A 479617-nucleotide genomic window follows, 5' to 3' on the forward strand; every position below is an offset into this window, starting at 1 on the left:
CGGGACAAGCAGATACACCTGTACATTGACCCCTCGGTACAGCCAGTGTCTCTTCGACACAGGCGAGTCGTATTTCTTTTGAGACCCCTGGTGGAAAAGGAACTATGCAAACTCAAAGAAGTGGGGATTATCGAGAAAGTGAATGGCCAGACCCCGTGGGTATCACCAATTGTGGTAGCAAGAAAGCCTAAACAAGCGGGGAAGGTGAGAATCTATGTAGACATGCGAATCCCCAATACGGCAATCAAAAGGGAAAGGCATTTGACCCCGACCATTGATGACCTGATAGGAGAACTAAGTGGAGCCTGCTGGTTCCCAAAACTTGACCTTCAGGCCGGGTATCATCAACTCGTCCTAGACGAACAGTCCCGATACATCACGACATTTTCCACTCATGTCTGATTGAGACGTTACAAGAGGTTAAGTTTTGGCATATCGAGTGCCGTGGCGGTATTTCAAAATACCATCAAAGAACTGCTGGCTGATCTCCCAGGAACATTTCATTTTTCCAATCTTTATTTCGACCATTTGGTCATAAAAGATACACATACATTAAAATCACAAAAATTCTGTCACATTTGATAAAACATCAGTGCGTGATTTAAAAATCCGCTTCAAACATTATTAACAATGTTAAAAATAGAGCAATCTACAGACTACCCAGCATTTTTTAAAAGACGATTACGCGTATGCCATACATTTGTAAAAAATTTGGCAAGCGCAAAAACGATTGGGCCGGAAACATCACATTTTAAAATCCTGTACATAGGTATATATTCCCTGCCACCCAAGTTCTTAATCAGAGGCAGCAGCCAGTACTTTCTGGCTGCCTTATATGCTGGGCAGAAAAAGATCACATGTAAGTCATTTTCCTCTTTGTCAGCGCAAAGGGGGCAGTACTTAGTGGAAGGGACTTGCGACCAGGTGCTAGAAAAGGAGCGCAAAGGCAATGTACCGTATCTCCACTGGAGAAATAACTTTCTAGTGAGTACGGGATATATGGGATCAAAAGCCTTTTCAAGTGCATAGAGATCCTTATTTTGCAGGAATTTAGAGGAAAGGGACCCCTCTGTCTGGGTAGCTAAAGCCCTTACCCTTTTGTGTTCATGATACAGATTCGCCAAAAATCTCTTAGAGATTCTAGGTGCTGTATCTGCTGGTTTAGTCCACAGTTCGGGGAGCCCCAGATCTGTGCAGGTTGACTGGATATTTTGGACCCAGGGGATACTGAGCGCCTTGGGGTGTTTTAATAGTTCGACCAGTTCCGCCCTATAGTCGGCGAGATCGTCGCTGCTCCAAAGCCTGCGCCAGAAGGCAATGGGTCTTAGACTTATCTCGTCGGCGAGAGGCCGTAGCCCTAGATCAAGCCTCAAAGGGAGAAGTGGGGTGCTAGAAGGAAGTGCGGTAATTTGTCTTATGAATCTGTTTTCCGTGGATGACAGATTCCGACATGGGGTATGGCCCCACAGTTCAGCCCCATACAGGATCGCCCCCCTGGCCTGTGCTTTATATATCTGAATTAGGGCCCCCAATGGGCGATAGGTCGAACCGGTCATCATCCGGGAGATACCCCCGGTAATTTGTACTAGTTTAAGGTTAGCCCTGGTTTGATGGGTCCCCCAGGTCATATTTTCGTTGAGTGTCACGCCGAGATATTCAAACGTGGCTACTCTTTCCAGCCGTGCTGCTCCCAGCAGGGGATTCGGGCGCTGTTTGGGGCTTGGATTCAATACCATATATTTGGTTTTTGTGGCATTGATTTCCAGTCCTCTGTCCTGACAGAAGGCCACAAAGGCATCAAGTATCCTTTGGATGCCCATGGGAGTTTTAGATACCAACAGTGTGTCGTCCGCAAACATTATTGCGGGCACACTGTTGCCATCTAGTTTGGGGGCATCTGTGTAGTCGGTGGCGTTCAGATGAGCGACTACCCCGTTGACAAAGAGGCAAAACAGGGTCGGCGCCAGCACACAGCCCTGTCTTACCCCTCTGCCCACGGGGAATCTGTCGGTCAGCTACCCCGACCTCCCACACCTCACCTGGGCATAATTGTTATGGTACAGCCTCTGCAGGGTCAATAAGATGTCTGGTGGTACGCCCATCCCTGCCAGAATGACCCAGAGTTTTCCCCTGGGCACGAGGTCGAAGGCGGCTCGTAGGTCCACGAAAATCGTGTACAAACTGCCACCCTCGAACCTCACTGTCTTCCAGTACACCAGGTTCAATCTAAAGACCTGGTCCACAGTCGATACCCCTTTCCTAAAGCCTGCCTGGTATGGACTGAGGGCGAGTGCCTCCTCGATCCATTCCTGAAGCCTATTCAGGAGAACCCTGCCGAACAACTTCTGCGCTACATCTATCAGGTTGATCGGTCTGTAGTTGGCTGGGAGGAGGGGGGATCCCTTTTTGAAAATTGGGACCACCTCAGCCCCCAGCCAAGTACTAGGGATTTCCATCCCACCGAGGATACCATTAAAAAGAGCAGCGAGGTAGGGCGCCCAGACGGTGGGCTCCTGCTTGTACAGGTCTCCCGGTAGCCCATCCAGCCCAGGGGCCTTCCCCGAAGCCAGGCCTGAAATGGCAGCAGTGACCTCACTCAGTGTTATTTGGTCCACCTGAGAGCCCTGCCTTTCTGGTTCAATTGACACAGGAAGTTCTCCGGACTCAGCACTGTATTAGGACTGGAAGTGGGCCTGCCACACTCCAGGAGCTATGTTAGGCTCCACTGCCGAATGTAAACTCCCTGATCCCCCGAACAGTTAACGTCAGTGACGACATTCTGGTTCATGCCAAGTCTGTACAGGAGCACAACAGTCGGCTGCGACAGGTGCTACAGAGGATACAAGACTCCCGACTCACACTACACAGAGATAATGGCGAGTTCCTTCAATAGAGGCTGCAGTTCTTTGGATACATATTCTTGGCTAAAGAAGTGGTTCCTGACCCCAAAAAAGTAAGAGACATCAAAGAGGCCCCAGCTGCCACCAATGTGACGGAGATGCGCAGCTTCTTGGGAATGGTCAACTACTGTGCTAGATTCATCAAGGACTTATCCTCATTGACCACACCATTGAGAGAGCTGACCAAAACTATAACTCGCGCGACCACCACTCTATCACAAGGATGATGTCATCAGTAATGTCATGAGTGATGCCACTGACCATGTCATGAATGATGTAATATGTGACGTCATGAGCAGTGGATTGCGGGCGCGCGAGTTGTAGTTATCTGAACTAACTATAACAGGGGAATTTCAATGTTTTTTTACGAGTGAAATGTCCAGCTAACTATAACATGTGTGAAACCTATGGTTTTTTCAGTGAATTTGCAAGGTTTTTTAAATGATAATTTCTAACTATAACGTGTGTGAAACCTATGGTTTTTTAAGTGAATATATATATATATATATATATATATATATATATATATATATATATATATATATATAGATATATATATATATATACTTACACATATACATAGGGTGCATAGCTGTGGAGCTTGGAATAGTACATCTATTCTTCCTCCACATGCACTTACCTTTGATATTTTTTTCTGAATATTCTGATACCGTGATATTCCTAGACTCGACATTCTGCAGTGAAATCTGGGGGGCGGACTAACACAGCAAGAAGTGGGAGAGTTACACTCCTCTGGGCGGAGCCAAAGCCCACTAAGTGTATATTTTATAGAATTGATAAGAAATGGTCGACAGACCGTTGCGCGGTCTAGCCAGACCGACAGGTCTATCATGGGTGTTTGTAAACACCATGACGGTGACATTGTTAACAGAATCAGGTGTTATCTTTGGCAGTAATATTATTGGATTCTCCTGTGTTTTGACACGCGTGACAGGTTAAAGGCACACTGTAAATGGTCCCTGGATGCCTTGACCTCCCCATGACCCCCGGGCCCACGCGCAGCCTGTCACCGATGAGCCCCTAGGCTTTTGTCTATCAATATTTTGAAGTCAGAGGAGGTGTTGCAGAGATGCTTTAGAAGCTGTTATATTGCCGTGTGAGTGGTTGGCTCGGTGATGGTTGTGCTGCGTGTGTTTCTCCTTCTGTCCTCTGGGGGCAGTGGTACCGCCTTCTCTTCTCTCTCACTCTCCTCGGGGCCGAGGCCGCCGCTGCTCCTCCGTGCAGTCTCCTCCTCCTCCTCAGCTCGCAGACCTCACTCAGACCCGTAGAGGAGCGGCGGCCGTCCGTGGGAGCTCCGGCCAGCCCCACCCGCCTGCAGGAGACCGAGGGCGACCCGGGAACCTCATCCACCACTGCCCGGGGAGCGGCGGGCGGCTCTGACCTCGCGAATCACCCCGGGCATGTGACGGACGCTGCGGACACTCAGCCATAGGAAGGACGGTGGGTGTCTAACGGTCTGGGAGCGGCTGCGGGGAGCCCATTCATTCTGCAGGCTCGGCGCGCTCCGTGGGGTGGGGGTGCCTCCCGCTGGAGCAGGGTCGGTGCCAGCTGGGTGGGCTCCGTGGGAAAGCGGCTCAGGGGACGCCGCATCTGTTAGGGGGTATCACTGAGGAGGGAAATGCTCGTGAGCGCCCGCTCCCAGCTGCTCGACCCCCCCCTCCGGGCCCGGGGACGGATCTTTTCAAAGGTGAAATGATTCATTTAAAAACGGATTCTCCTTTGGGGGGCAGTTTATCTAGTTTGACATTGAAGGAGGCCCCCCCCCCCCCCCACACACACACACACACACTTTAACATTCTACCTTCTTTGCCCAAAGACATGTCGCCCGTTAAGTTGTCTATTAAAATCAGATTATCGACGTTCGAATCCTGGCTTCCCACTTGTCCAGACTGTTTGATTCTAAGCAAAACCCTCCATCTCTGCTTCTTAGTTTCCATATTTCTATGAACAGGGTATACATTAAAAACGATTCTGTCGCAGTTACAGTCTAGGAAATGTGTCTCAATTAATGTATTTTTGTTCCCGTTTAATATTTCGAGTCTTCGGGTTCTTTGTGCCGTTGTATAGTTTATCCTGCTAGTTGCACCGGTATTGGGGAAAGCCCAGCCCTCGCGGCTTCAGCTGTGTTGATGCCCTTTAACCTGATGCTAGGAACACGCCTCAGTTGCTAGGGGAAGTGATGCTTGGCTTCAGGCTCACGGAGAGCTGCAAACACTGGCCCAGCCGCGCAGGCCCGCTTATGCAGTCTTATGCTTTTTCTCTTCACCTCCTGCCCTTCCTGTCTGTGTAACCACGAACGACTGCGTCATAACTCGAGAGCCCACGCACCAATACAGAGGTTATTGCTGAAATCCAGTGTGCTATATTATAGGATTTCCTGTTTGTGTATTTTCTGTTTCAAAACGCACAACATTTAGTGAAACTCAGGAACATGTTGCCCATTCCCCCTTGTAGTGCGAACGACGGTGCGTGCCTTGAAAAACCTGCAAAACAGAAGTGAAGAGTCGCACCTGTCGTGATTAACTTATAGCGGTCGTTTGAGGTTTAATTTGCAGAGATTGGGCACTTGTAACATTGCCGAAATGATAATTTTGCTTGGTTCCCTCTCAGTTGCCTGTACCAACGTTTCCGCAGGCAGTTCAGCGTTTTTGTGAGCCAGGGGGTTGTTTTTGTGTTTTGTTCAAAATTGAGGCATGTGAAGTCGTGCCAGGAAGCACGTGATTGTTGATGGTCCTTTAAATTATTCCTCGGAACAAAAGGGATTGAGGAACGCATAATTATTGCACTTGGTGTGATGGTTTACTGTCAAACAAGCAACGTCTGTAGCATAATTATTGGATTTACAAAGCACGCAATTTGTTGTAATTTGTAGTAAATTGGCTTAGATTTGCATTGCAGAAATACATATTTAAAATATAAACAAACTGTCAATGGGTGCTTTTATAGGATTCAGCATAAAAGTATAACAATATTTATACATGTCTAATAAAGCTTCCTTGTGGGTTGCCAGGGCATGGAGTCAGTTGCAAATTACTTTAGGAGTGGTGCAGGGCATTTTGGGTGATTAAAAAATAATTGGGCTTCTGAATCATAATGAAAACGTAATCAGTGTAATGCATGTTTCTACATCCTTTGCCATAAAGGTTACTAAGCTTAGGTCATTTTGCAGCGTGCTCGTATTACAATTTGTAAATGTATGCACCAGCGTTCTGTGCAGTGCCCGCATTGTTCAGAACATGTAGCTTCACCTCAGATGTTTGTCTTTAATGCTTGGAAATTCATAAAGGTGCATTTTTGCAAATACCAGTGGATGCAGACATCTTGACGTCATGGGCAGAAGTCTGAGGCCTGGTAGTCCAGGGCTATGAACTCACTTATATTGTCGCCACATACAGAAGGGCTTTTGGCCTTGCCGCAGAAGTAGCAACAATGCCCCCTCAATAGTCATCTACAGCTGTCGGTTAACTTTATCATGTCAGTTGTCTTTTGTAGATGCATTTGAGGTCAGGTGACCATCTTAAGGATTGCACAATGTTGCTGTATTTTTTTTTTCTTCATCCTGCCAGCTAAGATTTGATTCACACACACATGCGCACTGGTCACTTGTGTCCCACTTTCTATGACTTACCGCTGTAATTCAGCGTAGTGCCCTGTGAGCCTTTGCACATGCAAGTTTGCACGTCTGTTTCTGTAACGATTTCCACTTGAGGCACAACCCTATAGTCTTGCTTTAACACGAACACCTTTTCGGGCTTGTCTAGAAGTCCAATTCTAAATATAGTTTTGCAGAGAAGTTTTTAACGTTCCAGTTTTCTTGACATTGTTTTTCTTGAGATGGCGATTTCACGTGGGAGAGTTACTTTTGTTCTGTTACCAGGCATACAAAGCACTTTTATCATCCACGCCTAATGAAGCATTCGCAAACTTTTCATTGTTGTGATTTTTTCGCCTTCCATCTGATTTTATCACAAAAGCTTTTTTTAGTCCTTATTGATGCGTGTTCAAAGATGTGAACGCCAGCTGATCTACACTTCAGAGGGATTCGTCTCATGTTGGAGTCATTCCTTTTATTATAAAACAGAACTGCACGTCATAGCCAGGTGTGTCATAGGGAACATGTTTACAATTTTCTGACTAATTGATGGAGTAGTTGTCTGTTTTGAGAGTATGTTGATGCTGGGGTGAGTGTGTGACCTGAAACAGTTGGAAGACGTGACAAGTTCATCACATGAGCATGTTCTTTAAGGGGCTGTGCCTGCATTTTGAGGGCCCTTCTGTCCCTCTGACCTTTGTTGTCAGCTGTGCCTTTCTCTGGTGCTGGAAATATTCACACCAGGGCAGGACACTCTTGAGAGGACAGCGAGCAGCCTGCAAGCTGCTGGCCAGCTGGTCAGCTCACGCATCCGCCGCGTCGCTTGGTCTTTGAGTGGGCCAGGGACGGTCTGGTCGTCTCCTTGTTGTTGCCCTTTCGGTTAGCAATAGAACTATTTTATGCACATGCTTACCCTTTGTCCATCTGGAAGCGTCACTTTAATCTGTGCAGTTGTACTCTGAGGAAGGACTGGTGCAATAGAAGTTAAAAGCATGAAGAATTTATTTCGACAGTCTGAAAATTAAACTTGATCGTTGATCCATTGAATGCTTTTGAATGGAAGACAGAAAACACCTCTATCCAGAACCATAACCTGCTGAACAGCCCGCTCGGTACCTTGAGACAAAATCAGAAACTTTTTTTTGCTTAGGAAGCCTCTAGAACCCTTGCTTTTCAATCCTACTTCCAGGTTGAGTGTCGGCTGTGTTTTCGATTATTGGTGGCAGTGTGGGGGTGGTTTACCAAAGGCCTTTAACTTGAACATAATTCAGCGCATGGCAGGTTGATGGATGAAAGCTCCTTTTGGGATCCGAGGCTGTAGATGAACAGCAGTATTCCTGTCCAACATGTGATGGGGTCGTGTCGCCCTACCAGCACTTAGGGTCTTTCGTAAATTAGACTGTCCAGCGGTCGAGACAGGCTTTCATGAGTCACAGTATCTTTGTCATTTGTCAGGTGGTAATGGGTGCTCCTACTAGTGAATGAAAATGCATGGGGTGAAATCATGATTTCTAGGGTCTAGATGATGGCTGATTACGTCACACAGGAGACCTATGAGGAGAGTAGCTAATAACTGTGCAAGAACTTGTTTATTCTTTTTGGGAAATGTGCTGTGAATTTAATACCTATTTTTACTGTTGTGTTTTGCAAATAATAAACTCAACTAATGCTAACTAGTTAGCACCTTGAAGCAATGATACCTCATATTCCAGTGACTGCTTCAGCAAAACTCGTCTTATCAATGTCGCACTGATTAAAAGTTGACTTTTGCAACCATTAGGTTTCACTTTGTTGCCAGTAGGTAGATCATTAACCTGTTTACCTAACCCATTGATTGTCGTAGATTTGACTTTGTTGGAAGTTGTAGCCTCTGCCACCTCTCATTTTATGTCTTCTGTGTCCCAGGCATTTGTGCCATGGTTTGGTAACCTTTAGTTACCATTATTTTGAGTTTCTGAGAAGACTTGCGCTGTGTACAGGTAGTTTTCATGTGGTTTTAGAGATATCTGAAATCGTCATCTCAAACCCATTGGTTAATGTAATGCATCTACAACGATCTGAGACCCCTGCAGGCTTCATATGGGAGCGACCATTCGAAGAGTCCTTTTGGGAGTTTTATAACAATCTTATTCTTATTTGGTCCCATTTCTAAGTGTTAACTTAGAAATGCATACATCATGCTCAAACTACTTTTAGTTCCTATTGCAAAAGTACTTCCTAACATGATCTGGTTCACATTCAGCGAGTATTCAGTCTGGATTTTAAATATATTCCTGTGATGTATCAGTTCTAACGTAACTGTCCTAGTTAACATTGTCCCCCTTGTGTGCATCATGATGACCAAATGTATGAAAGTATTCTAATTAAGCCCACAGTATATACCCTGTCCAATATCAAATGCATTCTTGCCATAGTAGTTTAAAACCTTGTAGGCATTCCCAAGACCGCTCCCTTCCATCACACCTCCACATTCAGACACCAGCTGTCGAAGTCTGGCCAGCTCCCATCTCTGTGGCTCTACCAAAGACAAAGCTCGCATTGGGCGTGGTGTTAGTAAGATGGTCAACCTCCAGCCAGAGAGAGGATGAGTGGGTCAGGGATGGGGGTAGAGGGATTGGCATGTAGATGGCCTGGGACCAGCGCCCCATCGAAAATCCACCGTTGGTTGTGACACTTTAGATGCTGACCAAGCTCAGTCTTTCTTCTGAGGTGTTAGGGGAATAAACATTTAAATTCAGTCCTATCATTTAGGAGGTAAAATGATGATGATGAGTCAGACTTTTGAATTTGTAAGTAGTAAGAATTAAATTTAATAAAAGTACTTAACAAGAATAATCAACTCTGAAACAACAATTGGCCTAGTAATAAGGTGGTACAAAAATTAATTCAGAAAACCTGGCACCCATCGTAAGCCAAATTATATATGTCAGAAAATTAAACTTCTATTGGAGATCAAAGTCAAAGTCAAAGTTTGCTTTATTCGGTTAACATTTTAAAACCATCAAAGCACAGAACAGTAGTTCATTGTACAGGTAAATGCAAGTACAATTTTTTTTTTAACACAAACAATAAATACTATACAATTTGGCACTAAGTACAATAAAAGTATGTCTTTCAATTAGTTCAACCATATTACAATCTATAAAATCATTTCTCCTTCAAAATTCCATCTTCAACAGTTTGTTAAGCACAATACTCATAGGAAAATGAGGGGAATTACTAAATGGGCTGAACCCCATTTCTACATCTTATGGCACCTACGATGAAGCTAGCAACCCCAAAACAAATCAAAGGGGACTCCAACATTTGTAGATAGGCCAACGCAGGCCTCACTTGCTCAAATTGACGATTCTTAAAAATCGGAAGAATATATTTTTTACGCTGAGAAGAGTAAAATTTACAAAGAAATAACATGTGCAACGTATTTTGTTCAGAAATGTCACAAGGACAAGGCCCCAAAGTTCCCTCTTTGAAAAAGCCTTTGGGGTAGGCCAAAAGCCAAGGAAGCATACCATGTTTAAACCTTATTAGCAAAAACAGATGGAATGGTTTGTTAATATAGGTTAAGTAAGGCTGGATCTCACCACCTAAACTTAACATGACAAACCTCCTAACTGTCGGCTTCCCCAACTCATCTCCTTCCCTCGACAACATCGCTCTAGTCAAAAATTGGGTCTTAAGGGCCTTGATTTTCTCTTTACTCAGCGCACAAGGACTGTTAAACAATTCAAGACAGCCAAGTGACTTCAGATTGTTTCTAATATAACAAATCCATGGGATAGACATAGCTTCATCTAGGGACAAACAATCTTGAATAATTTGTTGGTTTAGATTTGGTGGCTGCTGCGCCCAAACTCTAAACCAACCTAATAGCGGGGCCACAGATATTTGGTCAGTAAGATATCCCACCCCCAGGTCCTCGTGTATGTTAAAAGTTGGAGCAGAAGGGGGAAGAGACAACACTTTCCGAAAAAAAAAGTATTTTCTACTGTTTGAATGTCAGGTGAGGCCTTATAACCCCAAACCTCACTACCATATAGGGCCATGGGAATACACTTAGCTCTATAAATTTTCATAAGAGCTGGAAGCGGTTTACACCCCAAATGCTTTGCAAAGCCCAACAGCGCTCCTGTTGCTCTAGCAAGGTTATTCTTTTTCTGGGCATGTTGCATGACCCAAGATCTTCTATCATCAAATACAATCCCTAAATATGGGAAGGTCTGCACTTTTGTTAATTTCTGCCCATTACAGAAAAATTTAACCCTTTTCGCCCTCCCCGTACCTATTGACCTGGAATGTGATTTTTTGAAATTTATTAATAAGTCTAAAGAGACCATAATATCATAAAATCCATTTAAAAGAGCTTGTAAACCTCTCGCGGTTCTTGCCAACAAGACAGTGTCATCCGCATATAGTAATGCGGGGATCATTTTTGAGCCGGCTTTGGGAATATCTTTACTAACCGAGGTTAAAACCACGCCCAAATTATTAATGTAAAGCGAGAAAAGTAGGGGGGCAAGAATGCACCCCTGTCTTACCCCGCGCTTTACCTGCCAAGCATCTGTCTGATTCCCATCTTCACTATAGCGGACGACTGCGGTAGTATCCTCGTGGATAACAGCCAAAAAAGAAATCAATACTGGATCAAGCCCCAAAACGGCTAATAAGGCCCATGATTTTTGCCGATTTACAAGATCGAAAGCAGTGGACAAATCCATAAAAGCTAAATGAAGGTCCCCCTGCTTAGCGACCGTGTATTTCCCAATAATGAGATGTAAATTAAGGCATTGACCTACAGTACCCTTTCCTTGTCTAAACCCATATTGTAGGTCAGAGATTATAGATTTCTCCTCCAACCAGACTGTTAAACGGGCAAGGACAACTTTACCCATTACTTTCACGGCAGAATCCAAGAGAGAAATAGGCCGGTAACAAGCCGGATCTTCTCTTGAACCTTTTTAGGTCTCGGCTAGCGAAGGCTGCGCTTGCGCAGTCTCGCTCGCGAGAGATAATGACTTGGGAGAAGAGGGGCTTGAACCGGCCCCTCTTCTGCCCTGTTCTCCATTGGCTGGCCTCGTAAATGCTGGCCAGCCATTGGAGAAGAGGTCCCGTCACTCCAATCATGCCCCGTCCTTTTCGGATCGGGGGGCGTGTTTTTTAAAGAAAGTCTCATTCTCTCCTCCAGCCAATGGCTGGAGGAGAGAAAAGACAAACACGCCCCGAATCCGCCACTGCCTTTCTCCGAGGCATTTCTTCTTGACCTCGGAGAAAGGCAGTGGTGTGCTCGTCCGCTCCCCCTGCGTCCGGCTGCTGCTCTGGTCTCCTCACCTCTCCTCACCCTGTCCTCGGAGCGGCGCTGGTTCTATGGCGCGCTTGGCACGGGCTGCGCCCTTATTTATTGGGGAAAGCAAACCTCGGTGTTTAAAAAGCGTCCGTGTCAATAGCTGCCGGGTCTCGCGAGCACCCTCCGCTCAACAGGCCTCTGTGCAGGGGCATAGAGGCTCGGCTCAACGAGAGCTGCGTGGGTCGACAGACGGCCACAGACCGGAGGAAACTACCAGCCCAGGCCGCCCTGCACGGGGAAAGCAAACCTCGGTGTTTAAAAAGCGTCCGTGTCAATAGCTGCCGGGTCTCGCGAGCACCCTCCGCTCAACAGGCCTCTGTGCAGGGGCATAGAGGCTCGGCTCAACGAGAGCTGCGTGGGTCGACAGACGGCCACAGACCGGAGGAAACTACCAGCCCAGGCCGCCCTGCACGATAGACTTTCTTTTATCTGTTTGAGAAGACACCCTGTGGACAGACACTGTAGTCCGGGAAACCAAAACTGTGAGGCCCAGGCAGGCGCGAAGTTATGATAGGCTGCGTCACGAGGAGCAGAGCCAATGACAGTCGCCATATGCTCCGCCTGCGTGTATTCATTATTTCCACAAACACTACCCCCACAAAAAGTCCCAAGAAGGAAGACGTGTTAGTTAAGCTCGTTTACTTAATTGTTCGCTAACCGACTGTAATTTGAGATAGCTTAAAGAGTTAAAGCACGTGCTGCGGAGACCTTTTGTTTATCCCGTGTCTACACCAGCATCGGTGGTTAATGCACCGACAGGAGAAATGTATGTGACTGAAATCTGTGGTCAAAGATGTGTATTTTATGTAAAGGTAACTCTGGATTGGTGCGTTTGTAGTGATCCGGGTGTAACCTGGCGGTCCCGGTTATATTATTGTAAATTAGTAGCGAGTTCTGCACGCCCTGTAAACAGTGGGATCTAACCTATAGGGCACACAATGTAATCCAAGAACATAATACCTTACTCTGTCGTTATTTAGTCAAAGGTTGATAAAAAGACTCCACTAAGTAATAAACATGTATGAAGCAAGAACAGATCTGGTTGTGTTCCGTCCTATGTAAGGAGTCACTGGTCGTGTAATTCATGCACACATATCTGACATTCCTGTACAGCACATGCAGCCCCACATATGGCACAGCCACAAGGAGCTTATAAATGTCTTTTAGCACCGTACGAAGCGACAGACAAGTTTAACTTCATTCCCCATGGTGTGATTTAGCTGACACGAAGGTGTAAATCGTTTTGGAGCCCATGTGTCACTCGACTGTTGCTCCCAGCGTGGTCACAGCTCGAACAAGTGACGTCTGGTTGTCCCTGGAGGAGCCACGAGTTAGTCATCTTTTACGTCACTGTATTGCGCTAGTGTCTACAGACAGCTATCTCCGCAGCAGGCGCATCGTTCTCGGAGCTGTAGTGAGCCCTGGAAATGAAGACAACAAGCATTTACAATGCAATGGTCTCGGCATTGGTAAAGTTAGAGCTATTGGCATTGCTCATGACATTATTTTTGTTTGTTTTTGTTTTTAAAACATTTAAAGAAACGGCATTGTCATGAGCAATGCCAATAGCTCTAACTTTAACAATGCCGAGACCGTTGCATTGTAAATGCTTGTTTAAATAGAGGGACAATGACAGCTTTGCCCCAAGATTTAGGAGCACCGGCCTCAGATGCAGCATTAAAAACACGAGTTAAAAGTTTTGCCCAAAACCTTGGATCAGCCCTATAAAGGTCCGCGGGAACTCCATCCGGTCCTGGGGCTTTACCTTTTGCCATTGACTCAATGGCCTCCAGGACTTCTTCCTCCTTAAAAAGGATTCTTGAGGCTAATATACTATCCGCATAGTTTACTGGATTAAATTCTTGAATCTCCGAGTAAAGACCACTAAAATGAGCCACCCATCTGTCTGGCGGGATGAGACACTCTTTGTTAGTATTCTCCAGTTCATCAAAGAGAGGACTATTAATCACCTTCCAGAACTGGCTGCTATTTTTCTGGGTACTTGCGTCTGACAAATCCTCCCATGCCTTATTTCTTAACTGAGTTTTCCTGTCCTTTATTGCTTTTTTATAGCATCTTCTTGTCTCTGCTATCTTGCTAGGGTTTTTACCGGATTCTTTCAGTGCCGATAAGAGAGCAGAGTGAGCACTAGAACAAGCATGGTCAAACCAATTTTTAAATTTCTTGGGCCTTGCTCTCCCATGGCTGGTAAGATTCCCCACAACTTGTTTAGTTATTCTATCAAAGGCACCCAGAATAACCCTAGATTGCGCCACTACCGAAAGACACAGACTAAAATCCTCTTTATTACTTTCGTATAAGTTTTCAAGGAAATCGGCCGGGGTAATAACATCCCATCTCAGTCGTCTTCCCTGACTAGTAGTCTCTAAATTTGTGTTGGAGATCAAAGGCAAGGGAACATCTTTCCTCAAGGCCTTAACTTTGATTTCCACAGTAAGAGGATTGTGGTCACTTAAGGTATTTTGCGTAACGCAAAAAGTGCCCAGTACGTTCATCAGAAGGCGAGATACGAAGATATAGTCAATCGTACTACAACGGCCTTGACCCGTAAACGTAGGGACAGGAACCAACAAGTCTTGAACAGGCATGTGTAAATGATAAGCCGATACCATACTCTCTAAATATATCCCACCCTTAGAGTGTTCAAAGTGGATAGCCTCTTGCGGGCAAAAATCGTGATAATTATTTCCAAAACAATTAATATGACATACATGAATATTAAAATCGCCAAAAAGTAAAATCAAATAAGGTTTAACGTGAATTGCATCATACTCGTCCAAAAATGTGAACAGTGCTTTAAGATGCTCTAACTCATCAAGTCTAGTAAATGATTTATAAAAATTAACCACCAATAATGATGGCAAGTTAACACCTTCCATTTTCAACGCTAAAATATGAGAAGAATTGGTCACTAACAGCTCCATGCTATATAATAACTTTAGACTGAATAATAACAAAAGACCCCCTCGTGGTCTCCCCATAACAGAAGGCACAGCGTATTTGATAAAAGACTGATACCCATCCAGGTAGGAAGGATCTGTGGCCTCCCATGTTTCTTGCACAGCAATTATGTGATAAGTGGAAAGAAAAGCCCTCCAGTTTTGATCACCTCTTTTAGAGCGAAGACCAGCAATATTCCATGATAAAGCAGTAATTATATCTATTGCTGGAGTGCCTCCTACACACCCTCGCTCTTGTGTTATACAATCTTCCAAATTAAATGAAAGGGGTAGTGGATCAACTTTTACTCCATAATTAGGCAACTCAACACCCAAATTATCAAAATTAATGATAGGAGCTGTTCCGCTCCCAACTACAGAAACTTCCTCAGGGCACCTCTGCGTGGCTCTTATGTCGTGCTCTGTCTGTAGAGGTAAAGTTTTATCTATTGAAGCACTGAAATTGACAATATTATCCACAGCAGGTATCCTGGGAGATAAAGACCCAAAGGAATTAGAAAAAACTGCACTGGATACATCATTATGGGTATAAACTCTGTCGACCCTAAGTCAGTCATTAACATCTACAGTGCTAAGGACTTCGTATCTATTACTTAATAGCAATGTTTTACTTGTAGGGACGTGCTGAAAGGTATGCTCTCTCGTTCCGGCAGGCCCCAAAAAAAGAGGTGGGTAAAAAAAGCCCAATGGGAGAACATTAACGTAGTCCTGTTGAATTCTAATAGACCCTGCTTGTCTCAAAATGTGGTCTACTATATCGGGGGAACTAAAATTCACAACGACACAATCACCCTTCAGTGTCTTATTGGACTTCCCCACCCAAGGAACCCTTTTCACCATTTTAAAACAATCAAAGAGGTGACTCCCCAAGACTGTCTTACCAGCCAAATAGTGGAGGGCTTTATTTTTTAGGGAGGACCAATGCTCTTCTTTGCCATCACAAATTTTCGGGACATTGGCCAAAATAACCGTATATGGGCAGGCCTCTGGTGGCAAATTTAAAGGGCGATCCTTGCGTGTAAGCTCCCCCCGAGAACTTAGTCTTTCAGTATGACCCCTCGACCCGGGGCTAACAACACCGTTTATTCCACGAGCAGGTGGTAAGGGGTTTATAGGGCCAACAACAGGAGTCGACATAGACTCAACCAGTTCAGACACTCTAGATGTAACTGCACTTAGGGGGTGAAGATCAGATGGGTTAGGCCTTAACACCGGTGCACTCTGACCCGCTATATGACGTTCAATGAGAATAAGTCTATCGTCAATCTTACTAAGTCTATCCATGACTGGCGATATAATCGCTCTCAATCGCTCGTCCATCAGCTTAATCAAATCAACCGATATGTCCCTCATAGTAGCTACATCCCCTTGAGCCATATGCTCAGTAAGCCCATTTTCCTTATCAGGAGTTGCCTCAACCACTAAACTACCTTCCGGTTGAGCCAACCTTTGACCAGGACCTTTGTTCCTAGGTTGTTTAGCTTGTTGGCGGCTTTCTTTGGGGGCATGAGTAGCTTTTCTCTTACCCTTGGGTACTTTAACAGGGGCATCAGAAGGGATCTTTAACTGCCTAGTGCGTAAGGCTGGGGGGGAAAGAGAGGGACTAGAGACGTTCATCGAAAATGGGGCACTGGGAAGACAGGACTCTAAAGCAGGCCCAGAAGAGATAGAATGGGTAGCCTGTGTAGAAACAACTGAGTTAAGCTGGGTAAAAGGCTCTAATGACAACCTTCTTTCCACTATTTCAATTTCTTTTGACACGTCATTTTCAGCTTTTTTTAAATAAGCATCTAGGGTCCCTGACCCCCCCCGCTATAGAGCCCTTGTAGTTTTTCACCATAGCGTATTCTAAAACAGAAACCTCAATACGTTTGTAACAGCTATCAAAACATGAAAGTCCTTAACAGTGCAAACCTCAAGAACTGACCAGGTGTTGGCACGAACAGTCTCAGAAAACGTCTGGTGCCGGTTAGAGGGGTGGCCCAGCCCAGCCTTGTACAGCCCCGGACGGCCACAGATGGCCTGCCCTTTGCCCGGCGCCGCCCGCGACGCGGAGGGAGCCTCCTTCTCTTAAGCGCCTCCGGGCGCGAAGATTCTGAACAGCTGAGGAGCGCTCAGCCCTCTGGGAGCTGTAGTCTCCCCCTGCGATGGCTGCGCAATGTCAAACAGCGGCTGCAGGGGAGACACACAGCGTCAGGGACCCAGGGGCGATATGGTAGGTAGGAATGAGATGCTCGTGAATCCTTCCAGGCAGGGCAGCGTCTGAATTATAACCCGCTCCACCGAGGGAGCCTCCTTCTCTTAACCGCCTCCGGGCGTGAAGATTCTGAACAGCTGAGGAGCGCTCAGCCCTCTGGGAGCTGTAGTCTCCCCCTGCGATGGCTGCGCGATGTCAAACAGCGGCTGCAGGGGAGACACACAGCGTCAGGGACCCAGGGGCGATATGGTAGGTAGGAGTGAGATGCTCGTGAATCCTTCCAGGCAGGGCAGCGTCTGAATTATAACCCCTCTATTGGAGATGATTTTTAAAGAACATACATGTTTGCCCTGTGCCTACTCTTGCATTTGATTCAGCCTGAAAAGCGCCTTTTCCAGCTGATTGTGACTGTTTATCTACTGGAGTGCTTTGGTTGGGACTTTCTTTGTGAGGCTGAACAAGACTTAAAAGCTTCTCTGCAGTTGGAGCCTCCATTTTGTTGAATGAGATACTAAAGGTGGAGACTTTTGGGTGTTGGTGAAATCCTACACACATTCGTTTCCTCATGTTTATCTTCTATGTGTGGAGCTTTGGGCCAAATTGTTTCAGGTTTGGGATTTTGCAGTTTCTCTTCTACAGAGAATTGAGTTAGACAGATGATGAGAGGTGTTTTTTGGTTGTGAGCTTCCTGGATGCTGTTGGCAAACACTCCAATGAAGGATATGGTTTCCCCATAGCAACAGTTTGACATTTTCTGACAATTTTGGACTTGGATTCTTGGGCCAGTCTTGTTATTAGTCATCTGCATTAGGCAAGACATCAGCCCATTGTGTAGAGTTTTAAATATATCCTGGATTCAAGGTAGAGGTTTGCCTGGCCACTTGAAGGTTCAAGGGTTTCTACTGGTGCGTAAGAACCAGCCGCGGCCACTGCAGGTAAGAACAATAGTTCAGTAGTTTGCTTTGTCTCATCGCATAATGGCAAAACCATGTCTTCAAAGATTACTCACGTTGCGCTTGAAAAGAACTTCCAAAACAAGAAGAAATGCAAGAAATAGTCACTCCTTTCTGCAACCGGTCTCTATCTGCCCTGCACTAACCTACATCCTAGCAAGTGAGGCGGGCTCTTCCGAGGATGGTACTTTCACCACTCTATAGGTATCATTGAAGCTGCCATCCTTAAAGCTTCTGGTGTTTCTAGATGCATTGTTCACCTTGGTGTGTAGAAGGCCTTGCTTTGGAAACACTGAAGCAGAGACGTCGCTCGTTTTCTGTAGTATTCCAAAAGTTCGTTCATATGCAGAAGTTAATTTACTGGTGGAAACCTCACTATCATGTTCGTGTGTAAAGCATCTTACAGGAAATGGCACCTGAGGATGGGTGCATCCCTCCATTTTTTTCTTCTCTCTTCTATTAGTTTTTTTTCACATTTTTCTCCCTTGTGCCCAACTTCTCCATATATGTGTTATGAGAATTTGTTGTTTTCGTGTAACGTGTTACCTTAGTTTTTCTGACGTAAATAGCATTTCATATAGTAGAAAAATTACATATTAGTCATTTAAAAGGAAAACAATGAAAAGATGACAAAGGCAGGCTTGGAGCAGACGACATTTTGGATGCAAAGGCTAAATATGTACCTATCATATCCGTTCACCCGGCGGTCAATTATCGAAGTCTGTCACATTACATGAACTCATTTTTACAGTTTTCTTGGGCTGGATTTGACAGCATAAGTTTCTGTGTGTTTAACTCTTGATGTTCTTTTTCGAAAACTTGAATAAAGGCCAATGCATAGTCGGAGCCTTTAGATATGAACGTATCCTAACACTAATTCTTGCTAGTCCCGCCCCTTTCCTTCCAAGTGAGCATTGCAGAAATTGTGCCAACTTAATTAAAAAAATAAAACATTGAAAATCATTTGTGAAAGCCAAGCTTCCTAGTTCTCATGCTCCCTCCAGAGTCAGGGATGGTGTTTGGATACTAAGAGATCTACACGTTCCTTGCAAGCCCTTTATGAACTCTGAACCGAAGGCCTTCAGCTTGTATGGCGGTATCATCTTGGCCTGGAAAGCTAGGTCAGCTGTGCAACCTGGTGCTGGCACTCTTGCCCCTTCAGTGAATTTATCATTCGCTTCTCTTGCAATTCTGCCTGTGAGTGCTGAGACTAGGACACACATGGCTACATTGACCTACGCCTGATGTCGTCTGGCAGCATTGCTTTGCTCAGACATATCGTTCTTTTGCCGCATGGCTACTCTGGAGATTGTAGGAGTGGTCCATGGGTTAGTATCTTGCTATTTGTAGCGCTTTGTGGAAATCGAGAACTCAGATGAGTGTTTGATATAAATGAAGTGTGATGACGTGACTAATGGGGGGCTCCTGGAGACTACACATCAGCGGCTGACTGAGACATGAACTTCCATGTTCTTACAGTGTGGTCCCCCCACCCCCTTTTAGATTTAGACCCCTTTAAGGGTGTACTTCAAAAATTTGAGAGGCATTCCCCAAGTGATGGTGCTGAATGTTGGACTCTCTGCCGTGGACAAGCAAAATATTGAAATTGAAATCAACAATACTTCCTTCTCGCTCATCAGACATGAAATTGAAACTTCCTGTTTTTATTCGCCACTGAATTCGACAATTCCGCATTTATTTTAGTTGTTTATCGTGGGGGTAAAAACAGCTGCTCCAACAGCGTACAGGTTTTCCTGGTGGTTGACATAAGCATTGAAATTACAGACCCTGGTTTACATGCGCTTTTTTTTTATTACTAAAATTTTGCCACCCTACCAACAGATAATCTTGCCTGGTGTACTAAGATTTCAGTGCAGGCTTGACTCTATTTTCATACACAACCGTATTTATGGGGCGTTGTTTCTGCTAAGTCGGTTTTTGTAAACAAAAAAACTGAAAAAAATCAATTGTATTTACTTTCCTTTGAGCATCTAACTGAACCCATTTCCGCCCGTGGACTGCACAGAAACCAGATCCTTCAACATGGCTGCGCCAGCGTCAAGCCCGTTTCTCATCCAAGGGGCTCCCTCTGCACTGAGTGTCCTCGCGCCGCTCCTGAGCCCGGTGTTTATGCATGGGCTTGTGGTGGCCGTCGCCAGCTGCGCCTCCTTAATCCGTGGTTTTAAAGACCTGGGCGGTCTCTTGACCTCGCGAGAGAAGGCCCGCGTCTCTGCACCAGCTGCTCTCGGCGCACGGTTCAGCGAGGAAGCCTCGTCTCCATCTGTGTGCAGCGCGCGGGAACAGATTGCCTTCAGCACGGAGCCGAAAGAAAATGAACTTCAGCGAAGACGATTCCGCCGCCCTGCTCGCTGCAGCTGCATAGTGTACTGCGGAAATGCAGTCTTATGCTCCCCAGGGAATTTGTTTATACAGTCTGGTGGTGTTCCAGAAAATGCCCATCCTCTCCTCAATGCACACATAATTTATTGATAACACTCACTTGATTTATTCTAAAGGTACAGGTTCAAGGATTAGAATTATAGCAATGAATATTTGCTGTGGCAACATCCGTTTTCTTTGAGGCTTGCATAGCTTCCCAGTGGCCACGTTGGCATTTCAATGCATGCATCCCCCGCACACTGGTGATACCACCTTGTAGAATAGATGCCACTTTGGTCTTCCTAGTAAGTTTGCAGTCTTTAGTTTGTTTAGTGTCGAGATTAAGACATCCTTCCTGTCCAATAAGAAACTAAATGAGCTCTCCACCAGTTTATACCAGGGTTCTCCAGTGTTGGGCCTGGAGAGTCGGCTCCATGCCAGATTTAAGATAACTACATTTATCTAAATGTGGATATGCTAAAAATCTGGCATGGATCCGGCCCTCCAGGACCGATATTGGAGAGCCCTGGCTTTAACTATGCCAGTCCCTTCCATGCCAAGGGAATTCTCTCCTGAACTCTTACTAGTTGTATAGTCCGATGAATAGCGCCCCGGAGGAGTTTGTTCGATGGACTGCATTGTATACATCTTTTCAGCCCATCCTATGAGAGGAGAGAGGAGTATGATGGCGTGCGACTCTTCATTTTGGAATCTTGTTTGCCAGATCTGGGGCTCAGTGGACAAATGCATCCTCTGCTGGGACCAGTGTTTGACCCCATGGAAGTTTGTTCCCAGGCGGCCTTTCATGCAAGTTCAATAAAATGCATACAGTTTACAATCGCTTAATAGTTCCAAGAGGCCATTCCAGGAGTAAAGTGCTTTCTGAACCTATACTTGATATGTTCTTAAGGCGCTATACCAAATGCGAAGATCTGGTACTATGAAGATGTGTTCAGTAAGCATTTTCTTGCTCTACTTAGTGTTACACAACTAAAGCGGACTCTGACAAAATAATAGCTTTTTTAAATATTGTTTCAGACCACACCTATGACCATTCTAAACTCTAAAAATAAGAGGTTACTATTACCTAATTTTGTGATACTCAATTTTCTGACCTCAGAAGGAGACAGGGCTGAGGGAGCCTTTACACCATCCAAACTCATGACCTTAAGTTGAGTGTAGATTCCAGAGGAGGGTGTTAACTCACTGAGCCATCTTGTCAGCTATAAAGTGGTTTGGCCGTTGAATGCAATTATTAGTGTGCGCTATATATTCTTCAACAGATGGCGAAACTGTAACATTTTAGATTCACAGATTTTCAATTGTTGCAGACCTCTTTTAGAGAGCTTGCATGTAGCTGACAAGATTACCTTTGTAGTGACAATTCCTTGAATCTTCACGTTATTCTGAACTCTAGCCCGGAGTGGTTAGTATGTTTCTTTTTAACGTTCCATGCAGCTGTTCCTTGCAAAAGTGTTTAAATGCTGCCATTTTCTGCTTCCAATTGTTACCCTGGGTATTTGCTACATATTTCAAATTGTTTTTCTCTGTCCTTCTCTCTAAGTGTTTCCCATACCATGTTTCTTGCTTTTCTTCTGTCTGTTATGTCTATTTTCTTATATAGTTACAGTATGCCACCTCACAGCCACTTAGCTATACAAAGTCAGCCATTTGTTGTACATTGATGGGGAAAGAATTCTCAGGGAGAGTGTGAGATCCCTAATGGACCTTTCGTGATCGAGAGACTTACAGATAATACATCTTTGAAGGCCTACCTGACATGGGCTGTTTTGATTCATCCCGAAGGCAGACACATCAGGTGTGCCCTAAGGTCTCGGCGTACTCAACTCAGTTTGTCGATCAATCTAGATCAGAGTATGGCAGGTGTGGGCTATAATGTTCAGTAAGCTCCCACTGTTAATCCTCACCTGAACACCAGATGGTTTGTTCATAATGCACAGGCTTTTGTATTTTGCATTTTGATCTGTGCTCAGCATGAATCAAATGCATTGATTTTTAGGTGGGAGTTGCATGGTGCGATCTCTTTAGGTTACAACAAATGTTTCAAACCTGACTTTGCATTCTCGGATGGTTCTGGATTTCATATCTAGTGGGTGCTTGCAAACACACTTGTTTCCACAAACCCGTCATGATAGCACTGGAAACCAAGTGACTTTCAGTTTCTCATGAGTCAAACATGGGAAGGCTTTGTAAAATCAACTCTTGAAAGTTCATTTTATTGACAACCGCATGGATAAGGGGTTGAGGGCGGTGAAGGTGAGATCCGAGTCTAATATGAACACCTTTATTCTTTCAGTGAATCAGTCTGGACCAGGGCTAGCACCAGTCCTTGTGCCAATAAAAATGTATTGTATCTCGGTCTCCATTTCTCAGAACAAATATTTCCAATTCAGCTAGTGTCCATCCAGGTGCAGACATCTTTTAGGCATGTTTTCACTTTTCCAGTTAAAGATAGATGTGAGTGCTGTAAGAAAGTGCCCCTTTTTAGGTCTCGCCTGAGCCAGCGCATGCGTTGCACTGGCGAGACATTTAGTGAGTGGGCTTTAAAAAGCCCACCACAGCTTTTTGTGTGACCTAGACCATGCGGCTACGCGCACAGTTATGATCAGAGGCGCCATCTGGCTTTCCTCTCTCGTTTTGGCTCATTAAGTGCATCGCTCGTGGGCACCCTCGCAGCCCGCGATCACTTTCACTTTGGCGGCCGCGTCACTTTCACAGCCGCGCGGCCAATGCTTGTTTATTTATTTAGTGTGATTGTGAAGTTTTGAGCACTTAACACGAGTGCAGCACCCGCTTTCATGTGTTATCATAGTGGCTCTGCACGTTTTATTTATTGGATGTATCTTTTGACTTTCCTCCAGTAGACTGTATGTTTAATTTGGAGACTTTTTTTCATTTTACCGCTGACCACTTGGTTATGAGGTGGAGTTTGCTTTCAGATTGTTTTACTGCATCGATCAGTTTCTCAAGCCAAATCAAAGATGCACTATTGCGGACCCTAGGACCTAATCAGGCAGTTTACTGGATCGTTTCAATGTATTTACTACACTACCTAACAGTCAGGCACAGTGTAGGTGTTCAGTGAGCTCATTCAGTCCTTCATCTATGTCAACCCCTGTAGTAGGGAACCTATCACGCTGCTGGCACGGCACATATATGTTTAGATTTTGGAGCCAGAGCTGTCTTCTGGTTTTATACCAATCTTATGCAGTGGCTTGGTAGCTGTTCAATAACAATAAGTTCTAGAGTTTTGTAAGGGGCCGCCAGCAGTGATCATAAAAAAAGAGCAGCACGTGGACATGGTTTATTAAACACTAGACCCCATGTGACTATTAGATGCATCAGTGGCAGAAGCCTAGAATGGTGTTTAATTTCACCTAATATATCCGTCCCCACGTCACCCTCATCCTAAGAACACATGCAGTATCTTATTTCTAAAATGTTTCCCAAACGCGATCCAAACATTTACATTTATGATAAATGAAGTAATGACAGGAAAATTAGAATACAAATCAACCGCATTTCATGTCTTTAAAACATATGTTTCGAAGGAAAAGTGCCTTTTGTGCAGATTTGACTGTCACTAAATGTCCTCACCTGTACACGTGTGTGTGTATATATTGCATATTATACAATTCTCTGCCCTTTGGACATAACAAATAGGCCAGTATGTGAAACCGTTGTCCCATATAATAACGCTGTCTAGGGTGGGCCTAAAACTAAAGATAGTTATTAGTCCAACAGGAAGCAAGCACCTTCTCCACTGTAAGCACGTGCTGAACGTCTCCAGAGAACCCCAACAAACTGCAATACAACACATTGAAGGGTCTCCATCCATGAACCGATCACTACTAGTCTGATGCTTCGGAGACAGCCTGAACTCACATGTAGCAAGGCTCATGAACGGCTCAAAGATCTGGGCTTTTGTAAATTCAATGCATAGTTTACAGCAAGAGGTGTGTTAAGTATGTCATCTTATTGTTTTAAGCAGAACTTACCCCTGGCACTAATTCTTCAGGCTGTTCAATACTCCAGTGATACTGTTACATATAGAAAGTTAGAATGCTCTTGACTTGCATCGAGGCACTTGTCTTTCTGTCTGTGCATTAAAAAGCCTTGCAATGTGTCCATAAATGTTTCGTGAGGCAAGCATGTATTCCTGACCAGACTGCATGACCCAGTGTCTAATAATTGTATAGCTCTTCAATCCCTGGTGGCACCCCATGTCTCTCAACGAAGCTGTTGTTAAATGCATTGGCTCATAGCTCCCTCTAGTTTTCGTACGTCACATGTCTGACACAGTGCTCCATTCAGCAGTCTACTCCTTCTTGCCCCAAGCTGCTTCCGGATACATGACTCTGCATCGGCACAGCATCACCACAGCACCAACTCAGTAGCACTCAGTACCAACTGACCACCATCGCAGCACCACATCATTACTCAGCGCCACCTAGTATTACTCAGCATCACTTGAGCATCACCTCCACACCAGCACACTACCACCTCAGAACCACTCAGCACCACTTAAGTCTTCCCTCGGAATCTGGCATCCATTGATTCTCCACAAGTGACTGTCCGCTGCTCGTGTTGTACTTCAGCTACTATTTCCCAACCCCCACACTCCAGTTGTTTATGCCCCCCGTAACAAAACAAAAAACTGTAACAAACCAGCAATAGAACAGACAGGAAGAAGTTGCCAGCATTGCAATCGAAAAAACTAGAATTCTTTTTTTAATAGGGTAGTTCAGTTGCACATAATGTCTTCTTGGTTATATATAAAGTGACAGAAATGCTTATAAAACTTTTATTATTATAACTTTTCAACATGCTGCACAGCAAACACACTGTTCTACAACACAGCCTAAAGACAATAGCTCTGGCTAAACACTTATAAGATCCCAAAGGCGAGGCCTATTGGCTATGCCAATGCTTGTTGACATAGTCACCCCTACATTTTGTTCGGTATCTGATGCAATTTTGACAGAAGTGCACTGTTCCTGCTATTCAGGTCCCCAGTGTGAGATTTTTCCCTAACCTGTACAATTGTTCCCCTAATTGGCAATACCTTTAGCACCCCCTGTAAGTCCCTAGTAAGTGGTACCCCTGGTGCTTAAGGCAGGGAGTCTAAAGAGGGTCCCCAGTGGCTGCAGCCATTGCAAGTTGCGTGTCTTGGCACACATCTCCGTGTGCCATGCCTGCAGACTCTGCATTCAGTATTGATCAGCCACCCCCTACAGTAGGCCTTACAGCCCTAAGGCAGCGTGCAACATATTATCTGTGGGCATTTCTGCATGAGCAGATATGCCCCTGTGACGTCTAAGTCAATTCTTAGATATCACAGGTGAGCAGTGAATCCATTTTAAGTACACCTGCTGGACACTGGTAAACACGAGTTTCCCAGCTACATGATGACTTCACTGAAATCTATTGTTCGGTATCAAACACCTTGTATTCTGATTCCAGTGGTGGAATAATGCATGCACTCGAAGGACACCCTAGAGGTGCCCCCTGAAAGCGTACCAGGCTCTAGTGTGCTGGCTGACTAGTGTCGACCAGCCTGCCACCATAAACCGGTTTCTGACCCCCTGTAGTTGAGAGCCCATGCTCTCTGAGGGCAGAAACAATGCCTGCTGTGGCCATAGGTGTTGTCACCTCCTCCAAGCAGGATGGTTAAGTAATCAGCATACCGAGGCAGGAGGATTGAAAGGCCTCTGCTGCCTTTGATATGTGACCATGGCTACCCCCTACAGGGGAAACACTAACCCTCTGCTCTGGATCAATTTGGCACCAGGATATGTGGGAAATTAGATATGCAGGGAGGCGTGTTGCACTACCAGGCCAGTCACACCCCTAAGGTGAGAAGCCTGATGTGCCCCCCCCCCCCCCTTAGGAAAATTCTGCCATCTTGGTGATGGGACAATTAGGTGCTCTGGGACAGGGCTAATCCCATTTCCCTCTGAAAGTGGTCATATAGGGGGTGTAGTGAACCCAAAGGTAAGTAGCACATTGGCTGCCACCCTACACTCCCCTTAACACCCCTACTTCTAGTTTTTTGGGGTGCCCCTGGCACCAGGAAAGCAGATTCTACCAAACTAAGGAGGACACCAAAGAGCTGAGGAGCAGCAACTGACCAGCGCCAACCCTGCCAGCCTGCCTGCTGTCCCCGACAATTGCTCCAAATGACTCGGCCTGCAGCTGTTCTGCATCCAAAAGCCTGGTAGGACTGACAGCACTTCAAGCAAGGAACTAGTGGAGTAGCGGAGATACTACTCTGCAGTCACCCAAGAAGAACCGTGAGGACTCCGGACCGCGTAAACCCGACACCAGAATGCACCACTGCACCCTTCCCCTCCAGCCTGTCGAAGAGGGCCAACAGTGCCAAAAAGGTCCTGAGACCCACCAGAATCGAACCCCATCTTGGGTTTGACCTTGGTGCAGGTCCCCTCAACCGTGAGTATCTCCTGCACCATGGACCCGATGCCTAAAGACACCACTGCACCCAAGCCCTACAGCCCGAGGAGAAGTGGACTGATGTCACTACGTGCCTGAGCATCTCGAGGACTGAGCTCCCCTGTGGGTTCAATGGTACTGGCCCCAGGCCCAGCTTGCAGCTCCTTTTCCCCAGGACCGCCTCCCATTGAAACCAACTGGGCACCCAACGCTGAAAAGCATCTATGCCCTGGAGCCTACTGCGGTGACCTGTTAGTGCTGCCTTTTACCTTTCCCCCTACTTACCTTACTTACAGGAGATTGGTTCTGTAAGTCGCTGCTAAGTACCCGTATGCAGTATGTGTTTTTCCCATAGGATAACGTTATGGCATTAGAGACCATACAAGTATATTTACCTGTTTTCTTCAAAGCTGCTATTTTAAAAAGTGCTTATCCAATAACGAAGTTTTTTGGTGTAAAAAATTATTAAAGATACGAGGTATTTTTCTGTATTGGTGTGGATCTCCTTGTTGAGTGTGTGTGCATCATTGATTGACTGTATGTTTGCAACAAATGTCAACACTCCTCCTTGATCAGCCTAAGCCTGCTCAACCACACTACCACAAAAAGAGCACCTTGGGATTGTTAAAGCAAGCCCCTGTCCATTCATAGGGGATACCTGGACTCTCTACACAATATACCTCTTTTTGGTATATTATATAAAGAGTCCGCTTCCTAAAGTAAATTTGTGTCAAAATATCTCCTTTACTAGGGAGAGTAATGGAACACATTTAACAGCTTGGTGACCACTAGGAGCCCGGGAATGCTCCAATGTATAACTTCATGTGTTGAGGACTTGGAAACGCCCAATGGAAATGTGCATCCTGCGATGGTCAGAGAAACTTTGTTTCTTTATTTTCAAACGGAATAAAGTTTAGAAACATTCAACCGAAATCACTCCTAGTGTGTATTTCGAAAGAGGCTATGACCTAATGTCTCTTGAATGTTGTGCAATAGTTATGTGGCCCAAGCCCCTATCTTTTCCCTCTGTTTTACCACACTTTTGCACACTAGATGTTTCTAGATTCCTATTATAGGACTAAACTTGTTTTATTGTTAATCACAGGATTTTAGACCAGTGACATGACTTCAAGAAAGTGAATACGTATTTCTACTGAATAGTAGATATGTTAATTGGGACGCTTAGAAGAACTGGGACGAGGGCACAAAAAAGTCTACAATTTTGACATTGCAACAATTGTAGTAAATATGATGTATAGTTATCTCAAGTGTATGTAATGTAACTGGTAATGACATGAGGGCCATAATGGTGAATCTCTGTTTCTTTGGGTGTATTCGAAGAAGAATTGTTCACTGACTGCAACATTAGGTGGGCTCTGTGAAAGCCACTCCCGATTATCTTCTTGATTTTGGATTGAAAATAGATGAAGTTATGATGCAGTTGTTATTTTCAAATGGGATTATTTCTATTGATTCGAAAAAAGGAGCACTAAAGAACCACTAGGTGGAAGGACACTGAAGGTGTTTTCATGAAGTGCTAGGGTTGATCAGTCCCATTGTTGCTCTGTCTTTCTACCCTTTATCTCCTACAGTAGATTATCAGATTCCTATATGACCTCTTTAATACCCCCTTTTTTTTTTATATAAGGCAGTGTATGGAACTTGAGGCATGCTGTTTGTGGTGCATTGCAGGTCTTCTGTTGTTGACTAGGATCTTTAAGGTGGTGTTCTGCTCCCACCTGCATTGCAAACTGGAGAACCATCTAGTCCTGGAGATTTCCCATTCCATCATAGTCTTTGCACTAAGGCCATGCATACTGGGGATAGGTGGTGGGGTGGCATGCCTTCTCAGCTTCTCAGCAGTGGTCAGCAAGACCACTGACTCATTGTCAGTGAAATTACTCTCCCACCCTCGCAGCTCCACCATTAAATGAGGCCTCTCCTGAGCCCCTGCACTCCCGTAGTGTTTGGTGTTCGAGGCCCTCCTCCACCCGCAGGTTATACCTGCACCTCATCCCTGGTGGTCCAGTGGACCTCTGACTCCTTTCTCTCGCTCCGCTTTCTGCCCCTTCTGCTCTTCAACCTTTAGCTCTTTTCACCCTTTCACTCTTCTTAGTGCTCGTCTGCTTTCTGCTCCGTATTTCACCCTTTAGCTCTTTTTACCCCTTTCACTCTTCTCAGCACTCTTCTTCTGCTTTCTGCTCCGTTTTTACCCTCTATTCTTCCCACCCTTCTACTCTTCAGATCTTTTTCATTTCTTTTTCACCCTTTCTACTCCTTACTTTCTTCCTCTATTGCTTGCTTTCCCTTGTTTTTTCCCGCTGCTGCTGCCCCGTGGCCCCTCCCCCCAGCGCAACCAGCCAGAGCCAGTTCCCCTCCCTGCTCCCAGCTGCCCAGCCCTCCCTGACCACTACTTAATGGCGGCCGTGCCGCTGGCGCACCCAAGGTAAGCTTGTCTGGGCACAACCGCAACCAGCGCCAGGAACCCTGGACCTCTGCACCGCCAACGCTACAACTCAGCGGCACTCCACGCACTCAACTCAAGCCGCAACTGCAAGCTAGCGTCACCAGCCGACACCCACGGACCCTTCCGCTGTCAGCGCTGCGGGCACACCAGCAGCACCGCCAGGAACATGGACCCAGCACAACCTGCCCGAAGGAACACAACCGAACCGAATACCCTGCATCCTCCTCAACGTCCGATCACTCCACAAACACGCCACCGAAATCTGGGACCTCCTCGACAGCACCACCCCGGACGTAGCATTCTTCACAGAAACCTGGACCAACACCACCTCGGGACCGGACATCGCCATCGCCATCCCCCAAGGATACAAGATCTCCCGGAAGGACCACCCCACCTGCCCGGGAGGAGGAATCGCCATCGTCCACAAATCCACCCTCCGCCTGAGCATACTCCCAGATGAGCCCACACCTACAGCTCAAGATACAGGCCAGCCCTACCAGCACCCTCCAAGGAACTCTCATCTACCGCCCCCCCCCCACCCCCGGACCTTTCACCAACTCCATCACGGACATCATCTCCCCGCAAGCCATCGCATCCACCAACTACACCCTGCAGGGAGACCTCAACTTCCACCTAGACCACCACCTAGACCCCAACACCGCGTCCCTCCTGGACAACCTCCACAACATTGGACTCTGCCAGATCATGACCGAATCCATGCACTCAGCAGGACACACCCTTGACCCCCCCCCCCCTCTTCACATCTGGAAACTCCATCACTTTCAGCCACACCACTGAACTCCCGTGGACAGGACATCGATGCATCCACTTCACCTTCAGAACACCCACATACCCCAGCACCTACTCCCACGAAGAAACTGGACCAAAATCACAGACGACCAGCTCACCTCCTCACTCGGCAACTTGACTCCAACCACCGCTAGAAACGATGACCCCAACACCGTAGCCCGAACCTTGCACAGATGGATCTTCGACAGCACCAACACCATAGCCCCCCTCAAGAAGAAAATACACGCACAGAAAGCCAGATGGTGTACCACCGAACTCAGAGTCCAGACCCAGATGCCGCCTCGAAAAGGCCTGGAGGAACTCCGAATCCGCAGAAGCCCACAACAACTTCAGAACCACCACCAACGCCCACCACTAACTCATCAGAAATACGAGAAAAACAGCGATCGAAGACACAATCTCCGCACACAACAGCAAAGAACTCTTCAGCATCAAGGAGTTCGCCCAACCCACCAACCAGCAATTCTACTGACTTTTTCCCTCACAAGACCTCTGCAGCAAACTCCGCGCTTTTTTCCACCCCACAATCGAACATCTACGTCAACATCGACAAAGACAACCAACACACTGAACACTCACCAGCCACACTGAAACCAACCATTGGCAGCTGGACAGCCCTCCCCACCGAGAACACACTGAAGACGAAGTCACTCCACTTCGGGGCCCCCAAGGACCCCTGTCCCCACCACATCTTCAACAGAGCCGCCGACACCATCCTACCCATGCTTTGTCACACCATCAACTGCTCCCTGGTGACCGCGTCCTTCCCCGACGACTGGAAACACGCCGAGGTCAACCCCCTCCTGAAGAAGCTGTTGGCGGACCCCACCGACCTCAAACACTATAGACCCATCTCCCTGCTCCCGTTCCCAAAGAAAGTCATCGAGAAAGCCATCAACAGACAACTCGCTACCTTAATCGAAGAGTATAACATCCTCGACTCCTCCCAATCCGGCTTCAGAAAAAACCACAGCACAGAAACCGCCCTCCTCGCTGCAACAGACATCCGCTCCCTACTGGAAAAAGGAGAAACATTAGCCCTCATCCTTCTCGACCTGTCAGCAGCCTTCAACACAGTCTCCCACTGCACCCTAACACGCAGACTCCACGACACAGGGATCCGGGACAAGGCCCTCGACTGGCTCCACTGTTTTCTCTCGGGCAGAACGCAGCGGGTCAGACTCCCTCCCGCCCTCTCGGACCCTACACCAACCACCTGCGGAGTACCCCAGGGGTCCTCCCTCAGCCCCACGCTCTTTGTCTACATGGCTCTGCTCGCCCCCATCGTCGGAACCCACGAACTCAACATTGTTTCATACCCACACGACACCCAACTCATCCTCTCCCTATCCAACGAAGTCAAACACAACTTTCATGAATGCATGGAAGCTGTCGCCAAATGGATGAAAAGCAGCTGCCTACAACTCAACACCGACACTGCCACATCTCCCAGCACCTGCGCACACTCCACTGGCTCCCCAGCGAGACTAGAATCACCTTCAAGATCCTCACCCACGCACACAAAGCCCTCCACAATACCGGACCAGCATACCTGAACAGCAGACTCAAATTCCACGCACCCCAAAGGACCCTACGATGAGCCCAGCTCTCCTACGCCGTGGTCCCCGCGCCAGAAAGACCAGATCAGGAGGCTACTCCTTCTCCTTCCTCACAGCCAAAGCCTGGAATGCCCTACCACTCCACCTCAGACAGACAACATCACTCTCCATCCACACTAGAAACCTCAAAACATGGCTCTTCGACAGACCCCTTCCTTGATGTAAAATATAAATTGATACTTGTATAGTGCACTACTCACCCGCAGGGGTCTCAAGGCGCTTGTACGAATACCGCTGTGGAACCCATCCTGGCTTTCCCTGTGAGGTGTCCACTCCTGGGCACCCCCAAGGTGGAGGCCAGGCATCCTTAGCGTTGTGGGGGCCGTTGTGGAGATTAAGCAAACTATTGCCCAGAGTTGCAGAGTGGGACTCCATGATTGGAATAGGCACAGAGGCGAGAATTATCAGGTCCGTGGAATTTTTGAGCCCAAGACCCGCCGAGGTGGGGAATTGAACCCTGGTCCCGGGCCAGACCTCTGCATCGGGGTCTGCTGCTCTAACCATTGAGCCACACTTCACTTGGAACCTGCACCTCCCCTCCTCCCCAGCACCTTGAGACCCTTACGGGTCAGTAGTCACGCTTAACAAACACATGATTGATTGATTATGTCAATTTGGAGCTTTTCAGGCCATTAAACTCGCTGGCCTGCTCCCAAAGGCTGGGTCTTTGGAGTGTTCCTGTAGTTGCTCAGCTCAGCTAGGTCTGGTCAGTAGCAGCTGGATTAGATTAAAGTTTTATTTCTTCCCTGGGTGTTATGAACTATGGTGTGGCCAAGGTTTCCCTTAGTCCCATTTTTTACTATCAGTATGAGACCCGGCTTGAACGATGTCCTAGGCTTGCACTTGCCATTGATATGTGGAAGTGCACTTTTTTCGCCCCTGTGGCCTGGGCAATGGGTCGTCCACTTAAACCATTGGCTAATTTTGCTAGTGATGGCAATCTGCGCTTTCACAAGGAGAATATCCACACGCAAAGTAGTCCCTTTAAAAACCAGGCACTGCTATGTTAATGTATTCTTTTTGAGACCGAATAAAAGGTTTTGCTTTTAGGCATTGTGTGGTTATTTTTTATATTATGGCAATTTTGCCCACAATACATTTGTGCAAAAAACATGACAGAACAAGCATTGACATAGCCAATAGGCTTGCAGACCTATTTTCTGTGCCAGTGCTCGTTTTTCTGTAGATGGGGAGACAGATCCGGAGCTGAACTTGCCCACATTGTAGAGATCCTTTACATATAGCTGCCTAGTATTAATTTGTCTAGTGAGGAGTCCAACACATCCATGGTGGAAGAACTCTTGCAAAGGGGGGGGGGGGGATGGGGGGGGGGCTCCTATCCAGATTCCCTGCACGCCCTGCTTCTTATGAGTAATGGATATGATCTCACCACCTCTCAGATGGAAACTAATGTACCCATCGTGGGGCCTATGCAGAGCCACTCTGTTTCTACTGAGATGCGCTGAGGTCGAGCGTCACCAGACATAGCCTTTCTATCGCTGTTGAGATACGCTGAGATCGCGCACTGCCAGCCCATCCGTTTTCTTTCTCTGTGTCCCTTTTCTCCACCTTTTTTCCACCTCCCTTCCTATTTTTAGAGCCCACCTTCCCTGCTCTCTTGTATCCCATTTTTCATTGTCCTTCTCTTGGATTATTAAATTCTATCAGTGTAAGCCATTAAAATAAAACTGCAACGCTTTTTGATCCATCAATGAATTGGCCTCCTCCCATTGTTCGAATAGGCTTGGATGTTCGGATCCCATTGATTTCAGTAGAAAAAGCGCGCGCAATCTACTTCCATTTTCTTACGTGTTCACATGAATCTAAAACCATTTAATGGCTTTTCAATGGCCTGCACAATCTATAAGGGTACAAAAATGACATTCTCTGTGTGTAAACAGAGGCAGTGTTGATAACGTAGCCACGACCTGTCATGCTGAGGGGTAGTAGGATGAGCAGTCCCATGAGCCAGGCAGACGGGGATGTTCTGTTATTGCGAATAAAGCAAACGGTGTAGACTTCATGTGTTCTTTGTGACAGTGGCTGGTGCAAACAGTAGAATGAATTAATGAATGAATACAAGTTTTATAAAGCGCAAACTTAGCCCAGGGGCATCAAGGCGCTGCGGAACTGGATAGATGAAGGAGATATCAGACGGTGTAAGCGCTAAAAATTCACATTAGACCCAGTAAACGGACAGGTAAAAAGCCAGGTTTTCAAGGACTTCCGGAAAACCAGATGGGACTCTGAGGAGGAAATAGTGGAAGGAAGGGAATCCCACAAATTGGCCCCAATCAGAGAGAAGCCCCCCCCCCCCCAGGCTCTTCTGGCCCTGGGAACAACAACCTGGTTCTTATTTGCAGATCTAAGGCCCCTACCAGGGCAGTATCTTTGGAACATTTTATTGATGTCTTCTGACCCCTTTTTATGTACAGCCTTGTGAACCAGACATAGGGTGTTAAACACAATTCTCATCCTCAAAGGAAGCCAATGCAGGCTCCTAATAGTGGCAGCAACTGAATGGAATTTAGGGAGGTCCATCACCAGTCTGGCGGCGGCATTCTGCACTAGTTGGAGTCGATGCAGGAGTCCTTTATTAATCCCCAAATAAAGGGCATTGCAGTAGTCCAACCTGGACACCACAAGGGCCAGTACTACCTGTTTACGGGCAGGCAGGGGCAATAAACGGAAGATCTTCTTAAGAATCCGTATTACCCCAAAACAGGTGGCAACTGTCCTATTTATTTGAGACCCCAGGGAGAGCGTGTAGTCCATAATAATGCCTAAATTCTTGGCAGTGGCACTGGGTATGGGGCAGGAACCAAGCGAATCATGCCACCAGGCCTCTGAGCAAATATCTGTCTTCCCACCGAAAATAAGGACCTCCGTTTTATCCCCATTGAGTCTCAGATAATTTTCAACCATCCACGCAGCCACCGCTCTCATGCAGTTCTTAAAATTGAGTGCTGAGGCAGAGACACTCTCGGTGATGGAAATCAAAATCTGAGTGTCATCGACATACGAAAGCACTTCCAGGCTGAAAGACCTTACCACAGCAGCGAGTGGAGCTACATAGATATTGAAAAGAGTGGGACTCAATGAGGATCCCTGGGGAACTCCACAAGATAGTTGTTTTGGGGCAGAGAGATATTGGCCCATCTTAACTATTTGCGATCTCGTTTAGAAGAAACGAGGAAAGCAAATTGAATGCAACATCCACTATCCAGATTTCCCGAAGCCTTCCCAGCAATCTGCCAGGAGAGATGATATCAAAGGCTGCTGTCAGATCCAGGAGGATCAGTAGGGTAGAATGGCCAGCATCAACCTCTTGTCGGATGTTATTAAAGACAACGGTTAGGGTAGAAGAGGGACACCTCGCGTTTGTATTATTTCATGCTGGTGGCCTACCCCATGGTCTGCTGCATTTTAGCATTTATTGAGATGCTGTTGCTGCAGTATTCTCATGTTAATCTTGTGTGCGGTGCTACTGGCTCAGCATCTCGTTTTACTGTGGCTAGTGGAGCATTTTCATCTAAGAAGGGTTTTCATAAGGATTAGAGAACTGTTCAGTAGTTTACATATTTGTTTTCTGTTGGCATTTGCTGCAGAATGGCTACAAAATGCAAACTAAAAGGCAATTTCAATTGAAAGGTAGAACTATTCAAAGGGCTTTCAGCTTCCGAAATGGAAAATTGAGAGTGCGCAGCATAAGAAACCAGCACTGGCAAAAGCCATTAAATCACACCTGTTAAACCTGCAGGCTTTAACAATGATATTTGACCAATCTTATAAATGGGAGTCTCTAGTTGGCAAGGGCTTGCACCTTTGTCCAAAAAGGGACCCTTGTTCCTAGAAGGATAAGAGTTACACTCCTAAAATAACCCCTGCTCACCCCCTTGGTAGCTTGGCACGAGCAGTCAGGCATATCTCAGAGGCAGTGTGTAAAGCGTTTGCACATAACCAACATTAATACAGTGTGAGCACTACAAAAGGACACCACACCAGTTTAGAAAAATATCCAATATTTGTATATACTTAAGACAAGACTAAAAACGATAAAAGTCCACAATACAGTACTTTAAAAAAATCTTCAGTTATCAAAATATGCTTGTCAATAGGTCCGTCCGGGGCCATCACAGCGCCGTGAACAAGCAAATACAAACAGTTCTGGCTGACCGTGGCGTCATGGGCCAGCTACAGTGTTGGGAAGGCCCACTAACCAAATGAGGCGGCCTTTTTTTTTCTTTTAATTTACCTGGTAAAATAAAACTATTAAAAAAAATTACAACAGTGCTGCTACATCATTTTGTAAGCATGCATCTACACACATGCACACGCCTAAAAAATAAGGCTGTTTTTTTTCTTTAATCAATCCGAGATGGATTGGTAATTTTAAAAAGAAGCACCATAAAGTGTTTTAGCTGTTCTCCAAAGTGCTTATAAAAAACACAAACAAATGGTAATGTGAGTTAGGGGTCGGGAGCAAACTGAGGACAGAGCGGTGAGAGAGGACCATGTGGAGCACTGAGTGGAGATAGAGAAGGTCACGAGAGAGTAATGTGGAGCTCTTGATGGGGTCAGAGGACAATGTGGAGAGATGGGAGAGAAGCACTGGAGTGATAGAACAACTTGAAGCAATAGGCTTGGGTAGAGAAGCACTCCAGAGAGGCAGCCGGAAAACATGTGCACTCTCATGAGGTACTTTACAAAAAAGAAAATGGGAGTTCCTAAAAAGTGAGCGTTCTATAAAAACTCGAAGGAGCCAGTCCGAGATATGGTAAACGGGGTAATTTCCCAGAACAGACAACTATGTGCTGGACAGGCAAAAACAAAGCCAGCAAGTAGGTGTGACAAAACAAAGACCAAATGGTAAGCAAAGACCGGAATCGGTTTCTAAGTAAGTTTTCAGCATATCCCCAATATGTCTTTGCAATTAGACAGCCTCATTGTCTGTTTGCTTGGCTTCAATCTCCTTTACGCTTTAAGATAAGCAATTTTAGAGAACCATACTAAATTGACTAGGAAAGCATTTTGTTAACGTTCTGAGTAATGCAAGAGGCATTCTTTTATCAGTTTGGTCTCCTTCTCAGATCCTTGGCTACAAAAGGAGCGACTGAGTGAAAGAGGAAGCAGAAACAACTGAATACTATCAGAACTGTACCCTTGCTAGGCTACCCCACCGCCTGCCCTTTCCACCACAGAATGTACCTAAAAATCAGTAGCATTCAAGACCAATACCCTCACCCTGTTCTCTAAAGCAAAGCACACTAGCCAACCTGGCACTACTCCATTGCAGGATAGTCATTACAAAGACTGGCCTAGATTGTCCAGCAAGGCTCTTTCTGAGTCTACCACGAGAAGAGGTACCGCCTCTCATGGTAATCTACTCTCGGATGCACTGAGGCTCCTATTCCTTTCCATTAGGGCTGTCTTTATGCTCATCGTATGGGGAATCGAATCTAGGAAATTCAGCCACCTGTCCTCTCCCCATTCTCCCAGCTTTTTTTCTGTAAGGCAGTACCCAAGTTCTGCTCTCTGAATTCAAGTGATTAAACCACCATTAGAGCGGTGGCCTCGGCTTCAGTCTTTTTCTTAGTAATCCAGAAAGCCTTCGCACCATGTCTGAGGATAAACCCCACTGCACACCTACAAGTCCAGTTAAAAGTGCTGAAAGCCCTTCAGGGAGAGCCATAGCCTTGCCTGGGTTTCCCAAAACTCTGATTTGAGCTCTTGTACAGAAATTGTAAATCATTTCAATGTTGTCAAAGCATCACCAAGGTGTCTGCTACCTTGGTCTCTATCAGCGCCTCTCCTTCCAGCTACTGGTTCATTTCCATAGTGACCCTGCATTTTTGCAGTCCATCTCTGTTCCCACAATTCTGTGAGAAAGATTCTCCGGCATCCTTCCAACTTTAACTGCAGCTTTGATGGTACTGATTGTATTCCTTCCAGTCACTGCTCGAGGCATTGTTTGCAGCAGCATTTTGTCCCCTTGCATAATTGCTGACTCATCTTCCTGAGAACCAGATTGTTCTCCGCTATTCTTAGTAGCTGGGGACCGAAGGTTAAACTCTTTACACTTTTATTTTTTTATTTTTTATTTTATTTTTTTGCCAGTAGTGTTCATGAACTGACAGCTCAGTATTAACAAGGTGTGATATGGCTTCTTAAAGTTGTAGACCTATTGGTGGTCTGCTGGAAGTCCAGTACCTGCATGTGTCCAAAAGGAGCGGTCAACAGAATAGAAGTCTCGCTGATGCAGGTACAGCCCTGCTGTTACCTATGCGAAGAACGAGCACTGCCTGCCAGTTGTTGGGAATGCTATCCCTTCTCCAGATCCTGCTTTCCCCACCCCATCAGCCTTTCTCAGTTCCAGGCTGAGGCCTCTGCAGCTCTGGTTATTGCTGTGGATCTCCTAAAGTCCTTGCACAGCTGGGCTAACTCCCAGCACTTGACTTACACCACTAGACTCCCCCCCCCCCCCCCCCCCCCTCTTCTCACTTGGGGAGCGGCTAACTGGAGATAGTCACAGTCTGGTGAAGCTACCATCAGGCAGACAGCACGAGCACACTTGTGCGTCTCTGAAGTGCAGCACAGGAGCAGACTGTGGGCACTCTTATGGCTCAGCCCAGAGCCAGACCCAGCGTGTGGCACAGAAGGGGTGCTCCTTGGTCTGTACTCTTTCATATGGGGCATGGCAACCTTTTTGAGGCCAGAAAGGACAAGGGCTCAATAGGGACCTCCAAAGAGCGTAGCCGCATTGGGTTGTGCTCACTACTGAAGAGTTTGAGTATTCTAGTGTTGTGCCCAAGTGGTGTTACTGTTTCCAACCTAAAGTTGTTAACTTTAAAAGGATAAGCGGAGCCAACCATGCCCGTGTTCATACTTGTGATTTATAGATCAGAGGGCTTTTAAGTTGCCATGTCTCCTGACCAGAATGGGGCGAGGGGTGATTTCAGGACAGCTGGACTTGTTCCTCTTCTAATGTTACGGGGAAGACCAGTGGGGCAGAAGCCAGGATTTCATTTTGTGCCAGCTATGTTTAGCAGGTAAAGCCATATTATGAACACCATATTTCAGACCCGTTTCCTTGAACAAAAGCAATTTAATCAAGAACCTTAGTATAATTTCTTAAATTGAGGTGAACCACGGCTACATCATAGAAAATCTCACTAGGTTAATTCAATCTTTTGCCCTTCCATGGTCCAGAAAATAAGTAGAGATGTAAATTAGATAACATTAACGGCTTGAATGCCCTACAGTAGATGTACTCTCATGATTACCTGTCTGGTCTTAATTCACACCTGAATTAATGACCACTCTTAACCGCGAAGGTGTGTGCATTCAGTTCTAGCACTGGTGTTGTTGGCTCTTTACTGTTTCTGGACCCTAGGAGTCTAATTATTTCCTTTCCATATGCCAAGCTTTATATACTGCTTCTTCAAAATATCTTGTATCTCCCTCTCCTTTTAGATTTTCATTTTCAGGAAAATTCTGCGGGCATTCCCTCTGGCAGCAATTGGGCTGTCCTCATTGTTTTCCTGTTTCCATCTACCATCTTTCTTTACAAGTGTTGCATTTCCCCCAACTCTACTAACAATGATCTGAGAACAGGGGCTTGATGGTGTCAGCATTCTATGCAGATGTTTCTAAAAAAAAGTTTCTTTAACAGTTTTAACAAACTGGAAGTCCAATCTATTCAGAGTGATGGATTTATGTTGATGTCCCAGACTCATCATGTTTTATGGGTAATTTGGTGGTCCCTTGTTGGTTGGCTGCCTTACACGAACCCTGCCACTGTATTTATTAGGAGTCAAGCCAGAAGTATATTGCTTTCTACAGCTGAAAGACTGGATTCATAAAACCTCCATGCATCTGTAACAGATGCCCAGCATTGGGCAGCATTCATGGCTAATTTTCTGTACGTACATCAGCTAAATGTGCATGACCTGCAGCCAAAGTGAACTCATTTACTTAGCAAGTGGTTTCGTAAGTCTGGCATGCATCTGACCAAACTTGACTTGGGGCCCAAATATGATATCGGGTGGTCGGATCGCTGTCCACTGTTGCGGCAGTCAGGAGACCGCCCGACAAGCAGCCTGCGGTCCGACCGCCCAATTAAGATAGGCCTGCCATGCTGGTGGTTAGAAAAGTGCTCTTTCACATGGCGGCTTGTGCTGAGGCCCAGGAAGTGGGCCGCAGCACAAGCTGCAGAGTAAAAGAGCACTTTCTGCACATCCCTGCACCGTGTGGTGCATGGATGTGCGTGGGGACACTACATGTTCCCCCAGGGCCACTTTGCAGTGTCTCACGAGGTATGGGGGCCGCCCCTGCAATCCCTTTCCGACAGCCTTTTCATGAACATCGTAATCCTGTTTGGCGGTTATGAGCCAGGCACTGCCACCATTCAGGAATTGTGATTCTGACTGCCGCCACGACGGGATCGTAGATCTGTCAGAGGCGGTCCCACCGATATAGTAATGAGGCCCTTCATTACACTGAACACCTCCGCCTAAAAGGATACGCAGTCAAACTTTAGGTAGGATCAGTTTAGGCGGATCTACTTAACTAGCAATTTCCTAAGACGGTCTTGTGTTCGGGATGGGCAGTCACGAGGCGCGTCGGAGGAACAGGAGAGGTAAGAGGTTTTGGGGTGGGGAGGGGGCATTGTATGTTAATTGTTCAGGGGTGGGAGGGGTTCAGGGTAGATTTTAAGGGGTATTGGTGTTAGTTTTAAGGGGGTGGTGGGGGTTTGTTTTATTATTTAGGGGATGTGATTGATTTTAGGGGATGGGAGGGGTTGGTGTTTGTTTTTAGGGGGTGGGAAGGATTCGAGTTAGTTTTAAGGGTGTGGGGGGTTTGTATTAGTTTTTAGGTGAGGGGGTATTCATGATAGTTTTTAGGGGGTGGAAGGTGGGGGTTATGGGGTAGATTTTAGGGAGTGGGGGGGTTGGGAATAGATTTTAGGGGGAGGTTTTTTACCATGAATTCCTTTATCACAAATTTATGGTAAAAATATGTGTGGTTAAAAAAAAAAATGGGTTGAGACGCGGTTGTAGTACAAACCGCGTGGTTTAGGGAGTCGTTGTTGAGGAACTCATTGTTCCAACATACAACTGCATTCTTCATGTTAACTACTGCGGAGTGTCCTGTGACATAAACCGAATCCAGACTTGTTGATATCGAGCACATTCTTCTTAAAAAAAAAAAAAAAAAAAGAACATGTTAGTGTAAGGGACATCCCTATCGAAAATTATGGATTAGAACGGATCTATTTCACTTTTATTAATATACCTTTTCTACGTATATGAGCTTGTTCAACTGCATAGTACTGAGGTGCACCCAACACCACTGGCTGGACAAGAGAGCAGTCTAGCGGATGTGTTGCTCAGTAGATACAGTATACACACACGTCACTGTCTAGGTCTTTATCATCCAGGTGGATTCAGTATCTGAAATAAGAGGCGGGTTTAGTGATACATCACACAGATGCTTGGCTCCATCATTTAAAGGAATGTTCATGCCCTAGAGAACAAGGCCCCTTCACAAAAGTGATGCTTCCATTTGGAGAATGAAACTAAAACACATCCGAGTATAGATTTGTAAGTGCAAAAATAGTTGGAACTACCATGCATTTGCGAAGACCATCCCTGTTGTAGATATTGTTGTATGCCTGATATTTTTCCGTTTTATTTTTTTTGCAGCCTTCTGTAAAGGGTGTTTATACAGGAGGAGGTGATAGTATTTGGAATTAAAAAGGGTAGACTATAGCAGAATAGCATTTACCAAAAGTACATAAAAATCGAAAAGCCATCAGCTTTTGCATAGACCTTTATAAATCAGCTTTGTGTTACGAGTGGTGCCAGATAAATCCTGTCCTCGACCTCAAGACCTTCCTCTATGGCGCTAGGGTGGATCAATGATGGTCAGGATTCCTGATCTTCCTTTCCTGGATAACCAGCCTCATCAGATTTCAGCCTGATAATCGCACGGAAACTGGGCTTTTGAGCTACCAAGATGTAAACCTGAAAAATTATAGATTTTAGCTCAACAGCCTTCCACAGCTAGGATGCCTAATGGGGTAGTATGTTGCTCCATTCTCTTCTTGAAAAATGTTCCAGAAGATTCAGATAAAGTGAACACGCGTCGCTCAGCATTACTTATCTGGGGGGGGGGGGGGGGGGGGGGGGTTTATTGTGGGCTTGTTGCATTTGCTGTACTAAACAGTTTTCTGTTTTGTTCGATGACTCTTGGAGATGGACCACTTTCTCATTCCTTAACTTTTTCTAGCTGTGTTATCTGTAGGCATTAGGACCCTGAGCAGATGGATGTTCCTAACACAGGGAACCACTTAGTTTTTTTAAAAACAGACTTATTGATTTTCATGAAAATATACATTCAAACCTGCCGCCCACTGACTGGGCAACAGCGGAAACCAGGAGGAAATACAACGGACATCACGCCAATCTCAATATAGAGCCACATCCAATGTCCCATAAGGCGTCCGTGATACAGTGCCGTCCGTCTTGCATGGTTGAGACAGTTCAATGGTGTGGAGAAAGAAGACACCCCACACCCTCCCCCCTCTCCTGGTCAAAAACTTCCCCAACAGAGCCCCCCCCCCCCCCAACCACCCTCCCAACATCGGAGGAAGTTGCCTATCATGGTCCCAATGTCCTTTCCCCCCCCCCCCCGCACTGTGCTCTCACTGTCGGGGAAGGGTCTCTTAAGGGCCCCCCTGCCACGCCCCCCTCCTCAAGGGCCTCTCTGTTGTCTACAGTTGGATGCTTGAGCAGCTCCAGGAGTGCCACCCATGCTGGGCCATTTCTTGTGACTTCTCGCTGCCATTATGCCGAGCCAACCGCAGTCTGTAGTTCCCTTCGCTCTCTGCCCATTTCACCATCTCCCTATTCCAGCGCACTAGACTAGGCCCCTGCCTCGCCTTCCAGTGGGAGGTAAGTTCTCGTTTAGCCAAGATCAACCCCAGGTCAATAAACCGTCTGGTGACCTTAGTCTTGGGAGTGTGTGGGAACCAATGCAACAAGCAGAGTCCTAGCGTCCCCGTTAGCTCCCTCTCAGTCACAGTCAGCAGAGCAGTCATCACCACCCGCCAGAAGTCTCCCACCCGCGGGCAGTCCCAGAGCATGTGGAGAAAATTCGCCCCATCCTGGTTACAGCGGGGAGACAAGTGTCCGACCCCCCCAAAATACTCTGCGATTTTACTAGGGGTGAGATTGGCCCTATGGAAGATATAGAATTGGATGAGCTGGTAGCCCGCGTTTCGAGAACATTTCCACGGCCGCTCCATGATCGCCTCCCATGGTTTTTCTGCAATGGGTTCTCCCAGGTCCGCCTCCCACTTGAGTCGCAGCGCCGTCAGAGGTAGGTGCATGTCGCTAGTGATCCGTCGATAAAGGCAGGTCACCGCTTTAAAAGTACCCACCGCCATCACTACATATTGACAAGCGAGAGACGTATCCGGTTCCACCAGTCCCTTTCGCCAGTGCTTCCTTATGGCCGCAGTCAGGGCAGCATGCAAGAGAAAGTCCCCCCGCGGGAGATCATGTCGCTCACTGAGGTCTTGAAAGGGGAGAAGATTACCGCCCTCATAAAGATCACCTATGGCCGTAACTCCCGCCTCCTCCCAGGCCAACAACTGGTTCCAGTCTCCCCCATGAGGCAACACTTCACACATCCGCAGCGGGATCTCAGGAGCATAAGGGGTCCCCACATGCATCCTCCTGGCCAGGCGCACCCAGCATTGTCGAACCGTCCCCAAATCCGGCGGCAGTGAGGCGCCTCTCAGCGGGGCTCGTAGCAGAACACCGGACAGGAGGTGTCAACTCGGATCCGACCCATCCTGGTCCTCCGGACACCACCCACTTCGTAAACCATTGAAGCTGCGCAGCATGGTAATAGGCCTCCAGGTCCGGCAACCCAAGGCCCCCCTCTGACCTGGGCTTCTGCAGGGTGGTTACAGGGAACCACTTAATGTGGTCCGCAGAGGCAGGAGGTGGAAGACGGCAGTGGTCTTCATAGTACAGGTTAGCGTAGGGACAGCATGATGGGAGAGAAGTTACCTCAGAAGTATGAAAACGACTATTACTGTTGGAACTGATGCTGTTGCTTTGATCATGATTTACACTTCTAAAGTGTTGCTCGTTGTGGTTTGGAATTGATCACTTCTAATTGATTTTAACGCTGATCTTGCCACCTAATAGCAATGTAGGCATCTTGCTGCTTCTGTTCTTTCGATCAATGACCCCTTTTCCCAAAGGCTGGAGGATCTACTTTATCTTCAGAAGGCTCAGTTTTACTCTGTTTAAAGTTGATGTAAAACTGTTTTCGCTGCAGCATCCATTAAAATCATTTGCTCCATTGGACAAGAATGTACATTTAAAAAAAAAAAAAAAAAAGGCTGAAAATTTATTTTGGCGCACAAAAATCCATAATGACTCTTCAGTATTGAACCATGGTTTCGGTCATGCCTCTGAATTATTTTTTCTTTTTCTATCTGCTTAACGATGCAAGCTGAAGCGCAAAATTAATGGCTTCCCAACATTCCTTTGTTTATTGTGCATTACCTCAGTGAATACTTGACTGTACCAGAGATTATTTGCATCACCAGAGCGCCTCTTTCTGCTGACTACCTCCGTGTTTAAGGAGCCTCGTTTTTCCAAATCAATGACTTTAACATTCTTCTTCTTTTTGTTTAATTTTGTAAATTGATTCCATCTTTAGGGTAACGACCTCCAAATGCTTTGCTTGTATTCAATTTTGTAAAGTGGCCCACTCTTCTCTTTGAAAGGTGAGCAGGCTTTTCAAAACATTAAACATATGCACATTTTTGTGTCATATCTAGGGCAAGTATTGGTCCCAGCTCTACTGCAGAACAAACGGAGCGGCCATATTTAAAAGGCTTACACTGGCTTCCAGTTAGGCAGAGAGTAAATAGAATGTTATGTGCAAAGGCTAACGGGATGCTTGTGTCAATTTGTGGAACTGAGGAATTGATTAAGAGCCTGTTCCATAAAATACTTTCAGTGAACAAGTGCAACTTACTCTGACTTGGGTGTGACCTACTCCTGAAATTCCGGGAGATTGTCACACTAGCAGAAACGCACTCTTGTGACACTGTGTTCATGTAACCAAATTCACTTGACACGCTGTAGGAATCTGATGTCCATGATCAGCCTACCCATGAAGCAACGACAAGGGTATTGACTTCAAGATTTTACCAAATTCAATGTTTTGTGAAGGAGTATCTTTGTTGCTTTCGTCAGAAGGCAGTTAAAAGCAGTTTTTGCTTTCTTAGCCTTTGGTATCTGTTGTCTCAGAGATGGTTGTAGAAATATCTTTAAAGTGTTTCTTTAGCCATTGGTCTTCTCTTGTCTGTGCTGTGGCCAGTGCCTGAAAGGAGACGTATCTATTCATCCATTTGGGAGCTAAAGAAGCGACTGTGTCCTTTTATTAGAATATTCTGGTTTTTAACTTTGACCAGAATTGTTGTGCTGTAATGCATTTTTCATAGCTGGGCCATGGAGTTCCTTTCTATTTTATTTAACAAGTTTTATATAGCGTAAACAAGATCCTTTCGCGTGACCGAGCGCTTTACAGAAAAAACAAAGGAAAATATGAGACAAACGGAGACAATGTACAAACATGATATAGATCATGAAGAGCAATATTTATATGTGCAAATGGTAAGAAGAGCGATAAGAACAAAGTCCAAACATAAGTCCAGGCCTGAGCATAGACCGATAGGTGACAGAGTAGAGTGTAGATGGCAGAGAGACTCCGGAGAGAGAAGAGAGCTGAATCTCGGGGAAATGGGAGAAGGCGTGACCAGAAGCAATGAACAGACACAGGGAAGAGTTGCTCATGAGGATAGGGAGGTATGTCCTCTGTGTGAGACTAAATTGTTGGGTAGTACACTTTTTACTTATGTCATGAAGATGGATGTGGGTGGATTGCATCTAATCACGGAAGGGAGAGCGTTCCAGATTTTGGTAACAATTCCAGAGAAGAATTGAATGTACGTTTTCTTTTTCTCAAATTTTAGTGGCTTGAGTAGTAAGGCGCTTGTACTTCTTAAAGGTCTGTTTCCAGCAGATAGGGTCAGTTTCTGAGTTGGGTAGGAGGAGGTATTGTGGTGCAGTGCTTTATGGGTCATACATGCAATTTTAAGGTGGATCCTCGCCCCTTAGGGTAACCATTTCAGTGATTGGAGTGAAATGATCACTTTTTTTTATATTTAGTAATGAGCATAGCTGCTGCATTCACTTAGGCTGCAGGGGTGTAAGTGAGATTTTTTGGAGGCCCACAAGGGTAGCACTACTGTAATCTAATTTCGATAACGCGACCTTGAACTGCCGTTTTGAGGTCTGCCAAGGGTAGGAAAGGTTTTAGTTTCCTTTGGATATGCAATTGATGGTTAGCTCCTCTGGTGGCGGCGCTGATGTGTTTTTGCATGGAGAGGGCTTTGTCCAAGGGTATACCTAGGGATTTAGCATAGTCTATGATGTTTGGGGTACAATTCAAAGGCCGAAAGATGTGGGAGCCAGTCTTTGATACTAGGGGCGATGGTGGTTGGTGAGATCAATAGGAATTTTGTTTTGTGGGCGTTCAGTTTGAGGTGGTTACAAGTCAGCCGATGTTGCGTTTTTGTTGCAGTGTTATTGAGGCTATTGATTTCATCAGGAGAGGTGATTTTCATAGAATTGAGTGTCGTCCGCATACATATAGTAGGAGATGTGGGCGAGTTTGAGGATTTCAGATATCTGGCATGCCTTACTATTTTTATAGTTTGTTTACTTGTATTCAGATTTAAAAAACAGAGTACGTCTTTGTAGAGTGTTAAGATACATGGGTCACTAACTCAGAGTTGCATGTTGGTAATAATGATGCTCGTGACTTGTGGTTTTTGGCAAGGTCTCTGCCTATCCAGACGACCTAAGCTCTTAAATTTAGCCTCAGCGGTTATAGGCCAGGTGTGCAGTTTACCTGCCTACTGCAGAACAACCAGTAGATGAAAATGCCAGTTTTGTGTTAGAAGTACTGTTTCTGAGCCACATGAAGAAAATGTGTCTTTTGATCTGTCACTGGGTAGGGTGGCTCTAAGTGGGCCTGCAGATAGACCGCACAGTGCTGTGGTGCCTCCTCCAAGCACAGCAAACTTTATAATGACCGAGTTAAGGTCTAAAAATTGACCCTGTCTGAGATTTGGTTTAAATCTCCATTGTTTTTTAGTTATTTGAACAAAAAGTAACATACTCTGATTGTTTTCAAACCAGAATGGACTTTCCAACGTATAATTCCCCTATAGTTAAATAAAAAAAAAAAAACTTTTCCAAAGTACTTTCTAGGTTTCGCCAGTGCTGTCCTTGACAAATCTATTGTTTTTAATATAAACTTAAAAGGGACTTACAACTCGCCTCCTCTCTTTCCTAACTTCTCATTGGTTCCTGTGCATGCCACTTACCTTTCTCCATTTTTATTGGTTGTAGCATACTTTGCTGCATTTACCAATGCTTGTCCCTCACCTGCTTCCCTTGTCAGTTTCCTGTCGCCGAAAAACTGTTAACACCTGCTTCGGTGAAACTATAGTCCCATAAAGTTTTGCATTTTACTCTTGCGTATTTATACAACCATTTATCACCCGGAGAAATGAAGTGATTTGCAGAAATGAAGTGATTTTCACCGAATCATGGGATGTTGCGCGGCGCCGCCGAAATCGAACTGGGATCCCCAGCTCTCGGGTCAGCATCTCTGCCCGCTGTGCCACATCTTCTTCACTACAGTGTTATCTGCCAGGGAGCTCTTTCCTTCTCCTGGATGATGATTGATGAAAACAGCTCTTTATTCATTACATAGGCGGAACTGATGCATTACCAATGCTTGTTAGATTTGGTGTTAGCCAAGTCCTTTTGATGATACTAAAATTATACGCACAGTATACTCAATTAGAGGGAGTTTCAGCCAGTCCTCTTTGTTCATTGGTTTGTTTTAGTGTCCTTCATTTTCTACATCTCTGTACAGCATACATGATGGGGCTGTGGGTCAGCCGATGGCTAACTTCACTGTGGGGGGGGGGGGGCATTCTGCTCGCACATCTGCACATGCAGTAGTCCCTTTCAATTCCAGGTACTACTGTGGCAATGTGTGTTTTTTCTTACCATAAATAGTTTTGTTTTTAGACTGTTTTTTCCCCCTAATATTCTTGAGGGCCTGCAGCTCCACCGACAATTAAGATTTACTATATTCATGACAAACGAGCATTGGCGGGGCCAATAGGCCACACCTTTTCAAGAACTATTGGCTTTGTCAAGGTGTTTTAGACATATTGTACACCAGCATTGCTGCTGTTCAGCATGGCTAAAAGTTAGTGGCGTAGAGGAGTGTGTTGTGGAGTGATGTGTGGTTGAGAGAAGGGTCGTAGCGTAGAGTGGAGAGTAGTGTTGTAGCGTGTGATTGAGTGGAGTGTGGTAGAGTGGAGGTGTAGAGTGGAGGGGCGTGTAGTAAAGTGGTGGAGAGTAGAGCATGCATGGTGTGGTAGTGCACTGTCATTACAGGCAGCGAATTTTCAATTGAAATGACCATTACATTTGCACAGTCATTAAGTTTTACTGATAAAACTATACAGTGCACAAACAATGTGTGGAAATGGCATCACGTAGTGTATTGATTTATTTTGACCTTATTAAAGTATTTGTTTCCAGCACACTTCAAAATTACAAAATAAATATGCTTTGTGCTTTAACAAATCAGATATATTCTGAAATATTTGTACAGTTCATTTGCAGACATTTAAATTGTGTTTGCTAGAAAAAAGGCCTTTCTCTTCACAGGCCCAGAATATCAGATAGCCTCTCACTTTGAAGTCAGAGAAAGAAAAGTAAACTTTAAGCTCCTGCAAAGACTGAGCCTGACATGTGACCTCTGTCTTTGAATACACTACAAATGTGACCAGATCAGAGCAAAATTTAAAGGGCTGTTTACAAAAAGCGAGCACTTGAGGAAGAATACAGTAAACCGGCTATGCTCCGCGGGGGTGGACAAAGCCGTGATAGACAGACGAAAACAAATAAAACCAGCAAAAAGAAAGCAAGCAAATTTGAGTAACAAAGCAAATGGGAAGCATTGGGCGGAATGCATTCTTAGGTCAGCTTTCAGAATGTCCCCAAGAAGTCTTTAGCAAATCAGACAGCTGCATTGTCTGGTAGGCCTCGCTCAAAAAAAAAGCACTGACAAAGCCAAATGGCTGGCAGACAACCTAAGCCTAATTGTCTTTTCCAGTGCTTGTTTAAAGGTATCTATTTATTTTTGCATTTTTATATAGCGCGGACATTACCCAAAGGGGCCAATGCTCTTTCCAATAGACATAGATTGTTACACAAGGTCCAGAACTAATAAGTAGCAGTTTACAATGAGCATGGATTGTTACATAAGATCTAAATAAAATCATTACAGAAGGAACAGAATTACAATTGTTTGCGACGTAGGTGGTATGCGTTGCAGCAGAAACAAGTGAAGCATAAAAAGTGAAAGTACCTAACGGTTACCCAAGCGGGTGGCAAGAGAGTACTTTGTGTACTGTTTGTTCGTTAGCATTTGCAAGGTGCGCATTTCTTTTGTTACAAGTTTTGCGTCTCTGTGATATTTCTGCAGTTGGGCGGTGCAGCTGTCCAGCCTGCGTGGCTGCAGTGTTAGGAAGCACCGCGTGCCCTGGTAGTTTGCGGGCATAGCGGAGGCCTCCCAGGGGTGCCAGGCGTCCAAATGGGCCACCTTTGAAGTGCCCCAGGTTTAATGGCCCTCCAGTTCTAAGGCCTCTGCACTGTTGCCTCAGTTGTGCAGATCACAGCGTGTGCCCCACTGAAGGGCTGCTGTTGCAGGCGTTGCGCTCTTTATTGTCACCGTGTTTCCAAATGTGTCAGCCGCACCAGGGAACCTCTGGCGTCTGGTAAACCATCTCTGAAAGTACTGCGCAAATGTCAACGTTGTACTAGTCGACCCAAGAGCTCACTCCTGAAACACCATAACAGCCTTCTAAACCAAGGCTCTTTCGGAGCCTGCGGCCCCCGGCTACACTTAATCCGTGACTGAAGCCTCTTCCCAGAATCCTGTGCGGTAGTAACCTTGAAGCCTGACCTAGGCCTCCAGGCAGGGAGTGTTTAGGTACGTCTAGGGTTGTTTGGGCCTGTCGACTCTATTTCTAGACTGCAGCTCTTGGGGAGAGCCCTTGGTAACCAAGGAAACGGGATACACAGCCCAGGTGACGACACGAACTTTACACGCCTGCCTGTTTCATTTGTTCTTCTCTATATGTCATTTAAAAAATGACACTAGTTGCAAATTCATGTGTTTTTATCAACTTATTTCTATCTGTTACATGTTTTTAATTAACCTGGTAGCACGGGATGTGAATGATGCCGAGACGCCTCCATTGACGCACCTCCTCCTCTCTCCGTTGTGAGCTCCACTCCTTAGTTCTGCAGCCGAACCTAGCCGCTAGAGGCGCAACTAGACACATTAAGGGGGGCTACTAACATTTCGGGGGGGCTAATTCTTCCAGGGAAAGTCAGAGTGGAGATGCAGGGGTTCTAAGAAGGGGTGAAAAAAAAACAAAGCCTCATTTCCAAGTATATGGTCTTTTAAAGACCTGTGAAGTACTCGGGTGTGGCTGTGCAAGTGCCCGGGAAGCTGTCTCAGCCCGTCTGCCACACACGAGGGGGGGAGGGGGGCTGAAGCCCTTTCAGTGCATTCGCTATCTACCACGGTAAGATTGCCCAGGGCAAAAAGAGTGCGACCACTCAACCGAAAATGTATGTGTTGTGTAGAGGCCGGCGAGCCAGCAGATTAACAGGCAGAGCCGAGCCAAGGGTCCTACGTGGCACGAAGAGCTGGAACACGAGCCGATCCAACAACTCGGAAATCGTGCAAAAAAACTAATGTTTTTCAAAACTCCAAAAGGTGTATTTATTCAACCAGCAGGAGCATTACGCTTTAGAGAATTGGACCTATCGCTGCATTCAGTGGCCTTTTTTTGAAGTGATGGTGCAGGGAGAGGGCGTGAATATTTTTAAATTCACGTTTAAAACTAACAATGATGCAGTTGGTGAACCAAGAGACAAGTCCGCTGTTGTGTATCCTACAGGGTGACCTGTGTTGGATGAAACCTTATTAAAGTCCATTAAAACTTTTGCAAGAGTGGTTGTTATACAGCTCACCTCATGAATTGATGGCTTTCAAGGCGCTTTCAAAGGTGGTGATAAATGAAAGGGCGGTACTGTGAAATCAGTATTTTGCCTAGAATCGTACAGTTTGGTTAAGGCGGGAAAGCCAGGCTTTCTCCCAGGTTACCTGGTTATGCAACACAACCACACATAGACATTTCTCACGCCCATTTTACATCGGAGGTTAGTGGTTTGCGTTTATTTCTTTGAGGACCTACATCACTGCGCTGCTAAATGCAAGTGGATATACAACATTACAAATCATTTTGAAACAAAAATATTTTCTAGAAAATGGTGACTAAGGTAATCAGAAGGCAGCAGAAACCACACGAAGGCCTGCGTCCTTTTGGCTGGAGGTACCAAGAGGGCCTCAAGCCTTCAGCGGCTCTCCCACCTCTAGTGTTATATGGTAGTTTAAGTTATGTAGCGCTTTATATTGTTGACAAGGCGCTGAAGTGCATTAGCAGTCTACGCCAGAGTGTGCTTGGCTGGAGGGATCTTGAATTGCAGTGTCTTTGTGTTTGAAGTGTTTTGGTGTTGCGCGTAGTGACCAAAGTAATACACTTAACTTGTCTTCTGCAGCATCTTCAGCTTGTAGGGGCGCGTGGGGCGGTGAGAGGTAGCACACCTCGGCTTCATGTGTATTTGAGCCCGGTTAGAAGGCTGAGGCAGTCTCAGGGGGGTGTTTTACTGCCGTGCATGATAGTGCGTTGCTCTTCTCGTGCTGGTGCGACTGATTAGCTGAGTGCATGCAATGAACAAGCGGTATGAACCTCTATTTGCCGCCCAATCCCTCCCACAGTAGCCTATGAATTCTGGACACTTGATATGTTTGCAGCTATCTAGTCCGAGCTGCAATAAAACAATCCATGAGTCCTGTTTGGCTCTACTGCAAACGTTGTTGGTGTTGTGACACCCAGTGAGTGTGTTGAAACTTCCTCCTTTGTGTCCGCGAATGGCACCTTAATCGCCTGTCACTTTCAACTAGTAAAGAAAATCTACTAAAAATGTATGTGCCGTTTATTTTGACTGTTCGTTTTCGGAGATCCTGTGAAATGACTGTTTTTTGTCCTCTCCGTCCTTCCGTAGGTGGCCCTGCTGTGCTATGGGATGGATGAAGCGGAGCAGGACCAGTACGAGGCCCGGCTCAAGGAGCTCTTCGACAGCTTCGACTCCACGGGCACCGGGTCCCTCGGGCAGGAGGAGCTGACGGACCTGTGTCACATGCTGCAGCTGGAGGAGGTGGCGCCCACGCTGCAGCACGCGCTCCTTCAAGACAACCCCCTGGGCAGGGTGAGCGAGGCCGGCAGGCTGCTGTTACTGCGCCAAGGCATGGAGGGGAGGGGCGGCAGCAACTAGTTTGTCCTCAGGGCGCGAAGTGTAACCTTGACTTTAGTCTTTCCTTGTGCACCAAAATATACATGCATCTTACGAAGAGTAACTTATGTTAGGCGTATTTGTAAAGCGTTTTTTCATCTGCAGGGGTTTCCAGGCACTGAGCAAATGTCTGCCTAGCCCTCCCTATGGTAGGCTGGTTAATTGAAAAGCCAGGCCTGCCTCTTCTTTTCGAGTTCAAGAAGAGAGGAGGAGGGTCTGATGCGGAGTGGGAGGTCGTTCCATGCTTTAGGAGTGATGGAGGAGCACGCCCGTCCTCCTGATCTGTGTAGGCATAGGATGTGTGCGAGTCAGAGTTCTGGGGGGCGGAGGTGTCTGCGTGGTTGGTGGAAGGAGATGTGACTCTCAAGGTAGGTTGGAGCCTGAATTATGCAGTGCCTTGAATGTGTGTGTATATGAATTGAGAGCATTTGTGTATTTTCTTTTTAAAGGTTTATACAGCGCAAACTTGACCAGAAGGTATCAGAACCCTTTACACGAGCACCAGTTGCGTTGCATGCGGACACATTCATTTTTGTTCGGCACGGGGAGATTAAGTGGTTTGCCCAGAATCACAGGATGTTGCGCGTCCTTGCTGAGACTCGAACCTGGTTCCCCAGATTTGAGGTCGACTGCCCTAGTCTTTAGGCCGACTCCTCTTCCTATTGGGAGCCAGTGTAGTTCCCTGAGTTGTGGTGTGCTGTGAATTCTGCTTAGGAGGTTGAGGATGAGTCTAGCTGCCGAGATCTGGACGGTTTGTAGTCATCTAGTGAGTTGCTTGGTCATGCCAGCATAAGGGTGTTCCCGTAGCCCAACTTGTGGTGGCTAGGCCGTGAGTGATAGTTTTTTTAGTGTTGTTTGAGATCCATTTGAAGATCTTCCTCAGCATCTGCAGGGTGTGGGCAGGAAGCAGTGATGGTGTTGACTTGTGCATTCATTTCCAGTTTGCTGTGGATTATTTCGAGGTACTTGGAGTGGTTTCTGGGTGCGGGTTCGTGTTCAGCTGGCTAGCAGTTGGAGTCCGATGGTGAGGTGTTGCTGCTGAAGCTCACTACTTCTGTCGTGTCCGTGGTGAACTTGACAGTTGGCATTCATTCAGTTGGTGGGTTAGATGAGGTAGACGGTGAACTTGTTTCTTGTGTTGAAGGCCTTGTCCGAGAGGGAGAGTATGAGCTGCGTGTCGTCTGTGTAGGAGAAGATGTTGATGTCTTGTGCTTGGATGTCGTTGTCAAAAGAGAGCATGTATGGGTTGAAGAGTGTAGGGCAGAGCTATGAACCTTGAGGCACTCCACAGAGGAACTTAAGATGCTAGGCTGTAAGCTTGTTTTCTATCAGTTAAGAAGCAGATCTAGTGGACAGCGGGTCCTTGTATGTCGATCTTGTGTAGGCGCCCGATTAGAGTTGGGTTTGAGACAGTGTCAAATGCTGCAGAGATGTCCAGGAGATTAAGGGCTGCCGTGCTTCCACTGTCAAGCATCATGCAGATGTCCTCTTTAGCGGCAGTGAGTGTGGTTTCTGTGCTGTGGTTGGGTCTGAACCTAGACTACATAGGGTCGAAGAGCTGGTGGTTGCTGAGGTGGTCGGTGAGGCTTTGGCTGATTAGATGGTCTTAGACCATTGCCAGGAATGATAGGAGGATTATGGTCCCGTAGTTTGGAAGAGTGGCTGGGTCACTGGATGGTTTCTTGAGCAGGATCATGAAGGTGGGCTGTTTCCAGGTGCCTGGGAAGATGGCTGAGTCGATAGAGGCATTGAGGATACGTGTTAGTGCTTTGCTGATCGGTAGGAATCCTTTGATGAAAGCGTGGTTGGTGGCAAGGGTCAGAAAGAGTCCCTGAGTGGATGGCCTTCATGGTAGCAGCGATTTAGATTGTAGTGACAGCAGGCCACAATGTCTGGGTTCATTGGGCGTAGAAGGGTCCTAACTCTGCTTATGAAGGCACAAGGAGCATGCAGTTTTCGAATACTATCCCTTTTTAGATGCCCTACCTTTCCTTCACTTAAATGCTTACTTCTATTAATATAATGGGTCTGTTTGGACATTGAGTTTGAGCTGACACCTTTCTTTTACAACATCAGAGTGCCAGAGCGCCTGCCAGGTCCTGGAGGAAGGCTGGAGTTCTCACCGTAACTGCTCTTGAGCAGTAAGTGTACAAGGAGAGTAGGGTGGAGTACAGTAGTACTAGATGTAGTGGGACACCAGTGCAAAATAATAGTACCGACCATGTCCTGCAAATTGCACTGTCTCCACTGATTGCGACAGGACCCAGAGAGAGGCCTTAAGGAGGCACACTCCGATACAACTTCTAATTCACTATAAAGTGGCACGTGGATGTGTTGTTGAAAGCAGTCGCAGGGTGAAGGTCCAGATGAGCAATGCATTTTGGTCCCAATCATTTGCATGGCTTTAGAACTTCTGTTTCGTTTTCACAATTTTTGGGTATATTGTGTTTGTCCCTTCAAGTGTAAATAAATGCGATCAACCCGCTCAAAGCAACAACTTTTTCTTTGGTATAAAGTTTTGGGTAGAGACTCTCGGGCAATCCACAAGCAATCAACAGGGTTGGTGCTTGGCCTTCTGCAGGGTGCAACGCCCATGACCGTGTTTTCTCCCGGAAAATGCAATGAAGGTATAAGAACTGAGAGCATCCTTTGACAACATACATATATAGTTAGCTCTGTAGTGTAAGGAATTGCAACGGGGAAATACTCATCCACTCTTTTAAAACATCCACAACTTTTTCAGTGCCTACTACAAACTAAAAATGCAACTTCTTTTAAGCATGGATTACTTTTCCTTTTGTTACTTGGATCTCGTGACTCGTGCTTTGCCTCACTGTCAGTAAAATCACAGAGATGAGTATTTCATCACACTTTCCTTATAGTGGAGGCCAAATATTAAATGCAAAAGCCTTCTTTCCATCTACAGAGGGCCCATCCATTCTCACAACCACTCGTTAAGCCCAATCCATTCCCCATGCTTCATTGTCTTTAATTGTGGAGCAGCTGAAGACAGCCGTGGCTCCCTGGAGCAGCCACTGCCATTGGTCGTGCCAGCACAGACCACTACACGGCCCTTCCAGTGATGAAGGTCAGAGCTGGTAGAGGAAGGGAAGTGAAAGTAGCCCATGTGTGATGAGCTTCTTGACACAGGCAGCAGCATAGCACATGCAGAGCAGTCTCATGAAGCAGTATCATGGATTGAATGATGGTGTCTAATTGCATGCAAGTTGTTTTTTCTTCGAGCGGATAATTTTGTGACCGCTGTATGGCTTGTGCAGCAATAGTTCATGGTTATTAAAGAGCTTATGTGACCACACCTATGCACCCCAAGTAGGGAAATGTCATTGAACTTATGCAGTCAAATTAATTGGAAATGTTTGGGACGCTCTCGTCAAATTTGTGAAACTATTCTTGTAGGGGCATGCAAGAGCAGTTTGATCTTTTTTTTGTATGCAAGGGAAATGCAATTTTACTGCGGATGAGACACGTTCCTTTTTAGGACGGTGATACAGTTTCACATCAATGTGTAGGGTGCAGTTTCTCGATGGGTGTGTCGGACATCTTTTGAGGAATTTTTTTCATTTGGGCACAGTAGCAGATTTTGTTATGGATGTACGGTCATTTCTTGGGGCATAAAAGACCGGATCGTAGCTATCAAAGTGTAGCAAACTCAGGAATTTGTGGATGTTGGGGGATACCATGCATTGAGAATAGATAGCCTATTACCCTTGCTGGCATTAGTGTCCATGGCACCTTTGCTATGCCACTGGGTATGAAAGCAACTTTATTGATTAAGTAACGGCTCTGTTTTGGCAACTCACCAGGGTCTCTTAAAAGTTAGTGATGGCAATTTTACATACATTAATGCAAGAAAGTTCCTCTATGCGATCAGCTGCATTCCATGACCAGATTCACAGGACGAAAATCCTTTAAAAATGAACTAGTTGTTATTTAAGTCTAAATGAGACTTAATATTCCATTTCCTCCAATTTTGATACTTTTTCTGTTTTGGTACTATGGTCCAAACGTTCTCTAGTAGATCCAAGTATAGACATTTTTTTTATCTACACCTTTTACACGGAGAATTTGCTTCCTGCCCTCATTATTCCCCAATAGTTCCTGAAAAATCTTAATGCTGCGACTTTTAAATTTGTAGTGTCGATTCTGTTAACTTATAAATCAAAATGATTGAGATGCAAAACCATGGCTGTTTGAGTCTCAAAAAGCGGTAGCCTGTGTGCGTGTAAAGAAAACCTCAGTAGAACAAAGGTCCAAGTCAAAATCATGAAGATTTATTCAAATATAACAATTATTACAGGAGGCAAATAGTAGTTAGCCAAATTTAAATCCACACGAATACTGAATCAAAAAATGCAAATGCATGATAAGTAACATGAGGTCTATGCCCAAAGCAAGTAAATGGATAGAACCAAGGTATAGTTCAGCAAGAGAACTAGCATAAAATCTGCTCAAAAGGTTTAAGCATTAAGTCAAAAGACAGACTATCGTAGCGTCTGTACAGTTCAAAAGCAAGAAAAGTCTAAGAATAGACGGACTGGTGTGGAGTCTGCCTTTGAGAAAGTGACAAATTCTCACACATATCCCAAAAAGGGCACATTATACAAGTTTCAGGTAGTGAAAGCCTGACACTCAACACCGTGAGATCTTAGGCTGTCTTAATAAAGTTACATACTCATAATCTCAAAGCTTTTCAAGAAATCGTGATGCATCACATAGGAAGCAATAGGGAACACTTACTTTCATGCATAATTATGATTAAAGCGCACATAGGAAGTTACTTGACATTTGTACAACAAATAAAAGCAATAGACCGTGCAATTGATGAACGGTTCTTGGAGCAGATTCTGGCAGAGACCCTTGAATCTGTTAAAAAAAAATATATATACAGAAATATTCTGTACATGGCTTCCTTCTTGAGGAAAATGAATGTATTACATTTTAGCTCGACAAGTAAACAGTACCATGAAATTAATTCTATTTCACTTCTTTTTCTGAAATTGAAAGACTCTGAAGTGGAACATGCACATAGAAAGCTTGTTCATATAATTATAAAAGCACAATTATTTCCTGAAACTGGGAAATGATTGTCAGTGCAGACTGACTAGGCTGCAGTCCTATTTAACTAAAGTTCTATTATGCTAACCAAACCTATTTAAACTAAGGATTGTTTTGTTTTAATTAAAAACGAGCTCGCAGTTGTCTGTAGAATATACATTTGTAAATCCAGTCCATGGTTTCCCTTATTCTTAATGCCCCTGTCATTATGGTGCATTTCCATTATTATTTCAGTGCACCGCAGAGTGGTAGATGGCTCCAGTCACATTTAGTTTACATTGATCTGTCTTTCTCTCAGTGCACATTCTTGTTGGTGGCTTCAAGACTCTCAGCAGGCAGAGCCACCACTGTGACAATAATATTGCTTTCTTTGTTAACATCAGAATGTAAACACGCCATTACACAGTCAGTTTTTAAAACCGGTTTGGATACTTTTCATGTATTTTAGGGAAATTAATTCTTGCCATTTGAACGGCCCTTTAAAGATCCGTGCCTTCGTCTTATTTGTTAAACTGTACCTGAGCCAACGCCGTGTAGCACGCGTCGGAGAATGTTTCGTTTGTTCTGTTAAATAGGGCGGGCCCTATTTTGAGTCCACTGACAAACCTATCAGTGACCTAAATGTTGGTTCTTCCTTTAGTTCACTGCCGTGAAAGCAGTAATTGCATTACCTTCACCTAGATTAGAACATTGACGATGGACATATTTACCTTGATTCCCAAATATAATTTGTAAAAACTATAGTTGCCAAACCGGGTACAAAGTCTTAACAGTTCAATAACGAGAGACCCTTTGCCATAGGTAGTAAGAGGCGACCTTTCAGGAAGTGATGTCACAGCCTTACCGGAAATGGATACACATCTGTTTTACAACCAATGGTTCATATCGTTGCTGTTTGAAAAAGGGAGGCTTGTGTCGTCATCTTCACAGGAATATGTTATACAGCTCCATCTCGGACACTGTTATGGTTTAAATTCTCGTATTTGTGCGATATCAAAATGCAGCATTGGATATATGCTTTGAAGCTTAGATCTGTGTTTGACCATCCAGCCACAAGCTGAGATCATAGCATGGCTACTTGGCCTTTGATTCCATCCTAAATAAATGCACAGGTTAGAGTGAGCAATGCATTATTAAATGTTCTGTATAATGTGCTTTGCACAGAAGAGCTATATAATTTTTATTTGATTATTGGAAAAAAGTGCGTAGTTTATTATAGTGAAATTTGGATCGTGTATGTTTATATTATTCCTGGCAGCGTTTTAGATCCAATTCAAAGCATAGCAAACCAGCTCCCTCGACCCCTCCACACCCACCCAAAAATGACCACATATGTGTTACGTGTGACTGAGGAGACTCCCCGAGTAGCTAATGCTGTATTGAAGGGGTAGATCATGGGCATCTTCCAATTTAAACTCTAGTGGAGACCAAAAGTGCTCCATCATGTATCCTTCACAAGACCAAAGTGGGCGCAGGCGGCAAAAAGCACCATGTTAAGCCACATTGTTGATATGTCTGAAAGCATATATTGATTAGTGATCCCAAAAGTGAGGGTGCTGGGGTACAAGATCGCCCTGCTTTTCAGCTTTCAGTTTGCAGAGCACATTCCCTCCTGGAAGGGATCATCCAATGAATGCGATCACAGTGCATCTCAAAACCCAAGCAGATCCCATCAGCCAAGTCTCGAATGAATGTCTGCTGGTGATTGCCGGCGATGCAGGGCTGGTTAAAGAGAACCTTATTTTTCTCTACACATGGATGGCCCCTTTAAGGGTAGGTGGACCGTTGTCCACCCGTCCCCTCACAAGAAATAGTATTCAAATTCCTTCCAGCCTGCACTTCACATGTCCCATTTGTGGCACATCGAGCCAGTTTTTGCTTTTTACCAACAGCGTGTTGAATTCTTGATATTGTCGCATTGTGTATGACATCGGTAGCGGGATCTCAAGAATCCCAGCATGCAAAGTGCAGCGGTCCTAGAAGCCAGGCCAGCGTGAAGGTGTCCTACGTCAGTCAGAGGGCCTGGCACATATGAACTCGAGTCCATCCTATCTCCTGCTTTCTTTTTACTTTACAACTTAGTGTTTGACTGTTTTTTAAATACCCAACTATGTGAGCGCCACATGCCATCGCTGTTCCATGCCAGTAAACCTTGTTCACTCATTAAGAAAACCGAAGTGCAGCGAAAACAACAAAGCCTGGTGTCTAGGCAGGTTTCCTTGGAGTCGCTAGTAAACAATGGGTTTCATGTGACTCTCCTACATGTCAGTTGGCACAAAATAGTGATTGTGAGACACCTTCTGCTGGCAGCTATCACAAAAAGCTGGCAGCAGTTGTTTATTTAATAAGCAAGTGTGGGGCTTTAACTTTCATACAGAAAGAAGTATGTTGTGTGGAATGCATGGACCGCTGCCTCTGGAGACTTGTCTCCTAAGGGCTGTGTGTAGGCCATTGTGGCTCATGTTTGAGGACGAAGACATTAACTCTTGGCAGCCAGCACCATGTTTGCTTACTACCTAAGCTTAAGATGTTGACAACCATTACTCTACAGATATTCTTTTCATCCTGCCTGACGTCCTGGTCTTTAATGTTGCTCAATTCCCAAGTTGGTACCTCCTTGTGCTTCGCATTTGTTCGCACAACAATTAAATTGCACAGAAATTGCAGGTTCCAAACTGAGGTCACTTTCTCTGTTTTTTTAATTTTATTTTGTGTTCCTTTTTAGCTTGCCCCACCCCCTAATTTTTCATCATTGCTAACCCTGCTTTCACCCATTGAGACTTGGAAGCCTGGTGGGGTTGTCTCAACTATGTTCTGGCAGGCATTGAATATGGCATCTCTCCTGCCAGTCCCTTGAAACATAATCAAACGTATTATGAGAGTTTCACCAAGAGTCCCCTTTACTCAATCGTGCAAAACCAAGTAAAAGCTCTAGCTGTGTTGTGGGTTGAACGCTAATGTCTGTCGGTGATGGATAGAGTATCCAGTTAGTTTTGTTTTTTTGAAAGTAATTGTAGCAGTTTTGCTTGCTTCCCAGATGTGGAAACCTATAAAGAGTAGGGCATGTCTGCTTCTAGATGCTCCCCTCTAATGTAGGCTGCAATTCTGAATTGGGGCAACGTCTCACAAGAACACCGGCGCAATACACAATAAGTAATTCAATGTGTACAGGATTCTCGTCATTGGTGTGCTGCACTCCTGGGAGGGATTGTGTGGGAAGGGCACATAGAGACTGGTAGCAGTAAACTGTCTCTTTACCTGTCCAGGTCACTAGTGGGACCCTAATGTTGCTTAGGCCCTACAGACTTTTCCCTCATCATTTTTGGTGGAAAACCAATATTAGTATATGTACATGTGCTCAAAAGATATAAACATTTTGGGGCAGGGAGGGGATAATAAGGATGTGGCAACTCTACACTTAAACATTAATTGTGGTGTGAGGACGCTCATGTTAAAATAGTGATTTTACGTGTTCTTTTTGATTGATTCCAGGTTCTACATCTTTCACCACCCCCATAGTGTTTTGGGCAGTTTCATCAGTACCATGTAAAGAGGGCACAATTATGGGGTGTATTCCCAATAAGAGTCTTTATACCCTAGGATGCCTGCCACCACCCTAAGTGGAGGAAGCAACCCTAAAAGGAAAGTGCTTGATCTCTTCTAGTTTGATTGCCTATGCTTCTGCTCTTAAACATTTATCTTGGCTCTGTAATCTCGCATCACTATTCCAAAAGAAAGGACCTACATTTGTTCCCTCTTTCATGATCACCACAGAACAAAGTACCTTTAGAAGAATTGCATAGCCTGTGCTGGGTGCAGGTGGATTGGTTCTGCACTCTGTGCACAGCAACCCTGGAAGATGTGCAAGATGTGCACTGTACAAATCTACATTTGAGCATCTCTGTTTCCGCAATACTTGGAGTGAGAGAGCCAACCATGGCTCTTGAAGGAAGCCATGGGGTGTCCGCACCCATGCAAAGACCTGCAGGCTTTTTCCAGCAGACAGGTGCAGTTAGATTTTGCACAACCAGGTTACACAGCCTGGCCATCATCACCAGTTCGTCCCCAGCGACCAATTAGCTTGGTTTGGGAAACATTCAAAAAGACATTGGGACCGCTTCTCCCCCCTCTTTTTTATCCTAGATGAACTATGTTCTGTGTGCCCCACCCCAATTATATGTATTAATTAGGGGTGTATTTCATTATGGGTTTCCAGGACCTCCCCATTTGTAAGAACGAGTGCTTCACTAGTGCCCTCACATTTAGTATGATAGAAGTGACCGTCTAGTCTCTGATGTCTGCTGCTGCTCTCCCCACTTGCTTCTACACTCCTCACTTGCTTCTACACTCCTCACTTGCTTCCCATGCCTCCACGTCCTGACACGGATCCTCCCCACTCTGTGTATCCTAGCACATAGCAGTAGCTCTGAAGAGTTGGGGTGCCTTGGATCTGATGGGTCTTGTAAGCTTTTCTAGCATACTCATGGGAGCCAAAGGGCTTCTGCTGGTCAAGCGATTTGCCTTCTTTAGTCTACAGGATGCAGGGCCAGCAGCAATGCCTAGCAGGGTCTGGTGGCTCAGTATACTAATGCGTTCATTGCAGGGGCCTGTGTTCGACCTCATGGTCACAGGTTCAAATCCCGGCGGGTCCACTCGGCCTTTCATCCATCTGAGGTCAATAAAATGAGTACCATTGAGTTGGGTAACAAAGAACATCTGTTGTTCAGCGCCAAGAGACCTCTGGGTGAACGTGCGCTTTACAAATGCACGTTATTATAGAAGGCCCTGCTCTTACTTTGTAATTAGGGACCAAACTTGTTCTCCAGATGTGAGTTCACATCCGTGAAAACCACCATTTATAAGTCTAAGCTGCCCTGTGGGTAGAATGACCTAGTCATTGTAAGATTTCATTTGATCCCTGTCCTTACCTCAGTGCTTAATTTGTGCAGGTGGTGGGCATGGTACTCCTATTAGTCTCACCTACAGACCATTAGCTGCCAACCAAAGACCTTTTGTGACCATTATTACTGGCAAAGGGCTTTGAGTTAGCATGTTGTTTACAATTGGTTGGCTTTCTTGTAAATCGCATTTGCTTACTTCCAAGTCTATAACTTCTTCTTCATGCGTCCATTTTGTTCTAACACTGGAGTATAACCTCTTTACCATCCTTCTGATTGGATGATTTGTGTCCTTCCATTGGTTACATTCATGGAACTACTCTTTTTCATTTTATATCCTCATTCCATGGGAGTGCAAGTATTTCTGGCTGTCCCTTGACTGCATCTTTCCCTTCAAACTCCTGCACTTTCCATGTTGCAACCCCTTTTCCCTGACCCATCTTGTCTGTTGCTCACCCCACCCTTTCCAGTCCAGAATCTGTAAACTCTACCGCAAACTCGTTTGTTGCTCCCTCGCCTCCCCTCATACTCTGTGTTTCTAACTCCTGGTGTTGACTTCTTATCATCCGACATTCTCCTTTTCTTGCTGCCCTGGTCCCCACTGATGTGCTCTTATAATAAAATAAGAGGGTCCTGCAGCTCCAATTTGCTGCAAAATGCTCTTTTTTCCTCTAATGCTCTTTCATGCATTTTTATTAAATTTACCTCTCGAAGATTTGTGTCTGCCATCTTAGAATGGTAAATAAAAGTAAAACTAGCAATTGCAATGCAACATGTTTCGCATGTCTTTAGAGTTAAAGCTACTGGAATTGTAATGGAAATGTTTTTTTATGAATGCAACATGGTGGGAAGGCAAAGATCACCTAAGCTGAAAAGGCACCACCATGAGTCAAAAGATTTTGCAACCTCGGAGGGGTGGTGGGGGCGGGCATGCACTGTTGTGGGAGGGGTCCCACCTAAACAAAAGTGCGTGATCCTGGCAAAGTAAGTCATCTCCCTATGCCTCGTTTTTTTTTTTTTTTTACTTTTCAAACTAAGAAAAGCTTAAAAACAGGTTAAATGTTATAAAGTGATAAATAAATAACTGGACGTTAACCTCTCCTGCAGTAGACAAACTGATAATTGAGGGGTGTGACATTTCTAAACGTTTCATTCAAGAACTTGGCAGGAGTTTGCAGCACCCAACCTGTGCCAGTGGATTGCGGGGCACATGGTACTGTGAGGGTCCCCATCATACTTGAAAACAATTACCGCCAAATTCTAACACACGGCACGGTGTGCGCTGTAGCTGCAAACTATCATGGCTGCCCTACCTTAGAGTAGGTAGACTACATGATCCCTGTTAAGATGACCCTAAATTGTTGTTTAATTAGCACTTAAAAAAAAAAAAAAATTTAAGAAAAGAGCGGCATTGCTAAAGAGGATGGGGAGGTGCCCCCTCCCTGCCAGCGCTACTCTAGGTGCAACAGGGGTGTCAGGGAGCAAAGCCCGCTGCCAGGCAGTGCCATTTGCTGCCACAACACATTGTCTCCGGGAAACACACATCTGCCACTGTGAAACAAACATATCTGTGTCCCACACTGTGTCACGTATCAGGAGCAGGTGAGGTAGTCGGCGGGGCGCAGGGCACTGTGGGGGCCAGCGGTCGATGGCATGACGGGAAAGCGGGCAACGTGGCACAATGTCACATCTGCTGGCGTTGTGTGCCGAGAAGCAAATTAAATTACCCTTGTTAGCGACTATATTTTTAATGGCTGTCTGTGCCTAAGTAGGCTGGACACTTGCAGTCTCACCCTCACCTCTGCCATCTGCTCAATCCAGAGCATGGCCTGCTAATAAGCAAGCTACCCGCTGCCATGGCATGACCTGCTAATAAGCAAGCGACCCATGTGATTATCACAAGCTGGTGGTGGTGTAGAAAGCTAGGAGCTATGTGTCTCCCCTCCTCCCCACCCCCGGCAGCCGCAAAAGAATCGTATGCAATAGCCTTGAAGTCCGCAAAATGGCATGGTGAGCAGATCAACTACCTAGGTAATATGTGTCGTGTTGGGAAATTCATATGTTTGGCTAGGACAGCAAATGAGCCCTGAAATTGATAAACTTCAGCTAATAGAACTGAATGGTCTTCACTAATGTCCCAAGAGGCAGTTTAGTTGGCAGCATGCGCTATATAACATAGTTCTAAAGACTGCAAGAGTCGCTTTAAAGGTAAACATGGCACGAAGTATGCGGTGTAGCTCAGGCACGCGTTACGAGCTGCGCGTGAGTTGCATACGCTATACTACAATTATGCGATACATTATTTCACAGGAAACAATTGCCTGCCAATGACTGGAGGGAGGGTGTGCATCTGTGAGCGAGGAAGCGCTTGGCATTAAAAGCTAGACCAGCTAATCTGAGCATAGTAAAGTGGGAACACAGTAACCAACGTAATTAGAGAGAATGGAGTGACGAAAGCATTACAAAGAAAACAAGCATTTGCAATGCAATAGGTCTCGCATTTGCAAAAGTTTGAGCTATTGGCATTATTAATGTCAAACCCTTTATCTGTGTTGGTCTTGAAAACAGATTAATAAATGGCATTGTCATTTACAATGCCAATAGCTTAAACTCTTGCATTGTAAATGTCAATGCCTTTTATTTATGTTTTTAAAAAAAACCTAAATAAAAATGCATTGTCATTTATAATACCAATAGCTCGAACTTGTGTAAATGCGAGACCTATTGCATTGCAAATGCTTTTTTTTTTAACTTTGCTTATGTGATGGCAATAAATACCCAGCACAGTGAAACACGAACTTAAACCCGGGTCCTTCTTCCCAAGACCAGTTCCTGTAGAGTCTCCCAAATAATTACTGGCTCTTATCTACACTGGATATTTTTCGTTCCCTTTACACCCTTTTGTGGGGTACTCTGAGTCAGAGGCCTACTAGAGCCAAATTTCGGGGTGGGAGCTACTAAAAATGACAGGAAGGGGCTAATGCTTCCAGCAATAGGCAGAGCGGCGATGAAGGGTTGAAAAAAACAACAAAGCCTCGTTAACACATAAATGGTCTTTTAAAGCTGAGGCCAGGCACGTCAAGTAAGGAGCAGGGGCATAAAAACGGTCCCAAAGAGGTCATTAGCTTAATTTAAGCAATTACATCTTGGGGTGTAATTTATAAAAAATAAAGGTAAACAGAAGTAGAGACTGCTGCACAACAACAATGTAACATGAGGGTTGCAATTTGCTTAACTTTAGAATGAGGGCCATATTTCCAGAATGGTGGTCAAGAAAGTTGTTATATGCAACTTCCGAACAAAATACATGCCGGCCACGAGTTTAATGCACGGCACAGTCAATCCATTATTTTGCTCTCTGGGACGATACGAGTACGTGGGTACAACTTTGTCAACGCCTGTTATTTACACCGTTCCGTCTGCAGATGAGACATGCACAGCAAGATTCATAGATTCTTAAATTAAACATTGTTCTTACGCCGTTTTGAATTGTACAGAGCATTTTATATCATCTGTAGAAGACTACTCCACGATTCCTAATTTTATTTTCTAATTGTTTTATTTTTCACTAATCAATGTAAAACTTATCAAAATGCACACTTTTTGTTTTATAAATTGATTTAATGTGACGATCTTTATTTCACTTCAGAAAAAGGGAGGTCTTTGACAGCACTGAAGCCGCTACACTCCAAAAACAAGGAATGGAAGGGAGGACAGCAGAGAGGACAAAGAAGGAATGGAGGGGATGATGTAAGGAAGGCAGAGAGAGAAGAGAAAGAAGGAAAGGAGAGGGAGAAGGGAGGACACAATGAAGAGGAGACGGCAGAGAATGGAAATAAGAAAACACTCGAGGAAAAAAAGCTGGAGAATAAAGGAAAGTAGTAGGATACAAGTAATAGAAAGGGGGAGATGATAGAGAAGAGAAAGAAGGAAAGGAGGAACAGAGGCAAGGAACAGAGAGGGAGAGACAGAAGAGAAGGAACAGGGGAATGAGGAAAGGCACATTTGAACAGGAAAGGAGAAGACCGAATGGAGGGATGAGTAAAAACGCAAGGAAGAGACTGAAGAGAAACATGCATCTGCCACTGCTGACACTTGCGTAAAAGCAGGGAAAAGTCCCCAGTGTAAACCATAGCAGAGCAAATAACAAAACAAGCGGTGCATAAACACTAACTTTGTACTTATAGTCCTTGTGTATGAGAAGCAAGGCTGGCAGTAAAAAAGGTGCAGCTACTGCCAGCCTTGCTCCTTGTACACAAGGACTATAAGTACAACGTGCATGTTTACCCACTGCTTGCAGGTATGCAAAACCAGGGCACTGAAGCTGAATTTTAGTGCTTGCATTGGGGTCCAATGCACCCATGCTAAACCACAAGGCAGCAGCAGTAGAAATTCAGGTTTCTCACACACACATAGCAAGTGCAGAACACCAGAAACATGTACACAAAGACACCATGTAATCTAGTGGACACAACATAGGGCAAGCTACTCCCACACAGGGAACAAGTAAAGCATGAACAGCAGAAGTGACGACTTAACTCATACACAGAATAAGTAAAGCATGGGAGGCAGCAGTGCGTACTTTCACCACACACACAATGGGTAGTTTAACAGTGCAGGTTTCTCCAATGTATAGAACAAGTGTAGGATATAGAATAACTTGCTAATTTCTTATATAACGCACTCAAGATGGGTTGTAGAAGGTGCAAAATATCATCAGCCTGGGCAGCAGAACAGAACATTTTCCTCAAAGAAAGGGTAGGTGCAGGCCAAGCATCCGAGGTGCAAGCTCCGAAATTAAAACTAAAAGCCGCCTACCTCATAGTCTTGTCCAACACAAGTCTGAGTGTGACTCCAGCTCACAAGTGGAGAAGAAGCGCCGCTCTGCCAGAGACGGGTGCTCTAGGAAAAATAAAGCTGACGCTCACCTCCTGAATGGCCTTGCAGCCTAGTAGGCCAATCACCCTGCATGCCGTGATCACAAGGAAGGGCGCCTTGATAGAAAACAACAATGACAATGAGCTGCCGAAAATATCTCTGATATGGTGTTGATTATTGATTCGCCAGGATGTGCAGCTCGTACCTGACAAGGTTTGAGATTGCTGTGTGTGACATTTTCATACCTTCAGTGTAGTTATGAGTGACATTTCAAAGACTATGACTAACTTGCGCTAAAAGGGGCGTGCGAACAGTACCAGCGAGCTGCTCTGTTAAACAGTTTGACCCATGCTGAGTGGTGGCCTGAGTAAAAGCAAAAATGAAAACCAAACATAAGCAAACGCTTGACTTAGGACATTTTTAGAGATAAGGTCCAGTGTGGAAACCAGGATATTCACACCAATGTCAGAGGCTTAACCGTCCATTACACCATCCCTAAAACAAAGTTATCCTCCAAGCAAACTGAAGGTCGGCAAACTCGTAAACACAGGTGGAAACAATCCTTTTCAACACGCGACGGAGTTAATCTACAAACATTAGACCATTCATCAATGGGTGGGGAGGTGTGGGGGTTGGGGGGGGGGGGAGGGAGGACAAGTGTGCCCCTCTACGCCAGCATGTGAAGGTCTGAGCAGGTGAATGTTGCAAGTGCTGTGTGAGTGGGCCATGCATGACTTGGAAATTAAAACTAAAGCCCACCTCAAACTCTTCTTGTCCAACACAATTCTGAATGCGACTCTTTCTCCCAAGTGGAGAAATGGCGCCGCAGCTGTACCAGAGACGGGCGCGTTAGGAAACTGGCTCGCTACGAAATACACAGCTGCCGCCCGCCTTCTGAATGGCTCACCTTACAGCCTAGGAAACCAATCACCCTGCATGCCGTGATCACAGGGAAGGGCTCCCTCATAGAAAACGACAATGATGTGGGCACGGTGCTCTGTGAGACGTCGCAAGTATTCTGCCAGCATCGAAAATGAAAGCGCGCGATAGCGGACGATGTATAATTGCGCTTAAAGCGCGGACGAACACAGTAGTTAGGCGCTGCTGTTTCCGGTCTAAACGGAAGTAAGGATCACATCAACAGCCAATTAAAAAACAGCTACCCACAGCAATGGGTTAGTTAAACTAATGGCAAGCAGCAACAGAAATGACAGGCGATAGGCGAAGTTTCACCCCAACATACTGATTACTTGATGTCTCATAGAGGCAGCGCATGCGCTGCCTATTTGAGACCTAAAAAAACCAGAAAGGACGGCAGCAATAACAGGAGGGAGGGGGTTGTCTGCGAGTGAGGAGGCAACAGAAGGCCAGAGATGGCCAACCAAAAGAAACAATCGATATCCCTGTGGGAGGAAACCAAGCGTCCAAGGCAGGATAGAGGGACACTATTAACCAGCCACAGTAAAGGATTTTCCAAAAGGCAGGCCAAACAACCAACCAGAAGCACTGGGTGGAGCTTAAAGCCCATATTATGAATTCAACGTCTTCCAGAGAGCATGTAAGCACTGCCTAGGCGATACCTGAAAAGAAATAAAACGCGTCTGTCATGACACATAAGTGTGCATGCTTGGTAATGCATGCTTTCACATGCCATCATGCAGCGGCTTGTTTTTGTTGATGCCAATGCTGTTCGTCACTCAAGCTTTTCTTCACCATGTTTCGCCAAGCACTGCCGAAAGAAAAAAAGGGCAGATAACACCATTGAAGGCTCAAGACCTATTTGCTTCACCAGTGATTGTTGGAGCCACCAACTCATTTTACATCTTTAGAATTGGACCCAGAGCAAGAGAAAGATCAGAAAAAACACAGAAGGAAGAGAAGGAAAGGAAAGGTGGGAAAACAGTAACTAAGGCATAAAAAGTTGAAAAATAACTGCAAGTTTAAGATAGAAACAGGAATCCTAGGGTGGTGGAAGAAAATAGGCGGTGAAATAAAGACTTTGCAACCCCGGTATTTGACTTAAAAAACCTTTGGCCCCTGCACGCACTTTTCTCAACCTCAACACTGCCCTATTTCCTATCTCTTGGCGATATTGAAAGGCCCTTGCATTGTTGCAGACTTCCAGCTCAATACTGAACCTTCGAGCAGGACAGTGAGTGCAAGGTTCTTCACTCTGGAAGCAGAGCCGATACCTGTGGACTACGTTCTTTGGGGAGGGGCCTTCCAAGAAAGCGGACATCCCCACACCCTTACCACTGTTGTAACATTTCTATGATTGATCTTTTCGACCCATATGTTCCTAGTTCCTTATTGAATTGCAGTTCTATGTACTATATATGTTAGACAGGTGACGCCCTCACAGTTTCTGGGAAGAAAATGTGCAGATTTTAGTGTAATATGATGACCCGTCTCACATTAGATGTTCGCAATTATTCATTGCTTGAAGATGAAAAAATGTATTTATTTAAATTCATCCATTAATATAGAATAGTGTGACTTCCATTACCCTTTTTTCCCCATTTTTCTGAACTCTGAAAACACTAGCAAATCGCACTCATGTCATGTAAGTCTACGGCTCTCTTAAAAATGCCCTTGTCCCCCTCTGAAAGTGAAAAAGATGCTAGCTTTGTGCATTAAATATCTTAAACTGAGTAGATTTTCTTTTTTAGGGCTTACTTTAGTCAACTTTAAAAATTATGTAGTAGTTCTTGGTTGCTTATCAATATCGAAGAAATATACCTAAAAGTTATAAATGTGTGCTTGTTGGGGTGTGTGTGTGTGCGTGTATGTGTGTATGTATATATATATAATATTAGTGTGTGTATATCCGTTAACTCTTTCCACCAAAGCCGCCGCTCCCAGGGCAGCCGCTGCCCCGGCTTGCGAGATCAGACATGCTTGCACAGCCCAATCCTCCACACAGGAACGCCGCTCATAGGCTAGAAATTCGTTAATCCTTTGTTTCATTAAATTATAGCAACAGAGAAACTGACCAACGCATTTCTGCCTCCTAGCCTTTGCTAAACTTGTCCCTGGCTTTTAATTTGAACCTTCAATACAATGTCTATTGCGCTGTCAGCCCACAATCCAGTCTCTTTCTTGATTGGTGTTAGTCTATGGAGACCAGAAAATGTGTGTCCCTTTGTGGCTAGCAGGATTTTAGGGACCACTGATTATCTTGTTCATCCTCGTAGGTATGTCCCTGTGGTTATTGATTTCTCATGGTGGCCGCTAGTAGTCTGGGCAGGGAGATCCAGGGCCTGCTTTGGGTGACCTGAGCTCGGTCTTTGCTGATGGTTTAATTGAAACCCCCTTTATAGGAACTGCAGTCCTCTGCTGCTGCGAACAACTGTCCACAGATAAGTAAGTTGCCTTACTTGGATCAAAGCAAAAGATCATTCACCACAAAGAAACGCAACCGTCACATTCTATTTTTCACATACTTTCTATCTCTCCCTCTCTCCGTACCCCTTACATTTTGCTTGCTAATTTTCTACCCCTGCTCATTCTCTTTGCCTCATCTCTCGTTCTCACTTACTTTCTGGCTGACTTTCTAACTTGTCTCTCTAGCCCCTCCCCACCCTGCCCTTTCTGCAATAACAAATAAGCACCCAGCCCTCCACCGGGATGGTAATGTACTAACCCACCCAAGCATCGCCGTTGGTGGGATCCTTGTAAGCTTCTTGAGGTATGCCCTCTGCCAAGAGGATGGGTTCATCTCCAGGACCAGGGCTTTCTCTGCCAGTAAACACATTTCTGGCCAGGAGAGTTGGTGGGCTAGTAGATGGTGGTCTACCCTTTTTCACTGCCTGGCCGGCCAAGGGGTTATTTTTTGTGATTTTCTTCGTCTGGAGTTCAATGCGGCTTTGGTGGTTCCATGTGTGGACTGAAGCATACAATGCAGGGATCTGTTTTGTCGCATAGACTCTGGTTCGAATCCTGCCAGTGCCCGCTCAGCCATGTGTTCTTCCGCAGGCGATAAAACGAGTAACTGAGTTGAGTAACAAACCCTTGGTATTCAGAGCAAACATGCCCTGAAAGTGAACACGCGCATTACAGATGCACATTTAGTTATATTAGGCCATTTTTCTTACCCACCTAGCCAGGCCAGTGGTCTTATGTAATTATTGCTTTGAATGTTTCCACCAGGGTCGTAGTAGGTTTAATGCTAGAAACGAGCAAAATGTCCCATAACCTTCAGATCCATTGCCGGTTATTGAGAAAGACTCATCAAATAGCGGACCCTGGAAGGATCCTGTACACCTCTATAAACATCATTGGTGCAGTCTCAATGTTATTTGCCGACCTAAGAAGGGGGGGTGTCGGAGTCCTCCCTGTAAAGGCTGTTGTGTGCTGCATTCGGTTTCTGCACAGATCTCTGCAGCAAGCCCTTGATCCACCAAGACATGAGGCTACATTTTCTTTTTCCTGCATATCCTCTTTGGAATGCCTTTCTGAATTCCAAGACTCTGTCCTGGCACTTTTAATCATTCATTTTCATTAATGAAATGCAAAAAATAGCCCTCGGGCCCCAGAATATGCATGTTGGCCTCCCATGGGCCCTTCTTGATCAGGGCTGCTGTCCCCAGATTTGATTTCAGTGCTCGCGCTGCGCGCCCCTGCTATCTGCCGCTGCCACCCGCCTAATCTCTTTTGCATTTCTTTTGAAGCGCTCCTGGTGACATAGATTGACGGTGCAGGGACGTGGGCCAGCTGTCCTTTGCAGCTGCCTGCAAGCGCACATTCGAATTTCTCTCCGTCTCATTCGAGTTTCTGAAATGTCCCTCTGCTCGCTTGAAAGGCTCTTTAATTGATTGTTGTTCCAGTGCAGGTATTAGCAGCTGAAACCATAACCCCGCAGACAATCATCAGCCAGTGGCTGCCACGTGCTGGGTACCAGTCGAGCCTTTACCCCGGCTGCAAACATCCCGTGTGGTCATTAATTCACGTCGCGTCCGCCATGTCCTACCTGAGCAAGGCCAGGAGAGATGCGTTATTTCCTTAGCCAGTCCCTTTGTTAGGATCGGATGTGGAGCCGAGGAGGGAGGGAGCCAGCTGTGCATGTTGTTTAACTGCAAATTATTAGATTTATAATTGCACCGTAATTCTGTTTTTGGCTCGAGCAGTGCCCAGCCTCCCTTACCAAGATGGTTAGTGGAGCTGCCCCTGTACATTGGATGCTGGCATGAAATAGCCCTCCTGTTGGTTTCAAGTGTTCGCCAAATATTGCAGACCCTGTAGGCCTCGCTATGAAAACCACCAATTAGCGCCACGCTTCATCTTGGAAGGTGTGAATGAATGCACGAGCTCGCACAACCCCTGGCCGGGCCCCCATTCATATTCATGCAGGTTTGACAAGGCAAACAATGAGGCGAGCAGTGATTTGCAACCTATGGGGCCCCAGTGTGCTTTCAGCAGCTGCGCTGCCCTCCCAGCAGACACCCTGTGCTGCTGCTGCCCCCTTCCTTTTGTATCATTTGTATCGGCTGGCGCACAAAACTCTCCAGCATCCACCAGCCTTTGCATTGTTACTAAGGCCGGTTCCCGGCATGGCGGGTTTTTGTTTTTGATACAAAATGGCGACCCAATAAGCGAAGATATAGCGAGACCGCAGTCAGGAAGAACTATTGCAGGGCATAGTTAATCCAGGGAGACTCACTGTGCAACTTTACAGTCTAGAGACTAAAATATGATCGTGTTTTTAAAGATTTAGCAAGCTAACTTCAGATTTAGCAAGCTAACTTCAGATTTGCAATGCAGAATTAAAGATTGAGTCCTACGCTCTGTTGAGATTTATACACAATACAGTGTGGTTTTCTACAGAAACATACACACCCTTCCTGGTCTTACTTCTCTCATCCTCGCTCCCTTATTCTTCTCTCCCAGATCCTCTGTTTGACTCTTGTCTCAAGTGCTCTTTGGAGAAGGACAAAGATATTTAAATTGCATGGCGGGATGCCAGCTTTTACTTTCCTGATACTACTGTATGCTTCTTCATCTGCGTCGGCCATTTTACAAATGGAAGGCAAGGAGAGCTTGGACCCTCAGAAGGGTACAAGTCTGAAACTGTAGCTGCAGGCGTCTTGTTGCTTTTGTGCAGAGTCTAGAGTTGTGAGCTTTGAACCTGTGGCTTTTTAGCCACCAGTGTAGTTTTTCCTGTAAATAACGAGGTCTTCACCGTGTAGTACGGAAAAGGAAGTATGTGCCCTAAACTTAGAAATCCTTTTTTTAAAGTTTTATTTGTTTTACTGAATTTCTGACTTTTTTTATGCTGTAGCCTACCAGACATCTGTGCTGTCTGGTTTGCTTAAGCCATCCTGGGGACATTCAGAAAGTTGACCCAGGAATGCATTTCGCCCGTTGCTTACCATTTGCTTTGTGGTTTGGAACTCACATTTTCAGGCCATTTGCTGGCTCTGTGTTTAGGCTGGCCAGCTCGAGTCTGTCCCTCCTGTTTACTGTATTCTTCCAAAAACTTGCTTTCTGTAAGCCATCCTTTAAATAAATATTGTTCTTAGCTTGTCACATTTGCTGTGCATTCAAAGACCTAGCGGTCAAATGTGAGGCTGTCTCTTTCAGGGAGCTTGGTGTTTCTTTTTCTTTTTCTGACTTAAAAGTGAGAGGATTTATATGACATTCATGCTGGCTAGTGGGGGCTGCTTGAGGAAGGCTGTACATATATATTTTTTTCTTAGCACCATTTAAATGTCTGTAAATAAACTGTGCTGATGAACAAATCAATACATTGGGTGATGACATTTCCACACATTATCGTGCGCTGTATACTTTTATCAGTAAAACTCTGTGTGAGTATAAATGTAATGGTCATTTCAACTGAGGATGTGTTGTCTGTAAAGACAGTACGCTACCGTACCATGCTTACTCCATATTACCCCACTTCGCTCGATGCCACTGCGCGTTACTCTGAACCACTCCACACTGCGTCACTGCACTCTTCTCTGCACCACTGCACTCTATGCCACTCTATTCTACACCACTCCGTACCACTCCACGCCAATGCAAAGTACCCCACTTTACTATGTGCCACTGCTCTCTACACCTCTCCACTCTGCCATCCTACTCTGCAACACTGCACTCTATGCCACTGCACTCTACTCCTCTTTACTCCAGGCCAATGCACTCTACGCCAATCTACCCTGCACCAAATCACTCTACGCCACTATACTCTACACCTCTCTATTCTACTCTGCGCCACGCCGCGCCAATGCACTCTACTACAGTGTATACTCTGCAACACTGCTCTCTGCTATGCCACTCTATGCTTCTGAACTCTACACCAGTCTACTCTAAGCCACTCTAATCTACTCTGCACCCCCCCACCCTGCAACACTCTACTCTATACCACTGCACTCTAGGCCACTTCACTTTACTCTGAAACAATGTTCTGTAGTCTGCGCCACTGCACTCTATGGCTCTATACTCTTCTCTATACCACTGCTCTCTATGCCATTCCACTTTACACAATTGCACTCTACGACACTTTACTCTGTACCAATGCACTCTACGCACATGCACTCTACGCACATGCACTCTACGCACATGCACGCTGACACTCTACTTTGCAGCACCGCACTTTGCAGCTTAACTCCCGTTCTACGCCAATGCACTCTACGCCACTCTTCTGCACTCTACGGTACTCTTCTGCTCTCTACCCTAATGCACTCTATGCCACTCTAATCTACTCTGTACCACAGCTCTCTGTGCCAGTGCACTCTACCCCACTCTACTATGCACCACTGCACTCTACACCACTACTCTATACCACTTCACTTTACACCACTCCAGTTTATGCCACTTTATTTCACCCTCCATTACCATTACTTCACATCAACTCCATGCTTCTGCACTTTGCGCGTCTCCACTCCACTCTGGCCACTACGCTCTAAGCCACTGCAATCAACTCTGCACCATTCTACTGGATGCCACTGCACTCTACCCTGCACCACTATACTGTAACCTGCACCACTCCTCTTCACTTTACTCTGACACAATCTATGCTGCACCACTAAACACCACACTACTCTACTCTGTGCCTCTCTACGCAACTGCACTGTGCGCTATGCCACTCTACGCCAGTGCACTGTGCGCTATCCCACTCTACTCTACACCACTGCACTTCGTGCCAATTCACTCTACACTGCTTTACCCAAAACCAATCCACCCTATGCCGCTGTACCCATGCCAACTCCTTTGTACCACTGCAATCAACTCCACTGTACTCAACACATTCTATTCTGGTAAAGGACTATATGTCTCTACATGCTATGTTGCACTACACCATTGTGCTCTACGTCACTTCACTGTATGCCACTCTATTCTGCGCCACTCTATTCTGCGCCACTGTACTCTGTCACTGCTCTCTGCACCTCTGCGCATCCGCACTCTGCCACTTTACTGCTCTTATGCCACTCCGCTCTTATGCCACTCCACCACTTCATCCTACGTCTTGGCTCTACTCTGCAACACTGGTCTCTCCGCCACTGAACTCTATGCCACCCTAATCTGCATCGCTCCATTCTACGCCAGTGTGCTGTACGGCAATCCACTCTAATCTACTCTGCACCACTGCACTCTACGAAACTCTACTCTATACCACTTCACTCTACGCCACTTCACCCTACTCTGAAACAGTCTACTCTGCCACTGCAGTCTGCGCCACTGTATTCCACTCTTTGCCAATCCACTCTACAGCACTCCCCACTACATCCCTCAAATTTATACTGCTGCACTTTATGCCACTGCCTTCTTCACCAATGCTGTCTACACCACTTTACTCAAAATTAATACACTATACCATTTCACTCTGCACCACTGCACTGTACGCCAATATACTCTGTGACACTGCACTCTACGACACTCTAATCTGCAGCACTGCACTCACTGCATGCTCTGCCACTCTACTGTCACTTTCCTGCACTGTACAAAAATGCACTCTACACCACTACTCTACAGCACTCCTGTCTAGATCACTCCACTCTGGAACACTGCACTCTGTGCCACTACTCTGTTCCACTCCACTATACCCTGCAGCGCTCCACTCTATGCCACTTCACTCTACTCTGAAACAGTCTACTCTGCCACTGCAGTGTGCGCCACTGTATTCCACTATTCGCCAATCCACTCTACACCCCTCCTCACTACGTCCCTCAAATTTATACTGCTGCACTTTATGCCACCGCCTTCTCCACCAGTGCACTCTAAACCAATGCTGTCTACACCACTTTACTCAAAACCAATACTCTATACCACACTGCACTCTGCAGCACTGCACTCTGCAGCACTGCACTTTCACTCTCCTGTACTGTACACCAATGCTCTCTAAGCCACTACTCTACACCACTCCTGTCTAGAGCTCTGCAGCTCTGCAGCACTGCACTCTGCAGCACTGCAGCTCTGCAGGACTACACTCTGCAGCCCTGCAGCACTACTCTATTCCACCACACTCTACCCTGCAGCATTCCCCTCTGCACCACTTCACTCTACTCTGCAGCATTCCCCTCTGCACCACTTCACTCTACTCTGCAGCATTCCCCTCTGCACCACTTCACTCTACTCTGAAACAGTCTACTCTAAGCCACCGCACTCTGGCACAAAGTGGTGTAAAATGGCATGCAGTGCAGTGGCACCCTCCACTCTGTCACTAAAATCAATGCTGTGCCACTCTACTCTACACGACTACTCTGCCACTGCACTCTACCCTGCGCCACTATACTCTACCATGCACCACTTCACTCTAAAACAGTCTACTCCATGCCACTGCAGTCTGTCACTGTAGTCTACCCTATGACACTACTCTAAAGTTCAGGCGCATGTTAACCTCTAAACCCAGTTTAAAAATAAATAATTGTGAATATGACAGCATTGTAAGGCTGGTAATTCAGACTTGTATAAGGTGACCTCTGTTTTACGCTCGTTGTGTTTTGTTCTTTGTTTTAAAGGTACACTTTGACCAGTTTAAAGAAGCATTGATACTCATTTTGTCCAACACCCTGTCAAACGACGAGAGCTTCCACGAGCCAGGTAATGTGTGCACTCCTTGCCTTAGCAGCAATGTTGCTGTTTCTCATTGACCAAAATTCACAGAGAAGGAAACGTGTGTTTTTTCTTTGGTGAATGTTCTCAACGCAATTGCATTTTGTTGCTTTATATTTTGCTACAGCGGCCACAATCATACATGAATCCAGGGCGCTGTGGATGTTTTTTTGAAAAGCTTATTTGTTTTAAACACCATTTTATTTGTTTTGCGGGTAAAAACTGCTTATTTAGTGTCTACATGTTCACCTCTAAACCCGGTTAAAAGAAAAGTCATTGTGAATGTGTTAGTATTGTAAGGGTGTCAGTCAGTCAGTCATAACCACTTTAATCGATTTAATTAAAATCATAAAAGTACATCACAATAATTCATACACATAAAAACATTACAAAATACAGTATAAAATAGTTCACATAGGGGTCGACCAAGCCAATAAATGTGCCCCTAACAGTATACAACCTGAGCATCAAGTTTTTTCCTTTTCCTTACCGCAGTTACCAAAAAGTTAGCAATATTAAAAATTATCCATGGGGAGTCAAGTAATTGAAGGTACATCAGTGCTGGTTTTACTTGGTAAAAACCTCTCCCTTGAAACAAAGGTAAAATATACTTTGTTCTAATTACTGTGTAATGGTTACAGAATAGGATAAAGTGCGCAGTGTCTTGAACTGTCGTCGCAATTACACAGAGCGGCATCTTCTGGTTTGCACCAACCTTGAAAGCTACCTAAATTAAAATGTATTAGGTTAAAACTGAATCTTGTCAGCAAGCAGCGGTGAAAATGATTCGAGACTATCTTGAGATAAGGCTCAGTCTGGGGGGAAGTTATTAATAAAAAATGGGCCCTTACAGACACTTTATTAAGTTCCTCCCCCTCCCGCTCTAAAGACCTTAGAATCAAGAATTGGGCTTTACTCTGCTTAACATCCCCCTTAGCAATTGTTTCTGGGTTGTCATAGAGCTCAGGGCGCCCTAAATTGTAAAATGTTTTCTTAATATACAGGAGCCACGAAATATCGAGAGCTCTATCTAGACCCATACAATCTTTTAAAATCAGTCGATTCAGAGAGAATTAAGGGTTCAGCCATATTTTCAACCAGAATAACAGAGGGGCCAGACTAATACGGTCAGAAACATAGTCCATTCCCAATTCCTGATGTATTGAAAAGGTCGGGGAGGACTGGGGGACGGAGAGGATAGAGCAAAAAAATTTATTTTCTATTGTAAGGGTGTCAATTCAGACCGATAGAGCGTGCCCTCTGTTTTATGCACAGGTGTTCCTGTATTCATTTTCACCCTCGTTATATTGTACTTATTATGCACAAAGTATAACCAGCCTCGACAAGGACATACATCTGACTTTAGTTGTACTTGTATATATAAACAAACACACCTGCTGCTTATCACATTAAAGCTCTCCTACTTGCTTTTCCAATGCTGGGGGGAAAGTAGCCAGAAGGATTGCATTCAGCATAGAGTGCAAAAGCTAAAAATTGAATGTGACTAGCAACTTGATGATGTGTACTTTTCAGATGTAAAATAGTCCCTCGTGCATTGTAATTGAAGCACTTCCTGGAAGCTGGAATGATACGCAAACAGTCAACAGGATGAAGTACAGAGGAATGCTCCTGCACGTGGAACCAAAACCCAACTAGGTGTATTTTAAACGAATTGTAACAGGTCAAGCAAGCAGTGATCCTATCAAACCAGACCCAAAAATGACAATGGCACGTTTGACCAGCAGTCCCTACCATAAGCTGGGTCTGAAAAATAAAACCTAAAACAGTGGCTTCGTGATCTTCTTGAAGTCCCCCGAGTATGATCCGATCATTGCTTCAGACACTGTTAAGAATACAGAGAACGATACTGTCTCAAAGTGGAGATGCTCAAAACGTTAAACGGGTACAAAATAGGAAGAAAAAAAACATAGGACTTCAAATTGTTAAAACTGAGTATTCAGTGGGCATGCAGGAGGCGAAACGCAACATATCGAATGCTTTGCAAGAGAAGAACCAAGGAGCCCCGGATGCTGCCACTGTGATTGTATGACAGAGTAGTTAGCATAAGTATATTTTCTGTGTTAAATAATAGTTAATGATGTAGGAAAACCAGGCATGACCTGCATTTCACTCTGTTGTCGCACAGCACAGAGGACATTCATTTTTAAAGATGTTTATGTACTTTGTCACACTTTTCGAAATGACATGTACATTTTGACGTAGATTTTGATTCAGTCTTCGTTTGGTGGGGATGTGTCTCTGCAGATAAAGGCTGCGGCACCGAGTAATAGGTTCATGGATGAAATGAAATTGAAGTGCTCGGTGTATTCTTTTCTCGGATGGTGCATCTCGTAGATCCTCTAGGACACGGCTATCGCCTCAAGCTTTGTTTGCACATTCAAAGTCCTGCCACTCTTTACTTTAGCCTGATGTATTTTGGATCGGGTGATTTATGTTTGCTCACTCTGCTGTCCTGAGGCTTGAGTGCACAGGGGCAGCTTGCTGGCTGCCCGACTGTGCATGCCCCAGGTGAACTGCAGGTTTGATGTAGCCTGGTAGGCGTGCGTTGCTAGGTAATAATAACTTGACTTGTCTGAGCCAAGTGGAAAGGCTATTATGGCTCAGACGTTCTTGTGGACGCCTGTTTAACTTTGTGTTGTTCGCAGCATAATTAGAAAAAAACGCTTTCTTATACGCTTATATTTTTCTTCTGATGCTTCGTGGTCAGTACCCTTAGCCTTGGGGCAATGATGCCATTTGTATCCTTCAGAAGACATCCTAGCTGCTTATACCTTATGTGCCAGGCCCAGGATTTATAAATGGCCCCATAGAATATATCTAAAGACAATTTTTCTCTTCTCTGCCTCGGGGTGGCTTTTTTCAGGCTGTTGCCTGAGATACAGAACAACAAATGTTCAAACTGTTAAAGATTAAAACTTTTTGGGGGGATGATTCGGGTATGAAACCAAACGTGTTTAAATACAGACCCTGGGATCCTAATTTGGGAGTCTGTGGTTTCTGAGGATTGTAAAATGGGATAGCATCCTCTGAAGTATTCACTGTAGGGTGACAAAGTAATCCTATGTGAAATGGTGTATACGCTTAAATACTAAATGGGTTTGCCAGAGAGAAAGTAATGTTGCAGTGGTGTAAATGGCATACATTTGTTAGTCACAGACCCATTAAGATATTTTGCAAGAAATGTATATTTCAGTGAGTTTGTCCTTTGTGTCTTTGGAAAGATGGGTATGATGATCAGTTCGGAAGAGTTACAAGCTTGAAAAAATTACTAGCTTTTTAGGATTCTCTTAAGGTCATTTACTGATTTCCTATGAGCTAGACCAAGCTGACTAACTTATGCATTGTAATGGCCACTCAACATAGTGTTACAGCAAACAAATGATGGACGGAATGCTGACAATGCAAACATTCTCCCCCAGTCAAAAGATCTGAGTTGAATCCATCGTTCTTTTGCACACTACGCCACCCCAGTTTGGACCAGGCCATATGCAAATCAGTCTTGACCCTGTGCCCCATGGGAACAGTCCAGACCGAACTGCCAGGCCAGGTCTTCCCTGGTACGGAAACAAGCATCCTGGGACTGGTTTCAGGGTATGTCATCCTTCAGCCAGACTAGCTTGAATCCAGTAGGCCCAGATCTCTGTACTAGGGTGAATGTATGACATGGTTCTGCATTCTGCAGTCAACTTTTGTTTTTGCATTTGTCACCCGAGTGGGAAGGGTATGCCCAGACGTGGGTCCCGTGCTCTCCATGCCACTGGAATCAAGCTATCCTGGCTGAAGAGGGGTGAAACCCGGAAACCGGTCCTAGGATGCTTGTTTCTGGTCGAGGGAAGACCTGGCTTGGCAGTTTGGGCTGGACTGTTCCCATGAGGCACAGGGTCAAGACTGATTTGCATATGGCTGAGTTCAAACTGGAAAGGCATGGTGAGCAAAAAAACGATGGATTTAGGCCCAGATCTCTGTACTCGGGTGAATGTATGACATTGTTCAGCATTCTGTCCATCAACTGTTGTTTTGCACTCATAATAAAGAACACTTCATTACTTGAAAAAAAGTTTTGTTTGAAAAAAATAAAATAATTGCCAAATCTCAAATTATACATTGAGTCTACCATTACTGGATTAATGTAATGCCGTTAGAAGTAAAATGGGTAGATGTTTCAGCTCATATGAAACCTATATTGACTCTTAATTGAATGTCTTGGACAGGTTTTCTTCTGTTTATTCAGTTTTCTAAAAATCTAAAGCAAGAAATTACTTGACAGCTCAAAGTCACTAGATCTTTTATTTGTTGGACTTATTGAAGAGTATTGTTCAAATGAACGAAAAAATAATCCCCTGTACAAAGACCAAAAAATTCATCTGAAAGGCGTTCTAATAAGATCTATATAGCACACACTTACCTAGAAGTCAGTGTCCCTAGAGCTGAATAGGAAGAGAACCAAAGCAGGCACAGAGAATCATGAGCCCAAGAATAGCCATGCTTTAATGTCTTAATTCAGATGAGTGGTTTGTGAGCACAAAGGTGCTCCAGAAGGCAGTCCCAAGCCTGCATGCAAGAGCAGAAAGGGCCGGCTCGCCGGACCTTGACCAATGGTGGCAAGGGATGTTCAAGAGATGGGTGGAAGAAGGCCTTAATATGTGGGGGGCTGGTAGCGAGAGATCTTTTGTTGAAGATAAATAAGACCTTGATGATGTAAGGCCATGAAGACCAGACAGAGTTTTGACGAAAATCCTTTGTGCGGTAGGCAGAGAATGTAACCACTGAAGTGCCTTGGAGGCAGAGGCACAGATAGGCAAATAAAGTGCAACGCAAGCTTCCGCATTCTATATGTATTGCTGTACCTAAATACAGATATAACATGCATGTTAATATACCACTCCGAGATCGGGAACATCTGACGTATCCTCTTAACATTTGCCCTTTAATTCCTGTCGAAGAAACCCTTACAATATTATGGTATCTCCAGCACCCTCATTTTAGAGAGAAGTAGAATGTGGTGATGCTTGATGAAACTTTGATAATGATTATACTAGAATGTGAGGTTTGGTGAGGCTGGAAAATTTAAAGATCACTGCAGGAGGAGGATGCTGTTGGACGTATGAGGCACATTTGTTCATGAAAGCTTTAAAGGATTTTACTACAACTGTACTCTGTCTCCCTGGTGCTACTGATGGGAGCCCTCAACAAACTACATTTGCCTTGCAATCAGTTGGCACTTTGACAATTTGCATTGGAAGTGATGGTGTGTACTGTCTTCCTGTTGAAGAGGAAATCAGAAGAATGGAGGTCCCTCAATATGGCCAGCCTGTGGTTTAGTAACTGTTTTCAGGATATAACCAAATAGAGTGGGGAGTTTTAAGTAATCACTGTTGTGACCTCCACAATTCACTGGTACTGTAGTGTCCATTAATGGCTGGCATTCTTACAAGGACTTGTACACACAAGACCAAGACCTACGTCTCAACCACAACCAAGAGAGAGGGGATATGTATTGAGTGTACAAGATACTGTCAGAGCAAATATTATTTTATTTGTCAAGATACAGAATGTTAAAGCGCCTCCATTTTATTCCGGTTATATCAGAGGAGCCGATCATTAAAGTGGAGGGAAAATGAAGAAGCTGTTTGGGCATTTTGTTCAGGACCACATTGGGTGCAGAGATCACTTGAGTTACCCTCATGATTGTTTCATGGAGGTACGGCCTACAAGATTCGTATATTTGGGCACGTAGTAGAACCAACAGGGAAGCTTTTCACCACAGACCTCTCTTCCACTAATATTGAACTTGAACAATGAAACCTACATGTAATGAGCACAAAATATGTTCTCATCACATGCAACAATCATGAAGTAATCTCCACTGCATGTGTTCGGATTGCACACACTGTTCCCCTTTTCGTCCCCCCCCCCCCCCCCCCCCCAGTTACCTCTGGGAAGTAAAATCAAACTACCTTTAACCCAGGTTATTGTATATTGTTTTACGAGCTGAAAATGTATTTGGAAATTGAGACTGATAATTGGGACACAGTCCCAGGAACCAGAGCTATACGAGACCTACTTCCATTTAAGAGATTAGTAGAAAATGTAAGTAAACCAGAGGGGGTGGCAAAGCTATTGGACATTACGGTCTGCAATATGGTGGTAGCCAATGCAGCCTCTCAGTAAACCCAATCAAATCTCGAAGACTGCGGTGTTCTGGCGTTCTTCATGTGGCCAGTGGCTGAAGACGCTGTTTCACATGTGGATTGCTAAATCCATGTTAAAGACCCAACAATTTCAGTGCAGTTTGATAAAATCTAGAATTATACAAATACATTGTTACATTAAAACTGTCCAAGCAGGCCTCAATACAAAAAGCTTAATACATCAGAAACTGTTTTTGCATAACAGAATTTTCAAGAATCTGTTATTCTATGATAAATTGAATGTTGCTGCAAATTCTCAGTTTTAATTCACGTTTCCGTTTATAAGTATGCAACAATAGTGCGAACTGCTATTGGTGGACAAACCAGGTATGTATGAAGATCCCCTCTTTTCATGGAGCCAGTGAGAGCTGTGGAAACTCTAGAACAACTGTGACTATGGAATAAGTTACGCAAGCCTCATTTTTACAGGACAGAGCACAAATAGCTGATTACAATGACAAAATGTGAGTCGAATTAGATGTGGGCGGGATCGAACCGATTGTTAAACACTAGCGCACAAACCTTTGAAATCTTGGCATTAAATTGATATACCCACCAGAGTGAATGGAAAAAAAATCACCATTAACTCTTTCTACATGACTGGGAGTGAAGTAATCAAGGGTTGAAGAAATCTGCAAAACTGATGGGGAGGATTTTCTAAAGGTGCATGTGCCGGGCTCAATGTATGAACTCCAAATTTCAGGGCTTTGTTGGCCGGATGGTTGCAAATTGAATTGGAACACATACCGTGAATAAAAGATACAATGGCACAGGACAAGAGCCATGTAAGGCAGTCCTGTCAACCTTGGATACACTTCCACAGTACGAGTCCAGAGTTAAACATAGTTTTAATTCACTCCCTGTGTTCCACTGGGAAAACAGAGGGCATGTGATATCAGCTTAGAGAAGTGCCTGTCAAAGTGCACACACTGCATTCAGTACTTTAAACAAATATAGCAAAACTGAAGGTGTGCATTTAACCAGGGAACATCAATTCTGCATAGTCTACCTTCATCCAGCTTTGGAGTCATGGGTGGAGAGCAATCTGAACTGAAGGATGGCTAGAGAACTAACAAAGTAAGATCTAGTATATATCTGCATTCTCAAGTTTGCCCTTGGGGCATCTTGATGAGTTTTATTTTTATCTTTATCATTGGTGAGAAGAGTTACGTTTCAGTTCTTTTGTCTCAAATTTGTCAGTAATCATAAACCTGTGTGCATTTGATATTTAACAGAACAGAATGAAAACAGACTTCATTTGAGTTCTATAATTTTTGTACTGTCTATCAAACATGACATTTCTTCGGAAACCCAACTCCCAATTGACCTGACTGCCTTTACTCACGGCTGACAGATGCTTGATGTCAGTTTCCTTATGTGACATCACTCCAAAGTAATGATGGTGGATTGAGTGATGTCACATTAGGGAACTTGCAATAATTGGCATTTGCAGAAGAGAAGAGCCAATTGAAGTCCAAGGATAATAGAGGCTTCTATTTTGAAACCGAAAACTGCAAGATAAAGAGTTTCCTCGACTCGAAAGAAAAGGCTGAACGGTATGCTGGGAAGTCGCTGTGCAGTTGCCCCCTTTTAATCCTAACTGAGGTATAAGCTGCTGAGCAAGGGTTGTGACCTGTAGGGCGTTTGAAAAATGAATTGTAATCTATTACATATTTGACCATGAAAAAAGCGAAATTGGTAATATAGTAATATAAGCTTCTTAGAAATCCCATTCACTCATTATTCTTTCATCCCTTTGTTAGGGTCTTTCTGACATTGGTTTATTTCTGTTCCAGCATCCCATTACCCTTAACTTATAGTGAGATCATGATGATCATAAATTGACAACTATAAGGTGAACACAAAATCAATCTAACGTTGAGCATTGTATGCATATTTTTGACTGCAAGGAAATTGGCATTGATAGTGGTGAACTGTGATCTGATCAGGTCTTAGTTTATTTCACAACAGGCTTTCTGCAAACTAACCATAGCAGATTTACTATGACACATTTGTAGGGAATGTGGTGCTCTTTGCTTCTATTTGGGGTTTTAAAATTAACATGAGTTAAAGACAATCTACAGTTGACTTCCTCTGACATCCACTATTCGCCATACATCATGGCCCTATGTGGGCTGGGGTAGGACTCAGAATCCACTCCTTTTTTAGGCTATCAACAGAAGATAAGTTTACATCCAATAATTATAAGTTGCACTTATTTATTCAGTAGCTAACCTGAAAATCTGACATGGATTTGTTTTCCTGCATTTAAATAGGACACTTCTGCCATACATTGTGAAAAAAAGTAATTTCTGTAATAAATGTAATGTCAAATTGGGTAATGCATTTCCAGCATTGTTGAATAGATAAAGTTATATGATAAACTAGAACTACTATCTGGGAATGGTCTTCCCCATCAAAATTGACATTAACGAGACGTCTGTATTATAAACTGGTCCTGACACAGATGAGGTTAGTGCTTTACAGTCTTAATCTTTCTATTGAAATGTCGCTTTCTAACATGTCAGTTAATCAAACATCAAGACAGTGCGCCGTGCACTTGCCATGGCCACTCTCCTCATGGGTGAGCAAGACTAGCAAATGGCAGGTTAAACTGAGACACGTGAGGAACCGCACCTTCCTCAAGGAAGCGAATTCAGAACTAAGGTTACCAGGTAACTGTCGTCAAAGCTGTAGTCCTGTTTTATATTTTTTATATTAACCATAATATTGTGTTAATACAGTTTTATTAGAAAATCCAAGTTTATTAAACTTAAAATTTATATAAATTATTAAAAATACAAAAAAAATACTACAAAAAGATGATTTTATAGCATTGTTAACAGTATGAATGTAACCATTTTTTGGTATAATATGACAAATGCTAATCATTACAAAATTAATAAAAACACCAATAGTGCCAATAAAGTTTTCATGAAACAATAAGTATAATGTGCTTCGAATTTTTCACGTTTTGGACATAAAAGAAAAACATGAGCCAATGTCTTATCTTTCACAACTTTCACAATTCCACAGATATATAAAGCTTGACTTATATTCTGATATTCCAGGTTTTTTCAAGACCATAAAAAAGAAAATCCCTGGCATAGTATTAATAGGAACTGCCTACATTCACGGTGGGAAGAAAGTGTAAATAATTAGCTATGCGCAGTCTACATTTAGTGTTCGCTCATTGGGATAAATAATTTTTTTTCGTGCAGCATTGCTGAAGTCCATCAAGGCTGATTTCAAAAATGCATTCCCCCCCCGCATCCAAGGAAAGTAGAATAGACTTCAAGCTCAACATCATACTTTCAAGCAAATATCCGTAATCAACATATGCTAACCGAAGTAGGTGTGCTACCCCACAATTGACTGAAATAGGTGCCTCTAGCTGACATAATTCCTTTCTCAAGCTCCGAAAGGAAACCAAGGACAGTACCTCAGCAGTAGTAGTTAAAGATTAAGTTAACTTTACTGTATCATGGGGAGTGCTAGCGCTTTCTTTTGCATCTAGTCTCAAAATTTGTGTGGGAGCCAATATAGTTGCCATCAATCTAAGCAAAGTCATAGGAACTACATTTGTCTTATAAATGCATTGTAGCAGCGATATAAATGGCGACCCCCCCCCCCCCCCCCCCCCCAAAGTTTTAACTCTAACTAAATCTCCCTTTAACATCAAACCAAAGCACCCATATGAAAATTCCACGTGAAAAGCTTGGGAACGTCACTTCCAAGAAATCTATAATCCTTAACAACTATTTTTTCATTGCTTAGGAACCAAACCTGCCGTCTCTTCAATTTCCCAAAGAGCATGATTTGCGTGTCCAAACACACCCCTTTATTAATCTAGAGCCAATAGCTATCTGGGATGACAGTGTACTTTGCCCTTCTCATAGGACCTAGACCTGTGTAGAGTTATGTGACTGACTAATCCTATATTATTATTCCTCTGAGCTTTATTTTCTAACACCCTGATTGTATTTGTGTATCATTTTTATCATTTCACATCTCTGCACCTATGAGTACTATGCCGTCTGCACCACTGGAAAATTATATGTGATATAAAACACGTGTTTGGCGAATAAATACACCGACATTGATGATGTCGAAAGAGTTTAATATAGGATAACTTGATGGTTGTATGTGGAAAGTGACCCACGAACCTGTTGTGTTGTTTTTTTGGTATACCCTGGTTCCGTTATTTAGCATAAGGGTTGGATCCTATACATTGTTTTGGATAAAGTACTACATCTGAAGTAGAGGCCGGTGGGGGAATTTCCTCCACCATACTATTGTTATAGAAGAAATTCCACTGGTGAAGTCTCCTCTGGTTAATATGTGTATGGTCAGTTCCTCTCTGGGGTAGTATAGTAAGCAAAAAGCCATTCCACTCACCACCTTTTTAGTCTGGCTTGACCGTGCTTCTGTCTTGATGACCTGTTACAAATGCTTTAAAATGTACAAGAAGTGAGCCTTGACTCTGCTCAGAGAAGTATTTCTCTTGAATCTAATGCACTTGGCTGATTGGTGTATCATTCCACATCCTGAAGAAGGATTGCATTGCAATTTATGAGGGACTATTTTACATCTCAGAAGTATACGGACTGATTTAATTCTTTATTTCATAGATGCACTGTATACAGAAGCAATCTCCATTTTCTTGTGCTTATGTGGTAGACTTTTTTTTTGATCGTTTGAGCGCTTTCATTTTGAGTCCCAACTCAATCTATTGGTTACTCTAATGCTTGTTGTTTCTCTGAGACTAAAAACTTTTAACAAATCTCCCATAGAAGTCGTACAAGTCTGTTAATATAAACGTAGACATAGGTGTAAATTGAGGGCAATCAGAACTGATCGAGCTTTTTAGCCTAATGTTTTTAGGACTAAAACGCAATATTTTATAGAAACTAAAATGGAAGAAATGATAAAGCACATCATTAAAGGATTGTAGTGAAATAACTTGGGCATTAAAAACTAAAAATGTACCTACACATATGTTTTCATAATGGGTACTCTTATAAATTATTTTTACTTTGCAAACTATTGATTTAGTGTATTTGAAATGATCTGAGACCTAGTTGCGTAGCTTTTCAGCTTGTGTAAAATATGAATTTATTTACACTGGTGCATTTTTAGATGATTCTTTTTTAAATGATCCTTGCAGAGACCGATCACACTGGAACAGCCATCAAGGCAGCGAAAGTGAGACCGGGTAAATTCAATTTAAAGATCAAAGGCAGGCCGGTGACTCAGCCAGATGGCAGGCATTTGATTCCTGGAATGAGTTAATGTTCAGCTGGTGCACACAAATGTACATGACACTTAATGAAATCTCCTTACCTGTTGTATACTGCTTCAAAGTCTGCACGTGCGTGTGGCGCATGACGAAAAGTAAAGCACTTTCAGACAAGTCCAGCTTGTGGCAGGATTCAGTTTGGCTTAGGCTTGGATGTGAACATGGCACTGTATTTTTGCTCACTTGAAACTCACCCACACCGTCTTGGTCAGGCTCGTTTGGAAAAGGTGGGAATTCCAATAAAATCTTTTGGAATTGGAGTAATATTGTGTGACAAACTGGTGTTTTTGAAAATATGTAGTTCAGAATTCTGCTTCAAATAACATTTGAGGGCTGAGGTCAAGCATATTTTGGACAATCTTTGCCAGCATACAACATAGTTTTGCACTATATACAATATAGTAATAATGAGGCAAAAGCACTACCTCTTCTGGCCCTATTAGAGTAGAAAATGAGGATCCTGCAGGTGGCGGCCATCTTGTAGAGGTTTGTATAGGACACAAAGCACAGGATTACCATAGCTCTCAGAGGCCTCAAGCTGTGAGCGTTGCTATTGTGTACTCAAAGGAAATCTGCAGGGCTAATATTTCAAGGGCTCGATTCTTTCATTGTGCCCTGGTGTATCTAGTATTTAGCTTTGCAGCATGTCTTTGAAAATGCTTGGTCGTTTAATGAGGCATTCAGCGGCACCTACAGCTTCTATTTTATTTGGATTTTAGCAGGATAGGTTTTAGGGCACATGAGCTTAGGAGCAGCAGATGTACTTTGAGTCCGACATTCCTTATTAATTAGCAGTCCTCCAGTACTTATTGTGGGCTGGATCTGTTAGTCTTGTTCAGCCATAATATATTTTATTTGTATGCCTTTAAGATAATTGACACCATGAGTGTCAATTATACAAGCTGATTTTTGAAGGCGGGAACATTTTCATGATCAAAACTTTTTTCCCCCCACTTCCTTACATACTTATGTATTTAAGATTTCTTCAGACCTTTATCTTCAACCAGTGTCTCCCATATATATTGGAAGTTAATGGTCGCAGTTCAATGTAAGGCTTCATAGAATTTCATTATCTGGAATTACTTTTTTTGAAGTTAGTTCCTTGTATAAGTCTCCTATTTGTGTAAAATGTTTGGGTCTTCAGAGTCCACTTGCCATCTGGAGCTAAATCACAATTTGATGCCACCGTCACTTGTGCCGAAGCATAATTTATGTTTATAGGGGCAACCTGAAAACTCATCAACTTAATTTGCATCTCATCATGCTGTTCTCAGAAGTATACTGGCGGCAGCAGGACACACCTCCATGACTGCAAGTGCATTGCACCATTCTCAGTACCTGTGGCAGAACACAATATCTGTGGTCTGACGCAGACTTCACCCCACTTGTAGTACAAGGTTGTCCTTCTCGGGCTCATATATTTTTACTATTTTTTTTTAATAGAGGTTTAGGCTAGGTCTGGTGGCTTTACTTTATAAAATTACACTTCTCTTCATGATCTGAGTAAATGAGGGGAAGTGAAATGTGAGGTTCCATATCAATCCTGATCAATTAAAAGAAACTATGTAAATAGTGAACGGGTCCTGGCAGCCTACTGCCCACTTCACAGTTGTCCTCATTGCTTAGAAATGACTGTGGCTTTAGCAGATGCTGCAGATACACTCGAAGATGCTATGAACCTGACCAGAGGCGTTGCCGTATGTGGCAGGCCATCTTTCTGCAACCTGGGAAGCAAGAGGTAGGCATCACAGAGCACTGATGGCCCTAATGCTGAACAGTTAAGATGGGGACATCTTGAGGAAATCTAACTTTGTGCTGAGAAGAGGGTTTGAGTAGGATATTTAGTGGGTATCTCCTCATTCATGTGACGTGTTTATCCACACGAGGAGAAGTGACCTTCTCCTGCAGTTTATTTATAGAGCACTTTATTCCAACGCTTTTTGGCTCAAAGTCAAATCCAATTAATTTGCTTTTCAAATGGAATAATTAAATGAATCCACTTTTTTCCAAGTTTTTCCCTGCATGTGAAATTAACAAAGGACTGACTGTATAGTTTTTAAATAATGCATATGTTAGGCAATTGTAAACCAAAGTGGTTCCAAATGGATAATTTAGGACTGTCTTGGCAATCACCGCCTTTACCTCGATTTGTTACAATAACATGAAGCAAAAATTCCTTGAGGTGGGCGGATTAGTCTCATGTCATTATAAGGGTGACTGAGTTTGCTACTCTTGAATTTTTCTTTTAATTTAGAAGAAAATTCCTTCAATAAGGATGTAGAACAGTTCAACCGAAAGTGCCCAAGTGTGTGTGTGAACATGTAATTGCAGCTGTCCATGCTCCCACGGGATGGGGATGTTTCAAGGCATATTCTGGGTCCTAGTCTCCATTTCTCACCCTCTTTGCCTTGAGCTTGGTTGCTTACAGTCACCGGTCATGCACGTCCATGAGAGTCACCGGTCATGCACGTCAGTGGACGGCCATCATCTACAGGTCCCAATGCCGGTCAGCAGAATCTGACACCTGTGAACTAAATTCATGATGAATAATTCTTGCAGTCCCAAAATGCAAAATCCTGCTTGTTCCACTTGTCCTTTGTGCTGCATCATCCACCTCATTGCATGCAAGAAGTGGCCTAGAAAATGCTATTTGAAGAGTAAGCTGTGCGATGTAATTCTTTGACCACAGTTTGATTCCATCTTGAATGTGTTTCCTGCGCAATATCCGTATTGCTGTTCCTTGCTTCTGTGTAGTGCATTTTGATTCTGGCTGTTGTGATTTGATAATTTATTGCCAACCACAACATCAGCCTTCCACTAAATCTAGGGTGACTACATCATCAAAGTAATTTTTAAAGAAATTCGCCACTGTCTCGACTTCGTTACATTGTTCATATAATTATTGATTTATAATTTTTATTTTGTTTATTCTAGCTCTGAACTCCTAACCTTTACACTAAGCATTTATTGTTTTGAAATATGTTTATATTACTACACAGGATCCTAACCTAATATTAGTCCTAACTTCATCTATTCTTTATTTTTTTGTTTTTCAGTCGTAACCTACTCCTAATAACCCTAACAATTGTATATTTTATTTATGGATCAATCATTTATTGAGAAAAGAAAAATAATGTGAAGGAAAGGATATGGCATCATCGTCTACGTTCCCCTTGCCATTATGGAATATAAGGGGTACAATGACTGACTGAGACATTTATAAAGCGCAACTAATGCCGAGGCGTCTTGGTGCTAAGATAAGGTACCTGCGAGCGCGACTAGATCGATTAGCATTGAGAGTAAAGCCAGGTTTTAATTTGCTTCCTAAAAAGTGTTCTGCTTGGTTGAAGTCGGAGTGGTGTCGGAAGTGAGTTCCACAATTTTGCGGCTAAATATGAAAATCGCTTTCCTCCCCACCTCACTCTATTTATCTTAGGACCTAACACCAGTCCCGCATTAAAAGATCTAAGATGGTGCGATGGGTTATAGCGAGGGAACAGAGCTTGTAGATTAGATGCCCTTCCACCGTAAAAGGTTTTGTGGACTATACACAGAGCCTTAAAATCCACCCGTCGTTTGACTGGAAGCCAGTGTAGTTGCTTTACCCCGGAAGATGTGGAATGATGCTTTGGAAGATTGAGTAATACTCTTATGGCTGCATTTTGTAACGATTGGAGTTTGGAAAGCTGGGCTGCCTCTACTCCCAGATATAGAGCATTAGAATAATCCAGCCTTGACAGCACCAAAGCTCCAACCACCGTTTTCCTCAATGAGAAAGGGATGAAGGGTAAGATCTTCCGTAAAACCTTCAAGGTGTAGAAACAGGCTGAGGACACCTGGTTAAACTGTGGGGCAAGAGTAAGGTCTTTGTCTATCAGGACACCCAAATGTCTTGCTTTGGGTGCTGGCACCGGACACGTTCCAGCTTCAGGGGGCCACCATGGTTGACTCCAAACAGATGCTTTTGTGCCAAAATCCACAACTTCGGTTTTACCCACAATTAGCTTTAAAAAGTTGTGGTTCATCCAGATCATCAGGTCTGTGATGCAGTTTCGAAAACGTTCTGCCGTAGCATCTATGCTGTGTGTTACGGACACCACTAACTGCGTAGGACACAAGCGAGAAACCATGATTCTTTATTAAGCTGGCTAAAGGAGTCACATAAATGGTGTCTCTGAAACAAGTATCTTAGAACTACAAGAATAACTATCATTGCCATTCCCATTCTAAACCCATCTGCATGGGATAATCAGAATAAACCAGGTATATGTCATAATTTATCCATATAGTAATTTCATGGAGTGCCATCAAATATAGTTGAGTGAGGAACATTCTTCTCAAGTTAAAGTTGCAAGTTGAGTTAAGATATTTGGGGTAGGATAGTTCTCTGAATTAGTGGTGCAAGTAGTATAAGAAGGTTGTCCTGTTCATATCCTAAGTGTTCAGTCTGCATTCAAGCAAAATACTGAATTTTTCCATTCCCAGAAGCTCCCAGGTATGGTGCAGTCGTCGTTCACATCTGTGGTTCTAGCCTTATGCCTGATTCAAGTGGCAGGCTTTCTAGCTGCATAGATCGCTAGGGAGGGCTGTCGGGGAAACCCAATATGGTATGCCCTGGGAATATAGGAGTAGCAGTGTTGAATATTACATCCGAGTCCAATACTTGCGTCCATTATATGTGGAGTTTGGGTCATTGCCAAAGAAGGTGGACTAATGTTCGTGTCAATTTACACATACATCAACATGTCGGACCAATGTGTGTCCTATTCGTGTAGTTTACCAGGCGTGCAGTGATGTCCTCTCTCTCTCTCATATCTATATTTCATTTAAAACAAATTGAAATGTATCATTGTTAATCTAACGGTTATGTAAACCATGTCCATTAATACGCTTTATATTTTATTTAAAGTAAATAACTCCTCTTATTTAATGTATTTATTTAATTGTAATGCAAATTAAATTTAAATTAGAAAATAAAATGCAATAAGTTGTTTCATTACTGTTTTATATTACAAAATCTGAATAATTTGAGGAACACCTCAAAAACGCCACTTCTATGTATTTTTAATTGGATAACTTATTAGTAATAATAAACACTCAGTTGAAGAATATAATACATATGCTTCTTGCTACCTTCAGTTCCACACCTTACTTTGTTTAAATTAAATAAGAAACCTTTGTTTAAATGGTTTAATTTCCAGTTTTACACAACAACATTGATGCAGCATGTATAGTCACTAGTATGCATTGAATGTGATGTCGGACAGTGTAGCGTTGGCAATGCAATAGTGGGTTTAAAGGCTGTGGCTCCTCCTGGGCTCGTGCTTGGCTGTGTTTGTTTTTGTTTATAAAGCGTTATTACTAAATATTGGTGTCACTGTTAGTTGAGTACTGAAAGTAATGTGTGAGTTTCATTGTCAGAGCAGTAGTTGCAACCCTTGGGCTGCTAAGAGTCGATGCAGGAAGCCATGTTTCCTTGGAGTGGATCCTACGTCTCAAATTTCAGTGTTTGGGAAGTACTGCCTTTGATGCGGATAAGACCTCACAAGTAAAGATTTCCAGTAGTTCTGTTAGCATCTGGTGCTAAACTGCATGACGAGCAGCACATTCCTTTTCTACCACCAAAGCTGTGTAGTTGCCATGGACACAAGAAATCCGATTTTATTTATTCAATTTTTAGAGAGATGGCAACACTATTCCTCGGATGGTGGAACTAGCAGGCTATGCTGGACCTTTTGTCATCTTCAGGCAGGAGCCCTGTTTTTTTTCTGCTTTACCCAGAGGTTTACTATACACCCTCTAGCTGAAAGTATATTATCTAAAATTACTTCCATAGGAAGCCATGGCTAGACCATCTTTTTCCACTAACATACAATTGTCTTGGTATGTGATATTATGCCGTGACCGGCCGTCATCCAAGCACACTACTGCCTATCATGCCTGATGGCTAGGTAGGACGATCAAGGGTCTAAGGAGTTTCCATGAATAAATATGATGTTCCTCAACAGTTCCAGTCTTAAAATGATGCTGCCATGTGGATGGAGAATGTTACATTAATTTTGTGGTTTGAGCAAGGAAAGTTTCACACATATGTAAGTGTAATGTAGAAAACAGAACTTTAAAGCTAGATCAAATGAACAAACATCCAATAATAGAACCTTAGCTCCAGAGAGAATAGGACAAGCAAAGCACTGCAAATAAACTTGAAATAGTAATACAACTGAGTGACAACTGAGCCGCAGTGGTGGTCTTGGAGTACTACAAAGACAAAACCAAAGTATAAAGATAAAGGAAGCTACTACTAGGTATTTGTGATGATCTCTGCAAAAGCTACAAAACAGGTCTTTTAAAGCATGTCTTTGCCAGTCAATGTGTGGGAAAGTATCCAGCACCTAATATGGACAACTCCGTACTTGTGACACTATTCTGTTTATTCACCAAGGTACCCACATAGGCTGCCCAATTATCACTGCTGTTAGTGCATTGATTCAAGCTAAATCTGTGTTCTTAAGATCCATTTTAGAGTCTTTGTTGACGACAGGCAGTTAAGCAAGGACCCAACACACCCTATCAGGTAGATTCAAGAGATTGAAGAGTTAACACTGAACACTCTCCTGGCCACTTGGGTAGCTCATTATATTCCAACATACCACCTTGTGATGGGGCAGCTGCCCTCTGGACATTTCTTCTAAAAGGAATCCGCAGAACTGACATTGCTGTCTAGATAGCGTCATATCTCGTGAAATTAATACATGCACACTTTAGTTTCAATGAAAGACCTTCCTATTACATTACAATAATTGTCATGCTCTATGGACTGATCGAGCAGTGTGATTTCATTTTTTATGGCAGACCCGGAGTAGGAGTTCTTTCAATTAACAGAATTCTGACATCACTAACCTACTTTCTGGATGAAGTGTAGGGGAGATGAAAGTCTCTTGACCAATTTTTCAGCCTACCACTGTTGTCTGAAATTCCCTACGGAATACTCCTAGCAAAGCTTGCATTTCCTAGTCATTTTTATGATTGCGAAAAGGAATGGCTGTTTGGGGATAACTGTATGCAAGACAGGAATAAAACCGCGCAGAGTAAGTTTCAATCGGAGCCACACAAAATAACCTGTAACATCCCGTCTGACTAATGACCACTGCATATGTTCTGATGAGAGGAGGGGGATTTGACCTTGCATTGAGAAAACGAGTGCGAACATGATACAATTCAAAGGGTACAAAACAAATACCTTGGGTAGTTGCTTAGCCTTCAACACTGGCAAAACTGAACCTGATTCTTAGTACTAAGCAGGGATAACTACTAATGTTAATTTTCAGTGGCCCCTACCCATTGCCACCAAGTAATCAACAAGCTACTTAAAAACAATCTGTCAGACTTTCTCACCAAGAACACATTTCTACTGGAACCAAACACATAATAGTAGAAATATACACAGGCAATGTTAGCAGGTGAATACCTAGACAACCTATTGACAATGAGGCCTCCACAACCCCCCAAAAACGGAATGATACATATTCAGAGGTCGTACAACTGCATCTCAAGAATTATTTGTACCTTGCTCAGTGAAAGTGGTGCCCACAGGCTAAATTTACTAGATGCCACAGAAGAGCTGTATCAAACCCAGCTTTTCCGCTACAAAGCACACTATATAAATACCAGGTAAGCAGCACTTCACACTAGAATAGCACACAACCCTGGACATCAGTCATGGTGATGAGGAAGGTGCTTACAAACACAAGAAAGAGACAAACTTGTAAGCTAAAGAATTTGAATGTGCTAAACCTTCTAAACAAAGGCCTCAGTCAAGATCGTATGTACACGTCCCACTTTGCCAAACGTTGAATCGCCTATTTTCATGACAACCTTATCAAGACTTGCCAGGGTGTGAAAGAACATTAACATTGCCCCGCCAAGGGCTGATCTTCTAGGTACAGCTGCTCTAAAGCTGTAGGATGCCACTTCTTACAGCCATTGTGGATGAGGAGGAAAAGACCTCGATCATGCCTTAGTTCACCCAAGACATAAGGGTGGCTGTGAGTGCCATTCATTCATCCGTGGGAAACTACCACTTACCCTCATAAAACCATAGGTACAACACCAATGCATATTGTCAAATCCAGGCCAGTTGTAGGCAGAGAGACCAGGAGTCACTGTGCACTTTGGGTACGTGTTCAGGTAAACATAGCTCATGCCAGAGATGTGTTGGAACAATCCTAGATCATTTACAGTTGGAACCTTTGCTATATGCAGCCTGGACCTTCTTTCCAACAATATGTACATGCTTTGCAGGCACTGGGTAACCTTACTCCTCTAAGAGTTTATGGGGTACTCTCAAAACTTGCAATATAATGGAGCTGGTCCGTTTATTGTACATTGAACAAATAAGTTACGTTTTAATAGTTAGTTCCTCAGAGAGCTCTCCTATTTAGCCGAATATTGCTGCAGACGCTTGGAAACTTCACCTCAAATCGTTGTATTCCACGAGGACATGATAGAGCCCATAGGGGGAATTTTGCCAACTGTTGTGGGGAATCCCCTCGAAGATGATGTAAGGTTTACCCTGACTGAAGTGCTGAGTGCAATTGGGAAGCTTCCACTTGGAAAGGCCCCTGAATTAGATGAGATTCCTGGGGATCTTTTTCGGGATCAGCCCAATATCTGGGGTCCATATCTATGTGTAATATTTTATGCCATATTGAATGGCATGAAAATCCCGGATACCTGGTTAGGGGCAGAAATCTTCCCAGTATACAAGAAGGGCTCTCCCCTCCTGCCCACTAATTACATGCCAATAAGCCTGATCGACCTAACTCAGAAGAAGTTTGCCAGGATTGTCCTGGAACGCCTCCAGTCCTGCGTGAATGAGCGTGAGATTCTGAGTGCGTACCAGGCAGGCTTTCGTAAAAATATTTCTACCATTGACCAAATCTTTAGGCTCCAATTATTATATTGGAAGATGGTGACTATAGCGGGTGGGATCCTCCATTTGATCTTCGTTGATCTTAAATCAGCCTTTGATTTGGTGCCTTGTGACAAACTTTGGGCAGCTCTAGAGCAACTGAGCATTCCGCCCTATTTGCTCTCCTTGATCAAGCGACTGCACACTGGAAATTTTGCCCAGGTGAGATATGGGAAATATGGGGAATTGACCCCACGCTTCCCAGTGAATAGGGGTGTACGGCAGGGGTGCATTTTGGCCCCCAGACTGTTCTGTCTTTTTATTAATGCCCTGGTGGACCATCTAAATGAGGTTGCCAACATTGATGCCCCAAAGCTCGCCTGTGGCAAGGTGCCAGCAATGATGTTTGTGGATGACACCTTGTTACTATCTAAATCGCCCATGGGAATCTAAAGGTCCCTTGACAGCTTCTCTTTATTTTGTAAAAATAGGGGCTTGGAGATTAACACACTAAAAACCAAGTATATGGTATTTAACCCTAGTAAAACATCTCGCCCTAATCCTACCCTAAATGGTATCCAGCTAGAGAGGATAGCTGTCTTCAACTATCTGGGTGTTACGCTGACGGAAACCTTTGGGTGGGGCCCACAGTAAGAAAAGTCCGGCTTAAGGTTAGCACAGATGGCCGGAGGAATAGCAAAATTTTACAGGAACTCAACATCTAGACAGCAGGGTCTGTTGATTGAGATATATAAAGTCCAAATCAGGAGTGCTATAGTGTATGGGGCAGAACTTTGGGGACACCTCTCTGTAGGTGGACTGGCTAAAACCGAGAACAAGTTTATGAGACAGCTCTTGGACCTACTGCAAAGCTCCCCTCTTATCCCCCCTACGTATGGACCTTGGGATTAGACCCATAGATGAGATCGGACTGCGACCCTTGACTTTTTGGCGTAGACTATGGGCGACTCCCGAGCGAATAGCCTACCAGTCAGAACTCAAGGCGATCTTGGGGCTCCCAGCGGCGGGAAAACTATCCTGGTTCGCACACATAAAAGATTTGTGCCTTAGACTAGGCTGGCCGAACCTATGGACCCACCCTTTGGAAGTGTCCCGACAATATTATGGCTCGAACTAGTCAACACTTACAGACCGTTTAGATTGGCTGAAATTCAAGACAGTAAAAAACCAGCCTGTTTAACCTCTGACTTCCTCAATTTTAAAGATCCGTATTTATTTGAGGCCTTTAATATCTTTTTAACTGCTATGAAATGTGTCCAATTTACTGTACATGGTTGTGTTCTGTAATGTTTATTGATGTTTTTATTGCCTAAATTAATTGATGCATGTATTTTATTTTTTGCTTTTATGGTCTACAAAGATCGAAATAAAGCATGGTAATGGTTAAGTTTTAATTGTATTATGCTTTGAATTCAATATTATGATAAATATTTTTATGGAGTGCTTGTTTACCGTAGGCTACCTGGTGATGCAGGTAATGAACATATTTTCCCCTATTCTTTGTTTCTTTATCTTTGGAACAACCAGGGCATCAGCACTTGAGGTGCGGAGAGTTCTCCTTTGGTAGTGCTTAAGCGAACTCAGTGAAAGCTGGAGCTCTTACATTATAAACAACATCCTAAACCAAGCAGAGGGATCCAAAGAAAATCTGCTGTCTGATAGGCAGCCAGTGCATTTGAGAGTGTGGGTGGGGGGTAAAGTGTGAACACCGGGAGGAACCCCTAAGAGTAAGCGTGCTGCTGATTCTGGATGACCGGTAATCTCTGACGGAAATACTGGGGAAGGCCTAGCCATAATGAGTTGGCATAATGTCCGCAGAGCCAATTAGTGCTGAAATGATCAAGCAGTTTTCCTCAAAGAATAGGATTGGCACAATTATTCTTAAGACTCTTAAATAATAAAAGTGGGGTGGGGCTCACCGAAGATACCTTGCTTGCATGAGGGAGTTTGTCATCTATTTTACTTCTAGGCTTTTTACTGATTTAGGTGAGAAAGGCGCTGTGCCCATCTCATAAGCAGTAGGGGGAAATATAATAAATTAAACACTTACCTGCTGCGCTGCCGGCCTCTGTCTTGGATTCTTCTCCTCAGGGTCCCTGCACACTGTGAAGGCTCCTAGACGCCAATCAAGCCTCTCCAGAGAGCAGCGCAGTGATTAGCCTGAGCGGGCTTGTTTATTGCTCGCTCAGGGCCTAGGAGCCTGTGCGTCTGCTCCACCCAGCTGTATAAAGCAGCTCGGGTGGAGAGATCAGAGTGCGCATGACGGTTTGGACGCCATTAAACAGCCAGACATACCCTCATCCGCACTTTACAGTGTGCACTACTACCCCTGAACTCCTCATGGCTCGCCCAGACTTTGCTGCCTGCAGCAGAAAGAAAAATAAAATGGTTTTATTATTTTATTGTTCCCGTTTCTGCCTGCTGCCTGATAGTCAAGACCGGCAGGCAACGCTCCTCTGCCATAACGGCCATAAGGCCAATAGGAATCAAGCCCGCGGTAACTATTACCAGAGGCGCAACTATAGCCACATTTCGGGGGATGCTACTAAAAATGTCAGAGGGGGATGATTCTTCAAGCGATGGTCAGAGTGGCGATTCAGGGGCTCTAAGAAGGGGTGAAAAAAAACAACAAAGCCTGGTTAGCAAGTAAATGGTCTTTTAAAGACCTGTGAAGTACGCGGGTGTGGTTGTGTGCGCGCGCCCAGGAAGCTGTCTCAGCCCGGGCTGCCACACACGATGGGGGGGGGGCTGAAGCCCTTTCAGCCTAATGGGCGTTGCGCGCCGGACTATGACCATTAACCAAAAGTACTTCAATTTTGTTATTGATCAGTTGTTTACTACCCAGCCATTGCCGTATGTATCTCATGACCGACCAGAATTCTTGATGGGTAGCAGATTTGTTGGCTAAGCGCACCAGTAGGTGTGTCATCGGCACACATACACACTTTGGCACCCATTTCCATGAGGGGTGCGCCAAGGTGCTAATGTAGATCTTAAAGTGATGAGGTGAAAGTGCAGAACCCATACTGTGTAGCGAGCTACTTATCTGCTTAAGCCCCTCGACAGAGGTTTGATTTGCTATATAAATGCTACTCTAAAGACATACATGGCCTCTATAAATCCTCCAGACCCTTGCATTGCTGTCACGTGGAGGGGACTGTGTGACGTCTAAAGCTTGTACATTTTGCTACTTTACTTATATAGAGTTTTTCTTTACACGCTATTTTGTGTATCCTACTAAAAGTATCAAAGCCAGGAGTGCTCGGACTACTTGTAGATTTGTTTCTAGCTCTGGCTGAGGGAGGGAGAGACAGAGTGAATGTGCAAGTTCTCCATGCTACATTTTGAGACGACCACAGTTTCTTGTGTGTTCTGGTGGGCAGGTCACATACTGAAACCAGTATGGGCAAAGCGAATAGCTCTAGCTTTGTTGGGGGAGCGGGGGTGTTGGGTAGCAGTTTGGTAATTTTGTGTGTTTGCCACAAACTGGCCAAGAAAATGCCCATAATGAAGCAACATCTTGGGCTACAATAATAAGGAAGCTGAGAGTAGTGCCTCTTTCCTGAGCAGACGTCATTAGCAGAGTTAAGTTGTACCCTCAAAGAAGACCGCTATGAAAAGGAGTCTGAAGCACAAGTTTACATTTTAAATGGCAAACTTACAGTGCAAACAAAGTTCAGCAAAACATTTCATGGTAGATACTTTTGGCGGTTTCTTTGAACCCTTTGAAAGCCTGTGTATGTGTACGTCTTTAACTGTGAATAAATAAAAACTTTGTCTAATAAGATATAATCATGCTAGCAAAGGAAAACAATTTAATACTCAAGGAAGATTAGTCAAAAACACTGTTTTTATGGCAGGGTAAAGCATCCAAACAGCAAACACTTCCGCAACAAAAAATAATATAAAATAGCACTTAAAATGTATTAAAACTTTCAGTTGTGTCCTATTGTGCTCTAACAGAAGTGCAAGTAAATCCCTTCCCTTAAACCTAATAGACAAGTGTGACAAGGTAAACCTCGTAGAAATACCAAGTCTTTATGGACACACACACAACCAATGGCAAAGCAATAATAACACATGACAGCAGTGGCTTAAGGGGGCTCACCCAAAAATCATTCTCTGTCCTTCTAATTATCCTTTTTTGAAGATTTGGTGATATTATTAGATATTTAACCTGTCACTGGTGGCAGACTTCCTAATTTGCATAAAGTGTTGGGAACAATATTTGCAAGAACGTTATTTTGTGGTTCTACAGACTGATTGGCAAATGCATTCTGTCTACAGTTGGGTGTGTCTAACGTTCAATCTATAAAATCGTGTAACAGTCGTCATGGGGCACAGTTGTTGTTGCTGAAAACGTTGACCGTAGGCCACCAAGTCGTCTACCAAGCTAGCTTCCAAACAAGGCACCATATACAGGCGGCAACAAAGGCAGCTGTGGCTCTGTGATTCTGATTGTCGGCAGCCACCCAGACCGCTAGATCTGTGACCCTAAATTCAAAACTGAAATTGTTGTGCACCGTAAATATTATTTTTCCATATATTCACTGAATACCGTTTTAGAGATCCCCTGCTGGCGTTTACTCATTCACATCAAATGAAGAAAATTATATCCCTTCAGAAAACTGTGCGTAGTGTTTTTCACTGCATGGCTTAGGCATGGTTTCCGTTCAATGCAGTCCTCATGCTGCTCAGGTAATGTAGCATTTGTATAATGGATCAGCCTGCAAATGCCTCCTTAAGGAAGTCGCACGGAGTGCGCATCTATGTGCATTTCTGGAAGTGCTGTTGAGGCTGCTGCGCACTGAACCCCAACAAAAGCAATTTAATCGAGAATGTGATGGAAACATCAATCATGGTTTGATCAAAAAAAGGGAGCAGAGAATTCATAAAATAAGCAATCTTGTGCTGCCACTTTAGCTTAACCCTGTCGGGGATGTTCTCCCTTTGCGCTATGGGTCTCCCGTCACCTTGTGTCTCTTGCGAGGGAACAAGATCCATCTGGAAGCCCGGACAACCGGATATGAATTATTGAGCGGACTCTGCTGGCTGTGGGCATTCATGGTTTCAGGTGAGCTTAATGTCTATGCTCATAGAGCATCATTGTCCTGTGGATGACTGCGAGGGGATGTCGGTGTGTGGCTTCACAATACATACTTGTGCTCCTCAAATCATCTGATTCAAGAGAATGTTTACATTCCCTAATTGCTATGGGAGATTGGCATGCGGTACCAGCTAATTTTTACTTCGGCTAAGGGAATTACGTAGCTTTTCTGCAAATTGATTGCTGTATGTGGCATGCAGGCTGAAATATGTGGCATACAGGTTTAACTTGCAAAATAGCATTGCTGCAGACTTCTGTACACGTTGTTAAGAGAAGTGAAGTATCTTTTCTCCACAACCTTGGAAGCTTGGTTTGTGGTTTAAAAGTGAAATTGGCACTCTGCCCTCATAGCAGATCATAGCACCTTCCCCTCTTGGGGCTGAAGATGGGCCAAATGGTGACGTCCTGCACTGACCGATAAGAGGCACATTTGCTTATTTGATTTTTAATTGTGATGTTTTTGCGATGCTTTTCGTCGTCATTGGTATTAACAAAAAATCATCCCAGTGTGAAACCCTGAGCACCCAGTATCGCTCTGCACCACCAAACTGTGCTTAGTTACCTTACATTTTTTTAATGTATTTCATTGAATTAACCTAATCAGAGATATTTCCTTTTATTCTTTTAAGTATATTTTAATTGAAAACATGGGTCGCAATCTTCCATATTCCACAGCTGAATAAATGTTTGTTCTTTTTGTGTAATATTTTCCAGTGATCAGTATTTTGCGTACTTATTAGTGCACTCACCCTTTGTTCTCTGAAACTTATCTGTTAATCCTGGGACAAATGGTGACCTAAAGGGAAAGCCTCATTCCTACCTGTGGTACACTTCTCAATTCATTGCACATGGAATGTAAAGAACGTTTCCTGAGTGAGGCCCTTCCAGCATGAACTGACATCTCCTAGACAACATTAAATAAGAACCTTTTCAAAGAGCCAGGCACGAACACTGCGTCCGGTCACCCCATATTGGTGTGCCTCCCCTTCTGAGGTTTTTGTTAATGCGAAGTTTAGTAACCCAGGTGCGTGCCCGTTTGCTTTTCCTTTGTCTCGCGCATGGCTTTTGTTTCTTTGTAGTCCAAGTCTCTGCTGTGTTGGGTCAATTGGAACTGGCTGATCTTGCTCCAGCAGTGAAATGCTTTGAGTGTCTTATGTTTCTAGTGTGACTCTAGCCAGTGAGCAGCAGGGCTCTCAATGTTGTAGAGGAGAATTGTAGGAATCCAGCTTCTGTTGAAGGAAGGAAGGGATCATTCTCTAGGGGTGTTGACCGTGAACAAGATGCATTTCCAGCTGTATTTCTGAAAAGGAAAAGTGAGGGAGTAAGTGTGATATCTGTGTGATGCAACATGCACTAAGTCAATCCCTCAATACCTGCCTTGAGAAGATCTGGTGTACTTCTACCTCTTCTTGATTTCCAGTCTGGTGATATTAGAATTGTAGGTCCTGCTTATAACTTTCTAGATAACTAGTGAATCGTGTATGTCTAGATTGACCATTAGCATTAACCTTTACTAGTCCCAGTACATAGTGAATGAGTTTCTAATGTCAAAGCTTCTGTTCAGCTCACAATTGTGCATTGTGCCTTCGGTAAATTAAAATGAAAAACAACTTATGGGTCTCCCTGACCGCTTACACATTTTTGATACATCTTGGATCTGCCCGTTTGCGTGCAAACTTGATTCCTGCTTTCCAGTCTACATTTTCCTAGGCACCTCCTGATCGGCTGAGCCGTTCCGACTAATTTTTCCCTTCTGCCCCTTTGACATCTGTGCCAGTACGTTTTTGGATCTTTCCTTCAAAAACCTGTCTAAAACCCGGTTTTAAATTTTCGCCTTTAAGAAAGCCCTCCCACTTGCGCCCGGTGGCTTGGCTTCCTTTTAAAGGCTTGGACCCTGAGATATCCACTACAGCTCAAGCCGATATTATTTTATATATAAGAAATAACACTTTCTATATCCTTGGCAAAAATACTGCAATTCCCTGATTTTGTTTCCTCTGAGATCAAATTGATTCTATAAGCAAGCAAACCAACTTACTGTAACAATCGCGGCCTCTGTGCTGAATCCTTTTTCAAGCCGGATAGTGGAATATAAAAAAATAAAACTTTCTCTCCTCTGGGCATCAGTTGAACAGCAATTCATAAGAATGTCTCAGTGCTTGTCCAGTATCTGTCCACGATTCTTTCACTTAAATTGTGCTAAATTTGCACCAAAAATATGCAATCTGGTAGTATATGTTTAGATGCCACGCTCAACTCATCCTGTGATTCTGGGCAATTCACTTAATCTCCCTGTGCCTAACAAAAAATGAATGTGTGTCCTCATGTAACGTAACTGGTGCTATGTAAAGCGCTCTGATACCTGATTGGATTCGGGTCAAGTTTGCGCTATATAAAAATGCAAAAAAAACATTTCAAATCTCCATTTTGTAGGGAAGGCAGTAGAGAAGAGGTAGTGTGGCTTGTTAACAGTGCCACTTAGACAATTTTATGTTTCCAACATACTCATTTGAAACTTGTTGAAGATCATGCATCTGTAAAATGTGAGGTCATTCCAAAATATTTTTATTGTGCCTTTTGCAAAGCTGTTGTGTATGAAAGCGTTTAAGGCAGGAAAAGAAACACGACTTTTAGTCCTATTTTGCTGTCTGAGTGTTCTGTGGTTCTCATTAAATTAGTTGTTATATTTCTTCCTGCAAAAATATTTTTGCATTGGGAACGGGACAGGATGCTGTCATGCGAGATTGTAGCATTGATGATAGCTGGATCAGAAGCGGTAAAACGGGGTTTTACCTTTCCAGAAAGTAGGGACATTGTATGGAGAAGTAAACAGTGTAGTGATGAATATGAAGCAAAGTGTGTGTCATGCCTTAGCAGCTATTTTTGACTCTGTGCTGGAATAGATCCCTTAGGTAATGTTCTTAATTGGGTTTCTGAAATGTTTAGCATCCGATTTGTTTACATACTGCTAGAGGGAGCCAGACTCATTAAGCAGGGAGGTTTTCACAGCTTTAAAGAGGTTTATTTCCATATACTTGCTCAGAGGCCTCTACTCAGACGCTCTACCGAAATGAAACGGTTGGCAAATGCATTATTAAAATCTGGTATGAGGACCCTCCATCATCCTTTTATGTATTTCTTGGTGGCAATTGCATACTATCACCTAGCTTCATTAAAATAAAAAAAAATTAGGTCACCTCGTTTTCATGAGTTTATTTCAGTATTTTAAGTAAAACAAATTTTTTTTTTTAAACTTGTACCTTTTTTTAATTTGTATCATTTTTATTGTGGAAAAAACATTTTAGATGTGGATCTTTACTTCATTTGTGAATCAGGAACACCGTCTATAGAGTTGTATGGCAAATGATTGGCATCCCAAAGGGTGAACTGTGCACTCTTGTTAGTACCCCGCGATCTCATGAGGACATGTTGTGAACACTAAAACAGGCACAGCACGGAGAAGTGCCTCCATTTTGTAGAATACAATTGGTTTACAGCACATACACTTGACTCAAACTGAGTGTGAGAGCTGCATGTCGGTCACTCGATTAATTCAGCATTTCAAAACAGCCCCTCCGCGTCCCCCCCCATACCTCCCCTCATGGCTTGGCTACCCTTAAAGGGCCAGGACCCAGAGATATTAACTACTAAAGCCGAAATAAGCGAGCATGCACCTTTCAAGTGAAGGTGGAAAGAGAACTGGCATCTCTGAAGTTCAAGCTGATGCATATGTGCACCTTGCACTGCTTACTTGGCTAATTCAAGTGGTGGTCCCTTCCCTGGGTCTTGTGAAGAGTAACCAGCACCTTCTGCATATACTTCCCCCCTCCTTCTCGTTCTCTTTCTGCATTGGCGGCATACTCGGCTGCATCTGAAACTTCATTTTCTTTTGGTCTGAACTAGCATTGCACCATGATTGCTCTGTTTATCTACCCAGGATTTAGAACCGTGGTTCACAAATGCTACAGTGTTGTCCTTTTCAGCGCTGCAATACCCCGCAGATATTGCTTCCCCCTCCCCCCTCTGATTTTCTTTTGGAGCATTGCCTGTATTCATTTGAGGTTTTTTTCCTCACTTCCCCTTTTGCCTCACCCATGGACTGGGAAAGACTATGTCCCTAGTTTCCTCATCCGTAGAAGAATTACCACTCCGAAGACTGAGCATCGCATGAGTAGCAGGTGTTACAGCTTGCACTTTGACTGTCAAGACTAGTCCACTTCAGTCTTGGGCTTAGTCAGGACTGACGGGACTTGTACAGGGGGGGGGAAGGAGGGAGTCGGGGTGACTGTTCTCTTTGACGTGCAGAATCCCCGCCCCTGGTGTATTTGCTCTTTACTGGAGCATGTCTTAATGCTTCCTCTAAAAGCGTGCCTTGACACTTATTGCCAAATCCTATTTTGTGCATATCCTTCGTGGCATATAAGGTGGATTTACATTCCCCTCATTATACTAAGAAATATGCAATCTTTGTACCCTTAGTATTGTTGCATCAACTCTTTAAAATTATTGCGTAGGCAGTTGTGGGCCGTCTGTGCTGGAAATCATGCCAAAATCATTGAGGTCATTAATGGGACTTTATAGGGTTCTCAAAGTCCAAGACTCATGCCATGGAAGTGTGTGATTTGGGGTGGAATGCGAGCACCCGAGAATTCTCATAATGAAGATAGACATTGAATGGGAAGCCGGTTGCTACATTATTGATCACAACTTGATTCAGAAGATATCCTTAACCACAAAAGATTGCTGCTCTTGCAGCTACACCTTGGAGCACGGTGGTGCTTCCACTGACGCCTTCAGTGGTGATGGAGTGAAGGGAATCAAATGGGGATCTTTGTATAAGTTGTGTGTACTGTCTACATGTGTCACTAGTCCTGGGCCTATCAATGATTAGAAGGCCTTTAGACTAGGTGGTCTGGTGATAAAGTTGAATGGTGACTAAAGAGCTCAAAATATAGTGCTAAAATGATGGCGGCATAGCTGTAAGGCACCTTAAAGCATCTTTAGGGTAAGGTATGGGCTCTTATCACAAGGGTCTGAAAGAAAACTGTATAGTGACGTTTTATGCCACAGAGTCCTGTAAATCTGCTGCATGGCACGGGTCCGAGTCACTCGCCCTTAGCTCGTGGAAGACTCTGGCCATATGGAATGTATTTGAACGGTTCTTTCAGTGTCTGCTTGAGGCGTTCGTGTGTTGTCCTTCATAATTAAGGGGTTTGTGCTCACCACACATTTATCGCCAGTTTGAATAGCAAATACCAGTGCTAATCTTCTTGAATGTACCGAGCACGCGCAAACTCCCGGGGTTTTGCTACTATCCTTGGTGATCTTAACCATGCCTACAGCTTCTTTATGAGTACGCTTTGTAACTGTGTTTTGTTGTGAAATGTATCTTTATGCTTCTCTGGAGTGTGGTTGTGTATCCTGTTGCCTCCAGCATTAATGTGTGTTTTCTTCTGCAGACAGCTCTCCCGAAGCCCAACCCAAGTACATCAAAGATGGTAAGCGCTATGGGCGCAGAACTGTCCCCGAGCTGCACGACTCCTTGGAAGACCTGGCTGAAGTGACCGTGCTTGAACAAGAAAACGAAGACCCCCATCCTGAGGACTGTGATGAGGTGAGAGCAATTCTTGTTCTGTTGAACCATAAATCCTGGCTTTTTAATCGATGACGCAGTGGCTGCGCAAGCATTGTCAAAGCCAAAGCACCCTCTGCAAACTCTGACACCTCATGTTTTTTTCTTCAGATATTCCCTATTTTGGGGCAAAATGCTACGTGGCCATCAGTCCTCTTGGCCAGGGCTCCACCCTAAAAAACCTTTAACTCAAACCTTCCTGAACCAAAGTGGGACGTAGCTAAGAGGCGAGCAGCAGGTGCAGTGACACCAGACATCAGGCCCATGAGGGGCACATTGCCCCTCCGTTATGGTTGCCTTTAACGTCCTAATTTGGGAGTGGGAAGTACATTTTCTTGGAATGCATTTGACCCCTGCCACCATTGCAAAACCTTTTAAGTCAAAGAGGTCTATAGATTTTTATTGTTTAAAATACGGCTTCCAGATTTCTAGTCTCAGAAATATTAATTAAAACTGCCGTCCTGTGTTTCCTGTTTGATGTACTTATGCTAGGCTTGTTATTACCACAGAATACTTGTCTTCTCAATTCGGATTTTAGAATCCGACTGTCACATCACCAAAATACCAACTTTCATTATTTTTCTCCCGAGAATTGTTTACTCTCAGAATTTTACCAGTAGAAGCATTTAGAATTCCAAGACAGTGAAACCACTGCAAATAACTTGGCAACCTGCAGCAGCTGAATAACCGTGAGGTGTACTCCACACTGATGCACATATGTCCTGGCCAGCCGGTGCTTTCAAAATTCAGTGGGGCTAGTCACCCACATGTCCTGTGCATCGTACGCAATTAACCCCGCTTCTCTTATTGCGTGCACCAAAATGAACTTTTGTTCGCAAGCAGTTACAATGGGTATAGTACCCTGGCAAAGAGAAAGGAAGTCGGCAGAGGCAATTAAAGGTAGAGTTTCCAATGCTTTAATGAGCTCATTATTTTATAATAAGATCTAATTATGAAGCGCTTGCTATTACATGCAAAACCTTACTCGATTACTTGGTAGTAACACATAATGGTTGCTCAATCTGGCACCTTCGGGTTCTATGCTAATTTTTGTAGAAGGCCCATTAGCCCGCACAGCTGTCTTTATTTCTTCACCATGGGTTAATTGATTACTAGATGAGCCAAAATGGGTGACATGCTATTATATTACGTAACATTCCTTGTTACTGTCGGGTATATATAAACAAATTTGTTAGACTGCTCTAAAATGGACATCTTGAGGACAGCGGCTTACTGACAAAATTAACGATTTGAAATTCTGAAAAGCAAACACGTGAGGGGAGTGGGTGAAAAAGAGCACGGAGCGTGGCCATAGGGAAACAGGCTGAAAACCTGTATAGGAGCTAGCAAAGAAGAGAGGATAGCAAAGTAGAAGGGAACAAGCATGGTAAGAAGCAGGACAAAGCAAGAGAGGGAGTTGAACCAGGAGGAAGACTATCTCAAAACACCTTCGTTCTTAGTGAGCGCTGCAAGTAGAAGGAAAAAAAGTAGCTCATCCCAGAAGCAAGAGCAGTGGAAGGACACTAGCAAAGAAAGAAAGCAGTACTTGGGCCATGCTCCAGGAGAGGGAGAAACACATGACGGAAAAGCCGGCATCTGCTGATCAAACAGGCGCCAGCAATTAAGAGTGATGATGATGTCAACCACTGGCAAGAGTCCCACCCACTGGTACTGGTAAACAATGGGTGGGATCTAAGCACCCTTTAAGTTAACAAAATGTCTTGCAGCAACCGTGCATGCGGTGTCTCAAGCGAGACCTAAAAATTAATATACCCGTGGGTATGAAGGTGCCCTGCAGCATTGATATTTAGCAGTCTCCTTGAGACATCAAACTAGATGTTATGAGGCGCTATGCAAAAAGACAAATGCCATTGAAAACATTTTTATGGTCAGTGAGGGGTTCAGATAACTCTCGAAATTATCCAGTCGGTTTTATTGTTTTCAAGGATGCTTAAGTCACTTGATTCCAACTTAAAATAGCTGAATTTACATCTTTCTCCCTGCTTTCTGTACTCTGATACATTTGTGTACTTTGTTGCGGTCTGTGGCACAGAAGCTCATGCCACTGTAGCCATTTGAAGTAACAAAGTAACCTGCGTCCCTCTTCCACATGAAATGTCGGGGATAGCTAGGAGGGAGAAAGATGGCGACTGCCTATAGCAAATGTCCATTAAATGACCAGATGATTCTAGGATTGTGTACTGTTAGCCACTGAGTGCCCAAAAAGTGTGTTGGGTGTAACTTCCCTTTACGTGCCTGCAGCAGATCATGGGAGTTTCTGGGAAAGCACAGATCTGGATCTGATGGTTCTATCTGAGCACTCAACGGGGCATGCGAGAGTTTTGTTGTGCAAAGGACAAGAGTCCGTGGCAGTGGGGCTCTTTATTCAGCTCTCAGTTTGTTAAAGCTCACTGTTTCTCCCTGACTTCCATGCTGCTTATAGACCATCGCCGATATTTCAGATTTGCATGTCCGCCAGGACCTCTTCGACTGATTTTTTTTTTTTTTTTTTCCCCCCCCCGTAAGTTTAAAAAAACCAGTAGGTAATAGGGATGCGAGACCTGTGCTCATATTTTGTCACTGGTATCAGAGGTAAGAAGCCTTTGTATGACTAGTATTATTTGAGGTGTGAATGGCAGAAGTGCTCCTTTTTCCTGCAGAACTCTTCTGGCATCATATAACATACTTTTTTCTGACTGAGCAGATACCCACTGATCCAGAACAAGAATTGTTTAGTGTCATGTTAATTATATTTAATATAGTGCTCTAGTCACCCGTTGGGCATCTCGGCGCTGTCTACAGTTGCAAGCAAGCATCCCCAAGGACAGGTCACTTTAAAATAAGATGGCTTTCAGCAGTTTCCTAAATTGGCAACAGTTCATGTTGGGACCAATATGTACTGGGAGCTTATTTCAATAAGAAAGGGGCAAGTAGGAAAAGGCCCTCTCCCCGCATCGCAGGGCTTTATCCTTGGATCTTAAGCTTCTGGTGGGTACATACGGTTTGATTTTCTGTTGGAGATAAGTGGGACGTTTCCTACTTAAGGCCTTGTGTGAGACAGCAGATTTAAAAAATGCTCCTTTTTTCTTGCTGTCCGGCAATGCAGAGCCGTTAGCGAAGGGGCCGACGGGGTGCCAGATATAAGATTGAGAACAAGCCTGGTTGCCATATTTTGAGCTACCTGTAGTTTAGCCACAAGCGTCTCGTTCACTGCTGCCTTTTGCTAGCTTTGTGGTCGTTTTTTTAACAGAGGCAACTTTGTCTTTGATGAAATTGTTACTCTCTAGGTGTCACTTCGATTGCAGGGGCGTATTTTTGGACTTGTAGTGTTTCTTAATCCATTTCCTTGTTCTTCAACACTCACTATACTGGGAGCTACTCCCATCCCTTTCTGCGTGGTATCCTGTCCTATACGATGGAGGGCATGCCAAAAGAATTGTTTCTTGTAGCACATTGTTGGATGCTAAAAGGGCCATGTAGCTGTCACCTTTCCTTTGCAACTCTGACTGTCATTAATTGCTGGTGTTGATGTTGAGGTTTTGGAGCAGGTTAACACTTCTTAAAATCTGTGTGTTTTTCCTTAGGCCAGTTTTATTTTCTTGGTTTACTTGATGCACTTTTGTTTGCTGATTGTATGTATTTATGAACATATTTATCTTCTTGTAAAGGTCATGCCAAAAATACATTTCTCATGACGATATTGGTTTTAGATTTACCTTTTTAAATTCAACATTCGGATGAAAACGCTGATAAAGCTTGTGTTTTTTTCTTAACTTCTGAAGCGATTTCTGATATTTATTTCTCCAGTATATTTCCCTTCCTGATTTAGTTGTACACTTCACTTAGTAGTCACCTGTTGCTAAGGGCGATATTGAGGTTTAAGTCGATCAGCTTTCTCGTGATCCCATAATCTCTTTAAGATGTCCTTCCATGGCAGGTCCAATCCTCTGACAATGGCCGTGTGCAGGGAGGACTGTATGACGTCAGGACTGATGCTTTTCATGGAAACGCTAAGACAGTATATCTGTAATTAAAGATATGTGAGCTTCATGGCTTACAGAGAAATTGTAGGTTTTTTCTGCTAGCCTGGTAGCTCTGAACTACTTGAAAAATTTTCATATAGATGCACATATAGGCAACTTTTTAAGATCGTATTGCTTTGCCTAGGTTTTATACGTCGCCTAGGAAAGTGAAACCGCAATATTCCATTAGTAAGCCAATGGAATAATGCCAACTGGATGAGATTAAATTGATTTTTAAAAAAATGAGTTTGCTAGTCTGAACCTAATGCCCCTAATGCAGCTCACTTAAAGCTCTGCATTGTTGTTGTTCCATTTGGTGAACAACAAAATATGATGATACCTGGAACATAGAGTAAGAACAAACAAAAAAAAGCAAGCAGTGATTGATTCCACCATCAACACAGCTTTGGGCCTTCTAAAGACACTCTTGTAAGTACCCTATGCTTTGCTTGATTAGGCCTCAGCATCTCAAAATATGATCAGATTAGACAAGTTCATAAACGCCTATGCCAGCTTGCAGCAAATGAAGAACTGATCAACCTTAATGCATACAAAATAATCAAAATCCTGAACTATTCCAAGAAGGATTTTTTTCTGCTTGCTTCAAATATTTAATCTGCTGCTCTAAATACTAGTGCCAAAAATACCCAGTTTCCTTAACAAACCAAACCTGGAGTAGCTTCACCTTGGTTTATCAGTTTTGGACTTGGATAATATAAGGTTTGATAGCAGATACGACTATTAACAGTGCAGAGAGTGTTCCTAAACTCGTCTCGTATGTTTTTGTTGGTGGTCAATAAAACGACCGAGGATTGAACAGGAACCCAGTCTGTGGAATATGATACACATATATATATTTGTCTATTTTTCCCTGTAACAATACAGTGTGTCACAGTTGAAGTATTTCATTTGCACTCAGTCGTGTTCTTTGAATACAAAGATTAACATCATGCTATTTAGCTTGCATTAGCATGAGCTACTTTTACAAGAGGGAAGAGAAGAATGAAAATTAACGCTCGGGGGAGGAAAAGCTGTATAGGATTTGGGGAAAGGGGCATGGATCTGCGGATAAATATTTCGTTGGGGAGCTCCATAATTTCCATTGATTCTGTAGGTGCTCTTTCCTCTCCTGTGGATTCTTTTTTGTGTTCAGTCTGCTCAATAACAACTCCTTTATCTCTTATATTCTTTCGCATTAGCAGTAGTCTTTCTGCGAGAAATAAGCTGGTCTTATGGTTTTCTATGCTATTTTTTTTATTTGTTCACCAGTCCATGTAATAACACAGTGGTTTCTATTTCTGTTTTACTTGCTATGCATTTTGCCCTCTCGTCTTTTCTTCCTTGTAACAGATTTGTTTTTCTTCTCTGTCTCAAAAAAGTGAGGAGCCAGTTTTGATATAGTCCATTGTTCGACAACAACTAGACCCAGTCACATTAGATTTGTCCTCCGGTGAAAGCGGTTTTTCTCAATAGCCCAGAGTAAAAATAATGGTGTATTTTTACTAATTTTATTTGCATGCATTTTTGTAGCATCACATTTTAGTGAGATAATGTCAAGAAAGATCAGCATATGCAAGAGGTTTGAATTTAAGATGACTTTATTCTTCAGCTGTCTCATTATGGCCACAGTTGACACTCTGTCGACCACCTATTTGGTTTTTGGAGAATTGATGTTTCATAAATATATATTTTTTTCCATGCATAATTGACTTGTGTGATTAAGCCCTCCTTGGTGGTTTAAAGGGTTAAATATCGGAGTTGGCAGAAAATGTATATTTTGAATGATTTAGAAGAAAATTTTGCTTTTACTCTTCTTGACTGCATATACCACCAGCTATGCTTGAAAACACCCATCATTCTCAGACTTCTATTCCGTGGCTCCAGCGGGGTTTCAAAAGGAGGTTGTCAACTGAGTTTGTCCCGATGGTCTGATGACTCCCCAAACCCAAGTAGGGCCTTGAACGCAAACATTGGAATCTTAATAGTCTCATTGTGGTTTCTGGGAGGACCTTACCTTGTTCTCGGTTCTTATATTAGAAACTGTCTTCACAAGATCCTACAAGTGGAAGAGGTTATCAGAAACAAACTAGTAGCAAAACATCCTTGTGGACATAAGCTGGGGCCTGGTTTTAGTTTCTTCTTTTGGAATGTGTAATGGAGTTAAGACTTGGGCCTAAAGACTCTGCATAGGCTGTTTTTGTCTGGTACTATCAGTTGTTGTGGCTTACTGATAAAGATATTAGAACCTGGGTATTTTAGTAGCTTAGAAGGGGCAGGACAATGAGCTACTGAGGTCTGGAAATTAAGCATTCAAAAAGTCATCTTTTGCCCTTTTTCCATCCTGTTGGCACCATTTAACGTAGAGGTTTAGATTTCATGGTGTCAAAACAGCCAAATTGAACTGTTGCCAAACAATTTGGTCTTGCGCAGCGTCAGGGGTGGTTATTCAGTGGCTGCAAGCAATCTAGTTTTTGTTTATTTAGGTGTTTGAAGGTGTCTTCAGAGTGTTGTCCTTTTCGGTGGACCATGATCAGGTGGGGGAACAGCTGTAGGTAGGATACAGGGGTGTTCTACATTCATCCCTTAACAGATGGCCAAGTTAGTTCTAGTCCAACGTGGAGTGGGTAGGCGTTTTATGTTTCCCCACATCTATAAACTTGGAGTGCTTGGAAGGAAGCTAAACTCTGTTTGTTGAGACCTGTAAAAATATGCAGGGCCTTTCCACATGTTCAAAAGTCGGGAATTAGAAGATCACATTTCCTACTGCCAACGCTCTCTAGAAGTAGAAACCCTGGCTCACTTCCTGGGTCCACTAGGACGGCTAAAGAAAAAGTTCTTTGGAAGGATAGATAGAAGACCTAGGATCACTAGTAAATTGGGGAACTTCAAACTGAATGCCCAAACTGACGAGCTAGGATCTAGCTTTTGCCTGGCTTTTTTAGTTTTACTAGAGCATTCATCTATGGCTACAGTGCTGTGCAATTCAGGAAGCCGTGAGCCTGCTCTCTAACTACTAAAGAGCAGTGTGTCATAGACAAGCCCTATGAACATTCTGTTCATTACACTACAGACGCCATCATCATCATCAGAGTAGAGTAGAATGAAACGATGTGCAAGAGGGCTAGTTGACTCAAGTTGGTGGCTGCTCCAACCACAGGAGCTTTGTGTCTTGATTGTGGGGTGCATGCACATGGGAGTGCATTTATGGGAGGAGCATTATGTGGGAGAGAGCACATGCAAAAGTTCAGTGACCCACCATCGTCTCCCTTTTCCTCACTCAGATTTCCTAATCTTGGCATGCTTCTTTGTGGGCTTCAGTACAGGCTCTTTGGAATTCTGCAAGAGTGAAGTGGGAAAGACTGACTCCTACTCAAGCCCTGCTTCCGTTGAGGATTGAAATTATCCAGCTAAATAGCTCATGTTAATGAAATTTATAGAGCGCAACTGCTACCCAAAGGTGTCCTGGTGCTGTGTAAAAGTCCTACTGAAACCTAAAGACAAAGGGTTAGGCCGGAGTTATACAGTGAAAAGCCAAGTTTTCAAGGCCTTTCTGAAGGCAGACTGTTCCATGCCTTGGCCGCACAGTCCACAAAGCCTCTGCCACCCCAAGTGGCTTTTTTAACTGAGGACACCGTCACCAATTTTGCTTCTTTAGAGCGAAGTGATCTTTTTGTTACATACCACTGATATTGCTGTTTTAGGTGGTCGGGACCAGTGCCTTGAAGGGCTTTGTAAACAATGCACAGAGATTTAAACTGTACATGCTTCCTAACAGGTAGCCAGTGAAGCCTTCTGATCTCAGCGGAGACTGAGGCATACTTTGGTATGCCGGTGACCAATCTGGCAGCTGCATTCTGCAGAAGTTGAAGTCTGTATATAAACGTTTCCTGGGTATTAATGTAAAGGCTATTACAGTAATCTAGCCTTGACATGGCTAAAGCAGTAATAACTGTTTGCTGACTGTCTTTTAGCAAGAACGGCATCATTTTCTTGCAAGACCTGAGAATGAATGATGTGGTTGAGGCCACCGCATTCACTTGATCCCTAAAACTGAGTTTATCCAGACTCCCAGATTTTTTTACTTTCCTGATGGGAGTAGGAAGAGGACCCAGCGTATCTGGCCACCAAGCCAGGATCCAGAAGTTGGGATCATTCCCAAACAGCACAACCTCAGTCTTAACCGGAGTTGAGTTTGAGACAATTTTGGGCCATCCAGTTTCCCACCGCTGTCATGCAGTCTCATCCATCCTCAATAGCTCATTCACAGTGCTAACGCCAAGCTGTGAAATAAACATTGAGTATCTAGAATCCAAGTACTCATTGAGCTGTACCAAGCCAGCGTAATCACTGAATATGAAAATTGTCCCTATGAAAATGCATTGTATGCCATTTTGTTGCATGGTTGATTCGTCCTTTGAGAGCCATCGGCAAACACTGAAATGTGATGGCGTGTTGAAGACTGAGTAAGCAATGGAGTGACTAATCTGAAATCAGAGCGGAATTTTAGGAATGACAAAAGTACAGTCCAGCCAAACATCTACAGGTTTGGAGGGCAAATATTGGGCAGGTTCTGGTAAAGGAACTTGGGTCAACCACCCCAAAGACTTGAGCACAATGCAAAGTGCCTTAAATTGAGCGGGTGGCCCTATCTGAAGCCAACAAAAGATATGCAGAGCTTTTTTGTCCTATGCATGGGACACAGCTGGATGGCTCTGACACTCCTGGTCATCTTCGAACAAGATATACGCTATTTATATCTGGAAGAAGTCCTTTTGGGAGCATGTGAAATGAGTGAGTGGTCTGTAGAGTACCTGCTTTATGTGTACCCTCTGTTATCGTTTTGCACTCCTGTGCTCCCTTGTTGGCCTAAGAGCGCTTTATAAAATGGCTGCCCTACACCCGCTAGAGCCTAGATGATGCATCTTGGTAGAGCACTGACGAGTCTTTCTATGCCGCTGCATGCTGTATTCTGTTTAGCAGCTTCGTAAGCACTAAATCTAAACCTATATCAGGACTTTAGCAAGTATTGTGCATTCGAAGTACGATCAGCTCGGTAGACGTTAAGAGCTGGTGCTTTTAAATGAAGGTTTCTACATTTAAAGTGAAAACCTCGTGTAAGATGAATGAATGAATAGTCTTTACATCAGTTCAGTCCCAACGGCCCAGATGTTGCAATGCTGACCGCGTTTTCATAGTACCTCGCAAAAGGTGTTGCGTCCTGTGAATGACTCATTGCGCTTGCTGCGTCACTGTCCCTGGAGTGGGTGACTGACTGTGCTCTCCTGGGCTGTATATAAAGTTTCTCAACTCCCTTGGCCTTTGTGCAGACTTGTAAACAATTATTACTTCGCTTTCTACATGAAGACCTTTATATCAGGTGCTTTTTAAAAAAGAGGAACATACTATAATGTGCATTGAAATGTCTTTAAAAAGGTCCGTTCGTGAGTAGAAAAGTTCGTGAAGGTGACCGAATGGTATGCAATTGAAAATGTAAATCCTCACAGTGGGGGGCCGCAATATGTGCTGCGGGCTTTCTGGCACCTGCCCGTGTGAGCCCACCCTTATGCTTCTTTAGAGTGGCTCATAGACATGGCCTCCCTTTCCACAGTGCACTTAAGAAAATTCAGGCTGGACTTGCATAGAAGTACAGGTTAAGATTTGCAAATAGGCAGAAAGGAATAACTGGGTACTTGGACTTTGCATAGATCATTTTAAGAGATACTAGCCGTCCCATACAGCACTGTAGACTTCACATGTGAAGAAATAAGCAAAATGCCTGTATCGGCCTTACCTACAGACACGGTTATCAGAAGAGCTATTGTGCACAATACCAGTAATTACAGTGAGATTTGGGTGGGTCCATTGCATATCGTTGGTTATCATTCTTGTCAATCTCTGGTGTTTGCGTCTTGTTCAATGGCTTTCCTTGTATTTGATTGAATGGTGTCTCATTCCACTAAACACAGTCAGAGAACTCCTTTTTCTTATGTTTTTAGCACTGCATTTAAGTGCATGTGTTTTTGCGCTCTCCCCTATTTGCTCTCTTCTTGCTGCTGTGCTTCAACAGTGCATTTGAAGTAGTTCCCTGTTACTCGTTGCTGCCTTGCACAGCAGTGCTTGTTTTCACAAGGGTTTTCAAACTACCCTGATTGTTACTAGTGCATTCGTCTGTGCTTCTAACATTCCTTCTACTTTTCAGCCAAGCCTCTGGTTTATTTCATTCTCTCCTTGTAAAAAAACAGTTTGCTGCAAGAGGCAATGTAAATCTGTTCATCGTCCAGGATTTGTCTCAATGTACACTTAAGTGATGACCTCTGGCATCCCTCGTCTTGAGTGGTCCTCCTTTCTTTTAACGCCTATTGGGTTGTGTCAACTCCAGACTATTTTGGGTTTAAGTTTGGTTCTCAGGCCCTTGCAGCATCCCATGGTATTCTGTAGTGGATCGGTTCATGTGTGTGGTTCGTTTTAGTTCAGGCTATGATTACTCTATAAAGCTTTCTGTTCCTACTGACCTGTAAATTAAATTCTGAAGAAGCAGGCATGCCCAATCCTCTAAAACATGCAAGTTTTTGCAATTGTGTGTTAAAGACCAGCTGGCACACCATAGCTCTGCTTTATTTCATTATTCTTAAAGTTACTGCAGAGCATGAGACACTGTGCCGTCATCAGCAAAAAGCATTGAGAACATCAAAAGGTGTGAGACCTATTGGCATTGTCAATGTAAAACGTGTATCTGCAAGACAACCGTCGGCTTCTATCAGATATTGTTTATTTCAGCACTACACAGAACCCCACTGAAAATCTCTAAATATGCACTATGAATGGTCATTTGACCTTACACTTAAGCGTGTGTTTTGGTTCCTTATGGACCTACTTAAACTACTCTGAGTTTTTCTAAGGCCCTAGCTCTATTGCCTTTGCCAGAGCTTTTTTTCAGCTTGTTAAGATGCTTGTCTCTTTTGACTAAACTGGTTTAACTGGTGGTGTTGTGTTCATTCTTTTTCTTCCTTTTGGTCAATATATTTTTATGGTCCTGATTTATGTTCATTTTCAGTGATGTTTCATAAGTCTGGCTCTTCAGTTGGACATCTGGCCTCTGGTTCCCACATGTCCCTCTGAAGGGAACAGTTTAACCCTTCACGGTGACCAAGTAATCCTGATCGATAAATGTGGCATGGGTCAGGCCTGTAGAGAGTAAGGGGTGAAAGCAGAAATCCATGCAGCAGATCAGCGGCATATCTACAAGGACTAGAAAGTCTGTACCGGGGATTGATGGGATATTGTTCGTTCGTTGTTTGGCATGAGCTACCGCCAACCAAAATATAAACAGTGAGCTGAAGAGACGAGCAAGTCCCACGGTACTGGAAGGCCCTCAGGGCAGGTGTGGCTTAATGGATCCCTCCTGGATGACAGAGCAGCACAAGGTGGCATTGCGGTTTTGGGTGCTGCAGAGGGATGTAGGACTTTAATCTCTCCTTGGGCAGCTGGATGAAGAGATTGTAATACTGCAGTCACTCTTCATCCGCCTGCGCGCGTGGTAATCCGCTTTGTGAGCCTTCGAATGGGAGCGCTATTCTCGTCCGGCTCAACCCTAGTGAGCTCACAAACTGAAGGTGCCCATGGAAGATGTCCTAAATGGAACCTGGGTCACGAGCGACAGTGGCCTAAAAGTGTCTTTTAGAAATACACTGTTTTGCTGGATGTATGAATGTTTATATGTCTGTAAAGTTATTTATATAGTGCAAAGGAAGAAAATCTGCCCAGCGTGTTTTACCATCTCAGAAGATATGACCAGGCTTTACCTTCAGCTCTCCTGGTAGCGGTAGAAGGGGAAAATTGACATAGAACCACTTTGAAACTACTCTCCTCAAATAATGTAAAAACCTAATCCTATTTCTGAGGATATATGGGTCAAGGACTCTCAGCCTGCTTAATACCTAGGTATGCAGCTGTTAAATTCGCCCTCCCGTCATTGCTTTATAGCACATAATTAAACTGTTTTCAAGGACAATTGAAACTCCCTTGTAGAAAACTATTTCAATTCTCAGTCGGTTGCTGGTAGATGTATTTATTTTATCATGAATTGTATATTGAGCCCTTTGCTAACTTTTCGTCAGTTATTCTTTGGGTAATGTGTGCACAACTAGAAATTTGAATAAATCTTATAATGATTTAATGAATCCATTTGCATGTGGAACTTTAACTGCCCACTGTCCGTGTTCTCTGAAGAGCCCCATCAGACTTGAGGTTAATTGAACCGTAGGTCATTTTTGGGGTCGAGCCTGAAAGCGCATGTGCTAGCGCATACGTCTCACTTGTGAGACTGTTAACAATAAGAGCTGGAGCCCGCCTCTAGCTTACCATTTGTTGGCTTGTGTGGCACTCTTCTTTTCAGCCTCATAATTCGTCAACGAAGCCCTAACATCCTTGCTTTTCCTCTCTGTGGAGAAGGGCCCAAGCACTTATTGATTCAACTTAATCAGTGCCCGTCCACTGCTCCCGACGTGATTGAGGTACTATTTTTGTTCTTTTTATTAACTTTTAGTGCCCTGCAATCAGAAGGCATGTGACTGGCAAAAAACGTGCCCAGCAGGGCAAACAAAAAAAGTTGACTGTAGAAAATATCTTTGCGATTTTATTTTGCTAATTCTTCTTTCCCTACTTTGCACTCGTGTTTTCGCTCGTAGGCACTGTTCACAAAAGATGAGGATTATTTTATTGCAAAGTGACATTGTTTCTTTCTTATGTATAATTTCTAAAATGATACTTTAACATATCATACAGTACACCCCAATCTAACCCACTCCAATCCACACCAATCTGCCCTACTCAATCCAATCCACCCCACCACACTACAATCCAAACCATTCGCCCCAATCCAATCCATCACACTCCAGTCCTCCCAACCTTCCCCACTCTAATTTGCCCTACCCCATCCAAAAATTTTGCCCCACTCAATCAAAACAATCTGCCCTACTCCAATCCAAAACAATCTGCCCTACTCCAGTCCAAAACAATCTACCCCACTGTAATCCACTCCAATCTTGCCCCACTCCAATCCAAAACAATCTGCCCCACTCCAAAACAATCTGCCCAAAAACTATTTGACCCAATCCACCTCTCCCCAAACCACCCTCTGCATCCCAGTTCACCCTACTCCAATCCAATCTACCACACTCCAATCCTATCCGCCCCTCCCCAATCCAATCCTCCCCAATCCAATCCTCCCCAATCCAATCCACCCCACTCCTTCTCCAATCCCCCCCACTCCTATCAATCCACCACAATCTGCCCCACACCAATAAACCCCATTCCACTCAACTCAACCCATTCAATCCAACCCACTCTACCCCATTCCTATCCACCCCAATCTACCTCAATCCATTGCAACCCACTACTCCAATCCAAACCACTCCAGCTTATTCCAACCCACCCACTCTACTCCACTCTATGCCACTCCACAACACTGTCACTGTACCACCGAGCTTTACTCCCCCCTACTCCACTCTACAACATTCTACTCCATCAAATCCAGTCTGACACTCTACCCCCCCCCCCCCCCACTCTGGGACACTACACCCCCGTACTCCACTCTGGGACACTGCATGCCACAAACTTTTAGCCATGCTGAACAGTAGCCACACTGGTGTAGAAGATGGTAAAAACACATTGCCAGTAGCTCTTGCTTAGGCGCGAGCTACTGGCTTTGCCATTGCTTGTTCGCTCTGTTGTTACATGTTCAAGCGGAGTTAGATTGGTGCTTTGGATGAGATTGGAGGGATGTGATTTGATTAAATCCTGGTAGTAAACTTTGCCTGCATCAAGGGAGATGATGGGTGATTACTGCTAATTCTGGAAGATTTGAGGCCAGAGGAGATCTGCAACTTCCACCATCTGTCTAGGGAAGGAAGCGAGATGTGCCCAGAGTAAAGGTACGAGGGGGAAGGCCTGAATCTAGATCTGAACATTGGGTATCCTTGAGATCCATAGCAGTTGGAGGTATGTACGGTCCGTGTGGACTTGATTAAGGTTGTGAGAGGGCTGCAACATGAAGGGAAAATTGCAAAAATGAATTGGTGGACGTCAGTGTATTAATTTTTGCCAGATCTCCCAAGCATACTTGTGACTCAGTTATTTAATATGAATGAAAATCTTTATTCGGTAAGGAAATTGCATACCATAAAAGCACATACAAATATACATATATAAAATAATTGATCACAATTCCTTACAAATTTTTAAAACATTAAAAATGTAAAAATGTACAGACGGTGCTCGGAAAACAGAACCCCCCTGTTGCAGGTTTAGGGTGCAAGGGGGGCTAATCCCAGTTCATCGTAGGGTATAATTAAGTGACTCGAGGAGCCGTCTGGATGAAATTTCATTTAGAGATTTGCTCTGTGTCGCACGCAAAATTTTAGGAACTTCGCCGTGTTAGTTGCCAACATTTCTGTTTCTAACATTTGAAGAGTCATGAAGGCTGGTCTACATTGGGTTAAGCCCAGGTGCTTCAAAACAGGAATCAGGTATAGCTTTCTTGCCTCGGTATAAAATCTACAAAACATAATTGTGTGCAGGGTCGACTGAACAGAGGAGTCGTCACAAGGGCATAGAGCCAATTGGGCTGACCAATCATTTGTCACAGGGAATGTAATTAAGCGGTGGAATATGTTCAAGCGCAATCTGGTCAATAAGAACTTCTCGTAGTTGGTTAAGACGGAGTTCAGATAAGGCTCTATTTGATCTGTTGTCTGGATGTGAAGAAACGGTTGCACAGTAGTTTTGTTTGATTCAAGTGCCAGACGTAGGTCTGTTAGGTGGGTTGAGCATATGTCACGTATTTTCTTTCTAGAGATTTGTTTAGTATTTAGGGGATTGGTAAAAAAGTGTTCGAGTCCTAAGTCAGTAAGAAAGTTTTTGACATAGGTGAGCCAAGTAATGCGTGATCCGTATTCCAATTTCATACAATCTAAAATAAGTGACTGTGTAAATTTTAGTTCCGGTGTGGACCAGATGCGATGCCATAAGAGAATTGGCTGCATTCGTATTACGTCTGTGATAAATGGGAGGCCCAGTTCACTGTGAATGTTAAAAGTTGAAGTGGATCGCGGGGCTGCAAGCAAAAATTTCAGGAAGGAGTTCTCTGTTTTTTGAATTGAAGAGACTCGTGCGCTGCCCCAAATCCCTGCCCCGTAGATCGCCACACTAAGACATTTTGAGTTGTAAATATCAAGCATTTCTTTGGATGCTCTTTTTCCCAGTCTCCAAGCAAACATTTTCAGTGCCGTTGTTGTTTTTAAGAATTGTAGATTTCTATTCTCTACGGCACTATTCCAGGTGGATTTGTTATCTATTATGACTCCCAGGTAGGGATAGGTAGTAGTGTGTTCAATTTTGGAGTCGTTTGAGTAGATGTTTTTCCTTTTACGCAGTTGTTTACCTGAAGTCATTGTAAAGGTTTTCTTGGCGTTGATGTTTAAACCCAATGAGTGCATAAAATTTGTGTATCTGTCCAAGGTCCTTTGAAGTTCCAGAGGGGTGCGGGCTATTATAACTGCGTCGTCCGCATAAAGAAGGGCGGGGATTGGGCGCAGTTGAATATGTGGGTGGTCCTGGCTACCTTTTAGCAATGCTGCTTCTAAACCATTGGTGTAAATGTTAAAAAGAAAAGGCGCCAGGACACAGCCCTGCCTGACTCCCCGTTCAATGCCGAAAGATGAAGTAAGCTGGCCCCCTGTGCCAATTCTAACTCTAGTTGTGGTATTCGAGTAGATTTCTCTGATGTAATTGACTAGGTTTATATCAGTTCCCAAATTAGTCATTATGGCCCAGAGCTTGTTATGGTCTACGCAGTCGAAGGCTGCTGATAGGTCAACGTATGCCATGTAAAGGCTGCCACCCTTTGCATGGACATACTTCCCTCTCAGGAGAGTGAGGTTAAGAACCTGTTCTGTGGTGCCTTTTCCTGCTCTGAAACCAAACTGGATGTCGGATAAAATATTATTTGTCTCTGCCCAAGTTTGTAGTCGTACTAGAAGAATTCTACCTACTGCTTTACCAAAGGAGTCCAGTAGGGATATAGGTCTGTAGCACGTAGGGCAGTTCCTGTTTCCTTTTTTGAAAATAGGGACTAGAATCGAGTCTGACCAGGATGTTGGCAGTCCTACCTGTCCCAGAGCCACTAGAACGTTTAGTAGCAGGGGGGCCCATAAGTCGATGTTTGATTTGTAGAGGTCCATAGGAACCGAGTCTGGTCCTGGGGCCTTTCCTGATCTACTACCATTCAGTGCTTGCTCTACCTCGGCAAGATTGAAATTCATCGCTACAAGGTTAGTTTTGGCCGGTGGTAAAATTGACGTCTGTGGGGATTGATCTGTTGGGGCTGAAAATATTTTTGAGAAGTGGGTGACCCATTCTTGTTCAGAGATGGTCGACTCAAGCGTTCCACTGCCTTTTGGGCCCGTCAGGAAGGGAGAATTTACAATCTCCCAGAAAGTAACCGAGTCTTTGCTTAGGCAGCTATTATGCAAAGCAGTCCAGTATTCCTCTTTTAATTCCTTTTTTCTGGATGCTATTGTTTTATTGTAAGTTTGCCTGGCCATTTTGACCTCGAGCGTGTTTCTGGGGATTTTTTTTAAAGATCCTTTAAGATGTTTATAAGCTTTGGAACATGCTGGGTTAAACCATCTGAACTTAGGTTTGTCCTTTGTCAGTTTTTGTCCCCTGGGGTGCACTATCAGGGCGTTTCTTACCGCTGAGATTATTTCTTCGTAGTTGGTCACTATCTCAGCGGGAGAAGAAGTTTCTGTTAGGCAGACTTCAAAAGCTTGGCGAGCTGTGGTGATGACAGTTTTCAAAATGTCTGCGGGGTCGATGTTTGACCATTTAAGTGCATAACCGTTTAAACGGGACATGGAAATGAAATCATCATGAAGTATTGTTTGAGCATTTGCTCGCAATGTGGTAATTTGAATGGCAACAGATAGTGGGAAATGGTCACTAAAAACACAATCGTGTGTAGTAACGTCAAGGATCTGCTTTGGGCGAATGTTTCCCACTAAAATGTAGTCAATGCAGGAAGATAGGCCTCTGCCATTGAAAGTTGGAGCAAAGGGAGTTGGAGGTATAGTATGTTCGTTTGCAAAAGCTAATTGCAAAAGAATCATAGTCTCGTTCAGGATTGACCCCTTGTGGGAGTGCACGAAGTGGGGGATATGATTTTGTTGATGGTCCGTGTAGCCACAGTTTCCGTTTAAGGTACTTTTACATTGTGTCAAGTTAAAATCCCCCCCCAGATTATTATAGGGTCATTTCCTTTCCTTTCGGTGAGTTGTTTTTGTAAGAATTCACGAATTTCTTTAATAACCTCCCTAAAGCTAGAGTCAGTGAGGTTATTATAGATGTTAACTATTAAAATTGGTGGCATTCTGTTTATGGTAACTCGTAGGATCTGATACTGTGATTCGTTTTTAAGGGGGTAAGCTTCCAGAGTGGGTGTTAAATTTGAGACGTAGATGGTTAGTCCTCCTTTTGCTCTACCAGATGTTGAGGGGAGTGCTGGACTAAAGAAAGTCTTGAAACCATTTATGTGGATAGGAGTGGTTACCCATGTCTCCTGAAGAGCAATTATTTCGGTTGCTTTCATAAATTTGATCCATTCTTCGTTCTGGATCTTTGAGAGAAGGCCCGAAATGTTCCAAAATGTTATAGTTAATACGGAGCTTTCTCCGTTACTTCTGTTAGGGGTCCTGGATGTAATTTGTTTGCCCACGAGAGTGTACTCTGTGGGAGTGGTGACGTCCACCCTGCAGGATCTAGCTGTTTGGAACGAGATGTTTTCGGGGACACTGGTATGATCGGGGTTTAAAAGGATCCCTAGTTGAACTGTTGGTAGTGGGTAATTAAGGCAAGATGTGATCGAGGTCTTATTTGAGTCAGGATGTAAACTAGGATGCTCGTTTGGTGTGGGGGGGGGGACAAAATGGAAATTAAAGGAGTAGGGATATCCGATGGTATTAGTTGTCATTCCACCTCCTCTAACATGGAGAGTTGTTCGTACCTGTTTTGAGTGAGGATACACCCGTTCCCTCTGGGGGGTTTCGTTTGCTCGATTCGATAGAAAAAATCGAGTGGCACCAGATTAATGTTAGTGGTTTCATGTATTATTCCCCTATTGATCCTAAGAAGGGAGCGAACTAGACCTGGAGACCTGAAATTTATGACTATGCAGTCTCCAGGGTTTTGTTTATTAAGGTCCCCAATCCAGCCCACTCTTCTCACCATCAGGATCTGATTTATGTGCCTGGGGTGGAAATAGGTGTTGTTAGTGAGCCAGTTGGCAACCTTGTTCCTTAGTGAAACCCATGTTTCTTTAGAATCTTTTTGTAGGGGCGGGACGTTTGTTAGGACCAAAACATATGGTCGTGCAGCTGGCGGTAGATGTAAACTTTCTTTGTTTGGGATTGTGGTAGTGGTCAAGTCTGCCCTGCTCTCATGGTTTAAAATTGTGCAAGGTGTCACAGATTGTTCCATTACTGTGTGTGGTGTAGAAACTCCCTGTGTGCTCTGTTTGCTCGGTGGTCTTGCTGTTGGGACAGTGGTGGAAGTCATTGAAGTGGGATTAATTTGGTGTTCTGTTGATAGAGATGGATTTTGTGCTTGCTGGGGATTGGGTTGACTTAATGCTGACGCGGTGTTTGAGAAGTGTGATTGTGTTCTGCCATCGAGTAAAGTTTTTGTAAGTTGGACAAATTTATCCTCAAAAACCGAGGACAGTTATATAATAATGAGAATAAATGTGCTTTCTACTTTGCGTTTGCTAAATTTTTAGTCCTATGCCCTATTCTGTACTTTTTGAACATTCATGCTGGTTTTCCTGTATAGGACACAGTAATAAACCATGATTAATGCATCACGTGACAGCTATGAGTTTAAGTATCACGGTGCTGCAGTGATGCATCTGAGGAGGGTCCAACATCGCTCTTACACCTGCAAACTGTGCTTTGAAAATAGAAATATTACAAGAATCTTTAATTGTTTCCATAGCCTCATCCTAGCATGCCACAAGTCGAGTTTTATGTCGAATCCTGTTTTTGCATGCATGCTATGACTCCCCCAGCTGTGAGGCTTGCACCCAGGAATTCGCTGCTTGCAAACGCCATTTGCAGCACCCGACAGTCTGCCCCCCGAGGTACAGGGCAGCTGTAGTGTCTGATGGCGAACAAAGGGACAAAGCGCATCAGCAACCCAGTGACAGCCCAGGGCAGTGGGTCTGTGCAATCCAATAGATTTCGGAATCCGAGTGCGGCTTCCAGAGCAAGGCGCTGCAGGTGGCAGGCTAGTGGAGGAAGGGGAGGGGCCGAGAAGGGTGCTGTGGGCACGCTTGAGAACATGTCTCCATCCCAACCAAACCTTTGACTTGAGAGTTCCTTGTGCAGATGAATTTGTCAGTAGACTGTCTTGTGTCTACAGTTGCGGTTTTTTATTTTGCTGGAAATGGAGGCTCAAAAATTATCCTATGATTTTACTTTCACTCTGTATTTTTAAAATAGTTTGTGGGATCATTACCAGTTCGTATGATCTATAGCGGTTGCGTTCTGTGTGTCAAAGGAACATTTGAATATTGTGCATGAGACATAAAACGGTAGTTATGCATTTTTATTTTCACAGGTAACCATGTGAGTTCCACCGAGAAGAATACCACCGGGGTGGGGCTGCAAACCTTTAAATTAGCGCAGGGTTCCTTGTGTCTGATAACAAAGGCCGGTACTGCTGAAGCAGATGGTCGGGCGGGAGAGGTTGCTGAATTATTATAGCAAGAGTCTAGTGGAAGGCCGGCAACACAGACTGCAGATGCCTTAGTGACCCAGCTTCACGATAGAAGCCCTACGCCATCTGCTTTTATCAGAGCAAAGCACGTGTCTATCAAAATAATACATTGCTAAAATGGCCGACCCCAGCATTGGAATCGGTAATATATGTGACCCGCATCCAGTTGTAGAACAATAGTATCTCTTGGAACAATACCTGAGCGTGACATTGAGATGCACGCTCCGCAGCACTGACCGGACCCTTTTGTCTGCCTCAAATGCACTGGCTGCCGTCTGTGGACGCCATTTTGGAGCGACTTTAACCTTTTCCCCTTTTGACGACATAAACAATGACACTCTTGTTTCCGACTACTGGCAGTGGCTTACAAGGGTGGTAGCTTAAAGTTGTCTGCTAACTAATGCAGCGGCAGAAAAGCATACCTCAGTGAGATCACGGACGACCCAAGGCAGAGTGCGCCCCCAGCTGACTAAATATATTATTCCACATAAAAATTCACGGCCGTAATGCTCTGGGTTCTTTTTAAATAGGCCACAATCAAAACGTTCCCCCCCCCCCTCCCCTCTCGAATGGCTCTTTTGTAATATTTGCTTTAATATAGGAATGTCTTGGCTGACCTGATTTGGTTAAAATGAAAATTATAGATTACAAAAAAATGTACGAATGGTTTGGTAAAAAAATCTCCCTGAGAGTAGTGTTAGTTTATCCAGGAATAATTTATTTGCACATGTGTACATCAAGAATTTATTTGGGTTACTAAGATCGACATTGTAACATTATACGGTTTTAATCTTTTAAACATTACTTTGCATGAAAAAAACTATTCATTTAAATATGCAGAGATGCGACCAGTGCACTCCCCCACAGCTGTGGGATAAAGGTTGGATGACAGCGACGCGAGTAAAGAAAATACCACTTCAATCTATTGAGGTATAGAAAGAAAGCCATCATTGGAAATGCGGTTGGTCTCACTCTTATCTCTATCTCTCTCTCACACACACACACATCCACCCCTCTCGCCTGGTGCCACTACATCTGCTGAACTAAATTTAACTGCACCAGAACGGCCCTGCACTGGCCTGGGTAGCAGTGGCCAGGCCGTCATCACAAACCTCGGTGCCAGCCATGGAGCCAGTTGCAGAGGGAGCGGCCAGGCTTCAACAGCCTTCTGTATTCATTCTAGCACCAGCCTTACCTCAGCCCTTTGTCCTTTCCTCGCCCCGCCCCCAGCTGAGATTAATGGGCAGAGACCACATATTTTTAATTGGAATACAATAATGGCGGTATTAGACTCCTGCACATGTGGCGTTCGCAGCATGTGGGGGATTTTTTGTTTAGCATCAAAGCGCAAATATTTTCAGGCCTTGGTTTGTCTCTGGGGATGCATCTCATCTAACTAATTCCACCTCTGGCTTCCCCAACCCCCTTTCCCCCCCGAGCCATTAATTTAGCTCTACAGACGCATCAGTGGCAGAGGAGATGCAGGCTGCCTGGCCCCCGTCTAGCCTGCCCAGGTCTGTCTGCGCCAGGCAGTGCAGTCTGTTTTCACCGTCCAGCACTGCGTCTGCTTTCAGGACCCCAGACTAGTTCCTTACGCAGTTCTGCACACCTTCTAGTCAGTGATTAATTGGTTAAAAAAAGTACAGGGGCTCAAACGTTTTCCCCAGGAGGCAGTAACAACCGCTGCAGAATGTCGGGATTTCCAAATATCATCGCTGCCTAGACTTGATTACACCTTCTACTGTGCGATTTTTTTGCCAGGGTGTTTTCCGCATAATTATGAATATTCGCACTTTCCCAATAATCCATCATCTGCAGGGTAAATTACACAAAGTGCCTCTAGCTCATACGGATTGCAAATTACTATGCACTGTCTCACGGGTTGCTGCGACAGAGCATGCGAAAGGTAACCTGGCCATCTTTCGGTTACTGATGTCTCTAGTAAGGTGTTAAACCGATACTAATGAGGAGTGAACGTTCCCAGATAGTGGTAACTTGCAAAAAAGTTCAACATAATGAAGTAATGCTGCCACAAATGATGCCACATACTTCGCCTTTTCTTGCCCCATAATTTAGTCACGCCTGCCACATAACTTGGCCCTCATTGTCACTTAATTCTAGTGGCCCCGCTCATAGTTTTGCTTTCCTCCACCTTAGATTTTTGTCTCTTTATCTCAAGCTATCCTGACTGTCTTTCTGCTTCAGTCCTGGTCGGAGATAAAAAAATAAAAATAAGCAGCAGCCGTCAAAAACACAAGCGGTGGTATCCAGCTGCTCCATCGACTGCAATATCCTGGATACATTGGGCTCTGCTACTAGCTTTGATGACCCAGGTTAGTAAAGTGCCAAGTAATTGTAATGATGGACCTTTCAGAAAGCAAATAAAATGCCCCCTCTGGTCTTTCAGTTGGTTGGTAAGATTGTCATAATTGGGGTCTGTGGACCCTTCACAGACCTTGGCCCTGGCAGCACTGCACCTGCTGTAGTAATGACAGCCACGACCCTGCTTTCTTTTACAGACACCCCTCTTCCAATACCTCGAATTTGTGGTCCCACTGAGCATCCTTGTATGTCTGGCCTTGGCCCAGGTGCTTTTTAGGTCTGGGGCTTGGCGGCACAGCTGGGCATTACCGTATCCCATTAACAGAAAGTGTTAAGAATCGGTACTAAAAGAGGGGCCTTGGCTCCACCGAAACGTTTATTACCTCTATTACAATAGTACTAAAGTTAAAAGTGTATTACATTAACCGTGTATTACAGTTCTTACCTTGAGGGAAAGCTGATGGTCGATACAGCAGGACTGAGTTGGTATCGTGACAAGCCGATGATCAAGAGTGTACGGCTGATATATGTGATAATCCCCGTTAGGCAGTTTTAAGAGGGGTTGTATTTTTTTGCCAACTGTAAATTTGTACACATTTTTAGTTTCATTACTGTATGTATGTTGGTTTCCGGATTATCCGCGATACAGGAGACTGGCGTTGGATATGGCAAAAACCAATGATGAAGCCTTTACGGCTGATTGGTTTATTGTGGAAAGTTATGTCGGATGCCTTGGGTTTGCCTTTTTTCGCTTAAAGTTAAATCAAATGCAGTAGGGCCGACTTATTTATTGTGAAAAGCACAGTGCTTGAAATGGAACAATAGAGGTGCAGGTACTCTGAACCAGAGTACCTGCTTGTTTCTGAGAAGTGCTGGTGCTCTCCAATTAAAAGTATTATTTTTCTCATGAAGTGCCAGAACCCTCCCTCTCAAATAAATAAGTGCCGATACTTCGTACCGGCCCATTTAAGGCACTGGAAAAGCATTTGTTGAAGCAAATAGGACTTTAAAGGTGCATGATTGCACTGTACTGTAGTAGGCAAGATTTGCAGTGTTTGTTTCCTGCTCTAACAAACTCCACACGTTGAAGTGCCAAAGAAGTTCACAGTCTGGTAACTGCATATAAAATAAAGCACACACTTTAAGTGAAAAATAAATGTAAGTTGAACTGATCGATGCGAAATGCGCTTTTTTTTCTTCTTTATTTTTTTTATGTTATGAAACCACAGTTGTTCAATGTGTTCATGGCAGATGACTGGGTAATCACAGATGCACAGATTTGTATCCTGGTTGGCTTAGTGGGGAATAGTGACATGTATATTTATAGTGCTAGGAGGCCCTAACCTGTCAGGGAATACACTGTGAATGCGTAAGTCATTACTTTAAAATTGTGTTGCATACAGTATGAGATAGATTTGTGCAAAAAGATTGAGTTTAAGGTAAAACAAGTGCCTTCAAAATAAATATTTTAGAAATGCGCAATAAGACTGTTTGTAGTGCAAACCTTTTTTATGCGTCCTTTTAAAGGACGCACTCCGGAACTCTGTTGTTAACACCCTAACATTACAGCTCAAAAATAATAAATCTTCTCAGCATAAAGCTTCCAGTGACTCCATCAATTATGTACATGGTATTTCTATAGTGCAAACCTACTCAAAAGGCATAAGAGTGTTGTACATAGTCAAAGATTAGCATACATTCAATGACTAAGAGGCGAGGATGCTGGGCTGTGGATGGCTAATGCATTGTGAACTATTCCTTAGAGATGTAAGTCTTCGACTCGTTCCTGAATTGGAGCAGCGTTGAGGCAGTCCTGATGGATAGGAAGGAGGATGCTGTTCCAATTCCTGGACGCATAGATGGAAAACTACTGCTGTCTTGTTTTTCTTTTTTACACTTCTTTGTCTGCAGTCAGATGGTTTCCCGGCTGTGGGTGTAGAGAGATCCACCAGAGATGGTGAGATTGTCTTCAAGATGAACAAGGGTGCTGGTCGTGATAGCTTTGTACTGAATTCCCCTGGCTTTAAGCATAGCATGGGCCAGCAGGGGAAGCCAATGGAGTTCCACCAGGACTGGCCAGAGATGATCATATTTCTTCAGGTCCTGTATATCATGTGCTGCAGCATGTAGAATGATCCCAAGGGGTGATAGTGTCTGGTGTGGAAGGCCATTGAGTAGGGCATTACCATCATCCAGATGCAAAAGTACATATGCTTGAATAGCAGTTCTCAAGTCACTTTCTGGAAGAAATGGTTTGACTTTCTTTAGAAGAGACCGCTTGCATTTCTTGAGGTTGGTATCCAGGGTGAATCTATGTGAATTGGTTTTCTGTGAAAGTTGGGGTTTGAAGCTGTCAAGCTTCATGTCATTGAGCCTGGTTACTGTCTCTTGTTTATTATTCTTGGCAAATAACTGGAATTCCGTCTTGGTTGGCTTGACATTCAGGTAGATGCTGGACATCCAAGTCTAGGTGGTAAGCAGGCAATGTTTGAGGTGTTGGCTGTCTGAAACAGAAGAGACTTTCAAGTTGAGTTGTGTGTTATTAGCATATTGGTGAACCTTGATACTGATATCTGTGAGTGGAGCACAAAGTGGCTCCATTCATAGGTTGAAGGTACCAGGAGACAGTATGGAGCCCTGTGGGACTCCGCAGGTGATAGGAATCTTTTGTGACTTGGAGGTGCCGATGTGGTCAAAGTGGTGTCTGTTGGAAAGGCAGTAGAAGAACCAATGCAGGACTTTGATGGTGAATCACATTGGTGACTTCCAGGTGCATAAGCGGGTAGGATGCGGAACTATGTTGAGGGCACCTGAGAGGTCCTGCAATATCAGGAGGCGGGGTCTTTATCTGTGGTCAAGAGGGCCTCGTCTATAAGTAAGGATGCGGTCTCCATGCTTCAGCCTGTTTTAAAGCCAAACTGGTGGTCTTCGTGGAGATGTCTCACATTGATGTACTCTTGTAGTTAAATGTAGACTGTTTTTTTTCAGCTATCCTGCCGATGAATGGTAGGCGAGTGGTCATCCAGTTGATGGTAAGGTCATCTAAGTCTATTGTAGGTTTCTTTAGGAGTAAGAGGATCTGGCCGGTCATGAGACATTCTGAGAAGATGCCTTAAGTGAGGGAGGAACTGAGAATGGTATATTGGGTGTAGAAGAGCTTTGATACACAATGGTAAAACCTCCTCTTCATAAGAAGTGGCTTTGAGGGTGTTAAAGTCCATACTGACTCCTAAGCCACTTTTGCATTTGCTGATTAACCCATTGCACACATGTACATTTCTTTCAGGTAGCAGGCACCCTGGCAAGAAGGCTTGTTTCTTATTTAGCTCTGTGCAGGCCCCTTTGCCTCACAGTACATTAGAACCGTGACTTTCCTTTTCAGCGAATGCAACTAAACGTCTACATTAACTTCCATGGATGGGTGTTTTTTAACTAAAAAGTATGGGAACTGTATTTGGAAAATGAAATTGGCATAGGAACGTTGTTCCCCCATTGATCCCGCCCAATTCGATCCTCTGATGGGGCTTGAAGATTTGGGCTGTTAAGATGCCTTGTTGGTCCCTCTTGGAAGGAGGTTTTTTTTTTTTGTCAAATGTGATTCTGTGTCCATGTTCAGTTTTGTAACTGTATGCCTGATGACTGCTTTGTGGGACAGCTTATGTCAAGACAGTAGGCTTGGGTTGGCTATAGTGAAAAGCTAACTGTAAAGGTAATAGGCTTGATTGATCTTTGGAGAAAGTTATGGGGCATGCCAAAGGTTGATCTGTTTGTTATAAACATTAAGACAAAGGCAGTATTCCTGGCTGACTTAATCTTAACAGCCCATGTTAAAGCAAATAGTTTTTAAGGATGTATTGTTGTTACACTATGGTAAAGCATTCAGACTAGTATTTTGTTACAAAGTGATCTCACAGATGACTTTGTTAGACAGTGGTTTTGATGTAGATTACCTGCTTTGACAAACTCTGGGGTTTGAAGCTTTGCACTGTGCTAAACCTTGCTAGAAAGTTGTAGGATGGTGACCTGCGCGTTTACTTGTCTGCTAGACTTTTCCAACCCAGAAAAAATCTAAAATCTATATATTTGTTTATGCACAGAGGGACTGTGGGTCAGACCCTGGTCTGTTTTGAGTGTCATTCAGATTCTACCCATAAAAGAATACAGCTAGTGCGATGGGTGAGCACACTTATGACACCGACTCTGTTGCCCTTTGAGAGATGACATTTCACCTGATCACGTGCACATACTGTGGACTACTTCTTTCATTATCCATTTTCTGCTTTCCTTTCACTGTTGTTTTTTTCACGTATTTTCCTAAACAATGTTACCAGGTTGCTTTCTAGCCATTTCATAAATCTCCAGCGCGCTGTATCCCATGCGGCCACTGCTTCTAAACACAGCAGCCATCTTAGAATAGTATTTTCCATATAATATAATTGATTTGCTGTTGTAATGTGGCTGTGACTTTTAAAGCTTTGTCTGCCATCTTTGATCTATTTAATAATGCTACACTAAATTGTACTATTCCAAGATGGCCACCCAGTGCGCTGTTCACTGAGTGGTCACCTTGTACCGTGCATAGCATATTATTTTTACTTATCTAAGATAGCCAACACTTTGCTTAAAGTGGTGGCCATGTTGAAACTTAAAAAAACTGTACATTATATGTAAAGCCAATGTACGCTGATCTCTGCACTGCTATGTTTAGTTGTGTTTTTTTTATTGCAAGCATATGCCCATTGTGTTTAGGTTGTGGTACGTTTTCCTTTTTCTCCTTTTATTGCTTTAATTTATCTTGCATATGCTTGTTGAATTGGAATATATTTTTTATTATGTATGGGTGAGTGTTTGAATGCAAGAATGAGTCTGGTGCTTGAATTAGTGACAGCGTGCTTGTATGATGAGTTATTGAGTATCTAAACTTACTTTGACTGAAGAAGCGCTTTCAGGTCTTTGCCATCATTGCCAATACTCGTGAACGGTTGCCCTGCTCGCCGTTTTGTGAAAAGGAAACGTGGTGGAGGTTTGTGCCCACCATAGACACCTTTTCATTCACCTTGTATGGCGAGTGATTGATGGCATAGTTGTGTTGTCTCTTGCACGAATGTGCATTTTTGATCGGGTTGGCTGTAGATGGTGCATGCTGGAAGCGGTCTGCGAGGGACGGTCCACTGGCCTTCATGAACAAGTTGGTGAGAAGTGGCCGACTTGTACTTTGCAAAAGTAACCAAAGCTCCTTCTGTGTCTGATTTACATGCCGGAAGGGAGCAGGGTTGTTTCCTTGTTTACTGTTGTAGCTCTTTGGCTGTTCACCAGTGAAGCAATTGTTCAAGGTCCGAACAGGATCTTTTCTGCTGCGAGCCCTCTCTGTGGGTTAGAATTACAACTCTAAACTGCTTTGACCATAAGCAGTGTATTCCTTCCTTTAGAGGGTTTAGACGGGCAGACCTCCGGGCATTAGTTGCAGAGAGGACTTGGATGTACATGATTGTTAATCAGTACATGGTGTTCAGTGTACACTGCTATGCAGCAGTACATGGGTGAATGCACACGATTGTGCAGCAGTACATGCTAGTGAATGGTCAGGTTTGCACACTGGTGGTGAATGTACTGGTCTGCGCCTCGTTTGGTGGTGGTGAAGATATTGGACTGTAAGTTGGCTCTTGGTGGTGAATGTGTTGATCTGTGCATTGAGCTGGGTGAGCCACTGAAGCCTCGAGCCAGAGGACTAGCTGTAGGTCAGCTCGAGGTCGTGTTGAGCCCTCGAGCCCAAAACGAGCCGAGCCCATCATGCGGCTTCTGCTTGCCACCCACGCTTTAGCCTTGTACGCTAGGTGTTAAAGACAAGTCATTGTCTTGCATGCAACTGGGAGCTAAAAAGGATAACAATCTAGAAATGAAATTGCTTAACATGAAAAGAGGAAAACCTGGGATTGATCCTGACTTGCTTGCTTGACCAAATAATGTGATCCTAGACAATTATTTTATTTCTCTGTGCTTCCATTTTCTTAGTTATTGCATAAGAGAACACCTGGAGCGGAGGGGGGCCATGAATGCTCCTGAGTGATTTAAAAACTATCACTTATAATAAATGCCAGCCGATACAGTGATGCAATCCGATGTACTACAGTGAAATGCTTCTGGATTTTAATGAAATACCTAAAAAAAAAAAAATTGAAGAAGCTTTATCATATATTTACACGTTTGTTGCTCGATTTATACGCTAAACATTTTCATGGCTTGGTTGGTGCATGGGCTCTTAAGAGCCAAGAAAGAACATTGGCTCCGTTCGACTCTCCTGTTACTTTGTTCACTCACCCACTTCTCTCTGCGTGTCGGTTATTGGTGGTAAATGTATGGGACTGCACGTCCGTTATTGCTGGTGAATGTACTCGTCTGCGTTTCTTTTCTTAGTGACGAATGCACTACTCAGTGCGTCAGGACATGTGTCCTGGTCGGAGTCATTTCTTGGTGGTGAATGTACTGGTCTCCCTGTTGGTAGATGTTGGCTAATATACTGGTCTGCAAGTCACTTTTTGGTGGTTAATGCACTGGTCTGCACGTTGGAACATGTTGGTGAATGTACTGGTCAGCAAGTCACTTTGTGGTGAGCAGATAGGTTTGCACATGCGTGTATGTTGGTAAAGGTACTTGTCTGCACTTTACTTCTTGGTGGTGAATGCAATAGTCTGTCTCAGTACATGTTGGCAAATGTAATGGTTTGAACGTCCCTTCTGGTGATAAATGTACTGGTTGGTGAATGTATTAATCTGTGTGTCACTTTTTTGTGGCGAGTCTACAGTGCTGCGTGTCTGCACATTTTTCCAAAAATACTGGTCTGCGTCTCAGTACATGCCGATGAATGTTCTGGTCTGTCTCAATACGGTTTGGTGAATGTACTGGCCTATGTCTCAGTATATTTCGCTGAATGGACAGGTCTGCACCTCAGTACATGTTGGGAAATGTTCTGGTTTGTGTGTCCGTAATGGCGGTGAATGTTCTAGTTTGTGTGTCCTTAATGGCGGTGAATGTTCTAGTTTGTGTGTCAGTAATGACGGTGAATATTCTGGTTTGTGTGTCAGTAATGGCGGTGAATGTTCTGGTTTGTGTGTCAGTAATGGCGGTGAATGTTCTGGTTTGTGTGTCAGTAATGGCGGTGAATGTTCTGGTTTGTGTGTCAGTAATGGCGGTGAATGTTCTTTTTTGTGTGTCAGTAATGGCGGTGAATGTTCTGGTTTGTGTGTCAGTAATGGGGGTGAATGTTCTAGTTTGTGTGTCAGTAAAGGCAGTGAATGTTCTGGTTTGTGTGTCAGTAATGGCGGTGAATGTTCTGGTTTGTGTGTCAGTAATGGTGGTGAATGTTCTGGTTTGTGTGTCAGTAATGGCGGTCATTGTTCTGGTTTGTGTGTCAGTAATGGCGGTGAATGTTCTGGTTTGTGTGTCAGTAATGGTGGTGAATGTTCTGGTTTGTGTGTCAGTAATGGTGGTGAATGTTCTGGTTTGTGTGTCAGTAATGGCAGTCATTGTTCTGGTTTGTGTGTCAGTAATGGCGGTGAATGTTCTGGTTTGTGTGTCAGTAATGGCGGTCATTGTTCTGGTTTGTGTGTCAGTAATGGCGGTGAATGTTCTGGTTTGTGTTGTCAGTAATGGCGGTGAATGTTCTGGTTTATGTGTGTAAGTAATGGCGGTGAATGTTCTGGTTTGTGTGCGTCAGTAATGGCGGTGAATGTTCTGGTTTGTGTGCGTCAGTAATGGCGGTGAATGTTCTGGTTTGTGTGTGTCAGTAATGGCGGTGAATGTTCTGGTTTGTGTGTCAGTAATGGCGGTGAATGTTCTGGTTTGTGTATCAGTAATGGCGGTGAATGTTCTGGTTTGTGTATCAGTAATGGCGGTGAATGTTCTGGTTGGTGTCGGTAATGGCGGTGAACGTTCTGGTTGGTGTCGGTAATGGCGGTGAATGTTCTGGTTGGTGTCGGTAATGGCGGTGAATGTTCTGGTTGGTGTCGGTAATGGCAGTGATTGTTCTGGTTTTTGTGCGTCAGTAATGGCGGTGAATGTTCTGGTTTGTGTGCGTCAGTAATGGCGGTGAATGTTCTGGTTTGTGTGTCAGTAATGGCGGTCATTGTTCTGGTTTGTGTGTCAGTAATGGCGGTGAATGTTCTGGTTTGTGTGTGTCAGTAATGGCGGTGAATGTTCTGGTTTGTGTGTAAGTAATGGCGGTGAATGTTCTGGTTTGTGTGCGTCAGTAATGGCGGTGAATTTCTGGTTTGTGTGCGTCAGTAATGGCGGTGAATGTTCTGGTTTGTGTGTCAGTAATGGCGGTGAATGTTCTGGTTTGTGTGTCAGTAATGGCGGTGAATGTTCTGGTTTGTGTATCAGTAATGGCGGTGAATGTTCTGGTTTGTGTATCAGTAATGGCGGTGAATGTTCTGGTTGGTGTCGGTAATGGCGGTGAATGTTCTGGTTGGTGTCGGTAATGGCGGTGAATGTTCTGGTTGGTGTCGGTAATGGCGGTGAATGTTCTGGTTGGTGTCGGTAATGGCAGTGATTGTTCTGGTTTTTGTGCATCAGTATTGGCGGTGAATGTTCTGGTTTGTGTGCGTCAGTAATGGCGGTGAATGTTCTGGTTTGTGTGTCAGTAATGGCGGTGAATGTTCTGGTTTGTGTGTCAGTAATGGCGGTGAATGTTCTGGTTTGTGTGTCAGTAATGGCGGTGAATGCTCTGGTTTGTGTATCAGTAATGGCGGTGAATGTTCTGGTTGGTGTCGGTAATGGCGGTGATTGTTCTGGTTTTTGTGTCAGTAATGGCGGTGATTGTTCTGGTTGGTAACAGTAATAGTGGTGGATGTTCTGGCTTGTGTGTCAGCAGTGGTGGTGAAAGTTCTGGTTTGTCAGCAATGGTACTTCGCCGGATCGTGCAGTGGGCGCAGGTGGGTCTCCCTGTGTCTTTACTATGCAGTTAACGCAGTGTTATTTTGTAGTGTAATAGTGGCTGAAAGTGGACAGATTTCCTAAAAACCGGACTGGCCTAATCTAGTTCCCATGCCAACCCCTGGGATTAATGGCTTTCAGCTGTAATCTGAAAGAGACTCTTACAGCGGTGCATTAAGATTTACATCATCTTTTATTTCCCCAGTGGCCATCCCTCTGAATCCGCTGCGCACATCTGCACAGTGTAATGTGTGACACGCCCGCTGATGTCACCGTTATCAATCCTTTGTCTCTTTAAACTATGCCCTGTGCCTAGACAAAGCCTGATTTGTGGGGGTGAAGGACGAGCCATTTTCAGGAAGCACTCACTGTATGATGTCATTTAGCATTTCTATTCCTTCAGTGTAAGCCTTATCGTCTCCGTATCGGTGGATGCAAAACATTTACTGTTCCTGTTCTTGCTAAGAGCTGCATTACATGGTTATAGTTCGGTGATTACTTTATCTTCCAAACCTGTGTTATGTTATGCGGATTTGTAGAGCGCGCTATCACCCGGGAGGGTGTCCTGCAGCTGAGCAGGCGTGAGCGTAAAGGCAGGTCTTAAGATTCTTGTAGAACTCCGAAAGTGAGGAGGGACTTGTGTAGCGGCAGGGCGTGCCGCACTTTAGGAGCGATGCAGGGGAAGGCTCGACTGCTGGTTCTGGTTTTCTGTGTCATGGGATTTGTGGAAGTCGGAGTCCAGACGAGTGGAGGTGTCGGGAAGGTTTTTAAAAACAGACGTGATTGTTGAGGTGTGCTGGGCCAGTTTTCTGTAGTGCCTTGAATGCCGCTGCCCGCGTCCCAAGCAATGGGACATCAGCAGGGCAGCATTCTAGTGGCCGCCCGTCGGAGCCTTCCCCCCGTGCTGCCTCGCGCGCGAGGCCTACGCCCACTTGAAAAAAAAAAAAAAAAAAAACCCTATCGCGTGGAGCTGGAGGCGGACCGGGGGGCGGGGGGCGCGGCTTACTCGCTACTTAGTGGGCTCTCTCGCCCAGTTCCTCCTCTGTCTCCTGCGCGCCGCACCCAGCCTGGACACGCGTTCTCGTCGATACTCGGATCGGGATATCCCCCCACCGCCTCGCGTCGTCGTGCCTTCCGGGAAGAGCTTTACGCCGGTAAGTCTTGCTAACCTCTCCCACCCCGGCCCTGTCCCTGGGCATGACCAGGTTGACGGGGCCCTGTGGCCCGGGTGCCATGGGTGTGGGGGGCGCAAGCAGTGGCCCGTGTCCCTGCGGGCAGTACGGGGCTGATTTGTGTATTAAGGCGGGATGGCAGAGCGCGGGGGGGAATATTGCGAGTGTCGCGCCAGGATGAACACGGGGCCTGTGTCGTCGCGTCGCCCGGCGATGGTTCGGGTGCCGCCTCTCCCCGCCTCGTCGTACGAGGTAGTTCAACCGGTTACAGTGTGGCATTTCGAATAACAAGGTTGCCGGTTCGATCCCCATGCGGGTCATGTAGTGCCACGAGACTTGTTTTTGCATGCGCGGGATACCTGGGCGGGAAACGCATGATTGGCCCCCTGAGCATTGGGCGCACACAGCGTAGGCGCGTAAAGTTGGGGTTTGTCGGGATTGAGGCCCCCGAGTGCTCCCCCCCGCCGCCCCCCCCCCCCCCCCCCCACCCCCTTCGAATGGGTTGGTTCGCGGTAATATGGACCGCCGTTTAAGGTGGTCGCGCGGCACAAGCGCTGCCCGAACAGACTAACTCACCTTCGGCTGGGGGTTCGCGGGGCGGGGCCGCGCTCTTTCTATGGTCTATGAATAGGGGCCGCTGCGGTGCAGGCAATGTTGGTTACTGGGCGCAGGCGGACGGGGTTTGTTTACGAACACCTGGGGAGAGTAGTTGATCTAACGGCTAGGGCGGTCGCGCAAAACTGGGGGACCGGGTTCGAGCCGCGGCAAGGGCGCTGAACATCCTGTGCTTCTTAGCAAATCACGTAACCTCCCCGTGCCTCACAAAACGGAGGGATGCGCCCTCATTTAGCATTACTGGTGCCCCGTGGTGCCCTGATACCCCACTCCGGGCATGTTCGCGGTACATGAGACCAGACTCCGTAATTCTGCCAAAGTGTAGTCCCTCCCCCCCCACGGGGAAGCATTGCGAGCGGAGTGGATGTGGGGAGCGGGCGGCGCAACGGCGTAGGTGCGGCGGTATTGGGGTCAAGCGTCGCGGTGGGGGTGCAGGATGAGGGCCTTGGGGGCGATGACCAGCTGCGGCCGGCGAGGGTAAGAGGGTTCCTCGTGGGTCACGCGGGCACGGGTCCGATTCGGAAGCCCTCCGGTGCCGCTTTCGCGGCGCGTTTAGCGTATCCTGCCTGCAGCTGCATGCGGCTTCTGGACGGGGGAGGGCAGGGTTCGAGGCGACCCCCGGCGCTGGCTGGGCCCTGTGAGCCGGGTCGATTTCACGCACCCCTGCCCGCGGAAATGCGCGCGCGAGGGCCATAGCCGGAGAGAAGCGCTCGAGTATCCGGGCTCATGCATTGTATTCACTGCTAAACACAAACTCACGTCAATTTTTAAATGACTGATTTTACGCAGTTGCCCAGTCTGCATTTTTTGTTTCCCCGTCTGCGCCGTGAGGTGGGATTTCAAAACTGAAGCGACGGTGCTGCCCGATTTGACTGCTAAATGTGCGCTTTCTGCAATATCTGTCTGTCTTTTAACTCCGTTCAGGGTTGCGTCGTTCCCGTGGCCTTCTTTTTCCTGCTGACTCGAGCATGTTTAATGAAGCCTGAAATATTCACTGAGGCTGAAGTTGTGTTGTCACTTGACGGTCCCGCAAGCCAGAACGGGCCGCCATTTCCGGGGTCCACGCTCTAGTTGTTTTGAATGCTGACGCGACTGCGCAGCACTGCCTAAGACCATTAGCGTCTAAATAACGCGACTAGTGCTGTGCAAAGCGCGCTGCGACATGGCATGGTGCTGGGCCGGGTACCGCGTCCAGCCACTCAGCAGCACTTCCGGGCAGCGGGGCTATTTTCAGAAACAGGGTTGCCCTCGTGTCTCCTGCTTCCGGTAACGCGGCGCACGCGAGGGTTCCAAGGTCAGACACTGTTGTGCCAGAAGCTGTAGCTCTGAGGCAGAGTCAAGTGTCTTTAGTGCGGCAGTCCCCTCCAGTTCAAGGGTTCGAGTCCTCCCGCCAGCCCAAAACTGACAGATTGTGGGGATTGGCTTTTAGCGGGGGGGGCGGGCTAGCAGGGTCACACGCGGTGCAGGCCGGGGAGGCAGGTTGGCTGGCAGAGGTGGCCACAGGGCGGCGGGATGCACATGCAGGGCGGCTCCCGCCAGGGCAAAGCCGGCGCACTGAGTGTATGCGAAAGGGGTTCAGGGTTGATTACTTCTCCGCCTTCCAAGGCTGGTAGCTGCCACGTGCTGTGTTTACGCCTGATGCTTGCCATTGTACTAATCACCGTTCCTTTTCCAATTGCAGGTCGGTGAGGGAACGCCCGCGCGTGTAGGGCTAGGATCGAGGCAAAGGCGCTAAAGGGACGCACGTAGCTGTACTGTCGGAGCATCGCCATGGAGAACATCGGGACACCGGGTCCACTGTTCTCCCAGGACACGTCGGTTGAGGAGACTCAGTCGAGCGCACCTCAGGAAGGGGTCTGGGCGGACTTTATGGCTTTCGCCCGGGAGAAGGGCACGGCGTGGGCCCAAGGTTTTTTGGAGGGTCGCAGGGCGGAGGATTCTGGCGTTGTCGTAACCCCCTCCCCCCCCGAGGGCGCCCCCGGCCTATCCGGGCCTGAGCCCTGGAGGTCCACCCGGGTGCGCAAGCCCACATCAAAAGACATGCCGGAGGCCCAGCCGGCCAGGAAACGGCAGGCAACCGCACCACGCTCCGGCCCCCCGGTGGTCGCACCGACACCACTACACGATTCGGCCACAGGACTAACTGACTTGGCCCAGATGGGTAAAACCATGGACCAGATGCTTGGCCTCATGGCTGTCTTTCAGAGCCGCCTCGACGCGCTGGCCGCACCACCAGCACCGGCCCCCCCACCGGCCCAGGCGCCCGTACTACAAGTTTGGGCTGGCCAGGGCTCAACCACTGAACGAAGCATTGGTGAGCGTGGGGGAGTGTTGGGGTTGTTAACACCAGGGGAGGCCGGCCCTTCCACAAACATGGCTGCAAGCACCCCCCCTGCCGCCGCTGCGGCACCCCCCCCCACCCCCCCGCCCGCACAGGCGGGTACCATACCTTCCACCCCCGCTGCCGCGGAGCCTGCGCCAGTTGCACCTACAGGTGTAGCGGCGTCCGGAGGGGAGGGTGTAACCCAGGTCCCGAAGCCCCTAGTTACACAGGCACCGCTGGCATCAGGCCGCTGCTCCCTGGCGTGGTTGGTGCCGCAGGCCGCAAAAGAAGGGATCTGGAGGAGGGAATATGTAGACATACTGACATTACTTATGCATGGGTCAGCTGGGGCGGACACGAGGAAGATGGGCCGCAAGGAGGAGGAGAGGGTCAGGTACCAGCGGTGGCCGGACAAGACCATCGAAAACTGGACATCTGCATTCAATATATTGGCAGCGGTTATAGTACAGAAATTCCCCGAGCAGAGTGAGGCCCTAATGCAGTACGCCAGCACCATACAAGAGGAGGCGAGGCTCTCGGGGGGGTTAGGGTGGTTCTACTATGACCAAGATTTCAGGAAAAGAATGGCCATATGCCCAGACTTGGGGTGGGATCAAAAAGAAATTCAGCTTTGGGTAGAACACATGTGCCGCCCCACCAGGGAGAAGAAGGACCAGGGATATAAAGGGCAGGGTGAGGCATTTGGCAGGAGGAAGGACCACTCCCCCAAGCGCTCCTGTAGGCAGCCTTTTCGTGGTGGCAGGGGGCGGGGCCAGCGGCAGGGCAGGAGATTCAATCCTGGGACGTGCCGCCTTTACAATGGGGGCAATTGCACCTGGGGCAGGTCATGTAAGTTCACACACAACTGCAGCAAGTGCGGCGCGCAGCACCCCGCTTCTTCCTGCTCCTCCAGCCAGAACGCCCCACAGCCCACAGCAGCACCCAGGAATGACGCCCGTATCTGAGACCACACCCGGACCCACCCCCTCACCGCCAGCACCCCGCCCTCCCACACCAGTCATGCACCCCGCTTTCCAATGCTCACCACAGAGCGCCATGGCCCCTGTCAAAGGTCCTTCACCCATCATCCTGGGACATATCCTTCCACTCATTAGGAGGTATCCATTGCTCAGGGACAGACCGCTCCTGGCGGGGGGGTTCATCGATGGTTTCAGGATTCCCTACAATGGGCCGATGGAGGCCAGGGACGCTAGGAACCTTAAATCAGCTAGGGATCTGCCCGGGGTGGTGGACCAAAAGGTGGGGAAGGAGTTGTCAGCGGGTAGGATAGCGGGTCCTTTCAGCAGCCCGCCCCTGGACAACTTTCTAGTGTCCCCCCTTGGGGTGGTGCCGAAAAAACAACCTGGCGCATACCGTTTGATCCACCACCTGTCCTATCCTGAAGGAAATTCGGTGAACCACTGGCTGGACGAGGGTCTGTGTTCTGTAGTGTACTGTTCCTTGGACATGGCCATTGACATGGTCAGGAGAGTGGGACAGGGGGCGTGGCTGGCGAAGGCGGACATTGAATCCGCGTTCCGCTTGCTGCCGGTTCATCCAGCTAGTCAACATCTGCTAGGCTTCAAGTGGGCAGGGCAGTTCTTTTATGATCGCTGCATGCCAATGGGCTGTGCCGTATCCTGCGCCTACTTCGAAGCCTTCAGCTCGTTCCTGCAGTGGGCCTTGGGGGAACTACACGGGATCACGCAGGTTACCCACTACCTGGATGACTTCCTATTTTTTGGCGCGAGTGGGACGAATGAGTGTGCAGTGGGGCTGAGTCGGTTTGAGGAGCTGGCAGAATTCCTGGGTGTTCCCCTTGCCCCAGGTAAGACCGAGGGCCCTGCGCAGGTACTGACCTTCCTCGGAGTGGAGCTGGACACGGTAAAGGGCGAATCAAGGCTCCCCGCCGAGAAGGTACTGGGCTTGTTACAGGACATCCAGGCGCTGCTGGGCAAGGACAAAGCGACCCTGGGGGCTGTCCAGAGCTTGATTGGCAAGTTGAATTTTGCAGCGAGAGTGATTCCAGCCGGCAGAGTGTTTTCGAAGAGACTGGCAGGGGCCACGGCTAAGGTGACCCGGAAGCATCACTTTGTAAGATTGACCGCAGGTTTGAAGGCTGATCTCGCCATGTGGGCTGAATTTCTGAGGGACTTTAACGGGACGGTGATTTGGAGGGCCCCTTGGATAGCCAGCCAGGAGCTCTGCTTGTTTTCGGATGCGTCTGGCAGGGAAGGTTTTGGTGTGATTCTGGGGGACGAATGGTGCGCAATGCGATGGCCCAATGCTTGGCGTAAGAAGAAGGTGACGCAGAATGTGGCAGTGTTGGAGCTCTTCCCAATTGTGGTAGCACTACACCTCTGGCGGGCGACCCTGAGCAATAGGAAGGTGGTCTTCTGGTCGGACAACATGGCGGTTGTCCACGCCATCAACGGCCTGACTGCCTCGTGCCCGCTGGTCCTTAGCTTACTGAGGGAATTAGTCAGGGAGGGCCTGCGCAGCAATGTCGAGTGTAGGGCACGGCACATCGCGGGGGTGCGGAATGTGGCAGCTGACGCTCTTTCTCGCTTTCAGTGGCTCCGGTTCCGGGAGGCCTGGCCGCGGGCGAGGGCGGAGATGACACCATTCCCGGACCACCTCTGGCGCTTGCTTCAGTGGGAGAAAGACTGAGGAAGATGGGGGAGAGGTCCCTGGCGCCGGCGACACGGCGAAAATACCACTCGCAGCTAGCAACTTTCAGAGCTGTGAGAGAGGCGCTGGGTGCATCCGCATTAGGGGCGGAAGATCAGGTGGAGGCCTTTGTGGTATGGGCCAGGGAGACTGGCAGATCACACTCTTGGGTCAGCGGTCACCTGGCGGCGGTGCGCCACGAAGCTAAGCTGGATGGTTGAGGCGACCCCGCGGGATCATCCAAGATCAGGGCGGCCTTGAAGGGCTGGGCCAGGGAGGAGGTCAGACAACCGGACACTAGGGCACCCATTGAGTACAGAGACCTCCAACTCCTCTTAGATGTTTTGCCCCTGGTAACTTTCTCACCGTTTGAGGCCAGCTTGTTTTCCACAGCTTTCTGCCTGGCATTTTTTGGCGCTTTTAGGATCAGCGAGCTGGTTGCCAAATCTAAGGAAGACCTGTCCAATTGCGCCCTGGGGATTGCGGACGTGTCCCTCGGCACTACTGGAGCTACGTATCCGCAGATCGAAAACAGACCAAATGGGGAAGGGGAAGACAGTGGTGTTACAGACTCTGGGGGATAACAGGTATTGCCCAGTTCACTGGGTCAGGGAATACCTTGCTTTGCGTCCTGAATTCCCTGGTCCCTTTCTGATTCACGCAGACTGGTCCCCCCTCACCAAATTTCAGTTTGAGCGCCTACTGGGAGCTTCACTGGCGAGAGCCGGTCTAGCGGGGAGCGGTCGCAGGTTTTCCTCGCACTCCTTTAGGATTGGTGCTGCTACCACCGCGGCCAAGGCCGGCTTGGGCCCTGAGGGAGTAAAAGGGGTAGGCCGCTGGGTATCGGACTGTTTCAAGAAGTATGTCCGTCCGTAAGGCTGCGGCACAACCCGGAGCGTTGTTCCCGCTCCAAGTTTTTGTTCTGTACATTGTCATGAACGCATCGTTTTGTGTGTGCAATAAAGATAAGCTTACTTAAAGGCCGTTTCATCGCTTTATTGGCAGGTTCCCGGGTATGGTTGGTAGGCCATTCCTACATCTCGAGGATGGAACGCTGGGCAGCCCACAGGAACTGGTCGCAGAACTTTGCCACTACACAGCTTGAGTGGTTGGGTTCCCCGGGCATGAAATGGAGTGAAGCTCGTGGCATGATTGAGCAGCGCCTGGCAGTTGCAGGGGTCCAGCCCAATGTTATCATCTTGCACTTGGGGGGTAATGACTTGGTTGCCAGGGGGAGGAGGTCTCTGCTACTGTCAATGCAATCTGACTTACAGGCCATCAGCCAAACCGTAGGGTCATGCGAGGTTTGGTGGTCTGAAATTGTCCCCCGCAGGGTTTGGAGAGGGGCTAGGTCCACGGCTGCGGTAGAGCGGTCCCGTAGGAGGCTTAATAGGTCCATGCAGAAATTCTTGGAGCGCAGGGGCATGGGTTTCATCAGACATGCTTTGATCCAAGAAAAGGTGGAGGGGTATTATGAGGCTGACGGGGTGCACCTGTCCAGGGTAGGCATGGACATGTTCCTCCTGGACGTACAAGAGGCATTGGCTGGCAAGGGACATCAGTAGCACTGGTTAGGAGAGGGGGGCTCTGGCAGCGACGGTAGCCTCTCCAGAGCTGTGGCGGAGTTACAGGGTGATCTGGATGCAGACTGGTACAGTAAGGGTACCTCTGCGACAGGCGGTACAGTAAGGGTACCCCTGTCCGGCACAGTAAGGGTGCCCGAGCCAAGGTCCAGGAGCCGAAGGGGGTTCTGGGAAGACCGCGACGGCGCCCCGTTAGTCCTTCGGGCGGTTGGGGGGCCTGACCAACCGGGGGTGGCCACAACACGCTCCGCCCCTGTCAGAAGGGGCGGGAGTAGGAGGCAGATCACGTGACCCAGTGGATGATCTGCAAATAGTTATGTGCCACACTGCCAGGGCATCGACCCACCGTGTGTGCTGGCTCACCAGGCGGGCGGGCAGCAAGGGGCTGCCTGCCCTGGATCGCCCGTAAGATAACCCAATTTTATTATCATACTGTGTTGTATGAAATAAACCTGCAGCAGTTCTTCACCCACAAATAAAGTGTCAGTGTAATCTTTGGGTGATGTCTGTGTATGCGTGTTGACTGAAGCGGATGACGGTGTGGTCACTATGCCGCTGCCCGCGTCCCAAGCAATGGGACATCAGCAGGGCAGCATTCTAGTGGCCGCCCGTCGGAGCCTTCCCCCCGTGCTGCCTCGCGCGCGAGGCCTACGCCCACTTGAAAAAAAAAAAAAAAACCCCTATCGCGTGGAGCTGGAGGCGGACCGGGGGGCGCGGCTTACTCGCTACTTAGTGGGCTCTCTCGCCCAGTTCCTCCTCTGTCTCCTGCGCGCCGCACCCAGCCTGGACACGCGTTCTCCCACCCTTTCCTCTTACCCCGCATGTCAGGCTCAGCGCGTTATTGGAATGTTTTAATTTTCTTTTTTGCGTTGCAGGCGGAGTTACAGGGTGATCTGGATGCAGACTGGTACAGTAAGGGTACCTCTGCGACAGGCGGTACAGTAAGGGTACCCCTGTCCGGCACAGTAAGGGTGCCCGAGCCAAGGTCCAGGAGCCGAAGGGGGTTCTGGGAAGACCGCGACGGCGCCCCGTTAGTCCTTCGGGCGGTTGGGGGGCCTGACCAACCGGGGGTGGCCACAACACGCTCCGCCCCTGTCAGAAGGGGCGGGAGTAGGAGGCAGATCACGTGACCCAGTGGATGATCTGCAAATAGTTATGTGCCACACTGCCAGGGCATCGACCCACCGTGTGTGCTGGCTCACCAGGCGGGCGGGCAGCAAGGGGCTGCCTGCCCTGGATCGCCCGTAAGATAACCCAATTTTATTATCATACTGTGTTGTATGAAATAAACCTGCAGCAGTTCTTCACCCACAAATAAAGTGTCAGTGTAATCTTTGGGTGATGTCTGTGTATGCGTGTTGACTGAAGCGGATGACGGTGTGGTCACTAAGGGTAGGGGAGGCGTTTGAATTGTGCCCGGTTGAGAATGGGGAGCCAGTAGGGCTCCATCAGGTGTGGTGTGAGAGCTGCGTGGGCGGTTCAGAGTGATGCTAGTCGCCAAGTTCTGAAGGGTCTCAGCCTTCTGGTGAGTTTTTGGTTGATCCCGGCATGGAGGGTGGTTCCATAGTCCAGTTTGCTCACGTGTTCCATTTTCAGATATCTGTACAGCACAGACCCTTTACAGTAATGCATGTAGGTTTGTTTGACTTGGGAGCGTGGTGAGAGTGGTCACAGAGGGCCACGCTGTAAATACATATAAGGCGTCCACAGCCAGCGCTGTTGGTCGGCGGGGCCCTGTATAGTGAAATCAATACCCCAGACACACCTGTCTGATCTGTAGGTGACAAGTTACCTACCTCCCATGCTCACGTGAGGCCTCGTGCCTGCCGGTTTGTGAATGACTGATTTACCTCTCACACCGTGCCCCCCACTCTCCATTTCCTGGGGTCTCTTAGTCTTAGAGTTCCTCAGCGACTGGAAACATCTATTTGTGTATGAAGGGGGTTCCTGCCCCATTTATAAGATAGTCACTTACTCAGATCACCTCCGGGTCCCGCGAGACCGTCCCTCCATCCAGCGAATGCAAGTCACCATCTGTTGAAAGGTGGCGCAGGAGCACTCTGCCCGGTGTTCATATTCATGTTATTGCAGCCTCCCCAAGCATGAAAATCCAACACATATTCTTACAGGAAGCTGCAGTCCCAGCCGTCCGCCTGTTGAACTGCGTGCGGGCACCTACAGGTGGGAAATAAAAAGGTGCAGGCCTTTTCTTGTCGTTTAGTTTACTTCTGAGTGTTTTGTAGGGCGCAGTGCCTTTTGAAACACCGGCATGCGCCGCTCAAACACACCCGCATCATTGTAGTAGGACTCCCAAAGTCAGCGGTCTTGGTTGCAGCGCGCGCCCCTGGCGGCAGCACTGGCAGAAATAGGCACATGCCCCGAAGCCCGGGGATTGGTTGCAGAGGGTCCCCTGGTAAGCCCACGCCCTTGTTGCACAGTGTGCTTCCTCCCACAGCACATGCATAGCTATGAACGCCCCGCCGTGCAAGAACACTACAGCCACGCGTCACATTGAATACTACTTCCGGTGAGAGTGATGCACAGCAGCGCGGTCAGTAATTTTACCACGCAATCTGGAAGTCAAGACGACGACCTGGGTGGCCCCAGACAGCGAGCTACCACAGCAGGGGGTTGGTGGCTCGTGGAGACAGACAGGTGGTGAAAACCCAGCCTGGAACGGCCCTGCATAACTCAGTTAACAGAGGCACGGGGTCCGTCAAATACAGAGGAGCAGACCTCCCTCGTGCCCCAGGAGACAGGAATGACCGGCGCCCCTCGGTGCCGAGAAATGCGCAGGCCCCAGACTGGCTTCAGAATGCAGGGGTCCCTGGCAGCCTCAGATGTTAGCAGGGCGGTGCAGAACGCACCGCGTGCGATCCTCCCAGTGCAGTGCATGGCTAGAATGTTGTCACCTCGTGCCCCAGGAGACAGGAATGACCGGCGCCCCTCGGTGCCGAGAAATGCGCAGGCCCCAGACTGGCTTCAGAATGCAGGGGTCCCCGTCAGCCTCAGATGCTAGCAGGGCGGTGCAGAACGCACCGCGTGCGATCCTCCCAGTGCAGTGCATGGCTAGAATGTTGTCACATAACCAGCGGACAGGACTGTGATGAATTGTATCATCTTTCGAATACTGGGTGAAACCCTTGCACAGGAAGAAGAGGCGCGCGGCCCCTATCCACGCCCCCTGCGCTCTTCTCCAGCCTCTTTACCAGTAGTGTAGCAAGGGTGCCATGGCCAGGGACAAGCAAGGAAAAATGCCCATTCTACCGCTGTTGGGGTAGTAAAATGTGACATTAGGAGAGTTCAATGGGCTCCGGGGCTGGAGCACCTGCTGCGCCCGTGGTAGCTAGGCCCCTGCTCTTCACCCACTCAAGCCTCGAACCGTACAGATTTTGTAACACGGTGGCATGGCTTTCATCGATCTCCAGTAGGGGGCAGAGGGCCACTCTGACTTTTTCTGTCCCTCTGTGAACATCCTAGCGTTTCGGGGTGCAGAATTAAACCCCCTAACAATAGTTTTGCGACTTGACTCTTCTAGATTCATACTGGGCGTATCCCGCCATCTAGTGGTTGGAGTTGGAAAGTGCTACCCCCCCCCCCCCCCCCCCCCCCCCCCCATCCTTGCAAAGCAACCTCTAACATGCAGGTCACATATTCGTATTTTAGGAAATAGATCAATTACTATTTCTGCTGCAGAGATCGGTATGCTTCCTGCAGCTCACACTGTGCAAGATTGCTTAGTGAGTTATAACCCTGCATCAAAACCCAGTATCCAGGAGCTTCAGGCAAACAAAGGCATACGTGTAGAACCTTCCTTTTCCCCTCCCTCTTTCGTCATTCTTAGGCCGCTGAAAGGGCTCCTTCGGGTAAGTAATCGGGAGGATGAAGTTTAAAGATATTGATGTATGAAGGGGTTAGTGTCACTGCTCCGGCGAACACATACATACTGCGCATGCGTGTGTCCTACATACAGGGTCGGGAAAGCCAGGAACCCGACTCCATATCGTAGCTTATCTCTTAAAACGCGTAACTTGACATGCTGAGTGTATTGGTTTCGTGGCCACGAGGTGTTGGTCTCCACCATCCTCCCAGACCACGAGACTCGAACTAACAGAGTGCGTGTTGGACCCGACTGGGAAAAAAGAGCCTTTCCTGCAGAATGCGTCTCTGAAAGGAAAACGCGCACGTCTCAGGCCCTGCTGAATGTGCCCAGTGCCAGCATATCGCAGCAGGCGCCAGCTGGCTTCAGGGGGTCCAGTCCGCAATCCAGGATGAAGGCCCGGTGAAAACTGGAATAGCTGGAAGTGGGATCCCGCAGGACCCCCTCACTTTCAGCAGTGGCGGCGGCGGCACTCCGATAACCCCACTCGAGTGGCGCAGGGGCGTAGGAGACACTAAAATTCTGGGGGGGACAGGGACAACCTTGTGCACTTTCCAGTGACCCTATACAAACTACCGCCCGTTAAACAAATACAATCGCATACTTTCAAAGTGAAATATTGAGAAAAGCAGGCATGTAGTCACAGTTTGCATGTATGCTTTATTGTTATTTACATTCATATAGTAATGAGACCAAATGTTTGAAAAAACATATATATGAATCTTGCATCTTAATGCACAAAGCAAACAAAGGCCGCTGACTTAGGGTGGGGGCGTCGTGTTTGCAAGTGCATTAGGGTTTGAAAAGTACCTGCTGCTGCATTCCTGGTCTCCAGCAATTTTCAGGCAACAATAAAAATGTGAAGATAACTTTGGTGATTAATGTTCTTTTTTTGAGAGAGATCGAAGGCTTGTCTAGTGGAAGTTTTAATTCAATAGGTCAGTGAGTTACTGCTTTTGTCTGAGATATTCTTTTGATATTTGAAGTTTATAAGTTAAAATCCTAACATTGAACAGTGAGCTATTAACCGTCATCAAAGAGCTGCATAAAAATTTCAATGTATAGATTAGAACGTTATGATTTTTCCCCAGTCTTTCCCTATCCTAATGTTGGAAAATGGGTTCATTAGGATAGAAATCAATTCTGATTATTGATGAGAACTCCCCAACCATGGTGTTATGTTTTACATTCTGAGTTTGTGTTTCTCTAGTGTTGCAAAGCCGCCCTGGGCACTCCCCAACTTTTTGCTGACTGGTACTGGTGGTACCTGACTGACTGACCCTGGCCTCTTCCTAAACAGCCAGTGCTATTCTGAAAGAGGCACTTAAAAATACAGTGAAAACACCTACATACACTAGGGTGCACTATGGGTTAGGGTACCCCTATGATTGGCATGACCTCTCCTATAAGGCCCTAGTACATAATAGGGCAGGGGGATTAGAACTACTTTTAAGTCCCTAGAATATAATAAGGCATGGCAGTTTAGAGGCCAGCAGCCCTTTCTGCGCTTGCATGTGTGCACTGCTGAAGCCTGAGGTCAGTTTAAAAGTAGCCCTGTGTTATAGGGCTGCTTTTAAAATGCAAATTGTGCCCAAACTCGACTTTTGGGTTGGGGAATTTACAAATTGATCAACTACAATGTTGGGGCAAAATTAAGTGGAAAAATGTTTTCCACTTAACTATGGCTGAATCATATTTGCCACATAATACATAATCTGCCGCATAATCTAACGATTTCCTCCAAAACAATTTTGTAGCTCAAACGGATCCCAAATTACTACAAGAAATGTGACTTGTGTTGCTGTGAAGTTTAGGGCCCTTTGCAAAGGTTAGTAAAGAAAACAATTCCTAAGAAAACAATTGGTCCCAGACACTCCTAATGACACTCAAATTAATACCTGTAGGAGAGTGTAGTATGCAATCAATTCATACAACCAAAAATATATAATGTAAAGGCACATTCAACAGGGAAATCTCATAGATAAGAGGCCAACCAAAGTCAATTAAATTGCAAACATCAATTTATTTCCCACTGAATCATATTCATAAAATGCAAACTTAGAGGCTGACTACGATGGCAGGCGGACTTCAGTACCACCGCCATCGAATCGGGGAATGGGGCCGCTGGCCTTCAAGGTGGAGACCCACGATAGGCATTACAATACGACTGCCACTACGGTGTTTGCAGTGCCTATCTTTTACATTGCAGCAGGTGCTGCTGGCTGCATCATCCGCCGCAAAGTAAAAAAAAAAGGAACATGTTAAATATATCGGTGCCTGCCACATGGTGCAGTGATATGTTGTGGGGCATCATAGATGCCCCCCAGGACCCATGTCTGAGGGCCAGGGGTAAAGGGGCCTGCTACGGGCCCCCCAATGTCCCTTTCGCCAGCATTTCCATGGCAGGTGAACCGCCATTGATAAGCTGGCGGGTAAGGGACATCGTAATCCCTGCTGCGGTGCATGGTAGGCACCACCAGCATTGTAGGAACCACGAGCCCCTCCACCACACTGGCGGGCTCAAGAAGCCCGTCGGGTGCGTGGTGGTTGGTCTTTCCGACCGCCAGGTAACCACCCGCCATTGTAATATGGCGGGCTGTGATGCAGTCACCAATGGCGGTGGGGCCGCCACCGACGGGGTGACGTGGCGGTCCCACTGCCATTATAATCACCCCCTAAGTTTGGTGTGCATGCAAATCCTACCTTTCCAACCCCTGGCAAGTTGCACTGCTAGTGCTGGAAAAAGGCCAATGGAGGTACCAATGGGTGAGGTGGACTGGCCTCAAGGGTCTTGTGACCTCAGTGACAGATTCACTGTCGATCTAGGATGTGCTTCTTCATATGACTGCCCGTAAGACTGGAAGTGAACTGCAGTATGGATTGTGATGGACAGGTCCACCTGCGGGTGCTAAGACACCTGGGCTTCTAAGGTCTATCGGGCCTTCTAAGGTGTAGCATCGGAATAAGTTCCGTCAGGAGTGTGGTATGGTGAACTGGTCATGAAGGTCTGAACATGGTTCTCCAGTTCCAAATTCAGCAGCGCTGGCCAGAGTGCCACATTCTCTCCCACACTGAACACCATACTGCCCCACTGAGAGAAACTCGCACTGCCTTCAGCACAACTCAATTGTGCTGCGACTAAATTCAAATTATGCACTAGAGTAGACAACAGTAAAATGCTGCCTGAAAAAAAATGAATAACACCCTGGAAAAAGCAAACACTCATAGGGAATGCAAGAATAAGCAAAGCATGTGAACTGTAATCAGAAAAAAACATGGTTACCTTAACGGTTTTAAACTCATTATTCAGAAATCAGTAAGTGATTTTGCCCGAAAAGTTCAAGACATGGCTACAGGACCAGGAAGGGACCCCTTTCAATGTCCATTGCTTATATCCTTTCAAAATGTATGCAGTTTGGTTTAAAAAAAGACCACATCCCCAAACACAGAGCCGCATTTTATAAGCTAAAATAATTAAAAAGTTGAAAACGATCATATTAAACGTTTCCACTCTACCCATCAACCAGGTATTGCAGTCCCTTTAGGAATGGCGCACTTACCCACCCTGGGAAAATAATGTTGTTCAAAGAAAGAAGATAAAAAGAAAGTAGCGCTTTCACTGGCAAACTCTGTAAAGTGGCGCTAATGTGTGTTGGTGTAAATAACAGTCTGGCCTGTCTGCTGTCCACTCTGTATTGCTGTATTTAACTATTTTTTCTTTCCATTCCGAGGTTTTTCTTTTTAATAGAAAACGGTCAGAAAATTAGGACATTTACAGCCAAAGTGTTCAGCCTTTTTTGGATCAATTTCACAGGGGAACAAATAAAGAAAAGGAGAGGCAAGAGAGAGTACCTTAAGAGCTGCCTCTTGAAATCAGCACGTAAGCAGGAGCGAGACAGAGACAGAAAGAGATGGAGGAATAAAGAGAGGAGGGCAGCCGCCAGAGGCAGATCAGGAGTAGTGGACACGGTCCTTGCCATGAAGGAAAAGAGACAGCGTTTATTTTTTCTCCGTTCTCTGCCCTTCCCAGAACAGCTGAGCCTTCCTGCAGCATAACAAAAGGCAGAGGGCGGGTGGCCTCTGACTCCAGGCAGGTCAAGTGCAGGGCCATTAGGTAGCGCTTTCGCGTGCTAATGGCCCTGTGATAACAGAAGGGAGAGGGGAAATTCCTTTGTCCCCTCGTCCCCCCCACCCTTGTCCCCCGTGTCCCCCCACTCCAAAATCTGGGGGGGATATATCCCCCGCGTCCCCCACACTTCCTACGCCCATGGAGTGGCGTGACGATAGAGAGGGGTGTTATGGGTTTAGATACTGGGTGTGATGCCACCAATTGACATTGTGCCACGCTCGCTGGTTGCACTACCTGAATTCACTCTACAAACTGTAATTTAGCTTAAATGACTAATATCGCCAAAAGAAACCATTTGTACTGAACGTGGTGCGGTCCATTCTTGCCAAATCTATCAGAGTCTCAGTCTTGGGTATAATTAAGATTTTTTTTCTGTTGAGCTACCAAGGCATTGTTTATCTTTCGTTTAAAAGATATAGAAGAAATACTACAAGGAGTGGGTGAATGACACCAATGTCCGAGATGTGCCTCGCGCACTCAGTGTGATTACAGGCTCCTCAACCAGTGCTCAGGTGAACGAGAAGGTAATATTGAAGTGGCCTAGGGCAGGTCTCCGTCCCCTAGACACTACCCTAGGCGATGTGTGTAAATGCGTCATTAGTTGCAGTAGTCCGAACAGCTCTTTTAATTAGATCTATCCGCAGATGGTTTAATTACAATCTGGTATAAATCCATTAGGAGTGACAGTCCTCATGTGTGGCACCTCTGTGCACTGCTTACTGTGCCTTACATGGTAGTATTTGATTTCTGACATATGTGTTCTCTAGAGGAAGAACCGGTTGGGGGGAAAAACATGATTTAGGTGTTCAGCTCAAATAGTAATCACTTCTCTTCGTTTTTTATTTTTTTCAGCACTGGAAGACCCAAGACAGCGAAGAATATGAAGCAGAAGGTAAGAAGTCATTTGTGTTTCTGCCCCACGCCTTACATTTATTACAGTTCACCCTGATGACGTCATACTTTGTGAATACAACTTGTGCCCAGTTAAAACAAGGCAACGGCCTGATCTGTCTCGTCTAGTGGGCTCGATTAAGGGTAGACCTAAGTGAAGCCGGCAGTGTAATGTTAAATTCAGAGAGGCATAGCTAAATTTTTAGGTCTCGCCTGAGCCAGCGCATGCGCTACTCTGGCGAGACATTTAGTGAGTGGGGCTTTACACGCACAGGCAAGAGCAGATGCGCCGTCTGACTTGCCTCTCGCTCTCCCAAGTGCACGCGCCTCGCTCCGCCTCTGTGCATCCCCCTTGAGTGCACTGAACTTAAACCCGCTCGCCCCCGTGCTGCAGAACCAGCCGCTGTCCTGAAGGGCCGACTCTTGCCAACACTGCTGCCCACTCCATAAAGTGACCAGTAACAAATGACTGTGGGCGTCATATTGTTACATGCTCGTGTCTCCTGTGTTCCAACAAGTAAATAAATGTTACCTTCCCGGACTCGTCTTCGTCGGCGGCCACTGATGTCTCCCTTTCGCCCTGCTAGAGTGCTTTCTTAAAAGGAATCAAACAAGTCACATCAGACGGTGCCTCTGGAGCCCACCAGTGCAGACCAAAAGCTATACCTCATGGCGCTATTGCAATTGTAGCAGTATTTTATTGAATCAAAATTAGTCTTATATTTATAGATGCTGGTTTTGTTACTGCAGCGGCTCAGTTCATGAATAGTCAGTTTTTTTAGAACCAAGAACGTTGTTCCAGTATAAGCAGTCTAAACATACATTTGATTTGAAAACATCCCAGGTCTGCGTTTTACAAAATGATTTTATTATTCCCACGAAAGGAGCAGTTGGGTATTTCTAACCTTGTTTCATCAACTCAACAGTGTATTGATTCAATTACATAGCTTGGCCAGCCTGGTCTCTGTAACAAAGCCCTTTTACTGCCAGACCTGATTTCTCGCCAGCCCCCCAATCACAGAAAAGTTAGAATTATTCTGCGGCTCGAATATGCTTCCCAAAAAGGCTTATGTTAAATAAACACCACCACAGTATCACTCAGCACCACCACATCATCACTCAGCACCACCACATCATCACTCAGCACCACCACATCATCACTCAGCACCACCACATCATCACTCAGCACCACCACAGCATCATCACTCAGGGCTCCACAGCATCGCTCGCCTTCACCACAGCAGCATCGCTCGCCTTCACCACAGCAGCATCGCTCGCCTTCACCACAGCAGCATCGCTCGCCTTCACCACAGCAGCATCGCTCGCCTTCACCACAGCAGCATCGCTCGCCTTCACCACAGCAGCATCGCTCGCCTTCACCACAGCAGCATCGCTCGCCTTCACCACAGCAGCATCGCTCGCCTTCACCACAGCAGCATCGCTCGGGGCCAGCACAGCAGCATCGCTCGGGGCCAGCACAGCAGCATCGCTCGGGGCCAGCGCAGCAGCATCCTCCATGCCAGCACATCATCACTCGGTGCTTCTTACACTTTTTAATTACAACTTCTCAGCAAGCCACACTTCTCTACTGCACAGCTTAGAAACATTGGCTAAGTCAATAGCTTTACCTAAACACCTAAAAAGGCCCTCCAATTCATAGCCGATAGGTCTTGCCTTTAGGACATAAGTGTTTAGTTATCCAGCACAATATCCTTGATTAAACAACATCAAGTGTTGCATGCCTAAACACTTATAAGGTCCCAAAAGCGAGACCTATTGGCTATGCCAATGCTTGTTGCATTTTGCCAGGGTTCACTGAGATTTGCGCTTGCTACTGATCTCTGCTATAGTGGACCACAGCTTCACATTTCAGCCGGGCCTACTAAGCCTTTCATCTTTCAGAGTTTGGTAGGTTGTCTATCAATAACTTGTTTTAATATTCACTAACAGCTGTTAATTACCGCATTTAGGCAGGTCAAGAACTGCAGAACCAGGCGCATTATATTTAGGGCTCCAATTTCATGCTGTTAATTCTTTGATCTTTTATGTGTGCATTTATTCTCATGTTTTTCGCCCATATTACAAATATTCATCCATATTTATTTAATGTTTCACAAATAAAAATGGGGTCGTACCTGGTATATTGCCACATTCATTTAACTGATAAATGTGTGCTGGTATTTTGATGCCTGTCCGGTTTTAACACTCTAAGCAGCCAACTATAAAAAAACACATTCTTTTAAAAATGTTAGCTTCATAATACAAACATGTCCACATATAACTTTATTTAAGAACATGCGGTCAGTTTGCACATGTTGGCCTTGAAGTCTTGCAGGTGACTCAAAGAAAAGAGACCTCCTTTTATGAATGTATATATATTATTTTAAAAATAAATAAATGCAGACCGGAAACAACATTGTTTTCTGACTGTTTATCAGCAAAAATCAATCTAGTGGTCCTAATTTTAATAAACAAGTTCATTACCTGTCTCGCATCTCCTTGCTCCACAACAGAACTGTTCACCTGCCACGATGCCTCTTCACCTGCAACCTAGGACCACCCGTCCTCACAGAAACTCACGCCACGCCCACCCCTTTGATCGACTTCACCCCAGAACCACTCAAATGCCTTCTGGTCAATGCCAGATCACTCTTCAAACATGCCACCAAAGTCTGGGACACCATTTTTACTTGGACCACCCCACAGACATGAACCACGCCAATGTCTTGGAATTAATGGACAACATTAGCCACGCCCAGTTGTTTACCGACCCCCACACACAAAGCAGGACACACATTAGACCCTATCTTCGCATCTAGCACAGTGTCAAATACAGCCATACTAAGGAATTTACCTGGACCGACCAATCATCCACTTGACCATCACAGGATCAACCCACACCAACCCCATCCTTCCTAGCACCTCCATCCACAGCTGGAGCAAAGTGACACAGAGTCAATGGATGGACACCCTCAACAACACCCAGCCCGACGCTGCAACCAACCTTAAACAGGCAGGTGAGAACTTCCACACCTGTATCACCAACACCACCGACCAAGTTGCCCCCATCAAACCAGCCAAAACTCACAGATTCACCAAATAAACCAGCTAGAACACACCAGAACTCAGCACAATAAAAAGCGGCTGCAAACAACTGGTGAGAAGATTGCACACCAGCAGAGATGATAAAGACCGTGCTACCTTCGAGTCAGCCCTCAACAAATACCACCAACGACTCCAACACAAAAAAGGACGCCCTTGCAGACTGCATCGAGGCTAGCGTCTCTCACACACAGGAACTCTTCACCATCGCCCGTGTTCTCCTGCCCAACAGCCACAGAGAACACGATCCCTCCCTCACAGGAACTCTGCAATGCTCTAGCAAATCACTTCCACAACAAGATATACCCCATCTAAATGAACTTCAAGCCCCAACTCACCAATCTTCTCAATTCAAACAGAAGTCTCCCCGACCAACTTCTCACCGCATAGATACAACTCACCACACCAGACACCACACCAACATGAACACCATCCACTTAGGAGCACCCGCCGATCCCCTATTCCCACTGCCTCTTCAGTTTAGGAAGCAACAAGATCAGCCATCAAATCACCACCATCCGCAACACATTCATCGCCACAGCCACCCTTCCCGATGAATGGAAACAAGCAAAGGTCAGACCTCTCCTCAAGGAACCATCAGCAGACTCCAGCGATCTCCAGAACTTCCGCCCCATCTCACTGCTCCCGTTCCCTGCCGACCTGGAGAAGGCCATCAACCGTCAGCTCATCGAAACATGGAGAGAAACAACCTGCTAGATGCCTCCCAATTCAGTTTCCAAGCCAACCACAGCACCAAGACCGCCCTGATCATCCCCACGGATGACTTCACACCCTACTGGGCAGAGGAGAATTGGCCTTCCTGATCCTTCTTGAACTCTCCGCAGCCTTCAACAATGTTCCCACCACACACATCAAGAGACTGCATGAGATTGGAATCAAGGAAGACGTATTTAGATGGATTGCATCATTTCTCACGGGACGACACAAAAAATCAGTCTCCCCTTGTCACCGCGGAACCCATGAGCACCATCCGTGGCGTCCCTCAAGGCTCACCCCTCATCCCCAACCTCTTCAAAATCTACATGACTCCTCTAGCCGACATCATCAGAACCCATGATATCAACATCATATCCTACGCTGAGGACACTCAGCCCACCCTCTCACTCCAGCAGACCCCACCACAACCAAGACCAACTGCCACAACAGCATGAATGTCGCAGCCTGGATAATGGGCAACTGTCTGAAGCTCAACATGGACGAGACCGAAGTGCTGATATTTGGCAACCATGCCTCCCTCTGAAATGACACATGGTGGCAGCTGAACTCTGACCCACCCCCGTACCAAAAGACCGCGCCCGCAACCTCTGCATCATCCTGGACAGGAAACTCGCCATGAAATGACAGATCAACACAGTCTCCTCTGCCTGCTTCCACTCTCTCCGGAGAATCTTCAAATGGCGCCCCATAAGCATGAGAAAAACAGTCATGCAAGCCCTAATCCTGAGCTGTCTGGACTACAGCAACGCACTGTATGCTGGAACCACCACCATACTCCAGAAAAGGCTCTAGGCGATACAGAATTCGCGGCCAGATTGATCTTCAACCTGCCCAAACTGACACACATTACCCAGCACCTGAGGAATCACCACTGGCTCCCTGTCCAGAAAAGATGCCAATTCTACTGAGACGTCTACAGAGTCCTCCACGACCAAGGACCAGTATAATTGAACCACTGCCTTATCTTCCACCAACCATCCAGAAACCTTTGCTCTGCTTCCTTCGCCCTTGCACAGACACAGTGCATACGCCATAGCCACAGCAGAAGGCGCTCCTTTTGCCACCTCTCCAACTCCAAACATCATCCTCGCCGTCAGACTTCCAGACGAGACTCCAGACCTGGCTTGTAACTAAGCTGATCAAACCAGCGCCTGGATGCCATCACGGTTGATAAGCCATGCTCTACATGTACTGATTGATTGATTATTACATGCCAGTCGAGCCTTGTGTTTTTCGGCATTGAATCTCGTGACTGGTAGCATATTAACCAAATCACAATATTACATTCAAATGCCTCTGAATTGCTTACAACTCACAATTTTCTACTGTGAAATGAATACAAATGTTGAAAAACAGAGGGAGTGTGAGTTTGAGTGTATTTACTACCTCTGTGGAACCTTGCTGGAAGAAATGCAGTGACAACCATTTGAGCCCGTGGTGTCCCGTGAAATAAACCTCCAACGAATATTGAATATTCTGGTTTATAAAGACCAACCACGTCCAACCTCAAAAAGCAGCACAGACTTTCCCCTACAAACCTGTTGTTGTAAATAGTGATTTAACAACAAAATTAAGGTATATGTATTGAAATTAATTTCTTTTTATACGCTTCAGTTTGCATAAAATAATTGTGTTTCATGATAAAACCTTAGAGCTGTATTAGTCTTGTTTTGTGAGTCTATGGTAGGTTTAGGGAGTACGGTTTTCATGTCAGTCTGCCTTTCTGCAAAAAGTAAGATTGCCAGATATTCCGATGCCAACAAGGATAATTTTTAGTCCTAGGTTTTCATGTAACAACTTGGAGCATTCCTGGGGTTGTAGTCTGCTTTCCTTTCAACTGAACCAATTGTACTAACACTCCTGAAAACATTGATTTGTTAAAAGAAAGCCCAGTGCTGAGACCTGATGTAATTGAAGACCTGGAGTCACCTAGTAACCTAAACCAAGAGAAAAAGAATTGTTTGACATGACCAGTGAGCTGCGTGTAAGAGAACCACAGACCCAGTCTGAAATTACGTCTCATTGAATTAGTCGGTACAGTGAATCTGCCTGATGGAGTATCCCCCCCCCCCCCCCCCCCCAATAGAATGCAATGGACAAATGTTTGTATTTAGATATTGTGCATTAGAAGAAGTAGTAAAATATTGCACATTTTGCCCAGAGATGTTCTGTGCCAAGATCCAATTGATGATTTCACAGATCTGATGGAGCGGTCACTCTAATTTAAATATGTAAGTTGTTAAATTGTAAAAGTAGCGCAATTAGCTTCATATTTGTGTGGGTGGTATACAGAGATTGCGTAAAATTGAGAGTTATGCAGTGTATAAACAAAGGAGGTGGATCGAGTCTGAGGTGTGAAAGTCATGCCTCTGACGGCCCTTTAGCTGGCCTCCAGCCCCAGGCCCTTTGAGTCTGGGGTGGGAGGCGCGAGCTGGAGGGAATATTGGGTGTGCTAGCCAGCACCGTCCATCTTTCCTTGACAGCCACTGATGGGAGGAGCATGTAGGAAAGTGCCAGTTTTTGACAGTCATTCTCACTTTTTTGCCTAGTACATGTGAGTTCGACTGAAATTGCACTGGGTTCCTGCCAACCAGGCCCCCAGTGCCAGAGCTCTTTCCCAATGCTGTACAATTGTTCCCCAATTGGCAAGACCTTTAGCACCCTCTGTGAGTCCCTAGTAAATGGTACCCTGGTGCCTGGGGTATTAGTGTCCCTAAGGTCTGCAGCACGAATTGCGCCACCTTAAGGGACCCCTCACCAAGCACATGCAAGACTGCCATTGCAGGCTGCGTGTTTTGGTGCAGACCAAATTGAAAACGCGATGTCACACATCCCGGGGTGCCATGTCCACCACCACTGCATGTAATATTTGTAAGTCACCCCTACAGCAGGCCTAACGGCTCTAAGGCAGGGAGCTGAATATTAACAGTGAGGGCACACAATGCAGGAACAGATATGCCCCTGCTGCCGACTCGGTAGCTGGGGATCTGGGTTCGCTTCTCCGCGTTTGCTCAACATCCTGTGATTCTGGACAAATCACCTGATCTCCCCCATGCCCATTGACCCCGCCTGGATACCCTCACGGGTGATAAGCAATGCTATATAAATCTTCAAATTAATTACTATCCAGTAAAAAGATTATGTACGTGGAACACATCCATTTATCTGACCATCAGTATGCCCTCATCATACATCACCAACTGTCCAATTTCTAAGCAGCCATAATATTTAATCTTAATTGAGCCAAGTTCGCCATGTCCATACATGGCCTTATACCTGAGCCTCCTTGAGGATTTTAGTGACTCGGTCTGTTTCTCTTCATACACACCCTACTCTTCTTAGCCTCCCTCTCTGTTACTGTCACATCCAGCCCTTGATATGGCCGCATACTTGATCCCTCAAGCCACACAGGGCTGCCTTGTATGTAAATGGAGGAAATCTTGTAGTGACATTGACCTTGAAAGTTGCAGGCTAACAAAACACCGGTACAGCCACCCTAGATGCCCCCTACTTTCCAACTTAATCAAATCACTCCGTCCCAGCAAAAACACCCATCACCAGCCATGCCGTCATTATTTTCCTACCTTAACACCTTGTATTGTGATTTCTTTATTCTGACCTTATTATTATTATTATTAGGGAGTTTTGTAAAGCGCTTGGTTACGTTCAGAAGCGTGTCCCCGCGCTGAAACTGAGAGACTCAGAAGCAGAAGTGAGGAGCAACCCAGATTAATTAGAGAACAGGTGTGTTTTTAGTTTCTTCCGAAAACTTGATTCAGATGGATCCATGCGAAGATTAAGAGGGAGAGCGTTCCAGCTCTTTGCCGCCAAGTAGCGAAAGGATCTTCCTCCCATGCGGGCCCTTCTCACCCTAGGGACCTTTAATAGGCCTCCATGAGAGGAGCGCAAAGCACGTGCCTCGTGATGAGGTTCTGAAGTGGTACAGGCGCCTTCCCAGTGAGGATGCGATAGCAAGTACAGAGGGCTTTGAATTCAACTCTGCTTCTTACTGGCAGCCAATGGAGGGTCTGAAGGGCTGCCTTGGAGGCCGATCTTTTGGGGAATTTTAAGATGAGGCGGGCAGCCGCATTCTGTAACACCTGAAGGCGATTCATTGCCTTACATGTTGCTCCCAAATACAGTAGGTTACCGTAATCTAGGCGCGATGTAACGAGGGCATGCACCAGCGTTCTACGGGCGGACGTAGGGAGGAGAACTAGGACCTTCCGTAGACTTTTTAGGACGCCAAAACAGACACCAGCCAACCGGTCTATCTGGAGTCCAAAAGACAGGTCAGCATCGAGCCAGACTCCAAGGTTTTTGACTTCCTGACGAGGTGTTGGGACCTCACCTAAGCATGGGGGCCACCATGCCGATGACCAAACAGATGGGCTCCTCCCCACCACGAGCACCTCGGTCTTATTGCCATTTAATTTAAGGCAGTTAGTGGACATCCAGGTTGCAAGATCTTGCATGCAAGCCCTGAAACTGTCTATGGCAAGGCCGGGCGCGCGTGAGAGGGAGATAACCAGCTGCGTGTCATCTGCGTAGGACACAATATGCAGCCCATGGCCCGTAGCAATCGGGGCCACTGGGGAAACATAAAGATTAAAAAGGGTGGGGCTCAGGGACGATCCCTGGGGAACGCCCTGGCCCAATCCTATGTCCCTGGAATAGTAGTCACCCTGGCGGACCTGAAAGCTTCTCCCAGTCAGGAACGATTGGATCCATTGAAGTGCAGCTCCAGATATTCCTCCATTGTTACCACACTGTAGCAAGGTGGTATGAGCTACAGTGTCGAATGCTGCACTCAGATCCAATAGGATGAGGGCCATAGTATGACCCTCATCCACCCCCTGACGTAGGGTCTCCACAGCCAACAGAAGCGCTGATTTCGTTGAGTGGCGGGGACGGAAACCAAATTGGGTGTCATGTAGTAAGGCAGCCTTTTCCACGAAATCCATTAATTGTAGATTGACCGTTTTTTCAGCCACTTTGGCCAGGTAGGGTAAGAGGGAAATTGGCCGGAAGTTCTCTAATTTATCGAAACTGATATTAGGTTTCTTCCTAAGGGGTAGAACCACCGCCTTTTTCCAGTCTTTGGGCACGGTCTTTGTGCTGAAGGATATGTCCAGTAGATGTCTGATGTAAGGTTCCAATACCACTAGGCTATCCGCTAGACGTTTCGGTGTGGTGGGGTCCCGCGGAGATCCTGATTTCACAGATCGTCAGATTTTTAAGAGATCCTCTGTAGGAGGGGTGACAAAGTTGGTCAGTCTATGTCTATACCCCCATTCCCTGGGGCTTTCCACAAATTCTGTCCCCTTAATGGGTTGAATCGGAAATGTCAAATAAATTTTAGATATTTTTTCCGCGAAAAACTCTGCAATCCTATCGCAGGATTCAGGCGAGCAATCGTCTGGGGCGGTAGCTGGTTTTCCACTCGAAAGGGTTTTATAGAGCAAAAAAAGCTCCATCGAGTTACCAGCTTCACTAATTCTAGCCGTGTAATATGCAATTTTAGACTTTCTAATTAGCCCATGGTAAAGGCGTCTCTCAATCAAATAGGCCTCTCTAGTTTCTTTGGAAAAAGCTCCACGCCATTGTCTTTCGACTCTCCTCAGTGCGGCTTTCCTGGCTCGTAGCTCATCATTGAACCATGGGGCAGTATTTTGAACCCGGCCACCTGATTTAGCTTTTAAGAGAGGAGCTGTATAATCTAGCGCCTCATTAATGCGCTTACAGAGATTAGTGTTGGCCGTGATCTTTAATCAGTGCCTCACAAAATTTTGGCTGAGAGAAGGTGGCCCATCTCCGCCTAAGATGGTACAATGACATAGGCTGCGGAGATCTTCTTCCCAGAATGCGTATAGAGAAAGGTACTATGTAATGATCCGACCAGGGGATAGGGGTAGGGGTCATGGCTTTTACTTCCCCCCAGTTAACAAATATAGGATCTAGCAGGTGTCCTAGCTGATGAGTAGGGCCATTTACAATTTGATTTAGTTGGAGGGCTCCTAATGCCTGACAAAAATTCTTGCTAACATTGTCTAATGGGTTGTTAATGTGTAAATTAAGATCACCAAGCACCAGAAATTTGTCTTTACATAGTGCAGTCTCCGTAATGCCCTCAACCAGACTCTCCTCCAACCTAGCTATAGGGCCTGGGGGTCTATAGATTAACATGCCCTTCAGCGTGCAGCCGTTATTTACTTTAATAGTGAAGCTCCCAGCCTCGCTGTCCAGGATGGGGCAATAGTCAAGTTGGCATTGTAGACTTTCCTTGGCTACAATTGCAATACCCCCTCCTCTGCCTGTGGGTCTGTCCAATGTGTGTATTGTGTATCCCTCTGGGAGCGCCTCCAGGGCTTCAGGTGTAGAGCCTTCATCTAACCATGTCTCAGTTAGAAACACAAGATCCCACTGTTTCTCAGTGAGTAGATCGTGTAGGTCCAGCTTGTGTATCCGTAGCGAGCGTACATTAAGTAGTCCACAATACATGATGTAGTCCGTAGTGGCCATGTTCCTACCAGGATCATAGGAGAAGTGACGGTATTCGCAGCCTATGTTATCCTCCACTCGCAGATTGTGTTTGCAAGACTCGGCAACCTTGCAGCGGAAAGTTAGTAGTTCTTGCCAGCTCCATCGTATGAGGTCCTCCCCGGGAGCATAGGGCATGGCCCTGGACCGCGTACGATCGCGGACGGGTGCAGACGGGCTTGCCTTAGGCGCGCCCGCTGCGCTCGTCCGCTGCGCTTCCATGTGGAGCACATTTTGTAGAAGGTATTGAGAGGGCGTGGCCTCACGAGTGGGCGTGTCCCAGCGTTCGAGCCGCGAAGGCGGCCGTGGTATCCTTCCCTATAGCAGCTGAAATCTGCTGTAACCGGGTTAAGCTGGCGTTTTTACCAGGAAGAGGTGCACAGGGTAAGTGGACACAAGGGTTAAAAACACAGAATTATGCTACAAATCTAAAAATCACAGGCAATTCCTCCCGGCTTCCGCCTCAGGAGTCAATCAATCAATTACAGGTTTTGGCGCGCTAGCAGGTCGGCGTATATGAAGGAGGTAGAGTGGGCGTGGCCTCACGAGTGGGCGTGTCCCAGCGTTCGAGCCGCGAAGGCGGCCGTGGTATCCTTCCCTATAGCAGCTGAAATCTGCTGTAACCGGGTTAAGCTGGCGTTTTTACCAGGAAGAGGTGCACAGGGTAAGTGGACACAAGGGTTAAAAACACAGAATTATGCTACAAATCTAAAAATCACAGGCAATTCCTCCCGGCTTCCGCCTCAGGAGTCAATCAATCAATTACAGGTTTTGGCGCGCTAGCAGGTCGGTGTATATGAAGGAGGTAGAGTGGGCGTGGCCTCACGAGTGGGCGTGTCCCAGCGTTCGAGCCGCGAAGGCGGCCGTGTTATCCTTCCCTATAGCAGCTGAAATCTGCTGTAACCGGGTTAAGCTGGCGTTTTTACCAGGAAGAGATGCACAGGGTAAGTGGACACAAGGGTTAAAAACACAGAATTATGCTACAAATCTAAAAATCACAGGCAATTCCTCCCGGCTTCCGCCTCAGGAGTCAATCAATCAATTACAGCTAAGGATTTTGCTAATAGCCTTCATTTCACTATTTCAAAGGTAAGAATGTCCCATACTCTCCTCTATGTTCTCTCCTCCATTCTCTCCTCTGAGTGCTCTGTTCCCTCCTCATTCATGTCCTCAAATGAAATACATCTGCCAAATCTACTAATCCCTGCTTTGTTCTCTTACCTGAGTTGTCCTTGAATCATCAGACCCCTGGCTTCTCCTCTGGGATCCTGACCTCTGTCGCATTCAATCTATATTCAGCCATCACCTTGTTTTAGATCCACAGATGTGCTATACCATTACTGGAAAAAAAAGAACATGAGACTGCGACTGGCTCACGATTTCAGACTTAGCACGGATGTTGTAGTTGAAAGATAATCAGTCCCATGTCAACAGCAGTGGAGAAGCTCAGTAGGCATACACTGGATGAAGTCTTTTTTGAAGAATGTGAATTGGTGCTTGCACTGACACTGCTTTGTCGCAATGTTGTGAATGACCCTTGACTCTGCAACGGTTTAGAAGCACTTGCCCACATGTATGCATTTGTGTTTGATCGGTTGATGTGTGGCACAGGAGATCAGATGTGAAACTCTTCCACTGGCATGATGTTTATCGACCCACCATAATCTATGATCAAAGTTATGGGGCAACCGTTTACCTTTTATTGTAATATTGCGGCAATGTCCAAATTAATTCAGTTGTTTTGTGGTTCGCCTTTGTCTTTTGTTCTGACTTGCAAGCATCCAAACCTACATGTGCCTGTCGTTCCTTGGTCCATACCATCATTGCACATACATCTTCACTGGCGCTTAATAATGACGTTGAAGAGCTTGTAGGATGAACTTGACAATCGGCTTTGTCTGGTTTCTACTTGTCGTAACTGATGCTGCTTTTTGGCCATGTGGGCATGGCAAGAATGCTTCCTGAACCTTTTGGCGTCCATTTTGCTGCTCACTGTAATGTATTTGGTTTCTCTTTTGCTTTGCAAACCGTTATGAAGTGGTTTTCTTTCTCGCAACCTTTGCACGTCTGTCCTATGGATGGACATTTGCCTTCATGGGGAAATGAACAACCACATCAGAAACGCAACTTTTTTTTCTTTGGAGACGTTGACTTGCATGCATCTACCTTGTACTTGTGCTGGCTTTTCAGTGCCAACACTGATTAATTTCTTTGCTGTTCCAGTTTCCATATCAGTACCTTGTCGATCTGCTCTTTCACCATCCCTTGCAGCCATTTGTACTTTCTTCAAACAGAACACCTCTCCCAACATGCGTCTTCTGAAAGACCACCATTGAGGCGTATGGCTTCTTCGTCATTAAATTCACTAAATTAGTATTTGATGAGCATATTGTCTTTCAAAAAACTCATCTATCGATTCACCAGCTTACTCTCTCCGTTGAATGAAATTGTAGCTTTCATAGTCAACATTGGCATTGGATTGAACTTGGTACCCAATACTACTTTGATCTGACGGTACAATATTGCCACTATCTGGGAGTTCATCTCCAGCACTACTTTTACTCCATTTCTGGGAAGGTTTATTAATAATAAAATCATTATCTACTTATTCAAGGGCATCTATGAAGTCCTAAACCATTTCGATCCATTCAGTCCACCTGGTGCCAATATTCAGCTTTTTGGCTGTGTCAAATGGCGGTGGTGGTTTCAGAAACACAACTTTGCACTTTTTTTTTTTTTTTTTACTGCAACCATTGAAAAATGTGACTATTCCTTTAGCTTTCGTTGCACTGGATGCCACTTGCCGCTATTCACGCATCAGTTTCCCAACCAAGCCTGGGTCGCCACACTAGATTTGAGGTCGTGTGGCACTTCCCTCGCTCATGCTGGTTAGTACTTTTGTACTTTCGTACCTGGTTATCACTGCCTTTAGCATTGCTTTTCATGGATAATGGCTCTGTGTTATGGCACAACGCAGTACTACTTTCAGCCTTACCAACGCATTCTGGTGGGCTTTTCGAATACGCTCCTCTCCAGGGCCTTCAACTTCTTCGAGGGCTGTACATGGGTTGAATCGGGGCTTTGACTCCACACACACCAACTTCAAACTGCTTCTTATTGATTTGGGCGCACGTGGCACGGGAGCAGTTTGTTGTAGAGTTGCAAACTCTCGGGGAGAGCAGTCTCATTTCTTCAGGGCACTTATCCCCTACTCATCACCAGTTGTAGCATCCTTCCCAGCCCAGGAGCATGCAAATGAATATGCCACACTCTGAGCTCTATAACAGACGTCTTTATTCCAAGGCATACAATTACACACTGCCCTCTAATTAGGTCATAACCGTCAATAACCACACCTTAACACCTCCCAGGAAGTACATAATTCCTCAGAGTCCTTCCAGAACTTCAGGGGTCCTAGGGAAAATAGTCTCAGGAGGCTTCAGATCTGTTAGTCTACCGCCACTGGTTTAAGTGTGCACATTTCAGTGTAACAAAGCGCTTAATTGCAAGTCAAGTAGACGTTCGACGCTTCATTTTCATTGTTGTATTTGCTGTCTTTCTGTGCAACTTGGGCGCCACCCAGTGGTCCTGTGACATACACGTGAACGGGTGCAGCGTCCATCTTTTAATTTGAGGCTGAATTTATAATGACGGTTGTCTTGCTGGTGTGTGCATAGAGCGTCCCCTTTACCGTTTTTCAGACTTTACATAAAATACAACCGGAAAACAAAACAAAAATACAGAAATTGACAGCATGGACAGCAACTCAAAAAAGACCCAGACTTGACCGCCTTACTAATATTTTGAGCGGATTGGAAGTTTACAGACGGTTAAGGTTTTGGAAAGAAGCTTGAAAATGTGCAGGTGCGCGCATGTGCTAGTTTAAGCTTATCTCAAACTAATGTTAAAGGCGTGCGTGTTTTTTAATGTGTGTTTTTTTTTATAATGCTATTTAGAACACTAAAACATCACGTCCAGAAAGTGTAACATTATTGGTTAAATGTGAAAAAGTATTCCTACATTTTTATTTTTACCAACCAAAAATAAAAACTATGGATGACTCCCAATAAGATCGGAATGAAATACATATTAATAAATGCAGATGCTACAGTCAAAAAAATAAAACCCCTAACAACGGCAACCCTTATCTACGTTTCATCTCTTTTTATGTTGCAGGAGTTCACATTCATTAAGAAGCTTCAAACTTGTTGGTTTCCTTATGATCAGATGTTTTTCAAATCCCTGTTGAAGAAGTATTTGCTTCTGACTTTAATTCCTCCTTATGTTTTTTTGCAGGACAGTTACGATTTTGGAACCCAGATGACTTAAACGCTTCTCAGCATGGCTTTTCACCCTCCCAAGATTGGATCGAAGAGAAGCTGCAGCTGGTCTGCGAGGACCTTGGGATCACGCGTGATGGTCACCTGAACCGGAAGAAGCTCTTTTCCATTTGCGAGCAGTATGGATTCCAGAACCTTGACAGAGAGGTACAGGCGCTGGCGAGCTTGCCTTTTATGTTATCTTTACCGCCAAAAACAACAAAGGGATGGAAGGGATGCTTGAATTGGCAATCTCTTGGGCCATATCCTGTACCATTATTTTTCGCCCGCAATGCCATTCTAGAACGAGACCTGCCTTATGAAAAATCCGTCTTAGTCCTATCAGTGGGTACTGTCCAGCCTAAACTGCTAGGACAGCTCCCCACCACTGGCAGCACAAGCAACCCCAAACCGCTTTCGACCTACTTGGGTCTCATCAGTGAGGTATAGCTTCTGCCTGATGACACAGTGAACACAGGACAGTGAGCATGTCTGGGCATACCCATCGCACTTAGGGCGTCCACTGACAAAATAACAGGGTTATGGAAGGAGCTCCGACAATCGCTCAGGGCCACATTCCTGACCATTGTGCGCACTGTGCCAACAGACTCCAGTTATACTTACCCGAGAAGACCTACGTAGATCAAAACCACTTCAGGCTGAAGTACAGGAGAATTCCAGGCAGCACCAAAATATGTCTAAAGCCTTAAAAATATACTCACTTGTGTTTATATCATTGGGGGCAACTCTGGCTGTTAGCATCATGATGCTTTTATGGAATACAGTTCACCTTTTATGTTGTACCCGTGGAAGCTAATGCTGCTATGTATTGCAATCTGCTACCCTATAGAGTCTAGTTTCCACTATATTAAAGAAACCATATATAAAGGAATAACTGACACTTAAGAAAAGCTTATAATGAATGATTTATTTGTGTGATTACTAAAAATCATTACAAAAATGCAACATATGTGAATGGCAGAATAAAAGACAACTTAAAAAAACAAGTATATGTACACAACGTTGTTATAAACTCCTTTGCCGCCTTAAACACAGTGAAAGTGATAACATCTAAAAAATAAAAAAAAACAAGTATATATACACAATGTTGTTAAAATCTCCTTTGCGTTCTTAAATAAGCACAGTACAGGTGATGATCAGTCTTTTAGATTGTCCATCAGTTTTGTACAAGTATAGAGGACAAATTTACCCAAGTTGTCCATATGGTTCACTATGTCCAACGTATAGAGTCGATGGACAGCCTCATTTGCTGTGCAGGTGCCCAGTTGGAGGAGAATGGGCCTGAGGTAGATTCTGTGAGCTAGCCGCAACGCCAGGCAGCAGAGTAAAATGTGGGCCAAGGACTTTTGTTTGTATTTGCAGAGGCGACACTCCATGATGACCGGCCTTAGTTTCCTAATTGGATATAGTTCTTTAAGAGGGAGAGGATGTCGTCTGGCTGCTAGGATCCTGTGTAGGGCTGGTCTCCCCACCGCCTGCGTAAGATGAGGTTTGAGGCTGGGTTGTGTATGGGGGAGTCTTTGGGTCTCGTGGAAACCTCTTGCTACCAAGGATTCAATATCCAAAGTACGAGAGGGTAGGCGTACTTGCTTTGTTATTGTTGTTTTAGTAGTGGCATACTTGATTATGCTGGGATCCCAGTTCTCTGTTGCGAGTTGCAGGAGATCTTTGGCTGAGGCAAGACAGTTGAACTAAGGGTTGCCAGGTTGTTGGAAGATGCTGTTTCAGATGCTTTATTTCGACAATTGTCATAAAAGCACAAAAAAAACATATACAACATACAACCCGAGACAATATAAATAAAACATTTACACTAGACAATATAAAATAGTATTAAATTCCAATAAAGCTCCAAAACAGTGATAAAACCTTAGTAAAAAGTTATAAGACTCGCGTAACAACATAAGTAAAATATCAATGTTTAAATTTGATCAGCAGCAGGGGATTTTAAAGTGCAAGTGCGAATGGCCCATGACCAACCCAAAAACTTAGCGACAGCAATAGCTAAGTTAGGAGCACAGTCGGAACCTAAAATTCTTAAAGCAGACATACAGCTCCGTGTGCCCAAGGAAAAACAAGCTGGTCTCAGCCATTTACGGCGTGGAGCCACATATAGCGGACATACAAAAAATATGTGATGAATAGTTTCGTCCTCAGTCCGACAATGGTGGCACTTACTACTCATAGATAAATCCCATTTGCAGGTGAAGGATTTGGTAGGGAGGGAGCCTATCCTGAATTGGAAATATAATTTCCGATCAAGTGGCTTCTCTATTAGATCCCAAAACAACTCACAAACGGGCCTGGTTTTGAAATCCAAAAACCGGCCTGACATGCTAGTGGCTGTGATCACATTAAATGATGACGAAAATAGCATGTCCCAATATTTTTTCTTTAGTTCCGACTTGGTTGGAAAGGCAGAAGTATCTGGGGAATCCCATAAACACAATAAATCAAGTTTAGTGAGTGTAGTTCTCATCTCTTTAAGCCAACCTATTTTGTGAAAGCGATCCAGAGCAATCACATCTTTTAGGCCCTGAACAAAATGTGAGAGCTCTGGAGTGGACCATAGTCGCCTCCAGTATAACAGTGGACGTAACTTTGCCATATCCTCAATTTTCTTCCTGCCTAGATCTAGACGAAGTGGGGTCATCGGTGTGCTTTGAGGAACCCCGACCAGGCTGCGAAGAAACTTATTTTCTGCCATGGCTAGACGTCTTAAGTCGCTAAATCCCCATAGCTCAGCTCCATATAGAGCTGAGCTCACCACTTTGATGTTATAAATTTCCAGGGCCGGGGTTACAGGTTTAGTAAACGACGTTTTGTGTTTCATCAGCAGGGCACCTGTATGCTGGTGATGTTTTAGAACTGTAAGATTCAGATGACTTTTCCAGCCCATATCTTTTTGGAGGGAGATGCCTAGATACATGAAAACATCCACCTATTCCAGGGGGATATTATTTAATAATATCCTTCCCTTAAAGGACTTATGCTGATTGAAAGAAAGAAACTTGGTTTTTGAGGTATTTATCTCAAGTCCTCGCTGAGTACAGAAATTACCGAATGCGTTCACAGCCTTTTGTAACCTGCTCGGGGTCCTGGAGATGATCAATGTGTCGGCCGCAAACATGAGGACTGGGACATGAGTTCCCGCCAGTGTGGGGGCATCAGATGGCGTTCAGGAGAGGTACTCTACCACTCAGTTGATGTACAGCGAAAACAGGGTGGGGGCCAACACACATCCCTGTCGAACACCACGCTCGACTGGGAAGGTGTCGGTAACCTCACCCTGCATCCCCCGTCTGATCCTGGCAAAATTGTCCTCATGTAAGCGGACGAGTAAGGTTAGCAATTCCTGCTCAATCCCCATGTCCCCTAGCACTCCCCATAATTTCCCACGTGGTACTAAATCAAACGCCGACTTAAGGTCAACGAAGACAGCATATAATGAACCTTCCCCCAAGACCACGGTTTTCCAGTAAATTGTAATAAACCGGAAAACCTGGTCTATGGTGCTAATGCAGGAGCGGAACCCAGCTTGAAATGGGGATAAGATTTTTGCTTGCTCCGCCCACATTTGAACTTTGTTTAGCACCAGACGGCCCACTACCTTCAGTATGGAATCTATGAGGCTAATGGGCCTGTAATTACTTGGGAGAGATTGATCTCCCTTCTTAAATACGGGGATAATCTCCGCTCCCTTCCAAGAAGGTGGCACTGGGGACCCATTAGCCACTGCGTTCACAACCCTCTCCGTGGGTGATATTAAGAAGTCCGAACAGAGAGGGTTGTGATCACTTTCCATGCGCCATACAATCTCCATATCCTCGAGGCTCCGCCAGAGTCTTTCGTCTACCAATAGGTAGTCGATCCGGCTGGAGTTGCGTCCGTTATCAAAGGTATTGGCTCCTGAAGGGTCCGATCTAGTGCGCCCATTAGCAGCTCTAAGACCTATTTCTAGACATAATACCTTTAACTGGATGGCAGCGTCGGTCCATTTTTAACAACTGGGATCTCGAGCTTATGAATGCCCCATATCAAATCCTGTTCCGCTGCTATCTCCTGCTCCTCAACCCCTAATGGTTCGAAGGTGGTGTTAAAATCCCCCCCCCCCCCCCCCACAATTGACGAAATAGAATTAGGGAGGGCATCCAGCTGGGTATCCAGGGCGGCTGCTACCTCTGACCTTGTACCACCCCTACTGCCTCTAGCATAAACATTAAATAGGGCCAATGTTAGCCCATGAGGCCAAACAAGTTTAATAGCTAAAATATCGCTATTCGGGAATAGTATGGGGACAATACCACAGCATAAATTCTGACGAACCCATACCACCAGCCCAACAGCGGGTCGCCCTTGTTTTTTTTTAATGGCGGGGATGTAGAAGTTAAGATACCCCACCCGATGAACTGGGTCCACTGCCCAGGTCTCTTGAAACAGGCATTTATCATATTTGTCTATGAAATGACCCCAATTTTCTGACACAGATTTTTGCCCAATACCTGCAATATTCCAAGATAATAGAGACAGTTTACCTTCTCTGCTAGTGCTAGTGAGTGAAGGATTTGCTTTTACGAGCATGGGGGGACTAGTGATCTCACGACCTGTGCTATGACGTTAGTGAGACTAAGTTCCCTTTATCCAGTAGAAGGGTGGATAATGAACTGCTTCTAGGTGGATTTTTTAATGGGTCCTTAATCAATGGAGTGCTTACAGGGGGGTCCAACACTAAAACCCTGCCAACCTCCCTGTGTCAATCGCACTCCTCCAGATCAGTGAGAGCTGTGAATCTGTTGTCTAGACTAAGTTCGCTCGCATAACCTGGTAATACCCTCCTATGTAGTGGACCATTCCGTAAGTAAGCAAACTTAAAGCTTGCATTTAGTTTTATGGGACTAGATTGAAAGAAACCCATTGTTAGAGGGATTATACCAGGAGCCCTCTTCTGGGGGGGGCAACAAGTTAGCTAGTACATTAGGAAGCACGTTCACATTGGAAAAGTTGACAACAATGCAATCCCCCTTGAACCTCTTCACACCAACGCCCACCCATGGAACATGTCTAGCCATGATGATCTCTTTAGCTAGTTGAAAACCACCCAATTAGTTGATATTCATATTATTGGTTAACCAATGTAGAACTTTATCCATCAGGGTAGTAGATGTCTCTACTTGATCTGGTCTCAAGCGAGGGACATTAGCGAGGACAAGAACCAGGGGCGAGGCTTCCTTTACCAGTGTGAACCTTTTTCCTGAAATTGGTTCACAGCAAATCCCGGTATCAAGTTTTGGAGCAGTGATCGTGTTATCTATATTAAGGGCACAAGCATTTGAAGGGTTAAATTCTCGAACCGGACGATTAGCTTTTAGGACATCACTGGAACAGCCCGCTGTAGGAGGTATCAATGTAGCGTTACTGATAAGAGATGGCTCCGTGGTCAATGTAGGCTCTAACAACCCCGGCTGAACAGAAGCACTAGAAGTAACCAAAGGATCTATAGGGGGTTGGGCAGATGGAAAAATACGGTTAATTTTTTGTTCTAATACAGTAACCGTGTCAGCAATAGAGTCCAATCTACTAATCCATGGGGCCATGATAGTGTCAATTTTCTCTTTGATGCTTGCCCAAAGTTTTTTAGATAAGACCTCGGGGCACGATGATAAAGCCGTCCCAACTTTAGAGGCCTTTCCCAATTGTTGCTTTTTCGTAGTTGGTATCACCCCTCCCCCCCCCCCCCCCCCCCCCCCCTTCTTGTGCGCCTGCCTAAGGTAGGTGCAGTTGGGGAGGGAACGACATTAGACAAATCATCTGGGGGAACTATCAAGGACCTTTGCTCCGTCAGCTCTTCGAAGGGAAGAATGGAGGAAGACACTGCTGCGGACCTATCCACTAGATCTCTAGGTATCCCCGGCGAGAATGAAGGTGATGGTATTTGCACTTGGGCGTCGGGGATCGTACTGGTGTTGTGAATTAAAGCCGTTGTAACATTCGCTACCTCCACAGACAGTCTCCTTTCAGTTCGCTCAATCTCTGCAGTTAACACACTTGCAGCTCGGACTAGATATGAGTCGAGAGTTGCCCCTGTCCCCCCACTATGCTTAGGTACGGCAACTTTCCTTTTCACCATTGTCAACTCCCTGTCCACAACAGCAGAACCTTAACTCACCGTCCATGTCAGAGGGGTGGCCCAGCCTGGCCTCTTCCGACCCCTGACGGCCACAGACGGCCCGCCCTTTGCCCGGGCTTAGCCCGGCGTTGCCCGAGCGCGTCCCGCGAAGCGGGGCTCAATGCTGCTTAAATGCGCCTCCTGGCGCTGGCGCTGCGTAGATGGAGCGCGCCGCCGCTGGGGCTGCCGGGGATCGAAGTCCCGTGGTGGCGGCGACGCTGTTAGTGGCTGCTCGTGACTCCTGGCAGTGGCGGCGCTGCTTACGGCGTTTGAATGACTCCTGGCGGTGGCGGCTTTAGGCAAGGTAAGTTCCCCCCTGCTCCGCCGGCCTCAATGCTGCTTAAATGCACCTCCTGGTGCTGGCGCTGCGTAGATGGAGCGCGCTGGGGCTGCCGGGGATCGAAGTCCCGTGGTGGCGGCGACGCTGTTTGTGGCTGCTGGTGACTCCTGGCAGTGGCGGCGCTGCTTACGGCGTTTAAATGACTCCTGGCAGTGGCGGCGTTAGGCAAAGTGAGGAAGATGCATTTAATAACGGCCTTCATAGAGTTCTCCGGCGCGGCAGTTTGATAAAAGTATTTAGCCAAGATCGCCATCTCTTCCAGTATTTGTTGATTAAGGTTAAATTCCAGACAAATAAAGGTGTTTCTGGTGCAGGCTGGTAAACAAAATAGCTTTTTGTAGGCTGTGCAGTGTATTTTTTCTAGGTTGTGCGCAAATTTCCTTGGAAATGCCTGTTGCGCATAGTTGAGGGAAGGAAGTATTTTCGCCCTCAGTACTCTTTGAATGGCCATTGATGTTGGGCTATCTAGGGTAGCGTGTAATTTGCAGAGGGCATAGGTGACCTTTTTCCCTTTCTGCTGCAGTTTGTGGAGATGGACCCGTGGGGGGGCAGTTTTGCTAAGCCAAGCCCCCAGATAATAATGTTGTACACAGTCCAAGGTCAGCAGACCCAGCCTCCACTTAGCCACTTTTTTTTGGGGGATAGTGTCTAAAGATCACTATTTTCAAATTGGTTGGGTTGGCGACTAGCTTATTTTTAACATTGTAGTCGGTGAGGGCTGGGAGTGCTTTTTGTAGACCGATTTTAGTATGATCCAAAAGAACCAGGTCGTCGGCGTATTGCATCAATTGGATCTTTGCGTACCCAATCCTGGGGGTGGCTAAAGTGGCTCCGTGAAGAGCTTGGCCCATGTCAGCTGTATATAAATTGAAACGCATCGGAGCCAGGACACAGCCCTCCTTTAGCCCCCGGTCTGTGGCGATTTTCTCTGTGGCAAAGTCGCTGGAGAGTTTGACCCTTACCCAGGTTCGTGAGTACAGCGATTTGATAGCTTGTAGTAAAGACGGGCTGATGTTCCAGCGTGCCAGTTTCTGCCTGAGGATGGTTCGGTCTAATCCGTCAAAAGCTGCTGAATAATCAATAAAGCAGGCAAAAAGTGGCAGGGTTTGATGGGCCACCGCTTGTTGAGCTAAGTAGGACAGGGCGATGATATTGTCCATAGTTGAACCCCCTGGTCTGAACTCTGTCTGAATGAAGGGCAGAAGGCCTTCAGTGAAGACCCAGTCTACTAGTTCCGCCAAAAGAGTACTTGCGTAAGCCTTCCCCTCAATATCCAACAGGGCGATTTTGCGGTAATTCCTGGGATCAGTGTTAGGCCCTTTTTAGGTCTCGGGACCATCCAGTCTGCCGAAGGCAGAACCGGAAGTCGAGAGATTTAATGACTTGGAGAAGAGGGGCTTGAACCCGCCCCTCTTCTCCCCTGTTCTCCATTGGCTGGCGTCTTGAATGCTGGCCAGCCATTGGAGAAGAGGTCCCGTCACTCAGATCAGGCCCCGTCCTTTTCGGATCGGGGGGCGTGTTTTTTAAAGAAAGTCTCATTCTCTCCTCCAGCCAATGGCTGGAGGAGAGAAAAGACAAACACGCCCCCGAATCCGAAAATGCCGCTGCCTTTCTCCGAGGCATTTCTTCTTGACCTCGGAGAAAGGCAGTGGTGTGCCTTTTGCTCTGCCTCGTTTCTTTTTCTTCAGACCTGTCTGCACACCCTGCGCTCGCCGAGGACTGCGCCCCCACCCTCCGCACTGATCACCCTTCTCCATCACCCTCCCCCCCGGCACACATCGACTTCCTCCTGTCTGCCACCGGAAAGCTAAGGGTCTGCTCAGCTCCTGTTCGTGGACACCTAGCGCCGTACTCTGCTGCGCCAATGCCGACTCCCGGGAGCAGCCAGGGCGCCCAGGACATGGCTCTGGGAGCCGGGATAACCCCTTGCATGGAACTGGGGGCAGCTGTGTGGTGACAGACAAGCGCACGCCGCCTTTCCACGGTCCACCCCGGGCGACTGGTACCGCCTCATACCCTCGGATATTCGGACCCCGGAGACCCACAACCTGCACCCCGATGGACCAGTGACGGATTGTCCCCTGCTTCGACTCGCCGTGGATTGGGTTTTGATTTGCGCTTTCCTGTGGCTCCGTTTCCAGTCCCTGCATCTCTTCTCCCCTGCCTCCCGGATCTAATCTAGCGGACCATGGAGACCGTATACAAGGAATGTGGGGCCCTGGGGGGTCTCTTTCAGGCCATCATCAACGACATGAAGGTAAGAGCCGAGGGGCTTCGCTCGTGACCTGCAAACCACACTCTATACAGCGTGCACCACGCTCAGAACTGCTTCTTGGCGCTTTAATCCCTCCACCCCCATTTAATCTGCCAGGCGTTATAAAGCCCTCCCGAGCCCTAGTCCCCTTTAATCTGCCAGGACGGGGAGGTGTGAGCTGCTCTGTGGCATTATTCCGCATTGCCTGGTGTGGCACGTTTGCCTGCGAGTGTGTTTGTTTTTGGGAGCACTGCGTCCGTCTGGCGGCCTGTCATGTCCGTGCAGTGTGTGGTAGCAGGGCGCTGCACACAGACGTGGCTTTCGTTGCATCTGCTGCAGACATGCCCCTTCAGCACCCCACTAATCATCCTACATGTTCACTGGAATAGGTTGTTCTCCACGAATGGCAATTCAGGTGCATTTTTGCAGAAATTCTGCCCTGCGAAAGTACAAACATGTGGAAATTACACTAGAAAGACGCGAAACCTCTTAAAGTTTTAGTTTTTTTTAATGTGGCATTATATACAGTATGAGTCACGGCAGCTACAGGACACATGCGAACTACACACTCGAAAGATACGTCTCCCCTTGTCCCAGTAGCGCCTATAAATTGCATATTGGCCATGAAGGGCTTTCCTGGGTGGAATGTATGCTTTCATTAAAGCGCTACAAGCCACAAGCATGCATGGCCTCCTTGAGCCCCCGCGCAGACATAACGAATCCAGGATAACTGTTCTCGACCTGCTCGTCTATGCAGCAACTTCAATCTCATTTTTATATATTTTATTGCAGTTTTATATTAAACGCGCGTTTAATGTCAACCGGTGCCCGAGGGTCGGTTTAGAAGACCGAAGTCCGAGGCTGCGTGGTCCTGAATCTACTGCATGCCTCTTTAATCCGGGGCTACTGCTTTTCTCTAAATTTGCAACCTATTGATAACAAGTGCTACGTGATTGTAAAGCGCAGTTTGACCCATGGTTTAGGTGTAGTTCGCTATAAACACTGAAGACGCGGGAACCGCCGTGCACTGCCCCCCCCCCCCCGAATTAAAATGGTCTCCTTACAAGAGGAGGGGGTCCTTGTCCAACTAAGAGCAAGGCGTGGACCCACCCCAAACTCAAGGGGGTCATCTTGCGCGGCTACACCCAACGTCATCACCCCAAACCACGTTCCTTTTCCCGTGGGATTTCCACAAGATCAATACTCCCCAAAAGTTCATGTCTAGCTCTCCAAGCACGCTGGAAGGGAGGGGAGGGTGTTGTACACCGTCACCTTCTCAACCGGATCTCGGTTTCCCCACTAAGCTGTAATGAGGGGTGGGGCAGGCACCCATGACCAAATGCAGCTCTGCCACTAGAGGCTTATTATTATTATTAAGCATTTATATATTGCGTAGTACCCTTGGACATCCTAACGCTTACGGGTTCCATTGATGGGCCCTGCAGAAGGGGAAACCTGTTTGACAGTATGTTTTGTGTCTGTGTTGGTGAACGGCATATAAAGCATGCATTGACCTTGCCCCGAGAAGTTTGCCGTGAATCGTCTGCCCCTACTCTCGTGCTGTACCACCCCCTCTCCATCTGCCTTTAAGATGGCGTGGCCGGCATCGGAAGCCGTGGCTCTGTGGGCGATGAAGGAGTTGATTTGCCCGCGGCGGGGAGGAGGGCGAGGCGCCTGGAAAATATTAAGAGCAGCAGCGTGTGACCTCCCGTGTGGCTGGTTGCCATGGCCGGCTCATCCCCGGCAGCAGCTCCTACGAGAGTGGAGGAGGCGGGGGCGCCCACCCCCTTTCACCGTACTATGATTAAAGCAGGATGCGCGCGTGTGTGGCATACACAACAACCACTCATTTTAAAAGTCCGATCAGTTTTGAGCATCGGATTTTTTGTCTCGCCCTGCCTTTGTGACTTGTAGACTGAACCTCGGGCAGCGCGGCCAGCGTGCAGCGTGACAACTTGCCAGCAAGACTGGGGCACTTCTGGGTTCACAGGCCAGTGTTGCCTGGTGTAGGCAACAAAGGCACAGACACTGCTGAGTGGGACCCTGACCAGGTTGTTTCAAGGCGGGTCTCACTCTCAATGGGGACGCCATTGCTGTGCCATGTGTTTCTGTCCGTGCTGCTAGGAAAATGTCAGTAGCAGCAGAGTCCAACGTGAGAAAGCAGCCATACACTAACAATGCCACTTCCTGTCCAGCATCGACTTTATTCAGCTCAAAATAGCCACAAAAGCTTACAGGATATATGCAAAAGAACAAGAACGTCAAAATACACAGCCCACCGTAGAAATTACAACACAGGAATAAAATGCATAAAACATTGTTATATCATATCAGATACAACAACAGCGTTCAAAAGTGGGCTAGACCCGCATGCTGCATAGTTGAGCGACCTTAGCGTGATCCATCAATACAATCATTCTACAAGCACGGACCTCCTAGTGAGTTCTGGAGCTTGGAGAAACACAACTACACAGCCACAAGTTTCATCATCTGACAGAAGTTTGTAAAAAAAAAAAAAACGATAGCCCTGCGAACAGGATCGTAACTTTCTAAGTTTCCTAAAAGGCACAAGGAATTGTTTGGTATACAACTTATAATAGCTGCAGAAACGCACAAGAAATTGTTTGGTATACAATTTATTTTAGCTGCAGAAAAAACAAAATGCAACATAATTTCTTTAAAACAGATTACATGGGCATATTATCAAGCTTGTGCTGGTATCCAAGCCAGGAGCATAGGAAATATTTCATTGTGCCAGCCCTAAACGGTAGAAATCGTTCCCAGCTCCTACTTGTGTTCCACAAATTATTTGTGGGGGCCTCCACTGGATTAAGGTACAAATACATGGTAACACTTTGTTTCCCAAAGAGCTGCCTGTCACTCATAGAGACAGTGAGTTGAACAGCTGGCGCAATCAGAACTGTCAGTGTCTCTCACAACAGACTTGTGCACAATGTTTCAGTTGTTTTCGCGTGGCCTTTATTACCTAGGAGGATCAGTAAGTGTATTTTTCTAAAACTGTATACTTATGATTGATGTTTAATGTTCTTCCTAGAGAGAGATCGGAGTTTTGTCTAGTGGAAGTTTTGACTCCTGGAAAGGTAGCACATAGGGTTAATGTGCCTGCAGTAAAGAACATGTACCATGCAGATCACAAAGTGCACATAATGTAAATAGGTCAGTGGGCTACTGCGTGTGTGTGTGTAGGTGGCTCGATTTGTGTGTGGGTTGCTCTTAGTGAGTGGCTCTGTGTGTGTGGGTGGCTCTGTGTGTGTGTGGGTGGCTCTGTGTGTGTGGGTGGCTCTGTGTGTGTGGGTGGCTTTGTGTGTGTGGGTGCAAATGCAATAGGTCTTGCATTTGAGAGAGATTAAGCTATTGACATTGTAAATAACAATGCCGTTTCTTTAAATGTTTTAAAAACAAAAACATAAACAAAAATAATGTCATGAGCAATGCCAATAGCTCTAACTTTAACAATGCCGAGACCGTTGCATTGTAAATGCTTGTTTGTATATTGGTTGCAGCAGTGAGCCCCTCCAGGAATCTGGGACAGCCCCCAAACACCTGCATTCAGCATATAGCTGAGCCAGATTATCCATCCAGAAGTCTGTGTCTTCCCTAAAGAGGGAGCCAGGTAGACCGTTGGGGCCAGGCGCCACATTGTGTCGAATCTTTTTTAGGATTTTCCGAACTACGCCTTTACCTTGAAGGGTCGATTCATCCCAAGGTGCGGTAGGCTCAGCTGTGGTGTTACCTGCTACCTCCCCTGGTATCGAGGGACTCATTGGAGGTGTTGTGTTTGAGTCGATTGTGTATAGGGTTTTCATGTGGGCTACCCAAGTCCTCGCGTCAAGTGGTTTCTCTCTGTTGGTGGCACCGTGAATTAGGTTGTTTAGGTATTGCCAAAATTCACGGGGCCAGTAGCTCAAAGATCTTCAACCATTTTGCCTCCAAGAGTTCACGTTTTGCATTCCAAACTTGTTGAGTGGCTTTTTGCAGCTAATTTAAGTTGCATTTTCGCAGACTCTGACCCTGATTTCTGATGGGCTCTGCGTTTGGCTCTTTCCTTGATTGCTGGGACATGTGCTAGGGTGTGTGAGGAGTTTATGGGAGTTCTGTATGTGGAACTCCCCCGAAGCGATTAAGCTAATTCATAGGTGAACCTTTGGCTGCGCAGACTCCTTGCTTGAGGGGGACCTGGTGTTCAGGGCTAAGGTTAAGAGCCCATGGGATCCAGGACCAGTCTTTACTGATGTTCCCAGTGGTCAAACGGGAGCGGTTACCCCCTTCTGCTCATGTTATTTGGATTGAACTGTCGCCTGTCAGATTTATTTTTGGTCCTCCTTTAGTGCCATGGAGAATGGACCCTGACATTGTTGCAGGGCAAGTTAAATCCTTTTTGATCAACCTTTTCTGCTCTTTCGGTTCTTGTGGTCCTAGCTGTTCCTTAGGGCATTTTTTCTAGGATAGCTGAATATTTTATAACAGACTGGGTCTCGATTTTTATACCCCAGTTTTCCAGTTGCTTGTTATTTCCTCTCCGAACCTCGGCCATAGCCAGGTTGGTGAATATTATCTCTGTTGCCTCGTTTGTCTTGCTTGGTCCGGGGGCGAAGAAAGACACAATCAATATCAGTTGATTTTATCTTTTCTAAGCCTGGGATATTTACGCAAAGCTTCAAGAGATTGCCTCTATTAAGAATGTCCCATTTCCCCTGTGAGGTATATTCAGGATACAACAGTACTTTTAATTTTTCTTGCCATTCGACTGTTCGGAGAGTGACAAAATTTGATAGTCATCTCCTGCACATCGGGGGCCTCAATGGGGTTCCGAGTTGGGTTTGTCCGGGTATCCATGTCTACCCAGGGCAGATTTGAGGTTACTGTCATCCGCTGAGCATTGCTCCTAGGATTTTCGTCGTAGGAGGTGGATGAAAGTAAATCGTTGGTACTTGTTTGGATGGACTTCATCTCCCTATTATTGATAGTTATGGTTATTGGTTGGGGCTTGTGGTCTGTTACTTGCGTTGGCATGCATTTATTTGTATAGCTTGGATTAAATTTTCCTTGGTGGATGCTATTCCTATTTACGTTGCACGCTTTGGTCTCTAGAAACCACTTTGGATTGGGTTCCAGATGTACCTTTTGTTTGTGATTTACTTCAACATGTGACACGTGTGTTATTAAAGTGCCTCCTCGGTTCTAGGTCGGTCGTGTCAAGGTTTTTTGGCAGATGCGCCACCGGATACCCTAATGTGCCTGGGGCGATAATTTCACTGATGGTTGAGCCGTGCGTTTGTATACCTGAAATTTGTTTATTTGAAGTCAATTTTTGAGAAAAGGTGTTGGCCTCAAGATGTTCATTATTCTGATCCTCACTCTCCTTGCTTTCCGGCTGGAGCCAATGCAAGATAGATCCTTCCTTTTGCGTTTTGACTTTTTTTGATTTATTTAACTTTTTTCGTTTTTTCTTATTTTTACTAGATAAAGGTTGACTTTCTGAGGTTGTGTGCTTAAACTTAAGTCGTTTCTGAACATTTATCTAAATAGGAACACATTTTTGTTTCAGGTTCTTCTACACGTACAGTGTTTATTTGGTCTCCCATGGTCCCTATGGTTTCATACAAAGTTTTCTTGTTTATTTGTGAGTCGTTCTTTCTTGTGATCGGCTTTGGGTTTTGTTCAGGCAAAGAGTACAAGGTGTACGGTCGCCTATTGAATTAATTCTTGAGGTCATTACCTAGAGTACTCATCTCTGGCAACTTTTCCAGATTCTGCAATATTGGACTGCATCCACAGTCTTCTTGTTTGACCGTTAAAGCCGTATTTGCCTGAGCTCTGTGGATCAGTGAATTTAAGTGATCCAGTTTTGAGTCTAATCCAGAGATCAGTCCAGCAACTGTTTGCAATATGTTGGAGTATACAACTTGTCTGCGTGCATTATGGCTGCATTTGCCATTGAAATCAAGGCTTCATTGATCAGAGCAAGTTGATTCTCGATGTTATGAGGCTGAAGATCAATTTCCGCTCCAGTTTTAGGAGAGCCAAAGGCCAGAGGCTCATTTGCCTGTAGGAGAAGGCTTGAATTTGAAAAATTAGGGCACCATTTGGGTGAGTTGTTGACTAGTGAACTCAGCAGGCGTAAAGGAAGAGTCAACGGGCTCCGATTGAGACCTTAAAGGAGTTCTATGTGAACCCGTGTTGTTTCTGGATGCCAAAGGAGAGCCTTCACTTGACTCTGGAATTACCATTCCGGGAGATGAAGTAGTCTGATTAAATAATTCTCCGCAGTTTTCTGTGGAGTTGTTACACTGTGGGCTAGTCGAGAACCGGAAGGGTATGTGGGTGGTACAGGAGATGTTCTCAAGATTTGTGGGTGATTTGGGCTATTAAACGCTGGGTTAGTGCCATTAGGATGTGCAGCCGTTAGGGCTGCCATTGATGCTGCTCTTGTTTCATTTATGGCCCTGTTTTTGTTGTTGAAGCATGTTAGTGTAACTATTAGTCCAGGCAGTGAGGCCTTATTTGGGGCTTTTGGGGCTGGCACTGTAGGTTGGCCAATTGGCTGGCTATTTGTTGGTGTTTCCCCTTGAGGTGTCAGAGGAGCCAAGTTTAGGTGTCTGTTGGCAAGGGATGGTACCCATTAGTGGTTCGTTTGTAATAGGAGAGTTGGCTCCCTCATCCACGCGATCCTCTTTTGCGTACCCTAAAGCTCAACATGCAGAGTTGTAAAGGCAGGACGAATTTTTATCTGTTGTTGTTTCTGGGACTCTTTTTTTTTTTTTTTTTTCTCCCTTGACAATGGTTATTTCTGGAGACAATGGAAGGTCTGGTTGAAATCCTAAACTTGGGTCCGTATATTTGTTGGTGTCTGCCGATCTAGCAGTGTTATCAGTGCGGGGCGTATCAGTTGCTTTGCCGGATTCGCAAAACTTATCTTCTAAAGTTTTATGATGGAGGTACGCTCTTATATCCCTGTTGCCATTGTTGGTGGTTGTGCCTCTTTTAATGCTGTTACTGCTACCGGTTACCGTAGTTTTGCTTGTAAATAAGGTATTTTCAGATGGGTTTGTAGACACTCCTGGTTGCTGCCCCTCTGTGGGGAATAGCCCAGATTTAACACACCCTCTGCCTAGGGGGTACAAGATTTTTTACTTTTGCTGCCTTGAAGTTTTGTGTGGACGATGAATGACCTGGTGCTGGGTGGGAGTTTAATTTCTCGTCCGCATGATTATTCTATGATCAAGACACTTGCAGGGAGGAGGCAGAGGGTGGTGATAATGGTGGACTTGTATGTGGGGTGTTGATGCCAACCCCCACTCCCCCGCGGACCTGCTCACCCTCTAGATAGCTGGGCTTTTGAGATTCTTTTAAGTTTCTACTGAGTTAGTGAGCCTGGTTCTGGGCGGGTGAGCTCTCTCAAGGCTCTTCCAAAGCACTCCAGTACAACTGATACCATCGCCCACCTCTAGTCATGCCTCACCTCAACACAACTTTTGGCATCCTGGAGATCTGGAGGCAGGCAGGCGGTCAGGCTGTCCGCTGTCCTGTGATTACAGCACCAGACCCCTGGGAGAGCAGGCAGGGCAGGGCCGCGATGCTCCGTCACGCTGCCATTGCGACTGCAACCGGGGCTGCTTGATGGACCAAGCTGAGCCGCACCGCTGCCCACGCTATGTCGCTTTTATCTAAAAGGTGAGAAATTATGCTCTGAGCTTGCAACCCTCAATGTCATTGGAAGAAGCTAAATGTCCTTGCAGAGATTATAAAGAGTAGAAAGGCTGGTGTTTTTGGAGTCTTGAGTTAGATATTCTCACAGAGATTAAATGCAAAGTTTGGCTGCTGTACAACTTCGGTCCTTACACAGTTTATGAAGGGAAGAAAAGCTATAAAATCACTAGATGGCCCAGTTAATTTAACGGGATCTGAAGGTCATGAGTTTGATACTCTACAAGGCAGGCTCATCCATCCATCAAGAGCTGCCAATTGAGTGTCATTACATTGGATAACAGTAACAACCATTCCAGCGCTTAGATATGGCAGGAGTGCAGTATGAAGTGCTGTATAAGGAAACACATTTTTCATGCTACTGCCACTGGCTGTAACGAGATTTGAAAATGTGCACTCATGGATTCCCTCAGAGCTGCCACTGGTGAATCCATTGAGCTTCATTATTTTATATGTTGAATTGGAATTTTTTTCATGGAAATAATTTTTTGTAATGTTTATTTTTGATCAGTAAGACCTCCGACCCTCTGTCTGGGACTACTCTCTCCCCGCAGCTCTGCTGTGCCGTCTCTTGCCTCCAGACCCAGACCTCCTCCTTGGGAGGTTCGAGGCTGCTGTCCGCTCCTGCGACTGCTGCTCACTCCAACTGGGACTAGACTGTCTGCAACCACCGTGTTAGAACCGGGGTCACCGATTCCGAAACAGTAGCTTGGCGCGAGGCAGGAAGGCACCCGAAGGCAAAGTGTAAAGCATTTGTGCAGCACACACTCACACGGACTCAGTAATGTGCACACAATGAAGAGACACCACACCAGACTGATTTGTAAAACAAGAGCCTTTATCTCATTCAGGTCATGGCAAATAAATTCATTTCAGTAATAGAGCCGATAATCTCAGGGCAACAGGTAAATTCATTGCAGTACAAAACATGTGAAACTTCATTCAAGTGCATCAGGACCTGAAAACTGCAGGCCGGAAAGGGCAGTAGTAATAACCATTTCAAGAACAAGTATCACTGTAGGTAGGGGGTTTGCATGTTGAAACATAGGCTTAAGTTCATTCAGGTACATTCAATCAATTAGGATCTTAATGCAGGTGTACATGTAACATGGCAAACATTGTTTTGACACACATTCCTGAAATGCAACCTTTGGTGTGGAGGTATTCAACATTAGCGACATTTCCGGTGTATGTGAATCATACAGGCAACATTCCTTATACCCTGGTTCAGTAAAGACACCATTTTGGCTGCAATGTAAATATCACTGGGCTAACCCCCCTCATAGGTGACATCAATGCACAGTCTCCAGGCTCTCATTCAAGGGGGACGTGCAGTTCCATTTAGGCCAAGTACGTCATTACCATGGGCCGTGCTCTACTCAGATCAGGGGAAGCGCATCCAACAGTAGGGTGGTTCTGCCCTCAATGTAGACCCCAGGCAGAGAGGCAATGCAGCTTGTGTCTATGGGCGTATGTTCAGGCTCCAGCTTCCCCGCACTCACCGCTCTGTTTTTTAGGTCAGAGAACAACAGCGCCGGTCCCGCAGGATGAAGGCTGCCCCCTCGCCAGTCAGCCCACTTCAACCCTCGGGGCCGGGACTGGTGAAGGCGGCCTCTCTCTCCACTGGCAATCTCTCTGAGGTCTGGGCCGGTCCAGACGCCGCTCTCCACAACTCGGCCCTCGGCGAGGCCCGGCCGGGCTCTGGACTCCTCCAGCGGCTCACGGCGCAGCAGCCAATAGGAGCATGGCGTCCCGGGGGCGCGGCCCATGACTCGGCCGGCGCCCCGGTTGCTATGCAACGTGCGCTCTTCGCACCTTCGGCCTGCGCTACCGCCACTGCAGACCTCCCCAGGCTACGGGTGCCGCAGAGGCGGATCGGACCACCGGATCTTCTTTGGGGGGGCAGCCCCAAGGCCCGCGGCGATGACTTCGGCCACAGCGCTTCTCGGGACAACATGCCTGGCAGTCCCAGCGCCACCCTCAGGTACCCGGGCAGCGGCAGTGATTTTGGGCAGCCCGCGCTCTTTCTCAGCACCGTGAGGGCACAACACGAGCACGCTAGCTCAGCGCTCAACAGGGGGGGGGGGGCAAATTCGGTCAGTCTAGCACGTGGATGGCACAGCGCTCGTGGAAGGGAACTACAGGTGGCGATCAAGCGCTTGGGTGTCACAGCATGCAGGGGCACAGGAGCCATTCATAACAGTCCTGGGCGGCGGCAGTGATCTGGGGGCAGCTAGCGCTTGGCAGCACAGGCAGAATACTTCCCCATAGCGCAGGAGGTGCCGTTCTAGCAATAAAGCGCTAGGTAGGCACAGCGCTTTACCTGTTGATTTCCCCCCGCCCCCCACCCCCCCAGCAGCAGCAGCTCTCAGAGTCCCCAGCGCTGGGAGAGGATGTCAGGTTCCAGGTTCACAGCGCTAGTTGTTAGCAGGACTTAGTTACAGGTTCTTTGAGTGCAGTATCTTGGGGGACAGGTAGGGGTTGAGTTGGCAGGCTTAAGAGGCAGGATGGTTCCCTGCAGCACACTGGAGTTGGTCTCCTGGGTTTCCCCCTCACTGGGCAAGGTCAGAAGGCTGGCAGAGCCCCTCAGCTAACTTGGGTACAGCAGGGCCTAAGCTCAGTCAGTCTCAGTAGTGTAGGTTCCCCCCTAGGCCCAACTGCCTATACTCCGGCAGAGGTTCCCCCAGGTCCGGTGGTGCCCCAACGAACTAGTCAGGTTTCCCTCCTTTCCTCTTATACCCCTAGGTCAGGTGACCCTCCTGAAAGGCGGCAAAGCATAACTCCTCCCTGGATTGGAAGGTTCCAGGAGCTTCTACATGTCTGTCTATGGGACAAAAAGGCGGGACGGCAAAGATACAGTAGCACTATGTCCCAGCCGCTCCTGGCTACTGGTGCGTGTGTGTTCAATGGCCACTCCGCAGTAGCAGGGGCCTGTGGCAGCCATGTTATGAGGAGAGCGCACCTGCACCTCAGCACTGTTTGGCAGTGGTAAGGCGCCCAGAGGCCTAGGTCCAACAAAAAGATGGTGGCAAGAAAAAACGGGGTAGGACCACCCTAGGGCTGACACACCGTAACCTTTCTCAGCCGTTTTTTTTTCTTCATTTTTCCCTGTTGTGCCACTGTTATTGTGCCCTTCTGTGTCTTGCTCTAATTCCACCACGGTTTTTATTTTCTCGTGCCTGCCTGTTATTTTCGCCTTTTGCCGCTGCGGCCCCGAGCCCCCCCCCCACCCCCCCCCGGAATTCTCCGCTCCCGCCTCCTAGCCTCTCCTCCCTCCTATCTCCCCTACTTAATGGCAGCCACTGCACGGTTGCGCCGCTGGCGTGCCGAAGGCAAGCCCGTCCGCGACCTGACCGCGGCCAGCACCAGGAACCCTGGACCTTCCACTACCCATTGCTACAACACCACCACCCTCCCTTCACTCAACCCTGGAAGACTTCGAGAATGCAACCAGGCCTCGCCGAACACGACCCATGGCCAGTTCTCCTGCGTCCACTTCCACCAGACCCTCACCGCCACCCCGGCCTCCAACACTGCCAACGCCAGCACCGGCGACACCCTAAAATGCATCCTCCTCAATGTACGCTCCGTACACAAACACGCCATGGAAATCTGGAACCTACTCTACTCTCTCTCGCCCGACATCGCCTTCTTCACAGAAACCTGGACCAAAGCATCCACCGCCATCCCAGACGGATACAAGATCCAGAGGAAAGACCGCCCAAACCACCCAGGAGGGACCTCACCATCTCCCACAAGAGCACCCTTGCCTCACCACCTCCAGCGAAACCTTCCCCTCTGCCGAACACCTGCACTTCCAGATCCAGACCACCCCCAAAGCCACACTCCGAGGTACCCTCATCTACAGACCCCCCCGCCCCCCCACCGGCTCCCGAACACCCTTCGCCACCACCATCAACGACTTCATTGCACCCCACGCCATTGCCTCAACAAACTACATACTCATTAGAGACCTGAACTTCCACCTCGACAACCCCAGCGACCCAAACTCCGCTATCCTTCGTGACAACCTCGCCAGCATTGTACTTAAGTCATCAACACACCGACCCACAGAGCAGGACACCCTTGACCCCATCTTCGCGGCAGGAAACCGCATCCAATTCAGCCACACAACGCAGCCGACATGGACCGACCACCACTGCGTACACTTCGCCATCAACAAACCCAAGGCACCCAAACCAGCACCATGCCCACCACTAAAGAAATGGTGCAAGGTTACCGACGAGTAACTTAACTCCACCCTCACCCGAGACAACCACACTTGGGCACCCGACGCAAACGACGCAGCCAGAGAACTCCACACCTGGATCTCCGACTGCGCCGACAAGCTCGCCCTGCTACGCAACCCCGACAGACAACGCCCCAGGAAAGCCGCCTGGTTTACCACCGTTCTCCCAGAAACCAGCCGCACCTGTAGACACCTGGAGAAGAACTGGAGAAACACCAAGACAACCGAAAACCTCACCACCTACAAGGACGCCATGACGGACTACCACCACCAGATCAGAGCCACCAATAGTAACTTCATCCACAACAAAATCCTGGCCAACTTCAAGGAACTTTTCAGTGTCATTCAAGAATTTACCAACCCACGCAGTGAAGCCACAGACATCACCCCATCCCAAGACCTCTGTGACAAACTTGGAACCTATTCCCACCTAAAGATCAAAAACCTCCATGACCACTTCATCGACCATCAACCAGGTGCTACAGACGGTCCCTCACACCCCAGAAACACCAGCCAGCCCACCATCTCCAACTGGACACCGATCACGGACGAAGACACTGCCTCGACCATGAAAAGCATCCACTCGGCAGGGGGGGCGCCCCACTGACCCCCCCTGCCCCCCTCACATCTACCACAGAGCAGCGGCTGCCATTGCACCCGAACTACAACGCACCATCAACACCACCTTCAAAATAGGCACCTTCCCAGACGACTGGAAGGGTGCAGAAGTCAGACCTCTGCTCAAGAAGCCCACTGCTGACCCCACCGATCTCAAGAATTATCGGCTCATCTCGCTCCTCCCCTTCGCAGCCAAAGTTGCAGAGAATACAGTCAACAGGAAACTGACACGTTTCATTGAAGAGAATGCCGTCCCAATCCGGATTCTGAAGCAACCACAGCGCAGAGATCGCCCTACTCGGCGCCACAGATTACATCCGCACCCTCCTGGACCAAGGCCACTCCGCAGCCCTCATCCTACTCTACCTATCAGTGGCCTTCGACACAGCACACTAGCTGCAAGACTAAACGACACAGGCATACAAGGAACAGCCCTGGCTTGGATCCGATCATTCCTCACCAGAAGAAGCCAAAGGGTCAGACTCCCACCCTTCTTCTCCGACTCCACAAAAATCACCTGCAGTCCTACAGGGTTCATCCCTGAGCCCCACCCTCTTAAACATCTACATGGCCCCCCTCGCAGCCATGGTCCGACAACACTGCCTCAACATCGTATCCTACACCGACGACACCCAGCTCCTCCTCTCCCTCACCAAAGACCCCTCCACTGCCAAACTCAACTTCCAGAAAGGAATGCAAGACGTTGCAGTCTGGATGACCAACAGCTGTCTGAAGCTCAACGCCGAGAAGATAGAAGTCCTCGTCCTCGGTACCTCCCCTTCTGCATGGGACAGCACCTGGTGGCCGACCGCCCTCTGAAGCCTACCTACCCCCTCAGACCACGCCAAGAACCTCGGCATCGTACTCGACTCATCACTCACCATGAACAGACAGGTCAACCCCGTTACCTCCAGCTGCTTCAACATCCTCCGCACGACCTTCAAGTGAATCCCCCCTGAGTCAAGGAAGGCAGTCACCCACGCACTCATCACCAGCAGACTGGACTATGGAAACGCACTCTACGCCGGCATCAACAAGTCCCTACTCCGCAAACTCCAGACAATACAGAACACCGCCGCCAGACTCGTCCTCGGCATCCCCCGACACGAACACATCAGTCAACACCTACGAAGTCTCCACTGGTTCCCTGTGGAGAAAAGTCACTTTTAAAATCCTCACTCACGCCTACAAATGCCTACACAACAACAGACCCAAATACCTCAAAGACAGAATCAACTTCCACGTACCCAAAAGAAACCTCCGATCTTCCAACCTAGCACTGGCCAAAACCCCGCACATCCACAGAGCCAGAGCAGGAAGATCCTTCTCTCACATTGCAGCCAAGACATGCAAAGAGCTACCGGCAGACATCAGACGCGCCCCCTCCCTGAACACCTTCAGGAAGACCCTCAAGACCTGGTTCTTCGGTTAAACAGATCTGCCCCCCCCTCTCAGTGCCTTGAGACCCTCACGGGTGAGTAGCGCGCTTACAATTCCCTGATTGATTGATTGATTGATCACCATAACATTAATTAAGAAAGTGTGTGTGTGTGTGTGTGTGGACAGTATTTGCTACATCTTTACGGACTTTACAGGATATTAAGCCATAAATAAAGTTTTTTGCTTCATAAGTGTCAATGTTGTGGCACAAATTTGCATTGTTTGCATCATTTTAATCATTGTCTGTTCACTATATTCGTCAGAGTTTTAGGATTCAAACCTTGCTGGGGACCATTGGGAATAGGGACACCCTGTTAGGTGAGGTGTGATTTTTGTTCCTAAGAGCAGATTAAAATGATAGAACAGAAATAAACTAGTAATAGGTTGCGGGTAGCCCCTACACCAAATGGTGTGTTCTACACTGAAGGAGGAAGCCCAGCTGGCAGGCGTGCAGCAGGGCCTGGCAGACTGGAGAAGGTAACAGACTGTTGGAAGTAAACTATGCCATATGCTGGCTCCTAGCACCTCTAACTTCCCCACACCCCTAGGGGTGACAGTTGTGCTTTACAAGTGCTGATTTTTTTAATTGATTCTGCTTCGTACCAGTGCAGCTGAAGAGCTGCACCACATACTGGTCAAGCAGAACCCGCATCCGGCTTCTCCACTATTATGTATGACGGAGCGGTGGTGACAGTGACGGGTAGAGGGCGCGGAGAAGGAAGCTGCTCTTCCAGTCTTGGCAACTCACATGGTGCTGCCTTGTAAAACTAGTTTCTTCAATTGCACAGCGACCCGCTCACATCTCAAAGTGAACTGTAAACCCTTTCACAAAATAGGTCCCCAGCTCTGGAATGCACTGCAGAGCTGTGCTCCTATTAAATTTTCTCACAACATGGGAGGTTTCCTCACTTGATTTTGTTCCTCCTATGGGGAAAGGTAGGTGTGGCTGGGCAGCGCATCGCGTTCAGACACCGACAACTCATAGCCTATCTCCCCCTCTTACGCCATTCCAAGCAGAAGGTGAAAGTTATTATACTGTTCGCAGGTATGCTGATAACCCATGTAAACTCCAAAACACACATGTCCCTGCCATGCTTAATACACCCCTCAGCTGATGGTGTGTTAAGAAAAAAAGAGGCCACGTACAAAGAGCTAAATATTTCAGAGTGAGTTATGGTGTGCACTGTGCGATGGGCACCATAACTGACTATTTTCATGCCTTTTTAGGTCTCGCCTAGGCAGTACGAGCACTATCTCTTCGACATGCTATATCTCCTCCATGGGCTTTCAGCATGCCCATCGCTTGTCATTCGTTGGTTCATGTGACTTTCTAAATTCCTTACTTTTCATTGGTAAATCGTGCCCACTTTTCCCTCCTTTTGGTGAGTCATTCCCTCCCATAGCTACAGCTCAGTGTTGATGGTTTACATTTGAGAACCCATCATTGCTTTGGTGAGAGTATTATGTAATCGTTTTGAGTCAGGTGATGCTTTTTGTAAATCGGGGTCTTAAAGTAAGATTTCAACACTTATCTCAACAATTTTTCTCGCGCTGTTACATGCGCACTCAACCACAAGGTTTTTTTAAGGATGATACCAAGAACTCATGGCAGGGAACCTCATGATTCATAATATGATTCAGAACTACAATAAAAATTATCCGATTTCGTTTGTGTAGAGATACCTTTTCTTAATGTTTTTTAGATAGTTTTGTATAGTCTTGACTCCAGTACAGGATGGTGTTTGACAAAACAAAATATAACTATATAAACACAAAGTTTTAAAAAGTGTGCCAGGTTTCTTATCATTAATTTAGTAGGGTTTGTTGGCATGGAGCAGGTGTAGAGGTAGTATGAAAATAAAGTTTACGTAGAATGCACTTTGCAGGAGTGTGCACTATCTGGTTTATGTGACCAGTGCATCCTGACACATGGACTATAAATATTGCACTGTTTGTATAATATACTTGATGCAACAAGATCCAACACTGCACTTTTAGTATCATATACTTGCACAGCAGTAACACCTTTGTAAATGTTTCCTGAATCACACTGGATGACCCACTGTGTAAGTAATTGTATAGCTCTTCAGCCCTTGGCGGCACAACACCCAGGATAATATGCTGCATAACTAAATACTTATAAGGTCCTAAAGGCGAGATCTGTTGGGTTTGCCAATGCTTGTTTGCTTTTAAGTTCGCTGAACGTTTAGCTGCTTTTTCAGTAAATGTAATGTAATGTATAAAGGAGATACAGACCAAAATGTGATGAACTGTCTGATACAAAGTATTTTGCAAATGTAAATTATTCCCCTTTACATTCCAATAGAAGCACTTTCTGCAATGGGGAATGGTACTCTAAATTACCAATGGCATGAAGTGAGTAACACTCTTCTGGGTGGAGTGAAAGCCCACTCTACTTACATTTTAAAGAATTGGAATTAATACGCTTTGCAGACAGATGCACTGTTGAGCAAGATCATGTCGTTGGGTTGAAGACCGTGTGGCAAAAACAGTTTTCTCATATGTCTACTACAAAACAGATGTAGTGGATGAGTCCGTCATTTAAACTAACATGGTGCAGTTCTGAAGTTACTGTTTAAGAACAGGGTCTGGTTTTAAAGCCGTGTGCTTATCCAAGAGTTTTGCTTGTAGTGTTGTTGCATATCCTCTTGTCAAACCAAGATTCCTCGGTTTGAAAGCCCAGGAACTGGGTTCCTATTATTGGTCTATTTGATAGCCTCTTCAGAGATAGCTGTCATATTATGCCTAGCAATGAAATTCTTCTAAATAGTTATTGTAGTCTAGTTATCTCTGTTCTGATGATTAATAACACCTTTCTTTCCAGGCAATGGAAGACGCGTTCCAAAACCTTTCTCAAGATGACACCATGAGCCTGCAAGACTTTTTCTACGCTGTTTTTAAAAATGGAAGTCCTCCCACGCCTTCTTCATCCACTCCTTACAGACAGCTTAAAAGACACCTCTCCATACAGGTAAGAGGCAGTCTTTCGTAGACCTGGCCTGAATGGCTCCTGCTTTTACAGTAAGCTGAAGATGTGGAGGGTAGCGCTCAACTTTGATGCAGTGTCCTCCAGGTGTTTGGGGTTCCTAAATACTGATATGGTGTATCCGCCTGGTACCCTCACTGGTGATGAGATGCACTGTATAAATCTACAAATTTTAATTGTATTTAATTTGAGAGGACACCCTCTAAACACCTAATTCACAAAGTAGTATCAAATTTGCCACCTCATAAGTGGGTAGAAGTATATGCCAATGACGGACTGAAATGTAATATTCTACAATTAAAATCTGAGCACAGTGGTCCCTCATGGGCATCTGGTAAATACTTTGTAAATGTAGGTGAGTTTCTTGAATCACATAGAATAAGACAATGAATGGGTTATGTCATGTGTGGCCGCACAGCATGTTGTTTTAGCTGCTGGTGCTTTGTAGAAGTTAATTTGTGGAGAGAGGGAGCTGGGAGAGTGCCAGTCCCTCATTTCCTTTAGGGGGCTGGGCATGTAAGAAGGGCACCAGTGTTCCAGACCTCAGCCACCATCAGGTTAATTGGCACTCTTTGAACCCCAAGGCAGCAGAGAATAGGCTGCCAAAGCTCTAATCCAGATTCTAGCATGTGTTTCCCAGCTTCAGTAAGTCACCAGTTGTTTAAGCCTGGCCTAGGCTGTGCATGTAACTAATAAAATATCTCCTTCAGTGTGCCTTCGATTGGCTCTGGCTCCGCATTACTTTGAATACACTTGAATTTCCAGTCCCACCAAAGTGAAGGCTGGCAGAACTGTGACAAACATTCACTGTCTGTCTGACAGGATTACTCCTCATGCACTGTTTAAGCCTCGCTTAAATAAAGGTGCAGTTGTTTTTTGTTGGAGACCTTGTGTTATCGGTACGCTTATCTGCAGGACAAAAAAAAGGGCTTTTGTTCAGCTGGTCCTAAGTTATAGGGTGTTTGCATTTTTTAGAAGTTGCCACTGGCTGGGAGGGCTGCCTTAAAGCCATGGCATTCGTGGGTGATTTTATAGTGCTTTAAGTTTCCCCTTCGTAGCTTCCTCACTGTTCTGCTGTCGCTCGCCAGCATGCTCTTACTTTAGCTTTGCAGCCAGTTATTTTTAAATTGTGTCACAGGAATTGGTAAAGCCAACCCTTCTTAAATGGCAACGTGCGTGCACTTGTAATGGTTTTCAAAAAACATGAAAAACTTAATTACAAGGTATGCATGTACAGCACCAATAATGGATTCCCGAAAAAAACACATGTAATTGTATAATAAAATGGCCAACATGCACGCGCGTGCAGTGTAGCGGTCATCTACTGGATTTTCAGTAAACATAAAATCGATTACAAGATGGCCTGTGTCCTTGTGCATACATGCACGCTGGACCTCTTGTAATGGAGTTTGTTTTTTTAAAACCTCATTACAAACTAGGTGCTGTGAAGGAAGGCGCATCCATGAGAGGCCATATCTGGGGGCAAAATCTATGGGTCTGCATTCTGTAGCGAAGGCGATTACTGTAGTCTTTGATAATGCTTGTTATACAAAAGTGCTTTTCAAATCCTGTCCAAATGTTAGTATTTTTTTTTTAAACAAACCACTAACTAATACACAAGTAAAGGGATGCTGTAGATAATGAATTTCTACGGTCATGTAATGGCTGCGGTACGATGCCCCCCCCCCCCCCCCCCCCCTCTCCCCTCTCAATATGTGACATTCGGGGGGGGGGGGCGCGAGTTGGTTCGTTTTGAAAAAAAATTCTGTTGTGTATATATCCCCGTGAAAGATAGCGACATTTTTATGCCCCAATGGGCAGACCGGTCAGTCTGCGTGAATCACTGCAGTTCATTTGAGTCCGTTGTAATTCGGCTTGAGGCATGTGTTTTAACAAAACGGGGCTGCAACAAAGCGCGGGTGCGACCAGAGATCCTGCACCTTGCTGGCACAGGATAAATACTTCCTGGTTCTGTCAATCCACCGGAGAGTAACCTGCTGCAATTGGACCTTATTTGGCCCGTTCAACAAGGAGCGGTCTGATTGGCCTTGAGGGGAGGGTGCGCGAGGGGGCTTTAGTAACAAGTAAACATCAGGAGGAAAGTCCGCGTGCAAGGAGAGTTAGGGCCGTTCTGTACTGGTTGTGTTCCCTAAACCGTTTTGGGAAAACGAGCTGTCCATTTTTCCTGCAATTGAAACCTGTAGGTCCCTGCAGAGGTCTACAGGCTGACAAACATTTATATATGTGAATGAAGCTTGTTGCTCGTGTGTTGCTGAAGGCCTGTTTCTTTCTGCCCTGCAGTCGTTCGATGAAAGCGGGAGGCGGACCATCACTCCTTCAGCCATGATCAGCATGATCGGCTTCCGGCTCTTCTCCTGTTTGGACGATGGGTCGGGGTACGGCTCGGTGGAGCAGATCCTGGACCTCTGGCACGAGGAAGGCATCGAGAACAGCCAGGCGGTGCTAGAGGTAGGTCTACTGCGCGGCATCGGCCGTCTGGTTACATGCATTCTTGCTGTGTATTGCTCTCTGTATGACAAACCTAGTAAAGCGTTGAAGCAAACTTATAATTTGTGTCGAAGAAATTGTCTTCATGCCGCAGATGTTTTAATGTATGGCAGTTCTTTCTAATAGTTTGTTGGCTGAACAAAAGGGGGAACCTATTTCTTGGGCCGGTGGTGCCCATTCTCCCTAGTTCTACTATCCTTTTGGGGTTATTTTTCTCAAATAGCTTCATCTCAGTCAGACCACTACACCTACATGCACTCCTGCACAGAGATCACACCTGCATGCAACTATAAAGCAATGTCTAGAGACCTACACATACATTCAGAGACCGATACATACACAGATTACCAGACCCATGTGCACCAGTGTACACAGATAAGCCTATTTACACAGCCCCATGGCACAAATCAGCTGACCTAAATGCACATAAATCACCAGATGTGCAGTTGCACATGCAAGTAGATTACCACACATGCAAACAGATACAGTCAAAGACAACACACACACCTAAGCATATACTAACAGAGGGATGGGCAGATACCCATTTATCACCTCCTTTGGAAGAGATCACATTTCAGACGGAGAAAATAGTGAAGTGTAAAAATCCATTCAGTCTTTGACATCAGTTTGGAGAAATAGTTTCTAGTGGGTTTTAAAAGACTTCAGACTCCCATCTCATCCTCATTGAGATGATGATGAGTAAGTAACATCACAATGGATGCCCGTTACTTTGCTGGCCTCTTTTGTATAATTCTACATACCTAGCGTTGAGTCCGTATCTGCATCTCTGACTAGTAGATGTCCCATTAGGGTTACCAGATAGATCCATGCGCACCAAATAAGAAGTATACAATTCTTGACTTTCCTTCATTGTTATCTATGCAAGTTCATCTGGATCAAAAACGAAGACTAGAATTTTTCGGCTTTCGCCATATATTTCTTTTTTTGTTGTTGTTTTTAATAAATGAGAATTAAGACATGACATATAGCGCTTCTGGCGTGATCAGCCAACCCAAACTGTACATAGCAGATTATATGCATTAACCTGTTCCAGTGCTCATTTTCAACACTGATCAATGTTGCCAACTGTAGGAAACTGGATTTTTGTTGCCGTACCCCCCACCCCCCGTTTTTGCCTGATATTTGATGCTAACCAGGTGCCCAGTACCAGTGTTATTTCCATAAAAACTGTACAATTGTTTGCCCAGTTACCAAACTCTTTATCACCCTCTGTAAGTCCCTAGTAAATGGTGCCCTCTGGTATCTAGGCCCGAAGGTACTAAAGAGGGTCCCAAAGGGCATCAACACGAATTGTGCCACCCTAAGTGACCCTTCACAAAGCACATGCAAGGCTGCGTGTCTTGGTGCAGACAAAAGTGAAAACCCCGCATGTCACATATCCCTGTGTGCCATGTCCCCTACCATTACATGCGATATTGCTAACTCACCGGACAGCCCTAAGACAGGGTTCTGAATATTACATGTTAGGGCATGCCTGCATGAGCAGATATGCTCCTGTCAGTCCTATTATTGCCTGTGCAAGTTACCAGAGAAGCCATCTTAAGACTGTTGCGGCACACTGGTGAAAACGACTTCCCCACCTACACGATGGCTAAACTGAAAACAGGGATGTTTAGTATTGAACATCTCATTTTGATAACCCCATACTGATGTCAGTGTTGGAGTTAACAATACGTGCACCCTGATGGCACCATAGAGGTGCCCCATGAAAACCTACCAGCCAGTGGTGTCCTTGCTGACTGATTTCTGCCAGCATGCCACCCTAGACGCTGCTTTGACATCCTAGGGTGAGAGGCTTTTGCTCTCAGGAGACTCGGAACAAAAGCCTGTCTGGAAAGAGGGTGTAACACCACCTTCCACAGGATGACCTTCTGATTAGCATTCCTTGGGTGGCAAACCTCAAAGAGCTAAAAAACGGTGATGGATTAAAACCATGATCTCCTGACTTGGTAAGAGTATTCTGCATCATTCAGAAACTCTGTCCATCACCACCCCCTTTTTCCCAAATCGATTTTATCCACACTCAGTGTGGGAGGGTATGCTCAGACGTGAGTCCCTTGCTCATTGCACCATCAGGATTCAGGCAAGCCGGGCCGACGAAGGCTGTGATGCCAGAAACCGGTCCCCGGAAGCTTGTTTCCTTCCCAGTATAAGAATTGGCTTGGTAGTTTGGTTTGCCCTGTTCCCATCATGCACTGGGACAGATACAGACTAATTTGCATGTAGCCGGGTTCTGAGCTGGGATGGTGCAGTGAGCTAAAAAACGGTGATGGATTAAAACCATGATCTCTTGACTTGGTAAGAGTATTCTGCATCATTCAGAAACTCTGTCCATCACCACCCCCTTTTTCCCAAATAAACCTCAAAGAGCTGCAGCCTTTGAAATGCAAATCTGGATCCCCTTCACAGGAGAGGAAGCAGACCCCCTTGGCACCTGGACAGGTGGGAAATTAGCTAGTCGGATAGGTGCACCACCTCCAGGCTAGTGCCACCCCAAAGATGGGTTACTGTGAGGTGGATGTGATTTTTCAAAAGTAGCCATCTTTGTGATGGCATACTTAGGAATTATGGGACAGGGTTGTGCCCACTTCCCACAGGAAGTGGTCATATAAGGGACGTAGTAACTCCAAGGGCCAGTTGCCCTTTGGTTACTTCCCCACACTCCCATAACGCCCATAAATTCAGTAATTAGGGGAGCCCCTGGCACCAGATCCTGATGACCTACGAAGGAGGACACGAAGAGCTGCAAAAGCAGAAGACCGAAGAGCGCCCCTAACTAAGCCCCAGCCCTGCTGTACTTTCTGCCATTCTGTGTCGAACCTGCACCAAAGGTGACTTGTCCTACAGCTGTGTGCCTCCAAAACCTGGGAGGACTACCTGCCTTCAACAGAGATCAAGACCTCTTGAAGAACAGCAGAACTGTTTCCTGCACCCTTCAGGAACTCCAAAAGCGAAAACTCTGATGTTTCCGGTACCGCCAGAACCTGACACCTGATGTCACCACTGCACCAGTCGCGTCCGGCCTGAGTTGAAGTTGTATTGTGGATAGCTCCATAGAGCTGATGTCAGCCTACACTAAAGTAATATAGGTCACATGGGAGGTTTTTGGGATTTTCTTTGGTTGTTCCCCCTTCTCCCAGACCTGAAAGTAACTCTTGGGGGGTACATTTGGACAATGATAGCACCTAACTAGGCCCCAGCCCTGCTGTTCTTTGTCATTCTCTGTCGAACCTGCGCCAAAGACGACTTGTCCTGCAGCTGTGTGCCTCCAAAACCTGGGAGGACTACCTGCCTTCAACAGAGACCAAGACCTCTTGAACAGCAGAAGTGTTCCCTGCATCATGCAGGAACTCCAAAAGTGAAGACTCTGAGGCCTCCGGAACTGCCAAAATCTGACACCTGAAGTCACCACTGCACCCTTCACTTCCAGCCCGAGTTGAAGTGGGCCACCGGTGTCAACAAGGTCCTCCAGAACTCCCTGATGTTTCCTGTAGCCTCTGCATGCAGGCCCCTTCAACTGCTCCAGGTAAGGAAACTCTACGCCTAAAAGACAGCTCTATATCTGTTGTCTTCGGGCCTTGGAAAAGAGGACCCCAGGTGTCCCGACGTCCCTGAGCATCGCAAGCCTTGAACCCCCCCTCTTGTTGGTTGGCTCAAACTGGCCTTGCAGCCAAAGCCTGCAGCCTCTTTTTACAGTGACCGCTCTCCATATAAACCTGTTAGGCTCCCGATGCTGTTTTGCACCCGGCTGCCCTCATTCCGCCGCTGGTGATGTTCTGTTGGTGCTGCCCACCACTCGCCTTAACTCCTGGAGATTGGTCTTGTAAGTCGCCGTACTATACCGGTTTACAGAACTTGTTCTTCCTTCTATAGGATAACATTGCAGAACTCAAATTGCACTGTGGCCACTTTTTAAAGTGAAAATAATTTATATTTAAACTTACTTACCTGAACAATTTTTCTCAGATGCCTGAACATATAAAAAAAATACTTGCTATTTTTATAAATTGGTATGGATGTCCTTCTTGAGTCGTGTTATTTAGTGATCATTGTGTGAATTTCCAAATGTCTTGCTCTCCTCTGTGTTAAGCCTAATCTTTCTCAGCCACACTACCACCTACTAGAGCACTTTGGGATTGCATATCAAGCCCCTGTCCACACTCATAAGAGAACCCCTGGAGTCCTTACACGGTATGTTAGAATGTTGATATCACATAAAGAGCCAGCTTCCTACACAAACTTAGTTTTTGTCCTTGCAAAATACTTCCTCTAAAATTCTATTAAACTTAAAAAAACCCAAAAAACTAACACTTCATATTTTTTTTTCTCCCGTCTTTCAAATTCTATTACTCTTTTTACATTTCCTTGGGTTCTAGAAATATCCTACCCAATGAATCATTCCATTGGGCTCTAAGAGGTATCTCCCGAGTTACGTTGAAAGACATAAGATATTTCGTAAGCCAGTGAGCTAATACTGCAACCTTGACAGCCTGTTAGGGCTGAATCTTTCAATGGGTTTCTCGCAGGAGAAGTTTCTATCAAATTCTCCCACACGACCTATAATGCTTTCATTTCGGCTAGTACAAGCTCTAGTGGGCTTCCTTTTCTAAACCGATCAAAGCCTGCTACATGATATCATTTAAACATTTTATTCAAAACATATTTTTCTTTTAGTCAAAGTAGTATTTTTACTCCATAGTGCACTTTTTTTGATATGAAACATTTTCGAGCATCATTTTTTTATAAGGTGAAAAACTATTTTTTTATACATGTTATTAAAACATGACTAGAAGCCTTCCCTACTATCACCAAAGCAGCCTTGTTCAGGAAGGAACAATGTTGGGTTTTTAAATTGGGGGACACACACAAGGGGGGTTGAATGATGGCATACTTTGGGCTGAACTGCACCGCTAACTCGCCCTGCCTATACTGTTTCAGTATTATATTGACCTCCACGCTGTTGTGAAATAAATTTCCCACTTAGAGTCCTCCTTCTGCATTTTCAATGCAGACGATGTAGGTAGGTCCCTTACATTATAAGTCCATGCTGACTTACCCCTATACGGATGTCAATTGTTTAGTTTACTAATTTTACATCTTAACGTCCGAAGTCAATAAAGTTTTAATATATCCTGACCCAATATGGCCGCCACATCATCTACTGTGGATATATTGATTGTCATGGAGACTATCCTCAATACCTTGACGTCCTTAGTCATACAAGTTTCAATATATCCCCACCCAAAATGGCCGCCACGTTTTCCCACGTTATTGACATCGCTACTTATAGTGACACACTCTTCTCGGGGCCCAGAGCGAGGGTAGGACGATCGCTAGTTGCCCGCCTACACTTGTGAGTACATTTCCTGTCACTCCTGTCTCCACGGTAAGCCTTTGTTTGTTACCCACTAGAATCTCTTTTGTGTTTATACCGTGGTCATTTTATTTTTGTTTCCTTAGCGATCGGAGCAACTAAAGTGCTCTGGTTCAATCCCCGTCAGCTTGGACTAGGTAACGAGGGGTGAGTCTTTCTGCCTTGTACCTCCTTCTCGTTTTTATCACTTTTGGCATTAGTGTTTTAATCGCGCACTCATGTTCTGCGCCCACCCCCAGTAACACGGGACGGTTTTTCCCGCTACTTTATTGATTCATTTAGGATGCTGGCTGTACACATTGCCGCCGTACGCCTTTGCTTTTTAACCTGACGCACACTAGTTGAAGTATTCCAACTTAGTTACAATCTCGGAACTTTCCGGAGCTACTGCTCGGACGTACCCTTCAGAACTAGTATGTGTACATGGCGGCGCCATTTCTAGAAAAGGTGGTTTCCACAATACAATGATTTTTTCGAATAGATCTGCTTGCTCTCCTTCGTTCAAATCCTACTGGAGTTCACTATGACTTGAGATCTAGCGCAACTACAAACACGTTGTGTATGGGTTGGGTTGTTTGTGCTACACCACACTCAAGGCACCCTCACGTGTATGTAGTCACGACGTACTCGTCTACATTGCAATATGTATTACCATTTTGTTCCGATGATTGTTAAGGCCCCATAATTGAGGGGTAGCTCAGTGAAGGCACTCAACAATACACGTGTGTTCATTGATCTGCACTTAAATAATTTAGTGCATGATTTTTATGTTTTCGTTGGTCTAACCCTTGGTTGTTTGTTTCGTTTTTTATCTCTCCCTTCTCCCACAGGTCTATAGTATACCCCAGTACCAGTTCTTTAGTATACCCCCTACCGTCTCTAGCAAACTTGACTTCATTGTACTAGACGGTAGTGCACTCATTACACAATTATTTCATTGGTCCTGACGAAGTGCCATTGACCCCTTGTGGGGCAGTCTGGGCACAAAACATGTTGACCACTTCCACTACATTAGCCCTTAAGGAACATTACTCCAAAATAAAGGCTGCTACACAGTTTTAAATTAGGGTAGAGCTACCTCAATAATAAACACTTGACTTAAGTAGGATTGCTCTATACCTATTTTACTCACCCTATACTCAGTGCACTACCCAGCCCTCACACCCACACGCACCCTACGGCTTCTTCAAAAGATCCCCGATAAAGAGCCCCGGTTTCGGGAGCCCGTCGGGCATTGCAGCGCCGGCCTGACTAGGGGCAAATGCCCATATGATGAAGCATGACATCCCTTGGGGTGTGTGAGGGCATTTTGAAGAAAGACCTGTCTTTCCCGTTCCCCTCTTCCCCTTCCCCCCTCCCCCACAAGCTAATCAGGAACTGCTCAATTTCTTTACACATTAAAACATGACGGGCACATGAACAGCACATTTCATAATTGCAAATGCAATGCATGTAAATACACTTTCAATAATGTAGAAATTGCTTTTCTTATCCCCATCAAAAGAAAAGAAAATTTGTAGAAGAAAATCAAATCACACCACACACCTCACTCCATTTTATCTTCACCCAAACGATACATACATGCACACATTCAACCTATCTTTCATCACCAAGCTTAAAATAACGTGCTAATACACTGCATGGTTGAGATCCTATTTATCCATCCATGGTGTAGCAGTCAGCCGGGAGTACATCTAGCCCACGTACGTTTCGGTGGGTTCAGTTAATTAATGTCCACCTTCCTCAGGGCCATCCAATTTATATTTTGAATCTCAATAGTAGAGGTGCGATGAGGAAATCCTGTGTGGATAACCAGAAAGTTTTCTTATCCTGCAGTCTACTGTTCACTGGCAAGCCAGGGATGAAATCCTAGTATTGATACTTCTTACAGCACAAGAAGTTAGATTATAAATATGGCGCAGTAATGCTTACATCTCAGTGTTGTGGGGTTCAAGCGCCGAGTTTTAATGTAGAGGTCTCTTGAAATAAAATCTTCAAATGTATTATAGATTAGACCTTTAGAGCAGACTCGTGGTTCAATCAATTAGGCTGTAATTATATTTGTATTAATCGTGAAAGTCCTTCTATGTCGAATCTCTTCGTCCTGCTTATCCAAAGAGGTTGAATGTGTGTATGTATGGTTTGGGTGAAGATAAAATGCAGTGAGGTGTGGTGTGATTTGATTTTCTTCTACAAATTTTCTTTTCTTTTGATGGGGATAAGAAAAGCAATTTCTACATTATTGAAAGTGTATTTACATGCATTGCATTTCCAATTATTAAATGTGCTTTTCATGTGCCTGTCATGTTTTAATAACACATGTATAAAAATATTGTTTTTCACCTTATAAAAAAATGATGCTTGAAAATGTTTCATAAAAAAAAAAGTGGAGTAAAAATACTACTTTGACTAAAAGAAAAATGTTTTGAATAAAATGTATAAATGATATCAGGTAGCAGGTTTTGATCTATTTAGAAAAGGAAGCCCACTAGAGCTTGTACTAGCCGAAATGAAAGCACTATAAGTCGTTTGGGAGAATTTTGTTGTATGTTATTGAAGTTTCTATCAATCACATCCTTTAGTCATGTTAGCACGGTGTAGAAGCTAAACTCCATTCTTAGGTGCATGAGTCTTGTATACCTTTCTTGATCGACATATTGCAAAGCCTGCAATTCTACTTGGTACTCTCTATCCACTTCTTAATGGTATGTTTCAAAAGATTTTGCCATGAGTGTCATTCATAATGTTAAGCCTGAAAGGGACTCATTACTTGTGACCGATATTAATTCATGCAGTCCGCCCAACATTAAAAAAAAAAAAAAATCATTGGTAAAAGGAACTGCAGCAGGAGAATTGTTTTATGAGGTCCGCTAAAGAGAAGTTGCCGTTCCAGTGTTACTGGTCATGGGCTGTAGTAAAAAGAAATGCACCGTTAAGAGGTAAAAGTCAAGAGGCTAGGCAGCTGAGAGGAAGGTGCAGGAAAGATTGGGAGCTTAGCACCCAGGCAGACAGAATGTGCCCTCTAGTCAGAAGCGCCAAGGGGCAATCCTGTTCCTGGCATCCAGTGTGACTTCCCAGGATAAATAGCAAGCATTGTAGTGACTTCTCCCCATTTAATACACCAGGTTTGTGTTGCCTACCTCCATTTATGTAGCCAGTGATGATAGTTCAGATGAAGTGGCTCGTTAAAAAAATGGATGACTACAATGCATTCTATCTGGGTCCTGCAAGTTGACTGTTGGGAATGTTTTCAGTGGTAAAATATATTGGTGCTTGATTTGTTTAAATGTTAGCATTTTAATTCAGGTGTTTAAAGACTGCCTGCATTGATTCACTTTTACCGTAGAAAATTCCATAAACTGACCTAAATCTATATATATTTCTTGGTGGCTTCTGCTTTCTTATGCCACTCACATTCACAAGTGGTGAATTTTTTGGTAAAGTTTGATATTTCACATTCCAGAGATGTAGGTCTTCATTTTTCCTCTGCACGTATCTTCTCCTGTGTTATGAAGAGATTAATTCTAGGATAAAAACAGAAAACATGTTACTCTTACTTACTCTAAGAAGATAAGTCTGCGTTCTGCCCATAATTCCAGTGCGGGGAGGGAGAATCATCAGATGGTACAAGGTTTTCATACCCAAAAAAATAAATCAAGCAAATTAGTCCACACTGCCTGAACTTTCAGAGATGTCTATGAATTGCTTAATGTGCACTATAAAATTACTTCATACCGATGTACACATAGACCATTATATGAAAACAAAACAATCTGATCATAACTTGTATCAAAGGTTATTTATGTATATAAAGCTGTGGTTGCAAATTAACTTTTTTTTTTTTTTTTTTTTTTTAAATTAGGCTTTGGATTTTGGCATGGATGGAAAGATCAACCTGACTGAGCTGACCATGGCCTTGGAGAACGAGCTGCTGATCACCAAAAATGAAATCCATCGGGCTGTGCTCGCCAGTTTCAAATCTGAGATTCGGCATTTAGTGTAAGTACGAGACCTGTGGTTACGTGTTGTTCTGAATGGTTTCTTTCCTGTCTAAGGCTGAGATGGTCCAGGGCTTCCTTTGACAATCATTCACCATTGAAGAAGTGTTTCCCCAATCCCCCATAGACTTACCCTCATTCTATGAATACTGGGGCGGTGGGGGAGGTTATTGCTAATTTCACCGCACCACTTTCATTCCTCCTTAACGTGTTCACACCTCGAAGACAGAATTTGCTGATGTGTTCCGCATCTAGCCGAATCAAATTCCCCATCTTCACTGAGTCTTTTACTGTTGCTTGTATTTGGCTTGATCGAGAAAGCATTGGCATGTTTTCTGCTTAGACATGCGTGTCCTCAAGATTGGCCTTTTATCTTAAACAATGGTTTGATAGAAATTCATATGAGATTTATTAGTAAAGCATTTGTCTCCTCATATTTTGCACTTTTGTAACATTGTAAATCATCTCTTACACAAATACTCAGCTCAATGCATCAGTCTGGGAAGGATGAATGGAAGGGTCTACAGTAGAGGATTGCTCCCTGTGACTTCTGGATACCAGTCTCAACCACTGATGCTTAATGAAGCCAGCTATGCGGCCTGTAGTAAGAACCTAAAGTGTTTTAGTAGTAGGAGTCCAGGATCCTGAAGTACTTGTGCTTCAACATTATGGAATCCTATGGAAGGCAAGCATATCATCTGTCTTAATTGCTGGTACCCCATGTGTGCTTTCTAGTGATGCTGAAGTCATCTTATTTCCTTATGCTGGTTAGTAGATTGATGTGGGAATGTGACCTCGTTGCCTAGTCTGCCCTTCTAATTGCTGTCTGGCAAGGTTGTCCTTAAGACTGAATTCTACCCTCACGTTATTTAGGGGCTGTATGATTTCGCACGGCTCTGTGTGGTGACCCCTTGGAATGTTCTTTACTCAGGTGGCATATTTTGAGGCCTTTGGAGTCAGGCTCTTAGCAGGTTGATATTAACTTATTTTACAGTGTTGTGGATAACATGTAAACATTTTGTCTCTATAATTCAAATTTTATGCAGGCTGTTACAAATTTTGACAAAAAAAGTGTAGCTACCTTGTAGTTAAAATCCCCTTGAGTCAGTTTTGACTTTTTAGCCAAAACAGTCCTGCCTTAAGTTTTAGTTTGGACTCAAATAGCCCTTTACAACGTGCTTTTGACTAAAAACCAGGAACTAGCGGAATGTCATTGGGGACCCTCAGCATCTAAGCACGGAGGGTGAATATTGAATAGAGGTTGGACACAGGTGCATCCTGTGATTACCCAGCATGCGAGTGTGCCGAGTGGCAATTGAGATGACAACCGTGGGTTGGTTTCCACAAGTCGGTCAGAAAGAAGTTTGTCTTTTTGCAGGCAGTTTCACTTACTCTCATTTAATGGAGCCAGTCCCAGAGAATTAAATGGTCTAATGCCAGTGCCACTGAAACAGCTAAGGAGATTAGGGCAATGAAAACCAATATCCAAATGCTGTCAGATGTTGTCCGTGATTGAGGACAGGACAGATTGCCTTTGGCCAGAGAACCAGTTTATTTTCTGTTATTGAACTTCATGTCGTTTTGTAGCTGATTCTTCTTCGAAAGGAAGGGATACTATGCTTGAGACGGGCTTGTAATTGCTGCAGTTGTTAACACCAGTAACCTTTTTTGCAGTAATGGAGGTACTGAGGCAGTTAACATTTTATTGAAACTCCTGCAGGATCAAGAGAAAGATTTGTGAGCAGTTGTTAAATTTGAATAAAGAGCAGAGTGAGGTTATTTGCGGTTTTGTCTTCTCTATATGATGATTGGCTGTATGGGTGTGCCTTAAATATATCTGCCATAGTATGTTTTGTCACTTAACTTTTACATAGATCTGCATGCAACCATGATACTTCTTACGAGGAATTAGTTCATGAATATATGCATTTAACTACCTTCAATCTTCATCCAACTAAAATGGACACAAAAGAGATTCAAGTGTAGAGGTTTATTTTTCCATTTTGAAGAACACCACTAGAGTCTGGGGTTAGAGTATAACACGCAGTTAATTAATGGTGGCTCTCTACAGTGCCTTCCCTGCTCCAAAGCCAATTGTTGAACAAAGACGTAACTTAAATTCATTCAGTGTGTATTTTTCCTTTTCAGAGGACGTGCCGACCAGGGTGCCAGAGAAGTTGAAAAGCTGCGGTCTGACTTAGATAAAAATGAGAAACTGAAATCTCTTTTGGCTTCTGAAGTAGATGACCACCATGCAGCAATAGAACAGCAGCACGAGCACAACCTCAGGTAGCAATGCTGCCTTTTACTCGCTTGCTACTAAAATCCAGGCCTTAGAGAGCTATTGAATGATCAGGTAGAAGGTTTACTTGAATAGGTTTCTGGAACTGCATTGCCATTGTTTCATGCAACCAGTCTTGGGGTGCCCTCTCTAGAAGTATGCATGTAGATACAGAAGATTGTCTTGCTTCTCACTGTTGTCTTTCGAAATAATTGTGCATCCATGTAAGCAAAGATAGAACAAACATTGGAGAGGGATGCGGGTACCAAAGAATGTTGAGAATTTAAATAGAATCAGAACATATGTAGCATGCATCTCCGCTGGTCTAAACAGAACTTGAATACTCTTCGTTTAATTTGTAGGAAACTGGAAGAAGATTACAAGGAACGCACTACCGCTCTAAGAAGCGAACTTGGAAGAGAAAGAGATCAGATTTTACAGCATGCGAACAAGCAGCGGTCGGATCTGGAACAGGATGTCGAGAAGCTGAAGAGGGACGAGAACTTTTCAAGGGATCGACTCACCATCTCATTGAAGGTAGTCCTGTTACTAATATAATTTGCACGGTCGTATGCAAGCAAAGGACAATAAAAACTGCTTGGGAGGCCTGGGCTTCCAGCATGGCCTAAGAGTTTCAAACAGAGGAGCATTACAGGTCTCTTTTCGGCTGATTACTATTACACTGTATCAATTTTGCTATCCTTCATAAGTTTGTTTAAAATTTGTTTTTCACATTACATGCAGTATGTATCCATTCAGGTACTTGCTTTCATCTAGAGCTGGGTGTTAAATCCATACATAACATATATGTATTTTTCCTTTTGTTTTGTAAAGGAGAACAGCCGGCTGGAAAAAGAACTATTGGAGACTGCGAAGAAGCTGGTGGAATCTGAAAACCTCAACAACAAATTACAAAGAAATGTTGAAAACATGTTGAAGGAGAAGGTATGTATTCTCTCCAATTTCAGAATACAAATTTGGTCTCCAATGTCTTCTCTTAATTGCCAGAGATCTGTATGCAACACAGATGTGTTGTCTGACATTCAGCGGATCCGTCACAGTTAGTTATTTCTTTGTAACCAAATATTTGAACAGCTGAGTGAGGTTACATAGCACCATTGGCAAAATGAATTAACATCCTACAGCGTTGAGTATGTGCTTAGCATTCTTTAAACATGTTTGCTCTGGAGATGTCCAACTGAGCAAAACATTTGAGAACAAGCAGTTGATGATATGGAATTGTCATTTACTTATGTTCTTGTGAACATGTATTTAGATGATTGTTGGTCACTGGAGATTCTAGCAATGAAATTCACTTGGGGGTCTTCCAAACTGTTACATAATCCTCAAAAGACATTTAACCTCCTTATTCTTCACATTTTTTTTAAATTTGTTAGCTACCATTATTGTAATCCAGAGGTCATCACCCTTACATGTTGTTCAAATGAGCATTAAGCTACACGTAATTTTCCTACAGTGCCATTCAAAAGTACTAATTAAATGATGCATAAATGCAAATTGCTCCAATGCCATCCACAGATCCCGATAGTTGAATGGCTGCAGATCGTAGCAGTACGAGCTATGTACCTTGATGTGATTGATGACAGTCGGCAGGGTTCTGATCACTTGGTAGGTTACGTCATGGTGAATAGCTTGTCCACTAAGCCTGGGCAAAGCACTACGCTACGCTCGCGTAGTTTGCGAAGTTCGTGCTACTTTGCACTACGCGAACTGCACGTAGCACAGTGCGAACACGCGTAGCGTAGTGTTGCATTGTGCAGCGGTCATTTTTTGCTTGCTCGCGGTCCTCAACGTCAAGTTGGCGACCGCGAGCAAGCAAAATGACATCCCGGCGAGACTTTTTCCTTGTTCGCGATCAGCAACATCAAGTTGGCGATCGCGAGCATGGAAAATAAACCTCCCGGCGAGATTCCCAACGCGAGGAGGTCAGGTTTCTCATTGCGAGTGGTCGCGTATGCTCGCGATGAGAAACTACCAGTTCGCGTTGAGAAAGCTGCTGCTCGAGTAAAAATCTACTCAAGCAGCAGAAAACTACAGCTCGCACTGTGCAAGATGCCATTTTCAATGATTGCACAGTGCCGGTTGCTTGTCCGCACTGTGCAATCATTGAAAACGACATCTGGCACAGTGCGAACAAGGTACTACGCAGTTCGCGAAGTGCTACGCGTAGCTCGCGTAGTGCGAACTGCACTTTGCGTAGCTTCGCGAAGTGCTACTTCGCGAACTACGCCCAGGGTTACTCCACGAGGGCTCAACTGATCAGTCACTTTGGTAATATCAGTCAATGTACTGCTGATATGAGCACAAATATAATTACTGTGTTTGATGATCTGGATTGTCATGTGCTTGTAGTCCTGCCTTTTTAGGTCTCGCCTGACCCAGCGCATGCGCTGGTCTGACGAGACTTATTGAGAGGGCTCCAAAAAGTGCTACCAGGCCAGCCTAGAGCCACCGTGCATGTGCGCGGGCGCGCGCGCCACGTTTTACCGCGATTACTTTCACTATCGGCCGCACGGCCGCTTTGATGTGTGATCGTGATCGCGATCACTTTAAATTTCGCGGCCGCACAGCCGCTTTGCATAGCCACTAGGTCTCGCTTTTGGGACCTTATATGTATTTAGTTATGCAACTGTTGCATGGATAAACACTTATAAGGTCCCAAAGGAGAGACCTATTGGCTATGTCAATGCTTGTTGCAATTTGCCTCCTGGCAACCCAAGGGACCATTGAGTTGAATCCGTCTTTTCCTACAGCGATATCATTAAGATTTGGAATGCCGCCTGTCTTCGCCTTCTTAAGATCAACACTGCAAACTGGGGGATTTCTGCACCCCAAATGGTTCTGTAACTTGCTAGCTTGAGATTTTTTTACCCAGTAACTTCATAAATTGACATCTACTCCAATTCATTATACCCCAAAAATGTGGGATCTTTTGATTGTTTTAAATCCCATAGAAATCTCGAAATATTCAGCTTGGTATTGGTGCAGTTAAGTTTTTAAATGGTGGGACTATCTGTAATTTTGTTGCATAAGTTATTGCAAATATATTCTGCACACTACCTGTCTATGTTGTTGATTTTTCTCAGAAGAAGGTATCTTCATCTCAAGTAAAGACTAAATAAAATATATAAAACCTCTCAGCCTTTTTTTTTCTTTCTTTCTTTTGAAAAAGTTTGGTGATCTTGATCCGGCCAGTGCTGAGTTTTTGCTACAGGAGGAGCGATTGGCAAAAATTAAAAAGGAGTACGAACAACAGTGCAGGGTAAGATTATAACATGACATTTTACATTTTGCAAGGGGCACTACAAAGTAACTTGTGACACAGTATCATTAGACCAGCTGGAGCATACATCGATCTTGAGGACTGACTGCATTATTTGAAGAAGTATTTTAATAAAGTAGGGTTTAAGTTGTAAGTGTGGAATGTTCACATTTTGAAAACATTTTAGGGAAACTATGTTTTTAGTAAAGGTGATAAGTTTGGAAGGAGCCTACAGGAATTTGTGTTTCTTATCTGGGTCCCAGCAGCACACAAGTACCACATGTACAATGTGATGGTAGCCATTTTATTTTATTTGTTAGAGCTTTAGGATTTAAGGTCTCCACTACCTAGGCCCCATTTAGAATTTCACTAAATTATTCTTTTGTTGTTAAATGTGTATTGCGTCTCTTTTTTTAATTCCTGCGCACGCCGCACGTACAAAAAGATATCAGCAGGCGACTGGTTTAAGTAGAAAATGTCTTGGTGAAATATCTTCTATGCAAGCCAGTCTCCCACTTGAATCTCACAATAATTTTGTATGCAAGGTGTACATTTGGATGAAAACAATTATGCATATTCCCCATATCCCACATTTTAAGAAGTGTCATGAATTTCACTTAGCGTAAAAATGTGGGAATTTCGCTAGTGTAGTTAAGTTCGCCCAGGCCTGCTCAACAGTTGATTGACTGCATCTCTATGGAGCACAGAGACATTTAACCTCACAAAAGCAAATATCACCTATTAGGAATAATACTCTGTTCGTCAGCAATAAATAAAAAACGACCCCTTATCTAATTTTTACAATTCGGTAAGATATCAAGAATAAACAGTGTCCCAAAGGAATATTGGTTACTTCATTTATTATCAAAATATATTTATATATATATATATCACAAATGTATATTCAATAAATGTCACTAAACAAGTATGGATGAAGTACATACATTATATAAGAGCCCCAAACATGTAGAAAAAGAACCATACAGTCTGTACATGTCTCCACGAATAACATACAGAAAACAACCATATAATGTGAAAAAAACACAAAACAGTGTCACATTGAACTCCAAAGAAAACATAAATTACACACAATATACATAATACATAAACAACGAAAATGCGCCGCCACGCGAAAATGCACCGTCACGTGTTTCAGGGGTACCATGTACTTTAAACCATCCTTCATCATGGCGCGGAGTCAATATTTTCGTTCAGTGGTAAGGAGCCATCTGTCACCACGAATGTTATAACGAGCTCTACACAATGTAAAACACTATATTTTCCAAGGAGGAGCTATTCTATATAGGTGAGACGAAGTATTCAACAGGGAGTCCTTGACTCGAGCGGGGCTGCCTCATCAAAACTAGGATATTGTCTCGATGGCGTCACATAAAGTGCACTGGATACACCTCGTCCAATGCGTCAAGAAGAGGAGTTAAAAGATGTGGAATAAAATTTGGCAGCAATAGCCTCAGGGCATGTCTCATGAGCTGTCGTATATCGTAAAAAAAGTTCTCAGGTGATCACCCACTTCACAAAGAATAAGATCAACTGGCCAGTCCCAAGTGTGGGGAAATGCAGTACTCTTAAGAGATTTCCTTCTTGGACGCTGCCACCTCAGAGCATCAAATATATACAGCAAATGGAAGGAGATCGAGGGGATTCTGCCAAGCATGAATATAACGCCATCTAGGTCGTATGTCCTCTGAGGATACGTTGCTGTAATACTCTGTTCGTGACATGTGTTGCTGTAGATAAACATCCTGTGCATACTGCTAACATCTAGTGTTTGACTCGAACACGTGCAAATTGTTTTTCCTTCGAAGAAGTGTTTTGAGTCACAAGATATAGTGGCCACACCTATTATTGGTAATGCACATGGGTATTGGCTCCATTGCTAGATTGTTTTATCTCCACTGTCTGGTTCAAATGTTTCCCTTTGAGGTCCGGGTTGAGACTGTGCGGTGTTCTTGCTGAGACCATTCATATCCTTTGTAGGAAGCTGGCTCTTTATGTAGTGGACCAAAAAGAGATACATTGTGTAAAGAGTCCAAGCAAACACCAGAGGAATTGCAGAGCCACAAATGGCACCCCATATGCTCTCTTTTGTGGTAGTGTGAGCGAGCAGTTAGACATATCAGAGGGTACTGCTAAGCATTTATAGCACACATAAAGGCAGTTAGTAAAACCACACTCAATAAAGAAATCCGACACCAGTTTATAAAAATAACAGATACTTTTATGTCTTTAGATGCCAAGCTCTGAATCAGATAAGTGTTTTTACTTTTTGAGTTATGAATTTCTACAGTTTTAAAAAAGGACACTTCGTGCAATTTCTGAAGCGGTAATGTTATCCTATGAAGGAAAGACATACACTTTACACTGCATACAGGTACTTCACAGCGACTTACAGGACCAGTGTCTTGGACTTGGGGTAAGTATGGGGCAAGATCCAAGGCAGCACCAACAGGTAGTCTCAGCCAGCACCGGGCGGCCGGTTGCCGTGGTGCTTTGTAGCGTCGGGTGCCCCATGTTATCCTATGAGGAAAACATGTACTGCATTCGGGCACTTCACAGCAACTTACAGGGCCAATCTCCTGGTCTTTAGGTGAGTATGGGGCAAGGTCCAAGACAACACAGGTCACCTCTAGAGGCTCTGGGGCGTCTGGTTGCAGAGGTGTTAGGCATTGGATGTCCCATTCACTTTAATGGAGAACAGTCCAGTTGCAAAGAGGCTGCAAGCTGGTACTGGGAGACCAGTCAGGCTGAACCAACAAGGGGGCTCAGGTCTCACGATGCTTGTGGACTTGGAGACACCATTGGTCCTCTTCTCCTCAGGCCAGGGCGGCTGGGTGCAGAGGTGTTCTTGCGTGTCAGGTTTTCGTCACCAGACAAACTCGCTGTCTAGTGGGCCTGCACAGTCAGAATGCAGGGGATGTCGGTGAGTCCACTGTGGGCAAAACCCAGGTAGGGTCGGGGGACCACGCTGGAAGCTTGGCCCTTTTCAAATCGAACTAGGGGACACTGGTGCAATGGTGCTTTTCAGTGTCGGGTTTGCGGCTGTCCAGAGTCCGCCTAGTTCTTTTGGAGTGCCTGCAAGATGGGGTTCCTCGGTCTTTGTTGCAGACAGGCAGTCCTCCCAGGCTTTTAGAGCCACCGCAGCTGCAGTATGAGACGACTTTGGCGCAAGTTTGGCTGGAATAGCAGACAGGCTGGCAAGGTTGGTTCGAAGTGAGTTGCTTCCCCACAATCCTTGCTTCTCACAGCTTCTCTGTGTCCTTCTTAGGTCAGCAGAAATCTGATTTCCTGCTGCCTGGGGCTTACCTAGATACTAGATTTAGGGACGTTAGAGAAGTGTAGGGTAGTAGCCAAGGGGCTACTTACTCCTGAGGGTCACTTTGTCCCCTATATGATCACTTCCTGTGGGAAGTGGGCATAACTGTCCCAGAGTTCCTAATTTTGCTACCACCAGGGTGGCAGACTTTTTTAAATGTTTCATCTTCATCATATAACCCATCTTAGGAGTGGGACTAGTATGAGGGTGGATACACCTCTCGGACTACTAATTTTCCCACCTGTCTAAGTGCCAAATGGGCCCTGGTCAGGGCGGTTTGCATCCTATCACCTCTGAGGGAAGCCAGATTTGCATTCCAGAGGTGATTGGCTTTTTGAAGCTCCCTTCCTTCGAATGCTAATTTGTAGATCACCCTGTAGCTGGGGGTGTAAGCACCATCTTCCAGAGCAGACTTTGTTCCTGACCTCCTGAGAGCATAGGCCCTCACCCCTGGGGGTCAGAAGCTAGTCTGTGGCAGCAGGCTGGTCCGAACCAGTCAGCCAGCACACTAGTAGTTGGTAGGTTTTCAGGGGGCACCTCTAAGGTGCTCTGTGGGTGCATGTATTAATAACTCCATCACTTTGAATCATCGTGGGTTTATTAAGTATCTAGTAATAGAATTGGACATCACAGGCGCATATCTGCTCATGCAGATATGTTCTCACGTAAAATATATTCCACCCTGCCCTAGGGCTCAAAGGCCTGCTGTAGGGGTGACTTATATATTTGATGCAGTGACATTGGCATGATTCACAGGAGCGCGCCCTGCAATGTTTTCACTTATGGTTTGCACCATGTCACGCAGCCTGCAATGGCAGTCTGTGTGAAATTTGTGTGTGGGTCCCTTAGGGTGGCATATGATATGCTGCAACCATTTGGAACCCTCTTTAGCACTCATGCCCTATGTACCTTAGGTACCATTTACTGGGGACTTACAGGGGTGCTAAAGTCCTTAGCCAAACGTAGCACAATTAGACAGCACCTTGTTCTGGGGAAGGAGCACTGGCACCGAGGTCTGGTCATCAGGCCTCAGTGCAATGTCAAAATCAGCATCTAGTAGCTAAAAAAGGGAGCAAGAAGGGGGGGGGGCAACTGCAACAGAAGCCCAGTTATCTACAGTTTTGTCTTAAGGAAGGTTTTAGTCCTGTCTAGGTAATAGATAAGCGGTCTTATGACAGCCAACGTATGAAGAGCTCTCTTCTACTGACTCTGGATGGGCGAAGAACACTGGGAGTTCTATAGCTTGATTAAGGTGGGAAATAGAGACCACCTTATGAAGGAATTTTGGATTTGTCCTGTGGATTACCTTATCGTGGTAAACTTGGAAAGAAAGGTTTTTCCACAATAAGAACCTGAAACGTACAAATGTGCCTGAGGGCAGTGAAAGCTACCTTCCAGGAAATTAACAGCAAGGTGCAAGTGTGGATGGCCTTTGTGTCATGCCAAAGCCACTGCATCTAATATGTTAGTCACCCCTACAGCAGGCCTTTGAGCCCTAAGGCTGGGTGCATTATATTTGATGTGAGGACCTATCTGCATATGTCTAGTTCTATTACTAGATATTGCAAGTGAGCAGGAATGCCATCTTGAGGTATGTACTGGGCACTGGTCATAACTAGTTACCCAGCTTCATATTGGCTTAACTGAAACAGATGGTGTTTTGGTATTGAACACTTCGTATTTATAAACACACGCTGATTGCAGTGATGGATTTACTCTCTGCGCCTTTGATATGTGATCCAAAGGCTCCCCAGACAGGGGAGATGCCACCCCCTGCCCTGGGCCATCTGGCACAGGGACAGGCTGCAAAATTAGCTATGCAGGAGGCGTGTTGCACTGCCAGGTTGGAAACACCTCTAGGGTGAACATGCCTGAAGTAAACACTAATTTGGAAATTCCACCATCTTGTCTGTCGTGGAATTAGGAATTCTGGGACAGGTTGATGCCCACTCCCAAAAGGAAGTGGTCATCTAGAGGGGCTTAGTGACCCCAGGGGTAAGTAGACCAGTGGCTACTACCCCTCACTCCACTTAGCACTCCTAAATTGAGTATTTAGGGGACCCACGGATACCAGGACTTCAGATTTCTACAGACACAAAACGAGTGGGAAAAAGTCTGCTGAACCGAGAAGCACGACTGACTTTGCGCCAACCCTGCCGGCCTGTCTGCTGCACCTAACCCTTAAGGAGAACCTGACTCGTCTTGCTGCTGTGCAGACTCCAGAAACCCGGAGGGCTGCCAGTGTTTCACAAATTGCCAAAGAAACTCCCTTGGTATAGAGGAGCTATTCCCTGGCATGCACAAGAGACGTAAAACCCGGGTCACCGAACTGATGCGCACCAGGACTTCGGATGCAGCAGCCGCCTGAGGAGAGGTTGAAGTCTCCTACATGTCAGATTCGTCCTCCTTCCAAGTGTGGGGACGCCAGACCCGACTGGAGCCTCACACCACCAATACCTGGGGAAATGGATCCCTTGCAGCAACCAAGACTTGTGTCCAGACCAGACACCAAGGCAGAGGAGAAGAAATTTGCCGGTCGAGGAACTTCAGGGACAGTAAGACCCACATATGAAGTGGCCCAGCTGTCCTGTTTGCCCCTCTGCAGAACAAACCGAGACAAAGTTTCTGACCACTGCCACCCAACACCTCAAAGTACCTCTGCACCTGCGCCCCACAGCCCAAATCTGAGGGAGGTGATGGTGCCAACTGAGTCCCAAGACCCTCAAAGGCAAAGCACCTAACCGGACGCCCAAAGAAACCACAGCAACCGAGCCCCAAAGCCAGATAGAAAGTGAACCGAAGGTTTCCTTAAGTGCCTTTTGGGTGTCTGCAGGGAAGCAGGTCAACTGCTTCACAGGAGTTCTTGGTTCCTCGGTGAAGAGCTGGCAGGTCTCTCAGGCTTTGGAGACACAGCAGCTTGCAGGACATGTTTATTGGTGCAATTGTCGAAGTCAGCAGGCAGGCCGGCAGGGTTGGTACCAAGTCAGTTGCTGGGTCTTCTGTTCTTGCTCTGCGCGAGCCTTCACATCTGTCTTCTTTTAGGTCGGCAGGATCTGATTTTCTGTTGCCTCCTTATTACAGAATTTAGGGGTTTTAGGGGAGCATAGGGCAGTAGCCAATGGGCGACTGACCCTTGGAATCACTATGCCCCCTATATGACCGCTTCCTGTGGGAAGTGGGCATAACCCTGTCCCAGAGTGCTTTAAGTTTGCCATCACAAAGATATCCAACTCTGAAAAGTCGTGTCCACCTTAGGTTAGGCCACCTTAGAGGTGGTACGAGCCTGGGCCAGACTTGCTAATTTTCCCCCCTGTGCTGGTGCCAAGGGGCTTTAAACAAAGGGGGGTTGGCTTCCTCTCCTGTGAGGGGAGCCAGAATCACATTTCAAAGGATGTGGGTTCTTTTGAAGCTCACCTGCCCTGGAAAGCCAATCAGCACGTCATCCTGTCAGAGGGGTTGCGAACACTCTCTTCCTGAGCAGGCTTTGTATCTGACCTGAGTGCAAAGGGTCTCACCCTTGTGGGTCAGAAACTCATCTCTGGCAGAAGTCAGTCAGTCAACACACCAGTCACTGGCAGGTTTTTCAGGGGGCGCCTCGAAGGTGCCCTTTGGGTGCCTGTATTAATAAATCTAGTGTGGGTTTATTATTTGGAAATGTTTGATAATAAACATCCCTATTTTCAGTGAAGCCATCAGATAACTGGGGAAGTAGTTTTCACCAGTGTCCAGCACATGTTTTAAAATGGCTTCCCTGTTCACTTTACACTGGTGGTAATAGAGCGGACCAGCACTGGTGCAAATCTGCTCATGAAGAAATGTCCTCACATGTAATATAAGGCACCCTGTCTTAGAGCTGCAGGTCTGTTGTAGGGGTGACTTACAAATACTTTATTCAGTGTTAGGAGACCTGAGACACACGGATGTGTCTCATGTAATTGTTTCACTTTGTCTGCACCAAAACATGCAGCCTGCAGTGGCAGTCTTGCATGTGATTGGTGAGGGGTCTCTTAGGGTGGCCCAATTTGTGCTGCAGCCCTTAGGGGACCCTCTTTAGTTCCTCAGGCCCCAGGTACCAGGAGTACCATTTATAGGGACTTACAGAGAGTGCTAAAGGTTTTGCTCTTTGAGGGAACAATAATACAGTTTTGGAAAATACCTCTGGCACTGGGGACCTGGTTAAAAGGAGCCCAATGCTCTTCAGTCAAAGTTGCCTCAAATACCTGGCAAAAACGTGAAGGGACTACTCACTTTTTAGCCCCTATGTTGGTTCCCCTGGACTGTTCCTCTAGTCCCTGCTTGCAGCCTCTTTCTAACCAGACTATTCCCCTTTGAAGTGCAAAGGACACCCAATGCTGATACCTCTGCACCCGGATTACCCAAAGCCTCCCGAGGTGACCTGTTGGTGTGGCCTTGAGCATTGCACCATACTCGCCTTAAGTTCCGGAGAACAGTCCTGTAAGTCGCTGTTAAGTGCCAGAATCCAGTACATGTTTTCCCCTCCCCATAGGGTAACATTACCGCTCCAGAAAGTAGGAACTTTTGAAACCTGTAAAAAAAAATCATCTCCGAGTACTTACCCGATTTCGATGATCTTGGCATCTAAATTCATATAAAAGTAAGTTTTATTTTTATAAATTGGTGTCTGATTTCTTTGAGTGTGTGTTAGTGTGTTAAATAAATGCTTAGCATGGCCCTCTGATATGCCTAACTGCTCAACCACACTCTCACAAAAGAGAGCATTTGGGGTGTCTGTAATTCCTTTGGGATTTGCCTGGACTCTTTGCACACTATACTTCTTTTTGGTCTGCTATTTAAAGAGCCAGCATCCTACAGCAACCGCTTTGTTTGTGGTTTTTCTCCAAACCGCACAAAGGCCATGCTTTCTTGAAGGCATATATAGCATGCTGGCTGGACAAATGCAAACAGACCTTTATTATTCTAAAGCCAAAAGACCTTTGCCTATCCCTCCCAGACTCCACTTAATTAATAAACAAGCATTTGCAATGCAATAGGTCTCGCATTTGTGAAAGTTAGAGCTGTTGGCGTTTAAAATGACAATGTTGTTTATTTTTTTTATTTTTTGTTTGCAGTGGAGTAATTTGCATAGTGGTATTGTCATTGGTAATTTTAACGTCAGCATCTCTACCTTTAACAAATGAGAAAGTGTTATAAGCTGAATACATATTATGAACTAAAACAGCCATACTGATTCAAATGCACAAGTGCAAAGTAATACAGGCATTCCTTACAGAGTACATATTGCAATGTAAATAACAGAGCGGGCTATGGCACGGTTGGTGTTATACGGACTACTGAAACTAGGCAAGCACTATCGGGCAACCAACAGTGGTCTATCACATAGTAAATGCAGGGCACAAATTCCCCAGTTCCCAGGAAAGAGGGAGCACTAAACCGGCAAAATTTAATTTTGCTTGGGGCTTTTAAAAAGGAGGCACCAGGCATGTCTGCATGATCTGGAGAGCCTTAAAGGTACATCTGTGACTATACCTTGGTAGAAAGTAGATTTTGTGACAGGCCCCTCCCCCCCCCCCCCCCCCCATTTCCGTCTTGTACTTCCAGACTGCTCCTTAATGTCTCCATCTATCCCACAGTGCCGTTCCAGAAGGCAGGGAAAGAGAGAAGGGGGTGAGGGGTTGTCAGGGGTACTCACAACAGAAGGGGCACTGGCTGACACACCATGTGTGAGGGGGAGACTGTTGGGCCGTTCTGCGTCCTCCGTCCTCCAGGATAGCTGAGGTGAGAGCACACAGTGCCATGGCTTACAATGGCGGGCAAGTAGTTCGGTTGGCGCCCTGCAGGAAAGGCCTGATCTCACAAGGGAGGTCTGGTGACTGGTCAAAGGGCACAGGAAGGCCTAGTCCACTAACTGAAAGTGCTTTCAAGCACAGCCCATGAAAGAAATCATGAAATGAATATCACAAGGGCTTGTATGGTGTGTCAGAGCAAGGTTAGGGCGGCTCACTAACCGAAGTAGCTCGCAAGTGGCACACGTCTACTAAAAAATCACCAATTAATAAATAATCCAAGTGGGATGGCGACATAGGGCGCATGAAAGGATTAGGAGGCCATCCAAAGTTGGCCGGGGTCAAAGGGCATCGAAAAGACTAGCCCAACATTCAAAGAAAGTGGGGGTCGGTTGGTACAGGAAAGACTAACCACCACCTCAGAGGGAAGAGTGCAGGGGAGGCAGGAAGAACTGGGCACTAGCATGTGGAGGTGGGAGTCAGAGGGTGCAGGACAGACTGGCCACAATCATAAGGGGGCTGAGGCCAGGGTGTGCAGGTAGCATTCAGGACTAGCACTCCAGTACAAGGGGGTGAAATCGGAGTGCATCTCATTAAAATAGTGCTGTGTTCAGATGACTGAGGGGCTGCTGTCATCCATTCCAAGGGGACTGGGACCAGAGGACGCAGGAAGTGCCGGCAACTCATACTAGGGGGCTGAGGTCAGAGAACTCTGGTAAGATGACTCTTACACGGGGGGACAGCCCTTCATTACGGAGATGGCGTAGTCCACGGTCACACACAGTTGGGGTCAGAGGGCACAGTAAGGGTGGTCCGCAGGTATGACGTAAAGGACTAGGACCCTTGTATCGCTCACAGCTAGGCCCAGACAGATACAACAGTCCTTTGGGGGAGGCGTCTGGGTGAAGTGCACCGTAACTGTATGCGACAGAGGTCACAGGCCGGGGGTGGGGGGGGCCTGGTTGTTTCGCCTGCCTCCTTCACGCCCCGCTTCAAGGTCACTGGTGGAAACTTGCGAGCCCAAGATCACACTGATACCGGGGCCGTGGAAAGTTCATGTTCTTCATCACATGTTGTTCAGGAAAGAACCACACCCTCAGGTGCAACACCCCATGGCACCTCTGGATACGGGTTACCCACTACTGCCTGACAGTAGTACATTGTTTGTCATGCAGAAGTTAAAGAAAACAAACAGCACGCTGGACGTTCTAACATATAACAAAACATACTTCTTGTTGTCAAAAAGTTGTATGGGACCATCCGGGGTCGCACCTATGACTTGACACACACACTCGCTCACACACGCTCTGCAGCAGGCGCATTAACCCGAGCGATCACCCCAAAACAAAGCGCAATGGGAGTATTCATGGTCAAGGGGAGTATACTCCTTTGGGAAGGGATACTCTCATCGCGGCAGGGCCTGAGCGGTTTAGGCCTCACTCACCTCTGGGGGTTGCAGTAGCCGGGCTCCATAGCCACGGTCAGGAAGCACGCGTTCTCCGCCGAGACCAAGGGTGCAGAAGCAGACAAACACGTTAAATACGGTGAGCCGCCGTTATCAAAGTGAAAGGGTGCATGGTGTACTGCACATAATAACAAGAAGTGGCTTCCTTTGTTGAAGCAGGTGTCCCGCGAGTGCTGTGTGGGGCAGGATGTAAAATAAGCGAAGGCATTGTCAAAGGGAAAGCTCGCATGGTGCGCTGCAAATTAAAACAAGTGTCCGCTATTGTTGAAGTCTGCTTCTTGCAAGTGCCGTGTGGGGCAGAATGTAATGAGCATAAGGCATTGGCAAAGTGAAAGCGCACATGACACACAGCAAATAAAAAAAAAAAAACAAGAGGCAGCCACCATTGTTGAAGCCGGTGCCCCAATTGCTGTGTGGGGCAGGATGTAGAAGAAAGTGAAAGCGCGCCATGCGCGTGCTGTGCTGAAACACTGTGATCAAAAGAGACGCACGCGAGACTCTGGATGACAGAATACCATACCAAAAACAAAAAGTGGAAGCGCGCCATGCGCGCGCACCGTACGCGTGCACATCTCCTGTCTGGACAGGCACGGCAAACAGGAGACAGGGAGGGAACAAACATGCCTCTCTTCCAATTAAAGTGGTACAAAAGGGGGTGGTGATGGACGGAGCATCAGAACCAATCAAACACTCACACCCAGTCAACAGATCTGGGTTTGATCCATCACCGTTCTTTAGCCCACTCTGCCACCCCAGTTCAGACATGGCCATATGCAAATCAGTCTGACCCTGTGCCTCATGGGAACAGTCCAGCCCGAACTGCCAAGCCTTGCCTTCCCTGGACCGGAGACAAGCTTCCTAGGTCCGGTTTCTGGCATTTCAGCCGTCTTCAGCCAGGCTTGCTTGAATCCAGTGGCAAAGTGAGCAAGGGACTCACGTCTGAGTATACCCTGCCAACTTATGGCGAACAAAGTGGTACAAATTAAAAGCACGCATTTTTGACACGTGCCAATTAGAAGCATGGGTGGAGCTTCCACCCCGCTTCCGAGGGAAAACCGACGACAATAGATCTCGCAAGCGAGCAGCGCATACGCTGCGTCGCTAGACGAGACCTAAAAAAGAGTTTCTGTGGGTTTTCTATAGCTGACATCTGCAAAGCAGCTACTTGGTCTGCTCCCCATGCTTTTACTAAATATTGTGTGGACGTATTAGCTCGCCAACAAGCTATGGTTGGCCAGGCTGTCCGGCACACTCTTTTTCCTTCTTCTGCAACGTCCTCTGGCTAGCCACTGCATTAGGGGAGGTCTGCTGTTCTGACTAGTATTTTAGTGTTTATAAAAAGCTATTTTAGTGTTTATAAAAAGCCTTAAACCCAAAGGTGTCAAAGTGCTAGCACTGGTGAGCAGAATACTACAAAGAAAAGAGACCAGAAATGCTACCATCACGGGAGGGAGAAAAGCCAGGTTTTCATATGCCTGCGAAAGGCTAAATGAAAGGTTTAACTGTCAATGTGTGTGTGGGGGGCAGCGTATTCCACAGTTTAATAGCTGCAACTGAGAAAGATGGACCCGCCCACCTGGCCTTCCGAAATGTAGGTACTATCACCTTTCTAAGAGAAGATGACCCCAGCTGTCTCAGGGATGTACCAGTGAAAAGCAGTTCTCAGGGGGCCTCTGCCTCTGATGGTGGAGAGCCGTATGAACCATTCAAAGGGCTTTAAAGGTCACCTGCTTCCTGACTGTCAGCCAGTGAAGGAAACGCATACCCTCCCTGACGGACATACGTTTGGGTACATCCAAAACCAGTCAAGCTGACACATTCCGAAATGACTTGGAGTCTATTCAGTGCTGACTTGTCTCTGCACAGCATGTATATCTACAGCTACATATGTCATGAAAAGTTACTTAACCTGTAAGCATCTGTACGTGGTGCTGTAGATTCACATGCGCTACCCTCCTCCACGGAAGCCTGTCGATGTTGCATATAATTTCTTTTAATCTTTGATCTCCTTTCACATGGTCATCTTTTCTGTATTTCTATGCTCCATCTACATCCTCCCTGTGAGTGCGGAAAAAGCAATCTAACAATGGAGCCAATGTCCATGCGCATTACCAGTAATAGGTTGAGTCACTATACCTCGTGACTCAAGATTTCGTTGAAGAAAACAACTTGCACACGTCTGAGCCCAACACTAGATGGAAGGAGCATGCACAGCATGTGAATCTACAACACTGCATGCCCTTGGGTATGGAATATTTTCCTTTCTCGCATTTTGTAAATAGCAATCCACACCTAAAAATGTATAAACTGTTATTAAATGCCAGAAATTTGTTTCCTTGAGGAGGTTTGCAATGATAGTTGTACTTCACAAGGCTTGAGTAGTTTTCGAGTCTGAACGTTGAAAATGTTCTATATTGGATGGTATGAACCAAAGATACAATGACATCTTGAAGTTAAATAAGGAGAAATATTTTTGTATTGTGCACATATAGAATCCAATCTCTTAAAATAATCTGTCCTTCCCCAGTCATGGCAGCATGGTTTTAGCTTTTAATCGGTATTCCTTGTTTGGGGGTGCAACTCAGTTTGTCTTGTCTCTGATCACTTTGTCCCTTCCATCAAATAAGTCCTGAAGTACATTGTCACTTGTGCCTTGTTTGTCCAACCTTCCGCATTTTGTATCCATCGCTCAATTAAAGGTGTTTTATTTGTTTTCCCATTCACGGCTGTTGTTCACTGGGTTAAGCATGGGGAAAACTAAGTGCAATTTGAATTATACACATTTTGAGGTGAATGTAGTTCCATCATGTCTGTTGCGGTTCGAATCGTAAGTGGTTTGACTTCTAAACTTACCTTTCCAAGTTTGCATGTTGTAGGAGAGTAGGGTCTGCTATCCTATGGTCACCCCAAATTTTTGCTTTTTGCTTCACTGGTTTTTGACATATTAGGGCTGTGGGCCTGCTAATCAGACCCCCAGCCTGCTGTTCTCTCTACTAAATTTACACTATGCACCCTAGGTGCATAACCAATTGGAAGTGGATCACCCTGTGAGCCCCTGTACCAGTGTACACTAGGTACCCAGGGCATTGGTGTATCTAAGGCCTGCCAGGGGCTGAAGCATGTATTATGCCACCCCAGGCTTGGCCTAACACATTTGACACAACTGGCTGATCACTCAGCTGGGGTAAGTTGGTGTAACCACCTCTTACTTAGGTGTAGTATACCTATACCTAACCTTAAATGGGACCCATGTTAACCTATAAGTCACTCCTATGGCAGGCCTTGACAATCCTGAAGGCAGAGTGCTTGGTTCCATGTGAGATGGTGCTCTGGCATGAGCTGAGCCTGTCTGCAGTGGTCGGAACAACTTCCTTCTACTGTTTCCAGATATCGTCATACCATATACTCTTAAGTGCATTATGAACCTCGCGGTTAAATGCTATCTTTGGTTTGGCTTTATCAAAACATGTCGAGTAAGGTGTCATACGAATAGGAATACTAACCCCTCGCCAATTCTGGCGACGGGGTTAGCATTCCACCCTTCTAGAGGGACACGACATGTACAGTACCTGAAACCCGGGTAAAATCAGACTTAGCCTCAGCTCCACAAAATGGATGCTGCCACCACAGACACAAGTCTGCCCTCCTGCTGCTGGGAGTCCTTCCAGCTTGGGAGACGTGGACAAAGGGTTTCCTGCCAGGGGAGGTGCGAGCACCACCCCAGACAGGATTTTGTGTATTGGTCAGGTAGGGCTTGAAAGAAACCAGACATGCCTGAGGCTCACAAGGAGCCTCGGTGCATATGCCAGTTCAATCCGGTCCTGGGGCACACCAGCCCCGGACCTGGGGCGAGCTGGACAAAGGATTGGGGGTGTAACCACCCCCCTTCCTGGTCCCACCCTTAGGGAGGGACCTAGCAGGTAGTCCGGCCCCTAGAATCCGCTTAAAGGTAGGAGCTGTGTCCTAAGACTTCAGACATCCTGGAATCAACTTACTACAAAGAAAAAGACTGGAACTTCGACGCTCTGCTGCACAGAGGACTGAAGGAAATCTCCCCTATGGTCAGGGAGTGACCATCTTGCTAACGCAAGCACCAACCAGCTATTGAACGTCTGCTTTGCCGCCGCCTCCTGCCGGAGCCCGAGCCCAGAGCCCGACAAGACCTGGACCTCCAGACCTCTCACAGCCCGATCCACAGTCCCTGCAAAGAAGGAACCCGTGGAGGCACCGAGACATGTGGAGCCAGTCATCTTGGAAGACCGACGACAAGCTTCAAGCGCAACAACAGAGGCTCCCTCCAAGTTGTGCTTTGGGTCCTGAGAAGCCCAACCATCGAGCAGCATCTGCACCAAAGGTGAGCCCTCCAACATCTCCACGATCTGCGTGGGGCCCCTCTGCACTTTGCATCTCGACGCGCCTGCCCGGTCCCTGGCCCGTTGGCTAGTGGCCATTTTGGCAACGAAACTTGAAACTAACGACGCTGGTCTGGTTGCTCCAGACTGGCCCTAGCTGCTCTCCAAAAGAGCAGCCCCTCTGACCTTGCTGGTCAAAACAATCAGCTTTCCTCTCTTTCCACGACTCCTGCCTTTGCCAAGGCTTGTTTGCTTCTTTTGAGTCGCCGACAGCGAGAGCCTGCGTGGGACAGCTCGTGAACCGACTCCTGGACGTCGTCGACCTTCAGGGACCACGTGGCTGCGGAGACAAGCTACCCTTCACCTGTTTGCACCCGACATCGCCTGGTACCTACCTGGTGCCACGCCGGCCACTGGCTAGTGACTGTGAACACTGTCCCCTCTGCTTTCAGGTCTTCTACAACTCCGATCCACCCTTGGATCCACCGCATCTCTTCTGGACCGACCGCCTGCAGCATCTTTGTCAACAGGCTCCATTGAATCGATAGAAGAAACCCGACGCACTTCGAGACCTATGCACCCGCTTCCTGTGGGTGAGGTAAAGCTGGCACTCCGGTGCCCAAGTGTAGAGAATCATCTAGTGTCTGTGTTTTGAATCTTAAGATCGTAGTCCATCCAGAAGACCCTTCTAGCAGTAACTTTGTAACTTTTACGCACCCATTGAAAACCTATGGGAGCCCGCGTGTAACTTTCCTCACTGCACACGCGACCCGTGGACCTCCTGGTCACTAACTGAAGTTAGCTCCTTGTAGGCCCAGCGATTCTAGAGGCCCTAGGCCTTTTCACTTTCCTGTTCGTGGTACTTATACCACTATTTTAGTACATGGTTTGAGTGGCCACCAGGGCCCATCCATATAAAGTGCAACTTCTGTATATTATCACATTGTCTTGTTTAACGATTTGTGCTCCTGTGCTCATAAAGAGTCTAGGGGATACTTTGAGAAATAAATACATATATATTTTCAATATATATCTGTGTGGTGTCCTTTCATTGGTATAAAGGGGGGTTGCATTTGGTAAAACAGCCTGCTTAACACGCTCTAACGAGTTTAGCCTCAAAGACTGCTTAGCCTACGCTACCACTAGGGCAGCTAGTCCGAAAAGGTTGACTTACAACCACACCATAAGGGTTGCTTGGCATGGTACAATATGGTCACTTTAACTAGTGAACATCATATACCAGGCCAACTTCTCACACATGTTGTTAGAAAAACAAAACTCTTTTTTTCATAAGTGCTGTTTTGTGAAGGCAGAGTTGGGAGCTGAATTGGCTCAAACAACAACTTTTTTTAAACCAGCAGTCCCTGGGAAGGCAGATGTGTGAGCTGACCAGCTCAAACCCCTCCTCAAACTTGGGAGGGTACTTTATCTAAGAAATTCGTTTGCAGGATCTGACTATTTTGTCATTTTTCATTGAGAGATATTTTAGGTTCAAGGAGCAGATTGAAAAAACGTTTCACCCAAGGGTTATTTGTACAATTGTCAGGAATGAGAAATTGAAGGTCGTCTTTACTCAGGGCAGCATGCCCACTAAGATATACCTTCATGCAATGACTTCCTCGTTTTCCAATCATTTTTCCCAGTAGTTCAGTTATTGGAGCCCAAAATCCATGGGGATAAAGGGATAACGTGTGGCTCTTCAGCGAGGCTACATATAATACTGTTGTGGAATTTTAGCATTAGTTTTATGAAGTGTCTTCGGCATCAAATATGATTGATGCTAAAGCAAATTAAACTGCAATAGCTTGAAGAGAGCAGTGTGTGACATTTTAACACACAAACCACTCCAGCACCTTGAGACGCTTTTGGGTGATTTGCAGCGCTTTATTATTCCTTGATTGATTGACAAACATGCCTGGTTCCATTTGGCATTTGTGAGTTCACTAGATAGTAGTATTCCCTTGGCTCACTCACTCGTAGTTTCACGTCTGGCTGGTCATTCGAGGCTAAAGTACATTAATTTGATCAACTTGCTTTTAAGTTCATTAGAAATAACCGGTCTGTCAGGGACGGATGCCAGAGTCATATGTTTCCTGCGTGTCCTGCTGTTGATAGATAACTGGCCACTTAGCAGGAATCAATCCTCTGTTATACCACAGTGCTCTTTAATTTGTGCAAATATTATGAACCAATCCTCCATCTACTGGTCCTTTGTAGACTTGAATCTCTCTTCTCTCCAGCTAATCATATCTGTAAATTAACCATCTTGTCAGCGATATTATGACAAGAATAAGACGTTTACATTAGAGACCATGTCAAGCTTCATTTTGAGCACATTACTTTCCGTGTGTATGTGTACACGCACATTTATATCATCTTTCCGGGTTGCTTAGGAGACTGCATTGTCACGCTTTTAAAGAAAATTGAGGTAAAGCATTACAACAACCCCTAAAACGTATGCAAATGCAAGTTATTAATACATAACGGAATCTGGTGGCTCATTAGATTAACACATTCCCTCCAGGAATTTGCATTTGACCTTGTGATCACAGGTTTAGTTAGTCTTGGGAGGTCCACTCAACCGGTCACCCTTCCAAGGGTAGTAAAATGAGTACTATTGAGTCAGGTAGCAATAAACATCTGTTATTCAGCGGCAAACTGCCCCAAAGGGTGAACATGTGTTTTATAAACACAAATTTTATGAATGAGTCCAGAGTTACTGTTCCAAAGCAGCTTTTACTACCTCTCCCGACCACCCTCCCTCAGTCCCAAACACTAATCCCTTACTATGCATTTGGATTAGTAAATGTTATACAGGTACCTTGGCTGGCGAATTTCAAATCTTTTAGGGATTTAGTACGTTAATGTCTCAGCACCATTTCATTGTAGGGGATATTGTTATGAACTCTTCTATAGAAATTTCCTCCTGGTCTATTATTAAATCATTGACAAACGTTGTGCTCGGGTTATATTCCAGGAATTGCAGGACCGAATTGATGAACTGCAGTCTGAGCTAGAATATTACCGTGTTCAAGGTGTTCGGGCCTTTCGACCAGGTTTGAAAAGCTCCCTGTCCGAGGAGATCGACAGTAAAACTGGTGGGGTTGAGTCTGACCAAGGTAAGGGAAACCGTCCTTTTGTTTCTTAATCTGCTAATATTCTGGGCATGTACAACATGAATATATAGATTCCAAATTTGCACATTTACCCTCTTGTGCTTGTATATACATTGTATTGGCATTTATATAACGCTTTCCGTACCCCTTGCAAGGTCTGTATCACTTTCTCAATCGTTGAATGAACACCTCACTTCTCCTTATTACATATATTTTATGTAGCACATTATAGCCCTGATGAGATCATGAAGCACACTGATTGTTATCAACATTCTGGGTGCTCTTCTGGTGTGCGATCGGAAGTGTTGGGTATAGGTTTAACAAATGGGGGAAACAATGATGTTGAATGTTCATATTTACAGTGGAGAGTTGTGGGGTATTACAGATGAGTGATAAACAATTATTTGAAACTTCATTCCTTTTAAGCATCCATTTTTGGGATAAAATGATTGCTGATTGGTGCATCATTTGCTGTTGGAAACATGTGGTGTACAATAACTACTAAGTGACTGAGGCATATCTACTGCGAAACATGAAATGCACATTGGCGTCTTGCCCCCCCAGGGCCCCATTTCAGCGCGAGCAACAATGCCTGCCACTTTTTGATGAAGAGTTTTTGTCATAGAAAGTTTTCCTTATATAAAATATACCAAAGGATAAGTGTAGGAGGCTACACTTTGCATTGTGGTTTGATATCTTTTTACTTAAGGTCTTTTATTTTTAGGGCTTGGCTCAGAGGATTGTCATCCACTGAACATGAGCATTGAAGCGGAGTTAGCCATTGAACAAATTAAAGATGAACACCACAAAGAAATGGATCAACTGAAGCTTGAGCTAGAAGACATGGTGAGGATTTGTATTCATTTGGCAAAATACAATTTGGCCTGATGGGTTCCGTGAGCTTTTTGGGGACCACCAAATGTGTTCTAGGAGGTTTTTTGGGGGGCCATTAGTGAGTTATTAATCCTGATTTATGAATCTCGGAACAAATAACCTTGGCGTCCTATTTTTATTAGTTTAACAAAAATATTTCAATATTGTTAGAATTTTTGAGGTTAATTAGGAGGTTTTAAAAAATAGATATTTTTTAATACAGTTACAGGAGAGAACCCATACCTTTACTTTGCCTTTTACCCTGTTTAACCATAACTGTTTGTAATGCCATGTTCCTACTTTTGCTTATTCTTGTTTAACTTTATTTGCAGTTGTGGCATTCATGTCTCCCATTTCTGATTATTTTTTTGTAACCTAATCCCTACATGTAACTAGTTTTACCCTTTCCGATTTTCTTACCCCTATTACTGGACATTCGCCCATCCCGATTTATTTCAGTCTTCCGTTGCGACATATGTTATATGGAAGGAGGAGTCTACTTTTATAGCTGCTTAGAAGGGATTCTTTCTTACTGAAATAGTACAGTGATGAAGCAGTGCACTTGTTTGGGAAGTGAGCTTGAAAGATAAATGTGAAGCCACTTTCTACAGGTTCAAAGGATTTGTTTTTAACATGTGTGCATGCTGTTAATTCCTCATGCAAGCTCTTGGTCTCAGTTGGCAGTCAGTATGTAAGCCTAATTGTCTTCGTTTTCGTCCATCTTCTCATCATATCTGTTCACTATGGTAGTAAAGGGTTATGATAATTGATGCAGAAGCTTCATGAAGCAGGAATTCCAGTCATATCTTTCGACCTTGTGACCGTGGCCACTGTCAAGTGACTTTGGAGTATCTTTGTACAGTAATGTCCTTGTTTCATTAGTATATACTTTTAATATGTGTTTTACATAGTATGGACTGTGCCCTTGAGTGCTTCACAACAGGCAGAAGTAAACATAGAATAGCACAAGCAAAATAAAGGGAAAGCATAACAGATGAAAAATCAAATCTATTTGTTGAATGTGCGGTCTGAACAAATGTTAACATTTTAAACTTTGAAGTGCGCTGCGCTATGTGTGCGATGTTCTTTTCTGCATGAAAAGTAATTGATTATACATTCAATGCACATAAACCCTTTTGGCAATGATGCTTTGTATTTTTATGCCAATGTGTAATTTATCTAAATCTATAGAAACTCCTTGGAGCTTTTGGAATACAAATATCTTTACTCTGAGGCACATTGTACAAGTGTAGTCCATTTAATATAAAACAGAGCACATTTTCACAGCATTTGTGCATATTTGTGTACTTCATTAAACAAATGTAATTTCATGTGTTGTTTTAAGAGTCTTTTGGATGGAATCTGTGATCTCAGCAGAATTATCTTGAAAACATATAGTTTTCCCAGACATTTCAAAAAAAGGGAGTTAATCTCCTTGTGTTTGCTTAATTAATGTCAGTAGACCGAGCCTTCCAGAGTTCCCTATTCATAAACATTTGGAGGAGAAATGTCAGACATTCACTCCTGCAGGATTATTCCTAGAGCATATTTCTGAATTGTAGAAGAATTGCAGGAGTCAAAATCTCAGACTGTTGAAAATTCTGGAACATATAATTATTTCTGCACACATGTAGTGTAAGCCTGAATGCATAAAGTGAACATAAATATGCAGTTGTACATTTTTTTTTCTCCATGGAAAACCGGAATGGGACTAAACTATCGGGATCTATTTTCTTGTTTGGCACATGTTAGCGGAACATTGAGTGTTAAAAGGCACTGTGAGAGACCTTGAGATTATTTATTGACTTAAGAGAAAAATGATGTTTGGGTCATTAAAAATAGAGAAAAGGCTGGTGAGTGAGGTTCCTTAGTGGGAAAGTGTGTGTGTGTGCACGCCTGTCTGTCTGTCCATCCACTGAGTAGATCTTGTTGCTCAAGGATGAACGAAGTTCTAGAAGACTGTTTAGAATATTGAGATACTCTGCAATTGCTGCAGTAAACAGTCTTGATATCCTCCTTACTTTGTTCTTTAATTTTTCTTTTGACGTCACCCTTTCCTTTGTTTAGGTAAACCACTATCAGAAACAACTAGAGGAGACAAAGAGCATCTGTGAAAAAGAGCAAGAAGATGCACGGCAGACGTTCAGAGAGGAGATCTGTAAGATGGAAGAGCAAATAAGTGCCCTTAATGTGCAAATGCAGTACCTCGAAGGCGAGATCATAAGGCTTGGTGAAGAGCAAAGGAGGATGGAAATCAGCTATCATGATGAAAAAAAGGCCTTGCAACTACTGTTTGAAGAAGAGAAGTCCCAGCTACAGGAGCGGCTCAGACATGAACAAGAAGAAGCACTCGCTCTCCAGCGGGAGCATGCCAAAGAACGTTTCAACAAAGAAAGAGAGGACCTGGTTGAGAGTGGTATTCAGATACAGAAAGACTTGCAGGAAAAGATAAACCTGTTGTTGAGAAAGTTTGAAGATGATAGCAAGGACCTGGAGGTTAACTTCCACGAACAGTTAGCCAGTTTGAAAGAGCAGCATGCAGCTGAGAAGAGCGAACTACAGCGGGAGCTCGTGGAGAGGCATCAAACCGAACTTCAAGAGGAAAGGTAAGGATGAGCAGGAACTGCCAATGGGAGTACTGACTTTGCGCCGTCTGCAGAGGTCAAACTGAATGCAAATACATAGTACATTTTTAATCTGTGTTCAGGATCCTTAGATAGTGTGAATATGCCAAAGGTATGCCAGAGCAAGAAACGTTTGTTCACTGTACAAACATTTGTAAATGGAACTGAGCAAGCTCCAATTTGGCCCTAATCAAACCAAATTATGTGGTTATGCATCAGTGCTTTTTGTTGCTCATTTAGGGTGTTACAAAGCAGGACCAATGCTTGGCGCAATATCCACTTAAGGATGATATACATAATACTCAGTTTATAGCAGGAACATGGCTATAGGAACGACTAAATGTAGGGTGGCAGTAATGAAAAATACTTGCATATACTCTTCCTCACCACATTTGTATACACAGTGATTGTTTGCTGGCAGAAAATAACAGTTCCCCCTTAACAACAAAACGTCATCACTTTTTCAAACCCAGAATCCTAAAGTCAGAACACACAATCATGTGTGGGTCTCAATTGGTGCAGTCAGAGCCTAATTTTTGAACTCTTCTTTTTAAAGGTTACCCATTGTTCCATTAATTTTCCTTCCTGGTCTCAAGTATTTGGTGCTCCATGCCTCCTGCTGGGACTGTGTCCACTTCCTCTGGAGTGGTTGTCTTGTTCTTGACATGAATCTTCACTGGCATATGCAGAAAGGTATTTTGAGCCCAAGTGAGAGTGGTTCTACCTTTCATCATAGTGCAGCAGTTGAAGGTTGATCAGTGATCTGGATCACAATTAATTAGCTGTTCTGTTTTGGGGACAGTCATGTCTCAAAGATAGCTATGACTAACCTTCGTCTCCTGGGCCTTTCCCTTTAATGTCCTTTGCCACGTTTGCCGGTGCAGCACCCTTTATATTTTCTTCTAGGGAATGGGTGTTCATGCTTCTGGCCCTTCTCCAGTGCTACACCCCAGGCACAGTTTATGCCACATTGCTTCTCATCGGTCTCCCAGAGGCTGACTTGTGCCACAGCCCACTGTTGCCCACAGGTTCAAACAGGCAGGTCTGGTTTACCAGTCTCCTTGTGGCTACTTCATTACCTAGATTTCACCTTTCTCACAGAAGGGCTCTGTCCTGGCGCGGTAGGCTAAGAAGCAGAGCTGCTGGGGAGAGTGCTGGCCTTAGACCAGAGGTCAAGGTGTACTATTTTATTTCAGTTCTATGAATTGCTTTCAAAGCCTTGAGCATAACATGCTTACTGGTTCTAATGGTTAAAGTATATCTCTCAGTATTTTCCCTATTTGTCATTGAACCTGTTTCCAGACTGTCCACGCTCTTTTTTATTGCCCTCTGTTTTTAAATGTGTATTTTTATTTCCGCCGAATTAGAGGTATTGTTGGTTTGAAGAATATAATGATGACTAACTCTGGGCTCATTGCTGTTCTAAGGGAACAATTGCCATGGAGCTCCCGTCCGCTAAAGTTGGACTGCAGATGGTGAATTGATTGGGTGAAACATTGATGCAAAGGCTTTAGCAGTGATTATGTGCTAGCATTTAGAACATTCAAATTAAAATGAGTGAATTAAAAGGCAGTGGTTAAACATGTAATTTGGAACATGTTCGTTTCGAGACAGACAACTTTCTTTACCCCTATGCAATATTACCATATGTGCAGAAAACTGATCAATGGCTATGAATCCACTAATGTGTGGTGCTAAATTTGGATGTGCCAGTGATAGGCCAATGTTGTTTTCATGTTTATTTTGCCACATTCCTAAGCTAGTGACATTCTGAATTGGCATTTTTGTCTGGCTAAAAGAATAGACTTCATGCTTCAATGAGAACCATAGTAGCAATCTTTTTTTAATCATGCGGTTACCCTGATTTGTAGTCGCCCGGGTAATGGTTACTATTTGAATTATCATTTACCAGTCTGAACAAATGAAGGATGGATGAGTGAATTATCATGTAGCTTCAAAATGAATATCCACTAAGAGCACCTAATGTTCGGAAGATAAGAGAAAAGAAGCACAGGGAGATTAAGCGATTTGTCCTTGATTACATGGATTGGTATAATGGGTATGGGGAAATCAATACCCAAATCTCTTGATTTCCAGGTGTGGTTTCCAGCCAATATATCTCATAAACTCTTCTTGAAAGAATAGAGTAAAATAGATAGAAATGTAATTGTTTTTCATCTGTGTTAATGAAGGGTTTAGTAATGTTGTATGTTGACCACATTTAGGAAAATAATGGAAAATGAGTATAAAAGAAGAACATCTGAAGCCAATGCCCAGTTTGCAGCGGACTGCCAGGCTGCCAGAAGTAAGCACGAAGAAGCAATAAGGGACCTTAAAGTTCGCCATGAAGAAGAGCTGCTAGACCTCCTGGAGCAACACGGTGAAGAGAAATCCCAGTGGGACTTTGAAAAAGATGAACTTATCCAGGAAAGTGTGGATTCCCGAGACAGACTGAGGGAGAAACTTGAAATGGAAAAGGACATTGCCTGTTCTGCGGTCTCACTGGAGAAGGAACTGCTTGCAAAAGAACTCAAGGAACAATTGAGCAAAGTTGTTGCACAAAAGGAGCAGGTGCAAAAAGAGCTGGAGGAGCTGCGGAGTGCCGCTAAAAAAGAAGAAAGTCATTTGTCCGATAAAATACTCCAGTTGCAGAATGATCTCCAAGAAGAGTTGAAGGAAAGAGATGAACTTCTGTTTCAAGCCGAAGAAAATGTTCGAATAGTTAGTCAGCAGTTAGAGCGACTGGGGAAAGCCTATGAGCTTGAGAAACAGGAGCTAAATACCAGACTGCAGGCATCTGAGAGGTTATACAAGGAAACCTGCGAAAGAGCTCAGCAGAAAAAGGAGATGATGAGTCTGGAGATCACAAGGCTGCAGAAAACGATCAGTGAACTGGAGCATGATATGCTTTCCCTGTCAAAGCAGGAAGGCTCCTGCAAGGCTGCATCTAAGGAGAACGTGGAACTGAAGAACACAATTGCCCAGCTTCAGGATAGCAAGCGGCAGCTGGAGCATGACATGGACACCCTCAGACATTTGGAGCAAGTTCACGAGCAGGCTGTGAAGGAAAACGTGACACTATTGGCAGAGAAAGCTAGGCTAGAGCAGCGAATACAGGACTTGGAGCATGAGAGTGCAAGGTTTTCCTGCCTGAGCAGTCCAGTCTCTGAATGGCCACCAAAAGGGTCGCAACACATCAATGCACCTGAGCAGCAAGAGCAGGTGCAACAAATGAGTGACTGTTGCAAAGATCTCACAAACCCCCCAGATGGTCACAAATGCATGGAAGAGTCTGGTTCAGTTGTGAAACTTCAGAATAAAATTAAGGTCCTGGAAGACACAATCAAGGCACACGCAGTGCTTAAAAAGGCATATGAACAAACCAGTGCAGAGAACACTGACCTCAAGGACCAGCTATTGCAGCTTCAGACCAAGCTGAAGGAATTTAAAGACTATGAGAACCTTGTCGAGCAGAAACAGGCTCTTAGCTCGGATATTTCAAGGCTACATCGAACCCTAAATAAACAGGATGAAAGTCTGCAGACTGATCCCATGCTTGAAGTATTATGTGACGATACTAGGAAAGAAAACCAAGTCCTCCAAGAACACCTCAGACTGTTGGAAGCACGACACGCAAAAGCCATAGAAAGCAATGAGCAACTCTATGCAGAAGTGTCATGGCTGCAGGCAGAAATACAAAGTTTTGAGGAAATCACTGGGGCCTCACTTAAGCTGGACAGAATGTATGAAGAGGTCAAGAGAGAGAACACTGACCTGAAGAGCTATGTGCCTTGGCTTCAGGAAAGGATAATGGTGCTGGAAGAGAAATCCTTGCAGCATTCTGTAAGGCTGACTTTCCACAAAGAGGTGCAGACAGAAGGTGGAGAGAGACACTCGGAGATACACAGGTTAGTGGAACGAAATAAATATCTGGAAGAATATGTGCCAAAGTTTGAGAACCTACAGTCACAGTTTGAAGAGAGTAAAAAAGTGAATGTGTCTTGCAGGTTGGACAATTCCCAGCTACTGGTGAAAACTCGTGAACTTGAAGCCAGCTGTGAACGTTTTGCGCTAGAAAAAGCAGAGCTGCAGAATGAGAACATTTCTTTGCAGAAGCAGTTTAAAAAGCTGGAAAGGACTACTGCAGCACTCTTGGATCTTCAGAAGAAGTATGTCCAGGCTGAGGCCAACAAAGAAGATAAAAGAAAGTTTTCGGAACTGAGCAAGAAGTCAGAAGTAACCACAGTGGAGGAGACCCATTCTGACTTTCTCACAAAGGAGCAGAATATGGCAGCACATGACCAAGATAGCATAAGCAGTGAGCTTCAGCAGGAAGTGGAACTGCTAAGGTAACGTACACCTGTAAGCTCCCATGCGTCTGTGTGTGCATTTAAGTCTGTATCTCCTGCATTACTTCCTGCTGCAATCTAGAAATGGTATTCTAGGATATTTTACAAAGCTTCGTAATAGAAACCTGCATCACAATCCTTCAACATTCCTTAACACCTTATGAACCCACGGTATCTGTGACAGCACTGTCTTTTAATTTTACAGCCTGTGAATATCACTTCAATAACAAACTGTGCTAACATGCATGTTTTCCATTTTGTACTCGTACATTCTTTTTTTTCACCAAACCCCATCTATATCTAACAAACATCTCTGGACTGTTGCTTCCCAATGTGAAGTTTTTCATTTGTAACTCTGGTGGAATTGTGAGTGATTGTTGTATAAGTAAGAATATGCAGAGATCTGATTGCATGTTGCTGTGCATTACTCTTCGGATCACTGCATATGTCGCATGAAGCATAAATGTGATGGACACTGGAAAAGATATCTTTCATCAAAAACATCTGGTCGAAACGTCTGGTGATTTGAGCACTTATTTTAATGTTGAATAAATGAGCGAAAGCCTTGTTAGTATTCAGTTTATTAAGTGACGCTTAGTTAGAACATTCGATATAAGCGAGTATGTTAATGCGAATCTGATTGCAAATAGTCATGATTTTGGAGCTGCATGCTATGCTCTAGTCTTCCGTACAGCTGTCTATCTATTAGGAAGTCAAATCCCACCTGTGTGAACATCCCTTTGGTATTGCACTTTGGAACAATGTAAATTTGAGAATAACGTTCAGCAGAACATACCTCTTCCAGTGGAGTCCCAGGTGAAAATGTGTACTATTTAAATTTTTTCAACTTGAGGCTTAAAATACGTTTTTAAGCTTAGCAATTAATCCAGTATGTACATTGCAATGGACCAGCATTAGGATCCCCCACTGCTGGGGCAGCTATGTGCTTTATAAATTTATTTTCGAAGTACTTGACTTATTGGTCTACGATGATATCGGTCACCTGGAAGACGAGCTGGAAGAAGAAAGATGCAGTCAGAGATGCTAGGAAGGAAACACTAGATCGCTTTCATGCACTGCCTCACTGAATCTAAACTAGTCTCAAAACTAGACACTAAAATAGTCCACAAAGCACTAGTCAAAGCAATGAATAATGGCTCTAACTCAGAGACTATGAACACTAATTTACTGGCCAACAAATTATTCACTTGCAGGCAGTTGCAGTTGCTTCTGTACTGCAGTGATTACACAACGGTAGAAAGCAAAGCGGGAGAACCTCCTAGAAACAAAAATAGTTTGTAACCTGGAGAGCAGGAGGTCCTTTGAACATAACATTGCGTTAAAATATAATCTAGAAAGGAAAAAGTGTGTTACTGGAACTAAATCTACCACTCTCAAAAGTAGGCACTAAACAATAGTTTGCGGAGCAAAACAATTGCAAAAACCTGCTGCAGCAACCCAAGGGGTAGGGTTCTACTTTTCAAATTTAACTTTTATCGTTCTGGGCGACTAACAGATCTACATCCAGAATCTCTTTTCCAAGCATTCTTCATACAAATTCGGCTGACTCCTAAGGCGTTGAGAGAGTCTGCTGTTGTGGAAAACTTGCCGGCGAGAATGTCTCATTAATGTAAGGCAACTATTCTCCCTATGAAAGGGTGCCCATTATTGTGGCAAAAATGCAATTAAAAATAAATCTATAATAATGAATGTAGTTGTCTATCTTGACACAGGAATCTGTTTAGCTAATCACTGCCCATTGGAAAGCTTGGAACAGATATAGTGAACAATACTGAATTTGTGGAAAATTGCACAGAAAAAAAATCCTTTTTCCCTTTCTTAATATTTAAGTACCTCGGAATTATGCGGTCTTTAGAATAGACTGATGTACCTGGATCCTGTTTTGGCAATTAATAGCAATAATAATAAATGTTAACAAATCCGGAAGAGAGGACTGTGAAATTCTATTTAGCATAATGAATAAAAATTAGTGTTGAAAGATGAGATAAAACTATAGTGTGAACTGGTAAGATTATCAATGTGCCTATTAAGAGCAATAAAAATTAATGCAAGGAATTTGGAAGAGAGGACTCTGAAATTAAATCTAGCTGTAACTGCTCATGAAAGCTAGAGTCCAGTGTGACTGGGACTCCAATCCTTGCTGATGATTGTATTCCCTCCCTCACTACTAAAATATGTCTAATTACGAGTGGTATTTGCGGCATGTGGGGCAGTATCAGTTTGATTTAGTTTTTTGGTGTCATTGTTTTAGATGTGAAACTGAGGGGCTGAGAGAGGAAAATTCATCTCTGAAAAAGGAAATTTCCAACTTTAAAGAGGAGGCTGATGTCTACAATCAAAGGTTAAAAGAACTATACAGCTCTCAAGAGGAACTGTGGTAAGAATATTCAGAAGTGATGCACGTGACTGCCTACAGAAAGAAAACTGCATGCAGAGTGTTTCATTAACGAAAACTGAGCACCTTTGGTTAAATAATGCAGTTATTTTACGATTTGTGTTGTAGGCAAAATATAGAGACTGTGAAAAAGGAGAAATTAGCAGTGCAGAAAATGGCAGACAATCTGAAGAAGCAGGTACGTTGATTGTGCAGGAGATCTGGGGACTAGGCATAAATAAAACAAGAATTTAATCAAAGCGTACGTCCTTATGCATGTCTCAAAGTAGCAAGCTGATACCCAGTGTAGGTACCACAAAGCTTGGAGGCTGATTTAGAAAAGCTGCGCTTTGCCATAACCGGTGCTTAATCTGAGCTGCTGGTTGCCAATGGGAGGGGGAACCAACACTCATTTTTGGGGACTGGCACTTGTTTTCTTCATCAGACTTTCACGAGACCAGAGAGGGAAAACAAAGTGAAAAGACGGAGGAAGAAAGACCGAAAAACTCTCACCAAGGGAGAACGCAAGGACCGCCAAGAGTGAGATAAAGGGACAGGGAGCGACTGGCAGTGGATTAAAGAGGTCTGAAGTGGATTCAGGAGTATGCAGCCTTGTATGTGGTGCGCAGACACTTTATGGCGCTGGCCTGGCTTTTGAGCAGTGCATTGGGCACTGGCAGTCTTTATTTTACAAATTAAGCACCGGCTGTAACTAGTGTGTTGTGGTATGGCTCCAAGAAGCAGCCATCAACACAGACTGAGTTCTACCCACCATGTCAATTGAGCGTAACCACTGGTTTGCTCTTTAGCACCACTGATCATACCTTTACTGTCCTTATACACATTGCTCCTGTCTGATCCCTGCCCTTCTGCTCACACAGTGCCTTGCCTGTTCTCCAGCACTGTCAACACTCAGTTCACTCTCTGCTAACTGCCCCTTCTTTTTACACACTGCCAGTACCTTCTCTCATTAAACAGTTCTTCTGCGAATACCCCATTAACCAGGATTGGATAGACAAACCCTACCATTGTAGCTGCACTTAATAAATAGTGGCACATTTATCTTCTGGTTTAATGTAACTTGTACCTTTAAAATTCGACTTTTCACGTCCGGTGGTAGGGCACCTAAAAGTGTTTAACAGGCCCTCACATAGCAGTACCACCTCATTCCTTATCACTTCCACATATTCTGTTGTCACGTAAGACGCACTATATGGCTCTCTTCATGAGCCGAGGACTGGATCTTGCCCCTGACTTGTGGCTCTCCACACTTCAACAGGTTCAGGACGATGGCTGTGATTGCATGGTGCACATTCCGCACAGGTTCAAAACTACTTCTAAGACATTGACAGATGTGAATGACTTGAGTATAACACCCCGTAAAGAGGTGGCTAGTGAGCTAACACTCTAGCTCTGTTATGCACACAGGGCAGCAGGACTGGCAGGAGGACTGGCCTCTAAGAGGTAAAGGTCATGAGCGGATGTTTGTGATGTCTGAGGGCCCACCAATGGTTTGTGTAGGTAGTGCTGCTTTTGGGTTTTCCCTTCTCCTTGTCGTTTGGTGCCTAGCCTGAGGCCGTTTTGGCAAACCTGTTACTTTATAACCTCCTGACAGCCCAGCCTTCCAGCATTCCCATGGGGAGTGCCAAGCTGTTTATCCAAAAAGCTACAAGCGCTTTAGCATTGAGAATGTGGGTTGACCAGCAAAAGTAAGGAACACTTTAAAAAATAGAAAAACACAAACTCTAGTGACCTTATGTCATGCATGACTCCTGCTTGCTTTTTAACCAGCAATATTTCATGTTGGGATTTTTCACTCCTACTTACAAAGTTAAAAACACAACTTCCTAATTGCAACTTGCTGGTGCCGACAAAAGCCAGGAATGGTGGAAGGTTTCCCATGTTAAACTGCTTAAACAATTGATGCAAACAATAAGGTGTTATAAAAATAAAACTCCAAATATCCTACTCTACAGATATGCAATGGACTATATTTGCTTGATTAAATCATTCAATATCATTCGTAAGTGACCTACTGAATGCATAGACAACTAGATTTGTAACACTGAAGGTACTTGAGCTTAATCAGTCGTTCTTTAACCAGCACCTTTACTGAAAGGAATTTTTAAAAATGCTATAACGTGGTAACCACTGTTGCACATTATGCTTCACAATTGGTATAATGTTTATCTAAAGGGATTTGTGACAGGTTGCCCTGCAATCTCCATCTGCATAATAGGGAGCTGCAGCTGCCCAAGTTAGAATTCCAGTGATAAAGCGAAAATATTTGCTTGTTATAAAACTTTCTGCCCATGACCATAAGAGAACCTGTGGCCACACAACTAAACTCCAGAGAAAAAGACAAGAACATGTCACTGTTGGCGCCTGTTCCCATGCCCAGCTATGTCATACTTTCAAGCGCTGTATCTGTAGTATTTGGGAGATGTACATGTGCTGCAGGTGTAGCACCGGCTCCAGTGTTGCCCATACAAAGGTGAAGTCCCTTAGCTGCAGTGTTGCTGGGACCTAAGCCCCAGTGTCCAACAGGAGGTGGCACCAATGCACTGAATAAAATTGTGTACTTCATACTCCAGGCAGGCATAATTAAGTGCCATGGGTAGCACCATTCAGAAGATCTTTAAAGGGTAATTCTCATGAGTACACAAACGAGGATGCTTCTACCTCAGCAATTGTAAGGGATCACCTCTTCCTCCAGAACATGCTGATTAGACGACTAGCATGCACAAGACAACTAAATCTCATTCGACCAGCACAAAACGGAATAAAATAAAATACGCCTAAAAGGGGTTCCCCCGCTTAAAGTTTTACACACCTGCTCCCCTCAATCTCTATTGTCATCTGTGAATGTTTGCATAGCCCTCCTCTTATGGGGTGATATCCGTTGTTCAGTGGAGGAGGTAGTCACCAACAGCTGTACATGTATGGAAGAATCCCAGCAAATTAGTTTGGTGACCATATTTATTAGCTACTAAATAATGTTCCTGGAATGCAACGATTGTTGGTCCAAGTATTGGGGGTTGTGTTTTATGTGAAGGGTATTGGTTCCTGATCCACACTACTTTTCTTATTGTATTGTATTCAATGTGCTCTCCTGGGACACTCTTGTATCACTGGTTTCTAGACTATGGCTGTGTCCGGTAAATATAAAATGTTAACATGGAATGTGCGAGGCATGGGGTCAGTCCACAAGCGACACACAATTTATGCTCAATTGAACAGGCGTAAAGTTCACTTAGCTTTTTCTCCAAGAAACGCACTTAACTAACTCTGAACTCACCAAAATGCGGAAAAAATGGAAAGGACACATTTTTTACACAGCTTATTCTGCCTTTGCAAGAGGATCCCTCATCTCGATTAGAGGTGGGATACCCTTTGTGCTGGTGGAACAGCGGATAGACACGGCGGGCCGCTGTGTCATATTGCAGGGTAAACTTGATGGTATCCAGATGGTCCTCGTAGCGTGTATGCTCCAAATTATGAACAAAATGCTTACCTCACTAACCTTAACACGATATTAATGGACTGGGTAATATATCCCTGGGTAATTGGTGGAGATTTTAATTATGTATTGGATGTACACATGGACCGCTCTCACCCCCGGTCCGAGGAGCAGTAACTACCAAAAAGGCAGACTTTTTACATGCCTGTGCTGCGGGCTGAACGGTCCACGATGTGTGGCGTATACAACATCCCGATAGTCGGGAATATTCATTTTATTCCCCCCCACATCAATTGCACACCAGAATAGACAGAATTTTTTGGACAACATCCCTGACACCTCAAATCACTGAAGCTACATATCTCGGGAAAACATTACTCGACCATAATCCGCTTGAGATGCTCTTGCTTGGGGGAGGGTTCCCACCCCTGTCCCGACTTGGCGATTATAGCCACGGACCCTTGAAGACGCAGTGTTTCAGACTGCTTTAGGGACAGCCATTGCTAATTATTTCACCGAAAATACCGCGTATGCATCCTCCTGTTTAGTTGAGTGGGACGCATTTAAATCCGGGATTAGGGGAACGGCTATAGGAGCAATTTTTGGGGCACGACAGGTCACACACAAGAATCTCATTGTGGTAGAAGACTCGTTGAATAAGCTTGAAATTGTGGCCATTGCTGACCCTGTTCAGAAAGCACAGTTACAAGAAGCCAGAATTAAACATGCAGAACTACTTGAACAACTCCGCTTGATTGATTAGAACACAAACGCAGTCATAAGGAGATAGATAGGTCAGGGACCCTTCTAGCTCGTCTCATCCGCGACACGCCCCCGCCTGTTCCGATACTTGAACTATCCCTTTCGGATGGTACCATAGCCTCGACACAGGCAGACATTAACCTGGCATTCTATACATACTACAAAGCACTATACACAGCGCCAGCAGTTCCATCACATGAACATATACCAACCTTCCTAGAAGACCTTCCATTTCCTAAACTGACAACAGACGCCCAATCGGACTTGGAGGGCCCTATCACAAGAAATGAAATCAAGGAAACCATCTAGGATCTTCCCAGGAATAAGACCCCAGGTCTTGATGGCTTACCAGCGGAGTTTTATTTTACTTACGCCGAGACATTAGATTTCCACCTTGATACTATACAAGACGGCAATGGATAAGAGCACTCTGCCTATCACTACTATGCAGGCATTAGTGACTTCCCTGCCCAAGCCTAACCGGGATCCCCGCGACTTGTCAGGTTTTCGTCCCTTATCGCTTTTACCTACTGAGTATAAAATACTTAGCAAAATCTTAGCCAAGCGCCTCCTCCCCTATCTTCCTAAACTTATTCATATCGACCAGTGCGGCTTTGTACCTGGGCGCCGTACGTCACATAATATCAGACGCCTCCATCTCATGGCATTGGCAGCTGACCTCTTTTGCGCTACTGGGTGTATCTCTTTAGACATGCAACAAGCCTTTGATACGCTCGATTGGACCTACATGTCGTCAATGGAAAGATTTGGCATTCCAAGGGGTTACCTGAAATGGGTCGAGTTACTGTACACTTCCCCCACGGCTCGAGCCCGGATTGGCTCTTATATATCTGCTGCTTACTCTATAACCAGGGGTACTCTGCAGGGATGCCCCCTCTCACCATTGCTGTTTGTTTTGGCACTGGAACCCCTACTCCTCAAGCTATGTAAAGAAGCCATAGACTTGGGGATTCCAATTAATACAACACACATAGCGTCAGCGTATGCCAATGATATTATTCTTTATCTAAAAGACCTTACAGTAATTCTGGATCCCATTCTCTCCATATTTCAACAATTTGAACGGATATTGGGCCTGATTATCAATGCAAATAAATCATATGCATTTTATATGCAATATAGAGATGCCCCGGACCCGGTATCTTTCAGTGACTTAACATTAATGGCTGCCCCGGATACTTTCAGGTTTTTGGGTATTCAAATCTACAGAACTCCCCAGGATCTAATAGACTGCAATTTGTCGAAGACAATACGCTCACTCCGAACGCAGGTCTCCTTTTGGACGTCATTGCCATTGTCTGTGATGGGCAGAGTAGCCATTTCTAAAATGGTAATGCTTCCCCGCCTCCTTTATTTTTTCAGTAATATACCAGTTGTTCTCCACCTCACATTTTTCGTACACTTGATACCTTATTGTCGGAACTCATTTGGGGCAAGGGTCACAGGAGAGTGAGCCTGGCCCAACTACTACTACGCCCTGAGGAGGATGGTATTGGTGTACCAGATTTTCGTCCGTATTGCATGACTAGCCAACTACAGTGATTATCCTACTGGCTAGCGGGATGATGCATCCAAGAGATAGGCTACATGCCACGGCTTCTCCATCAGGGCACCCTTCACACTTTACTTTTACCGCATGTTAAGATCCCATCCACGGCTCCCCCCTCGCTCAAGACCGCATTAATGTATTGGAAGAATACTCTTCAATATACAAAAAGAGCCCTCTTTTTCTTGGCTCCCTACAGCACGTGGCTTAGTTTCAACACAAACTGTATCTCTATGGGAACAAGAAGGGGTGTCGGCAATTGGGGCACTGTTCATTGATGGTGCGTTAGCAGACCCTGATAACTTTATCTGGGCTCAAGGGGTCACTCCGACACTGTTTCTCCTTCATGCCACTATCTCTCACTATATCAAGCTCCACTGGTCCCCTACTGGGACTGAACCTCCAAAGCATGAATTGGTTTACGCAACATATCTGATGGGAGAGGGGCGCCGTCTTACTCGATTGCTCTATCTGGGTATTCGAATACACGCAGCAACAGTGTTAACTCCACTCCGAACTCTGTGGTCGCTGGATTTGAGGAGGGAAATAACGGATAAAGAATGGGCCTCCATTTTAGAATTTCCTAAAAAAGTCTCCCGTAATGCTAAATTCAAATACATACTGTACATGATAATACACAGGGCCTATCTCACACCACATCGCCGTAACTGCATTTACCCTAACGCACAGCTTTCCTGTCCTAGATGCCGGGAGGAGGATGCTGACCTATCCACATGTTATGGGATTGTCCTAGACTACAAGTGTACTGGCACACAATCAGTTATACAGTAAAGGAGGTTACGGGTACAGCTGTTTGTTCGGTTGCAGTCAGCTGTCTGCTGGGGCTGCATAAACGCCCCAAACACCAGAAAGTTCAGTATAGATTTGCCGATCTAGCTGTACTCATAGCGAAGCGAGCTATCACAATGAGGTGGAAGTCAGCCTCCCCCATACACCTCTTATTTGGCAAGCAGAAATGATTCGATGGGGCACAGCAGAAAGTGCAATCATTAGGCAAGAAGAATTCCGAGGTCTGCAAAAGACTCCTATTTCTCTGGAATAGGACCATATGCTACAAACATTTAAAGCCCTAGACACACTTACCCCTCCGGTATCCCCGGTTGGGCCTGCGACACCCTCACTTCCCATGCCCCCTACAGTTCACTCGCCTGAATCTGTATAATACCATGTCATTCCATGTCTGTTTTTATTGCCCAGGACTGCATGTATGTATATATAACTGAATACGCTTTAGATCTCTTTGTTGCTTAAAAAGTGCATACAATCTTATGTATGCATAACATTATATATGATGGAACTGAGAACCATGATGAGCGGGGTAACTTCAAAATATCTGAAAGAGACACGTTAGTGATAGATTGCTTACCTTAGAATATCCCCAGGCTTCAGACTGGATCTGGAAAGTTTTCGTCAGCAGTACCCCTGCGCATTGGTAGGTGGCGTCGTACGGCTCCACGTAAGTCGCTGGCATCGTAGCCGCCGAGATAACGTCATCGGAGTTACTTAGAGGCGCGCTAACGTCAGTTCTTTCTTTTTCAGCGCAGATCCGAGAGAGAGCGGTACCCCCTAGTTAAAAGTTTTAACTAGGTTTCTGACAACTTGTTTTGTCGAGTACTTGACTCCTGGTGCAGTAGGGATGCCCGGGTTTAAGTCCTGTAGGGCCTGCAGTCAGAACATGTCGGTAGCGGACCCGCTTGACGTGTCTGTTCTGCTTGGGGCAGTCTCATGACCCAGAGGCATGCCCCGATTGTCGGACTATGGCACCGAAAGCTTTGCGGGAGCGTTCCCGAAAGTTGTTGGAGGTCGGGCAATCGGTTCCGCGCCGATCGAGGTCCCGCTCCCGTGGGAGGTCGAGGGACTGGTCGCGGAGCCATCCGCATCGCTCGCTGGAATCGGGGACAGGTAAGCCTAGGCGCCATAAAAAGTCGAAGAAGCGATGTCGCTCTTCCTCTACCCCTCACCGGTCGCTGGATGCGGTGGAGGGGGTGGGCGGTCACTCCCCAGCGGCTCTGTTGGAGCCTCTGTTGTTGCCTGTGGCCTACCCACCCTTTCCGGGACCGCACGCGACTTCGGACGAGGTGCAGGCCTTCGTGTCAGCCTTGCGCCATTTGTTTGCCCCATCGGGTCCCTCCGGAGCGCCTTCCGGCCCCGCGGACCCGTCGGGTGGGTCTGCCACCGTGCCGCCGCCTTTAGCCTCGGCTACACCAGCCCCATGCCCTGCGGCTCAGGCCTCGCGGCGCCACTGCTGACACCAGACGGTGCCGAACCGGCACTGGTATCTTACCCCCCAATTCCGTTTCTTAGTGGGGAGTTTGTCCCATTTCTCCGCGCACCTCGTCCTTATCGGCCTCCTCAACAACCGGTTGATGATGGAGAGTATTGGAAGAGGACCCTCTTGCAGCTTAGTGTGGGGATGAGCCTGAATGGGAAGGCGACATGGAGTGTCCAGTAGATCTGGATTTCTCTCCACACCCTGGTAAACTGTCCCCTTCTTCCGTGGCTATGGAGGAGGTTGGGACTTTTTCAGTGGTGTTGCGTCGGGCGGCTGAAGCTTTTTACCTCTCGCTCCCTTCTGTACCTCTCAGGACCAATCTCCTGGCTGAGGTGCTGCTGCCACAGTCGTCCTCTGCGGAGCCGTTGCTGCCCTTCAGTAAGGTGCTTACTGATATCCTGTTCAGCACCTGGAACAAACCTAACACAGGGGTTCCTGTAGACAAGGGTGTGGCACGCCGCCATCGCCCGGCGCCGGGCGATCCCAGCTTTCTCACACAACACCCGACGCCTGAGAGTCTGGTTGTCCAGGCTTCTTCCTCACCGAGCGCATTCCCTTCTGCACCTCCGGACAAGGAATCTAGGAAACTGGAGCAGTTTCGGAAAAAGATTTTTCACATCTGCCAGTTCTGGGTTGCGAGTGGTGAATACTGCGTGCCTGTTGGGCCGCTATACCCATTCTGTGTGGGACACCGTGGCACAGGTGCTGCCTCGGTGCCCTGTGGAAGCACAGGCGGTTCTCTCCCAGGCCATTACCGAAGGGAGAGTGTGAGAAAGTGCCATCTTTCTTGCATGGTATGCCCCCACTTTTTGCTAAATTGCTGAATGTACTTTGACTGAGTGTACCCTGGACTCCTGCCAATCAGGTGCCCAGGGCCTATGTTCCTTCCTTAAAACACACAAACTCCAAATTGGCAAACCCTGGCCACATGTCAGCCCCTAGTAAATGGTACCCTAGGTACCCAGGGCCTTGTGGCCATGGAAGGCCTCTAAGGGCTGCAGCACTCATTGTGCCACCCTCAGAGGCCCTGTACCCTTACACACACACTGCCCTTGCAGGCTGAGTGTCTGGGTGCAGGACAAAACAAAGAGTCGACATGGCACACATCACTGTGTACCATGCCCATCACCTACACTGCCAAGGCATATGTCAGCCACCCCTCTAGCTGGGTGCATTACGCCTATGGTGTGGGCACAGGAGCAGGAGCCCTGTGCCCCTACAGTACCCGGGTCCATTCCTGGGCACTGTAAGTGCAGTGCTGTCATTTAAGAGTACATGGTGCTGAGAGCTTGTCAAACACGAGCTCCACAGCACCATATTGGCACCACTGAAGCCTGGGAAGTTTGGTATCAAACTTCTCAGCACATTGAACCCACACTGATGCCAGTGTAGGATTTAATGTACTAAGCACCCCAGAGGGCATCTTAGAGATGCCCCCTTACAGCTAACTTACAATCCACGTCTGCTCTGAGGCTGCCCAGGCTGCCACACAGCAGACACGTTGCTGGACCCCTGGGTGGGAGAGCCCCTGCTCTCCCGGGCCTGCAACAATGCACATCCTGGGTGAGGTGAGAAATCTCCTCCCCCAGGATGAGCAAAGGGAAGCTTCAAAGGCAGGCCGCCATTTGGAGTTTCCCCAGGCCACTGCAACCCCCCACTCTGGCGGGAAGCTTGGCCGGAAACCCCATACAAGGACAGGGGATGTGCCAGCCTGCCCACCCCACCCCTCAGGTGGGGGAGGCGAGGTGAAGCACATCTCCGGGCTCTCGCCATCTTGAAGATGGGAGGCCCTACCCTATCAGGATTAGGCTACTGCCCCCCTCCCACAGGAGAGAGGCAGGATAGGGGGTGTACCCACCCCAGGACAAGGACCCATTGGTCCCTGGCCTTCAGCTACCTGTAACGCCCCTAAATCTAGTATTTAGGGGCACCCTGAACCTTCCTTCGATTCCAGATAGAAAACTACAAGAAGAGCAAGAAGAACAAGGACCTGCCCTGCAGCTGCTAAAAAGAGAAGGAGACACCAACTGCTTTGGCCCCAGCCCTACCGGCCTGTCGACTCTCGAACCTGCACCAGCGCGGCATCTCTCGTGGCCAGCAACCTCACCAACCCCGGAGGACCTGGCTACCTTTTGGCTCTAAGCCCCTGGGTCTCCCATGAGTAGAGGCTCTACTCAAGAAACCTATTTTCAACCCCTGGCAGCAGCCCGGAACCGCGGACCCAACACACTCTGCACCAGCCAAGCCTGGCCAGTGCCGGAGTGGACAAAGACCCTGAGGACGACCCCACGGCGACTGTGACCCCGAGTCCGGCACCCAAGGACCCCCCTCGACATTCCGGAAGAAGCCTGCAGCCTCAGAACCAAGTGCCACCCCAGCCCCGATCGACAAGAGGGTAAGATTTCCGACCTCAAAAGGCACCCCTGCACCCGGCGCCCTACGGCCCCCTGTGCCCAATCCCGGGGTACCCACCTAACCTACAACTACCCAACTTACCTCTCGAAGTGGTGGTGGCGGCACCTGGAGCATCCTCGTCCCCGAGCCTGCAGCCTTTTTCCAAACCGGAATATTCCCATTGATTTCCATTGAGCGCCCGACGGCTCAAAAGCACCCTGCACCCAGCCGCCCGAGTGGCCCTGGCAGTGCACTCTCTACACTAACTTACTTCCCCACTTGCCCTGAGTAAGTGACCAGGAGCCCAGCTCCCACAGCCGCGTGGCTTGCCAGACAGCAGCCACCAACCAAGGCCCCCCTATCCCTCATAGGATAACATTGGGCCTAACTCTCTCTGTACCCGGCCGTCCTGAAACCGCTGAGGGTGAACCAACTGTACCTACCTGACACTGGGGGACCCCTGAGTCTATGCCCGGAATTTCAACTCTGCCAGTCGAGTACTTACCCTTAAACCGCTAACTTCATTTTCCTCATAGGGTAACATTGACTGGCTTTTTCTTCAAATATTTTCTAAGTGCTAACTTTTGAAATAGCTAAATATTATTTAAAAATCATTAGTTATTAAGTCGACTTTCATCACTTGATTCTGAATACTGACCCAAGGCTGGATCTAGGAGCCAGACCTGGAATTCCAAAAGTAATCTGAAAAGTAATTTATTACAAATAACCTGAATTTACCATTGAGCTCAATGCATTGTTATGTTTAGGAAATAGGATTGTTTATTGCAACCAACTGTGACTGTTTATATAAATGTATTGCTTAAGACAAAAGTGTTTATATTCAACCTCTCATTCTGAGAAAGTATATTTTTATCCCCTTTGTGGTTCTAAAAATAAAACAAGCATATATTATATATATATAAACCATTGGCCTAGAGTTCAGTTATTGAGTGTGTGAAACCATTTGCTGACTGAGTGTGTACAATAAATGCTTTACACTGTCCTCTGGTACTGCCTTACTGCTCGACCAAGCTACCACTTTTGAGAGTAAGGTCATACCTTACTTTGACCTCTATCAGCCTCTGGGGGACTGTGGACTCTGTACACCCTCTACCTATTAGGGAACAGTATATACAGAGCCACTTTCTCACAGAGAGATGCTGCTAAATTTACCATCCGTTGTGGGCTTGACACAGCAGATTCCTTAGGCAGGGCACTTTCCACAACGGTGGCGCTCCGCCGTTATGCTTTGCTCAGAACTACTGGCTTCTCCGGGGATGTCCAGAACACTTTGTTGGACATGCCCTTTGATGGCACACGCTTCTTTGGTGACAAGGCGGATAGCACCCTGGAACGCTTTAAGGACTCTCGGGCTACAGCCTAGTCCTTGGGTCTCGCCACCACGCGCACGCCCTCGGGGTCCGCTTTTTGCTCCTTTCGGGGTCAGGGTTGAGACGCCCATGCGCATTCCTCTCAGACCTGCAAGCCTGCGCAGCTGCAGTCTCAACGCACCCGTGGGCCCCACCGTGGTGGGGGGCAGGTCAATCCACCACCGCCCCTGCCGCCGCCTCAAAACCTTCCTAGTCCGGTGTTTCAGGCACCAGACGCCAGTGGGTGGCAGGATTCGCGATCACCTTCCTCACTGGTGCACCATCACCTCGGACAGGTGGGTTCTGCAAATAGTCCAAAGGGGCTACTCCCTCCCCTCCAGCCATGCCACCTCAGTACCACCGCATGTCGGGGTAATCACTTGTCACTTTTCCAGCAGGAAGTTGCGGCACTCTTGGCCAAGAGGGCCATCGAGCGCGTTCCGACGCCAGAAGTAGGTCGTGGTTGTTATTCCCACTACTTCTTGGTTCCAAAGAAAGACGAGGGCCTACGTCCTATCTTAGACCACCGGAACTTCAATCGCTTCCTCCGGAAGGAGAAGTTCAAGATGCTCACGCTTGCTCAGCTCTTGTCTGTCCTAGACCCGCAAGACTGGCTGGTAGTGTTGGACTTGCAGTATGCTTATTTTCATATCCCCATCCTGCCGGCCCACCGTTGTTACCTACGGTTCACGGTAGGCCATGAGCAATTTCAGTTCACTGTGCTCCCTTTTGGCCTTGCCAGCGACCCTTGGGTGTTCACGAAAGTGATGGCGGTGGTCGCAGCTCATCTGCGCAGATCAGGGTTTCAGTCTTACCCTATCTCGACGACTGGCTGTTAAAGGCGGGCTCACCCCAGGCAGTAGTCTCTCCACCTCCAGACTACGGCCGACCTCCTGCATTTGCTGGGGTTTTCCATCAACGTGCCGAAGTCGCACCCGATTCCCTCTCAGAAGCTCCTCTTCATCGGAGTGGTTCTGGATACGGCGCAGTTTTGGGTTTATCCTCTCGAACAGCGAGTCCGGGAAATTCGGGCTATGATTCTGAACTTTCGGCCCTGGTCCTGGGTTTCGGTCAGGAAGACCCTGAGGCTGCTGGGCCTCATGGCCTCCTGCATCCTGCTGATCCATCAATCCAGATGGCATATGTGGGCTCTGCAGTGGGACCTGAAGTTCCAGTGGACGCATAATCGGGGGAACCTGTCGGACTACGTCCAGATCGCGGAGGGCACTGCACAGGACTTGCAGTGGTGGCTCACGGACAAGCATTGGGTCAGCGGCAGATCCCTCTCCCTTCCTCAACCAGAGCACACAGTAGTGACGGGCTCGTCCCTCCTGGGATGGGGCGGCCACATTGGAGAGGCGGAGATCAGAGGCCTCTGGTCTCCAGCGGAGTCCAAGCTCCATATCTACCTGGAGCTCCGGGCGATCCTCCTTGCACTGAAAGCATTCCTTCCCTCTGTCAAGGGGAGAGTAGTGCAGGTGTTCACAGACAACACCACCGCCATTTGGTACTGCAACAAGCAGGGCGGGTGCGGTCGTGGACCCTATGTCAGGAGGCTCTACGTCTCTGGACGTGGCTGGAACGTCAAGGCATTTCCTTGATGGTTCAACACCTGGCAGGTACCCTGAACGCCAAGGCGGACGAACTCAGCCGCAGGTGCATGTTGGATCATTAATGGCGTCTTAGCTCAGAGGTGGCGCAAGGTCTCTTTCAGCAGTGGGGAGAAACTTGGTTGGATCTATTCGCCACCGGAGAGAACGCGCAATGTCAGCAGTTCTTCGTGTTGGAATTTCCAAGGCGGTACTCGCTAGGCGACGCTTTTCGTTGCGATCTATTGTACGCCTATACCACTTCTGCCGAGAGTGCTGAAGATCAGACGCGACCGGGCCCAAGTCGTTTTTGTGGCACCGGACTGGGTTTGAAGAGTTTGGTATCCCGAGCTACTCAGTATGAGCGTGGACCCCCGATCCGACTGCCTCTTCGGGAGGTTCTCCTGTCACAGCAACAGGGGACGGTCCTCCACCCGAACCGGTCCAGCCTCCATCTCCTTGCGTGGAGCTTGAGCGGCGACAGCTGATTCCATTTGACTTGCCTCTTGAAGTCTGTAATGTAATTCTGGCAGCCAGGCGTCCCGCCACTAAAACGGTATACGCCTGTCGGTGGTAAACATTTGGGGCATGGTGCACAGCAAAAGCTGTAGATCCTCTTTCTGCCCCGCTTTCTGAAGTCCTATTGTTCCTTCTCTCCTTTGGCCCAGCAGGACTCTGCTCTGGGCACTATCAAGGACTAGCTTTCTGCTCTTTCAGCCTTTCTTAGGCTGCCTGATCAGCCCTCTTTTCAAGTCCCCAGTTGTCAATAAATTTCTCAAAGGCATTACTCACCTTTTCCCTCCTATTCCTTTTGTGATGCCTCAATGGGACTTGAACCTGGTTTTCAATACTTGTTGTGCGCTCCCTTTGAGCCTCTTCATAACTGTCCTTTGCGGTTATTAACTTTGAAAACTGTCTTCCTGTTGGCCATCACCTCAGCTCGGTGGGTGAGTAAGCTCCAGGCTCTTTCCTGCAAACCTCCTTTCCTGGTGATTCATCTGGACAAGGTTGTGCTTCGACCGCGTCCCTCCTTTCTACCAAAAGTAGTCTCTGCCTTTCATCTCGGGCAAACTGTCACTCTGCCCACTTTCTTTCCGCCTAAGCAACCTTCAAGAGACGAAGAGAGGCTCCACCGTCGAGACCCAAAACGTGCGCTTTCATTCTATCTCAACCGCACACAACACTTCCCGGTGGATGACCAGCTCTTTGTTGGCTACGTGGGCGCCAAGAAAGGCTGGGCTGTGCACAAGCGAACTATCTCCCGATGGGTTGTCTTGTGCATTAAAGCCTGTTACTCTCTGGCTAAAAAGGAACTCCTGGTTGGGCTACACGCCCATTCTACCAGGGCGACAGCAGCTACTACAGCACTGGGACGCGGTGTCCCCCTGCAAGACATCTGTCAGGCGGCCACTTGGGCCTCGTTGCATACTTTCACTAAGCACTATTGCCTTGACAGTCCGGTCCGGAGAGACGGCGTCTTTGGCCGTTCAGTTCTCCGTGACTTTCTGGTGTAATCTCACTTTGCAGACCCACCACCGGGGTTGGTATTGCCTGGGTATGTATTCTAAAGTAAGGAATCTATCACTAACGTGTCTCTTTCAGATGGACAAGTTAGTTACTTGTGTAACGATATATCTGTAAGAGACATTAGTTAGTGATAGATTCCTTACCGCCCGTTCTGCGAACTGTTCTATAGGGTTCAGGTCATCCCTTTCAGGTCCCTAGTTCTATTGCACCAGTAGTCGGTCTCTGGCATGGCTCTGCGCTCCTTGCGCGGAAAAGTTGTGTACAGAACTGACGTCAGTGTGCGTGGGCGTGTCTAAGTAGTTCCGAAGGCGGCTACGACGCCAGCGACGAACGCGGAGCTGTACGACAACGCCTACTGACGCGCAGGGGTACTGCTGACAAAAACCTTCCGGATCCAGTCTGAAGCCTGGGGATATTCTAAGGTAAGCAATCTATCACTAACTAATATCTCTTACAGATATATTGTTACATAAGTAAGTAACTTGTGCTTTTCTTCATTCTTTTTCTTTAATTGTTATAATGTTTAGATGGCTGCATAACCGTGAGTTTTTCCATTATTTTGATACCCGTGTAAACAAACTGATCTGACTCCTTCCTTTTCACTCTACTCCACCTGTGGGATTCTATATTGTTGGACATAAAAATGTATCCATATTTATTTCCTTACCGATGTACTACCAGTCATATTGCAGTACATGTTTGTCATTCTTGGATTATTTATGTCACCCATATTGCATATGTCGGATGTAAATGTACTGATTCTAAAAACTCAATAAAAATATGTGTAAAAAAATAATAATAATGTTCCTGGAATGCACACACACAAAGCAGCGTTAAAGGCGAGAATACAGTTTGCACAAATGCAGATGCACTTGAAATGGGGTGTGCTTGCTTTGTTTGCACATTTAGGTTTGGCATACTATGCAAAATAACTTTGTGGAGTGGTATCTTGATGTGTACAGGCTCAAGCATGCATTATTGTTTACTTGTATATCCTACAAAGAATCTCATGTGAGACTGGCTCATGTGAAGCAGACTGGTGGTGGGCTCTTTCTGTAGATGGGTGTGCTATGCATCTTTCATAATACAGAGGCTCTGTTGCCTATCCTGGTCCCATTCAAAGTAGGTTAAATAAAGGTGGGGGCATGATGGAAGTTTGCTCTTGCTAGCATCTTTTGCTTCTTTTTTGCAATCTTCACATATTCCAGATCTTCACTAACCTCTTGCATCCTCTTGTCTTCTGACTGAGGACATTTCTTTTGAGAGGTTGCCTAGCTCCCTTTTGAACTTTGCTGTTGCGTCAGATCTTTATACGTTTATTTTTGTCCCTATTTTTCCACTTTTTTTTCTTGTGGATGTGTACAATATTTTGGGTAGTAATAATAAGACATTTATAGAGTGCCTGCCTACACCAGCAGGTGTGTCCCCGCGCTAAGAAACAGTTTCAGTAGGAGCAGAGGGGAAAAAAAACCTGACTATATCTGATAGAGCCAGATTTTCAGACCTCTTCAAAAGGTGGATTCCGATTTCTCTGCTCGTAGCAGAGGTGGGAGTGTGTTCCAATTCTTTGCTGCCAGGTAGCCAAATGAGCGTGCTCCCATCCTAGCCCTTATTATCTTCGGTATTTTGAGCAGGTGAGCTCCTGTCGATCTAAGCTGTCGACTAGGATTGTAAGGGGTTATATTTGTCCATAATATCTGTCAGCGGGCCGATATAGAAGTTAGAGGGTGGGGCTCAATATAGAGCCCTGCGGGATCCCTTGGAGGAGTGGCAAGGTTTTGGATCGGTACAGGTGTTGTGCTACCTGGAAACTCCGGTCCTCTAAAAAGGACCGCATCCACTTGAGTGCTACCCCATCCAGTCCGCAGATCTGGAGACGCTGAAGAAGTAGTTTGTGGGAAACCGTATCAAATGCGGCGCTTAGGTCCAGCAGGACCCAAGCCGCCGTCGGACCGGCGTCCACTAGTCTCCGTATAGACTCGGTTTTAAAGAGCAGTGCTGACTCAATTCAGAAAGACGCTCTAAAACCTGATTGTGTAGGATGTAGTAGATTGTGTCTGTCAATATGAGCCACTAATTGCTTATTCTCAACCTTCTCTGTGATTTTGGAGATGTAGGGGAGTAGAGAGATGGGCCGGAGATTGTCCAACAGGTCGGGACTAGCTGAGGGTTTTTACTTTAAAGGTATGACCGTCGCTTGCTTCCATGACCTCTGGACCTCCCCACATTTAAAATATGAATCTGAGTTGTTGCATGTAGGGAAGAATCTGTTCTTTGCCCTCCCTTATTCTGCTAGGTGCAGCAGGATCTGCAGGGGAACCAGACTTAATTTTCAACGCCACTTTCTTGAGCTCTGACATGAGGGTGGGGGGGGGGCGGAGAACGGAATTCCCGCAGGGGAGTGAACCTCAGCTCGATAGGTTCCTTATATTGTCCAGTACAATCATTACACTCTTCCTCAGGGAAGGATGTTGTATATACTAGATATTTTGTGTAGGAAGAAGTCTGCAATCCGCCAGCCCCCTGGCATCAGGCGTAAGCCTAAAATCCCTGTTCATGGTCGGCATCCTTAGATTATTTTTTCCACTGCTGGGTCTGGAAGCTGTGTTGGGAACTTGATGTCAGTGGTTGTCGAGAAAAAAGGTTTGTGGCAGTGTCAAGATTCAGAGTGGAACAATGGACACTAAATATCAGTGACATCAAGAAGATCAGAACTACATTAAAAAAAAAAAATCAGTGAGTTTGACCTCGTGGAGTCAGCGAATGCAAAGCGGAGTGAAGCAGAAAGTGATAGAACATATTCCCTGTTAGTTTTGTCGGATTGCCATCACAGATTGGCACAGAAGGATGCCCGTAAGGTCAGTAACCTGTGTCTACCTAAAGACCAAGTCCAAAGATAGTAACGCTTGCATGGGCTTTTTCCCCGAACCATAAGGCCATAGAAAAACCTCAGCGTACTACACAGTCAAGAAAAGTTCCTGAAAAACATCTGGCTTTCATTTGATGAGGAAATGTTAGAAGAGACCCAGGGAGAGCAAGGCTCAAACATAGAGAATTTAGCCACAGTAGATTTGGATGCAGAGCAGGCACCGGAAAAGGGACCGAACTAACATGTGTAGAGGACACAAAAAGCATACGCTCACAATTACTCATGGTTCTAACATGTCTGAACCAAACGCATTGAAATAGAAGATACCTGAACGGCCTTCAAAAAGGCATTCAGCAGTCAATTTACTAACTAAGAAGTCTCCTGGGTCCGAACCCAAACCTTGCAAACTATCTTTTCTCCAGAAGGGGAGTGGGATTGAAGGAAGTAAAAAGAACAACTAGAGCGAAAGATCATATCGATGCCTGTTAAAAGGAAGAGTGGCTCAGGTATGAGCATCAAATACCAAGTGCTCGGCATTTGGATGAACAAATAGTGGCCACATGCTGAAATAGCAACAATGTGAAAAATTAAAGCTCGACGAGACTCTAAAATTATGCAGAATGCACTCAAAAACAGAATGGAGGCCTAGAGATCATCCACCCATAGAAGCTCCCTCAGCCATACCAGAGCCACAGGGGTTGTGCGAGCCACATTACCTGCCCTTTAGGGTTGGGGGTGGCAGCTCATGAGGAGGAAGCAGGAGGTAGCTGACTCTCAAGAATAACTGTACTCTTAACTCTTGTTACACTCCCCTTCAGACTAATCTCTCATTGTACAATGCAGTGGTCAAAAGAGCAGCAGATACCAATGTGGTGTGCAGCATGAGGAAGAGCAAGTACAGGCTTGATTCCCACTGGATATGCCCCTATCATCTCATAAAAGGAACCAGATATTTCTCCTGCATTAATGATGAGGGCAAAGAAGCCTTTTTAAGAACTGGCTTCTTTGACTGCAGTCATTCCAAGAGTGGAGAAGAAATACAAGTTTTCAGGCCAAGACCCAATATACATAAAAACAGTTCCACCAGTGGGCTCTGTAATTGCGTCCACAGCAATAAATAAGGCTAATGGCCCTGCATCTACAGAACCACCACCTGACTTGGAGAGCAGAAGGCTGGAGGCAGTAGGCAAAAAATGGAGAGGGCATCAGCCACTCAATGGTGTATCTCTAAAAAAAAATTTTTTTAAATAGAGGATCTCGCGCAACATCAGCCAGAACAATTTAAAAAGGGGACTAAAACTGTAATTCAAGAGTGAGTAACAGTCATCGACATATGCATACAGTCCTTCCTACATGCAGGCAACTGTGCACTGGCACCAGACTCAAAAGGCACAGTAGGGTCCGCTTCTCAGGATTCAAACCTGAAAAACAATCCTAAGTTCTTCCCAGTAAAAGGCATGTTGATTACCAATTTTAGATCATCTGTGGACAAATTGTTACAGCAAATTAAGTAGATACCAGTATGCTAAGGCAGTGGTACACTGCAAGATAAGGGTTTCTTTCAGTAGAGGGACACCTACCATGTAACAGTGATGGGGGAGGTCTGGTGTCCAACAACAGCAAGAAAGCCATACTAGTCGGGGGACTGGCACTCGGAGAGCAAGCCCATAGTGGCAACAAGTTATGAATGAGAGATACTTTGAGCCAGTGTAGTAGGCAGGAGCCTGTCCACTAGAGAATCTGGCACTCTAGGTAAACGCCTTTCAATCAATACGTCCCTCAACACTTAACACCAGAAAGGGTCGGCTTAAGAGGATCCTCCAAGAGTGGAATCACCTCCAACCAATGGGTTCCAAAAATTAAGTACAGGTTCGAGGCATGTGGGCTGCTGAATTCATATCTGTGCATAGATCGCCGCCTAGTGTTGTGTCCGGATGTTTGCACGTTGTTGTCCTGGAAGAGTCTTCGAAGTATCCTGGGATAGGTGACTCCTCCCCTGGACTACGGTGCGCATGGGCATCCTCTCCATCCTCAGATTGTTTTTTTCCGCCATTGGGTTCGGATGTGCTTATCTTGACTCAAGTTAGGAAAAACTTTTTACAGGCCAAAAGGCCTTTAGTTCGCGTCGGTACTGTTCCCGATCGGTATCAATAGTTATTTGTTAGTTTACTAACTTCAAGAACAACTTTTTCGCATCATACCCGACCATCGACCCGACATCGACGATGGAATCGAGGACACCATTCAAGCGGTGTCCTGTATGCAATGCGAAATATCCCCATGTCGACGCCCACCCGGTGTGCAACAAATGCCTTTCACCGGATCACGACGAGTCCACATGTATGGCCTGTGCCCGATTCCGATCCAAGAAGACTCTCCGGAATCGACGAGCAGCGAGACTTGAAGCGCAGCAAGCGGCACCGGCCCCGACCAACATCTTCAGCGCCGAGGATGAAGATGTCGAAGACGTGGAGAACCTACCCTCCAGCCCCGCTTCCGAACACGACTCCGGATCGGAAGACATCGAAGAACGACTCTTTCACAGAGACGAAGCCGACATCGAGGTAGGAGACTACGATGAGGCCTTAGGGGCCGAAGAGAGTAGCTCCGGTGACGAGCAAGGCCTACCCGTACCGACTGAGGATATCCCAGTGCGTCAGTCTATGGCTCCGGTCGAGGGATCGCCTTCGGGCCTTACCCAAGACCTATCCCGCAGTTCTTCGGCCCCGCCCTCTGGCCCGGCCTCGGACATTCAGCGGCAGCCATTACTACCCAAAACGGCTGGTTTCCCTTCATCGAAACCGAAAGCCGTATTGGTTCAACAGAAACCGAAACTGAAAGTGACACTGGTCGGATCGAAGCCCACCACACCTTCGACGCCAGCCAAACCCGTCGGCACCGACCGCACCAAACGGGACTTCGGTGCCGAGCTTGCAGCAGCCGACGTCGGCGCCGACACACGGAAAAAGACCATCGGTACCGCAAAACCGCCTCGGCTCCCGGCACCGAAACAATCGGCTCCGACCACAAAGGTCAAAATGGCTGCTGCGTCTCACACCGCTTCGAAAGCAGCACCAAAGGCACAATCATCGACGCCGTCGACAGCTACTACCTCTCCTCGACTCGATGACCCAGTGGCGCCGAAGAAGTCCACGCCCGCCTCTACAGAACCGTCGGCGTTCCAGGTGCGGCAAGTTGCAGCGTCCTTGCAACGCATCAAAGACAAGGCAGCCCTCCAGGACACGTCAGGCTCCGAGCCGAAAAAAGCACAAAAAGCTTCTCCGGCACCGGACAACATCACTTTTTGCCTGCCACCATCCACGGCCCCAAAACTGTTCGAAATCAGAACACGTGTCACCCACACCAGGATCACACCTGCCGAACGCTCTCCTGCGGAGACGTCCCCGTCACACATCATCGATGCCGACACCGGCAGAATGATGCTCCACAAGAGGAAAATAACTTCCGAGCCAGCTTTGGACTCCTACCGGATCCCGCTAAAGAAAAAGCTACCAGTGTATTCGGAACCAGTTCTTTACAAACCTCTCCATACCTCTTACCAAGATCCACAGTCCTTCTCTCCGACACACTCCGAAACCGACGTTTTGGAGGACTACATGGGTGACCACGTCCCCTACCCCGGAGAGATGGACCCTGAAGGCCAACAGGACCCTGACCAGGCTTGGGATGACCCTGTAGACCCGGGTGCACCTATGGATACACAGGACACGCAGCTATATGGAGCAAAAACGTCTCCCACAGAGGACACTGCCGCATTCAACGCCCTCATTGAACGTGCTGCGGCCAATCATGGTGTGCAACTCCACTCTGACACCATCGAGGACGATTTTCTCATGGATACTTTCGCATCCTCGGAAAGGAATATCAAAACTCTACCCATGTTGAAAGGTGTCCTCAAACCAGCAAAGGACATTTTCAAAGAACCCACCAGGGCAAGAGTAATAAACCCCAGGATCGACAAAAAATATAGGTCGGCGCCTGGGGACCCTACCTACATTAGAGGCCAGTTGCCTCTGGATTCCATAGTAGTCGCGAATGCTCGCAAACGGGCGCACTCGCAGACGACAGGGGATGCTCCTCCCCCGGACAAAGAGTCCAAGGTGCTAGAGACCTCCGGCAAACGGGTTGCAGCCCAAGCAGCTAACATATGGCGTATTGCCAATACTCAGGCGCTACTAGCTCGCTACGATCGCGCACATTATGACACATTAGAAACATTACTCCAACATCTCCCTGACCAATACAAAGAAGGAGCAGAGATCCTCATCAGGGAGGGGCAACTCCTCACGAACGCATCCATTAAGTGTGCACTGGATGCCGCAGATACAGCTGCCAGAGCCATAAACACTAGCGTCATGTTACGACGACACGCCTGGTTACGAATCTCCGGATTCAAACCTGAGGTACAAAATAACATCCTCAACCAGCCGGTCAACCCCGACTACTTATTCGGGCCAGAGGTTGACACCACCCTAGAAAAAATAAAAAAGGACACAGACACTGCAAAGTCCATGGGGGCTCTCCAAACGCAGACCTTTCGGAGCGGCTCCTTTCGTCGCCCCGGAAACAGAGGAGCAGGTAGAGGACAGGGGTCACAGCAAACCTACAACAAGGGAAACACACAAAGTTCCTACGATAAAAACACCCGGGGTGGATATCGTGGCTCAAGCACAAAGGGCAGAGGACGCGGATACGGCAACACCAGGTCCTCCCCCAAAAACAAACAGTGACGCCCTCTCCCTTCCTCCCGACCACATAACACCTGTCGGGGGAAGGCTACAAAGGTTCCTGTCCACGTGGAACTCCATCACCACGGACAGGTGGGTCAAAGATATTATCAAACACGGTTACTGCCTAGAATTAACCTCAACTCCACCCACAATACCGCCAAAACACCGTCCTATGTCCTCAGAGCACTTAATGCTATTACAGCAGGAAGTGCTAAGTATGCTGCAAAAAGGCGCAATAGAGGTCGTACCCGTCCACGAGCAAGGTACGGGGGTGTACTCCCTGTACTTTTTAATACCGAAAAAGGACGGGTCACTCAGACCTATACTAGACCTGAGACCCCTCAACCGCTACATTCTCTCGGAGCATTTCCACATGCTCACCCTGCAACAAGTCCTCCCACTGCTCAAACAGGGAGACTTCCTAGCCACGCTAGACCTCAAAGATGCGTATTTCCACATACCCATTCACCCATCACACAGGAAATATCTCAGGTTCACTATTCAAGGGCAGCACTACCAATTCAGGGTTCTTCCCTTCGGCGTGACAACAGCGCCCAGAGTTTTCACAAAGTGCCTGGCTACTGTGGCCGCACATTTACGGAGGCAACACATTCATGTCTACCCCTACCTGGACGACTGGCTTGTTCAGGCAAAGTCAGCCCAGCAATGTGCCAGCCACATGTCCCGCACCATTCACCTTCTTCACAGTCTGGGGTTCTCACTAAATTACCCGAAATCCAATCTCCAACCCGCACACGTACAACAGTACCTAGGTGCGACCATAGACACTCTGGCGGCCACAGCTCAGCCGAATTTAGTGAGAATCAACAGCATGCAAATGCTGATTTCCAAGTTCAAACCCCAACACTCCCTTCCCGCGCGAGTGTTCATGCAGTTGATAGGCATTATGGCCTCCTGCATCTTCATAGTCCCACACGCGAGACTACATATGCGCCCGCTTCAGGAGTGCTTAGCACGTCAATGGAATCAGGCTCAAGGGCAACTAAAAGACCTAGTGTTGGTGAGCGGACGGGCATACAACTCTCTGCATTGGTGGAATCCACAAAACCTTTGCAAGGGCCGACCGTTCCAAGAGCCTGTTCCACAAATAATACTGACGGCGGACGCGTCTCTCCAGGGATGGGGAGCTCATGTACTCAGTTACACAGTGCAGGGACTATGGACAACACAACAAAAGAGGATGCACATCAACCTTCTAGAACTGATGGCAATCTTCCTGGCTATGAAAGCATTCAAAGTACACTTGTGCAACAAGGTCGTGTTGATCCGGACGGACAACATGACCGCCATGTACTACATACAGAAGCAGGGAGGAACACACTCTCCACAGTTGTCTCATCTGGCTCAGAGCATGTGGAAGTGGGCCATTCAGAGGAACATGTTCCTCATGGCAGAACACCTCCCCGGCAAGGACAACCAGATGGCGGATCTGCTCAGCAGACCCAGCCACCAGATGCACGAGTGGGAGTTACACCCATCAGTACTCCAACCGTACTTCCAGCAGTGGGGTCATCCGGAGATAGACCTATTCGCCACAAGCAAAAACGCAAAATGCCAAAGCTTTGCCGCCAGGTTCCCACATCCGCAGTCGCAGGGCAATGCGATATGGATGAACTGGTCCGGCAGATTTGCGTACGCTTTTCCCCCAGCTCCACTGATACCGCTGGTGGCACGCAAACTCAGACAACACTCACTGACACTCGTCCTGGTTGCTCCAACGTGGGCACGCCAGCCGTGGTACACCCCTTTTCTCGAACTTTCCGTGGTGCCGCATCAAAGGCTGAGGATCAAACCCGCGCATTTGACGCAGAACCATGGAGAGATTCAGCACCCAGATCCGCAACAGCTGAACCTGGCAATCTGGCTCCTGAAGTCCTAGAGTTTGGCTACCTAAACCTGCCACCTGACTGTATGGACATCATTAAGGAGGCCAGGAGACCCACTACCAGAGCTTGCTATGCAGCCAAATGGAAACGATTCGTCATTTATTGCAATAATAATGACATTAACCCGCTAGACTCATCCATCCAAAACATAATTTGTTACCTCTTACACCTATACCGATGCAATCTGGCATACACCTCAATACGTGTCCATTTGACCGCAATATCAGCCTATCTCCAGAACAGGCAGCACCTCTCTTTATTCAGAGTGCCGGCCATCAAAGCATTCTTGGAAGGACTCAAACGAGTAATTCCTCCAAGCCACCCACCAGCTCCAATGTGGAACCTCAACTTGGTCCTCATGATGAATACAAGCCCCAGCTAGGCCCGCAAGAGACAAGGGTTCGCTCTTCTGTAACGAAATCTATAAGGAAGTTGGCACGGAAACTGCAAAGTACAAAAACAACGTTTATTAACCCTTAAGGGTGGTCCTACAATCCACACAACACTCTTCAGTATTGCAAGGAGTAGCACACAGAACATTCGTACACAGTCCCCTTTTATACACAACAGAGGGGCTCATGAGTGGGTGGATACCACATAAGTTGAAGAACATTACCATTTAGGGTCATTCTCGATACTGAATCAATACATGGGCGGAGCTAACACACTCCTTGGGCCCGCGAAAACACATGGTCAAGCAAAGCTAATTATAACAGATGTGGTCAAGTCTGGGCATGCGCCAGATAGACAAGGAAGCTATTTATAACTGTTACTAGGCAGATTACAAGAGCAACTAACACAGAGGTCGGACTCTCTTCGTGGCGAACACGTGGCAGCATGTCAATACAAAATGGAGTCCGGACTTCGGCCAACATAATGAGGAAAACACGATAAAAGGGAAGCATTAATGTTTTCAGTAAATGCTTAATCACATTCTGCTTTAATTTACAACAGACGACCCTTTCAGCATTTACTGAAGACATCTGGTTTCCAAGAATAATCATCGTATATGTCAATTATCATCATTCCTTTAACCTCTTTAGCTAGACCCTTCTGGCGGGCAACATCGGCAATAGCTTTCTTATCTGGAATGCAGAATGAAATGCATACGGAACAGCACAATGGTCCACATTGAATACACATACAGAAAAGGAACAGAATTGCTACAATAATACAGAGACCAGTTAGAACCTTCCAACCCCAGGCAGTAACCAACGCCCAAAACCATCCAGAAAAGGACCAAGTGCCGTTTTCTGTGTGGATTTCAGCTGCTATTTTATGCAGTTTGTTAATGGCGCTATAAACAGACGGTGTATGATCAGGGATGAACACACAGCAGCTACTTCCAATAATTTTACAGGCTCCTCCTCGATCAGCTAGCATTACATCCAATACCATACGATTCTGTAATGCAACAATCCTAGTAATTTGTAATTCTTCCGTAAGATTCCCAAGAGCAGCAGCAGTTTGATTAGTCACAGCTTCTACCACTCTCGTTAATCTTCGGATCTTCCTACTATTCAAAGCGGCTCCAACAAAAAAGAACAGTCCTAAGTTAAAATCAATATACTGTTGCAAGCTGGTATCGGTTTGATCCACCTCATCAATTGATAGAGTACGTTTATATCTATTTACAGTCACATTATTCAACAGTTTTAAATCCTTATGATATGACGCGGGTGCTAAGAATACAGGAGGTAATAGGAATGATACATAGCATACCCCAGACCACCCAGCCGGCAAACGGTAATAACCTTTATTTCCACATACAAAGTAGGTATTATGGGATGCTAGGAAGGTACTATTATTTAACCCATCGATGTTTAATACGGTTATGCAATCACTGACACCAACAGGGATAAAACCCACACTCTGGACACACAGGTCCGCTTGGGCTTGTGCTACTTGGATTACGAATTTGTCCTTCCCCACAGTGTCTCTGGTGTTCGTGAAGATATAGGGGATGGATTCATTGTCCGGTCGGTATTCTTCCCATTCCCAAATTGTCCCATTCGCTTGTGGATATCCATTCTTGTCCTGATGGCATTCTTTATTAAGTCTGAAAAGCAATCGTCCCACTGTCGGTTTCCGAGTGGCAAACAACAAAGTGTACCATGCTCTACAAGAGCCATTGTGAGAGAAAGGAAGTGGTATGAATGGCGTACCTCCTTTCTTCTGATGGGCTGGCATCATCCCACATATCCAACAGTTCGTAGCATTTGTAGCAACGTGGGTGTGATGCAGCATCTGAATGAAAGTGTTATTCAAATAGGATTGTCGATGCTTCAACTCTTGATATGGCAATGTATAAAAGTAGTGCTCCGCAGGCACTGGAGTCGTCAACACAAGCGTCTCTCGAGCAGGAGTTGCCTCCTCCACAAACCATGTGGTTATACCAACGATAGCTACTGTTAGCATGAACCCCAACGCACAAAGAATTTTCTTCTTCTCCATGTCAAAGGAAACAATACCCTGATATCTTCCTGAAACTAAAAAGGTCTGTCAGAACTCTTCCCCTTGGGCAGCGGTTGATTTCTTCACCAGCGGGCCAAGACGGGTGTCACTACACTAATGCAGGGCTGATCCCCCCCCCCCCCTTGCCTCATCGGCTCTCCGTTTCACTAACCCAAGGGCCGTTCTGACAGTATGTCCCAGTACTGGAAATCTCACTTCCTTGGTCGCAGATGATATCGCCTTCCTCCAGAAGTCGTGTGGTCCGAAAAGAGCTCCTCAGTGTCGTTTGGCCCCGCAGCACGGCCTGTCTCTGCTGCTAGGATGTCTCGTTGATCGGTCAGCACGGCAGACTCCACCAATCCGGGCGGTACCTTTCGACAGTGCAAGGAATGGATCCAATTCTTCCTGTTCGAGACTCGCACTGCCGTCCTCGTTGCAAGAAGGACTTGCTCAGGTCCTACCCATCTCGGCTCCAAACTGTTCGATCTGTCGAAAACCTTTATCATTACATGATCTCCAGGCCGGAGACCATGTCCTTCGCCAGTAGACCGATCAGGGAGCGCCTCTCGGACCTGTTGATGAATAGAAACCAAGTTATCCGTTAACTGTGCCAGATAATCACTCATCATCACACAAGGTACATCATACACAGCCTTAGGCCTTGGTGGACCCCAAATGTTCATTGGGCGTCCGAATACTATTTCGTATGGCGTAAGGCCGGTTCGAGAGTGTGGCACTGACCTAATTGACAATAACGCCAGTGGCAGGGCGTCTGGCCAAGTCAAAGATGTTGAAGCTTGGATTTTGGCGATCTTAAGCTTCAGCGTACCATTATACTTCTCGACTAGTCCTGCAGATTGGGGGTGGAACACGGCGTGGAACTTCTGGGTGATGCCTAGGCCCTTCAAGACATACTTTATAACATCCGCTACAAAGTGAGGGCCATTATCACTCCACAGAAGTCTACAGACGCCGTATCGGGGGAAAAACTCTTTCAGCAATAGCTTCGCTGTAGTCATTGCAGTATTGTCTTTCGCAGGGTACGCCTCAACCCATTTACTGAAGGCGCAAACCACTACTAGAACATACTTCAAATTGTTACAGCGCTCAAGCTGGATGTAATCCATCTGCAGAACCTCAAAGGGTGCAGTGGGTGTCGCAAATCCTCCTGCTGGAGTTCGAGTGCCTTTCCCTGGGTTATACTTCAGACAGATCATACAGGTCTGCACCACCCTCTTTGCCGTGCTAGCAATCTCTGGATGCTCCCAGACTTGGGTAAGCAATTTCACAATTGCGGAAGCTCCAACATGTGCTAGCCCATGTGCCATCTGGACCATAGGTTGTACAAAAGCCGTGGGTAATTTCCATCTATCCATCTGCTTATTTCTCCAGCAACCCTCGTCATCCAGTTCTCCTTCGCTAGCCCATTGTTCCCGCTCTTTGTCAGAAGCGGTCTTTTGTATTTCTCGCACTTCCTCCTTCGCATCATGCCATCTCTCCACCTGTGACTTCACTACATACATGGCAGTAGTACCGGGCTGCATCGCAGTCTCCCGTGCTACTCGATCCGCTAACGCATTCCCTTCTCCAACCTTATCAACCACTTTCCTATGGGCGCTACACTTAACAATGGCGATTTTCTTTGGGTATGTCAATGCAGTTAAAAGATTGTGGACTAACTCCCCATGCATTATCTGTACCCCATGTGACGTTAGAAACCCTCTCTCCTTCCAGAGTAGGCCGAAATCGTGCGCTACTCCGAAGGCATAGCGGCTGTCTGTGTAAACATTCACACACAATCCTGTACTGAGCTCACACGCTCGTGTTAACGCTATCAGTTCCGCGGCTTGAGCTGATTTCTGTGGTATGCGTGCTGTCTCCACTATCGTCTGTAACGTGGTAATTGCATACGCTGCTGAAGTCGTACCATCTGGTAGCTTCAGGCATGATCCATCCACCCACAACTCTCCATCTACATCTGAAAAGGGCGTATCCTGGAGATCAATACGACCCTTTGTTTGTTCCTCAGTCACAAGAATACAATCATGCGCTTTCTGTGCCTCAGGCTGGGTCTCGGGGTATGGCAACAATGTGGCCGGGTTTAATGTCACGCACCTTTTTAACGTAATATGAGGAGCTAAAAGCGTCAACTCATATCCCGTTAAACGGGCACTGGTCAAATGCTGCGTCTTTGTTTGATTAAGCAGGGCATCAACAGCGTGGGGAACTAACACCAACAGTTTATGGGATAACACAATTCCTTCACTCTGCCGTATTGACACAGCTGTCGCCGCAACCGAGCGAAAACACCCTGGCAATGCTCGGGCGACAGGATCAAGTACAGCCGAAAAGTATGCACAAGGGCGCTGCTTATCGCCGTGCATCTGCACTAAGACTGATAATGCACATCCATCTTTCTCATGCACATACAACGAAAAGGGTTTTGCATAATCAGGGGTCCCTAACACTGGTGCTGAACAAAGGGCCTGTCTCAATTGCTGAAAAGCAGCGTCACACTCATCTGACCAGGGGATCGGGATGGGCGTGTCTTTTGTCAAGAGAGCTAGTAATGGCTTAGCTATGTGTGAAAACCCCAATATCCACTGTCTACAAAAAGAAACAAGACCCAAAAATGCACGCACATCCTTCTGCGTGGATGGCCTCGGTGTGTCCAAAATTACTTGGATACGATCTGGTGTGAGTGCACGCCCCTCCTTAGACAAAAGGTGACCCAAATAAGTCACCTTTGGTCTACAGAATTGCAATTTCTTCCTAGAGACCTTGTGATTGTGGGATGCTAAAAAGGAAAGTAAGGCTATCGTGCTTTTCTCGCACAATTCCAGGGTGTCAGCCGCCAACAGGATGTCATCGACATATTGAATGAGGGCGACCCCCTCGAGTAAAACAAAGGAATCCAACTGTCGCTTCAAAGCCTGACTATAAATACTAGGGCTTTCTGTATAGCCTTGGGGAATTCTACAAAAACGATAAGATCTATTGTTTAATGTGAACCCAAAAAGAAATCGGCTATCAGGGTGAATGGGAATAGAAAAGAAGGCATTTTTCAAATCAATCACCGAGAACATGGTCGCCGTAGGCGGGACCAAGGTAAGCAACGTCGTGATATCGGAAACCACCGGGTACTGAGGTATCACGAGCTTGTTTACCTCCCTCAAATCAATTATGAACCGATAGACCTTTGCATCCGTGTCCTTTTTCAGAATAGGGAGAATCGGACTGTTACAGATATTATAGGGAACTTCTTCCACTACTCCTACTGCGATCAAATCTTGCACAATCTGTATGAGAGCTTCCTCGCCCTCCTGGGAAATACGATACTGTGGGAGGCGCGGTAGTACCGCCCCCTCCTGGACACTAATGTGGACCGGAGGAATCACCATTTGTCCGACATCTGTGTCCGAAGTCGCCCATAAAGCTCGGGGGAGGGTAGCCAACAACGCATCCTCTGAGATCGTACACATCCGCCCAGATCGGGGGTAGTTGTCATTTAAAATCACCCTCACACCCTCAGGGGAACAGCGGATTGTAGCCCTAAAGTACTTTAACATATCAAGGCCCATAATGTTATCCGGTGTATACGGAGCAAGCAGAAACGGACAAGGCGCAGAAAAACAATCAACTTTAAATGCAAGGGGCTGTGAAAGAGGGCTTCGGGAGAGTGTACCGTCAAACCCTACCGATGTAACTATTGAGCCGGATGGGGGAGCCCCCGGAACCAAGTACCTAGACAATGCACTACGTGTCGCTCCTGTATCCACTAGGAACTGATCAGTAGAACCTAAAACCTCAGCCGATACATAAGGACCCGTCTGATCGACCGGCACCTCAACTGATTCGGACCCCCATCCTACGCATTCCTATGCATGCTGAGAATCATGATATCCCGATCGATCGATGTCCGATACATGATACTGGTGCTGGCGATCAAAAACATTTGAGCTATCTCGGTGCTGTCCAGCAGTATCGAAACGGACATTATCGTTGGAATTCCCTCTGAAGTTCGAGAAGCCCCCTCTACCTCTCGGGCCACCCGGAGTGTGCCCCTGACGCGAAGCACGCAACGCTGGGCAATCCCTGGCCCAATGGCCCAACTGCTTGCAATACGCACACTGGTTCCTATTCAAATCAGATCGGCCCGAAGGGGGACCATAAGATCCGCCCCTTCCCCTATTATTATTACCCCGGCGGGGCGGGCCATATACTTGTGCTAACATCACTTTGGTTTTGAGATCTTTCGATTTCTTCTCCTCCTGGCCCTTCGCCTCGTGCTCCTGACGCTCATAATACTGGGCGATGGTCAGAAGGGCCGTTGGTGTCGCGGAGGACCAAGAACTCTCACTCGCTTTTAACCGGGCCGCAACTGCCGGCAGCAGATTAGCCACATATTTGTCCGCGAAAAGGTGGCGGCCCGTGTCGTCAGTAAGCGACTGGCCACTAAAATCATGAAACTTTTCCTCAAAACGCGTAAAGAAGTCCGCGACTGACTCGTCAACTTTCTGTTTACACGCAGCTAACATATTCCAGTCAATCTTTTTAGGGGGGATAATCGTCTTCAACTTAGCCACAATAGCCGCAGGGAGATCTAAAATATTCTGGGGTGGTTTCTGTGCGGGCTTCCGTTCCCTATCCTCATCCTCAAGGTCAGACCACCGGGCCTTGAAGGCAACCGCATCATCTACCTTTCGGACAGAGCGCCACATATCCGGCGGTAGGATAAGGCCAAAGAACAGGTCTATATCCGCTAAGGTCATAATGCAAGAATTCAAGGCCCCCTCGACTTCTTCATAGAAGGCCGCTGGATTCTTGCGGGGGTCAGGCAGCGCATTCTTTAATGCCATAACATCGGCCCTATGCCATGGAGTATAAACCCAATTATACACAAAATATCCCCTAGCATCGACAGAATTAATATCCGAGCTAGTCCCTGCTCCCTTGGGAGGAACATACAAAGGCGCCGCCTCTCGCATTGGTTTAACATGCACTATGTCATCCTTATCTGACTGGGAGGCGGATGGGTGGCCCCCTGCTGCAGACGAATCCGACTGCTTCTCCTCCTCCGTTTGTTGACGTGCTTTCTCTCTAAGGGCCAGCACCTCGTCCCGCAAAGCGAACAGCCGCCGAGCCGCCTCAGAAGCCTTAGGGGGAGAAAAAACACCATTACGTAATGCTCCGGCATCCGAAGACACTTCGTCAGGCTCAAGGACACTAGAATATTTTCGGAAAGCAGCAATTACTTCTTCTGAGAAATGAGACAGAAAATACACCCTCTCTCTATCTTGCCACGACCCCCAAGTATGGAACAACTCATCCTTAGACATCTTGCCCTTAAGTGCACGGAGGGAAAGTTTCCGAAGATCAGCCATATGCTCGGTCGATAACATGGACCGTGTGTCGACCTTACCCGGAGCCGGGCCAGAATCTTGCGGCCGCGGAGCAGATGCGCCAACATAAGGGGGCGGAGAGCGATCTAGTAAATGAAAATCGTCATCAGGATTATTAAGGACAGGATAAAGTGGCTGACGAACAACATATTGACCCGAAACTTGTAGCCTACGCTCTTTCTCTTGTCTGTCCGTTTGCTCTTTTTCCTCCCGACGCTTCGCTTCCTGCGCTCGCATATGATCATTCTTTCGCTGCTCCTTATCAAACAGCGCTTTCTCACGTTTCTCTCGCTCACGCACTTCCTTCACCCATAATCGCACACACTCAAACATATCCTGACGAGCACGTCGCTTACACATACACTGTTCCACATACTCAATCTTACGTATATCAAACGATCCATACAAAGGCCATCGCAACTCAGGATCCTTCCTCGTATATTTCCTCCATAACGTGCTGTACATTATGGAAGAAAGACCATGCTTCACGTACATATCCCTATTAGGAGTCCCCTCTGGGGGAGCTGGAGCAGATTCCTCGAGGTTCAACCGGTTCCCAAAACAGCAGCACCACTTACGAAGTGCGCTAAAAGCAGGCATGCTAGGAATAATGCAAAATATGCAGTATTATCAAGAAAAATGGCACTTAATCGTTGCGCCGTTCAAAGTTTACACAGCTCCGGAGAAATTTCTCCACATTACCTGCCTATATGTGTTGCAACGCATATATTTTCACAAAGACAAATTCAAAATATGACTAGTCACCATCAATCAAACTCAAATAGCCAGACCAGGCTTTAAAACTCGGAGCAAGTACCGTACAACGGTTCTTACCAATCAAGAGTCCAGGTTCCAACTGCCAAGCTCCACAATCGCCCAAACGGCTCTCACGGCAGGACCGACAGAAGAGGTCTCAGTCGATGACCGGCGCCACCCAGACGGTCAGCTCGGAAGGGAAGGAAGAAAAACCTCGGGATGCCAGGGCTAAAACGCCGCTGGCAGTGATCACGTCCCCGGCCAAACTCCTCACCTTCGTCGCGACCAGTCCTTCGAGCATCCGAGTCGCCGATGAGCCCCACGTGACGGGCGCCAATTGATGAATACAAGCCCCAGCTAGGCCCGCAAGAGACAAGGGTTCGCTCTTCTGTAACGAAATCTATAAGGAAGTTGGCACGGAAACTGCAAAGTACAAAAACAACGTTTATTAACCCTTAAGGGTGGTCCTACAATCCACACAACACTCTTCAGTATTGCAAGGAGTAGCACACAGAACATTCGTACACAGTCCCCTTTTATACACAACAGAGGGGCTCATGAGTGGGTGGATACCACATAAGTTGAAGAACATTACCATTTAGGGTCATTCTCGATACTGAATCAATACATGGGCGGAGCTAACACACTCCTTGGGCCCGCGAAAACACATGGTCAAGCAAAGCTAATTATAACAGATGTGGTCAAGTCTGGGCATGCGCCAGATAGACAAGGAAGCTATTTATAACTGTTACTAGGCAGATTACAAGAGCAACTAACACAGAGGTCGGACTCTCTTCGTGGCGAACACGTGGCAGCATGTCAATACAAAATGGAGTCCGGACTTCGGCCAACATAATGAGGAAAACACGATAAAAGGGAAGCATTAATGTTTTCAGTAAATGCTTAATCACATTCTGCTTTAATTTACAACACTCACACGCCTGATGGGTCCACCCTTCGAACCTCTACACTCATGCGAGATTCAATTCCTCACCTGGAAAGTAGCTTTCCTAGTAGCAATCACTTCTTTAAGAAGAGTTAGTGAACTCCAGGCACTAACCGTTCAAGAGCCATTTATACAGGTTCACGCCAACAGGGTCGTACTACGTACCAACCCCAAATTCATGCCCAAGGTGATATCGCAGTTCCACATGAATCAAACTATTGAACTGCCTGTTTTCTTTCAAAACCCACAAACTGTCGCAGAAAGAGCACTCCATACACTAGATGTAAAGAGAGCCCTCATGTACTATATCGACAGGACTAAGGTCTTTAGGAAGACTAAACAACTTTTCGTTGCCTTTGCCCCACACCACAAAGGTAACGCTATTTCCAAAGCAGGTATAGCCAGATGGATCGTTAAATGTATTCAAATTTGCTATCAAAAGGCTAAACGCACATTAACGATTCCCCCACGAGCCCACTCAACACGTAAGTTAGGGGCCTCCATGGCTTTCCTGGGAAACATTCCTTTGCATGATATATGTAGAGCAGCCACCTGGTCCACTACACACACATTTACCAAACACTATTGTGTAGATGTGCAATCAAAACAGCAGGCAGCTGTAGGACAGGCTGTTCTCAAAACTCTTTTTCAGACCGCTGCAGCTGGCACTGGTAGCCGCCGCTAATAGGAGGTACTGCTATGTATTCTATGCACAGATATGAATTCAGCAGCCCACATGCCTCGAACTGAATATGCTACTTACCAGTATGCATCTGTTCTTGGCATGTAGGGCTGCTGACATTCATATCGCCCTCCCTCCTCCCCGGCGCCTGTAGCAGCTGCAGCTCTCAGAATTACTGTAAGCATGGTCATCACTTTCTGTATCTACTCCATCACTGCCACAATGGCGAAAAACAATCTGAGGATGGAGAGGATGCCCATGCGCACTGTAGTCCAGGGGAGGAGTCACCTATCCCAGGATACTTCGAAGACTCTTCCAGGACAACAACGTGCAAACATCCGGACCCAACACTAGGCGGCGATCTATGCACAGATATGAATGTCAGCAGCCCTACATGCCAAGAACGGATGCATACTGGTAAGTAGCATATTCAATATTGTTTTGAAATGGTGAATATCAACCCAGGAAAGAGAGCCTTTGAAATAGACCATCTCAGATTGTTGCAATTATAGGAAGTGCAGGTGCTCCAAAAAAAGGAGCAGTTGTGGAAGTACCAAATGATTAATATAGTTAAGGAGTTTTCTTCATATGCTTCCAAATCCACAAACAAGATCTGAAGTCTTAGGAATCCCGAACGCATTTCTCAAGACACAGACATTCAGAATGATTACACTACAGGAAGTAAACCCACTGTTGCTGAAGGAGGACTACATAGTGAGTATCGATCTAAAAGACGCCGATGAACAATAGCCACAGAAACTATCTAAGATTTGTTATAGTGAACTCTCATGACCAATTTAAAGACTTAACATTTGAAATGAAGTCAGAACCAAGAGTGTTCACAAAATGTCTTACGATGGAGGCTGTGTACTTGCAAAGGCAGGGTATACATGCATGTCCCTGCCAAGATGATTGCCTGGTAAAGGCAAACCTGTTCAACCAATGCCAAAGCAGCATAGCTAGGTAATCAAGATAGTGTACACACTAGGGAGAAAGCCACGTCCCACCCTATGAAGATAAAGATCAGTGGATTCACTAGCAATTGCACTTATTTTGATTTATCATATTTATTCAATTGCCATCATAGTACAACATCAATTGGGTCTTTTGATGGTATTTGTCAGTTTTAAACCCCCAATACATGAGGTAATCCTTAGACCATACTCCACTGGGTTGTTTAGTTATCATCGAAGTATAGTCCTGAGACTGATCTCGCTTATTAAATAACTGAGAGATTGAAACATCGGCGTGTTTCCAATACTTGCCATCTCATAAGCTTTGTCCACAATGGTTTAATCTGTAGATTTAATTACCAATGGATAACTCTCTATGACGAAGTCTGTTTCGGCAACAGTGGACCAGCATTCACCTGACCCTTGGTCAGAGAACTGTTTCTAAAGAACTTGTTTAGAGTCACCTGAGTGATATTTGCTTGAAAATATAACCCTTTCTCCATCTATTGAGTAGAAATAGGTGACAAAGTATAACTTGTGTAATTTCTTTGGAAATAAGTTAACAATTTGATCTCGCATGTATGCCACTGGATATTTCCTTATTTTTTTTTATCCAGTACACAGTTAAAATAAATCTTCATTAAGCTTAGTTATGTATGCCTAATTTTATGTTACAAAACCTTGCTGCCTAAAAAAAAATGAAATGTTAGTTGAAGGATCTTGTTGTATGCATTACTGTTGCTGTAATTCATGGATAGGGCAATGGAGTGAAGGAAGCTTGCATACCCAAATCATAATATTGTCCAACAGTTTATATATCTCATTTTGTAAACTGGTATCTTTGTTCCAACTGCCTCAGGTGAATGAACTGAAAGCCCAAAATCAACAGCTGGAGTCTGAAAATGCTGAGGTTTGTCAAAAGAACTCTAAGAATCTTGCAGACATTCAGGATTTGAATCGACAGCTGAATGCTGGCATCCTCCGGCACAAGGGAAGGAAGGGAGCTGGCAAAGAGATGGCTCGCGAATGGGAGCGCGAGAGATCAAGGCTGAAGGAGGAGGTAGAAAACTACAAATCACGGGTAAGATCAGGTTTTTTTATGAACTTCTCCTGCTGTGGAATAGTTACCTGTGAGGAGTATGGTACCATTTCCCTGGTGTGGATTAACTTCAGAGAAACATCAATTTGGAAAGTTCTCTACGATGTATAAAACATGGGATACAAATTGATATGTTTTCCTCTGTTAATTCCTCACTAATTTTAAACTCGTCAAGCACTGGCTCAAAAACCCAAAAATGCTTTTAAGCTTAAAGTTTTCCCCTTTCTCAGTGTGTCTTTTGCATAAGGTGCAAATTGTACATGCTCGCTCTTGTATATTTCATTATGAGTAGTGTTTGTTTATTAACCAGTGCATCCAGATGTATTAACTATAATCAGCTGCCTTTTAGGATCATATGTGCATGATGTCCCCTTATCTGTGAAGGCTAAGAAACCCTGTTTACCAAAATCGATTTTTATGTTTGCTGTTTTATGACATATCTACATGTAACACAGCTTTTACTATATTTATTTTTTTGAGCAGATCTAAAACTCAAAATAAATGAATATGAACATTTCAAAATTGGAAAATGTAATGATGTTCTACAAAGAAAAATGTCTATCAGTATGTTTGTAACTGGGTTGAAAATGAAATCGGTTCACATGATGAGCAAGTATTCAGAAAGACCTAGTCTTGCTCGTTGTCAGTTGCTGACTGTGTTTTGTCAAGTCGTATTGGTGAGAGAATTGTGCATAATTTATTAAACAAATATGTCTTTCATATGTTGCTTGTGTCCGATGACTTCAACATGCTATTTTATTCTGTTTTGTAGTTCCTGGACTCTTCAAATAGACAATGTGTTGATGGTCTTGTTTTGATCCGTTTAATTCTGAATGCTTGAATTGATATATCACTGCTAATAAGTGATTATGTATAGGCTGCACCTGAATGTGATCCAAACTTTAGATCTAGACATTTCAGAAATTTGTGCTTGAAAATTGTAAGAAGTTTGTTTTGTATTACCCGAGCACTTTCTGCTTTGTGGCACCTTCTTTGGTGACTGGCATCCTGCTTCTTTTGCAGTGGGAGCAAGTAGTCTAGTCTTCAAACCCCTTATGTGAATTCTGGCAGGCTGCTTTGTAGAGAAGGTGGCTCCACTACCCCACCAATTGCACACTGATAGTGTTTCAAAAGCAATTACATTTGCACCGATCTCTCTTCAGTTCCCCACTAAAATGGTGTTAGGAACATAGATACCTGACCTCACCAAAAGTGGTAACGCTGAAAACCTTTTTTTGCTATATGAAACTTCTGTCATTGTTTTCTGCAAATACCAGCTATTCACTGACCAAATGATTGTACTAACACCAGATCCTAATGCAGAAACTTCTTTCTTACCTTTCTGTTGGTCTTAAAGATCTTACTTAGAAAGCAGTGTTATAGAATTGGGTCAGCTGTTTCGAATATCTATTAAATTGTCAAACTAATTGAATAGTAAAAGTTAAATATGGTATGTCTGATAAGTCAGCCAGAAGGTAGAGTCCCATTTTTAATGAGTTACTTCTAGAGTGTTTTCAAATCTTTCATAAAGGTTGTCTTGTGTGAATGGAGTGGGAGGTTGTATTGCTGTCATTGCTTGCCATTTTAAGTAAAAGAGCTATTAAATTCATGTCGGCTGGATCACTCCCATAATCTGTTCATTACACTGTTTCAGTTTATTTAAGATTTGGAAATAAAGTGAGATCCTCCTTCATAAATTGTAGAAATATAAGAAACCTTTTTTTTTTAAACTAAAAGTTTTAAATACTTTTATTTCATTTTCCGGGTATAATCGCAATTGCCGAGCATTTTTCGTCAGAACGCACTACCAGTCTAATAAAAGAGGCATCAGAAAATGACAGTGTATAGTGTACTATAGCGGGCAAACAGAGTATGTGATTGAACTCTTGTGCACCAATACAACATAAATGACATGATTAATCTTTAATATTAATGTTTTGCCAGGCACCTGTTAAAGTCTGTAAAGGTAAAATACTCATATGACATAATAAAAACAAACGACACCCTTCATGATCCAGAATTCTAGGTTAAATGAGGTTGAGTTTTTTTTTTTTTCTTTGCGACAAAGATATACTTTCCTTTTTTAACAACATATGCAATGTCCTGATTCATAGAAATTCTACCAGTGGTTTTAAATGATTTTTCAACTGTGATAACATCATTGCAACCAAATCTTCTTTGTGCTTGAGAGTGCATAAATAAAATTGGAAATCAAAATATCTTTTATTTTTTGCGTAAATATTTCTAAATACAATCTACATAGTAAATTCTCCTTGCCATGAGGTGGGTGATGCCCCAAAGTTTAATTGCCACTAGTCCAAACACATAAGTGATGGACAATCCTAGCTCAAAGCAAACTGTCTGAATAGCGGCTAATTTACAAAATATTTTGCTCTCTGTAATATTCATAAGTGACCAACTGGACGTCAACAGTTTCAATTGCATTTAAAAGACCATTTCTTGCCTGTCTCCCACTATTGCAATTGATTTTTCCTTTACTGTCAGTTTCCACTCATGAAATAAATTGTAATTGTTTTACACATGAAACTCTGGCTGTAGGCTCCTGCAGGTCCAGCTCTTACTTTTAAAGAGGACTTCATTTTAAGAATGCTGAACTCTAAATCCATGGGTAATTCAGCTCATCTTCTTGGCCAGGTGTTTTTCAAGAATGAGTTTATTCTCTACAGGGCTCCCATTCCATACATTGGGACAAAGGATTTAGTGGTCCACTTCCAATTATTAATTCTAGTACACACTGCAAGCCCCAGACCACTGGGTCCACATAAATTAATAGGATGCAACTAAGAATTGATGAACTGAAGATGTGTTTGATGCAGCATCTTCACGTTTTGTACACCCTACTCAAAGGCTGCAACCATCAACTTCATATCATTGTAACCTGGTTCTAACAAAGGTTAAGCGCAATCGTTGGTTCACACCTGAACTGGCCACATAAAATTAGTCATTCCACCTGAGAGAAAACTGGAGAGTTAATTATTCATGTCAGTAAAAGAACATGCTACTCTGTAATCCGCTACAACCTGTATTTAGAGAGAAAGCTTGTCTAGTCTTATCAGCACAACTAATAGTAGACCATAAGAGCACTCTCAGTGAGTCTGTTTTGTCCTCCGATTCTGTCCTCCAGCGACTCGTGTTGCAGAGAGACCTCTGTGGTGCGTTGGGCATCCTCAAGGAGGCAAAGGCTGTTCTGGTTTGATAGATCTTCAGACCCACTTATCTCCTTGCTCGTTGTGGGGGTTATTGGCCTGATTTTCTAATATAGCTCGTTTTCTAGGAGGTGTGCCATGTCATGTCTTCACTTTTCTCTGCACCATGGCATGTAGCCTGCAATGGCAGTTAGCATGTTGGTGCTAAGGGATCCTTTGGGGTGGCACAATACATGCTGCAGCCCTTAGGGACCTTCCTTAGCCTCCTTGCCCTACGTAAGTTGGGTACCATTTACTGGGGACTCACAGGGGGTGCTAAAGGTATTGACAGTTGGGTACAGTTTTAGGGAAAGAGTTCTGGCATTGGCGATCTGGATAGCGGGAACCCAGTGCACTTCTGTCAAATTTGCATCAGATATTAGGCAAAAGTGGTGGTAACAATGTCTAAAGGGGCACTTTACAACATCTCTCTTCTCTGATTAACATTTTTATGTTCCTGGAGGTGCATTTCTTTTCTCCAGTGGACCATAGTCTTGCTGCACCCTTTCCTCTTTTCCCCCTTCTCTCACTTCTCCTTCCACCTGGATGTCAACGGTTTTAAGGATTTCTAGCCCTTTTTTATGCCTTTGTAATTCTACCATGAAGGATCAAATTGTAAATGTGTCTATTAATGTCTGTGCCTCTCTAGATACATCTTTATATTCTCCTGTGTGCTTTGTCAAAGCACAAAAGGCCAGTCTGGTATTCAGAGATTGCAACATGTGCATGGTATGTAATGTCCTTCTCCCCCTCCCTTTATTTCAGCCAAATGATCAAAAACATATATATCTATCTTACTTCTTACTGCACCAGCATATTGTGCTACTTTGTAGTACAGTGCAGCCGACTCTTGTCTGTGCAATCTGAAATCACCTGGCCAGGCACTCTTCACCAACTCTGTCTGTGATAGCTATCACAGTAGTTAAGTCTGGAGTGAGGGGGAGCTTCTTTTTCTGTGGGAGGACTTCCATGCCTCGGTCCAGTGAAAAAACAGCCCCTAGGGCCCTACAGAGGTAATTTCCACCTTCTCCTAACTACTTGTAGCTCCTTGGACACATGGATAACCTGGTGGTGTGTCTGGAATGTCTTCGGGATTTCAGGTTGGCTCTAGTCCCCCAGCATGTCTGATGAGAGCTGCGGTATTCAAAATCAAAGTGGAGGAATCCCTTCTGGCTCCAAGACCCTGAAACTCCTGGACCCACAGTCTGTTACCTCTTGCCACCTCCTGCTGTCCCACTAGTCAGGATCTTCTAGCTGTTTTTGAGCTGTCCAGTGGCAGGCAATCACCCCTTTTGTTTACTAGACTTTCCTGAGGGTGGTCATGTAGCATAATCGTTCAGTATCTGACTACTTGAGTCAGTGTGCCCAAAATCTCATTATGTCGCGATAATGCTGTCTTCACTGGAGTTTATGCAACACATTGCCTCTGCAACAGGCTCCTGTTAGTGCTCTTTTTCTCTCCCACATCCTAGCACCAGCATTCATTGTAATGAAGGTAGAACTGACTGGATGTAAATCTTTTAAATAAAATGGAGATCAATATTCTCGTAAGGAATTTTGATTTGCCAAACATTAAGATTTTGATTTGAATACCAGTTTAATTTATTAATTAACGTGACCCTGCACTCTGTCTTTATCACAAAGGTTTGGCCCAGCACAACATGTTCAGTAGAAAACAATTATCTCCAGTTTTGTAAACGATAAACATATCACTTCCAAGCAATATTCCCTCTAATTTAATTTCTCTGTGTGCAGCAAGAACGCCCTATATGTGCACCCTTCCCCTGGCCTTGTGCAAAACTCCTGAGTAAGCTAACTGTAGGGTTGAAAGCAAGCTAGGAGTGGTCCATTTTTATTCTCCATGCAGAATGGTACCATTATAAGGTACTTTTAGCAAAATGTTTGGCAAAACAGATTTTATTGTACACAAGTAACATGACACATCAATAAAGATGTACACTTCCTGGCAGCTAGTAGCTACAGGCTGTAAGAGTAACATACAATGCTACGCATGGAAACGGGGAGGAATTGAGGGCTGAGCAATTGTTACACACGTTTCTTTCTTCTTTCCTGTTAGTTTATGGAAATCTTGTGTTTGTATCTATTACTGTTGCCTAACTGGCTATGAGTACCGGTACAACCACTTTATCTGTATGTTAGCGCAAGTAAAGGCGTGCAGAGGTAGGCATGTCATACCGTATATACTCCAACGGTCAATCAGAAATGTAAACCAATATGTAATTGACATAACTTCTCTTCCCCCCCCCCCCCCTCTCTTTTCTTCCCTCGCCTACCTATTGGGCACGAATTGAAACTGCATCTAAGTCTTGTTTTAACAGCATTCATACTGCCTTGTGAATGGGATAGGAATATACAAATGTATATGTACCGTACCTCATGTAACAGATGGAATGCCCAGCAATGCCTCTATATATATATATATATATGTACAATGTATGTTATAAAAATATATATTTTTAAATAATAAAATAGATTTGCAACAAAAAAAAAGAAAGATGCACACTTCCTTCCAAATGGCAAACTGTTTTTGAGCTTCCTACCAATAAACATTTATCCACATAGCTGTTACCAAAAAGATCAGTTTCCCAATATGGCTTTCTCCAAGTCACTGAAATACTATCAATGTTGAAAGTAAAAACAAAAAATAGCAAAGCATATTTTATATCTCCCATACAGTGAACTGAATTCTAGGCTATTTTGCTCTGGGGCTCATAATGGTGATGTATTAAAGGGGTTTGAGCATCATTCCCATCATAAAGTGCCTAGAGATTAACTTCGCCAATTAGGTTGTTGTGAACTTAGGCTGACCACTTTACATTAATATTTGATGCAGGAATCTAAGGCCATACGATTGCCAATACAGTTCTAATCATATCTCTTTTACAATACTATGACATAACCGAAGTAAATGGGCGCTTAAATCTCAAGTCCCTCTGACTGACTACAAGTTTCCCTTACTTAAATACCAGAAAAATATAATCCTCATCAGACTGGCAGAAATGGCTATAATTTCTGGGATCCTTAAAACGAATGCTATTCGTACTTAAAATGATTGAAAGTAACAAATACTCTTACTAAACAAATTGTAAAGAATCTCTAAATTCTTATATTTAGGTGTTAACATGCTATTTGGTGGTCTGTAAGTACTAACTCATTACAACACATCAAATGAGCAGGAACATGAGACTTGCTCAATAGTATTATAACCCTTGTGACGGAACGCTGCGCACAGAACCTGGCCTCAAAACACCCCATAAAAATAAATCCTTCGTTTTACGTGGCCGATGCCTCAGTATTTATAATTTTGGGGAATTCATATCCACCTTAACAGAAGATCATTACGAGTTGCCTATTATTTTAGGAAGTAATACTTTAGATGGTAAATACAGATACCATTGGGTGCAGTATTTACTGAGAGCAGTATTACCTCCTTAGTTTAGAGTTCCACACTGCAGAACTAGGGATAATGCTGGAATATTCCATGTTTTCCTATTTGTGAGCTGCAAAACTAGGAATGAGCACTATTTTCCCTGCACACATTGTCACACTTTACCCGAGGGAAAAGCGCTCAAAATTTCTTCACCTTTTATAACCCCGATTTGGGCTCTAATTCATGTTTGCTCCCAAATCTGGAATACTTGCCTTTCTGTCATGAGGGCCTGGAATCTGGATTACATTAGACAGCAAATATTTCTCTGTTGGGAAATGTAAATCTTACATTTTTCATTTGTTACCAAAGGCATAGCAACATTCAGATTTTGCTGTTACGGTGTCTCACTATCATACATTGCAGGAAATATAATTTGGTTAAAAGCTTCCATAAACACTGATGGCCGATGAATAACTGTATGAAAATATTCTCTTCCACTAGGCAAGATAAAAGCAGTTGACTTGTTTTGTTTTTCGCAGCTGGCCAGATGTTCTGATCTTCAGAGGGAACTTTCTGCGGTTCTAAGCAAAAATGAGAAGTTGCAGAAGGAAAAAGAAGCACTGAACGAGGAACTTAACAGATGTGTTGAGAAGGTAAGATGGTCTTCTGGAGCTACAAAAACCTTTCCATCATTTATATGAAACACTGATTGTGGCTGGTTGGGTACCCGACAAAAATGAGTCATTGCGCCCATTACATAATTAATAATATTCTTTTGTACATCTCCTGTTCTTCCTGGCTTTCCTGAATTGCAGAACATACTTTTATTTATATTAAACGATCTGCAAAAAAAAAAACATATTTGTATTGATTATTGCACAGGTGTAGTATTTCAGGTACTATTGTTTTTTTCTTCAACTTTTTAAAGTCTTGGATGTCAATTACGTCTGTTCTGCAATTACAGTTTACTTTAAAATAGCGTGTGGCACAGGCAGCTTTGATTGTTTCAAATGTTCCATAAACGCTGAAAAATGACGTGTGGCATGGAGGGCTGTATAAAAATACACAACTGTGATCCTTTATTTACAATAATAGTAATAAAAGGTGGCCATGACATAAAGGTAAAAAAACCTTTCTTCGAGATCCTTATATCCCCTTTCTTCATTCCCCTTTCTGTGAGCTACACAAGTGTGAGTTAACAATAATATTGCACTTTGAGTTTGTATGTTTGTGTTTGTTTGTGTGTTTGTTGAGAGTTACCTTTGCAAGGAGAGCATGACAGAATAGGATGGACATTTTTACGGAGTGCCTAGTAAGTTCTCAATCAAGCAGTGGATATTGGGCAAGCCATGATTCTGAGGCCTTCCTAAAAGCGCACTCTATTAGAATTACTAAGCAGCATGTGTTAAACTCCCAAATCCTACTGCTGAACTGATACTGTTATAGTTGCTTTCACAAACACTGCAGGTTACAGAAGCGATTAAAAGAACAATATGCACAGTTTGCAATGCTAGCAATTGACTCCTGGTAATTTAATGCTGATCGGTCTTGATATTGGAAGTGTAATTTGCTGCTTCTTAAGTACACACACATTCAAAATATAATAATATTCAAATATAACGGCTAGATTAGGAGGGAAATTTCACTCCATGTGCAAAGGGCGCTAAATGCACTTATGCACTTCATGGAGCACGGCTACATATTACAGAAAGTCAAAAGGTTCTTTAAACAGCCACTTACTCAAAGGGGGCATTCCCCTTCTTTTCATCTGGTTGTGCCCTGCAGAGGATCCCACCACAAAGAGGTGCGAGGATGAACTGGTCCCAAGAGATGTTGATTGTCCACCACCAGTCACAAGGTGGATATTTAACATGTGCCCGTGTATGGCCTTGGTAGGTGTCTGTCTTCTAATTGCTGCCAAGTTCTCTTTGGAAGTGTACATTTGGATGCTCATACGCACAACCTGTCCCTATGGCTCGAACAACAGGGACTGGTTTCGCACATGTACACCATGTTTTTAATGGGTGACTGATGTTCCAAGATAAAAAAAGCACCCTGTTCATGCCTTATAGAGCGATTGATAACACTGCATCGGATGACCATGTCATCTGTGTGTTTTTTTTTAGCATAGGCATACAGTTGACTGCGCCTATACAGGTGCCTGCATTTTTATGCACAGTGGTGTGTGCAGACTGCCAGTGCACTTGAGGTGCTCATGCTATGCATACAAGCAACACTATCTGGGAAAATATGGCTCCAAATGTTTTATGATGGTCTTAACATTTTTCGTGTTCCTGCTTACTCCCCTGTTTTTTTTGTTGTTGTATATTTGCATTGTGGTCCTTTTCTACAGCCAGTGATTTACATTTACGCCTTAACTTCTTGAGAACTTAACTTCCTGGAGTCAGAAGCATTCTTAGTCATTGTAGCAGGAAGTGCACACTCAGTTCTCATGTCTAAACTAACTTTGATGGCTCAAACCCGCTTGACAATTAAGAAATGGCCCTAAGATGTAGTTATATTCAACATGAAGTTTACTGCATCTTTACATCCTGTTCTTGCTTGTCTTAACGTACTACTCCAAGATGGCTTCCCCCCCCATGGACCTTTTTTTGCTCACCTGAGGTTCTTATGGACTGCAGCCATTCGGCTCTCCAGTTCCTGTGACCCAGTTCGAGATCTTCAGATGAACCTTGAGCAGTGTGCTGACCGCGGAGCCTTGATCTATATGGCCGATGCCCGGTGGAGCAGTTTAGGCAGCTATAGAGAAGATTGGCTCTGACTCTTCCACTCAGCTGTCACCTACCCAGACAGACATTGGACATGGTTTGTCCTAGTCTCTCCGCTGTGTTTTCCTCTCCTACCCCACCTTCCGACGAGTTGCTGAGTATCTGCTGGCGGCGGAGCCATTTCAGCTGCCGATGACCGGTGGGGTATGCCTGGGTGTCAGAGTGGCTCTGTATATACTGTTCCCAAATAGGTACAGGGTGTACAGAGTCCACAGTCCACAGAGGTTTGGCAGAGGCTAAAGTTAGATATAACCTTACTCTCCAAAGTGGTAGCTTGGTCGAGCAGTAAGGCAGTATCAGAGGACAGTGTAAAGCATTTGTTGCACACACTCAGTCAGCAAATGGTCTCACACACTCAATAACTGAACTCTAGGCCAATGGTTTATATATAAAAAGTATATGCTTGTTTTATTTATTTTTTTGTAAACAAATTTTATTCGTCAAATACACATTTAGCAGAGCTCTGCAACCCAGAGACTTCCGTAGCATCAATAAACAAAATCCTGGCTTTGTCATTTTTCTCATGAAATACCAAAAGAAAATTCCATAAGGGACGTGCAGAAAAAATGCAACCCCACTAAACAAATGAACATAGAACACCCCCCACCCCACCCCATCGCACCGCCAATCCAGCCACAGCAGCAAATCTGTTCGTAGCTACAATTCTACCCTCGCTATGGACCATGTCCGTGAGACACAACTGCGCCCAATACACAAATGGTACATGCCCCCCCAACACAAAGGAGAGAAAGACTGCCACCCACGCAATTATTCCGCTGGAGTGGGTTCCAATTCCAGTCCCCTGTAATCTGCCCATCGTTTCCAAATTTTATAATGTTTACGCGGGCAACCCCGTGCCACAAAAAATGGGGGCCTCTAGGCCCATGCAGAAATCTAGCCCAGCCTTCCAAACTGATACGGAGGGTGCGGCCGTCGCCTTCCAAGCCCTCGCTATGTCCCGCTTAGCAAGAGTGAAGCCCAGGAGCATCCGGTGGCGCTTATAAACATTGCCCCCTATATCGTCCATAACATGCAGGAGCACTAGTTTAGGAGACCGAGGGAGATCCCAACCCAGAACCTCTGAGAGGCATGTCAGTACACCCCGGCCAGAACCTATTTAGTGTAGAACAATCCCATATAGTATGCAGCAGCGTCCCTTCTTCATGCAAGCAGCGAAGGCAATTCGGGGATGCCACCAGACCCGCCCTATACAGTCTAACTCTGGTAAAATACACTCTATGGAGGTATTTAAACTGGATGAGTCGAAGGCTCGTGGCGACGGCCGCCCCACGTGGAGGTCAGCGCCTCCGCCCAGTCCTCCTCCTCAAGCGGGCCCACATCTTCCTCCCATACCCCACGGAGACGCTGCAGAGACGGGGAACAGTGTGTCACAAGGGACTGGTATATTTTCGATATCTTATGGTCCCGCAAGTTTCCCATGAAGACTTTCGCCTCTATTGGACTAAAATCGTCCAACTCCTCCAGACCCGCCAAGCTGGGAGAGAGAGCATGCCGGAACTGCAAATATTTAAAGAATTGAGTGCGCGGCATTTGAAAGTCGTTCTGCAAATCTTGGAAGGATTTCAGGATAGGACCCCTCATGACATCCCCCAGAGTGGAAATCCCAATCGCATCCCAGTCCTGGAAGCAGGGCAAGGTCGCCAACTGTGGCAGGCCACCATTTCGCCATAGTGGCGTCTCCAGTTAGGCGATTCCACGAACCCATCCTCCAACGCCTGTCTCCAAACCTGAAATACCAATTGTGTCACACTCGGCAAAGAGCGTCGTAAGGGCGCAGAATAAAGGAGTGTATGCAGTGAATGATCTCCCATTAAGCGGCGTTCAAGGTTATACGCCGGATCCTACCTGACACCATACCACCATTCATTAAGGACCAGCAAGTGGGAGGCCATATAGTATGAGAGAATGTCGGAGGTAGCGAGTCCCCCGCAATATGTGGATTTAAAGCAAGTATGGAGAGCCACCCTCAATCGGCGTAGGAGGGCGAATAGATATTCCCAGCTCAATGAATCAAAAGCTCGATCCATATCCGCAAGCAACAGGGCCGCGGGTACCCCCAAGCTCCCCACTGCCGCAATTGCTGTATGCGCTCTGCGTATATTATGACTGGTCGCCCGCCGGGGCATAAACCCGGCCTGGTCGTGATGCACAATAGACTAGATGCGAGGACGGAGACGATTGGCAAGCGCCTTGGCCAAGACCTTAGCCACTACGTTAAGAAGGGAGATAGGACGATATGATGTATGGTGTTCAGGAGGCCGGCCGGGTTTGTGAAATACCACCACCTCAGCATGCCGCCAGTCTCTGGGCAAACGACCAACCTCCCTAGCCTCCTCCACCACCCTACAATAATGAGGGCCGAGCTGCTGGGAGTATCGCTTGAAGAATTCGTTTCGGGAATCCATTGGGACCCGGCACCTTACGAGGCTGCTGCTCCTGAAGAGCGGAGTTCAGTTCATCTACCGAGAATGAGCGATCAAGATCCGCGCTTACTTCGTCGGTCAGAGTCCTGGGCGGAAGGTCATCTAAAAATCGGGCAATAACCTCTGCCGGCAAACATTCTCGGGGAATGCTTGTTTTATTTTAGAACCAACAATAGGTATTAAAATATACTTTCTCAGAATGAGATGCTTTATATAAATACTTTTGTAATATGCAATTGACTTTTGTAGAAAGTTACAAGTGGTTGCAATAGGCAACACAATTTTAAACACAATAATGCATTGAGTTCAATGGAAGTTGCAAGTTATTTTCAACAGATTACTTTTTGGATTACTTTTGGAATTCCAGGACTGCATCCTAGATTCAGTCCTCAGTCAGTACTTGGAATCAAGTGATAAAAGTCGACTTAATTACTGTGATGATTTTTAGACAATATTTTGCTATTTTAAAAGTTGACACTTAGAAAATATTTCATAGAAAACAGTCAATGATTTCCGATGGAAGAAAATTCAAGTTGCAGGTATAGTATGTTCTCGTTACTTTTGTAATCCAGTACTGGGTGCCTAGACTCACTACTGGGACCTTTATCCAAAACGGGTAAGTAATTACGTTTTCAGAAGTTCTACGATTGTTAAAGAATATTTCAAGTTTGCAGAAATTGACACTTGTAAGAAATTTCACAGAAAAACAGTCAATGATTTCCTATGGGAGAAAATTGGGTTACTGGTAAGTACAGTTGTAAGTATTTTTCAGAGTCAGTGCTGGGCACCAAGATCCAGCACTGGGAGCTCGCCTAATAGCAGGTGAGTATTTTCGTTTTCGTTACTCGGCTGATTTTTGGTGAATATTTTAAGTTTTGAAAACTCCAAACTTAAAAGAAATTTTAGAAGAAACCAGTCCATGTTACCCTATGGAGAAAATTGAGTTATCGGTTTAAAGGTAAGTACTCAACTGGCAGAGTTAAGGTTCTGGGCATAGACTCAGGGGTCTCCCAGTGTTAGATAGGTACAGTTGTTTCACCCTCAGCGACACTGGGGCAGCCGTGTGCAGAGAGAGTTAGGCCCAATGTTATCTTATGAGAGGTAGGGGGGGGCCTTGGTTGGTGGCTGCTGACTAGCAGGCCACGCGGCTGTGGGAGCTGGGCCTCTGGTCACTTGCTCAGGGCAAATGGGGAAGTAGATAGGTGCAAAGTTACACTGCCAGGGCCACTCAGGCGGCTGGGTGCAGGGTGCTTTTGAGCCTTTGGGCGCTCAATTGATTTCAATGGGAAAGCTCCGGTTTAGAAAAAAGACTGCAAGCTCGGGGACGAAGATTCTTCAGGTGCCACCACCACTTCGAGAGGTAAGTTGGGTAGTTGGAGGATAGGTAGGTACCCCGGGATTGGGTTCAGGGGGCCGTGGGGTGCCGGGGTGCATTTTGGTGTCGGGAAATCTTACCCTCTGTTTATCGCGGTTGGGGGGGGGCACCTGGTTCTGAGGCTGCAGGTGTCTTCAGGAGAGTCGAGGGAAGTCCTTGGGTGCCGGACTCAGGGTCACAGTCGCCGTGGGGTCGTCCTCGTGGTCTTTGTTCACTCCGGCACAGGCCAGGCTTGGCAGGTGCAGAGTGTGAAGGGTTCGCGGTTCCGGGCTGATGCCAGGGATTAGAAGTAGATTTTGAGTAGAGCCTCTACTCATGGGAGTCCCAGGGGCTTAGAGCCAAAATGTAGCCAGGTCCTCCGGGGTTTGTGAGGTTGCTGGCCACAAGAGATGCCGGGTTGGAGCAGGAACAGGTCCGAGGGTCGACAGGCCGGTAGGGCTGGGGCCAAAGCAGTTGGTGTCTTCCTCTTCTTAGCAGCTGCAGGGCAGGTCTTCTTTCTTCTTGCTCTTCTTTGTATTTCGGAATCTGGGGAAGGAAGGTTCAGGGTGCCCCTAAATACTAGATTTAGGGGCGTTACAGGTAGGTGAAGGGCAGGGACCAATGGGTCCCTGTCCTGGGGTGGGTACACCCGCTATCCTGCCTCTCCTGTGGGAGGGGGGCAGTAGCCTAGTCCTGATAGGGTAGGGCTTCCCATCTTCAAGATGGCGAGGGCCCGGAGATGTGCTTCACCTCACCTCCCCCACCTGAGGGGTGGGGTTGGCAGGCTGGCACATCCCCTGTCCTTATTTGGGGTTTCCGGCCAAGCTTCCCGCCAGAGTGGGGGGTTGCAGTGGCCTGGGGAAGCTCACAGAAGCGGCATGCCTTTGAAGCTTCCCCCTGCCCATCCTGGGGGAGGAGATTTAGCACCTCGCCCAGGATGTGCATTGTTGCAGGGCCAGGAGAGTAGGGGCTCTCCCACCCAGGGGTCCAGCAACATGTCTGCTGTGTGGCAGCCTAGGCAGCCTCATAGCAGACGTGGGTTGTAGGTTAGGTTTAAGGGGGCATCTCTAAGATACCCTCTGGGCTGCTTGGTACATTAAATTCCACACTGGCATCAGTGCTGGTTTAATGTGCTGAGAAGTTTGATACCAAACTTCTCAGGCTTCAGTGTTGCCATTATGGTGCTGTGGAGTTCGTGTTTGACGAGCTCTCATCACCATGTACTCTTAAATGGCAGCACTGCACTTACAGTGCTCAGGAATGGACCTGGGTACTGTAGGGGCACAGGGCTCCTGCTCCTGTGCCCACACCATTGGCATAAGGCACCGAGCTAGAGGGGTGGCTGATGTATGCCATGGCAGTGTAGGTGATGGGCATGGCACACAGGGATGTGTGCCATGTCGACTTTGTTTTGTCTTGCACCCAGACACCCAGCCTGCAAAGGCAGTGTGTGTGTGTAAAGGTACAGGGCCTCTAAGGGTGGCACAAGGAGTGCTGCAGCCCTGAGAGGCCTTCCCTGGTCACAAGGCCCTGGGTACCTAGGGTACCATTTTACCAGGGGCTGACATGTGGCCAGGGTTTGTCAATTTGTGTTTGGTGTGTTTTAGGGAAGGAACATAGGCCCTGGGCACCTGATTGGCGGGAGTCCAGGGCACACTGTCAAAGTACATTCAGCAATTCAGCAAAAAGTGGGGGCATACCATGCAAGAAAGATGGCACTTTCTCAGTGTCTTCCTCTTCTTAGCAGCTGCAGTGCAGGTATTCTTTCTTCTTCGGATTTCGGAATCTGGAATCTGGGGAAGGAAGGTTCAGGGTGCCCCTAAATACTAGATTTAGGGGCGTTACAGGTATGTGAAGGGCAGGGACCAAAGGGTCCCTGTCCTGGGGTGGGTACACCCCCTATCCTGCCTTTCTTCTGTGGGAGGGGTGCAGTAGGCTAGTCCTGATTGGGCAGGGCTCCCCATCTTCAAGATGGCGAGAGCCCAGAGATGTGCTTCACCTCGCCTCCCCCACCTGAGGGGTGGGGTTGGCAGGCTGGCACATCCCCTGTCCTTATTTGGGGTTTCCGGCCAAGCTTCCCGCCAGAGTGGGGGGGTTGCAGTGGCCTGGGGAAGCTCACAGGCGGAATGCCTTTTGAAGCTTCCCCCTGCCCATCCTCGGGGAGAAGATCTAGCACCTTGCCCAGGATGTGCATTGTTGCAGGCCCAGGAGAGCAGGGGCTCTCCTACCCAGGGGTCCAGCAACATGTCTGCTGTGTGGCAGCCTCTCAGACCAGACGTGGATTGTAGGTTAGGTTTCAGGGGGCATCTCGAAGATGCCCTCTGGGGTGCTTGGTACATTAAATCCCACACTGGCATCAGTGCTGGTTTAATGTGCTGAGAAGTTTGATACCAAACTTCTCAGGCTTCAGTGTTGCCATTATGGTGCTGTGGAGTTCGTGTTTGACGAGCTCTCAGCACCATGTACTCTTAAATGGCAGCACTGCACTTACAGTGGCCAGGAATGGACCTGGGTACAGTAGGGGCACAGGGCTCCTGCTCTTGTGCCCACACCACTGGCATAGGGCACCCAGCTATAGGGGTGGCTGATGTATGCCAGGGCAGTGTAGGTGGTGGGCATGGCACACATACCTGTGTGCAATGTCGACTTTGTTTTGTCCTGTACCTAGACACTCCGACGGCAAGGGCAGTGTGTGTCTGTGTGTGTTAGGGTACAGGGCCTCTAAGGGTGGCACAATGAGTGCTGCAGCCCTAAGAGGCCTTCCCTGGTCACAAGGCCCTGGGTACCTAGGGTACCATTTACCAGGGGCTGACATGTGGCCAGGGTTTGCCAATTTGGGTTTTAGGTTTTTAGGGAAGGAACATAGGCCCTGGGCACCTGATTGGCAGGAGTCCAGGGCACACTCAGTCAAAGTACATTCAGCAATTCAGCAAAAAGTGGGGGCATACCATGCAAGAAAGATGGCACTTTCTCACACTGGGTGCCTGGGGCGGGGGATAGGCTGGGGATCTCCTCTCCGGACGGTCATCTATCCTCCGGGTTTTGCTGCGGTTGCCTGTCCTCTTGCACCGCCTCCCTAGCGACAACAGAGATGCACGAGTCTTGCTTCTCCCGGCTGGGGTTCAGTGGCGGTGTGTACTGTGCTGCTGCCTCCACCTCTCGAGGGCTGTTGGCTGTCGCTCGAATCTGACTTTGCCCTGTCTTTGCGGCATTCTGATTTGCGATGCTGTTGCCCCTGGAGTCCCGGGTGTGTGTACGTTGACGACCCGCTTTGTGATCAGCGGTGTCCTGCCTTCCCACCTCTGTGGTCATGTGGCTGCCTCCCCCATCTGACCCTGCGTGAAGCCTTCGAGTCTGCTGCCTTGTGGTTTTTGTGTTGGATTTTTGTGTGTTCCGCCATTTTGGGTTGATGCTGTCGGTTTCCATGGCGGTTTCAACCTACCCTCATTGTTGCTGGGCTGTTCCTTGTTTGCACGTCAGTTCTTTTCCTCAAATCGTCCCCAACCCCACCCTTTGGTCTCCTGCTCCCCTCCCATCTTATACTATCACCGATTCACAGGATGTTTGTTGGTCCCCAGCCGGATTGTATGTCTTTTACTGTGACTGTTTTGTAAGTACCCATGTTATTGTGTATTCACTGTTTTTCTCCTATGTTATACTTGGCTCCTGTAACTGATGTAATTTTGTAACTTGTAACTCGCTGTTCCTCATGTAAAGCGCTCTGATACCTTCAGGTCTAGCCAGCACTATATAAAACTCTGCAAATAAATAAAAAAAACTCCCTTTGCTTTGTGGATCCAGAAGTGTTTATGCAACTTGTTTACAGTACCTGCCTCCGACTTTAAGTTTTAATTTTTACTATTTTTCAAATACTCTTGTTTTTAACCCTAGCATTAATGAGAAAACTTGTGTTTTTGTCAGCTGCAAATGTATTTCGCTTTCAGAGCAAAAATAGTTGCACATAAATTGAGCTGCTTGTTTGAATCACCAAAAAGATGACCAAACTATATTTGGTTACGGCTAAAGTTAATTTGATATACAGCTGACTAGATCACTTTTTAAAGAATGGGCATCAAGACCTCCGCGTGTTATGCAAGCATAGTGCCCATCTGGCAGTCATTGCTTTTTTTTACCAGTAGCTCATTACATTCGGATCAAAGGATGTCACACTTGGCAATTGTGTGCAAGAAGTGTGCATAAATATATTTAGTAACGCGCAGTGTCCGTCTTTGGAGAAACATTTTTTAAACAAAATTAGCAACCAACACCAGAGCTAGATACCGGCAGTTTACACACACTTCCTGTAAGCTTGAGTCTCAATCTCCACAACCTGTAGCTTGTGGTACAGAACCGGAGTGCTCATTGGCATGAGTTCACAGTAAAGTCTTTAAAAATTAAGTGTAGTTATCTTGTCTTCATCATGGTCCCTGGCCACTTATTCGAAGTTTCAGAAGTTAAGCGGATTGTGCTGATTAGACTTGTTTTATTTCTTCTGTTTCGGTCTTAGGCTGCTAAAGTGCCCTTTTTAGAGACTACAATTGCCAGCTTGAAGCAAGAACAGAAGTCGTGGGGGCTGGAGTTGCAGACTCTAAAGACACAGCTCACAACTTCTCAGGAAAAGGTAGTATTCCATTCACTGTTTGAAACTTTCCTCTCTTGCACGCATACATTAGGATAGTTTCTCAGTCAAAGGAATCTAGTAAGTGTATTTAGCATAAGCAAATTTTGATTAATACTCGTACATTGTTGCTAGTTGCAGTGCGCTGAACTCTGCATATTCAGTATACTGCTTCTCTTGCTTGTTTCTTAAGTTTTTTAATCTACATTTTAATTTTAATGCCTGAAACAGAAGTACAAAATGGGTACAGGTGAGCTATATCTAATAATAGGAAATGTCAAGTAGATACTTAAAAGATAAAAAAATGGACACATTTGTGGCAGAAATTCAGAATGGTGGTCCTACTGGGTTTTCTTAACAGGCCATTCATTTCAGATAGAAATAATTTCAAGTCAAGTAAGTTTGTCAATCAGAAGTAGAAGTAAAACTCTCCAGTCAACACATTAACAGTAACAGACAACTTACATGAGAAAGGAAGCAATAATTGCATGTATTAAAAATGTAAAATATGCTACTTTTGTTTGCGTACTCTGCCGGCCCTGAAAAACAGAATTTTTTAAATCATGATCCAAAATGCAACTGAGCTGTAATACACCCGTTTGTTTTCACCCACCTTTTCACCTACCTTTTCACCATGCATTTTCCGTCTTTTTTGTTGTTGTTGCAATCTTTTCTATTTTCTAAATACATATAAATTTGAATGGCTGCACTTTGTATTTCAGAGCTGTAAACTAGAAGAGAGTCTACAAAGTGCAAACCTTCACTTGTCACGGATAAAATCTGATCTACGTGTTACCCAGCAAGAAAAGGAAGCTCTCAAGCAGGAAGTGATGTCACTGCACAAGCAACTACAAAATGCTAATGATAAGGTGATTTGTTTGGTAGTGAATGGTGGTTAAATTGCGAAAGTGGGATGCGTAGAATAGTGTAGATTTTAACATTGTTAAATCCAACTAACCTAGGGCCTGATTCACAAAGATTTTTTTGCGAATGGGTATTACATCTAAATTGCCAACAAAAAACACACCTACTCATTGAAAAACTTATTGCAAACCTGCTATTTGTCCCCCTTTACAAATATCAAACCAAAACTCCTAATCTTGAATGTGTGGTTGCATTTAATATGATGAATTGTTTAGCTCAGTTGTAATGCTGTTCATTCCTAGGCAAGAGATCAAAGGTTTTAAATGTATGGCTATATAATGCACGAGGCACATAGCTCTGCTGCAATAGAGACACCAGATATATTGAGTTTGAACTAAAAAGTCCTATGTAAATATGTTCCTATTTGGATGCACAAGATTCTTAGGTGGACAAACCTGAGTTGCGAATGAATACACAAGGAGACCTTACAGACTCCACAATTTTGTTGCTCGCCTACTGTTTTGTTTGAGGCAGACTGTTTGCGTTTATTATAAAGAAGGGACTGCCGCTGTGGAATAATTACAATTATGCAGTTAGGGTTCAGACACACATTCAATTGAAAAGATATTTTTTTATTTGTCTAGAACTTTGGTACCCGAGGACACTTCTGCTCCAAATTTGGCATTCACATAGCATATGCAGCTAATGTCCCCCAGACAAATTTTGGGTTACTGAGGCGCTTGACTCGTGAGGGTCTCACCTTGAAAGTATTAAGGTGCGGTATGATGTAGGCTTACTAGGTATTGAGAAAGCTTTTGCCTTATTGGGATAGGACGCATACATATAATTGTGGCCCTAGATGTTACTCACTGGGTAAGACAGTGTTACACTAGACATCAAGCATGTGTAAAAACTTATAAGATTTTGTCCAGTAATGGGACTTGGAGTGAGGCACCTGACAAGATTGCTTATCCCTTTTGCTTGCTCTAGTAGTGAAGCCCCTGCCATGCTGCACACTCGGATGGGATGATGGGGAATATGGATTGGGACCACTGTAGATATGGTACACCAATATGCAGACACCTGGTTCATGTAAATTTTCCAGACCGATCATAACACTTCTGAATTTATTGATAGAATACTGTACAATGTAAGGACTCTTATCAATTGGATAAAGTCCAGAATTTTCCTTTGATTGCATGGGCACACAATGGTGGGGTGCTTTTTGTTAACTAGGTCTACACTGGCAGTCAACCTCTTTGCAGTACCTTAGTATAAATGTACAACATAATAGAAAAGCTTACATAAAGAAGAATGGGGCATGTGTTGAATGGGGTCTGAGGGTTGACAGGCTTCCGGTCGTAAGTGATCCTCAATATGATGATAGGAATAGCATTAATTAAAAGTTTAGTGCTATTGAAATGTCTGTGTTCTGGGGCATATTCTGTCTGATAGCCAGGAAGATATTCTGGGTACCTTGATGGCCAACTGACCAGGCTGTTGTGGATCGGAGCCCATCCTAAGGTGAAGTTGGCCACTCTGAAACTTACACTTGAAAAAGAATGATAGGGAGTACCAGAAATGTGATGGTATTATTTGACGGCCCAACTCCAGCGTCTCCCTGGGTGGCTGACAGGAACTGCGAGTAGAGGCAGTAGACTCTTTGAGAAGTGTCACGGGCATGAAACTGATATCTGTACCTTGCCTCACTGAAAGGAAACAAAGGCACTCGGTACTTAACTTGTCGTGGATATGGAGTCAAAGAAGATCAGTAAGAGAACTCCCTTACCAAATATGGCTCCCTTGTGTGGCCAATGAAGGTTTTGCAGAGTTTATAGGGAAGCCACTGCGGTGGACTAGATAGGCAAAGGATGGGAACTGACGAGCGCTATATAATGGCAAGGAACTGCGCTCATTTGATACATGGGAATAATTGGGAAGTTATCAGGGGGCATTTCCTCATAGATGCTCGACTGTCTAGAGCACCCTGCAATCCTTGGGTTGGATTCCTTGTTTAAAAGAAAAAAGAATTATGTGGTGAGAAGCTGAGTCAAGCTCTAAAAGTTGAGGAGAGATGGAAGTCCGAAAGTGCAGTGGTCTCATAACAAATGGGCCAAAAAAATAAGATACACGATGGAGCTGCCCAGCAATACCAGGTTCAGATGGGTGCAATTTAAATACTTAAGACCTACTTTACACCTGTAGTGGTGCTGCATAATATATATAAAGAGCCAGCTTCCTAGATATGATATATCAAAATGAGATATATCGTGCAAAATGTCCATGGGTTGCCCTCATAAGTGGACAGGGGCTTGCTATGGCAATCCCAAGGTGCTCTTCTAGGGGGTAGTGTGGTCGAGCAGCCTGAGCTGATCAGAGAAGTTCAAGACATCTGAAAATACACACACTGATCAATAAATGACACATGACTCAATACGGAGATCCACACCAATTAATAAAAATAACACATATCTTTAAATATGTTTAGGCACCAAAAGCAGTTCATCCAGGTAAATATGTTTAGAAAATCCTTTCAGTTCAAAAAGTAGACACTGCAATTTTTAGAAGCTGCTATGTTATCCTATGGGAGGAAATATCAATGAGGCCTTAAGGTATAGTACAGCAGCTTACGGGATCAATCTCCAGTTGTTAAAGTGAGTGGTGGGCAAGGTCCAAGGCAGCACCAGCAAAACACCACCAGAGCGTACTGCTGCAGGGGTGCAAAACCGCGTTGGGTGCCCGATTTTACTCTATGGCGATTGGTATTTGTGTAAAGAGACTGCAGGCTCAAACTGCGAGGCCAGTCATGCTAAGCCAACACGGGGGCTCAGGCGTCCCGAGGCTGTGGGACGTAGGGACACCTTTGGGCGTCTTCTCCGCTGCTCAGGGGCAACGGGTGCAGAGATGTCTTTAGGTGTTGGGTTTTTCTTACCTAGAGAAGTTGCAAATGAGGGGGCCTGCATGCAGAGGCTGCAGGTGATGTCAGAGTTCACTGGGGGCGAAACCACTCGGTCTCTGGAGGGCTGGGGGACCACGATAACCCCATTGGCCTACTTCGACTCTGGCTGGGAGCGACAGGTGCAGTGGTGTCTTCAGGTGTCTGTTTTTGCGGTCACCAAGACCTCATAGGAGTCTTGTGATGCCTTCAGGTTGCAGGTAAGCAGGTCTGCTTCTCCTCAGGAGGTATTTGTTTTTGGGTAAAGTGCTGTGTGGGTCTCGCGGGCTTTGGGGACCCAGCAGCTTCAGGTCAAGAAGACTTTTGACGCAATTGTGAAAGTCAACAGGCAAGCTAGCAGGGTTGGCGGCAGGTCAGTTGCTGGGTCTTTTAGGATGCGACTCTTCACGTCCTTAATCTTTCAGGTTGGCAGGATTGGATTTTCTGGTGCCAGGGCTCCTCTAAATACTGAATTTAGTTGTGTTAGGGAAGTGTAGGGTGGTAGCCAATGGGCTACTGACCCTTGGTGACACACTCGCTCCCAATATGACCACTTCCTGATGGCAACTTCTTTAAAGTCGTACCCACATCAGGTTAGGCCACCTTAGGGGTGGTACTAGGCTGCTACTACTTGACTAGTTAGTATCCTGCCTGTCCAGTTGCCAAAGGGTTCTGGGCAAAGGGGGTTCGGCCTCCTCTCCTGTAATAAGAGCCAGATTCACATTGCAAAGGTGGGAGCTCTTTGAAGCTCACCGGCCTAGGAATTCTCATCAGTAGGTCATCCTGCGGCATGGGGTATAAACCCCCTCTTGTCGTGCAAGTTTTGTTTCTGCCCACCTGAGAGCAAAGGCTCTCAACCCGGGAAGTCAGAAATCTGTCTCTGGTGGTAGACTGGCAGAGACCAGTCAGCCAGCACACCAGTGGCTGGTAAGTTTTCAAGGGGCACCTCTGAGAGGCCCTCTGTGTGCATGTGTTCACAAATTCACTAGTGTTGTCGGGGTGGGTTTGTGAATAAGAGTTGTTTGATACCAGACATCTCTATTTTCAGTGTAGCAATCGTGTAGCGGGGGAACTCGTTTTCACCAGTGTCCAGCACAGTTTTTAAAATGGCTTCCCAATTCACTTGCACTGGCAGTTATAGAACTGCCCAGCACAGGGGCTTATCTGCTTATGCCGGTATGCCCTGAAATGTAACATTAGGCACCCTGCCTTAGGGCTGTAAGGTCTGTTGTAGGGGTGACTTACAAAACCTACAGGCATTGTTAGGCGACATGGCACACGGGAATGTGTGACATGTCAGGTTTTCACTTCTGCACCAAAACACGCAGCCTGCGATACCAGCCCTGCATGAATTTTGTGAGGGGTCCCCTAGGATGGCACAATTCTTGCTGCAGTCATTGGGGGACACTCCTTAGTATCGCAGGCTCTAGTTACCAGAGGTACCATATACTGGAGACTTAGAAAGGGTGCTAAAGTTATTGCCATTTGAGGGAACAATTGTAGTTTTGGGAAAGATCTGGCACTGGGCACCTGGTTAGCAGGAAGAAACCCAGTGCACTTCTAGTCAAATTTACATCATGTACCAGGCATAAAGTGGGGTTGACCATGTCAAGAAGGGGTACCTTACTGCAATAGATCTAACGTCACCTGAATAATATACTGTGACAAAGGACAGGGCCTGCGACCAACACCGCTGCACACAAGGCTTTGTGTAGCAGTGTTTACCTGCCCATGGGGCATGGGCCCTGGGACTGGCCTGACGCCACATTAGTTGGGAGAGGGGTGTGGCCTTTGGCGAGACCCGCCGACCAATACTGGCTACACAGCTGAAGACCCGCATACAAATCTTGGAATGGGTTTATGTAAGGTAAATGCAGTGCATCATAAAAAGAAACCTGAAACAAACAGTTAAAGGATAGCTATGGTTCAGCGCCCATAGAACAAAAAAGGTCCTCACATTTGCCAGTTATGGTATGAAACACATGGTCAAGGAAAGCTTTATTCGATTGCCATATGAAACCATCATAAAAGCACATAAAGTACTAGATCGCAATTAAGTTCATAAATAATATATCACACATTTAAGAACCTCAGCCATAAATCATAGCAAATATTGTACATAGTGAGATCGATCATATGTCAAGTTACAGATAAAGAGATTAAATTGACACACATTTCCTTTGTCTCAAGACTCGTTTAAAAAAAGTTAAAATCCTAAAAACATTGTGCACGTTGTGCAGACGTAGTAATGCAAGAAAAGCCTGTCGGCATTGCCGAAGCCCCAATGATTTCAAAATTGGTAATAAACAGACTTTCCGCGCATCTTGATAAAATTTACAAAAAAGTACAACATGTGACGTGGATTGTGCTGAGTAATTGTCACAGGTACACAGATCAAGATGTTCTGCCCAATCGTTTATTTTGGGGATAGTGACGAGTCTATGAAAACCCCCCAGCCTAAGTCAATAGAAATCTATCATAAACTCCTGGTACAAGAGTTACATATTAAAAGTAGTTAAAATCAGCTGATTGTGCATAACGGTCGGCTTTATGATCTCTGAGGATATTCTGATAGTATCCAGATGCCTCAGTTCCTTTCTTGTTATATCAATAGTTCTTGGGTTATTAAAATATTCTAGGTGACCTAAATCTTGTAGGAAGCTCCTGACGTATCTCAGACATGGTATCTTCAGGGCCCCTTCTAGTTTTAAAGTATCTATCAGGATATCTTGATTTAACTTTGTTTCATCCCTGGTCCAGAGCCTGTGTCAAAGAAGAACTGGCTCGGGTTTTATTAGATCAGAAGTAAAGGGAAGACCCAGCTCTGCATGACAGATAGTTGATGAAGTACTATTCAGGACTGATAGAATGTATCTTAAAAAAGAATTTTCAGCCCTTTGAATAGGAAGCAGGTCAGCAAATACCCAGACCCCTGCCCCATAAGCCACTGAGGAGACACACTTTGCTTTGTAGACCTTAATCCGTTCAACTGGTGGACTTCTACCTAGTTTTGTTTTTAGCAAAGTTAGTCAGGGCGTGTGTAGATCTTAATAACACACATTTTTTGGCTGAAACTGCCTGTGCCCAGGTATCATTTTGGTCAAAGAGAATTCCGAGATACGAAAATCTTAGTGACCCAGATCTTCTGTCGTGCCGCAAACATGTCCTTGCACTTCTTGCTACCGTGGCCACACTGCATAATAAAGGTCTTTGAGGTGTTCAGTCTTAATCCTAGGTCTCCCATAAAACTAGAAAAAGTATCTAAAATCCTCTGAAGGCCTACTTGTGTACGGGACATCAATACTGCATCGTCTGCGTATAAAAGTGCTGGTATTGGGCTTCCAGCTACTTGGGGAAAGTCTTGATTTCCTTGCAGGAGTGCCTTATCCAAACCATTTATATAAAGGTTAAAAATAAAAGGGGCCAGGACACATCCCTGCCTGACCCCTCTTCTTATTAAAAACTGGGCCGGGCACTTGCCCTGTAAACCACAACGTACACGAGCCTTTGCATCAATATATAAACGCTTCAAAAAATAGATAATCTGTGCATCAACCCCCATATCTTCTAATGTTGACCAGAGTTTGCTATGGATCACGCAGTCAAAGGCTGCTGTGAGGTCCACAAACGCTAAAAACAACTTGCCCATCTTCGACCTAGTGTATTTCCCCACTAGAATTGAAAGATTTAGACACAGCTCTACCGTCCCCGTGCCTGAGCGGGAACCATATTGTAGGTCGGACAAGACTGAATTTTCCTCAGCCCAGTCCTGTTCCTGTTCTAATAATATACGTCCTACTGTTTTTGTCATGGCATTCAACAAAGATATGGGTCTATAACATCCTGGATCCTGCCGATCCCCCTTTTTAAAAATAGGGACTATAGTGGATTCCACCCAGGTAGGTAAAAACAGGGTACAACCGCTAGCAGCAATTAGCTGGAAGATTATTGGGCCCCAGAGGGAGATGTTTGACTTGTGTAAGTCAACCGGTACCCCATCTGGGCCAGGACCCTTACCACCCTGGCTTGCAGAAAGTGCCCGGTTCCCTTCGTCTAAGGTAAACTGCAAGTCTAAGTGGGGAAATATCGTCACCAGAGTGTGGTCCTCTTCACCATGATTACTCGTCACATCGAAATTAACCTCGCCATTGTACAGTTTGGAAAAGTGTTTAATCCATTGTTCTTCAGTTATTGCGATTTCAATGGAAGGTCCTCCTTCATTACTCAAATATGGCGCTTTAACCGCCTTCCAGAATGCCTTACCATCTTTATGTAGAGATGCTTTGTGTAGATCCTCCCAGGCCTCGTTCTTCAAGATGGTTTTTCTATTTGTAATAGCTTGCTTATAGTCTATTTGAGCCTTTCTTACTCTGTCCAGATTTCTCGGGGTATCATGTAGTGCATCTTTTAATCTAGAATATGCTGTGGTACACCCTGAATTAAACCAGTCCCGTTGTTGGACCTTAGTGCATTTCCTCCTTAACAAAGACTCTTACTGCATCAGTTATCCTTTTAAAAGAGGATAAGATAGTGTCTGGGGCGGCTGATTGGTAATTGCGTCTTGGTCTACCATCGACCAGCGTAAAGAGTATCCATTTTTTTTCCCAATGGCTGTTTTCTAACAACTGGTCATCTTTATTATGGCTGGTATGTTCACTTGGAGTTAACAGAGCGGAAAGACAGTGGGGGAAGTGATCACTCAGAGAAATATCAACAGCAAATCAATCAACGGTATGCTCATAAGATCTATTGTAGAAGATAAACCTCTACCATTAAAGGTCCATTGCATGGGGGCAGAGAGTAGGCAAAGTTTATTCACAAAACCCAAATCAAGACTACAAATTAATTTGTTAAACAGCTTTGCCAGTACAGAGTGCCGGAAATGGGTATTACCTGTCCCTTCATCATTTGAGAGACCACATGAGTTGTCACCTGCATTGGGGCACAGTGCACAATTGAAGTCCCCTACCAACACTATCACAGTATCTTTTGACTTGTTATTGCTGACAAATGTTAAGTCACTAGTTAGTTTTTTGACTGTGGGTGCAACTTTTTCTGGATGAATATTATTATTAATGTTCGCTATAGCTATACACTGTTTCCTGCCAACATGAATAACAATCATACACTTCACTTATAGGCATTGTTATCTTTTTAACATTTAGACTTACTTGATACATATGTACATAACCCACCCTTGGCCCTTCCCCTCACCCCATCTACAGCAGACGTATGGAAAGTCCTAAACCCATTCAGGTGATGCACTTACTTAGACCATGTTCCTTGGAAACAGATTATTAAATTTTAATATGAAGTCCTACCACAGTCCTTCAGTTTGGAGTGTATGCCAGAGATGTTCCATGAAACAATGTTACAGTATACTTGAATGCTAATAGGTCCAGCATAAGCTGTGGCCACTTTTCTACCTGACATCCCTGCTATATTATTGCTTACAAGTTCTGTATCTAGGTATACTGGGTGTTCGTTTGGGGCGTCCAGGTTCAAGTTAGTGCTGCTTAAATCTTTCCTTCAGCTTCCTAGAAACAGGAAAGGGCGGGCTTTTATCTCTCTATATATGGGCCGAGGTGGGATTACTATTCTGTAGACTGACATAACTACTCCTTTCACCATATAGGCCAAAATTAAGAGCGGTATGGCCAAGAAAGACAGTGGGCAGTCAGTCTATCGCTTCGAGTGAATTCAGAATGTTGAAATGATTACTCACAGGGACCGAATATCCAGGCAGTCTATTTACTAAGTGATTCACCTCCACAGGTGGGTACCAGCGAGGTCTGGGGGGTTGGTAAAAAAAAGCCCAGTGGTAGTATGTTTATATCCTGAGCATTAATGGACCGATTGCCTACCTTATCAAGGATTGTCTGCACTAAAAGCGGTGAGCTAAAGGTTAACACTACACATCCCTCCCAACCCCCCACCCCAGCCCCCCCCCCCCGGGTTTTTTCTGCTTTGCCCACCCACCCTATTCTCCTGCCCATTTTAAATTCAGAGATGGACCAATGCTCATAAGCATTATGTGAAAGGGATGGAGCGTTTGCCAGGACAACTGTGTAAGGGGTTGCCTCTGGCGGCAAGTGTAGGTTTCGTGTTGGGTTAATAAAGTTACCATGAGTGCCCTAAAGTGTTTGAACTGCTCCCTCCAACCCCTGTGAAGGCTGGCACATTAGGGTCAATTTTGCTTTGCGAATGGCCATACTGGGAGTGGAATTAATGTTAGTCAGTGTAGTTGAATTGGTGATTAGATTTTGAGCCTGCCCATTGGTAGAGCTACTCCGAGCTTGACCCATCCTCTTATCCATCCCCCTGTTGCGGATACTGTCCACTCATGTGCTTTGACAAAAGGCCGTATGAACTGTGATTTTGCTGGTGACAAGTTCCTCCAGTTTTGCAAGTCTAGATTCCACCAGAGTTATTTTTTGCAGTATCGGATCTAATAACACTGAATGCCAAAGTCTCTAATCTGCCCCAGTAGTCTTCCTCATTTCCGCATTCATGTTTCCTCTCCTTCGCAGTATGTACAGCAGATGCGGAGTGCCCTTTATCCAGAGCCTTATCTTTAGTAGTGGATCTGAGCTTCCTCCCAGCTTATTTCGGGTCAAGTTTAGGGTATTTCTGAGGCACTTGCCCCTTCCTTTTTTTCGACTGGGGTTCATTGACTGTTTCAGGGCTCAAAGTAGTTTTCCGTCCTCTGGTGATTGCATTGAGCCCATCAGGTCCACTTTCCAGATCAGGAGAATTCAGGGAGACTATTTCTATTTCCGACTGGGTGTTGTGTCAGGGTAACTCGGGGTGGGGAGGGGGGTTTCATGACTATTTAGGGCAGACAACTCGTTAGGGGCAGGTCTAGACTGTGAGGTCAAGGGATGCAAGGATAGTCTACGTTCCGTAAGCTGTATCTCGTGCATAAGTGCAGACTCAGCCCTCAATAAAAAGGCCTCAAGAGTCCCAGCGACACCCTGTCCTGCACCTAGTTTACGTTTATCCATGATAACGACACAGAGACAATAACAGTGAGGGAGACAGAATGTAATCGCTCACCACAGTGTTGTAGATTGTTGTAAACTGTCCCGGAAACAAAGGATTTAGAGGGTTGGCTCAGCCCAGTCTCATTCGGTCTAAGACTGGTGCAGATGGGCCTGCTTAAGAGCACCGCCTGACGCACATAATAGGCGCTGGCGCAAAGGCTGCTGAGCGTTGTGTTCCGGTCTGGTCCCAGGCGCCGGTAAAGTGCTCTGTGCAAAAGTAAGCGGCTCCACACAATGTACACCATACCTGGCAGGGCGTCAGTTAACATTTGATTTTAAGTTGCATCTAAGCAATAGCATTCAGGCGAAAAAAATCCCTTGTGGGGCTGTGTGAAAAGATAGACTACCATAGTCTCAATCTGTGATTCTGAGGTAGTACACTGTGTAATTGCTTTTGTCCTAAAATAGTAATCATTTATTGTCTCCCTCGGTCTCTTGAATGTTTACATACTGTTCCTTGAAAGGGCTCCAAGACTGAGAAGGCATGAATCAGGGATATGCATGTAGACTTTCAACTTGTCAGGGCCTGAGTTTCCAAGAAGAGGCACATGTAGTTTTGGTGTTGGTTGCATGATCAATGAAGGTAATGCGTTTCTACTACACTTCTACTGCCCACGTCAACTGTAGTATTGAGTGCATTGTGCATGACTGTGGACACAGTATTGGATAGAAGCAGCGACCTGATCCATTGTTACTGGATCACTTACCTCTTCTAGCACCTAGAGGCCCTGCTTCACCTTCAACTTTCCATTACCTTTATCATATTGTTTCTATCCATTGGAGAGTTGTAAGCCTTTTAAATAGTTTCCTTACTGCCCAACACTTAGGGCACATTGTTTTCTTCACCCACCCCTGGCCATGTTTTAACACAACAATACTTGCCAGTTACATGCCTGAGTTATCTTTCTCAGTCATCTTGATGCCACACACAATTATTCCAGACAGTTAATTAACTACACTTCCCAAATAAATTATCAGATATTCTTACTTGGAAGCTGCATTTTCCAGTGGATCATGCATCAGCTACTTCCATGTACTTTAAAAGTGGACCGCATAGAATCATAATTAAACTGATGCATTTTGGGAGCTGCATCCTCTATAGAATGACATTATACCTTTAAGTGATATTTAACGTTGTCGGTTTTGTGCCAACTGTGCTGTTTTTTTTCCAGAACCAGCACTGTTAGCCTATTTGTGAAAATTTCAAGGACTCCCAAGGGGGACTAATCTTTTGCTGTCAGAAAATACTTAACATGTAAATATTTATACATAGATGATAATTGGTGCCACACCATGACCACCTCGACCTTACAGCAGATAACACTTTGTAAGTTGGGACACTTTTTACAATATTAAAAGATAATTTTAAAATTCTTGAATGAAAGCTACGGTTGGCCAGGAGGTTCCACTCGCTGAACTTGCCACACATGACGTGAAACACCATGCAAATGTTACTAGTTACGATCTGTGTTATACTTGGACGCACATACACCCACACCTACAATGTGGCATACCTATTGCATTTGCCAGTGCTCGTGTTTCTCTAATCTGCCAAACACTTGGATATATCTTGTGGCTTGTTACGCTAGTGAACTTACATAAGATACCACACACTCACTTTTTCAGAGCTTTACTGTATTTGGCATATAATTCTATCCAGCTACATGTGTATATGTTCCGAATCCAATAACATACGCAAACCAAGCTCAATCAGCCGACAACCACTAGTATGGCACTCTCAAACAAATTCTTGTTCCAATAAGTAGTACGTTGCCACAAAATAAAAATATCAAAAATGTATTGAAGGGCTAAAATTTGAACTTTTGTTCAGAACCAGGTTCTAGAGCTGGCGGTCCATTCCTCAGGGTTACAAACACAACAAAAGAAACTTTACTGGGACGACCTGGCTCACCTGATGACAGAAGAACAGCAGCTCTTGCGACAGGAGAATGAAAGGCTCCAGAAAGAAGTGCAGAACACAAAGCTGGAGTTAATGCAGTGCAGAGAGAAGGTACTGCTGGATGGTGCTTACGATGCGTACATTTTCCCTCAATAGACAATCCTAGCTTTGTTATATTATTTAAATATGCCTATGATGAGAACAAAATGTCTTTAATATATTTATTAAAAAAAGACTGGTAGCTTTGTATCCCTAAACATGTTACGAGCCTTAAAAGTAATGTTGCATGATAATGCTGTAAAAGTGAAGTCATTAGTTTAGATTCACATGATTTCTTAAAATCAATGGATCTTATTTAGGGTTTGGCGGGCTGAATGTACGGTAACGCATGTCCTGTCTACCATAATGAAAGTGCATTATTGTTGATGACACTTGTGGACGGGACATCTACCTTGGTGATGGTGATATTCAATGTAATTTTGGATTGCATCTCTGTTGCAAGAGATGTATTTACTTTGTGTTATCGGAGCAGTATTTTAATAAAATATCAGAAAATATTATACTAGGCCACTTTGGTAACAGAACACAAAGGAAGTCATCAAGCATATGATAATGACTCTGACGTGTGAGGACACCTTGCTCTAAGTACTACATACAACTGTTTTCCCTAATCTTCTTATGGTTTTGTTACAGGTCAGACAACTAGAATCAAACGTTATCTCTCTCAAGCATCACAATCACCAGAGCCAGTCAAGTATGGTTAAAGCTTTGGAGCAGGAAAAGATTAACCTGAAGAGAGAGTGTGAACATCTACAAAAGGAATTCTCATCTGCGAATCGAAAGGTGTGTTCTGAAGGGTTTTGTTAGTTTGTGAACATTGGCGACTTATTTTGTGACTGTTCTGTTAGTGTAAGAAGTTATTTCACCAAACTGGTCTAGGCATTCCATAGCGGTCTGCCAAAATATCCCTTCACGCCATTTAACTCTGGTCCTTTAAACCATGTCCGGGTTCCAGAATATCCAATCTGAGTTTTCCTGAGATATATTTGATATTTTGTTCAAGATTATGCTAAGTTGTATTTTCGCATAAATTCTTCCTGTTACGTTGAGTATTTTGACGTATACATTAATGTGTATGTAACTTAATTGGGAATCTTTGAAACGTCTTCGTTTGTAATCGGCTAACTTGTGAACTGGTAAATTGTGGATCTAGCAATATCTAGCAGCTGACCCCACTGCTATAATCTCTTAAAATGAATCCACTAATTAATGTGCTTATTGGGATATGCATAAGGCTTTTGTTAGGAAGTATTTCTAAACCTTTGGTGATAAAATGGGTCAGCCCCTGTTCCCATGATTGCTGAATGCACTAAATTTCAAACTGTATTCCCCATTTGATAGGTAATCAATGCAGTTGGCCTAAAATAGGTGTACAGTGATCTCTGGACTGTATAATAATTCTGGTGGTGCCACTGTGCAAAGCAAGTAAAACAAGTCTTAAAAGTAAATAACTTTTCCTAATGTTTGTTTGGACGGATCGTGGCTTTCTGTGTTTGCTCAGACTCTAGAACCCAACCTCTCGCCCTCATCCATCACTGCTTTCTGTTTGCAGGAAATGTTAAAGTCCTTCGAGAAGCGCTGCTAAGGGCAAAAAAATGCATACAACTATAGATAATAATGTATAATGTCCCCAGAAACATGAAATTACCATTTCTGGTCTTGCCTTAAAATGTAAGCTTCATTTCCCTATCCATACAAAAAGCAGACGCGAAGCCGCTAAAATAAGATCTCCTCTCTAAGAGGTTCAATTTGTTTTGGTAGGGCAGCTTCACATCCTAATTGCTTCCCATTCACCAGGGTGGAAGGTTGTGGAATGAACAAGTCTTTGTTCCCTCTCCTTCCTTTCAGTTGTCTTCTTTTGGAGGCATGGCACCCGACTCACATCAGAGCCAATTACTGGATGAACCCTTTCCAGCAGTGGCATCAAGCAGGGGATATACAACAAGCCTAAAAACCTCTGGTATTACTTAGGCTTTCAGACTGTAGGCAGTCACTTCGAACAGCTCCTATGATGCTGGCCATTTTCAATTAGTCACTTATTTACTTTGCTGATCTTTGTTAATTCAAATATTCACCCTTCTAAAATGACTGTTTCCCATGGCAGGAAGTTACAAGAAGCTTTACATTTGATGACTTCTCAAAAATAGTACTTGGTACAGTACACATGGCTTTATGCACAGAGTACTGATCCTGTTCTATACAATTCAATGCTTAATAAGATATAAAATGTAATAAATGGTTTGAGGCATATGAGCTGCAGATTACACACTGTGCATAGATCGCCATCTGGTGTTGGGCCCGGATGTTTGCACTTGTTGTTGTCTTGGAAAGTCTTTGGAAGTCACGAGGTACGTGACTCCTCCTTTGGATCGTAGTGCGCATGGGCATCGGCTCCATCCTCAGATTATTTTTTCCGCCATCGGGCTCGGATGTGTTGTTGCGTTCCAGTTCGGCACTGTTAACGGTTTTCTCTTTCGACGCGCAATCTTTACCCTCGGTATTGTTTCGATCGCGTTTTCCAATCAAACGCGACCTTTCAACTTCGAAGTCTTCGATTCCGGTCGTTGACTAAGGCCTTCGGGCCTACCTGGGCCTCATCTCCGGCTCATGGAAAGGACGCCATTCAAAGTGTCCTCGATGTGGGTCGAAGTTTCCCCACACGGACCTACATGAGGTGTGTAACCTCTGCCTCTCACCGGAGCACGAGGCCAGAAACTGTCCAGCTTGCGCCTCCTTACGCTCCAAGAAAACGATCCGGGACCGACTAGCTTGAAGAACAATGGCGCGCTCGTCATCTTCGATCCCCAACGACATCTTTCAAGAGGGCGTCGATATTCTGGAGCAGGGTCGGGTCGAAGAAGCCATCATCAGCGCCTCCGAAGCAGATGATTCAGACGTCGAAGACATCACTCCAGCTCAAAGGGCCGTGAGTACAGACGTCGACCCCGACCCAACCACCCCCCCCCCCCCCCCTCGACACTCTCAAAAAAGGCTTTGGTACCATCTCCACCTTCGGGCCCAGGTGCACACCGAGACACTGCTTCCCATGCCCCGCCTTCGGGCCCAGTAAAGAAGCCTATTAAGCCTTTAGGCGACTCGGGCGCGAGTCAGCCTACCCTCGGTACCGAAAAACAAACTCCGGCACTGAAGAGGTTTCCTCGTCCTCATCCACGTCGACCGCTGCCCTCATCCACGCCGACCGGTGCTTCGACATCAAAGCACTCGGTGTCGAAGGCTAGCACAGGTTCCTCTGCACCGACAACACCCTCGGAGCCGACTAAAAAACGCCCACCAAAAGGCCCCGATTCTTCCAAGCCAAAGACCTCGGAGCTGAAAAAACAGCAACCGGCTCCATCTGATAAAGACACTTCAAAACTACACGGTTCCAAACCTAGAACCGCTACAGAGTCGATGCCGAAAAAACTTCCGGCACCAAAGCCCTCGACTCCGAAGGATCGGTCTGCCACAGACTAACTGCTTCGTCCAGATCCTACCCAAAAGACTCTAATGAAGGATCCTAAGAATAGTCATTTAATGCTTAGCATCAAGAAAAAGACCCCTGGAAACGCCTGCGCTTGCACCGCCACCAAAGAAGAGAGACTTTGCTACCTCTCCATTAAGCATCCCTTCTCCTCTTCCCCCACCACACCACTCTCCCACACCATCACCTACCCCACTAGATGATGATGATAACACCTCAGATGATGCGGGGGGTGCGGACGATCAACCCCTTGGGGACCTTATCCTTACTGGCTCCCCTGACCCCTGGGATGATTAGTGTCCCAGACGTCCCTTACACCACAGGATGATATTTATCCCTCCAGGCCTTCCCCTCCAGAAAGCAATATCGGATTCAACCAGCTCCTTCACAGAGCTGCCCAATACCACGGGGTTGCCCTGCATACAGACCCAGTAGAGGAGGATTTTCTTATGGACACCTTCGATACCACACAAAGGTCCACCTCAACTCTGCCCATGCTTAAAGGGGTCATTAAGCACGCACCAGAGATCTTTAAAGACCCAGTAAGAGCTCGAGTCATCAACCCAAAAATAGAAAAGAAGTATAAAGCTGCTCCTACTGGCCCAGTATACATTAAAGGCCCCTCACCACTAGACTCCTTAGTAGTCTCTAATACAAGGAAGAGAGCAAATTCCCAAACATCAGGTGACGCACCACCACCAGATAAAGAATCAAAACTCCTAGACGCCTCTGGCAAATGCACAGCGTCACAGGCAGCAATTATTTGGCGCATTGCTAATACCCAAGGGCTGCTAGCCAGGTATGACAGGGCACATTATCATGAGCTTGAGTCCATAATGCAGCACCTCCCTGACAAATATAAAAACCGAGCCAATGAACTCATCCAGGAGGGTAAAACCATCACTAACATTTCCATCCGGTGTGCCCTAGATGTAGCAGATACCGCCTCATGGGCAATAAACACCAGTGTCCTTTTACGCATATCAGGTTTTAAACCCGAGGTCCAGAGTTCTATACTCAATCAGCCTATTGATGAGCAACACCTATTTGGCCCCAATGTAGACGTATCCCTGGAGAAAATGAAAAAGGATACAGACACCGCCAAATCTGTGGGAGCCTTGCAATCGCAAGTTCCCAGGCGGTCCTTTCGTCGCTCATCCTTCAGAAGTACCCATAGAGGCTACTCCTCGGATAGCCCTTCCACCTCTTACAAGGCTCCCACCCAATCCACCTTTACTAGAGGTTACCAAAGGGGTGGTTACAGAGGGAACAACAGCAGAGACAAAAACTCCCGCTCTGTCTCCACCCCCCACATGACTTCCCTCCACTTCCCCCAGACCAATACACTCCAGTTGGGGAATTCTCCACCAATTTCTCCTTGCCTGGGCAAACATCACTTCAGACAGGTGGGTCCAGCAAATAATTCTATCAGGCTACTGTCTCGAACTAACATCTTACCCCCCCCAACCATACCACCCAAACACCGTCCAATATCACAAGAACATCTGTTACTATTACAGCAGGAGGTAATCTCCCTCCTACAAAAGAGTGCAATAGAACCAGTTCCCCTGCACCAACAAAACAAGGGAGTTTACTCCCTTTATTTTCTCATACCAAAGAAGGATGGATCTCTAAGGCCTATTTTAGACCTCAGACCCCTAAACCTCTACATACACTCAGACCACTTCCACATGGTCACACTTCAGCAGGTCCTCCCTCTACTTTCCCAGGGCGACTTCCTTGCCACTCTAGACCTCAAGGACGCCTATTTCCACATTCCCATTCACAGCGCTCACAAAAATTATCTCAGATTCGTGGACGGTCAGCACTATCAATTCAAAGGACTCCCATTTGAAGTCACCACAGCACCAAGAGTGTTTACCAAGTGCCTAACAGTGGTGACAGCACACCTAAGAAGACAACACATCCATGTCTTCCCATATCTAAACGACTGGCTCATAAAAGCCAGCTCATACAATCAGTGTGTACAACACACTCACGCCACTATTCAACAATTTCACGACCTGGGGTTCACAATAAACCACGCCAAGTCCCAGCTGCAAGTGTCCCACATACAACAATACCTCAGTGCCACAATAGACACCTCAAGGGCGCTAGCCTATCCCACTCCCGCCAGGATACCGAGCATGCAAGCTCTTCTCACCAGATTCCAACCGCAACACTCTCTTCCAGCTCGAGTGTTCATGCAACTCATAGGAATGATAGCCTCTTGCATATTCATAGTGCCTCATGCAAGACTCCACATGCGTCCTCTCCAAGAGTTCTTAGCACGCCAATGGAACCAGGCTCCAGGTCAGCTTACAGATCTCGTGTTGATAGACAGTCGTACCCATCGCTCTCTGCAGTGGTGGAACACCAAGAACCTTTCCAAAGGGCGACCGTTCCTCGAGCCAGTTCCTCAATTAGTCATGAAAGCGGACGCATCGCTCTCCGGCTGGGGAGCTCACCTACTACATCACACCATGCAGGGCAGGTGGACACCACAACAAAAGTTACTCCACATCAACCACCTGGAGTTAGTAGCCATATTCCTAGCCTTAAAAGCATTTCAAAAACAAATATCAGGTAAGACTGTCTTAGTTCGCACCGACAACATGACAGCCATGTATTCTATCCAAAAACAAGGCGGGACACACTCTCTGCTGCTCTCAGCTCGCACAGAGCATTTGGAGGTGGGCTATACCTCAGAACATTTTTCCCCTAGCCCAACATGTCCCTATAGTCCAACACAATAGCCGATCTGTTGAGCCGTCAAACGCAACAAATCCACGAGTGGGAACTTCATCCACAAGTTCTTCAACTGTTTTTTCAGATGTGGGGGCAACCACAGATATACCTCTACACCACCCAAGAAAACACCAAATGCCCAAACTTCACCTCCAGGTATCCTCACCAAGCGTCCAAATGCAATGCGATATGGATGAACTGGTCGGGCAGATTTGCGTACGCTTTTCCGCCTCTTCAACTCATTCCACTAGTAGTGCGCAAACTAGAGCAATACTCCTTAACGCTCATCCTAGTTGCTCCAACTTGAGCCAGACAACCATGGTACACCACACTGCTGGAACTCTCCGTAGTTCCGCACCAAAAATTATACCTCTCTCCACGCCTCTTAACCCAGAACCATGGAGAGATCCAACACCCAGACCCAGCTCAGCTCAACCTAGCGATCTGGCTCCTGAAGTCCTAGAATTCGGTTACCTTAACCTTCCTCCTGACTGTATGAACGTCATCAAAGAAGCTAGACAGCCTACCACTAGAGCATGCTATGCAGCCAAGTGGAAAAGGTTTGTGATATACTGCCATAATAACAACACTGATCCCCTAGATGTGTCTATCCACCACATCATAGGCTACTTACTACACCTCCAAAGATGCAACTTAGCCTACACGTCTATCAGACTGCATCTTGCTGCCATAGCAGCATATCTACAAAATGGACAACATCTCTCACTTTTCAGAGTACCTGCCATAAAGGCCTTTAGGGAAGGACTCAAGAGAATAATTCCCCCCAGAGTACCACCTTCGTCTGTGTGGAATTTAAACATAGTTCTCACAAGACTAATGGGGCCTCCATTTGAACCTCTACATAAATGTGAGCTACAATTCTTAAGATGGAAAACTGCTTTCCTAGTAGCCATTACTTCTCTACCAAGAGTTAGTGCACTGCAAGCACTAACCATTCAGGAACCCTTTCTGCAGCTGCATCTTAATATGGTTGTTCTCCAAACTAATCCTAAATTCCTCCCCAAGTAATTTCTCCCTTTCACCTCAATCAATCTGTGGAGCTGCCCGTATTCTTCTCGCAGCCACAAACAGTCGCAGAAAGAGCTCTTCACACCTTAGATGTCAAAAGAGCACTACTGTACTACATAGAGAGAACACAACCTTTTCGTAAGACCAAACAACTATTTGTGTTTTCTCACCTCCACACAAGGGCAACCCCATATCAAAATCTGGGATAGCTAGGTGGATTGTCAAATGCATACAGATGTGTTACCACAAAGCAAAATGTACATTATCTGGTCCTCCTAAAGCCCACTCTACATGAAAGATAGGGGCTTCAATGGCATTTTTAGGGAGCATTCCCTTAGCTGATATCTGCAGAGCAGCTACATGGTCTACACCGCACACATTCACAAAACACTATTGTGTCGATGTGCAAACTAAACCACAAGCTAGTGTGGGCCAGGCTGTACTCAAAACACTATTTCAAACTACTGCAACAGATACTGGTAGTCGCCGCTAGGAGGGGATACTGCTTTACAATCTATGCACAGTGTGTAATCTGCAGCTCATATGCCTCGAAAGGAATATGCTACTTACCAGTATGCATCTGTTCTTGACATGTAGAGCTGCAGATCTACACGCCCACCTGCCTCCCTGGCTACCTTTATCTGTTCCATTATTATCTTACTTAGATACAGCATACATGAGCATCTTTCCTGTTTCTTACTAAGCTCCATCATTTCCCTGCTGGCGAAAAACAATCTGAGGATGGAGCCAAAGCCCATGCGCACTACGATCCAAAGGAGGAGTCACATACCTCGTGACTTCCAAAGACTTTCCAAGACAACAAGTGCAAACATCCGGGCCCAACATCAGATGGCGATCTATGCACAGTGTGTAGATCTGCAGCTCTACATGCCAAGAACAGATGCATACTGGTAAGTAGCATATTCCTTTATTTATTTTTAAAGTTTTCCATGGGAGCCGTTCCAGTAATACCTATAGTCTAACTTCTAGTTATTCAGTTGAATTGTGCGATGATTAGTGTGATGATATATAATCATACAAAATTAGTCAAGACCAAACACTCCACTCCTTGATAGAAACTTTATTGCTCTCCATATAGTATATACACATACAAGGTGCAAACTGTACTGTGGAAAAGTGTAGTCAGAGCAAGCAGTGCTTGTGCAAGTGAATTTATACAAGAGTGATACAAAATGCACTGTACATATCCCTGGTTATAAACAGTTTAGAAACAGTTCTAGTTTGGATCGAATATAGTAATCCATATGTTACCTCCCTGTGATTCTGTGACCAGGGAACGGTGTGTCGCCGTTTCAACCCACTCTCAATTGTAGAGTCTCAGCAGGACCAATGTAGTTTATCTAAAGTGCCTAGAATCAAGGAGAGAGGAAGTCTCATCAGGACCAATGTAGTTTGTCTAAAGTGCCTAGAATCAAGGAGAGAGGAAATCTAAGTATTCAGCTACCTTGCAACAGTCTTGTTTGAGTGCCACCAATCATATGCAGATGACTTATCTAGGGCATCAGTAACTTTCAGTACTAACAGTCTCAAACCACCTGCAAAGGAACACATCACTCTGAAAAATGACATGCAAAATCACTAGATAGAGCTACTATAAATAGTGCAGCCAATGTTCATACCATTTACCTGTGTTTTATCTCCATGGAGTGATGACGAGCACTCAGGAAGGCCAAAAGCTGTAGTGCGTCCAGAGCACCTTCCATCTACTGAATGTGCAACGCTGCTGAAAATGTACTAAGTATGTAATATTTCTAGCACTCACTGTACAACATAGTGGAGCAGTGATGTTCTCTCCATATGGGTATCCTGCTATCCCCACTTTATGGAAAACAGGCTGGATAGCTACAAATGTAAGTGCATACATCTATCATGCTGGGTGCCTTGAGTAAAATAAACTGCGAAGTGTGCTAATTGTGCAGACCACCGTGATAATATCCTGATAGTCCCTTCTAGAGATCAAATGAATGATCACATACACCGTGAGACCATGCAACGAGTTGGTAAAGGTGTGGATCATGGTGCCACGAACACTAGTGCAAATCTGGATTTTAAAAGAAAATAATAGTACTGATTCAGAAGTACATGTTAGTACAAAATTTCATGCAAGTGGATGCCAGCTATTACAAAACACAAGTATTTCTTTCTTATGATATTGTCTAGTTATCAAAGAAGACCAACAAGGCATGTTGGATTGGAAGCTTACCAGTTAAACCAGGAACTGTGCTGCTCTACAACACTATGTCTGCAGCCACATTAAGCAATGGATTTTTCCGCCTAAATATCTCCAGTGTCCCAATCAACTAGACCAATAACCCAACAAAGCCATATTGGATGCAAATTGTGGAAAAAGCTTTTCACATTACAAAATCTAAACTATTGAACTTGTTAAAGCTTCATTTAAAGATTTCTGGGCCATTCCACTAGAAGAACTTATTTACAAAGCATTACATAATGTAGATATCTCCATGGAAGAAAATTGGGGTATTGTTTCTTCTTGCTATCCAAAGCAGGTTAATCTATGGATGTGCAAAAGCTCCACAGTTAAATGGAATGTAGTTCAAAGCTACCAAGCGTCATATGTTGCTCTATTTACCTTTACATGCCAATATGTGACCGAAAAGACATTCTTTATATTTTTTCACTGCCATGCTCCTTTCTTATCATCCAGTCTTGTAGAAGGCACAGGACTTAATTCCAATATTGCCCTCATGCTCCTCCCTCCATTCTCACTCTGATTCCAGATTTCTAAATTAATATGATCTTCGAAACCTAAAGTCACTGTCTACCTTTACGCCTCTAAATATTTTATAGTTTACTTTTTTCTTCATTGATAAATAACTAGCATTGAATTGATCCTAAAGTTGTAACCTGTTCTCTGCACTTCTCTAGCTAACATCTAGGCTCATGCTTGGCTTACAAAACACTCTATACTTCTTGACCACTTGGCTGGGTTCTTTTTTTACTAACCCTCAAATGTAATCTTTCTTCATCCACATTGAAGAGAAACTGTTTATAATTCATCTGTACCATGCTCTACCCCAAGCTTTTGTGCACTCTTCAAAAAAAAAAAATCTCCACAAAGCCTTTGAAGTTAATTATTTTGACGTCCACATCTCATTCTGTTATTGAGTAATAAATAAATATTCCTATATTTGCAACATGAGTCCCCTTTAAAAATGGTCTGTGCATTCATACCCCTATTATTTGCGATATGACTTATTCTTGTTATCCAGATAGTTCTTTATTAGATGTGTAAGTATGTAGAATAATATCTGCAGCTATGAATTTCAATGAGATTGTTCTTTCTTTCACAGATTAGCCGTATAAATTCCCTTGAACGAGAATTGGAAACTGTAAAAATGGAAAATGAAGGCTTTAAGAAAAAACAAATTAAACTTGATGATCAACTAATGGAGGTATGTTTCCAAATGTGATGCTGATTGTAAATCAGACTCAACAGTTATATTACTAAAGTTATAATTATAAAAAAAATTAATTGTATGTTGTCTACTCAGTAATACTCTATATGTTACTGTGCTACACCTTTGATGTTTGTAGTGAAGGCTGCTCTTAATACTGGATTTAGTTATGCAAACAAACTATAACCATCTAAGTGGTAGTGTGCTCTGCAGCCATGCAACAGAAAGAGGATATTGTTTCCTTCTCTTGTATAGACTGATGGCACCAGTCTGCAGTGACAAAGCTAAGACTGAAATGCCTTGGCACTTGATGGAATTGGGATTTTGCTACGACGTTCGACACTTGGATGATGTTTGTATGTCTTGTTCTCTACTTGTGATATGATCACCAAAGTAAGATTGGAAGTTGACTCTCTTTGAAATGTACAAACGCTAGACACAAGTCTGTTCCTCAGCAGGTTGCAAGGAGCAAGAACCTGAGCAAACACGATTCCATGCATCGCCTGTAACTGATCTCTATCAGAAACACATTGTCACTCAAGGGTATTTTTATGACTAGGACAACATCTGCATGACTAGGCTAATGTGAGGGGGGTGCGCTTGATGCCCTACAAGCAGAAAGTGCTGCCCCGTGCTGCTGTGTAGACTGATACTTTTTTCATCTGCTTTTTCTTGGAAGTATCTTTGGTAATGTTTGGTGCTACCTCTCACAGGACATCAAACAGATGAAAAGGAAAACATTGTTGTGGATGTACAACTCACCCTGGTTCCGGCTTGTCACTTGTTAGTGCAAGGCAAACGCACATGCAAGTCTCCTTAAGTGAATTAAATGCTATACGAGAAGCATCTGGGTTCTACCAGATGGTATTTTCTTTCAGCACAAATATGACCATGACCTCAGACGGCATTACTTTTATTAACTGGTGACATTTACGTTTTATCCTTAAAGTCCAGACAGTTTCACACTGCTATAAAGCCTCTAATGTTAAAAGTGGCAGACAGTGAGCAGGGAAAGACGCGTCTGTATATCCTTTTGGATGATCTTAAGAACGTTGTCAGCGAAGCGGTTTTGACAGTGATTCAACAAGTTTGTTTTTAAACCAGCATTAGAAAACCAAAATAAAATACTTCCGTAAATGTTTGTATGCAAGGTCTTGCATCTGTAATGTCTCACTTTAAATGTGCACCTTAAATTCTATATACTTAAAACATTTGAAGGCCTGAAGAACCTTTATGTTAACTTAGTTGCAAAATTGAGAAAATGTGAAAGTTTTGAGAGAAATGGAAGAACAAAATTGTGATAATCTTTGAAAAAGGAGTACCTTGTCTAGCAGCAATGACACAATTTTATCAGCTTGGTAACACTGGTTCTGTCTGTGCATGACACCCACTATACCTTGCCTTACCCAACAGACAATACTCCTTGATTAGATGGTGTGACACTTGAGATTACCCTTAGTGTTATGCTGAAAACGGCACTAAATTACTAGAATTGTGGAGGGAATGTTGGTTACAGAATTGGGCCAGCTGTGGGAAATGTGTTACAAAGGAAATCGGGCTGTTAAATCTAGTTAAGTTGGCTAGGTGAATATGTTCAGGGATATTTGTATGCTCCAAGTGAGCAAACCTGAGCTGTCAGTCTGAAATAGTTATCTGGGTACACTTGACGTTTTGTGATTCCAGCCAAGGCCTAATTTTCCTTGTAAGGTGTTATTGCTGCAAAAATCTTATGACTGGTTCCAAGGTGCTAAGACGTTATTAGTGAAGGCTTGCTTCCCTGATTTGCACACCCTTCAACTCATTGAGCAAGATTTTTGTGGGAATACACTTGGACTGGGTACTTTTAGAAGGAGAGGAGGAAATTAATAGACACTTTAGTTCTACCAAGAAATATTGAATGGCAAATGCAATTTTGCATTTCCTTATTAACACGATGCAGCACCCCAAACTAGTTGCACAATGGGAAGAGGCACAGGACCAGTTTTTCACGTCAAAACTACATCCATGTACTGAGAACTGACCACCTAAGTCTTTAAAATATAGAGTGTTGATGGCTTAGTTTGTTATTGGCCTGCATGTGTTCCTTCTTCACAATTCAAAATTCTGTCAGTGATAGGTTAGCTAGTTCTCCTAATGCTCTCAACTTGTTATCGTTCTGTTTTTTGACAAAATGTAGTTCTTTCCTCCTTTTTAACCCTCTGATCTTCTAATCTCCTTCTGTTTCCAACCGTCCTGTATTTAGCACTCAAAGCCTGGAACTAGCAGCGAAGGGCGCAGTTCCCTGTCTGAGATAGTTGGTGAAGGTAGAACAATGCTTTTTCATGTTCTGCCATGGCATGATGGCAAATCTCTGTTTATTCATTGTCATTTATTTTTAGAACGCTCAAGTGGGTGTCAGTCGAAGCATTCGTATTTAGCATGGATGTCTACATGGTTCATTTTAATATATTTTCCTGGTATTATTTTAAGGAAGGCACTATTTGTGCCTCATTCATTAAGCAACTGATTCAGTATCTTGAATTACGGTGTGTGTGTGCTCAAGGTGAGATTGAAGCAAGTTATTGTTATTGTTAATTGGCATTTATAAAGCGCGTTATCACCTTCAGGTCTCTAAGCGCAAGTGTTGCTAGTTTTTCAGTAGAATTGTGCAAATGTGTATTGACTCAAACATCACATTGTGTCATACCTGCATGTGAAATGATCTCATCTTCAGCCCCATTATGAGCCATTGTGGTTGATCTGCATGCATGTAATTGATAATGTGTCGCTTTTTAATACTGTTTGTCGTGCAGTGATTGTGAACCTTTGTTGGAGGGGTGGGGGTTTACAGTAAAACTATAAAGTAAGCACAACTCACCCACTGCCCAGCTGGATGACAACAGATGGTGCTAGGGATTTTACTTATGGTTGTATAAAGGTAGTAGGAGCTATTTTAAGAGACATTTCGGAACCTAATGGTGCATCATCAAATGCAAAATCATTCACTTCAGGCTTTGCAAATTTCAATGCTAAACACAGTTTACACAACTAATAGACGTGTACATTGTTGATAATGCGGACACACATTTGCATGCATCACATCACGCAAATGGCAACTTGTACACCATGTGGAGCTAGGTAATCTGTTGCTGTTTTTCTGTCCTCTAACATCTCTTTTTGCCCTATCTCTGAGCCTACTTAATACCCTGTGCCTATGTCTTAATGAGGTTACGCTCCTTAAGAAAACACAAAGAAGGAAAAGAAATAGAACACCAGTTTTGTTTTCTGTTTACAGAAACCAATTGTATCATCAGAGTTTAAACTCTCAATTCTGTGTCTTTTTTCCTTCCATCTACCTGGGCAGATATTAAATGTTTGCAATAATTGTGATGAGACAGACTTTGGGGTATTTTCAGGGGCCACTGTAGATTTTGGGAAACTGGTATATGGGAGAAATTAATTGTAATTAAAAAGTCAGTTTTTTCCTATAGTATGTACTTTTGTCTTAGTCTTCATCAAGGATGGGTGATTGGCACTTGAACCCATTAGCATGTATTTCCATGGTTTAGATTTCTGTTTTCAATGTCTGGTCCGTATCTCTGGCACATTGCGGTATTTTGTACATCTCAACAAATGTCACCAAAGTTCTGCTGGCACAGGGTTGATCTTGACTATTCGCATCACTCAAGCCATGGAGTTTGAGGTGTATGCATCAGACCACCAAGATCGCAGATACCGTAGACGCCATGGGTTTCACAGATTGTAAAAGGATGCAACATCACCTGCAGCACAAGTCGCCAAATTCTGCCTTTTACTCACAAATGGAGCACTAGTGTGTGTGGTTTCGCACACCAACTTGAGTAAATGCCCTCAAATTGAGATTAGGAAGTGGAAATCTTTGAGGTTAGGGTTTTCCCTCCTATTTAGAAAGGACAGGATATTAAACGCTTGGTAAAGATAAATGATTGATTGTTATCGTCTGATAGCCCCAAATACAGAGGATCCTCTGCAGTACAAGAACTGGAGGAAGTTCAGGAGAGGTCAGTGATGGTATTCGATTGTGACTTTAGGAACTGACACGAGTGCAGGTGTAAATTCTGGTGCACTCTGCGGTTGTTTAGTTAAGTGGTAACACCTTCACACCTTTCAAGAAGTCTTGCAGAGAGTAATCAAAGCAGATACTTGTGTAGTGTTATGCAGATATAATACTTGAGGATTGGAAGAGCTTTTGCAGCAAATAACTGCATCTTGGAGAGGCTTTCCCAAGGTATATTTGTCTTTACTTAGTGAGGTGGTTAGGTTATGGGTCTGTTGCTGATAAAATATGCTGTTCAATGCTCCCTGATAGAGCTGTAACCTGAGAATATGCAGCTCCATCGGCTAAGCAGTCTGCTATAATATGAGGCAAGAAACCAAGCACATTTGCACTTGGTAGAGTATGAAGATTTTCAAGAGACCTGGAAACTAATCCTACTCATGCCTGACTGATTTGTGCCTAGGCCAATGGTTTAAATTGAAAAGTAGGGTTTTAGCTCTGATTTTGGAAGTTAACCCAAAGGGGAAAATTCATGGATGCAACATTAATAATTTAAGGTACTTAATCCAAAATCTGAGTGGAAAGCAGAGGAATTTCAATGGTAAAAATTCACTCTAGTAGAGTAGTAATTTGTAGAGTCTACAGGTTTGTTGGCCATGCCACTTTAGACATCATAGTATCATTTCTAGACACTAGGACCGCTTGGCATTAATGTATTCATGTGCAGTCTTTTTGTGCTTCTTCTACCTGAATGAAGCAGATGTAAAGTAAGGTTTGGAGAAGGAGTTGATGAGTTCTGCACATGTTCTAGTATTACAGGTGGCATCTTACCTGTATTAATCACAACTGATTAACAACTCTGCAACAATAACGAGCACAACTCAAATATTTCTAAGTAGGCTTGGATAGATCACACATGCTGCAACTGGTGGTGAGTCAGCCCCAGGTTCTTCATGCAGGCTCTTGGCTGGAGCTTGATAAAACAATATAGGGGGGAGTTTGGGAGGTGTCAGATCATTTCCAGTTGAAGCGTGATTCTTGCCTATTTTATAGTCCAAGTTAGAAACCGTGACAGAAAGTTCCTCCAATTAGCACACCCAGTTTTTCTGTGTGTCCCCTGGTCTACTATTCCTCCCTTTTTAGCAGTATGTTGTCCTTTTGTTGGTCTCAAACAGCAAGTCAAGCCGGATCATAAGCTTTAAATCGTTCTCAGTTTATTGGTTGTTGTTAGGGCATTGGGCACCAACAGTTTGAAGATCCAAGTAAGCTCAAATTCTTCAAGTCTTCTTAAAATAGTTTGTCTTTGCTGCACCTCTGGCCCCTTTTGTGTCATCAGTTTGCACTACTAGGGCTTACCTCCATTATAAACTGTACTTGGGCTGGTTCAGTTTGCGTGTTAGAAATCACTTTTACCCCGTATCTCACACTCTGATGATTATCTCAACCCCCCACTCCACTAAGCCATTCCTTCCTAAAACATACCCAGTTCCGTTAGCAGCAGTAGTTGAAACTTCATGTTCATAAGGCCTTATCTAGACGTCATTACAGCCACTCCTTAACCTTTAGGTTGCCTCCATCGGCTTCCTATTTTGCACAGCTAGAGGTGTCTGTTTTAAAAACCGACATCTGTTTAGTTTCTCTGTTTCCCATCGACAATCTGTTTAACTGAGGGCTTTATGCTGATTTGTCTGCCACCCCTCTGAGGCTTCCTCCCTACGTGTGTCGCAGTAGAAGAGGTCTATAAAAACATTGACTTGCGTAGATCAAAATCCTGTTGAAAGTGTGCAAATGCTTTCTTAGTATGCCCAGAAGTTGTATATCTTAAGAATGCTCATCATGTTCCATTTCTGAAACCCTTCCACAGTCAACAACGTGCTGGTAGCTGAAAACCTAAACATATTGGTCTTTTCCTGGTCACCTCCCTCTCCATTCCATCACCCAGTTAGCTCTTTTGCTTATTTGAAGGGTAACTTTTGTCACGTTTCAGATCTTAGCCCCATTCAGCATGTGCCCCAAACAGAGCAAGCTCTATTCCCATTGCCAGAGTCTCTCCCCAAGTGCTAAAACCCCATATTATATTAGAGCTAGTTGTGAGGCATTTTTACAAATGTTTGTTATGGTTGCCAATACCCCTATCAGATTTAAAGTGATAGTTTCACCAGAGCTAGCATTTGGATCTTGCTTTCCCAGAGAATTTCTCTGAGTTACTGTTTTATTTTTGTTGTTTTTTTTCTTTTTCCAAGGAGTAGTTTGGCATTTCAGTGGTTACATTTTGTAAGGTATTTACGGGATTAGGCAACTCTAGCATAAAATGAAAATGATACATAGAGGTTTTGTTAGTAGGGTTTGTGAACTACGGTGCATTGACACTCTGTATGAAATGCACACTCCTACAACCCCGGCCGACCCCAAGTTATACTTACTTGGAGAGTGTATTGATCAGTTTATCAATAAAGTAGCATCAAGACAACTGGGCCCTTTCCCTGCATGTGCAGATGTGGTCCATCGTTGAGTTAATGACTAAATGTAAACAAGTAGCAGCTAAATGATTCCGAAGAGATGACTTAGATTGCAAAACATGAGCAGACAACCTTTATTCCACAGATGCATGTAATTTTTATGATTACAGTGCATGTCGTTTGCTGAGAAAGTCAGTGCCAAGGCTCACTGCGATCTCAAAATCTGGTTAGCAAAATAAATGTCCGCATAAGGTTCACAATTGTATAGGAGTTCGAAAATATTTGGTTATAGGCAGTGTGTCCCATCAAATCTTTTTTACGAATATTGGGAATGGTCAAGGTGCATCAGATGGTAATCGTGCTGAGCAGAAACATAAATGTCCATGTGAGGTCCTTTCATCTAGGCCTGAGGGAATTGTACGTTTTTAGTGCAGTTGGTTATAAAGGAAAGTTCCTTAACTCTGAGCCATTGATCCCAGCTTGTTTTGGTTTTTAATTTGATTCTCTATGGAGAATTTGAGAAGTGCTTAATCAAAGTGGAGTTAGCCATTAGCTGGAACCGCAATGCCTTGTAGATCCTCTATTCTTTGGCTCAGTACAAAGTAAAATTGTTGAGTATTAGATATGAAGCTGCAAGCATGACGCTGTATTTCTTATTCCGCAGATGCTACACTCCGGCTCCAGTGTGACGCTTAGCCAATCCCAGCAATCCCGAGAGCTCCAGCAGCAGGCCTCTACCATGGTGCCGAAGGAACAGTTCCTGCAGCTTCAACAGCAATTGCTGCAGTCAGAAAAGAGGAGTCAACAGCTTCAGGAGGAACTTGAGAACAGGACCTCTGATGGCAACACGCCACAGGTATGAATTATTTTTATTGTTTTTATTTTTAGTCGTACTCTTTTTGCAAAGATGGTGTTTCCTAATGTGGTGATTTTATTTCTTGCCTTTGATCCTCTTTTGATCGTTTCTCTGGTTATGCCAGTTTTTTCCAAATTTCTCCTTTAGTGAAAAAATCAGTATCTGACAACCTCAGCTTTTGTGATTTCTCAAAAACACCCTTATCCGCTGAGATGATAAACCAGATTTGTGCAGTACCTCTCAATGCCAGTGTTTCATATGCCAGGCAAACATCTCCAAACTGATTAAAAACTTTTAACAGAAAATACCAGATGAATCTGTTCACCCCCAAAATAGCACACTTTTATTAACCATGGATGACACTAAACTGACTTTTACTTACCTACTAACTACTACTAACTGGACTGCTTCTTCACTTCTCCACTTAAGTCTACTTGCTTTGCAAATCAAGCCAATTGACATTTGTTCAGTGTGCTCAACTTGTGGGACTTTGGAGTGTATGTCTCTTGTGTGTTATCTTGTGTTTGTGTGTTGGCAGTGAATGGGTTAACATGTCAAGATATCCATTTGGCTACTTAAGATTACAGTATGCGATGGAGAAATAAGTCAAAAGCGAAACATTTCCTTGGTAGTATATTTGACAACTATTTTGTCAGCCAAGTTTGGGAGTAATATATAAATTCTATATTGTCTATTTATGTAGGAATCTACTACAAATTATTTCTCTAATTTGATGCTCGTAGCACTGACTCACACAGACCATGACTTAAGTTAGCTTACTTCCGTATGAAGCCTATCATTTATTTACTACTTACAAGATTAAATAAGCATTTACATCATTTACATGAGCTGTGCTCCTTTAAAGGATGTGTGTTCTTTCTGTTGCCTTCCAACTTATTACATTACCAGTGAACTGTTTGAAGGCACAAACTCTACTACTTGACCACTGTTACAAAACCTACCTACTCAAAAACAGAGAGGTTAATCGATTGTAGTAACTTTACTTAAACTCTGCCATATGCAGTGGTTCTGGATAGGGCATTATAAAGGGAGGGTATGTCCTTTGGCATGTGAATGTTTGAGCATTATTTTGTTATAATATTTGTCGACTTTGCTGCGTTTGTAACATTTGTTCTGCCTCTGAGCTCCTTTGCCTGTGTGAGCTTTGTGTTCTGCAGGTGCTAATTTGTTAACAGTTTTACTAATTGTGTTTGGTGTATATGCATGTGTAACAGTAGACTTTATAATACATTGACCTCGGGTGAAGTGTACTACTTGCATTCTTTCCATAGGCCTTGCTACCGGAGCCGCGAGCAGTGCATACAGATTCCTACAGGAGAATTGGGCGCCTTTGAAGGCTCTGCTGCATGAACGCCCTCCTTCCGTTCACAGACACTAATAATTAAAACTGGCATAAGCTGAGAAATGCTTTAAATGGAACAGTTATGACTGAATGGTCGTTTTTTTTTTTTTTGTTACTACTGAGCCGTCTGCAGTATTAGTGTGTTTTTTTAAATTTATTTGAACCCCTATTTTTGTTGAGAAAAAATTATTTTATAAGATTGACTCAATCATTTTATTTATTTATTTGAAAGATAATTCATTTGTTTTTTGTCAACCAAAAAATATATTTGTTCTTTTCCATCCTGCATGTTGTAAGTATTTATAATGAAGGCAATACATTTTATATGGTATTTGTATAAAACTGACTTTATTTATACTGAATTTTGTACAAACTGTATGATATCTTTTTGTCAAGAGAAGGGGAACATTTAATGTTCTAGGTAAATAAAGAGACATTTTAAATATCACATACTTTGTATCTTATTAACATATGATGTAATATCTATAACTCATGTTTGCTCACCCTCTGGGGTTTCAAATACCTATTCTAGACTGGTCCTTCAATATATAAGCTTCTTTCTGTACCTATCAGCCATGTTTCTTGATTTTCAGGAGGATGTCAAGAAAGGTTGTTTTTTTTCGGTATGATTAGTGTTAAAATTGGTCATTGATACTGTGAGTGTGCACTGTAATCAAAGCCATATTTTATAGTCCTGTTGTCCTTGCTGGTGGGCCTGCTTGCTGGCAGCAATTCCTCCTGGCTGCTGGCAGCCAAGGGCCATAAGATTGGTTAGATGTCTGTCATGCGTAAAAAGTTCATCCACAATCTAAATGTTTTCTTGAATGGCCTTTAAAGCAACATCGTAGTTATACAAAGGATGGTGTACTTGCTTTGTTTCTTCCCATTATTGACACAGATGGCAGAAGGATTTCTGTTTAAATTTGCTTATGGAAGAATGGGAGTTTTTGTTTTATATTTCAACTAGTTTCAAACTTTGTAAACTTGTATTTGCCAATTTGTGGCTGGAAACAAAGGTGAACAGCCTAGCACCCTATTGCTGGGTAGTCATCGTAGTATTGACCCCACCAATCCATCAATTTATATTTGTCATTTGCATATTGGTTTAAATGAATTTGCTTTGTTGCAACCAAAATTAACAGACCGCTCTTACATTGTTTTGTTCTACTTGTGAGATTTTCAGCATGGTTCCTTGAAATGGATGGAACTAATGCCACAAATTAAATTATGTACAATTGTGGTTTTATTCACTGCCCTTTTTACTTACAGGTGTTTTTGCTTGGACAGGTGTTTAACAACCAGTATCAAATATATAACATTAAAATAGAACATTCAATAACACCACTGTTCACATTTAATCCCTCCAGAGGTTTTTTAATCTATTGTATGTGTTATGTACTCTTAGGGTTGTCCCTTCCATTCCCACTGTAGAGGAACCTAGTACCACCCTGTAGAAGGACCAAGAACTCTTGAAGTTTATAGAAGTGGATTTGAAACCATTCACAGACAACTGCAATTTAGTATGGTACAGCAGGGACTTTGCTCACAATCTTCAGATACCAGTCAAGTATAGTACCACAGTCAGCAGAGGCTTCCAAGGCCTCATAAATTCACACGGGCCTCCCTATAGAATTACCCAAAGAATTATTTCAAAGCCTAGTGATTATGGCATTAAGAAGGTGTGTCCTGTCTGAAAGGTAACAAAATCATTGTTCTAGTGGACAAGCATTTGATTTTGTTCCACACAAAACATCAATAGACGTTACGGACAAGGGAGCGTTGAGGTCACCGTTACATTTCTTGTTCCATACATATGACTTGTTACAGTGAACCCCTTGTGTCTTCGCATTTGTTGACTCTTGGCTTTAATTTTCAGATCAGGTTCTCTTCCAGGGGATCCTCATCAATAGTCATAAGCATTAGAATATTCCCGCCCATGTGCGGGATCCCGGAAACAGTATATTATATGTGCCCCACATATATATATCCATACATATATACCTATATGTATACACAAGCAATTGCAGCCCCTAACACCCTAGAGCTGAACCATGCTGTAATTTTCAGATCAGGTTCTCTTACATTGAACTTTGAATGTGTATTATTCCTTTTACCAAACAAGTCTGTTACACTGTGGTAATCTAGATCTTAGAAGCTCTCCACCCACTTGAAGATGCCTTTGTCTACCTCTCTATTTCTGCAGCTCCACCAAGCTTTTTTGTTAATTAACTTTAAGGTTTCCATACTTGTGATCTATCATTCTTCTGTCCAACAGCTTCAGGCAGGCTATTTGTCCCACATGGAGTGAGTGAGGGCAGACTCCAGAGGTTGCTCGGCTGTTTGTAGGGCTGCTGCTACTGCTGCAGCAGACAACTGAGTGCTCCCTGATATGTAAATGCTAACCTTTTCTGCAAGCTCTGTCATCTACAGAATTTTTATTAGCACCTCCAGGTTGAAGGAGAGCATCATTTTATCCCATTTACTGGGTCAGGACTTTACAATGTGCGCTGATCGCAGGTGTAAGTCTCATCCAGACATTCAGAAAATGTGATCATATGTTAGCGGAATGGAGAAATCTTCCCTTATTTTTATGGAAGAGTGCATCAAAACTCAGTCTGTCCTGTACATATGTGCCTCTTGGTATAGATGCATTGATATCTTCAAGATATCTGTGCACCTCCAAGACTGGTCTGATTTTGCTAGGTAAAATGCTTAGGTCATGTGTGTTAAGTGTTTTGCACAATGTTCCCAAAATCTGTAAATGGCTACATCCTCTCACTCACGTGAAAACTTCTGAGATGTTTCATGAGCTCTTCAAAACTCATTTATTTTGCTTTTATCTGCGTACAGGATGTGCTGCATCATAGTGCTTAGAGATATTTGACATACAGCTAGTCTATATGTGTGAGCAGATTAATTTATATGTGAGGTAATCTCAAGTTTAGCATGTACATCTTAATAGCCTACATCATCAAGTGATTTCTTAGATGGCTGAATCCCATGTCATTAGGGACTAGAACTTTTCCATGCAATGACAGCATGGTCTCATGCTATTCAAGTAATCTTGGTGATCAACCTGTGAAATCACAAGTCTATTTTTGAACGTCAGACTGCTGGTCGTGAACTCATTTAGAATATCTTCAAAGGACCCACTTCATCTAAGAGTGTGGCATCCAAATGTTTCCCTTTGTGATCGAGATGATGGTCTGCCTTCTCATTAACTGCACAATCCATAGGCTACGGGTTACTATGTGATGACTCATTGGTTCTTTTGTTTGGTCTGGCCTTGTTTAGGTTATGGGCGAGACCTGGTATTTTGTTTACTTAGGGGGCTACAGAGCTCCAACGCACTGCAATTGTTATGTCCCGTAAGGCTACTAAATGCATCACATGGAGGAAAGTGGGCACGTCAACCCAAAAATGCAGATACTTGACAAATACAAATTTATTACTTGGAATGTCAGCGGGCTGGTTTCCATTCACAAACGACAGAGTGTACGCTCCATTACTACGTAGGGGTGAAAACGTGTTCTTTCTCCAAGAATCACATCTGATGGAGGCAGAGGCCATAAAATTAGGAGGAAATGGAGGGGACAGATGATCTCTACAAATTACTCTGCTTTCGCCCGGGGGTGACAATTTGGATAAGGGGAGGAGTACCATTTATCATACAGGAAAAGAGGGTAGATACACAGGGACAATACATTTTCCTCCGCGGCATGCTAGATGGTGCGCTGCTTATCCTCCGGAGTATTTATGCTCCAAATTATGACCAACATCAATACCTTACAGGCTTGAATTCGATATTAGTGGGGTGGGACACTTATCCGTGGATTCTAGGGGGTGATTGTAACGCGGTCATGGACATCGAGCTGGACAGATCACACCCCCTTTGAGAGGCACCGGGGCCAGCAGACAGGCAGAGGCACTATGTAATTGGGTGGAGGGTTGGTCCCTGATCGATACCTGGAGACTTCGGAACACCCACCACTGGGAATACTCCTTCTCCCCAGTCCACCGCCTACATACTAGGATAGACCGGATTCTGTGCTCCAACTCCATTGCAAGACAGGTCACCGATAATACTTAGCAAAGTCCCCCTCGGACCATAACCCCCTAGAAACGGTCTTTAGCTGGGGCAGAATACCCACCCCGGTCCCTACATGGCGATTGTGGCCCCGGCTTCTAGAGGATGCTGTATTCCACAGCACGCTCTCTACAACCCTACAAAATTACTTCACGGAGAATCGGAATACTGTGTTCGAGGCATATGAGCTGCAGATTATACACTGTGCATAGCTTGCCATCTGGTGTTGGGCCCGGATGTTTGCAGTTTGTTTTTCCTCTTGGAAAGTCTTTGGAAGTCACGAGTTCGGTGACTCCTCCTTTGGTTCGTATTGCGCATGGGCTTCGGCTCCATCCTCAGATTGTTTTTTTCTGCCATCGGGCTCGGATGTAATACTTCGCGCTCCGGTCCCGAACTTCCCAGTTCAACGATCGACGCAAAAATCCTCGCTCATCGAGCTTCTTCAGATAATAAATCATCTTACTCACCTTCTCTTCGGCACTTCTTCGATTCCGGTCGTCGACGGCGGCCTTCGGGCCTATTCCGGCTCCGGTCTCGGCTGATGGAAAGGACTCCTTTCAAGAAGTGGCCTCGATGTGGGTCCAAGTTTCCCCACACCGATCTTCATGAGGTGTGCAACCTCTGCCTCTCCCCAGAACACGAGGCCCGAGACTGTCCCGCCTGCAAGTCTTTTTGCTCTAAAAAGACCATTTGAGATCGACGGGCTAGACGCAACATGGCGCACTCCTCGACCTCCGCTCCAGTCGACATCTTCGGGGACGACGTCGAAGCTCCGGGACAGCAGGGCATCGAACAGGAGGACGACTACCTCGTCAGCGTTTCCGAGGCCGACGACTCAGATGTGGAGGACATCACCCCGGCGCAGCGGGTTGTGAGTACAATACCCCCTCCCACGCCGATACCTAAAAAGGCTGCGGTCACACCTTCGCCTCCGGGCCTAGGCAAGACCAAGGACACTGCTTCTCACACCCCACCTTCGGGCCCGGTAAAGAAGCCTATTAAGCCTTCCGGCAGCTTGGGCTCGAGCCAGCCGACAACCGGTGCCGAAAATCACCCTTCGGCACCAAAGAAAAAATTGGCCTCCACACCGAACCCGGCACCGAAGTCTTCGGCGTCGAAACCTGCTCCTCCGGCGCCGACCAAACATCACAAGACCCTCGGCACCAACACTCCCGTGCCGAGGCCTTCTTCGGCACCGACCAAAAAATCGGAGGTTCCAAAGAAGCACGGCTTCGATAAGCCTAAAAAGCCGTCTGCCCCGAAAACTTCGGCGCCGACCGAACAACCAGTGTCGCAGGAACTTTTCACACCGGATCCTCTGCAAAAAACACTCACCAAGGATCCAAAAACTGGACACTTGACATTGTCTTAAAAAAAAAATAGACACTTGGACAAACCAGCTCCACCTCCAAAGAGAAAGGACATTGCTACATCTCCTTTCAGGGTGCCTTCCCCACCTCCTCCACCCTCTCCACCTCCACCCCCTCCACCTCATTGTTCCCCCACCTTGTCTCCTGTCCCAGACGATTTGGGAGACCCTTATTATGATCCAGCAGATGTGCCACAAGACCCCACCCCTACTGGATCTCCAGACCCATGGGATGATTATAACAATCCGGACATCCCAGATGTCCCACAGGATGACCTTTACCCATCTAGGCCATCCCCACCTGAAGATTCCTTGGGCTTTCACCATTTGTTACAAAGGGCGGCACACTACCACGGGGTGGAGTTACATACTGACCCAGTGGAGGAGGATTTTCTCCTATACACCATTGACGATGCACATAGGTCTACTGCCATTCTACCTATGTTAAAGGGCGTAATTAAACATGCACCTGAGGTTTTTAAAGACTCAGTCAGGGCCAGGGTCCTAAACCCTCGTATAGAGAAGAAATACAAAGCCGCCCCCACAGACCCTTCTTACATTAAAGGCCCTGCACCATTGGATTCCCTAGTGGTATCTACAGCTAGGAAGCGCTCAAATTCTCAGGCGTCAGGCGAAGCACCACCACCTGACAGAGTCCAAGCTCCTAGACGCGTCGGGGAAGCGCACTGCGTCACAAGCTGCCAATATATGGCGTATCGCCAATACGCAAGCACTGTTGGCCTGATACGACAGGGCGCATTAGGATGAGCTAGAGACCATCATGCACCATCTCCCTGAAAAGTACAAGACTAGGGCTAATGAACTGATTCAAGAGGTAAAAACAATAACCAATACCTCGATACGCTGTGCCCTAGATGCAGCAGATACAGCCTCCAGGGCCATAAACACCAGTGTCCTTCTCCGTCGCCATGCCTGGCTCAGAGTTTCAGGGTTTAAACCGGAGGTACAAGCCTCTACATTAAACCACCCATTCGACCAAGATCATCTATTTGGCCCCAAAGTAGACGAAGCCCTCAAAGATGAAAAAAGATACAGACACGGCGAAATCCATGGGAGCCCTGCAGTCACATACTCCCAGGCGCTCCTTTCGCCGCTCTTCCTTTCGGGGCACGGGCAGAGGCTACTCCTCGGATAGTGCATCCACGTCCTACAAATCCCCTCCTCAATCTACCTTCACAAAGGGTTATCAAAGAGGCGGATACAGAGGCAATAATAGTAAGGGCAGAGGCAAAACAAATACCGCCCGCTCTGCCACACCTCCTGCCCAATGACTTTCCCCCGCTCCCTCCAGACCATTCCACTCCGGTCGGAGGCAGAATACAACATTTCCTTCACGTCTGGGAGACAATCACCTCAGACTGATGGGTGACACAAATTATTCAGTCAGGGTATTGCCTAGAATTAACATCTACCCCCCAAACATTCCACCCAGGCACCGCCCTATGTCTCAAGAACATACTGCGCTACTAACACAAGAGGTGATCTCCCTCCTGCAAAAAGGAGCAATAGAGCAGGTCCCCATAAATCAACAAAATTTAGGGGTCTACTCCCTGTACTTTCTGATTCCAAAGACGGACGAGACTCTACGACCTATCCTAGATCTCAGACCTCTAAACACCTACATACATTCAGACCATTTTCACATTGTAACCCTTCAACAGGTTCTTCCACTCCTCGCCCAGAACGATTTTCTCACCACTCTGGATTTGAAAGACGCATACTTCCACATCCCAGTACACCAGTCTCACAGAAAGTACCTCAGATTTGTGGTGGACGGACAACACTACCAGTTCAAGGTGCTCCCGTTCGGGGTAACAGCAGCACCAAGGGTTTTCACCAAGTGCCTAGCAGTAGTGGCTGCACACCTCCGAAGACAGCACATTCACGTCTTCCCGTATCTGGACGACTGGCTGATAAAAGACACGTCCTACCAACAATGTGTGCAACATACCGCCGCTACGGTCCAACTACTTCACCAGCTAGGTTTCACGGTGAACCATCAAAAATCCCACCTGGTACCATCACACACAAAACAATACCTCGGAGCCACCATAGACACCTCAAAAGCCATAGCCTATCCCAATCCTGCCAGGATTGCAAAAATACAGGCTCTGCGTCAAAAATTCCTATGTCAACACTCTCTCCCAGCAAGAGTGTTTCTGCAGCTCATAGGGATGATGGCCTCTTGCATCTTTATAGTGCCCCTTGCAAGACTCCAAATGCGTCCACTCCAAGAGTGCTTAGCGCGCCAGTGGAACCAGACCCAGGGACAACTGACAGATCTGGTGTTGGTAGACGGTCGCACCACAAACCTTTCCAGAGGTCGACCGTTCCTGGACCCGGTCCCACAAATAATCCTAACAGATGCATCGCTCTCCGGCTGGGGAGCTCATCTGTTACATCTCACAGCACAAGGCACATGGACGCCGCAACAGAAGTTACTCCACATCAACCATCTGGAGTTACTGGCGATCTTCCTTGCCCTAAAATCCTTCCAGATGCAGGTTTCAGGCAAGGCAGTCCTCATTCGCACAGACAACATGACTGCCATGTACTACATTCAAAAACAAGGGGGCACACACTCCACAGCTCTCTCAATTAGCACAGAGCATATGTAGATGGGCAATTCCACAAAAGATTTTTCTCCTAGCCCAACACGTCCCAGGCGTACAAAACACCGTGGCAGATCTGCTCAGCAGGCAGACACAGCAGATCCACGAGTGGGAACTTCACCCACAAGTTCTTCACCCGTTCTTTCAGAAGTGGGGGCATCCACACATAGACCTATTCGCCACCCACGAAAACAAAAAATGCCCAAGCTTCGCCGCCAGATATCCACACCCATTGTCCAAAGGCAATGCGATATGGGTGAACTGGTCAAACAAATTTGCATACGCTTTTCCACCTCTCCCACTAATTCCATTAGTGGTGCGAAAGCTACAACAGCATTCCCTAACGCTGATCCTAGTAGCTCCAACATGGGCCAGACAACCGTGGTATACCACACTGCTGGAACTCTCGGTAGTACCACACCAAAAGCTACACCTCTCACCATGCCTCCTAACCCAGAACCATGGAGAGATCAAGCACCTGGACCCAGCTCAGCTCAACCTTGCGATCTGGCTCCTGAGGTCCTAGAATTCGGATACCTTAACCTTCCCCCTGATTGCATGAACATTATCAGGGAAGCTAGACGCCCTACTACTAGAGCTTGCTATGCAGCAAAGTGGAAAAGATTTGTTGTTTACTGCCACAACAACACAATCAATCCTTTAAGTGTATCCATACAGCACATTATATGTTATTTACTCCATTTACAAAGGTGTAACCTAGCATATACTTCCATTCGGTTACACCTCGCTGCAATTGCTGCTTATTTACAGAACAGGCAGCACCTCTCACTTTTCAAAGTGCCTGCCATCAAAGCCTTTATGGAAGGCCTCAAAAGAGTAATTCCACCCAGAGTACCACCCTCACCCGTCTGGAACTTGAATATAGTCCTCACACGGTTAATGGGACCCCTTTCGAACCATTACATAAATGTGAGCTGCAATTTCTCACATGGAAAACAGCTTTTCTAGTGGCCATCACTTCCCTCAGAAGGGTTAGTGAAATACAAGCACTCACTATACAGGAACCTTTTCTCCAAATGCATCAGAACAAGGTTGTACTCCGCACCAACCCCAAATTTCTACCCAAAGTCATTTCTCCATTCCATCTAAACCAGTCGGTAGAATTACCAGTCTTTTTCTCGCAACCCCAAACCGTTGCGGAAAGGGCTTTACACACACTGGATGTTAAAAGGGCTTTACTTTACTACATCCAAAGGACACAACCTTTCAGGAAAACCAAACAGCTATTTGTTTCCTTCTCCCCACCGCACAAAGGCAACCCTATTTCTAAATCAGGGATAGCTAGGTGGATTGTAAAATGCATACAGATTTGCTACCACAAAGCAAAACGAACGCTATCTGTTCCCCCTAAAGCCCACTCTACAAGGAAGATAGGGGCTTCTATGGCTTTCCTAGGGAACATACCACTAGATGACATCTGCAAAGCAGCGACATGGTCAACACCGCACACCTTCACAAAACATTACTGTGTAGATGTGCAAACCAAGCAACAAGCTAGTGTGGGCCAAGCTGTACTAAAAACACTGTTTCAAACAACTGCAACGGATGCCGGTGGTCGCCGCTAGGGTTGGGTACTGCTATATAATCTATGCACAGTGTATAATCTGCAGCTCATATTCCTCGAACGGAATATGCTACTTACCAGTATGCATCTGTTCTTGGCATGTAGAGCTGCAGATCTATACACGCCCACCCGCCTCCCCGGCTACCTGTATCCGTTCCAGTCTTATCTTATTTAGATACAATACACATGGGTTTCTTTACTGTTACTACTACGCTCCATCTTTCCCTGCTGGCGAAAAACAATCTGAGGATGGAGCCGAAGCCCAGTCACCGAACTCGTGACTTCCAAAGACTTTCCAAGAGGAAAAACAAACTGCAAACATCCGGGCCCAACACCAGATGGCGAGCTATGCACAGTATTTAGATCTGCAGCTCTACATGCCAAGAACAGATGCATACTGGTAAGTAGCATATTCCTTCCACAATTTTAGTCGAATGGGAAGCAGTGAAGGCAGTCATACGGGGTACAGCTATTAGTGTCATGTAGGAGCCAGACAAGAGACACATAGGAAATTGAAGGATATTGAAGAGTCAATATCAAAACTGGAGCAGGAAGCGGCACGCGACCCTGCGAAGCAAGGACAATTGCAGGAAATATGCATACAACCTGCAGAACAACTGGAAAATCTTAGACTGATAGACTATAGGTCATGTACCCAAAATGCGACATTCCGATGCGGACAAACCGCGAACCCTCCTAGCGAAACTCATAGGGAATGACCCTCCCACCACAGTTATTAGCTCTATTGCTCTACCCGGGGGAGGCACCGCAGACACATAATATGATATTAGCGCATTCAGTACATATTACGAATACTTATACAGGGCACCATTACACACGGAGCGATCCCACATTGACGATTTCCTTATGGGTCTACCCTATCCGCAGACACCGGGAGGGATGAAGGAGGCCCAGTCGGGACCCATCACTAGTATGGAGATCAAGACAGAAATAGGTGGGCTAGCGCGTAATAAGGTGCCGGGTCCGGATGGAGTGCCTGTACAATTCTTTGCTACCCACTTGGATATACTGGTACCACAACTGGAGGAGATATACAACAAATCGCTTGAATTAGGACATCCCCCTTGTACTACTGTGCAGGCACTGGTAATATCGCTGCCCAAGCCGGGCAGGGACCTGACCGATATGTGGGGCTACTCCCCCTGTCGATCTTCTGCACTTAATATAACATCCTAAATTCAGCCCTACCTTAATCAACTAATACATATAGATCAGTGTGGATTTATACCTGCTAGGAGCACGTCCCTGAATATAAGAAGACTACACCAGATCATGTCCAGAGACCTTACACACCACCACCGTGTGGATTGTATCTCATTAGACATGCGACAGGCATTCGATGCACTGTCATGGGACTATATGTTCAAGGCTATTACACGTTTTGGCCTACCCCCAGATTATGTCCAATGGAAAAGGCTATTATACGCAGCCCCGATGGCAAGAGTCAGATCCGGGAAACACATTTCCAGAGAATATCACATCTACAGGGGCACACGGCAGGGAAGCCCCCTATCCCCAATACTCTGTCTCGGCTCTGGAGCCTTTCGCCCTCCGCCTACGGACAGAGGCTACTTATTGTGGAATACGTGTGGGCACATCGGTACACCTGGTGTACTGGTGCCAATGACCTAATCCTCTATGGCACAGACATACTGGAGGGGCTAGGTCCGATCACTCGTATTTTCACTGATTTTGAACAGATCTCGCGTCTATCCATTAACGACTCCAAATCTAGTGCCTTTTTCTTTCATGAACAAACACACCTGGATAGTATTGCTTTTGGGGCGCTTACATTCCCAACCGCTCCGCATACTTTTAAATATTTGGGCATCAACGTCTATCGGTCACAGGCGGATATGTTGGAGGGGAATCTAGTGAAGGCTATCCGCGGTATACAATCTCAGATAGCTTTCTGGACCACGCTTCTCTTTGCTGTGGGCTGGGTGGCCTTATCCAAGATGGTGGTGCTTCCCCGCCTCCTATATTACTTCACAAACCTGCCTTTTCTGGTACCTACCAGCATTTTTAACTTACTAGACACATTGATTGACCTCATTTGGGGGGCGGGCCGCCGCAGAATAAGCCTTAAGAAATTACAACTAGCCACACGGGGAGGCCTGGGATCACCTGATTTCAGAGCTTATTTTTATGCATGCCAACTGCAGTGGTTATCTTATTGGACGACCAGCCGTACCCTGCAGGAGATCAGATACACAGACAGACACGTGGAGCAGGGAATACTTGCTCCACGTGCTCCTCTTAACACGTGCGAAGGCCCCTCCAGCATTGCCTGCTCTACTACACACAGCACTGCAGTGTTGGGAGAAGGCCTTGAAATATGCGACTAGGGGAGGTCTCTATGCTGATAACATCCCACTGGTGGGGATACCCCTAGCGTGCAGCAGGCTGTTGGAGCACTTTTTAGCGAAGGATCCCTTATGGATCATGACACCTTCGCGCAATTCACGGGAGCACCAAATATTTTATATGTCACACACGCTGCCGTGCTACATTATGTGGATCGTCAGTGGGCCCCGCAGAGGTACAAACCCCAGGTAAATGAGTTGATTAAAGCCTTTTATTATATGGGACGAGGTAGCCATCTCATAAACTGGCTGTATAGTAGTATCCGATACGCATGCTAAAATTCTTTTGGATACTACCCGGGCGCAGTGGGCGGGGGAAGTGGGGTGACTTGACAGATAAGGAGTGGTTAGGCATATTGAAATACCCACATAAGATACCACGTAAAGCTAAATTTAATTTTATACAATGTATGATTGTCCACGAGCTTACCTGACTCCGCGCAGGCTCCAGAAAGTGTATCCGGCAAATGCCCATCAGTGCCCCCGATGTAAAAAACCAGAGGCAGGTCTCCTTCATATGTTATGGGAATGCCCGCAACTCTGGGAGTTTTGGGACGGGGTCCAGAAATCGATTACAGACATCACACATCTATCAATAGAGGGGGCGGCGATGGAATGCTTACTGGGTGTCCGGAAACGTAAGAAGTCCATAAAGGTTCAGTTATGCTTTCTGGACTTGGCTCTTTTTGCCACAATAAGTGCCATCACCATGCGTTGGAAGTCGGCCAGAGCTCCAACATTACAAATGTGGCAAAGTGAATTGATCAGATTGGCAGGAGCAGAAAGCGCTGTGCTGCGTAGGGAGGAGGCAAGAGCCCTCCGGATAACCGTGTCATCTCTAGACTGGGATACGATGGTTGAAGCATGTAAGAACAACGTACCTGCTAATCCCTCTGATGCTCTGAGTACTCATAAGGCAATGGGGGGCAACAACAAGGGAGTGATATGTGCAAATCAATGCTCCTGTTTTTGTGAAAGTAGCGGCGTGCTCATTGCTGATCAACATAGAAATCTAAGTGATGCGGGACAAACAACAATAAGACTCTGTATAATATAGTTGGAGCCCGGGAGGGAGGTGGAATCCATAGGGGAGGGGGGTGTAGCGAAATGGGTGTTAGTTTAATTCTGCCATTGGAAAATAGTTAACCACCTGTTACGTGGAAAAGATACCATGTGTAACGTTTTTCTCCCGTCAATATCACTGCTTCATATTGCACCCTCCTTTGTGGTTGGCGAAAGGGACACCAAGGCCTCCACAGCTCCTTATATGCAACTATGTCGGAACGTTGAAGCAAGAGCTCTCATAAGAATGTATACCAATAATTGTATTAAGTATGAGACATTGTGATAACAGAAACCAAGAGAAAATAAAAATAAAAAAATAAAGTTGGTTTAAAAAAAAAAAACTGCACAATCCATTGAGGTCCTCAGTTAAGTGAGTTAGGGGTTCACTTCCTCATTCACATGCCTTGCAGAAAGGCACGCTGAAGGTCTTGGACAGACCTCCTTAATTTGAGTACTGAAGAGCGATTTTGTTTTTAATTATTGTTCTGTTCACCATATTTCACCTGTCACTGTGGACGGGTATGTTGATGTGTTGTGGTTCATAGAGGTCTCTCAGCAAGAGCCTGTAGAATAATTAATTTATTTGAGGGAATAAGCATATCTGATAGAGACATCTAGCCGCAGATTCCTTAACTTAGAATATCCCCAGGCGTCAGACTGGATCCGCAATTTTTTTGCAGCAGCAGCACCTCTGCGCGCCGGGGGACGGCGCAACATGACCCCGCCCTGACGTCGTTCACATAGGTGACGTCAGCGAGGTCATATAAGTCCCTCCCTGCGCGCTGACGTCAGTTTCCTTCTTTTCCGCATGCAACGCGGATCTGGAGTGAGCGGTTCCTCTGGCCTGTTTTCAGGACTCCTTGTCGACGCTTCGCATCAGGAACAGTGTGCAATGCCTTCGGGCTTTAAAACTTGTAATTCCTGTTCATGGCAGATGTCCGCGACGGACACGTATTTTATTTGTCTGTGGTGTCTGGGCGAGCTCCATGACTCCACGGACTGCGAAGCCTGCCAACACCTGAAGCCGAAGTCTCGGCGGGAGCGCCATATGAAGCTTCTCTCGGCACGGCTGTCCCAGTCGGAGTCGTCTCGCCCCCCTGGCCTCTTCATCAACGGCAGGTCCCTCTACTGTCCGGTTCCGCCGTCGTTCGCCCTCCGGGGTCCGGGCCGTCGTTAGACCACTTGGTAAGTCGAGGCGCTTGTCGCCAAGGTCTTCGACCTCCCCTTCTGTTGTCAGGGGCGCTGGTTCCCGGAACATTCCGGACATGTGCTCCCGACAGTCGCCCCCCTCTGTCCGCCCTTTCCGGGTGTGGGGGCGACTCGGGCCCAAATGGAGGCATATGCCGCGGCTCTTCAGGCCTCTTGGGTCCTCTCCTGTTCCTGGGGTGTCCTTGGGGCCTCCACTTCTTGTGGGATCTCCGGACTCGCCGGCAGGTTCGCCCTCGGCACCAATTGAGCCTTTGCCCCCCAGGAATGTCGGAGATATGGTATCGTTAGAGCGCGGCCCAGTTGGGTCCCCCTCTACGGTCCACGTGGAGTCGTTGGGGCGTGGCCCACCTAGGTCCCCCTCTATGACCCACAGTGCCTCTGCCACGCCGCGTAGCCCCGCTGGGCTCCCTGTGGCACCGCAGGTGGTTGCCGGTGCTCATAGCCCTGCCTTGAGCACACCCTGGGCTTCCGGGCAGGCAGTCGCCTGTCTGGAGCCGGGGTCGGTGCCGTACCGGCGCCGGAGGCTCGGCTCCGCCTCGACTTCTTTCTCCGGATTCGGTGCCTGTCATGGATGAGGTGGAGTCGGCGCTGGGGTGGCTCCGAAAGCTTCCCTCACTGGCTCCGGCACCTTCTTCTTCGGAAGGGAAGCTTTTCATAGTTTCAGCGTCGGACGGCGCCAACTCAACGCCGGATGCAGCCGAGTCGGCAACTGGCGAGGCATGGTCGGCGCCAACGTGCGTCGTTTTGGCACCGTGTCGACTGCTGAGTTGTGGACTCTTCTCTAGAGGCCTCTGGATAGAGTTTGACGCCGCCCTCTCATCTGCGTCGCCGGAGGTATTGTTGCCAGTGCCCCCCTTGGAATTTGTGGAGCCTCCTCAGGAGCTCCCAGATCCGGCAGGCTCTTCGCCTCCCCAGAAGCCCCATCAGGATCCTCATTCTTCAATGGGGCTCCCTTGCGTGAGGCATTGGTCGCACCCTCATTGTCTTGTAAGGGTCAGCTTACAACCCTCCCCCACTGATTAGTTGTTGTCCCATCCTCGGAGGGCTACTGAGACTGGTGCGGCTATTTTGAGAGTGGTCTCATTGGCCACCCGCATTTTAAACATGCAACCCCCTTCTGCCCCCTTGTCTGTGGACCCCATGCTTGAGGTCCTTCACCATTGGTCCGGGAATGTGGAGCCGCTTCTGCCCTTTGAGGCTTCCCTTTATGATACCCTTTTGGGTACCTGGGTCCCGCCTGCTTCAGCTGACCCGGTGGCTCGTTCAGTTTTGCACTGTCACCATCCAGCTCCACATTGGGTTTGTGTTGTAGACTGCCTTTCCTTCCCCGCCCCCCCTAACGCTTCCTCCCTCTCGGGAGTCCAGATGGCTTGAGTCATGGGATAGGAACATCTTTGCATCCACTAGTGCGGCCCTACGGTCCTTAAATACAGTGTGTGTTTTGGCTCGGGCTACCTCTGCCCTGTGGGACTCTGCAGAGTCTTTGCTTTCTGCCACCTCTGAAGGTGCTCAAGTTGATCTTTCACCTCCTTCGGGATGGCCGCGACCTTGCCGAATTCACAATCCGCTCAGCCTTAGATACTGCGGATTCTTTGGGTCAAGCTATGGCTGGCTCTATTGCCTTAAGGAGTCGCGCTTGGTTGCGAGATAGCGTCTTCCCTGAAAATATTCGGGAGCGACTGGTTGACTTACCCTTTGATGGAGTTTTGCTGTTTGATGCTCACGCCAAGTCGGCGGTTCACCGGCTCCTTGCGGGCTTTCGTCCTCCCACTTAGGTCTTCTTAGGCCTATCTTCCGTGGTGGTACTTTTTCATTTTGCATCCTTTAGATGTGTTCTGTGTTTAACATGGGCGGTGTGCCTTACGTCGTCTTTTTCTGTGGTCAAGGGTGATTACCCTTTTATTGGCATCCCTTGGATGCGTTTTGCTTTGAGCTGCCTGCTGTGGCCTTGTTCCACAGGTTGCTGTGTCTGGTCCTCTGACTGTGGTATTGAGCCGGTGGCTCAGCTCGGTAATGTCATACGGCTCGGAACTCATGTTCACGGGTTCAGTTAGTTACTGTACTCTCTTAGCTTGGCTTATTGCCCTAAGAGGTGTTCCCCGTTGTTTGGGGTATGCATACTCCATGTGGGGTACTTGTATGCTATTGTTCGAGGCATGTGGGCTGCTGAATTCATATCTGTGCATAGATCGCCGCCTAGTGTTGGGTCCGGATGTTTGCACGTTGTTGTCCTGGAAGAGTCTTCGAAGTATCCTTGGATAGGTGACTCCTCCCCTGGACTACAGTGCGCATGGGCATCCTCTCCATCCTCAGATTGTTTTTTTCCGCCATTGGGTTCGGATGTGCTATCTTAGCTCAAGTTAGGAAAATATTTGGTCGAGGCCAAAAGGCCTTTAGTTCGCGTCGGTACTGTTTATCGATCGGGTTTCAATAGCATTTTGTTAGTTTACTAACTTCAGCACCGACTTCTTTCGCATTTACCTGTCCATCGACTACTTCGACGATGGAATCCAGGACGCCATTCAAAAGGTGTCCGGTATGCAATGCGAAGTACCCACACATCGACGTCCATCCGGTGTGCAACAAATGCCTTTCGCCGGACCACGACGAATCGACATGCATGGCCTGTGCCCGGTTCCGTTCCAAGAAGACTCTAAGGAACCGAAGAGCGGCGAGACTCGAGGCGCGGCACGCGGCACCGGCCCCAACAGACATCTTCGACGAGGCCGACGTCGAAGAATTAGAAGTCATACCCTCCAGTCCCGTTTCCGAACACGACCCCGGATCGGACGAGGGCGACGAGTCACTCTTCCACAGAGGTGAAGACGACACCGAGGTAGGAGACGACGAGGAGGCCTTAGGGGCCGAAGAGAGTAGCTCCAATGATGAACAAGGCCTACCTGTTCAAACCGAAGAAACACCAGCGCCACAGCCTTTGGCTCCGGTCGAGGGATCGCCTTCGGGCCTTACCCGAGACCCATCCCGTAGTTCTTCGGCCCCGCCCTCGGGCCCGGCCTCGGACGTTCAGCGGCAGCCATTGCTGCATAAGCCAGCTGGTTTCCCTACCACAAAACCGAAACCGAAAGCTGCTCCGGTTCATACGAAACCGAAACTGAAAGTGGCGCTGGTCGGATCGAGGCCTTCGACGCCAGCGCAACGCGTCGGCACCGACCGCACCAAGAGGGACTTCGGTGCCGAACTGGAATCGGGCGACATCGGAGTCGACAAACGGAAAAAGGCCATCGGCACCGAGAAACCTACTCGGCTACCGACGCCAACGACACCGAGGGCAATACCGCCTGCTTCGCCTCGCGTCGCTCCCTCGACGACGCCGATGCCTCACGTATCGAGGACGTCGACGGTGATCTCCACACCTCGACTCGAGGACCCGCCGGCACCGAAAAAATCCACGCCCGGCTCTACGAACCTGCCCGGTGCCAAAGCCTCAAAGACGCCCCAAGTGCGGCCTACTGCGACGCAAAGCAACAAAACCACGGCGGCCCTCAAAGACCCGTCGGGTTCCGGCCCGATCGGAGCTCCAGCAACCTCTACGGGGCCAGCCAACATTACCTTCGGCTTGCCTCCGTCAACAATCCCGAAGATGTTCCAACTCAGGACACGGGTTACCCAGACTCCGGTTCCACCGGACGAGACGTCTCCGTCACGTGTCATCGACGCCGACACTGGCAGGATGATTCTCCACGACCGAAGAATAACTTCGGAACCGCCATTGGACCCTTTCAGGATCCCACTAAAAAGGAAGCTGCCTGTGGAATCAGAACCTCTCCTTTATGAACCGTTCCATTCCTCCTACCAGGATCCACACCGGTTCTCCCCCACACGCTCCGACACGGATGCATTGGAGGACTACATGGATGACCAAGCACCCTACCATGTAGACACAGACCCTGATGACCAGCAGGACCCTGATCAAACTTGGGGCGACCCTGCAGACCCCAGTGCACCTCTCGATACACAGGACCCACAACTCTATGGGGCAAAAACATCTCCCACGGAGGATACTGCGGCGTTCAACGCTCTTATTGAACGTGCTGCAAATAACCATGGGGTACAGCTTCACTCAGATACCATCGAGGATGACTTTCTAATGGACACTTTTGCATCCTCAGAAAGACATGTAAAAACTCTGCCAATGCTGAAGGGGGTCCTCAAACCAGCTAAGGACATTTTCAAGGAACCCACCAGGGCACGAGTGATAAACCCCAGGATTGATAAAAAATACAGATCAGCACCTGGGGATCCTACTTACATCAAAGGACAATTACCACTCGACTCCATCGTCGTAGCGAATGCTCGCAAGAGGGCACACTCGCAAACGACAGGTGACGCTCCTCCCCCGGACAAAGAGTCCAAGGTGCTAGAGACCTCCGGCAAGCGAGTTGCCGCCCAGGCTGCCAACATATGGCGCATAGCCAACACTCAAGCGCTCCTCGCTCGCTACGATAGAGCGCACTATGACACATTGGAGCAACTACTCCAACATCTCCCTGACCAGTTCAAAGAAGGTGCAGAAATTCTTATCAGAGAGGGACAGCTACTCACAAATGCTTCCATCAAATGTGCACTAGATGCTGCAGACACGGCTGCCAGGGACATAAACACAAGCGTCATGCTGCGACGACATGCCTGGCTACGAATCTCAGGATTCAAGCCTGAGGTACAAAACAACATACTGAACCAGCCCGTCAACCCAGACTATTTATTCGGCCCAGAGGTTGACACCACCCTCGAAAAGATAAAAAAGGACACGGACACTGCAAAGTCCATGGGCGCCCTCCAAACTCAGTCCTTTCGGAGCGGCTCCTTTCGTCGCCCCGGAAACAAGGGGGCAGGTAGAGGACAGGGGTCACAACAAACGTATAACAAAGGCAATACACAGACCACCTACGATAAAAACACCCGAGGTGGATATCGTGGCTCCAGTACAAAGGGCAGAGGACGTGGCTACGGCAACACCAGGTCCTCCCCCAAGAACAAGCAGTGACGCCCTCTCCCTTCCTACCGACCACATAACACCTGTCGGGGGAAGACTACAAAGGTTCCTGTCCACGTGGAACTCCATCACCACGGACAGGTGGGTCAAAGATATTGTAAAATACGGTTACTGTCTGGAGTTAACCTCCACTCCACCCACAATACCACCAAGAAACCGTCCTATGTCCTCAGAGCACTTAACGCTCTTACAGCAAGAGGTGCAAAGTATGCTTCTAAAAGGCGCTATAGAGGTCGTCCCCATCCACGAGCAGCGTACAGGGGTTTACTCCCTCTACTTTTTAATTCCAAAGAAGGACGGGTCGCTCAGGCCTATATTAGACCTGAGACCCCTGAACCAGTACATTCTTTCAGAGCACTTTCACATGCTCACCCTACAGCAAGTCCTTCCGCTTCTCAAGCAGGGAGACTTCCTAGCCTCACTGGACCTCAAGGATGCGTACTTTCACATACCCATCCACCCCTCACACAAAAAATACCTCAGGTTCACTGTTCAGGGGCAGCACTATCAGTTCAAAGTCCTTCCCTTCGGCGTGACAACAGCGCCCAGGGTTTTCACGAAGTGCCTAGCTACGGTGGCAGCACATTTACGGAGGCAGCATATACACGTCTACCCGTACCTAGACGACTGGCTCGTTCAAGCGAAGTCAGCCCAGCAATGTGCAAGCCACATGTCCCGCACCATTCACCTTCTTCACAGTCTGGGATTCTCACTAAATTACCCAAAGTCCCATCTCCAGCCCGCACACGTACAACAGTACCTAGGTGCGACTATAGACACTCTGGCGGCCACAGCTCAGCCAAATTTAGTGAGGATCAACAGCATACAACTGCTGATCTCCAAGTTCAAACCCAATCACTCGCTTCTAGCGCGAGTGTTTATGCAGTTGATAGGCATGATGGCCTCCTGCATCTTCATAGTCCCGCACGCGAGGTTACATATGCGCCCACTTCAGGAGTGCCTAGCACGTCAGTGGAATCAGGCTCAAGGACAGTTGAAAGACCTAGTGTTGGTGAGCGGTCGGGCATACAACTCTCTGCATTGGTGGAATCCACAAAACCTTTGCAAGGGCCGACCGTTCCAAGAGCCTGTTCCGCAAATAGTACTGACAGCGGACGCGTCTCTCCAGGGATGGGGAGCTCATGTACTCCACTACACAGTGCAGAGACTATGGACGACACAACAGAAGAAGATGCACATCAACCTTCTGGAACTGATGGCAATCTTCCTGGCCATGAAGGCATTCAAAGTACATCTGTGCAACAAAGTCGTGTTGATCCGGACGGACAACATGACTGCCATGTACTACATACAGAAGCAGGGAGGAACACACTCTCCACAGTTGTCTCATCTGGCTCAGAGCATGTGGAAGTGGGCCATTCAGAGGAACATGTTCCTCATGGCGGAACACCTCCCTGGCAAGGACAACCAGATGGCGGATCTGCTCAGCAGACACAGCCACCAGATGCACGAGTGGGAGTTACACCCATCAGTACTCCAACCGTACTTCCAGCAGTGGGGTCATCCAGAGATAGACCTATTCGCGACAAGCGAAAACGCAAAATGCCAAAGCTTCGCTGCCAGATTCCCACATCCGCAGTCGCAGGGCAATGCGATATGGATGAACTGGTCCGGCAGATTTGCGTACGCTTTTCCCCCAGCGCCGCTGATACCGCTGGTGGCTCGCAAACTACGACAACACTCCCTGACACTCGTCCTAGTTGCTCCCACGTGGGCACGCCAGCCGTGGTACACCACCTTCCTCGAACTTTCCGTGGTGCCGCATCAAAGGCTGCGGATCAAACCCGCGCATTTGACGCAGAACCATGGAGAGGTTCAGCACCCAGATCCGCAACAGCTGAACCTGGCGATCTGGCTCCTGAAGTCCTAGAGTTTGGCTATCTCAACCTGCCACCTGACTGTATGGACATCATCAAGGAGGCCAGGAGACCCACTACCAGGGCTTGCTATGCAGCCAAATGGAAAAGGTTCGTCATTTATTGCGGTAATAATGACATCAACCCGCTGGACGCATCCATCCACAACATCATCTGTTACCTCTTACACCTATACCGATGCAATCTGGCGTACACCTCTATACGTGTCCATTTGACCGCAATATCAGCCTATCTGCAAACCAGGCAGCACCTCTCTCTATTCAGAGTGCCTGCCATCAAAGCATTCTTGGAAGGGCTCAAACGAGTCATTCCACCTAGTCACCCACCGGCTCCAATGTGGAACCTCAACTTGGTCCTCACACGCCTGATGGGTCCACCCTTTGAACCTCTACACTCATGCGAGATTCAATTCCTTACCTGGAAAGTGGCCTTCCTAGTAGCGATCACTTCCCTAAGAAGAGTTAGTGAACTCCAGGCACTAACCGTTCAAGAGCCATTTATTCAGGTTCACGCCAACAGGGTCGTACTACGTACCAACCCCAAATTCATGCCCAAGGTCATATCGCAGTTCCACATGAATCAGACTATTGAACTGCCCGTTTTCTTCCAAAACCCACAAACTGTTGCAGAAAGGGCACTACATACACTAGATGTACGGAGGGCCCTCATGTACTACATCGACAGGACTAAACCATTCAGGAAGACAAAACAACTGTTCGTTGCCTTTGCCCCACACCACAAAGGTAACGCCATCTCCAAAGCAGGGATAGCCAGATGGATAGTTAAGTGTATTCAAATCTGTTATCAAAAGGCAAAACGCACATTAACTATTCCACCACGAGACCACTCAACACGTAAGTTGGGGGCTTCCATGGCCTTCCTAGGGAATATTCCCCTGCATGATATATGCAGAGCAGCCACATGGTCCACTACACACACATTTACAAAACACTATTGTGTAGATGTGCAGTCAAAACAGCAGGCAGCTGTAGGACAGGCTGTTCTCAAGACACTTTTTCAGACCGCTGCAGCTGGCACGGGTAGCCGCCGCTAATAGAGAACACTGCTATGTATTCTATGCACAGATATGAATTCAGCAGCCCACATGCCTCGAACTGAATATGCTACTTACCAGTATGCATCTGTTCTTGGCATGTAGGGCTGCTGACATTCATATCGCCCTCCCTCCTCCCCGGCGCCTGTCGCAGCTGCAGCTCTCAGAATTACTGCAAGCATGGTCATCACTTTCTGTATCTACTCCATCACTGCCACAATGGCGAAAAACAATCTGAGGATGGAGAGGATGCCCATGCGCACTGTAGTCCAGGGGAGGAGTCACCTATCCAAGGATACTTCGAAGACTCTTCCAGGACAACAACGTGCAAACATCCGGACCCAACACTAGGCGGCGATCTATGCACAGATATGAATGTCAGCAGCCCTACATGCCAAGAACAGATGCATACTGGTAAGTAGCATATTCAATATAGCTTTGCTTATCTCACCTGGGCCTGGAGAGCCTGTGGACTCCATGCGTCGCCTGGTGGTCCGTTGTACGGTGTTTTATGTTTTTTCCTGGGGCCATCTGCTTACGCCATGGTCATCCACCTCTTTGGGAGTTTTCATGGTCTCGTCTTCAACAACGGCTCCTACCTGCCCTTACTGTGCTAGGTGTGATTCGGTATGGACATGTTCTTGCTCCTGGCTAGCTCGGTCTCTACATAATTATAGGTTCGTTCATTCTGTATACATGCCGGTTGCCTTGGTAATCCTCTTCCTACGTCGCTACCTCTTTCGAGGCTGCAAAGTCCAGACCAATATCTCCATGTGTGGGGGAGCTTTTCTAAGTTGTTGAAAGTGGCCTATAGGTTCCTCCTTGCTTCAGCTTACTGGGTTAATTTCCCAATTTGGCATATGCTCCCTTTTTTGGTGTTCAAAGCTGTACGTGCATTTTCTGGAGTGTTGGTCTCGGATTCTGAGACTCTTCCCACTACTCGTTAACTTGGCGTTTTTTGGCCACTTCCTTCAGATATACCCTTTCTTCCACTTTTTCACATACTATTGTTAAAGCTTCGCCTGCGGGTCAGCTCCTTTGTGGGTTGTTTCTCACTTTAGCTTCATATTGCCCGGTCGGGCACTCTTATTCTTCTTGTGTGAGCCTCTTTGAGGTCTCTATGGCTGTTTGCCTGCTGCATATTTCTACCTGCTTCGGCGGGTTTAAAATGTATGCTAATTGCCCCTAATTATCCTTTTTTGGGATTGTGTGTGCACTTGGCATGTTTCCTGTCCCGGCTATTCCCAACGCATTGCTCAGGTTCTAGCTCTTGCCTTTGGGCTCTTGACACCGGCTCCTTCAACTTACTTCTATAGGCTAGTCTGTTAGGCTGGTTGCATCTCTTCAAGTTCATTTCGAGCTTAGGTCTGTATACTCATCGGGTGCCATTAAGCGAGGAGTGGTCCTTCTTCCCCTCTCTCTCTGCTCTGGTATAGGGCTCATGCCGTTCTACCTGTCATTTTGGTATAGTGTGGCAACATTCTAGCGTTTTTAGGATATCTTCTATCCTGTTATTTCTGCTCTTTCGAGCTGCTTGGGTTGCTGTCTGGCTGTTCCGCCACAGCTTTTCCCCCTTTATCCGTTACTCTGTTGCCGGATTGGATGCTTGGCGCTTTCTGTTCTCTCGCAGACCCACCCCCCTTTTGGGGTATGGCTGTAGTATCTATTCTAAGTTAAGAAATCTGCGGTTAGATGTCTCTATCAGATGGACGAGTTACTTATCTTCGGTAACGATGTATCTGGTAGAGACGTTGTCTAGCGGCAGATTCCTTAACGCCCACCCAGCCTCCCCGTTCTGCGAGGACCTTGTCGAGTGGTGTTCTCCACTGGCCTCTTCAGTTGCCATTGGGTTATCTCTCGAGGGGGTTCAGATTGTTGCACTCCCCTGAGTGTTTTCATATACAGTTACCTTCTGCTGAGGGGCTTCTTTCCTGTGATATGGTGCCTTTTGATTCATGAGGAGATTCGTTTTCCTCTCCAGTTACCTTTCCTTCCTTCCGTCTTCTCTACTAACTCGGGGTCCTGGTCCCCTTGTGGTCATCCTCTTTGAGGGTAGGTTGTGCTCTGTTTCCAACCTCAGTTCTTCTAGGCAACAGGTCCAGTCTTTTCATACGTACCTGGGGGGCTCTTTCTCACAGTTTCCATTTGTATGTAGGCAGTGTCTAATTCTGTCTTTTATGATGGTGTCTTCCACCATCCTCCTTTATTCATGGATTTTCATCCCTCGCACACTGTTCCCATACTTTCACCGTTTTTTGTTGGTGGCTCCGCGTTGTGGCGCGGAAAAGTTTCTCCGAAGAAAAATGACGTCAGCACGCCAGGAGGGACTTATAAGACCTCTCTGACGTCACGTACGTCGACGTCAGGGCGGGGTCGTGTGGCGCCGGCGCGCAGAGGTGCTGCTGCAAAAAATTTCCAGATCCAGTCTGTCGCCTGGGGAAATTGTAAGTTAAGGAATCTGCGGCTAGACAACGTCTCTACCAGATACATCGTTACCGAAGTTAAGTAACTCGTACTTCACAACTCGATTCTGCAGATGTCTATGTGAAGAAAATTGATCTGAAATCTTCTGGTGTCAAATATGATCCTCCAGTCTAGACTTTCAAGCTCTGATTAACTGACAATCAAATCTACTCGGATCTACACAAATACGGGTAAGATGTTGTACCATTGTCAGCCAGTTGCCTTCTCAGTCAGGCCACTCAATCATTTCAAATCCCGTCGCCCAACTAACTCATTGCACTTTTATGGCTACTAAATCCCCAACTTTAGACATACCTAACATGCAGTCTGAATGATAATCGCCTTTTGTTGTTCCAGTAGACTAATAATAATGATGAATTTGTTAGTACCAAATAATGTTGGAAATGGTGTAAAGCTTCATCATCGATGTATTCATATGCCAACACCTTCTCTGTTGCAGAAGGCTTTTATATAGCGCATTCTGTTGAACTTTTTGAAACTCATTGATTCTAAGCCCCATGCGGATTTGGGCTTGTCTGGCTGATCGAGATCTAGGCACAAGAACTAAGATCAAGTGTGCGACCTTATTGAAGACGTGCTTATGTTCAGAAGCAGCTGCTATTTGGCTCGGCTTCAGCTACCCAATTGTTGCTCTAATCATCCCATTTAGTAACACTATTAGGTGTTTTCTGGGTTTAGACCCAAATGTGGTCCTCAGTGTGGCTTACCAAAAGTTGTTGTGCATCTGTGTATCCACTACAAACATTTCATTCAATCAGACATTTATAGAGCACGCCAAATCATCCGTGAGTGTCTTGAGGCGCTGGAGCTGTATGCTGCTATGTGGGGGTTTGATTATTTAAACAAGCAGATCTTAATTCTATTCTAAATAGTTGGGGCGACTGTGTGGTCATAAGGTGCAGGGGAAGGTTATTCCAAGCTGTGGCTGCCAGGTGCAAGAAAGAGCATCCTCCACTGTTTGCTCGATGGACCTGTGGGGCGTCTGCGAGAGAGAGGGAGGCCGATTGGAGGTGTCTGGTCGGTTGGTGGAAGTTCAGGCGTTTGTTGATGTATGTTGGTCCTTCATTGTGCATGGCCTTGTAGGCATGGCTCAGCATCTTGAACTGGCATCTCTTCTGAATCTGGAGCCAATGTAGCTTATTGAGATGTGGTGTGATATGGGCCCTTTTTGGAGAGGTAGAATATAAGTCTTGTCGCTGAGTTCTGAATTGTCTGGAGTCTCTTCAAGAGGCATACCGTGATTACTATGTAGAGCGTATTTCCGTAGTCCAGCGTGCTGGTGATTAAGGCCTTCTGGTGTTTACCGGGAGCAACTTGGAGATCTTGTGGTTCATGCAAAGGATGTGGAAGCAGGCTGATGAGACTGCGTTCAACTTGTTCTTCATGGACAGGTTGCTGTCTATGATGATGCTGAGGTTGCATGCATGGTCTGTTGGGACAGGTGGCATGCGGGTTCTGCGGGCCTATATGAGTGGTTCCATGGCAAGGTGTTGTTCCCAAAGATGAGGACTTCTGTTTTCTCTGAATTGAGTTTGAGACCGGTGTCCTTCATCCAGTCAGCGACATTCATCGTGCATCTGTGGAAGTTAGCTTTTGTGGTACAGGGATCTCCGGACAGTGAGAGCATTTGCTGTGTGTCGCCTGCCTAGGTGATCATGTTGAGTCCGTGTGATCTGACTGTGTCGGCCGGGTTGGGGAGGGGTCATGTAGGTGTTGAAGAGGGTCTGGCTGAAAGATGGTCCATGGGGGACTCTGTATGGTCTTCTTGGGCTTGGAGGTGAACGGTGGGACAGGTATCCTTTGGGTTCTGCCAGTGAGGTGCAAGGCAATCCAGTTGAGGACTTTTTCGTGAATCCAGATGTGGTCGAGTAGGTTGATCAGGATGCTGTGAGAAACGGTGTCAAATGCGGCGGACAGGCCCTGGAGGATGAAGGTTGCCGTTTCCTTGCGGTCCAAAAGGGCTCTGATGTTGTCGATGGCTGTGATCAGGGCTGTCTCAGTGCTGTGGGTAGCTCAAAATCCTGATTGGGAGGGGTCCAGAAGGTTGTGGTCTTCTAGGTGGTGAGTGAGTTGCTGGTTGATTGCTTTCACGAGGACTTTAACTTGGTAGGGAAGCAGTGAGATGGGTCAGTAGTTCTTCAATTCTGCTGGGTCAGTGGAGAGTTTTTTCAGCACGGGCCACACTTCAGCATGTTTCCAGTCCTCTGGGGAGGAGGCAGCAGTGATTGTCTTGCTTCAGAGGTTGAAGACGGTGGGAGCATGAATCCTCCAGAGTGCATGGAGTTCATGATGGAGATAATATCTTGAGTAGTGAGTTCCCAGTGGGTGAGAAGGTGGTCGGAGTTTGTGTTCATGGGTGTGAGCAGGTTGATGCTGTCTGTGGGAGAGGGTTGGCGTTCTAAGTGTTCATATATGGCCGAGAACTTGTTTAGGAAAAAGTTAGCGAGGTGCTGTACAAGACATGGGAGGGGGTGATGTCGTTCTCGGTGGCTTCGGGATTGCTGAAATCCTTCATGATGGCCAAGAGTTCTTTGCTATGTTTTGTGGTGGTTTTGATGTGGTCTGCTAGGGTGTTTTTATTAGTTACTTTCTGGAGGCGGTGGTACTGATTGAGAGCGGTCTTGTAGGCAGTGCAGTGCTCTGTGTTTTTTGCTGATGCGCCACTTTCTTTCAAGTTGTCGACAGTTGCTACTAGTAGAGGGCAGCTCCTCGGTGAACCAGCTTGCTCTTTTACTTTGTTGTTTGACCATGGCTGTCTTGGCAGGGGTGATGGCGTCTGCACATTTTGTGATCCACTGGGCGAAGTTCTTTGATGTTTGTTCCGGGGTGGCGTGTCGAGACTGGAAGGTGAGAGCACAGCGTTTCATTCAATGGTCTTCTGATATCTTTTTGTTCGAGGCATATGAGCTGCAGATTACACACTTGTGCATAGATCGCCATCTGGTGTTGGGCCCGGATGTTTGCAGTTTGTTTTTCCTCTAGGAAAGTCTTTGGAAGTCACGAGGTCGGTGACTCCTCCTTTGGATCGTATTGCGCATGGGCTTCGGCTCCATCCTCAGATTGGTTTTTTCCGCCATCGGGCTCGGATGTAATCTTCGCGCTCTGGTTCCGAACATTTCCATTTCAACAATCGAAGCGGAATCCTCACCTCGCATCGCGGTATTGTTTCGATCGCGATCTCCTCAAATCAGTGCACCTTCTCATCGACAAATCTTCTGTTCCAGTCGTCGACGGCGGCCTTCGGGCCTACCCAAGCTCCGGTCCCGGCTGATGGAAAGAACTCCATTCAAGAAGTGCCCTCGATGTGGGTCCAAATTCCCCCACACCGATCTTCATGAGGTATGCAACCTCTGCCACTTCCCTGAAAACGAGGCTCGAGACTGTCCGGCCTGTAAGTCTTTCAGATCGAAAAAGACTATTCGGGACTGAAGAGCCAGAAAAAACGTGGCACACTCCTCGACCTCCGTTCCAGTCGATATCTTTGGAGACGACATCGAAGATCCGGGACAGCAGCGCTTCCGAGGACGACGACTCAGATGTGGAAGACATCACTCCGGCGCAGAGGGTCGTGAGTACTATACCCCCACACCCGCGCCAACACCCAAAAAGGCTTCGGTCACGCCTTCGCCTCCGGGCCTAAGCAAGACCAGAAACACTGCTTCACACACTCCACCTTCGGGCCCGGTGAAGAAGCCAAATAAGCCTTCTGGAGGCTCGGGCTCGAGCCAGCCTGCCAGCGGTGCCGAGAAACACACTTCGGCACCGAAAAAGAAACCAGCCTCTACCTCGACACCGAGCTCTGCACCGAAGCCCTCGGGGTCGAAACCCAGCGCTTCCGTACCGACGCCATCTTCGGTACCGACCAAACCCCATAAGGCCCTCGGCACCGACACTTCCAAGCAGAAGCCCATCTCGGCGCCGACCAAGAAATCGGAGGTTCGCAAGCCCAGTGCTGGCATGGACAAGCCTAAAAAGTCATCGTCCCCGAAAACTTTGGCGCCGACAGACCAAACACTGTCACAGGAACTATTTACACTGGATCTCTTACAAAAAACTCTCACCAGGGATCCAAAAACTGGACATCTGGCACTCTCTTCCAAAAAGAGACATTTGGACAAACCAGCTCCGCCTCCACCTCCAAAGAGGAAGGACTCTGCTACCTCTCCTTTCAGAATACCTTCCACACCTCCCCCACCTTCTCCACCTCCGCCTTCTCCACCCCCACCTCATCGCTCTCCGACCCCGTCTCCAGGCGATGATGATCAGAGGGACCCATATCACGATATAGGGGATGTGCCCCAAGACCCCACCCCTACAGGATCCCCAGACCCATGGGACGACTACAATAACCCAGATATTCCCGACGTCCCACAAGATGACCTTTACCCTTCCAGGCCATCTCCACCGGAAGACTCATTAGGGTTCCACCATCTACTTCAAAGGGCGGTACACTATCACGGGGTAGAGTTGCACACTGACCCAGTGGAGGAGGATTTCCTCCTCGACACATTTGATACCACACATAGGTCTACATCCATACTACCTATGCTTAAGGGGGTGGTAAAGCATGCGCCAGAGGTTTTTAAGGACCCAGTCAGGGCCAGGGTCATTAACCCACGCATAGAAAAGAAATACAAAGCTGCCCCCACAGATTGCACCTATACCAAAGGGCCAGCGCCACTAGATTCCCTAGTGGTTTCCACTGCACGAAAAAGAACAAATTCCCAGGCGTCAGGCGAAGCACCACCACCTGACAGTGTCAAAGCTACTGGACGCATCAGGAAAGCACACTGCGTCACAGGCAGCCAATATATGGCGTATCGCCAACACCCAAGCGCTATTGGCCAGATACGATAGGGCACATTATGATGAATTGGAAAACATAATGCACCACCTCCCTGAAAAGTATAAAACCAGAGCCAATGAATTAATTCAAGAGGGTAAGACAATAACTAACACCTCTATACGCTGTGCCTTAGATGCAGCAGACACAGCCTCCAGGGCCATTAATACTAGCGTCCTCCTCCGTCGCCATGCTTGGCTAAGAATATCAGGATTTAAACCAGAGGTACAAGCCTCCATCCTGAATCATCCCTTTGACCAGGAACACCTATTCGGCCCAAAGGTAGATGAGGCCCTCGAAAAAATGAAGGACACCGATACGGCGAAGTCCATGGGAGCCCTACAGTCACACCCTCCTAGGCGCTCTTTTCGCCGCTCTTCCTTTCTGAGTACATCTAGAGGCTACTCCTCAGATAACGCGTCCACTTCCTACAAATCCCCCACTCAGTCCACCTTCACAAGGGGCTATTAAAGAGGCGGCTATAGAGGCAACAATAATAAGGGCGGAAGCAAAACAAATACCGCCCACTCTGCCACACCGCCTACCCAATGACTTCCCCCCGCTCCCTCCAGACCATCCCACTCCGGTCGGGGGCAGACTTCAAAATTTCCTTCATGTCTGGGAGACCATCACCTTAGACAAATGGGTGACCCAAATTATTCGGTCAGGATACTGCCTGGAATTAACATCTCCCCCCCAAACATTCCACCCAGGCAACGCCCAATGTCACAAGAACATTCCACATTACTAAAGCAGGAGGTAATCTCCCTCCTACAAAAACAGGCAATAGAAAAAGTCCCGTCAATCAGCAAAATTTAGGGTTCTACTCCCTATATTTTCTAGTACCAAAAAGGGACGAGACTCTATGACCTATTCTAGATCTCCGGCCCCTAAACACATACATACACTCACACCATTTTCACATGGTAACGCTTCAGCAGGTGCTTCCGCTCCTCTCCCAGAACGACTTCCTCACCACACTGGACTTGAAAGACGCATACTTCCACATTCCAGTACACCATGCTCACAGAAAGTACCTCAGATTTGTAGTGGACGGACAACACTAACCAGTTCAAGGTGCTCCCATTCGGAGTCACAACAGCACCACGGGTATTCACCAAGTGCCTAGCGGTAGTGGCGGCACACCTCAGAAGACGGCACATTCACGTCTTCCCATACTTGGACGACTGGCTGATAAAAGCCACTTCATACAACCAATGTGTACACCACACCGCCACTACTATACAACTACTTCATCAACTAGGCTTCACGGTGAACTACCAAAAGTCCCAGCTAACACCATCCCACATAAAACAATACCTCGGTGCCACCATAGACACCTCAAAAGCAATAGCCTACCCCAATCCGGCCAGGATTGCAAGCGTTCAGGCTTTGCGACAAAAATTCATACTTTAACACTCCCTCCCAGCAAGAGTGTTCATGCAACTGATAGGGATGATGGCCTCTTGCATTTTCATAGTGCCTCACGCAAGACTCCAGATGCGTCCACTCCAAGAGTGCTTAGCGCACCAATGGAACCAGGCCCAGGGGAAACTGACAGATCTGGTGTTGGTAGACGGTCGCACCCATCGCTCTCTGCAGTGGTGGAACACCACAAACCTTTCCAAAGGTCGACCGTTCCTGGACCCGGTTCCACAAATAATACTAACAGACGCATCGCTCTCCGGCTGGGGAGCTCACCTATTACACCTCACAGTGCAGGGCACATGGACGCCTGAACAAAAATTATTCCATATCAACCATCTGGAGTTACTAGCAATCTTTCTAGCCCTAAAATCCTTTCAACCACGGATTTCAGGCAAGGCAGTCCTCATTCGCACAGACAACATGACGGCCATGTATTGTATTCAAAAACAAGGCGGCACACACTCTCCACAGCTCTCTCAATTAGCACAGAGCATATGGAGATGGTCAATTCCACACAAAATCTTTCTCCTAGCCCAACATGTCCCAGGAGTCCAAAACACAATGGCAGATCTGCTCAGCAGACAGACACAACAGATCCACGAGTGGGAACTTCACCCACAGGTTCTTCATCCGTTCTTTCAAATGTGGGGGCATCCTCAGATAGACCTCTTCACCACCCACGAAAACAAAAAATGCCCAAGCTTCGCCGCCAGATACCCCCACCCATTGTCCAAAGGAAATGCGATATGGATGAACTGGTCAGGCAAATTTGCGTACGCTTTTCCACCTCTCCCACTAATTCCATTAGTGGTGCGAAAGCTACAACAGCATTCCCTCACACTGATCCTAGTAGCTCCAACATGGGCCAGACAACCGTGGTACACCACGCTGCTGGAACTCTCGGTAGTACCACACCAAAAGCTACACCTCTCACCATGCCTCCTAACCCAGAACCATGGAGAGATCAAGCACCCGGACCCAGCTCAGCTCAACCTTGCGATCTGGCTCCTGAAATCCTAGAATTCGGATACCTAAACCTTCCCCCTGACTGTATGAACGTCATCAGAGCAGCTAGACGCCCTACCACTAGAGCCTGCTACGCTGCCAAGTGGAAAAGATTTGTTGTTTATTGCCATAACAACACAATCAATCCTCTAGACGTGTCTATACAACACATCATATGCTACTTACTCCACCTACAAAGGTGTAATCTAGCCTATACCTCCATTAGGCTACACCTCGCAGCAATTGCAGCTTACCTACAGAACCGGCAGCACCTATCACTTTTCAGAGTACCTGCCATTAAAGCCTTCATGGAAGGCCTAAAAAGAATAATTCCCCCTAGAGTACCACCCTCACCTGTGTGGAACTTAAATATCGTTCTCACAAGGCTGATGGGGCCTCCCTTCGAACCTTTGCATAAATGCTAACTGCGATTTCTCACATGTTAAACAGCTTTCCTTGTAGACATCACTTCCCTTAGAAGGGTCAGTGAGATACAAGCACTTACCATACAAGAATCTTTTCTTCAAATGCACCAGAACAAGGTTGTTCTCCGTACCAACCCAAAATTCCTACCTAAAGTCATTTCCCCTTTTCACCTAAACCAGTCTGTAGGATTACCAGTATTTTTCTCGCAACCTCAGACCGTTGCAGAAAGGGCTCTACACACGCTAGATGTCAAACGAGCCTTACTTTACTATATACAAAGAACACAACCTTTCAGAAAGACCAAACAACTGTTTGTCTCTTTCTTTCCACCACACAAGGGCAACCCCATCTCAAAATCAGGGATAGCTAGGTGGATTGTAAAATGCATCCAGATTTTCTACCACAAAGCAAAACGAACGCTATCCGTTCCCCCTAAAGCCCATTCTACACGGAAGATAGGGGCTTCTATGGCTTTTCTAGGGAACATCCCATTAGATGATATCTGCAAAGCAGCTACATGGTCAACACCGCACACTTTCACTAAACACGATTGTGTAGATGTGCAAAACCAAGCAACAAGCTAGTGTGGGCCAGGCTGTACTAAAAACATTATTTCAAACCACTGCAACAGATGCCGGTGGTCGCCGCTAAGATTGGGAACTGCTATATAGTCTATGCAAAAGTGTGTAATCTGCAGCTCATATGCCTCGAACGGAATATGCTACTTACCAGTATGCATCTGTTCTTGGCATGTAGAGCTGCAGATCTACACACGCCCCCCCGCCTCCCCGGCTACCTGTATCTGTTCCAGTCTATCTTATTTAGATACAACACACATGGGTTTCTTCACTGTTGTTACTACGCTCCATCTTTCCCTGCTGGCGAAAAACAATCTGAGGATGGAGCCGAAGCCCATGCGCAATACGATCCAGAGGAGGAGTCACCGACCTTGTGACTTCCAAAGACTTTCCAAGAGGAAATATAAACTGCAAACATCCGGGCCCAGCACCAGATGGCGATCTATGCAAAAGTGTGCAGATCTGCAGCTCTACATGCCAAAAACAGATGCATACTGGTAAGTAGCATATTCCTTCCACAACTTGATTTCTAGCATGTGGTCCAAGTGCTTGTCTTACAGAGATTAGACTATGGCAGCGCTACGCTCTGTGGCCTCCCCAAACACACCCTGGCTCCTCTAAGGGCATCACTGAACGCTGTGGCTAGGCTGGTTACAGGTACCAAACAAAATGTGCATATATCCCCAGTCCTAAAATCTCTCAAATGGTTGCCCTTCGACGCTCGAATCCAGTTAAAGATTGCAGTTCTGGCGCACAAAGCCCTTCACTTCAAAACCCCCCGGTATCTAACGCAAAAGCTTGAATTATCCTGTGGTGGTAGAGCCTCAAGAAGCGCTAACACTTTCCTCCTGAAACTGCAAATATTTATCAAACAGGGGACTTCCCACCGAGCCTTCTCCGGCACCGCTCCAAAGATTGTAACTCTCTGCCACCGAAAGTACGCAGAATCTCCTCAACGACTGACTTCAAACTGGAAGTTAAGATTCCTAATGAACAAATTCCTACCTTAATGTGGCTAGGCTCACTTGCTCAAAGCCATTGCCCCTACAACCACTTGACCATCATTGGATATTGCTGTTCTTTACCGCATAATATTTCCCCCCTGTAGTCCGATAATTACCTGTTTGTTGTATTACTCTCCTTTGACCCATTCGTAGTGCAATTATGCTTGTTTCAACTCGTACCTGATGTTGTTACTGCATTTATTACCTTCCTTCCATCCTTTTGTAAAGCGCTCTATTATTCTTCGGGATCTTGTTCGCACTATATAAAACTTGATAAATAATTAAAAAAATAAAAAGTACCTAAAGTCAACCCTTCACCTAACTGAGCTTTCTGGTTATCGGTGCTGCCTTAGATCCATCCAGAGCATTGTCCTCCTTTGTACTAACAGGTTATGGTGTACAGATTCCTGAAAAGAAGAAAAGCCTTATACTGTTGCAGGGAGTCTGCTAGTAAGCAGAACCGTGCCTTGGGATGACAGGCTATCCGATTGTAGAGACTGAGTCTCTACAACATCAGTATCTCTCAGCCATATCAAGGCTAGCTCACAGTGCCTCACCTACACTGCTGAGTAGCAGGTGATTTTGACAAACCTAGAACATGACCCTTTAGTCCCCAAGGGAACCAAGGAAACCTTTTGTCTCCGACTCATGCCTCATGCGCGTCTTGAGTAAACAAAAGAAAGACATGATGAAAGTTTACAATATGTTTATTGGAACTATTGTAGTCGCTGTTTTAAACTTTATTTCAGCTGTAAGCCATAAAAGCACATGGAAAACAACATACATAAAACATTTGTACTACAGTATAAATGTGCAAAATTCTGTACGGTAATATAACCAATGAAGCAACCTATGACTCTTTGCTATGAAGCGGGCTCCTACAGCATAAGGATTTAATGCAGTTTGTCTGGTACCTCCCTAGACTTGATTTAATTGTTGACATAATTGCAAATCCAGCTATCCTGTGTATCAAGTGTGGCTTTTTGGGCAATAAAATAGATTCATCACCTGCTAAAAGGTTAAAAAGAATATAAAAACTCTAAAATGTATCCTGTTATACAACAAGTATTAGCCTTCCTATTTTCCAATGATTGTACTGCTGGCATGTTGCTGTTCGCCACTATCCAAGTTTCCTTTGAGGAATACTCGACTTGTACCTTATTCGCCACACACATCATAAAATTTGTAGTCTATTATGAAGCATATGTGCTGCGATATGTAGACAAATACAACTAAGCAACGTAATCCGCATTACTAGCCAGCTGTATACAATAAACAACCCCACCATGGCAAATAATATATCTGTGTAGGCCTACCCTCACTTGTGAGTACGGGGGATATTAGTGACCTCTGGCATTAGCAACAGACCCGATACCTGGCTTGCGTTCGTTTCAGGATAGTACTCGCTGCCGCAATTCAAATGTGGACAATTCCTAGCATGAAAGACTAGGTGACTATACACTCGGCAAGCAGAGGTGATGAGTATTCGAACAAGCATTGAAAATGCAATAGGTCTCGCCTTTGATTACGTGAAAGCCATTTGCTTTGCTAATGGTATTATGCAGCAAAGCAAATGGTTTTAACTTAATAAAAGGCGAGACCTATTGCATTTTTAATGCTTGTTTATTTGTTTCATGCCAACGTCTGTATGTCCAACATCTAGTAACGGTGGCCCGGACTGGGACTGCGAGTGCCACAGGAGCCGGCTGCAAAAGGCTTGGATTTTAGTAGGGGTGTAAAAAGTAAAAAGGCCGTGCCTACCTCTGACGGAGCCCCAGTAATCCAACGGACGGTGAAAGGCATACAAAGGCTTGGAGCTGGGAAAATATTCAAATTTTTAGAGGTAGATAGAACAACATGTTTGGTTTTGCTTTTCATTACACATTTTATTATTAGGTATTTTAAGGCTTCACACCTACCTATGGAAAGCGCGTGGTAATAAAGAGGGCACGGTGCAAGTCTGCCAACCCCCTCCTGGTACATGGAGACAGCAATCAGAACCATATGCATGTGCCTCCCTCTCGGAGAAGGGCACGCATGCCCACGACTCCCTCTGCCAGCTGAGACGCCCCTCTTCATCTCACCCGCCTGTAGATATTACCACCGACTGGACAGCGCCCAATGTAGCAAGTGCACGTCTGCCCATTTCATACAGCCCTGCTCACGTTCATTTCTATATGAGACTATAACATCCTAGAATCTGCTTCCCCCATTGTTTCAACCCATTGTCTGGGATATGTGGTACCTAAATAACGGACTTTCCAAATGTTCGCAACTATTAGTTTTTTATTTTTAAGTATGTTCTAGCAATGGATTCTCATTCCTGTCTCCTCAATAAACCCATCCTCTCCAACCTGCACCACCCAGGGACTCCCCTGTCCACTTTCTTGTGACATCACCTCCCTTGAGCAAGGCACACATCGGAAGGGCAAGGGCGCGTGCTTCTCTGCTCCAGAACAGACCTCACCCACCGCGTCTCGTTGTCACTCAGGTCCCTGGAGCATATTATGACAATGGCGAAGTCTTGGCACGCGTATGTCAACCCCTTCTCCCCTAGCCGAGCCACTCTGCCCACCTTCCGCTCGATATCTTTGGACATGATACGCCATGGGTGCATGGCTGCCCACACCTTCCCTCCACGGTTTTCCGTCTTTTTCTTCCTCCGTCTCTCTGCTTTGTTTTCCATCTCTTGCTCTCGGTAAAGCTTGATGCAGAAAAAAAAGTGCTGGCCCCCTAGAAGAGTGCCAGTGGGCTTCACCAGCTCGAATTAAGCACTGGTGAGGCCATGGGCCCAAGCCAATGCACTGACAAGGTTGGCCATGGCTTGTCTAGAACCAGCTCACCCGTTCCCCCACCGCCGTGTCCCTTACGGCTGTAGGTGAAACACAGGGTTCTCTGTTAGATGGGAAGCAGACTCTCCAGAGCACTGTTTCTGATCCGGGACTTGTGAAAGGGCACTGGGTTTGGCTGGGTCCTGGCATACTCACTACCTTAGTTTCCTGTTCAGGAGTGTGCCATTCACAAGCACTTCAGGAGTGTGCCACCCAACAGCACGTTTACTGGCAATCATCAACTGAGCAGTGCTCTTTGCACACAGAGGCAGTGCAATGACAGAGCTCATACACTTTTGTCCGGAGCATGGGGATCTCTTGTCTTTATGGGGCTATGTGTTTTGAACACATGGCCCCATAAAGATAAGAAATCCTTTACGACGAGCGGAAAGCAGGCGAGCCCGTCCAAGTGGGACGGCAGAAAAAGCCAAAGGGAGGTAACACACACAGCTCTTTTCCAATGGCTAGCCACCGTTTAGCATAAACGGTGACGCCGACCAATGAAAAAGAGGGGCGAGGCTTAAAGCCCTTTACTGAAACTCCTCAAACTCATTAAATCTCGCCGAGCGAGCAGCGCATGTGCGCAGCCACGCTAGCAGAGACCTAAAAATGTCAAAAGCTTTAATACAAAGGTTGCAAACCATTCTATACGGTGACATCTGAAATGTAACTCAAAATGCAATGGAGCCTTAGGCACAGCGCACCCTATTGTCCCTTTGGTGGAAGCCAGATGTGGGCAAGTCTAGGATACTATCTGAGAATTTCCTCCTTCCCCTCTCTTGCTTCAGCAATTCCTGTTTTCAATTAGAAAAAGTTACAACATTCACTGCCTCATTAGCCTTTCTGCTAATCTGACCTCTCTCCCAGACACTTCTTCCCATTTTGCTTCAGCTTACCTGGCCGTGCCACAGAGCAAACATGTGCCACCAGGTTCACCGTGTGGTGAAAAATACTTCATAGCCTGTCCAGAACAATACCCAATCCTCTGTGAATCTATGGATTCCATACAAGAGTAAGTGGATGCAAAGCTCAATCCATGTGTCTGGCGACCACGGATTTAGCCACACAAGGATTCAGCAGCAGGATACCTCTAAGGCTCAAATACTATCAATAACCTTTCAACATGTCCCTTTCATACGTGAATAATCCAACTAACAGGCCTAAATTTACTCATTAGTGTCAGTGATTCGAATGTAGAATTCTCACTCTTTAACTTTATTTACACCTGTTCTTTCTTGCTTGCCTTTAATATTGGAAGATCTGGAGTTTTGGGTCTTGCAATGCTGGTTATTAAAGAACAAAACTCCAAACACATAAGTCAAAAGTGATAGTGTAAGGCTCTATGGAATGGCCATATTGTTTGTTTTGAAACTAGGTTTCTGGCTGTGACTGGCCTCCAAAATAACTCTGTAGATCATTAGGAGTAAAGCAAGTATGTACTTATGTATGCATTTCTATAGCACGCACAAGGGCCAAAGCACATCATTAAAGACCATCAAAGTCAAAGGGTAAGAGGAGGGGAGCTGGGTTATGAACCATTGATGCATTTTGATGTAGTCTTCTTTAAAGAGGTGAGTCTCTACTTCCTATATAATTGTGTTGTTTATAGATATGTTGTTGCAGATCCTGGATGCATAAATGGAAAAGGCCTGCGATCTTGTTTTTTCTTTTGTGCAAATCTTAGTCTGCAGCCTGATAATGTCCTTACTGTGGGGGTGCCATGATCCACCAGCGAAGGTGAGCTTGTATGCAAGATAAGCAGGGGTGCTGGTCGTGATAGCTTTTTAAATGATGCAGCTGGTCTGAACCAGGACATGTGAGGCAGAATGCCTGGGGACTTCAAAGGGAAACCCTTGAAGCTTCTCCCCCATTTCAAAGAAACAACTGGGTATAAATACTAGACCTCAGACACCAACAGTACACTTCTGGACCTGTGGATACTCTGCCAGGAAGGACTGCTGTTCTGCTGAAATTCCATTCTGCTGGAGTGGACCCTGCTGGATTCTTGCTTTTCTGTGCTCACCTGCTGCTCTCCTGGCTGGATGAGAAGGACTGGAACAGTATCTCTTGAACCCAGAGTGATTCCAAGGGCTGGTTGGTAGGCCGCCTGATCTGAAGCCTCAGGTACATAACAGGCTTCCAACAACCTTGCATCCGGTCTCTTCCACCTTGAGTCTACCCTGTCAAGTGATGCCACCCCAGCCCTGGACCTTTGGAAGTGGGCTTAAGGTGTTTTGCCAGCCTCTGTGGGACGCATCTCCTCTGTTGCGCCGTGCAAACCCGATTAGAACCAATGCATCTCACTGCTGTGTGGATAGGAACCGTCGCACAGGCTCACATCGTCACCGCGCCCTACATCGCCTTCAGAACCGCCACTGGGTGATGCATCCTTGGTGCAGGCCCTCATCTCTCATCAATGGCAGCCTCAACGACTGACTGATTCCGCATTGCAGCCTCGCAGCTCTTCGGAACTGACGCATCGCCCCAGCTGCGCACCGCATCCTCTACACCGGACTTCACATCGCAAGTCCTGTCTACAGGTTCCTCAACATCGATGCAACACGACCACGCACTGCAGCCTCATCAGATCTCGGAACCAACGCATCACTTCAGCTGTGCGACACATCTTCGGTGCAGATCAAATCAACACTCTGCAAACCAGGGTTTAAGGTACTCTGCTTCAGTAGGCCTAACTGGGTCCCTGTAGCTGGCCCGCGCTCTGTTGCCGTCGGCCTGAACTTTTGACTTTGTCCCAGTCTAGCGCGACCAGATACCCACAGCTGGCGCTTTATGCCTCTTTGGCATTATTTTTTCTAAAATTTTTAAAATTCAATAACTCCGATTCTATAATTGGAATTTTGGCATTTTAGTTTTATTTATTCAAAATCACTCTGTATCCAATACTGTTGTCAGCTCCTTTTGTGGTGTGTTTTTACTGTGTTAATGTTTGAAGTGTTGTATAAATACTGTACACATTGGATCTAGGTTAAGCCTGGCTGCTCTGTGCCAAGCTACCAGGGGGTTGAACACAGGTTAATTTGGGTTTTCTTGCACGCTACCCTGACTAGTATTGTGGTTTCTGCTTGACCAGGGCTCACACCCCAGTCAACCAACTACCGAATTTCTTACAGTGCTGTTTTATCACGATGTAGTAGCTCTTCATTTTACTTTATGGCATTTTGTTTAGGGTGGCAATGGCCACGAGCTGCTTTTAAGGAAGATGGAGCAACGCATGCTGGATGTCGAGCAGAAGCTGAGAATTGTGAAGCTTCTCCTTCAAGAAAAAGTGAATCAGCTGCACGAACAGGTATGTGTTTTTTCAGTGAATATTTGGAAAAATGAATAGCTCCAAATTGGGAATTTGGATGGTTTCAAGTTATGCTCTTATGAATTGACCCATAAAATGGTAACTTAAATAATGCTAAATTCATCACGCCACATATGCGCAGTGCTTAGGGGCTGAGATACTTGTGGATAGCTGTATAAATCAGTGGAGGCAGCCCATCTTTTGACATTTATGGGCGGTGACTACAAGACTAGTACTTATTTAGCTTCTCGTCTGTCTGAGGTGGGTGACACCGGGTGTCCTGTAGGATATACTCCAAGGATTAGGAACTGTTGAAAATTGCCTAGCCTTCTACAGAAAGGGTCCGTGAACTGCAGGCACTATTGATGAAAGTGCCATGTATGGTCCCCCTCAAGCCTCCTCCTCCCCAAACGTGCTGGTCCTCCGCAATCGGGCAGCAGTCTTACCCATGGTGGTTTCTCCATTTCATGTCGTGCAAGCCATTGCTTAGCATGCATTTTAACCTCCTCCACATCTTTCCATGGCTGAGGAAAGAGTACATGGGCTGAATCCTAGGTGGGCTCTCCGTTTTACAGAGACTGGGTCAAAGATGTGCCTATGGGTGACCCAGCTGCAGCTGTGTGTTGGCTCTGAAAGTTAGAATAAAGGAGATGTTAGTCAAAGGTGTGCCAGTTGTCCGTGAGATCTGTCATACCCTAGCTACAACAGAAGGGCATTAGGGCTAATTAACCAGAGCAAAGGTGGCACATTATGCGTTGTCAAGAGCGGCACTTTATCCGTATCAGTTGCACTGAAACTTGAACTTCTGTAAACTCATTCAATAAGCTCTATAGCTGGGGTTTGCAGGCTAAGAAATACTCAATATGCTAAATTTGTTTTTCAGATTTTTTCAGTGAACTTTTTACTACCGTCAGACTTATCTCCCGGGATGTGCATTGCTAGGGGATTCATTCAGTGATGAGCAACTTGCAAGAAGTATTTATTAGCAGAATACGGGGTTTATTTACTGGGTTTATTTAGTGATTGGTGGGCTGTACCCATTCCGCCAGGTCAGAGGAGGGATGTACTCAGCTGTCCTGGCAGAGTAAGCCTGACATACATATTTGCTGACCACCGAGCAGGTGCAGGTCTCTGTGCCATCTGCAGAGCCCTTTTCACATGGGCACCACGGAAGGCACTAAAGCTTTATTGTGCAAGTGCCATATTCAATGCGCTACAAAGCAACAGAGAGTTTGTTTTTTTTAAATAAAAAATGTAATTGCCCTGACACAGCAGGAGACTTCTCCGAACATGTGCAGATCATTTATTTGCCTTCTTGTTCGGGACTGCCAGGTTTTCCCTTGCTGTCTTGTCGTGTAGTTCCTAGGGATCCCCAGGACCTGCACGTTTTGGATTACCTAAACTGAGGGCTTGGTGTTCCAACCGCTTCAGGACACCTGCATAGGATGTCAGCCGTTAGACCAGCTGGCTCTACAGTGCCACTGCCTCCCCCCTGGATTTTACAGTGGTGTAGGTAGTTTCTGGCAACCACTGAACATGACAACCCTGATTCCTCAGGGATCGTGGAAAACAGTAAAGTACTTTTTGCTCAGTCACTCGTGTTTACTTATTCTCAGAAAATACACAGGATGGCGATTAGGACGTTTCAAGAAGTATTTATTTATTGGTCCAGCGTCAGTCTTGTGTGAAACATATTTGTTGCAACAATCAGACAGAAGCATACGAAAGAAATCGCAAGTACCAATTTAGTAAACAGTAGATACATTTCTACCATAGTGCTAAGAAGATGAACATATACAGTTCAGATAAAACAGTAGCATTTGCATACTTTTATAATGCGCACCCTACGTAATTTGCCTAAATGTACCTAGCCTAGATGTAGGTGTTGCATGTAGATGTGTGTGTGTGTGTATATATATATATATATATATATATATATATATATATATATATCAAAGAATCCCATAGGGAAGAACCTACCCACTCACCTGATCAGCATGCAGGACCCCGTGTCAGCAGAAGGAATTCTCCTCTAATTTGCAAGGGGAATAAGGGTCTTGTATACTAGAGTGGTCACTCCAGGGTTTCTTCGAGAATCGATATGTTTTGAAAACAATTATTAATGTTTTGAAAAAAATCATAAATGTTTTTTTAAAACAATGCGATCATGCACAGCGAGCCTGTTGACCAAGGATGAAAAAAGTGGTGACCCTTATACAGAATAATTATGCAGTGCCTGAAAACATGTTTATGTACGTCAGGTACAGGGAATATGATTGAATACTAAGAGCCTGGTGTCAAAGACAGGAGCAAGCTACTAGGTAAAAGGTCACCTGTTCAGATCCATTCTTGTCATGTGGATGGGACAATGCATGTAAAAAAGGGGAACGCATGACAGTTCTAGCTTAAAGGACATGTCAGTCTCCAAGAGGAAAAAATTAAATTGGAACATCAGCTCTATTTAGGGCGCAAATGTTCTTGGGTACTTTGGACTGATGGCCCATCATCAGTCAAGCCATCAATTAAAGGTTTTTGTGACTAAATCCAGGATAAGCTCTGCCATTGGAAGCATGGTGGTTTTCCTGACTCTAAACAGAGCAAGGAAACCACGATTCTGATAGACCTAATTACTAACCTTCGGTAATGGTTTTTCTGATGGATACTGCTAACCACAATACTCGCACCTTATGAATTTCGCCAGACTGATTCCAGAAAATAAGAAAGTGGTGCTCCTTGCACTGGTAGGTGATGCCATGCAACAGCATCCATGCCGCTCAGCTCTGCAAGTGACAGACTGTGTATAAGCTCCACCCATGCATGCTGATGTTCGTTCCTCTCTTTCTGTACCATCCGACGTGAATCCAAAGCCCCTATCCTTCCTTCATTTTTCCAAAATGTTTCTAGTGTGTAAGGGATGCCACCCCTAAAATTATAGAAACTGTTGCAAACAAATGTCTGGGAGTGCCTTTGGTACTTTGGTTTATTACACGACTCCAAGGCCTGTCACACATGCGTCCAGATGAATCTTGAAGTCATTTGAGAGCGTAAGGCTAATCTCCATGTGGTGAAACACCAGAAGGCTCCACACCGGTCACGCTCCAAATCAAACATAAAAGCGAGAAACCACACCCAAGTTGTTCCTAGGACAGATCTTCCCTTGTTAGAAGTGAAGCCTAAGCAGGACTCTGCCCCTTCCTTCCACTCGCATTCTCCAGAGAAGCCACAAGGGCATTAACTCTACCTCCAGGTCTCACTTGTGTTCCACCACGGAATGAGACTCATAGACACCTAGCCAGGTTACCGGTCGGTTCACCCTCTGTGCCATCTGGGTCCCTTGAAACCGCTTCTGGTTCTGTACCGGTGTCAAGATTGCCAATGGAATCTGCACCAGTTCCTCCAGCGTCACCACTGACACGCATGCCACCAGCTCTGAAGGAAGACTCAAAACCCATTGTGATGTTCGACTACAAGCTGGCTTCTCAACTGAGGCCACTTCCAGATATTGATGTGTTGCAGCCTCTGCTGAATCTTTCTGACTCAAATACAACTCCACTGCCGCGCAGTTATGCACAAACATTGCACCAACTTTTTTGCTCGGACTATGCAACAGAGGAAGACGCTTCTTTTGCTACAGTAATCAGGAGGGCTTCTGAGGTCGTTTACCTCCACCTCCCCAATACGGAGGTAACTAAAAATGTATAGACAGAGGTCCTGAAGCCTGACCAGGTACTGAGCCAAACCTCTTTTGCCCTTCCATCAAGTCTTCACAGACATACTGCTGGGCACTTGGGCTAAACCATGTTCTGCCCTCCAGTCAACTAACAGGTCACCCACTACCATAGACCTGCTCCAGGAGACCAAGACTCTTTAACACAGCATCCGACCCTCCAGATGACACTGACCCAGATTTATACCCCGCAATCCCCCACTTACTGATGATTCTACTACATACCAGGAATTACTAGGCAGGGTTGCTGCGTTCCGTGAGGTCGAATTACACAAACGCCTCTCGAGGAGGCTTTTCTTTGTGAAAGTTTGTCAACAACACACAGGGGTACACAATACCCACCTATGTTGAAAGTGATGATACGTCACACAGATTACATCTTCAAGTACCCTGTCAGGACCCATATCGTACCACCAAGAGTCGACAAAGTATAAACCCTCTCCCTCAGACCCTATTTTTTCAGACGACCAGTCCCACTGGACTCCTTGGTGGTCACCAGTGCTCGTAAAAGAGCAAACTTCAGACACCTTCCCCTCGAGGCTCCTTTTGCCGCTAGAGCTATCGTGGAGGATCCAAAACTACGATGCTTCGCTAGTGCTAGCCAAAATCTCTTACCCTCTGGTCAGGTTGAATAATAGCATGCTAAAGAACTGAACAAAGAGGAGCAGCATGTTTTAGTAACATTTCTGCTGACAGCACAGCAAATAATCTTTATTAAGTTCTACCCCTCTCTCATTACAGTCCTTGCAGTATATTGGTGAATTCACTCCTAAAGACAGGCATTTCCATTCCCCTTTATACTTTTTTTTTCATAGGATATAATCATCCCTCAATTTTACCATTAATACTCTGTACCATCTGCCATACAGGGCCAAATTGTCCGGGGTTAAAGAAGGCATCAAGGGGAGTGGATGGCATTCGTGAGCTGTGATGAGTTTGAGTATAATTAAGATGGCTTAAGTAGTCTGGCATTACCAGTTCATCCCTCTTCTCTGTAAATATATCTGATATTGAGAGTATTTCCTCTGTCAGTCTGCATATGAAAGTTTCCACTACCTTGTTGTTTGGGGAGGGAAAAGAGGTATAGTATTATTCTGCCTGCCAGTTAAAGCCGGGTTCGGTTGAGAGCTGTTCACACTGAAGAGGTAGGTATAACTAAAAGCCTATCGGAAAACATTTTGTGTTCTATTCTGTTCAATGATTGATGAGAGCCAGCCAGGGCTAGCAAGTGATCCACACAACTGGGTAGTTGAGCTCCCATACCTCGAAGATCAACCCAACCACAAACACCTTTCTGAAAATGTGTTCAGCCTTTTTCAGTCTGCCAGGTAGTTCTTTGAACGTACTGTAATTATTTTGCACCACAAAGAAATTATTTATGTGAACTTTCCATTTTAAACAGAATAGGCTTGGGCCGTTTATTTACATGCTGTAAATTTAAGAGCAAGAATCCCCAGGCACTTCACTAGAAGCAAGGTGGATAGGCAAAGCTTCTCCTCAACATGTATTACCTTCCTAGGAAGGTCCGCAATACCTGTTGACCTTATCCTCAGTTCTCGATCCAAAGAGTCAAAAATGTACCTTATAGGAACCTACAATATTTGTTGATAACCATGCATTCCTCTGTCCAGGATCCAGTCTTTTAAAACATCATGTTTCCGCTCTCGTAGTACTTATTGGCAGTTTGACACCCAGGGGAAGGAGAAAGAGCACTAACAGCAAAATTACCTCAGCTGATGGGGAGTTGCTCCCTTGTAAGCCACACTTTGGTTTCCAACCAATGTCAATAGAGATAGGGACAGGGCAAGAATCAGACTGCGTTTTACCACTTTAATGAAAGAGGTCCGGAAGAAACCAATACGGCTTTAAGAATGGACCATTTTGTTTAATTAGTTTGGGGGCTGTTTGTAATTTTGTCCCATGCTCATACATACACTTCATTGCCAGTGAAGTTCTCTTAAAAGTTTGCGCCAAAGCAGAATTGTATTTCATGTATAAATATGTAAACTAGCAGCCTATTAGACAATGGCCGACGACACCCTCCGCACCGCCGAACACCTGCACTTCCAGATCCACACCGATCCCAACACCACTCTCAGAGGAACCCTCATCTACAGACCCCACGGACCACGAGCACAGTTCAGCAACTCCATCACCGACCTAGTCAGCACACACGCCCCCACCTCCACGGACTACATCCTCCTCGGGGACCTGAACTTCCACATCGAGAACAACAACGACACCAACTCCTCCACTCTGACAACCTCAACAACCTCGGACTCCGACAACTCGTCACTACACCCACCCACTCCGTCGGCCACACGCTTGACCCCATCTTCTCCGCAAGCTCCCACGTCTCCTTCAACCACACCACCGAGCTCCACTGGACCGATCACCGCTGCATCCACTTCACCTTCCGGAAACCCACCACGCACCACCGCACCCAACAGATGCCACGCCGCTGCTGGAACAAAGTCACAGAGGACCAGCTTTCCACCGCCCTCGCCCGGAGCCCATCCACAGATCCGACCGACCCCGCCACTCGCAACCTCAAACAGTGGATCAACGACTGCGCCAACACCCTTGCCTGCTCAAGAAGCCCTCCAACACCCACACTAGCAAGAAAGTCAGCTAGTTCACCGAAGGCCTCCAAGCGAACCTGCCGAAAACTTTAAAAAAAAGCTGGATCCGTGAAAGAACACTGGAAAGCTACACAGCCCACAAGAACGCCACCCGCAGACACCACCACCTCATCAGATCCGCCAAAAAGACCTCCTTCAAAGACCGCCTAGACAACGCGCACAACAGCAAAGAGCTCTTCAACATCGTGAAGGAACTCTCCAACCCCAGCTCCAACACCAACGACATCCCACCCTCACAAGACCTGTGCGACTCGCTGGCCACCTTCTTCCATTACAAGATCGCAGACATCCACGACAGCTTCAACGCCGTCACCACCCCGGCAACAACTGAGACCCCCGCTCCCACGACCACCAACCGCCTGGACCAACATCAACAACGACACCATCAAGATCATGAACACCATCCACTCCGGATCCCCGGAAGACCCCTGCCCACACCACATCTTCAACAAAGCCAGCAGCACCATCGCATCCCATCTCCGGAAAACCATAAACATCTCCTTCGAGACAGCGACCTTCCCGGAGAGCTGGAAGCACGCAGAGATCAACGCCTTACTCAAGAAACCCAAGGCAGATCCAAGAACTTCCAACCCATCTCCCTGGTCCCGTTCCCGGCGAAGCTCATCGAAAAGGCCGTCAACAAACAACTGACCAGCTTCCCCCCCCCCCCCCCCCCTTCCGCTCCGAAGCCACCGAGATCATCTGCGGCGTACCCCAAGGCTCATCCCTCAACCCAACGTTGTTCAATGTCTACATGGCACCACTCGCCCACATCGTACGACGGCACAACCTCAACATCATCTCCTACGCCAACAACACCCAGCTGATCCTCTCTCACCAAGGACCCCCACACTGCCAAAACCAACCTCCACGAAGGAATGAAGGCCGTAGCCGACTGGATGAGGAACAGCCGACTGAAGCTGAACTCGGACAAGACGGAGGTCCTCATCCTCGGACCCACCCCCTCGGCCTGGGACGACTCCTGGTGACCGACTGCACTAGGAACACCCCCCAACACCCACCGACCACGCACGCAACCTAGGGGTCATCCTCGACTCCACCCTCTCCATGACGAAGCAGGTCAACGCCATCTCCGCCTCGTGCTTCGCAGGATCTTCAAGTGGATCCCCACCGAAACAAAAAAAACAGTCACCCAGGCCCTCGTCAGCAGTAGACTGGACTACGGAAACACACACTATGCAGGAGCCCCGGCCAAACTCCTTAAACGGCTTCAAAGCATCCAGAACGCCTCAGCACGCCTGATCCTCGACATCCCTCGCCGCATCCACATCACACCCCACCTGAGAAACCTGCACTGGCTCCCTGTCAACAAGAGGATAACCTTCAAACTCCTCACCCACACACACAAGGCACTCCACAACACCGGTCCAACGTACCTCAACAGCCGACTCAGCCTCTACACCCACCCGCCAGCTCCGCTCCGCTCCGCAGACCGCGCCCCCGTCCCCTGCATCCGAACGTACCTTAAACCTTTCCATGGCACAAATATTTGACTCTAAAAGTAGTAATGTGGAATGCAGATAGTTTTTTTCAGTGGCCCACACAATAACGAATTATGTCAGTGAGTGGAAGGGCCAGATCTCTTTACAAAATGCTAACCTCATCAAAAGATGGTTTCAGATAGAGACTCCTAACTGCCGAGACTCCTAACTGCCGGCTCCTCAACTTGGAATATTTCCCAGACATCAGACTGGATCGGGAAAATCTTGAATACTTTTGTGTACTGCTAGGTGGCATTGGTGGCCTCGCCTCAATGTCGTCCATGACGAAAATGACGTGCACATGCCTATATAGCCACCACCCTGGTGCGTTGCCATCTGTTCCTTTCTTTCCTCTCCAACAGCGCAGAACTTGAGAGGCACCTTGGTCATTTGTGCCCACCTTTTTGACCTTTTTATTGACTCTTTTTTTGAGTGAAGGCTCCTGGTGTGCTAGGAACATGTTCCCATACCAGCAGGTTTTAAACCTTGTGGGGAATGTCACAGACAGATGTCTGTTTCTGATCCCCTCTTGGTTTGTCTTTGAATTCGAGATTCAGCTCCTTATCAGTCTTATAGAGCTCAGGGCCTTTCGGTTGAAGTTGAAAGCCTTCCTTTTATCCATCAAGAGCAGGCTGGTCCAGGTGTTCACGGACAACACCAATGCCTTGTGGTATTGCAAAAAAACAAGGTGAAGTGTGATCTGCGCCTTTGGATATGGCTGGTTGTCGGTACATCTTCCTAGTCATATGTCACGTGGCAGGATCTCTGAACGCTAGAGCGGAGAAACTCAGGGATTGATGTCTTGCGGATCACGAATGGCGTCTGCATCCGGAGGTGGCATGAGGTCTCTTCTGAGAATGGGGAGAACCGTGGCTCAATCTGTTCACGACTCAATGTTTACCACAGAAAGCTGCTCCTAGTGAAACGTGACCCTACTACAGTTATAAAACCATTGTGAGTGAGGGCATCTCACAAAAAGTAACGGACTGGTCTCACACACCACCTGCTGTCATGCTTCATCATCGGCCAGTCCTCGCCCTCTAAAACCTTAGTTTGATAGAGGGCGGGCATACACCTGGAGACAGGGATGCACTTCTAAACTAAAGAGTGGGGGCCCGTGAAAAGGAATGTGGGGTTAAAAATCATTATAGTTACCAGAAATTCAGTTTTAATGTGGCTAATAACTATATGATACTAAAAACATAGGACAGTGAGTGGGGTGTTTAGTGTCCCCTAACCGTCTTGTGAATGGTCAACATGTTTCTGCCATGTAGGCCAAAGTGGGTCCAGGGCATTCATCAGGACCTAAGTGTAAACAGGGGGGCTCCGTTCTTACCAACTGGTGGCAAGAAAGTACCACTGTGCGGGTGTGGCAAAGGCCGCACTCCGCTTCCTAAATGGCTTCCAAACGTCAAGCCCTAGTTGAAAAAACTACTTGCCACATGGGGGAGGGGAGGGGAAACTCCTGTTCATTTGTCTCAGGAAAGAATCCCTCGTTCGTCCTAGGCTGCTGCTCCCGGTCCTCCACTCAATGTTAGCAGTTTTGCACACTGGAGTTTCCAAAGCGGCTCTCGCTCGAAGATTTGTACCGTTTAGAAGGAAACTTGGGACTCCTGCAAGCCTTTCTGCCGATATCACTATTACCTTGAGTTTTCAAGAAGATCTGAACTGACTGGGCCCAAGTCATCCTTGTGCCTTTAGATTGGGCACAGTGTGTGTGAAATCCAGAACTCCTGGGAATGAGCATTTGCCTTCCGATCAGGCTGCCCCTACTGGAAGATCTCCTGCCTCAGCAACAGGGCAGGTCTTGCATCCGAACCTACGCGCACTATACCTTCATGCGTGGAGATTGAGTGGAGACAGTTGAGTGCCTTAAATCTTCCTTCTAAAATCTGCAATGTTATTATGGCAGCTAGGCGTCCCTCAACAAAGACCGATTACGACCGCTATTGGGGTAAGTTTGTGCCGTAAGTAGCCTGGCAGGGCCTTGCCATGGCCACTGCTAAAGGTTACCTGTCTGTCATTTCAGCTTATTTGCGGTTTTCGGATCAGCCTTCTCTGCTTAAGTCACCCGTTGTGACATGTTTTCTTAAGGGCTTAATGGATCTGTTTTCTCCTAGCCCTTTTGTTAGGCCCCAGTGGGACCTTAAATTGGTCTTAACATTATACCTCCTTTGAACCCATGCACAGCTGCCATTTGAGTCTTCTGACCATTAAGACAGCCTTCTTAGTGACCATTACGTCTGCCAGAAGGGGTGAGTATGCTTCAACCTCTTTCTGTTAAACCCTCCCATACACCGGTATCTGGCAGACAAACTGGTTCTTCGGAATCCTCCATCCTTCCTGCCAAAGGTGATGAATCACTTCCAGGTTGGTCAAAAGATTAGACTGTCAAAATGTTTCACTCCACCTCATCCTTCTATAGAAGATGAGAGCCTGGATAATGTTTTAAGGTGAGCATCTGCACCAGAAAAGGTGTTACCAAAGGGAAGTAACTTGTTCCTCAAGAACGACCTTGAAACTGTTAGCTGCCCAACTGCTGAGTATCTTGGTTGACAAGTCAGCGGCTTTGTTTATGCACGACTGAGGTCTATCACCTTATCGTTTTCTGTCACGGACAATGGCAACATATGACAGCTAGAAAGTACACTATGCATTTACTGAGAACCACTTTTACCACCCATAATCTGAAGCTAGGTATTTGGAGGAAAAAAAACTGACATGTGAAAATGTATTGTGAAGATTCCTTTCCCTCTAATTTTAAAGAGACCATCAGAGTAGATAGATAAGCATTGGCATAGCCAATAGATCTCGCCTTTGGGATCTTCTAAATGTTTAGCCATGCAGCATATTATCCTGGGTGCTGTGCCAAGAGGAATTGAAGAGCTATACAATTATTACACAATGGATCATGCACTTTGATTCAAGAATACATGCTTGCCTTAGGAAACATTTATGGACACGTTCCAAGGGTTTTTATTGCACAGACAGAAAGGCAAGTGCCTTGATGCAAGTCAGTCACACACAGAATGTTATAGTACTGTTGTACTATAACAGTCTGTGTGCGACTGCATCATTAGAGTATTGAACAGCCTATGGAAAAAACGCAGGGAAGTACTTTCCAATGTCAAGAGACGTCACATCCCTCCTCCCCCACGCCTCTATTCACCAGGCACCCTTCTCCAGAGTTTAATTGAAAAAACAGCTTGCACCATCCGTGTACCAGATCTACAACAGATTTTGTGCATCATCGTCAACAAACACCAAACATGAAAGGGTGTGCAGTTGTTAGAATAGTGTCTGACATCAATGCTATGTCCTAAATATTATCTAGAAAAAGATTTTCCCATTGAAATCAATAGACCATCTAAACCAGTGGAACTATATAGTTTTCATATTTAATATTTAGGGCACAATATTTGTCAGGCAACGTTTCTGCATAACATTGATATCCAGCTGTGTGTGGTTTTATTATAGGAGATAATGCATCCAATGGCACTGAGGCACTAAGTCTAAAAGGTGCACAACAGATTTACATACGCAACTGCTGTATGGGAATATTAATTTGTAATCCCAACACACAACAGAGTGCAATTGGCAAGCGCAACCCTTGTGCTAACCCAGATTCAAAGCTAGATGTGCTAACCCCGATACAAAGCTAGAACTGCAAACACTACTAGCGTTAAACCTTGGCATGCCAGGCTATGAATTACCAACTCAGCCTTAAAACAATTTTAGAATTTACACTTTTTTGTGACAAAATATGGAAAATTAGGAATCTTAATCATAGCCGCTGTTTTGTACTCTGATATTAAATTAGATTATATGATCCATATGCTAGGTCTCCCAGTTAAAAAACAAAGTACCAGAGAGTGCACTAATGCTGGGAGACTCTTCCCCTGTCTGTGATATGTTCTGTATCGTTTATTTATTTTTACACTTTAAAATAGCGCAAACTCGAAGGTATTGGAGCGCTTTACAAAAACATGCTACATTACACATTCATTTTAAGGCACGGGGAGAATCACCGAATGCTTGAGCAGGCACCAAGACTCGAACCTGGATCCCCAGCTTCAAAGTCGGCCGCCCTAACCATGAAGCCACACCCCCTTGCGCTGCAGAGATCGCAATTTACTTGCTACTGAATAGAGGTAGGACAGGAAGGAGTGAAAGCGACTGTGCTATGTTATTGTAACCTGATTCATGACCAGCTGACAGCCTACGCGCCGCTGCTCGCTCCCAAGACCCACAGGCCATGGGAGTGAACGTTTACAGGAAAGGCGGATATGCACCAGTCTTTGGCCATTTGCATGCTTTTATTATTGAAAGCCACTCGCAAATGCCAATGGAATGTGTGGGAGGAGTCCGACCCACACGGAGAAGTCTCTGGAAAGTCTGGAGTCATTCTAAGAGGCCCTCTCCAAGAGCAGCGCATGCGCGCTGCACTAGGCTTGACTTAAAAATACAGTTATTTCTGCAAAGTTCTGCATTGCCAACTATCACTAGAAGTAGTCATTTTAGAACAGTGCTTCGTTTGATGTCAACTTGGACTTTAAGATGTATTGCGACCTCAATGAGCATGTGGACTCTAAGAAATTAATGTCCCTGGCCAGGTTGTTGAATGCAGCCTAGCTGTATGTTTTTCATGTAAAAATAAAATGAGACACTATCTTTTTTTGATTCATAACATATAGATACAACTTGTAGCCTACTTCTGGTCACCATCTATGGTGGTTAGTTTCTCCTTACTACCCACTGCCTCGGACTACCCTTACTTTTACCCTTATTCTTTTTTTTTTTTTTTCCTAGCTTTATGCATGGGGGTGGCGGGGGGGACCTCCAGAATTGTCCGCCACTTAACCCTTACTGTTTTTCACAATTTTCCATACCCCTTCTGTCACCCAAATTCCCTTACTTCGTTTTTCTTTTCAGTAGGTCTATATCAGGAGACCCATGAACTTTGCCATCTTTCATGCCCCCTCCTCCATAAACATACTGGCACCTAGTTCTTCCCTCCTCCCACTCTTGTGGGTTTTTATTTTTTTGTCCCCTTACCTACTACTCTCCCCCGCTTGATTCTGCATTACTCTCTGTTTTGGTCTGCTGAAAAACAGCTCCACATGGTTGGCACGTCTTTTATTATAATTTCTTAAATAGGCTTTTTCTCCTCCTTTTGATCGGCTTACATTTTAGTGCGTTAGGGACTATTTTATATCTGAAAAGTCCGCTCCATCATCATGCAATCAATTATTTCCCATATGTGTATACTATACATATTACCATTATACAGCATCATTACTACCACCACCGCCAGCACTCTTAATACTGCCACCCACTAGCGTCGGCCTCTTACCACCACCACTGCCTCCAGGATTGCCACTGTCATTTCATCACCACCATAATTCTCATTACCACAACCTTCATTAACCGCCACTCCAACACAATCATTACCATCATCACCATCGATACCACCACCATTGTGTGTTGGTTATCATTAATAAAACAAGCACTAGAAAAGCAAATGGAGCTAGGTTATAACTGCAAATGGGAGCCAGAACCTATTTCCTTTGCCAGTGTTTGTTTCTTTTGTTATTCCCTTTTCCTCTTTAGGCTTCTTGCGAATTCATTCTCGATGGACGGATCAATTTGACCATTTCAATCTGTGCACATTTCAGAGTGCATCTCTTTAAGGGCAGTGCATGCAAGGATTGCAGTCAGTCCCAACTTTTGTGTGCACAGTTGCACTTATTCACATAACTGTCTTGCCTTTTTGTGATGGCCCGGTGAGCTCAAGTACGGTAGAAGTACTGCTGGAAGGGTCGCCAATTGTTAGATCAAGAGAGGCTAGCTTGCCTTGAACTGATGAATCTGTCCCTCACATTACTGGTTTTATGCACCTGGCTCTCTGTTCTACCACTGTGAATCCATTGCTGGGCACCTGAGGAGACAAAGCAGACTAAGGGCTTCATCCAGTCTCTCTGGTTTTCTCAGAGTTATCACCACCAAGCACAGGGTGCTTGGTCTGTTCTCATGCCCCATAGCTGTGACGTGATTGAGGGGACTGGTCTGGAGGCACATGTGTATTACCAGGACTATGATTCCAATCTACCACACAGTTTTTACATAATCCCTAATTCTCAGGGGTTTTCAGGTGAGTTTCCAGTGCCTGCCCCATTTCACTGTCAATGTCCAGTTTCATGTCCACTTTTTTTTCTCCATTTACTCGGTTTACTATGTAATCCTGTATTGGCAGATGGGGAAATTGATGCACAGATAAAACACGATTTACCAAGATGTGATCAAGAGGGAGCTCAGGATTAGGAGATGAGGTCGATTGGTTTTATAGGTGGCAGTGTAGCCACTGCACCACACCTGACTAAATTCCTGCTACCCACCTTTTTACGTCTTACCCTTGAATGTAGTTTCACTTTGCTTTCATGATCACTTATGATGCACTGAAGTGTAAATATGGCACTTCAACTGCTCAATCAATCAGGGTTTTTGAAACACTCGAGCAGCTCCGTAGGTCATTCGAAGAGCCAGGTCTTGAGGTCCTTTCTGAATTTGTGCAGTGGCTGGCTTTATCTGGTACAGACAGGGAGTTTGTTCCAGGTCTTGGCTGCGATGTAGGAGAAGGATCTACCACCTGCTCTGGCTCTGTGGATGCGGGGGACTGTGGCTAACGCTAGGTCGGCAGAGCGAGGATTTCTCTTGGGGGTGTGGAAGGAGATTCATTCATTGAGGTTTTGGGGTCCGGTGTTATGGAGGGCTTTGTAGGCATGTGTCAGCAGTTTGAAGGTTATTCTTTTTTCGATGGGGAGCCAGTGGAGGTCGCAGAGGTGTTGAGTGGTGTGGTCATGTCGTGGGATGTCGAGGATAAGTCTGGCTACGACAGTCTGGAGTTTGCGGAGGAGTTTATTGTTGATTCTGGCATAGAGTGTGTTTCTGTAGTCCAATCTGCTGGTGATGAGTGCGTGGGTGACTGTCTTCCTAGTGTCGGGGGTAGTCCATTTGAAGGTCTTGTAAAGTATGCAGAGGGTGGTGAGGATCCCCCCTTTGCACACGGCGGTGCGATGCTGGAGGGCAGCCCTGCAGTATACAGGAACAACCCCTGCATATGCGGGAAACATACCCCTGCTTGGTGTACCTCTACAAGATAGATGCTTGACGACGCGCAGGCTGACGCCTTGGCTGGATGTGGCGGTCAGCACGGTGGCGGATCTTTTTAGAGACGGAATGTTAATGGACCACGATAATTTCATACGAGAAACCGGAGCTCCAGATCATCTATACCTCTTACACACAGCACTATTACAATACGTCAGAACACAGTGGGCCCCACAAAGACAAGAGCCAGCCACAAATGATCTGGTTAAAACACTCTACTATATGGGGAGGGGCCGACACCTCATTAAATGGCTGTATGTAGGGCTGCGCTCTCATACACAAATAGATCTGCTGCCGTTGCGCACAGCATGGGAGGGTGACATAGGCAGAGCCTTAGAGGACAGGGAGTGGGAGAGGGTAGTGGCACACCCGAAGAAGGTATCACGGAATGCAAGATTCAAGTACATCCTAATCATGATCTTACATAGGGCATATCTTTCACCGCATAGATTAGACAAGATGTACCCAACTACAGAACATCATTGCCCTAGATGCTGCTTAGAGGGAGCGGACCTTATACATATGGTATGGTCCTGCCACAGACTTAGCGGGTACTGGGATTCGATTAGACGCCATATGGCGGAGATTACACATAGGGAAGTACCTGCTACAATTGAGAGCTGTATCCTGGGATTAAGGGTGGGGACTTCAAAATATAAAGTACAGAACAGGTTTGTGAACTTAGCACTTTTATTGGCAGTGCGAGCAATCACCAAGAGATGGAAATCAAAAACGCCGCCTACAAACTATGCATGGCATACTGAGATGGTGAGATGGGAGAGTGCAGCACTGAGACGGGAGGAAGCGAGAGGGTTAAGGAGGACTACTTTTGCGATGCTGGAAACGGGGCGAGCCTTAGATGTAGATTATCCTACTACTAACGATAACGCGCAGGGTAGTGGATGAGAGCTGGACACGGGCAGACCAGTTCAAAGCAGTAAGAAATGTGCAATGTGTATGATGAGTGAAGCAGGTAGATACAGACCGAACATGTTGATGGGAGATATGTATAAACCCAGGGAGAAAGGGGAGGGAATGTTAATGTTGTTGATATATATTATTTGCTGAATAGAGCACTATGGTAGACAATTGCAGGAGCCGGGAACAGCGGTGGGAAGCGGACAAGATGCTATTTTACAGTGCAAGTTATATGTAAGAGTTATTATGTAATGTCACGCCACTGTAAGAACCGTGCAACTTTGGTACAATAATAAAATTATGTTTAAAAAAAAAAAAAAAGTATGCAGAGGGTGGTGAAGCAGGTGGAGGACACGGCGTTGATCTGGCGGCTCATAGTCAGTGAAGAGTTGAGTATGCTGCCGAGGATGCGAGCGTGGTCCGTTGGTGTTGGAGATTTTCCTAATGCGGGGGCCACCAGGAGTTGTCCCAAGCTTAGGGGGTGGAGCCAAGGATGAGGGCTTCTGTTTTCTCTGAGTTAAGCTTCAGGCAGCTGCTGCTCATCCAGAGTGACGTCTTTCATCCATTCTTGGAAACTGCACCTGGTGAAGTCTGGTTCCTTGGTGAAGGAGAGGATGAACTGGGTGTCGTCTGTGTATGAGGCTATGTTGAGTCTGTGTTTTCTGATGTTGGTTGCGAGGGTGGGCTTGTAGGCGTTGAAGAGCGTGGGGCTGAGGGAGGATCCTTGGGATACTCTGCATCTGATCTCTGTAGGTTCGGAGAGGAAGGGCGGGATTCTTATTCTGCCTGAGAGGAAATATCGAATCCGGTCTAAGGCTGCTCCCTGGATGCCGGCGTTGTGGAGTCGGATGGCTAGTGTGCGGTGGGAGACGGTGTCGAAGGCTGCTGAGAGGTCTAGGAGGATGAGGGCTGGTCGCTGTGCTGTAGTTGCTGCAGGATCCGGATTGAGAGGTGTCTAGGATGTTGGTTTCTAGGAAGTGAGCTAGCTGGGTGTTGACTACTTTTTCGATGAGACTGGGGGTAAAAGGGGATAGTGAGATGAGCCTGAAGTTCTTGCGATCTGTCGGGTCTGCAGAGGGCTTCTTGAGGAGGGATTTGACTTCAGCGTGTTCCCAGTTATGTGTCGGTTTCGAGGGAGCAGTTAATAGTTCGGCATAGTTAGGGTGCGATGGTGGCGGCGACCCTGTGGAAGATGCCAGGCAGGTAGGGGTCAGTAGGCGTTCTGGAGTGGATACTTTTCGTAGTCTTTGCGTTGTCTTCTGTGGTGAGAAGGGGCCGAGGTGAGGTCGTCTGCTGGATGGCGTCGCTGGGGGGTGTTGGGGAGGTGCCGTGGGCTTGATCGTCGAAGTTGTCGTAGAGCGTCTTGATCTTGTGGTGGAAGAAGGAGCTAAGTTTGTTGCAGAGGTCTTGGGAGGGAAGGACGTCAGTAGTTTTGCTGTTGGGTCTGGTGAATTTTTGTATGATGGCGAAGAGTTCCTTGGAGTTGTGGTAATTGGAGAGTATTCTGTCTTGGATGAAGTTTCTCTTAGTTGATTTGATGCGTTGGTGGTGTGTACCGTGGTGGGGGCCTTGAAGGCGGAACGTGCTGCCAGGGTTTCGCTGTTTCTCCACTTTTTCTCCAGTCATCTGCAACAGCGCTTGGATTCTTGGAGGTCTGTGGTGAACCAGGTGGCTTTTGTGTTGGCGTCTGTGGGAGTTCTGGAGAGGGGCGAGAGTGTTGGCGCAGTTGGTGATCCAGCGGTTGACGTTGCTTACTGATGTGTTGGCATCTGTCGTAGTAGGGGGAGTTGTGCAGCTCAGGGCCGAGGTAAGGTGTTCTTCGGAGACTTTGTTCCAGTTACTGCGTGGGAGGCGTGGCGTGATTTTGTGTGCGCACAGGGGAGCAGATAAAGGAAAGGAGGAAACAGAAGGAAATACCCGATTCTTGAAGTCTCGGTTTTCTTTAAATGACGAGGAGCGAGACAGAAAAAGAGGGGGGGGAGGGCAGCTGCCAGCAGCAGAACTGGACACGGTCCTTGTCTTCTTTAGTCACGAAGGAAAAGACCGAGTCCTTTTCCTTCTCTGTCAGTTCAGCCCGTCCCCAAAAGCCGAGCCTTAACTATCGGCAAGCCGAGCCTTAACTATCGGCCTTGGTGATTTCTGCCGTCCGGGAGGCATGTTTAAAATAAGAAAGTAGGGGAACGGACTCTATGAAATTAAAGAAGTAGGGGCATGCTGTGCCCTGCTGATCCCGCCCACTTCGACCACAGGGCGCGAGGCATTATCCAAGTTGGTTGTTAGTCGGAGGGAGCTTTTGTAGACAATGGCGCGGCCTCCTCCTGGGTGGTTGGGGTGCTCTTTCCTCAGGATCTTGTATCCGTCTGGGATGCCGGTTGCGATGTCTGGGGCGGAGCTGGTGTTGGTCCAGGTCTCTATGAGGAAGGCAACGTCAGGTGAGTGGGTTTGAGGAGGTCCCAAATTTCTGCGGCGTCTGTGCATGGAGCGTATGTTGAGGAGGATGCAGCTCAGGGGCTTTGGTGCTGTGGTATCCGGTGGGTTGGGGGTGGCTGTTTGGGTCCAGAGGTGGGTGAAGGTGTGGTGGCAGTGTCTGCAGGAGATCGAGACGTGGGTATTGCTCGGCATCGAGAGCTGGTAGTTGTTGTGTCCATGGTTGAGTGCTTGGAGAGTGCTGGGGTCGTAGTGGTGGGGGGTTGGGGGACCGGGGTCCCCGACGCTGGTCGGGTTGCAAACAGGCACAGACAGGCCTGCCTTTGGCACATCTTTGGTGTGCCTGCGGCATGCCCGCTGCGCAGCAGCCGCCATTAGGTAGGAGTGGGGGATGGTGAGCAGCTGGAAGGCAGGCGCGGAAACACGCTGCGGGGGGAGGGGCCACAGGGGCAGCAGCGGTGGGAAAAATACTTTGAAAAGGCAGAGAGATGCAGAGAAAATGACAAAGAATTAGAAAAGACAGAAAATGACACCCACAGAGCGGAAGAGCCGGCTCTTCCACTAGACAAACCAGGAGTGAGGCGCAGGCAGTAGCCTCCGGGTGGAGGAGGGCCTTGAACACCTACCTGGGACACCAGAAGGTGCTGAGGGCAGGTCCTTAACGGCGGAGTTGCGTGTGCGAAGAGCAGTTACTCTGCCCAAGAAGTCAGAGGTCTTGCTTTCTTGTTCTTTTGAACGTGTGTAAATCTTTCAGATTCTGACCTGAAATAATTTGTCTTCTTTTTCCTTAACAATTTCATGCGGTAGCTCTAACTAACTGAATTTTGACTTTAACACTTGAAAACACGTTAGCTCCGATCACAAACAGCTGCACCTTAATGCATGTTGACAGATAATAAAGCTAAGCAATGTTTCCATGTGTGAAGAGATCGCTGGGCCTCTTCAGCCCTAGCAGCTCTTTCCAAAGCTCTCACTCTGTTTTCATAATCCGTCTCCACTGTTTGCCCAGGTCTGCAAGAACACTAAAGCCAGCGCGGTGATAAAGGATTTGTACCTAGAGAACTCCCAGTTGGTGAAGGCTTTGGATGTGACGGAACAGCGAAGCCAGACATCCGAGAAGAAGAACTATATACTGGAAGAGAAAATAGCTGGCCTGAATAAGATAGTCCGGGAACTGGCTCCATCCTCTCTCAACGGAATGACTGTCCATCATCCCCTAAGATCTTAGCCAGCCGCTCGTGGCCTGCCCCAACCCCGCAACCTCGTGCACTTTACGGCGCTCCAAGCACATCTTTTGTTCTGTTGCTTTTCGTTCCATTGCTTTTGTAGTCCTTTGTTGATACAAATTGAAGCTGCCAGTTCAACATGTTTTATTTATGACCTCTCCTTTGTGTAGGGCGAGGCCAAGAGTCTGGATTAACTCCTCCAACTTCCCCCGAGCCTCAGCTGTTGTCTGTTTGATTTAATTTATTTCCTGTTTGCTGTTGGTTTGTAGCCTCACTCAAAGTCTGCCGGAGGAGGTTACTTTCCAATAGCTGCAGTTTGTCTTCCCATAAACCCCTACCCTTTTTTTCTTTTTATAATGTTAACATACTTTGTTATTTTATATGGTATTGAAAAATGTTAAGTTATGGCCGATAATTGTTTGATTTGTATGTGTCACTGTTAATATGTTACATTGCCATTAATTTAGATGCAAGTATAGATTTTGAACATAGCCAATAGTTACTACCGAGGTGTGAGCGCAGAGTGTCCCTCACATCGCAAACGGCTGACTACTTCCGGGGTGAGCCCCCAGTTGGTTGTCTTTACTTAATCTCTGCACTAAACTCGTGTGCTGCCTGTGGTGGGTGCTGGCCTCCCAGATGTAATGTAATGTACGCTGTGAACGTGAAAGCTGCCCTTTTCCCGTTCACACGTCAGCGTCTGAGAAACAGCCCAGCTGTTAGTTGTACAGACTCCGCACAACGCTGCCAAGGAATCTGCTGCACAAACCCGCTGCCGCCTGTCCGCGTCCTCCTTGTGAGACCAGAATGGCCTGGACACTCATGGGGTAACTGGAGCAGGGCGGCCCGGTTGTCCTAGTTGCAGAATGGTAGTAGCCATGACTAGGCTCGTCTCCTAGAGATCTGAGGTGCCCCGTCACTGGATGTCCTTCTTCGCTCGCACTTACTTATGGGCTTGTTGGTGGCGCGAGCATCATATGCTGACCAATCACCATTTACTACAGAGCTCTGGCGTTCTGTGACGGTGAAAAGAGGCGCTGGTTTTCCGGTTCATATTTACACTGTGAAAGTTCACCTTTTGATGAAAGCCAGCGTCTGAATCGTCAAGTGTTTTTGAGGCAAATAAAGATAATTTTCCGCCATGTTTTTTCCCAACTGTATCATTTTCTTTACACCCACAGAATGGCCTTTGTTAATAAAGACCAAGGAAGTGGAGGCACAACATTTGATAAACGAGACATTAATGTTTCTGTTTGTCACCCACACTTTCAGGGCTGAACTCACTCCAGCGATGGCCCCTCAGTGGAGGGTTGTATTGTTCGACCCAAGTACTGCCATATCATGTTATGTTAACCAATTATTACATATCGACTCAGACACTGTTTACAAGGCCTCTGCCTTCTTTTGGCAGTTCAGAGAGAACTGTCCTATATTGTCTCACTTGAGGTTGCTTTAGGTGGCCTGGTCATGCAACCTTCCCCTAAGACTTGTCTTTGTACTTTCCTAGTGCTCACAAACCCTTGAAGCATTTTATTCTCGTGAATTTGCTTATAAGGGATGGGAGGGAAGGCCCAGGAGGATGCACCAGAAGTGTGCTGCCCCACAAAATGACTTCTGTTCCTTGTTTTGTGAAACTGGTAAAATGTGTGTGGACTACTGTACCTGTCTAGACCACTGGGACTCACAATGCCCTCATGTAGGTTACAGTTATAAAAATTCTATTTCAAGGAAGATCATGTGATGATTATTCAAGATCGGTATGTCTTTTTTTTAACTAACTTGTAAAAAGTGCTAAAAACCTCACTTCCATGTACAGAAAAACTGTCGAAGCCTTCCCGCGACCTCCCCTTCCCCTACTGTTGGTGATGTGCTCCAAGTTCTGCTTCTATTGTTATTTTTACTTGACTCTGCTGCTGAGCTTTGCTTTGTAAAAATTACCTGTACAAATCAACATATAATGTGGACACTTCACCAGCAACCAGAACTGGTGGTGCCAAGATGTCTGCAAGTGTAAATAGAGACCACCTTTGCCACTCAGATGCCCAGCTCCAGCGATTGCAAATCTGCTGTGCTCCCAGCAGAACAAAATGCAAAGGTGGATTTCCCCAGAGATGACCGAGTCCTTCTTCAAACAAAGCAACTAGACTGCCAAGTCTAATATTTGAGGAGGTAAAGGAATGTATTACAACCAGTTTGCCTCCAGACTTGCTTATGTCGTCTTCTGTCTACAGAAAAATAAATCAGCAACATATTTCAGAGTTTATTGGTCCAAGTTCTGCATGTGTTGTCAGTTTCTGAGTAGGGCCTTGGACAACTCTCGCATTGTAACCTCTGTTCAGCTGCAGCTTGACTGGAGCTTTCAGGAAGCATTGTAAAAGGGCCACTGGCTTGCAAAAGAAATGCCCTTTACACATGATCTATTATAACTGCCAACTTCAGAGATGTGTTTTTTAAATACATTTGCATGAATGTAAAGATAAAAGCAGAACATTCTTTTCGACCAAAGGGCAGAACATGACCATCTAAAGAATGAAAAATTCAGCTTCTGTACAGTGTGTGCATTCTGCTGTATATTGCTTTTGTTCATTTGTCCAACAACGCAACTGTTGAATTGTATCATGTACAGCTAAATAATGTGAATGTTTTGCAGTTGCTACACTGTCCTCGTGTGAATATTTAAATATAGCCATCTTTCACTATCAAGTGGAAGGAAAAAAAAGATAACTGCCAAAAATGATTGCCTTAAATAGGCGTTGAACCTGCTGATTGCAAGCAAATAAAAATGACTTTGCACTGATATTTCGTTTTATTTTTGTATTTAATTGGTAGTTAATGCAGTGCGAGATGGGACCATTTGGGAGAGGCTTGGAAGTCCTTTATATAAACAGCAGAAATTCAGACTGTATTTTTGAAAGAATAAGTGAAAGGTATTTTAAATTTTGAAGGCTAGAGAAACCTTAAATCTACTGTTCCTAGTGTGTTTGAATGGCAGGTTTTTTTTAATTTTTTTTGCATCTCCTCATATACAGTTAGTATGTAGGGCCACTGTATGTCTACTTCTAGAGCAACGTTTCCCAAACTGCGAGTCGCGACCCACTGGTGGGTCACCAGTAATTTCTGGTGGGTCATGAAAGAGAAATAAAGATGCCTTTACATTTTCTATTTACCTTGTCACATATGCTGTGCTTAAAAAACAGAGGTCTTCTGACAAACTGCTGTTGATAATTTTAACATGGGGATTGGTGTTTACTTTTTTTTCTCTTACTGTAAAAAGATTTTTCGTCATCCACATGCACAGGAGCTGACATCACTGGGCTTCCCATCATCCTTCTTACAGGAAGTGACATCACTCCTCTCCGCTTCCAGGGCTTGTTTAATGGCTGTCAAAGCGTTGATGTGAAGTAGATGCTAGCCTGTTTGCACCAGTCTGTGCCTGAACCGCGCCTAGTGCCAGAGCAGCCCTCCGAATCTGGAACAGTATCACTGACCAGGACTGGAACACCGCTCTCAACACCCACCGACCTGAACAACGCAAAAGTCTCCCCAGAGCCATCAAGAATTTCAACAATTAGATCACATCCTTCGCCAACTTCCTGCCCCCTCCCCCCCCCTCTTAAGCACTGCAATACAACAAGATCAAGACCCTGGCCATTAATGCAAAGAGGAACTCAGACTGATAAAACAATACTGAGTACAAATGGAGAATGAGCCAGGACAATGCAGACAGGAGCACGTTCAAATCCATCCTAACACGCTACCACCAAATCCAGACCACCAAAATGCTCCACTGTGGCGGACTGCATCAATTCCAGCAACAACAGAAGCAAAGAAATCTTCGCCATTGTGAAAGATTTCACCTCGCCACTAGTTGCCTTCAACTTGATCACCCACTCGCTGGACCCTTGAATCAATATCTATCAATGCCTGTAGCAACAAAATTGCCATCATTTACAACAACTTCAGCCTACAAACGGACCGGACAGGCCTGGCCAAATGCCAATGCTAACGGCATGGCCCATCGTCGCTCCAGAAGAACACTGCCACCATGAACTGAATCCATGCAGAGGCCCCATCAGACCTCTGTTCCCACCAAGCCTACTTCAGAGGACTGCAATCAGCACCATGCTCACACCCATTCTGAATGCCTCCACCTATTAATGCATGCTATAAAAAATAATAAAGAATAAGTAAAATGGCTGGAGGTAAAACATAATTGAAATGTGGATTTAGGTTTAGACAACAAAGCAACTGTTCCAAGAACCTGAACAGAAGGCAAGATACAGTGCACTAGACATGCAATGCGAAGTGCAGTAATTCAACGCACTGTCAGAACCATCCACACCTCTTTACCAGATCACTTAATCCACATAGCCTCCAGAAAACCTTGTGTTACATGCACAAATATGTGAAGTAAATGAAGCAAGCTCTAAATATGAGACCTTTGAATAGCCATGCATGATGATGAAGCGACTTGTAAGGTGCAACAACCACTCAGTGTCCCGGCGCCAAGCACCGGTTAGAAAGGAAAATAAATCTGGTTGTTTCAAACCTGGACAAATAGCCACGTTTTCAACCTCTTTGTAAACATTGTCATGTTGCTAACACCGTGAAGCTCAAGAGACAGTTTGTTCTAAGCTATGGATCCCAAATAGACAAACCACCTTCCTCCAACTCTCGCACTCCGGATTCTTGGCATCTCTCCTAAAAATTTATTGGCTGACCTCAGATTTCTTGCTGGAACACGTAAATTAAACATAGTTCTGAGGTAGACTGCACCAGTCTGATACAGGGCTCACTGAACTAGCAGCAGGTCCTTAAACAGTACTCTTTCCAGACAGGAAGCCAGTGAAGGACTCGTAGATAGGGAGACGTGCGTTCTAACTGGCAAATTCCAAAGAATGCAAGCTGCCGCATTTTGGACCACCTGGAGATTCTCTATCAAATACTCTGGCAGACCAAAGTAGAGGGTATTGCCATAGTCCAACCTTGAGGTTACAAGGCCTGGATCGCAGTCTTTTTTGTTGTAAAGTAACAAATTAAGAACGTTTTCACGGATCTCAGTACACCAAAGCATGTGCCCACCACATACTTGATTTGTAGGCTGAAAGACAGTCATCGAATTTGACTCCTAAGTTCGTGACTATGCCTCCCGGCGGGCCTGGAGGGGGGAGCATTATCGGGCTAGAAAGCCTACCAGGTTTCTGGAGAAGCATTGCCAAAAAGAAATCTGATTTTTCAGCGTTGCACATCAATTGATGTGCAGCCATCCAGTGAAAGACTGCTGTGAGGCAGGTTTTTATCAGCCGCTCTGGAAACAGTTCTCCTTGTCCACTTGAGAACAGAAGCTCTGTATCATCAGCATAAGATATAACTTTTACTCCCACGGCTTCTGCTATCTGAGCGAGTGGGGTAGATACAAATATAAATAATGTTGGGCTCAGGGAGGTAAACTGCTCAAAAACATTTATGGTTTTTAATCCCTATAACTCCACCAAGGGGAAAGTGAGGTTGGGTACCCAACTCTTAGAGCAGGTCAAGGTCTTTGATTACTCGGGTATTAGAATTAGCAATAATATGGTATGGACTCCCCAAATCAAGAAGAGCGTGCTGACACTTCAGCATGTGGACTGTGCAATAGTTAAGAGAGTTAAACGTTCAGCCTTCCGCCCAATTTCTCCCACTTTAGAAATACATTGGGCCAAAGGGTTGGGAGCGGCCCTTTACAGTGCCGAGTTGTGGGGGCTGGAGCATCTTAATCAGCTAGAGGTCAAGGAAAATGAATGTTTAAGATCGATCCTCAATCTTCCAGTGAACACGCCTGTATTACCTCTAAGCCTTTGATCTTGGACTAAGGTCTATTACCCACTTCGCTGTCCTCAAGATGCTCATGTTTTAGATAAGACTCTGGACTAGTAATACCCAGATTCCAGTAGAGGCCGCTGTGGAGGAATTATTAACTCTTCAAAGACGTTCAGGGCGTTTGGTTTGGTTTGAAAAGGTTAAGGAGTGTTTTTTTAAATTGGGACGGGGGACTATGTGGGATGATCCGCAGTCAATTACAAAAATATGGTTCCCCAGCTTTAAAAAAGTTACTGGAATCTTACTGATTCTTCTTGCACTGATACTAGGTCACTTGGCACTTTAGCCACCAGATTCTTAAATGTAAAAAGTTGTTTTAAGTTTGATTTTTTTCTTGGATGATGTTGAACCCCCACAGGCACAAGCCCTTTACATACAATTTAGGATTGGGGTTTTCCCACTGAATGTCATGAAAAGCAGTTGGGCGAATGCTACTGTTACTCCTATGTGTCCATCCTGTAGTACTACCCCAGAAACTATTGTACATGTGGTCTTCTTTTGTCCTGTCTATGCTACCCTGAGAAAAGCATGGATTATCCTGGCTTGTCGGTTGCTGTCATTCTCACATCCCTCAGACGCTCTACGTGTATTCAGATCAGATACAACAAGGTGGCTTGTCTTTACACTGTCTAGATATCTGCTCTACGCCTGGTGGCAGAGGTCTAAATTGGTAAAATAGTATAATGGAGCAGGACTCTGGAACATATAGCAAAAGTAAGCATTGAGGTTATTCAGGGACTGCAGTGTATAATGACGGTTATGGCCTGTTTTGTAAATGCTGCTGCATTTTCTAATGTTTTAAAGTAATTTTAAAATTATTTAATTTTAGTCATGATCCCATAACGCCACTTTTGAATGATGCACAGGACTATGAAGATGTTGTCACTTTCACTTTTTTTATGCTCTTATTATCAATGAACTATTGTATGTCATGTGTTTTTATGTATGTGTATGATCGTTATTGATAGAATAAACTTGACTGACAGCTCATGCGGTTCTGAAGAGAAGGGAGGAATCCAAACCTGTTGACTTCTACCTTCTAGGGAGGAGGCAAGCCAGTCCATGGCTGGACCCACTATGCCAATGGACTGTTAACGCTTCAGAAGTCTAGAGTGGGGGACTGTATCAAAGGCTGCTGATAGGTCTAACATAATCAGCCCAGCCTTACCCCCAACATCTAATATACCTTTGATGTATTCTGAAACTTCCATCAAAGTTGTCTCCCTGCTAAAGTGTGGTCTAAAGCCGGACTGGCTAAGATGGAGCAGGTTATTGGAGTCAAGATATACAGACATATGCTACTTTATATGCTTCTCCAGTATTTTGGATAGTGCTGGAAGCAGGGAAATAGGCCTATAATTCGACTGAACTCCTTGGTCAGCAGATGGCTTCTTAAACATGGGTAGAATTTTTGCTTGTTTCCAAGATCTTGGTACTGTGGATGTTTCTAATGATGTATTTAGCACCTTGTTTGCCAAGGGGTTAATTACACAACCCCCTAAAGCTAGTAAATTGGGTGGGCAGGGGTCAGTTGAGAGCTTGATTTAAGATTACTCGAGGCGTCCAACGAAATCGGATAAAAATGGGACAGTGTCATTGGTTCCTGAAACCAAGCTGGCTTGTAAGGTGTCCAGTAGTTCTTCATCATGCCTAGAGTTAGAGGACAGACTGACTTGGATGGTAACTATCTTAGGCTGGAGATAAGTAGCCAGTTGTTCACACCGGTCAGCCTAGGGGAGGTGGGACCTAGCACAGGTGGCCAGGGCCAACATTCTTTTAACAATAGTAAAACTTTCCTTGGCTTTATTACCAGCTCTTACAAATGATGCAGAAACATCATATGCCCAAGCACACCCAATACATCCTGTGTGATAGCCTCCTAGCGTCATATTTGGCTGTATATGCTACATTCATGCTATAGTATGACACCTCACTCATTAAGAACACTGTCTGCAGTCCTGAACTTTCCACCTACGAATCATTGCTTTCTGGTGAGCTAGTCTAATTAGTTAAATGAAAGCAAAGTAAAGCTACAACACCTGGAATGCATTAGGAGATCACAGGACAGTCCATGACTGGAAAGAATGCCTTCAATGGTCTGGAAGGCAATAGTTCCTTAGCAGCTTCATAAGCACTTTAAGACTTATATTATATGCACATAATCCCTTCACATGATAGGTGCAGCCTCAAATGTCCTGTACATTCTTGCCATGAATAAGTGTGCATCCACTCCTCGTGCAGATATAGCCTGAGCCATGGAGTGCAGCCTCTCTCTTCTTGTATACGTTTAGCCTTCAATACACATTGCAACTTCTCTGTTCTAACTTCTAGTGCCCAGTGCAGTATTTGCACGAACACATTTCGTTTCTAATGCCCAGAGCAGTCTCACCTTGAGCAAAATCTGGGAAATTTAGTGGTAATTGGGAGGACATCAGCACTTTTTCTGGCCAGGCTTTTCTTTTCTAAATCATTGGGTGTGCTGGTGCGATTGTCTCAACTAAAGCATACCAATACTCCAACTCTGAGATTGCACTCATTAGTTATATTAAAGTTCAGGACTGGAACAGTGGTGTGCTGCTATCATAGAATGATATGGCAAGCCCTAGACATTGTTAAATGTAGAGGAATACTAAGTAATTAAGGCCAAAAGATGGGCAGGTGCCCGATTGCCACAGCTGATAGAAGGCAAATGAATGGAAACTATCAGATTATGGCGACCTATCTTCAAACCATTTTTGCTACAAGGAAGCATAATGAGAAATTAGACACTGGCTTTCCGTGTAGCACGTATAACATGTTTGTGCTTTTCCCTTGGCATCCCTTTTCCACCCTAACCTTCACCACACCATTGCAGAGGGAAACATAAATAGCTCTGCATCATTACCACAAATCCACATGGAAATCCTTGTTCCACTTGGATGGTGGATTTTCAAATAGACAAGGCTCTACAGTCACTCTCCACATCAAACTGTTGCTATAGTAGGCTCTGTGCCGCCTGTAGCCCAGTATTGGCCTATGCAAAATCATTCCTGTATTTGGCTGTGCAAAATCAACAGACTCCATTCTTTTCTGTGCATAGCTTGCTCAGAAAAGGCTGCTAACTATCCTCCGGCCTCTTGGGTGAGTACCAGATCTTTTGCACCAATACTGCTGCCCCTAGCTCTACCTCAAACATAGATGAACAGCTAAGTAAGTGATTGACTGCAGCCACTACAACTCACCTCGCCTTTTTTACCCCTGCTTCAGTGAGATAGAAGTTATTTCATCATCTTAGAAGATATCAGACCATCTTGGAAATCTGATCATTTCTATTCACAAAAACTCGTTAGTCCATCTCTTAGACGCGCCACCAAAAGATACAATGGTGTGTCTGTCAGTTGCTGTGGACTGGGATAGCTCCAGCTTTGCAGTGAAACGTAACTCAAGTCAGTTTCACAAAGGCGGAAATTACTGTAATGAATTTACAAAAATAAGGCATGTAGTTAATTAGTAGAAAAAAATTAAAGGGCCCGCAAAGACCCAAGCACATTTTCATATCATAGTATTCCAAAAGCTTTAAACTTGATCATGCCTGCAATCCCCTAATGTCTGGATATAACACACTGTGTCAAATGTTGCACACAGTAACCACTCTGACAGCTCAAGGAAAGCGTGATCGTGCATGGGACCTTGAGGGGGGGGGGGGGGGGGGGGGGAGGCTATGGAGGTGGGCGGCTTGGTGAACCGCTAAACTGTAACAGTTTCCAACTGCAATTGTGTATGTGGCATCTAGACAGCCACGGGCAGTTTCCTTTTAAAGGAGCTCTAATGGAAAAAAACTCAACTGGATCCACTTTTTCGTCACTGCCTTTACCATCACAAGGAACCAGGGGTCGCAAGAATAGTGGCAGGTGTTGCAGAGGACAAACCAGGGGTCGCACCTGTGACCCCTTAATGGCGTCCATGCGTGTGGTCCATGTAGCCTTCCCTGTTCCAGCGGCTCTGTGTACACAGCCAGCAAGTGTGGGGTGAATATCTCTTTATATAATTTGTAGAACTCAGCTGTGAGTCCATCTGACCACAGGGTTCTGACTTTGGCTAGATCATCTAAAGCTATATTTATTTCCTCTACAGCAGTGATACTCAAAGTACTGCTGGGGCTGCATGTGGCCCTCGTGACCTTTACATGCGGCACCCTGGTCAACAGCAGCACTGGGCAGCTCTTTACTTGTCAGAGCACTAACATTCACAATGATGTTAAATAAACGGACAGGAATTTATATAAAGGTTAACTGAAGTAAATCAAAAAAAAGAAGCAAAGATGGTGTCCTGCACTGCTTAACTTTAGGAACACCATTTTTAAAGACATCTTGCAACAAACGTGTAAAAATATGAAAGTCTCTTCAAATTAAAAAAAAAAGTGTATTTCATTATCATGCTGAAGTGTTTCACTATCGTACATCAGATATCAGTGCAATGGGAAATATTTTTTTTCAGTGATAGCTTTAAACATGAACGTAGAACTTGCCTCCCATCCCTCACAAATTGCTAATTAGCAAAGTAAGAGGCAAACCCAGTTGTCATTTGGACCCCTCTGAGTGTCTTGGATTGTTGGTATACATGTACAACACTATAGTTGTTAAACACAAGACAGAGGTTTGTACAGCACACATCATGAGCTCATTTTTCAGGATGCTATGATATGATAATGAAAAGAAAGAAGGCAAAGTGAAACAAACCAATTCCCTAGGATCACACAATTTCGTCAAGTGGGGCAAGCTGGGATTGATCACCGGTTTTATGGTTTTACATTGTGCAATTGTATTTAATTCCATCTGAATGATCAAGTTTCTTCCTTTGTACACTTGACTAGCCTAAGATATTAATAGCATGCACAGAAGGCTTACCCTAAGGTGCGGTAGAGGGATAGCAACTCAGATACAGTATAACACATTGTCAAATCTGACTCTTCCTGAGACTAGAGACTTAATTTAGAGGGCAGTGTGGAATAAAACCTTCAAAATAACTCCATAACTTATTGTCCACACCATGTACATCCTCCGCTTCCCCTACGACCACTTTAGACGCCCCCCTCAGAGCACCACCCCATCCTCCTGGCATTAATGTGGCCCTCCATAACATCAGACAATTCTTTTTGGCCCTGGGAAAACATGTGTTCAAGGCATATGAGCTGCAGATTACACACTATGCATAGATCGCCATCTGGTGTTGGGTCCGAATGTTTGCACTTGTTTTTGTCCTGGAAAGTGTTTGGAAGTCACGAGGTATGTGACGCCTCCTTAGGATCATAGTGCACATGGGCATCGGCTCCATCCTCAGATTGTTTTTTTCCGCCATCGGGTTCGGATGTGTTTCTCTCGCTCCAGTTCGGAACCGTTACCAATTCCTGTTTCGACGCGCAATCCTTCACCCTTTCGACGGTATTGTCTCGAACGCGAACCCTAATCGGCGCGCATCTCTAACAGTCTTCGATTCCGGTCGTCGAAGAAGGCCTTCGGGACGACCCGAGCCTTGGCATCTGGCTCATGGAAAGGACGCCTTTCAAAAAGAGTCCTCGATGTGGGTCAAAATTTCCCCACACCTATCTGCATGAGGTGTGTAACCTCTGCCTCTCTCCCGAGCACGAGGCCAGAGACTGTCCCGCTTGTGCCTCCTTCTGCTCGAAGAAGACCATCCGGAATCGACAAGCTCGAAGGAGCATGGCTCGCTCGTCGAGTTCGATTCCGACATCTTCCAGGAGGGCGTCTATGTGCCAGAGGAGCGGGTCGAAGAAGAGCTCATCAGTGCCTCCAAAGCCGATGACTCCAACGTCGAAGAAGTGACTCCAGCTCAATGGGTCGTAAGTAAAGACGTCGACCCCGTCCCACTCCCTACAACAACAAAGGCTTCGGTCACACCTTCACCCTCGGGTTCAGGTGCACACCGACACACTGCTTCCCATGCCCCGCCCTCGGGGCCGGCAAAGAAGCCTACCAAGCCTTCCGGCGACTCGGGCTCGAGTCTGCCTGCCACCGGTGCCCAAACCCAATCATCGGCACCAAAAAAGAAGCCGCACCCATCCTCGGGGCTGACCGCTACTTCCACCCCGAAGCCCTCTGCACCAAAGACTCCAACCAGTGACTCCCCGGCACCCAAAAAACACTCGAAGCTGACGAAGAAGCCACTCCCTAAAAGTTCGGACTCACACTCTTTGGAGCCGGAAAAAGCATAGACACCGAAGAAGCACAAAGACACTGACAAATTGCAACGATCGAACCCCAAAACCGCTCCGCAGCCAGCGCCGAAAAAGCACTCAAGGCCGACGCCGTCAACACCGAACACCCAACCTTCTTCAGAAGAGCTTTTTCAACCCGACCCTCAACAAAAAGCTTTAACTAAAGACCCTAAAACGGGTCAATTGACTCTCAGTTCCAGAAAAAGACCACTGGACATGCCTGCACCGGCTCCACCACCTAAAAAGAGGGATATAGCCACATCACCTCTTAGAATACCTTCTCCACCTCCACTGCCACCTCCCCAACCTCGTTCTCCTCCGCCATCCCCTACACCGGTAGATGATGACGACACATATGATGACACAGTGGATGGTGACAACAACATGCCACTAGATGACCCCAGTCCACCAGGCTCCCCTGTCCCCTGGGATGACTATAATACACCTGATGTCCCTAATGTCCCACAAGAGGACATCTACCCCTCTAGGCCTTCCCCACCAGAAGATACCATGGGGTTTAATCAGCTAATACACCGGGCTGCCCAGTACCACGGGGTCGACCTACATACAGAACCGGTCGAAGACGATTTTTCAATGGACACTTTCGACACCACCCAAAGGTCCACATCCACTTTACCCATGCTCAAAGGGGTGATTAAACACGCTACAGAAGTATTTAAAGACCCAGTCAGGACTAGAATCATCAATCCTAGAATTGAGAAAAAATAAAAAGCTGCCCCTACAGACCCAGCTTACATTAAGGGCCCTGTTCCATTAGACTCCATGGTGGTCTCAAATGCTAGGAGAAGTGCTTATTCGCAGACAACAGGACTCCTGGATGCCTCTGGCAAAAGAACAGCGTCCCAGGCAGCTAATATTTGGCGCATCGCAAATACTCAAGCCCTGTTAGCCAGATACAATAGGGCTCACTATGATGAGTTAGAGTCCCTACTCCAACACCTCCCGAACAAATACAAACATAAGGCCAACGACCTAATACAAGAGGGTAAAGTTATCACCAACACCTCTATCGGGTGTGCTCTTGATGTAGCAGATACCACAGCCAGAGCAGTGAACACCAGCGTCCTTCGCAGGCACGCGTGGCTACGCATTTCTGTGTTTAAACCTGAGATGCAAAGCTCTATCCTCAATCAGCCATTTGACCAACAACACCTTTTTGGCCCTAATGTTGATGCGTCCCTTGAGAAGATGAAAAAGTACACAGACACAGCCAAATTAATGGGAGCCTTGCAATCGCAAGCTCCCAGACGTTCTTTTTGTCGCTCATCCTACAGGGGCAACTCCAGGGAATACTAGTCTGATACCCCATCCACCTCCTACAAGTCTCACACCCAATCCACCTTCTCCAGAGGTTACCACAGAGGAGGATACCGAGGCAACAATAAAAAGGGCAGAGGAAAGACTAACCTCACCCGCTCTGCCTCCACCCCTGCCCAATGACTTCCCTCCGCTTCCCCAGGGCCATTCCACTCCTGTCGGGGGAAGACTACAGCAGTTCCTTCCTGTCTGGACCAACATCACCACAGACAGGCGGGTGCGACAAATAGTGCAATCAGGTTACTGTCTCGAACTTACCTCTACCCCCCAAACATTAACCCAAACAGCGTCCAATGTCAGCAGAACATTTATCACTCCTCAATCAAGAGGTAATTTCCTTACTACAGAAAAGTGCAATGGAACTAGTTCCCCTGCACCAACAAAATATGGGAGTTTACTCCCTGTATTTTCTCATACCAAAGAAGGATGGCTCTCTGAGACCTATTCTAGACTTCAGGCCACTAAACCTATACATACAATCAGACCACTTCCACATGGTCACACTTCAGCAAGTCCTCCCTCTACTTTCACAGGGCGACTTCCTGGCCACCTTAGATCTCAAGGACGCCTAATTCCATATTCCCATATACGCTGCTCACAGAAAATATCTCAGGTTTGTAGTGGACGGGCAGCACTATCAATTCAAAGTAATCACTCAATCATAGCATTTGTAAAGCGCACTATATACCCGTGAGGGTCTCAAGGCGCTGGGGGGGGCGAGGGATGCTGCTACTGTTCGAAGAGCCAGGTCTTGAGGAGTCTCTTGAAGGAAAGAAGGTTTTCGGTCTGCCGTAGGCGGATTGGGAGGGTGTTCCATGTCTTGGCGGCGAGGTGGGAGAATGATCTGTCGCCGGCGGTCACTCTTCGGATGCGGGGGATGGTGGCGAGGGCATGGTCTGCGGAGCTGGCAGGCGGGGGTGTAGAGGCTGAGTCGTCTGTTGAGGTACGCTGGTCTGGTGTCGTGGAGTGCCTTGTGTGCGTGGGTGAGAAGCTTGAAGGTTATCCTCTTGTTGATGGGGAGCCAGTGTAGATCTTTCAGGTGGGTTTGATGTGGATGCAGCGGGGGATGTCCAGGATCAGGCGAGCGGAGGCGTTCTGGATGCGTTGGAGTCGTTTCAGGAGTTTGGCCGGGGCTCCTGCGTAGAGTGCGTTGCCATAGTCCAGTCTGCTGCTGACGATGGCCTGGGTGACCGTCCTTCTAGTTTTGGTGGGGATCCACTTGAAGATCCTGCGAAGCATGCGGAGGGTGTTGAAGCAGGAGGAGGAGACGGCGTTGACCTGCTTTGTCATGGAGAGTGTGGAGTCGAGGATGACCCCTAGGTTTCGTGCGTGGTTGGTGGGTGTACGGGGTGCTCCTAGTGCCGTCTGCCACCAGGAGTCATCCCAGGCCGAGGGTGTGGACCCGAGGATGAGGACCTCCGTCTTGTCCGAGTTCAGCTTCAGTCGGCTGTTCCTCATCCAGTCGGCGACGGCCTTCATTCCTTCATGGAGGTTGGTTTTGGCGGTGTGGGGGGTCCTTGGTGAGCGAGAGGATCAGCTGGGTGTCGTCGGCATAGGAGATGATGTTTAGGTCGTGCAGTTGGGCGAGTGGTGCCATGTAGACTTTGAATAACGTTGGGCTGAGAGATGAGCCTTGAGGTACGCCGCAGATAATCTCGGTGGCTTTGGAGCAGAAGGGGGGTAGGCGGACGCTATGGGTTCTTCCGGAGAGGAAGGAGGTGGTCCAGTCCAGGGCCTTCTCTTGGATTCTGGCGTCGTGGAGGCCTTCTCTTAGTGTACGGTGGCAGACTGTGTCGAAGGCGGCTGACAGGTCCAGGAGGATCAGGGCGGCGGCTTCTCCATTGTCGAGCACGATCCTGATGTCGGTGGCGGCGATGAGGGCAGTTTCGGTGCTGTGGTTGCTGCGGAACCCTGACTGGGATGGGTCCAGGATGATGTTCTCTTCGGGGAAGCTGGTCAGTTGTTTGTTGACTGCCTTTTCGATAACCTTTGCTGGGAACGGGAGCAGGCAGATGGGTCGGAAATTCTTGAGGTCCTTGGGGTCCGCCTTGGGTTTCTGTAGTAAGGCGTTGATCTCTGTGTGCTTCCAGCTCTCCAGGAAGGTCGCTGTCTCGAAGGAGATGTTGACGGTTTTCCGAAGGTGGGGTGCAATGGTCCTACTGGCTTTGTTGAAAATGTGGTGTGGGCAGGGGTCTTCCGGGGATCCGGAGTGGACGGTGTTCATGATCTTGATGGTGTCGTCGTCGTTGGTGTTGGTCCAGGCGAGCAGGCGGTTGGTGCCGGTGGTGGTCGTGGGAGCGGGGGTGTCGGCTGTCGTCGGGGGGGGGGGGGGAGGTGACGGAGTCGAAGCTGTCGTGAATGTCTGCGATCTTGCGGTGGAAGAAGGTGGCCAGCGAGTCGCACAGTTCTTGTGATGGTGGGATGTTGTTGGTGTTTGGGTTGGAGAGTTCCTTCACGATGCTGAAGAGCTCTTTGCTGTTGTGTGCGTTGTTGTCGAGGCGGTGTCTGAAGGCGGACCTTTTGGCGGATCTGATGAGTTGGTGATGTAGGCGGGTGGCGTTCCTGTGGGCTGTGTAGCTTTCCGGTGTTCTTTTGCGGGTCCAGTTTTTTTCTAGTTTTCGGCAGGTTCGCTTGGAGGCCTGGAGGTCTTCCGTGAACCAGCTGACACTCTTGCTGGTGTGGGTGTTGAGGGGTTTCTTGAGCGGGGCGAGGGTGTTGGCGCAGTCGTTGATCCATTGTTTGAGGTTGCGGGCTGCGGCGTCTGGGTCGGTCGGGTCTGCGGGTGGGCTCTGGGCGAGGGCGGCGGTTAGCTGGTCCTCGGTGATCTTGCCCCAGCTGCGGCGAGGCATCTGCTGGGTGTGGTGGTGTATGGTGGGTTTCTGGAAGGTGAAGTAGATGCAGTGATGGTCAGTCCAGTGGAGTTCGGTGGTGTGGTCGAAGAAGACGTGGGTGCTCGCTGAGAAGATGGGGTCAAGCGTGTGGCCGGCCAAGTGTGTGGGTGCTGTGGCGAGTTGTCTGAGCCCGAGGTTGTCGATCAGGGTGGAGGAGTTGGGGTCGTCGTCGTTGTTGTTCTCGAGGTGGAAGTGCAGGTCACCGAAGAGGATGTAGTCAGTGGAGGCAAGGGCGTGAGAGCTGACAAGGTCAGTCATGGAGTTGCTGAACTGCAGTTTGGGTCCGGGGAGTCTGTAGATGAGGGTGCCTCTGAGGGTGGTGTTGGGGTCGGTGTGGATCTGGAAGTGCAGGTGTTTGGCGGTGCTGAGTGTCGTCGGCGTGTGTCGAGATTTTGAGTGTTTCTGTGGACGATGGCGATTCCTCCTCCTGTTCCGTTGGTGCGGTCCTTGCGGGTGATCTTGTAGCCTTCCGGGATGGCTATGGCGATATCGGATGACGAGGAGGGGGTCAGCCAGGTCTCCGTCAGGAAGGCGACGTCTGGGGAGGTGGAGTCGAGTAGGTCCCAGAGTTCGATGGTGTGTTTGCAGGGCGGAGCGGGTGTTGAGCAGGATACATCTGAGGAAGTTGGTTTCCATGTTGGGTGGGTTGGCGGGCCGGATGCTGGTGAAGCTGCAGTTCTGGCAGGAGAAGGGTCCTTGGGTGCGCTTCGGAACAGCCAGGCGTTGTGCGTGGAGGGTGCTGGACTCGTAGCGGAGGCGGGCGTCGAGGTGTGTGCGGGGGCCAGGGTTCCTGGCACTGGGCGCTGTCCAGGCGCGGATGGGCACAGACGGGCTTGCCTTAGGTGTGCCAGCGGCGTGGCCTCGCAGCGTCCAGCATATAAGGGGAGGTGGGAGGGAGCAGCAGCTGGGAGGTGGGAGGCGGGATCAGCAAGTGGGCAGTCAGGGGGGCGGGGCCGCCGGGTGCACAGCGGCGGAGGAGACGAGGGTACAGAAAGCAAAATGGGGCACCAAAGGGGGAAAACATTGTCACAAAAGTCAATATTGGGGCACAGAAAAGGGGGGAAAACAGTGGCACAGAAGGCAAATGGGGGCGCAAAAGGGGGGAAAAAAATGGCACAAAAATCAATATCGGGGCACAGAGGGCAAATGGGGCGCAAAAGGGGGGGAAAACAATGGCACAAAAATCAATATCTGGGCACAGAGGGGGGGAAACAGTGGCACAGAAGGCAAATGGGGGCGCAAAAGGGGGGAAAAACAATGGCACAGGAGGCGAAAACAGCGGGGCACAGAAGCGGAGGAGGTACACTTACGGCGGGAACATTAGCAGCGGCAGCTGGGGCAGAGGCACACAGGCGGAGCTGTGCGGAGGGGGAGCGACCTACTAGGAGGGTCAGGGGTCACAACAGCACCACGGGTATTCACAAAGTGCCTAGCAGTAGTCGCAGCCCATCTAAGAAGATAACACATTCGCGTCTTCCCATACCTTGACGACTGGCTCATAAAAGCCAGCTCGTACAACCAGTGTGTTCATCACACTCACGCGACTATCCAATTACTCCACGACCAGGGCTTTACAGTAAACCACACCAAGTCTCATCTGCAACCCTCTCACACACAACAGTACGTCGGCGCCACAATAAACGCCTCAAAAGCGCTAGCCTATCCCAGTCCAGCAAGGATAGCAAGCATTCTCGCTCTCCTACCCAAATTTCAGCCCCATCACTCTCTCCCAGCGCGAGTGTTCATGCAGCTCATAGGGATGATGGCCTCTTGCATATTCATAGTGCCTCACGCAAGACTCCAGATGCGTTCCATACAAGAGTGCTTAGCACGCCAATGGAACCAGGCTCCAGGTCAGCTAACAGATCTGGTGTTGGTAGACGGTCGCACTCACCGCTCTCTGCAGTGGTGGAACACCAAAAACCTTTCCAAAGGGCGACCATTCCTAGAGCCAGTTCCTCAGATTGTCATGACAGCAGACGCATCGCTCTCCGGCTGGGGAGCTCACCTATTACATCACACCATGCAAGGCAGGTGGACACCTCAACAAAAGTTATTCCACATCAATTACCTGGAATTACTGGCCATATTCCTAGCCTTAAAAGCATTTCAAAAACAAATATCGGGCAAGGCTGTCTTAGTCCGCACGGACAACATGACAGCCATGTACTACATCCAAAAACAAGGTGGGACACACTCTCTGCAGCTCTCCCAGCTAGCACAAAACATATGGAGGTGGGCTATACCTCAGAACATATTTCCCCTAGCCCAACAAGTCCCAGGAGTCCAAAACACCATAGCAGATCTGTTAAGTCGTCAAACACAACAGATCCATGAGTGGGAACTCTATCCACAAGTTCTTCAACCATACTTTCAAATGTGGGGGCAACCACAGATAGACCTCTTCGTCACCCACGAAAATGCAAAATGCCCAAGCTTCGCCACCAGATACCCACACCCATTGTCCAAAGGCAATGCGATATGGATGAACTGGTCAGGCAGATTTGCGTACGCCTTTCCGCCTCTCCCACTCGTACCACTGGTGGTGCGCAAACTACGGCAACACTCACTGGCTCTAATTCTAGTTGCTCCAACTTGGGCCAGACAACCGTGGTACACCACATTGCTGGAACTGTCAGTAGTCCCGCACCAAAGATGACACCTCTCACCACACCTCTCAACCCAGAACCGTGGAGAGATCAGACACCCGGACCCAGCTCAGCTCAACCTTGCGATCTGGCTCCTGAAATCTTAGAATTTGGTTACCTTAATCTTCCTCCTGACCGTATGAACGTCATTAAGGAGGCTAGACGCCCTACCACTAGAGCCTGCTATGCAGCCAAGTGGAAACGATTAGTGATAAATTGCCATAACAATACCATCAATCCCCCTAGCTGTGTCTATCCAACACATCATAACCTACATACTACACCTACAAAGGTGCAACTTAGCCTATACGGCTATTCGGCTACACCTTGCTGCTATAGCCGCATATCTACAAAATAGACAAAATGTATCCCTATTTAGAGTACCCGCCATCAAAGCCTTTATGGAAGGACTCAAAGGGATAATTCCTCCCAGAGTTCCACCCTCACCTGTGTGGAATTTAAATATCGTGCTCATGCGACTAATGGGACTGCCTTTTGTACCTCTACATAAATGTGAGCTACAATTCTTAACATGGAAGGTTGCTTTCCTAGTGGCCATAACTTTTCTAAGAAGAGTTAGTGAGCTACAAGCCCTAACTATTCAGGAACCATTCTTACAAATGCATCACAATAAGGTGGTTCTCCGCACTAATCCTAAATTCCTCCCTAAAGTCATTTCCCCCTTCCACCTTAATCAATCTGTGGAGTTGCCCGTTTTCTTCTCACAACCACACACAGTTGCAGAAAGAGCTCTTCATACTTTAGATGTTAAAGGAGCATTGCTCTATTACATTGGAAGAAAACAACCTTTTCGAAAAACCAAACAACTTTTCGTTTCTTTCTCACCACCACACAAAGGCAATCCCATATCTAAGTCCGGGATAGCCAGATGGATTGTTAAATGCATACAAATTTGCTACCACAAAGCAAAACGCACTTTAACTGTTCCTCCTTGAGCCCACTCTACAAGAAAAATAGGGGCTTCTATGGAATTCTTAGGCAACATTCCATTAGATGACATCTGCAAAGCAGCTACATGGTCTACACCACATACGTTCACGAAACACTATTGTGTAGATGTGCAATCGAAACAAGACAGTGTGGGCCAAGCTGTACTCAAAACCCTATTTCAGACTACTACAACAGATACTGGTGGCCGTCGCTAAGGAGTGGGACTGCTATACAATCTATGCATAGTGTGTAATATGCAGCTCATATGCCTCAAACGGAATATGCTACTTACCAGTATGCATCTGTTCTTGGCATGTAGTACTGCAGATCTACACACGCCCACCCACCCACTTCCTTTATCTGTTCCAGTATTATCTTATTTAGATACGGTATACAAGGGCATCTTCCTGTTTCTTACAAAGCTCCATAATTTCCCTGCTGGCGAAAAACAATCTGAGGATGGAGCCGATGCCCATGCGCACTATGATCCTAAGGAGGAGTCACATACCTCGTGACTTCCAAACACTTTCCAGGACAAAAACAAGTGTAAACATCCGGACCCAACACCAGATGGCGATCTATGCATAGTGTGTAGATCTGCAGCTCTACATGCCAAGAACAGATGCATACTGGTAAGTAGCATATTCCTTGTGAGTACCCATGCTCTATAGTGAGTGGTGCAATCAGTCTGCTTTTCTGCACTGTCCACTCACACCATGATGAGTTCATCGAAGTACTGCATAAACTGTACAGCATCTATAGACATCTGCATGGAGTACAGCTGTTGAAAAGAGCATGTGAATACATTGAGCATATCTTCTGTGGTGGTAGCCCTGCTTCGGGCCCCATCCACTGCAGTCCCCACTATATTATGTTTGGCATATCTCTCATTATTTCCCCGCAGAGCATTTTCTTGGGATGCTTCCCTTCCTCTTATCCACCCGCTAGTGCACTCTTGCTGAGGTTAGAGAATTCCCAATTAGCTGCCTCTGTACTGTCAGGTATAGCTAAGTTCTGCCAGTGTGGTTCAATCTGTCTGTGATGAGTTTTATCTTCTAGGTTCGACAACTAGGCGTCTGCAGTTGGTCCCAACTGGATTTCAAGACCCCAGCTTGGTTAGAAATACTAACATCCCTTATTAATACGTTAAATGCCTCCCATACTATAGAATATTATGGGGCTTTGATGGTCAGAGCTCTCTCTACTTTTAAGACAGGGTCTCTGAAAGCCTTATAGGGAAATCTCCCAGGTCCATAGAGCTGTAGAATAGCTGGAAGAGTGAGATATTGCATGACCAAAGTGTGGTCTGAAAGTGTGTCGGGCAGCTACTGCATAGCTGAAACCCGTAGCAGTAAAGATTGTGAGGATAGCCATAAATCAGTTCTGGAGAGTGGAGTAAGAGCGCTTGTTCTTCCATGTTTCTTGCTTTCCATATATGTTGCAACCCCATCATTTCCATCTCCTGTGTAAGCTCTTCAGTAGCTGCAGGGGTACAAAGGTTTGAATGCTGTGACCTATCCTTGTCAGGATCAAGCACTAAATTGAAATTATCTTCCACAAAATATGTCATGCCTCGTGGCGTCAATATCTAGGTTTTGATTTAAGGTATTTGGGAGATTGTGTTGGCTAACAATGAACCTCTGTTATTCAGCGCCAAGATACCCCAGTTGCGGTGAACGTGCGCTTTACAAATACACGTTATGTTAGTATATATTAATCATAAGTGTCATGTAGCAGTGTGCCTCTCACTAAAGGTACCCATCGTCCTGGCCATGTTAAACCTTGGGGAATTTAAAATCCACGGCTTTTCAAATCAAAATCACCACTCTCCAGGCATAGAAACTTTAGAATGCAAATAACCCATTCAACACCCAGCATCATCCCCTTCAATGAAAAATGGTGCTTGAATAGCAAGACATAATGTAATTAGTTGTAGTCTTTCAGAAGCTTGCTGCAGATGTTTCTGAAGACCATGTGTCAGTGCACATATCACTTGCAAAAGAGAGTTCTCGCATGGTGAGCATGTGATCTCACAAGAGGACTGTCCTCACAAGGCTTCAAGTGGCTATCTAAGGACAGCTGCAGTAAAAGCCCCACATATTCGCCACTGGTCACCTTTCCAACAAGTGGCATTCACAGGTCCAGACCGGTAGTGTTGATGCACTTGAAACGTACCTAGAGATCTTTCATTCTCTGGCTCCAGGTCCACCATCCACGGTCAAGGGACTCCTGTAGCAGCACCCGGTTCATAGGACCCTGGGGCAGAGGGAAGCAGGTTAGTGTTGTGAAATTGTTTTATATCTTCATAATGTACTGCCAAAGCCTTTGGATTATTGAACATTTACACACTTTTTAAATGTACTGACATCTGTATGCCAATGTTGTACACTACACATATAGCGTGGCTGTTCGAGTAAGCATAGCCGCCTTTTGAAGCTGGTGTAGACCACCAAGAACTACAAGTTATTGAAGTTAGTTTACTACTGCACCAATCTTCAAGGTTTCCTCACATTCTTCCCTTGAAAAGAGGTAGACCTGCTCTAGCTGCTGTCTGAAGTTTGGAGTAAAATCACATGTCCTCCTATCCTCAACTTGGGGCATTATAGAGAAAAACGTGAAATTGAAGTGAATTTAGCTTTAAATGCTCCCAACGGCTCAGGTGGCGAATCGCTGGTCCGTTTTGTGAATTCATACTTGGAATATGTTTTGACACTATATAGGGGATTTGAGACAGAATAAACAGAGGTCAGGCAAAGTGTATTTGTTACGTTCTTTATTATTTCCTTCGATGCGGCCTGGAGTAGAATTTTTGTGGGCCACCTGTGCTCATAATCACCTTCTGAGAGCTTTAAGTGGGCCGGGTCTCATCGGTGCTGAGTACCTGCAGTTTTTAAAGGGGGCCACGAAACGGGTCTCTAACTGGCTCTGTTTTGTTCCCTGCCACAGGCGGTCCTGCAGTGACAGCAGACACATCCATGGGCACGTGCTCACACTGCTCACTTCTCACTAGTGGAGAAGTTACGGCATGACGTCATGCCACGTGATACTTGCATGGGAAGAGGAATCCTTCAAAGAGTCATTTTCTCTCTGGATTTCCCTTCTCTTTATGAAACTCTGGAGCAGCAACATTGTCGTGGTGTCACCAGGGCTTTAAGTTGAAGCTTTTTCTATATTATATACAAGCCATAGTTGCTGCTTATTTATCTTATGCAACTAACAACCATTGACAATGCCAATAGTCATGACTTGTAGGTATGATGTTACTTCTTGTATCATATATCTTGATGCAATGACAGAAACAGCCTAATACAATTCGGGTGGCACACTATGCTAAGCACAGATTTTTAGCTTATGTGTTTTTAAGCTACGCCCTTAATTACATTAGTCACGCCCCTCTGAGAGACCCACAAGTTTTTTCATCCCACTTAAAGCCCTGCACCTTCCTATCTACACTGGCAGCTTTGCTTGAGCTGCCAATAAATGTTACATAATCGTTTTGGAAATGGCATTTAAAGACTGGGTTACTAGAGTGCTCTTTCCATGCACATCATCTGGACATTAGAGTGTACACGGCCATCTCTGTATCTGTTAAATGTGACATTATGTTTTTTGCAATCTGGTGCATAATGGTTTCTGGGAATCCTTTCTGATACTGGGGACCGCAGAAGTAGCACAAGAAAGCTCTCACGTGCTTACAGCGAGGCTCATCGTGGTTTTGAGGATCAGTGTTAACTGACCAACAAAATGTAGAATTCCAAGAAATCCCTTTTAACTGGTATGGTCTCAGAAGTCAAACCACCCTGATGTACCTCACTTATTTAGTCAGCAGACACACCTTTCTCGCTTAGGATGTGCCCACATACATTCAGAGTTAAAACTTTGACCAGCTAAACCCTAAACAACTTTCCTTTCATTGTTGGAACATACCTCTCAGATGAAGGGGTTGTTTCTGTATGAACCAAGATGTCATTCTTGAAAGCAAAAATAGGGAAAGAGAAGAAAGCAGAAGAGCAGTGATTTTAAGGTGTTAGCCCAGTTTCAGGGGAGAAATCAATATTGACGTCCAATCAAATTATGGTTAAGATCACTAAACAAGAAAACTTGATTGAATGCAGAACTATGCTTTCCATCTATAGAATGTGAGATATTAATAACTGTAAGTCTGAGTTTTATAAGTATATATGGAAATCAAAAATAATGAACTTTTTCTTATGACAAACCACCAAAACCTAAAATGCCTGAGATCAAGTTGGGCAAAACTGATGAAACCAAGCAGTACAGTAAGGACAGACACACTTTAATGGCAATCGAAGAATGAGTGAGCAAAAAATAAGCACGGAAGAAATAACATGAATGGTAAATGTAAATGTTCTCCAATCAAGTTAAAGTGATTTTAAGCCTATAACCAGTATTTTCCCAGCTTCCCTATACATGTTGGTGCTACATTTAAAAACTCTTTCTCAATACAAGTGAGATGAAGCAGGAATACGTGATTTCAGTTTTTATAACCTATAGAGCGCATGGTGACCCGAAGGCATCCGAACACTGGGTAAGAGAAAGCATCCTAGCAGAACGGGGAAAGCACCATTAAAACAGACTTATTTGAAGAGCCAGGTCTTGTTTGCTTTCCAACAGCATAACTCATCGTCTGTCAATTGGATAGCCAGGGGGAAGAGAGTTCCAAAGTTTTGCTACATTAAAGGTAAAGGAACTGCCACCCCTTCTAGCTCTTTTAATAGCTGGGGCTGTAGCCAGATGAAGATTCAGCGACCGAAGTGGTTTATTTTTGGTTTAGGGGGTGACAGACTGGTGTAGGATAGATGAGCCCAGGCCTTGTAGAGCAAAATGCACAATACCTACTGATTTAAGTTCCACTCTATGGTCTATGGAAAGTACGTGGAGGTCTTAGTCCCTGTCTGATTGTGATATAGGAAGTTCCAGCAATATGCGTGCAGCCTCGTTTTGCTCAATCTGCAATATCCGTAAAACTCCTTTAGGGGACCCCAGATACAAGGAGTTGCTGTAGTACAAACGCGTGAGAATCAGGGCTTGGACTACCACTTGTCTTGAGGTCTAGGGGAGCAGAGGAAAAACCTTGCACAGTGAACGCAATACTGCAAAGCAACTGGCTGCCGTTTTGGTGGACTTGACTTCATAGTCAACACATCTTCGAACCACAACCCTAAGCTTTTTATAAGAGTGTTAGGGGTTGGAGGAGTACCTAGAGCAATGGGCAACCCAAGTCTTGGTGGATAGTAGAGTTGCTTCCAAGAATCATTAATTCTGTTGTTGCTCAATTGGGCTTCAGGCAAGACTTCTTCATCCAGCTAGCTACCTGTTCAGACAGGGTCTCAGATTAGATATTGAAAAATCTGAGTCTGAAGCAAAGAGAACACCAGCCATGTCGTCCGCATAGGAGACCATAGAGATTCCAAAGGGCGCCACAATGTCTGCCAAACGTTGGAGGAATAAATAAACAACGTGCGTCTAAGTGAGGACCCCTGTGGTACCCCACAGGCAGAATGTCTGATGAACAATCTCCGTCAAATAGTTGGAACAAACTCCCCCTCAGCATCAGACGAACCCCCACACTGCAAGCATTCAGGACCTAGGTCTAAGGATGAGTCGGAGCTGCTCAAAACCCCCTCTCCCTCCAGCGCCCTGAGACCGTCACGGGTGAGTAGTGCTCTATACAAAGCCCTGATTGACTGATTAAAAGCCCACTCCTTTAAAAAGGAGCCCACGCATTCCAGGGCTTTTCCTGTGACTCTGGTTCTACCAACTCTATCTAAAAGTATAGTGTGTTCAGCCATGGCAAAAGCCGCGCTGAGGTTCAGGAGCACATTGGCCACTGTTGCCCCCCGATCCATTCTCCTTTTTGCCCCTACCACCACTGCCAATAAGGCGGTCTCAGTGATATGATTAGGTCAGAGGCCAGTTTGTGTAGGATGCAAATTGATTTCCGAAAAGTTAGACTTTTATTAACAAACTTTTCCACCACTTTACTTAGACCTGGGAGCAAGGAAATTGGGTGAAAATGATCTAAATAAGACGGGTCGGGGGTGTGGCCAAGATGGCGAGCGGGTAGGACGTGCTTCCTTCGTCTCCCCACTCCCGCATGCCTAATCCGGCCTCTATCAGAGCATTATTCCTGCATCGACTCGCAGCAGGAGCAAGAAACCATATTCCGAAGCACTGGCAGCATAGCTGGTCGGTAATTTGGAGCTCAGGGTTGTTATAGCTGGGAGTGAGAGCTGGACGGCGCCGGGAGGCCGCAGTGAGATGATGGCCGCAGTGAGATGATGGCGGCCTGAATCAGATGGACTTGTGGGGACTGTTTGTTGAGTTGGATCCCACGGGGAGCACGGCAGGGCCCAGTGGCTTGGGCCCGGAGGCCCCCAGCGGACGTTGAGAAGCCGTGAGAGGTCAGTGCACAGCGACAGCCCAGGTTCGCTCCAAGGTGCCGGACCGGGCCTGCGCGAAGGCGGACCTGTGGTGGTGGTGGCCCAGGGCATGCGGCCAGTGAACGTGGCTGGGTCTGAGAGGACCGCTGGGGGCCGGGGCCTGCTGCGAGGCGACCGGGGACGAAGCGGTGACTGCAGAGCGTTACCTAGCGCGGTGCTCACCCAGCAGTGCTTCAGCCAGAGTTATCGGCTGGCGGGGGCCATGTGGAGAAGCAAGAGGAGGATCGGGAGCCCTGCGCCCCGAGACGAGCTGTCGGTGGACGGAGGTCACCGACGCAGACCCTCCACCAGTGCTGAACCCCGCTTTTCTGCCATCCAGGTGATTCTTTCTACGATCACGTGCCGTTGGTAACTTCTACTCACGCCCCCCCTCTCGGGGCGGAGCGTCGCATAGCAAACCCCCCGGTTGTTCAGGCCCACAACCGCCCGCAGGACTAGTGGGGCGCCGGCACGGCTTCCGGGACCCTCCCATGAGGCTCCTCGGTTTTGGCTCAGGCACCCCCTATGGTGCCGCGCAGAGGTACCCTTTGTACCGGTCTGCTTCCAGATCGCCCTGTAACTCCGCCACAGCCCTGGAGGCGGCTCACCGTCGCAGCCAGGGCCCCCCACCAACCCACTATAGTCTTACCTGCAACCTCTCCTGTCTAGGGCTTCCTGTAACTAGCTGAAAGAGAACCATCCCTGCTGAAAGAAGAGTTTGACATTTTGCCACCTTATGACACTTTGACAGCGCTTGCGAGACTCAAACCCTAGTCCTGTGAGATCCTTTACAACCACAGGCACTAGACTTACCAGTGAGCTATAACTCCTGGTGTTATAGGTGGCCCCATCTATGTCCCAAAGCCCTAGACGCTATCCTGGGTCAGATAGTGTCTGCTGAAACAAAGGACCCGTTGGGCCTGTGAAGATGTGCCAAGAACTATTCACCCCCCCTGCGGGAAAGTTGCACCTCTTCACTAATCTGGGCGGGAGGATGCCGGCACCCAGGCTCGAAGGGCCCCATCACTTTGATGGTCTCACCTAGCTGCCGTCCTCCGCACCGAGTGTGCCGGAACCTGCGTGCCCATCTCTGGGACAGCAGCCCAATTGCTAGGTGACCACTCCCCCACCCGCCTGCCTGCTTTGGCTATTATGGCAAGAAGGGTTTTACTTAACCTTTGGACAGTCCCCTTTATTTGCTAAACCTGATGCACAGGACTGCTCCTAGCTGACAGCGCGTGACCATGGGCAAGGGGCGCTCTTGCCCCTGCCCAACATCCCTTAATCCTTATGGGAATTATGCCCCTACAGATCCCTCAATGATGAACCCCCTAGGCATACCAGCTTCGGGAATCTGTCTGGTTTAAGCAGTGCACACTGTCTTGTATGGTTCAAGGATTAAGGATTGACTAAGTCCTACTTCGCCCCTCCTATCATGCTCCCCGGTAGGAGGGTGACAGGGGGGTGCCCCTCCGCCAACCCAGAGCATCCCCTGCGGTGCCATATTCCTGCTCCGTTGAAGTAGAGTTTTAGTGACACGCTGGGCGTGCCAAATGTTCTATTGACATAATGTCCCCTTGTGTTTGACCCACTGACACCCCAGTTGTTGGGACGGCAGCACCATATGTTGGCTGACCACATCCCCTAAGCGAGGTAAAAGTGTCCGTAACCCAGGTTCCCAGTTTCCTGCAGCTGCAGTACGCGACCAGTGACTCTGCTGGGAGATACCACCAACCGCAATGGTCCTCCGGACATTAAGAAATGCCCCATTCTCACCTGGGCCTACCTTCGAATGATGGTGATTTCACACAGCTGTAAGGCCAAGGCCAGAGGCCCGCCTATGAAACCTATTTACTTGGTTTTTGCTACTCGGCCCCCATATGGGTAGGCCTCTGTGTTAGGGTATCGCACGTGCTCCCAGGGCACGGTGCTGCTGGAGAGCCGATGTCTGTTACCCACTCCCTGGTACTTTATCTGTTGCTAAATGCCCTACCGCTGGAAGCTTCCCAAGTACCGTGGACTTCGTGGTCCCACCTAGATTGATCCCATCGCCTGGGGGAAACCCAGTAGTGGACAGGACCTACATGGTACCTCCACCCCAGCGTAGCTATCGACTTATTTGGGACGCCAAAGCAGGAGATGCCCCCTCAGTCTCAGGTTCTGACCCATAGAGGATAACCCTGGTGGCAGATAAGTCTGTGGGAACCAGCAGGAAACTTTGGTGCAAATACCGGCCCTATCCTGAATGTTGCGAATGCTGCATGGTCAATAAAGCCCTGACTCCATGAGGCTCTACGTGGTGTTTACCAAACTTTTTGAACGACCGCATACTTGTTATATAACAGCTATACCACCCGCATGCCGCCCTGGCTAAAGCGCGGGTGGATAGGTCTTCATTGAAGCAACCCGAAACCTGCCTTTGGTTGCAGGGGAATGCCCCCCCAGTGTACATCTGGACCTGTTTCTATATGGTGCCGGCAGCTGATCCTCCTGAAGGCCTAACCCTTGGTTTTAGTGCCCAGCTCAGTGTGCTGCCGGCTGGTGTTTTGCGGCTTCCACATGGCCTCCAAATGTATATTTCAAGATCACACTACCCCTACAACACCCCAGTGCCGGTGGCTTAACAAGGCTTGTAAGTTGTAGAAGATGACCGAAGCCGCAGTTCTGGCTTCGCCTCGTAGCATATCAAAATTGCTTCCATTCTTGAATGGAGCGACTGTCACCTTTCTGTGTTGAATAAGCCTTAGGTGTCTCCCTTCAGTGAATAGCAAGCTCACCCCTGGCATGTGCAGCGGGCACCGCGTCGCCATGTGGCCAACGTTGTACTAAGTAACGTGGCATGTGGGTAGTCCCATGCTAATGTTCTCTGCCTGACACCCCACAGAGCGCTGTGTTTACAGCCTGCCCTGTGCACTGTGGTGCCTTCTAAAATTCCAGGCCGCATCCAAGACAGAAGTTATTCACGCAGTTCCCACTGCTCCTCACCGCGGGACCCCTCTTCGCATGCAGTGATAATTGGATTCCCAGGTAATCTAGTGTTCGTAAAGTTTTTGCTTGAACTATCAAGTGAGGAAATGGCGGCCCTCTAAGCCCGCGCATGGACCGTCTGCACGGCAAAACCCCGAAAATCCCCCCCCCCACCACTGAGGAGGTGTACCTCTCTGGAGGCCCCTCTTGTTCCCACTGACCTGCACGGATGCTGGGGCGGGGGTCCTGGGAAACAATGACCAACTGAGTGATCACTTGCAACCCGATTGGGTTGATTGCCCAGACAGAAGTTGTATTGAATAATTGTATTGGTCCAAGATTTAACTTGAGCGCCATGAGGCGGTCTGGAACACGGACCGGTGGACAGCAAGTAATCGGCTTAATAATGAACTATAGGTGGGTTGGAGACAGAGGTACCCTCCAAAACACCGAAATAACAACTGTGAGAATAGTTCTATGAAGAAAAGCATTGAATGGGTCGCTTCTCAAAGTGAAGGGACAAATACCCTGTCCGGTTACCCCCAAGGCAGGCGTACCGCAATGCCAGCTGTAGGCAGAGTGACCCACACCACCGACCTAGAGCTATTCACAGCAAAATGTACCTAGAGAACCAAATTGCGCAAAACTAGAAATTGGCATACGTGTGCGCTTTCTGCCGCAAGGCAGTTCTGCGGAAGCCTGACAATTGTGCGACTGCATGCCAGGCTCATGGCAGGCGGCCACTTCCTATCGCCCACACCTTGCTCCTGCCGTGCTGTCCATCATAGTAATACCACAACCAACCTAGATACTCGTGCAGGCATGATACTTGCGCCTGTTCCAAGCTTTCCAACTATAGGAATGGCTTGTTCAGCTGGCAACAGTGAATTTAATCCCAATGCAATGATCCATGCCTGTTGGGTCATCTCTACAATATACAGGCCGCACCACCTTGTGGCAGACTGCCCCCAGCGGCACTTTGCAATTCGCTCGCGTGCGGCGCACCCGCAACCACTTGGTCAAATCCCACCGTTAACTTTGTGCCGTGATTTTGGCCATAGTGAGGCGCTATGTGGTGACCACGTATTCTTTCGCCGCTATGTCAATGCATCCCCGTATTCAATGCGATTGGGGCACTAAGCTACACCCATATCTACACCTATCTTTTGGCTTAATCAATGCTTCCAATTGCATTAGATAATAAACTACCATTCTATCTCGGTTGCGTTGCCCTCCAAGAACTAGCAACCCACCTGGGTGGCTAGATTTCAGTTAGCTATGTGTGATTTCTCCCATATCTGAGCAACTATGAGTGACAGTTAAAGGCCAAAGACTGGCACTTTCTTGCGAGCAAAACCAAACCACGCAGATGCAGCAGGCCTATTGATATCAGTAATTGCACGAACATACCCGTGTACGGTAGTCTCTGGGCCAGACAATTCGTAGCTCTGACTAGTTGGACAATGGTGACCGTTACTGATAGGCCCGGCTAGCAGTAGCCCCACGGCTGTAAATTGCTCCTTTGCGTGTCAATCCCATCTCAACACCGTGCTCAGATCAAGGCCCCCATAAGCATGTTGGAGGGGCAGAGTTGCGGACTTATAGCACACCTCTTTTAGACTGTAGGCAGCGTTCCATGTTTAACGGTTACTAACATAGCCCAATGACCGTTCTAAGTTAGGACTATCCCCACTCTGGTCCGCCCTGCCCAAGGACTAATGCACATGGGAGCGCGAGGCCTTAAGCAATGGGGGTTTGGATGTTAAGACAACAACAACAATAACAGCCTAGCCATGCCCCTATTCAGCAAAAAGGTTGGGGCCGCGGGACCCGTGATGCAAACTGCCGGTATAGTTCGAATTCTCTCGATTAGAGGAAAGGATTACGGGCGCACAGTGTAACGCGCGGTGAAATGTAAGGTGCACAAGGGCAACACACGGAGTTCCAAGGAGCGCTGTGATGTCCGCGTTTCTGCTCCATGGACGGCATTTCTCCTCTTGTCGGCCGGAGGAGTGGAGACCTGTCTGTGCACATAAATGCCCGTCGCTAAATCCGCGTGGTGGCAGACATTATCGTGACGCCACATGACTCATTGGAGTATCGATAGCGCGGACTCGACCCAAAAGTGTTGGAGCGCTTTGCATGGCACCTTATTTACATTACACATTGAGGTACTGGGAGCTTAAATCATTTGCTCCGCATCCCAGGATGTGGGCGCGACCTCGAGACTAAAATCGTGGTTTCCTGCACTCGACCCGAAAGTATTGGAGCGCTTTGCCTCTCGCCGTATTCACATTGCACATTCAGGTGCGGGGGGCTTAAGTCATTTGCTCCGCATCACTGGATGTGGACGCGACCTCACTAACCGCTGTAGTGGCCCCCTGCGGGGGCCGCGGTCGGCGGCAAAGATCTGATGAAATGGCCCGCGCAGCTGAAAGGCTGCCAGCCTTTTTGGGGAAAATGTGACTGTAGAGCGGAGCTGCGGTTCCTTATCGGCTCATCGCTCAGATGCCGGGGAAGATTGCGCCCTCGCTGCATCTTCAGAGGAAGACGCGTTCCAGATCCTCTGATAAGGGGGTGGAGTAGGGGGGGCCTGTCTGGCTGCTTTCACCAGGCTGAGTCCCCAGCACTCAGCACCCCCTACACCGGCCTGTGAGCTGGTGGGCGCACGAGCTCCAGGGGTGCCTCGCAGGGCAGGTGCAAGCAGGGCCCGGTCCTACAGCTGGCTGTCTTACCAAACGTCTCTCGCTATAGCTTTGCAACTGTTGTGTTTGATGATGCAAAAGTACTACCATTTCTAGAGCTGTTTTAATGGGAGCGTGCCAGCACTTTCAGCAGGAGTATTATTACACTTTTAATGGGAGCGTATTTGCACTTCTTTCAAAGGTTGCAGCACTTGAAGAGGTAAAGTGCAAGCACTTCTCAGAATGGCCGATATACATTTAAAGGATGCTTGTTTGCACTTCTTTTAAAGGCTGCCATGTTTTTTGATGGGAGAGCCGCGGCACTTTCAGCAGGGCTGGTATATTTGTATGGCAGCATTATTTGCCTTCTTCTTTGAAAGGCTGCAGTACTTTTAGTGTGAGTATAACTGCACTTCCAAGCCAGTGAACTTTTTAATTGGAAGGAAGCTGCACTTCTTTGAAAGGCTGTGGCACTTTTAATGGGTTGAGTTAACTTTTAAGGAAGAACACCAACATTTCTAAGCAGCGTGTTTGACATGCGGGCATCGATCCCGCTACTCGGCTGCCGAGAACCAGACCTGCACCCGGAGGCGCAGGGGCCCAAAACTAATCTTAATTGATTTTGTTGCATATTATATATAGCGCGAGTTCGCCCGAGGGTATTGGAGCGCCTTAAATAGCACCGTATTTATATTACACATTCAGGCACGGGGAGATAGTGATTTGCCCACGATCACAGGATTTGGACGCGCCCACGGGGCTCGCAACCTGCTTTCCCGCACCTTTGGCGGCAGCGCAGCCGACGGACCACATCCTCGTCAAGGCGATTACGTGTTTTTTAAATTTAATGCTAATTTTAATAGAGAGTGCGGGCCTCAATCCCGCTACCTCTCGCGTGCTAAGCAGGAGCTCTACCATTCGGAGCTACTTCCCCTGCGTCGAAGCCCCACCCGGACCCAACTCCAGGCATGGGGGGGATTAACTGATTTGCCCAGGTTCACAGGAAGGGACGCAACCACGAGGCACGCAACCTGCTTTACCGCACCAGAGGCGGCCGAAATTTATGCCCATTTTCTTTTAATGGAGAGTGCGGGCATCGATCCCCAATACTCTGACATTCGCACTACTTTCCCCGCGTTGAAAACACACCCGGGCCCCACTCAAAGCACGGGGGGGGGGATTAAATGATTTGCCCCGGATCACAGGAAGGGGACACAACCTCGCGGCTCGAACGAGCTTTCGCGCACCAGAGGCGGCAGCGCAGCCGACGGACCAACTCCTCATCAAGGAGAGTAAGTGATTTTAAATTTTTGCAAATTTTGGGATGGAGAGTGCGGGCCTCGATCCCGTTACCTCTCGCGTGCTTATGCAAATGCTCTACCCCTCGCACTACTTCACCTGCATCGAGGCTACACCCGGACCCAGCTCGAGGCACGGGGAGATTAAGTGATTTGCCCAGGATCACAAGATGAGAAAGCGGCCTAGAGGCTCGAAACCTGCTGTCCCGCACCAGAGGCGGCAGCGCAACCCACGACCCACATCCTCATCAAGGAGATTACGTGGGTCTGAAATTTTTGGCAAATTTCAAGGTGGAGAGTGCGGGCATCGACCCCGCTACCTCCCGCGCGCTAGACAAGTGCTCCACCAATCGGGCTCCTTCCCCCGCGGTACTAACCAGCGCCGCAAATCGGCAGCGCTGCAAACGGACCGCCTCAACCGCCCCCTAAAATCGCCACCCGTGCATCGACCTTGCGCCCCCTCCGCCCGTGGCAAATCCGAGCCACAGGGCCCCGTCGACCTGGTACTGCCCAGGGACAGGGCCGGGGCGGAGTGGGTGCAGCAAGACTCACCGTCAAAGAAGCACGACGACTTCGCGACGACCTGTGGCGACGATGCGGCATGGAGGGCGACAAAGAGGTCGCCAGGAGGGTGGGGGAAGGCTAAATAGCCTCCCCTTCCCCACAGGGGCCAGGAAGTGACGCGCTTCTGCGTCCCATCCGGCCAACACGAGGAGAGGGGGGACACCGGTCGGCGTCCCCGCCCCCTCCCCTTGGGAGGGGGTGGGAAGGGGTGACCGGTGCCCCGGTGGCACTAGGGCGCCAACCACTGTAGTGGCCCCCTGCGGGGGCCGCAGTCGGCGGCAGAGCTGGAGAAGTCGCTGTCCATGTAGACGCACACCAGAGGGGGAGACGGAGGCCCTGGGGGGAGCGTGGTGGGTGAGATGCTGCTCCTAGAGACGCAGAAGGCCAGGTACGAGTAATCGGCCGGCTGCTTCATGGTGGGCCTGGATGCATTGGACCATGCAGTGGATTGGGGTGCGGAGCGGCATAACTTCTAGGCCCACCAACAGAGTGCCGCGATAAGCAGGGGCAGCCAACGGCAGCAGTGAGGAGGAGGGCTGGGGCTGCAGGCCTCGTGAGCAGGCAGATTGAAGGGCTGGAGGGCAAGCGGCAGGGGACGACGTAGAGGCCCCTTTGTGCATTGCCTATACGTGGAATGCCGTAAGGAGTCTGTTTGGCGGAGTGGAGGGAGTGAGCGGCGGAGCCAGAGCCCACGAATAGTAGGAGTCGCTTTCGAGTGGCTAGGAGACAGGGGGTGCTGGAAGAGATCGAGGCACAGCTGGGGGCGCCTTAATAGAAGCAGCGCAAGGAGGGGAGCCCGCCAGTGTCACTTGGAGCTGAAGGTGAGGTGCATCGGTGGCAAAGGAGGAGCAGGCGGCAAGCAGTGGCCACACAGTTGACGGCCGGTAAGGTGAGCGACGTTAGCCCTGTGAAGGGAATGAGGGTTCCCAGCGCACAGCAAGTCCCCCGCGGCCGGAGGGGACGTGACGACCACCCCCCGAGCCTGGCTTCGTTGTATGGGGGAGAGAGGCTGCACAACCCAGACGGGGGAAGGGGGTCAAGGGAGAGCACTGAAAGTTGGTGGCCGGTGCAGCAGTAGGGGTCTGGCCGCCGCCGCCCCTGGCACAGAGTCAGTGGTGTGCAGCTAGGCCTGCGGAGGGGGAGCTGCGCCTCGTGCCTTCGACAGAGTGGCGGCGATTGGTTGGGTCTTTGGGCCCATTGCAGCCTACCCCCGCTGAGAGTGCAGGAGAGACCATGGGGAGCTCTGCGGGAAGTGCTAGTGAGTAGCCACCAGGGGTGTGCGATGGTGGTTGGCAGCGACAGAGCTGGGAGGAGCACAGCTGAGGTGAGAGGCCCATTTTGGAACTTAATACTTCCGCCCACTGACAGTTCGGGGAACTCAGCACAGCGGCTACAGGGCGACATCCAGCGATACAGGCATGTCCTCGGTAAGAGGGAAGAAGGACCGGACCATAAAAGATATGTTGACTAAAGGTCCACAGTCCGGCGGCGATGAGGGCAGATGGTCCCGGCCCGTGCATTCGACCCTCGAGCCAGAGGGAGCAGAGGCTCTGGCGACATGGACCTTCCTAGAGACACTGTTCAACACATTGAGAGCGGACGTCCAGATGCTAAAAAGTGAAGTTGCAGGGGAGGTAAAAGAGATTTGTTGCGACGTAGATGCGATCGGAGAAAGAGTGGTGAGCTTGGAGGACCAAGAGCAAGCTTGAGGGGAAGAAGTGGAACAGCTACAGCAGGAGGTGATCCATCTGAGGGCCCAGCAGATCAATCTACAAGCACATACAGAGGACTTAGAAAACTGCTCTAGGCGGAATAACATCCATGTGAAAGGAATTCCATCGAACGCAGTGGGCTCGGACATGGATCAGTATTTGCAAGGGCTGTTCAGGGACATACTAGGGGCCCCATTGGACTTTGAGATGGGTATAGACAGGGCGCATAGAGTGGGGCTGAGAAGAAGGGCTCCTGAACCCCCACCTGACATCTTGGCATTCCTACCGGACTATGCTCAAGGAACGCATCTTATGGGAAGCCGGGGCAAAATTCCCGATCACGAACCAGGAGCAGAGAGACGGGGACCTATGGGCCACAACATGCTCCTTACACTTTTCTTTTCCAGGGGCACACGCGTACGCCTAGCGGGCACTGGACAACTTTGGGGGTTCGGGGATTCTAGGTTGGGATTAGGGTGGGGGTGTCAGGAACTGGTGTGGAACTGGTGTGCTGGAGGATCCGGACCGCTCGGTTTTGGCGTTTCTGCAGGAGCTGGAATCTTTCGGCCAGGTGTCTGGGTTCGGTGTAAATGTCGGGAAGTACATGATTCTCCGACTGCGCCAGTGAGGGGAGGGTATGAGAATGGGCAGAGACTCCTATGCAGGGGTACAGATCAGGAAGTCCATCCCATATCTGGGGATTGAACTGGCCCCGTCCATATCGCGGACGCTCACATTGAACTACTCTAAATTGATCGACCAAGTCAACAGGGAGCTACATAATTGAAAGCACCACCAGCTGTCACTGCTAGGGAGGGTAGCAGCGCTTAAAATTTCCATCCTCCCTAAAACGCTATATATCTTCCAGACGATTCCGATATGGCCCCCACCGAAGACAATTCACAAGCTGCAGCAGGCAATACAGCAGTTCATTTGGGCAGGAGCACGACCCCACATACGGAGGGAATTGAGCTACTGGCAGCTAGATGAGGGCAGTCTGGGGATCCCGAACGTGATGGAATATTTCAGGGCAGCGCAGCTGAGGTACTTGGAGTGGAATAGGCCGGAATCAGAAAAGAGATGGTTATTCCAAGACAGGGCGCTAGCGAAACTCCTTGTGGAAGGTCCCAATTCCTGAAGAGAACGTATAGACCACCAAATCTTCCGGGCTCCCCCGTAACAGGCACAACACTATGGGTCTTGGATGGGGTAGCCACTAGAAAGGACTTGACATCCTTTCCTTCCCCCATGACGCCTTTATATGACAATCGGGAGTTTACACCGGGGTTTGACGAGAGGGCGTTCTTGGAGTGGCGGATGTCGGAATGCAAAGCGCCGGGGCACTTATTTGACGTAGAGGGTATCCTTTTGTTCCCCCAGCTCTGACAAGAATATGCCCTTCCTGAAACGGAACGGTTTTACTACGTTCAGATTCGCCACTGGCTCCTTCACTCAGAGATATGGCCGAATGTCCATAGGAAATTGACAAAATTTGAGAAATGGTTGTTGACGAAGACCACCGATAAGAAAATTATCTCTGAATTATCTGATATGCTGCGGCTGCCAAGTCTGATGCAGCCCACTGCCAGCCAGAAACGCTGGGTTAGGGAGCTGGGACAGGAACTCGCAGAGAAGGAGTGGAGGGATATATATTACCGAGTGCATCATACAGCGCGTAACACCGCCAGTAGGGAAACAGCGGTTAAGATTGCCACGTACTGGTACTTGACACCGGTGCGACTTAATAAGGGGAACCTGGATCGTAGTCAGACTTGTTGGAGGGGCTGTGGGGAAGACGGCACGTTAGTGCATTTGCTAGGAGAGTGTAGGGAACTGACAGTATACTGGTCCAAGATATTAGATGAGGTGGATCGACAATTTGAGACACAAATCCTGAGATTCCCGGCCTATGTTGTGCTGGGACTACCCAATTCACTCTCTTATCCCCTAAAGTCCCAAAGGGGGAGACAGATGGGACTAGCCCTGGGGGCAGCACTTCAAAACATCTTATCGCACTGGGGGACACGGACAATACCGACATACACGGGGTGGCTGCATAGGCTATGGCACATATTGGGGATGGAGCGGATACAGGCTTCTCTTACTAACTCCGCGGAGAGCTTCAGAGACGTTTGGCAACTGATAGTGTCTCTTCTGGCTATTAAATTCAACAAAATCACATGCCTAAAGTACCTGCGCCTCCTTCGGCTCACGGCTCAAGATGAGGGGACCATGGAATCCTGAGTTGAGCTCTTGACGTTGCCTTTCATACCATATTAAGGCTGAGAGGGGCCCTAAGCACACCAGTTCAGGGAAGGGAGGGGGGTGGGAAGGGGCTACATATTTTTTTGACGTCGATGTGTATTTCAGTTATCTAACTACACTATAGCATATGCTTACCCTAAAAGGAGCCTCACAGGGCTTAGAGGGAGTATGCTGGACTGTACCCACACAGCGGACAATATTGGCTGAACTCATGTTCTCTTTGGGGTGGTGGGTAGAAGTGGGTCCTGAAATAGCTATCATAAGTGTATGTTGTTTCTCTGCTGCATATTGTCAATAAAAACAAAAGTAAACCTAAACAAGACAGGTCAAGATTCAGTTTCTTTAGGTCCGCTCTGACCATTGCATGCTTCCATGAAAGAGATACTATACCTTTTTCCAAGGACAGATTGGCCAATTCTAGTAGGATGGCAAAAAGGATTGCTGGCTCAAGAGGGAGAGTTCTCAAAGGTGCTGGATCGAGAGGGGACTCAGACCTGATTTTCCAAGACAGGGTAATAAACTTTTCTAGTAAGAGGGGGGGGGGGGAACAAGAGAGAACGGGCGAGCATCTGCTCTTTTTAGTTTTCGATAAAACAGAGGTATTATCATCGGTGGTCTTTTGAAATGATTGGTAGATGTTCAGAATTTTAGTATTAAAATAATTAGTCAAGGAATATCCTTGTTGGACTGCAACAGGGACTTTGTCATTCTGAACACCTCTCATGGGGAATTTGCTGCATTGTTACTTTTGGTTTCAAAAAAGGAGGCCTGAGCTTGATGGATTTCAATGTGATATATCCTCACTTTCTCTCAATATAATATTTTTTTAATTATCATTGTAATCCTTCTTCCATATTTTCTTTGAAATTTTACAATTCTTTTTTAGTGTTCTGAGGTGAGGGAAGTGCCATGGGGCACATTTTTCTTTAGGTTTTTGAGCCATAATCTTCTTAGGAACAGTTTGATCTGGGGACTTAGCCATTCTGAAATCCTATTATTGGTGATGTGAGGGTCTGAGATGAGGCAGGGTGAGATTGAATTTAGAATATGTCTCCAGCTATCGCGGATTAGCTTGGACCAGTGCTGATGAAACCGAAAGATACAATTTGGCACTAATGAGCAGGGGCCAGGCTCTTCTCATAGGAAAAAGCCTTCAAGGAGATCTTGAAGGAAAAGAATATGCATCACCAGCAAGAGAAGACTTCTGCTTTCCGAAATCATCTCTTCTGTGTGCCATCTTCTGAACGAGACTACACTTACTAAAATGTTTAGCTAAAATATGCAGTGTACAACACATGATAACAAAATGTAAACTCATCTAAAACGTGAGCCCGTGTTCAATAATGCTAAAGCTTTAGTAGGCTTCAAGGAGGTACAAAATTGCAATTGATGTATAAACTGTATCTGTACACTTTAAGGCACATAAGTGGATTTGCATTTATCAGCAATCATTAAAGCATGTATGTGAGTGAATTTATGTACTCAGACGATAGGGTGGCATACCCTCTTCTGGCTTTATTTGACATAGCATGTAACAACTGGCACAACTCGTGGTCTCAAACCCTCTCAAGCATCATCTAGGTTTCTCAGCTTGTTCTTGGTTCCCTACCGCCCCCCCCATATGAAACTGTACTGTTGCAAAAGCTGTACAGTTTGTGGTGTTAAGATTGATCCTCACTTGCCTTTCATGGATCCAACACTTTGGAATATGTAGTTGGATTTGTGTATTTCCTCTAACTCATCCATATGTTAGGTACTCCTTTAAAACACTTGATAGTGAAAGGGGTAAGTGAGGATGAACAGAACAAGGCATTCCCAAAGGGGTAAATGGAGTTAGAAAGTGTGATCGAGCACGACACAATTGTGAGAAAGTGCCATCTTTCTTGCATGGTATGCCCCCACTTTTTGCTGAATTGCTGAATGTACTTTGACTGAGTGTGCCCTGGACCCCTGCCAATCAGGTGCCCAGGGCCTATTGTTGAAAGAGACCTCAGCTAGGCCTACCAGTGCAAGGGGTTCGCCCTTCTCTGCACAGAGTCCTCAGACTATTGGGAAGAAGTTGGCACAGAAACTGGAATAGAAAATACAAAGTTTAATAAACCTTCATGAAGTGGAACCACATTCACCCAGCACCCTGTGGTGCTGAATGAAGGTAGCACACAGAGTAGAAGAACCATGGGTCTTTTATACCCACACAGGGGCTCAGAAAGAGGGCGGTACAAGCATACATGAGAAGAGTTACATACATAGATGGTCATACAGAAATGCACAGTCAACAGTAAAGGAGGAGCTAGCAGTTGCTGACTCTGGTAGAAACAACCTGATAGTTACAGACTAAAAACAGATGTATGGACAGTTAGATATTCCTGCGCATGTGCAGGGTAGCAGAGTCTAAGTATAGCCAGTCCTTTAAACAGAGCACAAGGGTAAACAAAATGGCTGCCAGAAATACAAAATGGATTCCATAAAATGTACAGGATAGCCTCTAAATACCAGATGTATTCCGCTAACGCTAATTTAATCGCAGCCAATTTACGACAGACGACCCTTTTAGCTTTCTAGTCCTAAGCAAATCCTAGAACCATCCAGTAAAAACATTTTCAAGGCTCCTATGCATTTCAGTTACCATCAATTTCAAAAAATGTCCAATAGTACATATCTAATAAAAAAAATTTCGCTAGACTTTTCCAGTGTTTCCTTTATGAGGGCTAGAGTATCTATCATTATACTCAATACAAACATTAAAGCAGTCGGACATATTATTACAAAAATAATCCTGGATCCAGAGGACCAGGAGGACTACACAGGACCATGAGAATTAGGACGAAGAGCTGCAAAGGGTTGCTCCTCCTCAAAAATGGGACGATCAATGGGGTACATTTTCAACAAAAAAGAAAAAAGTCCTTGGGAAATTAAAGCCGCTGTACAACCAACCAGAGGGGAGTCTTCTCCCTGTGTCTGTTTGAGCCTCACAGGCAGGCTCTTGTTGTTCCCACGGTGGAGCTACACAACTCGCAACTCAGAAATCATGGCCTAGTTGCAAGGGAAAAGTTTCTTCTTTCAGGATAGGGCAATCACCCACCAGGGCAAATGCGCTCAGCGATCCTGTCCAGTGTCTCAGGCAGTGCACCAGTTTTCTTCATTTCAATCTAACAGGCACCAGAGACACAGCACCTGTACCCTGAACTCAAGTCCTTCCCTAACAGCCACTTTAGGACCAGGATTCAGAGGCCTGATGCTAGGATCTCTGAAGCAACCCTTGTTTCAAAGGGGGTTACCTCAAGCAAAAACTTTCTCGCCTTCCTGGTCGGTCTGTGACTCTCGGCTGGGCATCAAAAGCTTGAACCACGATTTCTCCTTTCTGATTTGTGACCCCGTCTTTCGCCCAAGATAGTGGCAGGGGTACACTCATCCCAGTGCTTCCGGCCTTCTACCTTCACTGAGTTCCTGGTTGCCAACAATGCCTGTGCTGGTTACCTTCACTTTGACTTCAAGCTGGACTGGTGCTGACTCCTCAAGCTGGATCTGATGTCCGCGCCCCTCTGGCAATGGTTGTAAAGCAGCAAATATCTATTGGTGGACAGAACAAAAAGGTCTTTAGACAAGGCACAGAAATAATCTATCAACAGAGAGGATAGTCTCAGAATTCTTCCTAGTCTAGGGACGCCCCATATATTAACAAGGCACCCTGGAACCACTTTCATCTATGTGAGAGTAAATAAAACAACAGCCTGGACCTATTGGCAAGTATAAAAGGAACTCTTTGGTGAACTGGCAAGAATAATACGTCACCCAATCCCAAGCAGTCAAAGAAGTCTGTGTTCATTTACCAAATTTTGAGGAAAAGAGAAAAACAATACAGACATACTCCAAATCCTTACATCTGTATATTCCTATCTTGATCATCTAAAAACCCTCAAGAAAAAGGAAATGTTATACACTTTTACTCATAGACTTTGCATTACTTGTACAGGACTGTAGACACTTCTAAAATGATTTCTCTTAATAAAAGCACCTACATTGTATACTTAGGACCGTGCTCTCATGTTATAGGAACAACAAGATAATCTAACACTGCTAATTTGACAAGGATTCCTATTACATAAAGAACTAAAAACTTCAACATAATGGGTACATGTTCTCCAGCGGAATATCTTGTGACTAACAGACTCCTATAAAACAATATTTTCCTCAAGAATGTTTGCTATGGATCACATGGGCATCTTCCCTGCATTCTACTTTTTCACAATCCAAACTATGCAACATCAGTTCTAGTAAGGACTGTAAGTTTTTTTTACACAGACTAGCTAATAAAAACTAGCAATGCCCTTGCAAAACTGTATGTAGCATGAGAATAACAAACAATAGTGGTGTTGTCACCTGAGAATTTTAGAACAAAAACTACCCATAGCTAGTTCCCCTTAAAGATCAAATAAGGAAGCAGCAATCTAGACTACTCATCCTCTCATAATTCCCTCAGACAGGATGGGTAGTAACATAGCAAAATACATTTATTCATTTTATTAATGCTAATAATGTTTAAAACAGTATTACTGAATAGCCAATTAAATGTCTCATGGCTATTTCACAGACAGTTTAGACAGGCTCAAAAGAAATTAAGAAACAGAGAGAGGGAGGAGGAGCTTAGCGCGCATCCAAGATGGTCGCGTGAGCACAGGGCTCCCCGGACCCTCGCCGCTCCTCGCAATTTATCCTGATGATATCCTGATTTCTTAGACGGGCTTTTGAGGGTGAACCTAGACTGAGTCCATAACTCCTTCCAGAATTTGAATCGGACTTGGGGGACCGAAATTACAGCACTTTGAACTTTCGAGGCCCATCTCGGGGCCGTGCCGGGGACTTGGTGATCTGTGGATCCGGGACGTAGTTGAATAACAACGGCATTGGGACCTCACCAGTGGCCGTATCCCCACTTTCAGTTTCGCTTTTGGTTTCTGGCACGGTTTGATTGAGGGTCTGTTCCGCTCTGCCGGGGACCAGTCCAGCCTTCGTCTGGTGTCATCGCTGCTTTCTCCCTACGGCGTACTGAGTCAAGTCGTGACTTTCTCCGGACCCCACAGCCCAGCTTCTCGGCCGGTTGGTGCCCGGCCGGCCGGCGGCCATTTCCACTCGGTCCTGCGGGCCCCTCCGGGGTGCATCTTCCACCATGACGGGCAGGGGTGAACCCGAGAAGCGGAAGACCAAGACGTCTCTTCACGGGGGACAGTTCCAGACAAATGTTATGGACCGCTACACTCAAGCCAAGGGATCCCCAGGGCCCTCCAGCAATACCCTGGAGGATGCTAGAGAAGGCCCATCTGCCCCTGTCGACTTGTCCCTGCAGGACATTATGGGCGCCATTACCGGTATGAAGGAGACCATCGGCCAGCAGTATGAGGCCCTGGCTCGTAAACTTGACACGGTCGCCATCGATGTCACTTTAATCAGGGCTGACCTGTCAAAAACTAACGAGAAGGTGAAGTCATCGGATTTGAAGACCTCCAGCCTCACGGCCGATGTGTTGGAACTTCGAACAGACCTTGGCGCCTTGAAATCAGCAAACGACTTGATGTCCCATCGGTTGGATGATTTTGAGAACACGGCAAGACGCAACAACATCCGCGTCATAGGTGTTCCGGAGAATCCCGAGACTCGTTCTGTTGACCTCCTGATCGAAGATCTAATCCTCACCCATCTTGCCCCTTCTGGACTTAGCAAGTTTTTCGCTGTGGAGCGTGCACATTGTGTTCCGGGCGGTAAGCCTAAGCCTGGCGTTCCCCCGAGGCCTATCATCGCCAAGCTTTTCCATTTCAGGGACCGAGATGCGATTTTGCAGGCCTCGAGGGTGCACGGCCCGGTGAAATTCGAAAACTCCTCTGTCAATTTTTTCCCGGACTTCACTCAACTCGTTCAGAGACAGAGGATGGGCTTTCAGGGGGTTAAGCCACGTCTTCGGGACCTGGGCTTGAAGTATGCGATGCTTTTCCCTGCCAGGCTTCGAGTGGAACATGAGGAGCGGACCTTCTTTTTCGAACAACCGGACAATGTGAGTGACTGGTTGGATTCCCTGCCTGGTCGGGGCGATCGAGCGGGGCACCCTGGTGGTGCCGAGGGTGGCGAGCCTCCACAGAATTGACTTTTCGGTCCCTAACCTTGATAATCGGACATTGCTCAGTTGGGTTCTACCTCTCTTGTATATTTTGTCCTATAGTAGCTCTCGTCTGGGTGGCGGGTGGCGGCTGGCCTTCCTCCTCTTCCGGGGTCTTTTTGTAGAATGGGATTGTTAGGGCGACAGGCACACTGCATTTTGGGGTGGTTTTACAGTTTGCAGGGGTGCAGGGAGGGGGGAGTTGTAACGGGTTTTGGTGGGGGTGTTTGTGTTCGGGGGTGTTTTCTTTTCTCTCAAGGCGGCATATTTGTTCTTTCTTTGTTTCCGGTGTCCTGCTCTCTGTGGGGAGACTCCTGCTACTTTTGTGGGGATGGGGGGTAGTGGGTTGAGGTTGCTAACTTGGAACGTCAATGGATTGGGGCATCGTATCAAACGGGGTGTTGTACTGCAATATTTGCGTCGTTTGGCGCCTGATGTTGTAGTCCTGCAGGAAACGCATTTGGTTGGCAATGTGTGTCATGCTATGAATAGGTGGGATACCGATTGGTTGCACGCTCCGGGTTCACCACCGGTTCCAGGGGGGTCGGTATTCTTGTTCGGTCTTCCCTCCCACTAGATATTGATACCGTCATCCTTGACGACAGAGGGCGTTATGCCGCCCTAACTGGAAGGTGGGAGGGTAAGACCCTTTCCTTAGTCACGATATATGTTCCCCCAGGCCTCCAGACCTCCACTTTCTCTGATGTTGGTCGGATGTTGCTGGAACTCCCTTATAGTCTTCTCTTCATGGGTGGTGACTTTAATTCTGTGCTATCCGGCGACCTGGATCGTCATCCCCCCAGGGCCCTTCCCGTTTCCCAATCATGGCTTGGTGGGCTCTTGGACACTTTTGGGTTGGTGGATTGTTGGAGGTTGATGCACCCGACGCTGTGTCAGTACACCTTCCACTCCGGGGCGCATGGGAGTCTCTCCAGGCTTGATTACTTCCTCATGCCCGCGGCCCAGGCCACCCACATTCGGGAGGTTTGACACTTGGCCCGGGTCATTTCAGATCACTCCCCTGTGTGGCTGCTTTTCGATACGGGGACGCAAGCCACGGGGCGGATCGCCCCCATTAACCCTTGGCATCTCCGTAACCCTAAGACTCGCGATAGCCTCCTTAAGTCGCTCGACCACTACTTCTTGGAGAACAAGGGGTCTGTCTTGTCCTCAGTGTCCTTGTGGGAAGCCTTTAAAACGGTCATACGGGGCCAGGCCCTCTCTTTAATAGCTGAGACCAAGAAAGCTAGGAATGGGGAGGTCGTGGGGCTAGAGGCTGAAATACTGGAGTTGGAGGCTGAACTAGACTCGGGTGTCATTCAGGAGGGGCTTCATGCCCTTAGCTTGAAACAGTTTGAATACAAATCCCTTGTCACTGATGCCGCCAAGACACTGTACAGGGAACAGCAAGGTAGACTGTATGATGTTGGGGATAAGGCGGGTAAACTGATTGCTTGGCTTGATAAGAAGGAGAGAGTGAACCGTGTGGTCCCTGTGCTTCAGAACCCCGATAGGGTGCGTGTGACTGACCCTGGCGAGATTGTGGAGTGTTTTGCTGACTATTTTCGTGTGATCTACTCCCCGGTGTCCGACAGAGATGAGGCTGACTCTTGTTCCTTGTTGAGGGATATTGCGCTGCCTTGCCTGTCTGAAGAGGACCGAGAGTGCATGGATGCGTCGTTGTCAGCCGACGAGATTGCTGCCGCGATTCGTTCCCTTCGTACTGGTAAGGCTATGGGCCCCAATGGTTTGCCCATTGAATTGTACAAATTGTGCCCGGATAAAGTTGCGCCGTTTCTCCGTGATATGTTTTTGGAGTCGCGTGAGCTCGGTTCCCTCCCTAGTGACCAACGTCTGGCCACCATAGTTGTGATTCCCAAGGAGGGCAAGCCTCGTGATCGTTGTGCCTCATACAGGCCCATTTCCCTATTAAACGCTGAACCGAAGATTCTCGCCAAGGTCCTCGCTAATCGCTTACTCACTGTTATCTGTGACTTGATTCATCCGGATCAGTCCGGTTTCATTCCGCACCGGAACACTGCTCTCAACCTGCGGCGTTTGCATGGCGTTCTCGCCAGGGCGGAGTTTCTTTCCGAGCCGGCCATCTTGGCTTCCTTGGACGCCACGATGGCCTTTGACACGATCGAATGGCCATACCTCTGGGCCGCACTGGCGAAGTTCGGTTTCGGGGCGGGATTTATCAGTTGGGTGAGACTTTTATATACGGATCCGCTAGCTCAGGTTGTTGTCAATGGGAGGGTGTCCCAGCCCTTCGCTCTCGGGAGGGGCACTAGGCAGGGGTGTCCGTTGTCCCCCCCTGCTCTTTGCTCTTGCTTTAGAACCGCTCGCAGCCTGGCTCCGATGGGAACCGTCGATAAGGGGCATTCAGTGGGCCCCTGGCTTCGAGGACAGAGTCTCGTTGTACGCCGACGATATTCTCTTGTACTTCACCTCCCCGCGTGAATCCCTTAATGTCCTTTTTGGCGTCCTCACTTCTTTCGGGAAAAACTCCGGGTTGACTATTAATTGGTCCAAATCTTGTGTGTATGTCATTTCCGGTGGCCTTCCTCCCCCTGCCGAATAGGTTTCCCATTCAAATTTTGCAATCCGGTTTCAAGTACTTGGGGGTCTATGTATCGTTGGACCCGGCGGTCCGTCATAAGCATAATCTCCTTCCTCCTCTTCGGCGATTGAAGTTGGATGTGGCTCGCTGGCGTAGGTTGCCGTTGTCGCCACTCGGTCGAGCGGCACTTTTTAAAATGATATCTCTGCCCCGATTTCTCTACGCACTCCAGAACTCCTTTGACATTATTCCGGCGGCTTATTTCCGGGAGGTAGAGGGTTTGCAGAGGAGACTTATTTGGGATGGTCGCGCTCGTATAGCTCTCGCAAAACTGACTCTCCCCTGGTACGACGGGGGCACGGCGCTCCCGGATATCAGGAGGTATTATTGGGCCTCCCAGCTGTCCGCTATCAACCATGCTACTTACGCACCGGGTCCAAATCCGGCTTTCGAGATGGATAAATATCAGTTGCCTGGTGGCGACTTCAACAGAGCACTCTATTCTCGGGCGGCTGGGAGGAACCTAACGGGACCCACTAAGATTGCAGTACGTGTCTGGAGGGATGCTAATGTAGCCATGGGTTGGAATGAGCGCCTGACACGAGCGACCCCCTTGTTTGCGTCGGACGGATTGGGATGCCTCTGGACAACGAAAGGCTTTGAGAACTGGGATATGATTGGCATCAGCAGAGTGGGTGACCTCTGGGTGAAAGGCGCGGTCAAATCCTTTGCGGTGCTTCAGAGTGAGTATGAGTTGAGTGAGAGGGAGTTCTTCAGGTACGTACACGTTCGCCACGCTCTGCTGTCAGCCTTTGGGGCGGGTACCACGATCCCCGCAGCTTCCCCACTTGAGGACCATATACTTGATGGTCATCTGCCCGATAGTACGATTTCCTTAATTTATAAGAAGTTAATTAATAATTGGGCAGACCTCCTTGTGTATCTTCGGGAGGCCTGGACCGGAGACGGGTTGGAGTTGGACGACGAGGACTGGCAGTCTGCACTGTCCTCGCCGAAAGAGGTCGCCATTCCGGCCCGTCTCCGTCTTGTCCAGCTAAAATTTCTTCACCGTGTTTATGTGATGGGTCCTCGTTTGGTTGTGATGGGTTTTTCTTCGGATGGGCTGTGTAAGCGCGGCTGTGGATTGAGTGCCACCTTCCTTCATATCCTTTGGGAGTGTCGCGAGGTCGCGGCTTATTGGCGCTTTGTGCATGCGGTAATGGAGGATGTCACTGGGGTCGCTCTGTTGCCTGAGGCTCGTCGATGTTTGCTGAATGTATGGGAGCCTACTGATTATAACGTTGCCCAGGGCCGGTGGGCGGCGCTTGGGAACATGATCGCAAAGAGGGATATCGCGCAGCATTGGGGTTCCCGACGGCCTCCCACCGTGTCAGTGTGGAAGGAGAACATGGACTGGTGTATGTTCAGAGAGAAGACGGTATATCTGGTTTTGGGGCAAGCCTGGGGCGTGGGGTAAAATTTGGGGTCAATGGAACGCCTACCGAGGTAACGTTTGGACGCCCCCTTTTGAAGATACTTCTGACATTCCTCTGTCCCCCTGATCCTGGGGTTCCCGGAATACTGTACTCGTTATGCGGATGGTTCTGACTTCCCTGCTGCCCCCCCCCCCGGGTTAACTTTATTGACCTCCTGATTCTTTATCTGGTATGGTGGGGTCCCCCCGTCGGCGCTCGGCACCATTTAGACTGTTTCTCGCCTTGAGTTTTGTTTTTTGTTTGTCTTCTTATTTCTTTTCAAAATTCAAAAATGTCTGTATCCTGTCTAACTTCTGAGTTGCCGAGAATAATTTTTTACTCCTGCTGTGCCTTTGGAGATCAGTTGCTGCTCTGTGACGCTATGTAATTGACTGGCACAAACTAGCGGCCGGCCCTGGTGGTTGTAGGCCCATGTCTGTAATTTTGACTCTCTGCACAATAAAGTTAAAAAAAAAAAAAAAAATAAGAAAGAAACAGAGAGAGAACACATAAATTTGCCTAACCTTAATTTGTAGAGGAGCTAGCCTCCTCCCCCATTTTTGACAGTAGGAAACCTATAATAGGTTTCATTCTGTCAACACTATCAACCCCAATGTATAGCAACTGGGCATAAACAAACTCTGAGGAGCTAAAAAGCACATTGAGCTAGCTAAAGAACATATTCCCTTAGCAAATGTAGTAGTGTGACATGAGGCCATGTGAATTCAAACTAAATCCCATTGCTTCCTGAATTCAGCCCTAAAAGCATTAGTGCTATATATATATGGCTGAGACATTGTCTTTTAAAGAGAGGTCACATATACCATTATACTATGTTCATTGAGTGCACAAAAACTTGCTTTTGCCAAAAAAAAAAGGTAAGCAAAACCTCTTTCTTTCCCTGCCCTGCCATTTCGTCTTTCAAATGTCGAAATGTCAAAACACATATTGTGCTGAGCCCTACCAGGCTTCTAAATGTAGGAGTTCGGCCTTTAACCTATGCAGCTGTTCCATCTTGTATGCAAGATTGTCATGCTGTGCTCCCAAGTCAAAGTGACCCTAGAGACCGAAGGCAACCCACTCCAATCGTGTCTACCAGCAATTCAGAGGTAAGCTTAATAACTTCTGCCAGTTTTTGTATATAGTTATATGTGTAAGCAGTGTGCCGAGTGCTTGTCTAGCAGTATAGATGTCGGCTATTAAGTCTATGCTTACATATGTGCATTTACTAGAGCCTAAGGCAGTTTAAAAGCTATTCTGACTGAAAAAACCTCATTTAAATAGTGAATTTTACTCAATTTCGACTTTGATGTGTAGGGCACTTAAAAATGAATATCCTACAATGTTTTTGCATAATAGTCATCCCCAGAATGTCCTCTACATATCCCAGAGATGTGGTAAGTTTTGTACGCCTGGGTAAAATGACATTTCACATGTAAGCGACCCCCTATTTCTGTATAGCACGGCTTAAATTCAATTTGGATGCTAGGAGGTCACAGCATCATGATTAGGCATTATGAATAGTAAAAAACGAATTTAATGCACCTGTGTTAAATAACATTTTTAATATAATCATCTTAAGTCTGCGCCACATTTATTATTTAACATCAAAACCCACTCTTATCCTTATTTAAAAAGGCATTAACATAAAAAATCCCTACTGTCAATCTGTCCTCTTTTTATCGAAAATAATGAAACTACATTTCTAACCTTTAAAACAGTAGTCTGAAATGCAGGATGTTTACTCCGTGTTTTTAAGGGATAGTAATTTCAGCTGTTTTCTGTGGCCGGAGTCAGAAATAGAAAAATTCTTGCTGACACAGCTGCTTGACACGTAAAGGCGTCGAATTCACACGCCTTTCAAGTCAACCTTTCAAGCCAACACAAATCTGTCGTTCTGTATAATGTGAATGCCTTTTAATACCTAATACAGAAGGATAAATGCTGTGACATTTTGTATCTGAATTTAATCTATTGTAAAACACACAATTTCGTTTTTTTTTTGTTTGAGGCCTTTTATCCCCATACAAAGAATCTGAAAAAGGAAACCTGATTTCCTTTAAGGAATCAAAGGCATACTTATATACTTCCAAGGAAACAAAACAGGATTTAGCTAGTGCGATATTTAGAAAAATTCAGGTCACCTTTTTGCAGGGGCTACAAATCATAATGGTGCCTGTCTATAAGAGAAGGGCAGTCATGGCTTAACCACAGGTGACACATATTTTAGTCTTGCATAACTTTTTTTTTTTATTCATCTCCAATACCAATTAGACATACACTGATAACGTGTTGTCTGCCATTTTGACAGCATGATAATGATAATATCATATCTGTGGAATTTAGTAATTTTGAACAAGTTCCAGCCAACTGCTGCGCAAAGATAGAGGTCGTCACGACCAACCTCCTTACCGCACAGGAGAACTTGTACTAGTATTAAAATAGAATTGTCAATACGACACAAAAACAAAACATATATAAAATAAAAATACATATGCCAAGCCATCAGTATACCAAGCACAGAAAGCATAGACAAATTACAATAACATATATAAATGAGCAGTGATGCGCAATTACTGAACCTACAGCTCAGAGTCGAATATTCTGGCCTGCTTAATTTGTCAGGCTTAAAATCAATAACTGATTTCCTTGCTTTACTCACCCCCATCTGACAGTGGGTCATCTTTATGATGACCAGCTGTCAGCTGAACTGACTGTGTCGCTTCTGACACACAGGTCATCTTAATTTTAACTTTCTAAAAGTAAAATTACTTCACTGATATTCCATGTTAGCTCTGGGCCACAATTTCCACTGTGAAAATTAATTCTTAATTGGAAAATCGTTTTTATATAGGCATATAGCCCTTAAAATTTCAAGCAAGAGCATCATTTTACTTTTTGTCTAGGATTAATGCAACAGTTTAAAAAAATAAAACAGTCTTCTATGGACATGGGACTGCACGGCTCCCCGAGTTTCGTTTCTCAGCTGCCCTGTCTTATCAGAGAAGCTAAAAATAGCCCCTCAGCGCAGAACCAGCCACCACGAGCACTCCTGGCACCCACCTCTTTCCAAGGCTCTCCTGCTGCAAGCATTACACATTTTCATGTCAGAGAAGCTTTCTAAGCAGTGATTTCACCTCCTGGTTCACTCGCTCCTATTTCTAGCCCCCACCTTACAGGCTGCAAGGTCAAAATCTGCCTCGCACAGCCCTGAAGCTGTCAAAGACAAAAAGCCTTCCTAATTCTATCTAAACTGCAATAATTTGCCCTATGGAAAAATTAATTTTGATATACAATTTCTTTTCAGGGGGTCCAAATTTTATTTTCAATTCTCAGATTAGCAGGTTCAGCTTGAATCAGAACCTACAACCATCTGGACCCAGCACATTGGCTCACTGAACCACCAAGAACACAAAGCTGCATAGGAACAATTTGCAAATTCGAAATACCCACAATTTTTCTCAAGCTAAACTTTTAACCGGTCCTAATTACTCTTCATTAATACTTTTGTACATTAAGGGTGTCATCAAATCACAGAGGTTGCTCTTTCTCTAGCTACACCCCTCTCAATTTCCTTTTGCGACTCATTGATGGTGAGGAGACCAAATTAAACTTACTCCTTAACAATTTCACTTCTCAGAATTCTTTCACATATTCACAGTCATTCAATCACACGCTTTTTCCAGTGCTAGCAACATCCAAAACACAATTTACCACACCACAACATTTAAACACACATTTAACCCACAGATCAACGCTTAAGACAGAAACAAAAGACAGCCCACAGACTGTACTTAAACCAAACCATTTGTAAATACTAGTTGCAAGGTCATATTCACTAGATTTGGCTGGCAGAACACCAGAAAAAATGCTCTGCATCTCACCACTTATGAATGTTACTAAGTGCACAGACCAGGATCCTTTCTATGTACATATTTAGTTCCTCGGGGTACTAATCACCAAAGAATAAATACTTTTTTTATACCTAAGCCTAGTTAAGTATCCCCTCTAGGGGAGCCGGCTAATTATATACAAAAGAAATGGTACATCCAAGAAAGCAACACATTCATTCATTCACGCACCTTTTCTCCCACATTCGTACACAATCAAACATCTCTTTGCCTAGTCTTTTGCTGAAACATACATTGTTCCACATCGTAAATCAAATGACCCATACATAGGCCAACGCAACTCAGGATCCTTACGGGTGTATTTATTCCATAATGCGCTGTACATTATAGAAGAAAAAACCATACTTAATATACATATCCCTATTAGGCGTCCCCTCCGGGGGCCTGGTTGTGCTTCATCTAGTTTCAAATTCAAATTCGTACCACTACCAGAGCTACACCTCCAATGAAGTGTGCTAAAAACAGGCATGCCAACAATAGTGCAGAATATGCAGTATTATAATCAAAGTAGCACTTAAGGTACCTTTAGTACGATGTGCCATTCAAATCAATTCAGATAGAGAAAATTCTCCTCATTACCTGCCTATATAGATTGCAACCTATATATCAATATATCATAACAAATCAAGTTGGCCAACACAAATCTCCAAATCCAAAAGCCACAGTAAGCGTTACTAAACTACCTTACCAATCCCAGGCATCAAAACCAACAGCAAGCGCCACAGAAGGACACTTACCAATCACATGGTGTCCAGGTTCCAACTGCCAAGTTCTAAAATTGACCAAATGGTCACTGCACGGCGAATCAACAGAAGAGATCTCAGTCGAGGACCGGCACCACCTGGATGGTCAGATCAAAAGGAAAGGAAAAACGCCGTGGTTGCCAAGACTCGGGTCTCATCGGGCAGCGATCGCGTCCAGAGCGAGATTCCAATCCTTTGTCGCGACCAATCCTTTGGGCATCCGAGTCACCGATGAGTCCCACGTTGAGGCGCTAATTTGTTGAAAGAGACCTCAGCTAGGCCTACCAGTGCAAGGGGTTCGCCCTTCTCTGCACAGAGTCCTCAGACTATTGGGAAGAAGTTGGCACAGAAACTGGAATAGAAAATACAAAGTTTAATAAACCTTCATGAAGTGGAACCACATTCACCCAGCACCCTGTGGTGCTGAATGAAGGTAGCACACAGAGTAGAAGTACCATGGGTCTTTTATACCCACACAGGGGCTCAGAAAGAGGGCGGTACAAGCATACATGAGAAGAGTTACATACATAGATGGTCATACAGAAATGCACAGTCAACAGTAAAGGAGGAGCTAGCAGTTGCTGACTCTGGTAGAAACAACCTGATAATTACAGACTAAAAACAGATGTATGGACAGTTAGATATTCCTGCGCATGTGCAGGGTAGCAGAGTCTAAGTATAGCCAGTCCTTTAAACAGAGCACAAGGGTAAACAAAATGGCTGCCAGAAATACAAAATGGATTCCATAAAATGTACAGGATAGCCTCTAAATACCAGATGGATTCCGCTAACGCTAATTTAATCGCAGCCAATTTACGACACTATGTTCCTTCCCTAAAACAAACCAAACCCAAATTGGCACACCCTGGCCACATGTCAGCCCCTGGTAAATGGTACCCAGGGCCTTGTGACCAGGGAAGGCCTCCAAAGGGCTGCAGCACTCCTTGTGGCACCCTTAGAGACCCTGTACCCTTACACACACACACACACTGCCTTTGCAGGCTGAGTGTTTGGGTGCAAGACAAAAACAAAGTCGACATGACACACATCCCTGTGTGCCATGCCCATCACCTACACTGCCAAGGCATACATCAGCCACCCCTCTAGCTGGGTGCCTTATGCCAAGGGCTCCTGCTCCTGTGCCCCTACAGTGCCCAGGTCCATTCCTGAGCACTGTAAGTGCAGTGCTGCCATTTAAGAGTGCATGGTGCTGAGAGCTCGTCAAACACGAGCTCCACAGCACCATAATGGCAACACTAAAGACTGAGAAGTTTGGTATCAAACTTCTCAGCACATTAAACCCACACTGATGCCAGTGTGGGATTTAATGTACCCAGCACCCCAGAGGGCATCTTAGATGTGCCCCCTTAAACCTAACCTACAATCCACGTCTGCTCTGAGGCTGCCTAGGCTGCCACCCAGCAGACATGTTGCTGGACCCCTGGGTAGGAGAGCCCCTGCTCTCCTGGGCCTGCAACAATGTACATCCTGGGCGAGGTGCTAAATCTCCTCCCCCAGGATGGGCAGGGGGAAGCTTCAAAGGCATGCCGCCTCTGTGAGCTTCCGCAGGCCACTGCAACCCCCCACTCTGGCGGGAAGCTTTGGCCGGAGACCCCAAATAAGGACAGGGGATGTGCCAGCCTGCCAACCCCACCCTCAGGTGGGGGAGGCGAGGTGAAGCACATCTCTGGGCTCTCGCCATCTTGAAGATGGGGAGCCCTCCCTTATCAGGACTAGGCTACTGCCCCCCTCCCACAGGAGAGAGGCAGGATAGAGGGTGTACCCACCCCAGGACAGAGACCCATTGGTCCCTGCCCTTCACCTACATGTAACACCCCTAAATCTAGTATTTAGGGGCACCCTGAACCTTCCTTCCCCAGATTCCAGATTCAAAACTACAAAGAGCAAGAAGAAAGAAGACCTGCCCTGCAGCTGCTAAAAAGAAGAAGACACCAACTGCTCTGGCCCCAGCCCTACCGGCCTGTCGACCCTCGAACCTGCTCCTGCTCCAACCCGCCATCTCTTGTGGCCAGCAACCTCACCAACCCCGGAGGACCTGGCTACCTTTTGGCTCTAAGCCCCTGGGACTCCCATGAGTAGAGGCTCTACTCAAAACCTACCTCTAATCCCTGGCAGCAGCCCGGAACCGCGAATCCAGCACACTCTGCACCAGCCAAACCTGGCCAGTGCCGGAGTGAACAAAGACCCCGAGGATGACCCCACGGCGACTGTGACCCCGAGTCCGGCACCCAAGGACCTCCCTCGACACTCCTGAAGAAGCCTGCAGCCTCAGAACAAGGTGCCCCCCCTACCACGATCAACAGAGGGTATGATTTCCCGACACCAAAAGGCACCCCTGCACGTGGTGCCCCGCGGCCCCCTGTGCCCAATCCCGGGGTACCTACCTATCCTCCAACTACCCAACTTACCTCTCGAAGTGGTGGTGGCACCTGAAGAGTCCTCGTCCCCGAGCTTGCAGTCTTTTTCTAAACCGGAGATTTCCCATTGAAATCAATTGAGCGCCCGAAGGCTCAAAAGCACCCTGCACCCAGCCGCCCGAGTGGCCCTGGCAGTGAAAACTCTACACCTACCTACTTCCCCACTTGCCCTGAGTAAGTGACCAGGAGCCCAGCTCCCACAGCCGCGTGGCTTGCCAGTCAGCAGCCACCAACCAAGGCCCCCCAATCCCTCATAGGATAACATTGGGCCTAACTCTCTCTGCGCCCGGCCGCCCTAGAGTCGCTGAGGGTGAACCAACTGTACCTACCTGACCCTGGAGGACCCCTGAGTCTATGCCCAGAACCTCAACTCTGCCAGTCGAGTACTTACCCTTAAACCGATAACTCGATTTTCCTCATAGGGTAACATTGACTGGCTTTTTCCTGAAATTTCTTCTGTGGACTTTTCAAATCTTAAAATATTCACCAAAAATCAGCCGAGTAACGAAAACGAAATTACTCACCTGCTCTTAAGTGAGCTCCCAGTGCTGGATCTTGGTGCCCAGCACTGACTCTGAAAAATACTTACAACTGTACTTACCCATAACCCAATTTTCTTCCATAGGAAACCATTGACTGTTTTTCTGTGAAATTTCTTCTAAGTGTCGATTTCTGCAATCTTTAAATATTCTTCAAAAATCGTATAATATCTGAAAACGTAATTACTTACCTGTTTTGGATAAAGGTCCCAGTACTGAGTCTAGGCACCCAGTACTGGATTACAAAAGTAACGAGAACATACTGTACCTGCAACTTGAATGTTCTTCCGTAGGGAATCATTGACGGTCTTCTTTGAAATATTTTCTAAGTGTCAACTTTTAAAATAGCTAAATATTGTTTAAAAATCATTACAGTAATTAAGTCGACTTTCATCACTTGATTCTGAGTACTGACCCAGGACTGAATCTAGGATCCAGTTCTGGAATTCCAAAAGTAATCTAAAAAGTAATCTGTTGCAAATAACTTGAATTTTCCTTTGAGCTCAATGCATTGTTGTGTTTAAAATAGAGTTGCCTATTGCAACCACTTGTAACTGTTTACAAAAGTCAATTGCATATTGCAAAAGTATTTATATGAAACATCTCATTCTGAGAATGTATATTTTAAATCCAAGTGTTGGTTCTAAAATAAAACAAGCATATATTTTTTATATATAAACCATTGGCCTAGAGTTCAGTTATGGAGTGTGTGAGACCATTTGCTGACTGAGTGTGTACAACAAATGCTTTATACTGTCCTCTGATACTGCCTTACTGCTCGACCAAGCTACCACTTTAGAGAGTAAGGTTATATCTAACTTTAACCTCTGTCAAACCCTGGGGGACTGTGGACTCTGTACACCCTGTACCTATTAAGGAACTGTATATACAGAGCCACTTTCTCACATTGGTGGATCAGCGGTGGGATACAAACTTGCATTTGTTGGACTACTTGGTTACCATCTGATCACACGACAGAACTCTTAAAAATTGCCTTTAGAATTCTGATTGGTCTTTTCCAAAATTACTAAAAGTCTTGCAAGGGCCTTGCTTAAGTCCCATTAGAATTTTAGAAAAATAAAAGTCAGGGTAGAGGATTAGAACTGTCAGGTTAGAATGACTCAAACAAACCCAGCTGTTAGTGACAATAATAACATGGACCTGGTGGAGGAGCTCGACCTCGCACCTTACTTACACTTGTCTTTCAACGAATTTAGGTCCCTATGCAAACTTAAAAATTTACCAATGGGCCTGCATCCAACCAAACTAGGGCTCCAGAAGCTCTTGGCTGAGTATGCTAAGGACCACCCATCTGAACATGGTGATGGCCAGTCAGATGAGGAAGGGGAAGCAGAGGAGGTTGACAATAACCCCCCCCCTCATACTATCCCCTAGGGAGGAGAGGGCACCCATACCCTTCAATCCAAGGATTAGCATCTGGGCACCTAGAGATTACACAGGTGGCTCTGGTACCAGAGAGAACACTGGGGAACCCACCAGTGAAGAGAACAGCCTTATGAGGCTGGCCAGAAGACTAGAGCTAGAGTCCAGGCTCCTGGCTCTAGAAAAAGAAAGGAGAGAGATGGGTTTAGCACCCATCAATGGTGGCAGCAATAATAGAAATAAGGATAGGGAGGAAACTTCTGACCTTAAAATCCCCAAAGGGATTGTCCCTAAATTTGAGGAAGGTGATGATATCACCAAATGGTTCACAGCCTTTGAGAGGGCTTGTGATATCAGAAAAGTAAGGAAACCTCTCTGGGGGGCACTCCTGTGGGAACTGTTCTCTGGTAACTGCAGAGACAGGCTTCTGACCCTTTCTGGGCCAGAAGCAGGATCCTATGACCTCATGAAGAAAGTTCTGATTGAGGGATTTGGATTCACCACTGAGGAGTATAGAATTAGATTCAGGGGGGCTCACAAAACCCAGACCCAGTCCTGGATTGATTTTGTAGACTTCTCAGTGAAGACACTGGATGGTTGGTTAGCTGTACATGGTGTGTAGGATTTTACTTGATTGTATAATTTATTCATAAAGGAACATATATTGAGTAACTGCACACATGAAAAGTTGCATCAGCATTTGGTAGACCTAGGTCTAATTTCTCCCCAAGAATTGGGAAAGAAGGCAGACCACTGGGTCAAGACTAGGGTGACAAGGACAGCCACTGGGGGTGACCAGAAGAAAGTGGTCACAAAGCCTCCCCAGGGGAAAGGTGGTGAGAATCCCCAAGATAAAAAGTCTGAGTCTTCCAAAGGGCCCCAAAAACCTGTTCAGGTGGGTGGGACCCAAACTACTCCCTATGTGCCCCAACCATATAGGGGGAAGAACGTTGATCCCTTAAAGGCCTGGTGTAATAACTGTAAGAAGTCAGGACACCTAACTGTAGCTTGCCCCCAAAACACAGCCCCTAAGGCACCCAGTACAGCTACTCCTGGGGCAGCAAGCATACAAATGGGATCAGAGGTGTACCCTGAGCAAATCTGGGAACACACTGAAGCAAGTCTAGTCTCCTTGGGAGAAGTGGAGTCTGCCACTGTAGCTGTGTGGCCCCCCAACTTAAAGAAATACTTACAGTACCCCTGGATGAATGGAACTAGGGTAGAAGCTCTGAGGGATACAGGTGCCAGTGTCACTATGGTGAAAGACACACTGGTTTCCCCTGAGCAATACTTGATTGGGAAGTCTTACCCAGTCACCAACGCTGACAGTGTCACCACTAGTCATCCCATGGCCATGGTAACATCAGGCTGGGGGGTGTTACTGGCCTGAAACAGGTAGTGGTCTCTCCAAAGTTGCCAGCTGCCTGTCTGCTTGGAAATTATCTGGAAACCTCAGCCTGGGCTGAGGTTGAACTAAAGGCCCATGCAGCCATGCTGGGCATCCCTGAATTGGTGTGTGTGCAAACCAGAGCACAGAGCAAGAGGAAGGGTGAAAATGTAGGTCTGGAGCCTGAAATAATGGCCCAGCCAACCAAGAGAAAAGGAAAGAAGACTGGGGAACCAGCTTCTACACAGCAAAACATTCAGGACCCCTCTTCCCAGGGAGAGGATTTGGATACCCCTGAGGGAACTGAGTCCATTGAGCTTGACCCTTACCAGGTTGAACTCTTGGGCCCAGGGGGACCCTCTAGGGAAGAGCTGTGCCAGGGTCAGCGAGACTGTCCCACTCTTGAAAGCCTGAGGCAGCAAGCTGTTTCAGAAGCAAGGGGAGATGTCAGTGGTACCCACAGAGTTTATTGGGAAGATGGATTACTGTATGCTGAGGCAAGAAACCCCACTCCTGGAGCCACCAGGAGGGTGGTAGTGCCACAGAAGTACAGGGAGTTCCTCCTAACTTTGGCTCATGACATCCCCCTGGCTGGACATCTGGGGCAATCCAAAACTTTGGAAAGGTTAGTGAGTCACTTTTACTGGCCCCAGATGCACCGAAAGGTGAAGGAGTTTGTCAGCTCCTGTGTTACCTGTCAAGCCAGTGGCAAGACAGGTGGCCACCCAAAGGCCCCCCTCATCCCACTACCAGTGGTGGGGGTCCCCTTTGAAAGGGTAGGAGTGGACATTGTGGGTCCACTTGAACATCCCACAGCCTCAGGGAACAAATGTATTCTAGTGGTAGTGGATCATGCCACTAGGTACCCTGAAGCAATTCCACTTAGGACTACTACAGCTCCTGCAGTAGCCAAGGCCCTCCTGGGTGTCTTCACCAGGGTGGGGTTTCCTAAGGAGGTGGTTTCAGACAAAGGTTCCAACTTCATGTCTGCTTACCTAACACACATGTGGAAGGAGTGTGGAGTGCAGTATAAGTTTACTACACCCTACCACCCACAAACCAATGGCCTTGTTGAGAGATTCAACAATACATTGAAAGGTATGATCATGGATCTCCCTGAAAAACTCAAAAGGAGATGGGATGTCCTGTTACCATGCCTGCTTTTCGCTTACAGGGAGGTACCACAGAAGGGAGTAGGTTTCTCACCCTTTGAACTTCTGTTTGGTCATCCTGTAAGGGGACCACTTTGTCTTGTAACAGAGGGCTGGGAGAGGCCTCTTCAAGAGCCCAAACAAGACATAGTGGACTATGTGCTTGGCCTAAGGTCCAGAATGGCCGAGTACATGGAAAAAGCATCCAAGAACCTTGAGGCCAGCCAGGAGCTCCAGAAGCACTGGTATGACCAAAAAGCTGCACTGGTTGAATTTCAACCTGGGCAACAGGTGTGGGTTTTGGAGCCAGTGGCACCAAGGGCTCTCCAAGATAAATGGAGTGGCCCTTACCCCATCCTAGAAAGAAAGAGTGAGGTCACCTATCTAGTTGACCTGGGCACTAGCAGGACACCCAAGAGGGTCATCCATGTGAACCACCTCAAGCTCTACAATGACAGGGCTGACATCACCATGCTGATGGTGACTTTTGAGGAGCAGGAAGCAGAGAGTGAACCTCTCCCTGACCTCCTCTCCTACAGCCCAAAAGATGGATCAGTAGATGGTGTGATCTTCTCAGACACCCTCTCTGCCCAACAGCAGACTGACTGCAAGCAGGTCTTGCAGCAGTATGCTAGCCTCTTTTCCCTGACCCCTGGTCTGACAAACTGGTGTACCCATGATGTGGACACTGGTGACAGTGCACCTGTCAAAAACAAAATCTATCGACAGTCAGACCAAGTCAAGGAGAGCATCAAAGCTGAGGTCAGCAAGATGCTGGAGTTAGGGGTCATTGAACCCTCTGAGAGCCCCTGGGCCAGCCCAGTGGTTCTGGTCCCCAAACCTCATCAACAAGGTGAAAAGAGAGAGCTGAGGTTCTGTGTGGACTATAGAGTGCTCAACTCTGTCACCAAGACAGATGCTCACCCTATCCCAAGAGCAGATGAGCTGATAGATAAATTAGGGGCTGCCCAATTCCTCAGTACCTTTGACTTAACTGCAGGGTACTGGCAGATTGGCATGGCCCCAGGAGCAAAAGAAAAGACAGCATTCTCCACCCCTGATGGGCATTATCAGTTCACTGTGATGCCCTTTGGGTTAAAGAATGCCCCTGCCACTTTCCAGAGGCTGGTGAACCATGTCCTGGCTGGGCTGGAGTCCTTTAGTGCAGCTTATCTTGATGATATTGCTGTCTTTAGCTCCACCTGGCAGGATCACCTGATCCACCTGTGGAAATATGGATTTTTCTGGTCAGTTATGTCCCCTATCTTGGACCCCAACGGTTTCATGTATGAATCACAAGTACATGTATGCTCCCTCCAGTTCCAGTTATGAAGACGCAAACACATGTGCGTCCACCGTCAACATGTCCTCTTTCAGATCCGCCATGAATGGGCCGGATATTCCATTCCTAAGTACAAAAGGCCACCGCCTTTATATGGTTCACTTATGCCATTTTTACAGTCCAGGCAAATAGGCCCTGATTCTGTCATCAAGCTTTTCTTGCTTTCTGCCTCTGAAGCTCCAGTCTGAGCCTGCATCTGTGACCATGAACTTTGTCTCATTCCCTGCGCGGCTCACGAAGCCTGACATCAGCCTGTTGCCTGCCAAGAAACTGTATTTCACCTTCGAAATTATCTGCTCCGTTCCCTGCACAATGCATTCCTGTCTAGTAGTTTCAGTAAACATTCTTCCAGCTACCGAGCAAAGGCCCGGCTTCTCTGTCTTCATGCAAGTAATTCATAGCCCTGTTACTATGGAAGATTCCTGCCCTCGCATCTAGTGTAGACACTTAGACGCTTGTACACGCACTAACAGTCAGTATAGTCAGTATAGAATAAGATTCTACTCTAAGAGACCTCTCTTCTGGATAACATAGTTCTTTAAACATAGGATGTTAGATATGATTTGGGATTAGGTTGACTTGACCCTCCAGACTTCTGTCGCCACATGTAGAGCTAAATGTCAAGTCCCCTTCACCCCCTAGTTGCACGTCAATCACACGTCATACTGCTGCGCGCGCATCTCTGCCAAGTATTTCTGCTGATATTGCGAAATTATTTCATAGGTCCACCCATATGTGACATCATAACCAATGACGTTTTCCTTGTTACACCCAATTACGCCTCTTTCAGCTACGCATGTGAAATGTTATCTTTGCTATCAATTGTTACGCCTCTTGCATTTACTTCACTGTAATGCCTATTGTATAAAAGTGAATAATTATCAATAATGTATGTACTTCACTTCCTGAACCTCCGTGGTGATGGAACTTGGAGGCCACGATTTCGAAATCGTCCATTGGAATAAAGCCCATTCCGAACCTCTAATACCACGGATTCTGCCTCTTATTTACTGAGCTATTTTTATTATGTTCTGTATCAAATTAAGTCCCGGTAATTAAATTATTTACCACATGAATGGCGCCCGAATAGGGACACTTTCTCATCTCACGCGCCGGCGGTGCGTTGCAGGCCCGGTCTCCTGCCACAGCTGGACGGACAACAACGCGTACCAGCAGGATTTCCTGTATCTCCCTCCGGTCAAGCGGGGGCGACTGAGGCTGCGATCAACACCCAGACGAGGCGGTGAGAAGTGCGAAGTATCCCGACCAGAGCCTAGCTGAGAGAGCAAGATCCGAGGTATACAGAGGCCCACCAGGTTTCCGATGTCCACCAGGTTTCCGAAGCCCAGAAGTTTCCGAAGTTTTCGAGTCGAGTCCAGTCCGGTCCAGTTCAGTTCAGTTCCGTTCCGAGGCCTTCCGTTCCGAGCTACCCGGTGAGTACCATTACTGGGGAGGCGTTCTGGCGTGCACATAAGTTGTGCCGGTCCAGACGGGTTTGGGTACACAAATCCGGTCTGCACTGTTTTAGCAGTGTATCTGTACTGTTTAGCAGTATATCTAGTATATCAAGTATATAAATTCAGAATAATTCCGTTAATGTCGAGAATTATGTTTTATGATTAAGTTTCCTTAGATCGTTATCATCATTGTTTGCCCATTTAAATGTTAAGTGTTAAATGTTTTTAATACGTTCTGCATATTGTGGTATGAATGACTGTTCATTATCGTATTTATTGTATTAAGTTTGTTCAAAATCAAGTATCAGATCAGTTCTCAAAATGCCGCTCTTTTCGAAATTAAGACAGATCACAACTAGAAAAGGGGTACTCGAAGAAGCTGTTCCTATTCCTCCTAGGGACACTCCAGGGTACTTCATGTATCATAAACACGGCTTAGACGCTATATTATTTCTCGATTTATGGGTAGACTACACTAAGGAATTACCAGAAAGTCAGAGGTGGCCCGCAGCTGGGACCTGGGATGCAGAGTGCATCGTGAAAGTAGAGGAAGAATTATGGAAAAGGAAAGCTAGACAATCACAGAAAGACGCCATTGAATTATGGCGTAAAGAATCGTATAGACGTACAGAAAAAGCACGTAGACAGGAAGAGAAGAGTAAAGAGAATTCAAATGAAGTCCGAGAAAATCTATTAATTGAAGAAGGTACACGAGTGAAATCAGAACAAGTAGACAGACAAAGACATGCCCTTATGAAGGGTATGTATCCCCTTCTGGCCGAGGGATTACCTAAGGCTACTGCGGGGATACCAAAAGACTTGCCACCCCCATTGTTTCCAATAAAGGTACATCCTAAAGGGCATCCTAGAACCGCAGAAGATGTTTTTCTTTCCTCATATTTAGATGACGTAGCTCCCGAGTATGCTAACCCCGCCCCACATAGACCGTTGGCCGGGGAGGTTCAACGCCAAGATCCTGTATCTGTATCTCTACAGCACCAAATCCTGACACAAGTTCCGGCAAGCACATCTGTTTCCACATCTGTTCCTACAGCTACTTCTATAGCTATGTCCACACCTATAGTTGCTGTATCGCGTTCAACGAATCCTTTCACGCCCGATACCCCAGACGGGGCTACCGGAGGTGCTACCAATATTTTTTCTACGCCACCCAGAATAAATAAACTTACCTTTCAAGAGTCAGCACATCCACGTACCCCCAAACTCATAAATTCACGTACGCTTAAGGAACTTCTTATAGATTGTAGATATGACCCTGTGCCCGGCAAAGAGGACGAAATGATCCTGGCATCATTACGTATCAGACGAGCCGCGGTGTATTTAGGGAAGTTACCAGGAATGACTATGCATCTAGATAATATATATCATTTTGTCCAAACAGGGCGAGATTCTGAATGTATTAACAGAGCTATGGAATACCAGAAAGTGGAGATACAAGGGGAACTGTTACGTTTCCTCATAAATTGTGTGATCAGAAATCAAGACCGACCGGGGGTAGACCCGGAAGCAATGCAAATTCTTACCAGATGGAGCCAGAATATATCAGAAGGGAGACATGATAAGCAAAACTGTATAATAGCCATGTGCCGAAAGATCCGTAAAGAAATAGAACGCCTACACGAAGAGAGATTAGCGGTAGACCAGTTCGAACAAAGCGAGGAGGAAGGATCAGGACTGCCCACAGGACAGTCAGAAACCATAGCCTATGTAGGTAGAGGAAGATCTTGTAATAGTACTAGATGTCTTACTGACCCGATACGTCCGATATGTCTAGAAAATAACAGGAATTTTCAAACACCTATAATAAATATAAGGTCCCCCGAGCATTCGTTCCAAGCCGCTGACAAATTACTCCGAGAACGAAGGGGTTATCATTTTTTCGATTCTATGGATGAACAAGAATTAGCCAGGTCAGCCGTTCATTGGGTTGACAGTCCCGGAAAGTATGATGATGATACAGTAGCACACACATTTTTGAATCTCACCCCAGATGAACAGCGTTTAGCTGGGATTTATATGATTCAACAACTTCTAATACTATATAAAAGCCAACATTCAGATCCTGGTCCCTTACCTGATATATTGACTGAATTACTCACGAATAGATGGAGAGGTTCAGGTACTAAGCTAATTAAAGAAATACTAGAATCAAGAAAGCAGTACATTCTTTTTGTATGTCCAGAACATGTCTCACTGCCCATCAAGGAAAGACCGATGTATTACATGGACAGACAGAATCCTTTACGAGAAGTACACCCAATAAAGGGCGAGGACAATCAGTTTAAACGTGTATATGTATATACGCCCATATCAAAAATAGAATTGTTAGAAATGAAGAAAGTGGTACCCAGTCATGACAAAGACCCAGCGGGTTTCCACCGAGAAATTAAAGACATGTTACTCATGGGAGAGTATACCTATCCCGACATTATGACAATATTAAAGGTATTAATGCCTGCTGGCATTTATGAAAAACTCAAGGAAAAAGAGTGGGAGGTGGGAGACCAAAAGATAGACTGGACAGCATTAGAAAATGAAGAAAAGGCCCGAGGCCCAGGTTCGGGGCTTGGGGACAAAACTAAAGCACTACCAGGTTTACTAGTACAGGTACTGCCACGTTTATTAACCACGAAAAAGGAAGACTGGGGTGCAATCTCAGCCTGTAAACAAAAGCAAGATGAAGACACTAGTGATTTCTATGCACGATTTGAAAAATGTTTTGGTATAAATAGTGGCATAAAAGCAAGTAGCGAATCATACCCACATCTGTTTGTGACAAAATTAGTTGAAAATTCTTTGCCCCAAGTGAAGAATAGAGTATTAAAATTCGAGAGTACCTGGCAAGGTAATACCCCATCACAAATGTTACAAATGTTACAGTACCATTACAATAGAATTAGAGAAGAACAAGAACATGAACAAAGACGCATGAAAGACACGAAAATGAAAATGCTAGTCTCTCAGACAGTTCCAGCTGAAGGACATAAAAAGGGTACGACACATTCCGGTGAATCAGCAGGACCTGTAAAAGGGACATGCAACTACTGTAAACAACCAGGTCATTATATACACGATTGTCCAGTCCTGAAGCGTAATATCGCCACAGGTATTACAAAAGAAAGACCACGGCCACTTAGACAGGATCAGAATGAACAAGGAGCACCGCAGCATGCACAGGCCATGCCAGCTCCACAACAGTCTATACAGTTTGTGCCGGCCGCACCAGCGTTGCCTGCTGCTGCCACACAAACCACGACACGACAGCTGTACCAGACCGCACAGTACGACTACCCTGATTATCAACGATATGCATGAAACAGCCTAGAGAGGGAAGTTGACTTACCCCTTATCGAGGTCCCTGTAGACCAAGAAGGACCTTATGTACATAGTGAATTATTAGGTCAAGACAGAAAATTTTTACTCGATACAGGGGCAAGTCGAACAACTATAAAACGTAGTGAAGTTCCAGGGGCACCCCTCTCAGGCTCACAGAATATTTCCCTTGGTTTTTCAGGAAAACCTATTGTTAACGAAGTATCACAGCCTCTTCCACTTACGATAGGACCCTTGACCAGAACTACAGATTTATTACTTACTAAATCATGTCCAGAAAACTTGTTAGGTATAAAAACACTGAAAGCTCTAGGAGCTATAATATGTTGTTCTCCGGAAGGAGTAAGATTGTTTTTACGTGATTTCAAAGGTCATTATGTGTCTCGAGACATGGATCCCCGACTGCAGACTTTACCTACACATCTATGGGCACAAGGCCCTACTGATGTTGGTTGCATGAATATTACACCATATCGAGTCACACTAAAGGCAGGAGTGGTACTACCACGAATGCGACAATACAAGTTACCCCCAGATGCTGTAGTGGCTTTACTACAAATCATTGACGAGCTCATTGCCCAAGGAGTGGTTGTAGAAACAGACTCCAATGTATGTAATTCACCGATAATTCCGATTCTTAAACGAACAGATCCGAAGGCCTCACCAGTATATCGATTGGTTATTGATCTGCGCGAATTGAACAAATGCATTGTGCCACAATTCCCTGTGGTCCCAGATATCTCGTCATTACTGACAGCTATTGATTCTGAAGCAACATTCTTTACTGTAATTGATCTCAAGAATGCCTTTTTCAGCGTCCCTATAGATCTGGAAAGCCAATATTTGTTCGGATTTAGTTTAAATGGACGTAGCTTTAAATTCTCACGCGCACCTCAAGGATTTACAGAAAGCCCCAGCATCTATAGCCAAGCACTGAAACGAGAACTCGACAGTATCCACATGCCAGTCAACACTGCTCTGCTTCAATATGTCGATGATCTGCTGATCACCGCTAGAAGCGAACGTGAATGTGAGAAAGCATCACTGACAGTTTTACAATTTCTAGCCGAAAAGGGGCACAAGGTGTCCCCTTCTAAGCTGCAATTCTGTGTCCAGCGAGTTGTTTATCTTGGACACTCGCTGTCCAAGGAGGGAAGGCAGCTTACACCCGACCGCATTCAGTTAATAGCTAACATGCCAATACCCAAGACGCAAAAGGAGGTGCGGGCTTTTATAGGCCTCACTTCATATTGTAGGCAGTGGATCCCTCAGTATGCATTTCTAGCAAAACCACTCATTCAATTGACAACACAGGAGGCAGCCACATCGACTGTTCTCCCTTGGACTCAGGAACATACACAAGCTTTTGAAAGCTTAAAGAAAGCTTTATGTCAAGCACCGGTTTTAGCAACACCATGTTACAATAAACAGTTTACACTTTTTGTTACAGAACGCGAAGGTACTGCCTTGTCAGTACTCACACAGGAACAGGCAGGATCCCACAAACCATGTGCTTATTTTTCTAGTACATTAGATCCCGTAGCTCAGGCTTTGCCTGCATGCCTAAAATCAGTGGCAGCGACAACTTTAGCAATCAGACAAAGCGATGCCATAGTGTTAGGACATCCATTGACAGTACAAGTACCACATGCAGTAGAGGTTCTTTTGAATCGAACGCAAACACAACATTTAACTATAGCGCGACTTACAGGGTATGAATTAACATTGTTCCAACCACATATAGAAATCAGACGTTGTAACACATTGAATCCTGCCACACTGTTACCAGTAAACGGAACAGACCCACTAGCTCATGACTGTATTGACGTTATTACAATCACGACGAAACCCAGACAAGACTTGACAGATGTCCCATTGTCAGACCCAGACCTGACGTTGTATGTAGATGGCTCATGTATGAGAACAAGTACAGGAGAGTTAGTGGCTGCTTACGCAGTCACAACAGACACTGAAATCATTGAAACAAATTGTATAAATACCTTGTCCGCTCAAGCAGCAGAGCTCGTCGCTCTGACACAAGCCTGTATTCAAGCCGCAAATAAAAAAGTCAACATATACACTGATTCACGTTATGCATTCGGAGTTGTACATGACTTCGGCGTGCTGTGGCGAGAGAGAGGTTATTTAACTTCTCACGGTGCCCACATTCAGCACGGACCCCTCATTCATGCCTTATTAGATGCAATACATCTACCCACTGCAATATCAATTATGAAATGTAAAGCTCATACGAAAGTTACTGATATCATTTCTCAAGGCAATGATCTAGCTGACAGAACAGCTAAACAGACTGCTCAAACTCAAACATCCGACATGACAAAGACAATAGTCCAGACACCAACACATTGTATGACGATTAAAGATCCCGCTCTTGACGTAATTGACATACAGACACATGCTACACCAGACGAAATAAAGAAATGGACTGAATTAGGAGGGATTCAAACGGACCAAGGATGGATGACGAAGGAAAAATCTGTGTGGTTCCTTCCTGATTCAATGGTCCAAGTTATTATTAACACTATACATAGTCCAGCACATCTAGGAGAAAAAGCTATGCTAGACAGCATCCAACATATCTGGTTCAACAAACATTTACGAGCAGCAGCTAAACAAAAAGTTCGTACCTGTATGATCTGTTGCCAGTTCAACCCAGGAAAAAGCGTTCCCGTAGAACAGGGTGGATTTCAGCCTCCTGATCACCCTTTTGAAATCCTTCAGATGGATTATATCCAGATGGAACGATGTCGAGGATTCAAATATGTTCTCGTAGTTGTCTGTGCTCTGTCCCGTTGGACAGAGGCATACCCGGTTTCAGATTACACTGCCCCGACTACTGCCAAACAGTTAGTTCGAGAATTCTTCCCACGATACGGTTTACCACGTGCTGTCTACTCAGATAACGGCCAGCCGTTCTCATCTGAACTCATGAAACACGTTTCACTTTTGTTAGGCTATCAGTGGAAATTCCACTGTGTCCGACACCCCGAGGCAGCAGGTCTCGTAGAAAGACTTAATCAGACCCTGAAAATTAGATTGTCCAAAATATGCAGGGAGAAAGGTGTCGACTGGGTAGTAGCGTTACCAGTTGCACTCTTTTACATGAGAATGGTAGCACACTCTCGAACAGGGCTATCCCCGTATGAGGTGATCTTTGGCAGACCACCAAATATGTGGGGGACGCCTATACCACGTAAAATAACTGATATTGACTGTAATATGCTGACAGATTATTTGGCTTCCTTGATGTCTGCACTACAATCTTGTCGTTCACAGGTAGCTGCAGCCTTTCCTGACAACACTGAGGTGAAACCCCATGACGTAATTCCAGGGGATCTCGTTTTAGTGAGGAACTTTGATCGAAAGACTCAGCTGGATCCTAGGTGGAAGTCACCGAAATTGGTCTTGCTCACCACAAGGACAGCCGTGAAGATCGAGGGCAGAAAAGGCTGGATTCATTCAAGTCATATCAAGAAATTTCATGGACTACCAGCGGATGTGAATACCACACCTTGTGTATCTTCACCCATTGACTCAAAACTTCCTTTTGTTGAAACCAGTAGTCACGAACATTATAAACTAAAACTCAGATCTAACCCGTCGGGAAATTTGATTGTTTAAGTCCTCTCCAAGGTGAAGCGGTTGAATTTGTCCCTGACATGTATCCCTTAGATCTGAATAGAGAAAACACCCGAAAAATGTTGAAACGACATGCATACTGTAAATCACTGCGTAGTCATTGCACAGTGACGTTATTAATTTTGTTTTTCCTAAGTTTCTTAATAATTACTGCAAGTATATTGTTGCACATATATTATCCTATTTCTAGACATGTTTATAATGTTACTGCTGAACATTCTTTTAGTGACCTACCCCCGCATGAATTATCGTATAGATTTGCGCTGCGCAATAACACTTTTATTAGTATGTTACATCATTCTCATCAGGTTAGCAATGCTACAAATTGTTGGATATGTGGCCGACTCCCTCCCTATCAGAACTATAAAGGAATTCTACCTCTTTTTCCATACTCATTCACACACAACGGCTCCTGTGGAGCATGGTTTAGCTTAATTAATTCCCTAGATTCAAATTCTGCAGTTTATCAAGACAACTGGGTATGGGGAAATTTGAACTTAGTTTTACTTAAAGTCTGCTACCCTAACAAGGAGGGACTTCCCAAGAGAACAGGAACTGATCTAGAAAATGAAGTATATGGATTAGGTAATTTTACGCTTAATCTTATGATCCTAAATGTCGAATCCGAAGCTACTCCAATTTTGCCCGCCATGTCAGTATTTTCAGTAAAAGGTGAATTATGTGTAAGAAAGAATGGTTCCATACATATGGGCCATAGTAGATGCACCACTGTAATAGAATTCAGTGATCAAGGCAAGTCGACATTTAGAGCTTCCCGCCATTCCTATTTTATATGTGGTCAGACGGCATATGTACGTTTGCCTCTAGATTGGGATGGTACCTGCTACATTGGATTTCTTTTGCCACCTGTTTTCCTAGCTCCTCCTGATTATCACAGAAATACTCATTTAGTACACAATAGAGAAAGGAGAGATCTCCCAATTGTCGATTACACTGAAACAGCATGGGAAAAATACACAGATTTCAATAAAGGTCTCTTTCCCTATATAGGTACCGTTACCAATAGTAAGCTGATACGTAGATTAACTAGAACCCTTGAAGCAGTAGTGAACGAAACTATTTCCGCCTTAGGCAATTTAACAGAAGAGCAGTCTGCTATGCGGATTGTTGTGCTTCAAAATCGTCTTGTCCTTGACGTCATCCTGGCCGATAGGGGCGGAGCTTGTAGGGTCATCGGATCAAGCTGTTGCATTTTCATACCAGAAAATTCGCCATCTGTATATAAAGCTATAACCCGCCTTCATAAGATTGTAAGCCAGATACACCAGAATCCAGGCACTTGGACTTGGTCCGGGTGGTTTTGGAGCGTGTTATCAGCCTGGGGATGGAGAGTTCTATCCTTCCTAGGTATTGGCCTTCTCATACTATTCAGTTGCTGTCTATGCCTGCAATGTGGACCAGCGATTTGTGGTCTGTGTGCCACATCGTGTATTCCACATCAAGATTTTCGTTCAAGATCCCGGAATAAGAAAGAAGAACAAATGATGCTATATGAACAGATCAATGGATTAATGAAGATTGATATCTCTTGACGGGCAAGTAGGGGACAAGGAGGGAATGTGGAAATATGGATTTTTCTGGTCAGTTATGTCCCCTATCTTGGACCCCAACGGTTTCATGTATGAATCACAAGTACATGTATGCTCCCTCCAGTTCCAGTTATGAAGACGCAAACACATGTGCGTCCACCGTCAACATGTCCTCTTTCAGATCCGCCATGAATGGGCCGGATATTCCATTCCTAAGTACAAAAGGCCACCGCCTTTATATGGTTCACTTATGCCATTTTTACAGTCCAGGCAAATAGGCCCTGATTCTGTCATCAAGCTTTTCTTGCTTTCTGCCTCTGAAGCTCCAGTCTGAGCCTGCATCTGTGACCATGAACTTTGTCTCATTCCCTGCGCGGCTCACGAAGCCTGACATCAGCCTGTTGCCTGCCAAGAAACTGTATTTCACCTTCGAAATTATCTGCTCCGTTCCCTGCACAATGCATTCCTGTCTAGTAGTTTCAGTAAACATTCTTCCAGCTACCGAGCAAAGGCCCGGCTTCTCTGTCTTCATGCAAGTAATTCATAGCCCTGTTACTATGGAAGATTCCTGCCCTCGCATCTAGTGTAGACACTTAGACGCTTGTACACGCACTAACAGTCAGTATAGAATAAGATTCTACTCTAAGAGACCTCTCTTCTGGATAACATAGTTCTTTAAACATAGGATGTTAGATATGATTTGGGATTAGGTTGACTTGACCCTCCAGACTTCTGTCGCCACATGTAGAGCTAAATGTCAAGTCCCCTTCACCCCCTAGTTGCACGTCAATCACACGTCATACTGCTGCGCGCGCATCTCTGCCAAGTATTTCTGCTGATATTGCGAAATTATTTCATAGGTCCACCCATATGTGACATCATAACCAATGACGTTTTCCTTGTTACACCCAATTACGCCTCTTTCAGCTACGCATGTGAAATGTTATCTTTGCTATCAATTGTTTCGCCTCTTGCATTTACTTCACTGTAATGCCTATTGTATAAAAGTGAATAATTATCAATAATGTATGTACTTCACTTCCTGAACCTCCGTGGTGATGGAACTTGGAGGCCACGATTTCGAAATCGTCCATTGGAATAAAGCCCATTCCGAACCTCTAATACCACGGATTCTGCCTCTTATTTACTGAGCTATTTTTATTATGTTCTGTATCAAATTAAGTCCCGGTAATTAAATTATTTACCACACACCTTGGAAACGTTTTAGAGGCTCTGCACAATGCAGGTCTCACTATCAAGGCATCCAAATGCCAGATAGGGCAGGGCACTGTGGTGTACTTGGGCCACCTTGTAGGTGGAGGCCAGGTACAGCCCTTACAGCCCAAGATCCAAGCCATCATGGACTGGATAGCTCCAACAACCCAGACCCAAGTCAGGGCATTCCTTGTCTTGACTGGATACAACAGGAGGTTTGTGAAGGGGTATGGGTCCATTGTGACCCCCCTCACAGAACTCACCTCCAAGAAGATGCCCAAGAAGGTGAACTGGACAGTTAGTTGCCAAAAGGCTTTTGACACCCTAAAAGAAGCAATGTGCTCAGCACCAATTCTAAAAGCTCCAGATTATGCCAAGCAGTTCATAGTGCAGACTGATGCCTCTGAGCTAGGGATAGGAGCGTCCTATCCCAGACCAATGATGAAGGCCAAGACCAACCTGTTGCTTTTATAAGCAGGAGGCTACTCCCCAGAGAGCAGCGTTGGAGTGCCATTGAGAGGGAGGCCTTTGCTGTGGTTTGGTCCCTGAAGAAGTTGAGGCTATACCTGTTTGGTACTCACTTCCTGGTTCAAACTGACCACAGACCTCTCAGATGGCTAATGCAGATGAAAGGGGAAAATCCAAAACTACTAAGGTGGTCCATCTCCCTACAGGGAATGGACTTTAAAGTGGAACACAGACCAGGGACTGCCCATGCCAATGCAGATGGACTTTCCAGGTTCTTCCACTTAGACAATGAAGACTCCATAGGGCAAGGTTAGTCTCATCACCTTTCGTTTGGGGGGGGTTGTGTGAGAAAGTGCCATCTTTCTTGCATGGTATGCCCCCACTTTTTGCTGAATTGCTGAATGTACTTTGACTGTGTGTGCCCTGGACCCCTGCCAATCAGGGGCCCAGGGCCTATGCTCCTTCCCTAAAACAAACCAAACCCAAATTGGCACACCCTGGCCACATGTCAGCCCCTGGTAAATGGTACCCTAGGTACCCAGGGCCTTGTGACCAGGGAATGCCTCTAAAGGGCTGCAGCACTCCTTGTGCCACCCTTAGAGGCCCTGTACCCTTGCACACACACACTGGGTTTGGGGGCAAGACAAAAACAAAGTCGACATGACACACATCCCTGTGTGCCATGCCCATCACCTACACTGCCATGGCATACATCAGCCACCCCTCTAGGTGGGTGCCTTATGCCAATGGTGTGGGCACAGGAGCCCTGTGCCCCTACAGTGCCCAGGTCCATTCCTGAGCACTGTAAGTGCAGTGCTGCCATTTAAGAGTACATGGTGCATTCCAACTGCCAAGTTCTAAAATTGACCAAATGGTCACTGCACGGCGAATCAACAGAAGAGATCTCAGTCGAGGACCGGCACCACCTGGATGGTCAGATCAAAAGGAAAGGAAAAACGCCGTGGTTGCCAAGACTCGGGTCTCATCGGGCAGCGATCGCGTCCAGAGCGAGATTCCAATCCTTTGTCGCGACCAATCCTTTGGGCATCCGAGTCACCGATGAGTCCCACGTTGAGGCGCCAATTTGTTGAAAGAGACCTCAGCTAGGCCTTCCAGTGCAAGGGGTTCGCCCTTCTCTGCACAGAGTCCTCAGACTATTGGGAAGAAGTTGGCACAGAAACTGGAATAGAAAATACAAAGTTTAATAAACCTTCATGAAGTGGAACCACATTCACCCAGCACCCTGTGGTGCTGAATGAAGGTAGCACACAGAGTAGAAGTACCATGGGTCTTTTATACCCACACAGGGGCTCAGAAAGAGGGTGGTACAAGCATACATGAGAAGAGTTACATACATAGATGGTCATACAGAAATGCACAGTCAACAGTAAAGGAGGAGCTAGCAGTTGCTGACTCTGGTAGAAACAACCTGATAATTACAGACTAAAAACAGATGTATGGACAGTTAGATATTCCTGCGCATGTGCAGGGTAGCAGAGTCTAAGTATAGCCAGTCCTTTAAACAGAGCACAAGGGTTAACAAAATGGCTGCCAGAAATACAAAATGGATTCCATAAAATGTACAGGATAGCCTCTAAATACCAGATGGATTCCGCTAACGCTAATTTAATCGCAGCCAATTTACGACACTATGTTCCTTCCCTAAAACAAAACCAAACCCAAATTGGCACACCCTGGCCACATGTCAGCCCCTGGTAAATGGTACCCAGGGCCTTGTGACCAGGGAAGGCCTCTAAAGGGCTGCAGCACTCCTTGTGCCACCCTTAGAGACCCTGTACCCTTACACACACACACACTGCCTTTGCAGGCTGAGTGTTTGGGTGCAAGACAAAAACAAAGTCGACATGACACACATCCCTGTGTGCCATGCCCATCACCTACACTGCCAAGGCATACATCAGCCACCCCTCTAGCTGGGTGCCTTATGCCAAGGGCTCCTGCTCCTGTGCCCCTACAGTGCCCAGGTCCATTCCTGAGCACTGTAAGTGCAGTGCTGCCATTTAAGAGTGCATGGTGCTGAGAGCTCGTCAAACACGAGCTCCACAGCACCATAATGGCAACACTAAAGACTGAGAAGTTTGGTATCAAACTTCTCAGCACATTAAACCCACACTGATGCCAGTGTGGGATTTAATGTACCCAGCACCCCAGAGGGCATCTTAGAGGTGCCCCCTTAAACCTAACCTACAATCCACGTCTGCTCTGAGGCTGCCTAGGCTGCCACCCAGCAGACATGTTGCTGGACCCCTGGGTAGGAGAGCCCCTGCTCTCCTGGGCCTGCAACAATGTACATCCTGGGCGAGGTGCTAAATCTCCTCCCCCAGGATGGGCAGGGGGAAGCTTCAAAGGCATGCCGCCTCTGTGAGCTTCTGCAGGCCACTGCAACCCCCCACTCTGGCGGGAAGCTTTGGCCGGAGACCCCAAATAAGGACAGGGGATGTGCCAGCCTGCCAACCCCACCCCTCAGGTGGGGGAGGCGAGGTGAAGCACATCTCCGGGCTCTCGCCATCTTGAAGATGGGGAGCCCTCCCTTATCAGGACTAGGCTACTGCCCCCCTCCCACAGGAGAGAGGCAGGATAGGGGGTGTACCCACCCCAGGACAGAGACCCATTGGTCCCTGCCCTTCACCTACATGTAACGCCCCTAAATCTAGTATTTAGGGGCACCCTGAACCTTCCTTCCCCAGATTCCAGATTCAAAACTACAAAGAGCAAGAAGAAAGAAGACCTGCCCTGCAGCTGCTAAAAAGAGGAAGACACCAACTGCTCTGGCCCCAGCCCTACCGGCCTGTCGACCCTCGAACCTGCTCCTGCTCCAACCCGGCATCTCTTGTGGCCAGCAACCTCACCAACCCCGGAGGACCTGGCTACCTTTTGGCTCTAAGCCCCTGGGACTCCCATGAGTAGAGGCTCTACTCGAAACCTACCTCTAATCCCTGGCAGCAGCCCGGAACCGCGAACCCAGCACACTCTGCACCAGCCAAGCCTGGCCAGTGCCGGAGTGAACAAAGACCCTGAGGACGACCCCACGGCAACTGTGACCCCGAGTCTGGCACCCAAGGACCTCCCTCGACACTCCTGAAGAAGCCTGCAGCCTCAGAACAAGGTGCCCCCCTACCGCGATCAACAGAGGGTAAGATCTCCCGACACCAAAAGGCACCCCTGCACGTGGCGCCCCGCGGCCCCCTGTGCCCAATCCCGGGGTACCTACCTATCCTCCAACTACCCAACTTACCTCTCGAAGTGGTGGTGGCACCTGAAGAGTCCTCGTCCCCGAGCTTGCAGTCTTTTTCTAAACCGGAGATTTCCCATTGAAATCAATTGAGCGCCCGAAGGCTCAAAAGCACTCTGCACCCAGCCGCCCGAGTGGCCCTGGCAGTGAAAACTCTATACCTACCTACTTCCCCACTTGCCCTGAGTAAGTGACCAGGAGCCCAGCTCCCACAGCCGCGTGGCTTGCCAGTCAGCAGCCACCAACCAAGGCCCCCCAATCCCTCATAGGATAACATTGTTCCTAACTCTCTCTGCACCCGGCCGCCCTAGAGTGGCTGAGGGTGAACCAACTGTACCTACCTGACCCTGGGGGACCCTTGAGTCTATGCCCAGAACCTCAACTCTTCCAGTCGAGTACTTACCCTTAAACCGATAACTCTATTTTCCTCATAGGGTAACATTGACTGGCTTTTTCCTGAAATTTCTTCTAAGTGTGGACTTTTCAAATCTTAAAATATTCACCAAAAATCAGCCGTGTAACGAAAACAAAATAACTCACCTGCTCTTAGGTGAGCTCCCAGTGCTGGATCTTGGTGCCCAGCACTGACTCTGAAAAATACTTACAACTGTACTTACCCGTAACCCAATTTTCTTCCATAGGAAACCATTGACTGTTTTTCTGTGAAATTTCTTCTAAGTGTTTATTTCTGCAATCTTTAAATATTCTTCAAAAATCGTATAATATCTGAAAACGCAATAACTTACCTGTTTTGGAAAAGGGCCCAGTACTGAGTCTAGGCACCCAGTACCGGATTACAAAAGTAACGAGAACATACTGTACCTGCAACTTGAATTTTCCATTGAGCTCAATGCATTGTTGTGTTTAATATAGAGTTGCCTATTGCAACCACTTGTAACTGTTTACAAAAGTCAATTGCATATTGCAAAAGCATTTGTATGAAACATCTCATTCTGAGAAAGTATATTTTAAATCCAAGTGTTGGTTCTAAAATAAAACAAGCATATATTTTTTATATATAAACCATTGGCCTAGAGTTCAGTTATTGAGTGTGTGAGACCATTTGCTGACTGAGTGTGTACAACAAATGCTTTACACTGTCCTCTGATACTGCCTTACTGCTCGACCAAGCTACCACTTTAGAGAGTAAGGTTATATCTAACTTTAACCTCTGTCAAACCCTGGGGGACTGTGGACTCTGTACACCCTGTACCTATTAAGGAACAGTATATACAGAGCCACTTTCTCACATTCAATACACTCAGAGTCCGGTTATGGCTATTACTTAGAAATGAATTATTGTTTATTTTACTGGTAAGTCAAATATGGCAGGTCTGTGCAGCACCAATAATACGCTATAGAAGCTGTGGACTCAAAATCATAATATTTGTGATATAATTATGTGGCCATTGCCACCCTACCAGACTAGCATTGTTTATGCTTTGTTTAGGTGTTATCACCTCTTCTTCTTTCCTAAAAGAGAAGATAGTAAGGGTCAAAATAGTTTTGTAGGGTTAGCACAGACAAAAACAGCATCAGCGACTAATGTTCAATAGTGCCCTTCTCACGCACTACATAATTTGAAGAATGGCCAACTAGTGGTCCATGATACAAGAACATTCTCTTAGAAAATAAGGGATTGTAACTCACCCAACGTTCTGTGGGAGAAAAGCCTCACCTCACCCGGCAGATTGCTCGGTGTAGGAGGCACCGCTCTGTTAAAAAGATAGGGACACAAGAGGACGAGTTGTGTATATATACTGGTACTCAAAAAGTCCCTACATAAAAGTCAACAAAATAAACCAATCAACTCTTGACTCTAACACACACGCACCAAATAAATGGCAGATCAACTGTGCCATGCAAACGATTTACCTTTTAGCCAGCTCTGTTGTTAAACCTCATATACTATGGTCAAAGTAGAGGTTGTAGATTGAGCCGCCCTATGTAATCACATCAATGTAGGAATATATCCCTCTGCTCCCTAATCGGGATATACAAGTTGAAGTGATAGCACCACCCTCTGTTCAGACCAAGTCATCATACATCTTATTTACATCTAGGGACTTGGAACTCTTTAGTTAACCCATAGTTAGACCAATGACTATATCTGGTCATATATTTAAACTGTTCAGAGAAAACAAATACCTCGGTCAAGGCACACAATCCTAGGTGTCTTACCTATCCGTCGAGACCTCGAGCTGGACTCCGAGCAGTCTGGGAGGTGTCGACAGCAAGGTACGGACTCTTTAAATAGCCGCTCCGATTAGTCAGAACGGGCGCCAAAATGTCAGGTGTTGTTAATTGCACTTGCCGTGGGTGTGTCGTTGAACAAGCGCATGCGTGAGAACATAGTCGCCACTCTGAATGCGCATGCGCAGCCCCGAATGTACACTAGAACAAGCGCATGCGCAAAGACAGAGTCGCTAATCAGGATGCGCATGTGTAGTACGATGTTCAAGGACTGCTCAATAGGACAGAACAAAATCAAGGGTACCCATTGGTCCTAACCCCCAAAGTGCCGTGGTATTGCCGCGCCACGAACACTAAAGTACTAAACACTGTACAACGCGTGCATGCGCCGTACTTAATGTTCATGACCAGATCGTGTTAGCATATCTTTACGATAACGTACTGAGTCAAAAGGTTAAAGAATACCTCTTACGATGCATACACAGATGTATACGTGTTGCTTTATTCAAGATCTCTAAGGGAGAGAAAACCAACCTGTCTGTCTCTCTAAGATCTATATCTATAGCTACGCTACCCATACCAAACAGAGCATGACATAGTATATCAAGTCGATCGTAGGATTGGTGAAATCATAAATATGAAACCAGGAGAGAAGTATATGTGTATTCCCACCTCTCGGGGTGAGTAAAATCAATCTCAGAACAGGTTAAGTACCTCAGGTGATAACCCAGGTCTATTTCTATGCCTGGGCCGACATATGGAGAAGTATCTGATAACAGTATTGTCCTCCAAGATTATGAGGCTATGTAACAAGATATGGGGTGGTATGAAGAAGTAAAGTCTACTTGCTGTGTGATCCTAGTTGTAGCAAATACAGTGGATGTCACATGGATCAGGGAACAATGGGAATACTCGTGGTGTGTTGGGAGAAAACCCAAACCTAGGTCTATTTCCATGCCTGGACCAATATATAGGAAAGTATCTGATAGCAATATAGCCCTCCAGAATTCATGAGGCTATGTAGCAAGATATAGGATGGCATGAAGAAGTCAGGTCTACTTGTTGTGTGGTCCTTGTTGCTGCAAATACAGTGGATGTCATGTGGATCAAGGAACAGTGAAGATATTCATGATGTATTGGGTAATGAAAAACATGCATCACACACCGAGAGAGGGTGCGAATTCAGATGGAGGTCCAAGGGATGCTATCATTAAGACCATGTGTGTCCGTTTTCATTTTGAAAATCCACTTCTGTTCTCTCACGAACAGGAACTTAGAGGTGTCACTTATATGTTGAGGAATGATTGGTCGTTCGAGCACAATCCATCTCATGTCATAAGCTCTGTGATGTTTTTCCAGGAAGTGATCTGTAAGACATGTGGACTGTTTTTTACACCGGATCGTGCTCTTATGCTCACTGATTCGGAGCTTAATTTTCCTTGTCGTGTAACCGATGTAGTGCAGAGAGCAAGGGCGCGTGATCATATAGATCACGCTCTCTGAGTTACAGTTCGTGTGACTGTTCAGTATCCATGGACGATTCGTACCTATGTCAACAGAAGTGGTTTTGGAGGTCTGAGGGCAGACACTGCATGACCCACACGGGTAGTGTCCCCGTACTGGTGGTAGTGACCACAACGTGTTGACACCATGTGCTTGTTCGGTCCGTGGTCGTGTATGCACTAGACTGTTACGCAAACTGGGACCCTTTCTAAAAGCAAACAGAGGAGATGGAATGTTCTCAGCGGCCACATTCAAAATGTGCCAATGCTTCCGTATCATTTTCTGTAGTTTATTTGAGAGGGTGCAAAAGGTGGTTACAAAAGTAAGCCTCTCATTGGGGGTCCTCATTTAGTACACAATAGAGAAAGGAGAGATCTCCCAATTGTCGATTACACTGAAACAGCATGGGAAAAATACACAGATTTCAATAAAGGTCTCTTTCCCTATATAGGTACCGTTACCAATAGTAAGCTGATACGTAGATTAACTAGAACCCTTGAAGCAGTAGTGAACGAAACTATTTCCGCCTTAGGCAATTTAACAGAAGAGCAGTCTGCTATGCGGATTGTTGTGCTTCAAAATCGTCTTGTCCTTGACGTCATCCTGGCCGATAGGGGCGGAGCTTGTAGGGTCATCGGATCAAGCTGTTGCATTTTCATACCAGAAAATTCGCCATCTGTATATAAAGCTATAACCCGCCTTCATAAGATTGTAAGCCAGATACACCAGAATCCAGGCACTTGGACTTGGTCCGGGTTGTTTTGGAGCGTGTTATCAGCCTGGGGATGGAGAGTTCTATCCTTCCTAGGTATTGGCCTTCTCATACTATTCAGTTGCTGTCTATGCCTGCAATGTGGACCAGCGATTTGTGGTCTGTGTGCCACATCGTAAATTCCACATCAAGATTTTCGTTCAAGATCCCGGAATAAGAAAGAAGAACAAATGATGCTATATGAACAGATCAATGGATTAATGAAGATTGATATCTCTTGACGGGCAAGTAGGGGACAAGGAGGGAATGTGGAAATATGGATTTTTCTGGTCAGTTATGTCCCCTATCTTGGACCCCAACGGTTTCATGTATGAATCACAAGTACATGTATGCTCCCTCCAGTTCCAGTTATGAAGACGCAAACACATGTGCGTCCACCGTCAACATGTCCTCTTTCAGATCCGCCATGAATGGGCCGGATATTCCATTCCTAAGTACAAAAGGCCACCGCCTTTATATGGTTCACTTATGCCATTTTTACAGTCCAGGCAAATAGGCCCTGATTCTGTCATCAAGCTTTTCTTGCTTTCTGCCTCTGAAGCTCCAGTCTGAGCCTGCATCTGTGACCATGAACTTTGTCTCATTCCCTGCGCGGCTCACGAAGCCTGACATCAGCCTGTTGCCTGCCAAGAAACTGTATTTCACCTTCGAAATTATCTGCTCCGTTCCCTGCACAATGCATTCCTGTCTAGTAGTTTCAGTAAACATTCTTCCAGCTACCGAGCAAAGGCCCGGCTTCTCTGTCTTCATGCAAGTAATTCATAGCCCTGTTACTATGGAAGATTCCTGCCCTCGCATCTAGTGTAGACACTTAGACGCTTGTACACGCACTAACAGTCAGTATAGTCAGTATAGAATAAGATTCTACTCTAAGAGACCTCTCTTCTGGATAACATAGTTCTTTAAACATAGGATGTTAGATATGATTTGGGATTAGGTTGACTTGACCCTCCAGACTTCTGTCGCCACATGTAGAGCTAAATGTCAAGTCCCCTTCACCCCCTAGTTGCACGTCAATCACACGTCATACTGCTGCGCGCGCATCTCTGCCAAGTATTTCTGCTGATATTGCGAAATTATTTCATAGGTCCACCCATATGTGACATCATAACCAATGACGTTTTCCTTGTTACACCCAATTACGCCTCTTTCAGCTACGCATGTGAAATGTTATCTTTGCTATCAATTGTTACGCCTCTTGCATTTACTTCACTGTAATGCCTATTGTATAAAAGTGAATAATTATCAATAATGTATGTACTTCACTTCCTGAACCTCCGTGGTGATGGAACTTGGAGGCCACGATTTCGAAATCGTCCATTGGAATAAAGCCCATTCCGAACCTCTAATACCACGGATTCTGCCTCTTATTTACTGAGCTATTTTTATTATGTTCTGTATCAAATTAAGTCCCGGTAATTAAATTATTTACCACACACCTTGGAAACGTTTTAGAGGCTCTGCACAATGCAGGTCTCACTATCAAGGCATCCAAATGCCAGATAGGGCAGGGCACTGTGGTGTACTTGGGCCACCTTGTAGGTGGAGGCCAGGTACAGCCCTTACAGCCCAAGATCCAAGCCATCATGGACTGGATAGCTCCAACAACCCAGACCCAAGTCAGGGCATTCCTTGTCTTGACTGGATACAACAGGAGGTTTGTGAAGGGGTATGGGTCCATTGTGACCCCCCTCACAGAACTCACCTCCAAGAAGATGCCCAAGAAGGTGAACTGGACAGTTAGTTGCCAAAAGGCTTTTGACACCCTAAAAGAAGCAATGTGCTCAGCACCAATTCTAAAAGCTCCAGATTATGCCAAGCAGTTCATAGTGCAGACTGATGCCTCTGAGCTAGGGATAGGAGCGGTCCTATCCCAGACCAATGATGAAGGCCAAGACCAACCTGTTGCTTTTATAAGCAGGAGGCTACTCCCCAGAGAGCAGCGTTGGAGTGCCATTGAGAGGGAGGCCTTTGCTGTGGTTTGGTCCCTGAAGAAGTTGAGGCTATACCTGTTTGGTACTCACTTCCTGGTTCAAACTGACCACAGACCTCTCAGATGGCTAATGCAGATGAAAGGGGAAAATCCAAAACTACTAAGGTGGTCCATCTCCCTACAGGGAATGGACTTTAAAGTGGAACACAGACCAGGGACTGCCCATGCCAATGCAGATGGACTTTCCAGGTTCTTCCACTTAGACAATGAAGACTCCATAGGGCAAGGTTAGTCTCATCACCTTTCGTTTGGGGGGGGTTGTGTGAGAAAGTGCCATCTTTCTTGCATGGTATGCCCCCACTTTTTGCTGAATTGCTGAATGTACTTTGACTGTGTGTGCCCTGGACCCCTGCCAATCAGGGGCCCAGGGCCTATGCTCCTTCCCTAAAACAAACCAAACCCAAATTGGCACACCCTGGCCACATGTCAGCCCCTGGTAAATGGTACCCTAGGTACCCAGGGCCTTGTGACCAGGGAATGCCTCTAAAGGGCTGCAGCACTCCTTGTGCCACCCTTAGAGGCCCTGTACCCTTGCACACACACACTGGGTTTGGGGGCAAGACAAAAACAAAGTCGACATGACACACATCCCTGTGTGCCATGCCCATCACCTACAATGCCATGGCATACATCAGCCACCCCTCTAGGTGGGTGCCTTATGCCAATGGTGTGGGCACAGGAGCCCTGTGCCCCTACAGTGCCCAGGTCCATTCCTGAGCACTGTAAGTGCAGTGCTGCCATTTAAGAGTACATGGTGCATTCCAACTGCCAAGTTCTAAAATTGACCAAATGGTCACTGCACGGCGAATCAACAGAAGAGATCTCAGTCGAGGACCGGCACCACCTGGATGGTCAGATCAAAAGGAAAGGAAAAACGCCGTGGTTGCCAAGACTCGGGTCTCATCGGGCAGCGATCGCGTCCAGAGCGAGATTCCAATCCTTTGTCGCGACCAATCCTTTGGGCATCCGAGTCACCGATGAGTCCCACGTTGAGGCGCCAATTTGTTGAAAGAGACCTCAGCTAGGCCTTCCAGTGCAAGGGGTTCGCCCTTCTCTGCACAGAGTCCTCAGACTATTGGGAAGAAGTTGGCACAGAAACTGGAATAGAAAATACAAAGTTTAATAAACCTTCATGAAGTGGAACCACATTCACCCAGCACCCTGTGGTGCTGAATGAAGGTAGCACACAGAGTAGAAGTACCATGGGTCTTTTATACCCACACAGGGGCTCAGAAAGAGGGTGGTACAAGCATACATGAGAAGAGTTACATACATAGATGGTCATACAGAAATGCACAGTCAACAGTAAAGGAGGAGCTAGCAGTTGCTGACTCTGGTAGAAACAACCCGATAATTACAGACTAAAAACAGATGTATGGACAGTTAGATATTCCTGCGCATGTGCAGGGTAGCAGAGTCTAAGTATAGCCAGTCCTTTAAACAGAGCACAAGGGTTAACAAAATGGCTGCCAGAAATACAAAATGGATTCCATAAAATGTACAGGATAGCCTCTAAATACCAGATGGATTCCGCTAACGCTAATTTAATCGCAGCCAATTTACGACACTATGTTCCTTCCCTAAAACAAAACCAAACCCAAATTGGCACACCCTGGCCACATGTCAGCCCCTGGTAAATGGTACCCAGGGCCTTGTGACCAGGGAAGGCCTCTAAAGGGCTGCAGCACTCCTTGTGCCACCCTTAGAGACCCTGTACCCTTACACACACACACACTGCCTTTGCAGGCTGAGTGTTTGGGTGCAAGACAAAAACAAAGTCGACATGACACACATCCCTGTGTGCCATGCCCATCACCTACACTGCCAAGGCATACATCAGCCACCCCTCTAGCTGGGTGCCTTATGCCAAGGGCTCCTGCTCCTGTGCCCCTACAGTGCCCAGGTCCATTCCTGAGCACTGTAAGTGCAGTGCTGCCATTTAAGAGTGCATGGTGCTGAAAGCTCGTCAAACACGAGCTCCACAGCACCATAATGGCAACACTAAAGACTGAGAAGTTTGGTATCAAACTTCTCAGCACATTAAACCCACACTGATGCCAGTGTGGGATTTAATGTACCCAGCACCCCAGAGGGCATCTTAGAGGTGCCCCCTTAAACCTAACCTACAATCCACGTCTGCTCTGAGGCTGCCTAGGCTGCCACCCAGCAGACATGTTGCTGGACCCCTGGGTAGGAAAGCCCCTGCTCTCCTGGGCCTGCAACAATGTACATCCTGGGCGAGGTGCTAAATCTCCTCCCCCAGGATGGGCAGGGGGAAGCTTCAAAGGCATGCCGCCTCTGTGAGCTTCTGCAGGCCACTGCAACCCCCCACTCTGGCGGGAAGCTTTGGCCGGAGACCCCAAATAAGGACAGGGGATGTGCCAGCCTGCCAACCCCACCCCTCAGGTGGGGGAGGCGAGGTGAAGCACATCTCCGGGCTCTCGCCATCTTGAAGATGGGGAGCCCTCCCTTATCAGGACTAGGCTACTGCCCCCCTCCCACAGGAGAGAGGCAGGATAGGGGGTGTACCCACCCCAGGACAGAGACCCATTGGTCCCTGCCCTTCACCTACATGTAACGCCCCTAAATCTAGTATTTAGGGGCACCCTGAACCTTCCTTCCCCAGATTCCAGATTCAAAACTACAAAGAGCAAGAAGAAAGAAGACCTGCCCTGCAGCTGCTAAAAAGAGGAAGACACCAACTGCTCTGGCCCCAGCCCTACCGGCCTGTCGACCCTCGAACCTGCTCCTGCTCCAACCCGGCATCTCTTGTGGCCAGCAACCTCACCAACCCCGGAGGACCTGGCTACCTTTTGGCTCTAAGCCCCTGGGACTCCCATGAGTAGAGGCTCTACTCGAAACCTACCTCTAATCCCTGGCAGCAGCCCGGAACCGCGAACCCAGCACACTCTGCACCAGCCAAGCCTGGCCAGTGCCGGAGTGAACAAAGACCCTGAGGACGACCCCACGGCAACTGTGACCCCGAGTCTGGCACCCAAGGACCTCCCTCGACACTCCTGAAGAAGCCTGCAGCCTCAGAACAAGGTGCCCCCCTACCGCGATCAACAGAGGGTAAGATCTCCCGACACCAAAAGGCACCCCTGCACGTGGCGCCCCGTGGCCCCCTGTGCCCAATCCCGGGGTACCTACCTATCCTCCAACTACCCAACTTACCTCTCGAAGTGGTGGTGGCACCTGAAGAGTCCTCGTCCCCGAGCTTGCAGTCTTTTTCTAAACCGGAGATTTCCCATTGAAATCAATTGAGCGCCCGAAGGCTCAAAAGCACTCTGCACCCAGCCGCCCGAGTGGCCCTGGCAGTGAAAACTCTATACCTACCTACTTCCCCACTTGCCCTGAGTAAGTGACCAGGAGCCCAGCTCCCACAGCCGCGTGGCTTGCCAGTCAGCAGCCACCAACCAAGGCCCCCCAATCCCTCATAGGATAACATTGTTCCTAACTCTCTCTGCACCCGGCCGCCCTAGAGTGGCTGAGGGTGAACCAACTGTACCTACCTGACCCTGGGGGACCCTTGAGTCTATGCCCAGAACCTCAACTCTTCCAGTCGAGTACTTACCCTTAAACCGATAACTCTATTTTCCTCATAGGGTAACATTGACTGGCTTTTTCCTGAAATTTCTTCTAAGTGTGGACTTTTCAAATCTTAAAATATTCACCAAAAATCAGCCGTGTAACGAAAACAAAATAACTCACCTGCTCTTAGGTGAGCTCCCAGTGCTGGATCTTGGTGCCCAGCACTGACTCTGAAAAATACTTACAACTGTACTTACCCGTAACCCAATTTTCTTCCATAGGAAACCATTGACTGTTTTTCTGTGAAATTTCTTCTAAGTGTTTATTTCTGCAATCTTTAAATATTCTTCAAAAATCGTATAATATCTGAAAACGCAATAACTTACCTGTTTTGGAAAAGGGCCCAGTACTGAGTCTAGGCACCCAGTACCGGATTACAAAAGTAACGAGAACATACTGTACCTGCAACTTGAATTTTCCATTGAGCTCAATGCATTGTTGTGTTTAATATAGAGTTGCCTATTGCAACCACTTGTAACTGTTTACAAAAGTCAATTGCATATTGCAAAAGCATTTGTATGAAACATCTCATTCTGAGAAAGTATATTTTAAATCCAAGTGTTGGTTCTAAAATAAAACAAGCATATATTTTTTATATATAAACCATTGGCCTAGAGTTCAGTTATTGAGTGTGTGAGACCATTTGCTGACTGAGTGTGTACAACAAATGCTTTACACTGTCCTCTGATACTGCCTTACTGCTCGACCAAGCTACCACTTTAGAGAGTAAGGTTATATCTAACTTTAACCTCTGTCAAACCCTGGGGGACTGTGGACTCTGTACACCCTGTACCTATTAAGGAACAGTATATACAGAGCCACTTTCTCACATTCAATACACTCAGAGTCCGGTTATGGCTATTACTTAGAAATGAATTATTGTTTATTTTACTGGTAAGTCAAATATGGCAGGTCTGTGCAGCACCAATAATACGCTATAGAAGCTGTGGACTCAAAATCATAATATTTGTGATATAATTATGTGGCCATTGCCACCCTACCAGACTAGCATTGTTTATGCTTTGTTTAGGTGTTATCACCTCTTCTTCTTTCCTAAAAGAGAAGATAGTAAGGGTCAAAATAGTTTTGTAGGGTTAGCACAGACAAAAACAGCATCAGCGACTAATGTTCAATAGTGCCCTTCTCACGCACTACATAATTTGAAGAATGGCCAACTAGTGGTCCATGATACAAGAACATTCTCTTAGAAAATAAGGGATTGTAACTCACCCAACGTTCTGTGGGAGAAAAGCCTCACCTCACCCGGCAGATTGCTCGGTGTAGGAGGCACCGCTCTGTTAAAAAGATAGGGACACAAGAGGACGAGTTGTGTATATATACTGGTACTCAAAAAGTCCCTACATAAAAGTCAACAAAATAAACCAATCAACTCTTGACTCTAACACACACGCACCAAATAAATGGCAGATCAACTGTGCCATGCAAACGATTTACCTTTTAGCCAGCTCTGCTGTTAAACCTCATATACTATGGTCAAAGTAGAGGTTGTAGATTGAGCCGCCCTATGTAATCACATCAATGTAGGAATATATCCCTCTGCTCCCTAATCGGGATATACAAGTTGAAGTGATAGCACCACCCTCTGTTCAGACCAAGTCATCATACATCTTATTTACATCTAGGGACTTGGAACTCTTTAGTTAACCCATAGTTAGACCAATGACTATATCTGGTCATATATTTAAACTGTTCAGAGAAAACAAATACCTCGGTCAAGGCACACAATCCTAGGTGTCTTACCTATCCGTCGAGACCTCGAGCTGGACTCCGAGCAGTCTGGGAGGTGTCGACAGCAAGGTACGGACTCTTTAAATAGCCGCTCCGATTAGTCAGAACGGGCGCCAAAATGTCAGGTGTTGTTAATTGCACTTGCCGTGGGTGTGTCGTTGAACAAGCGCATGCGTGAGAACATAGTCGCCACTCTGAATGCGCATGCGCAGCCCCGAATGTACACTAGAACAAGCGCATGCGCAAAGACAGAGTCGCTAATCAGGATGCGCATGTGTAGTACGATGTTCAAGGACTGCTCAATAGGACAGAACAAAATCAAGGGTACCCATTGGTCCTAACCCCCAAAGTGCCGTGGTATTGCCGCGCCACGAACACTAAAGTACTAAACACTGTACAACGCGTGCATGCGCCGTACTTAATGTTCATGACCAGATCGTGTTAGCATATCTTTATGATAACGTACTGAGTCAAAAGGTTAAAGAATACCTCTTACGATGCATACACAGATGTATACGTGTTGCTTTATTCAAGATCTCTAAGGGAGAGAAAACCAACCTGTCTGTCTCTCTAAGATCTATATCTATAGCTACGCTACCCATACCAAACAGAGCATGACATAGTATATCAAGTCGATCGTAGGATTGGTGAAATCATAAATATGAAACCAGGAGAGAAGTATATGTGTATTCCCACCTCTCGGGGTGAGTAAAATCAATCTCAGAACAGGTTAAGTACCTCAGGTGATAACCCAGGTCTATTTCTATGCCTGGGCCGACATATGGAGAAGTATCTGATAACAGTATTGTCCTCCAAGATTATGAGGCTATGTAACAAGATATGGGGTGGTATGAAGAAGTAAAGTCTACTTGCTGTGTGATCCTAGTTGTAGCAAATACAGTGGATGTCACATGGATCAGGGAACAATGGGAATACTCGTGGTGTGTTGGGAGAAAACCCAAACCTAGGTCTATTTCCATGCCTGGACCAATATATAGGAAAGTATCTGATAGCAATATAGCCCTCCAGAATTCATGAGGCTATGTAGCAAGATATAGGATGGCATGAAGAAGTCAGGTCTACTTGTTGTGTGGTCCTTGTTGCTGCAAATACAGTGGATGTCATGTGGATCAAGGAACAGTGAAGATATTCATGATGTATTGGGTAATGAAAAACATGCATCACACACCGAGAGAGGGTGCGAATTCAGATGGAGGTCCAAGGGATGCTATCATTAAGACCATGTGTGTCCGTTTTCATTTTGAAAATCCACTTCTGTTCTCTCACGAACAGGAACTTAGAGGTGTCACTTATATGTTGAGGAATGATTGGTCGTTCGAGCACAATCCATCTCATGTCATAAGCTCTGTGATGTTTTTCCAGGAAGTGATCTGTAAGACATGTGGACTGTTTTTTACACCAGATCGTGCTCTTATGCTCACTGATTCGGAGCTTAATTTTCCTTGTCGTGTAACCGATGTAGTGCAGAGAGCAAGGGCGCGTGATCATATAGATCACGCTCTCTGAGTTACAGTTCGTGTGACTGTTCAGTATCCATGGACGATTCGTACCTATGTCAACAGAAGTGGTTTTGGAGGTCTGAGGGCAGACACTGCATGACCCACACGGGTAGTGTCCCCGTACTGGTGGTAGTGACCACAACGTGTTGACACCATGTGCTTGTTCGGTCCGTGGTCGTGTATGCACTAGACTGTTACGCAAACTGGGACCCTTTCTAAAAGCAAACAGAGGAGATGGAATGTTCTCAGCGGCCACATTCAAAATGTGCCAATGCTTCCGTATCATTTTCTGTAGTTTATTTGAGAGGGTGCAAAAGGTGGTTACAAAAGTAAGCCTCTCATTGGGGGTCCTCATAGTGCTGTTGTCCAAAAGAGCATCCCGATGGTTATTAGATGCTCTTTTCCAAGCCTGACGTACTAGTCTTTTTGGGTACTGGCGTGACTGCAACTGGTGAGCCAGTACCTCTGCATGTTTGTGAAAAAGGTCCTTCGTGGAACAGTTCCTCCTGATACGCAGGAACTGGCCCACCGGAAGATTCTCTCTCAAGGCCCTCGGGTGATGACTGTCAAATGACAAGAGAGAATTTCTGGACAAAAATCTGGCTCACCAGTTGCAGTCACGCCAGTACCCAAAAAGACTAGTACGTCAGGCTTGGAAAAGAGCAAAGATGCTCTTTTGGACAACAGCACTATGAGGACCCCCAATGAGAGGCTTACTTTTGTAACCACCTTTTGCACCCTCTCAAATAAACTACAGAAAATGATACGGAAGCATT

At 46.2% G+C, this 479617-nt stretch overlaps 1 protein-coding gene across 7 annotated transcripts; it reads left to right on the forward strand.

Moving 5' to 3' along the window:
* Positions 1–4168: 4168 nt before the first annotated feature.
* Positions 4169–392448, forward strand: NIN (ninein). 7 transcript variants are annotated; one of them, XM_085626983.1, is made up of 30 exons: positions 4169–4361; positions 52057–52260; positions 77156–77237; positions 108259–108413; positions 156759–156798; positions 171474–171664; positions 197158–197304; positions 199621–199788; positions 209085–209221; positions 211369–211509; positions 211864–212038; positions 212336–212446; positions 214695–214784; positions 232678–232819; positions 233541–233662; positions 235757–236295; positions 238539–240221; positions 240321–240662; positions 242935–243060; positions 243187–243256; positions 279599–279820; positions 286975–287088; positions 297530–297643; positions 298363–298509; positions 310314–310493; positions 311076–311225; positions 321036–321137; positions 328279–328470; positions 369921–370040; positions 389433–392448. In XM_085626983.1, exons 2-30 carry the CDS (start codon positions 52078–52080, stop codon positions 389649–389651), a joined length of 6204 nt encoding a protein of 2067 aa, XP_085483109.1. In that variant the 5' UTR covers positions 4169–4361; positions 52057–52077; the 3' UTR covers positions 389652–392448. The 7 variants fall into 7 exon arrangements, with proteins under 7 accessions (XP_085483109.1, XP_085483107.1, XP_085483108.1 ...); XM_085626981.1 differs by having other exon boundaries at positions 238539–240662; XM_085626982.1 differs by having other exon boundaries at positions 238539–240662; positions 310320–310493.
* Positions 392449–479617: the final 87169 nt, after the last annotated feature.

The sequence above is a fragment of the Triturus cristatus genome, chromosome 9 (genome assembly GCF_964204655.1).
Source record: "Triturus cristatus chromosome 9, aTriCri1.1, whole genome shotgun sequence".
NCBI lineage: Eukaryota > Metazoa > Chordata > Amphibia > Caudata > Salamandridae > Triturus > Triturus cristatus.

Excerpts from the sequence above, each read along its gene's own strand:
- NIN (XM_085626981.1), top strand. The coding sequence starts at position 52,078 with ATGGATGAAGCGGAGCAGGACCAGTACGAGGCCCGGCTCAAGGAGCTC. Across the intron at positions 197,305-199,620 it reads AAAGACACCTCTCCATACAG|TCGTTCGATGAAAGCGGGAG; the intron begins GTAAGAGGCAGT and ends TCTGCCCTGCAG. Across the intron at positions 212,039-212,335 it reads GACTCACCATCTCATTGAAG|GAGAACAGCCGGCTGGAAAA; the intron begins GTAGTCCTGTTA and ends TGTTTTGTAAAG.